Genomic DNA, 488,425 nt, shown 5'->3' on the forward strand with positions numbered 1-488,425 from the left:
AGATGGAGAGCAGATTTCTCTGGGGCAGAATGAAATTAATGAAATTTGCTCCTTGGGCAACTGTGGGAAGCCTCCAAAGGGTTTCAGTCTCCTCTCGCCCACCCGAGGGCTGCATGGCTGGTGAGCAGCGTTGCCCAAAGTGGTGGAAGGCTTTGGTGTCCCGCTGGTGACCCGTCCCCAGAGCCCCCGAGGGATGTGCTTCCACAGGGGCACCCAAAGAGATGGCACCCATCGCTTCGGAAGTGCTGGTTCCCTGTTAAGTCTCACCCACGGGGGTCTGTACGTTCTTTCTGCTTTTCGTCACGCTGTTGAGTGGGTGGCTGTGGGCTGGAGGAAGGAAAGCACCCTGAACTGGTGACTCAGAGTTATGCCACTGAAGGCAATTTGCTGCAATGACCTTGTAATTAGATTTCTTTGCAGCATTCCCAGCAGTCGAGGCAAATGTAAAAGTGACTTTCTAATGAGCAGATAGATGGCAAAAGAATACAATATTGCTCTTTTATTAGTCTGTGATTTAGACATAAAATTAGATTTTAGAGGCAAGAGTCGGTTCGTGCGTCCTGCCGCCCTGCTTACAGTCATGTGTGGAATTGGGAATCTCTGAGCGCTGGCAGGATTCTGACACCAGGCTCTAACAGCAAATGTTCAGGGCAAAACTGACTGCCTTGTTTGCTGAACATAACGTTTGGCTCAAACACAGCCTGTTTTTCTCGTTGCCAACCATTTATAAGCCTGACTCAGGCTCGCAGACACATTATCCAGAAGTAGGTAGGGAAGGGACTCAGAACCAGGCATTCCTCATGCTGAAGTAGCCACCTGCTGCATTTGCATGCCCGTCTGCTTCCTGGCTGTGTGCGAGGCGCTCCTGCGGTGGGGGCTGCGTTTGCTGAAGCTTGCAGGAGGCGCCTGGGCGAGGGCAGAGCTCTGTGCCTGAACAGGGCACCTGGAGCACGAGCAGGAGGAAGCTGGGGGCACCCTGCTCCCGAGGTACCCGTCCTCTGCCCTGGGCAAGCTGGCAAGTAGCTCGGTTGCAGGCCTCTGCTCCTCCAGGAGATGAAGTTCTGGCCTTGTGAGATGAAGTTTGTGTCTTCAGTTCTGAGATTTTTTTTGAGAAAGGAGCTAGAAGTAGTAAGGAACCTGCTTTCTGTGCACCCCAAAGGATAAACTTGTGAAGATGTGCCTCAGCTCTGGGACACTGTGGCTATCCCCGAGGCATCCACTGCCTGTCCCAGTACACACAGGTGCGTCCACAAAGAACAGAACAACAAAGAGAAGGTATTGGGGGAAAAAATGGTAGGAAAGCATTTCTGGGTGGTTCGGGCTTTGCTTTCCTGGCATTCAGCCTGCCCCCAGCCTGTGGGGGACGTGGCTGGGTGCTCTGCCTGCCCTTCTGCTGGTGTGGGGGAACTGCTGGGAGCGATCAGCATGCAGAGCTGTGTACCTGAACTCCTGGGGTGCTGCGGGACGTGGCCGGGCTCCCAGCCTCAGCAGAGCAGGGGGACCCAAACGGGACAGAGATGTCCAAACAGCCGCACCCTTGGGAAGGGACAGGAATGCCTTGCTTTGCTGATCACATGCTGGATTTATCCCTGTAAATGCCCTCCTGTTTCCTTCCAATAAACTCTTTTACATACACCTTGTTTGCATTGTCTCCTTTCTCCTTCAGCCCTTACGTGTCTCTTACATGTCTCTTCACAGCTTTGGCAGCCTGGGAGCCAGCACAGGCAGTGGCTGCTGGCAGCGTAAGCGGTGACTCAGAAGGGCTAAAAGCATCTTCAGATGCTGAACTTGTAACACAAATGCTTGTTTTCTTGTCTTTTCCACAGAGGAACACGTGGCTGCAATCCAGAGTCTTGTTTTGGATGGTTGTAGGCTTTGCTTTGTTCTTTTCCCTTTTTTTTTTTTTTTTTTCCTTCTCACACAAATATCCAGGTTGCTCTGCAGCTGTGTCAGGGAAGCTCCTGCCCGAGGGGCGCTCCTGCAGCGGGAGCTGATGGTGGCAGAGAGCTGAGGGGCGGTGGGCTCCACAGAGACCGGGGCCAGCCCAGAGGCAGCCCTGAGGCCACGCTCAGTGCTTTAAAAGAAAAAGAATAAAATAAGAAATGAACAAAGTGCTTACTGTAAGCCACACCGCAGCCCTCACTCGAGGCTTCTCATGGGACGCTGCACAGTGCTGCAGATGGAAGTCCCTGCGTGCAGCTCGGACTGCAGTCGATGCTGTCCGGTGCTATGATTAGGCTCCGTGGGCTGTGCTCCAAACCACCGCTTTCTTAGAAACTTCCCTTTTGCCTTGAAATGGCTCAGAGAAGTCCTGCCCCTCCATGCCAAGCCAGAGAAATCCCCGGGTGGCTGGGTGCTGGGTGCAGGGAGGGTTCCAAGCACTGCGGTGCCACCAGCCCTGGAGTGACCCCCGGGGACTGCTCCGCTCTGGCCCCAAAGAGCTCTCTGGGGTGGAGCAGCAGGAGGTCACCCTCCAGGTGACGGGCTAAACCAGGGGAATTTTGAACATAAAGAAGGAGCAAAATCCCTGCTGTGCTGAGAGGCAGGGCTGGATGCTGCTCTGCGTTCCCCCTCTCCAGGTCCTGCTCTGATCCTTAGCGCTGTTTTTGAGGTAAGTCTGTGGTTAATGGCTTGTGTGATTCACCTTCAAGGTAAGTGAAAATCCTTTTTTTTTTCTGCCTTGCCTTGGTAAGTCAATTCTGATTTTATTTTTTTTGAGTAATTCTTAGTTGTTTTCTTCTTACTGCTTTTAATTTCTCATCCTACTCAGAGTAAGAGAGAGAGGCTCTCTTTCTTTCATGAAGAAATTACTGCATATATTTAAACTCACTTTCTACAGGGCAGGGTGAACCCAGGCATCAACCCCAGCCCTCACTAGCACAGGAAAAGTAAAGCTGAGGAGCTTGAGGACTGTTTGCCACCCCCAGAGCCAGGCTGGTCACTGTGTCCGCAGTGGTTCTGCTCCGGGCAGGAAGGAAAGGCTCTGCTTGCTGCCAGCTCTCTGCAATGGGGCAGCCCTGGTTCGGGTTTTCTGGATCAGTTGCAAATCCTTGTGGATGACAGCAGCAACAAAACCTTATTTTACAAAAGTGCTTAATTTTGGAAAGCTTCACTTCTAGGGCAAAAAAGACAGAGGTGAGCAAACTGTTAATGCAAAGGTGTCTGCAGGGGCCATACACCTTTTTGTATGAGGAGGTATTGTCTTTAGGTGTTGGCTAAACCAGGGGGGTGCTGGTTATTAATCCATAGTGCCCGTGGCTTTGAACTCCTGTTTTCACCAGAAGGAGAGTTAAAGGCTGCAGTAAGGAAGTGGCACCCTGTGGGTGGTGGTTCTCAGCCCTTTCTGAGCTGCTCAGGCCATGTCCATCGCCCACCACATCCAGCCAGCCCTGAGCAGACAGAAAGGTGTGGTTTAATCACAAGTTCCTCTGGCCGACAGAAGCCATGAGAAACCAAAGGTGCCTTTGCCTGAAAATGCATCAGCTGTGAAAACACCTTCACGCCCCATTTCTCCCTGTGGTCCATCCCTGGGCACAGGGGCTGCATCCCAGAGCGGTGCTGAGCACTGGGGGGTGCTCAGGAGTGGTGGGCTCATACCCGAAAGGCAGCGTGAGTGACAGCTCACACGAGAGCCAGGCTTTAAAGCCAAGTGCTTAAACACAGGCAAAGAAAAGTGCCTGATTTCAGGTTCATCCAGGTAAGGATTGAGGCTCCCAAGTGGCTGGGGAAAGCTTTCCTGCTGGTGAGACACCAACGGGCTCAGAGGCTGCGTGCCAAAAAGGAGGAGGCTCGGCACTGCCGTGGTGATCCCGCTCCTCGCCCTGCCACCACTGCTGCCAAGGAGGTCAGTGGAGGTCACCCCGTGGTGACAAGTGCCAGCGGCTGAAAGTGCAGCCCCGGGATGGCACCGGGCAGCCCCCGGCTCCTTGTGCAGTGAATAACAAGACCTAAAAGGCACAAACCCAGTGGGGTGGAGACCAGCAGAAGCAGCAGCCCCATGGTCCTCCCTGCTGGAGAAAGAGACCGGAGCTGCTCCCTGCGCCAGGTTGCGCAGTGCCCTGCACCCCCTGGGGGTGTCCTGCTGTGCTTGACGGGCGGTGCGAGGATTTCGGATGCGGCAGCTGAGCGGGGTGTGTGTGTGGGGGCTGCTCTGTCTGCCGGGCGGTGAAGTCTGGCAGCAGAAGGGGGGGTAATTCAGTCGGCCGCTTGCCAGTTGCGCTGTAACAAAACCTGCTAAATGATTGTAGTGTGGGTGATGCTGGGCTCTTGCAAGGGATTTTAAATGCAGAGGCTTTTGGAGCCAGGCAGTGACAGCATCATTCATTTCATCTTCTCTTGTGAGCAGTTAGTAGCGGTTAACGTGTGAGCTGCTCCTGTGGTTCCTTTGTTGCCTTTTCTCTTTCTTTTGCAGCACAGGCAGAGGAAGCCAAGCTGAGTGTGGCGGGGTCGGGTCCGATTACCACAAGGTCGTGCTTGCTTGTGAAGAGTAGGACGTGGCCCCTTGCACCTGCCAGGTCTCCTCCGTGGTGCCTGTGGTAATTAATAGTCATTGTTTGGCCACAGATCTTCAGCCTCAGCGACAGTGTTTGAAAACCCGCCTCTGATGCAGCTCAGCCTTCATGTGCAAGAAGATGAGCTCGGGTAGATTCACTGCTTTCTCTCTTCCACCCCAACCCTTGCAGGACAGCACAGAGGTGTCCGAGGAGCTGCTGGCCTCGCTCGCCTTCATGAACACCAGCTTGGACTGCTTGCCCCAGGAGCTGCACCCTGCCATCCCTGCCCTGGGGACCCTGCTCCTGCTGGGCTGCATCCTGCTCAACGGTGTGAGCTTCTGGGTCTTCTGCTTCCACATCAAGCAGTGGGATTCGGGCATGATCCTCCAGTTCAACCTGGTCCTGGCAGACATCACCATCATCCCTGTTGCTCCCCTCCGGATTTCCTACCTCAGCCTCGGCAGCCGGTGGCCATTTGGCCAATTTCTCTGCCAGCTCGAAGTCTTCCTGCACAGCACCCACATGTACGGCAGCATCTATTTCCTGACGCTCATCTGCATCCACCGGTACTTTGTGGTTGTTCGGTACAAGAGCAAGTCCCTCTGGAAGAAGAGGACCTTCTTGAGAAAGCTGTGCTTGTTTGTCTGGATCGTCCTCTTTGTCCAAGGGCTGCCTTTCTTCTTCGTCCTCAAAACTTCGTTTATTGATGGCTCAGAAAGATGCCTGAATATTCACCAGTCAGAGTTGTCCTCTGTTTACATAGTCTACAACATGGTTGTGGTTGTGTTCTCTTTCCTCCTGCCCTTTGCTGTTTCCTTGACCTGCGGTGCTCTGCTGGGAGCTGCCATTGCTAAAGCAGCCAAGAGAAGCTCCAGAGGTAAGAAGATGAAGAACAGGTCTCTGCAGATGATAACAGTGTCTCTGGTGATTTTTGCCATCTGCTTCGGTCCTCTGCACATCTGCAGGACCATAGGCGTCGTCGTGAAGTACTACAACATATCTTGCCAGCTCCTGCACCAAGTGGAAGTTGCCTACTACATCAGCTGGGTCTTCACCATGGCAAACACCTGCCTGGATCCCCTGATCTACGTGTTTGCCAATGATAAGTTTAAGAAGAGCTTTGCTGACTCCTTCCGCAAACGGTGGGGCACCAACAGAGTGTGGCAGGGAACTGGGAGCCCCCTGAGGGAAGGTGCTGAAGAACTGGACCCTGAGCTTCTCCCTCCTTTTTTCTGTCCCAGGTCCCCAGAGCTACCAGCAGCAGTTCAGCCTGGCAGCACTGCAGGACCTGGGGGTTTCTCTGTGTTCCCCCAGTGACACCACGGGGTTGTTCCTGCAGGCAGGGGCTCCCTGGGCTCTGAGGAAGCTCTGACTATGCACAGCTCCTGGCCGTATCCCAGGTGGTTGGACCTCTTGTGCATGGGTTTCCTGAGAGTGCTGAAAGAGCCAAGCCCTACTGGGTACAAGGGGGGAATGGGGAAAGAATTTATACCTAAAGTCATAAATCAGGAGAAAGTCCAGTGAAAACTGTTGTGAATTCCTGACTGTGAATGTTTTTGTGCTTTTTTGGGAGGAGGGTCTGCATGTGCATGGAGCTGAGGAGGGTGCAGGTCCCAGCACCCACAGAATGCCCCCTGTCCAGGCACCCTTGGGCACCAGCACCTCCCCATGCACTACGGGGCTGGGGCCAGGCTCCCCCTTACCCACGCGTCTGATGGAAGGACAAGGGGGCAGATGTTGAGCCACGGATGAGGGGTACAGGCGGGAGGTGTGTGGATGGGGAAAGGAACTTCATCAGCCTGGTAGGAAATCTGGACTCAGTCTGTTGGAAGGTCCTCGGGAACAGGATTGTGTGCGCCCCTCTCATCAGCCTGCCCTTGTCCCACGACGACTGGGCTGAAAGCCTGCGAGGAGCTTCCTTCACCCCACTCCGAGTGGCAGCCAGGGAGAGCAAAAGTGTGGGGTGAAGGGTGCAGAAACCTGGAGCCTGAATGCAAAGGCTGTGCTTGTCCTGTTTGGGCATGTTGCCTGGCCAGCCCTCAGCCCTCTGGCTGCTCTCATCCTTGGCACCTTTGCCTTGAGGCAGGGGACTGTGTTTCATGGTCTTCTCCTTCTTCAATCACGCCATGCAGATGGGTGCCTGGCCTCTGGGAGCGTGGCAGCCCCAGGGCAGTGGCTTCTCCCTCGGGGTGGTGGGAAGTGGCTGCAGGAGCAGGGGGAGTGGAAGAGCCTGAGCTCGTGGGGGCAGAACTGCTGAGCTGGGTGCTGGGTCAGCCGAGGTGGAGGAGCCGGCAGTTCTTGGGCTGCTCAGGGTTTCTGCAGATTAGAAATACAGTATAGCTTTAAAAATGTATATAATTTTGTGGGGGTGCAGGCTTCTTTTAAACTCGGGTTTGACACTGGAGGATGTGAGAGTGTTGGAGGCTCTGACTGCTGCAGCTCCAAACTCATAATGGAAAGTGAGGTGCAAAAATAGCGTTTAAAAGAGTGGGCAGAGCTGTAACGTCACTTCCCCTAGGGTCATATGCTCCAGCCCTTCCCTGTGCCCTGCCTCAGTTCACCTCTCTGTAAAACAGACCCAGCCAAGCAGAGTTGTGCTGACTAAACAGAGCTGCACACTTGAGTGCATTTTTGTGTTACAGGGTGGCAAACCATGGCAAAGAAGGCAGCAGGGAGAGGAGAGGCTGGCTGGGTATAAGGCAATGGCTTGGATGTTCAGGGTTTATTTTTAGGCTTTGCTATACACTTTGTAAGCATGATACTGGATCCAAATTTCACTTCTCCATCTCTGAAATGCATCTAATTGCCCTTCCTTTTTCTGTCTTGCCTCTTTCAACTGAAAACCTACAGCCGCAGATCATGCTCACAGTTTTCTTTCTGTATGAGCAAAGCCAGGCACAGAAATCTCGGTTTTGTCTGGATTTCCTGGTAGATGCTGTAATGACTGCTGCTGCTAGGACAACAGGGAACAAGACCTCATCACCTAAGAGGAATTGGGCTGTGGTTGGGATTTTCATCAAGGTTTTGGTTCCCAGTATCCCACTTCAGTTTGGGTTTGGATGTCTCAGCTGTTGGATCTGCCTCCATGCCTGCTCCTTCCCTTCTGGTCCACCAGCGGAGCTGTGGCCAGCTAACTGCCCACAGAACCCAACAGATAATGCGTTCATCCTGGAAACTGCTACCAAGGGCACCCAGAAGTGGCCAGGAGACTCATTTTCTAACTTTTCTTCCCTCTCCCAGTTAATTCTTTGGCTAATCCCTGCCTGCCTTGCAGGGGGAAGTTGTGCAGCTTAATTTGATTTTTGACTATAATGATAGTTAATCCCTTGCATGATCAGACAGAAGGTGTTGTTCCCTACTGTTGGTAATGCTGCTTTTGGATGGGTCCTATTGCAACATTCAGGCAAGCTTCATAGTCCTGCCTTGCATGGGCATGTGGGTGGCAGCGAGCTTGGTTTCGGGCTCCTGCTTGAAGGAGGAAATATTTTTGTGTTGAGCTGATACAAAAATGAGGAGGCATTTGTATGTGTCTGTGGAAAGGGTGGCTGTCCCTGTCCCCGATCACAGCATTTGCCAAAGTGTCCAACAGAAAGCTGAAGACTCATACTCAAAACCCAGGCGAGCAAGTGATGGGGAGGAACCACATCAGGATAATCCCTTTTTGTTCCACCAGGGAGCATAGCTTGAGTAATTTTGATGCAAAATGTTTTCCAGATCAACATTCACCTTCCTACTCTTAATGAACTGGCAGTCAGTAACTCAGCCATGACAGCTGGCTTGAAAACCAACAGCTGTTCAGGCAAATACAGCTACGACCAATGCTCGGGCACCAAAACGTGTCTGCAGTCTTGCATGTGACTGTATCTCATCCTACATTAAAAAACCCAACTCTACCCTAAGCATGACCACAAATCCTCTTTTCTGGGTTTGAGCTGCTAGTATTTGGTAACTACAGTGAAAACATCCCATCTCACATAGTCACAGCATGACTGGGTCCCTCTGGTCCAACTCTTGCTCCAGCAGGGCCATCCCGAGCAGGGTGCCCAGCACCACATCCAGGTGCCTTTAGAGGATCTCCAAGGAGGGAACTCCACAACCTCTCTGAGCAACCTGTGACAGTGCTCTGCCACCTGCACTGTGAATAAATGCCCGCTGATGGCCAGGGGAACCTCTTTTGTTCCAATTTTTGCCCAGTGCCTCTTGGAGTTGGACTCAACAATCCTTGTGGGTCCCTTCCAACTTGGGATAGTCTATGATGCTTGTCCTGGCACTTGGCACCATGGAAAAGAGCCTGGCTCCCTCTTTGTTGCACCTTCCTTCAGGTATTTATAGATGTTGATGAGATCCCCCCTGAGCCTCTGTTTCTCCAGGCTGAGCAGTCCCAGCTCAGCCTCCCCTTGCAGTAGAGGGGCTCCAGGCCCTTCTACATCCTGGTGGCCCTCTGCTGGGCTCCTTCCAGTACATCCAGGTCTTTCTTGTACTGTGGGGCCCAGAGCTGGAGCCAGCACTCCAGGTGTGGCCTACAGTACTGTGTCCTGTTCTCAAGTACTGTGTCCATTTCAGGAGTGTTTGATCTTGAGGAACTTGTAGGATCATGGTCCCTCTTCACTTGCTATAAGGAGACTGCCTTTAAGCTTTTGCTGTTTTAAGGTGATTCTTACACCTTTCTGAGATGAGCTCATGCACTTATAAGGCACACAACCACACCATTACTTAGTTAAATTTAGGTTATTGCTGCTTGATAGCTGCACCTTTACTGGATCTAAAGGCTCACCCAGATGCCATACCAGGCACCTGGTTCACAAGGCAGTCACCGTTTGTTTCTAGCTTTGAGCAAAGGTGAAGGTGCTGATGGTTTCGAACCATTGACATGTACCACTTTCGGGCTTCAGGATCTTGATGCCATCTCCTTCACCCCAGTCTAAGCTCACGTTGGTTCCCCCCAGCTCTGAGCCCTGGTTCACCCCTGAAAGGTGGCCAACGGCTGGGGGCAGCAAATGGGGGTTTTCTTCCACCAACTCTCTGTTGCTGGGCTGAAGGGGTGAGGGGAGCCCAGCAGGAGTGTGACAGGCTGTGGCCAGCAGTGAACGCCCATGTCCAGGTTGAGACACAGCCCTGGGTGAAGGCCACGGCCCTGGGTGAAGGCCACGGCCCTGTCTGGCCCAGCCTCTGCAGGCCTGGCTGAGCGGCCTGCTGTAGTCTTTGCAGACTGGCACCAGCATGAACCTCTCATAAGGCCGTTTATTAAACGTGCACAGAAGCAGCTTGTGATTAACAATCGTGGCTTTTTGTTTGTTTGTTTGTTTGTTTGTTTGTTTTTTAAGGCAGAGAAGAACTATCAGGTCCTGCTCACTGTACACATGGCAGAGCGTCACTGGGCCAGGATGAACAGTGTAAAGGGTTCAGTTACTGACCGAGCTCATGTGAACAGTGGTGACCAAAAGAGTAGGCTCTGTAATCCTGTAACTGGTCTCCCAAATCCTTCTGACCATTTAGCGAACAGCCACAGGCAGTTCTGTGGTGGCTTTCAACTGAGCTCAGGCCTGGAGCCCGCTGCAGGCGGTCTTGTTTCAGCATCCTGCATCCTCCAAACAACCTTCCCGTGCTCAGCACAGCTTTGGAGTCCTTGCACTCATGGGTAAGAGGTGGGCACAAGAACAAAAGGCTGACTGGAGCAACACTGCTGATTTTCTGTAGAGCATGACGATCTTCTGGACAAGCCCTGGTGAACCCAAGCCCAGAAGACCACCTTGGCACCAAGTCCCTCTGTACAATCTGGAGGCATGGAGATCCTGGTCCCATGTAGATCCACCAGCTTTTAATTTATATTTTTGTATTTAAGCTCTTTGAGCAGCACTGCAAAGTGGGTGAGGAGCTTGCTAAAGCACTAAAAACCACAGAAATGTCTTGGAGCATGGGTGGATGGTGCTTTTCCATGGTGCAGCTGGGTTTAACCTCTGGATTAAACCAGTGGTTTCTTCCCAGCTGACACCAAACCCAAACCATGTGTCAGTCTTTGCAAAGCATGGTGCTCAGCATGGTGCTGAGGTTTGCATTGCAGTTTGATTGCGTGGTTTCACCTTGTATGCTGTGTTGTATGGCACACTGCACTGAGGTTTGCAACGCGTGGCGCTGCAGCAGCAAGTTGTGTGCATGGGAGCGGGATTGCTACAAACGGGCTCTGCCCTGGGGAGCCAAACAGCGATGTTTTCAGCAGAAGGCAGTCATTTCAGGTGCAAACACTTCATTCCGCAGACTCCCCAGTTTTCCATCAACCCCTCCCTCCCCCAGGGTGATACCAGCCCATCAGCACATTAAACGGCCCACGACGAGCCACGGTGAGGTGTTCCCGTGACGTGGGAGCCCTCCTGCGCCATCCCAGCAGGCACAGTGGGAGGAAGGACACTGCTGACGTGGGCTGGGGAAAGCCCTTGGCCTCGCCTGCCATGCAGGGCTGGGACACGCTGCCTGCGTTGCGTTAGGAGCCCAGCAGCTCCGAGCTGGTGTGTGGGCAACCAGCGCTGCCAGAACCTGCTCACCCAGCAGCGCCGATGGCCGCTTCCCCACATTTTTAGTTGGTGACTTGCAAGCAGGCTTCCTGTTTGTGAGATGATAACGCACAACCACAGCCTGGATGAACACACCATGCCAAAGCCCAGCTCATCCCTGCCACGACATTTACAGGATGCTGCCTTGGCTTGGTGCTGTTGTGAAAGCTTGCTTCCTCTTCCAGCAGCTCAGAAACCAAGAGCTGGGGCTGCAGATCACTAAATCAGCTTTAGAACAGTTGCAGGGGCTGCGGTCTGTGCTCTCATCGCTGATTTGGGGCGTTCCAGGAAGGAATGAGGTGCTTTTTCAAGTTTATTTCCGAACAAAAAACAGAAAATGGAAAATCTGCAGACTGGGCATTGGGGGTGATTGCATGGAGCCAGAAGCAAGAGACTTAAATGCTGTGTGTCCCTTGAGCCCTGCAAACAGGGAGCTTTGCAGTGCCTTCTGCAGCTTCCAACACAAACAAAGCTGGGCCCAAAGCTGTGGTCCTGGTGAGAGGGCTCTGAGCACTTTGGGGCTGATCGCCAAAGGGTGCTTATGTGGAAGAAATGTTTACAAGAGGGATTTGTGTGGAGAGTGGCCTTTAGATGTCCCTGGCACCATTTCTGGTTAACAAAAGCCATTCACTGAATCCTGTCCCGCTGCCCGGCCACACGCCGAGCTGGCTCGTGGTGTCCACCGGGCTGGGGAGACCCAACCAGAACTAAGCCAAAACCCACCCAGATCCACACCTGCTGGGAAAGGATTGCCCGCTGGTGGCACCTAGAAGAAGACAAGGTTTATTATCTCCTCATTGTGAAGCCTTTCCAAACCCAGTCCAGCTAAAAAGGATTAGTCAAAACTATCAGTGCCACCGTCGGTGCCCACAGGGCCCTGGAACACAGGGATGTCCCCTCTGAGCATCAGCATGGGGAAGGCTGGGTTGTGGGGCAGGTGCATGGTTGCTTGCCTGCACTGAGGATCAGGCAAGGGCATCCCTCATCAGTGCAATCTCATCCCTGCTCCTGCACCCACACAGCTGAGAAAATACAGCTCAGGGCAGCAGGAAAGGAAAGCAGAGGAAGGAGAATATTGGTGTGCAAGCCTGGAGGCATGCTCCTATTTTCAAGGAGAAAATAACAAAGAACCATGCTCCTCCTCTAGCCGGCTGTGAGGCCCTGGTGTGCTGTGCCTCGGCTTCCCTGCCTCACTGCTGAGGGTCATCACCTGTCCTGGGGGTGGACAGCTGGGAGGGGGTGGGTTGAAGCAAAGAGCTGAATCCCCAGGGTTTACACAGGAGGACGAAAAAAGGATGTGGGAACACCCCAGCAACAAGGCATAAATTTTGAGTTTGGGGCCACAAACCCCCACACGCAGCCCCATCTATCCTTCATTCCTTCCTTCCATCCATCCATCCAGAGCTCCATCCATCCACCCATCCTTTGTTCCTTCCAGAGATGACCATGCCGGTTGCAGAATCAACAGTGGAGCTTCCAAAAGTCCCAACTGTTTTAGCCCCCCAGATCATCACGTCCCAGTCACCCAGCATCCTTCCTCGACATTCCCCATTCCTGAGGGCTGCAGCAAACCTCAGGCAGCTGGGACAGGTGTGGGATGAGGGTGATCATGTCCCACAGCTGGGGGTGGGAGGTGCTGCCCCAGGGCACAAAGCTGGGGAGAGGGAGCAGGGATCCTGATGGTGCCTGGGGCTATGAAGGGCTGCAGGACTCAGCTGTCATGGTGCCAGCCCTGGGCTCAGCTTGGTAAGGGCTGCATGTGGCATTAGTTTGGCTTAGTGTAGAGGTGGTGATGTGGGGAGGGTTGTGGGGGTGCTGGTAGGGGCTCAGCTGGCAGTACCTCTGGTGTCCTGCCCTGTTCTGCTCCTTCACAGGTGATGCAGAGATGGCAGGGGAGCTGGAAAGGGGATGGATGTGTTTGAGGCAGGATGAGGCCAAAGCCCTTGAAGATAACTCACGATGCCCCCAGGTCTGGGGCAGGGAGGATGTGGAAGGAGCTCCTGGTGCAGCAGCATGGCTGAGCTCCCCAGGGGCTGCTCCATGGGGTCATTAGCAGAGGGGGCAGGGAGCAGTGGTGGGGTCAGGCTGCAAGGGGCAGAGAAGGACCTGGAGGGTTTGAAGTTTCTTGGTGACTTATCCTGATCCTTGTGGCCTTGTAGCTTTAGACCCAGCACGAGAAGGCAGCAGCTTGAATGCGTGCACAGCACAAAATGACACTGGTAATTAGGCTCGGAGGCACGCAGCCCGTTACGGAGCCTGGCCGGTCCCGGACCGTTTGTCTTTGGTGCTCGTGAGCCAGGAGCAATTACTGAGCCAGCAGCTGGAGGTGGAATCGAGGAGTGATTCACTGCAGAGCCCCGCTACGGCCGGGCAGGAGGCAATGCAGGGGCCTTGCAGGCACCACATGAGGAGAGGGAGCAGCGATGCTGCCTGCTCTGCCCCCGTGCAGCTGGAAATGCAAGGTGCTGCTAATCACCCACGTTAGGGTACGTGCACGGGCACCGTAACTTGTGTCGTGTGCTCCAGCAGCAGAAGTCCCAAGGGGCAGGCAGCAACTGATGGCTGCACCACCAGCGTGCCCTGGGGTGATGCTGGGTGATGCTCCCAAGGCTTGGGTGATGGAATAAGCTCTGCTTTGGGCTCAAGAGTGATCAGGTTTGGGCTGAAGGTGTAGGACAGGCACCCAAAGGGGCAGGAAGCTCCGGGCCAGGTGCTGCTAATGCAGCAAAGCAAACTTGCACTGTTGGCATCTCCTGGTGGGAATAAAGCCAGTGCGGATGGAGACGCTTTGCTAGGGAACAACAGAAACTCCTTTCTTTCTTTTTTGCAACTGCTTGCAAAATGGGTTGAACCAGGCCAAAATGAAGTTCTTAGTGAGCCTTTTCCCCCAGAACAAGGGAGTCTGTAGGGTTGGCATGTTTGTTTTAAATTGGGCAGGGCGGGCACCCCACAAGAAGCGAGCTGCAGCCTGGGCAGGTTCAACGCCCACAAGCCCAAAGCACTCATGCACACCAGGCTGCTTTGCTCCGGGCTAATTCAAAGCCAACTTTTGCCAAAATCAACGTGTTTATGCAAAGGACTGCAGTGAGGTGGCCTTTAGTGGTAAGGAGAAACAAAACAAAGCTTTTGCCAAAGAAATTTCTCCCCTGCTGCACTAATGGCCTCAGAGCACTACAGGGCACCTACTCAAGGTTCAGTGTATCTAAGGCCAAATCCTACAAGCTGCAAGAATCACCTTTAAATCGCTTAATTAACTTTAAGGAAAAAAAAAAAATCCAGCTCCTGAAATCATGAGATAAAAGAGAGAACGTTACTTCTGCAGAGAAAAGCACCATTTGGGGGTCAATGCCGCCGCCACCAAAAACAGCACCGAAATGTCTGCTCCTGTTTAATCTTGAAGTCCCCCCCCTCCAAGCCCTGGCAAGCCAAGTCACGCTGCTGTGACTGCAGGGGCTGACATCAGCAAAGGCTCGGCACAAGCGGCAAGGGAAGTGAAAAAGGTTTGCATCTGTGTGAGGCTGTAAATTTGGGTTGCCAAACAGGATACGGGCTGGGAAGGCAGCTGGGCGAGGAGGCTGCGGTGGCTGCTCACCCTTCTGCTCGGGTGCGTCGCTTGCTGTTGAGCATAACTTGTGTGTGGTATGGAGGGGGTTAATGTGCTTGTTTGGCAGCTCTGCTCACAGCACTTTGCTCTTATGGGGGTTTTGGTGAGCCTTGAGGTTTGGTTCTGCTAAAAATGAATGCCGATGGTTTAAAAATAATAATAAAAATAAAAGCTCTGCGTCCTGTTGGGAGCAACCTTACTGAAACAAGTGTCCGTGTGTCCCTAAAGCTGGGAATAAGCCCCAAAACCATCCACAGAAGCTTTCTGCAAACCACCCCCAGTGTGAGGAGTGGGAGCCGGGGCCCTCACTGAGGCTGACTCACTCACGTGAGGCTGGTGATGAATCGCTGCCTCTGCAGCTGGGTTTTGCTGCGATCTTGAGCAAATCTCTGGCTCATCGCAATCGGGCAGTGTTGCAAGGCGTTATCTCCTGACCACCTGTGGTTGGAGGGCATCCTCCAAAACCTGCTGGGCACGGAGCTGCCCCAGCCAGCCCGGATAATGCACGGGGAAGGGACACGGCTCGGCTGTGCTGGCATCCAGCTGGTGCCAGAGAAAGCACGTACCTGGAGGTGGAGAGGCTCACCCCGTGCCAAAATCACCCCTTGTCTGCACTTGGAGCTTGGAGGACAGCATGGACCTGGTTGAAATCTATCCTTGCTAGGTTCAGACAAGGCTTGATGAGAGGAAAAGTGGGAAAATCCCAATTTGGGGTGTCTCAATTTCCATCAGGGTGGGAGTGAGTTGGGGTGAGCCTGAGCAGGAGGCTCATGGACCCAGGGAGAGCCCAGGCTGGGAGCTGGGCTACCAGAATAGGGCTGGTGGCCACCGAAGTGCCGTTTGAGTTGGGACTGCGGGTTGTCCAGGTGTGCTCTGGTGAGACAATTTTCTGTGAGTTATCTGTGCGTGTGTGTGTGCGTTTGTGTATAGGAAAAGGTGTAACTGCTGCTTGAATGAAGAGAAAGTGGTTTGGGTGCAAACATCCAGGCAGAACGAGATTTGTGTTGCTTAAATGTGTTCTAACTGTGAATGCAAACTGTCACTTCAGATGTTTTGTAGGAAAAGTGTAAAAGTGAGCGTGTGTCGGAGGCAGAAATGCTGCTTCACCCCCTCGAGGAGACATTGCCCAGCGATGCTCGTGCCTGGTGCCATGGCACAGGCACACAAACAGGGTGAGCTCCACGGCACGGCCAGATCTGCCGTGTCCCTAGCACCACCTCCAGCACCAGAGTGGGCTCACCCCTGCTAAACCCTTCAGGGCTGACCTGGCCCATCCTGCCACGTCCCAGCAGCAGCCCCAGGAAGTTATTGCAAACCTGCTGGGGAGCAAACACCCACCTCCAGCATCCCGCAGCATCCCCCTCCTGTCCCCTTACCTGCAGATATCCGCCCCTTCCTGAGTGCTGCGCAGGAAAATCCCCGCACGCCCCCAGCCCCCTGCCCTCTAATCCCTTTATGGTGTTTGTGCCGGGCTCCCCCACACCGACCCTGCTCTTTGCCTTCCCTCTAATCTCCCCGTCAAACAGTTTGGGCAGGGACAGAGCAGCACGTGCTGTTTGGAGTGGCCAAACCTGGAGCGGGCAGAGGGAGAGCTCCCGCCTGGGGCTGCAGGCGATGCTTCGGAGGTGTCATCCATGAGCAGCACCGAGGGCAACCCCCCTCATTTCAGAGCAGCACCCTGATTCCTGGAGGATAATTTTGAATGAAAACACAATTCTCCATCCTGCTAGCTCTGCTTTGTGGCATGTCTGGGCGCCGGGGGGGCTGACCACTGCCCAAGGCTGCAGCACCCCCAGCCCCAGGTGCCCGTCCTGCTGCTTGTGGCTGGGGAAGATGTGGGCAGCGACGGGCCCTTTGCCCAAAGTCACCCCAGCTTGTATCTGTTTAAACCATTCTTGGTAGAGCGTGTTGTGTTCCTGAAGGTTTTCAACCTGGAAAATTTGCTAAGGCTTCTACTGTTAATAAAGCAAAGGCTTTAATAATATCTTTGGTGTATCTTGGCAAGGCTGGGAAATGTTCGGGCTGATAAAGCCTCAAAGTCAGGGAGATAAAACCTGGAGGAGTTTCAGCCTTGGCCAGAGGTCCCCAGGGGTCGCTGGCTGCAGCTTGATCCAGGTGCTGGGCAGGGGGCTCAGCATGGAGCCACGGGAGACCCCTGCCAAGCCTGTGCTCACCTCTGAGCTTCCCAGCCACTGCAAGGGAGGTGATGGCTCCTCCGTACCGGGGATCTGCTCCTCCTGCAGTCCTCCGGCTGGAGAAAACCCTCCCGAAATAGCCTTCTGCAAAGCCCGCTGGAGATTTAATGTGTGACCGTTCACAGACACAAGGACATCCCTGCTCCTGCCTGAATCCCTCCGGCACGCTGACCTTGGGTGGCTCATGCATCCCTCGCCCCGGTGCCTGGCGGTGGCTGCTGTTTGCTGTGCCTGGCACGGCGCGGGCGGGCAGGAGCCCGCTGTTTGCAAGGAGCCCAGAGCTCATCGGCTGGAGGGTAAAAGGTGGTTCAAGAGGCTCAGGGATCCAGGTCAGAATTGTGCTCGTTGCTCTTAGCGTACAGTCCAGTTTCTGCTATGGAAAGGGCTGGAATTAGACCATGGTGAGATAAGACTTGATCCCAAGGTGGACAGCAAAATGCCAATAAGCAGGTGTTAGCGCTGTATGGCAGGAATGCCTTGCTAAAATCCCTAGCAGGCTTTTGTGGCTAAACAACGCTGTGGTATCCATCAAATATTTGGTGAGCTGCCCCGCTGGCGGTGTTTGGGGCAGGCATGGGACCCTGCGCTCGCAGGCTGGAGCCGTCCCTGCTGCCCCAAGCCGTAGGAGCGCCCTGTTTGCCCTGCCGGGCTGGGCTTTGACCAGGGAAGGGATTACCGGTGTTTGTTCTGTCTTCCCCCTGCAACTATTTTGGTGCTCGGCACTTCCAGCTGTCCAAAAATGAGTTTTCCTCCCTGAACCATGCAGTTACTACTGGACATCAGTGCAGTCGGCGTTTTGTTTCGTTTCTCTGTATTTTTGAGCCTGCCGTGTACACAATTTTGGAGTGTTTCTGGGCACTTTCAGGAGGAAAACCAGAGCTTTTGTTGGGCATAAAGTGAGGACTCATGGATCTTGGCTGCACCCTGGCACTGCACAGCTCACGTGAAAGCATCAGCACCGTGTTAGACCAATGCAACTCGCGAGGGGCTCAGTGCTGGCTGCTCTCGGGGCCAGGTTTGTGGTGTTTTCCCGGGATGGGGGCTGTGGGTTCTCCCTCCTTGCCCTCAGCCATGGAAGTGCAGCACCAGCCCCTTGCATCCCCCATGGGAGCCTCAGTGCAGCCCAGCGTGGGCAGGGGGACAGTGACACGGCCAGCACACCCATGGCCACGCAGCCGCCTCGGGAACACCTCCAGGACCCCGCCTGGGCTGCACACCCAGGCACACGCTTCCTCCTGGGCTGCCGCCCTGTTCGTGACAATTTCCAGCCAGGAACGAGGAAACGTTTGGGCTTCGCAGCCAGATTTATGGATGTGTCCCCAAAGCACCCCGCTGAGGGAGGTGGCTGGTTCGGAGCTGCATGCTTTGAGGGGCTCCTGCACAAAGTCCCTGCGTGACACCCGGCACGGAGGGTGACACCAGGGAGCCCTGTGCCCTCCACCACTGCCACTTCAGGTAACCTCGGGCTCATCCCTGGGTGCTGACCTCCTTCCCTCGGGGCAGCACCCGCGGATGGCAGGGCGGGTGACGTCCAGGTGCCACTGATGTCACAACCTGGGGACCAAAATTGCTAATTAGGTTTTGCCTCTCTGCCTGTCGATCTCATTTCCTGGTGCTTGTGCAATCGCAGATGCTTTCGTGTGTCTTCCCGGTTGTTTATCTGCCTGCGGGAGCAAAACACCTCCAGAAGAAAACCAGAGCTGCGGGTGGGTGCCCGGCCAGGAGGCGCAGGGGAGGGTTTGCTGCAAGAGGGCTTTTTAGCTGCCCTGGTGGCATGGAGATGTTTCACTGTTTTGCACAAAAACATTCCTGGGGGTGAGTCAGACAGCCGAAAGCATGAGTCTGCCTGAGGTAGCAAAGCCCCGCGCTGCTTCGGAGCCCGGGCATGTTTTAAAGTATTTTCTCCTCTTTTAAAATAGAAAAACAAGGGAGAGTGGGGAGTTGTGGTGCTCTCCTGCAGCTCTGGCAGCTGGGACCTTTGGGTTTTATTGGAAATCCTCTCCCTCCTCCCCCCAAAAAACACTATCGGGATTTGAGATAACGCCCGTGAGCTGCCAGCGCTGGCTGTTTGCGCTGCGCTCATGCCGTCGGTGCACTGGGGCCGGTTTGTTCTGCCTGCTGGGACAACTGGGAGCCCTGCAACACCGTATCTTCGGCAAAGAAAAAAGGCAGCGGCCTGTTTAATTAATCTAATTGAGATTTGGTTTCAGCTCGATAGCTGGAAATCGCCGCTGTATTGAAGCAGTCGGCTCCAGTTCCCACCTGTTTGCTGGGTTCTTGCAGCTGACTGCGAGTCGGAGCAGAACCACTGCTGCGTGCGGGTGGGTTTTGCTTCTGAAGGTCCTTAATGACCCTCTGGTGCTTGATATTGTAAAATATTGTGTTTTAGCACAACAGTTTGTCCGTGCAAGGGGCAGGACAGGATTCCTGGGGGGCATGGTCCTGGGGGTGCTGGGGAGGAGCAGCCCTGGAGCGGGGCTGGGGGGCAAAATGCCATCAGGGTGACCCTACAGAAACAAACCGCCAGGAGGGAGGTGGCAGATAAGAGTCTGAATAAACAGGACTCGTTGTTTTTAAAGACTTAGAGCCGTCAGAGAGCATCCAAGGGAATGCTAGGGAGGTGGTGAGGAGTCTGGAGGGGAAGATGGGTGAGGAGCGGAGGGGCAGGCGCTGAGCTCTGCTCCCTGGGGACAGCGACAGGACCCGAGGGGACAGCATGGAGCTGGGACAGGGCAGGTTAAAGGGTCGGGATTAGGGAGAGGCTCTGCACCCAGAGGTGGTCGGGGGCTGGGACAGGCACCCCAGGGACGTGGGCACTGAGCTGTTGGAGCTCAAGCAGCGTTTGGACAAAGCTCCAAGACACAGGGGCTGCTTTGGGGTGATGCTGAGCAGAACCGGGGGCTCCCTGGACCCTTCTGTGCCCCACAGCTTCTCACCCAGCGCTCCCGCACCGAGCTGCCCTCGGTGCCCACCGCCCCCCGAGCATCCCCCGCACCCCCGAGCACTCCCTACCCAATCTGCCCGGCCCCCCCCCAGCACCCCAGGGCCCTGCCCGCCCCCCCCGGCCGGGGCCGTGTCCCCGTTCGGTGCCGCCCCCCCGGGCGGAGCCGCCCCCGCGCCGCCCCCCCGCCTATAAAGCGCAGCGGGCGCGGCCGGGGGCAGCGGCGGGGCCGGTGAGCGGCGGGGCCACGGGGGCGAGTCCCTTGGGGGGGGGGGACGGGGACAGGGACAGGGACAGGGACACAGGGAGCGAGGGGACCGGCTGGGGGTGGCAGACAGCGGGGGGGGCGCTTTGGCAGAGGGGCTGGCTGGAAAGTAAGAGCAGGGAAGGGGGCAAAGGGGGTAGAGGGGGGAAAAGGGGGGCAGGGGGCACAGTGGGGAAGGGGGCAGAGGGGTGACGGCGCGCTCCTGTCCCGCAGGGCTGTCGCCATGTCGGTGTCGCACAGCTCCAGGCTGAACAAGCTGGTCCGGGAGCAGTACATGCGGCTGCCCCAGGGCGGGCAGGTGCAGGTCACCTACGTCTGGATCGACGGCAGCGGCGAGGGGGTGCGCTGCAAGAGCAGGACCCTCGACAAGGAGCCCAAGAGCATCGAAGGTAACGCCGCCAGCGCGGTCCCTCCTGATGGCGCCGAGCATCGCCGGGATCAAGTTTTGGGGCGCTTCGGGCGGTGGGAGTCGGTGCTCGCCCTCCTCGGTTGCGTGGCACCGCTGATGCCCGCTGCAGCTGTCTCACGGGGTTGTACAAAGTGGCAGTGTAAATATCCGGCTGCGAGGCTGCCGTTTGCCTAATCTCGCATCTGTCGTCAGTCCTGGGTGGGAAGGGGAACGCGAGATCCTCGCCCCTGGCCACCGGGCAAACAGGCGTGGAGCCGGGCTGGCATCCAGCATGCTGCGTGCCAGGCGTTGGCAGAGGGTGGCCGGCGGGGAGGAAAAGCTCCGGGGCTGATCCTGCCCTGCTGGATGGCACCGGGGTGGGTGAACGCACTGGTGCTCAGGGTTGTGCAGGAAAACCTCAGTGGCCGTCATGCCACGGCGCCTGGTGCCCTCTTGTGTGCTCCATGCAGGGTCTAAGCCAGCAGCACCATGCACGATCCATACATGAGATGCCTCCTCCCAACCCCGCTCTTCCCTTTGTCCCTCTCCCACCCCACAGATGTCCCCGAGTGGAATTTTGATGGCTCCAGCACGGCCCAGGCAGAGGGCTCCAACAGCGACATGTTCCTGGTGCCCGTCTGCATGTTCAGGGACCCTTTTTGCCTGGACCCCAACAAGCTGGTGCTGTGCGAAGTGCTCAAGTACAACAGGAAACCTGCAGGTGAGCTCCGGTGTCGTTAATAACAACTAATCCCAGCCACCCCGCTATAACTCGGGGTGCCTGTGTTTGAGGAGACCGCTGGCACTGATGCTGCTCCTCACCAAGCTGCGCTGAGCTCTTGGCCTGAGGCTCCGAAATGCAAGGACTGGCAGAGGCGGGTGCGTGCAGGGACCTGTTGCAGCGCAGCGAGAGGCGGCTGCCGCCCCGCTCCCGTGCGGAAAGGTGGCACGGGGTGGCCCAGGGTTTGATCCTGAGCGCGCCCAGCCCTGCGGGGCCGTGCGAAGCATCAGTGCTCTGGCTTGTAAATAAGGGGAAACTGTAGGTGAGAAGCGGTGTTCAAAGCGCTCGGGGAGGGGAATAGCAGCTCCCAGTAATGCTTCGGCTTGGTGGCTGCCTTGTGGATGGCTGCAGGAAAGGAATGTGAAAGTGCTGGCGTGGCTCCGGGCCTCTGCAAGGGCTTATCGCCAAGGGCAGAAGTCTGCAGTCCCAGTGTCTGTCTGTCCATCTGATAAAGCCCAGGATGGAGGAGGGGATGCCTGGGGGGAAGGGTTTGGGTTGAGATCCCTTCCCGGCAGCACTGCCTCTGCCAGAGCAAGGCTTAAAGCCAGTCCTGGCTGCTGGAGCCGGGCAGCTCCCAGCCCTCCAGCTCCTGGAGCGGGGCTGCGTTGTCATTAAGGACCTCGGATGGCACGGTGTCCTGCTCCTGAGCCAGCCCAGCTGCTCCCAAAACCACGGAGCTGGAAGGAGATGAGGGTTAAGCTGGGGATGGCAGCAGAGAAGCGGTGGGAGGTGGTCGGTCCCTGCTCCCAGGTGTGCCCGGTGCCCGGGGGACAGGGCTGGGGAGGAGGATGTGTGCAGGAGAAGGATGCTCATGGAGTGGAGGCAGTGGTTTTGGGGGCAGTTTAATGAAACCTCCTGGGCCTGTGGCTTGATGCTGTGGGCATGCAGTGGCTCTGCAAGGAGGAACCTGGTGAGCAGAAGGCCCTGCAGGAAAGGGGATTCATTCACTGCTTTCCCTGGGACTTCTGTGGGAAATGCTCTGGGAGGTGGCTGAGGCTCGAGTGGGATGGAGCTGAACGTGGTGGGTGCATGCCCATGGCGTGGGTCTGACCGGGACCTCCCTGCCCACAGAGACCAACCTGAGGCACACCTGCAAGAAAGTCATGGACCTGGTGAAGGACAGCCACCCCTGGTTCGGGATGGAGCAGGAGTACACGCTGCTGGGCATCAACGGCCACCCCTACGGCTGGCCCGACAACGGCTTCCCCGGCCCGCAGGGTAAGCGCCTTCCTGCAGACCCCAGCCCAAATGCTCACCGGGGGATGCTGTCCTACACCGAGCATCCCATCCCATCCCATCCCATCCCATCCCATCCCATCCCATCCCATCCCAACACTCGGGCACATTTCCCCTTGTGGGAGCCAGGAGAAGGAGGGCCGGAGCTGTTTTGCCGACTGCCCCGTGGCTCACGTGAGCCGGCCGACAGCGCTGCTCCTGCCAGACCCCACTGCACAAACAGCTCTGGGCTGCACGACTTGTTTGTCAAGGGCTGGAGAGCTCGGCTGGAAAAATCTCCCCGCGGCTGTTGGTGAAGGGACCGGCCGGGTGCTGCAGCACGAGGCTGAGCACCTCCTGGGAGAGGGCCAGGGGTTTCCCAACCTGACTTCTTCGCGTCGCAGGGACGAGCTGTTTGCAACATCTCCCTTCCCCTAGGTGGGGAGAAGATCTTCCTCTGACCTGTGTGAATGAGGAAGAGCGCTGCGAAACCACAGCCAGCTGACGGCTCTGGGCACGAACAATGCCAGCTGCCGGCAGAACAATCTCCGGAGCTTGAAGTGCTCAGAGGGTCAGTGGGGTGCCCTGGGGCAGACCCAGCCAAGCTCTCCTTATCTCCTGGCTGCCTCCCAGTTGGCGTTACAAGTCCTGTTGAGCTGCAGAGATAAGGCCGAGGTTGCACAGATGGTCACTCACTGCTCCCCGGCGTTGGGGTTGGTGTCCCGATGCGCCAAGGATCCCCATTTGATCCCCATAAATCCTCTGCAGCCGATTCTGGCCCCAGTGCCTGGGGGTGGCGGGGGCACACTGCCATTCCTCCCCAAAGCCTTAATTGTGTGATGCATTCTGTTTCCTTCCCAGGCCCCTATTACTGTGGGGTCGGAGCGGATAAGGTGTACGGGCGGGACATTGTGGAGTCCCACTACAAGGCTTGTCTGTACGCGGGGGTGAAGATTTGTGGCACCAACGCGGAGGTGATGCCCTCCCAGGTAGGTGCCCGCAGCCTCGTGGATGCTGACCATGATCCAGGTCAGCTTCTCCCAGGCTTGTGCTCCTCATTTCTCCTCGGGGCTTCTCTGCTGTTGGGTTCCCAGGGATGGGAAGTGGGGCTGGGCCACCCTGCGGTGCCCAGCACGGTGTCAGCGTGAGCCAGGACAGGCTGTGAGAGCAGCAAGTGGAGCTGAGGGTGTCTGTGTCCTGCTGCCCTGCCCTGAGCGCTGGGAACCTCCTGTGGGACACAGCCTCGGGCAGCGGCTGGAGGGGATTTGAGTTTTTTAGGAGCTGACACAAGGGAGCCTCTGATTGCTTTATGCAGGTGGCCAGACTGGCTGACGGTGATTTAATTCTCCGGCTGATAAGCGGGGATTTATCAGCAGCGGGGCCGAGGCAGGGCCTTTAACGACCCCGCTGTTTGCCCTGATCTTTTCAGGGTCCTCCTCAGCTGCCCCCAGCACCCCGCGCTCCGGCCGGGCCATGCCAGCAGCTGCGGATGCGTCATCCCAGCTTAGTCACCAAGGGTGGCGCAACCCTGTCCCCAGGAAGGACTCATGGGGACATCTTTAGTCCCGTGCCCAGCTTGCAGGAGGATCTTACATGCCAGCAGCTCGAGCGCCAGCCTTGGAGCAGGGCGTGATACTTATTTACTTCCATTTTGAGAAAAGCTCTTCAATTTTCTCTCCTTAGTTGTGAACAGTTTATTCCCTTTTTTTTTTTTTTTGGTGTGCCAAAACTGTCCTCAATGCTCCCCATCCCATTGCTGATTCCTGATGGGTGAATTATAAAGCTCAGCCACTCCCCATGCTGGCAGCTCTCATGGGGGGTGACAGGGACACAGGCTGCCCCACAGCTGAGGCACAAATCTCTCCTGTCCCCCACAACACATCCGCTCTCCCCTTCCAGTGGGAATTTCAAGTGGGGCCGTGCGAAGGCATCGAGATGGGCGATCACCTCTGGATGGCTCGCTTCATCCTGCACCGCGTCTGCGAGGACTTCGGGGTGGTGGCCACTCTGGACCCCAAACCGATGACGGGCAACTGGAACGGGGCCGGCTGCCACACCAACTACAGCACCGAGGAGATGCGGAGGGACGGGGGCCTCAAGTGAGTCCCCGGGGGAGCCTTGGGCTGCAGGCGGGAGGGTTGGGGCCACGCGCCGAGCCGGGGGAACATCTGATTTTAAGAGCACGTTGTCTTAAGTGGTGGCCTGAGAGTTCCCCATGGCTCTGCTGGTCCCCACACCAAACCTGACCCCATTCTGGTCCCCCACAGACACATCGAAGCGGCCATCGAGAAGCTGAGCAAGCGGCACGACTACCACATCTGCGTCTACGACCCGCGGGGCGGCAGGGACAACTCCCGGCGGCTCACCGGCCACCACGAGACCTCCAACATCTTCGAGTTCTCCGCTGGCGTGGCCAACCGAGGCGCCAGCATCCGCATCCCGCGCCAGGTGGGCCAGGACGGCTTCGGCTACTTCGAGGACCGGCGGCCGGCGGCCAACTGCGACCCCTACGCAGTCACCGAGGCCATCATGAGGACCACGGTGCTCAACGAGACCGGTGTGGAGACCAAGGACTATGCCGACCACTGAGGCCGTGGGGTGGGAGGAGGTTCTGGTGCCGACGTGAGCCGTGCCCGCGCGGTGCCGTCGGCTGTCAGCTCAGACTCTTTAGGAAGCTCGCTTCTGGTTTTGTGAAATGTCGCCTTAGAAATTATATATATTTTATAGCGAGAGGGAGGGGCCCAACCTATTTTCTCAACCACTTTTTCTGGTTCCTGGTTTTAGGTAGTCCTTGGGGAGTTTTTTAAGACTTGGATGGATTTTTTTTTTTCCTGATGGACTTTACACTGTGATGTACATAGATTCCTACGTGGAAGCTGCAGCTGCTGCTGTTTGCACCTGGGGAGGGTGGGTGCTTTTTTTCCCTATATCTCTGTTGCAAGGAAAAGATAATAAATAATTTTCCTGGCTGTATGGCAGCTGGGTTACGCTGCGGCGGGTGCCTTTTTCTGTGGCTCCTAGAGCTCCGTGCAGGATTTAATTGGGGTCTTGCTGATGAGTTGCTGCTTCTGGGGCTGCAGAGTGCAGGAGCTGAGATGCTGGAGGCACCTTGGGCAGGTTTTAGCCCTGAAATGGGGAGGATCTCCCCCAGCTGGGGCCGCCCTGCCCCATTTGCCGGCCGAAAGGCCATCTCCCTGCATCGTGATCCCCGCAAGGCAAACAGAGCAGCACAGCCTGAGCAAACAGCGGCCGGGGCAGCAGCTGGCGGGCGTTTACACAGGGTGTGCGCTGCTGAGTCAGCACCCGGCACGGGTGGGGGGATTTTGAACCTGGTTGTGCCTTTAGCTACGTGGGGATGAGCCCAAATCGAGGACCACGGGTCCCTCCTGCTGGTCATGGTGCTGCCAGGGTGAGCTGGGGGTGCTGCTGTCACCCGGACATGCGGGCAGCCAGGAGCCCTTGGTGTCTTTGAGCTGTTCACGATAAATGCAGCCTGGTCCCCACACTAAGAGGATCAAATTTTCCTCCCAGAAATTGCCAGGCACAGCTTTTAGTCGTCTTCATCAAAATCACAATGCTGCCTCGTTTTCCTCTCGTTTCTGTGATGCCTTTAACGGGTGATGTGAGCGCTGGGACTGCTGCCTGCAGCTGGAAAATCAATGAAGAGCTAAATCTGGAGCAGGAAGGCTCTCGTGTTCCTTTCCCTGGCTGTACCAGTGCCTCTAAGTACAGTGCTGCACGGCTGAATGTGGGGAAGCGCAGCAATCTGCATTTCCAGGCGCCTCTGGCACAGCTCTGCGTGGGTCCCAGCCGGGTGCTTTGTGCCTGTTCCAGGGCTCAGCTGCGGGTCTCAGGGGGGCTCCAGGGGCTCCCCAAGCCGCAGCCGGGGCTGTTCCCAGAGCTGGGGCCAGCTCTGGCCACTTGTGTGCTCCGATGCCTTCTTGCTCTCCTTTGCCAAAACGCAGATCTCACCGGTCCTTTTCAAGGTCAAAATGGGTCAGAAACCATGTTTTATTTTTATTTATTTTTTTTCCTAACGCAGGAGGATTTCCACCCACAGGGCCAGCACCAAAGGGGAAACGAGGACACAAGCATGTTCCTACATGTACAAGAGGTTTTGTTACAACTCGCTGCTGCTGTTGGAGGCGAGCTGTGGGGCTCGGCTGTGGGGCTCAGCTGGCAGAGCAGGCGCTGGGGACGGATCCAGCCCTGGGGACCGGGACGGGAGGCACCCAGCACCACCCAGTGCTCCCCACCAGGGATGGGTGGCGGCGATGGGAGACCCCAAGGCGAAACCCAACCCAGGATGGGGATTCCGGGAGCTTCCTGGGGCTCGGCTTTGCATTTGGGGATCTTCACCCTCCGGGGCTTTCCCCAAAAAGCTGGGCTGGGCCGGGCCGCATCCTGCACAGGCGGCAGCGCTGCCTGGGGGTTTGCTGCCCTCAGCAGGCTCCGGGGCGAACGGCAGCGAGCGCAGCCCCGGGAGCAAGCCCAAGCCCACCCAAGCTGCATTTCCACCCCAGTGGCCAAAAAAAAAAAAAAAAAAAAAAAAGCAAAAACAACCCCCAAACAAACCAAAACCTAACAAACAATCCCTCAAAACAAACAAACCAACAAACAACAAAACCCCAAAAACAAAACCAACCCCCTTTGGGGCTCATCCCATATGCATCCCAGAAGCAGGGCACTGCCCGGGGCTCTGTGGGGTCACCCCAGCAGCCAGCACCCAGCAGGCACTGCCCAGGGGACCCTGCAGCTCCCGGAGCTCTTTCCATGGCTGCTGATGCAGTAACGCTGATTTCAGGCGAGGCCTCCAGGATTGTTTTTTATTCCAGTAATAAAAAGGACACCACAATCGCCATTCCGACGCTAACAATAGCGTTACTCAAAGCCTCTGGGCAGAAGTGGGGAGTTCTGGGTTGAATAAAGACCTAAACCAAAATGTCAATAATAACTTTTTTCCCTCTCCTTGTCTTCCAGCCTGCGCAATCCGCTTGAGTCTCTCTATCTTAATGGGCATTAAAATGGTTTCAAATTAGATCTACGGAAAATTGAACTTTATTCCCTCGGAACTTCAGTCTGGCCTTTAAAAGCCAGCGGTAATAGTTGGGTTTCGTGTAAGAGCATCTCTGATCTCAGAAGCTCTCAGCCTGGGCAGGAGGCAGCAGCACCAGCAACTCTCCACTGCCAAAACACAACCACAAGCCGAGGGGGATGCACAGCTCCCAGCAGCACCCAGCACACCACGAGATGAATTGGTCAGGGGCTTGGCTGGGGATGTTTGGACCCAGCCCTACACTTGTTCTGGTGCAAGCCCTGCTCCTCCTGACTGGCTTTGCACCCAGCTTTCGGCTCCGTTTGGTCCCTAAAAGAAGGGATGAGGACAAAGAGCCCCCAGGCTGTGCCTCATTTAGGGAAGTGTCCCCTGGGGACACCCTGGGTTGTGTCTGGCCGTGATGGCGATGCAGCCCCACAGTTTGTCCAGCCTGTGACCAACCTGTGTGGCTCCATCACTGTTAAAAACCGAGCAGGGAAGGGGTGACGGCGGCTGCTGGAGACCTGATGTGCCCCCACTGCTGGGAGGATTCGGCACTTGGGCTTTCCAGGAAAGCTGTTTGGCAGGGCACTGGGAGCAGATGGGTGTTCCCCAAAGGGATGGGATCCCCACAAGGGGGGGTTAGCCTGGTGGGGACGATAGACACATCAGCCACAACTGCACCTCCCGTCTGCTCTGTGCTCATGGGGTGTCCACAGAGCAGCCTCCACAAACTGCTGCTGCTCACAGAATCACAGAATTGTAGGGGTTGGAAGGGACCTCAGGAGATCGTCAGGTCTCACCCCCCTGCCAAAGCAGGTTCCCTAGAGCAGGTTGCTCAGGTAGGCATCCAGACAGGCCTTGAATATCTCCAGAGGAGACTCCACAACCTCCCTGGGCAGCCTGTTCCAGTGCTCTGTTGCCCTCACCATGAAGAAGTTCTTTCGCATGTTGGTGCAGAACTTCCTGGGCTCCGTTTTGTGGTAATTACCCCTTGTCCTGTTCCCACAGACCACTGAAAAGGGGTTGGCCACATCCCTCCATCTGCCACACTTAAGATATTTGTGAACATTAGTAAGATCCCCTCTCAGTCTCTTTTTCTCCAGGCTGAACAACCCCAGGTCTCTCAGCCTTTCCTCATAGGGAAGATGCTCCAGGCCCTGTATCATCTTTGTGGCCTTCTGCTGGACTCCTTCCGGGATATCCCTGTCTTTTTTCTTTGTCTTTTTTTGTACCGGGGAGCCCAGAACTGGACACAGTACTCCAGGTGAGGCCTGACCAGGGCAGAGTAGAGGGGGAGGATCACCTCCCTTGACCTGCTGGCCACGCTCCTTTTAATGCACGCCAGGATGCCCTTGGCCTTCTTGGCCACTAGGGCACACTGCTGGCTCCCCAGGTCCTTCTCTGCAGAGCTTCTGTCCAGCAGCTCATCCCCCAGCACTCCTGGACACCCGGTGCTTGTGGTGGGTCTGTGGGGCCAGGTGAGCTGCCAAAAGCCCCCTGCGAGCTGCAGGCTGGGGACTGCAGGGGTTCTGGGTGGAGGCAGGAGATGCACAAGGGCACTAATGGGCTTTGGCAGCCCCAACCAACCTCAGCTGGGACCCCCACCCACAGGGGCTCCATTTAAGCTCAGCCAGGAGGCATTGATCCTTGTCTGAGCTGCCTGGGGGTGTGCTGATCTTCAGATCAAACCTTGGTGATCCAGCTCCTGACCAGCAGGTTGGGTTCCCAGGTTGACCTTGGGCCTGCCTCATCCCTAGGCTTGTTGGAAGGTCTCTGGGCTGTGCCTTTGAGCTTGGGCTGCAGATTGGCTTCAGTTTGGATTTGTGGTGTTGTGGGGAATTTACTGATGGGCTGGGCTCTCAGTTGGATGTTTCCAGCATCTCTGGGTCTGCCACACCTGGGGGCAGAGGCATTGGACCATGGCTGGGAGCCCCTGCCCTGTGGTTCTGGTGTCCCTGATGGATCTTGGGAGGGTGGAGGAATGAGGGGCTCTGCAAGGGGCTGTAGGAGGAAATACAGTGCTGGAAAAGGTGGGGAATGGGTGCCCCTGGGTGGTGCCCCCTGGGGTGGGGTAGGAGGATCCCCTCCATGATGCTCCTTGCAGTGCTCCCTGATGCCTCTCCACGGGGAGGTCCCTGGAGGGTGGTGGCACCCCCAGCTGGGCACCTGGTGGGTGTGGGGAGCACTGTGCTGTGCAAGAGAGCTCGAGCTGGGACACTGCTGCTGCTTTCTCAGGCTCTGCTTGCTGTGGGAACCCTGCACCCAAGGGTCTGGCTGAAGGCCACTATGGATGTGGCTGTGGTGTCTGCTGAACTTAGGAGAGAGGAACGGGAACCCTGAACTTCCCCTTGCTGCACTTGGGTGGGAGGACGTGGGCTTGGGGCCAGTGCAGTGGCCATCCCTGTGGGGCTGGGGTGTGATGCTGACAGCCCCAGCTGCAGCACGGGGTCAGCTCCCCATGGTGACACCTCACACCAGTGCCCATGTGAGGAGCTGGGGACACCACGGTGTGACCCCACCACACAAGTCCTCTCCCCATGCATGGAGACAGGCAGTGGCAGGCTGGGGCCAGAGTGCAATTTCATTTTCAGTCCTCATTTCCTGCAGAGATGCAAGGCTGGTAATGGGATGCTGTGAGCAGGAACACATCTGTAGGGGACAATGAGATGCAAATGACATAATTTTGTTTCTTTTTTTTTAAGACCATTTCATTTATGCAGTTTGTGCAGGTGCGGGGGTTGCAGCAAGGAAGGCAAGTGGTAGGATTTTAATGTTTGCCAAGGAGAAGGGGGACAGGTGGAGCTGTAGTGACCTGCAGACAGGCAGGTGGCTGCTGGAGGCAGGGTTCAAACCTGAATAAAGTGACTGGGGGTGCTGTTCTAGGCCTGGGCACTGTGATGCACTGAATTCAATGTTCTTGTTGGCCTTGATTTCCCCCCTGCAGCAGGGTGTGTGTGTGCTGGTTTGGCTGCACCGGTGGCTGAAATGTCAACGCACACTGGGTTGGAGGAGGACTTAATCAAGGACATGGACCCACGTCGTGCTTGGAGTGCTTTACCTTGTCCACAACCCCCCAGGCCACGCTGTTTCCTGGCTGCTCTTACCCAGTCATACCATGTCCTTCCCTCCCTGCCCTCAGCCAAGGGTGCCATGACTTGTCACACAAGCCCTGTGGTGCCCAGCGTGTCCCCTTCCCAACCTTCTGGGGAAGGGACAGGCCACCAGGCCCTGCGCAGGGATCACTGCTGGCCTGTTCCAAGCTGCCTTTCTATGGGACCTGTGTAGGCGAGCTGGCTGCTCAAGGAGCTGGTTCCTTGAGGCTTCTGGCAGGAGCAGTGTCCCTAGAGCTGTCACAAGCTGTTCTGTGCTCTGCTTATGCCCCAAGGGCGGGGGCTCTGATGTCCTCCCACAGCCCAACAAAAGGGCCGTGAACCTGCTGGCTGCAGAAACATCTGTGCAGCCTGCTCACTCGGTGAAGGTGGGCTGAGGACTTCCTTGGCTTGTTGAGGTGGGACCTCACCTCCTCACCGGTGGGACCGAGCCACCAGCTGGTCTGGCAGTGCTGTGGGTTGGCAGGGGATGTCCTTTGTCATGGCTGTGGCAAGGTGGAGTGGTGCTGGGAGGGGCGGCTGGGACAGGCCCCGGGGGCACGTGCTTGGTGATGCTCAGGCTGGGGCAGGTTTGTCAGAGGTGACTCACCTGCTCCTGACGGTGCCACTGGCATCAGAGCAGTGCCCTTTGAGCTCATGGAAACACAGATCAATGATGACTGACGGAAGGGAAATATCCTGCGAGGAACAGCCCTGCTGTGGTCAGGGGGAGAGGAGCAGGGGCAGGAGCAGCAAGGTGAGGGGGGGGGGATGCCCATGCCCTCCTGCTCCCCACCTGGCATCCACCCCAATGCAGTCAGAGAGCAAAACTTGTTCAGAGAGCATTGCTTCATGCTAAAAAACATTCAGCAGCTGATGGTGCCCTCTGGCAGCAGTGTGTCTGAGGCCACTCCTGTCTGCCTGGGTCTGGGGGGCTCCCTGGTCCGTGGGGCTGCTCTGAGGGACATCAGCAGCCATCCCTGCGAGGGGGCTGTGGGGTGTCCCCACCCCAAAAGCTCTCGGTGTGGGAAGCTGACATGACCCCGGTGCCCACCCCCCTCTCCAAGCACTTCCTCCTGGCCTGCGGAGAGGGTTAGGGGATTTCTGGGTGTTTTTTTATTGTTGGCTCTGTCCCTGGTATCAGGGGCAGGGTGCATCCCACAGCTTTTAGCAGCCAGAAGGGGGACATCTGGGCTGGTTAAATTACTCCTCATGGGGGACTGCTGAGAGGTGCAGGGATCACTCCTCCAGCTGGGGTGGTCTCAGACACACCACTGCTGCCTTCTGCCCCTGGATAAGGCCCCTGCTGGAGGTCATCTCTGCCTCTGTCAGCACTGTGGGAGCAAAGGAGAAATGCGAAATACCTATAAGAGTCCAGCCCTTAATTTTAACATGGCCCTTGTCTCAGGCAAGGCCTTGCCGGGGTCTCAGAGCAGGGGACAGTCCTCCTGTCCCCAGAGCCTGTGGGTGACAGAAAACAGGCTGCAGTCCCCGCTCTGCCCGGGCTGTGATGCGGAGTCTGTAGGGACAGGACTTCCCTCTTGATCCTCCTGTCCAGCCCTGCTCTGAGCAACAGAGGCTCCTCCAGTGAGGGAGGAGATCACAAATCCCATCAGTGAGATTAGAATAATAGCAATAGTAATTAACGCCTTGCTGCTCTCTAAGGATTTTCTAGCAAGGCTCACCAGGTGCTGGATGGGTGTTAGGCAATTACAGCAGTAGCACCCACGTAATGGAGACAGGTGACAGCTGTGCCACCAGCTTGCAGTGGCTCTGCTGGAGACTTGTTCTGTCCCCTGATTTTTCTCAGTGGATTGGGGAATGAAATTAAATGGGAGGAGCTGGCTTAGGAGGGGTGACCCTGAATCAGCCTCTTCCCACAAAGGTGATGGTTATGCGGGGGGGGGGAAAGCAGATCAGGAGCTCCTGGTGTTGCTCGTGGATGCTCACCTGGTCCCTAGCAAAGAGACACAAATGCCCCCATAGGAGCTCAAGGGCTTGAAAATACCTCTCTGTGCATTTGGGGACAAAATCCAATGCATCAGCTCCTGCATGCGTGTCGATGGAAATCTGCAGGAGCAGCCTCCCCCATAGAGACACAAATGCCAGTACGTGGGCTTGCATAGACACAAACCAGCACAATAACATGGAGGCTGGAGAAAATGCTTTGTGGGGAGAGACCTGAAGAGCTCAAATTGCTCGGTTTATCAGGGAAATTGAGATGTGTCTTGATTTCTGCGTGTAAGTACCATCACAGGGAGAAACTACTTGGCACCAGAGTACTCCTTAATGTCAGGGAAAGGCAGAACAAGAACCAGTGGCTGAAACAGAAGCCTGCCAAAGAGGGACTAAAAAGCAGATGTGTATGTTAGCAGTGAGAGAGGCGAGGAGTGGAAGCAGACTATCAAGGGTTGTGGCAGGACTTTTTCCTCTCTTGGTAAAGGATAGTTTTTTCTCTCTGGTGGAGATTCTTCACCCTATTATACCTCTTATCATCACCCTATTATACCTCTTAGGTGTCTGCCCACCCCCCTCCTTGCACGGGAAGCTGCTAGAAAGCCCTGGGACATCAAGATCCTAGAGATCTACCTCTGGGGTGGGACATTTAGCTGGAATGCCACCGTGTGCCCTTGGGTGAGCTGTGTGGCAGAGCCTGTGCACCCACCGAGCAGAGAGGGGAACCACAGCATCAGTGTCTTGCCAGCAGAGAAGGAAGGTGTGCGGGAGGTGTGGCAGAACAATGCTAAATACGGTGTGAACTGATGAAAGGTGTCAGCCCATCACAAATGAATAATCGGTGCTGCTGCTGTCAGTATCAGGTGGCACAGTTGGCTGGCCAGGGAGCTGGCTGAGAAGCAGTGAGGTACTGAGCAAAGCAGGGCAAGGGATTTGGAAAGGTTATAAACCTTTATGTTATATTTATGTTATAAGTATGTCAGTATTATGGATTCTATATACACATGCGTGTAAAAAAGAAGTTATGAGTGATATACACAGTACAAATACATCAGTAGTGAGCCCTCCAGGGGCTCCCTGCTCAGATGTGTAGCTTTAGCCCAAGGGAAGTTTGAGATGCAATGAACAATTTCCTCGGCTGTGCCTCTGCTGTTTTCTCTCCTTCTCAGTCACAGCAGCTCCAGTGCCTGATGTCTCGTGGTGTGCTGGGGTGTCCCCAGCCAGCAGCTGAACTACCACCCCCTTGTCCAGTAGGACAGGGGAGCGCATTGGAAAAGCAAGGGTGATTGAGATGAAGACTCCTCAGCTGGAGAGGAGGAGAGGCCACGAGGCCAGGCTTGCCCATCTCCCCAGCCCTTACGCACCCTGAAGCGACAGAGCAGGTGACGATGACCTTGCAAGCTACAAAGTGTCCCAGAGATAACACTAATGCCTCACCCAGGAGTGCTCACCTCATTAAAGCCTGTGCCAGTCACTGCTCAGGTATCTCAGCTGCTTCCACGCTGCCTCTCCTGGAGGCTTCCTGGTCCTGCTGGGGCGATGATGGCCGTGGGGCAGGGGAAGCTGAGGCATGGGCAGGTGCTGGGTCATCGCGTGTGGCTGGGGGACAACCTCTGCAAGGCCAGAAGGGGACACATTTAAGTTACAAGAAAATGCACATGATTTAGAAAATGCACATGATTTAACCACAAAACCTTCTGCATACATCATATATATATATATATAGGTAGTACAAGACTTGCAGCTTCAGCTGTTCCTTTGTGGGCATATTTTGTTCCCAGCCACTTTCCCAGGCCCGTGGCAGAAGTTCAGCCGTGCTGTGGGCAGAGCATGGCCCAGGTGCCATGGGTGTTGTTGGTGCTTGTTTTGTTTTGTTTACTACTACATTATTTGTCAAGAAGTTTCGTGTTCCTTAAAGTTAGCGGCATGTGATGACATCTGAAAGGAAAATTCTATTCTAAAGCTGGGGTTAGCATTTTTTATCTGTCTCTCTTTAGAGTTTTCCCTTTTAATAAGGGAAAAAAGAGGAAGGGAGAAATGAGGGCGAAGAGGAAGTGAGAGTTCCCACTATCAGAATAAAGTCTTCAAAACAACTTTAACCAAAACAACAGGCCAAAATAGCAGGAAAGGGAATCTTAACATCCTTATCTCTTTTTTTTTTTTTTTTTTTTTCCCATCTACTCAGAATTTCAGTGCCTGTGACTCTGCAGGCAATTAGACAACATTGGTGACTCCAGGGCACATGCAGATGAGCAGGGAGGCAGGAATGCAAACAGGCATTTGACTCTAATGAGCAAAACCCTCCTGAACTGAGCACCATCGTGCCACGTACAGGGAATGGCAGGTGCCCTGGCACTGCGGGGCTCATAATTGTGCCCATCTCATTACGTTTTATGGACAGCTAAGCACTGGGGAAGGATCAGTGCCATGGCACCGCTGCCGGCCGTGTCACAAGAGGAGCTCCTGTGTTTGTCAGAGCACTCAGCGAATGTCTCGCAGGGCTATAGCTGTGCACAGCGAGCACATCGCTGGAGCCGGGATGCCTTTGTTCAGCTCCTAGCACAGGAATCCTTTTTATTTTTGTTATGACCTTGGGCAAGTAACTTTACTATGCTTAAAATTACTTTTCTGCAAACAAGGAGTATAAATATCTTTGCATCAAGAGAGTTGCAGAGTGCAGCGTAAGGGGCTCTGTTTTGGCTCGTCGAAGGATTTTTTTTTAACCGTGTGTCATTGCTCAGCATCCCTGTGGGGCAATGGTGATTGTGCCACCCTGGTGATGGGGACAGAGAGGGTATGACTGCTGGTAGCTCAACAGTGCTCAAAGCCCTGGGTCTTCAGAGACTTTCTGTGGGAAAAAGAGGTTCAGTAAAATCTGCTGTGGCACAGGGTGCTTCTGCCACCCCTCATTTGTTTGTTTTCTGCTGGCAGTGCCACCTGGGGTGGCTGCAAAGGAACCGAGCTGCAGAGGCTGATGAAAGAGGCTGCAGGCTCATCTTACAGAAGAGACTGGTACGTGTAGCCTGGCAAAACAACAGCTAAGGGCAGAGCAAGGAGAGTGGTGTATGGAAGCCTCTGAGGGTATGCACTGCAGGAGATGAGCTACTTAGCGTTGGCACAAGCCCATCGGGGTGTGTGTTGCCTGTGACGACGTGCAGGCTGGAAAGAAGAGGTAGCTTGTAAGCAGCGGAGGAGTGAGGGCCTGAAGAGCTCCCCAGCAGGAGTCCCTTGTGCTGGGGATATACAAACTACTTCTGAAGTAGCTCTCAACCCCCTTTACGTGGGGTGTGACACCGTGATGGCCACCCTGAGGTGATCCTGGAGGCTCCTGCAGCTCGGGCTGGTGTCGCTGCGGGTCCTGCTGGGTCTGTGCTGGGTGTGCTCTGCAGATGAATGGATAAACAGGGATCAGCGGCCCTCCTCGCACTTAGTCATTCTGCCTGTGTGCGCAGCCTGCTTGTCATCAGCCAGGAGGCCTCGCCGGGAGGTGCCTTTCCCCAGCACTGTGTTGGGTGTTTGCTGTGAAATAAAGAAATAGCAAAATGCCTTTTTTACTGGTTTTATTTATTTATTTATTGAGCCTTGGAGTGAAAGCAGCATTGAGAGGGGCACACGGCAAGTGTGAGGCAGGGCAGCCCCCAGCTCCTGGAGATGCCCCAGCTGGGGTGCAGCCCTTCACCCCACTGCTCTGTGGGGATCCGTGGGGCGGCTGTTTGGACCCGTGGGGTGGCTGTTTGGATCCGTGGGGTGGATGTTTGGATCCACGGGGTGGATGTTTGGATCCGTGGGGTGGCTGTTTACCAGCCCTGACCCCATGCTGCGTCTGTACAACTCCCACCGGCCTCTTCAAGCTACTGGGGACGTAGGAACAAGCAGGGGGCAAGGTGACAGCTGGGCAGGGGGAATTACAGGCAGAGCTGCTTAGGGGGAGCACTGGGAGAGGCAAGATGGCCCCGGGACAGCCGCCTCCTTCCCCCCAGAGCCCGGCCTTTCCCCCAGAGCCCGGCCCCTCACGGCTCCTCCGCCCGCCCCTTCCCACAGCGCGGGCCGGGCCGGGCGGAGGCGGGTGCAGGGCGGAGCCGCCCGGCCGGGGCAGGGACGGCGGGGCCGGCACGGCTCGGTACGGCTCGGCTGGGCTCTGTAGGGCTCGGCACGGCTCGGCAGGGCAGGCAGCGCTGCCGGCAGAGCGGAGCAGAGCGGCGCGGCCATGGGGAAGGTGCAGCTCTTCGAGATCCGCCTGGGCGAGAGCCGCGTCATCTACAGCCCCGGCGAGCCGCTGGTCGGCACCGTCACCGTGCGGCTCTCGGGCTCGCTGCAGTACCGAGGTGAGCCCGCGGCCTGCCCGGCACCGGCTCCCCGCTGCCCCCCCCCGAGCCCCGGCCGGCTCCGGGCACGGCGGGGCGGAGGGAAGGCGGCCGGGGGCCGGGCGGTACCGGCGGAGCCCCCGAGCTGCCGGCGGGGGGGTCCCGGGGGTCCCGGTCCCCGCTTCTCGGAGCCGGGGCTGGGGGTGCTGGAGGCGGGGGGGTGCGGGCTGGGTGCCCGCTGTGTGCCCGCTGTGTGCCCGCTGTGTGCCGGGGCTGCCCCGCTCGCTCCTCGTCCTTCTGCCAAGTTGTGTTTGGGGGCGGCTGGAGGGGCTCCAACGCGAAGTCCCTCGGATAGGCGCTAGGTGAGGGTGCTCACGCTGCCCCTGCCATCGGCCGTGCTTTCAGCAGCACCTCGCCCAGCTGTCTGTGATAGCTTTTGGAGGCTTCCTCGGGGAAAAAAAAATGCCTGGGACAAGTGCAGGCTTGCAGGCTGCTGAACTCCTCCTGGAGCGGAGCAGGGCACGTATCTCCTTGGAGCCTTCTCCCAGCAACGCTCCCTCCAGCTCCAGCGAAGACAATTCCTGCCCCAGTGTGTGCCGGCCTCCCCCCGCCTGGCCCCACAGCTCCCACCCTGTGCTGGACGCACCCCGTGGGTTTTGGAAAGGCGTTCGGTCTTGGTGGGCTCCGATGGGATTTGGCTAACGAGCCTGAGGCGGCTGAGGAGGGCTTTTGGAGAGCTGGTGGGTGCTTCCAGCCAAAACCTGAGCTGTTCCTTCGCCTTCTGTGGGAAGTGTCACAAGTGGCTGGTTGGGGCTGAGGTCCCAAATCGGCTTTACCAGCTGGGGTGGCAGCTTGCTGTGACGGGTGTCTGCACCTGCCCAGGTAACCGGGGTGCCAAGGTCTGCAGAGCGTGGGGTGAGACCCTCTGCTGTGCGCCCTCCCTGCTGGACGTGTCTCACCCCCAGGAAGAGGGGAGGAAGCTCAGGTGGCAGCCAAACATCCTGCTTGGTGCCACAGGACGTCTTTAGGGAGAGCCCTGCTGGGCCTTGTGGGCTTGAGGGATCAAACAACCTCCATCACACTGTGGCTTCTGCTGGGCTGTGGGGAGAGCTGGGCGAAGGCCTCGCAGCCGTGTGGGTCAGTGGCACATCCACACACACCTCCTGTGACCAGCTGGGACTCCTCAGAGGAATAAACAGCTTCCTGGAGAAGGCATGAGTGAGGTGCTCGCCCTTTGCAGGCCAGGCCCATGGCAGCCAGGTGTGATACTTTCTATTTCCCGAGCTGGGCCAGTCTGACGTGTGTGGTTGTGTGTTGTTTTTTTTTTTAACCACAAATGAACTCACGCGCGATTACTCCACACCGTGCCTCATTTTATGGCTGTTGGAAACCGTGCCTATCAGGAGGTGGACAACACAAGCGAACAAAGCTCGTTCTGCCTTGCTAGACGTGCTGCGAGTCCTGGGTCACAGAAAAGCCGAACTAGAGACACACCTTTCAGGATCATAAATACTCCCACCTACTCTGGCTTCCTTGCCAGCCCTGCTGACTAGCACTAATGGCTGTTCAGTAACACGCTGTCCTTGGCTGGCCGTGTGGCCACGTTACGGGCGGTGACTCACCTTTGTGGTGACCCTCACGGACCTTCACAGCCTCCCCTGTGTCCCTGCCAGGATGGAGGTGGTCCTCTGAAAGCCGGGCCTCTGGGGAGAGCACTAATGGCACTGCAGGTCCCTAATTGTTGTGCCTAACTTGCTGGGTAAATCATCAAGCGCCTGTGTACGGGGAATAATTAATCTAACAGGAAGCTGGTGCTGGGACGGCTGGGGGTAGGGTTAGTTTGGGGAGAGGGAAAGAAGTTATTGCAGAGCAGGGGACAGCCCTGGAATGAAGCTGCTGCTGCTCGGGGGTGCTGGAGCACTTCCCTCTCTGCTCGGCAGCTCCCAGGGCCATGCTGATTATTTCGGTCTTGCTGCCTCCTGCTCAGCCGGGCTTCTCGCAGGCGGAAGCATAATGATAAAATAACAGCCCTCTCCCAGGTCACCCAGAGTAAAGAACCTTGAAAGCACTTTCTGGAGCAGATTTCAGCACTGTGCTCTTCTGCACTCTGTTATTTAGCTGTCCAGGTTTATGCAGTGATGCCTTGACTTTCAAATCAGTCCCTTGAACTACAAGGCTCCAGACACAAGTCCCGATGTCTGTTCGTGTTCTAGAAGTATCTAGGTCCATAATTTCCATTTCTGCAGAGCCTGCGAATCATAATTTTCCAGTCTAATCTTAAATGTAGTAAAAGGTTTCACTTCTCATATGGAAAACCGAGAAAGTTGGTGGTGAAGAAGGGGTTGAAAGCAGGTCACTTGGATCCTGAGCCGTGCTACGCTCAGATTCTTGTAGTGACTAAAGGGTCACTTCTGTTTTTGTGGAGGGGCAGCGTGAGGAAGTGTGGTTTTGGCCAATGCATAAGGTGGTTCTGATATTCGTGTAGCCTGCCCCCGTGCCGGGGGGAAGAGGTGACATCTGAGCACTCTGTTAGCCAGGACCCTCTGTACAACGGGACCTCTGCAACCGGGAGGTGTTGTTCCTGCAGGAGGGCCGTAGCTTGGGCTGCTCTGCACAGTGCTGGTGAGAGGATGGACTGAATCCCCAGGTAGCAGCCTGAAGCACGCTCTGCCCTGCGACAGCAGTTTGTCTGGTGAGGGAGCGCAGTGCACGCGGTGCAGAACCGAGTGGGATCCCGGTGGAAGGCAGGGGTGGCCCCAAAGCTGCTGCTGCCCCCAGAGGTACTGGCAGTGCCCAGGGAAGGCCCACAGGTCACCAGACATCTGCTCGTGGGCACAAGGATGAGGCAAGGCTGGCACTGCTGCCCGGGAACACTCACATATCGTCCTGCAGCATCGCTCCGGCAGGCTGGATGGCTCCGGCTCTGGTGGCAGTGGATTAACTTTCTTTTCTCATTGTCTGGAGCGAGACAGCAGTGAGCTGTGTGGCCAAGCCTGTCTGAGACTGGGGAACAAAAGAGGGATTTTTGCTATCCTGGCTGGCTTGCTGCTGGAACTGAAACTCCTCTGGAGTCAATAACTAATCGCAGGATTGTTTTGTGTCTCTTGTCTCCGCAGTGCGCGCCGCTCTCCGCTTCTCCCCCGCCCGCGCACCACTTGCGCTCATCTTGAGAAACTGTTTGCTGCTTTCTTTGGCGAGGAGATGTGCTGCGGCCTTCCCTCTTGTTTAACAAAATGAGGGAACAAGTGGAGTGGAGCTCTGTCTGTCTGATTCGCTTCCAAGCGTGACAAACGGGGTGTGATTGTGTATTCTTTCCCTGGAGCAGCGCAGAGCGGGCAGAGGCGCAGCTTGTCTCTCTGGGCTGGAGTCAGGTAGGCAGGAGGGAGGCTCCCCTGCTGGGAGGAAGAAGCCCGTGGTTTTCTGTCTGTCCCTTCTGGGGGCAGCTCCCTGACCCTCACAGGGGCCCCGCAAACAGGCACAAAAGGGAGTGAGTAAGGTGGGTGCTGGCTCCAGCATCTGCCGAGGCGTTGCCGGCGGCAGTGCAGGTGGATGTGCTCTGCTCCACTTGCAGCCTGCTGTGGAGTGCTTTCTGCTAAGGTCACCCCTCGGAGGAGAGGGGAAGAGGAGGAAGTACGCGTGGAGGAGCCACATAGCCGTCGGTTGACGTGGCAAAGTCTTGCCAGAGGCTGTGGCAGCCAGGAAGAGCAGGACAGACCTGCCGACTGGCCTCTGCTGCCTGGAGAAGGGAAGGGGATGCTCGGGGTCTTCCGAGAGCACAAGGGCCATGAGGTGGCTGGGTTGTGATGCACGGCTCCTGCAGGTGTGACCTGTGGAAAAGCATGGAAAAAGGCGTTCTGCAGGGAATTGGGGCAAGCCTTTTCCTCCTCCTGCTCAGGGCAGCTGCTCCTGAAGCAGCCTGACAAGCACACCGGGGCTGGGGTTTCTGCTCAGTGCCTGAAGTTAGCGATCTCTTTGCGCTCCTAACATTGTAGCTCTTAAAATGTGGAAGTGCAAAGTGCTTCAGAGAGGAGGAAAAGTGCAAAGGGCCCGGCTGGCTGTAGGTCTGCGGGGTTTTGTCTGGTGTGCAGGTGTGCCCGCCTGGGCTCTGTTTCGTGTCTAGGAGCTGAAACTGGAGGTGAAACAGCTTCAGACCACGAAGATGTGCAGGTTTCTGTCTGCTCGGGGTAGCTTGTAAAAACCAACGTCACATCCACCAGCACTGTTTGATGGCCAGTTAAAAATAGTTGACGGGGTGCAGGTGTCAAGTGTGAGCTAGATTTTTATTTAATTTGCTGTGAATATGCCTGTTAGGGGAGGCTTTTCCCCAGAAAGGGCTTCGCCCTGGCCGGGTACGGCTTTGTCTAGGATCACGTACTGCTTTGAGAAGGATGCTTGGTGCCACGTGGTTGAACTGAATGGATGAGCGAGCTCTGACAGGTGTGTTGGGACAGAGAGGTGCTGGGTGACTGCAGAGGACATCGGGGTGTCCCGAGGTGAGGACAGACCCCTCAGCAAGGTGGTGGTGGCACGTTAGTGCCAGGCAGGAATCATTCAGAGACCTAGTTTAGTTTAAAAACATCCTGACCTTTGAGCACCTTACCCTTGATTGAAAACTGGAGCTTATCAGATATCCGCAGCAAAAAGGCTGCTTCCGAGAAACATGAATCATTTCTGGAGCGTTAATGCTTATAACTTCCAATCCTTTGTTCTTGCTGAGGGAGCTGCTGCTGCTTGGTCGTTCTGGCTCCAGCTGGAGGTAACGATGCTGCAGCTTGCGCTTCATCCCTGGTACGTACACACCCGCCTTAACCCCACATGTTCCCTGCAATAAGGCATGGATAAAAATGGCTTGGGAGGCAGCAGCTCCGGGAGGAAAGCTCAGTGTGGGGGTTCGACTCGGTGCCTTTTTGACAGGATTGTCGGCGCGGGACTGGATGCCAGGTCCGGGGGTTTAGCTCCAAGTCCCGAATGCTGTTCTCTGTCTGCTCAGATATCTGCCGGTATCTGGCCTCACCGTGAGGATTGTCGTACGATCCCGCACCCCTCTGAGCGTAGCAGGGATTTGTTATGGATCTGGTGCTCGGGTAATAACAAGAACACAAGTCGTCTTCCCAAACTGATATCGCGCTATAAATAGAGAATCCAGCTGCTTGCGCTGAATGGCATCAAAGGAAATCATAGGAGCAGCTCTTATGCAGAATGAAGTGGATTCTGGCTGCTTTCTCCCAAGTCGCTGGGGCTGCTTCTTGACAGCCGAGACGTGTGAAAGCAGTGCTTGAGAGCTCAGCGTGGCATGAGAAATCCTCAGCGGGGAGCACGTGGCCCTGGGGGCTGCGCTCCCGTCGCCGTCCCACCTCCTGGGCACAGAACCAGGCCATGAAGGTACCCGGCTGTGTCGGGGGGGTCGCCGGATGCAGGGTGGCTTCATGGCTTGTAAATAATGCTCTTCAGGAAAGGGCACTTGAAACCTGCCCTGCTAGGAGGGGTGAGCTGGCTCTGGGCTCGTGCCTGGGAGCCGTGCAAAGGCCTTGCCGGTGTCTTGGTGCGCCCTGGGGCAGCTGTGTGAGGTGCCTGTCCCCATGCTGCTGTCTGCTTTCCTCCTTGATGGGCTCCCACCCCTCACACCGAAACTGCTGTGTCTGGGATGCCAGAGCAGGTGTGAGCTTGCTGCTTTGGTCCTCAGCAGTGCCGTGGTGTGTGCAGGAGGTTGGTTATGACAGCAGTGTCCGCGCTGCGTCCTTTTGGCCCGACGCGTGCGTGGCAGGGGCTGTTCAGCCTCTAACGGGCCTTTTTCCAGCTGGCCGAGTATCAAGATGACTTTGCAACTGCTCCTCTCCCTGATGCTGAGGGACAAGTCCTGGAGAGTGCATGCCCAGGAGCATCCCTTGTGCCCCAGGAGGGCGCAGAGGAGCGTCCCCTCTGCTCCTCAGCGTTGGTGCTGTGCCTGCAGCACTGCCTGGTGCCGAGCAGACCTGGAGCCCTGCATCAGGCGGCGATCTGGGTGGCAGTGAGGGTCTGCCAGAGAGCAGCAGGCAGCAGGAGCTCACCCGGACCAGTGACTCAGTCCCGCAGCAGTCTGGCCCAAAGGAGCCCTTGTGCCGTGGCGTTACGGTAAGCCTGTTAAACATGAATTTCCAGAACCCTTTGAAGCCTTTATTTAGAGAGAGCCTGAAAAGGGAGTAGTCTCGGGTGAATCAACCTCTCCGTGGTAAGCAGAGAAACCTGATCAGTCGGCCCTTTATCTGCCCAACGTGGCTTTTGCACCCAGCGCGGAGGGGTGAGGGCAGGGAGGCCGTCACGGGAGCAGCCGCTCAACCTGCCCGGCTGTGGGAAGAGCAGAGCTGGACGTGTTCCCAGGAGGACAGACGTGTTCCCAGGAGGACAGACGTGTTCCCAGGACATCAGAGAGCTCGGCCTCCCCGGCTGCTCCTCATGTCGGCTGCACAGCCGCTGGCTCTGCCAGCAAGATGGGGTACAGCGAGCTGGCAGGGAAGGAGCAATCGCTTTTGTTATGAGTTTACAGGGCCAGTTTGTTACAGCATGAGCCCGACTTGTCTTCAAGCACTTACCGGATGCCTCCCGGGACCTGCGGTGTGGTCAGCTGGTGGAGTTTCTTGCCTGGCTCCTCTTCCAGTTTGAGACAAGGAAGTCAACTGTCCTGGAATATCCTAACTGCCCCGGCCTAAAGTAGTGCTAAGTGTTGGGTGGAAACCTATTTTGCTTTGGGCAAGCTATAAAAAAAAAAAAAAGTGTTTCCCCTCTTCAGTTTCAGCACTGCTGAGCCCGAGGAAACGCGGCTGTGGCCAGGCTGGCTGAGGTGTTGGGTGCTGGCAGCTCCTGGCATCTGGCAGCTTTCCTGGGCGAGCTGCCGGCTCCGCTCTGCTGCCTGGCTGCACCTCGGTCGTGTGGGACTTGCATTCCCCTCCCACAGCTCTGTGTTCGGGGCCTAGCCCTGAAGATTGAGATGCTCTGACTGCTCATGTACATGCAGCCTTGTTTTGCTTTGGAGAGCATGGTTTGTGTAGATCCAGCTCGCAAAAAGCAACTGGAAGCTCCCGGTGTGCCCTGAGCGGGATGGCTGTGGGTTAGGATCTGTCTTGTTGAGGGATCGTGACTAAACCTTGCTTGGGCCTTGTTGGGATCCTAAATACTAAATTCCTGTGCTCCTGGCCACACTGGCAGTGTGTGTGGCCGGGAGGTGTCCGTGTGCCAGCAGGCAGCATGCGGCTCGGCAGGGCTGGCTGTGAGGCTGCACCGAGCTCTGCGCAGGAAGGAAGGCGAGCACAGGGTGCAGGCACTGGCAGCAGTTGTGTTTGCTGAGATCTGCTGGGCGAGGAGCTGCGCTGCTCCCAGCTGCTGCGTGGCTCTTGCCCTAAGCCCTGCTTGGAGCCCGGTGCCATCCGAGGGGAACCGCAGCCCCGCTCTCTCGTGGAGCAGCCGGCAGGAGAGAGTCTGGAGCGCAGCTGCGGAAGGAGGGCAGGCACAGCCACCGCCAGACAGGCCAGCATTTCCCTCGCTGAACTTCTGTCTAGGGAAGCAGAAAGGGAAGAGGTTTTCTGAAACCGAAAGCTGGCTGTGCACGCCAGAGCCAAGAAGGCCCACGTGAAATGACTCCGCGGTCCCGGCAGCCTTCTGTTCCTCTGCAGCCCCCTGCGCTTCTGGGAGATGCTGGGAGAGGGGGCTGAGTGCTGGCAGTGCAGCCGAGGTGGGTGGCTGGCATCAAGATTTCCATGGTGAGCGTGAGATCTGCCTCTCTGTGCCAGATACCGAGCTCCCTGCAGTGCCTCCTGTGCTGCTGCTCGCAGCGCCCGGGGGTGCCGGCACCTGCTGGCCCCGCGCGGGGAGAGGCCGTCCCTCGGCGTGCAGCTGATGCTGCTCCACGTTGCGCAGAGCAGTGCTGATGGAGTGAGAGTTTGGGCTCCTAAAACTGGTCTGAGGCACAACTTTCCTCCTTCCCCAGTCTCCTGGAGCTGCACCTGCCCCAGGCTGGTCCCGCAGGAAGCCCTTGCAGGCTCCAGGCAGAGCCCCCCCGTCCCTCCCCGCCTCTCTTCCCAGCCTGGGTGCAGCAGCACCCGGACCTGCACCAGCCTGAAGCTCGGGGAAAACTCCTTTTTTCGCAAGAAGTGGTTTAGAGGAAAAGGGGTGCTGGGGGGGCTCTTTTTGGGGGGCAGCTTGGTGGCGAGGCAGCAGCGCTCCAGGACCCAGGGCAAAGGCTCAAGCGCAGCCGGCATCGGGTCCAGCGTGGGGGTGCTGCAGCATTTGTGCCTGTCACCGAGGAGCCCCGTGGCGTTGAGGTTTTCTCCCGCAGGCTGGTGTGGGTGCAGCCAGGCTCGTTAAACGTGCTCAGCCGGGGATGTTGCTCCAGATGCTCAAGATGACCCCTCTCCTCCGAGGGCAGCCGGAGCGCTGATAGAAGCCTGGGACGCTATAAATAAACCTGGCAGCTCTGCAAGGGAGAACAGCCTGGGCTCTGAACAGGAGGTTGTCCTGTGGAGCTTTCTGCCTTTGGGATGTCTTAGGCTCTTGATTTTGGGGAGGGGCTGGAAAAGACGAGCTTCCCTGCTCTCAGCCTGTGATGGAGAAAAGTGCTCGCAAAGCGGAGAGGATTGACCTTGGCTGGGAGGGGAGGTGGCTGTCACAGCTCTGTGCTCACAGGCGTGTGCCTGCATGGTTTGTCTTCAGAGGTTTCTGCGTTTGTAGATGACAGCACCCTCGGTGGATTGGTAGTACCCGGGGTGGTTTCTGGATAAAACAAATCAGCATCACCCAAAACACAGGGGTGAAGTGAGCCATTAGCAGCTGTCACCGCCCTGCTGTTGCTGCAGCTGGGGTTTGTACAGGCTGGGTGCAGGAGCTGCTCCAGGCTTCCTGCGGGTGGGATGTAGCAGGGGGTCGAGGATGTGTGAGGCCCTGCTGGGACCCCCTGCCCCGCTTGGCAAATGCAGCACTGCCACAGGGAGCGGGCAGCCTGGCCCTCGGTGGGTTTTGGTGAGCTGCTGCTGCCCCATGAGTGGGCTCACCGTGGGTCAGGAAAGCCTGAGCAGCTCTTTGGGATGACTCCTGAGAACACAGGGCTTCCCCTTCCCCAGCTGGAGGCCGAATCTTGTGCTGAGCCCTGGGGAAGGAGACAGAAACCTCTCCAGACAGTCCTTCGCTTGGTGCCAGACACGCCGCTGCCTCCAGCGTTCAGTGCGCGCTCTGCCCTCGCCTCGCTGGCTCGCGAAATGCCCGGGACTGTTTGTGTCAGGAACTGACAGGAAGGACCCAGAAGGATGGGGACAGCCGAGAGTTAATTAGGAGCTGCTGGTTTAATTAGCAGTGTCTCGGTATTTTTGTGCACGAGGGCTGGGAGCCGGGGGAGCAGTGTGCCCCGTGAGCTTCCAGCTTTCCTGCTCCCTGTGGTCTCGGCTTCCTCGCTGCGTGTTTTTCAGGGAGCTTTTCTAGGAATCGCCCGGTCTCTACCAGCTGCATGAGAGACTGGTCCTGCCTGCAGGTCTCACTGCCTCCCGGGCTTCCTGCCTGCCCATCACCATCCGGCCCTGCTGTGCTGGGAGCGGGATGACCCCAAAACTTCACCTGGCCTGGGGCAGGGGCCAGGAGATCTTGGGGCACTCCCAGACTCATGCTCCTTGTCACTTCAAGCTGTGGCACTGTGTGCTGAGGTGGCTCGGTCCCTTCCTGTCTGGGCAGGTGGCCCTAGGGGTTGCATTGCCGGCTTGCTGATGTTGCCTGTGATGAGACCGGCTCTCCTTGTGGCCTGGCCTTGCTCTCCCAAAGCCTCTCGAGTCCCCAAAACCGGCACCAGTGGGGATGGCAGCGGGGCCATCCGTCCCCTGCCTCTCCCCGGGCCTGGACCACGGCTGTGCCTGGCTGCTGGGGCTGGGGGAGGTGGCTCTGTCCTCATATACAGCTGGAGAGAATCTAAAGATTAGTGGTGATCTGGCCTGCCGTGGCTCTGGTGAGAGGGGTGAGGAGAGGGCTCCTCTTGGCTGGTTTCCATGAAATGAAGATTTGTCTGGTGCAGGCTCGCTGGTCTCTCGCAGCCCTCTCTTCCCTCTGCTCCCCCGTTCTCAGGCCCCAGGCACCCCCCGGCCCTCCTGCCAGCACCTTCTGGAAGTGCTGAGGTGCTGGCACCTCCGTCCCCCATCTCTTTTAGGGGTGTTGAGTGCTGTCCCCTTGGGTTTGGTGCTTTTTTGCCCTCTCTAGGAGCAGGGCTGTCCCCAGCAAGGTGTAGGAGCAGCTCTTGAAGCCCTTTATGGACGTGTGCCCATTCCCTTGTGCTGTGTGTGGCTGGTGTGGGTGCTTTGGGGTGGCTTTGCAGCCTGTTGAGCCCTGTGCTTGTGGGTACGGGCTCCCTGTCCCAGCTGAAGCCTCTGGGTCAGCCAGAGGCCAGGAACTGGCTGGTGTGGGCTTCAGCTGGCAGAAATCCGGGGCTGTCCATAGCTGCCCCGTCAGAGCTCAGCACTCACCTCCTCGTCCACCCTTGCAGCAGCAGAGGAAAGCCCCAGGCCACCAGCAGGGCCGTGCCAGCAGGAGGGCACGTTTGTCCTGCGTAAGCTGCTGCCAAACCGTCCTCATCTTCCCTCTGTACCTGTTGCGGGGGTGTGTGACACAGAAGGGACCTGAAGCCATTTGGGACCGGCTGCAGTTCGGGGAGGGCTGTGCCGGTGGGACTCTGCTTGCTCAGCACAACTGGAGTTTGGAAGTCGAGGACAGAGGTATGGATGCACGGCCTCTGCTCTCCCCTCGCCTGCCATACGGCACCAGCTCCCTGGGTTGACCGAAGGAGACGTTTGAGGTGTACAGCTGCTCTCCTTAAATCACCTTGGGAGAAGGCAGGCGTGCCCAGCTCCTGGCATCTCTATTTTTACTTAGGGCAGAGATGGATACGGCTGAGCTGTCTCCTTATATTGCCAGCAGTTGGCGAGTGCTGCAGCCCCTTGCTAAAGACGTGTCTGGCTGGGTGCAGAGCTGCTGCTGCTCCTCTGGGTGCCGGGGGACCGCAGGGGCAAAGGTCCCTCGCCTCCTGCATGGCTTCGTAATTTCCTTCTCTTCTCCTTGCTGCTTTTTGTCTCGCCCCCCCCCCCCACTTCCTTTATAGATATTTGACTTTTTTCCCCCCTGTGTTTATTTAAAGCAACCCAGGGGCCTGGTAACTGGGGCCGCTGGTAGCACTGGATTCCGGAGGCATTTTTATGGGTTTCTAACAACTGCAATTGGCCTGTTCCGGAGCAGAAACTCTTCTTATTTGCTATACCCGCAACTTGGCACGGAGACTGCCTGCAGGGGAGGCCTTGGAAAGTCTGACTGTGCATTTAGCTTCCTGGCAGTCGGGCTGGCGGGCTTTGCACCTCGGGTGGCTCCGGTGGCAGCAGCTCTGACGGTGCCGGGTTGCTGGACCGGCCCCCCCGACTCTGTTTTTAGCTCGCAGCTGCCCCCAGCACCACGGCTCTGCCTGGCAGCTGTGAACAGGAGCCCTGACACCACAGCCAGGCGTGTCCCCGGCTTCTTCCTCTCCCCGGGTCACGAGATGCTCGCAGAGGGGCTGGCTTCATAGCCGGCTGCTCCAAAACCCGGTGAGGTTGCTGTGAAACTGCCTTGGAGCTTGTCTGCTGTCCCAAAGGAGCCTGGGGACTGGTTTGGGGTCGGATCGCTCCCCTCCAGCTGACGTGTGAAGGAGCAGGGGCGAAACCTCCTCCATGGTGTAGAGGAGGATGCTGTGGGCCCACAGCAGTTTCTGCTGATAATCTCCTCAACAAGGGCCCGGGACAAGGAATGCTTCACGTGCAAACCCATGGTCACAGCTGTGGTCACGGCCTGCCCCAGGAGGAGCGACCACTGGGACTGGGGCTGGAGTGGGCTGCCCTTGGGGGTGACCCAGGACCCCAGGATCTCCCTCCATGGACCTGAGGCCTTCCCTCCTTTTCAGGCTGGTGGTGCCGAGCCAGTTTGGGTTCTCAGTGGTTAACTGAGAAGCCCTAGAGCTGACAGCCCCATGTCTGAGATGGAAAACCGTAAGTAGGGCTTTTAGATGCGGTCCAGCACAGCCCTGAGGTTCGTTGCTGTGAGCCCAGCATCGCAGCAGGGAGCAGCAGCCGAGGGCCAGCTCCGTGTGCCGGGCTGCACGGCTGCTGCCTGTGGGTCCCCGAGTCCCTGCCTGCTGTGGGGAGGGAGCTGGGGCCGTGCTGTCTGTGCTGCCTCACAGGGACAGGGAGCCTGAGCACCGCGGTGCGGTGGGCTGGGATGAGGGCTGCCTGCCCTCCCTTATCTGGGAGTTGCACCAGATGGTGGTTAGCCGGGAGCTTTTCAGGGTCGTTATCTACAAACTGGCTGAGGGACGCTGTGGGGAGCCTGTTTGGGGGCAGTCCCTCCTGGAGGTTGTAAAGCTTCCCCAATTCTCCTTTCTCGTGTGAAAACCTGGGAGTGGCGTGGCTGAGCCCAGGCTTGGTCTCACTGGAGACTGGGTTGTCTGGGCTGACTGGGACAGGGGCAGGCCCCTTGCGGCCCTGGGGCTCAGCGGTGTGCCCGAGGCGGGACAAGAGCCGGCACCAAGGCTGCTGGAGCTGCTGCCATCCGACGGGAGAGGAGTGGGCTCCGTGCAGGGCAGTGGGGGTGCTCTGTGCTCCGGGAGAGGACCTCGAGTGGAGCAGGAGGGGAGCCCTGGAGCCAGCACAAACTGGCTGCCCAGAGGCTTCCTGCGAGGCACTGCCTGGGTGTGCACGCTGAAAAGTTCACCGAACGCGGTGAGGGAGCTCTGTGGGATCTCCTAAAGCTGTCGCAGAACCTGCTGGGAACAGGACAGGAGATATTTGGGCTGGGGCACCCTGGTGACCCACCCCGTGCGGGGATGGGTCTGTCTGCGTCCTCCCTGCGCGGGGGAAGCGCTGTGGTTGTCTCTTGGTGTGTGCCAACAAGCAGGGAGAGCTCAGGGATGACCTTCCCAAGGCAAGGCACAAGCATAGCTCAAATTCTCTTTGGGCTGGGAGGGTCGGATGGCATCTCAAACGCTTCCAGCCCCGGCTGTTTGGCTTTGCTGTGAGCAGGAGGAGGGCTGCGTTGCCACAAAGGTTTCTGAGCGCAGGGGCCGAGGTGGGTACTGAGAGGGGATGCTGGTTTATTTGGGAGAGAACCAGGGGGAAGGTTGCCTTTTGGGGAGCTGAAGTCACTGCTGTTAAGGCCTTCTGCAGTGCACAGAGGCCAGCACAAGGACTGTAGTGGTGCTGACAGCTGGGAATGGCGCAGGGGGAGCAGAGCAAGTGGAGTAATGCTGGGAGCAAGGGGAAAATGTGCTTCCAAGCTGAAGGTGTGACCCCTGCTCCCTTTGCCACCCTGTGTGTGTTCATGAGGTTCTGCTCCTGTGGCCCCATAAAGTCTCTGAAACAAGTCTGAAGCTGTGGTTTTGCTTTTTCCTCGTGCTTACGTGTGTGGTTTCTGTTAACAGCCATCAAGGTGAGCTGCGTTGGATTCTGCGGGGTGTCCAACAAGATCAACGACACCGCCTGGACCGTGGAGGAGCAGTACTTCAACACCACGCTGTCTCTGGCAGACAAAGGTAAGGTCCACAAGCACATGGTGGAGATGTGTGGCTGTGCTGTTTCTTGTGGGGAGAGGGGTGGTTCTGGGCTGCAGCACTGCATCACCAAGACCTCAGCATCTCGTTGATGTGAAGTGCCCCCTCACAGGCTGCTTTGGCCTGTGCACACAGGCTGTGAGCCAATATTAGACTGCAAGAGCTGTGCAGGGAGGCATCCTGAATAGCTGCAGAACTTGGCAGCCCCCTGTAAACATTGCTTGTGTCCTCTGGTGCTGGTCTGTCTGGAACGGGGCTGTCAACAGCCACTTCGCTGCTGCTGGATGTCTATGAGCACAGCAGCTGTGAAGTCCCTGTGGGTTCACCCCGCTCTGCTTTCTGTGTGTGTTGTCTCTGGAAGTCACAAAACGCTCATCAACGCTGGTCAACAGGAGCTGGTTGCAGGGCGGGAGTGGTTTGATTACAGCGACAGGGAGGTGGAGATGTCGCCTGTCCTCCCCGAGGAAGGCTGAGGGCACGCCGTGAGCAGCCCCCGCGCCTCGCAGCGCACCGCAGGCAGAGATGCCTGGAGATAACAGCGGGGCTGCACTGTCCCGCGGGGTAAAGTGACACCCGGAGCCTCTGGGGAATCTGGGCTCGAGTGAATGCTGGCTTTCTGCTGTTAAATAGGTCAACCTTACCACAATTAATTTATGCCGGGCTCTGGCTCCTATGGAAATCAAGAGGCACCCGCATTCACCTGCTGAAGGCAGTGGCTGTGGCGGTAATTGCAGCGTGGCAACAGGCCAAGGCAGCAGGAGTTCAGCCCTCTGATGCTGTTTTATCTAATAACAGGAAATGGGTAAAACTAACACGGCAGCTCCTGCTATCTCAGCAGTTCTTCAAGCAGAGCTTTTAGCATCGAGGGGAGACTGACCTCATCCTCACAGCGCTTGGAGACGGCGCTGCCTGCTCAGGTCCCAGGGAAGGGAGGCAGCTGGCTGGCTTTGCCCGTTGGCTTGGCTCCTAGCCCAGGGGCTGCAGGGGGAGGTAAACTGCCGGGGAGGGCGATGAGAAATGTTCCTGCCTGCTTTTGGAAGCGGTGCTGCTCGCAGCCAGAGAGCCCAGCTGTGAATGTCAGGGTAGCAAAATCCTGGAGGCTTGACGAGGGGCACGAGGGAATTGAGCGTAGGTGAGCTGGAGACTGAACAACTGCGGGCTCCTGGAGAGGTTTAAACCTGCAACTGTACTGAAAGCGAACTTCCAAATTTGTGTCTAGTATTTAATGATTCATGAGGGAGCTGTGATGCTGTGGATGGTTCTCTTCTGGTAGAGCTGAGCTGTGGCAAAAGCCAGTGGTGAGGTGGGGGGGAGGTGGGGCTGCTGTTCCCCAGCTTTGCAGCCCCTGAGGAATTTTGACAGCCAATTCAGCAGTTGGTTATTGCAGGGTTGCCCTTGGAAGCTATGACATCTGGGACAAGCGTGGACTGGGACGGATGGAAGGAAAATGTGTTGATAGCCACACATTCTCACTCTAATTTGACACCTTTGAATACCTGCATTCCAGAAAGCCTCCGAAGTTTGGTATTGCCAACTCAAAGTCATCATGGAAAGCCCCAGTGTTTTGCTCTTGACTTTCTGGGACCCAAACCATTGTGTGCTGCTCAGTTTGGTGTGGCTGTTTGTCCGTCCCTGGTATCACAAGCACCCAGAGCCCAAGCCCTGTGCAGGTGTTGGGGCTGGGTGCTGCTCGTGGAGCTGGTGGCATGAGGCCAGCCGGCATCATCCAGCGCCAATGCAACTCCAGGCAGGTGGGAGCGAGCATCAGCGGAGTGCAACTTACCTGAGAAGTTGTGAATGCAGTGAGGGGGAAATCTGCCCTGCAGGACCACCGAGCTTGGAGCAGAGGTGCGTTGCAGTGCTGTTTGGCCCCAGCCCAGCGCGGCATGGCACAGGCTCGTGGTGGAGGCCTGGTGCCCCCCGATCTGTCCAAATTCCCTGCTTTGTACGAGTGCTGGGTGGTGGAGCGCAGCCAGCAGCCCCCCAGGAGGGCTCACCAGTGCTGAGGAAACAGGGACGCAGAGGGCAGGGTGCTCCTGAGCACAGGGCCACCGCCGAGGGCAGGGCTTGCAGGGTGTTTGCTCTTCGTGTGTCTGGGATGAACTCGTGCCTTGTAGTCCTGGGCTTGCTGTGTCTGTCCTGTGCCCTTGCCCAGGCAGAACGGCCGGGCCCCCACGAGGATGCTTTGAAACCATCCCTTGCAATTGCGGCACTGGCCGGTGTGGATACTGAAACAAAAACCCCCTGGGCTGGCGCTGACCCAGCCCACGGAGCAGGGAAGCAGGAGAACAGCCCCTGCACTGCGAGCAGGATGTGTGCACAGCGTGGCTGAGCCACCGAGCTGCATCCCTGCCTGTCCCTGTGGGCAGCACTGTGTCCCTGCCTTCCCCCCCTGCAGCCATGCCGTTACCTCTCCTTTCTGATCCTGGGCATAAAAAAACAGGGGCTGTTTTTTTCATGGTCGTGGCAGGGCTGGGTGCAGGGGGACGCCTGGCTCCCCGCTGGCACCATCCCCAGCTCTCTGGCTGCCAGACCGTGCAGCCAGACCGTGCTGGTGAGGGAGGACCAAGGTGTCCCCAGGGCGCTGCCAGTGTGTCTCCAGCTCCACTGGCCTTGGGCGAGCAGAGCAGTGCTGGTGCCGGGGGGGACAGAGCAGGGAGGGAGGCTCAGCCTGACAAATGAGACACTTGCGTGCTCTCTTCCCACATCCCGAGCAGCAAAATAAATAATAATGATGAAAAATAAAGAGCAACCTGTGCTCTTTGAGGACACACACGTAGGGGAAAGGGGAGACGAGGTTTGCAGAACTGTTGGGACGTGGATTGCTCTTTAAATATCTGAGAGTGACTCTGCAGCTCTCCACCCACACACCTCTGCGCTCAACTAGGGGAGGGGGCGGCTAGTCCTACGTGGCATCACTTATCACTTGTGCTACACACTTTTTGATATCTATTTTTTAAGGTTGTGTATTGTGTGAGAAAGGAGGCCGGCCCTGACATACCCCACGAGCCTACTTGGCAGCGTAAGGCACTTCTTGAAGGCGCTGGCACCATCCTTAACTTCTCTTCTTGCTTCCTCCCCTCGGAGCAGTGTCGGGGTGCTCAGGCTCCCTCCAGGGATCGCAGCAGCTCGTGGCTGAGCTGCACAGGACCCTGCTCGTCCCCACTCGAGTGTCTCAGCCCCGCGTTTGCGGGCAGCCCCCAGCCGGGCTGGCAGCAGCAGCAGTCAGGGCTGGGGATTGCACAGGGTCCGTGCTGTAGCCCTGGCAATACCACGCAGGCAGTTCAGTGACCTCGGGCTTCTTACGCAGAAGCCGTAGGCAGGGGCCTCCTGCTCGGTGTGCTGCAGGGCACGGGGCAGCGCTGGGAGGTCGCTCGCCCCCAGGGGCACTTGGTATTTGCCTCCCACTGGGGAGGATTTGCCTTTCCCACTTGGTCTGGGTGTTTGATGCAGACCCTCGCTCACTGGTGTGTCCCAGGTCATCATCTCAAGAGGAGGAAAACCAAAGATGTGGTGATGGGGGAGCCCTGCAGCTCGATGCTGGGTTGTTCTGGGTGTCAGCAGCGCAGATCGGGCGCACCAGTGGCAGCGAGTACAAAATAGCAGCACTTGTCCCTGCTGCTCACAGACAGAGGGGTGTTTCTCCTGACCCGATATAATGGAGTAATTCAGCTCTGCGGAGCACTCGCACTGCTCTCCCCTCCCCTGCGGCAGCTCTGGCCTCGTTCAGCCCAGAGGGAGCAGGTCCTGTGCCTGGACCCGCACGGGGCTGTGCTCCTCGGCCACCCTGTGTGTGCAAAGGTCGTGTTTTCCTTTTTCTTGTAATCCTCCTTGTACCTGAGCTGAATGCATGCAGAGAGCCGGCTGTAATTTCCAGCTGACCTTACTTTTGGCAGCTTGTTAGCTAGCTAGCAGGCACTGCGGGGAATTCCTGGCTGCTCCACCTGCTTCCTCTGCTGGCATATTTCTTGCACAAAGTGCTAAAAGGGGGCAGCTGCGCATCGCTTCTTCCCTGGGTGGTTCTCTGCTGGCCTGGCACGCCACCTCCGCAGGCACAGGGTGACGATCCTGTGCCAGCTGAATTAAAAATCGTCATGACTGCGGTGAGCAGGCACTGAAGGGTGCAATGTAGGGTGCTTGGTCTGTTCTCAGGAGTCACAGTGCAAGCAGGACGGGCTGTGAGGAGCCGTAAGGACTCGCTGGTGCCAGATCTCAGCTCATGCCCATGCTGTGCTGGGGGCTGTGGGGCAGTAACAGCACCTTCAGCCCAGGAAAACCACGTGGAAGGAGCTGCAGTCGCCGTGGGTCGCAGCAGCTTTCTCAGCACTTCCCAGTTTCTTGCCTCAATAGATCACTGTTAATCCTCAGAAATTTCTGCAGCGTCGCCGTGCTGCCAGATCCTACCGATTCTTTGCAAATGTCACCGAAAACTGCTGATCCAGAGCTCTGTAAGCAGCAGAGCCTTCGCTGCAGCCTCACTGCTGGGCGCTCCGGTGTGTTTTCTTCCTGTGTGCGCCCCTCCTGCCTTACAGAAAGGTCGCTCTCGGCCGCACCAGCCACGTGGGAGCACCGGAGGTTGTTCCTGCTGAGTGTTTGCTTGCACACAGACCTGGCGTGAGCACGGTGCAGCTTGGAAGGGGAGCCTGGAGCTGCGCGCACACTCGCTCTGCCCACCGAGGGGCTGAGCCCAACGCCGAGCCCTTCCCCAGCAGCTCTGGCTGTGCTGGCAGTCTGGGCTGTTCCCTCCCAGGGACTGCTTCAGGGCCGCTGCCAGCAGATGTGTGCGTTTCCCCTCCTTTGTTGAGGTTTGTAATCCCGTGTATTAGCTTAATCCGCCAGAGACCGAGTTGGAGTCCTCGTGCTAATGCTGCGCTGGCCCCGCATCGCCCGGAGCGCCCTGGCACAGGCGGGATTCATGCTTCCTGGCTGACGCCTCTGAGAGCAAGAGGAGCCCTGGTCTCGTGCATGCCTCATTTGCAGTGTGAGGCTGCGAGGAGAGGCGAGGAGGGGCAGGGGTGTGTGGGGTGCTGGCAGGCTGCAGGGCCCCGCCTGCTGTTGCGTGGCACGGAGCTGCCTTCTGCTGTGCTCCAAAATATCAGACACCGACCTGCGCCTCTCCTGGCCCCCACCTGGACACCAACCCCGACAGATTCAGGAGGGATCCCGAGCTGTGCGTCTGCAGCGCTGCCACCAGCTGAGCTCTCCTTGTTTTGGGGTGTCGGGGGGCTGGCAGCAGGGGTTCACATCGCCACGGGCAGGGGAATGGGGGCACCAGGCACCAGCCCGTGCTGCGTGCCTTGGCCAGCAGCGTTAATGCATCACTCAGTGAGTAGCCAGAGAGGAATTGCCATATGGCCGGGCCTGCTGTTCCTCTGTCACCAGAACCAAGAGATACGGGCAGGCCAAAAGCTCGGCTCGTTGGGGCTCTGGAGCAGCAGCGGCTGCTGGCCCCTGGTGCCAGCCGGGAGCTGGGGGTTGGGGCCAGCTCCTGGCTCCTGCACCCGGGGTGGAGGACCCCTACCTCCTGGTCACAGCTACGGAGCAGGTCGCACCCTCCTCCATGGGGAACGGAGGGAGTGATGCAGCAGGTATTCATGCTTTAAACCCTTGTTGAGCTGCAGACAAAGCCTGGCGAAGCAGGTTGAGGTGTGCTGTACCCTGTGCTGCTGCCCCAGCTGTCTGGCCCCGCAGGCTCCTGCGTGCTCAGACATCTGGGCTGTCTCTCCCAGTGCATCGGAGCGTGGGATTTCATGGGGGTGAGTAACAAGGCTCGACTGAGGCTGTGTGGGTGTGTGTCAGTGGCCGAGGCATCTCCCTGCCCTCTGCTGGCTTCTCTCCAGCTCCGTGCCCCGCTGGCTTTGTCCCGGTGGCGGTCACCCTACTGGGAAGCAGGCAGGCTGCTGCGGAGGTGCAGGAGGTGCTGCGAGGCACAGAGCTCCTGGCTGCTGCGGGGAATTGGGGTGGAATTGCTGGGGCTGTGGGACAAAGCTGGCAGGAGGCGTTTGGCCGATGTCTCTGCACTGGTTTGAACTCGTGGCCCAGGCAGGTCTGGCTCCACCTGTAGGGTAAGAGCAGCTTGCCCGTGTGAGCTGCCAGCGGGAAAGTTGCAGAAAAACCCGTGGAGCGCCGGTTTCCTTGTTCCTGCACCCCAGCCCTGGCTGCTGCCACTTCTCCCTGCATGGCACGGGGCACGGCACTGCCCTTGCCCTCATTGCTGTCAGCACCGGGTGCACCTGAGCTGTAGTAGGGGGGGCCCAGCCCGGATCACTTGTTCAGCAGTGCAAATACCGGCAGGCTGCGGTTTCTCCCCTCCCACAGTCACAATTGTCACTGTTTTCTCAGTGCCTGTGCCTTGAGCAGGATGCAGGCAGCGTGCTGGCTTGCAGGGAGCACGGGCAGACCTTGGTGGGTCAGTCCAGCCCTGTCTGTGGGTGCACCCAGCTCCGGGGCTGACTCGGGACCACGCTCAGCTCGAGCTTTGCACGGGAGTGCTGCATGGCCCTGGGGAGAGCCTGTGAACCTCCGTCCCTCCACGGCACAGGGAGAGCCCAGCTGCACCCCAGGCACCTCCTGGGCACCCAGGGGAGGGCTCGCTGCGGATTGATGAGTTTCCTTTCTGCACACCATGGACCAAGCCCTCCCTGCCCTCTTCCCGACAAGCGAACGGCCCCTGTCCAAACGTGGCAGGGGACCAGCGGGGCGGTGAAAGGGAGAGTCCCTCTGCGGCCTGACAAATCCCCGCTGGCAGCAGAAGCAAGAAGGGAAATCTCCAAGGTCATCCTGTGCTCTCCGTGCCGTTAGCGTGTCCCCGCTGCTCCGGGTTTGTTGTTTTCCCAGCTGTGGCAGGCTGTCGGGGCAGCAGCTCCTTTCTCTCCAGGAATTTTTAGGGAGGATGTTTCCAGCACGGGAGCAGCCGAGCCCCCTGGCTCAGCTCCTATTGGGAGGAAAGGTACGGCCCCGTGGCAGAGCCCTGCTAATCCCGCTGCCTCCACTGCCTAATGACTTTCTCAAGGTATTTTTAGCTGTACGTAAACTTCAGGAAAAGCTTGTGTGCCTGAATACACAGCGGCCTTTGTTTGAGCTTCAGGGAAGGGTGAGGTAATGGCTGAGCCAGGCTGGGGTGGCCTGCACGGCCCTTTCCCCTGGCTTTGTGCATTTAAAAGCTGCTCAGGAGCTCTGGGGCGTGCTGTGCGCTGCCAGGGCCACCCCAGTCCCTCACTGGAGCGTGTCTTTAGGGAAGCCCCTGCTCCCAAGGCAGCTCTCTGCCTTCCCAAAGGGCTGAGGCTGTGTCTGCGTGCCAGGCAGCCACCAGAGGAAACCTTTGGACTTCTCTCAGCTGCCAGCGGCGGTCTCTGTTGTGAAGCCAGCCTGGTTGTCCCACTGCCACTGTGGGGCCGTGGTGCATGAGGACAGCCTGGCCGTGCTGCCTCCAACCTGTGCCAGAGCGAGGGCAAGCGCTGCGTGTCCCTTGCAGGGTGCCGGGGTGGCTTCTGGTGCCAATTTCCAGGTGAGAGACCTGTGGTGGCTGGGGCAAGGTCAGCCCGTGCCCAGCCTGTGCTCACAGGGTGAGCGGGACAGGGGCAGCTGCAGATTGTCCCCTTTGTAACCAGCAGTGCCAGCGTTTGGGATGGGAGCGCAGCCTGTGGGGCAGAGCTGCCAGCTGGGGAGCCCAGCGGTACCTGTCCCCTCCCTGCCCCAGTACAGGGGGTCTGAGCACTGGGGTCGCCGGCTTCCCTTCTGCCAAAGCTTCCCAACATGTGGCCAAATCCCGAAATGGCTCTGTGATCCTGGGTGAGGCAGGCACAGAGCTACCTCTGTGCCTGTGCCGGGGGGATCCCTTCCAGCAGAGGCGAGCAGGAGCCCCAGGAGCAGCTCAGCGTGGGGCTGCTGCCAAATTCCTGCCCCTGTCCTGCAGGAGCCGGGCTTCCCGGCAGCCCTGCCACTCTGCCAGGTGCCCGAACACACCTGTGCTTTCGTGGGAGCCTCCCGTTTGGTCAGGATCTTCTGTTTTTCTTCTATTTTTGTTCTCCCTTGTCCCAGGAATGGCTCTAGCCCTGAGGTGTTGTGCTCGTCCCGCTGTGCAGGCTCCTGGATGCGGCTGCAGGTGCCCAGGCTGGGTGCTCACAGCCCGCCTGCTCCAGTGACCCCCACGCTCTCACTACGGGCAAGAAACGCGGGTGTTTGGGGGAGCTGGGGCACTGCGAGCACCCAGCCCTTCGTGAGCTGGGCATGGCGGCTCTCAGGGCTGGCACGGGGCTGCTCCAGGCTGTTTGGGCAGCAGGGGAAGGAGGGTGTGTGAGGAAAGGCTCAGGCCCGAAAACCAGGGCTGCTGCTAGTTGTCTGCAGCATCTCCCTGCTTAACGGAGCTGAGAGCAGGGCTTGTGGCGTTTCCCTGGCTCTCTGCAGCTCTCAGTTAATGCTGGTGCTCGGGTTTGGTCTGGGTGCTCTGTGATGAGCTCTGCTTGGGGCTCAGGTGATGCGTTTGGGGTCTGGGCAATGGTATTGGTGCCACCAAGTGCTGGTGGCTCCCAGAGCCCAGCCACATCCCCTGCGAGTGGTTTGAGCCTGGCAGCGTGCCCCTGCCTGGTGCTGCAGGGACGGGCTTCATCTCTTGCCCCACGCAATTTTAAGGACATTTAAAGCCGGAAACTGAGGGCACGAAGCGCTGGCAGGTTTGGTGGCTGGGGGCTGGGCAGGAGCCAGGCTGAAATCATGTCCTGGGGCGTGCAGAGAGCGAGGACCTTGCTGTGAGGCCACAGCTTTGCATGGAGCCCCACAAAATCTTGGGCCAGAGATCGAGCACCGGGTTAGTTAGCAAGGCTTTACCCTGTAACCAGCGAAGGCACCGGCCTCCCACACTGCTGCCTTTCACCCAGGCAGACTCTCCCCAGCAGGGAGCAGGAGCCCGGGGTGTTTGGAGGCTGGCAGCGCAGGCGTTGAGTTGCTTTCTGCCTCCACCTTGTGACAAGCCGGCACGCTGCATTCAGCCTCCACTCAGCTTCTGTCTGGGGAACGGGGAGAGGAATCACCGGGAGGGTGTTGTGGGGTGAGGGGAATGAGCAAACCCCCCCCTCCCTCCATCCTGCACGGCCACCGGCCACCTCTCGCCTCTCCTCGGCTCCCTCGGCAGCAGCCCCAGCCCGGCCGTGTTGGTGCTGGGCCAAGCTGGAAGCAAACCCTCTGGTGTGTACACACAGCCAACAAACGTGGAAAACCCGCTGTGTCTCAGTGCCTGTCTGATGGCAGGCGGCCTGGGGAGCTGCCCGACACTGCCAGGTTGTGCCGTGGGCTCGGTTTGGGGTCACCGCTGTCCTGGGAGGGGTGCGGGATCCGGCTGGGGAGGGTGGGTTGGGGGATCCTGGCGTTGTAGCTGTGGTTTTAGCTGTGTCTTGGCTCCGCTCTGTGCCCTCGAGGCTGCTGTTGGGGAGTGAGATCGCTGAAGAAAACCAGCGCTGAGGTTTGAGCTTCCAGCACTGGGCTGCAGCCAGGGGCCGGGAGCCCACAGCCCTCCCCAAAGCGCTCGGTGCTGCGGGGGGGAATTCACGGCCTCGGGAAGCGTTCTCTGGCACCAGCGTCCCTTCGGCTGTGCCCCAGCTGACTTTATTTCCAGAGTGTCTTACCCTAGAACTCATTGGGAATGGGGACGTCTCCTGACCCCAGGGGAGGTGGGTGGCAGCGGGGGAGCTGCTCGCTGGGCCTGGAGGGTGAGCGTGGTGGTGTTGGTGGGGTGAAGGCAGCTGAAGGAGTTGTGTGACGTTCCCCTGGCAGTGGCCTCTGTCACCAGAAGCTCGTGCTCCAGAAATGCTGTTCCAAGTCACCTGTCCCTTACCTCTTCCTCTTGTTTCCCACAGGAGTCCTTTCAGCTGGGGAGCACAACTTTCCCTTCCAGTTCCTGCTGCCAGGTACGATGCAGACGAGCAGCTGAAGGCTCTGCCCGCCTCAGGAGCTGTGCTGAGCCCTGGGCTGCCTGGCAGAGGGGGGCTGGCGGCGAGGCCCAGAGATGCCGGGGGAGTGTAAGGCTGGCCGCACACAGCGGAGGAGCTTGGGCAAGCAAACGCCTCCTGCCTGGTGCCAAACCAGGCCTGCGCTGTCGCTGATGGCTCCGAGCATCTCTGCGGGCTTTCAGGGGGGGCTCCTGGCCCTCTGTCCTGCCCGCAGCACGTTGTGCTGTGGTGTGGGGGTGCCTCCTGCGAGGAGGTCACAGCACAGTCACTGGGTGACCCACGTGTTCAGCCCTTTTTTGGGGAATTCTGCTCTGAGATACTTGCAGGACTCTTGAGGTGAAGAGGAAAGGTTTTTTCATGTTTGTCAATGCGTGGCTTGACTCAGTCTTTTCTTCAACGCCTTTTCTTTCTCTCTCTCTCGACTCCAGCCTCTGCTCCTACATCGTTTGAAGGCCCTTTTGGCAAGGTCCTCCATCAGGTGAAAGCTGTGATAGACACACCGCGCTTCTCCAAGGACTACAAGTGCAACAAGATCTTCTATGTCCTCTGCCCTCTCAACTTGAATGACATCCCTGATATTGAGGTAAGAGCAAGGCTTCAGTGCTCGTCCCTGCCACGTGTGAAGTGTGGGAATAACTGCGTGGTTGGGCACCTCTCTGACTGCACGTCCTGCTGTGCAAGAGCAGGATGAGGGCTTCTGCTCCTGATCTGTCCTGTCTTGCTTTCTGTCCCTGCTCTCTGTGATTTCTGTCTCCTCTGCACATTACTTTGGATGGTGTAGGTGAATTTTCAGCATGTTGAGTGAGATGTCTGCCAAGAGCATTTTAGGACCAGTACCTGCTTGTAGGGACCTGGGTTTGGGGAACTTTTTCCGAAGGGAAGAGACGCTGATAGGACAGCACAACTGGGGGGATGGAGGAGTGAGACCTGTTCTCTGTGGCAGTGCTGTGTCAGTGGTTCTTCGTGGCCTCTTAGGCTGGTATTTCTGCTTGCTTGTTTTGAATCCGAGCGTTTTCCTGGAGGTGCTCTGACTCCCTTGGGTCATCATCTCTGTCTCTGTCGTTCTGCAGCAGCCCAACACGATGTCGGTCACCAAGAAGTTCAGCTATAAGCTTGTGAAAAGTGGCAACGTTATCCTGACTGCCACCTCCGATCTGAAAGGGTACATCGTGGGGCAGGTGATCCAGCTCCGCACAGACATCGAGAACAAATCGGGCCGGGACACCGGGGCTGTGGTGGCCAGCCTGCTCCAGGTAAGCTGAAAGGACGATCCCTCAGCTGGGCTGCACTCCACCTCCCTGAGGCTGCTGTGAGGCTGGCGCAGGTCTCACCACAGTGCACATCTCTTTGCATGTAGCTGAGAGGTGGCAGTGAGGAGTGCAGCCCTCTGGTTAACTTTGTTTCTCCCCCTCTTCCTGGGGAAGGAGGTGGTAGAACACGTCGTGCTTATACCAGCTCAGCCCACGGTGTGACAGTGGGTTATCCTGCCCTGTGACATGCACGTTAGGTTTGTACTCCTGCTGATTTGACAAAGCAGCTGGGTGGTTTTGTGTCCTGCCTTGCACTTGTGGGAGACAGAAGAACATCTGCAGTCCTCCTGCTAGCTGTGTTTAATTCTGTCTGCGCAGAAAGTGGCTTACAAATCCAAACGCTGGATTTATGACCTGAGGACCATCGCGGAGGTGGAAGGCTCAGGAGTGAAAGCCTGGAAACACGCAGAATGGAAGGAGCAGATCCTCGTCCCAGCACTGCCCCAGTCCATTTTGCAGGGCTGTAGCCTCATACACATCGACTACTACATCCAGGTGAGCACTTTGATGCTCTGGCGGGATCACAGAATTGTCTAGATTGGAAGAGACCTCCAAGATCACTGAGTCCAATCTCTGACCTAACACTAACCAGTCCTCCACTAAACCATATCACTGAGCTCTACATCTAAACATCTTTTAAAGACCTCCAGGGATGGTGACTCAGTCACTTCCCAGGGCAGCCCATCCCAATGCCTCACAACCCTTTCAGTAAAGAAGTTCTTGGGCTGGGGGGGGACCCTGTGCGTGTCGGGGGAGATGCAGCTTTGCTGAGGAACTTGGTGTGACTCGTTTTGCTGGTCAGTGCCTATGGGTGAGGCTGTCCTTGTGTTACTGTGCTCCCTTCTGCATCAAGCTCGGTTGCTTGAGCTCAGCAGATGTGTGGGGTGGGGGGGGCTTTGTCAGGTGAGGCTGGCTGTGCTCTGTGCAATGTACAACAGAGGATGCCACTGTTTTTCCTTCTTTTCCAGGTTTCCCTCAAGTCACCAGAGGTTTCAGTCACCCTTCCCATCTATATTGGTAACATCGCAGTGAACAGGGTCCCTCTGAGCCCCTCCCGATCTGTGCAGCACCTACCATCCGCAGTGGTCCCCAGCGCCCCCCCGGAGGAGGAGGAGGCTGCCAGCGGCTATCACCCCATGGACAATGTCTTGATCCCCACCAAAAGCCATTCCCAGCAGCAGCCGTTCAGCTACGCCCCAGGACTGAGCTTCCAGGAAGCGGACTCTGAGCAGACGGGCTCCCCGAACCACCCCACGCTCTGCCTCTCGACGGGAGCCACCGTCCCTTACTACGCCGAGGGAAACGTGGTGCCCGTGCCCACTGCCAGCTCTCTCATTTTGCCTCCAGAGTACAGCACGTGGGGCTACCCGTACGGTGAGCATCCTGCTCCTGGGGCCTGAACAGGCTGGTGGTGCGATAGCAAATGTCTGCTGTGACGAGAGTCTCTTTGCTAGCTGAAGAGGTTGGAGCATGGGAATGTCAGCCCAGTGGGGCTGAACTCAGAGGGGATCGTGAGATCTCTCTGCCTGCCTTCTCCAGAGGCGTCCCCTCCCATGGCTGTGACAGCCAGCTGTCTGTTCCCACGTCTACGCTCGTGCTGCCCTAGGCTCAGCGTGAGAGGATCTCCCTGTTCTGAAATGAGCTTTCAGCCTCCCACAGATATAAAAACTTCTTGGCTTGTGGCGAGGCTGGCAGGAGCAGAGCCAGGAAAGTGATGTAACTGAAATCTTATGTCTGCCTTGGAGTGGGCCTGCATCTGGTCTGGAGACAGAAGCTGTGGGGGCGGGCGCTGAGAGACTGTCCAGGACAGAAAAGCTTGGGGAAATCCCAGCGCGCTGCATTCCTCGAGTGGTGCTTGCCTGAGGTGGCAGAGAACAGCGGTGTGGCATGGTCCTGGCCAAAGAAACCTGTCTTAGCGCTGGGCTAACAAGAGACGCTCGGATGTGTCACTCGTGGGGCAGGCTGTGGGGTCCTGGAGAGATTGCTTGCGTGCATGTGTCAGCAGCTTGCTTTGCTCAGCACTGAGTTACACAGAGCGGGGTGCAGGGAGCCTCCCAAACTCCCACTGTAACCACTCTTACTCTGTCTTTCCCCTGCAGAGGCGCCTCCATCCTACGAGCAGAGCTGCAGCAGTGCCAACTCCAGCATCAGCAACGGCAACTAGCCTCCCCTGCTTCGCGTCCCGCTGGCGCGATGGTTCACCGGCCTACTGCAAAGTCTGGTACAGCACAAGGCGTCTTTTTATCTCTGTGGCTGCTTGGCAGGGTAAATGGCACATCCCAGCCTGGGCTTTTTGAGTCACTTTCTTGGGAGGGGAAAAAACAAACAAAAGGGCAGCCAGAGCAGCCCGTGTGTGTGTGTGTGCTTGTGTAGGAGAGGTCTGAACCGTCTCCTGCTGCATCAGGTGCTGGAGAAGTGCTTTTGCCCCAGGGATGCCCTTTGCAGCAGCCTGTGTTCAAGTACTGTAGTCAACACTAACTGCTTTACTATCAAAGCACCTGCGATGCCTTATCTGAAATGCTCCTGACTTGGCATGTCTCCACTGTAGGTTGCAGGCAGGGCTGTGTGAACTTTCTTCTGTGGGCCACGTGCTCTCTGGAAATGCTTTAGGCAGCGCTCCCTCCCTGTCCTCGTGGGTCTCAAGTGTAGCTGAAACAGGTTTCTTGGAGTAAGCAGGTTTGGAAGGCCGGGGACTGTTACAGAGCCAGAAGCACAAGCCCTCGCTGTACCGGTGTGGTGGGTGAGTGACCGGCAGCCTTTGGTCCCCTGGCGGTGGGGCTGGACCGCTGCCTGCTAGCGGTGAGTGGAGAACAGCCCCTGGCAGCGGGGAGCCTTTTCAGCAAGGGTAATTTCTCAGAAGCCCTGCAGGAGACAGACCGTCCTTGCTTGCTGCGAGGATGACCAGTACCAGTCAGGTCCCACGTCCCATCTCCTGCTCCTGCAGGATACCCTCTCCATCCCTGCTGCTGCTGCCTTAGGCAGGCCAGAATTACACGACAATCAAGTTACAGAAGTCTGTCTGATGCTACCTCTGCGTCTGCCCGAGGACCCCATCCGTGGAAGCCCTGCCTTCTGGGATCAGCCTCCCTCAAGGCTCAGCCTGCAGCCTCTCTGTCCGTGGTGCCACACCGCTGCACGTGGCCTGGGGACGGCGCTCTTTGCGGGCTGGTACTGGTTTGCTGCTCGCCTCCTGAGCCACCTTGAGCCACAGCAGGATGCAAAAACGAGTGAGTGGGAACACCGACTGCTACGCTTCATTTGCAGCCTCTGCTGGACCTGGCAGGTCAGGGGAAGAAGCTGGTGTACTGAAAACAACATTTTTTCTTTTGTGCTTTTTTTTTTTTTTCCCCGTTGTTGTCTAGCTTTTTAGTATTGACTGCCCAAGCTGAGGAAACCACAAACCAGATACTCAGCTCAGAGCTGTAGGCATCCAGCCAAGGCTGAAATTGCAGACTGCACCTTTGGCACCTCTGAGAATTGGTCCCCACGCTTCCTCGTGCTGGGCAGGCAATATCTAACAAACCCGCTGTGAGCGCCACAGCCTCTGCCTCCTCACAGCCCTGGCAGGCAGCTGGGGACAAGCCCTGCTTTGCACTCTTCCTTTGCAAATGCTTTTTATTTCGTTTTATTTTATTTTAAAAGTGTTGAACTGCTTTAAGGATAGCGTAGAGAAGGTGCCGTTCTGAGCAGTGCTGGCACAACATGCACCAATGTTGAAAGAATGATTGTCATTGTCCCTAAATATATATATATATGAGATAAAGTTTTGTTTTTAATGATTGAATTCATAAATACAAATTTTAATGCTGTATTTAATAAATTATTCGAAGAGAACTGCTGTGCTCTTTCATCCATTTCTGATGCTTACCCATCTGCCTGTTCATGCCAAATCCAGGACTGCACCTTGCTGATTCCTTACAAAACGAAGCAAGCTTTTTGCTCTCACCGGGCAGGTGGTGACTTCTGCCAAGGCAGCTCTGGGAAAACAGCCTGGGTGCCGTGCTGCGTGCCCGGCTCCAGCAGGAGGAGGGGGTTTGGTTCCATGTGGGCTCAGCTCTGGAGCAAGCCCCCACTGCCCCGCAGCAGCGTGCAGTTCCCCAGCACCGTGCCCTGAAGCTGCAGCTTGCCGAGCTGGTCCATGGCTCTTACTCTGCAGAGTTCAGGTCAGGAGGAGGTGGAGTGCTGGGGAGGAAGGGGAGAGGGGACTCATCCTTCAGGAGGATGGAGGTGGAACAGCCGAGGTCCGGCTGCTAGGGCTGGACACTGCCAGCCTGTGCCCTCTCCTGAACAGTCATTGGGAAGAATCTTACTGAAAATGGAAAGGAAGGCTCCTCCCCACCCCCACGGAGCTTGGTGATACCATGGCTGAAGCATGTAGGTGTTGTCTAGATGTTGTCCCTGCCAGCAGCCTGAGGCACGACCTGTCTCATACACAAGGCTCCTTGTTCGGCCCCTGCTCAACCCAGGCTTCTGCCCAGCTTTTATTACTTAGGACTCTCCCCTTTGCCTGGTGGTCTGTGCCTGGCATGAGAAACGTTCCTGATGGGCAGGGCCTTGAGCCTGGCTACCAAGCTGGCTCACCTAACTTATATTTGCCAGCAGCTGGCTGCTCCTTCAGTGCCTCTAGCTCTCTGTGGTGGCCCCTTTGCAAAGCAAGGAGCAGGCGGCACGCTGCCCCGGGGAGGGGTTCCTGTGGACTTGGAGGGTACAGGATGGAGTCAGGCAAGGCCCTGGGGGCTGCTGCTGCTTCTGGGTGCTAGGGCTGAGCACGTGCAGCTCCTGTAGGGAGAAACTACCAAGTCCTGTGAGCCAACTCTGGCCGGGCTGCAGGAGGGTGGCACCCTAGGGTGGCACCCTGATGCTGTGAGAGCCGTGCTCTTGTGCAAATGCACAGAAATTATTGGCAAAGCGCTGTGGTTTCCAACATTCCCATCCCAGCCCTGTGGCGGGGGTTGAAGATTGATGCAAAGAGCCTTGTTTGTGTTTCATGGACCTCTTAGAAATGGTTCAGGACTGCAGGAGGAAGAGTCCTCCTCCTCCTAAAGCTACCCGCAGTTGTGACCCCAGGGTGCTGTGGCAGCAGAGTCCTTAGGGTCTGAGTACTTTGAGCACCATGAGGCAGAAAAGCAATGGCCGGGTGTACGCACCCCTCTGGAAGGGGCGAGAGCTCCATCCCTCCTGTCCTCGGCCTCGCTGCTGCCTCTCCTCTGCAGCCTCGCTGGTTTCAGCCTCTTCAAGTCGTGGGGAGCTCCTGTAGGCCCCTCATTCCTGACTCCTCTTTCTTTCTGAAGAGGAGTTGGGAATTTCTTTTTTTCTACAATAAAGACCAAAAAAAACCTGGCTTCTGAACCCAGCTCTGGGTAGGAAACGTTAGTATGTAGGAATTCATTTAAATTCCTGGCTCAATTTTTAAAGCAATTGTTTGTTCGCCTTGTTCAAAATGGGGAGGGGAAATGGTGGGGTGTGAGCAAAGCTGCTGAGACAATTGTTTCCAAACTCAGCATTCAATGGAAAATACCAAAAATATCATCACCCCCTTTCTACTGCTGCTGCTTTTTTGTCCGGCATGTCTTTGTCCTTGTCCTGCTCCACACGTGCAGCCTCCATAGCTGCGGCTTCCTCCTCGCTGCTTGTGTCCCACCAAGCTCCGCTTTGGCACCTGCTGCTGCTTCCCCACCTGCGTGCTGTGGGGCCGGGGGGAGGCCGCAGCCTCTGCCCTGCTCCCATCCATCTTCATCAAGCTGTGGGCTGGCTGCGGGCGCTTCCCCCAGCACGCTGCAGCTCCGCTGCCTCCCTTTGTCTGCAGCCTCTCGGCCGGCTCCCGTCCTGCCGGGGCTGCGATTCACGGGATGCACCAGGGAGCCGGGTGGGCCTGCAGCGCTGGGAGGGCCACAAGGGCTTCGCCTCGACATCTCCTCCAGTTCTTTTCGGTGGACGCTGGCTTCTTTTTTAGCTTTCCGCTGAACTTTCGGGAGTTTTGTAAAAATCTTTTCTGCTTGTGCCTGGGGAAGGAAGTTTTCTCGGACACAAGATGAGGGGTGCTCTGGGGCTGTTTGGTTTTTAATCCTGTGTTTTAATATACAGAAATACAAATAGACAGAAATTCTGTATTTTAATACATTTCCAGCTGTTTGCAACAGGACCACGTCCCATCCCTCCTCCCTGGAGGGACCGGTGGGGTCGAATGCTCAACACGGGTGCCCGTCCTTGTCCGGCACCCGTGGCTGTGGTTCTTGGGGCTCTCCTCACAGCTCTCGGTTTTTGTCAAAACCCTTTTTGTTCCGGGGTTTTTAACCACCGAATGTAAAGGGCAGAAAACATAAATAAAGTTCTCCTTTTGTAAGGCCGCGTCTGCCGTTCCTGAGGGGGGGGAGTGGGATTGTGCCGGGCCTTTTGGGGACCCCGCTCGCACCTCAGGGGCTCGGGGCCCCCTCCCCAGCCCCGGGCAAGGCCCCCGGGCCGGGCTCCCCCCGCCGCCCCCCTCGCTGCAGGCGCCTCGCGGCCGGGCGGGGGCAGCAGCGGCCGGCACCGGGCGGAGCTCGGGGGCTGGGCCCCGGTGTGAGGCATGGGGGGGGCCGTGGCCGTGAGGGGACAGGGCCACGGGGACACGGCCACCCCCGCCACCCTGGGAAGGGACACGGTGCCCAGGGAGCCGCTCCCCGGGGGTGATGCCGGTGTCTGGCTCTGGGAATCGCTAATTAGCGGCTAATTAGGGCAGTGCTCAGACCCCCCCTGTGCTGCCCAGGGTTTGTCGCTGTGTCCCCAAGTCCCCCCCGTGCTGAGCGCTCTGTTCCCACCCGGGTCGGTATCTTCACGAGGGTGAGGGTGAGAGGTGTCCCCGCGTGCCCCGGTGGGGTCAGGGTGTGCTGGGGACCCGCTGGCAGCGCTGGAGCCCCCGCCTTGGACACGGCACCTGGGGGGCGGCCGCATTGCTCCCCTCCTGTCTGTGCCCACCTGACGGTGCCAGCACCTGGTGGTTGAGATCAGCATCCCCGTCCCCGTCCCTGTCCCTGTCCCTGGCCTGTTCTGTCCCCACCCCATCCCCACCTCACCCCCCCCGTTCCTGTCCCTGTCCCCATCCTACCCTGTCCCCATCCCACCCCCGCTGCTGCCTGTCTCCATCCCACCCATTCCCATCCCTGTCCCCATCCTGTCCCCACCCCACCCCCGTTCCTGTCACCACACTGTCCCCATCCCACCCCGCCTCCATCCTACCCCCATTCCTGCCCGTGTCCCCATCCTGTCCCCGTCCCATCCTGCCCCCATTTCACCCCAATTGCCGTCCCCCCATCCTGTCCCCCTCTCCCACATCCCCACCCCACTCCCGTTCCTGTCCCTGTCCCACCCTGTCCCCATCCTACCCCATTCCCGTGTCCCCATCCTGTCCCCATTTCACCCCAATTGCTCTCCCTCCGTCCTGTCCCCCTGCCCCCATCCCCACCCTGTTGCTGCCCCTGTCCCCATCCTGTCCCCATCACTCCCCCCCGTCCCGTCCCCATCCCACCCCCATTACTCTCCGTACAGCCCCCTCCCCATGGGCGCCGCCATGTTGCCGTACGGCAGAAGCACCACGCTGGGGGCCGCCATGATGCGCCGCGCATGCGCCCTGCGCACGGAGCGCCTCCATTGAGAAGAACGAGGGGAGAGGGGCGGAGCCGGGGCGCGGGGGCGGGGCTACGCTCCGGGGCTCCGGCCATGGCCACAGCGGATGCCGAGGTGAGTGCGGGCGGCGGCGTCCATCTGCCGGGCGGGGGGGGGGGGGGGGGTGTGAAGGGAAGGCGGCCGGGGCTGGGTGGTGGTGAGGGGGGTGGGGGGGGGGGGGCGCAGTGGTACGGCCCGGTGCCGGCCGCTTGGTGCCGCGGGCCGGGAGGGGGCCGTGCCCCCGCCGCGCCGTGGTTGGGTCCGGCCCCTGCGGGGGGAAGAATGTGGGCGCCGCTGCCATTGTGTGCGGGGGGGGCCCGGGACTCTGTATAAGTCACACCCCTCCGCGGCCCGGCCGGTGGTATGCGCCATGCAGGGTCCGGGGTTCCCCCCCTACCCCCTATACAGGCGGCTGCGGGGAGCGGTGCTGGCGTTATCCATGTTCCGGGGCCCTCCCCCCCCCTTCTATACAAGCGGCGGGGCTCGGGGCGGCGCCATTCAGGGTCCGGGGCCCGGCGGGGCGCTCGCTGCTGCTGCCCAGCGCCATGCAGGGCCCGGGGCCGAGCGGGGCGGGGGCAGCCGCTGCCATGCAGGGTCCGGGGCCCCGCAGGCGGCCTCGGGGCGGGCGGCAGCGGCGGGGCCGGGGGGGGCCGGGGGCAGCCCCGCAATGGGGGGGGGCTGGGGGCCGTGTGGGGCTGTAGGGGCTGAGCGGGGCTGAGCGGGGCCGCTCGCACAAAGCCCCGGGGCTGCCTCAGCGGGCACGGCCACGTGTCGGTGACACGGGCACGGCCACCCCCCGGCTGCCCCCGCCCGGCCCCGTCCCAACAGAAATCGGCCTCAGGGTGGGGACACGGAGATGTCTCTGCTCCCACAGAGCGGGCGGGCACCGGGAGGGGTCCGCCAGGGGGGCCCTGGTGCTCCTGGGGGTGTCCTGGGACGTGGTGCCCGGGGACAGGGTCAGGGGGTGATGGGGGTGGGGGGGTCACCACACACCGTGCCCAAAGGGCTGTGCTGGGGCTGCTATGGGGCCGCTGTGTGACCCATAGAGCAGCAAGGTGCCCCGTGTCTGAGTGCTGTCCGAGCCTTGTCTCCTTCTCCTCTCAGCTCCGTCACATCCACACCGCAGGGGCTGCTCCCGCTGCCTGGCTTTGGGCTCTGCCAACAGCCAGGTGCTGTGGTGAAATAACAAACCCACAGGTGGTCCCCTGGCTCCGTGGCCTGGTGGTGCCTTCAGCTCCCTTCAGCTGTTGCAGGGCGATGCACGGCCCGCAGCTCCGCAGCTCCTCGTGCCCAGGTTTGGCCGTGAAACGCAGGCACACAGCTCCTGTTAGGGGGCTTCTCCCGGCAGTCCCGTGTGGGGAGCGTTAGGAAGCGTTGCTCTTAGGGCCAGGCTTAATACCCACAGATGTTGCCGTGGATTACGGGGAGGGAACGGTGACTCCTTTGGAGTTTAATTCCTCCCCTCCCCCTTACGCTGAGTTAGATCTGGGGCCAGCTCTGGCTTTGCTTGTACCCCTCTGAGGCCAGAGGGTGGAAGCTGGGGGCTGTAAATGCAGCTGGGATGTGGAGCCTGCACTGGGTGCTCTGCACAAGGGCTGGCATCCCACTGGCAGTGTGAGACAGAGCAGAAGCGAGGGGCTGTTTGACTCAGTGGCGAGGGGCACAGAGGTGCGGTCCTGGGGGAAGGTGTGAGCCTGGAGCTGGGGGGCTCTGGGGGGCTGGAAGGGCCCCACCGTGTGCCTGCAGCGAGCTCCCACGCCAGCCTGTGCAGGCAGAGCTCTGGCAGCCTGTGGGCTGAAGATAAAACCTCGCGGGACAGAGCAGCTCCTGGCCAAACTGTGGGGCTGGTGCGTGAGGGAGAAGCACCAAGGCTTCACCTGCTCTCAGAGGGGAGCCGTGGTGGTGCCTTCTGGCCACCTCGTGGCTGAGCTGCAGTCACTGAGCGCCCCGCTGCAGAGATGGGTTGTGCTGCTGGCTTCCTTCGGCAGGTCCCTCGTATCCCGTCTGCTCTGGTGCTTTTACGTGTTTTAGACCTCCTGTGAATGCAGGGCTAAAATTCAAGTTTGAGGGACTGAGTTTACCTCGCTCAGCAAGTTTTAGGATAGCAGAAGTTCACCGAGTTTGACGCTGCTACTTCAGTTCCCATCAGTTCTGGTGTAAAGAGAATCATCTGACTGTGTGTTTCCCGAAACGATCATTCGGTGTGAGCTTGAAAACACAGATTTCAAGCCACGATGTTTTTCCTCAGGCTCATGCTCACCTCAGGAAGGCTGGTGCCTGCATGCTGAGCAGGAAGCAAGGTGTGCGTGTGGCTTTGAATGAAGTGGTTCTCCTCAGAAGTTACACTGCATTTTTCATCATTTTTTTTTCCTGTTCAAATCTGTAACATCTTTTTTTTTCTGGAGATGCAGCTTTGATCTTTAAAGCGAAGAGACGGCGTGCAAGCCACATAGAGGACAGATTTCCCCACTGTTCAGCACCCTGAGCTGAGAGCGGATCCTCGGTGAGTTCAGCACCTGGCCGCTCCCCACGTTTTGAAGGCGAGGGCTCGCCAGCCCGAGTGGTTTTGAAAATCAGGCTCGCGATGCTGCGGCTTCGCCCCGGCTTTGATCCTTGCTCTCATCCCCTTAGCCAGCTGGTGCTGGGAGCACGCTGTAGGCAGTCCTCCGCCTGTGCAATGAACTCCCTACTGGATTAAGGGGCAACATTCACTCATGTCAAAGAGCTTCCTATTCATGGGTCCCTGGCTGGAAGGAGGTTGCTGTAATAGGCCACCGAGTGCAGGAGTGATAATAGGAGAAGCCAGGACCTAATGAGCAGTGCCTTTGAGCAGTCAGCACGCAGACGATTTTCTTCGGTTTCCCGCTTTCTGTTTTGCAGGTGACGCAAAGTCCAGGGCTCCTTTCAGGCCTGCCCTGCCCTTCCTCCTCTCTCATTTACTCCTGCCAGCTGGTGTCACAGGCGAGGAGAGGGCTCTGCTCTGCTTTCCCAGGGCTGCTGCCTTCAGCACGGAGCCTGTGTCAGCGAGCTGCCTCAGGAAACCTCGGTGCATTTTAAACCCTGTTCCCTTTTTCTCCTTTGTGAGTTGCCTGGGAGCCGGCCTGCCTCGTGGCTGCGGGGCAGAAGTTCCCTGCCTTGGGGCAGCGGGGTGTGATGAGACGGTGTTGATGTGAGACCCCCCCACAGGATAAATGTGTGTGTTTGGGCTGGGTCAGCTTTAACACGCTGTGCAACATTTTAGCAGCAATTTGTGTGAGGAGAGGGGTTCCTGCCCTGCTTGTGCCATCTGGTGAGGGCAGGAAAGTTTGTAACCGCTTTAGAGGCTTTGACGTGAGGGTTACTTTGCTAATATGTTAAAATTGCACCCTGCCTTGGGCCCTGACAAAATGTTACTGCCCCAAATAGGTGCTAACATCTCCTTCCCCAGCAGGAGCTCTCCCGGCGGTGCCTGGGCTGTGCTGGGCCAGCTGACAGCTGACAGGGGCTGCTTGGGGACCGTCCTTTCCTTCCATGTGCACAAACTTTAAATGACAACAGATCGGGCGAATGCGACTTGTGAAGTTTTAAGAAAACAACTGAAGGGCTCGTTTCAGGCTAAGCTGATGTGGCTGAGCCAATGTGACTGAAGGAAGCGTCTGAAGAACAGTTTGTCAGGTCAGGGCAGAATCAAAGGCCTGGTTTGTACTGTGGCAGAGCCCTTCCAGAGTGATTCTGCTGGCTGGATTGAGGATGTTTCTTTTTCTTTGCTGAAGTAGTAACAGTAATAAAAGTCCTTGCTGCGGACATAGCTCTGTTAGCTTAGGGGTGATTTCAGGGTAGCGCTTTTTGCTTTCTGAAGCAGAGGTTGGGGATACCTTTGAGAAATTTTGCAGACTTAGTTGGCTGTCTACAAATGCAAAGAAATTGCTCTCCCCTCCGCCCTAGCTGTGCCAGCAGAAGGCCTCGCAGAGGTGCGGGTAGCAGCAGGACAAGGGGCAGCAGCTCTTTCACGGCGGGACCATGCAGGCAGGGAGCTGGGTGAGCCCTCACCCCACAACCAGCCCCAGCACCCCGTAGCAGTGAGTGCAGCACCCGTGCCCCAGGGTTTTGCGCTTCCACACGTGCCTCTCTGCTCCAGAAGCGGGGCTGGGAGGGGGTGGGAGCAGCCTGCAGTCCTGCTGCCTTTCCCTCGCAAAGTGCTGAAGCAGCACGCTGCTGCTGTGTGTTTTGGGCCTCTGGGGCCCAGAAAAGGAGGAGGTGGCAGGAGGTTGTTCCCACAGAGGCAGAGGTTTCACAGGAGGGTGAGCAAGAGGTGCTGCCACCTCTGCTCCGCCACCTGCGATGGGAGAAGGGCTTGCAGGGACAGTTCTTGCTCCTTTCGGTGAGGCCGGATCCCCTGGGGAGGGGGGGTTAGGTTTCCCCAGGCTCTGCTGGCCTGGCCCCTGTTCTGGGGGCACTCTTTGTGCAGGTCTGCGAGGGGTTCTGGGACCCTCTGAGTGCTCCAAGCCGTGCTTTGCTGGAGATTCCCCCTCTGTGTCTGTCTGAAAGGCTCAGAGCTGTCTGTGCCTCGGGTCGGGCTGGAAGATGTGCGAGCTGTCCCCGCTCCGCCTGTGGGCAGGCACCGCGCCGTGACGGATGGGGGCTGGCTCAAGTGGCAAAGTAAATCCGACAGGGAGGGGAAGAGTTTGCTGGCTTAGCCTGGCTGCCAAGCTCTGTGAAATGCATATAAACCCAGAATAAACTGTGCTTATAAAAGCTCTTGACGCTAGTATCGCTGTGTCTAAAATAGAAAGGCTTTCCTGCTTTTAATTAAAAACTTCTAGCATAGGCAAAGTACCAAGGACGTGTGATGTGTCCTCTTTTCAAGCCGGAAACGCTCTTCCAAGAGGATTCCTGTTTCCCACCTGATCCTCGCCATGCCTGGCCGGCTCCCACCAGGCAGCATTGCCCGAGGTTGCGTTTCAGCTGGTTTGGCTCCACGCAGCAGTCGCTGTTCAAAAACTCAGCCCAGCACGTCGAGCAGCGGGGCTGAGCTGCCCGGGTGCAGAAAGGACTGGCCTGGGGCTGGAGGTGCGTTATTAAAGATTAAATCCATCCTTTTCAGTGTCATATCCCCTTCTCGAGGCTGAGCTCTCGGAGGCAGTGGTGAGCAGTGTCAGCTCAGGACAGGGAGGCAGTGAGGGGGACGGACTGGTAGAGCAGAAAATTCAGGTCCGCTTCTGTTTGCATACGGCTCATCATCCTGCAGAGCATAGGGAAAGGGAGGGAGTCTGCAGGTGGCACAGCTGGGGAGGAAGTAAATAGAGAGCGAGATAACCAGGCTGACATGGCCGGGCTCAGAATAAAGCCAGGTAAGCGACTTACCCCATTCATTACAGGGAAATGTAAAATTATGCAAACGGGGATGAAAATATTCAGAGATTAGAGCTTCTTGGGTCAGAAGGGCCAGAGCATGAGCCAGGAGATGGTTATGAGCTGCTGGCACTAAGAATTCAAAACCGGCAGCAGGGAGCTGGAGAGCTGAGCAAATTGAGGTAAGTGGAAGTAGCAGTGAAGCCCAAAGACTACAGCGATCCCTTACCTGTCATGTGGGATGGAGTATTTGAGCCAAGTCCAGCAGGCTCGTGGTTCTGCAGGAAAACGGGCCTGCTCGTGCTCGTCTCCTTATAACGAGGAGGAACATGGAGCTTATTTCTTCTGAGAACAGCCAGGGTGAATGCGACGGCTTGTGCCACCCACAGAGCCTGAGGAAAGAGCCCGGGGGGCTGGCGTGGAATATTCTGTACTTTGGCCTTGCTTCAGTTAAGAGAAAAAGTCCGAGTGTTGTTCAGAGTGCTTCTTCGGCTCTCTAATTCATCTCAGAACTTGAGCGTAGATGTGAACAGATGTGTTTCAGCGTGTTGGCTGGCCAAAGAGAGCCTTGGTCTCTCTAGGGCTGTTGACCAGGATCTGCTGATGCCTTGAACACAGCCCTGAGTGCTGTGAAACATTGTTTTTTCTCTTTTTTTTTCTTTCCTTTTTATTTTATTTTTTTAAGCATGAGCTCCTGGGGTCTCAAGAATCTCAGCTGCCTTCTCCCTCTCCAGTTGTTTCTAGTCTTTGCAGTTTCAGAGGAAGCTTTAATAGGTAATTTCTCCCAAGGGCTCCAAGCCAGAAGGCAAATTACCCAGATGTTTTAACCAATTTCAGCAGTAACTGGGGATGTTTCATACTGCTGACCGAAGGCATTCAGAAGCTATAGTCAGGTCCTCTCAAAAATCATAATATTGTTTCAAGAAGTGGGAAATTCAACGTGCACGTGGTAGAGGACTTGGAAAGGGTAAAAAGGATTCTGAAATCATGCAGCTCATCCAGCTGCTGAGTTGGGAAGGTGCACGGGGAGGGGGTTATTGGAAGGTGACGTTTGGTGGTGCCTCGCGCACGCAGCTGCCCACACACCTCTGGCTTCAGAGCTGTGCTGTAGAATTGAGGGAAGGCTTCTTATGGCCAAGGTGCATTTCTTATGTCCAAAGGGGTAGACAGCAAGTTTACACCCCATCAAATAGGATTTTATTGGTGTAAAGCAGCATGTGCCGGTGTACAGGAGAGCACGGGCTGCTAGCTGGTTTGTAGGATTCCGTCTCATATCCTACTGGCATGTAAGTTTGAACATAAAAGTCCAGGTTACAAGCACATAAAGCACGAGTCTAAATATTTTATTAATTGAGGAGCATGATTAATATTTGATAGATTAAATCAACATCCAGGAGGCTTTGCAGAAGTCACCAGGCAGCTGCTGAACTGGTAACCAAACATTAGGTGGTTTTTATTGCAAACTTGCACGTAACAGCTTTTGTCAGCTTGTCTGTGCTTCACGTGCTGAGGATCTGTGTGCCCCATATGCCTGAAAGCCTCGTGGTGTACAGGGTGTGTATTTTTTACTACTCTTAGGATGCATCATTTTAAACTGCCGCTTTCCTACCTCCTTAACACGCGGAGGTGATTGTTTATAAGCAGGTGTCCTGTAGGATCTGCAGACGTTGGTCTCTGCCAAACTCTGAGGATAACTGAGGAATGCTCCTTTAAGGATGGCCTTCGGACGAGACGCAATATTTACTCTTGCTGTGGTGCCAGATCCTGCAGCTTCCAGCGCGTGCGGAGAGGCGAGGTGAGGAGCCCTGCTGTCTTTTAATCAACTTCCCCCTTTGCCAGGGAGACGCCACCAGTGAGCAAACAAACTGCTACCGAGCACGTTGGCCGGAGATGTGTCTGCTTTGACTTGTAAGGATTTACAGTGCCCAGAGGTTAGCACAGCCTCCGGCCTGCGTCGTTTCAAAAAGAGCAGTGAGGGTGGATCGTATTCTGCCTTGGTTATTTCCACTGTGACTCCCAGTTACTGCAAGCTGTATTTCCCCTGCTTTTTGGGATTTAGGTTGTCTGCCGCACACTGCGCCTGACTCCCAGGTTTTTAAGTTGTGCTTTTCTAGCCCTCATCCCTGCTGGAAGCGCCCCCGGTTCGGGCGATGCGGTTACGCAGTTGGGTTCCTACCAGTTCAGCGCCTCTTCTCACGGAGCTGTGTGCTGATAGCACGTTGGTTGTAATTGCTTATGGCTTTCCTTAAAAGCTGCTTGCTTTGATGTCATCTCCAATCCATGCCTGCGGATTCACCTCACAGAGATGTTCAGAGATGTGTTTTATCTCCTCCTGCTCCCGTGTGCCAGCAGACTCGGGCATGGGGTGGCTGGGAGTGGGTGGCCACATCAGGTCTGAGGCTTGGCCAGTTTGAGCAGCCCACCTGCCTTGTTTCCAACCTCCTTCCTGATGAAAGGCAGAGACAGCGGCTTTCTGTCAGCTGAAGGAAACCACCTCCCCGTGCTGCACAGCCCTTGATGAAGATGCGCCGTGGCCATGTGCCGGCGTGGATGCGCTCCGGTGGCATGGCTGCGCTGGCAGCTGCGTGCCCAGGGCTCCTGCTCACAGCCTCTGCCAGCTCAGCCGCCTGCCCGGGGAGGCAGGAACAGCTGGGAGAGGGGATTTCCAGCATCTTGCCTCAAAACATGCCCAGCCTGGCCGCCTGCTGGGCTGGACTGAGCATGGCGAGGGCAGGCAGGCCCTGGGGAGAGGGCTCGGGTGTTCTCAGCGAGGATATTCCTGGAGCAGGGAGGCTCTGTGATGCTCCCCCCGGCGTGCTCGTGGTCCGGTTGTGTCGTCAGCTTGAAGCCCGTGCAGGCTCTGGCAGCAGGAGCTCGTGTTTTTTGCAGACGTGGCCAAAGAGCCAACTGCAGGAGGCCCCTCCACCTATGGGTATTTACACATCGGGTGCCCGGAGATGGTCAAAATTCTTTTTTTAAATGACAAAAACTCCCCGAGTGGAAGTCCGTGTGGGGCTGCCAGGAGCCGCTCCTGATGCAACAGTGTCTGCTTTTAAAGAGAAATGTAAATTGTGACAGGCAGCCCCTGGCTGCTGCGCGGTCCCGGATGAGTCAGATTCCTCCTTGCGCTGGGACGGGAAGGCTGATGCAGCTGCTGATTGCTGCCAAAGCAAGGAGTCCGCACAAGGAGATTAGGCAGCAGTCCTTGTCCCTGCTGGGTGCTCATTAACGTTTTCTTGCTGATGTATTATTAATTAAGCTAATTTTTATTGCTCTGTAAGTATAGATGGTGCTTTGCAAGCACAGGACAGCAGCAGCTTGTTTCCCAGAGTTTCTGGAGCAATGTGCAAAACGGGAGCATTGGAAAAACTGACGGTGCTGTTGAATACTGAAGTAAGGTAAATCCCGGGGTTCTGTTCTCTTTTTTTCCTCTTGCTTAGCAGATGCCCGGCTTCATGGCTGCCTGGGGCTGGGGAGCTGTACAAATAGAGAGCTGAGGACCTGTAAATGCCCCGTATGCAGCATTAGTGCAGGCAGATAATAGGAACTGTGTGCCAGAAGAGTTTGCAACATCGACCCTCCTAAGACTACGCAGACCAAAATAGACCATTGCATTAAAAGGGTCTTGGGAGCCGATCCAGAACCACAGAAACGGGAGCCGTGTGCTTGGAAGCCACTGGGGCCTGCGGAGCTCTGGTGTGCGTCTGTGTGTGCTGCTTCCCCACTGTGTCTGTGGGGTGGCCTCTTAGCCCAATGCCTCCCTCCATCCTCTCGTGCTGGGGGTGACCCCCGGGGGGAGCAGAGGCTCCAGCCGAACACAGTGCTCAGCTCCCCAGCCCCTGCTGCTCGCCAGCCCGTGGCCCTGGGGCAGCAGGGGCACCCTGTGGGACACACAGCCCCTGGTGATGCTGTTCCCAGCTGTGAGATGGAGGCAATGGAGCACAGCTGTGGGGGTGACTTGGTGTTAGCAGCCTTTGATTGGGAGTGGTGTAGAAATGCCAAATGTAAATTTTGAGCCGTACTTGTTATCTTCACCAGGTAAGAGACAGCAAGTCACATAGGTCAAAAATTTCCCAATTTTGCAAGCTCTGCTTCTGGGCTCTGGTTCCTGGCTTCCTTCCTTGAGGCCGTGGCTGACCCTGATTAAGAGAAATGGAAAACTTAAAAAATACTCTGAAACGCATGAAGTATTTGTGAATAAAGCAAGTACAACTCCAGCACCTCTCCTTTGAATTTCAGGTAACAACACTGGACTGGAAAAATGTGATCCATAAACATCTGGAAAATGCAATCCATAATTTTCTCATGTCCTCTTAATATGTTCCTAAATTAGGAATAGGCCCTACCTGTTCCAGCCTAATATTTCTTGCAGAGATACTGAGGAGTAGTTGGCTCGTGTCGCATATAGCTTTGAAGGTGACAAGAACTTATTTGTGATAAGGACTCGTAATGGTGTCCTAAGCCCAAACAAACCTGTGCAGTTATGGCATCTGCTACAGAGTCACTCTGTGGCCGTGCTAGGAAATGAAAAAAAAAGTGTCACTTTGGTGAATTTTCCTGTCTGTTTTTTCACATCTGTTGTGTTTTTTTTTTTAACGTGGTTTTCAAGGAGCACAGCAGTGGCAGCTGGAGATCTGGGCCTAGGTGTGCAGTGCAGGTGAGTGGGGCGAGGACAGAGGGGACAAATGGGTGTGCTGTCCCTGTTGGCGTCCCCACCGCGGCTGGCACGGCCCCGGAGTGCCTGGCCCTGCAGGTTCCTCCCCGCCACCGGCTGGCACGGCTGCCTCTGACCTTGCAAAAGCACGAGGAAAAGCTCTGCTCTCTTGTTTTTTTTTTTTTTCAGCTGCTTTATTTTTATTTATTCATTTATTTAGAATGAGGAAAAGCCCTTGATATTTTGGCATGAATTCACAATACTTCCTTTTATTCTGTGCGTGACAAAACCATGTGGTTACCGTCTCTTGCTCAGCCTGGGCAGGATCCACTCCTTAGTGGACTGCCCTCAGAAGTTCAAGGCATATCCTAAATACCACTTAAACCTCCTTCTCCAGTGGGTTCGCTTTTGTTTGGCACTGGGCACAGGAATGGGAACGAGTGTGTTCTGCCGAGTACCGCAAGTTAAATTGCGTGGAAGGAAAACCAACCAGGACTGTTTTTGCACTGCGTTACCAGAGCTTTGCAAAGGTTTGGCCAACGTGGGCTACGTTTTCTGTTGACTGTGAGCATCCCTGAGCGTTGCATCGCCCGAGCAGTGAGGGCAGGAGCAGAGGGCTTCCCGGCCCTGCCTGCAGCACAACCAGGCTGTGGGTTTTCAGCCAAACGTCTCAGCACATCGCTCTTCCAGGGACTGCTGGATGCAGGCCACCTCTGCAAACGAATCTCCAGGAACACGGTCGCTTCCCCGTTTCTTTCTCTGGGAATACTTGAATCGAAGGTTTTGTTATTCATCACGTGAACTCGGGTGCTGTTCTCCACAGCTTGGTTGCAGAGCTAACCGTCCGCAGCCGCTGCCATTTTCTGGTCCCCTCCTCTACCCCACCAGCTGCACTGCGATAGGAGGCACAGAAAGCACGGCTGTGATGGAAAGCACAGAAATAACATCTCTCCTTCCTCACCTGGGGGTGCTGCATGGTGCTGCTGCCTCCTGGGCTGGGCAGCGACTGGGAGGAGTCATTAAAGTCTTGGTAGTTAATGGGAGGAGTCGTTAAGATCTTTGTCTTTTCTAGTAGGTCCTCATGTGGCAGTATCAGCTCCTCCAGGGATGTGGTGGCCAAAATCACAGAAGAGCCCCTTCCTGTCCTAGCAGCCCAGCGTGATGCCCCATGGGTTGGACGAGGTGGTCTCGGAGGTCTCTTCCAACCTAAACGATTCTGTGGTTTTGGGTGCTGTGTGCCCTTGGTTGTAGAAAGGCAGCTCGAGGTTGGGGCGAGCCCTGGGTGCCTCTCGTCGCGGTGCGCTGCGGGTCCGAGCGGGGTGGAGGAGGAACAGAAGCGCGTGCGGCAGTGCTGTGCTCTGTAATTACCTGCTGTGCACAGACAGGTGGGTTTTGATCTTGCAAACATTTACACATCTGAGTAATAATTAGTAACGTGCCGTAGTACTCAGAGTTACGGGAAGAGCTGTTCTCAGGGACGGAAAGGCAGGGTGCTGGCTGCTCCTTGGATGGAGGCTGCACCTCTGGGCCCCAGGCGTAGGGCAGGCAGGAGCCGTGCCTCCATCCAGGAACACTTCCTTGCTCAGGCTGTGCAGCTGCGTTGTGCTGCTCGAGTGTGGGTCCAGTTTTGGTGGCAAAAAGCCCCTTGGGTGAAGCACGCTCCTGCCGTGGGATCTTGGTGAGGGCTCCGGCAGATGAGGGTGTCACAGCCCTCAGCAGAGCAGGAGGCAGGAGCTGACGGTGGGCTCCCTTAGACAGCAGCTGCTGGTTTTGGGAGCTGTTGGGTTTGTAGAAGGAACCGTTGACTGGAGATCTTGGTGGTTCCTTTGCACGGTGAAAGCTCCGGCTGTTAATTAAGACAGTACTGTGAGAGCTCATTTACATAGAGACTGAACCTCTACAAACAGAGGTAGATAGAGGCTGATAGAAGCACGGCTCTTGGCATAACTCTGGACGTACCTTGAGCTGTCCCAGCAGCAGCCTCGTGCTGTAAAGGCTGCCTCTAGCAGGGGCAGCTAAAAAGGTGCAGAAATTGTGGCTGGACCAGTAATCAGATCCCTGAATTAGTTGGCTTTTTCACATGATGTTGTTTCAGTCCTTGTCACTCCATGGGCTTGTATTTCTCTTAGTGCATTTTTTTTTTAATGGGTCAAAGGGGGAAGAAGGTATTTTGGAAACGTGCAGGTGAAGAACTGGAACGTGGATCCCAGCTGAGGTGGGGCTGGACCCTGTCCCACTGCCTGCTGGCTGCGATGCTCAGCAGTGCAGGTGACTGCTCCACCTTTCAACGTTAATCCAGAGAGGGGAGGAATTATGTTCATCTTATTCCTGGCATGGCTTGTAACCTGTACAGGGCCACAGCACGATCCTGAGGCATGGCCAGCTCAGCCAGGCTTTGAGCCTTGAGGCTGGCACTGCCTTTGTTAGCCATCACGCTCGTTTTCATAAACCAGCATGGGAATTTCTGTCTTTGTCAGCTTCATGAAACCATTTGCTTAATTTCTGAAATAAAAAATTATTAATTTTTGCTTTTTATATTTAAAGCCAGACGCTTCCAGGACTTCCTTTCTGCTACTTCTGCTTAGTTTATCTGAGTGGTTTTTAATCCTGTGCCAAGCAGGGCGTAAATGTCTGTGCAACAAACATGGCTCCGAAAAGTGGCTTGCTTTTCTTGGCTACTTCTCAGAGCCTTCTGGTGGTGGCTGTCAGACCAGAGGCTGTAAATTCTGGTCTAGGTGATAGAAAGACCAGGTGTGGAGGGACAGTTTCTGCTGACACTTCTGAACGAGGAAGAATCACCGAAACCATGTTTGTTTATTTTGGGAGACAAATCAGGATTAGCTTGATCCTTGTGAACGGTGTGGGGCAAAACGAATCCGTGTGAACTGAAGTACGGGGCTCTTCCCAGCTCTTCCGAGGTTCTCCAGCATCGAAGCTGATGCCGCAGCGAACAGGAGGCTCCATCACACAGAAGCAGCCCGCTGTTGGGTAGCAGCTGCAGGTCGAGCACCCTGCACACATCTTTGGTGCAGTGTCTTCATGTTGAAGGTGCTGGAAGAGCCAGAGGGAAGTCCTGAATCGGTCTGCTCAGAGGATCACGTTACGAAGCACCCATGTTCACTGCAACCTTGCGGGCCATGCAAATGAGATGGCTGGACTATGGTGAGGTCCCATGAAGGATCTAATTTTGTCCTTCCTGCCCAATGAACCTCTGGAATTTAACCCAAATTGGGTTTATCCAGTGAGATGGAACTGGCCAGGTGCCGAGCATGCAGGCAGGGATCGACCTTGGCCTTACAGGAACATCCGTGCTCTGGTTCCCGTCTCTGCCCAAAGCCAGCAGTAAGGTCTCGGGGCGTTAATGGCACCTCCGTGCTGGGCATGAAATGAAGCTCGTCAGGAGGAGCAGAGCCTTGTTCAGGCATGGGGTTCCTGATGACGAGGAGCCACAGGGTGCTGCTGGCATTTCTTGCAGTGGTGACGGACTGGCTGGGTGATCGCTCTGCCCACCAGAAGGGGTGGGGGTTGCAGCTCCCTGCCCTGCAGGAGGTGTCTCGGTCCCATTTTGTTCTCTTTTCTCTCCAAGATGACATTCTTGGTAAGGTTGTGGCACCCCTCTGTGCTCAGTTTCTAGACTTTGCCGCTGTCCCAGCACTTTCAGCCCCGAGCAGCAGGGTCCTGGGGTGAAGACAACGTGGTGCTGCAAGAAGGAAGCCAAACACAACAGGTCGGCATCAACTTCTGCATGAAATGGTCACGCCTGTGTTATCTTGGATGCTGACAGCATGGGTTAGACTGCGGCCATGCATCCGTCAAAGCCAGGCAGAATGGCCTCTACTTTTGGGGAAAAAAGTACCTATTTCAGTAGCCAACATCTCCAGGAACTTTTTAGGCTTCTCTCCAGAGCTGTGCTGCCACTGCTTGGTCCTCTCAGCGCGGATGCACCAACCTGCCGTCCGCCTGTCCGTCCGTGGGGGAGAGGAGGAGTGTTTTGTACCAGGGAAATGCAGGTGGGGTGTGAGAATTGTTCCGGTAGGCTGCAAGGCTTAGGAGCCCGCTGCCGCTGTGCAGTGCGGTTTGTGGGATCCTGTCAGCTGGTTTGGCATTTTGTGGCTGTGCTATAAATGGTGGCAGTGGTGCAGCGTTGTGAGTTAACACTTCTTTTTTTTTCTGAGTGCTCTTCCATGCTTTGCCACGATGTCGTATGCGAGGCTGACGGTGTAAAAGCCACCTGCAGGTGCTCTGTGGGTAAGAAGAAGAGGAAAAATCCTTTTCAGATTTTGGGCGTGCATTCCCACAGCTTCCTGCTGTCCCAGCCACCGCTGAACCAAAGAAGCAAATGTGCTGCCAGTAGCTAAAGATGAAAACCTCGGTAGGCTCCCGTGGGAGCCTGGCCCACCTGGTGAGCACCAGCCACGGGCTGATCCTGCTTCCAGGTGGGTTACTATTCTCCTCTGGGGCTCAGGCTCAGCATCGTCTCTTGTTTTCTTGTGAGCTGGCTTGATCGGTGATTCTCAGCCTGCAGCTTGGTCGTGATGTTGTTCAAATGTGTTCCTTCCTGGGACCAAATGAAGTGAGAAGCCTCTGCCCTCTGCGTGCTTTGGGGCTGCCAGTCCCGTGTACTCAGAGATACCATGTTCCCAAGTCGTGCCTTATTCTTCTCTTGATTGCATTACGCACTTGGTATTGTTCAGACCTCTGGCAGCCTTTCTGCAAGTGTTTTCTTCACAGGCTCTGAGGGTCTTGGACTTACCGTGCTTGTACCTCGTGTACCTCCTGTATCAGCAGCTAATAGCCAATGTGGAGAATACAGCATCCTGTAGGTCACCTTCCTCTTCTAGCAACAGAAGCAGAGTTACTTAATGAGCATTGCTCTGTTTTGTTGGTACTTCCAGGCCTTTCCCATGACTTAAATGAGAACTTGGGGCTAAGCAGTGCAGTTCTCAGAGCTTCTAAGTTCTGCAGTACCAGACAGTTCCCCTTGCATCAGCCTCGTGGTCCGGATGCATGGTGTCCTGCAAGTTATACAGGTGATTCTTAGTTCTTTTCAAACAGTTGGCTCTTTAAAGGCAATCTGGACCGGGAGCACAAAATGTCCACGTGAGATTTCGGCCAGGCACTGCGCTGGCACCACTGGGTGTGACAGCATCGCTTCTGGCTCACACTCAAGTGCACAAGAGGAGACTTGGGCTCGTGCACTTGGATCATGCTTAGTCTGTGGAAGAGCAGGCTAGAAAGAGGTGCCTTTCTTGGGATGAAACCTGCTGTCCCAGTTAAATGTGTTTACTGCGGTGCTTGGGATGCTCCTGGCAAATGGCAAGGAGAGTCCAGGTGAGCCGAGTCTGGGGATGAGGAGCACCCGAGGAAGGCTGCCCGGTGCTGCTGCTTCCCTGCAGGCACCTGCCTGAAGGAGAAGGGTTTGCTTCCCCCTCTCCTCTTCATCCAGCTGGAACTTTCATGCTCCTCTTGACAAACGAGGAGTGTCAGAGGTGGATTTCACCACACGGCGTCCTGTCTGCCACTCAGTAAATTAGTCACACGCCACCGTCCTGTGCTGCGGGGAGCTCTCTGTCCCGGCTGCTTTTTGAGCCAGGTTGAAGGCTGGGTGGGTTTTGAAATGATGATATTTAAAAATTGAGAGCAGCTTTGATTTATTGACCTGCTGCCTCTATGAATCGAGCTGTCTGGGCTGGCATCTGGAGATAAGAGGCTGTCGAGTAATTGCTTATTATTGACTGATTGCCAGCTTGGGCTGTTTGCTTGAAGAAGAATCAATAGCAGTCAATCTTCAAAGTCTGAGCTCGGGGAGTATGACTGGTTTCCAAATGGGGAATGACAGGTCAGGATAACTCCATATCTCACAACCCAACTTCGTGTTCGGGTGTAATCCCGCGGTGCAGGAGGAAATGCAGAAGATAATCTTCCTGCACCAAGGCTCTCACGTCTGCCTGCCTTAGAGCCTGGGATTTTTCTTTGCGGGGATTTCAGGGACAGGTCCCAGCGGGGCTCCAAACCTTTCTCTGGGATGCTGGAGCAGCCTGAGCACCACCTGAGCTGAGTGGGAGGCGAGGAGGGTGCGCAGGATGAGCGCAGGCATCTTTCATTGAAGTCCCCAAAGGATGGGGCAGGGAGGGGTGGACGAGCAGCCTTGTGCTGTGACACATCCAAACCAACCAGTTTGGATGCTTTATAAATAAAACAGAGCGTCTATTTTAATGCATGGTAACAGAGATTTCCTTTCTGTGGGTGATCCTAGTTAGGTGACAACAGAACAAAATATCCAGTGTCACCAATACGTTTTACCATCCCTTATAGAGACGGTCGCTATGGTGAGCATTCGTTTTAAAAGGCAGACGTAGCCCTTATTTAACACTATCGAGACATCTTCCCTTCATGGTTCGTGTGTAGGGCTGAGAACATAGCAGGGGACTCATGGCATCGAAAGCATTCAAGACTTTAAAAAAAATAATAAAACCCAAACATGTTTAGGTCTTTGTAAGGACATGGGTGAATTCTGACGTGGGTTGTGATGCAACCTCGAGCTTTTGGCTTCATCCTGCTCTGGTTTTCCCTGGTGCTCAGTGGCTGCAGTCTGGTCCCTGTGGAGCTGGGCACTGGGGCTGTGCTGGGGCAGGGGGAGCGGGGAGGGAGAAGGTGTGAAGCCGATAAATGGGAAAGGGAAGGCTAGGTAACGGGGGAAGCAGCTAAAAATGGAAGCAGCTCTTCCTAAAATAGAAATATCTGTCTTTAGGTCTGGAGCTTCGTTTCCACCAGGAAAGCTCTGCTTCACCGTGCACTGCTTGGGGTGAGGGGGAAATACCCCCAGTGGGGCAGTTCAGTTATAACCCCCAGAGGTCTGGGAATGAATGGACAAGATTACCTGGGCAGCCTTGTTTAGGTCCTGGATTTGTCGTCTACTCACAAATCCTCATTTGCATGGGTCCTTAATCTGTGGAGTTAACATGTCTCGGGCTCTGCTGTCTCCTGTGCTGCAGCTGAGAACGGGATTTTTCAAGCTGTTCCTTTTCATCTGAACGCCTCCCCCTCCCCCGTGCCCCAAATTATCTCCCTCACTTCTTAAAAAAGCAGGGATGGCCAACAAGTGCTACAGAAGGCAGAGCTGCAGGGAGGAGAGGCTGCCTGTGCCCTGGGACGCCGTGGACGAATTGTCCACCAGCTTGTAGAGAGAAGTCAAGAGCAGGGGTTTAAAAGGGGTCTGGCAGAGAAGCCACCGCCCCCCCTTCCCCAGAGGGCACCGGGATGTGAGAGCTGGAAACAGCGCCCGGAGGTGCAGGGTTGGGCACGGAGCCCTCCTGGGACCCCAGCAGGGGATGGGCGCTGGCTTTTGGGGCTGGTTCACGTCGCCTGTCGTCCTGAAATGGCATTTCCTCATGGCTGCAGCAGCCCTCATTTCATGAAATGGATGCAACTGCTGCAAAAAGATCTCGCGTGAGCATGCTCACTGGAAGATTAATCCTTTAGAGGGAGTTGGAGAGTTAAGCTACTGTAATTTCTCTGCAGTTGGCTGCAGTAAACAACTGCTCTAAAGACACGAGGAAAAAAATTGACGGAGGTACATGGGATTAACGTGCAGAGCTTTTTGTGTTTCTCCTGTAAGGTTGAGGGTTTGGTAAGGATTTTCTCTAGGAGAGCTGGGGAAGAGGGAGCTGTGTAATGATTTTATGGGTGACCTTCATGTCGTGGTTTCTTTTTTCCCTCCAGGCCAAAGCAATCCTCTTGCAGTGCAAGGCCAAGCCAAGGCCCCGGCTGCCTTCCTAGAGAGGGGGCAGGCTCCCGGCCGACCCGGTGCCGAGTTAAACGATGATTTGAGGTGAGGCCTGATGGTTTGAGGTGAGGCCTGCTGCACGATGGGCAGTGTTGGTGGCTGGGAACAGCCAGTCCTTCAGAGGGGAGATCAGGACCCAGCAGGGCTTGGTGCATCCTGAGTCTGTTGGAGAGATGTGTAAAGGGATCAGCTCTGATTGGAAAAAGTCTTTTTTTTTTTTTTTTTTTAACGTGCTCCCCACTCCTCTCCATGCCTGAGGGGGCTGTAAAGCTGTGTCAGATGGGGGGGAAAAAACAACTGTTGAGCAATTTTGGCTTTGCTTTAAAGGATACGTGGTCCTGAGGGTGAGGTAAGTGCTGCACCTCGCGGAACCGAGCGCTCAGGGCCCAGGGGAAGGAGGGTTCCTGGTGAGCAAAAACCAGGATGGAGGAGGACGGGACCTGCCTGGTGCCCTACATCTGTTTCAGCCAAAGTCTTGAAGTGCCAGTGATGTAGGGCCAGCCTGTGGACTGCTGGCAGTGGTGCCTGCCTGGCTTGGTGTGCGGTGCTGGAGCTGGTAGAGCTCCTTAACCTTGGTTCGGGTCTTCTCCACTTAGAAACCTTGAACTAATCCTGCTGGGTGAGGAGGAGATCGAGGTGAACTGTTGGCAAAACACGCCTGGCTTTATGGGGTGCACAGGCGTAGTTCTGGGTGTTGAGCACCTCACTGGAGGAAATCCCTTCCCTTGAAAACCAAAAATCTGTGCATTGCATGGCTGTGATGGTCATTCCAGCATCACCTGGTGTCACCTTGGTGTCCGGCAGCAGCAGGATCTGCATGCGGTGCTGCGCCTTGGAGGATGGCACAGTGCTTCCTTGGCATGGTGCGAAGAGCGGAATAATAACTCAATCATTGTGCAAATGTCAGCAGCTCCCCCCGGGTTGGTCCCGTGGTGGCTGTCAGCTCGCAGGTGGATGCTGAAGCTGTTGGAGGAGTTGAGGAGGGCAGTCCTGCCCTGGGCGTTGCGGCGCTAGGGCTGCTGCGTGTTCCAAGGGAACGTTGCCCGCCCAGTGGTGAGGTTTTTCGCTCAGTTCCTCCTTTTCCCCTCCTTTCCAGAAGCTGTGGCTAGCACAGATTGTCTGCGCTCTGAGGATGGTTTGAGGGAACATTGATGGGTGTGCGCGTAGGGGGAATAATGAGCTACCACATGCAAATAGATTGTTTCTTGCTGTTTCAAAATCATTGTAATTTCTATTGAGGATGAGTTAATTATATCTTCATTTTGATGGGTGTGAGGAAAATGATAGAGATATAGCAATATAAATATCTGTGGGGAGGGTCGCTGCTTTCAGAACAGCGTTTCGGAAGTTGTGAGGACAGAGCCTCGTCCTCTTGGAGCACCGAGGTTCTGCAGGGATTGGTGGTGCTTCGTGGTCCTCTGGGCTTCGGTGTTCTCTGCTGTGGCCTTTTACCTTACGCCAGTGGCATAATTATCACCAGGAGATGGGATTTTGAGTTGTGAGGAAAGCATTGATGTCCTGGTGGAAGCGTGCTTGGTTGAAGGGCTGGGAAATAACGTTTTCGAAAAAGAGGAAAGCACAAACATGGAAATAAACCCTAAAACTTACTTCTGAGCACGATGTAACAAAACTACTTCATTAACCTGAGGCGTGCGGATGGGGGCCTCCTGTACAAGCATGGGACCAAGTGCCTGGGTGGCACCAGGGTTTTAAACTGCTTCCTCTGGTCCCTGTGGGTGCAAGGTCACCCACAGCAGGCACCAGGAAAAGATGGGAGAAGTTTAGTGAAAGGAGAAACGTGGCACTGTTGCCTTATGCCATGTCTTGTGGCTCAAAGCCGAAGAGTAGAGCTTTCCTCCTCTTCTTGTTTTAGAGGAAAATAGGGAAAAGGAGCTATTTTCAGAGGGAGCCCCTAGAAGGAGTGCAGCTCTTAGGAAGCTTTCAGTGTCCCGGGGATGCCAAGACCTTCAGCTCCGGCAGGCCCTGCAGCAGTGAAGTCTGAAGGGGAAAAAAAAAAAGAAACAAAAAGCTACATCCACATTTAATTTCTGTCCTGTTTAAACCTTTGTAGATGCGATCTGGGGCTCCACAGGGTGCAGCCACCAGCCTAGCACCATGCGGGTGGCACGGGCACTGCCACGAGCTGTGGGGCCGGCGGCAGCAGCACCCTTGGGGACAGGGGGTGTCTGGGGGAGGTGCTGGCCAGTGCTCGGGCTGAGCTGAAGTGCTCCAGGCAGAACGGGGATGTCAGCCCAGCCCCAAATAGTACCTGGGGTGTTTTGATCATGTGGACCTCAGGTGGGGCTGCCTGGATTGTGGTGTGTGCAGGGGGTGCATCCGTGTGGCTTTTATTGAGATTGGAAATGTGGTGTTTGGGTGTTTGTTGCCTGAACATCCTGGATTTCTGTGAAAAAACCTGCCCGTTTGGCCAGTTGTCTCTTTTCCATCAGCATAACCTTGCTCAGTGGAGGAACCGAAGCATGAATTTGGGGCTTCGGTAGCAGCCAAGGCCAGTGTTTGGCTCAAGAAAATGGGACTGAATCTCACAATCTCACAGGCGTGTCTGAAGAAGCCTGGCACAACTGCAGCAATCACAGGAAGGAGAAAGTTCCTGCTGGGTGGCACATCACACCAAGTCCCAGTCTCTAATAATCAAATAATGACCACTTCAAAGCCTTCTCTTCATTCTAACTGCTTCAGCCAACCTGCAGTCAATTGGTAACAACTTTAAAACCAGTCGTTGTGGTATCAGCCTTGTAATTAGTTGCTGTGATGAATCCTCTCTCTGCCAAGCTCAGCACCTCTGTGTTTGTGCCTTACCGAGGCTCACTTTGGATGAGCAGTTTTACCTCCTGCCCTCCCGGCCACTTCCAAATCCAGCGTACGGCCGCGTTTCAGCTTCCTTTGCACCTTGTGCTGGCTCCTTGCTGCTTCGTGCCCTGCACACGTCCCAGGTGAAGCGGTGAAGGGCTGTGCAGCATCTCCTCGCCCTGCATAGAGATCTGTGCCTGGGAAGCTGCTGGGGCCCTCCCAGCCTGGAGAGGGGACCTGCACGGCTGGGAACAGAGGATTCCCACCCCTTTATCCCCGGGGGGTGTTGTAAGTGAAGTGGCGGGCTCAGGGGAAGGAGCAGCGTTTCTTAACCTGGCTGTGAAATTAGTAGAATAACCCCATTCCCATGGTGGGTGAAGCTTAATGAATTGATCAGCGCAGAAGGCATGTGTTCAGGCTTCAAAGTGCTGGAGGAGCAACACAACACACTTAGGACTTCTGTGTTATGCTTGGAAAAACATGGTCTGCAGTGCAAACCCTGCTGTAGCGCCGTGTGCCCGGCGGCCAGGAGATACGGGGTGCAGCGGGGCAGGGAGGCAGCCCCGCACTGTGCTGCCGCAGCTGGAGGAGGAGAGGACGGGAGGGACAGCGGGGCCGTGCCGGGTCCCAAGGGTGGCAGTGCAGGGACAGAAGCGCCTCAGCTCCTAAAAGAAGAGGAAGTGAACAGCAGGTGATGCTCCGAGCGCTGTCTCGCCCGTGACCTACTTGCTGCCGCGGCGGCTTGCAGCTAAAAATCAAACAGAGGAGAGGGCTGCGCCCTGCGGTGCCGGTGCCTGCAGGAGCTCATCCAGCTGCTGCCTTCTCCAGCTGCTGCCACGTGCCTGTGGGCACCTGGGGCTGTGCAGAGGCTGCTTTAGAAAACCAGGGAGTGGGGGCACAGTGCTGGGAGCCCGGATCCAGGCTTGGATTTGTGCAAGGCGTGAGGCAGCCCATTCACCAGCAGTGCACGGCGCTGCTTGCTGGTCCCGGCTGGGGACCCGGCTCACCGCGATGTGCAACCGACATCAGAAGTTATTCATCCCTAACCTCCTCCACAATCCTCTGCGAGCCACGAGTCTGCTTTTTCCTGCGTCTGCTCCTTCAGGAGCCCCCACTAACCTGATCGTTCTTAATCTTGTCTTGTTTTCCAGATCATCAATTTGATTTCTCAGTACTTTTACAGTCCTTAGTGTTCCCAGGAATCTGTGCCTCCATCAATTACCTCTCTATCTTCTTCGAGGCTGTAGCAACCTTGAACCAAAGGTTCCACACTATTTTTATACCTCACACTGCCTACTGGAGAAGCCTTTCAGAAACAACGGTATGCTTCTTACCAGGTATCCCAACATTTCTCAGTGAATAACAACCGCATCTCATGCTAACATGCACCTGAAGGCTGCCTTGTCCTCTTATTCATTTCTACCTCTGGGTTTGGGAGTTAAATGCATTATCTCTGACTTAATTCATGTCTGCAGGCACGCATGCAGGTCACGGGGTATCCGATCCTCCTTCAGCCATGTTAGTGGTGATGCTGAGCTGCCATCAGATAGCGGCACTGATGAGACCTGTCTCCTTGGAACTCATCTGCAAGCATTACATTAGCATACAGCCCTCCCCTGCTTGATTTTGAACCCCCTTCTAATACCCCCTTCAGTGTCTGAAATCCCGATCAATCCATTAATTTCAATGGACTTGATGTGGATTTACTGGGTGCCGAGGCATGGATGGGAGGGGACCCTAAAATGCTGTTGCCACTGTCTGTGGCTGCAGGTGTTGGTGTGATGCTGCCGTGAAGCCTTTCCCACTCAGCTCAGGGCTGTTCTAGCTGGGGGCTCCTACACCTGTGTAAAAGGAGGAGTGGCCTTGGCATCTTTTTTTTCTGGTGTTTGAAGTTGCTAAATAACAGCAGAAATAAAAAAGTGGCTCTGAGAGTGTCTGAGATGTCAGTCTTCCTCCTGTGGATGGCATGCAGGGGGTTGGGAGTTAGCAGCACTCCAAGGTTACTGAGTTCCAAAACTTCTGCTCTTGCCTTGCAAACTCCATCCAAGAACATCTTTCCTTTGGAAATAAGAATGGAAAAAAAAAGTCCTCTGTTTTTCATAAGTTGCGAACTGTGTTTTTGTCTAAGCTGATTATTTTATTTATTCCAATAATCCTCTTCCAGAATAAAAGAAAATTAATTGTCTTCCTATTTCCATAATGATTTGCCCTTCAGACAGTTGCCAGGCAAAGTGCTTAAAACCTGAAATGAAAAGATGGTGAATATTTAAAATCAGTGAGCGACTGTAGGAACATGTTTGTATTTTAATAGGGTGGTATTCAAGTAGTCCCAGAGAGTGCTATTTGCTCTGTGTTCTGTAGGATTATGATTTTTTTTTCTCTTTTTTTTTTTTTTTTTTTTTCTCCTGCATATTAAAATGGGGTCAGGCCTGCTGTGGTAGATAGTGCAAGTGTTATGTAGGATTTTGCTTGCAATATGGACTGCCTGCAATTGAAGCCCTATAATTATCCGGCATTAATGGGGAGCGTTGTCCTTGGGTTTTGCTGTGCGTTTGCTGAGGAGGTGGCTTCGCTGCCTTTCAGTGCCCGCGGATGGACAAGGGCCTGTTTCCTTGCGGCCGTGATGGGACGAGGTTTTCCCTGCAGGAGCTTCTCGCTGAGCCCCCAGTCTTACTTATTTTTAACTTTGTCCGACTGCAGAGCGTTACCTGGTTAATTCGGGAAGATGCTGGAGCACTTCCTTAAAAGGCTCAGAAGTGACGGAATATGCAGTGATGCACCCGAGAGCTAAATTAGAGCTTTTGTGGGTGCGTTGGTTGAGGAAGGGAATTTCATATTTTATCTCCTGGCACATTTATTTTTTTCTCCCAGCCGTGCATCCATGCCCTCGCCCACCGTGGGCAGAGGTGGTGGCACGGCCCTGGCACAGCCCGGGCTTGGACCAGAGTGAGGGGGGCACTGAGGCTGCCCTCCAGCTGGCTCCTTGGCTTCGGGAAACAGCTAAAAATGTTGGTGTGGGGATCGATGGGCAACTGTGCTGGGGGCAGGTGAAGAGAAGGCGCAAAGTGCTTTAACATCTGATGTGACAGGGAGGGGTTATTGACCTGCTGTTGTCCTCCCAAGGCACAGCAAAGGTGGGGACCAGGGGCTGGCACCAGACCTGAGCGTGGCCCTGCCTTTCCTTGGCTCAACACAGGACCTGGGGACAGTTTCAGGGCTGTTCCAACACAAGAAACCGTACAGCAATAAATTCCTCCCGTCTGTCATGTTTGCCCCTTCCCTTATGTGAAATTGCTCCAAAGGAGCAGAGTGTGATCTGTCACGGAGGAGGGCAGGGTAGGAGTTTGTTATGTTGGTGATCTTTGTGTGGCACCCAGCTGGAGGGCAGTGGGATGTGGTGATGCTCAGCTCCCAGCCTTAGCAGTGGGGAGGGAGGGAACCAGCCCCTTCTCTTTAGTCTTAAGCTGATGGGGATGACTATTGCTTGCTGACAGTGTGCTTGGGTCATTGTGCATGGCATGGAAGAAGTCATCCCAGATACAGAACGTAGGTGGCCATCTCCTCTCCATAGAAAGCTGCTGTTCATTTTGGCATTTTGGGATCTGTTGCTGAAGTCACCGATGGAGCGGCACGTCCAGCTCGTGCAGCCACAGGTTTCCATCTAGCTTGCTGCAGTGGATGTAAATCACTGACCAGCTACGGTCCTGTTCTGCAGGCAACGTTCACTGTGTATGCATGGTATGAAGGAAGAGTCTGAACTTCAGTCATGTGAGTTTTGGGTAAAAGAGCCCCGTGCTTGCTGGTGTTTCTGCCAGGAGGGCTGTGAAATGGCAGAGGCTGCACGCTTGGTGGCAAGGGCGGTGAGAGGATGGGAACTGGCTGGGCAGCACGCTGAAGGGCAGCACAAGCAGGTGTTCAGGGCTTTCTTCTGCGTGGCACCTCACTCGTTCTCAAGACCAGTCAACGTGTGCCAGTCAGTGTGTGAGAGCTGATAACCCATCAGCCTGTTCTGAGAAGCATTTCTTGGACGTAACCTCTCCTGTCATCCTGCTGGTTATTGCTGCCAGTGGCTGTGTGTTGCTCTGCAGCACTCGTGGAGGGGATGAGCTGGTGCCCTGCCAGAGGATCAGTGTGTGAATGATTTCACAGAGTCACAGAACCACAGAACGGCCCAAGTTGGAAGGGACCCACAAGGACCATCAAGTCCAACCCCTGGCTCCACTCAGGACCACCCAAAACCCAGACCCTATGTCTTGGAGCCTTGTCCAAACACTCCTTGAACTCCAGCAGGATAGGTGCCACGACCTCATCCCTGGGCAGCCTGTCCCAGTGCCTGACCACCTCTTGGTGCAGAACCTTTTCCTAACACCCAGCTGGGGCCTCCCCTCTGCATGGGCCTAGGCTAGCTGAAGGACGAGAAGTTTGCCATATGCAGGTCCTTGAGATTGTCTTCTCTTGGTCCTGTGGTTGGGATTGAGTGTTGCATGGCATCAGTGGCAAGAGTCCCTTCATGTTCCTCCAAGACATGATCCACCTGAAAGGAGGTCACGGTGGGGAGGGAGGGTGCTGGTCTCTTCTCATGTGATAAGTCAGAGGGTGTGAGAAAATGGACTTAAGTTGCACCAGGGAGGTTTAGATTGGTCATTGGGAAGAATTCCTTCATGGAGAGGGTGGTCGAGCACCCGAACAGGCTTCATGGGGTAGTGATGGAGTCCCCACCCCGTGAGGTATTTAAGGGACATGAAGGGTGTCAACAAGGGACATGGCCCAGCGATGGGCCTGGTGGGTCAGGCTGGTGGTTGGGCTTGGCGATCCTGGAAGGCCTTTATATCGTGAACGATTCCGTGGCTCTGTCAGCAGCCTTGCCATCCTCACAGCCCAGAGCATCAGGCCCTGTGTCAGACGTGCACATGGCGGAGTGAGGGAGCTCGGAGACACGGTCGCTAACACTGGGCCGGGGAACAAACGGTCGGCACAGGGAGCAGCCATGAGCCACCCGGCCTGCTGTCCTATGGGGCTGCTGGGCCTGAGCTGCGGGTGGGAGAGGAGCTTGTGGCCACATGCCTGGGAGGCAGTGTCTGTGTGCAAGGACAAACACGAAAGGTACAAGCGAGGCCATATTGTCTGCTTCAGATGTTTTACTTTGCTGTCTCACGGCCGTGGTTTTGTCTCTGTGCACCTCAAGCACCCCGGCACCCAGCTCAAGCGTTAGCTCTGAAATTGGATCCAGCTGTGAGGGCAGGGGTGGGAGGAGGGGAGGTGGTGCACAAAACCTGGTGAAAGCTCAGCCTGTGGGCTTTGGAGCGATGGCTTGGGCCTGCTGCTGGTCTCTGCTGCTTTTCCTTGGGAGTGGGAGACTGGTGTGAGCCCTGCTGGCTGCGGCAGGGATGGGGCCACGGGTTCGTCTGGCTGTGCTCGGTTATCGTGGTGGGGCTGGGGCCATGGAGCTGCTGGTGGGAGAGGTGCTGGTGGATGGCTGGCATTGCTTCTTCGTGGAGAGAGATCTCTATAAATATATATCTGTGTATATATATACACACATATAAATATATGTGTCTGTTTATACGGATATATTTATGTGTTGGGTTAACTGAACAAACTTTCTGCTTCTTTTACTGAGTCACTGCTTTATTTTGAAGACTGGAGAGGTGGTGGTTATTGGGCCTTGTTGAGGTTTCCTCAAAAAAAAAAAAAAAGATTAATTGGGGCAAAGGGAACAAAACAAACCAAAAAAAAAAAACCCCGCCCCAAACAAAAAATCTTTATCATGTTTTAAATCTTCCTTCTCCCCCCACTTCCAAATGTGCTTTTTAAAGAGTTACAAATGCTCGTTGGCATAGAAACTACAGGATCTGACTGAGGCATGCGAGTGGAGAAGGAGCCATTCTGCATGAGCGCCATGCGCCGAGCCTCCGCGGGGCTGGCTGGAATCTTTTACGAGGCGAAGAAAATTGTCCAGATGTTGCTTGAATTAGAATGGCACTAAATATTTAGGTTTTCCAATTTGCACTTAAATCCCCAAAAACTTAAAATGTAGGGAATGCAGATACATTACCAGTGGGCTTTCTTTTCTTATGAAAGAATTTGTAGTCCAAAAATATTGCTAAAATCTGTTTGGCTCTGAGGAGTGCCAAATCCTCATTAAAACATGTGGATATTTCTGTGGTTTAATCTGTTAGAAATGCATTCAGGATCCAGTTATGTTAAATTAAGCAACAATATTGGCCTGGATGTTGCTCGAAATATTAAATGTGGCAGTCGGAACACAAGGCAAAATGTTTGCACATTCTAATAGCTCAATGAGTAATTTTTATTTTTTTTAAATAATTTTATTTCTGAGGGATGATCGAGAGCACTTAAAACCCATCCCTACTCTTGCTCCACCAAGGAGCCACGCATGTCCCAGACACGCCATGAGGATGTTGATCCCTTAGAGCCTCCTTGGGGTGCAGGGGAGGCTGGGGTTTGCATTGGAATGGCACCTTGCTTGTGCTTATTTATTTCTCCTAATTCTTCATTGCCTCGTGGCGAGGCCAGGCCCCTTGTGCTTTACTTTGGCAGGGCTTCGCTGCCGTGTGATGGGCAAAGGCACTGTGGCACTGGGGAATACATTCGTGTTGTGTAGCAGGTGGAAGGCATCATTGCTGGGCAGCTGGGGACTACTCGGTTTTAAATTTGACACATTTTGTTAAGTTGTTTGATATTTTAACCTTTTTTATCATTTAAGGTTAAAAGTGTTTTGCAGCCTTTTTAATTGTGCTGTTATAAAGGCATACCTTGCCACAAAGCAGTAGGCAGTGGGATCGTGCTGCTGTGGCTCCGGAGTGCATCGCCTCTTAGCATGAGATGTAAAAAGGGCAGAACGGCAGCTTGGCGGGCTCAAAAGTCAGCCGTGCTTTACTTCATCTGCTGAAAAGGAAGAAAAAGTGCGTACTTCTCTGTTGGATAGTTTGTCTCTCTTAAAACCTGAAGCTCAGTGCAATTTTCTTAATTATTTTAATGTAGAGAATAATAATTGTGCGATGATAAATGGGGATTGTTAACGATTCGTGGTGGAAGAAAGCAAGTGGCACTATAAGGTGTAACGTAGTGGAGGCTGTCACCATAAACTTTCCCTGAAAAGCCAACGGGCCTGCTGGCGAGGGGAGGCAGAGATCAAGGGTCAGAAGAGAAACAAGCATCAACCTGTTCCTTGGCCACCTCCTGGCTGTGCCCTCGGAGCCTGACGGAGGTCCTGGCCTCAACGAGGTCCTTGGGAGGACATCTGGCTGCTTGACCACTGCTTGCTCATGCATCCCTTTGTCCCTCTCTTGGCTTTGCTGTAGGGACCCCGTAGCACAGATTAACCTCAGCAGAGGTGAGCACAAGGCTGGTGTTGTGCAGCCTACCTTGGGAGGATAGCAGGAGGACTAGGACAGGAGCAGTGGGGTGGAGAATAAATCAGAAATGGAGGAGAAATTGAAAATGGGAATTACAAATAGGGGAAGAGAGTTCAAAACATAAGGAAAAAAAATGACCCAGACAATGAAACTTTGAAACATGCAGACATGGGCAAGTGTGTTTGTGAACAGCTGCAAACAGAAACATCCCTGATCCCAAACTAACTGGAGGAAAGACACCTCAATATGTAGGCAGGAAGATGGAAAGCGGTTGAAGATGGCGAACAAAATGAGGGATTCAGAGGCAAGTACTGATCAGTACTGATCTGTAGCAGGTTGCAGAATATTTGCTTTAATTGTCCTTTATGCTGGTGTTTAAAAAATGATTAAAAAAATCCCCCAAGCCTCCGGATCATGATGGGTAACTGGGAAGAGAAGGTAGCTCAGCCGAACCCAGATAATGAACAAAAAGCTCGCGTTGGTCGCATTTCCCAAGGTATGGCCCTGACACATCTGTGGCTGTGCTGCAGTCGCGCGCTGTCCATGATGCCAAAAGTGCTGTGCTGGCAGCCAGGTGAGCGGCTGCTCCTGCAGCCTGGCGGAGGCAAAGCATGTTTTTATTTGGTTAATTGAAGTCAACTTGGTATTTTGTACGCTTACAAGGTGATAGAATTTCAACCTACTTTCAGGTAGCCCTTTTATACAGAAGCGCATTGGCTTTTGCAGCTCAGGCAGATGCTGCAGTTAATTAACTACGCACGGAGAGAAGAATGAATTGTGGCACCAGCAGACATCGCCATTCTGAAGGCGTGAGCTCAGCGGAGCTTGCTTCTTCCCAAAAAACTCAGTTTTCACCTCTAGCAGTGCATTATATTTATGGGACAAAACACTTGGTGAGTTTTTATGGTGGGATGCAGGCTGAGATGGCCGCAGTTCTGCGAGCAGCTGTAGTGCAGCTGCACAAATCATCGGGGCAGGAGCCACTGGGACATGGCCCTTGTGAAACAAAACGATGGCAGCAAACATGCTCCTTCCCGAGGAGTCGGATGGTTAAATGAAGTCTGATGGCTGAAGTTAACTGACAGCGCAGGGCAGCGTTACAGGGATCAGAAATGAGGAGTGAGCACCTGACAGAAATAAAGGGATCCCTCAGGCTACTGGGATCAGTCACTTTATACACACATCGGTGTCCAACATCGGGGTCAGTGTCCTCCCTCTGTTGCTTACACCCGTGCAGGAGCTCCCACGTGCTCACATCCCTCCCCGCGGGTTTCCTTGCTGTGTGAGCGCTCCAGCCTGGTGTGTATCCATGGGCTGGTCCATGAGCTACACTGCTGCAGGAGAATTTGCATTAATTGTGGTTTTTATGCACCACGTTTCTCTTCCTTTTGTCCGTGTATCGCAATGGGGGCAGCCTGTTTCGCATTTTTATAGTTTAAAGTTAAACTTTGCTTTATGGCATCCGTTCATCCTCCTTGGGAGCGTGTGCATTTCGGTGGGGAGGGGGATGCGTGGGGCACTGCAGGAATTCTGCAAGGCTCTGCTCACTGCAGAGAGGGAGAAGGGTGTTAAACACGGTTTGAAATGGCAAGTGTCTCACGGTGCTTTACAACTGGTCCTTTGCTCTGCTCCTACAGAAGGATTTAGAAAAAGGAAAAAACAGCGGTGCTGCAGGCATGCCAGTGGCTTGGCCTGTGAATATCCCCATGCAGCTTCTCACACCGATATCTGAGGCACATCACGAAACAGGAATCCCCAAAATATTGCCGTGATGATGGCAACACCCAGGGGCTGGTCCTGTTGTGGCCATCTCAGCTGGCACAGCCCTCACCCAGGGCCTTCCAGAGGCAGAGGGGAAGGAGCTGTGTGGGTGCAGTGCCTGGGGCCAGCAGCTGTGCCGATGCTGCAGAGAAAATGTTGGGCAGAGCTGGAGGAGCCGGCTGAGCTCGGCCGTCCTCGAGTTTGTTTCACTGAGGCCTGAGAGTGAGCGGGCGGCTGCCGACGGCTGATGTTTTGGCTTCATGTCTCAAGGGAAAAACCTCAGGATTTGTCTTCTCCTGTTGCCTGTGCACTATTTTTAGGCGTGCTGCCAGACCAGAGCAGCAGCACTTCTGCTTGCCTCTTCTCCGGGACACGAGAGCGGAGGAGAAGCTTCCAGGGGTCCGCAGGGCTTTGGATGCAGAGCGCACAGCAGGAGGCAGAGTCTGAGCTCTGTGCAGAGCCGGGGCAGCACTGAAGCCCTTCCCCCTATAATAAAATTGTGCGAAAGTTCCCCCCAGCAGCCTCCTGCCTTCTGCTTTGCCCCCAGAACATTTTGGCTACGGTGGCCAAGAGCAGGTAGCCAGGGGCTGGGCTGCAGCCGTTTTGCAGCCTTCAGCTTTCCCCTTCCCCTGGCTCGGGGCTCTGCGAGCTGGTTGCATCACTGCAGCGTCTGGTGTGGTTGCTTTTCTTCCAGTGCTCTGCTGTGCTCTGAACACTTTAATTTAAAATGTTAACACAATTGTGCCTCCTTGAGAGGCAAGTGTGATACACATGGAGGGAAAAGGTGGGAGAACTGGAAGGAAAGCTTTTTTTTTTTTTTTTTTTTTTTTTTTGTAATAGTGATTTAATTTTTGATGTGAAGCTGGTGCTTTATTGTCAAGTGCACCGACTGCTGCACCTTGCTGTAGGAGATGCAGGCTTGAAAGGCGCTGTCCAAGCTGGCCACCCGAGATCAGTGAGCGGTTCTTGATTTGAAATTTGCTCTTTCTACAAAGCTTTCATGTGGGAAAGTATCAGAGCGAGCTCATCAGTCTTCGAGCTGAGCTTTGAGTCTCAGCCTCGCATGTTTCTGCTGTAATACAGCAAGTCTTTATCAGTGCAGCTCTGGGAACCCAATCAAAGAGGATGGTTTAATGATTTGAGCATTAAAATAAATCCTGTGACTATCTTCCCAAATTTAAATCCGTGTTCGGAAATCTCCAGGAATACGTGGGGCCCCAGGCGCTGGCTGCGTGCCCTCGGATGTGCGCGAGCAGCGCGGCAGCGCCTGCCAGGCTGGAGGGGAAGAGGAGGGAAGGGAAGCAAGTCCTAAGTTTGCTAGTAGGTGGTGTGGTGTACCCTTGCCCTGTATCCATGTCGGCGTTGGTTTCCATACAATATTGTCACCTAAACGTTTGCCAGGTGTTGAACACATCTGCATAAAAAAATATTTAAGTGAGCTCTTTGTCCTTGCCTCGGATGCTTTGACGTGCACCCACTTACCTTGCAGGAAATTTCTGCAAAGTGACTAATCCGAATTTACTGCTCCCCTTGCTCAGTTCGGGTCCGACCTCCCTCCTGCATGAGTCTGGGCTGTGTCCTGCTGTCACAGAGTCACCCCCGTGGCACCCTCCTGCTTCAGAGCTCAGCAGTGGGCATGGAGAGCTTCTCGGGGTTGAAAGCTTGCTGTCTGGGATGAATATTTCCCCTCCCCTCCAAAAGCATGCTAGTTACAGGGAATCCGATACAGAGGGAGAAAATACTAAGACATTTGTTATTATATTGATACATTTTGTTTAAATTAATTTTAATTTATTAATTTAAATAATAGCGGATGAGATTTTCAAAGGAGCTTAAAATGCCCGAATTTCACTGAGCTGCAAGGTGAAGCTGTCCCAAACTGCCTGTCCCAACGCCTCCTTTGGATCTTGCCCCAGCTCAGGCACCTGATGCGACTCGGCAGGAGAGCAGCAGAGCAGGACTTCAGCTCCAGGTCACCTTTCCCACGTTGCTCTGTCCTACACATCTCTGTAGGGCCACTCCAGAAACTTTCAGCAGTTAATCTCCAAGCCTCAGTTTTTCCATCTGTAGAATGGAGACATGAATGTTACCTGCTACTCACATCCCTTGTTAGGAATTCCTTTAGAAAGAAGCCATAACTATTTCTTTTGTTGCAATATATTTAAGCAAATCACGGTGCATCTGCCTGGTTCTTTATTGCATGATGGTGTTTAGGTGCTTTTTTCACTATATGCTTTTGTTTGGGAAGAGCCAGATTATTTTCTTGCTCTTCCCCCAGAATTCATGGTGGCTCCAGCAGTGTCCAAACTCCAAGACTGGGCATGGGTTGGGATAAAACTAAGTCATTTTAATACCTACCTACACTCGGTGTAGGGTGCTCCCATTCGCAGAGTGAGGGATTTGCTTCCAGGATGGCTGGATCACAGCAGGGATGGCAGCGTGTTGCTGCTGCTGGGCGCTGCTCATCCGCACTGAAGGGCAGGGTAGTGGGGGTTCGGCTCTCAAGCTCTAGGGTGAGGCACTTGGAGCAGCTCCGCCTGACATTGTGGAGGTAGTTTTTGGTGCTTTTTGTCTATGGCTGAGTGCTGTGCTTGGTCCTACCCAGGTTGCTCTATCAGTGAAGAGCCGTTTGCAAGCTTGGAGCCTCCTTGGAGGATGGGGTGCATTGGAGTCCGAGCCCTGACCTTCGGAAGGGCTGGGGCATCTGGGGTTGGTGGTGGGTGCTGATGGCTCTGCTGGTGAAACTGGGCCTCCAGGGGCAGGGAATCGCGAGGCTTTGTCCTTTATGTGGGGGAAGGAGTCTGCTCCTGCTCCACCAGCAGCTCCATTGGCTTTCTCTGATGTGGTGTTGCTGATGCCAGTGAGAGAAGAGCCAGGCTCTGCTCCCTCAGATGTTTGGGTAACCCCCAGCTGGAGCCCAGGCGTGCTGGGAAACGAGCTCTGTGCTGGGTCAGCCTCTGGGACAGTGTGTTCAAGGAGCCATAAGTTTATTTGTTGTCCTATTTATCTGACAGGTTTTCGAAAGGTGCCGAGCACTTGTGATGCCCGATGAAGGCTCTGCAAGGTGCAGGTGCCTTTGCAAAGCAGGCTGTGGATAGCGCAGCTCTGACACTTTCTGTCCTCCCTCCCTTCTTGCCCACACAGAGGTTGTGTCATCGCCGCAGGATTTACTGCCTTCAGCGTGAGGACCTGCTCTGATGTGGGCAGGTTCTGTCTGGGAGAAGAGTTACGGCTGCAAGGAAAGGCTGACTCCCCAGTTAAGCCCTAATGCATGCCCTTGCCGAGAAAAAGTTGGGCTTAAAACTGGCCAAACACATCTTGGAGATGTTACTGCTTTCCTTTTTATTGAGCTTGTGCTGGCTCCTCAGCCTGTGTTAGGCAGGTGTGCTCTGAGCGCTGCTGGTGCAGCTTTCGGAGCGGTGTTAGGAGCAATACAGGATTTCCCTCTTAGATTGTTCCTCCGCTGGAACCCGTGTACCTAGCCTAGGGTAAGCAAATGAATCTGGCTTTCCTTTATTTTCCTCCCTCTCCCCAAGGAGACAATATAAATGCCGTGCCTTGAGTGTGCATCCATTGAAGGGAAAAGGGGATTTTTAAATAGCGATGAACTGTGGTTTTCCCTTGGTGCAGCAAGCCAATTGTTCATTAGTGAAATGTATTAATAATTCTCTTATGAACTTTGTTGGTATGTGAATCAGCTTTAATTCCTTTGTATCAACAACAGCTGCAGGTATGTCTTCATTATATTTAAGGGAAAAAAATGAAGGAGGAAAGCAATGCTTGCAAATTGGCCTTTGTTTCCAAGGAAACAAACTTGACATGCTTGAGCTGTGCTAGATGCAAACACTGCTAGATTCAGCAGACATGCCTCAGGATCCTATGGTCGGAATATTATTTTTAAACCACCTCCAATTTAAAGGCAGGCGAGAGGACGAGAATAGAATTTGTCGGCAGGGTTTGCCAGTCTGGGCTTAGTGCGCGGTGTGGTACCTCGGCGTTCCTGCTCTGGAAGCGGTGTCCCTAACGAGTGGCCCTGGAGAAAGGGCACCGAGGGACCCAGTGCTCCTGCAGGGCTGAGCCCTGGTGCTTTGCTGAAATGCTGCAGCAGAGGTGGGGGCCCGGGGGCCGCTAAGCGCTCACGCTTCATTCCAAATTACCGCGGTTCAGCCCGGGTCACTTTACCAAATGCTTTGTGCTCTAAAAATGTTTTTGTAAAATGCAACTTGCCAGCGCTTGGCGTGGAAGGCTGCCTTGCATCCAGAAGTCAAATGTGAATGCCAGGACTTCGCTATCGTGAATAATTGCTGAAAAGCTCCAGCTTGGTGTTCAGCTGGAGTTCAACGGGGAAGAGAGAGATCTCTCAACTGGGAGAACAAAATGCAGAGCTGTTTGCATAGTGCATCTGACATGAGTGTGCTGGGCACTGCTGAAAATCAGATATTTGACTTGGCTTACTGCATTTTCCAGAATCTCTTAGTATTTTTGTGATTACCTTGGAAGCATAGCTCAGGCAAAGAGCCCAATTTTGGGTCGTTCATCTATCACCGTGATTTTTTCTGAAGTGCGGTGTTGATTAAGTTTTTGATGATGATTATTATTTGTTAATCTTCCTTTGGAGCAGCAAACCGGCGGCACCGAAGCAGACCCTATACGTCCCCGACAGGAATATTAGCCATGAGCGTGCAGGAAGCGAGGATCGCTCGGCATTGTGCACAGACAATTCACGGATTTGAACACCCCGAGTTGGCTTTGGCGTGGGCCCAACAGGAGGGTTGGGGCACGCATTAAAACCTCTGTGGGATTAGTGGCCACTTTTTGCCCTGGCCTGCAAAGCTTTACTTCTGCAGGAGCTGTCTTTTGTCTTTGTGTGTTTTGTTGTTTGAAGACTGGAGAGGAGGAAAAAAAATCTCTACATACTCTGCTGTGAAACTCCTGTTGTACTAGAGAGACAAAACGTAGCGATGGAGGAGTTTCAGGGCTGGCTAGCTAAAACCAAACCTCTTAAAACTCATGTTCTTAGGAAAGCACAGCATGATGTGTATGTGCTCTTGGCTTTTCTCCCTTCTTCTGGCGTGCTTTTTAAGTATCTTGTAAATGGAGTTGACATTGTCCAGGTGACGTGGGATGGGGAGCTGCGGGTTTAGCTGTGAGCCGGATGGGAAGCGCTATTTGCACTGCGAGCTGGAAGTGTCAGATGAAGCCTGTTGGGGGAGGGAGGGAATATTAATGGTATTTTGTGAAAAACACTAATTTGTGGAAGGCCCAGAGTGAAAAATATGCTGGCTCGAGAGTCTGTAGGCATGACTACTTTTTGCACAAGGCTTGCCTGAGCCAGGACTTGCCTTGCCTTTGTTCTGAAGCAAGATGCTCGCAGCCTCATCCCTCCTGCGAGCCCTGCAGCCAGAGCCTGGCCTGGCTGGTGGGAGCAGAAGGGCTCCTGGATCCCCACAAATCCCTCACCTTCCCTTTCTTTTTCCATTTTTTTTCCCCCCTTCTGCTAATGACACTTCCTTACGCCTCACATTTCATCAAAGCTCTGAAAGAAGATCAGCCCGCACTGAGCATGCTCCGGGGTGGAAGCTGCACCCATAGAGGGAGATAGCTAGATGGATTTGTGGCTGGAGGAGGAATTGGCCTGCAGTCGGGACGCGGGAGGACGCGGCCGCGGCGCCCAGGTAGGGCGGCTGCGTGCCCCTGCCCTGCCCGGGGCCGCGGTGGCTCCGGGAGCGCGGCTCTGGGCAGCGATTCAGGCGCAGCACAGTCCAACCACTGCCACCCCCCGGCTTCGTGCTGCTTCCCGCGGATCAGCGGGGAGGATCTGAAAGCCCTGAGCTTGGCTGCCCTCAAGCCTCTATCAAGCAGGGGCCTGGCGAGCAGGGTGGTGCCCCGAGGGGCCGGGCTGGCAGCCAGGGCTGCGGGGACCCGCTGGGCTGCGCCTTCCCCTTGGAAGGCGTGCGAGCGCGGCCCCGCCACTCAGGCGCTAATTGATATTAATGGGAGGCCTCGCAGGGCACCGACCTGCTCTGTGCTCCGAGGCCAGGTCCATCCCTGATTGTGGGAGGGCGGAGGAATGTCAAACTCCAGCTCCCGTCCTCGCTCTTGTTTTACATTCCAAGGGTTGCAAACAAACCTTGCCAAATCGGCCCTTCCAGATTTGCAAGGGAAGGAAGGAATATGAGTGTCTGTTCCTTTGGCTGGGATGATGATGATGGTGATGATTATTTTTTCTATGCGTTGCTTTCTGGGTTCAATGTGTTGGCGAGGCTGGGGAAGGAATGGGAACGTGTGTGAGGCTGGGCTCGTGCAGGGTGCATGCACTTGCTGGCTCTCGCAGACGGAAGGCACTGGCAGCTCCGTGCTGCTGAGCGGGTTGACCCCTCTTGCCCCACAAGCAGGCCTCGTGGTGACACTGGGACACTCGGGTGGGCTCCCAGGCTTGTGTCAGCAAGGAGCAGGGGAAATGGGGCTTTGTGTGGGGCAGGAGGCGCTGGCTGCCTCTGCCCCCCCGGGAGGTCCTGTTGGGTGTCTACAGTGGCGTCGGTCAGGTCTGAGCAAAGGTGGACTCAATGATCCTTGTGGGTCCCTTTGGACTCAATGATCCTTGTGGGTCCCTTTGGACTCGATGATCCTTGTGGGTCCCTTCCAACTCAGGATATTCTGGGATTCTAAAGGTAAGGCTTGCTGCGTCAGGGCCTCGGGAACACTTTGGTGTTGCAAACTTTCCATGGTTAACTTTCATTAACAGGAATCTCTGAGGTTACAGTCTTCATCCTGCATGCTGCGAGCAGGCTGGCTTGCTCTTCAGGGCTGCTCCTGCTGCTTTACATCACGCAGTTCAGCATGTGCTGAAGAGCAGCACGTACATCTCTGTGCCACTGCTCTGTCCCAGGTGACGGTCTCACACACTTGGGGCAGTCTGCGTGATGAGTCCCTTTGCTACCTAAAGTTCCTTGCATACTTGCTGCCCAGTTCTGCATTTCTGGCATTCCCAACGCTTCCACTGCCTTCTCTGAGCTGCAGGAGATGGGGCAGGGCAGGGTGCAGCCTCTGCGTGACCCAGGCCATGGGGCAGCTCTGTGCCGAGCTCCAAGGCGTTGGTTGTGCAGTCCCTGCAGAAAGCCACCTCGAGTCCCAGCTTCCCGGCGATGCAAGCTTCGCTATTTTTTAATGGATGCTGGCTTGTTTGTGGTTGGATGAATGCAGAAAGAGAAGTGTTTATGTAAAATAAACTGCATTGTAATTGTACACTGAAAGTAAAAGGTTTTGGTTTCCTTTGGCTCGGATCGGGGCTGCATTTACAGCTTTTCCGAATTGATCCCGGTGGCTTTTTCTCCTCGTGTGACTCTGGCACTGAAACGATCTTGGGCCCAAGTGTTCATGTATGGTCTGGCTCCCTTGATGAGGAAATTTGATTAAACAGTTTCAGATGCTGAAAACCACTGGTGTGATAATTTCCTATTGTGCTTGTGCGGAAGGTGTAAGGTAGCCTTAAAGACCCACTGCCACCTTATGGCAGCTGCTGAAAAGCAGCCTCTTCAGAGCCAATTCTGTACACGCATCATGCTGGCTTTATTTCCCCGCTCTTAACTAGTGATATTTGCATGAAGGCAGCTTTGTGTTTAAAGAGTTCATCTGCTCCTTCTGCTCCTTGCAGAAAGGCGTAATGTCAGCGGGATTGCTCGTGGAGCCATCGACTGCAGTATTTGTGATTTTGGGGAGAGAGAAAAGCACCATGAAGCACCGGTTCTCTCCCAATGAAGAGCTCTCTTGTTTTCACGTGAATGCCCTAATGCTGAAAAAAAAATAGGTGTGAGGTCAAAGAACAGGGAACCGCTGAACACGTGAGGCTGGTGGGCAGGATCCGCACCGAGCCCTGGTGTTTGAGCTGAGCGTTGCAGCACAGGCGAGGCTGAATGCGAGCGGCCATTTTCACTGCCAGGAAAGCAGGCAGAAGACTGCTAATAAGCAGGATGGCTTTGTGCTGCTCCCACCCCACCTCCTGGCCCCAAAATAACCCCACAAACCGTTTGTCCGTTGAGCAAATGGTGAGATGGGGTGTGCGAGGGATGCCGGTCAGTACCCTTCTCGAGCAAGGCTGTTTTTTTTTTTGTGGTGGGAGCTGTTGGTGTGCAAGAGCTGAATGAAGCAGAGGGATGGTGTTTGCACATTTCCAGAATAGAAGGAGCCGTGGTTACTATAAGTTAAAGCTGAAGGAGTTTATAATTGGGAACTGTTAGGACTACAGTATGCTCTGAATTACAGCTGTCTGGCCAATATGCTTCTAAATAAAGTTCTAGGATTGCCCTATAAATGAAATACTCGATGCATACTCTTATCAAAACATAGCAACGTCTTCCAGAGAGCTTGCATCTCAACATCTGTCGCAACAGCATCTTTTTTTTTCTTTTTTTTTTCCTCCTTTTGGTGTGTGTGATGTACTCAACACAGCGTCCCAGGGAACATTTAATGTTTCTTATTACCTAAAGCCAGATTTCTAAAACTAAAAGCAGGAGGGAAGGAGATAGCTTGAAAATATTTTTTTTTGAAAAAAAAAAAAAAAGAAGGTTTCAAAAGGTGGAGAAAAGTGTGATTCCAGAAGTGTGTATTAATGAGAGACTGCTCCTTCAGAGCTGTTATCTGAGCCTGGATGTGGGCATTTCAGCTCTCCTGCAGGATGCTGAGGACGCTTGCTGTGTCTTGGGATTGGGCATTCTCACAAGGAAATGTTGTAAATAATCACTGAGGAGGCAAGGAGGCATTTTAAGAGCTTGTGGCTGAGCTGAGGAGCGGTCCTTAGCAAGGCAGAAGCAAATCGGGATTCCAGCAGAAATGCTCCTTATACTGAAAGCCCCTCGAGTGCTGGTGGTTTGTTTCGTTGTGTTTATGGGATCGCTTCTGAGGAGGCTGAAAGTGAGCTTTGGATCTGAGCAAGTGGAGGGTCTGAAGCGAGAGAGGAGCCTGATGGAAATGAGGAGAAACCCCTGCATTTTGTGGAGCTAAATATTGTTCTTCCTATAGAAAAGCAATGTCTCCCCTTGCCTCCCACTTGTGTTTCCGCTGCAAGGGAGCTGTGAAAATGCCGTGTGTAATGGTGTAATTAAGCAAAAGCCCCGAGGAACCCAGTGTCCTTTGTGTTGTGCTGCTGCCTTCCTCTTGGAAACGTGAGATTTCTGAAAGGGATTTTCAAGCTTTGAATGGGAGAACCAAGGCCAGGGAGGCTCAGCGTCAGAATCCTGGGCATTTTTCTGGTCCCTGGTAGGATGTGCTTTGAAATGGGGAGGGCTGCGCTGTGCCCCCCATGGGCATGCTTAGGTGGGGAAACTGCTGGGGTAAATAAAGGGGGAACTGCTTGGGGTAAATACAGGGGAAAGCTTTGTGGGGTGCGGGCTGTTTTGTGAGCAACCCCCCTTCCCCAGCCATTTTGGAGACAGATTTCATTTTCCTGGAGAGGGGAGCACAGTCCAGCGGGCTTCTGCATACGGTCCCTGAACATTAAACTGCTCATCCCTCCCGACATGCCCCCCATGGTCGCAGGGCGGAAGGAAGGGTGTGTGTCCTGCAGGGACTTGCTAGGAGGGAGCCCAGACCTCTGTGAGATGGGGAGATAGAGCTGGGACAGGAGGTGCTGGGGTGCTGCGGATCCCTTGTTTGGCTTGGGTTGGTTGTTGAAGCATCTGCACTACCCTGAGCCTCTTCCTTTTTCCTTTTTATTTATGTATTTTTTCAAATGTCTTTAATACTTTCAAGGATGAACATGAGATGTGAAAAGTGTCTCCGGTCGCTTCTGCTCTCAGTGTATTTTTAACCTCGGCACTAAAAACATCTCTAGCGCTGAGATGCAGCGGGGAGCTGGGCATGCAGGAGGACCGAGCGCTGCAGCGTGGGTCTCCGGCCTCCTTTCCTCTCTGCAAAGGGATGTGGATGGTGGTAGCTCGCTGACTTTGCACTTAGTAATATCTTCATTTCTGTTTCTGTGTTTTTGATGAAAGCTTGGTGATTTCATGCTGCAAGGAAGGGCGACACATCGACAAAGCCATCTTTGGTTTGAACTACAGTGATCTCTCGATGCAGTGGATAATACAGCTCCAGTCTGCTTCTGTTTGGGGCTTTTTGGGGTTGTCTTAAATTTGTTACTTCTCTGCCTTTCAGTGATTGATAGAAAGGCCAGCAAAATCTCATTTTATGTATATTAAAACTTAAAATTTACATCAAACAAAAACCCAGTGGGTGAGAGATCCTTGCTTTGTACTGTCATCCCGAATATTCATTCTCTCTGAATTTCAGTCATCTCAATTCAGCCTTGTGTGTTTTAACTGTTTAGGAGTGAAACTTCTCCAGAGCGTGGAGAGAAAAATAGTGTCACTGCAGCCGAGGCAGACCCAGGGCAGCTCTTCTGCTGCTTTAACTGTTGCCGCTTTGCAAATGTGCATGGACACGGTGGTGAAGTAGCTGCTGGGTCTGGGGAAAACGTGGCTTGTTGATGCTTCCAGGCTGCGATAATGCAACAGCAGGACGCGCTGGCGATGCTCAGCAGAGCAGAGCAGGGGATGGGTAGAGCAGAGCAGCCGATGGCTTCATGCTTATGCTGAAGGCATCGGTTTGAATGCCTGCTTTTCATGCAAGGTGCAAGGCAAATAAAATCACTGGTCTTCTCGAAACCTCTCCATGGTTTCTGTGGCTTTTCCTCCCACTGTGCAGCCTCTTCCCCCTCCCCCCCAAGCCCACTGCAAGGCACTACACCAAGCTCCTCTTCACTTTAGCACTTAGCCTTAAAGACAATTGTCCTCTGTGCTCCGATTTCATGGAGGAATTGCTTTGCTTTGGCCAAGAGCAGCCGGGAGGTGCCACAGCCCATTTCCGAGCTTCCTCTTCCTCCTCTCCTCTCCTTGCCGTGGCCGCCCTCCCCCTGCCGGGCGGTCCCGGGGGGCCGCGGGCACCCCCTGCGCTGCCTCCCCGCCAGGGCCGGCCGGGCGCTCGCCTCCCTCCCAGCCCAGCTCTGCTCGCAGATGTTCCTGCACGTTTTACCGGGAGCTGGAGCAGATACGAAGGTTGCCAAGAGTTTGTGCTTAATTGTTCAGGGGAACAGAGACAAACAACTTTTATTTTGAAGCTAAAATTTCCTTCTTTTATCTAGCTGGCTGGGCCAGCTGTATCATATGGTTTGACATAGGCTGAGCTCAGAGCTACTGCACCTCACAGTGCACTCACTATCACTTCATTATGTTTTCCCCTCTCTTTTTAATGATTGTGCCTGTGATACGCTTTTAAGGTTGGTTGTACCAGGTCATGTTGTATTATAAATCCCCGCAGTGGAAACCAGCACCCCTTCAGCTCAGCAGATCACATCTCAAATACACTTGCAGTTGGACACTGCACACTTAACCAGTTTAACCCGTGTGCCTTCATCCCCCTCCTCGCAGGACAGACACCCAATTAAGCAAAACAAAATCAGCACAGGGATGTCCCCAAGCCACACCGCATCCCTCCCCATCCCTGCTCCCCTTCCCTTTTTTTTTTGTGGGCAAGGGCTACTCTTGAAGGCCACTGAAACTGAACACATTCTGGGCTTAAAAGGCATTTTTTTTTCAGGCGAGCGATCAGTTTGAGGCCTGGCACCCTGTCAGAAAGTTGACAGATGATCTGCATTACCGGGGCGTCCCCGGGATGCCCGGGCTGATCGCCGCTCCAATGGACGCTGGAGCCTGCAGGTTCTCTGTGAAATGGCTGCAGCTTGGAGGGAGCAGTGAAATGGTCTCCTCTGGGCATGCTCACTCTGTAGAGGGAGCTTTTATCACATGAGCAGAAACTGAATCACTGCTCATGAGGATCTGGAATATGCAACTCTTTGAGTCTTCCCCAGGAGAAGACCACAGATGTCTGCAGGTACAGTAGCTCGCAGTGTCCATCTCCCATGCCTCATAAATAGCAGCTTCCCTCCGGTTGTGGCCGCAGGCAGCCTGGCGCCAGGTGGGAAAGGAGAAGCCTCGGAGAGGAGGAAGACAGTTCAGATAATCATGGCTGGATTATTTTTTGTCAATTCTTTCTTTTTTTTCCTGCCCCGTGCGAGGGAGGGAGCGCGGCAGGAAGGCAGCCACGTGGGGCAGGGCGCAGGGGCGGTTTGGGGAGCAGCCTGGAGCCTGCCTTGTCAGCCTTTGAGTGCTCTTTTGTGTTGTTATGATTGTGACTTTGTTCTGTTCCATGGCCTTGCACGTACATCTGGAATTACCTGGCTCTGGGAAAGCTTGGGCTTTGTATCCAAGCAGTCTTTTATTTGTCTTCTGGAGTGGGGAGGCTTGTTTGGGGGTATCTTTTTTTTTTTTTTTTAATTTTGTTGGTGCTTTTTATTTATTTATTTATTTATTTATTTATTTATTTTAAAAGCATGAAGTCTCTGGAAATTTTGGTTCTACCAGGAGCCCTCCCTGCTTGCAGCAGCTGTGGGCAAGAGGAGCGGAGGGAGGCTGGGGTCTCCGGGCTGCTCCAAGGGGAAGGAGAGAAGGAGAGGACCCCGGCTGCTGGATGGGGGCTGGCAGCCCTCCGTTGGGTCCAGCCAGGCCTACAGCTCTCTGCTGAGGCTGGTGGGAAGAACAAATATTATTTTACTAGGAAAAAACAAATTTTTGGGTGTTCCCTCCTCCCCCTCCCCCCCTTCTTTTGGTAGTAGCTTGCAATCCAAGCAGCTGATTAAAATGAAACGTCCGTGGTTGGTCTCATGGCAGGAGGCCCAGGCCTGCAGCTTATTTAGCTAAAATTCAGCCCCCTGGCCCTGCCATGTTGGCATTTTTTTGCTGTTTGTGTTAAATGCAGATGCTCTCTGGTGTGCTGGGCGGGCCTGGGGCAGCTGCCTGGCTCCGAGGCTGCGTGAGGAGAGCCCCGGGCATGGCGGTGGCGGCCTGCTGAGGGGCTCGGCATCCATGGCTGTGGGGGGCCTGCGGGCAGGCGGCGGTGCCTCCTCTCGACCAGCAGCGTGCTCCCCGTTTGTTGTCTAGCATGTGGAAGGAAAGGGCATCGGAAGAAGCCATGAGGAGAGGTTTCTCGCTAGAAGTGATGAACGAAGGCCTGGAAGTGGCCGCTGTGCTGGCGGGGTGAAGGCTGAGGAGCCACCAGAGGCTGCCTGACCGACTGCCCAAAGCGCCTTGTGCTGCGATACCGCTGGCTGCTGCCTTCTGAAAGCGTTGGGAAAACCGTGCTGGAAAGCCTGACCTACTTTTTGGAGGGAGGAGAGCAAGCCCAGGTCTGGACTTCCATGCTGCCCTTCAGCAAGGGTTAATAGCCCTAAAAATGGACTAAAAATTTTTATTTTATTTTATATTTTTTTATTTCCCCTTTGCCTATTGAACCAGCTTTGAAGTTCCTCTAACTCCAACATCAGCAGCCTCCGCCAGCCTTTCCAAATAACCATGAGTCCTCCCGAGCCCAGGCGCTTGCTTTGCCCACCCGTGGTGGTCACCGCTGGGAAAAAAACAACGCTCATCTCCCACCCTTCACCTTCATTTTTTGATCACCCCACTTTGCAAGAAGGTTTTGGATTTTCCTGTGGGATGTATTTTCAGCTGGTCAGCCCCCCTATTATCCAAACGTCTCCCTGTAGGCCTGGCAGGGGGGGCGCAGGATCCAGCTGGGCTGCCCGTACCCCCGGGGCTGCAGCCACCGCTCCCCTCCAGCACAGGGGCCGGGTCCTGCTGTGGGGTGTGCACGGGGGTGCTGGAGCCACCTCCTCCACCCAGTGCCATCTCTGGATCGCGTGCTGCTTGTACAATGGCAGGGAGCTATTCCATTCAGGTAAACAAGGACATTTAAGGAGCTTCGCTGTCATGGCCAGCTGGTTTGTGGATGGCTGGGGGAGGGATGGATGACTGGATTCCTGGTGCGGCTTTTTGTTGTGCTTTTCTCTTTTTCCCCTTAAATTTTTCCTGCTGCCCATCCCGCTCCTGGAGTTGCTAAAGGTCAAGGAAGCACCGCAGCGACTGCCCTGCAATGGGAGAAATCTCTTGTTTTTGGTTCAGCCCAAAGAGTTGGGGCTCTGGCAGCGTGCGCTCCCTGCTCTCGAGGCTCGGAGGACCATATGTTCCTGCAGCGAGCTGCAATGTCAGTGATTTGGAAGCAAATCTTGAATTTATAACCCTTAACTACCACTTTCAGCCGGTTCTTTTCAACTACTGTAAATTAAATGAGTTTTGAAATCAAACCCTCTTCGCAGAGGAGACCCCAGCAGCCGTAACGTGATCTCCCCTGACGTCCCGTCCGTCCGTCCCTCCTCCCCTCCCGGTGCCTGTTTGAAGTCCTTGGGCTGTTCTGCGGCGTAGGAAATGTCTGGCTCTGCTCTGTGGTGGCGTTGGACCTGGAGGGGGGCAGCGGAGGAGGACGGGCAGCACAGCTCTGCCTGGCGGGGTTTACAGTAGTCAGTAAAGCAGCAGGAGAGAAGCTCATGCACTGTATAAGCTAAATTGGAATGTGTGTTTAAAAAAAAAAAAAAGGGCAAAAAAATAATATTGGTAGGGAAAAAAATACAGAGCAAGCTCTTAAAAATATTCTGGGATCCAAAATACGAGCTAGCTTCCCCCAAAGCTGGCAATTATACTTTTTCCCTTCAATCCCCTCAGGAGGGGGAAGCCTGGTGGAAGTGGTGGAGAAGGGAGAGGCGGTGGGGGTTAAGAAGATCTGACGTGCGAGCGTCTTCCCTGCAACGCTGCCATACTGTGTCGGAGCAGCACAGTGCCTCTTGTAAAGGAAGCTTTGCACAAATTGTCCTTGTTCCAAGGATGAGGAAACCTCCAGCTCTTCTGGCATTTTCTCTCCAGCATAACAACTCGGAGCTGCTTTCACCTGGGAAGTGTGATAAGCACAGACGGGGAGAGGACTGGAACAGAGAGGGACTGGGAGCAACCTTACAAGGCTTTTCATGGAGCTCTTGGTGTTAAACGAGGAACTTTTCCCCTCCTCCTCTCCTCATTTTCCTGTGTGCCTGCAAAAATACTCTGGTTTGCATTTAAAGGAGAAAACTGTATGTGCTGGGACTAAGCCAACTTGTTTATTCAAGGGAAATACCATATTTCCAACCCTTTCTTTCTCAGAGGAAGGCTTGACGGAGGATGGCAGACCGGGCTGAGCATTATATTTTTAGGTGACATCGAAGCACAGTTGTGATTCGAAGAAGCTGAAATCATGGCTGGCATTCTGCACTGAGCTGGACGAGACCTGTGCCCCCCTCGCCCCAGAGAGGGGTTAACTTCTTCCTCCTAGACTGCGCGTTCAGAGCAGGTGGATTTTGACCTAAATCAAGGCGAAAAACAACAACAAGAACAATAGCCTGCTACTTTCCACACTTTGCAATTTCCCTTCTCCAAATTGGATTTTTATTGCGAGGCAGGAGCCCGCCTGCGCCCCGGCGGTGGTGAGGAGCAGGGGCTGCGAGCGACCGTGGTTGCAAACACCAGCTCCTCTCTTACTGTCAAAAAATGGCAGGTCAGTGTGCGTCTGTAAACAATGCAGTTATGAAATGGCAGCGCCAGGCCGAGCTGAGCATGCTCGGGAGCTGCCTGTAGGGGGAGGTGAGCCGAGAAAGATGATCTAATTCAGTGCAATTCTTGGGATTGAAGGAAAAGACCAGGCTCCACTCTTAATGACAGAGCAGAAAAAAAGCCCCACGAAGGACGAAGCCCGTAGGCCATGGAGGCGAGGTGGTGAGGAGCTGCCACCTCTAGGACTTCGGGTGCTGGGCAGCGCTGCGTGCCTTTCTCACCCTCCAGGAGAGTAAAGTCTTGGTGAGGTTTTGCTGTAGCTATTAGAGGGACAGGCCCTAGGGTGCAACTTTTGTGTTGTTTTTTGCCTTTTTTTCCTCTCCCTGTCTGCTTTCCCGGCTCGCAGGCGTCGCTGTGGCTGCAGGTGGCACGGAAGAGGTGGTGTGTGCGGGGTGAGGGCCTTCCCAAGGAAGTGCCTGGGCTGGGGCCACCTCCTTCAGCTCCAGCCTGGAGCAGGAGCTCCTTTGCCCGGTGTCCCTGGGCCGGGCAGGGGCGAGGGAGCTGCTCCTGTGGCTGTGGTGGTTTGGGGGAGGGAGGAAGAGGAGTGTGGAGGCCGAAGAGGTGCCTGGGTGCTGGTGATGGGGGTGATTGCTGTGCCCCAGGGTGCTGCAGGCTGCTCGCTCCAGGCTCTTCTTGGTGCTATGGTTTCATCCTTGCTGAGCCTTCCTGGCGACTTGGTGTTTCTGAAGTGGCTGGTTTGCTTTTGCTAGGGAGGACGAGGAATCTTTGGCTTCGTTTTAGGGTGCCCTACTCCCCCTCCCTGGTGCTAAGAGAAGGCAGGCAGCAGCTGTACTTCTTGCTAACCTCAGCCAGTGGCAGGAGGAGATGCCTTTGTCTGCTCTGGATTTACACTTGTCTGCACATACAAGTCGTACTGGTTTTAACTCTACTGGGACACAGTGAGATGGGTGCAACGCTTCCCAGCATGGAAGCAGCGAGGCAGCGTCGCTGCGGCCATGCCAGAGCTGCTGTCCTGCTCATGGCCTCGCTGCTGCAGGAGCTCTGTGGAGCTCAGGCTCTGCAAACCCCCCTGCCAGAAGCCTGAGCACCACCGTGGGCTGCCTTGTGCTGTACGAGGTCCCGTTGCCTTTCATGCAAGTGTCTCCTCGTTCCCAGCTTTTGCATGCAGGGACTTGCGCCTGGTTTCTACCCTTCCCCCTGTCTGGGGAGTTGATTTGTGCGGCTGGAGTAGGAGGGAGCCATGGGGGCAGAGAAGGAAATGTTTCTGTCCTTTTAGGAAGAGCACGGACGGGAGGGATTCGGGAGACAAAGAACTGCAGGTCGTGTTTGATTTGGGGACAAACTTGAGGCTGAGAGGAGTGCTTGTTGTGAGCTGCAGATAAAATTCCATGTTCACATGATTGCACGAGGCTTATAAGGAAGTGGCCTTAACCTAGAAAAGGAGCTTTGAGACTGGTGACTGCTTTGTAGGCCAGGTACATTGTTCCGTCTCCTTCCTTCTCCAAATCAAATGCTTCTCCTGCTGCTCCTAATGCCAGGCCTGCGGTCAGCGTCCCCCACGAGCGGTGCTCCCAGACCTTGCCCATGCACGGCAGGACCTGAGTAGTGCTGGAGCCTGAAATCAGCCATCTCCTCCTGCCTACAGCAGAAGCGCCGTCTTTCCATGAGCGTTTTCTTAATCATTGCTTCCTCTGTAATTAGCTACAAAGCGCTTGCCTTCTCTTTGAGGCAAAGGTTACTATGAGCAAGTTGGGTTTGTTGCTTTGCTTTTGGGAGGGAAGAACGAGAGTGCATGGGGCTGTGCTGCTGCTGGAGTTGCATCATTTCTCGGGAGCTTTGCCTCCCTTTGGTGCTGCAGCGCGCTCTGCAGACCTCACCGCCGTGCTGGGGCTGAAATCCTGCCCCGTGCCTGGCGGGTGGGAGCTGGCGGGGTCTGTGCCTCGTGGGGACCCGTGTTGTGGCATTGTCACCCCTGGAGGGTCGGTGTCCCCCGGGTGCCAGCCCCTTGGTCTGGGGCTTGCAGGCCCCAGGGCTTCCAGGGTCGGCGCCGTCCCTCTTGCTGTTGGTGCTCCCGCACGCGGCGGAGCTGGAGAGGGGTCGCTCATCCTGCTGGCAGCCCCCTCTCAGGCCGACCTGCGTTAAGTGCCTGTCTCAGAGCAGAACAACGTTGCTGCAAAGTTTCAGGTTCCTAGAAGGTTGGTTTTTAAGGGAAAAAAAAAAAAAAAAAAGGACTGTGGTGAAGGTAGACATCTTAGCACATCCACCTCCGCTCCTTCCTGGTCTGCTTGCTGTCGGGGAGCTCTGGGTCATGATGCAACTCGCTGCTCTCTTGGGCTTGGTAAGCTGCAATGTGCTGGATGTGCTGTGCATGTTTTGTCTTTGCCTGTGCAACCTGCCCGGACCCTTGCGAAGGGCACGCGGATGGCTGCTGAAAAAGCCAAGGAGGAGGCTGAGATGAGAAGGCTCTTTCTGCGCTTCCCAGCTCTGCTCTTTTTGTTGTTGGTTTTTGTTTTAAAGGCACCAGTGTCGTTTGTAGTTGGCTGCCTGGGAATGCTGCAGACCCTTCCCTCGGTCTGACCTCTCTGCCATCCCCTCCAAAGACCTGCTGGAGGACGGGGAGCCTTATTTTTGGCAAGCAGAGTTAAAACTAGAAGCAGCGCTTGCTTCTCTGCTTGGGTCCTCATGGCTTCTAAAGCCCTTTCAAACACCTTTCTTAAGACGCAGCCATTTTTCTTTCCTTCAAAAACCTCCAAAGAAAAGGTCGTGGTGGGGGGAATAACGCTTCGTTGGTCGTGGCACGTAACCTTTGGGGAGGCTCCGCGGTGGCTGGAGGTTAACAATCAGCCCGGGGTCAGCCGGGGAATGGAGGCAGCCGGCTGCAGGAAAAGGGGGAAGAAAAAAAATAAATAATAAAAAAAAAAAAAAAGAAGGAGAGTGCGAGACTTTTATTGTGAAGCAGCCCGAGCTTGGCAGTTGGCTTTTGTTGGGACTGCTGCAAGAGCCGACACTTCTGGCGGGGAGGGTGGGTATAGGATTTCCCTGCCAATCAGCGGCCGACGGATTGGGCCATGGGGTGTGAGCAGAAGGGGAAGTTTGCTCTGAATTTAAGGGGGGAAAAGCAAGCCACACAAACATGGAGGTATTGACACTTGCAGCGAAGTTGCTGCTGACTCGGCCGGGTGGAGCCGTGGGCCGGTGGGAATGGATGGGCAGCTGAGCCGTGGGCTGGTGGGCGGCGGGCACCCATGGGTGCTGCCTCCTGCCCGCCCTTGGGTGATGGAGCACGGGGTGGGAGAGCGCCTGGCCTCGGGGAAGAGGCTTCGAGGGCTTTGCAGTGGTTTTCTGTAGCCTCCTTTTGATGAGAACGCTTCCAAATCCACAGCCATCTTTTTTTTTATTGGCCTAATTTCTTTTTTTTTTTTTTTTTTTGCCTCGGCGCAGGGCTGTGAAGGCGCAGTAGCGTCGTTGGGCTTTGATTTGAGGCAGAGCGGTGCCTGCAGGTGGTAGAGCTGCTGCCACCCAGGGCTGCTTGGCTGGGGCTCTGCCCTACAGAGCAGCAGAGCCCCTTGGAAGCCACCTCGGGTGGCCTTGCCTTGGCACCCAGCTCTTTTCCTCCAACGTGAAGCAGCGATGGCTTCTCCCTGGCGCTGCTTTGGGAGCTCCCGCTGCTGGCCGGGATCCGGGGCAGCTCCGTGCTCCTCTTAATTGCAGAGAGGAGGGAGCGCCTTCGTTAGCTGCCGAGGTCTGCTCTGCTCCGGGGTCCCTGCAGCAGCTTTTCTTCAGGCTTCGTGCTTTGAGCAGCAGCAGCGTCCCCGTGGAAGGGAGAGCGTGAGTCGGGTGTGGAGCGGGGCTGCTGGAAAAACCAAGATTCAGATGGATGCAAACGGCCTGCTGGGAATCCTGAGGCTTTCGGTAGGAGTCAGGCCAAGAGCAGGGATGCCCAGAGCTCTCTTTGTTGTAACAAAGGTCGGGGCGACCGGCTGCTCCCCGTGGGGTGAGCCGAGGCTCCATCTCTTTGGTCGGGGCCAGGTGCTCGTGCCCACGGGTGAGCTGCAGGTCTGAGCTGACAGCGCTGTGGCCTCACACAGCTCCTCACGTTGCTCTTGCAGCAGGGTAAGTCCAGCAGGGAAGTGGAGCTGTTCCCAGTTTCCAACCAGTCTGGGTGGAGGAGAGGAAGGATTTACTTGTCGGTGTTCGCAGCAATAACGCGGGTCAGGGGCTTAGCAAAGAACGGCTGACCTGTGCCCAGGTGTGAGGCTGTGCTTCCGTGGCCAGGTCTCGATGGAAGTTGTTGGAAGCAGGCTTTGTGCCAGGCTGTGCGAGCCTTGGGTTTTGTCTCTCTGCTAAAGCCTGAAGGCCGCGTGCTCCTTGCCCAAGCTCCTCCTGCTGTGTCTGTGTGCGGTGTTGGCCCCGGTGCCGGCCGCCCACAGCTTCCTGCTCATGAGAGGAGCAATCCCTTGGGGTGCCAGCTCCGTGCACCCCTTGGGTGTCCTGAGGTCCCATCCAGGGCTCTTGCAGCCCGTCCTGGGATCCCCTTGGTGAAGAGCCCGCGCTGCAGCACGGCCAGCCCCTGAGCTCACCTGCTGGCTCCTGCTGCCACCCCAGGGCCCGTCCCCCTGGTAGCTCCAAGCCCAAATGGTGCTGGGGAAGGGCTCACCCGGCGATGGTTTGGAGGCTGCTAGGCCTTCGTGCGTATTTCTTATCTCCTGCTTGCTTTGCGGGAGATGGGCAGGCTCCTTGTTTTGCTTTTTTTTTCCCCTTTATCACTCAGCGTGCTTTAAACCTTTTGATTTGCATGGCTGCAGGCACCATCTGCTCTCTGCGTCGCCCTACGACAGTTGGCCTGACCGGGGCTTATTCTCCTCCTGCGCTGCTCGCAGCGAGCCCTTCGCGGCCTCGCCCGGCCCCGGGGCTGGCATTGCGCCTTCCCTGGCTTGTCCACGGAAGCAGAGGGCTGTGGCAAAGGACCCCTTCTTGTCTGTTTTTTGTTTTGTTTTATTTATTATCTTTTCCTTTGTTTTGGTAGCTTTTTTTGTCTGGTGCACCCCCCCAAAAAAAAAGCCAAGAGGAGAGGTATTGGGGCTGCAAACCTGACCCAGCAACGTGATGCCAGGCACGTGAAAGGCGGAGGAGAGAGCAGGTGTTCCCTTTCTGCTCACAAATAAAAGGGGGAAAAAAAAGAAAAATCGCTTTCTATAGAATTAAAAGCTGAGCTCCTGACTTTAATAAACATGGATGTAGGAATGATGAGCTAGGTGTAGCTCGCTGGCGGCTGGCACTTTGCAAGTTAGGTGTGAACGAACCACAGAAAGCAGAGGCACAGAGGCGCACTTTGGCCTGTTGGTGGATAAATGGTGTGCAGGGAGAAATGCGGTCCTTCTGCCTCCTCCCACCCACGGCTGAAGCAGTCTGGGGGAGTGAGGGTCACTTCCTCGGGATGCCGTTTGTGACCTTTTCAATGTACAGCCACGCTGGGCTGGCTTCCCAGACCCTTTGCGTTCAGAACTGCCCGGCTGCCTCTTAACCAGGGACCCGAAGTCTCAGCCCCCGTGGGGCAGGCTGGGCTGTGCTGGGCCAGGCCTTGCAGCCCTTTATCTTTGACCTGCGCCTTGGCAGTTTCCTGGCAGCGTTATTTTGCAGAATGAGGTTTGCCCATGCTATAAACAGGATATGTCCATGACCGCCTGTTGGTTTGAATGCAGCGCGTGTATGAACACTGAGCTAAATCTCCAAATCTCTTTTTCTCCCCTGTCCCTTCTCTCCCCACCCTTAGCGAACTGTGCTGAATAAGGGAGAGACGAGGAAAGACGCCTGCATGAAGACTGAGCTGCTGAAAGACATCACCAACAACAAGGAGGAAGGTGAGCACCTGCCTCGGCTGGGGGCCAGACCTCAGCCTGGCTCCTGGGGTCGGCACATGGCGAGCTGGGAGCGAGAGCTGGGGCTTGGAGATGTGCTCTGTGCCCCAGGAGTCTCGGACGTGCTCTCATGAAAAGAGTGGCTCTGTTCTCCTCCTGTGTTACCCTGAGCAGGGCTTTTCCCCAGCGGATGCAGATTCGCTTTGCAGTCCATCCATCCCCACCCACCTACAGACTTATATCTGATTTTCACTTCTGCTTTGGTGTGGCTGTGAAACGCAAAGGAGGCTTGAGTTACTTTGAACCTCCTCTGTGTGGCTGGTTTTAACTGAACTCTGAGCCACACCATGACCTAGCCCTTCTCCTCTCTGGTAACGTTAACGTTCTGTTTTCCTTTGAGTTTCTCTGTTGCTCCAGAGGCACCAGTCGCTGCAGGATGGCTGGTGGGGGCAGACTCTCTGCACCTCGTGCCCTTAAGGGTTGCTTCGTGTTTTCTGCATTGTCTCTGCTTGCTTTTACTTTGCAGGCTGCAGTGCCTGTGTTAGTTTGATGAAGTCTTTCCTATGTGGCTGTGTGTGAGAGGCACACACACAAATCTGAGGGCTTAATAAATGTCAATGGGATTAGGGAGAAAAGAAACACACAACCCTTTATCTTTTTTCCCCCGTTTTCATGGCTCTGTTATTCCTTGAGTATCTACTTCTCATTGATCTGCAGGGATTTGGTGTTATTTTTGTTCTCCTCTCTGTAAGAGAACACTGGAATAGCACTGGACCGATCCCATCCAAATACCCAGTTTTAGCTAGAAACAAATTTTTATACTTAATTTGGACCTGTATGAGTACAGCATTGCCTTTTCTGTTCTCTTCTGTCCAGCATAATTTTTTGTCAAGTTGCTCTGGTTAGAAAGTAAAGCCCAGAACAAGCAAAATATTGAATGCTCTGTCAGATGTGGCCACGGTGCTTGCATATTAACTGGGAGCACGTGAGAGCTGCTGCTGGTGCCAGCCACGTGTGGGGCTCTGACCTGGGAAGACCAGAAATGAAGTCTGAGGTGTCGGTGTGGGGTTGCATTGCTCTGGCCAGAGACTCGAGCTTTGATCCCCTGCCTTGCTTGGCTCAGGAGCATCATGCGAGTTTATTTAGGTCTAGGGTGATCTCAAGGTAAGTGTCAAGAGTCTAGGGAGGTGAAAAAGCAGGATGAGGGTTGGAATAGAGAAACTTTATGCCTTGTATGTCTTGACTGATTTTGACTAAAAGCAAATGACTGTGTGTGAAAAAGAAGCTGAGAACCCTCCCTGTGCAGGAGCAGTCTTGAGAGCTGACAAGGTGCTCGACTTTCAGGCACTTCAGGGTGCTGCACAGTTCTGTTACCAGGGCAGAAAGGGTCCTAAATTCTAAACTGCATAGTTTCCATTCTTGTGGTAACATTCAGATTTGTCCTTTTTCTTCCCAAACATACCACATGTGTAAAAGACAATGGTTTGCTTGGTCACTGCTGTATGCATTGTTCTTAGCTGACCTTCGTTAACCAGCTGTGATCATCAGAGGGGTTCAGTTAGTTAACGGTCCTAAAGCCTGCTAATAACAGCGTTCAGTATTTGCATAGGAATTTACATTTCTGAGTGTGATGTGAACATGAAGTCATTACAGCAGACTTGCGCGTTGGAATGAAACGTTTTCTTTGAGCCCAGTTTCCTACCTGCTGGATGGAAGCAGCTGGTGGAGATGGGCAGTATGGGCTGGTCGAGCACCCTGCTGCCTGAGATTTGTCTTCTAAACTTCTCTCTCTAGAGAGGAGGATGCCTGGAACTGGGCAGCCACACAAGGCCACTGGTGCTTCTGGGTCCTGGCTGAGCAGGTCAATTTTTGTTTGGTAGGAACTCCTGCCTGTAACACAAAGCTAGATCTGTCCTGGGTTTTGTTCCCTTTGGGAAAATTCCCTTGGCAGGTTATCTGTGGGTATGGAATCTGAGATCTGAAACTTCCGGAGGCTGGAACTTGGCAGATCCAAAGGCTGACTAAAGGTGATGGTTGGGTTAAATATTTAGCGTGAATTGCTTTGTTTAACCCTCTTTTTACTCTCCCTTGACTCAGAACGGTGCTGATACTGAGGTTGGTATCAGATCCCCATTCGAGCTGTGGCAGCATGTGCCTCAGCTCTGCTGCTGCCCCACCAAATGTATTTTTGTGTGTTACACATCTCCATGCAAACTTCTGTTCTCTCTGTGCCAGGGAACTCAGCTTGCAACGTTAAATGAGGTTCAGCAGCCTGCCCCACAAGCAAGGCACGTTGGCCCTGCTGCCTGCAGCTGCCAGCCCGAACCCTTCGGTGACTTTGTGGCTCTGAGCTGCTGTCTGGCACCGCCACTGTCCCTGAGGCTCTTCTCTTGCAGGAAAGGCTCCAAGGCTTGTGCAGCAATAGCTGAACTGCCCAGTTTGCAGTCAGGCGTTGTGAGGCCCTGTGCCCTCTATCTGGGCCACCCTTGGCGTGCCAGCCTGCCTTTTGGGATGTGGCTGCATGGGAACGAGCCCTCGGGGGGTGCTCAGGGAACAGCCTGGAGGTCGGGGCTCCAGGGGGGAACTGGAGCTGGGAGCAGTCATCGTGTTTCCTTCTTTGTTCCTCGAGGGAAAGGTATTGCAGCAATGCGCCGCTGCTGTCAGCTGGCACGTCCTCTGCTAGCCTCATCCTGGCACCGATGAAGAGAAGTAATTGAACTATAAATTTAACATACATCTGTAGGAATGAGATCTTCAGGTGTTCTTGGTGCTTTAATTTCTGATTCTGGGATTGATTCCCAGCCTGTGTAAAGCTCGGGTTAAGCTGCTCATTAGGCTTAATGTCTCCTTCTGTGTAAAATTGCTCAATGCGGATAGGAAAAAAAGCTGTGGATGAGACTGCGTTTTGTCATCCGTGGGGAAACGCAGTTCGGTTTTATGTGTGGGTAAAAGTTTAGGTATCTCTTCCCCTCTGACAGGGAAAAGGGGCAGGGAGTTGGCAGAGATGAGCAGGAACGGTTTTATTAGACTGTGTTGGATGTAGTCTGACTCAGAAACTAGTTAAAGAGAGGTTTCCTGAAAGAACTGCGAGGGATTTCAGTTCTCCTAAAGTCTGTAGCTCCCAACTCTATGGTGTGTCTTGCTTGAGTTCTCAAGGCCAACTGCTCCTTCTATTCCTCAGCCCCAGAGGTGGGAAGCCCCACGCCAGCCGCAGCCAGGCGAGCAGGGAGGGAGGGCAGCCGGTAACGAAGTTCTCCATTACGCTCAGCCTTTCCCAGACTTCACCCGAGGCAGCTGCTTACAAGAGCAGCGGTGCTGGATGAGACGTGCACAGTCACTTTGCTCTCAAATAAACTTAAAACTGCTTTTAGAGAGCATCAGGGTTTTAAATTCCTGGAGGGGCCTTTTTTCTTTCTTCTTTTTTTTTTTTTTTTTTTCTCCTCTCCCTTTTACTGCAGATAGGAAGCTGCCGAGGGTGAGGAACGTGCTGCTCTCCACTGAGCCTCTGCAACCTCTGCATTCCCAGGTGGAGAGATGGCTGCTGTAAAAGGAGGAAAAGAATAATCTCCTTGCCTTGACCTGCTCAGCACTGGGATTCCCTGCTGAGACCGGCAGCCAGGAGAGCAGATAAAACAAAACGATGCTCATTAGACACTCGAGGTGCTCACCCAAGCCCTGACAGCCCGTCAGGTGCTCGCCGTGCTCGGGTTTGCAGCCGCAGGGAGTGGGAGCACTGCGATCACCGGGCATGGCCGGGTTGGGGCCTCATGGCCCCATATGACACTTTGAACCACATCCCAGAGCAAAGGAACAAATTAATTTCATGCAGGACATGAAACAGCTTTCAGTCCACCAGTGTTCATGGGTGGCTCATCGGCAAGAAGCTGAATCGCATTTATTTAACCCGTGTAAGCTCAGTATGGAGCATATAACAGCAGAAGACATTTTTTTTGCTGTTGTTTTTCCCTGTTTTGGCTATTGGTAGGTCGTGCAGGAGATGGGAGGCGGGCTCCCACAGGTGCCTGTGTACTCCAGGACAGTAGGAGGGGGGGCACTTGCATCATGGAAATACAGAGCCAAGCTCTCAGATGGGTGTCATCTGCCTGCACAGATGTAAACAGGGGAAAAAAACCACTAGACCATCAATAGCTCACTCCAGGGAGGAACTTTGGCCTGAAACTTATAATTCTCTTCATTTCTTGGCTTCAAAACACTCAGCTTTTTGGCTTGACTGATAGAGGTGGGGTTTTCCTTTCAAATGGAGCAGAGGATCTCAATCTCCCATTTCTTACTGGTCTGTACTGTTTCAGCTCGCATCTCTTCGGCAACCTTTTTATTTCAGCTGGGCTTTTCTCTGCTTCACAATTTCATTTCACTTTGAGAAGGAAGGGGTGGGAGGAACTGCAGCCCAAGGAGCAAGCAGGTGTGTGTCTCGCTTTTGAAAGTTTTTTCCAGCAGGACAGTTGGATATCGGATAATGCCCGTGCTATCTGTGGTGTTTTAAAGATGACCTGCAAGTGCTTAGGATACAAATCTGTGAAATGTGTGTATTATAAATATAAATGTTTGCAGTACTCACCTGTCACCTACTCACTGTCACCTACTGCAGTTCAAAATCATGAGTTTTCGTTTAAGTCCTGCCCGTGCTTCGCTCAGCATGGCACTGCCCCTGCGGCACCTGAAGGCCGCCCTGCCCTTGTTCCACTGTGAGCACACAAGAAGCACTTTGGAAACACCTCACAGGATGTGAGCAGCCATGTGTCTCGCCTCCACCAGTGCTCAGTACCAAGATGCTCAGGAAAATGTGTTAAAGTTCCAGATCAGATAATTTTGCATTCACTTGTAGGATCTTTTTTCTTTTCCCCTCAAACCTAGCAATGACTGCAGTTTGGCTTGGAGTACTGCTCATAACACTTGCATATTTTTCCTGTTTTGTCTCACTGAGCAGAGATACGAGTTTAAAAAAACATATTTAAGACTTTTTTTTTTTTTTTTTGGAGGGTTCTGAGGTTACTACAGAGCTCTGAGCTGGTCACCTGGCTGCTTGCACAGGGGAAGTTCCTGGTGGGTACCGGTTCCCTGCTGTACCTGCAGTGGTGATTTGGATCCCTCCAGCTGCCGGTGGCCGAGCATCTGTCCTGCTGGGCTCGAGGGCAGGCTCTGGCACCGGCCGGGGCTGGGGCAGGGCAGGAGCCAAGCCTGGCTCTGCCAGATGGACGGATGGCAGGCAAAGGCAGCAGAGAGGAGCCTGGGCTGGGATTTCAGAGATGGGTTTCGTTTTGCCTAATTCAGGTATTTTTATTTTACCGTTCTAATTCTGAACCAGTCCACCTCATTTCTGCTTACACGTGGTAGACGCATCCAGGCGGTGATTTACCCAAAGACAGATGTCTGCAGTTCAGTCAGCCCGTGCTAGCTGAGCTTTCTGCTCTCTGTTGGTGGCAATGGTGGCTTAGTGGCACCCCAGCCTTTCAGACATTTTAGACATCTCAGTTTAGATGAAATGTCCTCAGCCTATCTGTCTTAGCCTCTCCTCTCCTTTCTCAAGATTCTGCTCTCTCCATCGCAGTTTTAATTTAATTTTGAGCAGCTGTGTTTGATATTGAGAAGAAAGCTTCAGACTGGAGCTGCTGCAAAGGGTCTGTGTGAGCCCGTGGAGGTGGGAGGCTGTGAACTCCTCGTTGCTCTCAATGAGCTGGTAATTCAGAGCGCCCATTTAAATATATTACTGATTATTCTTTGCTTGTGGAATTGCAGGGGTCATATATCTGCATACTTCTCTAAGCCTTGAATTCCTTCTGTTACTAAAACGTAGCCAACTCCTAGAAGGTGCACAGTGACTGAACCTGGCTTCAGCTTGGTGTCAACTGCTGACACCTCGCAGGTGGACACGTCAACAAACAGTTTGGCCTCTGGAGATGTTACCAGTCCCACACCTTGCTGATTTAAAATGAATTGGGGATGCTTGTACTGGGGTGCAGGAGGCATTGGAGACAATGTGACTGGCTTTTACTGCTGAATATGGCGTGGGGCCTGCATAAGGCATCTCTGGAGGTACCAGGATGCTTCTGGAAAGGGAGGTTACACATCTGGGGAAATGGGCTGTGTCTTTCTATCTTTCATTTTTGGTTAAAGAACAAAGAGGGAGTTGGAGAGAGAGGAGAATACAGATGAAATGTAGTCTTGGTCTGCTTAGAACAAAATGAGTGTTGTCAAGCTGTAAAGTTTTAGAGAATTAATCGATTTTAGGTTTTTATTCACTTGCATTCCCAGCATGAGCAGAAAAGGCTTCAGCTGAAGCCTTCATTTCAAGAAAAACTTGTGATTGACCCATGGAACTCATTGCCATGAGGTATATTTGACAACAAGATTTTAGCAGGTTTGCAATTAAACCTTTTTTTTGGAAAATGAGAAAAGGGGAGATGAAAAGGTCTCGTAAGGAGCGAGCATTTCTTTGGCTGCGTGGTGCTGTTGAAGAGCTCCTGCAGGCTTTTATCCAGCGTTTATCCCATCTGAGATTCCTGCTCTCTGTAGTTCATGTTCCCATCCCCTTCTGTAGGCCCCAGTTCAGCAGAAATGTAAATACAAGCTGCGTTGTGTCTGCTCGGCAGCCTGCAGACATGCGCTGCTGGAGGCGCGTGCCCAAGACTTGCTGGCCGTGGTCAGACGTGTGAACATGCCTGAGGAGCTGCTCTGGCTGTGTGATCTGACTGGGTTACCACGTATTAATTAGCAATGTGGCTCCTGACGAGCCGGTTGTTAGTGGGGGCGGCTGTAGGCCGAGGTGAGGCCCTGGGTTGATTTGAACTGGTGGGCTCACCGAGCTGGGCACCAGGCGCGCTCAGTTTGTAGGAAACAGCCTTGTCCTGAAGTAACCAGCTCATAAAATTATTGCAGTGCTGCCAGAACGGGGAGCAGGAGGAAGGGTTCGACCTTCCCCAGCCCAGCAGCAGCAGCACAGCCCTCCCCGCGGCCTGAGGCCTGGGGTAGCTTTAGGGGTGGTGGAATTTCACAGCTTTGTTTTGTCGAGTTTCTAGTAACGCAGATTTGGAGGTGTGGTGTCTGTAGAGATTTATGGCACTGCCACAGTCAGTCAGATTGTGTTTTGGACACTTAATAAGAGTGTGAGGGGTAAGCTGTATGTGGGATTTTAATTTTAGCCTCATGGATTTTTCATAAAGTCCGTGACGCTTTCAGGGGTAATGCAGTTATTCTTTTCCCTAGGGCAGTGCTCTAATTCACCTTGTTTTGGTTGCCTTCCTGGCAGGTAGAGCAATTTTAGCACTCTGCTTATTCAGTTTATCTAATGCTCAGCCACTGAAGTTATTTGACTGTTCTGGTGGGAGTGCACAGCCTTTGAATCAACAAATACCGAAGGCCTCACTCAGCCAGGTGCCTGCTGCTGAGTGCTAGAAACCTTCAGCTGTGATTAGGGAGCCCATTTTTTGCTTTGTTTTGGTGCTGACTTTGCTGAAAGGATTGTTTAAATGGCACTAGCGTGGTCTTCTAAAGACGCTTGATGAAGGATGAGAAATAAAAGTTGAAAGAGTAAGTGCACAGCTGCCCAAGATTTCTCAAACAGACAAATAACAGTGAAAGAACACCTAGTAGCACTTCACCTTCTCCTAATCAGAGTCGTCCCTACCCAAAGCAAACCCTTGTGCGTCTTATCAGAGCTTTCAGTACACAGAAAGTGGTCTGGGAGCCGGGAGATGGCAGCAGACAGGGCTGCTGACTTGGAGTCGTGCTTGGAGAGCCACTAAAATCCTGCCTCCGAGGGGTTGTGCCCCTGCTCTCTGCAGAGCTCACCCAGCTCTGCCTCGCAGCCTGGCTGGGTTTGGTGGGGAATGGTCTGCGTAGCACAAGTGTCCCCTCAGCACACATTGCCCATGTTAAACCTCAGGAGGAGCTACCAGACATTGTCAGGTTTTGAAGAGACCTTACAGTAAGATGTTTACTGACCAAAACAAGGGGCAGAGTTTTACAAGGCAGGGTTGAGAATGTCTCCACATAAGCTGTGGTGAGGGTGAGGGTGGGCAGGTCAAGGACTGAAGGTCTTGGAGCCCCACCTGGGCCAGCTCTGAGCGCCTGGCTGCAGTTCGGTGTTGGCTGTGCTTTGAGCTGGAGGTTGGATCGGGTGGTCCGAGTGTATTGACCGAGTCAAGACGTTGAATCTGATGTTGGAAATGTTTGTCTTCAAGTCCCAGATGAGCACCTAAAAGCAGGTTTGGGGACTAATATAGTAGTTTCAGGTACTAGAATGCATTGGTTTTAGAGGTGACATCTGTGAGTGCTGTTTGTACAGGAATTGGTATCAAAACAGATCTTTGAGGTCAACCCAAGAGTAAGAAAATGGACTGAATGGATGCATTTAAAAGGGAAAAGTGGAAGCAGCGGTGCAGTGCTGCTACTCTCGACTCCCCCAGCCCTGCTGGTGTTTGCCTTGAGCTGCCCGTGCACTCAGCAAAGTCTGGCACAGTGTGGCTTCGAACCAGGAGCCTGAAAATGTTGGGTTTGACATCCCAAGATCCAGAATCTGGGCTCCTCTTCACAGAATCACAGAATCGTCTTGGTTGGAAGAAACCTCCAAGATCACTGAGTCCAACCTCTGACCTAACACTAACCAATCCTCCACTAAACCATATCCCTAAGCTCTACATCTAAACGTCTTTTAAAGACCTCCAGGGATGGTGACCCCACCACCTCCCTGGGCAGCCTGTTCCAGTGCCTAACAACCCTTTCGGTAAAGAAGTTCTTCCCTAATATCCAACCTAAACATCCCCTGGTGCAACTTTAGCCCATTCCCCCTCATCCTGTCACCAGGCATATGGGAGAACAGACCAACCCCCACCTCACTACAGCCTCCTTTAAGGTATCTGTAGAGAGCGATAAGGTCGCCCCTGAGCCTCCTCTTCTCCAGGCTGAACAAGCCCAGCTCCCTCAGCCACTCCTCGTAGGACTTGTTCTCCAGACCCCTCACCAGCTTCGTCGCCCTTCTCTGGACCCGCTCAAGCACCTCGATGTCCTTCTTGTAGCGAGGGGCCCAAAACTGAACACAGTACTCGAGGTGCGGCCTCACCAGAGCCAAGTACAGGGGGACGATCACCTCCCTAGCCCTGCTGGTCACACTGTTTCTGATACAAGCCAGGATGCTGTTGGCTTCTTGGCCACCTGAGCACACTGCTGGCTCATATTCAGCCGACTGTCCACCATCACTCCCAGGTCCTTCTCTGCCAGGCAGCTCTCCAACCATTCCTCTCCCAGCCTGTAGCTCTGCTTGGGTTTGTTGTGCCCCAGGTGCAGGACCCGGCACTTGGCCTTGTTGAACCTCACACAGTTGGCCTCAGCCAATCGGTCCAGCAATGGTCTTCATGCTGTAGCCTTACATAAGGTATCTGCCAGATCAGCAGAGACGTACAGGATATTGGCCTCCATGTTTGGGCTTCAAGAGCAGCGTGGAGCGAGGTGCTGATACCAGCTTGCTGGTCTGGCTTGCAGAGCTGGCCTTCGGTTTGGCTTCTGGGCTCTGCTATGGGCTAAAATAACTTCGATTCGAGCTGGCTGTAAATCAGTCCTGCCTGCTCTGACAGCCCGCCTGGACAAAGCTCTAGCCGGTGGTACTTCTGGTGCTTTTCATAACTGTCTGGCCTCTGGAAGGAAAACAATACGAGGAATCCCTAACAGCAGGTTGATTTAATCATTTTACTGAACGTGCCAGTGAATTGTTATCATCCCTGGTTGCCTGGGGAGCTGCTAGTTTGTCATGCTGGAAACCTTTCTGCAAGTACATGGTGTTCGTACTTGGATTCTGTCAGCTCGGGCCTGAAATCTGGTGGGACAAAAGTATTGGAGGGGGAGCATGGGAATATTTGGAAGGGAGAAAAAAGCCTCTTTGCGTGGACACTCCTGTTTTATCTGTGAGCGAGCTTTTAATCTGCAAAGATCTTGCTACATTTTAATCATGTAATTGTTTTAGGCTAGAATTACATTTAACGTGCTTCACCCCTGTGTTTAATCTGGCTGTTGCCTCTGAAATGACACTGGGAATCCTGCTCCTGGGCTGCTGCTTCCTGTGAAAGAGTGGTTTTGTGTGGGCAATGCCCGCAGAGCTGTGTCTGCGAGGGAGTTATTCCTTGTGGCCCCTGAGCTGTGCCGGTGCCCAGAAGCATCCCCGACCAGCTCCACCAGAAACCCTCCTTGTGTCAGTCTGGTGCTGTGAAGAGCTTTGCCAGGGATGTGAGCGCAAGATCGGGCGCTGTTTTGTTTGACGTGTGAGGTGTTGACATACGGTCCAATAAATGGAGTTATTAGGAAAGCTAAAGATAATATTTACCTTGAAAAATCCATAGTTGGGAATAGATGGCCACATCGGCAGCTGAGGCAAGTCAGATTGAGTGCACTGCTTTCAGCTGAGCTGCCCCACTTTTCCCCAGCTGAGGATCCAGCCCAGCCAGTCAGGTAGGTAAGTAGGCAGCCTGGATGGCTGTATGTAGCAGGTGGTGTTTTGGGGAGATGTTTCCTCTCTGTTAGCCACTCTGAGTGTGTTTCGATGACCCTTGTGACCCTTTTCTTTCTCCTCCCTTCTCCTTACCCTCCCTCTTTCTCCAGGGTTCAATGCCATGGCTGCAGATGAAAGTGCTACAGAAAAGCAAGTGGGGGAACCAAAAATGGCTGTAGACGGTGAAACCAACGGTTCCTGTGAGCACAGCGAAGCTGGTAGCCACCCAAACCCAGCAAAAAACACTCAGGACAATACGAAAGTGAGCCAGCAGGACTCTAGTACTAAATTAAATAGGATAGCAGAAAATGGCATTTCTGAACGAGACGGTGAGACTGGGAAGCAAAACCATATGAAAGCTAATGACTTCACACAGACTTCTGTAACGGGGAGCAATGGATATATTCTAACCAAGCAGATGGCACAGGAGCAGCCTCTAAGGACTACCAGCACCTTTGCTTCTCTCACCGGCCATGCTGCAAAAACCCTTCCAGGAGGAGCAAGCAAAGGGAGAACTGTGGGCACCTTTTCTCAGATGCAAGCCACGATGCCAGCCAAGCTTGGGGAGGGCAGTAAGGACATGGATGCTAAAAAAGCCACCGCTGCTAACACTGAAGTCAAGGTCCACAGAGCACGGAAGACAATGCCTAAACCCACCCCGAGCCTGGTAATGTATACGCCCAGAAGTCAGCGCCGCTGCTGCGATCGGTCTTGGCTTTCTCTTGAGTGCGTGCGAGGGACACCTTGCTGCATGGGAGCGCGTGTAATGCCGAGGTGTCCCACTGAGCGGATTGATTTTTATTCTTTTTATTTTTCTATTTTTATTTTTCCTCTTCCTGCAGAGAGACAGAGGTGTTAAAGTAGTCACATGGCCACAATCAGCTCTCTTCCCCATTGTGTTGCTAAATATATAATTGATCAATTACCTTCTCCAACAGATCTATGAGAGACACTAAATGGCCTTTCTCTCTTGGCTGTGTTGCTCATCAGCCGTTTGCTGAAATCCAGAGCTGCTTGTGAAGCAAATTAGATTTTTTATAAGTTTGACCCAAAGGAAATTAAGCATAGTGTGTTAACTAGAGGCTTCTCCTAAGCTTGGAAGCTGTCAAGAAGCTGATATGCGAGGCAACTTGATTGCATTGCTTATCATTAAAGTAGTAAACCAGATGATGTTTCCTCCCTCTGTGTGTGTTGCCTACAGTAACGCACCTTGTTCAGAAACCTTCCCTCCAGAATCCTTGGGGGTGGATTTACCATCACTTAACAAAAGAGACATCTGTCTGTTGTTTAGGAGGCAAAAGGAGATTTGAAGTCACCTGGTGCCTGCAAGTAACAACAGGGCTGAGCATAAATGGGCCTTTCTTTGTCGTAAACATTGGCCAAGTTGTTCTTTTCTTTTTGCCAAAGCTAGGGAGGTAGGGAATAGGTGCTGGGAACAAGCAGATCTCTACTGAGAGCACTTGGTCTCCAGCCCTGTGACACTTTATATTTAGCTACGATGAGCTAGATCCTTCCATCATGCTGTGTCTAACGATGGAGAGAGACCATCCTGTACCTAGGTCAAGGAGAGGATTGCTGCGAGCCCTTCTTGGCAACCTGAGTGACACCCAGAAATAAATGGGAAGCTGCTGCAGCTCTGTAAAAGCGGCTGTAACAGATTGCTGTTAGCTACCAGCATCTTGTGGACAAGCAAAAGGCAAATTAGCCTCAGATGTCACCCACATGTTGCAGCATGGCAGTAGTAGGATGTAAAGGTCTCAGGAGCTGTGAATCACTGTGGTCTGGAGCAGGGGAAGGGGGAACAATAACAACAAAAAAAAGGTTGGTGGCACCTAGCCAGGCACAGATGGAGAAAGGTGCCCTCGGCTGCCGCACCACCTGGGACTCCGGAAGCAGGTGGGAGTCCAAAGAGCACATCGAGCCTGCAGACCTCGTGGGCACGCAGCCTCGAGAGCAGGGCAGAAACCACGCCTGCCATGATTTCCCAACCATTCTCCCAAACCACTGATTTCCCCTCTGACTTCCCCTGATTGCATTTCAATTCTCTCGCTCTCGCACCCCTGCTGTGTTTTTTGGCTAGCAGCTGGGGAGGCCTCGAAGCAGCACAGGCAGCCCGTTGAAAGTCCTGCGTGAGGCTTCCTCATCCGAACAAGGCTTTGCAACTGAAATGGCCTCGCAGCTTTCCTCCAGCAGCCTGTTGTGCACTTAAATGAGGCAGGGCAAACCCCCAGACCCTGGTGGAATTTGACAGGGAGAGATCTCTTGGGGCTGAGCAATTGAAAAAGGCAATTCCCTTCTAAAAGACGACAGCTAGGTTAGGAAGGAGTGTTTTCATCATTCATATTTTATGATACATCAAAAGAATATTTTTATGCAACCCCTTGGGCTTTAAGGCCTCTCTCTAGGTTGCGTGCAGCTCTGGTGAGTGTTTGCATCACTCCGTTACATGAGGTGCTGTGGTTGTGGTGTTGATCGCTATTTGCTCACACAGTACCAGCGGCTTCAAAAGCCAAAGCCTGCAGTTGTTCGGCCGCTATAACAAGCACAGAGCCCGTCCTCTGCGGCTCCAGCCATTTGCCTTGGGGTTAAAATAGGGAAAGAAACAAAACTCAGGAGGAGGTGGTGAGAAGAGGCTGTTCACAGGTTTCCTACTCAAGCCTCTGCATCTGAACCCACCGGTCTCCAAGATTTGATCTCATTTCTGCAAGACAATAAGGCAGCTGCTTTGTTCAGCCTTCCCGATAATTAGTACCTAATTTTCCCCTCGTTGTCTTTTGAATTTACATATTATTTTCTTTTGAGTAGCAGAGTCCTTCCTCATTGTCATTTTTCTGTCCCGATTACTTCTTTGTGGAGCAGCTTACAAGAGGCTCATCAGCACGGCACTGCAATAACTTTCCATGCACCAGCCCCCACATTCACACCTTTTCCCCTTCAAAAACTCTATGAGAGCAGGTGGGTGCATTGTAAGTTGTGGAACTCACCCAGAATTTCATGTTGCAGGACACATGAGTTTTCTTTGTTAATTTTTGAGAGCGTTGCTCTTTTCTTGGTAGACTACTGCAGACGTGCTGCCTGAGAGAAGGAGAGGAGGGAAAAGGTATTTTATTGCCTGCAAGGCATAAACATTTGTTCCCCCTGGTTCATGTAGAAACCCACTGGGGCCAAAAAATTGCTTTCTTCCAACCTGATAGCTGCCAGGGGACCTCAGTAGCCTTTTCTGCACATGCAGATTGGTCTTTGAAAGGAAGCAAGTAATTTTCTCACGAATTTAACCAGCTTTTTCTCTGTTTAGGATTTGCTTCCTGAATTGGGATCGAAGCTGAATTTGAAACAGGTGACAATTTTAATTGATGTTGTCGCATGTTAAGGGGGTTTTAGAACAGAGATCAGAAGAGAATTGGCTTTGCCCTGTGCTGAGCAGTTGGTGCACTAGCACAAACTGCACCTTTGGACGAATTTCTTCCATTCCTTCTTAATCCATTTACAACTCTGTTAAGAAAGCAAAAGTTTCCAGGATGAGGCAGCAGACTGAAAGGGAAGTGTGCGTGTGTGTCCTGAGCTTTGCGGAGGCCCCTCCTGCTCAGAAACCCCAGTTGCTGCATTTAACTTCACTGGGATGTGTCTGGGAGGAGCGAATAAAGGATCAAGGCGGTGAACGCATCCTGTAGTTCTCTCTTGAGACAGGAGGAGCAGCTGAGTTGGGAATCCCAGGTTCTGTTCCCAGTCGTTACGCGGTGACCACGAGGCCGTAGCCAGAGGTGCTTCTCTGGTGGTATTTCTCCTGTGCTGTGTGGAGAACCAGGTCAGGGGGACTGAGCTCTCAGACAAAATAGTGAAATTAATTCCTCCATTGGTTTCACATGAGCCCAGGACGTGGGTACCAGTTCAACTGGGGGCCTAAGGAGGAGCACGGAGCAGAAGCTGCTGGGCTTATGTGGGCATTTCTGCTGTCTGCCACGACGTGGCTGATCCCGGGGCCAGTCGGCTGCTTGCTCCCTGCATGCACACGGGTGTTGCTGTCACTGTAAGGCCTGGTTTTCTGTGTCTGTGCCCAGCAGTGCGGTGCTGACGTGGGCTGTGGGCTGCCAGCAGGGCTCCTGGCCTCAGAACTTCTTCTCTTCATCTCTCGGGGCCGTGCAGGTGGCAGCTGGAGGTTTGCAGGCATCTGGGGCTGCTCAGCAGGCTCCAAGCCTCTAAACAAAGGGCAGGTCCTAAGTGAGATGGTGTTGGGGTATTGTCTCCTTGAGAGATGATAAAAAAAAAATAAGAAAAAGAAGAGAAAAGAGGCATAGTGAAATAACCTGTCTGTCTTTGAAGAGCTGCTGTTGGCCCTTCTGGACCTGGAGGGAGCTCCCATGGAAGGTCCTCTCCTGGTGCCCAGGGCTGTGTGGATGGGCTGGAGGAGGGAGGTCCAGGAGTGTGAGCCCGGCTGTGGTCAGATGTCCCGGGCAGGGAATCTTTCAGCAGTGAAGAGGCCGGAGGCTGCCGCTGGCGTAGGGCTTCTTCCCGAGATGGGTTCCTGCGGGAAGCCAGGCAGTGACTTAGTGCTGGGCAGTGCTTGCACCTCGTATTCAGCTGGATGTGCTGGTGCTGTGCCTGCTCTGCTGGCTGGCGGTGGCTGCCTGCTGCTGCCCACAGCCCACGGCAATAACCGTCCCCTTCCCAGGTCCCCAGCAGCCCTATTTTTGTCAGCAGACTGGCTATCGAAACCGCTCCGAGCTGCCCCGTGGTGTTCTGACCGTCGAGTCTGTGTCCCCTGGCCCAGCGGCATCCACACCTCTGCACAGCACCTGCCCATTGAAGTATTCATTAAATTAGGGAAAAAAGCAGGTTGTGTAGCTTGGTTTGCAAACATCTATGCAGAAGCAGGGCTTGCCTGGCAGCCCGAACCGGAGTGATGTTCGGCACATGGTGACCGTGCACAGATCGGTGCCATCGCAGTCAAGTCACAGCAGGGTCGTGCTTCCAGAGGGTGCGTGCTCAACCTGAAGGTGAAAGGGCGTTGAGGGGTGGATCTGTTGTGCATTTTGGCTGATCAAAACTTTCGGTGCTCCACGGCGATGCTTAGGCAGTCGTCAGGACTCCCAGCAGCGGCTGTAAGACCCTGCAACTCTGCAGCACCAGCGCAGGGAACGGGAGGCAGCGCTGCCACAGCTCTTCCAGGCGCTGCCATCTGCTCGTGATGCATTTTTTATTATCAGACCGGTGTTTCTTGCTTAAATATCGTTCCCCGGTTGTTACAGCCCCTGGGACGCTGGTGCTGTGCAGAGTTCAAAGCAGCGCGTGGGTGCGCGGCGCGTTCCCCTCCGCTGATGGATGAGGAGACGCTCGCACCGTGACAGCTGCCTCGCTGCCCGGTGGCGCTGGGTGCACTCCTGCAGCTCTTCGGTTTGTCAGCAAGCTCGTGCCGAGCTGGAGATGAAAGCCCTGACGAGAGGGGAAATTCGACAGCTCACACGGGCACGCAGGGGCCGGGGCTGGGTGCTGAGCGTGAGCGGCAGCCCGGGGAGCGCCGGTGGCTCTGCAGCAGCACGTGGATGTGTGCCCAGAACAGCTCCTCCTCGCTCGCTGCTCACTCGCTTCGAAAGAGCTGCTAATTGCGGGGCTGTGGGAAGAATGCCGCGTGCGGTCTGTCGAAGCAACGCGGGCTTTAATTAGGAAGGTTTTGTTTGTTCTCGATTTTTTTTTTGCTTCTGGGGAAGACAAAGCAGGATATTCCGTCTTTGCCATTTTTAGTAACTTCTCCCTGCTGCTGGAGGGGATTTCTGCGCCAGTAATAGAAACGTGGTTGATCACATTACAATGTAGAAATCACTCGGATATGATTTTCATCAACACACAAAATGATGTGTTCTTGTCCCAGTTGAAGCAGTTTTCTTGACTGTTTTTCTCACAGTGGTGTCAAATGTATTTGTGGTCCCCGTTTTTTTTTTTTCCTGTTTCCAGACACAAACATCTCTGGAAACATTGCCCTGGGCCCTGGGATTGCTGCTGTTGTTTCTCGCCTATTCCTTGCACTGCTCAGCATGAAATAGCGACTTCACAGCCTGTTGCACGGGATCGGCTGATGCCATGTGAGGAGCTGCAAGAAACACAGGCAGTAGCAACGCACCCGGTTTCTTCCCTTCTCGTTTTTGGTCCTTTCTTGGCTGCCTGTGGCACGCACGTGTGGTGCCTCGGGCAGCGTGGGGACCGCAGGGCTCCAGCTGTGTCCTGGGGCTGCCCTCGCACGGGGCAGCTCACCGTGCTCTGAGCTGTAGCTGAAAGCAGAACTCTGCTTGCCTGTTAAAAAATTCAGTGAAATTGGGAAAAAAAAAAAAGAAAAACACCGCAGCTGTGTTGGGCAGGGATAACAGAATGGAATAAGTTTAGTGCCAGCAATCGTGTTTCTTGCCTGGAGTTCGGCTGTCTGCAGTGGAACCCACGCGGGGGTTAGGTGAAGGCACCTCTGCTCTCGAGTGCTCGTTGGTTTGAGTGAAAGCAGCTGATCTTCATCCAGTTTCTGAGCATAGTGGTTCATTTTGCTGAAAATGCTTCCGAAAGGGTGCACACCTGTGTTGGTGCTCTCAGCAGGTCAGGCGGTGCCCAGCAGCCCCTGGAAGCCAGGCGTTGCTTTGCTGCTGCTGCAGGCTGTGGGGCGGCCAGCCGGGCGTTATCCACCCTTAACAGGGAGGCACGAAGAGGAGGAGCCAGGACCTTCAGCAGTCGAAGCAGGAACACGTTAGGATTTGTCGTGGCAAACTGGATGAGGAGATGCTGACTGTGATCAGCTCCGTGGGGCTTACTGAAGTGCTCTTTGCAGCCCCTGTGTTTGTACTTTGCTGGCCTAAGCCTCACTCTCACCTCCTCTGCCAGGCTGGGGAAAGGTAAGAGAAGCTCTAAGCCAAGAGGCAAGAGTTGGCTTGGGTGTCTTCTGCCTTCGCCTCTTTTCTTTGCACCTTCCAGCTCTCCTGTGCTGCGAGGGGCCAGGGTGTAAACTGCTGGAGAAGGATACAGAACAAGGAAGGGCCCCGCTGAACCTGCTCTCCGCCAGCCTGATGTGGTTTAAGGAAGAAGAGATTTCCCAGCAGAGCAGCGCTAGATTAGCAAAGCTGCTTTTCTGGGAGTGTTTAAATCTGGAGCAGAGCAGTGTTAAGGGCTTGGTGGAAGAGACCGGGATGGACTGTACCTACAGGCTGGAGCTAGGGAAAAGAATAAAGTTGAGTCCACTGAACACTCATAATACTCGTACTGGAAGGTGAAAATGTAATGAGAACAGCAAAGATACAACTGTTCCACCTAGGGAAGAATGAAGAAAGATGGTGAGACAGCTGAGAATGAGCTGAGCATGAATGCATTCAAATCATTGCTGATCTTTTTTATTACAATCCTTAGATCTAGGATCTGTTTTATATCTGTATAAAATGTATATATAATGCATGTTTTACTGCTGGCCTGCCCAGCTTCCTGTGCTATCAGGCTTCCTGAGAGATCTGGTCACCTCTCTGCAGAAATTCTCCTTCTGTCGTGTTGCTGCATGTGGCTCCAAGTAATGATGCAGATCTCCCAAGGCTTAATTTGGTTTTTAGAACTGTTTTACCAGAATTGCCACGAAAAAGTCACATTGAACAGTTGTCACGCAGCCCTATTGAAGATGCGTAATTTATTTCCATATTCTAATTACAGGGAGAGAGAAAAACCCCAAGCTAATAACATGCTACTTTTTCATTTAAAATTTGCTTATGTTCTGCCAAGCAGTCTGGTGTGGTTTGGATGGGAATTCGTAATGTTTGGGAGTAACAGCAGGCTGCTGAGACCAGCTGCAAGAACCTGCACTGAAAGGACAAAGAGTGCGGCTCTTGTGTACGCTGCTTTAGCTGCAGGCAGCTCCGCATCAGATCTGCCTCTCCCAAGCTCATTTTTCTAATTTTAAGTTAAATTTGGAAAGCAGTGGACGTTCCGGGGGACTTGGGAATTCTCAGAATAATCCTGTATCCAGGAGTTAACGTTAACCTTTTGATCTATAAAGTAGGGACTTTGGAGAGGTATAAATAGTATTGTTGGGACTATTATTGGCACGCTGTGCCCAGCACTCCTGACGTACTTGTTGTAAGGGGTAGAACAACTGGGAGCAGTCTCGGGAGTGATCCAGTGGCCAGAAAATGATCCTGCAGGCACTTAACTTGCTCATTCTTTTAAACTTACTGAAGAGAAAGTTTAAAAAAAAAAATGTACATGATCATGGTGTGTAAGTGTCTTCTTGGAGTGAGAGTTTCTGATGAGGGTTTTTTAATTTAGTAGGAAAAGAATAATGCATTTAATTATTTGACAGGGAGAGCAATTAAGCACTGGGACAACATAGCAGAGGATAGGGTGGATCTCTCATCTCTGAAATCATTAATCCAAGCCTAGATGCCTTTCAAGAAAAGCCGTGGTAATTCAGCCAGAAGTTACGGGCTCGGTGCAGGAATCATTGGCAATTTGATGGCCTCTTTATTCAGGCCCTTTTGGATGATTGTTACGGCTCTGCTGCCTGTGAGCAATCCCTTGCTTGCTGCCAGCAGCGTGCATGTGGCAGAGCTGTGATTAGGATCATCAGTCGCTTCCCCGTTTGTTCACAAGGCCACACGTTATTGAAAGCGGTGTCTAGGAGTACCTGGACGAACCTGGACTATAAAAAGTGTTTGTACTGCTTGCTGCTTCTTCTCTTCCTTTTCTTTTGCCTGGCTTCCTCTTTCTGTTTTGGTATTTCGGCTGTTTCTTCAGGAGTCCCGTAGGAGAAGCGTTTTCCTGCAAGAGGAGCAGCGCTGCAGCATTGCCATCGCGGTGCCTGGCAGCTGCTAACGGGGCCCTGGGCTTTCTGGAGCACCTCTTCCAAACCTGCCTCCTGCTTGGGTGTGTGGGCAGACGGATGGAGGGGCATGGCTGTGGCTGGGACATCTCCTAAGTACAGAGGGCAAATACAGCGTGGCAAAGGGGTGGCAGCGCTTACCCCTGCCTGCTGTTGGTGCTTTGTTTGGGTGCAAGCTCAGATCAGGGTGTGCACGCTGCCTTGGGGCCTGGGAGCCTGCGGTGGTTTGGGGAATGGAAACAACGACAGAATCCTCTCGAGCCTTGCCAGCTCTCCGCAGGAGCTTGTAACCTGCTCTGCGTTTTGTGTTGCAACAGCCAGAGCGGCCCTGCCCCAGCCAGCTTCCCGAATTCAGGGTAAGCTTGGGCAGGTCCTGGCTAGGGCAGTGGCAGTGGTGTTGATGGACGTGCCGTGTCAGGCCAGTCCTTCCCTGCCCCTATTTCCCCGTGTGCTCGGCTGGCGGCTGTGAGCCTGCTGGTGTCACCGAGGCTTTGTTGTGCTGGGTGGTGGCCAGAAGGACGGGTCCCATCCCGTGCTGCCCGCTCCCCTAAGTCATCTCTGCAAGGCTGGGATCTGGGCACCGGCTGCAATGTGCAGCCACACTCCGGATGTGTTTTGGGGAACGGGCATCGTCGATGTATTTGTTCATTTGCTCCAGAGCCAACCAAACGCCCGTGTAAACTGCCTGGTGCTTGGCATCCCCTGCGCTGTGCAGGGAGCTGCCGAAGGATGCAGTCCTTCACCTGCCCAGGGAACAGCTTCACCACGCGAAGGAGTAGCGGGCTGGGGGTGTTTTGCAGTCTTTAGGCAAAGTAACGTTTGCTAGAGGAGGGGCCGAGTGCTTCTGCTTTGAGTGTGTGCTACTGTGGTCAAATGCAGGTGATGATGCTAGAAAGAAGGGAATTAACTTTGTCCTCTTCATTTCTTTTAGCGCAGAGGCTCAATGTAATTTAATTTTGTTTTTCAGCATGCAAGTAAAGACCCCAAAGATGGGAGAGACAGCAGAGATCAAAAAGAATCTAAGGAGGAAGGCAACAAAAATGTCCTGGAGTTTGGGAAGCCGTTGCCCTTGCCCTCTCTCCCGGGCCTTCACCAGTCACTACCTCAGAACCAGAGCTATGTGGCCACCACGAAGTCGCAGACGGGTAAAAAGGACAGAGTTAAAATCCCCGGCAGCACCCACCTCCCAGACGTGTGTGTGTGTGTATGAGTGCGTGGGCTGAGGCAGGTTAGCAAGGACTGACAGCCCTGTGAGTCCTTCTCAGTGCTGAATAGCCTTGAGGATTTCCTTGCCCGCTGGCACCAGTAGGGCTGTAGCTGGGGGCCGTATTTTAACAGATGCCTTTCATCTGTCCACCTCTGTGCAACTGGCCCGGGCACTGCATGATGCTGCTGTCCTCTGGACTCCATGGAGTTGCCCGTGGTGTTGCACACGCGGGGTTTATTCTTGCAGACCCCTGTTGAAGTAGTCTCAGAAGTGAAGCTGACTCCCTGGGGAGCGCTGTGCTGTCCTTCTTGGGACCCGGCCACCAGGTGCAGGTTTGTGGAGGGCTGGGACAGAAGGCAGCAGCAGCTCTGATCAAGTCGCTGAGCGTCAGGTTGGTGGGTGAGCTCACCAGGGTCCGGCACCTTGTGCTTCTGCCCCCCGTAGGGAGGTTGTTGGGCTGTGACAGGTACCACCAGGGATCACCGCTGCTGAAACCTCCGTGCGATGCTCTGCAGCTGCTTCTGAGGGACTTTGTCAATGCGAGAGCTGCTCCCCGTGAGGTACACGAGTGTAAATAACATGCTTTGGGTTAGCGGAAAGTTTTTGAAAGGATTCTTCATAGCTTTTGGTAAAACTTCATCACAGTGAGAGATGAAGAAATGTTTGCGAGGAACAGCCTGTACGGCTGCTGGTGCCGAAGCTGGCTGGTTCCTGCTGTCTGCTGTTAAAAGAGCCTGTGCTGGGCGTGCTTCTGATGTGCATCCACCAAAGACAGCAGCAGGCGGACAGGAGCCGTGGCTGGCTTCATTAGAAGGCCAGGAGGGAGACTCAGCAAATTAAGACCCGATCAAAGCAGCGAAAGGAATCAAACAAACTTCCATGGCAGGTGTGAAACGAGGTTAAACGGCAAACAGCTCTTTATTTAAGATTCCTTTTCCCTCTGTGTTCTTTAGTTATTATTTGATCACTTTTGTTGTAAGGCAGTATTATTAGCCTTGCAGTGTCTATTTGAGCAAGTTGGATTCTATTCAGCCTCCTACGGCATCAGCAACACTGCCAAACGCAGGCTAATTTAAGGATTTGATGTTATGTGTGGTGATGTAGGGGCCAGAAGGAACACGGAGAGGATACTCAGAATTTGGGTGAGTTTGCAGCACTGGCAAAAAGCTCTTTGTGTGTTTGCACGTATGCGTGTGTCATCATTTAGTTGAATTGTAAACAAATTAGTTGGAGTGGGAAGCCTTTTCTCTCAGATCATGCCCTCAAATATGGTTTCCCACATTACAGCCTCCACTCTCTACCCCTTCTTTTCATTTCTGAACGAACTTTGGGTTTATTTTGCTTTTTTTGCAGCTGCTGCAGTATCTCGGAAGAAAAAACGGAGAATGGGAACCTATAGCCTGGTTCCCAAGAAAAAGACCAAAGTGTTAAAACAGAGAACAATGATTGAGATGTTTAAGAGCATAACTCATTCCTCTGCGGGTGCCAAGGTGAGGGGTGCGCTGAGCCTTCTGGGCACTTGTCCTGGCCCCTTGTCCTGGCACACCAACCCCATGGGGAGGTGTGGGAACATGCTGGCTCGTTGCCGCCAGCATCTTCTGTTCTGAGTCTGCATCTCTCTGGTGACAGCATCCTGCTCGCAGCAGCCTCGCTGCTTTGAAAATGGCTTTTTGAGGGTGGCTGTTGAGATACCAGCTCTTAAACATTTCCAGTGAACGTTTCCTTTCTGTCCTGTGAGTGCTGTGGAACTGGAGTTTTCAAGCCTACGCTGTGCGGTAACCTTTTTGTTTTGGAGTCCTCAAGGTTGCTGTCTAGCGTTGCTTGAGGCTGGAAGGCAAAACAAGCAGTTACTTAAAAACAGACCTTAGCCTAGGATTCCCTCCTGATCAGCTTCTGCTCTTGCTGCAGTTTGGGCCCTGAAGTTTTGGTCTTTGAGCACTACGCTTTCATGGAGCGGAGTAAAAATTCCTCACTCTGGTTTAACGTCCCTTCGCATTCCCTAGAAACCTTCTTTGCGCCCTTGGTATTCCACGGTGGAGCTGCCCTTCCACGTTTAAATCAGGCTGCGTGGGCTGGCCGAAAGCTCCTGACCAGCAGCCCTCCCTGTAACGCCTCGTGCAGCCACATGAGGCTGGGATGACTCCTCGTGGTGTCTCGTTCCCCAGATTGACAGGGTTAGGTGGCACACGGCAGGCGCTGGGGCTGGCTTTGCTGGCAGCGTTTAAGAGCTCTGGAGGGACATAAAGCCAGCTTTCCCCTGGCAGCTGTAAGCCTTCTAACACAGAGGCGGTCTGGGATGGGTTCAGCTGCTCTGTGCTATGAATTGATGTTGTCTTTGTGGCTCATGTGCTTGGACAACTTCCAGAGTGAAAAGGACCTAGGTGATGTCAGCCCTCATGTGAATGGGGAAAGCATAGATGTAGACTCTGAAGAGGAAGACTCTGATGAGTTAGAAGAGGAGGATGATCACGGAGCAGAACAGGCAGCTGCATTTCCTGCAGATGATAACAGGACCTCTAAAGACAGCGCGTCTGACGCAGACAATGCCAGAAAGGTATTCACATGCCCCGTGCAGGACTTAGAGCGGGACGGGACACTGCTTACACCCCTGGGATAGGAGTGGCGTCAGTTGAGGCAATTTCTAGGATTTTCTAGTCTGCAAGGTGGCAGAAAGCACAGCGGTGGAAGTGAGGCTTTTGATGACCACTTCCTGCTCCCTCTTTCCCCCGTGAGTCTCCTCACCCGCCCTCCTGTTTCAGCCTTGCTTTGTAATGCTCTGTGGTCTAGTGCATGTGCAGGACCCCACGACGTTTAGTTATGTTCCTCACCAAACCAGTAAGAGATGTCTTCCTACCCTTGCTTGTTACAGGCTGGTAAAGCACTAAAATTAGTTCAGTTAACTTCTCCCAAATCACGCTGCGTAGTGTAGGTACGAGGCTGTTTCTGGATAATCAGAGAAATTGAGATTTGGTTCGAAAGCTTTCTTCTGGAGTTGAATGTTTTTTGTTTTGTTTTTTTTTTTTTTTCTCTTGTACCATCCTGATGGGTGAACCATGATGTGCATTAACGGCCTTGGAGGTCTTGTCCTGGAGAGGAAACGGCGTTAGTGCACACATGGGCAGCTGGGTGCTGGGGGGAGCTGTGTTCTGGGAGGCCTGACGTGACTGACTCTTTCTCTTCTTGGGCTGGTGGCTGCAGATGGATGATGGCGAGTCCGAGGAGGAGCAAGAGTCTGGAGAGTCTGTGGAGGAGGAGGAAGATGGAGATGAATCTGACTTGGTAAGCCCGGCTGCTAAATGCTCCTGAAAGCCTTTGTCCTGCTGATAATAATTTCCCCTTTGCACTGCTGCCAGAAAGAGAGAGAAGCAGTGCAGTTTCAGGTCTCTTTGACAAAACTCACTCGCAGGAGCCACCCACACACAGAGTATTGTTTTCCACAAGGTGCTTAACCATGATCTGTGATACAATTAATTGCTTTCTGATGCTAATTAATGGGCTTTTGTTTGTTGTTTTCAACAAGGTGTTGACTGCTTTTTATGTTGGAATATTAGTAGAAATATTTAAGTGTCCTTGAATTCTTTGGAGGCAGACTTGGCAAGTGGTGGGAGCCAGCAGTGTTTTCTTAACAAGCTGAAGCTCAGCCTGCATTTTCAGAGTCCAGGTGGAGTTGTTCACAAATCTGTTGGGCCAGCCACTGTCCAAATTCACATCTATTTGACATGTCACCTCACTACCACGTGAGCTGGCAGCCCTTACCGGGGAGATGTACAAACAGCACACAGACAGACAGTGCTAAAGCAAGATTTTCACCAGCTGTTGGTGATTTTTACTTTTAGTTTTTCAGATGGCTGGTGAAGGTAACCCGATACTTTCTTGTTTCTGAAATTGCTGTTCACTGGTTGTCTGTCTCCCCGCCCTCCCTTTTACTTTAAAAATTGTGCTCCCTTTTCACAGCATCTCAAGTTGAGGAGCCAGCATTTCAGGCACCCCACTTCTTCAGTCACCTTGAGAAAATTATTGACTTCATTGTCTTGATGGTTTGAGCTGAAGGTAGAAGTAACTAAACCAAATCAATTGTTGAAACTCTGAAGAATCTCGTTCCTTCTCTGACACTACAAGAGCCAGAGAGGACTAGGCAGGAGGGACTGTGTGGCCTGTGCCTTTCATGGGGCAGCCAAGGCACGTTTGCAGTGCTGGCTCAAGCCAAGGGTTGAGTTTACATTCAAGTCTGAACACCCAACTCATATCTACACATCCTAGACCGTGGTTTTTGCTGTGCTCATATCTGGTGAGTCAGTCAGCAAGCCAGACAGGGACTGGCTCAAACACAAACCTCTCACCCACGAGCGCTGTGACGCAACTGCTGGAAGCCACGTGGCGAGGCAGAGGCGAGCCCGTGCTCGGGCACGGTTATCCTCAGGGCAGTGCAGACAGCGCCGCGGAGCTGCCCGGGAGCCAGCGCTCAGCACCACCTTTGCCCGGCTGTGCTCAGGGTGCAGCACCCGCTTCCTGTTGAAGTAGGCCATGAAGGTAGGGCCTGATCCAGCCTCTGTTGAAGGCAGCAGCAGCTTTTTTATAGGCTTCAGTGGGTGACGGTTAGCCCTCAGGAGCCGGCAGTTTCAGTCTGAACACGGATGTTATGGCTGGAGCTTTGAACACCAGGTTACGGGGTTGGGGTGCCCGGTTCCCTGTTCTGATGTTGACTTTGAAAACCCACCCCAGGCACCTGTATTTTCTGCATTTAAAACAAGCATACAAAACCCCCAAACCCTGTCTAGATTCATACATGCCTGAAGGTTGCTGCGTGGTCAGGCTGTGCTGATGTGATACCCAGTACCTTGCTCAGGGAGGGGGCCTGCCTGCTGTTGTAGGGTTAAACTCCCCAGGGTCTTTCCCAACCCTGTTAAGCTGGCTCTTTTAGGTACAAGACAACTTTGTGTTTTTTTCTAGCACAACTTTGGATCTCTGTGAATATTTTAGTTTGAAAAAAACTTTTCTGGGGAGAAGCTAAAAGTGTGTGTGTAACTGCACACTTACCCTGCTGCACAGAGGTGCTCGGCTACTCCTGTGATGAGTGTGGCGTAAGAGCCTACATGGAAGAGAAAGTGAAGCATGCACTATTGAAATGACAGGAAATACACCCACACGTGTGCTTGTGTTTCCTTTTTGGCGCTATAAAGGCATCTTTGCACCACTTGATTTCAAACCCCCCAGTCCTCAAGGCCTTTTCACATAACTCAGGCTGTGTGGGGCTCTTCCACATGGGTGCAAAGGACTGCGGGGGTGCTGGTACCAACATGCCTGACATGCCCGTGGCCTCTCTGGTTATTCAGAGCTCGGAGTCCAGCATCAAGAAGAAGCTGCTGAAGAGGAAAGGAAAGACGGACAGCCCATGGCTGAAACCCACCCGCAAGAGGAGACGGAGGAATAAAAAGAAACAAGCCAGTGTGCTAGGTAACTGATTGTGTTTTCTTCTTTAATTGCTCAGAAGGTAGCCTTCCAGGGGGTAAGGACCCAAGGCCCAAAAGGCAGGGGCTGTAGGCAGAGCTCTTTGATCCTTTTAAGGGTAGGCTGCATGGTGAACCGGGGTCTGAGCTTGGATCTCACTACGCTCACGTGAGGCTCACGTCCACACTTTTTACAGCAGTTTAGCTATGAGGCAACTTCATCATTGGCATGCTGGATAAATGTCTTTTTGTTCAGGTGCTCCCCTTATTTCAGAACATCAAACAAAGACCGCGTGGTTCATGTAAACTGTGGCCTTGGGGGGCTTGGTTAGATGCAGAAGGAAAGGGAAGAGCCGTCCCAGAGTGATGCTCTGTTGCTTTTTGTGGATGTTTGTCCAGCTGAATGCAGTGTGCAGGCTGTTGCTTATTCTGAAAGCACCACACCGTGTAATTTAGCAACCTTTAGCACATCTCATGGTGCGGACGTAGTGCAGGCGGCCGTTCTGGTTTGACCTGGCACTCACAAGTTACCCAGCACTCCAGAGAAGTTTTCAGTGCCCTTTGTCTTCTGAAAGCTGTGGGATGGGGAGAGTGGGGAAGCAGGCTGGATCTGATTCTTCATCTTCAGGAAAAGTAACAAGACAGGTTTTAAAATGTTCATTCTCTGAAGTGAAGTTGTGCCTTCAGCATCTTTATTAAGGCTTCACACATCCATGGCCATCAAAGAGTTTATTCCGTGTTTGTTAATTCTTTGCAAACAGGCCACTTTTTATAGTTAAATTTGTTGGTGCCTCTTTTCTAAATGACCACGTTTCAGCCTCTGGGCTGTGCCTAGCGTTTGTCACTCATCTGACGTGCTCCTGTTCCTCCCGAGGCAAACCCCTTCTAAAAAGGAAGCGGGGCCATTGATCCCTTTCACAGCAAATAGCGAATTCTTCATTTCAGATGCAGACTGGTTTTCCGCCCCTTAAATAAAGGTGGCAGCCAGGCTTTCAGGCTAACACAAGTCTCTTGGCCAAGCCTGAGTGGGAGAAGCAAACCAGGAGAGAGAGCTGAAGCCAAGGGAATGCGACGAGATGACAATTCCCACGAAGGCTGCGAGGGATCCCCCACGCGATCCCCTTCCAGCAGCCACTTTGTTCGCTTAGAGCCAGGACTTGGCTTTGATGTTTTCCCCTCCCATGAAGCTGAATGTCACCTGCCTCGTCCTCCTCACCCCGCGCGTTGTTAGCCGGCTCGCTCTGCCTGGCCAGAGTGTACCTGGAGCCTTCGCAGCAGGTTGGAGACAGGAGAATGCGCCGAGCCCTGGTTCCGTCCCTTCCTCGTGCCATTTAAGCTTCTGCTGCTGTTGCAGTACGGCAGGAGGCAGATGTGCCTTTCAGAGGCAGAACTTCCTGGTCTCCTTTCTTCTTTCCTTTGTTACCTACCTAAGTGGAAAGTGGAAAATCTGCCTGATCAGACAGGGAAGGAGATAAGAGATGAGAGATCAATTGTGCCATATATGCCCAGATGTTACATTTTCATAATTCTCCGTGCATCTGTGCTCCCAGCCTCTCCGAGGAGCCTGCAGCCAGCCTGCGTGGTTAAATATGGCCTTCCCACACGCACGCATTTTTTTTTTATTTATTTTTTTTAGCTATGTAAATATACGTGTTTTAATCTAGGTGCTGAAGCCTATAAATCATCGTTGGGAGGCAGAGAGGGGTCAGGCCAGGACAACAGCATGGAGTACATGGAGGTGTCTCTGGATTCCTTGGATCTCCGGGTGAAGGGAATTCTCTCCTCGCAGGCGGAAGGTGAGTGCGGGCTCTGACGCCGGCCATGGCCCATGTTGGTCTTTGTTCGCTGGCTCAGCCCGAGCAGCCGGCGGAGCCCCGGATGCCCCCTGGTGGCTGCCAGCACCCCCAGCTGAACGGTGGCCTCGCCGGAGAGGCACCCGGCCGCTGGGCAAGGGCGTGAGGGTGTCCTCGCCCCGGGAGCCGGGCTGGGGTGGGAGCGGTGGAGATGAGTGGCTTGAGAGCCCTGCCAAGGAGGGAGGTGTCAGTCTGTCTGTCCCCCTCTCCTGTCCTTGGGCAACGCGTATTTAGCCTCTTCCCAAGTCCCCTCGTTTGGTGCCCGCAGTATCCCCTCGTTCAGCCCCAGGACTATGGGGAGGGGACCAGCCTTGGTGGCTGGGGGTGTCTGGATGCTCACCCCCGCGCCGAGCAGCCGCTGTTCCCAGTGCTGAACCTGGGCTCCAGCACGTCCTCGCTGGCCTCGAGCTGTCTGCCTGTCCCCTGCTGCTCGTTTGCTTTCAAAGGTTGTCTGGCTCTTTTGATAGAGGCGTGCCAAAGAATGGGTGGGAGTGTTTGCCACCAAGGGAGGGTCAGGATGGACAAGGGATGCTTTCACCGGAGCCTCGGGATGTCAAAAAGATTATGAAAGTGACAGCTTGGAAGGCGAGGAATGAGCTTTGTGATTTGTGGTCATAGAAAAAGCTCTTGAACATTTAATATCTGTGCAGGATATTACATGAAAGCTACAAGGCCTTTCCTTCTGCTTACGTGTCTTGAAATATCCCCTCTCAGGGCTCGGTCGTGCAACTTGTCAGCCAAAGGGAACTCCTTACAAGATGAAAGGAGTTTCTGCTCAGCTGATAGGGCCATGGCCACGGGCAGGAATGGGGGGAGTGCTGCCTTTGCCAGGACAGCTACGGAGGAATCTCCCTCAGGAGTGGTGTTAGTTTCTGCAATTGTGCAGCAAAATAACTGTCCTTTGAGGAATGAACAGCAGCGCGCTTCCTTCTGACTGGGACTCAAACCCATAGCAGGCTTGGGTAGAGGAACCTTGGGACACTTCAGGGTGAGCCACAGGTAAATATTTGAGGGTTTAAAACCTTGCAAGAGATGTTACAGCTATGTAGGGTTCAAATAAGTGTGCAGGACAAGAAGTAACCCCTGTGTCATCAGATCAGTGTTCTGCAGTCGCAGGGAACCAAGTAATGGAGCTGAATTCACAGATTCAGAGGTGCCACAAGAACATTCACACTGTGCCCCATGCCCGGCCCTGTGTCCCCTTCACAGCCTTTATCCACCTCTATAAAGGCTTGGAAATGTTAAAAATCTGGAAGAAAGAGATGAGGAGAAAGCAAGAACATCTGAACATTTTGCTGTTGTCTTTTCTTGGGCTTGTTCTCTTTCCAAAAACAATAATTTTTGGTTGGCTGAGACCAAATAGTCCCAGGAATTGTGTTTTCCCGTCTGTGTAATAAGCTCCTGCAAATAGAAGTTCGTGCTTTCCTGATCTTCTCTATTTATCACTCCACTAACTATACAAATTTCCAACTTCAGGTGGTTTCCTACAAATTTTCTGGTGCCAGAGCACAGCGTTGTGGAGTAGGTGTGGAGGAGAGACAGACTGATAACAATCTGTACCTCGTCGTTGCTTTGCGTGTTGGGGTTTTCTCAGAATAAGCTGTTCTTAACTTCCTATTCTTAATTCAGCACCGTCATCTGTAGCGTGGCTGGACTTGGAAAAGTACGGTGTGCTTCTGCAAACTCCATCTGGTGTAAGAAGGGGTCTGTTCTGCAGGGTTTAGATGATTTCTGACTCAGGATGTGGAGTGGGAAGGTGCCACAGGACATGGGCGGTGTTGATAGACGGCTGCATCCTTTCTCCTGGAAGGTGACTTCAGAGTTCATTCGCTGCTCTTCTGTGCCCTAGGTCTTTCCAATGGCCCTGAAGCAATGGAAGTAGATGGTCTCCAGGAAGTCCCCCTCTGTAGCTGTCGAATGGAAACCCCCAAAAGCAGAGAGATCACCACACTAGCCAACAACCAGTGCATGGCCACGGAGAGCGTGGATAACGAGGTAGGAGCCTGTCTTTCAGCTTCTCGCAGACTTTTCTCCTGAGGACAGAGACAGAAAGAAAACAGAGCCGTGCCAGGAGCATGCGTCAGGGTCACGCAGAGGCTCCGCAGCCTGCTAGGCTGGGAGCCTGCTGGGGTGCTGGGCAAACATCTCGCTCAAACACTCTGCATAGGTCGCACGTTTGGGTTAAAGCCACTCTAAAGGGAGCAGGTGCAGTCTGCAGGGCTAACTGGAGAGGCACTGGGTGGATCTGCTGCTTGTCCTGGCCTGTGTAGCTGGATCGAGTTGATGTAACAGCCACACTTCAGGCCAAGTGGGCTAAAATACATCAGCATGCATCAAAGTGAGAGAATCCAATCAGGGGAAGCTTGGAGCTGGTTTCCCTTGACTACGAAGGAGCTGATGCAAACCTTTCTGTAGCCAGCTCTTGAGTTTCTGGAACTTGGCATGCTGTCCACCAGCTCAGTCTCCCTTGGCCCTCCTCTTTCCTCCTCCCCCCAAGAGGCTTCTGTTACAAAGCTTCCTATGTCCTGGCAGCCCTGCGCAGCCTCCAGGTCTGGCTGGCTGGAAACGGTTGCACTTGATGCCTCTCTGTCATCACAGCTGGGCTAGTTGGGCTCTGGTGATTCCACGAGGCTTGGAAGTAAGTGGCAGAAGTGACTCCCTCCCACAGTCTGAAAAGTAAGACTGCGGGACGGAAACAAACCCAGTTAAGTGCTCATTTTTCTGGGAGGCACTTGGGTTTCTTGGAAGTTTCAGCTGACCTGCAGCCATGCTGCAGTGCTCTGATACTTACTGGTAGTAGGACAAGGAGTCAGAGCACTCCTGGTTCTTCTGGAGGATCCCAGGATGGAGGGAGGAAGAGATAATCAAATTTACAGCCCAGCTCTACTTCTGTTTGTATGTGCTGGTACCTATAGAGAGAGGAATTTCAATAGCATGACAAAATTGATTAATTAAGGAGAGAACGCCCTGGAGATTTATGGGAGAGAGGGGAGCTCCAGCGTTTCTAAATAAACACAGAGTATACAGAAGAGTTTCTATGGTTGTTTGACAGCTCTTTCCCCAGATATTCCTTTCTCTGATTTATCTTTCCTCAGATAAATCAGAGAAAGGAATAGCAAAGGCCATGCTTTATGTCAGATTCTTTTTCATGATGGGATAAGTGACTCATAGATGTTGTAAGGATATTATGTGTATGAATAGTGGGTTCTTAAGACTGTCGTGTCCTTGGATAATGTTATAAATAGTTATGAGCACCGTGCTGCACTCTCTAATGGCTGGAAAATAGCAATTAATCATTTTGTACTTTTTAGACTTTTCTAACAAATAATATAGCGTGACACAATAACGCAGGGACTTCCTTGCAGAGACAGTGCAGCTTTTCCCATCTTAATCAAATTTCCTCCCCTCAGAAGTAAAATCAATGGCACAGTCCTGTCCTGCAGCCCCTGGGGTCTGTGTGTTAGCAGTGGTCACTAGCCAAGGTGGCACAGCCACAGGCAGACATTGCAGCTGCAGTCTGGGTAAGCTGGATCAGATGCTAAGGGGGAAACATGAGCTCAGGTTAAAAATCTGTTCTTTTTTTCTCTAGGGATGTTGATTTTAGGAGGAGTGTAGTTAAAAAAAAAAAAAAAAAAAAAAAAAAAAAAGAGGGAGAGAGAGAAGAAGTTCAGTTTTGCTGAGAAAAAGCAGCAAATCAATCCTCAGGTAGACAGCCTGTTAGTGATGAGCACGCAGTGTTCCTTACCGACCCGCCTGGTCACGGTGGCAGCACACAGTAAACTGTGCCCAGATTTCGGTAGGGATGTTTCCTTGTAGAAGCCTTGCATGTTTATAGTTCTAGTTCAGAAATGTGCTCTGCCAAACATCTGGGGTAAGCAAGGTTATTATCAGAGGAAGTTAGAGAACCCAAACCCAGTCACATCGTGCTGGCAGGTGGCAACGAGGATGTGAAAATGTCATAGACGTGTGCACGGGTAGCAGAAGGGAGGAAGCTCTGGTCCTTCTGACACAGCAGAGTGAGTAACTTTGGTGGGAAAAGCCCCAGCTATGGAGCCCGCTGTCATTAACAGAACGAGGTGTGCTATAAGAGAAGGCAGCTTGTAAGCCCAGAGTTGTACGTTGGTAAAATATTTCAGAAAACACGCTCAAAATCTGACTTTAGCTGAGCTCTCGTGAAAGCCTGGCTCTTCATCCCTGTGGTCTGGGCAGGGGCCAGTGCTGGAACCAGTACAGACGATAACTTAGCTGGCAACGCAGAGCAATTATTTTTCCCTTTATCTTCCTGTGACTTATACTTTTGAACAGTAACAAGATTTAGTGCGTATGGTCTTATTCTCTTGGTCACCGACACCCGCTCTTCCTCGCAAAACAAGAGCGTGTGCTGTGTGAGTCAGGCCCCTGGGACTGCCCCTTCTGTGGCTGCTTGGCTGGTGCGTATTTCCAGTTACGATTTTTCTTGCAAGGAACAAACGACTCTGGTCCACATGCATGTTAGTTAGCAAATGATGCATTTCTTCCTGTGAGAGCAGCTTTCACAGCTTCCTGCTGCACTGCTAATGCTATCTGGCACACATCTGAATTACTGTGAAAAAGCCAGGGCTCATCAAGGCAGTGTGCAAAATCTTCCTCCGCACAAGCACAGAGAGTGTTTTGGTCTCCAGTAATTTCATTTCCTTTAATTTCTCCCGTTCCAGCTGGGCCGATGCACAAACAGTGTGGTTAAGTATGAACTGATGCGCCCGTCTAACAAAGTCCAGCTTTTGGTGCTGTGTGAGGACCATAGAGGGAGGATGGTGAAACACCAGTGTTGCCCTGGCTGTGGATACTTTTGCACTGCAGTAAGTCCGTGCTCTCAATCTAGGGAATGGGGTACGTGTCGCAGTAGCTGGAAGAGCTGAAGGTGGAGATGTACCTAAAGGGGTTTACTGACTTCCTGGCATAAGCTCCACCTCGTTCCACAGCACGTCAGATGGTGTTTTCAACAGCAACCTGTGTGAGGGTAGCTGCAATTGTCACCTTTAACTTCCTGGAGACCCCAAGGGGTGTTACCAAAGGGGTGGAAGTCTCGCCTTAGGATTTTTTTTTGGAAGAAGGGTTCTTTCTTCCTCTGTACACTCAATCACATCAAAAATGGTATTGGCCTGGTTTGTAAATGAGTTGGTGTACAAAAGAATTGGTTCTGTCCCCCAGCCCGCTCATGAAGGCTTAGGTGGAGAACCTGAGTGATGGCACCTGAACAAGGCAGTGTTTGAGATCTCCAGCTGCTTCTTCCACCTCTGCCACTGAGGCTTTTAATAGCATTGGTCCAGTCCTTTAAGATGTCAGTGTCCTATTTCCCTGTTGGTAAAACACCAGTTGAGGGACTCCCGAGGTGATGGGGCAGCTTAATTGTCTGATGTGAGAGTTCTTTAAGATAACTCAATGAAAGATGCTACAGTAGTCTCAACATTATAGTAATGGTAATAAATGGAGCCATCCTGAGTTTTCATGCTGAGTCAAAGATCATTTAAAAGATAAAATTCTCAAAACCCTTAAAGACATTTTGCAAAGCTGACATAGAGTTAATTAGATTTCTTGGGAGGACCATGAATTCAGGAGAAGAGTGGGCTTTGGCTAACCTTTCCTTAAATGCTCTTGCATCTCTGAGTGACATGTCATAGTTCATAAAGGAGAACCTGGGAGTGTTTGTCTGGGTTATCAGTCACTAATAACACAGCACGGTAGGGCTTTAGGTAGCACTAATAGGATAGAGTGATGAATTCTGGGGTACCGTCAGTTCAGCTCGGAGGACTTTGCAGGAAAGAGAAAATAATTTTAGGAAAGGTTGCTCACATCTGTTGAATGAGCAGTCAGCCACGTTATTGGGGTTAAACAGCATAAAACCAGGGCTGGTCCAAGCAGAGAAGTCGCATGCTTTGGGTTTCATTGGGATTAACAGCTGATTTAATTATGTTAATGTAGTTCCTTGAAAGGTTTGTGTGCAGGTTTGTTAGGTAGTTTTAACGCTGGCTCAGCACACAGGTTTGAAGTTTTCTTTTCCAGTTTTGGGAGCATCCTTACAGTACACTGGCACTTCTAGAAACGTAAGCAAGAACTTCAAGTGTTAGAGGAAAGAGCTGGAAAATGGGACTTTCTGGTTCTGTTTGCCAAATGCAATTAAAAACTTGCTTTGCAGTTCCTAACCAAGTGAGTTTTTTCCTATTACCTTGGTTTTGTTCTCTTCTAAAGTGGCAGTGCTTGCTTACTGTACTGGAAGCGCAAGGGACAAGAGTGGTGATGAAGTATTTAAGAGCTCTGCGGATGAAGCATGTAGAAGGGGTAAGGCATGTAGTGACCAAGGTGTGAATGTCTCCTCTGTGGTTCTTTTAGGGCACTTTCATGGAGTGTCAGCCTGAGAGCAGCATCTCCCACCGTTTCCACAAGAACTGTGCCTCCCAGGTCAACGACACGAGCTACTGCCCACACTGCGGGGAAGAGGCCTCCAAGGCAAAGGAGGTGACAATAGCAAAAGCAGACACGACCTCAACAGTGTCGCTGACCTACGAGCAGCAAAAACCAGCAGCTGTGGAGGGAAGGGCTGATACCACGACAGGGAGGTGAGCTTGGGAGCACGTGGCAACCTCAACCCTTGTGCCAGACCATGCTTTGCATTTGAATGCTTGTGCTCCTCCTGGCAGAGCAAAGCATTTTCTGGTCCTGCTCTGATAAGCCAAGCTCCAATACAGCAATTTGCAAGCGTATTCTGTGCTCTTCACTGTGCCAGAGAGGAGCCCAGCAACCACAGGGTGAGCTGGGGCAGAGGCTGTGAAGATAGGTTTAGGAGTTAATACGATTCCTTCCTCTTATTGTTAGCAAAGAAATAATAGTGAAATGAGTTGATGTTGCCAGGTTTGGTTTTTGAACGAGAGGGAAATTCATATGGTGTGTCTAGCCTCAGCTGCCGACTTACAGCAGTGGGCACAGGTAAAAAAACCAAAATCAGACCAGAACCAAATATAGATGGAGCCATCCTTGTGATGAGCAGTGCTCTGAGTTCCCACGTGTTCTGATCTTGTTCTGATGGCTTTCGTGGCTTGCAGGAGCAGGGCAGTGCACTCAGCCCCGTGTTCTTCTGTTTGTTATTGCACAGAGTACATCAAAATGTAATCATAGGGCAATGAAACTACTTTTCAGGGCAAGTTCTTACCAAAAAGGCTGTAAAATATATTGGTTTGTGTTTCAATTTTGCTTACACTATATGTCGATTTAAAATCCATTCCCTTTCCTTCTTTGGCATAAGATACACATAATGCTGTATATTTTTAATGGTTGTGCTTTGGCTGTCTCTTGTTTTTCTCTTCAGTGGCACTGGAACACGATTGTCAGAGGAAGACAAGCCAGAAAGTTCGGCTGCTGAGGGGTTTGACTTAGCTGGGTCTTCAGTTTTTCCAAAGCCTACTACTAGCCTGACCCAGGGACCAGTTAAAGAAACTCTGGAAAGTGCCCTGATTGCCCTGGACTCAGAAAAGTAAGAAAAAGGCCTCTGCATCTTCCAGTTCCCAGCAGAGTTGCTTAATGTAGAGAATACTGAGATTTAGCTTCTCTGGATTTTGATGCCACTGATACCTTGCACATTTTTATTCACTCCAGTCACTTGTTAGTCGCAACAGATCACTGATTCAAGAGAGCAGCTGTAGCTCTGAATGTTGTAGTAATTCGTCTGGAGGATTTAGTTTTTCATTGGCCCTCTAACTTTAGCTGTCACTACTAGGAGTTCCCATTTACAGTATTAAGATCCTGGATTTTTGTTTAGCATCATGAAAATAGGTACGGCCATCGTTACAACAAGGCTGGCTGTGGTTGGAGCTGGAAGTTTGAATATCTCCTGGAGTGTTGATATTCTTGGTTACTCCTGGCTCTTGAGCTGTACTCTAAGGACAGACTTTGTCATGCCCATGGTGTGGGTTGGGGTAAAATGCTGGGGATGTTCTTCAGTGAGTATTAATTCTGCCTCTTTCCCCACTCCTGCAGACCCAAGAAGTTACGGTTCCATCCAAAGCAGTTATACTTCTCTGCAAGGCAAGGAGAGCTGCAAAAAGTCCTGCTTATGTTGGGTAGGTGGCTCTTTCCCAGGATATTGCGTGTCTGGCAGTACTCCCAGCTCCTGCCAGGCAGTTGCCAGAGTCCAGTTCCCAGCATGGCAGCACGTCATATTCCCCACTGCCCCTTGTGAGTGGTGTTGGAGGAGAAAGCCACTTTTGCAAGTAATGTGTCATCAGAAATGGCTGTGAAAATGTGGACTTGCTCCCAGCGTGCTTCTGCAGTTGGACATGGTTTTATCCCGAGAAGTTGTTTCTGCCCCCATATGACCTGTGTATGATTTTTCCAGTCCAACAAACCTTTGCCTCCCCATGCAGTGGGCTAACTAGTTATTTGCATCCAGGGGAGAGGTAAAAAGATGGGAGTGTGTTTAAATTAAGACCAATCTGCAAGAGAGCAGAAAGGAAGAGACCTTCAACACACGGGGCTTTGCTCTGGGGGTACATAACTGTCTCACCAGCTGACTTAGATCTGGTTTGGGTTGTTTTTACCAACAAATATTCCAGAGGAATCACCCCCTGTGAAGGACACAGCGTTTCACTTAGGATCATTTCCTTTCCACTCCAGTACTTTGCAGTACATTTTTGGATGCTCTCTGTTCTTTTGCGTTATCAGACTCTTCTTTTTTCTCCTAGCAAGTGTTAGCTTCATTGTTCGTGTCTTCAATAGCACCAAAATGTTATTCATTGATATTTAACTATGGCCTCATCATATGCAACATGTTATCATGCCCAGACATCTTTGTCTGGCTGTCATCATCATCTGTCAGTCTTTGCACAGCTGTGAGAATCTCTGGCCAGATCCTGAGCTCGTGTTAGTTGGAGGAGCTCCATCCACTTTGCAGCCTGTGCTTACAGGGACGCAAAGAGGATCACTAATAGCAAGTGCAGTTAGTAGCGGTCCTGAGACAAAAAAGCTGGGTAGTACTGACTGTTGTTTACAACAGCAGCATTTTTTTTCCTTTTTATCCTTGTGTGGTTCCGATGGTATTTGTTGCAGTGAGAGATGGGGAACTGTGAATCTGAGGGAGATGGCCTGGGAAATTGGAGTGCCTTAAGCGTATTATATTCCACGGTGTTTCTGAAGTGCCTGGTTTGAGGGCTGCTGCATATCGAATGTCCATGGGACTGCCCTGAGAGCTTTTTGGCTTGCGTGTGTAGTGAGACATGAGAAGGGCTGAGGATGGGCTGGGGACGCTCTTGTTACGCTTTTCTCTAATCTCTGAATTGTGGTTGAAAGCATCTCTGCTCTGTTTTTCAGTGGATGGAATTGACCCTAATTTTAAAATGGAGCATCAGAGTAAGAGAACCCCTCTCCATGCTGCCGCTGAGTCTGGCCACGTGGACATCTGCCATATGCTGATTCAGGTCTGTCTCCACTTAGGTTTTTCTGTACAAGCAATTTTCTGTGGTTTTTGGTCTCCTGCCCCACACAGCTAAAGCACGCTTGAAAATCAGCACTGAAAAACCTAATTTTCAGGGTTTGCTGCAGGAAGAGTGGCAGAGAGCAGTGTGAACACTCAGATGACACAACTGAAGCTGACTTTCTAGGCCATTCTCCAGACAAGCTTTGCTGTCTGGGCAGTGAGCACGTGAAGCTTTGTTGTAGTGGAGCAGGTGGGAGCCCCTGTGCCTGAGCACACCCAGCGGCGTAGTGCACGGCCAGATGTGCCAGCACAGGCTGACCACTGGCAGCCTGCAGGAGAGCTGCGAGCTGCTGCCAAGTTCCTCTCTGTAACGATGGTGGGTAGGCTCCAGAGCCTGCGAGCTAGCAGACCCTGCCTTGCCTTCTGTCAAAAACTGAGAAACTGCAGCAGGGTTTTCCTTTACAGTGCAAATGCCAAGTATGTGAAAAGAAGAGGAGGAAAGATGCAAGTTTCACCTGTTGTCTGAGATTTAGGCTGTGATGAATTTGAGTGAGGGAAGATGGTGAAAGACATAACAGTTCAGTGAGAGTAACCCTGTAAAATGATGTGAAGAAAACAGAAACCTTTCAAGAGTTATAGCTTTCATTTTTAGTATTGGCATACATTGTCCTGAGTGACTGGTTGGGTTTTGGTTACCCTTTGTGACTAGTAAACCTTAAAAGGCTTTTGAGAAACTGTCAATGCCACGTCTTTGAAAACGAGCCCACTGAGATGTTGCGTCTCAGCATGCACAGTGCTGTTTGAAGGTGCAGCTTCACTCGAGTTACTGCAAGCGAAGACAACGGAATGACTCATAGGAGTAAACAGAGCAAATTTTTCAAGATACTACAAAAAATTCAAATCAAGTATCAGAAGGGCTGGTTTGTTTCCAGGGTCGTTTACTTTTTTGTCTGTTCCCTGATGCCTGGCTATTGCAGTAGTGCAGTGTTTAGCTGGGACTGTCCCCAGCGTGTTAAACTTGAAATACCTCTTCTCTGGTCTGAGTTGCTCTCACTATTTAAGAGTAGGCAAAACAAATACATTCAGTGGGAAGCACCCAAAAGCAATGGGGCCATCTTGTGCCAGGTGAAGCTGAGTCAGCGTGCTCCTGCTGTAAACAGCTCTTTGCTTCGTGCATATATGCATGCGTGGTCTGCCATGAGTTGTGCTGTTTCCTAAATTTTCTTTTGGTTTTAAGTATTGGGTGGATTACTGAGCTAAACCAAAGAGTTAAAATAGGCAAGATGCATGAGATGGTAGAGTTCTGGAAAAGATGATTTTGGTCCAAGGCACTGTGAGTTGGACTTAATGAATTCTTAGAGACATCTATAGAAACATTAGCATCGACTTCAACAGAAACAGCCAGTCTCCAGAATTTTTGACATCTCCCACCTCTGTTGCAATCAGGAAGTTGTTCCTACTGCTTAGGGTGTTGGCAAGTGCTGTCTGCCTGATCGTCGTGTCTGGAGAAATGATAGAGCAGGGAAAACAAAGCTTCTGAAAAAGAAGAGTGCTGATTTCTTCAGAATTGCTACCCAGGCTATCCAAGAAGCATAGGACAAAAAGCATTAGTGACAAGAGTTGTTTAACAGCAGCTGTTCACTTCCCTGTGCCCTGGTTGGTGGCTGTAGAAGGCAGGAAAGAGGGCAAGTAGAGTGTGCTGCTTTCCGAAACAGGTGAAGTTTGACTGCTTTCTTTTTTTTTTTTTTCCTTTTTTTTTTTCTCTCAAGCTTAATATGGCCAAATTTCAGGAACAACTTGCTACTAAATGTCTACTCCCACATCCTTCCTCTGCTAACCAGTAATGATTACAGTTGTCCTTGTATTTGCCTTGGCCTCTTAACAGGCTGGTGCGAATATAGACACCTGCTCTGAAGACCAGAGAACCCCACTGATGGAAGCAGCGGAAAACAACCACCTGGAAACTGTGAAATACCTTATCAAGGCTGGAGCACTAGTAGATCCTAAGGTAGCAATTTATTCCTTACCCTTTTCTCCTGAAGAAGCCTCTGTCCGTTCTTTCTTTCATGATGGGTTTTAAGACTTGGTTGGAAGTGCCCAGGAAGAGGGGAGATGGACTTGTTTGTCTGGGGCTCAAAGGCTTGGGAAGGCTGTGGCTGCTGGTGGTGTTATTTTAATGATGCAGTGTCATGGCTCTGTGCACGTGGGGAAATGCTGTTGTAACTGCATCAGTTCACGTCACCAAAGGTGGGGGTATTTGGTTAGGTACGAGACCACTGAGTATTACTGTCAGAAGCCCATTGCAGTGCATTTGGAGTTTGATTTCAGAGTTTCCTCCTCTACAGGCAATTAATAATGAGATTTTGGGGGTGACATTTTAAAATCGGTTGGTAATTAGGTGCTTGCAAAGCCAGCAAAAATGACAGAGGAAGCTTTGATTTCCAAAGGCCTAATGTGTGCTTTCTTGCAGTCACGCTGCAGTGGCAAAATTGGACCCCGTCTTTAAACTCTCTACCCCTTAATTTCAACAAATACAATAAAATGCAGCTGTCTGTTCATCTTTAGCATGCTCTGGTTGCTTTGCAATCTTGGAAAGTACACAGATCGTTTATCAAACCCTTAAATTAGATTCTGCTTGGAGCACAGGAACCCTCCCCATGTGAACTTCTTTTTGTTACAACCTGCAGCCGTTGGCTCGCTCCTGTCCTGCTGCTGGGGAGTATGGCAGGGCTGGGGTGAAGGAGCTAGCTAGGCTGGGAGGATTGCAGAAGATAAGAACTGGTGTCCATCCCGAACCTTAGCTGGCTTCTTGGGAGGCTGGTTCTGAGCTGGGAATGGGGAAAGGGCAGGGGAGGCTCATGCGGGTTCATGGTGGCTGCTGTCCCGAGCACCTTGCAGCAGCCTAAATGTTTCTCACCTGATTTATTCATGTCAGAGAGGAAAGAGGTTTCCTGCTCCTAAAGGTAAAGGGAAGGAAAAAATCCTGAGCTTGCAAAAGCAAATTAGAAGCCTGAGATCATGTCTGAAGTCTAGACTAGTTTATTATGTTAATTAGTTTCTTGCACTAAATTAGTCATCTTCTGAAAGTGGCAACATTGCAGTTGGAAATTGGCTCCAGCCATTTCCCTGCAAAATCAAGAAGTATCTGGTGAGGGGGGGCCCAGCCTGCCCAGCCTGCAGGGCGAGGGGTGGGGGCTTTTCAGACCCCGGGCTGACGCTGCTGATCCTGGTAACAGAAGGTACCAGCCCCACTCAAAAACTGCAGAAAATCTGTATTAGAACATGCCAGCTCTCTGTAGAGAGCTTCTGCAAGGAGAAGCTGCACTTGGCTCATAGTGATTTAAGGGGAAGGCTGTGGCATTACTCAGATGTGTCAGGCTTTTTGGGGAGAGTGGAAACCCCTCCTTTGCCCCAGGGAGCCCCCTCGGTGCAGTCCCTGACCCGAGGCTTTCCATCCTTGCTCCCCGTCCCTGTGCTGCGTTCTCAGTTCAGGGCAAATCCTCCATCAGAAAACTGTAGTAGGAAGGAATCATTCTGTTTGTCAGGTTTTCATTTCCTCCTCTTTATTTCCTGCTCTCCAGTCCTTGCAGTGTGCTAAGCTCTTGGGATGTAAGCGTCTGATAAAAATCAGACTCCAGACGAGATTTTCGGTGTTGGTGTGGGAGTGTCTCCATCATGACTCACAGCCCCAGCCTGCCCATCTACACCAGACCCTGTGTTCTCAGCTCCCAGAAGCATTTCTCCTCTTAACCATTACTGTTGTTTTTTATCCCCTGTTTCTCGGTACATGGCTGCAGGCACTGTGGGTCTTGGTCACTGTGGAGGCTCTCAGCCCCTTTTGCCCTGCTACCAGGTGTTGGGTTAAGCCCCGTGCTAATAAAAACAGCAAAAAAAATGTATAAACAGAATATTTTGGGTTGAAACAGGACTACTTTTCAGGGGGTGTTCCCTGAGTGCTTGTTCTGTGCTTGTGTCCAGGATGCGGAGGGCTCCACGTGTCTGCACTTGGCTGCCAAGAAGGGGCACTACGATGTTGTCCAGTACCTCCTGTCCAACGGGAAGATGGATGTCAACTGCCAGGTGAGGTCTTTCTGCAAGGTGCAGAAGCTGCTCCTCTCCGGGCAGGGCCTTGAGCCTTGCCAGCGTGCTGCCTGGTTGCTGGAGAGGATGTGAGGAAGGTGACAGGGTGGCAGTGCCGTGGGCGTCTCTTTCTGCCCTGGTGCAGAAACCTTCGCCCCGCTGACCTCATGGAAACTTTTCCTCTGTGAATCTCCATTTGTAATTTCTCCTTGACCCTGAAATTGCCAGAGGAGCCTGTTCCCCAAGGGTGCAACTGTGCTCCTCTAGGAGAGGGGTGGGATGGTGGTCTTGCTGTGGGACAGGTCTCGCCTAGCACTCACCGTTGCAGAGCGTCTGTGAGAAGCTTCTGTGAGCTTTTGCAAGAGCTTTCACAGGAGCTTGGCATTCATTGTGCCTTTTGGACAGTCATCTGGGTTTGAACCCCCTGAGATCCATCGGCATCGTGCTGAGCTGCAAATAAACTTGAGTTTGCTGAGGCAGAGTGGTTCAAGTCCTGCCGGGCTCTGCAGGACCCTGAGGGACCTTCCCCTGCAGCAGCACGGACTGAAGGAGTGCAGTGAGGCTGACGTGGGGAGGGAAGGGGTCTGTGGCTCCCGGGCAGTGCACCCTGCTGTGGCTGCCAGGGCGCATGTGACCGTCAGCAGGAAATAATCCTGTCCTTTCTGCATGTCTCACCCTTTCCATTCCCTCCCCAGGACGACGGAGGCTGGACGCCGATGATCTGGGCCACTGAGTACAAGCACATCGAGCTGGTGAAGCTGCTGCTGGCGAAGGGGTCGGACATCAACATTCGAGACAATGTGAGGTTCTTCCTGGAAAATCTGTTTTAGAAATAACGCACAATCTCTGCTTAAAAACTAAATGAGCCCAAGAACACAGATTTTAGGCTCAGTGCAGGAAGGCACAGTGATCCCTTGACACAAGTGGAGGCAAGTGCGTGGTGGGAGAACAATCCCTCCATACTGTGGAAGTAGCTTTACAAGCGGGCAAGCAGTCCTTTTCATCTGGCTCCTCTGATGTAAGCCCTAAGGATGCTGTGCGTGGTGCTGCAGGGCATAGTTAGCTCTGTGCATCACCACCTCTGGTCTCCCTGGGTCTGTCCTGCTCTCACCTGGATGCTGTGCCAGGACGATCGCCCTCAGGACCAGACTTGACTGCTCCTTGTTTATGGGCCAGTGTGTGTTGGGGACATCTTGCTTGCTTTTTGTGGGGCATGAGCTCATGCTTGTGCTCTGCAGATGGATTGGGCAGATGCTGCAGCCACTCTGCCAGCAAATATTGCACGGCTGGCTTTTCCTAGGCACAACAAACCCCCAGCCACCAACGTGGACGGAGTGTGCCAGTGTGCCAGAGCTTGCTCTTGGCCTGCTTCAACTCTGTAAAACCTGCCTGAGTGGGAAGGGTTCTGTTGCTCAGGGGGTTTGCCTCAGCTGGGCACTCTGGGGGCCCCCTGTGTCTCTCAGTTGTTTCCACGGGGATTTTCAACAAAAAAGAGAAAAGGAGAGGGAGATGACTGAAGGGGGAAAAGGAGACTACATCCACGCTTCTGCTCGGAGCTTATTTATCAGCACAACTCCTTTTTTTCTTACTAGTGTATTTCTTACTTCTTCCTTCCTCTCTTTAAGGGTATTGAAACCCCAGAAGTGTCTGCAAGGCAAGCTTGGGTGTGAACCAGGGTGTGATGAGCTCCTCCAGGCTTGGTCTGTAGGAGACGTGAGATAATTTAATAACTATGGGGCAACTGGCTGCACTGCTTCCTGCACAGTGCTTACAACAAATACTTACCTGCCGTCAGCTCACTCCCTAGCATACCTCATGGCGATACGTTTTCTTACCCAAGGCTGCTGGTGCTTTTCTGATTCCAATGGATATAAGCACTGTTCTGTATTTGTCTTCCCAAATATGTCTTCTAGTGCCTGGTGGGTGCTGGCAGGGGTAGGTGCAGGCACGGTTGTCTCATAGAGCTCAGAGTAGCCCCAGCTGTTGTCAGGGTGTCACCTTCCCCAGTCTGAAAGTCCCTTCTCAGCAGGAGCCTCCATTTCCTTGGTGATGGAAATCGTTCCCAGGCAGGTCCAGACCTCATACTTTTCCTAAGAGCAAGAATTGAGGAGGGAGCAGGGGCTTTTTGGGTTGTTGCATGGCTTCAGAGCCCTAGCACGGACTCTGAATAAAACTGTCTCTCGTCTGAGCTGTCACAGAAACCTTTGGCTGCCAGTTACAAGATCGCACATTAAACGATGAAAATCAAATCGCCCCAGTCAACAATTTACTTAAAAGAAAAATATCCCCTTAGCAGATGGATGTATGGCATATCCCTTACATACCCCCAGTGCAGAGTCTCCTGATTGCAGCCATTAAGAAGCGCTGTCGCTTGTGCTGGGAAACATCATCCTTGGCGAGAAACGCTTCTGATTGTAATTACGCTGCTGTTAGGCAGTAGCCGGTGCAAAGCAGCAGATCTAGGTGTCTGTGATGTGTCTGAGCGGCAGCGTGCGGTGTGGAAGCGACGGGATTAATTTTTTCATAGATTGGTGTGTTGTGCTGAGGAGTTCTTCTGTGTTACCCATGGTGGGAGGCAGAAGCCATGCAGCAAGGTCTCCCCACTCCCTGGTTTATGTTAGTAGCCTCCTTGTTTTAGAGAACATCTAAGTTAAGTTGCAGTGACTAAAAGATGTGCTTTACTTTGACTTGAAAAGAAAGTGAGGTGATCATTACTATCATTGCACTGTTGTATTCGGCATCTTTAGAGCCTGTCAGGGGGAAGGACTCTAAAGTGTGCTGCAAATTGCACTGTAACAGAAAACAGTACCAGCGCTTAAAATACCTCCATCAAAAAGATGAGTGTTCAGCTATTTCTAGTGCAGCTAGTGAGAGATGAGTACATACAGTATTTAAGAGATGCCTGAAGTCGGATTGATTGCTTTCCGTGTGCCTCCTGGTTCTCTTTCTAGCACCTTCATATACCCTGCAGCTTGTGCTCTACTCCGGCTTGGCAGACACTTCTCTCTCATTTTATAACCCTGGGAGACATGCAGGTTTTGCTGCGTGTCTGGGCTGGGGAAGCTCAGCTTCTAGCCTTTTCCAGTGTGCTTGTTCATGTCTGTCACCTCTCTCGTGGATTGATCCAGATTGTTTTGTGGCTTGGAGACAGACGATTTGTCTGCGTGCACAGGGAAGGCGATGGGCCGCTTTGCGTGCAGCCTCCCCGTCTTCGGCGTGTGGAGGCGGCTGGAGTGAGAACTCCCTGCTCGTCTCCGCAGAGATTCCCCTGCCTGCCTCGGGACTCCCAGCCAGAATGAGCAGTGCAGGGGAGGAGAAGGGAGCTACGTGTCGAATGCTCCAGGTGCAGAGCTGGGGATGCTGAAGTCCCAAAGCAATAGGATTGCAATGCACTGAACAGCCTCTCTGCTCTGTTTGCTTCCCCTCCAGGAGGAAAATATTTGTTTGCACTGGGCTGCTTTCTCGGGCTGCGTTGACATTGCGGAGATACTGCTGGCTGCTAAGTGTGATCTACACGCGGTGAATATTCACGGGGACTCCCCCCTGCACATTGCAGCCAGAGAGAACCGCTACGAGTGTGTGGTGTAAGTACAGCTCCAGCCCCACCACTTCTCCCCCTTCCCTGGATGCTCCTTTTTGTCTGGAAGTTTGGGATAGCCTCTGGCTTTTACACACAGACCAAATTTGGGATGGAGGGCTTGTTTCTCTGCTGCCCTGCTCCTAGGCATGGTGGGTCTGAAATACTAGCTGTTGTAACAAAGGTCACAAAACATGGGGTGGTCCTGGAGTCTTGGGCAGAAGGCTTGAGGGGCTTTGCTCAGCCTGGGCTTCTCAGCACAAAGGGGTTGGGCATCCTCAATCTTTTGAGCTTTTTTTGTGGCATAACAGAGTAACGGGGCTTTTGTTTCGTTTAGGCACTGCTAGGAATAAATTCAGTGTGTGTCCTCACCAAAAGCTGGTGAATGTAAACAGGGGCCAAGTCCAATACCAGTTTCCCATGGGACTCTTCCATTTCCATTTCCATCCTACTCTTCCCTCCCCTTGTCTTTCCCTGCCAGAGAGAGTTTCCAGCCTGCCTGAAGTCAGGCTGGCTACCAGCAAGGCACTTGTCATGCCTGGAGCAAGGCAAGATTTGCCCAGAGCTCCAGTCTGTGGCTTCTGCCAGCGCCTTCGTGTAGAAGGATTCACTGAACCATGCTTAATAAAGAAAACTCAGGTGATTATTCACTGCTACAGATTCTACCTTGTCCCTCAAGGGCTGGCTGGAGACGTGATTCAGTTCCTTTTCCCTTTGCGCAGTTTCTCTGGGGGATGCTTATCCTTTCTTGCTGTTTTGCAGTCTGTTTCTTTCCCGTGGCTCGGATGTCACTTTAAAGAACAAGGAGGGTGAGACTCCACTCCAGTGCTCCAGCCTTAACTCTCAGGTCTGGGTGGCTCTACAGATGAACAAGACTCTTAGAGAATCGTCGACTGACAAGCCTGTCCAGATAGAGAAGGTAGTGAGCAGGTGAGAATCTGGCTGGCTTTGCTTGGTGGTTGTGAAATACGGCCCTGGCGAGGGGGAGGCTGGAGGCCTGGTTGGAGAAAGGGCTCTAAGTGCATGCTTAGCTTTCTAAACTGGTGGTGTGAAGGTCAGTTTGAGCTTAGCAGGAATTAAACACATGCTGATTCAGGCTTGTAAATTCATCCTTCCAAATGGAAATATTTGCATGCACAAAGAACAATCTATAAGGGAGGGTGGAAAGAAATGAACTCTGTTCTAGTCTGAATCGCGTTCAGGCTTTGAATGCTCAGTGATCAAAGGCATTAATTCTGCCCCAGGATGTCATTTGAATGTCCCCTTGTTCGGGGGAGCTTTTCTTCTGTGACAATTCTTTCTGCCTCTGACAGAGACATTGCCCGGGGTTACGAGAGGATCCCGATTCCCTGCGTCAATTCAGTGGACAGTGAGCCTTGTCCTAGCAACTACAAATACGTCTCGCAGAACTGTGTCACATCCCCAATGGACATCGATAGAAACATCACTCATTTACAGGTGGGGGGCTGTGTGGATCCCTGTGTTTTTTCCTGTCCTGGTGTGTGCATTTAGAGACATTGCAGTGCGCTGTGCCACAGCACAGGTTTTGCATTCAGGATGGGAATATCTCGTCCTACCACTGCCATCAAATCCAAGCTAAGGCTGTAGTCCTGAATTCCAGCTCTTGCTCTAGGGGACAGGATTCTGCTTTTTGTCCTTTCCTAGACTTACTCTGAGCTCTGCGTTCGGCTGTGCTCTGCAGCATCAGCCATCTGGTGCTGCCTGATGCAGCTCCCCTTCATCCATTGCCTCTGTTCTGGCTCTGGAGAGGCAGTGAGCTGCTGGGAGCCCTTCCTCATGCTGTCTTCTAGTGGCCAAGGCCTTTAATTGTGATACTGGATGTCCTCAAAAGGCTGGCTTGTGAAGCAGAGGAGGGGACCCCTCTCCAGGTGCAGCTCATGGATGGTTGAAGGGAACTTCCCCAGGCCAAGCCCCGCTGTGCAGCAGCTGGTGGTGGGACCACGCTGGCTGGGGGAGTGCTGGGGAAGCAGCCAGCTGCAGTGCCCGTGTGGGAAGAGGCAAGCAGCAGAGGAGGACCGAGAAATATCGTGTCATCTCCCAGCTCTGGGCCCTTCTCAGAGCTTTCCTTGTCCTCAGGCATGGAGTACAGCTCATAGGGTGCAGAGGAAGGTTAGTAACATGGCTCATTATGGGATCTTCTGCAAGCTGGAGTCCTTTGACGTTCATTGTACTTAGAAGTAAGGAACTGAGTAAACATTCCACTGAAGTGATGAGTCTGGTTATCTTTCTGGCTAAAGATCTGCAGCAAGGGCCTCTTTTGGAAGTGCTTGAGAGGCACTGCAGCAACAGGCAGGAGGTGAAGCCTTGTGGTTTCCTCTCTGGCCCAGCTACAGAAGTTGCTCTTTCATTTCCATGAGAGTGGCTTGGAGTTGACCCCTGTTGCTTCTCTTTCAGTATTGTGTATGTATAGACGACTGCTCCTCCAGTAACTGCATGTGTGGCCAACTCAGTATGCGCTGCTGGTATGATAAGGTGAGGACACAGAACTTCACATCTGGTTAGATGAGTGTTGGCTGGCTGAATTGGGCAAAATTCAGAATTTCTAATAGTACCTAAAAACAGTTTCTTGCACAGCTCCTCTAATTTTTATTTTAAAATGCCTAAAGTTGCAGTCTCAGCTTTGAGGCATATGTGATAATAACAAAATGTGTACTCAGGGAAGCTTTTCCGTTGTTATTTGTTTGTGTTGCTGTCATGCCAGCTGAGCCATTAATTATACCCGTGTGAAATCCATGCGTGAAATCCATGCGTGAAATCAGCTTCCATCTTAGAGCAACACAGAAAATGCTGTAATATGTAAAGAGGGGGAGGGTGGTAGAGGGATTTTGCCTGCCTTTATTTATCGTGATCCTTCTGGATGAGAGCAAAGTAAATATGTTTTAACTTCAGCATTGCCAGAAGCTTGGTTTGTTTTGGGTAAGTATGCTTCAATCCTCCAGGGAGGTGTTGAGGTTAATATTTGGACAGGTTCTGCTAAGATCAGAAGTTCTGCGAATCTCTGCAAGTTTCTCCCAGGGGGAATATTGGCATCTTTCTTTGCTTTGTAGCCATTTTATTTACACATTAATAGGTGATTACATCTTTAAAGCCATAAAAGCTAAATTTGTTAAATATGATGAACTGCCTCTATCGCTTTCTTAATCCTATGTGGTTGGTAGATAATTGAATTGTAGCTTTTTTGGGAGAGTTATTTGGGAAGATAATGTGGTTTAGAACTTGGGTGTACTGGCCTTATAATCTGGAAGTTTAGGCTTTATTCCAGAGATAGACAAAGCATCTGCTTCTCCCCTCCAGCACTGCAAAGTGATGATAATGATGATGCACACCATTTTTTGCACAGCACTGTAAAATAGTTTTTTGTTGGTGGTGCATTGGGTGATGCCAGGCAGCAAAAATGTAGGTGGTTTCTTGCTGTTCGTCAGCTGTTTGTGATAGTGGCTTGCGTGCCACTCTCAGAGAGGAGAAAAGCCTCTGCAGAAGTTGAGGTATTTTGGGGGAGGTTGGGGCATACCTCCGTGTTGGGGTTGTCTGGCCCTTTTTGTACTTGGGGAAATTCTTCTCTGGGCCTGCCTCTGGTTTGGAGGGGTGACAGAAACAAAACTAACCCAGTCTTCAATGCGTCTCTTCTTCAGGACGGCCGACTCCTGCCTGAGTTCAACATGGCCGAGCCGCCGCTGATCTTTGAGTGTAACCACGCGTGCTCGTGCTGGCGGACCTGTAGGAACCGGGTGGTGCAGAACGGGCTCAGGTGAGGAGGATCCACAAGCAGCTGTCACGACAAAAACACCCACAAACCACAGAGCCCCCCCAGCCTCAGCTCTGCCTGCGAACCCACAAAAGCCAGGGCTTCCAGGGATGAAACAGAGGTGGGGCAGGTGCCGCCACGCGGTGGTGGGAGGCAGAGTGGGTTCCTCCACACTGCCGGTGGGAATGAAGCAGCAATGGGCTGATTTGTGCCCTGCCTCTGCCCTGTCATGTGGGAACGGAGCTGTTCTTTTATCAGCCTGACCATAAAACATACAAATTGCTTGTGCAGGAGCAGCCTGGATGTATCTTCTCAGGTAGAGAGCTCTGAAAAAAATTACAGCAACAGAAAATGCAAAGCCTGCATTTAGAAGAACTTGTAAGCTAGCCATTTACATTACAGATGCAGGCCAGTATGCACAAACTTGGCTGCTTAATGTTTCCCAGTTATTGGCCTGACTCCCCCTGAACTGGATATTTGAATACCTGTTGGCTTCAGTGCTGCAGATTAGGCTGTCATGGCTTTGGTGCCAGACTAAATATTAAAATGTTTTGCATTGCACCTCTACTTTGGAGACGCTCGTCACTGCACTAAATGTATCGGTACAAACTTCTAAGGAATCTCATTGGAAAAAGACTTCTGTATTTTTTTATGGTACTGATAACACTTTATGCGGGCTTCGTATTTCCAAGGACATTTTGCAACATTAAAAATAAGCAAGGAAGAGGCTGGATGCGTTTCCACAGAACTTTACCCCCCTGTGGTTTTCCCTGCCAAACTCCAGAGCTCCAGTGTCTGCGTGGGGGTTTACTTAGGAGCTATACAGCCAGGTCTGATGCTGCTGCTTCCTTGCATGCTCAAGCGTTTATCTGAAAGACGGGAAGGGTTGGAAACACAACCAGGAGCCTGGGAGCGTGGCTCTGTTGGGATGCTGTGGTGAGGTCAGGTGCTTGGCAGAGCTGTGCTTGAGCTGTGCTCCCCGCGGAGCAAATGGGGAAAGCTCCTGTTTGGTCTGCAGCGTGACACGTGCATGCTCCCCTTCCATTTTCAGTGTTTCCGTGTCTGTTTTGCTCCAAGTGAACTCTGCAGGGCAGTTTGTATGCTCCCGTCTGGCAGGCTGACCCAGCTCAGTGAAGCCATGGTCCCACTGCTGCTGGCATTGGCCCCAGCAGCAGATCCCAAACGTGAGCTCAGCTCGGTCGTACCGTGATGAACGAGGCAACACAGAGGGGATCTTCCTCAAGCCTGCAATGCAGCGCTATAGCTAGTTTCATGAGGGCAGTTGTTCTCTTGACGTCCTGTTTCGCTCCTGGTTAAGGCTCCAGGAGCTGTGAACAAATACAAGAAAATGATCGGCCCTGGAGAGGAAGCGTGGTTTGAGCTGACGGTGCAAAGAGGGGATGGGTGGGGGGAAGAGGAGAGAAATACTGGAAAAAGCAACAGGGTGAAGTTAAGGTGAGCATCGAATTTCTCTTTATTCCGATAACAGCATTGCTGAGAGTGGGGTTTGGTTCCCTCGGGGGGAGAGAGAGCGTTCCCTAGCCCTGGAGATTGTTCATCCTGCACTTAACTCAAGTTCTGGCTGAGCAGGAGGCAGAATGACTTACAGCATTGTTTCTCTGCCTATAAGCTCCATCAGTAAAATTCCACAGAGCAGCTATTACACCAAGAAGTTTCAGGTTGCAGCGTTTCTTCCTTGTCTTTCATCCAGGGAGTTGGATATGATGGAGCAGCTAAATGCACTGGCCTCGGCAGAGGGCAAAGGGATCAGAGCACTTAGCTCAGGGTGTTCTTAATTCACTGTCAGCTCCCTGCCTCCCCCTGCAGCACCCCTCCCTTCAGAACCTTAAGTCCCTTTCCAGCTTCCCTGCCTCCCCCCAGGTGCCAAGTGTGTGCGTGAAAGGGAAAGAAATTCAGGTGGTGGTGTTCTGGGATCCTGTGTGTGAATCCTCAACGGTGTAACCACACAGAGCATCCAGTCCCGTGCCCTCCTCCCCAATCCTGAACGCGTCCAGGCACCAGGCGTGCACCCCACCAGCTACAGTTGGGCAGGGAGAGGGGGTGGTGGGCACCCATTCCTGGTCCCCAGGCAGTGCCCCCCCCAGTGTCTGTCCTCTGGCTTGGAGCAGCTCCGGGAGCGGAGCACACACGTAATGGCACCAGTGTGAGAACTGGGGGATTGAACAGCAAAACCATCGTTGAGTTGCTGCTGATAAAAGGTTGCAATTTTTTTTTGTTCTTCCCTCTGCAAAAAAAAATAAATCTGTTGCCTTTCTGCTCAGTGCTGCCATTGATACGGTTTTGTTTCTTCTCCAGGACTCGGTTGCAGCTCTACCGGACACAAAAAATGGGCTGGGGTGTGCGAACGATGCAAGACATTCCACTGGGAACCTTTGTGTGCGAGTAAGTTATTTGCTCAGCTTTCATTAGCTCACGCAAAACCATCACTTCCCAAGGGCTGGCATGGCTTGCACTCGCTCCTCTTCTGAGGAGAGGTTTTCATGCAAATCAAATTGGCACAGAGCAGAATTGCTCGCCCTCACTACGAGGCTTCCTGATCCCATTTCCTGCTCTGTTTGTCCTTTTCCTTGCAGCATGAAGCTTTCTCCACCCCTCTACATCTTGCTGGGATCTGTGGTGAGCTTGTAGCCATGGGCTGTTATCCCTGTGACACATGAGTCATGGGGGAGAAACAGATCTGGGTTGTGCTGCAAGTGCATCGCATGTTCGCTGTGTAAACAGGACGTTTAAGGTTGTGGGAATTTGGAACAACTTGTAAATCGGATCACTTTCTGATTCAGTACTGACTTCCCAAGAGGTTTCCCAGGGTCACAGCTCTGGCTTTAGTCTGATTCAGCAGAACAGTAAAGTACTTGGCGTTAAGTATAAGTTTAGGCCCTGATTCAATAAAAGTACTTGGGAACAAAAAAGTTGAGATTTATGTCAAGTGAAAAAACTGCTGCTGAACCCCACAGTTTTTAGACTCTAAAGTGATACATGTACTTTATTAAATATTTGGAAAGTGTTTTTTTCATTATGGTACTAGTGAGCTAAGATCTTCTAAATAAGACTGGACTCTTGACCTTCATGAAAATGCGTGCTAGGGTTTTTTAGAGCTAGTTATTGATGCTGTATAGGATTGGGCAGGGGATTGGTGAAGATTATTGCAGAATTTAAACAAATAAAGGAAAAGAAAAATCTGCAGTAAATCAGCAAAGTGTTTCATCCAGGCACACTCCAGGCATCCAGCAGCTGCCAAGTGCTGAAATTTTATTTTTTGAGAGTTTTTTTTTTCCTTTTTTTTTTTTTTCTCCAGAGTTTCTTAAAACTCTGCTGTTTGTGGGGGAGTCTTTCAAGTCTGTCCTCAGGTGGGGCTTCCTGTTGAGCACCAAAGGTCTCTGTTTTGGTTAAGCACTCAGAGATGATCCAGAGCCTGTGAGCAAATTTCTGAAGAATAAAGGCACCGACTTTACCAAATCCTGCTGGAATGTTAATGCACGAGAGAAATAAGCAGTGGTAAACAGGCAGCCCGGGGAGACGGGGCAGCTCTGTGCAGCGGTGTAATTATAATTAACACAGACGGGTGCAATGGAGAGCGCGTCAGAGCTGGTGGGGTTCAGGTACCACAGTGGCACTTAACTTCCTCCACACTTGCCAGGAGCTGCTGGGGCTGTTTCAGTGGCAGGCACTATCTTCTTCGTTATCTAAACGAGCTGCATACTAAACAGCTGAACTAATTCACGTCGTGCCCATGCAAGTTCCTCCTTGTCCCCGTCGCTCTGTCTCTCACACGTTATTTGCACAACTCACCAACTCCGGTCTGTTCCATTGCCCTTCCTCAAGCCAGCTGCCCCGATCTCCTCTCTAATTCTGCACGTGCAGCCCTTCAGACTTTGTTCCTTCTTTTCCTCAGCTCTGGCCAAGAAGCCCCAGTGCCTGTGGTGCTCGGGGGCTGTTTGCACACAGCAGCTCCCTGGATGAGCTCCGTGGAAGCGCATTTTGCATTTTGCATCGGCTGCCTGGAGCAGTGCCCTGACTGGGTGGTCAATTTGTGCTGGGCTTATTCCTCTGCTTTGGAAGGTTGCTAATTGTATTGGCATGAGAATGACTTCTATTCCGTATTTTTTCACGTATGCCCACACGGGGAGCATGGAATGGTTCTCCCAATGGTTTTATTTTGCAAAACTCTTCCAGGCTCTGCAGACTCTTTCTGTGTGTAAATGCCTTTCTTACACACACATGCTAGTTTGCAGCCTTCTCTGTGCTTTCAGCTTTTCTGTGTGACCGCTCAAAACATGATTTCCCTTCCCGTTTCTGCTTGCAGACTCTGGCAGCACGCAGCACTCGCTTCTGCAGGAAGCACTCAGCAGCGTTTGGAAGCAGCTGGGAGCAAGGCTCCACCATGGGCAGCCAGCCCCTGCGCAGTCACCTTGGGGTGGCTGCTGGGGAGCAGCCCCTGCTGCTGGTGCCCTCGGGACCTTCAGTGAGGTCCTGAGCAGCAGCCTGGCGAGGGAGATGCGGCAGAGCCACCCCGTGCCTGCCCTGCTGGGTTCCAGGGCAGAGGGGTTGTGCCCTGGGCTCTTCCGTGCCTCTGAGCTGGGGAAGTCCACCACATGCTCCATGCAGATTCCTCCCAAACCTCAGAATTTGCTGCTCCTCAGAACCTGCTGCTGCTTGTACAGCTGCTGTGGGTTGTTTTGAAACTGCTCTGTTCAGGCTTCTTTGTTCAGTGTAACTGCTCACACTGGTGGGTTAAGGACTTCCCTTGGAGAGGCTTGGAATTAGTGGGATGCAGAACCCAGAGGTTTTTCCAAGGTTCGTGTTTTCCTTCTGCTGTGTGTCCATCATGTGGTTTCCAAGTACTTAATTCCTGCACGAAACGTGATGCTCTAATAAGATGTTACCTGAATCGAGCCAGGTATGGCAGCCACACCTTCAGCCAGAGGCGCCCCAGGCGCCCCGTCCCATCTCCCACACCCCTGGAAACGCCGCAGCTTGTGCTAGGGACTTGGTGTTGCTCTTGGGTTTTGCACGGTGTGCTCTGATCTTGTGGCAAGGAGTGGCAGCATGCAGCACTGGGATGTAGTTACTTGCCATCAGCATGTTAAACATCTTTGTTTAGACCAGGGAAATTAGGGAACGGTCTGTATTGGTGAGCAGTCCTGCAAAGGAGAGGAGTTACAGGAATGGTCTGTAAAGGAACACAGAAACAGCAATTTTTAATCCGATTGTTTTTTATTTTGTTTCACTGAATCGTAAACCTGAAGTGGCTGTCGCTGAGCACAGTTCCTCTCCGTGCAGCATTATTCAGCTGTTTCTTAGCTGCTGCTGGCTACTGTGCCACGCTACAGCAATTTCTCTCCTTCCCTGGCCATAATCTGCCTATTGCTTCAGGTCACCGGTGAGTGTGTGGTTTCCAGTAATGCTGCAGCCTTGCGGGAGCGCTTAATAAATAACAAGATGCAGCGGGGGCGAGCAACAGGAGCACACACGGCCGCAGCAGCCTCCTGGCCTGGCAGAGCAGCTTTGCCAGGCTGCTCAGATTTGGGAACAGCAGCCAAAGGCTCCCTTGTCACCGAGCGCGTGGGTCTGCCCTGGGTTAATGTTTTGTGGCTCTCCCCTTCCCGAGCCCAGGAGTTAAATGCTGCCTCGAGCCACAGGGGGAAGTGGATACGGTTGGTTAACGTTTCTAAAATGCCTTGAAAGCTGTGGAGGAAAGCTGTTAAGAGCATCATGGAAGTGTCTGTTGATGCTACGAAGAATATTTGTTTTGGGAATCTTTAGCTTATAACTCCTTGGTGTTGTGTTAGAGGCTGGGAAGGCTTTGGTACCAGAATCTACTGTGCTGTTGAGTTCTTGTATTCCTTCCTCTGGCTCAATTTCTCTCCCCTGGGGTCTCTTGTTTTGATTGCAAGCTGCTCAGGACAGAAAGTGTCACAGGTTGGGAGACAGATGAGCGAACACAGGGGCAGCAGGGGCTGCTGTAACTCGGGATTTTGCATCAAAACCAGCATCTGGCCAGAGCGTGGAAGGTGGCATGGATGTTTAGTCCTTCTCAGCAAGCCAGGCCAAGGAGCATATGTTTTGTGATGCTTGGACTGAAATTGTGACAGCACTTGCTTGCCTGACTGAAATCTACCTTGTGCCTGTTTTTACAACATGTGGTTGTTACTGAGATCGTAGCTCTGGTTTATTCTAGTCTGAGAAGGATGAGAAAGAAGCCTACATCCTGCCAGGGGTTCTACCAGGTTAGATTAGACCTAAGGCTCCTACAACAAGACTTTCACAGGTATGGAGCATATGTAATCAGACAAAATACTCCGGAAAATGAAGAACAGAAAAAAACCTTTTACACTGGGATGTAAACAACACAAACATTACAGTACTGTACAGAGAGCCAGGACGTGTGTCCGACAGTGAACAGAAGGAGAGTTGGATTAATGTATTGATCTTGGCCAATGAAGAAGATTGCAAAACACAACATAGTCCTTGGGAAAGTAAATTTAGTTGGAAACAAAACTCCATTTTTATTATTAAAAGCGTTGCCCTGAAAAGACTGAGCTTGGAGCCAGATTTTAGCTGCTTTAAGTTGTTAAAGCTCCTTTTGCCTGAGTGGATCTGAAATGACCCTAGGGTTGTGATCAGCGCTGGGCTCATCCCTTCCTCCTTCCCCTCTTACCCGCAAGGGCTGGTGAAACCAAGCTTATGGTTGCACGAGCGTCTTATTCCTGCCTTGCTGTTTGCCTGCAGGTATGTTGGTGAGCTGATATCCGATTCCGAGGCAGACGTCCGTGAAGAGGACTCCTACCTCTTCGACCTTGATAACAAGGTACTGTATCTGAAGGGGCCGAGGGAGGCAAGCCCAAGGTCTCGCTCCTCCAAAAGAGCAGAGGGATTACTTGTCTCTGTCTTGATGTACAGCACGATCTGAAAGCCTGCAAAGAAGAGGGCTGCTTCCTCCCTGGGTTTTGTTCAGAATAGGCTTTAGGGTTCATTAAAATGGTAACAGAGCCCAGCAGTTCCAGGCCACTGTGTTACGTGCTGCCCACAGGGGTTGTTAATGCAAGGTGCTCCCCTGTGAAAACTGCAGACGTCCCGAGTTCAGCCGTACAGCTGTCAGTATGCAGGTGTGTGCACAGGAGTGTGCAGGCTTGCAGCAGGGCTGATTGGCAGCTCTGTAAGCTCCTCATAAAAAGATGTTGATGCATGAGCTTGGAGGGCTGAGAAAGGTGCCATTCACTTACAAAGGGATCCGTCAGTACCCTTGGCAGGGACTTGAGGCTTGTTGTGCTGCTTGTTGTCCTGCGCTGCTCTGCAGAGGGCTCATAGCAGAAATCTTGTTCTGAAAAGTGAAATCTAAAGCTTTTAAGCAAGGCTGTCACTCCAGACTTCCCTTGGGAAAGGAGAGGAGGAGAAAGGTAAGCTGGCGACTCAGGAGAGTGGGGTGGCTCCCGAGGAAAGTTGTAAAAGAGCCTTTGTCTCATGTCGTCACCTAGTGACAAAGAAGTTTGGCATTATTATTATTTTTAAAAAGTGATGGACATTCAACAGCTGCAAAAAAGGTAAGTGTGAATTTCGTAGTCTGTCTGAAAACATAGGGGTCAAATTGTGATTAAAAAATCAAAGAGCAGTGGGGATTTAATGCTGCTTTGTGCATTTATGAGCATGAGACTGCCTGGGCCTTGCCTGGCCTTGTGGTTAGCCCCTGGCTGGCAGCCTTGAGGGAGAACTTCTGGATTTTACCTTTGTAAAGCAAGGAGGGAGACTTAGGTACAGGAGCAAGCACGTGGTCTTTTTTCAGAGACCACATCTTCAGAGTGGAGCGTCTGTGTTACAGGCACTGCTCGTGAGGGATCGCTCAAAGAACCCCGAGGCAGAGCAGGGAGGGCAGGGCAGAGCCAGGGTCCCATTGCCTCTGGAGCACTGGGAAGCACTGGGAGGGCAGCCTCGGGTCCTGTTGAGCCCTGGAGGAGTGGCCTGGGTGGAGCGTGAGCTGAAATGGAAGAGCAGGATGGGGACCTCATTTCTGATGTCCTTGTTCTTGAGTTGTGGCTTGTGCGAGGTGAATCACTCAGCGTGCCAGGCCCGGCAGTCACATCCCTGCCTGTGTCTGACAGAGGGCAGGCATCGAACAGCCAAACCTCGCTGCCATTTCGGGGCTTCCAGGGAGCAAGACACAGCACAGGAGCTGCTCCCTTTTTCTCTGTACTAGAGACCTGGAGGAGGCACGCTATTTCTGGGAAAGATGAGGCCGAGTTTTAGCTGCTGTGGTTGGTTTCTGTTGGGGTTAAGCCACCCCTTCCCACGGGCAGGCCCACCTTCTGCTGTCCCATGCATGCGCTGGGCCCTGCTGCACGCCGCCTGGGAGAGGCTGCGGTCAGAGCTGAGCACTCTGCAGGTGAGAAGGGCTTTCCTGGAGCTTTGCCCTTCTGAGAAACCCCAGAGCCTTCCCATTCACCATGTCCTGAATTGCCTTTCGGCACAACTGCTGACCCCACTCCTGGTGACACCGACACACCGGTGGGATCGCTGCCCTGAGGTGCCCCAGGTGCCTCACCTGGCTGCTGGGCGAGCCAGCAAAAAGCCACGTGTGGACCTGTGCCCGACTGGGAACCGTTTGTATCACTGCTGACAATCACCAAAAGCCATTTGAAATCAAAATGCCCTTCCACTTTAAGCACTGAGGATGAACACAGGCTTCTGCACGGCCCTACAGTCTGCCTGCTCTGTTGGCAAGGAGCCTTATACCCCTGAGCAGGTCGTGATTCTGCTTTTCCTCTCTGCCTGCTGCCATGCGACTCCGACACTCGTGTAGCTTGTAGCAAGGCGGGACACGGTTTGCTCTGGGACTTTCCCCCCTCAGCAGTGCTGCAGTGAGGATGCTGCCCGTGCTGCTCAAGGCAGCTGGCTCCGTTCTCGAGCAACACATCTCGACTCGTGTGGTGGCGAGCTCGGATCTTTCCAGACAGTCACTCAGGGTAGCAGTGGGTGGTGATGTCCTGGCCAAAGGAAGGTGGCGTTTCGGTGGGTGAAAGCAGTGCTGAGAATCACTTGCACTGATTTCAGCCACTTGGAGCACTCCGTGTGGGGTGGGACCATGTGGGCGATGCCTCTCCGGGCACTGGGACATCTTCCCTGGGCTCCTGCACCAGGCGGGCGGTATGATCTGACCCAGCTCATCCATTAAAGATTGCAAGGTGCTTGCCCAAAAGGGAGTTTGAGCACTGCTAATGGATCCTTTTGCTTTTGGCCTCTTTGCAACTGAAATTAGCTCCTGTAATTAAAGTATCTGCTTTGCACAGTCATTCTCTGCTGGAATAAAAAAGCCCTGAGGGGGGTTCTTTTATTTTCATGGAAAACAAAATATTACTGCTGTCTGGGCTGTATGGAAAGGGGATTTGTGTTCTCACTTTCACTTTTATCTGCAAAAAACTATTTTCTCTAGGCTCTGGCTTTGTGTTTCCCTGCTGTCACGTTCGATTAGGGGTCAGAACAGATGCCTGTTCCCCTGTCCAGTGGCTTTTACCTATAAGCTGTTTGTCTGCACAGAGCATAAACCCCACTGCACCAAACTGGGGCTTCAGCAGAGCAGCTCTGTGCAGAGCCAACGTGCCAGCCAGTGTCAGGAGCATTTTTAAAGGGTCTTTGGGCTTGTTCGGGCACAGTGCTGTGCCCAAAACTATTTTCAGGGTACTGTTGAATGTAAAAGTATGCATTTAGTCCTTCTGAGCCTTCCTTGGTCATTCTTCTTGAAGGTCTCCAGAGTATTTAGTGGACAGACCAGTACTTTGGCTGTTGGTTAAGCAAGTAGCAGGCATAATAAAACCCACCCTCATCTAACAGAACGTGCAACCTTTCTCCCTCCAGGATGGAGAGGTGTACTGCATAGATGCCCGTTTCTACGGCAATATCAGCCGCTTCATAAACCACCTCTGCGAGCCAAACCTCATCCCGGTGCGGGTCTTCATGTCGCATCAGGACCTCCGCTTTCCCAGGATCGCCTTCTTCAGCACGAGGCACATAGAAGCCGGAGAAGAAATCGGGTAGGTACCGCCCGAAGAGCCACAGCTCAGCCCAGGGGCTGGAGCACGTTGCGCGTGGCTTATAGTCCTGGTACTAGTAGGGCTCATAGTACTGGTACTGGTCGTGTGTTGGTCTGAAGGAGGCAGGGAGGGGATCCTCTCGTGGACATCTCTGTTGCCTGCTGCAGTGTGTCCCTGGTGTCCCACCTACGTGAATTTTGGAGCAGTGCACAGACGAGCAGTGAGTGTAACTCCTACCAGTGGGAGGTCACTGGGGTTGGTGCCTTTAGGAGGCAGGAACGCAGCCGGCCCTGGGCTGGTCCTTCACTGCCTCTGTCCTGGCAGGATGGGAAGGGTGCTGCCCTGGTGCCAAGCACTGGGACTGTGCCAAGGAATATGTAGCGGCCCAAAGTGCCGGTTTTGTGAAGCTGCTGCTCCATGTGTGTGCCCTGGAGTCCTAGGAGCTGTGCTGAGGTAGCAGCGTTCCCTTTTTGCAGTGTTTCCCCCAGGGACAGACCCCACAGCCTGCCTGTCCCCCTCTTGTTCACCGTTCTGGTCTTCGCAGTGGGAGTTTCTCCGTGTTTTTGGCTAGGAAGCATAGTGCTCAGCTCTGCTCAGGAAACAGGCTCTGGGTGGCTTTGTCCAGCAGTGGGACTGAAACAGAAAACAAAACTTGTGGATTTGGCCCAGGGTAGTCTCTAGGTGTGATGGGGAGGTTCTGCACAGAGCTGGGCACTTGATTTTTTCTCTCTCAAACCCCTTCCTCTGCCAGGGCCAAAAGCTCTGCTGCTTCCATGTTTGCTTGCCCAGCCATGTCCCCAGGGTCCCTGGGGTCCTGCAGCACAGCGTCCCCTGACACTGAATTGCCCCAGGTGCTGCCAACCCCAGCTTCTGGTGCAGATGCACAACCCCTTTTGCTGCCGATCGTTCCTTCATTGCACATTGCAGTGACCCCGTTTTCTGTCTCTCTCTTGCAGCTTCGACTACGGCGACAGGTTCTGGGACATCAAAGGCAAGTTCTTCAGCTGTCAGTGCGGTTCACCCAAGTGCAAACACTCGAGCTCAGCGCTGGCCCAGCGGCAGGCGAGCACCTCGTCCCAGGACACGCAGGAAAACGGGCTCCCCGACACCAGCTCTGCCACAGCAGCCGGCCCCTTTTGAGGCTCCGCTCCCCAGAGACTGACTTGTTTTAACCCTATAGATTCACATACTGTCTGAATTTCCATTTAAAGAGAGAAAACCCGCTCAAGGAAAACCAAGGGTTCGTGACACTTAGGGCTGTGCCACCGACTGTTACTTGAGGAATAAGTGAAAGCAAATTCCACCTCCGTGGCGTTGTTCTCCCCTCCCCGGTCCTGGAAAGCTGCTGGTTTTTACAGTGCGTGCCGAGGGGTGGCTGTTGCGTTTTTTTTCCATGCAAGCTGTCCCGGCCTCCGTCTCTTAATGTGCAAAGTGTTGTCAGAGCCAAGGGAGAGCTGCCCGTCCTCCGAATATTGTTAATTGAATGGATCGCTCATGCCAAGTCATCTCCAGTTCACTTGTAATAAACTTTGAGTACTTGATGGGACTTTCTTTCTAAAAGCCGGGGGGAGTGGGGAGAGGGAGGGAGGTGCTGGCGGCCGCTTGTCTTGGCACAGCCCCGCGGCAGGGTCTGCTGCTTGTTTTCGTTGGTTAGTTTGGGGTTTATTTTTGTTTTTTAAACAAACCACCTCGAATTTCTCCCGCATCTCGCAGGACGTTGCGGTGGGGCCTTTCCCTTGGAGCTAGAGGGCATTTCTAACCAATGCCTCCTTGTTACCAAATTCACTGGCATTTTTTTTTTTTTTCCTCTTCTGATGAGATGAAATCCACAGTACTTAACCCCCTTCAGTCCCCGTCTCTCCCGAGCCGACCAGGGACGTCCCTCAGGCCCTGCTCCCGTTCGGCTGTCTCCGTTAGAACCAGCTCCCGGCTGCGCCCTTGGCCGCGTTACAGTTTCAGTGTTCGCTTCGTCGGTGGAAGGATCTCCCTCTCCTGCCGCATTAACAGTTGTGGAGAGGAAAGGTTGAAGGGGATTGTACAAGACACTAACTTCTTAAGGAAACCAGTTTTCTTTTTTAAAGATAAAGCGGATGATATATATATTATAGAGAACCTCGACTCGCGTCTGCCGGCTGGGGCGAGCAGCAGACAGGACATGTCGCAGCGAGAAGATCCCGGATGCCACCAGCTCGTCCGTTCCCATCACTTTTCTCAACGCTGGGCACCTTCAATTAATTTTTAAGCCACATGCTATGAGGTTTCAATAAACTGATTTATTTTTTACCATTACTGAAACATTGGGGACTAGCATTAAAAAAGGAAAAAAAAAAAAACACAAAAAAATACACAAAAAAAACCACAAAAAAACACAAAACAACAAAAAAAGAAACCACAAAACAAAACGGTGCTGATTCTGGTGTGATTTTTGCTCACCACGTGAATATAAACTATCAATTGTATAAAAAGAACAAAGTGATTTTAGTATAAAATGCAGGAAAAAAACACAAAACTTTTTTTAAATTGTTAGTATTGTAGTGTGAATAAATTTGCCATCACCTTTTGTGTGGTGGCTGGGCAGGTCATTATCTTAATTTTTTTTTTTTTGCATATATCTTTAAATACTGTAATTAGTGCAGTAACAGTTTTTTTTTTTTTGTTCATCTCTTCTAGAACATTCATAATGCCGTCATGTTTATTATTATTATTTTTTTCTGTTAATGTTTTTGACAGTTTTAAAGGAGCAGCCTTTTGGCTCTGATCATTTTCTTGTTCTGTTTTCAATGAAATCAATAAAAAAAAAAAAAAAAGTGCTTTAAAATGAGTTTGGCCTTTTTTTGCCCGCAGCGTGGCCGCCACGTGGGGGCTTGTCCCGGAGCGTGGGGCTGGGGGTCCTGAGCCCTTGGCTTTGGGCTGCTTTTCCCATCCTTGGGCCTGAAAGGAAAAGAAGAAAATGAGCGGAAAAGAAAAAAGATAGTAAAAAAGTAAGCCAGTAAAAAGTAAGCCTGGCTGCCTGGGTGGGTTTGTTGGCTGGTTTGTTTTTAAATTTTGTGTTATCTTGAAACCCTAAAGTCGTGAAATCCCAAGCTGGGGGTGTGCAGTGCCGCCCCCACCTCCTGCCCTGCCCAAGGTAGAGGAGCCCCCATGGCACCGGCAGCTCAGGTGGGAGCCAGCATGCGCCCGCCTTCGCTTTGGGGTAAGTTTGGGGACTTTCCTCTTTATTCACAACCCCTTTGGCCGTTTCCTGGAGCTGGGAGGAATCCCAAGGCTTTGTGCAGCCTCTCGGGGCTGTTTTTGGAGGATTTGGCCTCCTGCGGTGCCACCGGGTGCCCCATGGTCCATGGGATACTGCCCCTGAGCACAGCCACCGCGCTCTGCCTCCCCAAATCTGTGGCTTCAAAAAGTACTGAGCCCTCCAAGCGATGGGCACTCAATGGCTCATAGAAACATCCATCAAATATTGTTCCACAGGGGGACAGGGAGGAGCAGGGGGGGTCTCAGAAGGAGCTGTTGTCACCCCAAAGCCTCGATGTCCCCTCGTCCTCCCAGCTGGAGCCGGGCAGAGCGGCTGCTGCCAAACCTGCTCCAGGTGGTGAAATTCAAAGCCCCGTGGGTGGAGAGGCCGCAGGGCCCCTGTCCCCGTCCCCGTCCCCATCTGCTGACTGCGTTGGGAAAGTCGCAGCTTGCAAAGTTGCTGCTTCTGGGGCTGCTTTAGATGGGAGATGGAGCAATGCTGCACCCCGGGGCGAGGTGGGGTGGTGCCGTGCCCATTTCTCACCTTCCAAATGTTGCCCCCCGCCCCGGGACGTGGCTTTGCCAAGCACCGTGTCCAAGCAGGGATGTTTGGGGCCGTTGGGTTAGGATGCACCATGAGGGTTTCTTGCAGCGTTTCCCTTGCACCCAGGTCCCATGGAAAAGCCCTTCCAGCGGTGTGGACCAGGAGAGGGAGCTCCCACAGCGCTTTTCCCCGCATTGCACCAAGACTTTGGGGATGCCTCCAGTGGCTCTGACCTCCCCCAGCTCCGTCCCGACGCTCCTGCTTTGCCGTTATCCCCATTTCTCCGTGTGGATTTGCTTGGTTGTGGAAAAGGTAAAATCCCTAAATCATCAAAGTCTGGAGGCTGGAGGGTGGTTGGTCAATAAAATGCATCGTCCGTGGGCTTTGCTGGCCGAGAAATCCCGGGTTTGCAGGTTTGGACTTCCAGGGCTGCTGCAGGAACTGGCTGCAGCTCCCCGGGGAGCCGCGCACGACCCCGCAGACACCGACATGCCCAATGTGGAGCCCGTTTAATTGTGGGCCAACACTAATTACAGTAACATGTTCTGATATTGTGTAATTAAACATAATGAAAATAATTGGCTTTAACTGAAGGTGAGAGGTGGAAAAACCCAGGAGAAATCCAGCCTCTGAGCGTTACGTCCCCAAATCTGTGATCTTCCTGGGGAAGGGCGTGGGGAATGCCGGTGTTTGGGGGCTCTGCCTGTCCTGAAGCCTGGGCAAGGCTCCACATTTGATGCCCGTCAGGGCAGCGCTGGCTGGGATTTTAGTAGGAATTTTTCCTGTTTTTGTCACACCGATGGGGCCTGAGTCGGTGATGCCTGTGGGCAGGGGGATGTGGAAGGGCAGCTGGATCGTCGCCTGATTTATTGGGAGGGTTCCTGCAGCAATTCCAAATTTTGATTTTGCAACTCTGCCAAAAACAGGCATTTGTTTACAAAACCAAAAAATGGCTCTTTTGGTTTAACCACACTGTTTGGGATTCAAAGGCTGAAATACATCAGCTTTGCGAAACGCAAAACGTGCTCCCAGGCAGAACGGGGCTGTGTGGGGCTGGGCCTGTTGGTGGCTGCTTCGTTTGGAGGGATGCAACAATTTTAATGTTAACACCGTGCCTCGCAGCCTGCAGCTAAGCTTTGGAGTTAATCAATGGCTCCTTACGAACCACTGGTACAAAGCCTTCGCTGTGCACGCCCTGGGCTGCCTGAGGAAGTGTCTGCAGCTCTGGTTTTGCTTCTGTTTAAGAGCAAGATCTCTGATCCAGGCTTTGCTCTCAAGCTGCCGTGTGCAGCGTTGCTTGTGGCATTTGCTGGCACCGGAGGATTTCTTCTTCTTTTTCTTTTTCCTTTTCTTTTTCTTTTCCACCACCAATGCTCCCCTTGGCTCCACTTACCACGCAAAGAGAACTCCAATGATTCATTTGCTATTTCCTGGGGATTTGGGCACCCGGTGTGCGGTGCTTTGGGGCATCTCCAGGGTCGTGCAGCTGCCCTGGGGCCTGGTGCTGGATGTGGGCCCTGAGCTGAGGTGGGAAGGGGGATGTGGGACCTGCTGATGGTGACGTGAAGAGGTTGTGTGTCCCACAGCATCCTGCATTGTAGGAGGGGAATGGGGCAGGAAGCTCCATCTCACTGAGCTGCTGGGTTTGCCACTCTCCATCCCTGTGTGGGACATCTCTGGGGGCCCCCATGCAGGATCAGGACCCTCCGGCCACCCAGCTGGGACCTCGGCCCAGTGCTGGCTCTGGGGACGGGCTGCAAACCCAAGCAGCCAGCTGCACGGGGAGCTCAGGGCACTGTGGCTCCTGCAAACCCTTCAGCCACCTAATTATTACACCTGGCTCAACTTAACGAGCCCACGGGGCTGATGGAGGGGAGCCACCCAGGCTGCGAGCTGCTGCTTTTGGTCCAGCCCCAGCGAGACACCTGCCATGTGCAGCTGGGCTGCCCCGATGGCCCCAGGGGCTGTAACATCACCGCAGGGCCCTGGGGCTGGGATTTCTCCTCGTGCCAGGCTCCCCGTGCCAGCAGCGCTGACCGCCCACCCCCCAGCAACCTGAGCGAGGGCAATGGTTGCCCTGGAGCAGGTGGGAGTTATCAACATCAGTGTGAGTTGTCACCCCCACGCCTCACTCCTGAGCCTCTGCCAGGGCTGGAAGGGATATTAGTTTATCTGCTGATAGCACAGAATATTCCCTTGGCTGCCGAGCGAGCTCCCTTATCGCCCCGCTCATTTCCTATCCAGCGCAAGGGCTGCGATGAGAGGCTGTGGTCCCTGGCCTGGCCCCGGAGGCTGGGGGAGGTCTCGGGAGCCTTGTGTGAGGCTCGGGCTGAAGGATTGCAAACGTGCGGGGCAGTGGGGGCAGTGGGACAGCCCCTCCCTCCCCCAGGTGACAGCACTGAAGGACTGGCTGCCCAGAAGGACACTTTGCTGAACGCTGCCTCGCGCCCACCCGTGTCCTGCATGAGCCGTGCGCCGTCTGTTCCTACCCCTCAAGGGCAGCCCAACAGCCCCCAGCAGCAGGGAAATGCCCCCCACGTTCAGAAAGTTGGCATTTCTAATGCTAAACTGCCCCCCTCTTGTATGGGTGGGGAGGTGGAAGGGAGGAAACGCAGGCAGCAAATGGGTCCCAGCTGTGTCGCACCCTCACCAGTATGAGCTCAGCACCAGCAAAGCTGCCCGACCATGGGGGGCTGTTATGAAACTCTGACCACCCTGGGGCCTGCAGGTCCCTGAGGGGAAGGCCCTGGCCTTGGCCTTTGCCCCCTCCCAGGGATTCCTGGGTCTGGGGTATTCACGCCCTGAGGCTGCTACCCCCGTTATCGAGCCCCGTGTTTGACTGGGACAAAATTCACCCTTAGAGCAAACCTCCCCAGCTGATCCGCTAGGAGCAGGGCATCACTGAAGGAAGCCAAGGTTTGTTTAAATCCTTGGAGCTCTGCTATCTAACAAGAATGACAAGAGATTACATTACGACAAGGGCCGGCTATTTTAGGAGGGAGCCATTTGCCAACTTTCCTGCACAAGTCTTTAATGCTGCTGCAGGAATAGAAAGCGTTGGACACATATGGATCCTACACGCCCAGTTAACCACCAACGATGGGTTTGCAAGAGAAATGAAATGCCTCTGAGCCCAGGCAGAGGGGGGTGCATTTGGGCTGATTTTAAGGAGGAGGGTGGAGAGAGGGACTGGATCTGGGGCAAGGAGCTGTGGGGACTCCAAGAAGGGGGAGAAGCCCCAGCTGCATTTAGCTTTTGGGATGTTTCTCCCATAGCATTACCAGCTGGCCCTCTTTAGATGCAAATTAATTCTCATCCCACCCTGCTGCCACCCTCCTGGGGATGCTTTTAAATAGAGGTGCTGGGGGAGCTGCTTCTTGTTGTGTGGTGGTGGCTGGTCCAGGCTGGGCTCTGCTCTGGGAGTGTGGGGTCTGTGGGAAGCCCTACGGCTGAACTAGAGGTAAGATGAGGATGTGCAGTGCTGATACGGTGAAAAAGATGCAGATTTGAGGCTAGGAGTCATTTTTGCTCATGGGTTGCCTGCTGCATCATGTGCATCCCTTGGGAGCACCGGTAGGTGGGTGGCTGGAGCCCACAGTGCTGGGGATGGAAAGCACCCGATTATGGGCTGCCTCCGTCCTGTGGAGGAGCCTCCTTCTGTATCCTCTGAGCGAGGCTGATTTAAAGGGTGATGTATCTGTCTGTTGTCTGCAATGAGTTGTTGTTTGTTTTTTTTAAACAATAAATAAATAAGAAATCAGCAGTCTTTGCCTGAAAAAGGCAAAGCAATAAGCGAGAAATCACCGAGGTTTTTTTATTCCTTTTATTTTTATAAGATATAGCAGAAATGAAATAATTGTGATGGCTAAACAATAAACGCCTTCTGTGTGGCTGACTTTTATTAGATAAGTCCTACATCAGTGGGACTTCATATTTTAGGGTGGACAGAAGATATTCCACCTGAGCAGCAGCAATTAGTGCACTTGGCTTTGTTGCTGTGCTTTGTAAATATAATTCGGAGCAGCAGCTAAGCAGATAAGCTTTACCCAGACATAATAAGATGAACATCCTTCTCCTCTGCCTCTGCCGGGATGAGAATTTCTCTCTAGTTGTGCATCTGCTGGGGGAAAATAGCTGGAATAAATTGCTGAGAAACTTGTGAGCAGCAAGCATGGACTGCAACATTAGCAAAATTGCTGTGTAAATGAGTTTAAAAAAAAAAAGACTTGGGAGGGTGTTCTCATTTATACCTCGAGCATCCCTTTGAGACAGACTTGGGCAGGGAGAGGCCTGGGGAATTGTGTGGCTGCAGGGGTAGAGGGTGATGTCCTTGCCTCAGCCCCCCCCCAGTAAAAGGGGGTTGGGGGGTCCTTTGCCATCACAAGGCCCTGCTGCTGGGTTTGGGTTCATAAAAGCCAAGGCTTTGGGGCCAAACTCCTGGAGAGGTTGGGATTGAAAGAGGAAATTTGGTGACATTGGGGTCCAAGAGGACCAAGTGTGATTTTTTTGGTTTTGTTTTTTAAAACTAGCCTTGAAAGCATACCCAATTGTTTGGGTTGGAATACACATGTATATATTTTTCTTCACCTCTCAAAGTATTGCAAACTTCATCAGCTTCCCACAGAGTAGGGAACACCAAATTCTCTGAACTTCCCATCCTTGTCTCTCAATGTAGCATGCCCACAGGTAGTCGTGGTGCTGATCCCCTGGGCAGGGCGTGCTCTGGGTCCCATGGGGGGGCTGCTGCATCCCCACCTCCATGGTTCCCTGCGGGCTGCTGCCCTGGGCACCCCGGGAGGGGCTCTGGAGGGTTGCCCTGGCGGGACCCCCAGTATCAGCACATGCCCTTACAGGTGAGCAGCTTTCCCACCTGCTATGACATCTGCTTCAGGGCTGCTCTAGGTGCTTCCTCTATGCAGAACTCCAGTTTATACGGACCGATGCACCTCTTGCTCTGCAGAAGCACAGCCCTTGTGCCTGGATGATGACAGCCCCTGCCCCGCCAGCAGGTGCTTGCCAGACCCACTGCTCCTGCAGGGCCGTGCTCGCTGCCCCTCGTCTGCCCTGGCTCTGCGTAGAAAGCTTCCCTTTGGTAAGAAGGCATGTTGTTCCAGATGCGGGCTCAAGGTTTGAATAAAGCTCTGCAATTAAATTACAATAGCTATTAAAAAGAAAGAGCAGGACTCTAATTCTCCCTGTGCTCTGAGCATCCGGTTTCTTTAAACAAAAAATTGAAACCCCTGGGGAGGGCAGTCAGGAACTGGTTACCTAAGGCACGCGAAGCCACTGAGCTGACTTCTCTGTGCGCGTCCTTGGAAGTCACGGCAGGCAGCGGGGCTTTGTGCTGAGGAGAGCGAATGCATCCTGCAAAATGCTGCAGTGGGAGACCTGGCTGGTGCTTGAGGTGCTGGGAGAAGCCCTGGTGTTCAGGGGGGGCAAGGGGAGCCGTCTCTGCTGGGACAGTGCTTTGTGCTGGCTTGGATGGGCTGCCCAGAGAGGTTGTGGTGTCACCTCCTTGGGGACCTTCAGGGACCGCCTGGATGTGGTGCTGGGCACCCTGCTTGTGGTGGCACAGCGGGAGAAGGAGTTGGGCCAGTGGGACCTGAAGGGCCTCCAGCCTCAGCTGTGCTGTGAAAAGAGAGGAGGATGAAGAACGGGATGGGAATTTGGGGCCAGCACTGCCAGGTAATGCTGTATTGCACAGTGATGTACAACAGACCCCACAGTGCTCTTCTCAAATTACGTGCAGGAAAACCACCAGGCCAGGACCGGGGGTTGGTTAAGCTCTGATTTCCCCGAACTTCCCGCGTGGCAAGGAAGCAGCAGCTGCCGGATGGAGGCTCCAGGAAGCTCCTGGTGCTGAGCCCCCGTGTGCCCATGGTGTCATTGCTGCCCCATGGACCAGCCTGAAGGGGATGCAGTGCCCAGTCCTACCAGTGCTGGGCAGGGGATGGGGACAGCAAAGGGGTCACCAGGAGCTGCTGCCTCCCTGCGCCACGGGGGAGGCGATGAGCCAGACCCGAAATGTTATGTTTCTCTGGAACAACAGTTTTGCTGCATATTGGATTCTGTTAAAGGAATTCAATTTAGAAAACATTATGCCGGGGAGAGGAGGAGAAGGGCAAAACATTATGGCTAAATAATTTCAATTAACCATTCCAGACCTTTCTTGCTAATTCAGTTGAAATAAGTGCTGCCTGCTCTACGGGGCTGCAGAAGGGAGATGGGGCAGCTCCAGCGACGTCCCTCGGCTGGTGGAAGTCAGCGTGGCTGGACTCAAGGCTGTGTTGTTCTGACCTTACCGAGCCTTCCTTCTTGAGGAAAAACAGAAAAATCTGGACTGTGAAGTAGCGCTCGGGTGCACTTCATGCAGTCAGTCCCTGCTGCCACTTAACTTGGCGCATATTAAAATTTTCGAGCTAATTCTTAGATCAGTGTAAACATCCAAGTACTGTCTGAAACCAGACAAATTATTTTGCTCAGTTCTGCTTTGGAAGAACAACCCAAAGCCAAATATGAAGCTTTACCAGAAGGTTTTGGCAATCAACCATGATTTTTGGAAGCTAGTAGGTACTCACAGCAAAAGTTAAGCTAGCTGCTCAGATTGATTATTCTTCATTGACCTTTTAGGCAGCTGCCCTTGGTATTCAGAGAGACGCAGCTGGCAGGCAGGTCTCCTGACCCAGCGGTGTTTCAGTCCAGTGCTCAGGTTTGGGTGACAAATATTTGCGTATGCTGAGAATTCCTGGGATTTCAGCTTAAAAACCAAAGGAAGCTGAATACACATGACAGCATAGAAAGTGCTGTCAGGCCTTGATCTCCTGCTCTGGGCTTGTCCCAGGCTTCAGCGCCACCATTTCTCTGCCAGCTCGAATTTCTGTAGGGAACTTCTTGCCAGCCAGCTCTCATTCCTTCAGTCCCTCTCTGAGATGTCCTGAAGAAATGAGACTGACCGGTCGAAAATAGCTCTTCTCAGGGTGTTTACATCTCCCCTACTCACTTGTGTAATAAGTCTTCCTTCTGGTTGTTTTCCTTTCTTGTGCTTAATTCTTTCTTGTCCTTAATTCTGACCATGAATTCTCTGGCTCAAAGGCCACGTGGTTTTGTAAGTTCATGAACTTAGAGCACGAGTGAGCCTCAGCCCTGGTTACTGATGCGAATAACCATGGGGGATGCGGTGCAAGCTCTCAGATCTTTGTGTCCTCCTTCTACAGCCCTGTGGAAAATGCTGATTTTCTGCTTGTTCTCTTCAATCTATCAGATTTCAACTCTTCCATTTTTCCATCTTCCCATTCTTCAACCTTGGATTTGCTTCGCTCCTCTCACTTATGTGGCTTCCTCCCGTAGCTGCTTGTGAAGAAAGTTCTGGATTTACCCTTACTGGGAGTCTGGGGCTTTCTGACCCTGTGCTGCTTGGGATCTGCTGGAGCTCAGTATTTAAGGACAAAATGCCACTACCTCTTTTGCAAAGAGGTTAACAAATGGCATTGGCTCTAGGGATTTTGCTCTTCTGACCCCTTAATCTCCCATCACCTGCCCCACCATCTACCCAAACCCAGATGGGTTTCCTTACAGGCTGTGCAGTTTTCTCTCCTCTGGTTTGAATGATCCAGGGCTCTTGATGCTGGTTCATGCATCTTTGCTCTGCCAGGGAGATGCAGCCTGGAAGCTGTCAAGGAGGCTCTTTCAAGAGCACTTTAAAGCAGAAATGAAGCTGGTGCCTAAAGAGTAGATAGGACTAATGAAGCTGTTTTATCTTTGCTGGCTGCATCTATATGGGGTGGGGGTAAGGGGAATCCTACTGTGTGTAGCAAACACATGTAGGGCAAAGCAGTTAATAGGATGAAAATGAAATCAATACCCAGGACTTAATTAAGAAGCTGTTTTTATTCATGTCCCAGGAGAAAGAACCCCCAGATCAGAGATGCCGAACAATTACCAGGTCGCTGTCATACACAGGCTGTGTTCTGCAGGCCACTGACAGCCCAGCAGCCTTACTGAATGTAATTTTCCACGGTCTTCAGTAGATAACGAAAGGAGAAAACAGTGAGGGAGGAAACAAGGATGCAGTCTGGTGGGGCACACAGCTCTGGGAGCTGCTGTTCTGAGTTACAGAGAGATTTGGGTTTAGTCTGTGCCCCCCAAGCCCTATCCGTGGTGTCTGCAGGACTCCTGCAGGGAGAACATTGCCCTGGCTGAGGGGAGCATTCAGAGGGCTTCAAGGTGGGATAAGGAGGGAACAGCAAGAGTGCATAATGCTTCTCTTGGAAGCTATGAGCTCTCTTGCAAAGGAAAATGAGCCTGATGTTTATTTCTCAGTGAAGTGAAAAATGAAGCCGTGCCTGAGAACTAATCCTCTATTAAACTGTCTGAAATAGGAACTGTAAAGACTTCAGTGAAGAGAAATATTCTAAACAGTGAATTGAGCTGCTCGGTTTTTGCGTGTTATTGGCTGTTGTAGAATCAAGAAAACAACAAATTTTTGATCAAAAGAAATATATTTTTTTGAGGGAGTTCTACTTGCTTATAAACAAGTGAGGCAGTTGGAATGGTTGGGAACAGGGATAGATGGAAAGTGTGCCCAGCAGTGGGAGCATGGTGCTGGACCTGGTGTTTGCAGGCTGGCAGTGAAACCAAGAGGAGCTGAGCTGGGCACTTCCCTGCTGGTTTTTTCTACCCTTCTGGCAGGGGGCAGGGAGGTGAGAACTTAAGAGTGGGCAAAATGATTGTGCTTCTTCCAGATATTCTCCCTTGCTCAAGTGTGAATCAGTCAGAGCAAGGCTTGCGATCTTGCACGTGGATTGTTTTGCGTGCAACTCATCCCCCACTTGTGCCCTCTGCTGCTGTTGGTATCTGAGCACAAGGTCAGGCCCTCATTAACACTTTCAGGACCACACTTTTACCTCTGAGTGTTTTGGGGTAGAACTACCAACCTGTGTGGCTATGGCTCCCTGCCCAAGTCCTCTTCCTCCCCAGGTGCTGGGGAGCCTGTCCCTGTGGTGTCTGGGGGTGGTTGGATGGGGCTCACCGGGGCTGCTGCCCCCTCCAGCCCTGCTGCCCGTGGTGGCTGGGGAGGTGTTTAGAGAGGGTCATGGTCCTGGCAGCACCGTGAGCACATGGATGTGCCATTGCCCTCTGCTTCTGCTCAGCTGGGGCTGCTAACCCAAGTGGTGATCCTACCAAGGATGCTTTGAAGCCACTGCCAGACCTCATCTCACTGCAAAGGGGGTGCCACCAACCTCACTGAGCTCAAATACTCAGTGAGTCAAGTCCTGCTCCCACAGAAGCTCCCTTTTGACCCCTTCCCAGTCAAAAAGAGCGAACTGGCTGCTGCGCACTGAGCCCTTCTGGCCACCAGACAGCTCCTGGTCCTGCTGGTCTCAGCTCAGCTCTTGGGGGCTTTGGAAAATGGCCTCGTTGGGAGGCAAGGTGACAGCAGTGCTGGTGGCTGAGCTGACTGCCCTGCACGTTTCTGTTCCACCCCAGTGATGAGCCTTCTAGTTTTTGCTTCCTGGGAGATGTCAAGTGGGCACTGAGTCCCCATTCCCTGGCAGAGCAGCGTACCCTCCCCTGAATGCTAGCGCGCCGTAATTACTGTGTTTAACTTGTAGAGATGCCAGTACTGAGGAAGCTGGCTGTACATTTGTATTTCACAGTGGATGAATTTGAACAGTGGACACCCTCATGTGACAGGAACGTGGGGCCTCACCTCCTCCCCATGGAGGGAGCAGAGCCCATGGCGGTGCCGTGCTCGTGGAGGAGCGCTGAGCAGCCCCTGCTGCATCTGGTCCAAAGGTCCTGGGTCAGGTAACTGCTGAGAAGCTCTTGGGATGTTAAAGGAAACGTCAAGCAGCTGGACATGAAAGGCTTATGCTGGATGCCCTGCCTCCGCTCAGCCTGCCTTGCTCAGCTGGGCATTGAGCCCCACTTGCTCCTCAGTTTCCTTTCTCCAGGAAAAGTCCAAGTTCCACAGCACATTGAGATACGGGGTACCTTCCAATGAGAGTAGGACAGTGGGGTTTGCATTTTTTTTTTTTTTTTCCAAATCATGAAAGATTTTCTGTAAATTTTAAAACCCTGGCCAATTTCTCTGCTTCCAGAAAGCCAAGTGATGGCCCAGGAGTGTTTTCCTGCAAGGAGCAAAAAAGCCATGAACTCAGACCTAACTTTATGAAATACATCTGACCTCCTTTTGAATTCCCATGGGTTTTCTTAATGACATTTTTTTTCCCAGTCTTGCAAAGAATTTAACTTTAGTCAGGGAAAAAGATGCAGAGCTCTGCATTAGTCCAAGCAGTGACCTCCCAGGGAAGGAAGCAAACCAAAGCATTTGAGGTGTCATTGTCATCCTTGGTCTTGTGTGGGGCATCACCTTCCTGCCTGCCCCTAGCCTGGAAACAGCAAATATGGGCCCTGGGTGGGTTGGATGATGCTCATCACCGTGTCCTTGGTGTCACTGTCACCTCTGGGAGCTACAGCAGTGTCAGCAGGGTGGCCCCACAGCTCTCCCAGAGATGCAGAGTGCTGCAGTAAGCAGGGGCTGACATCTCAGCAACAGGCACACAGCTCCTGAAGGTGTTCATGAGAATTCAAGGACCCCTTCTGACCACCGGCCTCCATTTGCTGCCGAAACTCAGGCAAGAAAATGGGCCTCCTCGTCCTAACTCTGATTTACTTTTTTTTTTTTTTTTAACTTTATTTTTATTATTTCTTATCTGCTATTCTTGCCAGTTCTTGTGATGAGAAATTGTTAGCAGCAGTTTTTCCTCTAATTACTTTTTTTTTTTTTTTTTTGGCAATGCTGGGCCTTTTCTGCAGCACTACCCACTGAAAAGCTTGATCAGCTTTGCTACAATTAGGCACTTTCCCTCATTTATGGGTCAGTCTGCGCAGTTCAGGCACATGCAGCTGTATACAGCAGGGTTTGGAAATACCAACTCTTCAGACATCTGACTTTCCTTGTGATAAATGTTTGGTTGTGGCATGTGCTCTGTTTGCTGATTGAAATTATTTTCTCTGTAATAGAAGCTCTCAGTGTCTCTTCTAATGTGAGGAGGAATAATTAAGTCCTCTTGGTAATGCAAATAAATAATGCCATTGGAGAGTCTTGAGTGCATCATAAATCATCAGCGCTGTGTTCCTGAGATGCCACATCCTCGTGTCCTGGTGCTGAATGATTGCAGCGGGGTTTTATCATGCATCGTGTACCGATCACCTGCCGGCCTAATGCCACCTCTAATGTCACTGCCTGAGGAGGTCGGTGGTGCTGTGGTGTCCCCGAGGCAGCGGCAGTTTAAGTAAACCCTGTGTAACAGTGATGGAGTGTCTCAAAGGGTGCGACCACATTTCTTTTCCAAACAGCCCTGCGATGGAGAGATGCTGCCATTGCTCCATCTGCACTGAGGTGCAGGCACTGTAGGCCTAGTCCAGGAAAATCCAGTCCTATGTTATAATTATGTTTATATACAAACCTATAAGCACGGGGATATTTCTAAAATATATAGCATTTTTTTTTATTATTATTTGAGCCTTTGAAATCCATACTGAGCATCCGGGCATGGGATCTTTTCCATTGTGCTTTTTCCTCAATTCATAGCCTACGTGCTCTGCCCTCAGGGCAGGCCTTCTCTGGAGGCTGGAGGGGGTGCTGCTGGGCCTCTGGGATGCAGCAACCCGGTGCTGAGAGCATCAGGAGCACCTTGTGGAGTGAGGTAAGTGGGAGGGGAAGTGCCTCATCTGCAAAGCTTCTTGCTTAGAAGTGATTGTGTGGTTCCTTCCTGCAGCATTGTGCAGGCTTGGGTAAGTCCAAGCATGCCCAGAGATGTTCCAAACAGAGCTAGACACTTTCCTTACACCTCAAAACGTCTCTTTTTGCTTGTGTCTGTCTCCAATGACCTACAGCAGTTCTGTGGCTGGAAGCCAGCGCATGGATGAAAACCTCAGTTTGTCCCTGTGGTTGATCATAAGGCAAAAACCTCTGCTCCCCCCTGCTGAGGGGAAACCTCTCCGTGCAAAGCACCAGTGACTTGTTGCTGCTCAGAAAAGCTGCAGGTTTTTCTGAATGAATGCTAGCAGCTTCCTTCTGCTGAGACAGCCTAGCTTGTTTAGTCTGGCCCTTCTACGGAGTCTGGCACGTGAGCGTGGAAAGCAGCTGCAGGAGCTGCTCAGTGCTGCAGGAGCACACGGGCACCCGTCTGGCATGCGGGCTGGCTTCTGCATCGCCCAGCCCTGGGAAGGATTTCCTGGGTTGTGGGGGGGAAGCTGGACCCATCTGTGGGGATGAGAGCCCTGGTTTCCCTGAGGTCAGTGTCGCAGGAAGGAGAGTGCACAGGGGGCAGTGGGTGCTCTGCTCCTGCCTGCTCCTGGCGCTTGTGGGAATCAGCAAGGAGTGGCCAAATGTCTGGGTGTAACTCCTAAAGAGACGTCTGTTCGGTCTGAGGATGCAGAACTCAGCACCAGCCCTGAGGCCCTGCCTTGTGCTCCTGATGGAGCCATAACCAGAGCTCCCCGGAGATGTTCCCAATGCCCAGGAGAGCTGAGGTCCCCGCACTGGGCGGGTGGTTGCAAATAGCCCCCAGCAATTTCCCTTGCAAATCATCCATGCCTTGAAGCGTTGCATAAGCCAGAAACTGATTCTGTTCTGCAGGCTGCCATGCTGTGTGCTGGGGTTGTGCTGGCTGCTGAGCACAGGGAGAGAGAGGAGGCAAACCCGACACTTCCCCATGAGGGATGTCCTCGCCCCTGGCTATGGGGTGGTGGCCCCAGTGGCCCTGTTGTGGCCACAGAGCAGGGCGAGAGGAGTTTCAGTTCTGTCCGTGCTGGAGCAGAGGGCGCTGGAGCCCGAGGAAAATCCCAGGACTGCAGCCAGCAGCCCCAAGGACAGATCCTGGGCTCAGTGGCTGGGGCAGCTTCCGCAGGATGTCTGCTTGTTGTGCTCATCGTGACAGGCAGTTTTCCCCTCAGTGAGGCTGGTGGCTGTGGTATCAGGCTGGGCAGTGTTTTTCCTCCAAGACAGATCCCCACCTGCTTCCCTGCAACTCTGGGTTTCCAGCCTCTTCCCCTGGCATCCTGCATCAGCTCAGAGCAGCTGGTGCTTCCTTGCCAAAGGGAACAGCACCTTAAATAAAACCCAAGTGGCTGCCTGTTTGTTGTACTCAGGGCCGTCACTGGGTAGTCCTCTCAGCCCATGTGTCGGTTCTGTTACCTGAAGAAAATCTTTAGAAAATCTCATTCCTTCTTGAATGCAGTGGTCTTGGCCTGCTGACTGTTTTTCTCCTGTGACCTTTTGGGTTGGTTTTTAGGCTTTAACACACTTCTGTTTGGCTGCAGGATGTCCCTGTTGCTCTAGCTGCAGGGGGGCTCCATCACCACAGTCCTGCACCCACAATGTGCAGAAATGTGACCCCTGCGTGGGCCCTGGCCCTCTGCTGCTCCTGGCAAGGACACGGCCCTGCTGGGGATGGGGACAGGTCCTGCTGGTCCCCTGCTGCTGCCATGGGCACCGAGCCCTGGGGCTCAGCCTGGGTGGCTGCTTTATAGGCTCACAGTGAGCGCAGCCCCATTAGCTCAGTGATTCTCTGGCCAAAGGCACAGCAGCCCTCCCTTCCCAAAGGAGCAGTACCGGTGGGATTAGCTCTGTTCCCTGCCTGTAGCCTGGATGGGTCCCCTGGGAAAGGAGCCAATGTCCCAAGTGATTCTGTGGCCTCGTAACCCAAATGTGTCCCACCAGGGAAGAGAGGGAGCAGCCCACTGCCTCATGTAATGCTTGTGCGGTGGGGATAAGTGATGCGTTTAAAGGATTAACTATTCCTTTCCCTTCCCTGGTCTTCTCTTTACCTTGACAGCCAACAGAGTGAGATAGAGATTGCTCTATCTTGTGTGTGACCACAAGAGATTAATTAAACGGTAAGCCCTAATTACCGAAGCTAAGGCTGGCCGATTTACCGTGCCTTGTAAAATAGCTGAATACTTAATTTACACTTGAATGTGGACATAACTTTGGCCATTAGCTGAATAAACAACGAGCACCCAAGCTAGACGGATGGGTCGGGGAAGAGGTGCCCGTTATAAATAGAGCCATCTCCTGGCACGGCGCTGCCTGCCAGCTGCCAGCAGGGTTTTCGTGGTGAGGGGGAGCTGCCCTGCAAAGCACCACCCTGCCTTGAGCCTGGGGGATTCCCTGCCTGTCAACCTTCTCCGGCTTTCAAAGCTGCTTATCAAAGTCGTTGCCATTTGCATTTCACTGCAGGTTGGGGGAAAAAAAAAAAAAAGGAAGATACTGAAAGACATGAAACAAAAAATCCCAACTCCCAGTGCAAGGCAGTGGAAGTAGGGCATCTAGCTCCTCTTCTTTTTTTTTTTTTTTTTTTCTCCTGCCTTTCAATATCTGCCTTAATAACAATAATAGATTCTGAGAAGTGCAAGTTAATCTGTAGCTCTGGAGCTTTTTATTGTGTTTCTCCCTTTTTGTGTGCATTAACCTTTCAAGTCTTAGAAGGCTGCAGAGTGTACGGCTGCTTTTTTAATTCCTATTATTCTTGCTTGCTGCATGGTTCTCAATTTGGTCCTAGACAGAGTAACAGCACATCCACCCATTAACTGTGTCTCATTGAGCACTTCACCAAACCTTCGGTCTGTCTGTGAAATTTGTGTTTTATGTGTGTTGGAGGTCCCAAGTGAATTTAAGGCTTTGCTGAGCCTGAGCACTCTGCAAAGGAGGAGGGAGCATCACAGGAATCTGGAGATAACTGAAACAGGGAAAAGGTAAGCAAAGGACATCTTGATGCCTGTTTCCAGAAGGGAGAAATTCAGGGATTTGAAGGCTTTACGTGAGTTCATGGGCCCACAATCACAGTGAGAGCCCAAAGCAAAGCCTCCCATGTCTCCTGGGTCTAGCCCAGCCACGCTGCCCATTAACCAAAGTAACTCCTGCAGCTGCTGGCTTTTCGGAAAGGGGGAGAACTGATTTCTGCCTGCATATCAGGCAACTATCTACAATCTCCTCTCAATGCTCAATTTTTAAGACAATTTCTGTCTTAAATTTCACATCTTCATATGCTTGCACTCTTTTATCTTGTGCCACATGAACTGAAGACCACATATAGGAAACTAACCCTTGTTTTTTGTCATCTGACCAGCTGTTACTAAAACCTGTTTAATTTCCTAGGTTAAAAGGTCCCAAATCACCCTGAAACTGGGAAGACCTACGATGTGAAAGGATTCAAAGATCCTCTGGGGAACGTTGAAGTAGCATTCTGCAAGGCGAAGTGATGCATGAGGTTAGTGACACTGTCATGGTTCAGGTCTCACCTGGCTTTCCTAAATCTGTACCAAGGGATGAGGCTTAAATCCCACTTACTGCAGTTGCAGCTCTTTAGATACTGTCTCTACTCCATACTGCTTCATTCATGCATAGTGATGTCTTCTGGGAGATTAGCTTGCTCAGACAGCTGTTTCCAGCTGTTCCAGAGCAAAGGCTCTATATTAGCGTGTGAAAATACTGTAGAGGTTATCGGTTCCCCCTGCCTCTGTTCCTCCCTCAGACACACTGCACACACAAGTGCTCTGTTAAGGATAAGTGCAACTGTGGTAAGTGCAACTGGCAAATTTTTGCTGACATTAGGTGTAGAAACAGCCACTGAAGCTGCAAGTATCCGAAATCAAACTGTCATCCTCCTTGCTGTTACAATATGGACTGTCACCACAACTGCCATCCTGCATCTGGGGAAGAAGAGGGTGTTCCCCTCCTTGTGCAATGTTGCATTTCAGTCCCCAAGCTCTTCAAAACCTCAGAAGACCTTGGGAGCCTGGGTTCTCCTCTGTCTTGTCCCTGGGCATCTCATGGCAAACCTGGAGCCATTTCCCTGTGTGGTCCTTATTTATTTTTCCATCTTTTCTCTTTATGCATGAATAGTTCTGCTTCTCCATCATGGAGACGATGACAAACCCTTGGTCCTTGATCAATCTGTATGCAGTAAGAACACAGAAGATAATCCAGGCAAAGCGTGATTCATTTTGCAGTGTGATTTGACATGCACATGATGTGCTGGGAGCTTTACAAAATACACAGCAGGCATCTGTGGGGGCCAAACACACCATGCTGCTTCCATGCAGAAAGGAACCTGGGAGCAGGTCTTCAACTTGTTCTGACCTTTGGGTAAGTGACTGATAAAATTCCTCCTTAGTAAATTTCTCTGACTTTTCTTTGCCAACCCACGTAGCTCCTGATTGGGACCAGAAGAGTTTTGGTTGCTCTTACAGTTCTTACGATGCTCCTGACTCTTGGATTTCAAGAGTGACTCTCACCCAGAGCTGGGCCTACACATTACTCTATGTCATCTGCAAAGTTGTTTTGACATCGAGATATATTGAGAAGCAACTGGGCAGATTTTCAGAAGAGCCTAAGCAGAGGCTAGACCTGAATCTTAATGAGGATTAGATGTCTAATCAGTTTTGTGCCACAGACATATATCTGCTGAAAGGCCAAGGCTCACCAAATCCTCCTCTCTGGTGACCAAGTCCTCATCTGAATTGGAGTCCATAGCCATGGAAGAGAAGGGGAGTGCTTGCTGCCTTTCCTTGCTGGCTGGTTGGTCTTGGAGACCAGTGGTGTAGAAACAGTCTTGGAAATGCCAAGGAGAATTCAAATAAGAAGCCTGATGTAAAAACAGATTAGCGCTTCCTATCCTTCATCTTGCTCAAGTCCCCCTGCTGTGAGCACCTGGGTGCCAGCAAGTGGGTTGCTTTGTTTTTTGACAAGGGAAGGAAAGTCTCGGTGGGACTTGGGCTTGGTGCAGGGACATTGTGGGCCACCGACACCAGAAGAATTCATGGACAGCCTTGTGTTACTGTGTCCTGTGATTTCAGAGTTGACAGTTGCCACGAATTTTCTAATGTGAAGCTGACTTCCTGAGCTGACTGCCTGGTTGTCTGGCTGCTTGGGGCATGCAGCAAAGATGCCAGCAGACTTTGTTTCGCTAACAGCTTCCACAGCCAAGGAATGGCTGCTGGGTTTTGTGCCATGGGTGCTAGCTTGGAGGTTTGTGCACCTTCGTGCAGGGATGAGGTTGCTGCCACCCAGCCACAGCCCAGGGGCTTTGCCTCATCTCCCAGCTCATGCCCTGAGCTCTGGGGGCTGGGTCTCTCTTACTCTGCATTTGTACAGCAACTAATGAACGGTAATTGGCCCCATGGCTCAGGGCACTGTTTGTGTTGCAGACAATACCATGATGTGACACGTGCAGAAGAGGGGCTGTATCTTTGTGAGGCTTCTCTTTCCCTTTGTTCACTGTTTTATCCTGGTATTACTGATTAAAAAATAACAGAATCTTTTCCACCACCCTCCCCTTGCTGTTTTTTTTTTTTTGCATAGTGACATTTGGCTTCTTCTGGTAGAGTCAACTGCAACCTTTAATAATTTTCTCTACCTGCCTCACAGCAGGATCTTCCTCTAGCACAGCTGGTGCAAAATGCACATATGCAGGCAAGGAGAGAAGTCACTGACCAGGAACACCTTGGTGAGCTGCTTTTCTTGGCCTGGAGCTGCAGACCTTCCTGTGGTATGGAAGGCGATACGCAGTCTGTCATTTAACTATTTTGAGGAAATGTGCTCTTGGGAGCTGCACTATTTGGCAATGACTTGGGTCCAGGGCTCCAACATGCATGGGGTTGAAATGGCTGATCTGTTCCTCAGCCTTGCAAATTTGGAGAGGTAAATAAGAGCCCACTTACAGCTCTCTGACCCCAAAGCTCACCTGCAGTTCCTACAAAATATCTCCCTTGTAGCTTGTTTGTTGGTGTGTGGCACCAGAGGGGATACTGGGGTTGTGTCCCTACTCCCCAGGACATCTATGCTCAGATCTCTGGGGCACCTCGAACTGGAAGTACCCTGGAAACACCCCCGGTGATGGATCTGGACTGTCTGGGAGTCCCTGTCAGCCACTTTGCCAGGGCAGAGGGTTGTCTGAGTGTCCCAGGCCTCTGATGTGCAGGCACCTGGGCTATCCTTCCAGTGTCTTTGCCTGGTCCCAGCAAGGCAGGCTTTGCCTGGCCAGATGGAAGTGCTGCGCCGAAGCCCAGCCACCTGCCTCAGGCTCACGGATCTGGGTGGAGGGGAAAGTCCAGGGAAATGCTTGGTTGCCTGGCAAAGCTGCTCAGGAGAGGAGGGGAGGAAGGCTCCTCGCTGAAGCCGAGGCAACCATGAGTGGTGTCATCTGCTCACCTTTGTCTTTAGGGCTTACTAGGAGGAGTTACTCATGACCGAATCCATTTTTAGAACTTGCTGTGAAATGCTCTTTGCCCTCCTGTAGTGGTAGATTATAGATGTCTGACCTGTTTTAGTGCTCCATTTTTTTTTTTCACTTTCTCTTAACTCCCCTGCTCTTTTCATAATCTTAAAAAGCCAAACTAAATCCAGATGCTTTCCCTTTTAAAGCTCAAATAATCCTTGCAATTGCAATCGCTTTCTTGTGTTTAAAGCTTTCAATGTTTAAGATCTGTGTGATCTCCACTGTGGTGTGAATGGGGGGGCAGGGGGAAAGAAACAAACCCTGAGCATGCAGATTGAGGGAAAGGGCAAGTGGTGGTTTAACAGAACATCCCCACGCCATGCTGGCATCACTTTCTAGCTGTCACCAACACCCCCACCACTGTTGGATGACGCTGCTGCAGCACAGTGCTGGGGAGTTGGTTTGGGGGAGATGTAGAGGTTCGGTGGCTCGTGGGCTCTGGGTGGAGAGAAGGGGACAGGGAAGTCAGAGTTTTTATCTGTTTTACCTGTTTTTTGCCTGTTTTTATCTGTTGTTTACCAGAGTCTTTACCAGTGCCATTTGATGCTGTGTGTTTTTATGTTTTGGACTTTTCAGTGCTGTCCCCCCCACTGCCTATCTTGTTGGACTCAGGCATAAAGAATTGTGTAAGCTGATGTGTTCAATTCTTCAGGTGCTGGTTTCTCTCAGAAGAGATGGGGGATTATTGAAAGTGGCATTTCCCCTTCCAGTGGTTACTGACAAAAAGAACCACATTTTTCTGCTGTGTAATGTGAGACCACAGCATATACATGTACATGTGTTAGGTTTAGTGACCAGAAGCAGAGAAGCAAGAATTTAGACAACTAAATAGATCAGCTGGGAGGAACTTGCTTTTCAGATGAAAATATAAATCCACTACAGAAAAACTGCAGTGAGGATGATGTTTTCAGGGAAAGCTGTAAGGGGGAAATAGAAGGGCTGTGTGCTCCCTGCGTTCTTCTCCCCTGTAAAATAAAGCAAGGGGTCCCCTGGTGGCCCAGCTGTTGGGGTGATGCTCAGGGTGTGAAGGAGGAAATGAGAGGGAACACACCTTGGTCTGTGCCCAGGGACACTTAGGGTGCCCCAGAGATGCTGAACTGGCGGGCACTGGAACAACCTGTTGGCAGCTGAAGTGCGAGGCCTTGCTTCCCACAGACATCAGCTTTTCCCAGTGACTCCAGCATTTGGTTCAATCCACAAATCAGCATTATTGGGCTTGGGGTAACTCCTGCTTTAAGTTCTCCAGCCCCAGTGCTGCCTCCGAGGGCATCTCCTGGCTGTGCTGCAGCACGAGGAAGCCCTTCGGATGCCAGAGGCCTGTGTAAGAAGTGGGTTTCTTCCGCAGAGTCACCCTTTTGGATGCTGCCGGCCCTTATTTGTGAAAACCCTCTTGCTGTCTCCTGAAGCCAGCAGATGTTATTGCTACAGACTTGCCTCGTTGGTGGGTTGGTTTTGAACTGAGACAGCTTGGATGACTAAGGCAAAAACACATTAGCAGAGTCCAGGGTTTCCTTACTGTGGGGGAAGCGAAAATGTCCCCCTGTTGACAGCCCTGACTTCTCTTGAGGATCCTTTCTAAAAATTAATAGTTTTTATTGCTGATTTAGTCTAAAAGTAGAGGAAGAGTATCCTCACCTGCTACTGCAGGGACTGTTGGCGTGAGGCGCTCTGGAAGCAAGGCACAGCGAGCTCTGACTTGTGGTGGATGGGAGCAACAGAGGCTGTTGGAGTAAACAGGATTAAAGGATTTCACCCATAAATACAGGATTAAAGGTATCCAGAGCTCTGTAGGAGTCATTCAAACCAAGGGGGATGCAAAGTAAGTTGTCCAGAAGGTTCAAACCAGGCTGCGTGTGCCCAGCTCTGCACCACCTCATCTGTATGTCTGTGGACATCAGGGGGCTTGCACCTGCCTCCATCCACATCTGTCCCTGCTCCTGGGTTGGGTCTGGCTGATGAGACCCCCAGAATGAGACCCCCATTGCCCCAGACTTCTGTGGGGTACACTATAGGGGTCGGGGGCCACCCCTATTCCCCAGGGCAGGTGGGTGGGGGCATGGGTGCAGCATCCGGGCAGGGGCGCACAGGCGCGGGGGTCACCTCCCCTGTTCCCCCCGCCTCTCTCTGTGGGTCGGGGGGCGGTGGGCTCGATTTCTCCCTCCCCCGCCGTCCCGGGGGGCGGCCGCGGTTCCGCCGTATTTAGCGGGGTGGGCGGCGGCGGCCGGGCTCCATCCTTCCCTCCCCGCCTCCCGGTGCCGGTGACTGGAGCGGGCGGAGCCGCGGCGAAGGATTGGCTCCGGGCATCACATGCAGCGGGGCCGGGCCGGGCTGAGCCGAGCTGTGCCGAGCCGTGCTGTGCCGGGCTGGGCTGGGCAGGGCAGGGCACGGCGGAGCGCTCCGGCGGCGGGCACGGCAGCAGCGCGGCCCCTTTCCAGCCCCGAGCCCCGCCGGAGGCACCGCGCCCGGCCGGCAGCAGCCCCGCGGCCCCGGCCATGAGGTCGGGCCGGAGACACGGCACCTGTGCGGGGAGGTGAGCGGAGCCTCGGAGCCTTCCCCTGCTCCGGCAGAGCCCCCGGTGGCGAGAGAAGAGGAGGGGGTGTTGGAAGGGAAGGCTTTTTTTTTTTTTTTTTTTTTTTTTTTAAATCCAGCTCTATATTTTGGTGCGATCCATCCCGACCCCGCAACTGAAGCCCCCGGAGGGAGAAGTGCTGCGCGCTGTGATGCGTCTTCCTCTCGCCTCGGCTGCCAGTTTGGATTGTAGCGCCCGGCTCCGTGCACTGCGAGGATGGCTCGGTTCGGGGATGATCTGCCAACACGCTATGGAGGTGGAGGGCCAGCCGGGGCTGGAAGAGGGAGCAGCCGGCAAGGTGGCCCCCAGGCCGGCCAAAGGATGTATAAGCAGTCGATGGCTCAGAGAGCCAGGACTATGGCTCTCTACAACCCCATCCCTGTCAAACAGAACTGCTTCACAGTCAACAGATCCCTCTTCATCTTCAGTGAAGATAATGTTATACGGAAATACGCCAAGCGAATAACAGAATGGCCATATCCTTTCAGGGAGGGCGTGTGGGCATGGGGGGGAAGGTGGGGAGGGGGTGACTGGGGGAAGAGACCCCTCTAGTCAGCTGAGGATGAGTGTCTGGTGCTAATATAGACGTGCATGTGTGATTCGGTGTGTGATGGGTGTGTGTGACATGGAGCCTGGTGTCCGACATAATGTACGGCCGTGTAGCTTGGTATCACAGAAAATTGCTTCTGTGGGAGCGGCAGAGCGTGCTTTTGACTATGCCAGGGGTGTAAGGCATACGTGAATTCTGGTGTGTATTTAGGTGTGAGATATACAGTTGCATAGATTTGCATTTCCTATGATTTAAACCAAATGCAAAGGGATCTGTGAGATTCCTGCTAATGAAACCTGATTGTTATTTCCATCTTAGAGCCTTACAACTCTTATTTCTCACTCTGAATAGAGGAAGAAACGTAAGATAAAAATGGTGACACCTTGGCATTGAAGCTGCACTGATAGTAGAGATATCGATAGCCAAGATACCTTGCAAAATCCGATTACAACCATTACAGCTGGGTTTTTAGTACATCACCTCCTGAATGCATTGGCACCGACATGAATCTTGTCAGTTTGAACTAGGTACCTCGCCTAAGCTTAGGGTGTTCTAAAACAAAAAATAAAAATAAAAAAAAAAAGCAAAGCTTCGTGACAGGAGGAGGCAGTAAGTGGAGAGAAGGCTCATCTGCTGTATTGTGAAAGGGGCAGATGCTTTCTGTCTCAGAACCAGCTTCTAGGCCAAGTGAGCTGCAGAGATCTTCCTTAGAAGGGGGCTCTGCTTGTAATGATGCACACGGTGGGGTTGTAAGCTGTGAGAAAGGGAAGCAGGCTCTTCTTCCAAGATTATTTGAGGTTACCAGGGAGTAGATATAGTACATGAGTGTGTGCGTGTGTGTGTGCATGTACGGGAGTGCATTACACTGGTGATCTCAAGGGAGCTGGTTGTTTGCTTTTCATTTAATATCACACACCTAATAATCCCAGCTAACATCAGCAAGGCCTCCTCCCAGCCTCCTAGCAACACTTTCAATTGCCACAGAGGCCGTTCCCTTCAGGCTTCCCCAGCTTTCACTTCCAGAGGGGCTAACAGGAAAAAAATATACCCCAGTAGAGTGAATGCACTTCCTTTCCTCCTGAACACACGCTCACACACGTATCGATCTCTCCGTCCCTGTTATAAAATCACAGGCAGGGCTGTATTTCCTTATCCACGTCTCCTTCCCTGCATTCAGCCTGAATAAACAAGCTCCAAAGCCCCAGTGGCAGTCGGAGCAGTGCATTTCCTGCAAGGCTGGATACGGTCTGCTCCCTGCCCAGCCCTTGGGTGCCCTCTTCATCGCTCGGCGTGGGGACGGCACCCACGGTGCTGCGGAGGCAGCCTCCTGGCAGAGCCCCCGGCCGCTCCCCGCACCGCCGTGTGCCCGGGGGGCCTGGGCAGGGGTGGCGCTGAGCGATGCTGAGCAGGAGCTGACCATGGTGCTGAAAGGAGCTGCCCGTGGTGCTGAGCGGAGCTGTCCGTGGTGCTGAGCAGTGCCTAACGGAGCTGCCCATGGTGCCGAATTGAGCTGCCCGTGGTGCTGAGCAGTACTGCCCACGGTGCGGCTCCGCCCTGGGAGCGCAGGGACTTGCCACAAGCCAGGGCTGGAGGCGAGGGCAAAAGGCGCGGGGGTACCTGGTGCCGGGTTAGCTTCTGTCCTGTGGGTTCCCTTCCCTCGCACAGCTCGATGGGGTGCTGATTTGGTTCTCGTCAGGAGCAGGCGTTGCGATCTCACAGTAATTTGTGTTTTGGCCCAGCGTAGATGCTCTAAATTGAACTTTTCTAGCCCGTTACTTGTTTACGCTATGCGGTCAAGTTAAACGACAATGTTTAATGTTAATGCCTTTCTGAAAAATAATTTTTCAGGCGACATCCAGCTGTATTATTTATTCTGTGGCAGTTTAGCTTGTCATTCTCATTTAAAAATAATAATTAATAGCTTTTTGTTTCTTTTGGACCTTTTCTTTTCTTCAACCCTGTTCCCGTACTCCTTGAGCGGCTCAGCTTTTGTGTAAGCCACTAACTCTCACAAAGAAGAGAGCCAGTTTCCTACTCTTCTTCCAGAGACACTCCAGAAAGAACTGAGGAAATCTAGGAGACTGAATGTCTTCAAAACAGACGAGAGATCTTTGAACGTTCAACTAATGTAACTGCTTAGGTAGAAATGGGATTTGGATGAGGTTCTTCCTATGTTGTCTAGTTTCTTCTTTAACTTCTGATTCCCACTCCATTTGAATACATGATTTTAGCTACAATCATAGCCAATTGTATTGTGCTGGCTCTGGAGCAACATTTGCCGGATGGAGACAAGACACCTATGTCAGAGAGATTGGTGAGTTCTATTTATTTATTTAGATTTTTTGTTTCTGGTCTAATACAAAAAGCAATCAGCCATCCAGTGTTGTGGGTGCTTGTATCTATTTTTAAGATCTGCATGCAAGCAAATGGCATTGAACTGACAATCAGAACAAATAAGCTAGTGACAACAACTATAACCTCCCAATCCCATCTCCACAAGAATGCTTCATCACTCTAGCCAGCCCTGCCCAGCTGCGAGAAGAGCGGGACTTTACGGTATATCAGAAGAGCAGCAAACTTGGGTTGTCTGTAGACCAGGACAGGAAGGGACTGCCAAACGCTCAGAATTATCTGTAGAATCAAATGAACCTCTGTGCTATTGTCCCAGAAAGTGGTAGAACAGAGTATCCTTTTAGGCTCGCATGCCTTTCAGCATTCTTCCTGCTACAGCTGTATATCAAGGACCTTACAATACAAACTTTGGGTTTAGATTGTAACACTTCTCTGCCAAAAAAGCAGGAATTTAGGAAAATAATTTACCAGCAGGCTTTATGGTAATGAGCTCAATTACCTTATTTCAAAGGAAATGTAAAAATAGCTTCAGAATCATTCTTCCATTTACCACCACTATAGGAAAAAAAGGATAATATTTAGTTTGATTTTTTTTTTCTCCTGCTGTTAATGATCTGGAACATCTTTTATGCCTAAATGCATTAGTCCTGGTTTATATTCAATGGATGAATAAATATGTATCCATATGTGTTTTACATGTAGATATTAAATAATTGAAACAGAGATAATATTAGCCTTGCTGCCAAAAGTTAGAGCCTCTGTCTTCTGGTTGCTACAGTTTCCAACGCTGGTCCATAGCAGTGGGCAACTTTCACAATCTCATTCTTCAGAAACAAACAAACAAACAAATATAGTGTGTAAGTGATAGATCTAGAAAGAGCTTCAGGCTCAGCTAGTTCATACTGCCTGTTTGGAAATGTATCCACTGATACCGGTGCCCACTTACATTGTATTTGCTAAGTCTCTTTTTATGTGAACAATTTCTACTTAAGAAATTATAAGGAAAAAATGAAGAATATGTGTTGATCTTTTTGCCATTAGATGACAATATGTCTTTGCATGCTTTGGGATCCGATAGCAAGGATCCCAAATCCAGATCACAAATCCAGTAAATCTGTGTTTGTGATCTGGATTTGGGATCCTTGCTATCGGATCCAGATTTACTGGGTTTGTGAGCAAAGCACAGATTTAGACTCAGGACAATGTTTGAGCTGGAGAAATGCCAGGGTTCCATCTATGGTCCTTGAATGTATGGACTAGAGGAAAGGTAGTTTTGTGAATTTTCTGGCTTGGTAAATCTTTGGTGATATGTAATTTTAAGCAAGGGGGAATATAGTTACCATGTTTCTATGCACCTCTATATCCCTAGATTTATAAAGGGATCCTAGATGCTGTTTGCTGGTCCTGTTCCCCATTGTATTAATTCCGTGCCTGGTACTTGCATGTACACTTTCAGTTTCTGTCCCAGTCATTACAAAGGGGGGCAGTGTCATTACCAGCAGACAGCATAAGATCACTGAATGAGTTAAATGCACAGTCTTCACCATCGAGGTGAAGGCTTCATCTTCAAGGCTCTGCCTTAGCAGTGAAGGCAGAATTAACCCTTGATTTGTGTCCCAAGTACTGCTGTGCAGCATTGTCTTTGATCCAGATACTCCAGGGCCATTTTAACTAAAGCACATTTGTAACTGAAGTGTAAAGGGGTTTATCATAGAATGACAGTGAGGATATTTACAAGTCATTAAATTTTCTATTTCAACATATGCTTTAAAAATTAAACATTGTGGATACAAAAAAATGTCTTTTGGTTTTCAAAGTGAAACTTAGAATGCTCCAGTCGCTTCCACAAACTGTAAGTTGTTTCACTGAAAATGTTATGAATCCCTGTTAAGCTATAGTGGGTGAATATTCACATATATTTTCAGGGTTGTTAAGCCAAATTATAAGTCCATATATAACAGCAGGTGCTTTATTACTGTCTTTGGCAGGAATGGAATTGGATTTTTAAATTATTATTATTATTTTTTGGTTAATGATTTACAGATATATCTTCTTTCCTCCTGCGTTCATTGAATTGGAGTGAGGTCTCATCACTGAAGAGTTAATCACATCTTAAGGATGAGATGCACATCATCAATGTTTTACAACTGGGAGATGTAGGCAGACTTGTTGAAGAAAAAAAACAGAGCTGCAGAGATACTTTGTGCCATAGGTAGAAAGACAAAATCTTAAGATTTTTGTCCATTTGTTAAAATTGAGAAAAAGACAAAGGAGGACTCAATAGAAACATTTTCATTATTTTTCTCTGCTGACCAAGATATTCCTCTGTGTTTCTCCCCAGAGACCCAAGATACGAACCTGCAATGCAATCTCACTTGGCTGTTATCTGTGCTCATGTTACCTGACAAGCAGGGTTAATTGAGCACAAGGGAAGAGAAAGCGATGTCTCAGTATATGCAAGATTTCAAGAGTTGCAATGGCTGAGTTACAAGTAATCTTTCTCAGTCCATCTTCTGTATGTAGCGTGTTACACAGAAAAACTGCTCATACCTACCCTGTTCCAGGGCTTGGTTTGTTCCTAGCTCTTTTTGCCTAGAGCTTCTGCAGAACTGGAAGCATATACGTTTATTGTTCTACCACATTGGGATGGGGGAGACTAGCCTGTTAATGAAATCCAGGAAAATTATATCCAAATGGTTGAAGACTCTGTCAAAACACAACGATTCAGGTAGAAATGTACCTTTGAGTGATTCTTTCACTTTGGAGGGATGCCAAGTGAAAAAGTACGGAGGGAATTGCACTGAGTGGCCCAGCACCTGGTGTTCAGAGCTCCAGATGTGGCAAGGTCTGAGGCATGAGTGGCCTCACAGGTGGATGCCTTGCTCACAGTGTTCTTGGCTGTCCAACCTGAGGCATGCTAGTGCTCTCTTTGCCTCCCTCTGAAATTCTCTGTTTTTCGTGAGAAGCTGCAGTAGATCATAAATTTGTCCCAGCCTGACAGAGACAGTGTCAGAACTTACAGGACAAGAAATCTATTTTCTGCCCTGCTTTGGGGCACACCATGTTTGAAGACACCAGCGGGTCTGTAGGATGCTCGTCTGCGTGTCACTGTAGGCTCTGAGTATTTGGCTTCCCTGGATGGTTTTGGAGTGAGGGCAAAGCATAACTGTTTTCTCAGATATTCATCATGACAGCTCCCTCACTTGGCTAATGGATTTAATTCTTTGTGCTATCCACAGGCACTTTGTGCAGTCATATGTGAGCTGTTCATATTAAGCTTTGCATGAACAAAGCCTTACACACCCAAACCTATCAAGGCTGTCACATCCAAGGGCCAAGGAAAGACATTAGGACATGGACTAGGAATAGTAATGACTTTCCAGACTCAGAAGTTGTTTCTGATCTGAAACATATTGATTGAATGTGTGTTTGGCCCAGTCTCAAGCTTTGCTGTGTCCACAGCAAACAACCTGCTGGCACAGCTCTGGCTGCTGCCCAAATTCTCCACCCTCCTTCCAAGCATGCACACTGATATTCATTAACACCTGCTTCCCCACACCCAGCCTCCTATCTGAAGGGGGCTGCAGGATGCCCTGGCAGCAGGATTTCTGAGCCGACAGCTCTGCCCTTTCAGTGCTGCTCAGGGCAAGTCACCCAGCTCCTCGCACTCTGGCTCCTTCCATCACACACAGTAATGCAAAAATCCTTTTCTTCAGCCACAGGCCCCCACTACCTAGTGGGGCATTGTTTTATTTTTCATCCCATCCTTGTTACTGCCCTAATTCTTAGGCTGTTAGTTTAAATTTAGACAGGCTTTAGAAAAGACCCTCTTTCTAGCCCCTCTTATTTCCCCAGCTACTCACTCCCAACTCTATCGATGATAATTTTTCTTTGTAATAAATACCCAAGCCCATCTGTGATCCGTCCTGCTTTCTTAGAAGCTGACAATAACTTTTTTTTTTGACCCACTTCTTAAAAGCTCTGAATAGTCTTAGCTTTGGGAAGAGCATATTCTACAAAATCCTTGAGTACCTGAATCGTGGTCCTTTAAAGCTGTGAGCTGTAATCACAAGGCACCTGACCTAGATTGAGCGAGCGGCTGGTGGCAGAGTAGGTGTAAGGCTTTCAGGAAGTGAGGGAGTAAGGTGGGAGAGTGTGTGTAGGTAAGGTGGTGGTTTCTTTTTTTAAAAATTTATTTTAAAGATGAGTAGTTTTTAGAGGTGTACTAGTAGATATAGGAAGGATGCGAAGGTTGGGCTGGGTGGGGGGCTTTGTTTACAAAGATTGTGTACGTTTGTTGAGCTAGAAGGGGTGGAGGAGCAGGTAGACTAAGGGAGCTGGAGTGCTCCTGTGTGCATAAGGGAAAGCCGAGGAGCAGGAGCAGTAAGGTAGCTTCTTCTGAAATCCCAAATGACAATTTCTGACCTCTCTTCTTGTTTCCTTCTTTTCTGTACTGGCTTGTAGTCCTGGGATACTTCCAGCTCTTGTTGTGGAGAAACTGCTAGAAGAAAGCTCTTATTGCATTGTGTTTGGGGAGGGTCAAAAAGCGTCTGATAGCTGTGCCTGATGCCTGTTTCTTTGTGGGTAAATAGCACTGGGCTGACTGGAGTTTCTCAGGCTGGCAGCTGACAGGCCCTGAATCCTCTGGGATCAGTGAGGTTCTGTGGAGGGGCAGAGAGCTTGGAGGCTGCTGTTTGTAGAAAAACCTTGGCTGAAGGAGAAGCCAATTTTTGTTTTCTCTATTTCAGTCGAAGGGCAACAGTGTGATCTCAACAGTCACCTGCTCTGTTTTGCTGTCTAGCCAGTTAGTGTGTGTGTGCGTGATCTGCAGGTAGCTGGCCCTCCTGCCTGGCCACAGCAGAATGGGAATGGGGAGCCGTGAGGTTAAGAAAGGTGGAGAGGATTAGAGATGTTATAGGGTGAAGGATAGGGGGGGAGCTGGGGTCACTGAAGTGTGTGTAGGGTGCTGATTTGTTGGAAACAAATCTTTTTAACTCAGCCACTGATGGAAAATCCTGTCCAGAGGTAGTCACTTCCAACAGCTTAGAGGTGCCGTCAGTGATTAGTGCTTCATGGTTGACTTGCTGAGTTGGGTACACATCGATGTGCTAAGTGCTTAAGCCTCTTTGGGAGGGGTGTGCTATTATGCTGCTCTTCTATGTGTGAAAACCTGGCTTTCTGTAACAAGTACCGTGCCTAAAGCATGGTCTGTGTGCTGGTGCAGGGTCAAATTTGAGCAAGAGTTACAATGTTGTAAAAATAAATGCTTGTATCAAAGCTGTTCCTTTCTTTGTTCTGTGACCACAAACACTTGACATTCATGTTCTTTCTGCACAGGATAACTAAAATCACCTTTTGTCATTAGCAGAATTGCAAAATGTAAACAACTGTGCACCAAACAGCTGCTCAGCTCTTTGGCTGTAATGGTCAGAAATGCCAAAGCCCCTGGAACAAAGATTTCTAATTTCCTAATTTGTGAGTTTGCTTCCTTCTCGGTAGGGCTGCTGTACTTCCATTGCCGTCAGCAGAAATCATGGATCTAAGACACACTTGGAAATTGGATACAGAGGCCAAAGCTAATTAACATGTTCTTGAAACTGATGCCTGGTACTTTCACCTTTTACTTTGTTCTCATTTCTTGTCCACGTATTTCTTCCAACTTTGAATAATTGTATTTGGCACTGCATTTGTGTTTAAACTCTTATCAATATAATACTGAGGGATCTGGTGCCAAAGATGGAGAAGAAGTTTAGTAAAGCCATGGAGACTAAGCTTGGTCTCCTCTCATGTGAGCTAGGGCATGGAGCTGTGGGCCTGAGACACAAATTTTACTGCTTCTACCATAACAGAAGGGAATGAGGTTTTCTCCCTGAATTGGTTACACAGCAAAAGAAAAATAAATGAATCTGCAGCTATGGAAATAAGGAACAGAGAGGGAAAAGAGTGAAGTAAGAACCGATGGAATAAATGATAAAGAAATAATTTCCTGCCTGTGTTTGCAAGCTTGCTGTGCTGACTGTTACTTCTGAAGATATTCTTTAGTTTCTGTTTCCTGGATGAATTGCAAAATGCGTGTTTTCTTCCATGTCAATAATTACAGAAATGTGATGTCAAGTTTATATTTACCCTTGGAGCAAGATTTCAGTGTTGAAAGTGCTTCCGGAATCTTGAGTAATGGTGCAAAGTGTGGGGTGAAACCATTGGAATAAAGGCAAATAGAGTTTTCCATGCAAAAAGCCAAATCTACCTTCAGAGTGAATAATTCTGAAATCTTTCTCTGTGCTTAGTTCCAGTACACTTGAACCTTTTTGTTTCAACTCTGTCCAGAGGGCTGAAAAGGGGAAGAAGTTGGTGCACATTGTTGCTTATATAATTGCTGATGCGAGTGCAGAAGCACAGGTATCTCCTTGACACCTCTGATTTTATTCTTTTCAGGATGACACTGAGCCGTACTTTATTGGAATATTTTGTTTTGAAGCTGGTATAAAGATCATCGCTCTGGGGTTTGTTTTTCACAAAGGCTCTTATCTCAGAAATGGCTGGAACGTGATGGATTTTGTTGTGGTCCTCACAGGGTAAGTGACCTCCTCTCGCCCCAAGTGTAAAGGGGAGTCTTGCTCTGATTTGTGGTGTTCTTAAACTACAGGTTGGGGTGGGAGTGGTTGTGGTGAAATAGTACTCTAAAACTGCATTTGTGACCTTGCTGTCTTTAAATAATGGTTATTGTGCTGAGTGAGTCGCTTTCAAAGCATTATTTGAACCAAGTAAAAAGCAGTTTTGAGGATATTTATTTGTACATATGCTGGCATGTTTCTCATCCAGATGCTCACTGACGTTTCTCAGGCTTTGCAGGTTCTAATTGCCACTAGGTACTTGAACCTGATTTAAATCAATCTTTCTCCTGACATTACAGGCTGACTTCAAAAGTCAATGTGGAGTGAGCTAGCAAATTAAATGCATCCCATCTTTAAGCTATTATAACTCAGAAATCAGTGAAGTTTATGCAGGAATGCATTTGGTTTACTACAAAATAACTTTGCTGAAAATAATTCAAGGAGGGCGCATGTCTTGTAAGGTTGCAGCTGAAAACATTATTTGTATTTTGTACCCTGGTTGAAATGATACTACTAGTTTGTTTCTTGGAAATGCTCACAGTTTTGTTATGCATTGCAACGGTTTCTATTTTTATATCCATGTACATGTAATGTACAGCTAGTGGATAATGAAAATGTAAACATTAAGTAAGTCTTAAAGTCTGCAAATTGTGTTTTAAAGCTCCAAATGAAATGTTAGGGTTTCCAAAGGTCTGCGTGAGGTCCTGATCTTGGAATGATCTTGGTTAGTTTTTCCCCACGAAGATGAACCCTGGTTCTTGTGATTAATAGGCGCTCATTTCACACACCTGTGTGTGACGGACATATATATTTTTTTGGTCTGCTTAGTGGTGTACAGTAGGATGCTGTTAGGAAAACGCTTGCATACATATACAAATATATTCATTAGATGCATTAGCACTGTAATTCTATTTGCATTCAGTGTATCATGTGATACAGCAATTGAGAGGCCAAAGGGAGTTCTTTATGTATTGAGGAAGAAAATAAATATGCAGGGCTTGATCCTCCTGCTGCTGGGGCTGGGTATTTAATCAATAGAAACTTCAGTGGAGCCACAAGCAGAATCAGATTTACATACTTGGAAACATAGGGGGTACTAGGATGAAAAGAGAATTAATACAGACATTACAATTATTTGCACTGATGGTCTGTTCTGATTCCTAGTTTGTACTATGCCCTTTTGTGTGTTTAAAAAAAAAAACAAACGCACACACACAAAAAACAAACAAACATTAAAAAAAAAAATAAATCACTAAAGCAAGGCCCTAGTTCTGGGAAGGACTTTGGCACATGTTTTAATCTACCCTTCAGCAAAACATTCAAGTACATGTTTGAATTCAGCTGACTCAAATGGCTCCGTACTTTAGGTTCTACGTAAAAGCTGTCCTGAATTAAAGCCATATAGGTATTTGTTTGGACGTGATTTTTTTCTGTTTTTTAATGAACACAGGCCAAGAGTCTAAAAATGTAGATTTAAAAACTGCCTAGATGTGATGCAGGCGTTCAAAGTTTTGCAACAGCATCTGAAACACTGTGAGCCATGCTTGTGGAGTCACAAACAACTGTGCAATGCTATAGGCGTGACACGGGCATCTTACTGGTGCCAGTTTTATTGTGATCACTGTTTGCAGCGCTGTTTGATCTCTGAGCATAATTGCGGAATATCGGCTTGATTAGACAGCTGTAATAAGGAACCCTGTTGCCATCTGCAAACACGCATATTCTTTTGAAGTACAATCCTGTTAACGTCAAAGCTTCTGGTTTCCAATGGTGATGCTAGCTGGGCTGCATTGAAACTGTCTTGTACATGGACTTCCCGCCAGGCAGGCCGTGCAGGGAAAGCAATGTGTAAACCAGTCAACATCAAGCCCAGGAGTTAGTTCTAGTGAGGAAACCCACAGCCTGCTAATCTGCTAAATTGAGGCCTGGATTTAACGAGGTTCTTAAGCTTGTGCCCAACTTTTGGTGTCTGAGGGGCCCTACTGCAAACACCAAGTGTGCTTGGTTAAGTAAATGCTTCGTTAGGTAAATGTCTGGGGCTGTAATTGCAAACCCACTGTTAATGTGGAGGCACCTATGGTAGAGAAATAGCATTGAGAGGGGAGCTGCAGATTCACACGGGGGGTTAAATTAGTATTTCCTCCGTAGCTGGCTGTGTTTTGCTCTGAATTTCCCTAGATCCTTGCGTTTTACCTTATTCCTGTGTTGCCATTGGTCTGTGCTAGAAAGCAGAAGCTCCTCTTCCTCAGGCTTCCTTCAGAGGCTAGAAATGCTTTCAGCCACCCATTGCCTTCCTCGGCTTGGCTAGCTGATGCTCGAGAGGAGCCTGAGCATGGCCTCTTCCTGGAGTGAATATTGCTTGGCATTTCTGCATCGAGACACTGAAGGCAGGTTGCTGAGTAGAGATGCTTACTGCTAACAGCCCCGGGTGTTTCTCCAGGGAGCTGGTGGCACAAATGAAGCTTTCATTTTCCTTTCTGGGGAAGGTGATCACAGATCTGTTTCAAAACAAAAGGCAAAAAGGCAGAGAATAATAACATAAAAGGACAGTGCTGAACTCGTACTTTATGCATTCTTATAAATATGGATATGCAGGACATCCGTTTTTGAAATATACTTTTATTACTCATAATCAAAAGCTTTCCTTTGCCGTATGTGCAAGATTTCCACTTAAAAATGTTGCTTCATGTTTCCCAGGCAGTGATCAGTGTTCAGTTCCCAAGCTCAGTTTCACACTGATCTTCAATATTGTAGAAGGATTTTGATTTTTCTTTTTTTTTTTTTTTTCCACGTAAGCAGGAGAGATCATGAAATGCATTTTCATGATATCACATGCAGAGTTGTATACCTGTTAATGCTGGTGGGTGTACATTTTTAAGGTAAATGGTGAACATCAGAAAATCCGATCTCACTTTCAGCATTTAGCTAAAGCCCATAAAAGCAAAGAGCAGCTCTGCTCTCGTTGGCTGTTTCCATAGGAAGAGGGCCAGCCAGTGTCTGGGTGTGTTTTGGAGGAGGCTGTGGGGGAAGGCACTGCATTGATTGAATTTACCCTTATGTAAATGTTAGCGATCGTGCAGTAACCCTTCCCACTTGCTTCTTTTTTGTCACCACCCCTTCCATCGCCACTCAAGGCCTGCGTACTGTTATTACTGATAAATATGTATTTTTTTATTTGCCTGCAATGACGGACATTTTGATTGTCAAAATCAGAGAGTCACACTTGTTAATCAGAAAATAAATCAGGGTGCTGTTATACACAGCCAGGATCAATATCCTATTGAGCTAAACTGAACACTAATAGACAGTGGCCCCAAACGGCTTGGTTTGCTGTTCCAGAAAACACTCCCCCGGTTCTTTCCACAGCAGTGCCGCGGTGCCTTTTTCTCATTTACTTTCAAGGAAGCCTGCTGATCTGCTGTTAATAAAGGCCTGGGAAAATAATAGATTGCTGCTCCCTGGAAGATCTTTTCCTCTGTAATTTTTTTAGTTATTTCTTGTAAACTCCTATAGCTGTAGATGAGTATCGAGGAAAGCTGCCCTACTGCGATGTGCTTTTTGCTGTTGTGGAGACACACATTTTATAGCGCCTGCTCATTTTATTTTCACGTTTTTATGGGCTTGCATTTGCTCCAGTGATGACATCACCCGTTAGCAGCTCTAAATCACACAAGAATGCAATTGCCCAGTTGGCCTGGGACTATATGATCTTAACGTGCTTTTCCCAAGGGAGGAGAAAGGGGATCTTTTACTCTGCTGCTGCAACCTGTCTTTGGGTGGAAAACTCAGAAATCCACAGCTGTCTTGGGAACCAAGTCCTCCCTACACCCAGTGCCCTCAGTTACATGGCAGCAAATGGAGGGAGCCTGCATTCAGGACCTCTACAGTTGAAACCTGTTTCTGTTGGAGTTATTTATAAGATTTCTCCTGGTGTCCTGAGCTTTGGATAAAATGGCCTGAAGAATTGCTGTGCTGGGTTAAACTACGAGCTCCTCTCTCACTGGAGCTTGTATAATAGTGTGGGTTCTAGGGGAAGAATGAGAACAAAACATGAATCCTTATCTTCCTATTATCTTCCTGATTCCCAAATTTCATAGGTATAGGGATTTTTGAGGAAAAGATGGGTGTGATGACTTTTAAACTAGATAATCCAAGTGGAGTCTTCTCCTAGGCTATATTTTGGAATCTGTTTATAATTTTGACTGCATCATATCCTGGATAAAAGGTTTCATGATCTAACTGTGGACCAGAAGAGAAGCTACCACTTATCCCATTTTTCCCGTCACTAGCTGTCTGGGGTTTCCCTTAGAGTCTTCTGGATTTTGTTTCTGTATGCTTTTGGTTTTATGAGTTTCCAGCTTTTCCCCTGTCAGAGTCCTATGCTGCCTGACCTCCCTTGACCTGAGAGCTGCTCTGTGCACCACTGACCTGTGCTACTGTTCTGCTCCTTCCCTAGTTCTAGAGTATCCTCTCGGACCAGTGACCGTGACCATGTGCAGTGTTTGTCCAACACTGAGAGCTGCTAAGACTGGTATAAATAAATGTAGCACTTAACAAGCTCATGCTCTGTCCTTTATGAGCAGAGTTAGTTTTTTTTTTTCTTTTTTTTTTTTTTTTTTCTTCATTTAATCAGCCTGTGTTGAACACTCTTGAAGAGTCCTGGTTGTGCCTTGAGCCAGTTGGATCAGCTGCCTGGATCTCTGGGTGGGACTGGCAGAGACAGCGTGTGCCAGGCCGGGAGCTGCCAAATGATGTGCACAAAGTATCTGTGCAATTACTGATGTCTCAGGCTGTTGGGAACAAATTACAAAGGCTAGAATTATCTTGATTGTCTGGATGACAGAAATGTGCTCCTAGCCTCACTGGTGATGCTAATAATCTGGAAGGTAACTCTTTTAATAATAAGGACCTGTTCATCCTTGATATTAGCTTTGCTAGTTACCAGGATCATCTTCGTATGTGGGCAGTCTGAGATGCTATTCCTGGCGCAGTGCATGAGGAGCAGCAGCAGTCTTGGTTGCGGTGATGACTATCAAAGGGGGAAGCGTAGGTACACTCGAGGCTGGTCTGTACGGCAGGCTGCAGATCTCTGATCTTTCAGCTTGAGATGGATGTAGGTCCCAGACAGGGTGCGGGGTGTGATGTGACTAGGAAAGCACTAGGAAAGTGAATGTCTGGATGAGGGCTGGGATTTCTAAAGCTGTCAAATACACGTAGCTGCCTGGAGTCTCTAGCATTTTTTCTTCACACACAAATCTCTGTGCATTCAAAAGCCTGTAGAGTAGGATGGCTGAATTACAGGGCCTGTGACTGGCATTTGTGTACTCCCCAGAACAGTTCAATCCCCACCCCCAAATAACCATAGAATGTAATAATCTGAATGCCTAAAAAAAAAAAAAAAAAGTAAAAACCCTTGAAAGTACTTCCAGCAATGCTTTAGACAGTATGCTCAGTGCTTTCTTTATACTTTCTTTATAAAGCCTTAGATCTAGACACCTAGGCAATAAAGGAGGCAAGAGCAGGGACATGCAGATTTCCCTCTGCCTTTCCTACGTGGACCTTCTGGCATGTCTGTGCTAGAAAGCAAAGCCGAGCAGCAACAGGAGTACAGAAAATGGATGCTTTATGAGGGACAAGCTTCATCTTGATAAATTATCACATGGAAAACAAGTAAGTCTCTTTGCATGGTTATACAGTATGGGTGGTGATGGACGAGGGCTGTGATTGCTATTAGCATTGTGCACATGAGTCATGCTAAAAGCAAAACCTCTAGATTTTAATGGAGTTGATCACTATTTCCAATTTATTTTATGCTCCAATGATGAATGAATACTTGCTGGCTCAGCAAAGCTAAGGGTACCTTCTGAAATTAAATCAGATTAAAAAAATGTGACAAGGGAAATGGAATTTACCTGCTTTCCTGAATGCAAGGTGTTAAGCGGAGGTTTGGCAGGTGTATGGGAACTGTGATGGAAGAAGGCAAGAAACCAATTTTTTTTTTTTTTTCAAGGCAGAGAAAACAAGTGGCTGGAAACTGGAAGAGAAGAGGGCATGTGAGGGCTCAGTAAACAGTCTGAAATAGTTTGAAGTTGTCCTGTTGTCTGTCACTTGACCATCTGGGCTTTTGGGAAGCTGAAGCCACACTGGGGAGCTTAGGAAACAGCTTCCATCAAAGGAGAAGACACTGGAGAGGGAGAGATGATTTATGGTCTCTAAACTTACTTTGGCAAATGTTTCTGCTTCCTTTTATCCACTCTTATGACCAGTTCTACCCAGTGGGGCAGCAGTTTACTTGGGGACTGGTGCTTGTTTTCTATATGGGTTTGTCTCGCAACAACCAAAGGGGGTCCCAGGCTGTACTGTGCCCATTGGGTTGTTAATTAGGGCTTGTGTTTCTCCTGTTACTTACAGTGGCTTTTGTGCATTGATTTTGTTGGGGTGGGTAGGGGAGTTTGAGCAGGTAGGTGTGTAATTGTGTGTCTGGCTGCTAAATTGGAAGGAGAATTTCCTGAGCAGAGGAGGACTCAGGGCTGTGCTCAGAGGAAGGCTGCAGATGGTCACGGACCCTCAGAGGACCTGCAGGTGGGTGCAGCCCCTCCCTGGCAGATGTCAGCTCGAAGCAAGGCTCTGCTCTCCCTGTTGTGGCACACTGAACACTTCAGGTCAGTGTATTTCTCAAGGGCAATAAATAACGAGATTGACATGCTTATTTCTTACTGTATTAGAAGTGACTGCAAGGTATTGAATACCTGGTATGTAAACTGATAACTGATGGGTACTGTGCAACAAGCCAGAAAGATGAGACACCGACAAATAGCTTTTCTCCAAATGGAGAGGAAACACACACATTTCTTTAGCTTCCCATTTTTGTGCTGATTTCCATGCTTTGTGCCTGTTTATGCTTCTCTGAAGCTTTTTGCCCATGAAGAGGGGAGTGTTGGATGTGATCTGAAGGTGCCTCTGCCTCCCTGACCTGCAGGCTCTGAAGCTGGACTGCAGTGTGATAAAAATGGCCATAGCAAGTGAAAAGGAGGTCTGCTTTCTCATCACAGCCAGAGCTTAATCAAAGCCAGCCAGGATAATTAGTCCAGAGTCCAGACACTGTTTTTAGCTTTTTTATGGCTCTTGAAGGGAGGAAGGTGGCAGGGAAATGTTGTCTCTTCTGAGTGGACCAGCTGGACTACGCAAAGGCAATCATAGAGACTGCAGGTGTGGAGAGGACTTTGGACCTTGTGATCTGTCCCTAATGTCTGATCCTGCCCTGGCAGTCATGTAGTGTGGGCATCTGCTTAGCTGCCTGCTCTTCTCTATAGGTGGAAAGCATTGCACATCTGGCTGCTGTTACAGCTGGGTATAAATGGTAGGATTACAAAATCAAAACAATGAATAAAACTGCAGATCTGAAGTGCTCTAATGTTTATTTTCTTACTCCTTCCCAGTTAAAAGGGAAAAAAAGCAATACAAATCACCCAAGCCCTCTATGTGGTGTTGAGTGCTGTCTCATGATTAGATGTGGAGGAGTGCAGGATTTTCTCAGGCTCGTGTTTCTCAACTGCTGTTCTTGCTGTTGTGTCCCAGTTCCCAAGTGGCCAGCTTTTGATGGCAAAGTGCCTCCTCATCTGAGATGATAAGAACCTGACTGTGATTGTTGAAAAGAAGGAAGATTTAGAAAATCAGTCTAATTTTAATTGCAATCTAATCCTATGTGCCAGGAGCAACAGCATCACGTTTGCACAACCACCCTTGAGTCCACCACTCACCCCCTAAAGGATTTGGTGTGTTGGGACCACTGTCTTCCCCAGGGCTCTCTGAATGCATTCAGGAAATTTAGTAGGGGTGGAAAACTGGTCTTCTGCTTTTTTCTTGCTGAATCACTAACAAGGTGTTTGGGATGTCCTGACTAGGGCAGGGCTTCAGTGCTGGAAACTGGAAGCAAGAGAATGGGTGGATCCAGATTTCTGTGTAGGTAACCCAACCTCTGTGGTCAGTGCCTGGCATTTGGGTACCTGGAGATGGTCTTTGCCCAATTCCAACTATCCTGGATATTTTCTGTGTTGAAGAATCTGACAGAACTAGGATCAAGGAAAGGGTTCCTCTGTAAATGAGTTCAGTGACAGCAGGGTGTCACTGCATGACACTGCATGAGCTCCTGGCTGTATGGGAAGGCCGCTTTCATGCAGTGGGGAAGCCTGGCAGCTTGGGCTGAGAAATAAGTTCTGCTTCCTACTTGTGGCACGTGTCAAACCTGTAGTGTGAGCTAGAGGGTTTGGAAAGCTGCCTGATGCTTGCAAAGGAGCCTGGCCAGCTAAATATTTCCTTCCTGACTTGGTCAGGCTAAACGGCTGACAATAAATGGCTTTGTCTCCTTCTCCCACCTCCATTCTATGTATGCAGGTGGTTAGGTCTTCAACTTACTTTCCAGTTCTAAAAGAAAAAGGGAAGATTAAACTGTCTTTTGTCTGTTTCCCATCTTGAACATCCTGAACCAACATCCTTGAATAAAGCTTTTCTTAAGTTTGGGTATGGGAGCTTAGGAGGAAAGCTGTGAAAATGATTAAAGGGTTGGGAAAGAATCTCTATTTAGGGAGAAATGAAAAGGCTCAGAGTTAAAATTAAGAGGAAAGTCTCATAAGGGTAAGATAGTTCGAAAAGAAAAAAAGAAAAGAAAAAAAGAAAAGAGGAAATTGTGTTTCTCTATCTATTTTGGCAGGATGCAAAAAGAATCGGCAAAGAAATTGAAGTTTTAGAACTCCTTTACTAATGGAAATATAATTAACTCATGGAACTTGCTGTCACAAGAATTTGCTTCAGCTGGTCTGTTTTGGTTCTTGAGACCTAAAGAGCCTCAAGATCATCAAGATTCACCAGAAAGGAAATGGATTTTTGAAGGAGGATGATTAGGCCCTTTTACTTCCTGCTACTCCCTGAAAGGAGATAGGTGGAATTCTGAACAGGCTGTTTCATAATTGTCCTTTTCTTTATCTTGTAACTTCTTCTGAATCATGCTGGAGAAATGATTCCAGAGCAGCAATCCAGTCTGTTACAGCATGACCTGTGAAATGCAGCAGAGTGTGTCAAGGGCTAAACTTCGTCTCTTTATACATGAAACAATATCAATAAGAGTAGTGGTATTCCATCACTTAATGTCTGATTTAAAGATCAAACATCTTTTTTCAAGCTGTGCTATAGCTTAGAGGAAAAACTTCAATGCTTCAGTACTGTGTTAAGTGTGCCCTCAAAACCTGCGGGGCCAAGATTCAGGGAAAGATCTGGGTTTGAAAACTGTCACTCATTGAAAATGAATCTAAGGTAATTTCTAATAATGTCAATGGCACTTTGATAAAGGTGCTCTGGTTTCTGGAGAGGAGCGTGGATCAGGCTACACGCTGTAGAAGTGTTCCTGCTCTCTTTCCATGATGGAACATCACCTTGACCTTGTGCTGGGAGGAGAGGGCTCCCCTTGGCTGCAGTCCCTAAACTTTGAAGGACTTGGAACATAGAAGCAAGTATTGGAACATCTGGCAGATGAAATTAGCTTGTCAGACGGGGGACCTTATCCTGAATGAAGCACTGAGCAGGAATGACAACACACCCAACTGCCAGAAACCAGGCACCAAAGCTTTCATGCTGGGTAGGATTGTTAATGTACCTCCCTCTCAATACCAAGACAAATCTGACTCTTCTCTGGCCCTCCAAATTGGGTTAAGAGTGGTAGCCAAAGGCTGTGTAAAGTGGCATTGACCTACTTCTGCACTGTGCAGAAATAAGGAGTTTTGTCCCATGTGTTTGGTAGATGGGTAACACCTCTCTTGATGGGCATCAGAAGTAGGTCTGGGGAAAAGATGGATGAAAGCCTGAAGTCTCAGTTTGATAGGTGTGTATCATTGCATCCTGGCTGCTATGGCTAAAGGTTCTGTCTTCTCATGGAGACGATGCTAGGGACAAAGACTGAAGTCCAGCAAACTCCTTAAATGTCTTTTTTTTTTTCCTTTTTAAATCACATTATCTTTGAAAGCTAATAAACACGTGCTCCGAGTAAGTGATGCTGTATCAGCCCAAAAGCATTTAGCTGATAACATCTGTATCTTCATCACTTATCTATGCAGATTATTGCTGCCCTGAGAGATGTGTTGAAATGAAAAAGTTTGCCTTTCTTGTCTCTTGATGCCAAATCCAAGCCTTGTTTACAAGCTTCCTGGGCAGGAGCAGTACATTCCAGAAGTTCTGGCCTGGACTGTCTGGGTGAATCCTGAGCTTGTTGCATAGTTCAAGTTTATTTTGCAATAGAAAGGAATAAAATACTTAAATTGGTTATGTAAAATCCAAGAGGATTTGGAAAGAATAAACTTAGCTATCAGTTGTGGAAAAGATGATAAAAAACCTCTCTATGATCCCCTAAGTCTATTATTAAAAGAACACTATTCTTTTCCTCCTGAGTTACAACATTAAAGCTAATTATAACAGGTATAAAATCATGGTAACCCCTGACTTTCACGAGAGGTGAAAAGGACAAAGGAAGTTGTCTGATCTAATTTTCTTGCTTTAATTGGGAGACATGAAAGAACATGAGACTATAGCTGCAGATAATGCTGTGTCTGAGACAGATCCAGGATAATACAGTTTCAGTTCCCTTGCCTAGCAGATTGAGCAATGGAGTGGGATTTTTGGATGTCTTTTTTTTTTTTTTTTTCCCTTCTTTTTTTCTGCTTATTCCATTGGCTAATGAAGATTTGCAGCCATTGCTTTTCTCTTTTGTGTCCATATTTCCATCCCTTTAAAAATGAAGATAATGATGGTACCTGAATTCATAATATACTAGTGAAAAAGACTGTTTGACAGTATTGAAAAGAAGTGAGTTTAAAATCTCTCAAAAGAAGTAAAAATAAGTCTTCAAAAACGTTGAAATCAAGTGAGGAAAATTTGAATCAGAAGTAAAATAAATGGCAACAGCATAATCTTCTAGAAATGCAGATGCTCACTCACAGTGAGTGGGAGAATCTTGCATGGAGCTCAGTGTTCATGTACCACGGGGAATGTGTTAAAACGATGGTGTGCCACACAGGGGAAATTGCAAATGTGGGTGTCTGTCAGATTTTAACCTGAGAAAAGATTGGACCTTTGGGGGAGGTGACATGCTCTGAGTCAAAATGTCCAGAAGTATTGTCACTGATTTGCCAGAGAATAAAAAAGGAGTGGCTCAACTCTTGCTGGAGCAGAAGTGACTGAGTTGAGAAAGACGAATGCCAGCTATGGCAAAGTCAGTCTTTCAGGGTAATGTCCTGGCCTTGTGAAACCATGGGTAGAGTTTGAAAAGTTATTGTGACTATAGGTAATGAATAAAAAAGAGAAGTTGGAAGTCCTTGCCCAATATCTCTTTCCCCAGGAAAAGGATGGAGGCTGCAATGGTTTATGGCAGGATGAACATCTCTGGGAAAGCAGCACTGTCGAAGCCATTGGCTATAACCACTGGCAGGGTTCAGCTGTTTGGGTCTCGAAGGCCTGATCTGAGAAATCAGCCAATGTCCAGGACTTCTCTGGGAGCCCACAGAACAAAAGCAAACAGGGCATGTATTTTACTTTTTTTTTTTCTTTTTTCTTTTTTTTTTTTTTAATCCTGGAAGTCTTCCAGTTTATCAAATTCTGTTTCAGATCCTCTAGAGTTGCTTTCTGATCTTGTTTGTGTGGGAAGCAGGAGAAAACCTTCCCTTGTACCAGGGAACTCCACTTTTTGTAATTACAAACCTCTGATCTTCAGCAGTGATTGGATCAATATTATGTGGAGTGGAATACGGGGAATTAGTGTCCCTCTTCCAGGTCAGCAACTCCTAGTCCATTAGCAGGAATGGAATAACACCCTACATGTTTGGAAACCTTTGTTTTTAGGGAAGAAATTTTAGGTGAGGCTTAATTTCAACCTAATAGCCCGTTAAAATCTTCACATTTGTTTTTGAGAATGCCATTAAAAATCAATTACATTAATGGGGCTCAGTTGGAGATGTTCTGAAATATGGATAGGATCAAGGAAAGTGACTTTGAAACAGGGCTTGTGGTGCAGCAGCCATTTGCTTGGTCCTCCCAATCACATCTGTATGGAACAAACCTGATCCTTGCTTTTGGCAGCTCTGCAGAAGCCAACCTAGCTCTTCAGGAACAAGTGGCAAGTGTCATGTACTTTGGTGTAAACCTATTACCAGTGGGGTTTTGAGGGAGCAATCCTTCTGCCCTACTATAAATGTTAACCCCCAAGTTACAGATGGTTTGCTTGCATAAAGTTATCACATCGCTATCAGCTCCAGAGGTAGTAGAGACTCCTTCCTTTGGAGGCCTTCAGAAGGTGCCTGGACATGGCCCTGGGCATACTGCTGTAGGAATCCTGGCGTGTGTGCTGGAGTTGGACAAGGTGCACCCAGATGTCCCTTCCAGGCTTATCCGTTCTCTGATTTTGAGCTCCATCAGGCCTTGATCATCCAGCTCTGTGCAGCAGGTATCTGAAACCCTAGAGATATCTGTTACTCCCTGCAGTATGACCATGGGCTTGCCACTTCACCATGTGATAAATGGTCCTTGTTCTCAAACCAGTCCCGAATAGAAGGACAGTCCAGTGGTTGGAAACCAGCCTGGGTGAGTGGAGACCAACATTTACTGCACAAAGGCCAGTGCAAACTGGTCCATTTGGCATCTCTGGTCCTCATCTGTGAAATAACTGCATTGCCCAGGTACCTAAGTGTGTTGAGAGGAGGAATGTTTTGGAGTGTGATTTCTCCAATAATCACACCCTCTAGTAAGGAAGGATGCCTGGCTTTCTGAAATGGCCAGGTAAATAATGGTCTCCCCTGCCTGCCTCCACTGAATAATGTTTTTACCTCCAGTTCCCAGACTACAATTCACCATGCTCTCATCTCATTTCATGCACGACTGTAGCTGAGCTACCATTTTTCACACGGGAAGCATGTAAAACAGAGGCTGCACACCTGTTCTTCCTTTACAAACTGGATTTCTTAGTGGTCAGTGGATCTCTTTGTTCGAAACCAGAAAACAATTTCTGAGAGCTAAGAATGGTTTGTGGGAAGTTACGAATCTTTGGCATTGTGTGATTTCCAGACTAGAAGTTCATCACTGTGCTTTGGGGGGGGGGCGGGGATATGCTGGAGATAGTCACCCCTTCTGGCTCCTTTGGGCAGTAGCTGATGTAGAGATGAAGATGCAGAGATGATGATGATGCAGACCTGCTGTGGGAAGGACAAAGAAGTGGGGGCAATGTAAGGAGGGGAGTAGTACCACTACTGGGGAGGAGTGTGCTTGATTCTTGTATCTGAGTCAAGTTTGCTCCTAGTTCCTAAATGGGGCTTGTGAGACATTTGCATGGATGTGTCCCTTCAGGTTTCAGATTAAAAAAGCTCTTTCAGGCATTGGAAACTGATCTCTCTTATGCCTGCTGCTCTGGATGTGTGAGAGGATTGGGAGAAGTCATCTTCTGCCCATGGCTAGGTTGTTCAAATCACCTTCATATGCTTTGTAAGGGGATCCTTACATATGGGGGGAAGACCACTTATAGCATGAGGCTTGATGTCCTTGCAGGCGTTGTGTAGGCAGTGCATGTGACACAAAGATGAAACGTGGGCACTTCCTTGTAAGGCTGATCATGACCTTGTAAAATGGAGGTGATGGAGGACCCCCTCTACCGCTGCTTCCATGGGGCCCAACTTAATGGGTGCCCATGCTGTGCTCCCCATGTAGCTTGTTTCTGGAAGTGGTTAACATTGCATTCACCCTGCTGCTGGCATGGGAATCATGGCTGAAGCTGGGATTGCAGTGAGTGTGCTCGGAAAGACTCTCCACCTGGAGCCTTGTGGCACCAGGATGGATGGATTGAAGGGGACTGGGCAAGAGACTGCAGTAGCCAGAGCAATTTGGTATGAAGAGAGCATAGAGTCGTAGAATGGCTTGGGTTGGAAGGGACCTTAAAGATCATCTAACTCCAACCCCCCTGCCATACCACTAGATCAGGTTGGTCAAGGCCCCATCCAGCCTGGTCTTGAACACATACAGGGATGGGGCATCCATGGCTTCTCTGGGCAACCTGTTCCTGTGCCTCACTACAGTGCTTCACAGTGAAGAATTTCCTCCTAATATCTAATGTCAGACTATCTTCAGGGCAGAGACAAGGCCTTGGTGTACGTCCCAGTGCTTCTTTTTGCAGGGAAGTTTGTAGGAAGGGAGGAGATCTGTGAAATCCAGCTGCCTTGTGCCAGTGTTCCCCAAATGGCGTGTGGGCAGCTCAGCTGCAGGCAAATGGTTTGAGGGACTCAACAAAGAGACAGAGCCCCATGGTGTTTGCAGCCAAGTGCTGGGCAGTGTGTGAGTGTCTGAGGTACAGAGAATTTGTCTGCTGAGTGCTAATCTTCACCAGACACCTTGGGTCACACTCATGTCTACACTCTGTTAAGGATCAAACACAGAATAACCAATAAAACCTTTAAATCTAATAGAAATGGGATTAGGCTACCTGGATTGCTCTGCATGACCTGAATGAAACTCCACAAGGTGTGTCTAAAAGATCTGCTCAGTGCCTTACCTAAAGCATTGGTGTGGGGCAGCAGGTACAAAACTGACCTGGTGCCCTTCCAAAGAGCTGCCTCCTGTGCAAGGGCATTACCACTGAACCCAGAAGTAATGCAAAAAGGTGTAACCTCATAGGGGAGAGATGGGTTTGACTGGAAAGGGCATTGCTGCAGACCAGCCCCAGCCAGACTAATGGTGCGACGTTCTTGGAAGCAAGCTGTGTTTCAGCAAATATCCGGAACCAGGGATTTTTTTGTATTTATTTTTTATTTTTTTAGCTTGCCACTTGCTGTTCATTTTCTCCCTGGCACTGGGGCTGTGATTCCTGGAACCCTGGATATACTCGAGAGTGCCTCTCAAACACGGATAAAAGTAATTAAACCTCTCAGCTTTCTCCTTTTTAGATTTGCTGTAGTTCTTCAAGCGTAGATTTTAAGATTGGACAAAATGTGCAACCTGAGATCTGACATCCTGTTCCTGCATTGAGCAGGGGAATGAAAGGATGAAGTGGAGACTATTCAGGCAGCCCCAGTGCTGCTCCCGAAGCAAAGAGAGATAGTTGTTTGCTGCCAGGTGCAGCCTTTCTTGCTGTTCCCCTCTTTGCCCCCTGCAATTAAGCAGTTAAATTTAGCTGTCTGATAGGTATTGGAATGGATGTGGCGCAACCACTTTAGTTGTGCAAATAACTGTTATTTTGGCTCACTTGTAGCTCTGAAAAATCAAGGAAATTGTTTCATGCCATACATAAGCACTGAAAGAACTGACTTTCAGATGGAAAGTAGATTCAAAAGGCAAGACAATTGAGTGAAATGAGGAGTAACTCTTGTCTAATCTGGATTAAGAAAATTTTTTGGGCTTTGAGTGTTTTCAATAGTTTTGGCTTTGTGACATGAAAATGTAACAACCTTCCACAGAGGAAAGATAAAATTTCAAATGTTTCAGTTCAATGATGTTGACATAAAAAATAAAAAAATAAAAAATCATCTCCATGTTCCCTTCAAGGGGATGTTTTGGCAAGCTTGGCAAGAGTTACTGAAGTAATGCCATTAATCTAAATCTATGGAGGGAAAAAAAAATCCAACCAAAATAAGCTGGCAAAAGACTTCTATCATGTTGCTGTGATACCCAGCTCCTGTGCAGATGGGGCCAGCAGTCAATCAGAGCATCCTTAAAGATGCCACCTCTTGCAGCAATGTCTTGTCCCTTAATAAGTCTCCGTGATGGCCTGCTACTGAAGTGATGGCCCACTCTGTAAAAGCTGAACTTCGACCTTGTGCTTGCCAATGGAGGAGAACGAGGTGCCCACGATGGAGTGGTTGAGCACCAACCCGGTGGGAAGGTACATGCTGTGCTGATGGGCTGCAGATGTTCTCGCTCAGTCGAATATTAACTTGCACACCTGCTCCTGGAGCCTTTTACAACCCATCAGTGCAGTGTGCATGCGACAGGTGCCATCGCAGCTCAATCTGATCTCAGTGCTTTGCTCCTGTGGGGTGCAGCACAGTGGGAAGAGAGCTCCTGGTCTGCCTCAGCCCAGCTGCACCCCTGTGGTGCACAGAAGTGCTCTGTGAACGGTGTTGTCTGCTCTGTGCCGGGCTTTGATCATCCCCATGCTTCTCCGCTAGGGTCCAGCTTTGAGGCTGCACTAATCTGGGACTGCACTAATCTCATTTGCCGTCTTTATTGTTCAATGCACAGCCCTGAGTCTTATTTACAGCTCTCCATTCAAACTGGGGGCTGAAGAAGGGAATCCTAATTTCCTTCTGGGCTTCTTTTTATGGACCTCATCGCTATAGTATGAGTGCTTCGTGCAAACAATAATTCACTTTCATGACACCCCTGTGAGATAGAATGATGTTTCTTATTTTACGGTGGAAAGGGAGGTATAGGAATCTGAAAGACAAAAGTAACCATTAATTTTCACTTAATACTTTCAAAGCATGTTTTTGGGAACAGCAATAGCGTCGTTTCTCCTGTATAGACTCCTTTTCTATCAAGCTTCAGAGCAACAATACAAAGCAAAAGATTTCTCAGGCTTCACATAAAGCCATGGGAGTTTCCTCACAGTCCTTGATTTAGGAAGGGGCTCTGCCACTTCATCAGTTCCTGAAGATCACTCAGACACCTAGAAAACTTCACCCAGAAGTGTAAAACTATACACAATAAGAAGAGGTGGTAGTCTGGCTTTGTCTTTGTGTACTTACCCCATGATGCATAGATGCACACGGGAAGAAAAAAATTCACGTAGGTGATGGTGATAAGGGACATCTTAGTGGACATTTCAGCTTGAAGATGACAGTTTATGCAACTTGTACTGAATGCTCATCTGAAACCTTTTACCACTCATCCCATCATTTAGCCCCGTTTGCCATCTGTTAGTGAAAAGTGGCTTTTAAACTTGTTGGTGATATAGCTGTACTGAGGAGGGAAAAAAACCCTTGTGGTATTATTTCTTTATTTGGTATATATGTACTTTAGGAAGAAAATATCCAAGAATAATTGAGATGAATCAGTTCTCTATATGTGGATTGCTTGAATATTTAACATCTGAGATCTTGTGAAGCAAAAGGGGCAAGGAACAAACACTGTTTATTTTTAGGATTAGAAAGTGGATGAAGCTGCTGGCCTAGATAGTGTACTCCTTCCAGGAGGAGCAAGGGAGAAAACAACCTCAAATGGAGTGCATCTGTGTCATGGGGAAGATTTTTTGTTTGTTTGAGTTGACAAAAACAGTTTGAGTTCACTTTAAGTTGTTTCTAGTGATGGGGAGGGAAAACAACAACAACAAAAACCCACAACCAACAACAGAAACCCAAATCATGTCTGGTAACTCTGAAATAAAATCTTCTTTGCATCTGGTTTCATTTCAAGTGTCTGAATCAAAGCTTGTCTGGAAGAAAAAAAAAAAAAAAAAAGTAAATGAAGTCCTGCTCCCCATCTTTTGGGCCTGCTTGGGCCAGAACTGTTGTAGATGGGCTCTGCAAGGGGCAACTCAAAGGCTGCTGTGGGCTTTTTGGTTTCAACAGGACAAAACCTGATATGTTGCATGGCATGGCATGGAGCTTGGATGGTTCCCACCTGGGAGAGGGGATGGGGTGCTCTGGCATGGACATGTCCCTGCTGATGTTACCTACTGCTTGCAAGCCTGCACTGAGCAATGCTGATCTTCACCACTGTTAACTGTTGTAGTGTTCTGGGGAGTCCACAGCCCTATTGATGCCAGGGTGGTCCCATTTGTGTTTGAGACAGCTGCTCTGCAAAATATTTGTACCCCACAGATGAGTTTAGCACACTAGTGGTTATAGTGGCTGCCCTTGAAAATGATCCTTTTGACTGACAACAAGGAGAAGACAACAACTGACAACAATTGACCCATGAGTGGATGGCTGAAAATTAACCCTGCCTGCTACCCTCTGCCCCACATTAATTTGGAGAAACAAGGTCTTCCAAACCCAAATGTGACATCTGCTTCCCTGGGCACTAATTGCTGCCTTGTTTTCTCAGCTGCACTGATACAGGAATTGGTAGTTTTGTGGGCACTTTCCTCTGCCCTTCCCTCTGTTTTTATGTTTCTGGTGCTTTGCACTGTTTTCAGTGAATGGTGCACCTTAATGTTACTGACCTGCTCACAAACATTCAAATGATTGTTAAATGGATTACAAACAGTTTCCAAATTAAGCCTTAGATGTTGTTCAGGGAGATGTCTGGACTTCTGGTGCGTTTCTTTCTTGCTGAGAAATATTACCATTGCTTTAAAATTAAAAATAAGAGCAAGATATGCTGAAAAGATGGAAATAAGTGGGGAGAAAAATTACCTTTCAGCTGAGACTGAGAATGGAAAATTTCTACTCAAAAGAAGATTATTTTGGGGAATGACAACTCAATGGAAATATTGTTTGCTAAACTAATGCGTTCACTGTTAAGTGAACATTATTTATATTAGAGGGAAGAAACACAATGTGGCATGGGATATTTGGCTGCATATTTGGAAAAAAAAAATCTGTGAGCAGATATTCAGTTTGCAAGTATGGAGAATTGAGACACAGGCAAGATAAAGGATGAAGACTCCAGACTATTGCTCTGTTAATTTGCATTTTGTTGGTATATATAAAATTATACTGAAATCAAATTTGTTTCAGGCAGAAGTGCTTAGCAGGCATAGGAAAAGCTGTTTGAAACATTAAATGTATATTCAAACTAGTTTTCTTGGAATTACATCATTTGGAGTTAATATCTACTCTTCTTGCTGAGGTGGGTTTATATTCTCCAGGTTGAGAATTCTCCAGTAACAGATTTAATGCAGTTTTTGAGACTCAGTTATTTATTTATTTTGGAAAAGCAACACGTTCTTAGCCATGTGATCCTGCAGACTGTGGGTGTTTTATGTCAGTGCTTGATACTTCTTGCTCCAAAGGGGAGATGCAAACCCCAGCTGACTTGGGCTGATTCGTGTACTTGACAGATGAACTTGATTCTGGTGCAAATTCAGGCAGAGGTTTCAGATTTCTTTCCCTTTATTCAGCCTTTCTAAAGGTGGTATGATGGTTTGTACCCTAACGTTGTGTGGTGCTGTTCCTGTAGCATGGGCTCTGTGTAGGCATTACCAGGACATATAGCTCCAAATGTTTTGGCGTGCTGGGTTCTGTACCAAGAGAGTGATGGGATGGTGAACGATCTCCCAGTGAGCCTCTTCTTTTCCAGTTTAGAAATGTTCCTCTCTGGTGTTACGTGCCAAGAGGGGCTTTTCAACACGTTCATTCCTACTGAAGACATGTTGGCTGAGACCCTCCTCTAACCTGTGGCACAGACGTTGCTTCAGGTGGGCTGTACACCTCTTTGGAAAGGGCCTTTCTTTGTGCCAGCAGAAAGGCAGAGGTTTCACATCCACGACTGAGCAGGTTGCTCTAGTTGGTAGGGCCTCGACACTCACGTTACTGACTTCAGCGGGTTTCAAATCAGCCCCCGCATCTTTTGACCGCATTGTGGTGTTGAATTCCTTCCTTATGAAAGTTGGCACCTGCCTGCAGGGCTGCTGTACCCTGCCGAATTAGTCCCTCAGCAATAGAGGGAGTCAGATTGACAGCTAAAATATTTTTTCTCTTTGTAATGACTTCTTTCGCTCAAAATTTATGGATCTCTTCATGCTCATAAAACATAGAAAGTATATTCTCTGTCCTATTCCAGCATCACTTGCGTAAATTTGAATCCATCACTTTGAAATGATATCATTGCAAATGGGGTGCAGAACGAATAATGAAATATCTTGAACCCTTGTAACTTCAGATTAATGTCCGTTACTGCAGAGTAATTACTGTCCCATAAACTAATCCTTTGTACCTCAGAATAAGTCTTTCCAGCCCCTCATGCCACAAAGTCCTTCAAATTGTCCCTTTCAAGTTGGTCTGAACCAAAAATATGCATAATCTCCAGGTCCCGATAATTTTCCAGCTGTTTTAATTGGTTTTGTAGAACTGCTTGAGGCTGGGAGTGTGGCTGGAGCACATCTCTAGATGACTTTGTCCTGGACACCAGCATGATTTGCAGTCACCCTGTTGCTTGTTAGGTCTTCAGAACAGCATGCCAATTTTGCATCTCATTCTTGATCCTTTTGGAGCAAATAACAAATTGTTGCCAGCGTCCTTTGTTGCAAATGTGTTCTACTCTGTTCTTGTGCTTGTGAATAGATGCTTCTAGGAACATCTCATGATGGGATTTTGCTGATGAAAGGAGAGGGAAAAGTCTAACCAAGGTACAGGCTAACATAACTCGTATCTTCCTGTGTGTCAAGTTAGCTTCTGCTTCTCAGTGCTCGAGGTACCGTGAGTAAGAATCTGGCCCCAGTAATTTTATGTGCAACTGAGAGAAACAACTGGTGTCACCGAGCATCTGGAAATTTCAGTCCACTCTCTTCCAGGAAAGTAATTTCTTCCATTTTGCCAATGCTCTATGATTGATCTTGCTGAATTCTGAAACTGCTGTCTTGGTTATAGATGAGGAACTGACTCTGGCATCTGAAAGAAGCCTTAGCAATGTGAATATAGATCCCAGCTCCACAATTTCCGAGGTGATCACTCAATCTTACAGACTACCACTCAGATTTGTGTTTCTTCTGTGGTTTGTTCTCTGAAGTTTACAATTTGTCAATTTTTATAGTACTATTCCATCTATTATTTATTAATCCAAACCCTAAGATTGTCTTTTCACATCTTCTCATTTAAATAGATCATGAACAGAAAGCCATGCAGGCAAGTTCTCTCTGTCCACCCCAGAGCCTCTGGGGATGTGAAAGGCTGGGCAACGTATGGCTGAGACCCGAACCTGTCTGCAGGCTAATGAATTGGCTCTGTAATTACCTCATTTCATAATGACTAGTTGGTGCCCAAAGCTTCAGGAAAAATCAACCCCAACCTGAATGACCATCAGTCTGTGTCATTAAGCAGGGAATGACCCAATGAACCAGAGCTATTTAAAAATTAAAATATAATCTCTCGGGCGCCTGTGTCTGCATGAATCTCTGGAGACTGCAGATCTGCATTGGGCCTTCTAAAGAGAAGTTTTCAGAAAAGATTTCACTTCTCTCTTATGCTTAGGATCACAAGCGAGATGGCCCTGATGATCTAAGAAAATGAATGTGCGGCTGTTGAGCCATTCCATTTTCATAAGGGCTATTTAGCACTATTCTATTTTTCTCCTGGTTTAAGGGAGACTTTCAAAGTAAGGGTCAAGGAACCTGATGCAGACAATTGATGCCATCCTCCCAGATGTCCTTGCAAGCCACCCAGCTTTAAATATCTCAGATGACACTGTGAAAGGCTCCCCGCAGGGCTGAGAGACTCCAGAATGAATGAGTATCCTTGGATTAAATGATGATTAAGTGGCTGACGAAATAGGATGAATGAGGTGCTGCAAGGCAAGAACTCCTCCATTATAGCAGCTGACCTCAGGCCAAATTTCCTCTATTTCCCCATCTGTAAAAATGGAAATCTGTTACATCACGACTAAATGTTGAAATCAGTGTCTCTTATAGACCCGCCTGCTCTGGAGGACAGGGACCACCTTTCTGTTCATTGCATCTGCCCCTACAGTTCTGCACTACTGATGATCATTAGTAGAAACTTTCATGAAACAGAAGCTAAGACATGAGACAAATTTTTGCTCTGGAATGAAATCTTTATTGAGACATACGGCAAGTCAAAGTGGCTCCACAAAGACATCCGCCAAGCAATCCATCATGAAGGCTGATGGAGATGGCCAGCCTCTGTGCACCTTCCAGCCTCTGTGCACCTTTCACCGAAGAGCTTGAGGCAGCTGGCAAGTAGATGATTCCTGAATATCTCAGGCAAGATGTGAGAGCAACATCACTGTTACCCATCTTCTAGGAGAGGAAATGAAGGAGGGATGCAATAGAATAGTAAGAGAGCAACATAGGACAAAAATGCAGTCGTCTTCATGTTTGATTTAGGCAGCTGCCTGCTTTTTTAAGACTAGGAAAGGGAGCAGGCTGCAGAGCATGCTAAATTCTTCCTCCTCTGGAGCTCAGTGTGAAGTTCATTGCAGATCTTCTTCATGCAGATATAAAAGTGAGGCCCCAACCCAGCGAGGTCACTGAGCCCACACAACACTTCTAGCTGAACTGTTTCTTTTTTTCCCCGTCCCAGAGTCTTGGCAATGACACATCTTAGCATCTGTCTTCCTTGCACCTTTAATTGCGTATGGTTTCTTCTTAGCTTCCTGGCTGGAGCTGCAGAGCACTGTTGTAGGCTGTGCAGTAGCTCCCTGCCGTCCGTCCCAGTGACCACACCAGTGAGTTTTGTGGGGAAAGCATTGCACCTCATAAAACAACCTGGTCAGAGAGGTGCTGTGCACATCTAGGATCATGACTGTTAATTACAGGGTGTCTTACTTGTGGAGCTGAGTTTTGCATAAGTTCAGTCACTATCTGAATGATGAGAAAATAACCCATTGCAGGCTGGGTGAAGAACCCTTGGCTCTTATAAAAACTCAGCACTATCACTGGGACCTCCTTGTTATATAAGTTTGGAAATCTGAGAGAGAATGAAATGAAAATGTGGTTTCTGGTGGAAACCTATTTTTTTTTTCTTTACTGTCATTGTGTATTTGAACAACAGTGTTATCTGGGGACCTCAAATTCAGCAGAAAGCATCGCTGGTAGTTTTTGAATGAGCTTGCTGAACCCCTCCCAGCTAGTAAAAAAAAAAAGAAGAAAAAAGAAAAAGAAAAAAAAATCTTTAAAATGATGGATGACAATGGTAAATACCAATGGTGCTATTTTGTTTCAACATTGGAGATTTTATGGTTGTCTTCCTGGAAATGACTGCTTCTTCCATAATCAGTTGATTCACTTATTCCTCTTGGATAATGTTATTTTTCTTGAGCCTTAAAAATACTCCTAGTCAGGCAGAAATACCAGGTCTGATTCTCATCTTGTTCCGTGGCTGTAAATCATCGTGGTCAGGAGAATCTATTCACCCACCTGGGTAGAGGCGCAGAATGACTAATTTTTCAGTTGTACAGTTTATTTCAGCTAATTTGGACCAAATACTTCATGATCTTTTTCTTCAAAGGAACTAAGAGAAGGAAGTCTGAGATTGTTCTAAATGAGCTCTGCAAGCTTCTTCTCTGGGTTTTAGGCTGCAAACAGTTTTCCTCACAGCCTCGTTGATACTTTCTGCCTCTTTGCACAGAGCAGACTGTCCAACAAACCTTTGGAAATTCCTGGTGAGCTGAAGCAGGAAAATGTAGCCCTGGAGCAATAAATGGACACAAGAACTTGGTGTGTGGGACAAAGAGAGGTGTGGAGAGGTGCTTGGGGCTTGCTGTGAAGGGCTCAGCATGGCTGGGACCAACATTTTCTTTGATGCTGAGACAGTGCCTGGGAGCCTGCTGGGGGGATCTGTAGCCGGATCCATCCAGACAGCCTGGAAAGGAAGGGATAAAAACTGGGCGTGAGACTTGCATTTGATGTCAGAGACATTATTCAGATGGTTCTGGTGGCTGGAGACCGCACAACTGAAAAATAACAAGACCTCTGCTTATGGACAGTTACCACCCTTTCATGTGTTCACAGTTGCTCAGCTGTCTCAAATATCATGTAAAAACAGGAGTTGCATGGAGAAAGAGGTTATTGCCTTACTCACCTTTAAATGAGTATGGTAGGGAAAAAAGATGTTTTTATTTTATTTTTTCCCCAAGAAACGATGTGTTTTATATGTTTTGGTGCTGGGTGAGGTTGCTAATGGGTTGTTATAACACTGTTGGCCACCTGGATTGCTGCCAAGGAAAGGCAGCATGAAGTCTCTCAGCTCTGGTTTAACCTTGTTCTGGGGGCTGGGACAGACCAGTTCTCCTTCACCCCCATTTTCTAAACTCTGATTTGACACGTTTGTTGAGCTGTTTCAAAGTTATTCAAAGTGTCCTTGCTTTACCTGCATTTCTGAACAAAGGGCTCTCCAGAAAAGAGCCGCTTAAGACCATACATAGGGAAAGAAGCAATACTGTAAGGGAGAGGAAGATAAGAGATTTATTTATTTTTTTTTTTCAATCCATTAATACATTTGTTGATTTCATTCCACAAAAATGTGGAAGGAAGGAAGTTTGAGAAGTATTTCATCTTGGACACTCTTTAATACATTGTTTTTATGTATTTGAAATTATACTCCTTGTGCTTTGAAATAACACCAATCCAAGCTGTAAATGAAAATTAGAGTTAAAGAATTTATGATGTCTGAGTCATTTGATTTCTGGTCAAACTAAGTATTTATTTGACCTAACATGGCTTCTCTGAAATGCTTTTTTCCCCTGGGAAAGCACTTGAAACATTCTCACAAAAGTTTTAAGTTCTTCATTTGGATCATCAAACTGAAAAGATCTCTTGTTCAACTCCAGGTGGCAATAATTGTTTTTTTTTCATTGTTTCCACACTCAGAAATATGATTTTCTTCCCCACCCCAGGGAAGTGTCTGCAATCAGGAATTTCCATTGCTAGCCTCCTTTGAAATGCATTCCTCTTGAATTAAAAGGGTCTGTGCCTGCTGGCATGGGAAGTACTCAAACCTGACAGGGAAACAGAACAAAGTAGATGCAGAAGAACGAGGAAACGAGGTTAAGTGCAAGTGTTTGATTGCTTCCTTGCACCAAGCCCTGAAAGGATATTCTATAGAAAGATGTAGTCTGGCATGAGGTGAAAAAGAAGAGCTTTTATTCTGTTTGTCTGGATGGTTTTGAAACCTCTGTTGAAGAAGCATGTTGATAGGAAGAATATTGTTACACAAAGAAGCAGCATGTCTCTTTTGCTGGAGTCTGTAATGCCAGAAGAAATACATGTAAGACACGATTTGTCCATGTGGCATCTGGGTATTGCTGGCTGCAGGTCTTGGCTGTTAAATTCAGTTTAACATCTGAAGAGTCTACTGAAACAGTTCAGACCTTAGAAGCAAACAAAAAAAGAAATGTGGAAAGGTTAAGAATCTCCTACCAGCATTTTCCTGGAAAACACAGAGAACTACAGATGCTTTTGCATAACAAAGGGAAGGTTGGGCAGCCTTCAGACACTGGTGGTCAGAAGGGGTTCTGGCAGAAGACATACCTGAGCCAGGCAAGAGCCAGAAAGATTTCTGTCTGTGCAGCGCTCCTTGGAGATGAAAGCATAGGTGGCTTTTGCCCCATAAGAACCAAAGCCTATTTTTTTTTTTTGTGTGTGTGTGTTTGTGTTTTCACTGGGAAAGTATTAAAAAAAAAAGATGGATTTCTGAAGAGGCACTTGAAGATTTAATTCTCCCCTCCTTTATACCCACATCGTTGCCTCTGCACTGACAGGAGTGGCCACAGAGGGGTCCCTCGTTTTCTGTAGATCTCAGTAAAGCCATGAGAAAGCAGCCTTCACTTCATTTTATTTTTCATGAAATGCTTTAAAGATTTAATGATCTTTGTGAAAAGAGCTGTGTGCTTATAAAATGGGGCTCTGGTTAGGAAGGGGAGGAATGAGCTTCAAGGCGAAAAACACTCAATAACCACCCCCTCTCTCAAATTAAGGACTCCTGTGTCCCCTCTGCTTCTCCCTGAGAGGAAAAAGGAACTGGAGCTGAGTGAAAAATGATCACACAGTTTTCAAAACAAATTCCTGGATCGAGTGTGTCGCCTGCCAATCACCGCCCCGAACGCGCCGTACGCTTGTCTCCTTTTGTCTGGGCTTTTTTCGGAGCTGAGCTGTGCAGTGATGGGGTTGTCTTACAGCCTGTTTGTACACTTGTCTGTAAAGCAATTTGCCTGAGATGGCCCCAGTCCAGTTGTGGTCCTGTCCTGGAAGCCCTCAGGCAGGAGAGGTGCAGCCAGGCCACTCATCTGTTTCCAACTGCTTCCAAATGTGGGATTTCTTCTGTTCCCAAGTGTGTGTGCATACACATATTTATGTACACTTAAGTTTATTTTGAGCTGGACGGTTTGACAAACTTGTATCCTTATCCATTAGGGTCTCATATCTGCTGGTGCTTGTCCCACCATCCAGCCCAGACAGAAACAGGCAGGTTTCACCTCACTTAGGAGGAGAAACCTAAAATCTGGTCAAGGATTTTTTTTTATTTTTTTTTTTTTAATTCTTTTTGCAGTGTTTATGTAGCTGTTTGCCCCATTGGGACCAAGCGCTCCTTTAATATTTCACATTGGATCTTCCAAACAGGAACCATTTTTAGAGCTGTTAAGGTTGAAAAGTACATTTTTCCCCCCATATATATTTTTATCTACAGATCTACATGTGCACATATAATAACTTCCCTCCCCCATGCACACATATAGATAACTTCGGGCTGGTGTCAATGTATTTTTTTCAAGAACTTCTAAATTCATAGCATCTGAAAAGAAGAGCTTTAATTTAAGCAAATTCCTTGATACTGTTTTTGAACAGAAATGTGGCTTGACTGTAGATAATCTTAGCGCCCAATCATCATGTTGAAATTATTTTAATTCCAGAAATTATCACATACCTTTTCATTTTGTTAACCTATTTATCTACATTTGCAAGAAGCCCACAGATGATCCAAGCACTCCATTATACTAGGACCTATAGAAATATGAATCAGATCTGAAGCCAATTAGAGGCTCAATTTAAACATGTAGGTCAGTTATTAATCTCTGGTTTGTTAGACAGGATAGCTCCTTTCTCAAGCACAACAGCTACACATCTATGTTTTGGGAATGGGATTCAGAAGAAATCAAGCTTGAATGTAAGACTGTAATTGTTGCATCGCTGCTAGCAGGAAGCGCTAGCAGCATCTGTTTTAGCACTGATCTATAATGTATTTGTTAATGGTCCAGAAAAGTGGGTTGTGAAGATGCAGGGGTCAAAGGCTCATGTAATTAGTGAGATTAGCCAAGACTGAAGGATTTCAGGAGGCAGGAACCAAGCTAACAGGATGGGCAGCAAGATAGCAGGTGGATGTCAGTGCTGACAGCCACAGCTCCCACCATAGGTGGGGACAACTGGAGCTTCTGGGATAGTCACTGCACCCAGAGGGGGTGGTAACTGCAGGGAGGGGGCTGAGGTAGATCGAGCTGATGTTGTTGAGAGTGAGTGGAAAATATGCTTTATGCATAGCAATGGTGAAAACAGTAATGAACATGCTAGGATTACAGCGGGATAGAAAAACGAGCTTACCATTATATTGGTGAAAGACCCTTTCTTGAGTTACTCTGATCCTTGTGTCTAATGGTGTATATGGAGCAGAAATAGAACTTGTCAAGATGAAAAACAGTAGAAGTAATATTAATGAAAAGCCTGGGGTCATTTAATGTAAAGAGATGACTAAATGGGGACATAAGAAATATGAAAAATAAGAAATGGTAGGCCAGTGAATCAATGGCTCCTCTTCCTTATGAAACACAGGTAGGAATTGCATTTAACTATTAAAAATAGTAATAAAGTACATACAAGGAAAGCATGATGTTTGTACTTTTTACAAACAACATGACCTGGGGAGCTTATTCTCTCTATATTATAGAGGCTGAGGACCTGTGTACGTGACATCTCAAGACAGCCCAGCATTGTTGGTGCTGCATAAAAGACATGGTGATGTGGTTGTTCTGTGGCACCTGAAAACCTGGGAAGAAGGGAAGGGGTGAGCAAGGAACGCTCCCGGGATTCCTGATTTTCTCCAAATCATTTTTTCCAGGCTGTAGTTGAAGAAGGATTCTCTGAGGTCTCTCTCTCCAGGAAAGGCTGAGTTGCGCACAAGATTGTCTCCAGGCTAGGGATGGATTTAAATTTGTGTTGTGGGAACTAGGTTCGGCGGCTCTGCAATGTGTTCCCAGATCACTCCCTTCCTCCACTGCTGAAATATGCAGGTGAAAAAGAAAAGGGAGCTTTGTCCCTGCCACGCACCCGTGACTGCGGCTGGTGCGTGCGCTCGTAGCGGAGGCGCGGGACGAGGCAGCGCGGCACAACGGCAGCACCGTGGGGGATGCAGAGCAGTGGTGGGCGGCGGGAGAGGGAGCCTGCCCGTGGCTGCAAATAAAGCCCAGGGGTGGGCGGGGGGTGTCCCCACCAGCACGTATCCACCCTCGGGCCAGTGCAGTACCGAGCATCCTTCTCGCCCACCCTGCCTCGGTCCAAAGTGGTTGGCCTTCTCTGGTTGCTGTCATGTTGAAATTAGCTGGGGAGAGACACTTCACCCATTTCCTTGCCTAGTTTCTATGGTGATATTCCACTCAACTGTTTTCAGCAGGTCTGAGTTTATTTCCCTGCAGATAAGGCAGCCTATGCTAATATACCGCAGCCTGGGCTCTATATCTTGGCAACAAGCCGAGGGTTCGTACCACTGAAATTAAACGGCTCTGGGATGAGCGTATTTCTTGCTGGCTTTGGCAATAGCTGGCATTATCTCGTAAACTAATATTTTGATTGTTTATTGCTGCTGTTTGCCACCCCGAGCTGGAAGGCTGGGGAGGCATGTGGAAATGTGCAGCCTCATGTTCTTCCTCCGTGCTCCGTGGTGCAGGAAGCTCAGGGACCGCCAGCTCTGGCTTGGTGAAGGCTGAAATACAGCACAAGATGTAGGAGGAAAGAGGTGTGAGAGAAGGGTGTTGGAAGCAGTGGGAAAGGGGTTTTGCTAGAGATGTTCAGGCTGGTTAGATCCGTGTTGACTCCAGGTGAGTAATTCACACCCTTTCCCTCCACGTTGGAGTGGCTGCAGTCCCCATCCCTGGTACACCTAGAAGGTTTTTGGAGTAGGTCCACCTGCTGTTTTCTCCAACATGCCTTGAATGCTTTGGCTGCTGGCAAGAGAAGGTGATGACTGTCTCCCCATATGTGAGGGGGATGATGGAGATTGCTTTCTTGCTGCTCTTGGGGCTGGTGCAGTCCCAATCCTGGCTGTTTGCTGCACACCTACCCTTATGCTGGCCAAAAGGGCTACAGCTCATCCATCCCCTTAGAAAACATCAATTGTTGAGATCCCTGTGGACCCCGTCTTTCAATCACATCCCAGAAAATAAGGCTTGGTCCCACTGCTTGGTGCAGCAGGTGCTGCAGAGGTTTGTTCAGCAGCTGGCTTTGACTTGGTGCTGTTTGGGAAGGGAGATGATGCTGTCTTCTGACTTCTCCAGAGAAAACGTGATTCAAAGCTTGTCTTTGCCCCAGCAGCTTGCTGTGTGGTTGTAGTCCCTCCCTTTTGCTGTGTGCAGTGGTTTACTCCTGCTAGATGATGCATGGGTACTGGGCTCACCTACCTGGGTCAAGCCAGTGCATATGCTCAGCAGAAAGACAAACTTGGGTGGAAAACAGAAACCCCCAACCCTGCAAGCTGGGCTGTGACCCTTTGTAAGGACCTGAGAAGTACAGACAGCTATATTAATGGCTGAATAAAATTTCTTGCAGGTGAGTGCCCTGAGGAGAAGAGGGAGACTGGGAAAATTGCAGCAGAGCTCATGGCAAAGAAGGATGCCAGTAATTATGGTTTTGCTCTGAGCAGGAATACGCCCGCCAGGCAGTCCCAAATTCTGGGGTCACACTGGTGGGGACGAGGGACCCTGTAGCACATCATGGAGCTGTGAAGTGACAACATCTTGATCACGGGGGCAAAGCATGGTGCTTATCCTTGGACTCTTGGCTCACTTCTTTCTCATTCTCACTTCACCTCCCTGTCCCCAGGCTAAAGCCTGCTTTGAGGGCTGCCATCTTCAGAAAAGCCTTAGTCTCAGTAATGCTGACTCCTCCTGCGGGTGCTGTGTGAGCAGGCAAGAAAGCAGGTCTGCTGTGGGCTCAGACGGCATCTGTGCCTTCACAGGAAATGTGGTGGCACCGTCAAGTCTCCTGCAATGTGACGCAGGTAGTTGGCTGCTTCCCTGATACACTTCACACCTCTCAGAAGTATGACTGATCTCACTTACCAGTGGCATTTTAACATACCCACCACCAAAGCTCCGGGCTGACGTTTCCAGCAAATTCTGTTCCATTTTCAAAGGGCCGTAGTTTAGAGCAGACCTGCGAAAACGCACGAAGGTTTCTTTTAGCAAGTGGCAAACTTCAGCTGATGCAGGCTCCCCCTGAGGATGCTGCCCCACTCCCGAGGTTGGGGTGGCTGAGGGAGGAACAAAAACCCAACCACGGGCTCTGCTCCCACCCCTGTGCTCAGCCCCCAGCTCCTTGGCCAACTTTGGCAGCCAGGGCCCTGTCTGTGGGCAGGAGGAGGTAATTCTGCTGTGGAGAAAGGATTTGGGGGAAATCATTACCATTTCTGACGGGATCAGAGCCCACTTTCAATGAATGCTATGGAAAAAACACTGCATATCTCAAGGAAGCGCTTGGCTCCAGGGCAGCTCCCTGAATATCCTGACTCCACAAGGAGTGCAGGCATGACCTGGTTCCTCTGTATTTTTAAGACATGGAAAATATTTTCTTGGTCCCAAATAGAGGTTACCAATGGAGCTGGTAGGGCTGGGCAGTTCAGGAAACCACCTAAATGTACTCCAAGCCTCCAGAACACTCACGGATCCAGAGCACTGTCCAGCTCCCTGTTCCATAAGGGAAGTTTTGTGCAGTTATTGTTCTAGCCACTGAACAACTACAGACAACTGACCTGTGCTGCAGCTAATTGTGCTGCTTTGGTTTATTTTTGTCCATCTCAGACTAACAGCTTGTATGTCTGACAGAAGCTTGCTTTTTCTTTTCCCCTTCCCGTGAAGGATTATTAATAGATGAGGCATCAACAAAGAAAAGACCATTTGAGAAATAAGATGGGACACTTGCTCTACAGTGGAAAAAAACAACAGCACACACCCACATGAAACATTCTTTTCTTTTTAAAGAACATTGACAAGAAAGCCCTCTTTCCTTTGGGAGGCATTCATATTCCCTGGAGTTCATGATTCAGCCAGCATTTCTGCCCTCTGCAAATAGATTAAAATCTGAAGGACTTTTTTCCCTATTGTGCTTGAATGATTTTAACTTAGGTCAGATGCTGACTTGCAGAAGGCTGGACTTGAGCATCATCTCCTTTTATCACTCCTATCTGAGACTTCATGGTCTCTCTTCAGGCTCTAAATAAAATGGGACTAAACATAATCAAATCTTATGCTTCAGGGCAAAATATAATTACCTGGAGGGATCAGGAAGAAATTGCTTTTCTTCTGTGAATAGCACTGATTAACACAATGTGTGTTGACGGTGTTTTTTCTGACAAGCAGTTACGGGCTGCTGCTGCAAACAGACTCCATGGGCCAAAAGGTCTTTGCTTGCAATGAGCCATGGTAAGCTGGTGGATTGTTTTGTGGGGCTTGGAAGGGGGTTCTGAGAAGTGAAGAAACTTCATCTTCTGGCTCTGGGAGACTTCTGGAATCAGATCTGAAGCAGGACTTCCCAGAAGAGTAGTGTGGAGGAGGTGGAAGTGTCTGCAGGGAGGAACCTGCTGCAGTGCCCAGGCACCGAGCCATTGCTGGGGGGCTGCTGTCAGTGGGATGCTGCTGTCCTGGCCGTGCTTTCAGTTTGGCCTCCTATGAAGACCAACTGATAGGTTTGTCCTGAAAACTTGGCTTCTCTGGTGCTGTAACGCAACTTCCCTCAGCTCAACAAGCAGGCTCTGAATGCAGAAATGGTTTCAGAGAAAAATATTTCATCAATGCATTGCTTGCCCTATTTCCTTGGAGATCCCAGTGAAAGATCTCCTTCATAGGTATGTGCTTGAGGGAGCACCGATGGGAAAAATGAAATATCACTGAGTTCAGCAGGCAAAGTTTTGTTTGGAGGCCTTGAGCCCCCCTCAACCCAGCTCCCAGGTGGTTGTAGCCTTGAGCAGATCTCTGCCAGGTGGCTCAAACCCTTATTGTAGTCCTGGGACCAGGTGAGCAAAGGGAAGGTTTAAAGGGCAGAGGATGACCAGCAGCTCACCTGGTGCCAAAGGGGAAGGCTAAGGCTGGGTGCAGGAATGGGCTGAGCTGTGGTCTTGGCTCTGGCTTCTCCTGTGGGGCTGTGAGGTCCTTGCTGCTGAATTTCTCCATGCGGAAAGGAGGATAACGGCATCTATCCAGTCTGGATCTTAGACTGTCGAGTCTCTGGAGAATGCAGCTTTCCTGGTGCTAGGTATGTGTCTTTTGTATAGAAAGTGTTTGAGGTGAGTGGGGTGTCGGCCAGGTCAGGTTTGCTGGGGCTGTTGTGGTGGTTATGATGGGTTGTTGGGAGGTGGCTGCTTTCTGGACCATAGCTTGCTGCTCCCTTGGAGTAGCATCGCTTTAAAGAAGCCTGTAATTTTTATATTAGGCTGATGCTGCATTAAGGTCTACCACAGCACGAGAGATATGACTATTCACTTAGTAGATAAAGCTTATGAAGCCTCTTTGTGTAGAGAACAAAGGCTCTGCTGTTATCCTGAGTAGTGGGCAATGACAGCTGTCTGCTACGCGGTACAGGGAGGGCACAAGTGCCAGACCTGCCTGCTAAAGAAGGTGGCTGCACTCAGACTGCACTGTTAAAGGCTGTGCTGTCTGGGTATTAATTAAACACCAATATTAAACCTATGGATATTGCCTTATAGACCCAGAATTTCACTTGCACAGGGCCTCAATTCCCTTCTAATGTGGAGGTGCATGTTGGAGAGGGGGAGCTCTGAGATCCATGTCTAGTGCTTTTTGATTTACCCTATGGCTGTATGCGTAATGATAGCTTAGTGGCCTACAGACATCTAGCCTAGTCCTCACAATTTCTCTATGTGCTGCACTTCAAAGTAAAATAGCCACAGGAGCTTAAAAGCACACTTATACGTCCCAGGACCCTCCAGCATGATGGGCTGTGTTTCTTCTACTGGCTACAGATAACTGGTGGCTCATGTACCATTTGTGTTTTAAAAATCTTTTAAGAAGGATACATATATAAAACAAAACAAACAAACAAACAAACAAAAAAACCACCACAAAACAACATAACTCTGGAACTCAGATCTGAATTGCACAGAAATCAAGAAATCTTTTAAATATTTTCAAGAGCCCTGTTAATTATGTATCCAAAACGCTGAGATCTGCTGTGACTCCAGCTGCTTTGCCAGAAGTGCAGGCACCAGAACTGATTACCTGCTGGCTACAGCAGGACCCACACGTGTGAGAAGGGCACATAACAGTGGTCGTGGGATTCATAACTTTGCAAACTGTGTTCTTTCTTGAAGTTAAATCCTTAATCTTATTAATAACTTTATTTATAAAGTACCTTCTTGGAGGCATTTAAGATGTTGCACAAGCTATTAAGATGTGCTAGTAAAGAAAATAGCCTCATAAAAATGTAGAGAAGCGAGAGGAGCTACTAAAAAGGCAGTATCATGAAGACTGTCAGTAGATGTTACAAGCCATATATTGATGTGAAAATGGGCCCTTCCTCTGCTGTAAAGAATAATACTCTGCCACTGGGAGCTCAGATACCATGGTGACAGGCCCAGGGTAAGATTTTGGGTAGAACAGGATGGATGGGAAGTGTGAAGTCAAAGCAAAGATGCCTTGTTGATCTTGTATCATGAGAAATATCACCTCCATGTTCACCTGGGCCAGATAGTGTCGTGTGGCCCCAAAGTGGGTCAGTGCCCCCAGGGCTGGGCACAGCTCTTTGCTGGGTACCTGTGGTCCTCCCTGTGCTACCTGGGGCTGAAGGAATGAGATGATAACTGGCTGTTAGCCTGAGGTAATAATGAACTGATGGCAGTTGCTTATGCATGCATCTGTGTGCACACAAGTTCAGCGCAGTGAATGTGAAGGTGTCCTCTTGGTATTTGTCTTCAGCTGGGCATCTTGTGGCATTGCACCTAGTAAAAGGCAGGAAATCTGTGCCGTCCATTCATCCCTCCTTGTTCCCAGCCACTTCTATCTGGTGAAGTTTCTTGTCCTAGGATTTCCAGAGCCATGGCTCCTGAGCATCGATGATAAAGGCTGTGTTGTCCTCGCTGCATGTTCAGGGATGTGTGATGATGGCAGGGATGTACAGGGTCCTGAAACTGTGCCTGGCTTACAGTGGTGCCAAAGCCTGGGGATTGTGGATGTGCATTAGAGTGGCCTGTTCAGTTCCCTCTGCTGTGCACGGAGATGGCCTCAGCTATTGCACAACATCGGTGGCACAGCAAATTGTGCCTGTTGTAAGAAAGCGGGTTTTTAATCAGTGGCAATTGCTACGTGATTTCTCAGAAAGAGGAGCAAAACATACCCCCGCTTCTATCCCCACCTCCGTTTTCAGCCCCCAGTTTATTCTGCCTGCTCTATTTTTGACTTGTCAGAGTTACTGGGAGAACAAGATTAGCAACTGATCATTTATGCTGATTTTCTAAGCACCAAAATGCCTTTCATTAAAACTGTCATTCAAGGAAAAATGTTAAATTGTGCGTTCAGTTTCACTGCGTGCTGCAACTACGGATGCAGCTCATATCCATGTCCCCAGGATGGAGAGATTGAGATGGCTGCAAAATCCCCACCTCGAAGGAAAGAGAGCGGCCAGCAGAAGCAGCTGGAGAGGCTGTTGGTCCAAACCGAGCATAATTGCATCCCTGGTGCTCCCTGAAAAGCTGTTGCATCATAAACTTGGCTGCGTGGAGCAGGGTGTGATGTGCATGGTCCCAGCTTTCATGCAGCCACAGGTGAAGATGCTTGTGGAGAGGGAAAGCAAGGGCTTGTTTGTTGGCAGTGTTGACCAGAGGACTCTTCTTTTGTCTCCCAGGGCTGCGGGAAATGTTTCCCAGTGTCTGATTTAGAGGCATTTACGGTCTGAAGATGGGGGTGTGCCTCTCTTCAGGACGGAGGTGGTGTGGAAACATGCCAGCCCAGTAAAAGCTTTCAGCAGGGCTCCCTGGAGGTGCTGCAGCAGCCTGTGCTTCTGTGCCCTGGGTGGAGGCTGGGGCGCAGCTGGCCTCCAGCTCAACCCGCTGTTAACCCCATCCTGTTCCTTCTCCCCGACCCCTTGCGTTTCCCTCTGCTTGCCCCCATGTGGCTTTGCTGACATCCTGCTGAGCCTTCCCTGCCCTTCCAGGCTCCAGCAAGGGTGGTGGGGCTGTACACAGCGGATAATTGAGGCCAGCCTGTGATCACCTGCTTTATTCTCTTTGTAACCGCAGGCAGCATCTGCAGTGTTGAAAGGCTGATGCAATTACCCACCTTGCCACCTATTGCTTCTCTCCACAAGTTCCATTTTGATCCACGCTCCTCCTGGCAACTTGTAGCATTACCTACCCGTGCTTTGATGTTCAGAGACTGAAGCATGTCAGAGGCAGCATAAAAATTGCATGCAATTATCCTTGGTCTGGGTCTGTGGGAGCAAGCAAACATCAATATTGATGCATGATGGCATTTATGTTTTATGTGTGAGCATATATCTCTTCTCCTCCATATTCAGCAGGAGTTTTTGATCGCTGCCTGTGTGCTGCAACATTAGAGAGTCGCTCTTGTGCTGTTCCCTTTCCTCCTGGGGCTGGAGGCTGCCGTAGCCTCTTGAGCTTGCTGCAGCAGAAGGAGCCCGGGCCTGGGAGACTGACAGAGGCTGGGACGGCTTCCCCAATCTCTCAGAGCCAGGTTTCTTCTCTGTCTGTGTTTCTGTGCCATCGCTGACACCAATCAATAATTCAGGCTGGAAGATGGAAGCGGGAGGATGAGTGGTGGCTGGGAGGAGGTGGGGAGGAGGGAGGGGTGGTAGCCCTGCAGCGGCTGTGGGGTGGGGAGGGGAGGGGGCCAGCAGCAGCCTGTGGTGCTGGGGGGCATGTCTTTGGGTGCGGAGACAAAAGAGAGGGCAGTGTTGTCTGTGGAGGGATCTGGATCACATCTCCTCAGCCTGAGGATCCAGAGGATGTGTTATAGGGGAAGGAGTAGGTGATGTGGAGAGTGCTGGGCACTGTTTGGACACCCACCATGGGAGAAAATTCTCATCGGCATCAGTTCCTCCTGTGTTGGCCTTAAACTGCAGCTAGGTCCAAGCTTTTCTCACCTCATCTTCCCTCCAGCACCCAGCCTGCCACCCCTGCCCTGTCTTTTCTTCCCAATGTTGTTGTGTTAGGACCATGTTGGAGTTGGACACCAACAGGAGCTTGTGTCCTGGATGCCTTCCGAAGCCTGGCCCCTTGCAGAGCAGGATGCATGGGGCAGTGCTGGGTAGTGCTGGTGCAGAAGAGGCAGTTTGTGGGATGAGTGGGTGTAATGGGAGCTTGGGGGGCAGCAGCAGGGCTGTGCTGCTGCAGCACACGTCACTGCCCAGGACCGTGTGTGCTGGGATGGGCTGGGGAAAGTCCCTAGGCCATGCAGGGTGGGTTTCCAGTGGGAACTTCACAGGTCCAGGTGGGGCTTGCTCTGAACCAGGGTGAACAAATGAGGGTTAGGAAAGAGTCCAAGCCTTCTGGGAGTGTTAAATAATGATGAGCCACTCAACAGAGGGAATCTGCAGGTCATCATCCCCTTTGGGACAGAGTATGTATGCACAAGGCAGGAAGCGTCAGAGATGGTGGGCTCCAGAAATGAGCTTGCTAGACATCTCTCCAGCACATGGAAAACAATTTGGTGTTCCTGGATGGGACAAGGCTGATAGAAGAGGCTGGCGAATTGCCTGTGCCACAGGACAAACAGAGGCTTTGATGGCCTCATGAGGCTATGGGTTGGGTTCCTGCTGGCATTTCACGATGCCTTGGGATGATGAAAACATTGAAGCTGTGCCGTGCGTGGGTATGTACCCAGGTGTAGGTCATGCTTATGCCATGCTTCTAACCCCTGGGTATATGGGGATTAAAGATTTGCCCTGATCCCAGGGAGCCGGGAACAGTGCCTGGCCTGCTGAGTGTGCTCCGTGCACAGGCTTTCACCAGCTCCTTCCTACTGCAACTCGTTATTCCTCTGCTCAGCTCTCAGAGGAGTGATTTGATGAGAAATGCCACTGCTCTGGTATTTGTAACTGTGAATGGCTTCTCCCAGGGGAAGCTGCCATTTTGCTAATACCACATCAAAATGGATTTCTTTCCCAGATATGGAGTAAACCAGAGAAGTAAGAAAAAAATAGAAAAAGTCTCCTACCTAGTCACTGTGAAATTTATGCTTCTCCATACATTCAGGAGGGGAATGACATTTCCTGGGCATTTTTCCCTCCTGCGGTCACTTTTAAAATGCTCTTTACTGGAGACATCTATATGACTTTGGACCTTTTAGTAAATACAGAATAGCATCTATTTGACTAGAGCAGATGTGGCCATGGTACTGCATCAGGTTGTCAGTGGCAGCTTCTTTATTTTAAAAATTTTCCTAATTACAACTGAGACACCCAGAAACTGTTTTTTCTTTTTGTTGGTGTTTTTTTTTTTTTTTTTTTTTTTTTTAATTTTTATTTTAACAGCTTTCTACCCCTTGTTGAAATTAGCTGCTTTGATGAGCATCATCTATTATGCTTCAAAGTGACGCTGGGTTCTTGTAAGTAATCCTGTAAATTGAGTACCATGGGGGCCTCTTCGTGTCGAATGAGAACTGAGTGACTCAAAGTAGATAGAAACCATACTCTAAAGTTAAACACTAGTACAACTTCATTGGGCAATGCTGGCAGATTTTCTGGAGCATGTTGGATTACCATGACATTTTCAAGGGAAATCCAATAATTCACAGCTGATTTGAAAATATGAAATTTTTAATGTTGGGCTTCATGGGTTGAATGTCCCCAGTTATCTCATGGGGGTACAGTGGAGCTGTTGGTAGATGATGTCCAGAGTTTCTCCCTGCAGTCGCTGGTTTGATGGACTTACTCCTGCACTCTTTAGTCTAATCTGATTATAAAAAGACTGACAATGTATAAGTATTTTTTTGTTTTTAAAAAAGCATTTATTTCTTAAATCACATGGTTTTAAAGAAGATAACAGTTGATTTGTTTTTAAATCTTTAATAAAGCAATAACTTTTTGACTCCGAAACTGAGAAACAGCTACAAACAGATTTCCAACATATTGTAACCTACGTCTCAGTGCAGTTAGAAGCAGCCTCTTGCAAAGCACTCACTGAAACTATGACCTGGGGCTGAGATTAAACAATCATTTTACAGGTTTGTCCATGTGTTGACATATTTGATGTATTGCCGATCCAATTAAGTTTTTGCACACTAGTTGCATTGTTATTGCAGGACTTCTTTATTTATTAACCTTTCTTAGTGAGAAATTCCTCCCATAACCCTCAACAGATTGGACATATGTTAATCTCACACAATAGAGAGGAAGGAGTGTCAGATGGAGGTGAGCAAGCTGCAGATCTGCTGGAGGAGGTAACCGTGACAGAACGGCTCTGCTGGGGCTCGGGTTGGGGAATTCAGCAGTTTGTAGGCTCGTGGCTGCTGTTACAAAATTAGGCATTCCTGATGGCAATCCACATATCCTTTTCCCATCTATCCTTCCGTTAAAGCTTTCCACACTAGGCAGTTTGCAACCTCAAATCATCTATGTTTTGGGGGGAAATAGATTTTGCTCTCCATCTTATCGCAGTTGGCTTTTCAAGCCAATTATGCTTGTTCCCTATTACTGCACATTAATACTTCATTAAAGACCTGTGATGTTGTTTCTGCTCCCTGACTGTCTTGTGCCTAATATGCTGTAGAAACATGACTGTGGGTGGGCACCTTGTCTCCCCCCTCCAGGGAGAACCCACACGCCAAGCTGTGTATGAAGCAGGAGGGATTTTATTCCCTCCAGAGGGGTTGTAACACCCCAGCTGCAGAGGGATGGGCGTTGTGTTTCCTTTTGTGCCGACTGCACACTAGCTTACAGAGCCAGGAAATTGATTTTGACTTGCAGGTGTCTGCTTTGTGTCATTCATCAGGTGTGTGTGCTTAATGCCATGTCCGAGTTTTGTCTCCCTGGAGCCTGCATCTAGAACCCCGGGCTGTGACAGCACAAAGGGCTGTGGCTCAGGCTGCTGGGCCAGAGGCATTCGTAGAGGGGAAAATCCGCTGAGTTCCTGTGTTTTTTTTTTTTTTTTTTACAGTACTACAAGGAGGGAATTTCCCCATGGGGTCCAGCTATCATCCAAGCATGGATCATCTGTTCTCCCTCCTCCTCCCCCCTACTGTATTACCAGGCCCTTGGCTGTGAGTTTGCAGAATCACTGCGTGTGTGTTCCTGCTTTTAGTATCAGCACACTGTTAAAATGGTCTCTCTAAGTGCACTGGTCAACGGCTCTGTTTTTTGTCTCCTGACACCATTTTTCCCGTGCAGAATCTGGCAGAATAAGTAACCCTGCTGTAAAACCCAAGTGATGCCAACCTTCCTCTTCAGATGCCGCATAGTTCAACAGAAACTGCAAGAGGAGGGACTGCAGGCAGCTGGGGTCCTCCCGGCCACAGCTCCCTATACATCGTGCAGGGTCTCTGTGTCAAGTACAAGGCACATGCTTGAATCCATCCCTGATCAGTAAAACATTAGTACCACGCTTAAGCCAGCAGGATTAACCATGCATTCCTGTGGTTAAATGCGTGCTTACAGGCTCTGCTACACAAGTAGGGCCTACACGACTAGTACCAGTGAAAAGGAAAGTTGTTGATGCAGATTGCTTTCCATAACTTTTAAATAAAACCCAGACTTACTTCCTTTTGGTTTTGTCTTGTAGCCAAAATTTCCTGGCCCTCTTTCTTTGTTCTTTTGTGTCTACCCTCAAGCAACTCGCAACAGCCCAGACTTTGCAGCTGATTTCCCTGCTTGGATATTTACTACCCTGCAACAGCCCCTGTAGGAATTCTTTAAGTAGCAGCCTGACTCTTAGCAATCTGTGAAGAGGGGGTGAAGGATATTTGACTCACCAGGTGCTGTCTCTGAGAAGGAACAAAAGTAAACAGCTTCTTTAGGCTTTGCTCCAGGGTTTGTTCTGCCTAGACTGCTCTGGTTTTGAAACTGCTCCTATAGTGCCTATAGCATTGTTTGTGAGCAAACCAAGCTTCTGAAAGAAGGGAACTGTTGATAGGACCAGAAAAGAATGAGGCTGGCTACCAAACTCAACGCGTGGATCTGCTGCATCATTTTTAGAGAATTTTCTTTCCTCTAGATACCCCTAAATGTATGGGTTATTAGTTCCAGCATACCAACTACATTGTTCCCCAGTTTGGGAAGCTGAGTATGAGGAATAATGCTTCAGAAGCCTCCTAGGCATGCTTGGCAACTCAGTGCTCTGAATGGCAGGTGCGTAGCAGCATCACATTTCCTTCCCTTTGTCTGTTCATCATCAGCATCTTTTCTGTAGCATCCCAGTCCCATGGGCTGTGTGGCAACATGGGCAGCTCTTGGGGCACAATGAACCCCACGAAGGCTTGGAGGGGCTTTGTGCCTCCTAAGGACCTACAGTTCTCCCAGCACTGCCCTATTTTTTTTTAATGCCTCAGATATTTTTAGATCTTGAGCGACAAATATAGTTAATGCATTCAGCACTGACGTCAAACCCAGAGCCAGTGGGTAGCTGGAATAGCTAACATTTTATTTAATCATCTTGGTAAGCAATTTTTTTCCTTCCTTCCCTTTTCAGTTAGAGAAAGAGGATCGAGGAAGGCAGTTTGAGCAGCCCAGGCTGGGAGTATAGAGGAAGGCAATGTTTGTTTTGTCTCCAAGAGGAACCTATTCTCCACCTTGTTGCTCCTCAGACAACCATTTAGTTTGGACAAGTGATGCATCATATAACATGATGCACATGGAGGGCTGCTGTTCAAGGTACATCTGTGCAAAAAGACAACCTCCATGTGCACCAAAAGCAGCTGAATTTGGCCCCAACTGTGGCCCAACCATGTGGTCCTCAGCATCCATAGTTCCAAATGCTTGGATGGTGAGAAAGTGTTTCAAAGTGCTTTTATAGCTTAGTTTTTGCATGAGATAACCATGCTTGAAAGATTGGTGGGAGGAACAAAGAAGTGAGTGGCCAGGCAGGGCCAAGGGCTGTGCTGGAGGAGATGGGTAACCCCTTGAGTGCCTTCTCCCCGCCACCCCAGGGCAATAACCACAGACCCCACCTCTTACAGAGAGGCCTGTGAGGGAGTTGAACATCCAAGAAATGTGGCCTCTTGCTTCTTCTCTGCGAATGGCTTCATTGTGCCCTGCATTCACACACTGTAAGGATCAATTTGTTGAGGCTTGCCCTAAGGGGGACAAATATCTGTGCGCCCAGGGTGGCTAGGATGAGAAGCCAAAATGTCCCCAGAAAAATTCAACTTAGGCATCAGGGAAGGCTTTATAGAGGTGAGGGTAGGGCAGATGTGGTGTGGGCAGTGAGATCTTCCTCTAATGAGGATCTCAGAGAAAATGCTGGCAAGCATCCTTTGTGGGGCACCTGGGTGGACCTGGACCTTGTCTGGAGCATCTCTCCAGGTTTGTGGGTCTGTCTGTCCCCTGGAAGCTCCCATGGCCCCAGGTCTTTTGGCTTCCATCTGCGTGCTGACACCATCCAGCTCATGCACGTCACATCTCTTGGTTATTTGACTCTTCTGGCAAGCTCCTGCCTCCACAACTGCTCTGGCAGCACCAGCAGAGAGGTGTTCGCACACAGAGTGTCAGGTCCCAGCTTCGATGGGAACATCTCACCACAGAGTAATGTGTTTAATGGTGCTCAGCCCCGGGGTCAGAGCCTGGTAATTAGTATAATCCTGTTTTGTACAGACAGGAGTGCGATATTTGAGTCCCATGTCTCTGTGACACAGAGCAGAGAGGGAAAATCAAACAACTTAGAGCTGGGTTTAAGCTGCTAGATGGCTCCAGCTCTGGTTTATTTTTCATCTGTTAAGTGTTTGATCATTGTGAGAGCTGGAGCTGGTCTCCCTGTGCTAGAACTGTGTGAGCTAGACCTCTGCCTCCTCCTGGAAAGCATGTTCTTTGGAAAAGATGTGGAAAAACATTTTTGGGTGTTATTATTTTGTCTGTACGCAAAGGAGTTTGCTGAAGTAACATTTCTGATAAAAGAGGCTGAGTATCAGGAATAAAGCTTTCCAGTATTACAGCAAGATTGTAAGCAGCATCTTGCTTAATGCTGGGAAATTTCATGTACAATGTCTCTTTTCAAGAAGTTCTGCCCTATTCAACTCCTTCTTGGAAGGATGCTTTAGAAGGAGCAGCATATTCTGTTCAACTCTTCTGTGGACTTGCTGGGATCAACCTGTGCTTTGGCACTTGGCACCACTGTTGCCTTGGTAAAGTGCTTGCTTTCCCTTTTCAAACATATCCACTGAGAAAAGGGGAACATGAGCTTTCCTTTGTTGGAGCCTGGAGGATTGAACAGCTGTGATTGCAAGGCGCATTTGTGCTCAGAAAAGACTAAATCACAAGTTACATCCCATTAGTGCTCAACAGTAAGTGAAAGTGTGCGAGCATCTTACTACCACATGGTTAAAACTTGGAGATAATGCAGACGAGATGTCTCTACAGGTAGCTCTGGAGCTATTTAGTTGTTTCCCCTAAAGCTCTGGCTGCAGTGAGCCTATAAGCCCGTAAGTAGGGTTCTTAAAGTCACGTAATACCATGAATACCTGGTTTACAGAGTGCCAGGGTGGTTCTGTGGGGCTCCCAGCACCAGCTCTTACCATTGAACCAGGTACTGGGAAAGGCTCTCTGGTGACTTCAGGTGCTGGTTTGGGGCTCAGCACCTCCCCGTGTTCCCCTGCCCCCTGTCCAGCCTTTACTTTTGGCTGTGCCCCAGAGAACCAGTTCGTTCTGCTTGGAAACTTGAGGTTGATTGATGTTATCAGCCAGATAAGCTGTGCCCTTTTGCACTTTTGGGACCCCCTTGGGTTAAATGTGAGGCTGATGAACACCCCCGTGCCCTGCTGGCAGACGGGCTGCGTTTCCTTGCTCCCTCTGTCTGCTTTGCTGCTGCAGGGCAAAGCCCAAGCTGGCTGCACACAGCCACCACCATGGCTGAGTCCACACGGCCTTGTTTTATTACTTATGGTTTTTGGTAAAAATGACTCCAGGGCCCCTTTCAAGCAGGTTCTGCCTGTGCCCAGCACTTCTTTGCCTGCTGCGAGCCATCCCGTGTGCTCTTCCCCTCCCTCTGCCAGCATCTCCTGTTATTTCAGCTTTTCCTCTAGGATCATTCTCCAGGTAACAATGTTCTTTCTCCACAACCGTAAAACCAAGCACTTTTCTTAACAGACAGGTCTCTTTGTGCCATTATGTGATTTTATTTTTTTGCAGGCTTTGTAAACAAAAGTTGCTGCAATCTGAATTTTAGGAGGCTTTTAGGGGGGCCGTTGAGCAGGAAGGACTGGGGGGCTGATCGCTGTTATATGGGATGTGCCAGTCTAGAAAGGAGCTGCTCTTGTCATTTATGTGCAGCTCAGCCCAGGTTTGGATCCTGACTGACATTGATTTGGCCACAAAGCAATAACTTTGTACACTAAATTGATTCCTAGGAAGGGTTATGCTGGGATTCCTCATTTCTCTATAGCCTAGCGAGTACATCAGGTAGGTGATCTCAGATGGACCTTGCCAAATATTTTAATTTTGTCCTCCTCTGGCTGTTGCAAAGCTCAGCACGTTGCACACTGGGATGAAGGTCAGCATCTAGCTGCACCAACTTTCTTCAGCTCAGCTTAAGCAACAAATGCTTGAGGCTGGCTTTGGGATGTCACGTTTTTGTTCAGGATCTTACAAGCAGAGTTTATACTCTTACAAAAACCCTTTCTGCTGCAAAGTCTCTCCAGGGTTGGGATGCCCGTAGGTGCCCCTGTAGTATAAATGTGGCTATTTGCCTGTTTTCTAGGAAAGGTGACTGAGCACGGTCATTGTTTCCCTGCTCTGCCGTGGGCTGCGTGGCCGTAGCAGAGCAGCCAGACCTTTTCTGTTTGCTCAGACCTCCACAGCACAGCTGAACGTCTTCAGCAAAGTGCTCTACATGGTAATTAAGTCGCATATGCGGCTCTGTAAGTACGCCATGAAGTCAATACCTCCAGTTCCTCTGCAGACACCCCCTGCCACAGTATTTATAGCATACCTGCTAGTGGGTGGTGTGATTCTTTCTTGTATTTTTTTTTTTTAATTTTCATTCATGAAGGATGAGGCTGCGCTACCCACTCAGGAGCGATGCTGTCATCCTGTGCTGCTGCAAAGCTCAAATTCCTGCGCAGAGGTGTCTGCCCCGAGGCTCCCTGTGGCCGGGCTGCTGGGGCTTTCTGCTGGGCATGGGCAAAGCCCCAGCACCCCACATCGCCTCGGCGCCCATTGGGACTGTGGCTCTTGTTCAGGCTGGGAGCAGAACTGCTTTTTGCTTTGTTAGACCCATCTGCCTATCCTGTGAATCTTTCCTTCTCAATGGGGTTCTGAGACGAATCCAAGCTTCCTCAGCAAGCCCTGTCCTAGGCAGACCGGGATTTTTGTGCCAAGCATTGTTTGACTGAAGGTGTTTACCCTCTTTCCTTCTGATGATCAGGCCTGCATTGCCAAGTCCCAGACTCTATACCCAGAATTCCTTGATTTTTTTTGACAGTTTTCCACCTCTTCAGCTTCCCAGGCATCTCCAGCACCCACCCCTGCTCTCCCGTGGTCTCTCTCACTGGCATGCTCATCGCCCCCTTCTCAACAGCTTCTCTTCACTTTCTGATGAACTCTGATGCTTTCCTTGGTGCTTCAGACCCACGCCACCTTCTTTTCTATGCTGAGGCCTCCATGGGCAAAAAGTCCTTGCTAAAAAAAACAACAAACCACAAATTGTGTTAATTCCACTGCTTGCTTTGCTTGTGAGCCCTTCACCACCTTTCTGGATCATGCTTGGGAGGGGAGCTGGGATGGTTGTGGCTTCAGAGGCTCTTTGCTGTGTGGCTCAGAGGTCTTATGGGCCTTGCGGGCATGAGGAATGGCTGTGATGTAGAAACAGGGGTGAGAAATACAGTACCCAACAGGGACAGAAAGCTGTGCCTTCTGCAATGCAAGGTGCTGGACTCAGAGCCAGCCTCTGACCACAGGGCAGGTGCCCACGTGCCTCCCACCAGCAGACCTCAGGAGTCCCCATCCCATGGACACCTGGACCAAACCCCCATGCTTTGCTCCAGCCTCTGCCCAGCCATCAGATGGGTGTTCTGCATCCCTGCTGCTCTGTGCTGGGCCCATGCCAGCAGCCTGAGGGCCAGGCAAATGCTCCCATTGTCACCTAGGGTGCTGGGGACACGTAGGTAGGTGCATGTCAGAGTGCTGCACTAGGGTCTGCATGGCACCAAAGCATCAAGGTGGTGTTTTTGGCCTTGCCCTTCCTTAGGGGTAGGGAATGTCAATACAATAAAATTCACTTAAATGCCTAACATGAGACTAAACATCCTTGGAGGGCAGAGTTATTTCTTAGGCTTTCTAGACAGCTGCTGGAGGCCTCAATGCAGTTTGGAGGAATAGAGGAAATCTGTTATAAGGATACGGCCCTGATGAACAGGTTGCTTTGATTGAGTGAACTCCTAGAGAAATATACCAATAAGCTGTCTAAATAAGCAGGCCCAGGGATAAGTTTCCTTCCTTTTGCTTACTCACATGACTGCACATGTGATTTTCTATTTTTTTTATTATTATTTTTGCCCCTGGAATCTAATAAAGGAAAACATTTTGAAGAAATTATGTCGATTTAAACAGTGTGTTGAAGAGAGAGCTCTTCCTACAGCTCCCCAGTCCATCTCCATCTCTGCTGGGAGAAAGTGGAACAATACTAGATTGAGATGAAGTGAGAGCAATGACAGGCTCGGGGTAGCCTCTCTCAGGCTGGTGGTACCCATGTTTGAGCACTGAGCTTTGGGATGGGGATTGCTCAGATCTGGTGACAAATCCAAGCTGCCCCTCTTATGGGGACTCTCTGTAGTCCTGCTCCTGTTTCAAGAGGACTGTTTTCTCTTGAGTGGTTGAATTTCTTTATATCTCTGAACACAAGTGAAAGATGTGGGAAATGGAAACTAGGGACGGAGGTAGAGCCACACCAGGAGGGTTGAAGGGAAACTGTAAGTGAGCAATTACTAAGCAAAGGCCCTGATGGAAGAGGTTTGTTTTCAAGCAAGCAATTGCAGGAACTGAGGACAAATTCCCCCAAGCACTAAGGAGAGCTTCAGCAAGTGCTTTTCTGTGGACTCATGGCATTCACTAAATTGAAAAAGCTGCATTCCACCTCCTCTGGTTCCTGGATCTCCAAGAAGGAGATGCAGGGTTTCTGATAAAGTAGACTTCCTTTTTACATCTCTTGTAGTCCCCTTTAGAAATAAAGCAGAGGTCTTCTTTCCAGAGGTCTGTGAGCTGCAGCTTGCAGGTGAGGGGAGCAGCATATTACCAATGCCTCCCACTAAACCATGTCCCCACGTCCAACCTTTCCTTAAATATCCCCAGGGATGGTGACTCCACCACCGCCCTGGGCTTGGGGAGTGAAAGGCCTGTGTCAGGAAAGCAAATTGGGTGAGGTTTGGCTGCTCCAGTGCTCTGCTGAACCAGATGAGTGGGTAAGATGTATGGATGCTGTGAGCTTTTTCTTTGCCCTGCATCTCACCAAACCAGCCTCAAAGTGCTGCCAGCAGATTTTTGAGAGAAAGTGAGTTTTCTGTCTGATTAGTGGTGGCTTTCTGGGTCCCACTGACTGCAGCCAAGGAAGATTTGTTCACTTGAAGTATCTTCAGGTTATGCCTGGCAGCCTGTTTTGTCTACTCCCATGACTTGGTCATCTACGGTAGTTCAAAGGATGGGAAAATGTTACAGCATCAGATGGGGCTTACTTTGCAATGGGGCTTAACTCCACAAGGTGTACAGCAGCGATGGATTGAGCCAGCCATGGGTTGTGTGTGATTTAATGCTTGATGTCACAAGATCCTGGCTGGTTTTCAGCCTAGCACTGATTTGGTTTGCTAAATTGTGCTGCAACAAGGGCCAGATCAGAGCAAGATGAGGATGGTTCCCAGCCCTGACCCACCTGAGTTGGGGCCTGGCTGGGTCTGGTTATGGGGACAAGGCACGCAAAAAAAAATCTGTGCCTACCCCATTCCCCCTCTTTCAGAGCTTGAGAAGAGAATCATTGCTATAGGTCTCTGCTGAGAGAGCAAACTATTTTTCTTGGTCCAGCAGCTCAGAACTGCTCCTGGGAAAGGAGACCCCAGGGCTGGCAGCACGGGCAGGGAGGAGACGCTGCTGCGAGCTGTGCTTGAAGCTTCTGAAGGTCTGGACCCAGATCTCGGTTTGGGCACTGGCACACAGGTCAGCCGGGCTCTGTGGCTGCAATGTTGCCAGCTCTTGTGGCGGTGGCTGCTCAAACTTTCTGTGGTTTTCCCTTTCCGTTGTTTAGTTTGGACTTGCGACACTACTTGCATGAGATGTTTGTCTGGCTTTCCTTTCTACTTAAATAAATGCCTTTTCTCTCTTACTGTTTTTGACTGCAGAGTAGAGTTTCAAAGCAGGACTGTACAGGCTCAAAATCTAGATAAATCATTTTTGGAAGTCTTTTGGAAAACTCCACTTTCTCAGACAGTCTCTGCCTTGTGAAGGGGCCTGGTTGTGGAGGTGTAAGCACATGGGAATGTAACAGGGTCATGAGGGCAGACCCCAGCTGTGGAATTTCACTTCTAGTTTGTTGTCTTGAATGTAAGCTGTGGATTTCTGCCTGGAAGTGGCAGGCTTCCTCCTGTATCAATATCAGTTGGATCTGGTATTACATATTCCATGCTATAAAAACATGATTAGAACAGAGACAATAAACAGAACAGCCATCACTGATGCCACATAATGCATTGTGTCCTTACAATATAAATTTTTCCATTTCCTTTTCTAATTTCTAGTAATTGAGCTCAATGAGCCTGCTTGGAGCTGATTTCTTGATACAGTTTTCTTTACATCTTTTTCTGATTTCTGGCCTCACTCCAGCTGCTTGCTTGATGGTGCATTTTATTTTAGCTTCTTAATTTGCTGTTAGAGTTGTCAACACCACGGGGCCCCCTTGCTGCTTTTCTTTGCTTAAGTAAAGTGGATATATTTCTTAGATTAGTTAACCACTTGGCTGCTGCTAATATAATAAAGCTTACAGGTGTTATTGGAAGGCACCTGCTGTGTTAGTGGCAGGTGGGGTTTAGGCAGGCAGAGCTGGCCTGAGGGCTGTGCCAATGAACGTGTCAGGTATGCTCAGGTCAGGAGCACACCGAGGACGTGGAGGTGAATTTACTGGATTCATCCTCACTTGCCTTCAGTTCTAGTGATGTCCTTGCACTGCTTGCAGCTGCCCAGCAACGGTCTCAGAGGACCAGCTGCAGATGCAGCCATTGTCTTTTCCCCCATCCACATACAGGTAATCGCATTTGAAAGAATATTATGGGCTTGCAAGCTAGCTGCTTTTGTGCAGATCACTCTGATCGCAGATCTGAGGAGGTCAAAATCTCAGTCTTTGCAAGTCCATGCAGTTCTGTTGACTGCTGCAGAATGGCGCTGACCTCCAGCTACCTCGGATCTGGCTCGCTGCCTTCGCAGCTATCTTTCATGCTGGCTTTTGTTGATGCAACAGAAAGCATTTCCATCTTCTCGTTATCCAAGTAACAGACGTGAACAAATCAGGGTTGTGATGAGGCAAAATAAAAATACGAGGCATAAAACAGAAGCACAAATGCTTTCCTTCATGACTTCTTTGTTCCCCTCTGTGGCTAAGGGTTATATGGTTTTATAGGAGAGCTTTCCCCAGTGTGTTTTTCTTGCATTACCCATTTACATTTTGCAGAGCTCAGTTATGCGAGTAAGCAGTAGCTTTTTTGCAGGTGTCCTTTTGCATTTTCCCTTTTCCAGAAGCTCTCTTTTTTTTTTTTTTTTTTTTGACACAGTGTGTTCTAGGCACTGCCATGCTATTGCTAGATGAAATGTCCCAGCTGGTCTGTGTTTTCTGTTGCCTGGATTTAAAAAAATAAATAAAATTGGTCCTAGAACATACGATACCCTGTGGAGCTGATTTTTCTTTTTAGTTTTTGTGTGGGTCTTTCAGGTTGATGGTCACACGATTCTCCTGACACTGCGACCACACTGTTGCCTGGTGGCTGTATAAGACATCTTGTTCCATTGCTCACAGGAGAATCATCATTGAGAAAATAAAGCACATGTTTGTAGCCTGTTACTCAAATGCTGATCTGCTTCTTTGGCTGAATCATTACCCCATGCACATAATCACTGTTTATTGTTTACCTTGCCTCTGAATTAATCAGCAAGTTGCTTTATAGAGGAGAAAGGAAGAAGCACTTTTTTTTTTTTAACCTTGCTTATGGCAAAATCTCTTTGGATCCCTCATTGCTGCAGAATCACTTCTGCATCATGGGCAAAATAACTTTCCTTACATCTCATATGTGGGACTCATAGTCTAGCACACAGTTGTGACTACTGCTGCATTGGAGAATGTCTAATTACGCTTATTTTTGTGTTATGTGGTGACTAGGAATTAGATTTCAAAACCAAAACAAAAAAAAACTTGATCTCATTGTGTTGTGTGATACGCTATGGAATGGGAAAGAATAATAATCCCTGCCATGAAGGGAGTGCATTGCCTCCTTGTTGGGTGGACAAAACAGATGACCAAGGGAGATGTGGTTACACTGTGGGTAGAGTTTAGCAGGAGACTGTAAAGCTAATGATACAAGCTGCTGATACAAATTAGGCACGCTCAGCCAATGCCATCAATAGCACAGTTCCTTTTGCAGTAAAGAAACTGCAATTACTTTCTGTTTATTAGCCAAAAGAGGGTTTCGTTGCTGTTGTTTTTTTCCCTTGAACACAGACATCTGCAGAAGATATACATCAGCCCACTTGTAGCTTGAATAGAAGACAATTTTGAGCTTGATGGTGATGGAAAAAAACCAACAATGGTTAATAGTTTCTAGCTTTAATTCTCTGCTGGGTACTTGTATTGGCAAAGGCTGTCCACCCTTGGAGACAAGTGGGTGGTGATTTGCATGGAAAGGAAGAAGGAAGATAAAGTTGGGATGTAAAGTAGAAAAAGAAATTGCCATTAATTGGAGAAAAGCCTGGTTTCATCCTAGTTAACTTTAGGTACTTGAATCAGGTGCCTGCAGCAGGAGATTAGGCACTATGGAGACTGTGGAGAGAAGCAGCTCTATGGGGCTTCTCCAGGTGGTAGAATTGCCCCAGGGGACACCTGAGTGCAGTTGGGAGAGAGAAATGAGAGTGTCCCTGGGCAGCTGCTGTGCTGCTGGGTGCTCTGCCCCCATCTGCCCTTTGTGTCAATCCTCTGAGGCGCTGCTGTGCTTTGCTTTCCCCCAGTCCTCGAAGTGGGGAAATGAAACTGGACGTGTCAGTCAGAGGGTGAGAGTTGGGTCAGATGGAGGTTGTGAAGCTAAATTCATTAATCTTTGAAAATCAGCTGGCTCGTTCAGGTGGATTTTGTGATTTGCAATGGAGCCAGGAGGTCTCCAGCCATGTGCGGGGATCATTTTTATGTTGCAGGCTGGTAATGTTGGGGCTTCATTTACTATCCCTACACTTATCCATCCTGGTTTCCGAAATCTGAGACTGCAGCGTGAAGCTCTGTGGCATGCTGCCACTCAGCACGTGAGACAAGTGTGTATTTACATTGTTTATGCAGAGCACATACACCAGTTTTTACAGCCTGAGGTAAAACTTTAATAGTTGTTTGATGGTAAATTTCCATGTCAGCTGCTCTGGAATTTGGTTTCAGGGCCGAGCCAGGAGAAGCATATTGTAGCTGGGGGATTCCTGGTTATGTGAGAGCCACAAATGTGACCCGGGAAGGCAGAGATCCAAGAGGAGAATGCAGAGTTTGAATGATAACAGTTGCCTCATTCCAAGATGCAAATGAAACACCAAATGTTCAAGTTCAAGCTGGGGTGGCAGCTTTTTTTTTTTTTTTTTTTTTCCCCTCTTGAAGGATCTGGCCACCCCCAGACTGGGTCTGATGCAGTTCTTTCTTGAACATATTGAAGGCAGAATTCATCATCTTGGTAACTTTTTCCATATGGCTGTTATTCCTCCTGGAAATAGTTCTGTGTTTGGCTTCCTGTTCCCTGGTCCTCATTTTCCATGTCTGATTTCTCCCTTTCTTCTCCCTTTCTTCTCCCTTTCTTCTCCCTTTCTTCTCCCTTTCTTCTCCCTTTCTTCTCCCTTTCTTCTCCCTTTCTTCTCCCTTTCTTCTCCCTTTCTTCTCCCTTTCTTCTCCCTTTCTTCTCCCTTTCTTCTCCCTTTCTTCTCCCTTTCTTCTCCCACCAGAGTATAATTGTGGGTCCTTTGCAATTCATAACTTTAAAACAAGCCTGTATTGAATTTTGGATGAAAGATTGTCACAGAACAGTTAGGTATGCGTAGTGCTGCTGCTCTGCGTAGCGTGCACGTCTCTAGCCCACTTGTTCACTCAGACGTACTCGCTCCTCCACGTGGTTACAGGCGCTGGGCTCACTCATCCCAGCTTGCATGCACACACTCATTCACATCCTTTGCCAAGTCCTCAGCTCCACCTCGGTGTCGAAAAGAAGGAGAATTAACTTCTGTGCTGCTCTGGATGGTCTTTATATTAGTGCACCTTTGTATGGATGCATGTTGTCACTGGTCTGCTACTGACATGGAAAGAGTTTAGTGGGACTCTGTGCTTCTCTAGGAGCTAATAAAATCAAATCAGCATGTTTTGTGCTCCTTTATTAAAGCAGTGCTTCTGCCTCTGTTTGCTGGGCTGGGGTAGTTCAGGTTCAGTCCTGCATCTTCACAGTGAATCCTGATGGAGATCTCACAGGTGTGACTTCAGCCACCGAAGGAGGGTTTGTTGACAACAGTGTTCTCACAGCCATCTCCTTGTCCTGATATTCTCAGTGACTAGCACCTGGTGCTGAGGGGGGTTTGTTCTTTGCTGGAACAGCCCTGAGGTGCTCCATTGCTGGTGACAATCCTGAGTGACTGCCAAGGACCAACTCCCAGAGAACTGCTCAGGGCCAAGAGTTCAGGGCTCCGAGCCTGCATCATTAACAGCCTGCATCATTGCAAAATGATGTTTAACAGTGTAAATTGGTTGCCCATTAAAGTTAGGAGCTGGTGATAACTCTAGAGAGACAGGAACAGAATATAGGCTGCCTCCCACGCATTGCTTTGCCCGACACCTGTATCTCAAATTACATTCATTTCAAAGGAAAGAGGATGAGCATTTGCTAAGCAGACCCAGAATATCCACCTGAAAGCTCTAATGCTCATTTGGTTTGTGCTGTCATGCTCAACAGCATCCACTTCTCCAGTGGTACCAGGCTGTGGTACCACCCTGTGCTACCACGTGCACCCTGTGCCAAACACTGACTTCACTGGGATGTCTGGCATATTGCAGGTCAAGCTCTGAATGTCCAGATGGCAGCAAATTACCCATTAGGTGAATAATTAGGTTTTCTGGAAGAGAACAGGACCTGTGGCTGACCAGTGTTCCCAAGAGACACTGCTTAGTAACCTTAGATCTTGGTCCTGCAATTGATGGCCTTGGGGACATGGAGTCCTCTTGGCTCTCCTGGATGCTGGATAAGCACTGTGCTTTCTGTATATGCAACCCATGGCAGAAGGGGCACAAGATGTGTTTCTTTCTCTGCTGGACAACATTAGATGGTATATGGAGACCAAGGAAAGCTATGCCTTTTGGAGCTGAAGCTTTTCTGAGCTCAGAAAACAGCTTCTGAGATACGCCAGAAGGCTGTGCTGCCATTCAGCGAGACCTGGACAGGCTGGAGAGTTGGGCAGGAAGAAAACAGATGGGGTTTAATAAGAGCAACTGTGGAGTCCTGCACATGGGAAGGAACAACCGCATGGATCAGTACAGGCCGGGGGATGACCTGCTGGAGAGGAGCTCTGCGGAGAAGGACCTGGTGGATGACAGGTTGACTATGAGCCAACTGTGTGCCATTGTGGCCAAGAGGGCCAAAGGGATCCTGGCGTGCATTAAAAGGAGCATGGCCAGCAGGTCAAGGGAGGTGATCCTCCCCCTCTACTCTGCCCTGGTCAGGCCTCACCTGGAGTACTGTGCCCAGTTCTAGGCTCCCTGGTACAAAAAAGACAGGGATCTCCTGGAAAGAGTCCAGCGGAGGGCCAAAAAGATGATACGGGGCCTGGATCATCTTCCTTATGAGGAAAGGCTGAGAGACCTGGGCCTGTTCATCCTGGAGAAAATAAGACAGAGGGGATCTTATTAATGTTTACAAATACCTGAAGTGTGGGAGATGGAGGGATGTGGCCAACCTCTTTTCAGTGGTCTGTGGGGACAGGACAAGGGGTAATTACCACAAAACGGAGCACAGGCAGTTCCGCCCCACCATGTGAAAGAACTTCTTCACGGTGAGGGTGAAAGAGCACTGGGACAGGCTGCCCAGGGAGGTTGTGAACTCTCCTTCTCTGGAGATATTCAAGGCCTGTCTGGACGCCTACCTGGGCAAACCTGCTCTAGGGAACCTGCTTTGGCAGGAAGGTTGGACCCGATGATCTCTTGAGGTCCCTTCCAACCCCTATGATTCTGTCATCTCCTGGCTGATGGAGCCCTGAGGTCGGTAGGGGTTGGTAGGGGTAGCAGGAATGCACAAGGATATTGGCCTCACCACGGATGATGCTGAGCTCATTAGCACCACCTAGCAAATGACAGAGAGTAAAGTCCCTAGGAGCAGGCTGGAAGTGATTTATAGCAGCGTAGAACCCCTGAAATGAGGAGGGAATTGCAAACTGGGTTGTCTCGGCCAGAAGCTGGTTTGTATGGTAACACCCAGAGCTTGTGAGGAACAGCCCAGTTATTGGCACAGGGTTGCTGCCAAATGCTCTCCTTCAAGCCCTCCAGGTGTGTGCTGCCAGCAGACACACCAGGACAGAGCTGGTGTGCAGGTACCACCTGGCTGGCCTGCAAGAATTGGACTTGGTGGGTCTCAGAGGGATCCTCTCTTTCAACACCTGATAGGAATCAAATGCATTGATGCTGATGCTCTCACCCAAAACAATCTTTTTTTGTTCTCCTAAAGACATAGCTTCTTTTGCTTTTTGACTTGCTTTCTTGGCAGTCCATTCAGTCTGTACCATGGGCTCACCAGACTCTCCCGAAGTAGCCCTGAGCAACCAGTGCAGCCCCCATTTTTGTGGGGACATTTGTGGCTCTCCCAGCTGAGATGTGAAACATGTGAGCAAGCCTAGGAAGGGGACAAGGGGATGGATGGAGAAGGCTGTCCCTGGGCTGTCAGCTGACCTGTGCTCAGCTTTCCAGGTGGAGGTGGCCATTTCACCACCTTCCACCCAAGGAGTGTTTAATCCATGGCAGGACAGCGCTGGTGCAGTGGTAATCTGGACGTTTCTTGTTTGAGCTGCTGAGAAGGCAGACACATTGCCAGCATCTTACAGACGGTGTACTTGGCGTTATCCTTGATATTCAGCATTGTCCTGTTAATTTCTCACATGAAAAGCCATTGCCCTTGTGTGGGGAGGAGGAGAGGTAAGGACAGATGCTGGCACCTCTGCTTTTCCACCCACCAGCAGAGGGTCACCTCTCTGTAGACGTGGAGGACGGCTCGTTTCCTACAGAATAGCTGTGCTTGGTGAAATATGCTCTCTGACACAGCGTGCTGTAGCAGATATATGCCGAATATATTCAGGTGTTAAGTGAACAATGCTGAATGTTTTTAACCTCCTTTGCTGAAATATTAGATCAGTCTTGCAAGAATCCCTGGAAGCCAGATGGACGCTCCCTTAATCCCTCTTTGTATGCTGGGGAAACTGAGGCAAGCACTGGCTATGTGCCTTTGAGAGCATGTGCTTGGTGGTCCATGCTCCCAGATTTCCCTCCTCCTCTCCAACCTGAAGTCAGCAGTGGATTTTGCACTCCAGGGTATGGTAAATAATGACTGGTTGTCACTTGGTGTCATCTCTGCATGAAGACTGATGCCATATTCATTGTGTGCCGTGAGCCTAACACAAACAGAGGCAGAGAACTGTCAAATATTTAAAATTTGACCCATGACTCTCATCCTGGCATGCAGGCATGTTTACGGTCTTGGGCCCTCATTCCCTTTTCAGTCTTTAAATACCTTAGAACTTTCCCTGACTCTGCTGGCACTCTTATTAGGAGATTTTGTTTTAGGGTACACTCAGCTCTCACCAACATTTTGTCAGACAGACAAAGGTAATATTTCAGGAACCTGCCAAGATCCCACGTTCCTCCCTGAAGTGCCAGTCTCAGCCATCTGCACCCCTTCCCACACCCAAACCCGATGCTCGTGCTTTTGTTTCCTTTCTGTTTCCCACCCCAAGGCCAGAGCAGAAGCAGCAGGGCTCCAGCTGGACTTCTCAGTGCTTTGAGCACGAACAGTTCCCAGGTGTCTTCCACGACATATCGCATGCACCAGCCTACTTTTGGCATGCAACTTGGGTCTGAAGCATCCTGGTAGACCCCAGACTTCTGTTCCCCACTGGGCAGTCCAAAATACCAGCCCTACACATACTTCAACCATTTTTTGGCCTTCAGCGAGGGCTAGAAGGCCGATTGCTTTACTGTCTCTAGTAACCAATTTGTGATTTGCATAATAATGAAGGGTGAGTGTTAATTGCTGCATCCTTGCAGCTTGGGTCTGTCCCTTGGTGGCTTGGGTTTCTTGTGCTTGGTCTGGCTCTTCCCTGTGCTGCAGCCTCTCCTCTCGCCCTGCATCAGACCAGCTAATGGCAGGGAGTCTCCTGCAGAGCTCTGATATTTCTCTCTTGGTGTTCCTGTAGCGAGCAGCAGCGCAGCACACTTCCCCCTTTAATTAGCCTAACGCCATGTAGGAGGCTGCGGGGCTGTTTGTTTAGCTGGAGGGTCCGGAGGCACAGCCCGAGGCACTGGTGAGGGAAAGTTTTGACGTTTTGGGATGCGATGCTGTGCCAGAGGGACCCAAGCTGGCACAGAGTGAGCTGTGCACAGCCATGTTGCTGTGATAGCATCCATAGGCAACAACCCATGTGCCATTGGCAGGGACCCTTCTGCCCTGGATGAGATGCCCCTGCTCCCAGCAAGGTTACATGGCTCAGGGGGAGGGCTGTGCTCATGTACCAGGGCGGTTTCAGCTCTGGAGCTAGGCTGGATGTTGCAGCATGGTGCCGTGTTGCATGGGGTAGCACTGAGCCCCAGCAGGCACAGCTGCTCCCTTGCATCTTGGCAGCCCACACTGTGTTCATGTCAGAGAAATTGAGCTGCTCTCAGCTGTTACACCCGTCTGGGGCCATGTCTAGAAGGTAAATTTAAGTGTTTCTGCAGGTGTTGTGAGCTACTGCATACCATGCAGCTGCCTGGAGGGTCACTGGAGTGAAACTGCTTGCTGTAGCCCTCCAACTCCTTGCAGCTCCTTGCAGCTATGAATCTTGCTCCATTCTCGCTGAAGGTTGAGGTTAACAACAAGCTCCTGAATTCCGTGCTTCAAATTGTCCCCTCAGGGCCAAGGATTATGCTTATTGCAGGATGAACCCTTGTGATGTTTGGATTTGCAGGGTTAACTAGTTTCTCAGAGGTTAATATTAAGCAAGTACGATAAATAAATAATGAGGCATGCTGGTGGGGTGATGTGAGCAGTCCAGGAAATGTCTGGGTCTTGTGAATTATCCTTAGAAAGCATTATACTGTATTATTTAGCAGGCCCAGCTCTAACCACTGCTTGGTGCGTTAAGTGCCCCTGTCTCTGCAGGGATTGACTCGGCTGGTAATGTCCCGTTGAGATTTCTATGTTTTTCTCTGGCGACCTTAATTCAGGACCTTGTGCTGGTCAAGGTTGTCCTAGAGACCAAGATTTCCATTATTGGGAATTTCTCTCTTTGTTACCCTTACTAATAGCCAAAGTAGGTGACATTTAAAATTCATTAGAAGCTTAAAGTTGCTCTGGAAAGATTAGGAGAAGGAAGAGGAAGGAGAGTTAACTTGGCTGCATCATGATGGCTACATGCATTTGAAGTCAGCCTTGTGTGGAAAATGGTGTCTCATGACCAAAGTGACTGTTTTGGTCCCAAAAGCACAGAAACCTTTTTGAAGGCCAAAGTCCTGCTTGCAGCATCCCCTGCACATCTTGCTAGAGGTCAGGTACCAGGGAGCAGGAGGTGGCCCCATCCTGTCCCTGAGCAGCCTTGTGACAAAAGCCAGCTCTTGGTATTTGGGCCTGAGACCAGACTTTGCCATTCCCTGTATTCCCTGCATTCCCTGTATACAATTCCTGTACTGATACAGGAGTTTTCAAATCAATATTCTGCTTTCTTTTGCTTGTAGTGCTCTGGGTCTCCTTATCCTTGGCACTGTATTGCTGATCAAGGATATTTCTGAGCCCAGTTTATGGCAATGGAGAAGACAGGCACCAGGTTATTGTACTTCAGTTTGGTCCTTTCCTTCCTTGCTGTCATCCCCATGAGCTGGATGGGTGCTCCTGCCCGGGACAGGACATGTCCCTGGGCTCCTGGTAGACACCCATGAGGAGACCAGTGGTTCTGGAGCACTTGCATAATGGGCAGAGCATCCAAGCGGGCTCTGCTGAGCTGCAGCAGGGCTAAAATGCTGCCTTTTGTCTATAAATAGAGTGAGTAGGCCAGTTTGCCTTGAGATACGAATCCTTCCTCTCCCAAGAGCATCCTAAACTTTCTTTTCATGCCTGATGGAGCTGGGATTGTGAAAAAACGAATTCCTCCCTGTTCTTTGATCCCTGGGCTTTCCTCTGCCTGTGGTTGGATCTTTAACCTCAGCTGCAGGCTGAGTGCTCCTGTCCCACCCTGCTGCTGGGCGTGGGGGTGCTCCACTGGGGGAAGCTTGGTGGCAGATATTGGAGGACTTTCTGCAGGTGGCTTCCTAGGATAAGGGAAAATGTGAAGAGAGATTTTGCATAGGTAGTGGTGGGCAGTTTCCTCCTGATAAAAGCATACAGACAGGCAGTTGAAGGACTTGGACTGATACAGAGAGCTGCTGGAGGTGTTTCTCAAATGAATTCTAGCTTTGCACATTGCCATGTGCCCAGGACCATCGTGGTGTTGCAAGAGAAAGCCATGTTCTGCTTATGTCTGACATCCCTCACCTTCACGATCTCTGGGGTTATGAGGTTTGGTACATCTGGCCCCACTGAGGAAGGCTGAGTGAGCGAGGTATGGCCCCTCTCGATCCCTGCTCAGCACTGTCCATCTCTCCTTGCCTCCAGCCTTGGCCCAACCACCATCTGTCTCCATTCTGAGCCACCCTGCCTAGCTGCAACCTTGTGGGTTATTTTTCATCTGAGGCCAAAAGCAATAACCCCCTTACAATGCCCATTGCTGGAAGCAAAACCGAGCAGAGCCTCCAAAAAAAAAAAAAAATCCCCATAAATTCCCCTGATTTGGTGTTCTGAGTTCAATCATTTTTTTAATAGCCTCTTATTCCAGCCCTGAAAACTTGTGTTAAATTTGCAGCTCTGTTTCCCTTACCAACTTGAAAACGTCGCTGTGCTGAAGGCTCCAAGTTGCTGGTTAGGTACAGATTCATTTAACTCACTCCTGCTGCAAGGGATAAACGAAATATGCCAAGGAGCTAATTAGCTGGGATGTTTGAGGCCATTTCTCTAGCCAGGTGCTCTGGTTCTTATTTCTGGGTTGGCCCCAGCTCTGCCTGCTGCCAGCTTCTCCCACCAGAGCTCTGCTCTTACGGACCATGGCAAACAGCTCGCAACATCAACGCGGTGCTGGCGTGGGTCCCCCGAGAGCGTGCCCTTGCTGGCTGAGCCTGGCCTGTCCCTGCCTTTCTGATAACTGTGGTTCTCTCCCTGTGACCTCAAATTTCCTTTCCCTGTAGCAAACGGATCTTTTTAGGAATTTCTAAATGGGTTTTCAGGAGGAGGAGGAGGAGGCCTTTGCAAAGGAAGCGCTTTCTGTGTGCAGCTCAGCCCATCCGGCTCTTGCTGAGCTCCGTGCTCTTGCTGAAGGCAGGGATGACTCAACAGAGCAAACCTCCTGCTTCCCCCAGGTGCCAACTGACAACGGGCTGATGCAAAAAAGCGCTGTCTGTGTGCATATGCATGCATCTATATATACATAACATCTGAGGAATAACATCTGAGAAACTGGAAGATTTGCCTCTCAGGCTGAAAAAACAATCCTGGGGGTTTGTTCCTCTCTTTTCCCCCTTGCCCCAGGTTTGTGGCCATGCCACAGTGGGTCAGGAGGCAGAGGCTGGCCTCTCGGAGGCTGTGGGAGGACAGGGATGGTTTTATTCATTGTCACAGCTGCACTGGGATGTTGTCTTCAGTGTCAGAGCTGGCCAAAAGGGAGACAGGTTTTGGCAGGGGGGTGGCAGCCGCTGCCCTTTCCCTCATGCACAGATGTGGGTTGCTTCGGGTGGGGGCTGCCCGGTAACGTGCCCCCATCGTCCTTCGGGAGTCACTGCCTTTAGTTCTCAGCACTGTGCTTGGTGACCTCCAGACAAAGGAGCTGGGGATTAGAAAGAACGTACATTTATTTCATGCTTCTTTCTCTCTGGCTTACTGACTTTAACACCTTTGAATCCTACTGAGGCCTGTTTCTTGTCCTAAGACTTGGAATTGATTCTGCTTCCTTCTCTTTTGGTGGCTCTCCTTGCTGGATCAAAGTTTCACCAATAAATCCATGGGCATCAACCCATGGTGGCTGAACATTGGTCTACAGAAAATTGTTTAAAAAAATTCTCTCTCTCTCTATTTTTTTTATCTTTTTTTTTTTTTGGTAGAAAAAAACAATAGAAGCGATGAGATTGGTTTTCTTCTCATGTTGCTCTGTCATCCCAAGGTGGATCTGCAGCAGTTACCAGAAGAATCCTCCAGAGATTGAGATGAATCAGCTACCAGTTCAGGCAGATGCTGGCAGAAGCCCGCGTGGTGGGGAGCACTGTGCAGCAGGGGTTTGCTGCCTTTGGTCTCCCCCATGAGGGGGGAGACCAAAGAGGAGCTTGTGCCTTCTTTTCATGCCTTCCTTTTTGTGCCTCTTCATGTACGAAGATGCAGTTGCAACCCACTCAGGAGACAACCGACCCGAGTGAACAGTTATTTGTATTTAGGCTATGCTAGTTGCATTCTTTCCTTTGCTCTAAAAACAAACTGAATTTTATGAGACTGGTCCAAGCGTGTGGTGGATTGCAAACCGGTTCGGGATAATGTGTATCATTTGGGTCAAGCTTGGGTGAATTAAACTCTAGTCTGGAAAAACGCAGGAATTTAGGATGTTCTGTTATACTTTATTTTCTGCTGAGTCTTTGCTGAAGGCTGCAGTGGACATTGGAGAGTTATTGCTGCTTCTGCTATTAGTCAGGGTGGTCGCTACGAGTCATGGAGATGGGTTAAGGCCAAGGACCACTGGGAGAAGAACTAGGGCTCATGCTACCCCTGAGCATTTGCTGGAGGGTTTTGCAGATGGGAATATTACTGTAAGAGGACGAGAAAGGATGGGCTGTGCCCTGGGAGAAGCAGAGAGGAACCAGAGGTGGGACAGCCACCTGCAGCTCAGGCACTTAATTAATGCAGCTGCTTTTCCTGGTTTTGAGCTTAAGGTCTGAGCTCTTTGCAGGCAGGGTGGTGACCCCCTCCTCCCATTTGATCCCAGGTGTTGTTGCTTTTTCTCATTTTATCACCTGCATTGTAGATAACATCCCCAAAGCTAGTTGGTGCTCAGGTTTCTTCTGGTGCAGCTGTCTCTGATCTCACTGATAGACCAACCTAGGCGGGAGGATTCTGGTGGCAGTAGGACAACATTTCTGCCGTGGGCTTGCTGTGGATGGAAAAGTGAGTAACAGGAATGAGGGACTGTAACATGCACTTGGGAACAGCAGAGGGAGCTTGGAGATGGGTGCAGGATCCAGGCTGGGGGATTCTGATTTTTGTCTGGTTCGAAGGCTCCAGTTGGAGCTGGTGAGCTCTGCCTTGTCTGGGCAGCTTCACCGTGTGTCCAGGGAGGGAAGGGATGCAGGAGCTGAGCAGATCCATCTTGCTCTCAGGGTGTGCGAGACCTTGCAGTGGTTAAATACTGCATTAACCTTTATCTCTGCATTATTCTGGGAAGCCTTTGCACTTGAACAACTCCTTTGGTGGCTCCCTGTTGAGCGCAAGCCCAGCTCCAGGCACGTGCTTCGGCGGTTTGCAGAGCAGGGCTGCATCCCTGCATCCATCCCAGGGAGGAGACCGAGCTGGGGGGGCTGGAGTGGATGCAGCACGGGCTGGGAGGAACTGAGGTGGCCTGATCCTGTGGGAGAAATGCAGGGAAAGGAGCCAAGTGTCCTCTGGCTCCTTCTGTCAGCTTTCCACTGGCTTCATTACGTGACCCTGGGCAAGGCAATTAATGTCTCTCCAGGTTGTCTGCCTGCTTGGGGGAGAGGAGCTAATGCTGGTCCCCGGGTAGTGCTGCAAAGTGCTGCAGGTGAAGTGGGGGGGCTGGCAGTGAAACCCTACCTGTGCGCCCAGGTCCACCCCTGGGGGAGGCGTGGGCATCACCCACAGCCTCCAGCATCTTCTGCTGCTCTGTTCAGATCACACAGATAGCAGATTATCCTGCTTTATTTTCAATCCTAAAAGTTTGGTTGCTAGTGGAAATAGACCTTACACCAGGGTGTTCTGTGTGTCAGAAAAAGGAGGTGATATATCAGAGGAATGGCATGATGCCATGCTGAAGCTGGTGAAAAGCTTTCTTTACAACAAAGAGCTCCCCTATATTGTTCCTGGCTCGTGTGTTTTGGGAGTTCATTTGTTTCTCTCATTGTTAATCACTACTGATAGCTCTCAGTCTAATGATTTTTTTATTTTAGTGGGTTTTTTTCTTTTTTTTTTTTTTTTTTTCTTTTGGTTGGGTGCATTTTCACTTTAGGATAAAAGCTAAAATCTACTGAAATCCTAATCAACCCACAAAGCTGCTGGGATAAACGAGGCACAAAGGGCCTCGCAGCTCATGTGTGTTAGTGCGTGCACGGGGGAAGTACCAGTGCTGAGCAATCTGAATGGCAAAGCCTGCAAAAGCCGGCGGGGTTTATTGTATATATAACATAGGTGCTGTCTGCTTCCCCATGCTAATTCAGGTCTTACTCATGCTGCTGCTGGCATTAACGAAGAATTTGCGCTCAGCACTGGTGGAACAATGCTGGCAGTGCGCTGTGGGGTTAGCGTGGGGCTGCTTACATTGCCCAGATCAGGAACTGCTGGGGATGCTCAGCCTGTGGGTCTCTGGAGGATCTTTCATCAGCCCCAGCATGGCTCTGTGGGGTTTCCCCTACAGAGCCTGGCTTTCTGGCTGAGATGTTGGTGGGTGCGTTTGTGCTGCAGGGCAGGGTCAGCTGCTGAGGCTGTGTGTGCACAGCGCGATGCCCCGTGCAAAGTGCCGATGGGGATGGGATGGGATGGCAGGAGAACATCCATGCGGGCTCCTTTCCTGCCGAGGAGGTGATGTTAGGGAGAGTTGTAGGAAAATGCACCATGTCATTAGGGGGAAAGGAGGGAGGCGAGATAAGGTCACCCAGGTCCTTAGCAGGCTGTCAGCTCACTGCAGGCAAGGCAGGGTGGGGTGGCTGCATCCTGCCCCAAGGGTGCTTTGAGCTGAGCTGAGCTGCATCCCCAAGGTGGGATGAGTGCCTCCAGCCCCCTACCTGCCACAGCGATGTTCGTGTGAGGGAGGAGAGGTGGTGGCCCTGGGGCTCCGCTGCTCTGGAGGCCCATCTCCATCCCTGCTGGTCATTCCACAGCCACTTCTAAACTACAGTGCTATCAGCACCCAAGAAAAAGGCAGTGCAGACCCCACCACTGCTGGCCATCCCTGAGACCAGACTGCAGGAGGACGCAGTGCAGGCAGCAGGGTATGGACCCGATGGCATGTCCTCCACATCCAGCTTTTGAACCTGGAGCGTGGAGAATGAGCAGGGTGATTTGAGAGCCAGCGAGGTTCCCTCCCTGCCTTAATCCTGCAGGATGAACGGGTGTATAACGAGATCAGGCTGGTGTTTTCTGAGCGCAGCTGAGGCTGATTTACATGCTGAAGGCACCGGAATTCAAAATAAATGCTTTTAATGTCTGAAAAATGGAAATGAAAGGAATGCCTTCAGAGTACCAGAGGGAACGAGGCAAAGGCGATGGTGAATGGAATGAACGGCGTGCTGACAGGAGTGAGGGGAAAATGAAGGAGGGCAGAGCAGGTGTGAGAAATAATATCACCAGCCTGGATCCACGAAGGATTTGCTTTCTGGCTTGCTTTGAAATCAGTAGGAGTGAGATGCAAAAATGCTATTTTGACTCTGGTCCTTGGGTATTTTGCTTAATTTTTGTTGCTATGAACCCTGTGACTTTTTTGCTCTACTTTTGGCAACGCTGACCCAGAGCCTGATGCCCTCGTGGCACGTTCCTGACTTGTCACCAGCCATCCACGGGGCAGGTCATGCTTTGCATTCCCATCTGAGTCTTCTGGGTTTTCCCAGTGTATTTCCAAGCTTTTGGACCGGGATTTAGCCCTGAGTTGTAGCTAATGACTTAAAAAGAAAAAAGGTGTGTGTGTGGGGGGAAATGATCAGATGAGAGTTTCTGTAAAAGCACACGAGCTAGCCTCAGCCTCACTCATTCTCATTGAGACAGGTGTATGATTACAGATTGTATCAGTTTAAGAATTAAGACAAGTATTACAAGTAATCTATAGAAATAAGCTTTTTAATAATCCTTTTGGGTAAAAAGGATTCACAAAAATATTCAAAAATGATATTCAGGATCAGGGCAGAACCTGGAGTTTCCACCATGCAAAAGTATTTTGCAACGCTAAAATCTGTGTTTGGAAAGCTGAAATGTGAAACTATCAAATGAAAACAGTTCATTTTGGGGTAGATCAAAATATTTTTGTTTTTAGAATTTATTTTTGGTGAAAATCTTAATGAAAGTAAATATGGTTTCAAAAATAAGAACAAACATGTTCAACTCAATGAGAAGACAGATTGTGGCTGTTTTCCTAAATGCAACTTTTATGAGTTTGACCCATTCTAGCAGGATATTTTGATATGATCAAGTTGGCATTTTCTGTCAGAAAACTGTTCTCCCAGAAAATCTGCAGCCGGTTCTAATCAATATTTTCCTTTCTTGCCGCTTGGGCACCCTTGGAAATGAATATTTTGGTGCACTTCATTGTGATATTTTTTTCCTTCTCCTGGTGACATAATTGAACTCAATTGTACCTGAAGACAGAAGCAGTTTTTTAACCCCTTCCCTGATGCTGAGCCGCCTCTTCCACAGGCTGCTGAGCTTGGCAGAGTTTGTCTCTGTGGTGTGAAGCTGGGCATGAAGCTGGACCCTGCCTCTCCCTGCCTGTCTCAGTGAATCCCTCCTGGTGCTCCATGCAGAGCCCTGTGGAGCCTGGAGCAGCCACGCTGTGTGGGCAGGGGGTTTTTAGGATTGGGTTTGTCCTGGAGATGACAGCAGCCAGCGGGGTGAGGAAGGTTTGTGTTGGGGCTTCTCTGCATGGGGAAGCAGTGAGGAGCTGCAGCCTTGCTAAGAGGATTCAGGTGGGAGCTGGGCTTGGGTCTTTATACATGGAAGCTGTTGCAGGAGTCAGTGGGAACATTTGTGCTCCCTGAATTCCTTTCCTGCCTTTGATCCTTAATGCAAGAGCATTTTCCATGCTGGTCTCAACACCCTGGCTTAGTTACAGGCATCTGGAGTCCAGCTCTGCTGGAAACCAAGCTGGGAAGTCCCGGGAGAAAATGCACATGGGGAGGGGTTGTGCCGCAAGGCACATAGACAGTCTGTGCATCCCTGCAGCACACGAGGAAGATGTTTGGTCCCCAGCCCCTCCTGCAGGGAGCAGCCACCTGTGCACATCACGGTGTGGAAGCAGTATGTGAAGGGTCGGTGGGAAGTGAGCCCCAAAGCATCACCAGCACCATCAGGTGCAGTGGGGCTGGTGGGGAACCACCCTGTGGGATGGTGATGGGAAGGGGGTGAGGTTCGAGTAATTCTGCCATTTTGTCTGAAATATTGAGGCTGAGCCTGGTGATCTCCCAAGCTAAAAGCAGAGATTTGGAGGGCTGGAGCTCAGCAGTGGGGGCTACTTAAGCAGTGCAGGTGTTTTGAGAGACGTAGTCTCACAGAATCATCGAGATTGGAAGAGACCTCCAAGATCATCGAGTCCAACCTCTGACCTAACGCTACCAAGTCCTCCACTAAACCATATCACTGAGTTCTACATCTAAACGTCTTTTAAAGACCTCCAGGGATGGTGACTCAACCACTTCCCTGGGCAGCCCATTCCAATGCCTCACAACCCTCTCAGCAAGGAAGTTCTTCTTAATATCCAACCTAAATCTTTCCTGGTGCGACTTTAGCCCATTCCGTCTTGTCCTGTCACCAGGCACATGGGAGAACAGACCAACTTGTTAGACCAAATGATACAGCTGCAAGGAACACTATTATTATTGTTATTAAGCAATCATCTAATGGCAAAAGAATTCCTGAAAGTGTCTCTGTTTTCCCAGAGGGCCTAAGAGGAAACATCACCTCTCCTACCAGCCCTGCTGCTCTGACCTGTCGTCTATTGGGAATTTACAAATTCTTACATAACATGAAATATACCCAAATTTGCGCATTTAAACTGGGGCCTTGGCATACTTATGTCCCCTGATTTAGGCACTGAGGGAAGGTATAAAACACGCCCTGGGGAGATATGCATGTACCAGAGAGAACCAAACTGCCTGAGGGCTGCAATGACTTCACCAAGAGCAGTGTGTGCTCTGCGCTGATTGTGTGGCAGCATTGCCTTTACCTTGCACAAATGGAGCTTCCAACAAGCATGAAATGGCCTTTCCTGGGATGTGTCAGTCCAACAGCAGCACATCCTGATCTGCACGTGTTCACCAACCACCGGCTAATGAGAAAATGTCATTGCTATGTTGATACTCAACCCATTTCCCTTTTGTAAGTGATCTCTGTGTAGCTGATGGGCACCAGTTTGCAACTGGGCAGTTACTGGGGAGATCCGCTTGTGTGCTGTAGCGTCTCTCCATGATATACCTCCTATGTATCTCCAGGGTTGTTGCTGATGGGAAGTGATGGAGCAGAATGCCCTTTCCCTGCCCTGGGACCAGCTTGGAGATGAGGGGTAGTTATTGTTTTGGGTGACCAAGAATAGGCATATGAAGATTTTTAGTATTAGGACAAAATGTTCTTATTTTGTTACTCTGTTTTAAGTGCTCTTCTTCACTTGATTGAACTTGGTGTTTAGCTGAGTGGTACATCTGATAAACAGGAGCATGGATGTCCTGCTGTAGGCATGAAACCATAACTGCTTGCTTTGGTAGCCTCCCTGATGCCATCCACGGGTGTTTAAGGGTGTTTAATGAAGTGGAACAGCTCCAAGTGAAGAGGCACAACTTGTCCAAGAGCTCCTTGCTGCATCATGCTCAAGAGCTTTTGGATTTAGCAGAGCAGGCTTCAGAGCTAAGCCTTGGTTGATTTCAGGACGGGAATCAAAAGCAGTGTTGTATTTTTAATGAGCACCCTAATCACTGGGCTGCCAGGCATTTTGAATCCCTTGGGTGGAGCAGCTCTCCTCCTTCCATACAAATTCTGGCAGCAGCTGTTGAGCAGGGAGCAGGCAGGGTCCCTCACCAGCATTATGGGCACCTGCCCTCTGCGTCCTGCTCGGCACACGTTCATCTGCAGCAGGTGACGCTGCTCCAAGAGGAGTAATTGAGAGCCATGTGTCCCTGCTCTGGTGTGCTGGGAGCAAGGATCCTGTTCTGGCAGAAATGAGCCCAGGTCTGCTTGCTTTGGAGGGACTGTGGCCTTCTGTGCCTGCAGGAGCACATCAGTGCTTAGATCTTGGGGGAAGGAGGGTGCTTTGTCCTTCTCTGAATTTAGCCCACCTCTTCCCAGTCCCATCTTTTCCCCTAGCACTGAAATATGACCTTGAGAATCACCAAACACAACCTAATTAAGGGGGTTCAGGGGTGCATTCCTCTGGGCAGAGGGACAGCAAAAAACATTACTCAAATCTGCTGTAGATTTCTATACTTGTGTTTTTCCTATGGAAGCATTAGATCCTGAGGAACTGTGGCCATACAGCAAGTGAGAGGAATGGGCCCATGAAGAAGTGTAAGTGCATGGACAAGGTGTGGCTAGGAACTCCTAAAACATCCTGTTCTCTGAGCCTTTGCAGCTCTGCTCATCCCTGGGAAGAGGAGAAGTACTGGGACAGGCTTACCTCCTACGTGGTGCAAGCCCTGGCTTTTGGGACAGACAGGGAGGTTGATGGCTGCGGAGCAAGGAATGACTTTGCAGCCTGGTCCCACTGCTTTGGCCATGGGGAAATTGCAATGTGAGGCTCCTAATCTTGCTGTCAGTGTGAGCACCTTACTCATGGTGTCCTTTCCTGGGAGCCTGGGTCACCGTGGTGCAGCTCACCGGGCTGCAAAGGTCCTGGGGCAGGGGCTGGCACGGTGATGGGTGGTGTGCTCTGGGGGCCTCAAGGCATCCTCTTCTCTAGTGCTTCAAATTTTCAATTTCTGGTGAACAGTCTGGAAAAAAAACAAGCTCCAGCACAGTTGGTGGACCCCAGGTACATTTCTCATTGTTACTTTTTCCCAAGATATGAAAATAAGATGTGTTGCTCCATTTTACTGTTTATATATATATTTTTAATGCTCATTTACGCTGACATATGGAGAATTGCTGAAGTTAAAACACCATTTCGAACCACCTAATTTAGCAAACACCAAGAGGAAATGTTTGATTACTCTTTCAGCTCTTCACTTTTCCTGGCTGAGGCTATTTACTGTATTCAGCCCAAATTAGCCAACACTTTTGGTTTCACTCCACACACATTTTCCTTTGATAAAGTATCTTCCAGAAAGTTAGCTCTTTTAACACATTCCCGCTGTTAGAAATGAGAATGAAAATAATATTTTTCAACCTCAGAGGATGTTGGATGGGAAACTCATGTTACTTAGGATGCACACCAGTGCTTTTGTAAGGGAGAAACTGGTGTGTGGACTGGAGATGTATTATGTGCAGATTTTATTTTCCTCAAGCGACAGCTGTGTTTGTACAGAAGCTGGGATTTTTTCCTGTGTGCTGGCAATGTATTATTGTGTGTGCCCCAAATGTGTCTTTGTGGGATGGAGACCTGTCCGGGGGTCTGGGTATCAGTCACTGACTACAGATTTTTCCTTGTGCAGCTGTAGAAGACAAGTTTCTCATGTAGTTAATATTGAGGCTAAAACCTACTGAGTTGGCTTATGTGTGTTTAAATTTTTATTAGGGTAATTACTGTAGAATAATTGAGAGGCTTGCTCTGGTTTGACCTGCATCAATTAATTTGTTTTCCCCCTCCATGTAAGCGGATGCTGCTCTCCACCATCTGAGGTATATTGCTTAAAAATACATTTTCTGCTCCTTCTGATGTGCGGCTGTGATTTAGACAGAAAGAGGGGCCCTCTCTCTTTATAGATGGCTTTAATTGAAATCCACTTACTGCACAAACGCTGCAAATCTCTGAAGATGCTAGCAGTTACTAACATCTGTGCAGATTTTATATACTTTTTTTTTTTTTTTTTTTTTTTTTTTTTTGTGCAAGATAGCAAACCATGTGTTAAGCCATTAGCTTTCTCCGGGGGGTGAGAAGGGTTGGGCATGGGTTTTGGCCTTGGCAGCGATATCTCAGGGCTTCAGGCAGCTTAACCTGCTCTGCTGTCTGAATATTCAGCAGAAATCCTCATGTGTCACCTTGATTAGCCCTGGTGAGCAATTGATTTGTCTGAGCCTTGCTGTTTGGCAGTACTAATGCATAGCTGCCTCCCAAAGGCACCTGGGGTTCCCAGTGCAGGATGCGTCCCCCCAGCTGTGCATCGGGGTGTGCAGCAGCCCTGTCCCCTTGTGCCCTGTACCTCCTCAGTCCCTTGAACAGTCCATGGGGTTGTTTTGTATGGCAGGCACTGGTCCTGGATGTTGTCCATAAATCCAGCTGCTTCTGGCACACCCTGGCTTGTTTAGGGGTAAAAAATTACAAAACAACTTCAGCAGTGCTCTGCTGGCTGGCAAGGAGCTGGAGTTCTGCTAGCCCTGTGATGTAGGCGTGGGCCTGGCAAGGTGAAAGGTGGGCTGTGGCTGATATCATGTACAGGTCTGAGGGCATGTCTGGAAAGCCTTCATCCTATTGCGTTATGCTTCCCTTTTGTGAGGGAATTTGGAGAGGGCCTGGCTGGTAATGGGATTTGGGTGAAGCTGGGCTGTGCCTGGGGATGGTGCAGGTCTCTCCTGAGTGCTGGCATCAGATGTGCAATGGGAAGAGCAGTGTATCCTGGAGATTAGGGGGAACAACAGACTGAGGGGACACATTTAGGGATTTCCCCTGACAAAGAAGGGAGAAATGGCAGCTATGGGGCGGTCTTTGAAATGCTTGTGGTCATTTCAAGGACTGCAATGATGAGACGACAATGCCCATCCGCCTTTCCTCAAATCGCTTTTTGCAAGTTCAGGTGAAGTTGAAAGGGCCTGGAGGATCCCATGTCTGTGCTTCAGAGGGGAAAGGACGTCTGGTGGCTGGGGAGGGCAGTGGGCTCGGCTCCTCGTGGTGAGCAGGTCCCTGCCAAGGCCTCCTGCTACGTGTGGTGTGGAAGTGAAATGTGCTCAGGCATCAGCTGCTCCTCGTTAAACTCCATCAATATCTGGAGCTGGAAGCTATGCACAGCCATGTATCACAGGAAATGGCTCAAACTGGACTAATATAACAAATAAGGGGCACTGGCACTTGTGGCCCTGAGCTGGGGAGACCAGCACGTGTGTCCTGATGGAAACGCCTGCCATGGGACATGGAGCTACCTTGTTCAGAGTAAGGCCCTCTGCATTGCAAGTCTTTGAGCAAAACCCCGAGCCCAGCTGTCCTCAGCTCTTCTGCTGCATAAATTACTGCTGTTTGTCACTGCTGGTGCTGTGTTGGTAGTGGGAGGCCACCGTGAGGTGCTGTTTGGGCATGGATGGGGGCAGGGAGCAAGTTTCTCATTTCCCAGTCTGCTGCTGTGGGCTGGGGCAGGCATCCATGATCCAGGGGGCTTCTCTCCACTGTGACACAGGATGGGGAGCCTGAAGGACTGGCTTAAACGGTGAGTTTGAGGGTCTGGAAGGACAGGGGAAATGAGTCCTGGGAATGACGGTCCCTGCCCCGAGGAGCCCTGGTGCTGTGAAGTGTCTGAGCTCGGGGCCTTCCCTGTGCCAGAGACTGGATTTTGCTGCCTGCCAAGCTCCAGCAGCACCCCCACTCTGTGCCAGCACTGTCCTTCAGACCCACAAGGAAGTATGTGAGTGGTCTGAAGGCAGTGGGGAAGGTGGGAATATCCCGAGGGTCAGCACTGGTGCATTAGGGCATGGGAAGAGCACATTTTTCAGTCAAGGGAGTGAGGCAGCAGGTTGTCTCATGAGTTCTGAGCGTCCCAATGTCTTCACTAAGCTGGGAATCGCCTGCTGACAGCTCACAGGCTGAAACATCCAGGCACTGCTCGTGTTCATAAAAGGCTGACATTCAGATCTTCCAGCAGGAAAAGCACCCACCTTAATCCCCATGTCTGCTCTGCTCGTGGAACAGGGACGTGAGATCAACAGGGGCTGAGAAATCTGCCTTTCCCACCCTCTGTCCTCCTGGCACTTGCTAGCAGAAAGCTGCCTCTGCTTCCATAGCCCACACCTCCTCCTCTGCCAGCGGTGTTGGTGGGGAGGTAAAAGGTTTCAGTGATTTCTTTTTGGCAGGGGAAGAAGAGAAGGACAAGGCAAAGCTCTAATTATAAAGCTGCTCTTGCCAGATACTTCATGCTCCTAATTGCTGACACAGGCTAGTCTGGGATGTTTTTCTCCCTCTCCTGCGTGAATAAATAAGTAACGGCAGGTTAAAGGATGCTCATGTTTCAGAGCAAGCTGTGTGACAGATGAGAGGGATGTTTCCACAAGTGCTTTGGCCTGATCTTTTCATTGCTGTGCTGAAAACCACAGGGTGAGGGTGGTAGGGATTTATTGACTGGCAAGGGTGGCAAGAGGCAGCTTGAATTTTGAAGGTGCAATTTGACTTAATCTTCCCAGCCCAGGGAGGAGATGAAAGCCTACAGATGAGTCAATTATCCAGGCTGCAGGCAAACGCTGGAGCCCGGTGACCTGCAGGCTGAGCTGCGGAGGAGGATTTGCTGACCTTGCACCCTACGGAGAGGTTGGATGCTGCAAGGAAAACCGATCCGTCATTGGGGTGGGACCGTGGAAGGCAGCATCCTTCAGGGCCAGTGGTGGGCTTGGAGGGAGGGGAGTAGGTACAGAGAGTGGCTGCCACTTGTTTGCTCTTCCAAAATTGCTCGTTGTGTGGTTGTGGTTGAGGTACTGACACTGGCTGTGCTGCAGAGAGGTGCTGACTCTGCTGTGGCTTTTCCCCTGGTATTGATTGGGGGATAAGGATTCGCACAGGAACAATTTAATGTGTGCATTTGTAACCTGATGCAGTCACATCAGCTCCGTAGCCCTGGGCCTTTCGCACGTCTGGCCCTGGCTCTGGTGTCAGTGCAGAGCTCGATGAGCTTGTGCTGGTGGGGAGGCTGGAGCTGGCAGGGGCTGGGGGTCTGCATTGCCTAGAAGCAAATCAATTCTGCTGTTCTGCTATTCCTGCACCACTGCTGGTGCCCCCTGGAAATGATGAGTGGGACAGACCCCTAGATAAATGAGGGATTAGAGAGGTATTTCTGTAAGCCCATGGGGTCTCTAAACTGCTGCGTTGGAAGAACATGGCATTGGATTGCACAACTGATTTTATCTGCTTTTACTTCTTCCTCTCTGCTGCATCCAGATTCATCCAGCTGCACCCAGCAACTACCTGGGAAGAGCTGTTTACAGGCTGGAAGTTTTAAACCTAATAAAAAAAACACCTATCTCCAGCCAAATCTCCTCTCCCAGTTGCCCCATCTCTATGAATAGCTGGTGGCAGGCTCCTTTTGAGGCAGTTTCTAGAATTGGCTGCTTGAGTTTTGGGAAGCACATCCTGCAAAGCTGTAAAATGTCACTGGAGCTGTGCGCTGTCAGGAGATGCTGCAGGAAGGGCAGGTGTGGAACGCGGCAGGTGCTCGCTCCCTGCCGCATCCTCCTGTAATGTGATCATCCTCCATCCCCTGCCCTGCTCTGGTGATGCTGCTTCAAACCAGCAGTTTTCACACAATGGTGCACCGGGGAGCAGAAACTCCTCCATGTGTCCCTTTGCTGCATGAGGACTCCTGGGGAGGGTTGTTGGTGCGTAGGGAGGATGCTGTGAGCTGTTTGGGATGTCACATCCTTGCAGAGGTCAGGGGATTTTTTGATGTCCGGCACAGAAAATCTCTGACACTGTGGCACCTCTGGGTATCGCTGTGATGCATGGACGCTGTGGCCTGAGTGTTTAACAACACCAGGGAAAAATGAAACCCTGTGCTGCTGGGTATGTCACGACCACTATCGAGGGGGATGAGATGGAGGAAGGTGGTCTGCTGGTGGAGCTGGAGGCCAGTGTCCGTGCTGGTTCTTCTGCTGCATCCGGAGGTGTTGTGCGGTTCCTGAGGGCTGGGAACAAGGTCCTTGGTGTAGTTTAGGTCCACCTTAAAAATGGAAGCATTGGAAGTGGGGAGCAGTGGCCCAAAGACACAAAACTTTCAGTCCTAGCAAAACCAATGCAAATTTTGCCATTGAGAAACTTTAGCTGAAAAGTGGTTTGACTTTTGACTTTTTAGGATACTTTTCCAAGTCATAAGGATATAATTTATCATTTAGGGAATAAAGATCCTCTTCTGCATTGGCATCAGATAAACAACCCAAGCTGCTGTGTTGGATGGGAACCGATCCTGCTGGGAGTTTGCAAAGATCTGTCCTACCTTGTAATTTGGAAAGCCAGAAGAAAAGCTGGTGGCAATACCATAGAGGGCAGCATATGGTCAGTTACGCATTGGTACAAAACAGTAATTTTTCAAAATGTTCCCCAAAAGATTATAATTAGTACAATTAAACATCTTAAATGGCAATTTTATTCTGCTCAGTAATAGTACATAGCACAAAGAAACCTCTGCAAAACAATAGCTCCAACCCATGTCAGCCAACATCTTCGTGTTGTGATCCGCACAGTGTGTGCTTGTGCAGAATTATATTTAGCTCGCTCGGTCCCAAAAAACTTCTTGTCTGCTGGAGAAGAGTCCTCGTGTCGCTTCCATGCTTAGAAACAGGAGTGAGGACAGAGGCAGCTGCAGCCCAAATTGACGCAGAGAGCACATTTGGGTGGAGTTGCACGTGGGTTGGGGGCTTGGGGCACCTGCAGGATGCCCTGAAGTCCCTCTCCATGACTCAGTTTCCCTTTTCGCTGGTAACCTGCCCACTACAGCCAGCACCATAGTGAGCTGGTTTTGGATGGGAGAGCAGCTGTTCTCCTTAGTGAGCACGTAAATCAGTAGAACTGAAAGGTGGAAATGTCTTTTTTAAAATATGCTCCTAGCATATTTTATGGCAGGGCATCAGCAGCAGTCAGGAGCTCCGGTGTGCGCCCAGCGCAGGGCTCCCCTGCTCCTTTCTTTTCTCCGCAGCTGTGATCCGCTGTTTCTCATGCTCTGAACAGTCAATTAGCTTTTACATCTCCCTGTGATTTCGTGGTGGCTGGCCCTGTCGCTGCAAACATTAGCTGGAAAGTTCGTTATAGAAAGAAAGCACAAAGTCGGGTGGAAGAGGAGATAATTACCTTTTTAATATAATTATGGTTGGGCTGGTGAGCCTTTTATCTCAATCCGTGTACTTCTAGTGGTAATACAATAACAGGCAAAGATTAAAATTTACTAGGTTATTGCTTGCCTGTGGCAGCCAGAGCTGTTTTCTCCCCGCAGTGGAGAGGAGTTTGTTAGAGGGGATTTCAGGTTCAATGCTTGGGGAAGAGGGTGATTTTGGAAGAGGAAGGAGGAGGAGCCCTTTGGGCTGTGTTGAGGCAGCTTGAAGGAAGATTTGCTGTCCTGTGTAGGAGTTTGTGCTTGGAGATGGTCCCATCCGTGGCCGGTGTGAATCAGAGCACAGAGGGGCTGCTCTGGCTGCCATCAGCACTTTCCGCACTGAGGCCGTTGTGTGCTGGTGCTGCTCTTTGGGCAGCTCCTTCTGTGATTGCTGGAGCTGCAGGGACAGGGAGAAGGAGCAAATCCCCCTGGGAGGGCAGGAGGCAGGGCTCCATGTCCTCCTCCTGGCCAGGTGACAGCACCGTGCTTGGGAAACAGCCTGGAGTGATGGGTCGGGGGCATTGGTGGTGTTTGTGGTGCTCAGTAAGGTGCAGGGCTCCACTGTGTCTTCATTCCCTGGCCGGTGAGACCAAGAAAATCTGTTTTCTGTGCTCAGGAAGAGCTAGCTGCCCTCTTCCCACAGCACTGAGGTGCTTTTTCCATCACCTTGTTCCATAAAGCTGCTCTGCTGCCCACCCTGATGCTGTGCTGATGTGCCCACCAGCCTGATACCGGGACATGTGTTAGGGGCTGGTGGCAGCTCCTGCTTCCCATCCTCTGCCCCTTGGGCAGCCGGGCTGTTCCTATAGAAGGGGCTGACCCTATGGAAAGGGTGTTTTTTTCAATCCTTCCCGTTGCTGTTTTACTCTGAGTGCGGTGGTGCCCTCAGCAGCTGCCCCACTCCTTGTGATGGGCACGAGAGGGCAGAGCGGTCCTGGAGCTGGAAAGGTCAGAGCGGTACCATTTGCTGTTATCTTTCACAGAACATAAGAGGCATTAAAATTCTGCTGTCTCATTCATTTAACAAGGGAGAGAACTGGAACAAGAGGAGAATGGAAAGGGGAAAGAAGTCTTCTGTCCTGCAGCTGGGCAGGGAAAGGGGAACGGCGCAAGCCGAGCTCTGGCACTGAGCTGTGCCTGCCAGGGGCTTGCTGTGGCTGCATGCACGGGCCTGGCCTTTGTATTCTCTGTAGGGGAGTTAAAAACTTGCTTCTGTGCCAGCCAGTGTAATAAATTTGATGGCCTCAGCTTTCTCCTGGTTTTGGGTTCACCGTTGTAATCTGTGGCAGAGCTTGAGCTCAAATCTGGGATGCGTTAGGGGTGGGGTGGGGATGGATCCTGGTAGATGAGATCAGCGCAATACAGGATGGGATATGGGGATGTGAGGATGAGTGCCTGGCTCAGGAGGAGGTGTGTGAGGTGCTGAGGGCCAGGACAGCAGTGCCCAGGCTACGTGTGCATCAGTGCTGCTTCTAATGGGGGTCACAGGGCTGCATGAGGCGTGGTGGGACAGCACAGCTCCACGTTAACTGTGACCTGCTGCCCTGCAACGGCTGCAGTGGAAGGGGTGACCAAACCACGCTTGTCTCAGGCTGTACAAGAGCTACAGAAGATGTGATCAAAACTTACAGGCTTGGTTAGAGATGTACAAACTTTGTTGTATGCAAGCTTTATTGCTCCAGCTCCAACTGTGCTCTTGGCAAAGCCATGCAATTGACGTTGCTTGGCATCCTCAGCCTCCCTCTTTGCTCCCCTGCTTTTCTCCTCTTCCTGTCCTCCTTTATTGGAAACTTTGGAGACCTGCGTCCTGCACGGTCCCAGGACTTGCTCTCCAGGGGAAGGATGCATCTTGCCTTGTCTGCTCCTTCTGAAGCACCTCTTGCTCACCCCCAGTGTTGTGTTCACATCCCACCTTGATCCCATGGTGCAAAGCCCACTTTGAATCCGTGCTGTCCTCTGCAACCTGGATTTGTGTTTGAACCTTCCTGCCCTTGCCTCCATGCTGTGTCAGGCTGCTGGGGATATGACAACAAAAGGAAAGACAACGTAAATCCAGTGCTTCCCTGTGAGCTGCAGGGAACTGAAAGAGTTCCCTTGCCTGTGCAGAGTGTGGTCTACAGAAGACAGCTGTGGCAAGTATATTATGAAGTATAAAAATGTATTATATTACTGTATAAATATCAAAGCACAATCAGTTCTGAGCCACCAGCAGCTGGAAAGGTGGGTGGCTTTCCCTGAGCCCTCCTTCTTAGCCCTGAGAAATTGAGCCAGGATGGTGGCAGTACGTGAAGGCTTCGGGCACATGGGGCATGCACAGCTCTGAAGGCAAAATCAGCGCTGGGGAGAAACAGCCAAACCTCTGCTTCCATCTCAGATGCTCAACACCCACAATGTCCCAGTTGGAAGGTTTGATTTGACCCAGGTGTGAGGGCAGACTCTCTCCAGGGGCACAGGATGGCTGCTCAGAAATCCGGATTTTTCCCCAATGAGAAAAAGCAGAGAGAAATTCCTGGTTCCCAAAGTTTTATTTCAAAAGGTAGAGCTTCCCCTGGGAGGTTTCAACCTGATTTTAAGTGAAGATGTCTGCTTTCAGCCAGCTTTACAATATCATTGCACTTAAAGACAACCAAATAAAAATAAAATCTGAAGTCGTATTTGAAGTAAAAATGAAACCAAAATGTTTTGTTATTTCCCACTGGAAAACTGAAATTGACGTTTCTCTAAAAACAAACACACCTTTTTTGATGGAAAAAAGGTATTTTTCATCTCAAGAACCTTCTTTGCTGAGTGCCTTTTCTAAGAACTAGCAATACCTCTTGATTTGCTTGAATTATTGCCACTAAGATGCCACCTATTTGCATTTTGCTGGGGCTGGTTTTAGTGTAGGAGTTACACAATGCAGTGTTTTGTGCTTTCTTCTGCTGTTTCTTAACCGAGGTAGCGCTGAGAGCCTGGAAACAAGGTGATGATGCTGTTGTGCTGGGTGCTGGAGCTCTGCAGAGCTGCTGGCAGCACCTGGGCAGGGCCATGGGCTGGGCCACTGAAGCTGGCGAAAATAGAATTGGGGCAGGAGGAACGCAAATCAAGTTGCTGATGTTCCCAAAACATATTGGGACATTGATTCAAGTAGGACTTGAGTTGTTTTTTGGGTGCTCCCCACTGGTGGTGTCTCCCCAGGCATGCCATGGATGTGTTTCATCCTCAGCATCCCACAGCCCTGGTTGTGCAGGGCTCTGAGGCACGGTGGGGTTTGTGATAACACACAGCAATGCTCCCTCCTATTGCACAGCCCAGAAATTGTTGCGTCTTCAGAGAGGCTGGTGTAGGAGGAGGAAAGAAAAAATAGCCAGGGGAAACAAATCTTGAAACCTCACAGGAGGCTGCTTTCTCCTCCGAGGCTCCAAGCCCTGAGCTGTGCCTGTCCTCTGCCCCTTCCCAAGTCACATTTCTGCTTGCACAGTGGTGGGCAGCCCCCCCTGAGGATCACTTGCCAGGGGCTCTGAGGTGGAGCTGGTGAAGGGTGGTTTGGGGTGTGGACCTGACACCCTGCAGGAGGTCCGAGGGGGTTTGTTGCTCTCTGGCAGCAAGCAGAACGACCGACCCTGCCCTCATCCTCGCTGGCTTTCCTGGAGCTGATGCTCCAGCTTCATCCCTGAGATCTGATGCAGGAATTACCAAACAAAATCATTCCTTGCTTGCTGTGGGAAGATGGACTGTCAGCGGTCCCAGGGGCCCTTTTTGCTTTATTGGCATGCCAGTTTTCCTCCTCTCCTATTCATCCTCACTACTAGCTCGCAGAATGGGCTTTCGCAGTTGATGCACCGTGTAGTAAGGAGACCTTGTGTTGGGTTATCTCATCTTGTATGGGCTGACCTGGCTGATGTATGAGGCTTAGGGACATGTTGGACTGTCTCCTTCTGTGGTTTCAATTATTCATAATAATTAAAAAAATATTCTGAAATGCTGCGTAGAGTCTAAAACAGTAAATGACCCCTTGAAGTCCTTCAGCAGTGCTGTGGGGAGGTTTCTGATAGTTATTTCCACCCAGATTTTAGCTGAAACCTCTCAATTATAGTTTCTTTGCTGGCGCTGGGGAGCACTACAGCTCTCAGCCCTGGCTGTGGTGTCACCTTCCTGAGCTAAAAGATGGACTAAAGTTTCCAGAGCTTTTTCAGGTTGTCCCTGGCCCTACCCAAAACTCTTTCCCGGGGTCCCCTCAGTGGCAGCGAGGACCTGGTCAGGGGTGACACATCCCAGGTCCCCCCCCCGACACCTCTCGGTGACAGCCCACGCCTGCAGCTGCCACGTACACATCTGGAGCTGCCTCCTCCCGCGGTTTCCAGGGCTACAGGAGGCAGGAATCACTCGTACCAGGCAGGAGGGAAGGCGATGACTAAGCAAGTGTCAGAAACGCTTGCTCTGGAACCATGCTGTGTCCTCCCTGCACCTTCCTGCTCGGAGCTTAGTGCTGTCTGGACGCCGGTTTGCTCCCTGCAAGCTGGGTGCAGCCTCGGAGCTGCATTTCTGGGGCTTTTCTCCTGCTCAGCAGTGAGCCGGGTGATTTAACAGAGATGGGAGTTGTGAGCTGAAGAGGAGCTGGGGCTGGGTCCCAGAGAGAGAGCTGGGTCCTATGGGTGCCCTGAGATTGAAATCTCAGTCAAACGAAAAGCACCCCTTTCCTAAAAATCCTAGTTAAGCAAGAGAGGTGTATGATAAAGGGAAAAGAGAAGCACAGTATAAAGCAGTGACTTGTCTTGTTGGTGATTAAACTCGGGTCAGATGTTAAAGCCACTCTTGCTGCTCCTTGGTGAACCTGAGCCACGCGTTTCAAGTGCCAGAGATCTCCAGTGCTGCTTTTGATTTCTTTTTCTCGGCTTGTGCTCTTCTCCATTGGCTGTGGAGGTGATTTAGCTCCTAACTGGCCGCTTAACTCTGGTGCTGAAGAGCTAGGAGGGATTTCTGGATCATTTCACAGCAATAGGCTGGATCAACAAAAAGCATCTGATGCCGTTGGCCTACATCCCAAAGCCCTCTGTGCTCTATTCTCATGTGCTGCCTTGTCAGAAAGCTGCTGTGGATTGCAGGATGCTTCTTGCCTCTTCTGCAGCTGAGAAATCCCCCACAGACCTCTCTCTCTCCTACCCCATAATTCAGGTCTGCCTTCGTGTCACAGGGGAACTCGCTGCAGCAAAACAGCAGCACTGACGAACACCCAGTCTTCCCCGCCAGATGCTCCTTCTGCTTTTGTTTCACGGAGCTGCAGCACGCAGACAAAGTTGCCTGTGTGGCCACTGCAATGAAACAAAACCCCCAAACCCGCAAAGACTTGTGCAAGCACAGCCTCGCCTGGAAAACTGCGACTTCCATCTCTGCTCTGCCGGCTTGTAACTCCCCAGCGGGCCCAGGGAGACTGCTCTGGAAATTTGGAAAACACAAACATTTGCTGCTGCGCTGGGACCTTCTATGTCAAGTTTCAGCCCAGAGCATATATTATTTAATGGCTGGATTATACAGCCCAGAGACATTGAGCTTATGATGAAAATGCTGCCAGACTTTTATCTGCAATTCCCGCATTCTTAACAGCCCAGTGGAGAGCGAAAGCCTCTGTTATCTGAACTGCCAATTAATTTAAGCACATTCCCCTCTCCTGATATAAAGATGTCACTTCTTTGCATCAGTGACATTGCTCTGGCCTCTGAGGTCTTGCTGTCTCTGCTCAGTGCAGCCTGGCTGTGCTGCTGCTGGTGTCGCCGGCTGGTAGCCCTCAGGGGGATCGTGCTGGTCCTGCGATGGGGTGGGTGAGAAGGGGTGGGGAAAATGGGCAGAGAGCGGGCGACCGCAGTGTGGAGTGGAGGAGGTGGAAAGCAGGACTGGCAAACGAATGCTCATAGAGAGGCACGGCATGTATTGGCACCGATGGGGATTCCTGCAGTCAGTAAGTGTTGCCTCCTGAGCACACGGGGCATGGCAGCAGCTCCAATCTCTTCTCTTCTGCCAGACCATTGCATACCTGGGTGCCTCTGGCTGATTAGATTTCCCTGGCAGCAGGTTGTCTTTTCTCCAGTTCTTCCTATCCAAGGATCTTGGGGTTTTTGTCTCTTGAGTAAATATATGAGCACGCCTCTCTTACAGAAGCCTTCAGTTGTGGCCTACAGAGGGTAAAATAAATCAGATGTCCTCCTCTCGCTGTCCATGGCAGGGGTCAGACCTGCTGATGAGATCTCTCCCCAGCCATAGTCAGGTGGGAGAGGTGATGGAGTTGGGATGCTTGATATAGAAGAGAATACAGCCAAAATAGTAGTGTGGCTCCGGCTTCCCAGTGCCTTGTTCAACATCCAGAAAAAGCTGATGGGATTTCATGTCCACCGTCCCTCTGTATAAGAACCTGGGGCCCGGCTTTGAGTGTTGCTTGTCCAGCTGTTGGTGTGGGACTGCGTGCACCCTGAGGGAGCTCAGCAATTGAGTGAACGTGGCTGCAGCATCCCCAGGGCAGGGACTCCTGCTCTGCCACATGGCCCTGTACCCTGCGGCCTGATCCAGCGTTGCTCTTGCCAGGAAATCCCTATTTCTGCAGCTTCACCAGCGAGGAGCTGGTGTGGTAGCTCCTGTAGATGCAGCAGCAGAAGGTTAAAAAAAGACTTGTCTGATCTCCTCAATTGCTGCGGGCTCAGTTTGAGTGGGGACGATCACATTGGTAATTCCCCAGCAAATTTGGGTGATGGTGACTTGCACGCAGTGATGCAAGCAGCCGGGTGCAGCCAGATGGGACTTCCTAATTAAGCACAAACGTTTCTGGGGCACTCTCCTTGGGACTGGTCCCTCCCAGCAGGGCTCAGGCGGAGGCAGAGCACTGGTGTTGTGTAGTTGCTGCTGGAACGTATCGCGTTGTGCTTGCACCAAGCTGGGCAGAAATTGCTCTTCAAGGCTGCTGGGCTGCAAACTGCTCACCTGGGACCACTCTGAACCTTGTCAGCTGCAAAACTTGAGCTTATCTATGCAAGATAGGGAAAAGAGGGGATTTATCTGTCACAGCTGTGAAATACCGCTCCCCAAGCACCAAGCATATGAGCTGATATAGCTAAATTATCCAAAAAAAACAGAAGGGGGGAAGTTACGGTTTCTGTTTGCAGTATGGAAGGAATAAATTCTGACTTTCTCATGTCCACAGCCCAGCTTGCAACAGGTTTAAAGCACGGTACAGATGGCTATGCGATTATTGCCAACATCTACTCATTATATTAGATAAGGCCCGGGGTTTATTTAGGAGAAGCAGATGGAGGGAATACACAATATTTTAGATGTCTTGGCAAACTGTGTTTTCCTTAGAACAACACTACATGTTTGCTGTGATAGTTCTGGCCAAAAATAAATAAATAAATAATTTCTAAGAAAGACGGAGATTAGTATCTTTTAGGAGTGGCAAAGAGGTGTGCATTAAGGAAGAGCTATTATGTTACAAGTCTTTTGATCTCTGTTGCCTTATATTAATCCCCATCTTACAGAGACCTGTGACAAAGGAATTTCAGCTTTCATTTGGAAGCGCATATTTTTTCATGGCTCTTAGATTAAAGCTTGAAAACGTGACCCCAGCTGCTCACAAAGAAATCAAGGCAAATAGCCCTATTATTATTACTTTTTTAAATGGTCTTATGACTTTTAATCAAGCCCTGTGAATTTTGGGCCTGACTACTTATTTCCAAAGTCTTACTGCTGGCAGTGCTGCAGCTCTGAGCAAGGGGCGTCTGCTGCAGGGTGGAAAAATGCTCGGGTCCTTTGAGGCAGCAGGTTTGGATGGGAGGTATATGAGGAACACATGCAGCTGTGCTTGTTCAGAGCATTCATAGGCAAAACCTCCCTGAGAGACCAGAGGCTTGGGTGGCGAAGGGCATTGCGACCATCTGTGACACCCTCGTGGGAGAGTAGCTGGGGACAGGCCATCCAGCCAGCCCCCAGGGAGAAGAAACCTTGCAGCCCTGTCCCCTCTTGCAGCAAACCTTACAGCTCTATCCTTCAAGCAATGGGTTTTCAGAGGTCCCTGTGAATTTGACCAGAGATGGATGGGGTGCAGTTTTCTTGTAATCTGGCTGAATTCAGCTCTGCTATCACACAGCTTGATTCAAGCTAAGTCACCTTGTAAGGCGCAGGGCAGCAGGCACAGGCGAGGAAGGAGCCAGTGCTGTCCCTAAGGGTGTAACGTGGTGACAGCTGCTTGTAGCCTGCAGCCCTGAGCAGAGGTCTGGGACATTCAACATGGACCTGGGGAATAATTGTACACCCAGGTCCTGCCCCGACCCCCCTGGAGTTTGGTGTCAGCTCCCATCCGCTGTTCCAGTAGTTAGCTGAGAACTCAAAGCTCAGTGTCTCATTGCTAGCAATCGTCTTAAACTGGATGTCATGAGCACTATGCCAAAGCTGTCATGAAGTCAGCTGCCCCAGGCAGGCAGATGGAGCCAGGCTGTGCCTCCGTGGCACTGGATTTTCCTGGCTGTAGGAGCAGGTTGGGGAGTGAGTGTCTGGACGTGTTCGTAGGGAAGCACCAGTGAGCAGTGGGCACTCGTACACCCCCTGCCTCCAGCTGATGTTTCAGTGGTTTATCAGGTTCATCTTTTACGCCATACAAAGAGCAGCATGGCCTGAGTGCTTCTGCTTGGACGTAGTATGCAAGTACAGGGAGGATGAAGGCAATTAGGGCACGGGCATGCAAGGTGCAATGACACGTCGGTGGCAGCAGGGACCTGCTGTTTGTCAGCATTTTGTTATGTCATGGGGGAAAAAAATAAGAACAGTTGAAATTTTGATCAGGCTTTCTTGCTAGAATGGCTTGGTGAATCATGGGGTGTTTTGGGCCTTGAATTGGCCAAGTGCATGAGTACACCCAGGTGTGAATGATGCTGCTGATGCCTTTCTGCTGGTTCTCATCCATATGGCTGTGCCAGCGAGGCTTCACTGGCTGCGTGCTGGAGGGAAAGCACGAAATGTGTGCAAATCTGGAAGCAACTACTTAACTCTCTGCTTTCTAACCCCTCATTTTATTATATGAATAATCTTGGCTATCACTTTGCACGGCCTGTTTATCTTTGCTCATTATCTGCCCATCTCTAGACTATCCCAGCAGAGTGGTGCAGTGACGTGCTGTGTTATGACTTGTGGTACAGCAGCACCGAGGACTGCAGCCAGGGGCAGGACCTCACCGTGGCAGAGCAGAGAAACATGTCTCTCTCTTCAAAGAGCATCAAAGATCACCCAACTCCTTGTGCTGGGACGTGGTGTTCAAAAGTGGATGGGTTCAGGGAGGTGACGATGCCTGGCGGTAAGAGGTGGAGGGGTTGGACACAGAGGAGGGTCTCCCCTCCGGCCTGAGGTGCAAAAAGGTCCAGAAGACACCCTGATATGAGGATTTCTTTCCCATCCTGACTGGTGGGCACAGTGCTGCTGAATGTTTTTCCTTCCTTCTTACACTTGCTTCTCATCATCTGCTGCTCCCCATCCTTCTGCTGCCTGCTCAGGCAGCACCAGTTCAGCACCCCAGGAGGACAGGCTGAGCTCTATTCTGAACCTTAGATTTCCTTTCTTTTTTTTTAATTTATTTTTTTCTCCTTTTCATTTTAGACACCAGTGTAACTTAACAGTGATGCCATTTTCTGCTCAGCTCACGAACAAACTACCCCCACTGGGGACTGGCCAGATGCAGAGGGTGGTGCAGTTCTGGTCCCTCATAATGCCAATTTTGTCCCTGCTCCCAGGGCAGCCTGGCGAGGAGGCTCAGGTTGGGTGGGCCCTGTAACGAAGCAGGGCTGAGACATGCTTTTAGTGACTCAGACCTCTCACCTCCTGCAGCGTCTGTGCTGCCCTGCTAGCCCACCTGGCAGAAAAAGCACGTCCCTCATCCACCTACCTGCTGTCCTCTGCCCTTTGCCCAGTTTTGATCCGGCAGCTAGTGGAGAGCATGGTCACGCTCCTCCCGACGTTCTGGCAGAGCACAGAGACGTGGTGTCTAGTTTGGGTGATGTTTTTCATGCACACAGGATTTGAGGTTTTTGTATTTTTCAGGAAAATGGCAGCTTTAAATCAAGTCTAAAATATTTTCAGACTTGACATGAATTGCTTTTGCTAAAAAGGAAAACACATTAAAAGTCAGAATAGGTCATTTTAGAGTGTGACAAATGGAACAAATGATCCCAAACAATGTTTCATGTCGTGTGTTTTTTTTTTCCTTCTGCCATGAAGTAAAAATACTTGGAACATTTTGTAGAACCCAATTTTCCTCTCTGCTCTTAAAGAGTCCTGTTTGCTCCTGATGCCGACCCCTCCGTCAGTTGCCCATATGCAAGAGGCTGTAGGGTGGGATGTGTGGCACTGGGCAGCTCCAGGAAAGTGCTCTGGGCTCCCGGCTGCTGCTCCCCACATCTTCTGGTACCAGGAAAGAAATTTTTGATGCCCACTTCCAAGGACAGAAAGCAGCCGTCTCTCCTTTGTGATGGTAATGTGGCAGACTCAAGGTGTGACCTACTTTCCATCCACGATGAAGTGCAGGATGGTTTTAACTCCTCTGTGCTCAGTTTTCCCAGTGTGAGCTCTGTAAAATGGTTTGGACATGTGCATTTTCCTGCCAGCTGTCATGGCTTATTGCGAATGAGCTTCCTTTTATACTACATGCTGTGGTATGTTGATGTCTTTCCTGCTTAGAGGCAGCAAGGACTTATTTGAGCAATTGCCTGGTTGTAACCCGAATATATTCCTTTGTCCTGGGCAGATGCCAACCCTCAGCTCTCCCTGCTCCACAAAACCTCATTTTTGTTTGAGCGGTGCACGCTGCTCAGCTGCTGATGTTTTCCTGTAGCAGAGGAGCGCGTGTCTACAGATGCTCCTCTCCCTGTCTTCTCCCCGGAGCCTGGCTCAGGGATTGCAGACAGGAAAGTAGGTTGCAGGTGGGTTGGGGGGGTGGAATCCTGCTCTCGTTTTGCTGTGCCTACTCCTAGGACTCTGCAGCATTTCTGCCATGCAAAGAGTAGACAGTTGGCAGTAAGCTGAGGGCTGGCGGTAAATTTAATGGTACAAAAAGCTCAGAAATGCACCTGTGAGATGTGAGAGCAAGGGATGAATTGGCTGGCTGTGGCTCTGAAGCAGAGTATTGCCTTACTGTTCAATATCGTTATTTCTTCCACATATTTTTGATTTGGACTCTGCTCTCTTTGTTACAGCTAAAGAGAGGTTCATGTGAGGTTATTTTGATGGATGCGGTTTTGGGACAAACATTTATCTGAGCAAGCCGACCAGGCTGAGTTGCTCTGAATAGGCTGGTGGTAAGGAAAGGGTTGGGATGCTTTACGCAGTGTTGTGCGTGTGTTTTGAAGGGAAGGAGCAGGCTAAGACAGGCAGATACTTGGTTAGGTGCTGAGACTTGGTGTTGGCCATCCAAAGAAGAGGCAGAGGGCTGGCAAGCAGGATCCTCTTATACAGGAGGGCCTGGGGACAGCTGGTGGGGATGTCACCGATGTGGAGTGCTGGAGCCAACAGAAGGACCTGTTCCTGCCATAAATTAAACAGCGCAATTAGCGTGCCAGATCTACTTATCGGCTCCGACCTGGTGTCGACTGTGTGTCTTCGGTAGTCAGATAAAGCTCACACACCATGAAATCAAACTGAGTGAAAGAGGGCATCTTTCCAAGAGCTCCAGCGCCTGTTCGCATGCAGATTTGTGCGGCAGCTGGGGGAGGAGGCGGTGGGGCTGATGGCCACGTCGCTGCACCCCGAGCACGGGGCCGGCTCCCTGCACTGGGCAAAGCAGCTGCCCCTGTTTGAGGACCCCAATCTCATTTTGTCTGCACTGAGGCTGGGGACATGAAATCCAAAGGAGGGCTGCTGTGGGTGCTGGGGAGAAAGGTGCTGCTCAGGTGTTTGGCTTGCTGGTGGAGATGTTCCATCTCCCTCCAAAATTGTGGGCATCTGCCCTTTGTGGGGTCAGGGTAACCACTCTGACGTCTGCCCTTTGTGGGGTCAGGGTAATTGGTCTGGCAGCAAGCCCAGAGGTGCAGAGGCTGTGCAGTCTGGAGACCAACACGGCAGGATCTCGCCTGTCCTGCCACCGAGCAGGAGCGTGTCACAGAGCCGACGAGATTATAACCCCGTAATGTCATGCGAAATATGATAAGGATCAGATTTGCTGGATAATAAGCTTTTACAGTGGCTGTAGATGTTACAGTTAGTTTCAATCAGTCTTCTTAGCTTCCCATTTTCATGGGGATGAAACTCATGTTAATTTTTCTGACACACAGAAAGGCTCGGTTGGCAGCTCTTTCATTTCCATGCTTGGGCTGGTGTGTGTATGCCAGTGGTCTTCCTTTGATGCTTCCCACAGAAATGTGTTCCTTCTGGTCAGAAACCCAACAGTCATTTGGCCTGATTCTGACTCAAAATAAGCCTGATTTCCTTTAAAGTTACTACTACGACATCTGAAAAAAAAGCAGTCCAGGAATCCGCTGGTCGTGGGCTGAGGTCTGAGTCAGTGCCGAGCAATTCGTTGTGCAGGGCAGACACGAGAGCAGTTTGTGATTCCAAATAAAGATCATTAATTCAAAGGCTTAGCACGTGTGTGGTGAGGCTGGTGGTTATCCTACGCTGCTTGGTGCGCTGCTGGCATTCCCGATCCTTGAAAGTCTTGCCAGCTCCAGCCAGCAGTGTGCTTTGTGCTGGTTTGGGGTTAAAATGCTTCAGTCACTGAGGATAGAGGCAATCAGAGCAGCCTCCTGTGGCAAACATGATCAGGGGAAAAAAGAAATGGAGAATATATTTTTTTGTAAATTTTTAATGCTCTGCTTATATTTCTGAAGAAAACACACCAGTTAAAAAGCCTATCTACATAATATGAATTTTGCTAATGTTTTTAGATAGAAATGAAGCTTTTTGATAGAACCTTTCATTTCAATAGAAAATTTCTCCCAATATTTCCTGTGAATTTCCCAAGCATTTAGATGATGGCATGGGATGGAGAGAAGCTTGTGAGTTCTGCAGCTGGGGTCCCCAGCTGCCACGCATGACAAGTGATCCTGGTGGTGGTGCCCACTGCCTTGGGCTGGGGTTAGGGTCTTTTCTACCCCCTGGAGGAGAAATCAGAGAGGATTGTGCAGGAGAGGATCACGGCTAGTAGGGGGCACAGAGAGAAGTGAAAATCAACCCATGGACCTCCCAGACCAGGGAAACATTGCTGAAGTGGTTGCCTGATGTTTATGAAGACCTACCACAGCTGGCAGCCATCAGGAAAGGCTCCTTCGAGTCACAGGCAGGGAGGACAGCCTGCCCTTCCTTCCCCCTTTGGTTTATATTTCAAAGCAGGACCTGCTGGTCACTGGAGCTTGTTAAATGTCAGCAGCCTGGGCCCAAAGCCTGGTTCTGGACGTGGGAGTGGTTTACTGGGGTTTTCTGTGCTCCCCCTTCTGCCACAGATTTTGGGGTCAGTGCTGACACAGTGCCTGGATTAGGTGGGGCTGAGTCTACAGGTGTGAAGTGGTGGTTGCTGTTTCCACCAGACAGCTGCCGTGCTGTTGGCTAGTTTTATCTTATTATTTTTTTCCCAGGGAAACTGTCTCATGGGTATTTAGTCTCTCTCCTAATCCTGCTGAAAAGATTGATTCAGTTCTTAGAAATGGGTATTTGGGATAAGAAGTCTGAAAAAAAAATTGCTCTTTCCCCTACTTTCTAGGACTAGAGTTTATAGTAAATAAAAAGGTTACATAAAAAAAAAAAAAAGCCTACAATTTCTGCCAGTGATTTCTCCTCTAGCAGAACCTGCCCTGGCACCAGCGTTGTCCAGCAGAGATATCAGCTTGGAAGTGTTAATAATTCTCAGTTATTCATCTCGCTGCCTTTTGCTGTAGCTTTGTGTTATCTGCTTGCAAGCAGGGATGCCAAAGCTGCTGGACTTGCAGCCAGTCACAGCTCTGTGGTGCACGGCTCAGATGTGATTTATGGACAGCGATACCAGCAGATACCGATGGTATCAGGCAGCTCGGAAACGTGCAGCATCGTGTGACAACGCGTGTCTTGTTGAACCTGTACATAGAAGTACTGAGCTCCTAGGTACTTCAAGAAATGGATTGCTAATTATTTATGTTAGCATAATGTTCAGGAAGGACACTTTCACTCTGTTCTTTGCATTCTTTTATACCCAAGGGAATAAGCTCTTCTTATGATATATTCCAGGCATTCTTAGAACAAAAGGTATCAGGTATTTATCACAAACCTGCCCTTTGTCTCGGGGAACAGAAGTCAGAGCTTGTTAGTGGAGGTGGTGCTACAGAAAGCAGTGCCTAGCCAAGTTGTCATCCAAGTGAGGGACAGTCTGCAGTGGTCCTGAGCACCACTGAGCTAGCAGGATGTGTGCCCAGATCTCCAGACCCATAGCAGCACGTGAGCAGGAAGGGTCTGGACGGCCAGCCACCCCTGTGCCAGCCACCTCTGTGCCAAAGGCGAGGTATGCACCGAACTGATTTACCAAGATTTTGTTGCACTCGCTGCAGTGTTTGAATTTCTATTTGTGCTTTGGCAGGGATGCGAATCCTAATGCTTGGTGTGGGGCAGACCCTGACTACTGAGGTCAGGCCATGATGAGTCCTGCTCTTTGCTCACACAGGATGGGTCTGGGGGAGTTTGAGCCTTATGGCCAGCAGCAGTTTACATCATGGTGTTGAAGGGGATGTCTCTGATGCTTTGGCCAGGCCCTGTGCTGGTGTTGCTGTGTCAGTCCTGTGCTTGGTTGCTCCTTTTGATGCTAATTTCGGTCATTGCACTTCCATGATTCATCCGATTTTTCATTTTGTACGAGACTCCTTCCTGTAAGCCTACCAAATCTCAAAGTTTCTGTACAACCCGTTAGGAAACAAAAAGGGCTGCACATCAATCCATTTATCTTTGTGCAGTTATCTGCTTAAACCTTGTCTGTGCTATTTTCTGCTTTCCACAGCTGATCCCTGCTCCCGGCCCTGGCTCGTCCGGCACCTCTGCTTTGTTCTCAGCTCTTTGCTGCACAGCCGGGACAGCTTCGGCAGGATTGTCAGGACGTGCTTGCCAGCTGGCTCCCTTCATCTCTCGGTTTCCCATATTTTTAATGACCATTTCCGACTCGTTCTGGCCCAACTCACAGTGGCTTCTGTGAGCTTTCAGCTGGACTGTGGAAGAGTGGGGAAAAATGAAGCAGAAAGCTGGCGCTTGGGCAAATGTCACGGAGCTGATTGCAGCCTTCCCTCACTGGGGCACTGAGGCTGTTTTCCACACACATCTGCGAACAGTTTAGAGGCACGGGCTGCAGTGCAGCTGTAAATTAGCACTGTTTTTGCAGGCTTTGCTGAAGATGCACCTCTGCTCTTCCCTGGTCCTCCAAGCACTTCCTGGACACCAGCTTTCTGCCAGCTGGTCCTTCGGAGCTGTAAGACCCCAGGGCTCCTAGGCTGGACACTAACCCATATCACTTCTAAAATCTGCAGGGCCCTCTTTTCCTCATGCCACTGCTTGGACGGCCTGCCTGGGCTGTTGGCAATGGTCACAGCCTGCAACATCCAGCCCTCCTTGTGAGACACATGGTGCTTAAGGCTGGGCACCCACCACCTGCATCATTTACCCAAAAGTCTCAAATGTGGATTTCTAGATCCAGAGCTACCACGTCATCCCATTGCTCTTCCATTTCTCTCAATGCAAGTGGCTTTGTTTAGGATGCTGCTGTATTTTTTTTCTCACTAGGTAAAATCTGTCTGGGGTTTTATAATTTTCCAAATGTGGCTGATTCATGGGCAGACCTGGCAGCGACAGCTTAGCCATGTGGGCATGGGCAGTTCCCATGATTTTTTTCGTATGATTAGACTGAAATTCCATGGGGCAACTCTCCATGGAAAGTGGTGAGCTGTAGGATTTCCTATATAAATTAGCTAGGTGATTAAAACATTAAAGATGTGAGAATTTATGAATAATTAGGGTTTTTGACTAGGGGGCTTTGCTACAGGTTGAGCAGACTGTTTTTAACATCAAGCCTATTAAGGAAGACAGGACTGGAACAAAGACCTTCAGCTGCTGAGCATTTACTGGTGCCATGGGACTATTTGATCCCCCCCTCACTCCTGTTTCCTCCTTGATGAGTTCTGAAACAAACCAATGAACGTATCGAGCACCCCTCCTCTCAGCTTGTAGCACAAACGTGCCCGATGACAGCACAAATCCATCTTAGCTTGCCAGAGACTGATGGTGCCTTTCGCAGCAACATCCCAGGTGGATGTTCAAGATTATCTCTTGGTTTGAAGTGTGTGCTGCTCCCGGGCTGCTGGGGTTTATAAGGGAGCAATTGCCTTGTGAGTATGGAGGGAAGGGAAAAGAGGAGTGAAGTCATTGGCATGGGTGCAGAAGTTAAAATTAGAACTCTCTGAATGTGATAGGCCTTGGTTTAAATTTGTTTCGTGTTGTTTCTGCTCAAATGGCATCAAGAGAGCTGACGTAACGTGAATTTTCTGGTCGTGGAAAGGTAGGAACAGGTGTCCTATAGAATAGATACTCTGCTCCAAGGGGCCTGGCTTGCTGCTGCCTCTGTTGCCATCCAACATCTCAGCATGGTTTTTCCTGATCTCCAGCACCTCCTGCTGCTTGAGTCTGGCCCCTTCCGCACAGCAATGCTGAGCCTGCTCTTCCCTGGCCCACGCTTGGCAGCAGCATTAAGTCAGTCAGTAAGTCAAGGACAGGGTTTTAAGTCGTGGAGCTGCTCTGTGAGCACAGCCACATCCTCCCAGTTTGCCGGACGTCCTGCTTAGTACTTGCCACGCAGTAACATTGCAGAGTTTGAAAAACTCTGATTTTCCTGTTATCTTTAGGGTAGATGGCCACTTCCCTGAGAGCTCAGCAGCATGTTATAAGGAACTGAAGAAAAACCGGCTTCTGGACAGGTGGAGATTTGGGTGCTGCATGCTGTGGGTGCTCTGTGCCTCTTGGAGCATCACTGCATGGGACCTGGCGCTGCGGTGCCGTGGTGCTGTATCCCCAGGGGATGCCCGTGTCTGACAACCTCCTTCCAGCTCTCCCATGCTCCACAGGAGAGGTCCTCCACTGCTCCTAATGGCAGCTCTGGGATATCACGTTTTGACCAGTTTTTCAAGTCTTTCTGCTGCTGTAGCTCTTGGGGAAGGTTTGGCAAAGTGTCAGGTCGCAGTAAAGGTTGGGTCCGCGTGGGCACGCTTTTGTTGGTTTGGTTGTAACAGTGGTGGCTCCAAGTGTGTTCACTGCAGGTGGCTGGGTGCTTGCACGTCCCACCGTGGGCTGGCTGCTCAGCACCCCCTGCCTTGATACAGCAGCCTGGGAACAAACCTGGCAAAAACTAGTGGAAATCACCCATCAGCACTTTAAATTAGGCAGTGAAGAAGGAGTTGGTGAGAGGGTTTTGACTAACTGCATGGTTAGCTTGTGTCTTAAATCAAGAATTTTTTTGTTGAAACGTTGAAGGAAGAGCTACGCTAATTAGTGAATGAAGCTTTGCCATGCTCTCTGTGGGTAATGTGTGTCTTGCAGCTCTTCAATCAAGGAGTTCATGTCTTTGTGGATTGTGGATACTATGACAATATTTCTTCCTTTACTGTGTCCCAAAACGCCAAAGCTCTTTCATCTTTTGAAGAAATTTCATTTTTAAAGAATCACTTGGGTTTGGGATCTGTACTTCTTACCAGAGTTACAACAGCATACCATAGGAAATGCACCCTGCTCTCTGGATGGTCTCCATGAATAAGGTGCTCAGTGTGAAATTAATTTTTGTTCAGATAAAGTATATAACCAGACCCTACTTCAGATATTAAGAAACACCACGCATTGGTACCTAAGGAATCCCTGAATTTATTGTGGCAAAAAGCTCTGGCAGGTAATTTCTGGCGTAACTGAGGGGGTTATTTTCTTTTCACTGTCTCATTCTTAAAATGGTGTATTCTTTCCTATAAGTACAGGGTGCTGTTCTCTAAGGGCCAGAGCCAGGCCTGCTCGCTGTGTGTAAGCAGCCTCTTAAACAAGCCGATACTGTGGATTTTCCTACAGTCTGATTAAAGCTCAGCAGCTCTGCAAATTATTGGTTTCCAGCAGATACAATTTTCAATGTAATGACAGGTATAAAATCTGAAGCAGCCTGAATATGTCTATTCACGCTTTGGAAACGGGAATTTGCATTTAATCCCATTTTTCCCCTCTCTTTCTCTTCTCTTTTTTGACATTAGGATTCTGGCAACTGCTGGGACTGACTTTGACCTGCGGACCCTGCGAGCTGTCCGAGTGCTGCGGCCCCTGAAGCTGGTGTCAGGAATCCCAAGTGAGTGCCATGATAATGTCACCTTCACAGCCAAAGGGCTCTAGAGCTTTTGGGGTGTAGTATGCTTTTCTGAGCAATATGTTCTTCCTCTGCTTCTTTGTGGTCTGTGGCTCCTTGTTTTTGCTAGCTCCTGTTTTTGTTCCCCCAGGCTGTGGATAGTGCCTGATTTCAGCAATGCGGGTGGGTGGCAGGGAGTTGTCCTGGGACGCCTGTGCCATTGGGGTTGGATTGTTTCAATTCAGATACAAAGCCATGAGGCCAAAATTTTGCAGCTTTCAGGCCCCTAGCCCTGAGCTTGGATCTTCCAACAACTTCAGCTGAGCATCTCACACCCTGCTGGGGGGTTTGATGCTTCTGTAGCACCAGGGAAAAAACTAAGGCATGGAATGGATAGGACTTACTCTTCCCTTCTCATTGGCAACTTGATCTTTTTTACATGCCAAAGTGAAGGGTCTGATGGGGAACTGCATATTGTCTTGCTTATGCCCTGAGACTGCCCAAGCCCTGGCACCATTGCTTATTGCGTTTTTGCCTGTCATTGCTCACCAGCTCTCTGCCTGCTAGAGGGGATGGCTGTCAGGAGCATATTTCATTTCTGAGCATGGAACAGGGAGGTTTTCCCTGCAGCAAACCCCTCAGCTCTGTGGGATGCTCCTCATTAACCCCTGGGCAGCCCCTCTCCTCTCAGGCTGTGGGCTGGGATGTCAGCTCTGCTACTTCGGGGCTGAAATGCCAGTGCCATAGAGATCCAGCAAGGGGTTATGCCAGATACTAACAGCATCCAAAAAAACCTGAAATCAGCATCCTTTTGCAGGCAGGGCTTCAGTCTGAATCCCCACATAGCACAGGTCCTTGGCTAGGCTTTGGAAAAATGTTATTTATTTATAGGGTCTCTAATAAGGAGGTGCTGCTGGCTCTTTCTTATGTTTGTCTTGCCCATGTCTAAGGATGTCAGGGAAGTAAGGTTTGTGGAAGTACCAATATGTTTTTTTTTATAATAGGGTAGCTCAGAATGGGCTTTGTGTGCCTGAAATATTTTCTACTTTCTCTACATAAGGCAGTACTTTCAGTGAAAGATATTGCTTCTGCTGATGAGTGTTATGGGGGGGGAAAAGGCCTCAAGCTGGGGAATTTTGACACAAACTGTTTCCAGCCGACACAAGTATCTGCTCACTGATTTCGGTATTGAGGAAGAGGGACTAAAGTAATTGTATAAGTGTTTCCATAAGCACTGGGCTCCAGTGTCCCTGCATGGGGCTGTGGTCCCACAGGAGTGTCCCCGTCCTGGGGGGATACGTGCTCTCCAGGCTGGTGACATGCCCTGGACCAGCACAGCGTTTTCCCATACAGCATCGTTTGCTCTCATGTTTTAGTGATGCTGCAAATGCTGTGTGCACTGTGCTTTTCCCACCCCCTTTTAAAAATGTACGGCCTTGAGGTTCATTCATTTACGAGCATCCTAGACTCTTTTTTCTCCTACACTCCAGGTATTTTTTCCTCTCCAACAGATATTAATGCTTTTTTTCTGTGTGCCCCACGTTGACCTCGGTAGAGCTGCACAGAACAAGGTGGCAAGGCACCGATGACCCTTCCTTCTCAGCACCTCCGAGCAGGCCGCCAAGGTGGCTCTCAGCTGCCAGTTATCACTGAATTTATTTTGTTATGTGCGTCTGCGTGACGCTATCTGACACCTCCATCTCGCCAGCCTCTCTAGCCTTATCTCTTCTGGTTTTAATTGAAAATGAGTTTCAGAGCCAGTGAAAAAGCTGTAGATGGAGAGCCCTGGAAGATGGCGTTTGGGTCTCTTTTCCGTTTGCTTCTGCATTGCTCTGCTGGAAGCAGGCCTAAGGCCACCCCCATGGTCACAGGATCTGCCTTAAGGGCCTGGTTCAGCTCCCAGCTGAGTCCTTGGACTCTACTGGCTGCAGGAAAAGCCCTTTTTGTGTCTCTGAAGCTTAGGAGGGCTTTGAGTCTGTGATCTGAAGTAAGAGGGTCAGAAAAAGGTAACTCCTGACTGTGTGTCTGACATCCTCAGAGTGTGATGCGTGTAGTGTTGTCTTTACAGCACCCCGGGAAACACAGCACTACATGACATTGCCAGTCCTAATCTTGCCCTTAGACAACCCCTTACCTCCTGCTCCAACCCTTGTTTTCCATCCCTCGCTGACTACCTGTTTCTCCCTGCCCCACAGGTTTGCAGGTTGTCCTCAAGTCCATCATGAAGGCGATGGTGCCCCTGCTTCAGATCGGGCTGCTCCTCTTCTTCGCCATCGTGATGTTTGCCATCATCGGGCTGGAGTTCTACATGGGGAAGTTTCACAAAACCTGCTTCTCCAACGAGACAGGTGAGACTGGGGCTTTGCTGCCATCCCAGTGGATTGTCGTGATGTTTCCAGGCCCCATCACCACATCGGGTTGCTTTCCATCTCCATAAGATGCTTTTCTCCATCCTGCTCTTATGTTGCTTTTCCTTCTCAATGTTTGCTGTATTCCCTCTGTCTTTACCCCCCTACTCTAAGAGTTTACAGACTTTTTTCCCCCCTACAAGCACTGGGACAGATCCTTCTGTCACTTTTACACCCAGCCTTCATGCTGGTGGGTTGCTGTCAGTCTACACAAGAGCGAGATGAAAGTGCTTAGGATCTCCTGGTATGGGAGACTTGTTTTTCATAAGAGACATGCAGAAACAAATTCCGGTGGTTCCAGCTTGTTGAAGGGTTGGTTTTAGTTTCAGTTTGTTGGTCTCTGTTCACAGTTTCAGTGGGTTTCACTCTCTGAACAGTTTTCTGACTGGGGAATTTCCTTGGAAGGTTTCTGGGGTATGAGAACATCAGTGAGATCAGGAAGGGTGAAAAGACTGGGAGCAACGAAAGGAAAAAAAAAAAAGAGAAAAAGAAAAAAAAAGGTAAATAAATGGAAGGCAAGGGGCCCTCTGATGGAGAAAGGGATAAAAATGTCCTTCAAACAGGGCAGGGCAGGGAGTGGTCATGAAGGTGAATAGGAAGAGCGTCTGGTGAGGGGCACCGTGCAGCCTTGCCAGCACAGCAGGTGCTCAGGCTCAGCGAATTTGTTTCAATTTAAAAGCACACAGACAAACAAAAGCCATTTTTTCCCCATGTAATTTTTTAATATTCCTGTTAGAGTAGTGCTAATATGTGCTGATTATCTGGACTATCCACAGATGGAAATATTGTTCCTGTCTCCAAAAGATTGCAATTTAAGGTATAATTGACTGTCTTTAAAGCACAGTCTTGTATTTTCAGTGATTATCACTAATAGGTCTTCATATTGATTTATTTATATGCATTCAAATGGTAATAAAAGAACATCCCAGCCAAATCTCTGGGCATCCTTCGCAAGGCTTTATAACAAACAACAACATGGAAACAGTTTAATATATTCAGTTTACACAGAGCTTTGCAAAAGCAGGGAGAAATTGTTTTCTTGCTTATGTTCATTAGCAAAACAGAACACAACTTGTAAAGGACAGTCAGGTGTTTAGAGATTGCTTGCAAGCAAAACATGGTGCTTCCTGGAAGAAGTGAATTTTCAGGCTGGATTTGTAGGAGAGGAAAGTCTTGTTGCTGTGCGTGTGTTTGGTGCCAAGCAGAAGGTCTCAGCTCACTGCGATGTCTCAGGCTACTGCAGCGGTCACAGAGGAATAACACCGGTAACAGCATCGGTGTGTAGGATGTAGCAACGTTCTCGCTTAGGTGGGGAAGGAGAAAGCACTTCTGAAGAGGGGTTTGCATATTCAAGGGGTGTTGTCGGATCTGTTGAATTGCAGCCCCGGAACGAGATGGGTGAGTTCTCGCATCCCTGGTTTGCAGGTGGTGGCTGCAGGCTGGGAGCGCTGGGCTCTGCGCCTCGTTCTCTGCTATGGTGCCTGTCGCCAGTGGGCAAAAGAACAATTCATTTATTTATTTGCCCCTCCAGAAACTGGTTAACTTGATATGGAAAGATAAACCCCAGTGCTGTTCCTCTTCTCTGCAAACAGCTCTGTGACCTCGGTGAAGGCTGAGAGGTCTCCATGCCAAGCTGGGGGCTGAGGACAGAATTGACACATGTACAAATTGGGTGTAAGTGGCTGCTGCTTGCTGGGGGGGCCCAGATAGGAGTTGGGAGCACAGCCAAAAGATGCTGCTGTGCACCTTGCATCGTGGCATCGCGGTACCTGGAGGCTCGGCGGCAGCGCAGGCTGGCGGTGCGGAAGGCACCTGCGCTTACGGGCACTGCCCCTGCTTTTCTTGAGGGGAAATGCGTCCATGGTTGGGCGAATTACGGGGATCGATTCGAGCTGCTGCGCAGGAAACGGCACGGTGGTGTTTCTGGAAGGGCAGGGCAGCGAGGCTTCCTGGCGCTGCGGTCCCCTGTGAGCGGAGCAGCCGCGCATCCCGCGGTGCCGGCAGCCCAGCCGTTCGCTCCTAAGTGCTCGTCGGCTCCGAAGAGGTGCATTAACGAGCCCAGGCCTGATACCACGGGCTCCAAAGGCTGACTTCAGCGTGGAAATGTGAACCTCATTAAAGAGATGCCTCTGTCAAAGGGTGGCAGATTAGCGAATGAGGACTTGCTCACGCTGGTTTCTGTTCTAAATCCCCAAAGTGAGCAAATTCCGGAGATTTTCCCTGGAATTGGGAGCCAGATGAGTGGTACCAGCCATGACTTCAGCTCACTGTGGAGGTGTCAGCAGTAAATGTTGCTGCAGCCCTGACAGCCCGGCAGCCCTGGGTAGGTCAGTAATAGTCTGCACCAGAGGGATGCTGGGGACCAAAATACGGCAAATGGGTCATTCAGGGCTGCTGCCACTCAGACGGACAGACTGTTCTGAGCCAGTGAAAACACCTCTTAATTTTGATGAAAAATGGGTAAAAAAAAAAAAAAAAAGTATTGGCTGTGCTTTTTCCAGTGCCTGACTTGCTTTCCTCTCTCTGCATCCTCCATGCAGCCTACTCTGCTGACACAGGGGTTTTAAGCGACTGCCCTCTGCAGCTCCTCACCCTGCCCAAGTGCCCTGAAGCTGAAGGAGAAAAGAGGAAAGGAGAGCATCATGTTTATTAACCCCCTTTTTTTCCTTGACACTCCCCTTTCTTCCTGTTTCTTCCCCAGCCGTGGGAGCAGGGACCGGTTCTGGTCCATCAGCATCTCTCTCTCAAAAAGAACAAGGATGTGCGTCGCATTTTCAGAGCACTACCTGGTAACAAAAGGCCAAACAGAGAGAAAACTGGATCCTTTGTTAAGGCATGCTCACGAACGGTCTGCAAGAGCCAGATTTGATATTTTCTTTGTGCAGCCCTGTCTCACCAAGCCCTTACGAAAGCCTGTGGTGACCCATATGGGAGCTGGGGAGAGATGCCCTGCTTTAAGGTGTTGAGTCAACAGGAAAATGTCGCACACGCACACACACACGTCCTGCAGCCAGTGACGGTCTTGTTTTCCTCCTGCAGGCTTTGCTCTATGGAATGATTACTCCTAATTATTGTTAGCGCTGATTTTGTTTCCCCCCTGGTGAATTTGATTTTGTGGAGTTTGTTGCTCCATTACCATAACATGTCACTTTTAAAACCATTTAATATTTCCAGAATTGCATCTCTGTGTAAATAGGAACATTGCTTAGTGTATTTATTTGCTTTAGAAAAATAAAGTGCTGGGTTTTCCAACTGCTCTCTGTTGGTGCTGACGATGTCTCTGGAGGGCTGCAGTGCGTCACAGCTGGCCCTGGACGACATGGGCCACTCTTTTGGCCGTCTCTGGAGGTCCTTAACCACAACAGACTTTTTCTTCCTTGCTTCCCTGGGTCTGTGGAGTGACCCCTGCTTCAGTCAAGCTGGTAGCAGGATGCTTCCTCTGCCAGCATTGCCCTTTGGGCAGAAACACAAAGCTTACAGTGGGGCTGGAGCTGTTGGTGTACTGCCTTGTAATGCAGCCAGAGGCTCCCCGTGCAGCTGTGGTCCAGTGTCTGGACAGCTCTGGGGCCACCTGCAAGCAGCTCTTGTGTAAGGCACTAGTGCCGAACCTGCCCTTGTGCTATAATGTTATAGTGCCAATATTTAGCACTTTAATACACCTTTATGCAGCATAGCTGTGTCTCAGTGACTCTTTGTTTGCACCATTCCCATGCCTTTGTTTTTACTGTACTGTGCTTTTTGTGTGTGTGTGTGTGTTTTTCTCATTTGTGGCACTAACAGTCGTGGTTTAGAGATGGAACTCGATAGGTCAGGTTGGACAAGCTGATCTTGAAAGTCTTTTCCAACCCATGTTATCATGGCTCTGAGATTCTACATATGACATGGCTGAAGAATTAATTGCAAATTGTGAGCACTTTGGGGTTAGCTCTGCTCCACCCTGCCGTAAAACTGCCGCCTTATAGCACAACAGGATATAAATGCTCACGAGTGTAACATCTTTTACATGCCCAGAGTGGCACAAGGAAGCCTGAAATACAACCCGGTCTCATGTGATGGCACAAGGAGGACACGGCAGCACCAGCTGCCTTGCCTGGCTTGGGTCGGTGACTTTTTCTCCCCTCTGCTCTCCTCTGCAGGCGACGAGGTGGGAGATTTTCCTTGCGGAGAGGAGCCCCCTGCCAGGCAGTGTGAGGTTGGGACGACCTGCAGGGAGTACTGGCAAGGGCCCAACTACGGCATCACCAACTTCGACAACATCCTCTTTGCTGTGCTCACCGTCTTCCAGTGCATCACCATGGAGGGATGGACCGACATCCTCTACAATGTGAGTCTGCTGACGGGGCTGTACGACTGTGGGGGTGCTGGTACGGCTTGCACTAGTTTAAGAATGGTTTGCAGGACAAAGAAGTCAGTTTGTGCTTGTGCTTTTTTTTTTTTTCTTATTGATTAGCAGCTGAAGGTTTCCTCTCTCAGTTGGGTCCAGCCTTTGTGATAGGCTTTGTAATCTGCAGCAACGAACGGTGAGGGCTGGATTTTTGCATAGAGATTCAGTACTAATTTTGACAACATCAGTACAATTTTGCAAAGCCCTATCCATCACCGTCATGCCTGGCATGACCCTGGCTAAAGAGAAGATCTGCCAGGCTGAATTGTGTCAGTAGGGCCTCTGCTGCCTCCAGCTCTGCCAGCCAGAACCATGACTGTGGCAACCACTCAAGGTCAAAACCTCTTGGTCAGTTTTATTGCTCTCCTTCTTAAAAAAGTGGAACAACCCCACACAAACAACTGAATGTCTTTGTATTTCTGGTAGTGTAATGCTGTCGCTTGTGTCTCTAATTCATACTTAGGCTTTTGAGGTGTCCTGTACTGAGGCAAGCTCCTAATCCTTGCCTTCTTTGTGGGCCAGGAGGTGATTTACACAGGCTGGGAATAGATCCCTCGGGCTGGTTTCCAGCGACTGTATCCTATTTTCTTGTGAAGTGTGCCCAGCCTCTCTTTGGGAGTCAGCAGGGACTTGTGTGCCTGTCGCAGACCTGTTGTCCCCAGCTTCATGCTTTGCTCGGATCTTCCCATATTTCCAGTATTTCCACAGTGGGTGTAACAGGTTGGGGGATGGTCTGTCCGGTTTGTACTCTCATTTTCGGTGGTAGTAAAGGGCTTTGTCAAGTCCAGGGGCATGCAGGAGAGAGCACTTTCCAACTCACTTTAGGAATGATGATAATTTAGCAGTGATGATGATTTAGCAGTGTATGCCTGCAGCAGCTGCTGCTTTCTGTTGACTGTATGGGGACAGGCGGTGAGACAGCTATGTGTGGAAGATCTGAATTACCCCACCCTGTCTTAGACAAAAGTGCTAATGTGGAAAAATAACTGGAGTAGGCATTAATAGATCATTTCTGTGTCTGGTAGGACGACAAAATATTCAGTCTACTACATTATAGACTCTGGACCCATGCTGGGCTCGTTTGCAGACCTTCCTGTGAGGGTTTCTGTAGCAACAGGAGAGTATTATTAATATCAACCACAGTAAATTGCAAGGTACAATTCTGCTGTGTTTGAAGCCAATATATCTGATTTATTACCTTTACCGTTTGTTGCTCAGTTCCTTCATTTCTTCCAAGTCTTTGCCTTAGAGTGATCTCAAGAAGGGCTCATTTCCCCATTGCATGCCCTCCCCTTGCCCTGAAACTTCATCACACAACCGGTTTCTCCTACTCTCATTCAACAATCCCACTGCCTCCTTCTACTGCCAACTGTTGTAAGAAAAGCCCATTAGCATCCTGGCTGGAATTGATTAATCAATATGTGGTGTATTAGATCATCTTCTCCCAAACTGCCTTTTGTACCATACGCAAAAAAAAAAAAAAAAAAAAAAAGAGAGAGAGCTTAGTATTGGGATATTGATTTTGGGGGTTGCTTTGAAAATTATTATAGTATCATTTTAGATGTCCATTAATCTAATTGGAAACAGATGCCTGGATGAGATGCAGTACATATTTGCTGTACAATGCCAGGCTTTGTACAGCTCTTGCCTCAGACCCCGGGTTAGGTTGTAATGGTTGGTGGGTTCACGTCTATGATAGATATGAGGATCTCTGGGTGGTCTTGCAGGGTGGAGGATGAGCAGTGTGTGTAGTGTTACTGGGCCACTTGGCAGGCTGCACACAGCCGACACCAGCAGCCAGCTCTGCCCCCTTCTTTGGCCCTCCCCTCCACGCTGTCACCCCGTCCTGTGCTGCTCTGCTTGCTGAAGAGCTGGCTGTGCTTTTGCAGGTTAGCAGCCAAGAAAAGGTGTGGGTGGAGAGAAGATCCACTTTGTACAGTCCTTAACTTGTTCACGGCTTCAGTCATCTGCTGTTTTCTGGCTGCTTGGCTTTTATCATGGTTTATTCTGTGCCCACTCTAGGTTTGTCAAATGTAAAAATGAAACAAAAGCCCAAAGCTTGCTGCAGCAATGACTGCAAGCCTGGTGTGGCGAGTGTCTGTGGATGCAGAGGTAGCAGCAGTGCAAAGTCCAGTCCTTCCAGCGCTGCTCAGCCCTGCATGTGCTTGTCAGTAATGCTGTTGGAATTAGCTGGGTTCCTACGGGACCCATACTGGATTATCATAAGATGTTGCCACTTGCATTCAGAAAAATTTTGCAGAGATTAAGTGAATTTTCCTGCTAGCCTCAGCCTCTGGTCTCCTTAAGGAAACCTGCGTTCCCCAGGTGTCAGAGCTGAGCTATGAACCTCCTTTCAATGTGTTGCTTAAGATTTGCAAAAGGCAGTGGGACTGCAAGATGCAGTCTATGTAAACTGTGACTACGCATTAATAAGGAGAAAAGCTGGGGTTTCTTGTCCTGCTAACTAGACACCTGGCTACATCCTCCTCAAGCTCAGCCTTAACCCAGCCATTGTATGACCACTGCCACAGGCTGGGCTTGCTTGGCTGGGGTAGGTTTGTGGCCTTGTCTTTGCAAGCCCTTTCCCTTCCTGCTGTTAAAGCAGATGGCCCTGCACGGGGTCCATTCTTAGAGCTGAAATCCCTTCGATGCCAGGCAGTCTAGGACTGAGACCCATTATGGGGAAGTTGAGGTTACAGACTGCTTCCTTAATGGGCCATTCATTTCCTTCTGCAAAACAGTGATAGATTGATGGCCCTGCATCAATGGGGCTTTGCTGTTGCTCCTCTTTTCCTGCTATGACCTTTTATGTGGGGTGCTAAGAGCAGCTAGGTTTTTTTTTCTTTGCAGTCAGGATGGCTGGGGTCGATCGCAGGGTGAGACATGCTTCACCAGTACTGCAGTAACTTAACCAAGGGACAGAGCTGGCTCTGTCCTGAAAGCAGCTCTGAGACAGAAAAATAAGCCTGCTAGATGCTGGCTCTGTGGAGGCAACAGGCAAGCTGAGGAGTTCTGTGTAAACTGATGCTCACAAAAGAGGGAGCTTGGGCTTGAGTTGGATGGTTTGGCTCAGGTTTTTCCAAAGGTTCCAGTGGGAGGTTCTTTGCGAGGACTATTTAGTCATTTCCAAAGGATTGAGATGACTTCACAGGTGGTACAGATACAGCCTTCATGCAGATTTAGAGAAAAATACCATCAAAGGCAAGGCTTTGCAGTAAGTAATCTACCTTGTGAATATTCGCTCCTTCTCCTGTGATAAATTGAGGAATTAGGAGGTCAGGGAGAATACTAGTTCACAAATCTCAGCCCAATTTTTCCTTGCTGATCCACTGTTTAGACTTTCATGGAGTTTCATTTTAATTGGGGCCAATGAAAGCTTTCTAGCAAGCCTTTATCTGGAAGGTGATTTATGCTCGAAGCAAAAAGACTGAATCATCAATCAGGTGCAATGCTTTGAGAATAAGCTGGGGAAAACTCCCTCCTGAATCAGCAGTGCAATAGCATCAGAGCAATATCTCCAAATAAGCACTTCTGTGAGCTGCAGACTTGTCAGCTGTGGCCTGTTCCTACTCAAAAAGGTCCAAGGAGCAACAGGTGATTTAGGGAAGCTGCTGTGTCCTGAGGACAGGAGACAAGGAAGCACCTTTTCTGTTGCAAATGAAGTGCATTCTAGGCTTTCAGCATGATCTGGAAATACATTAAAACAGACTAAATTATTATTATTTTTCTCCACAGTGAGAGGACTAAATGTCACAGTCTGGTGTTGCATCTGGTGTTGCAAACAGTGTTTTTTTTTTTTGTTTGTTTGTTTTTGTTTTTGTTTTTGTTTTTTTGTTTTTGTGGTGTAGTCCAGTGCAGGCAGATCAGAGATCCCTGAAGTACAGGCAGAGCATCTTCTGGATTGGGAAATTAGGGAAAGTCTGCCTAGAGCACCAGTCCCTGTGGGCAGCAATGCTGTTCAAGTACAAGGTGCTCTGGAGTAGCAACCCCTTTTATTTTTATTTTTTTTTGGTGCATCTGGGACTGGTTTAGTCCCACAGCAGTCTAGAGACAGGTGTGCCTCTCAACAACATGAAGCAGCCCAGCTCCTGCACCGGGCTGATGCATCCCACTTTGGTGGTGCTGATACAGGGCTCTGCATGCCTCTGCTGCTCAGGATAAGCCCTTCCCATGGTAAAGCTCACCTAGAGCATCACACTCGGGCTGGGAGTGATGTAAAACAGCAGGGGTTGTGGTGTCTGCTTCACTTGTGCCTCAGAGCACTGTTATTGTGATAAGTAGTAATTGGTGAGCAGACTGTCTCTTGGGACTGTTATGTAAATGTATTAATTAGTGCTCATAAAGTTCTTTAATATGCTAACTATTACCACGCTGCACTTGTTCTCATGCTCTAAGCATAGCTGTGGATGTTGGCACTGCTGAGGGAGGAGAACACCTCCAGTGATGGCTTCCAAGTTGCTGGCAAACCAAGGTGCAGGGACAAGGTAAAGAAAACCAAAGCTAAGTACTGGGGACATGTATGGAGGTGAGATAAAATAATGCAGATGGTCAGCAAGAGAAAATGTGGTGCCCCTGGCATGCGAGCCCTTTAAAACCAGGGCAGATAAAGCTCTCAAGAAGATTCTGCTTGAGGCAAATCTGTCCCAACCTTCCTCCACACATAGTTTTCTAATTAAATAATGGTATTTTGGATCATCTTGATTGTGCTCAGCATTTGTGAATAGTCCTGATTCTTCTCTTGCATACTGCTGATATAGGCTGTGTGAGGAGGTATAAAATTTTTAAAGAGATGATAGTGTAATTCCTGGTTTTCTCTCTATAGCAATGATCCTCAGCTTTTGCCATGCAAGGACCTTGAATCCATCATTCTCTTCCCTTTGATCCCGATTACTGTGGGAACCTCACCTTGTTTAACAAAATGAGAAAACCAAGGAAGTCTCGTGCCTGCCTACAAACTCCCCCATGTAAAACACCGCTTTGCTACCCTATGTAACAGCATCAATTACTCTGCTGAGCCTGTAACTGGATGTGCGAGAGACATTGGTAACCTTAAATGGGATTGCTACACCAGACATAACACCATAGCTGTGGTTAGCTGGGGCTCAATGCTTTCTGTTATATACTCAGGGGTTTAGGAAAGTTTTTGAGCTCTGCTCTGTGGTCGTTACACAGCCAGCCCTGCTCACGCTACCCATACGTACCCCTCTGTGGGTGCAGTCGTGCCTTCGCAGTGAAGGTGTGGGTTGAGTTTCCAAGGAGCTGAGGAGCGTGGTTTGGAGCTTTGTGGTCCCAGCTCTCCTACAGAAAATCATGGGTCAGACCTCAAGCTGGTAGAAGTCTTGATGTTGACTTTCAAAGAGCTGGGTTTTCACCTTTTATCTTTCCTCTGCAGGAGCTCAAAGATACATGGTGGAATTTGCTTTGCAAAATAGGGACTCCTTGCAGGAAAGGAAAAATGTCAAAGAGTACACTCACTCTCTTTTGATCTTAATGGCAAGAGATTTTCCTGTTTCTTCTATTTCCTACTGTCAAATATTAGTGTCCAGTGGGTATTTCAAGACTGTGGACTGGGCCTAACCTAATATGCTTGTAAGTAGGAATGAGCAGTTCAAATAAAATGTAAGTTTACCCTAAATTGGATCCCAACTAGAACTATACCCTCACTGAATTTAGAATAGCTCATGATTCACTTGGTATTTTTCATTCTCTTTTGTGTCTTTCAATTTCCTGATTCCTATAAAGATACAGAAAGGGAAGGTCAGGATGTAATTATTGTTCTACCTCCAGCCCAACCATAGGTGATGGATGTGTTGGAAATGTAGAGGTTGAAGGGTATCTGTTTTACCCAAATATCATAAAGCAGCATCCCCTCACCTTGGAGGCTTGGTGCTAAGGTTCCTCTTGGCTTGTTGCCTGCTTGTGAAATTCTTCCTGGTCTGGAGAGCCTCTGCACTTTCAGGCACCTCTTAAACCTGTCAGTTAAGGCTTACAAGTGGCTTTTTGCTGGCCATTCGCTCACGATTGTGGTTTCCTGTGAGGTTATGCACTTGCCTTTGCTAATGCGTGACTGTCATGCCTGCTTTGGTGTAGCAGCAAGAGCAACAGCAAACCCTGTGGGACTCGGTGGAGGTGGCTTTGAAACTGCTCCTCTCTGCTAAATCACCTAATGTGCTGCTGGCTGTTAGCAGTGACCTGCAGCCAGTCTGCAAAGCACAAATCTGTAATAGCTAGATACTGAGCTGGATGAGGATAAATGAGGCTTTGTTTACGGTGCTGTTTGTGTGTCCTGGGGCTGGCAGCCTGCTCTGGCTGAGGGGGTTTGTGATGGTTCAGCCTCCTGTGCTCATGCTTTGTGTGTGTGCATCAGCTCTCCTTGTTCTGAATTAACGTTTCAAGGGATAAAACTGTTTAGCCAGCAAAAGCACGGCCAGCCAGGAAAAGGGAAAAAAATATTGGTTAAAATGAAATTCTTTATGTTTTCAGCAGGAAGACTAAGGATGACGGAAGGTTTTGTTTTGCCATGTTGAATCATATAGCACCTTTCTGACAAGGTTTCTTTTTCATTCTGCACTCAGTGTTGTGTCTGAGGGGCAAGATCTGCTCTGCCTAAATCTGGGGTGCCAGGACCCGGGGCTGGGAAAAGCAGTGCCCCCGAAACCAAAGAGCTTGGCTTTAGCACCTGCACCACAGCAACACTACCACAGTGCAGCATTTAAAAAAGGGATGCTCTGCCTTTACTTCAGCTTTCTGAAATGTGTTGCATGAACTGAAATGCTGCCTGTGAATGCAGCATTTGCCTAAAAGCTGGAATGTGAGTGCAGGGAGTACGTATGGATATGGCATAAAACTCCCTATAGCACTGTCTAGGGGACAGATTGCCTCTGGGACTTGGCGTTTTCCAATGCTAAACTTTTACCATCGCTGTGAAGTTGCTCTGGGAAATGTGCTGAGAGCCAAGGGAGATGCCCAGGTCCAAGCAGTGGTGGCAGAGCTGGCAGTGCACATGTAACATGTGCTGGAGTCAGGCACTGAATGGATGTGGGAGCTGAGCTCCTGTGCCAGGCTTAGGTGCTGTGTGGATGTGCTTGTGCTCTTTTCCTCCCTGCAGTCTCATAGAGAAGGGAAAATCCCCTAATGTTGTTAGTGTTAAATTGTATTTACTATTCAGTTAGGATGACTGTAATCTGCTAATAGGAGTCAGCCATTTTCTATGTGCTCACAAGGGTGATGGATAACTCCCAGCCTCTCGCTGCTGCTGTGGGGGAAGTGTTGATTTCTGGTGCTTTGGTATAACCGATCACTGGCAGGAATATTTGGCAGCACTGGCAGGATGAGGAGCAGCGAGCCAAGAGTCTGGCAGCAGCTCTGAGCGCAGGATTGGTGCGATAGTGAAATAGCTGGGAGAGAAGAAGGGAGAAAGCCTTTCTTGTTCCCTACTGCTCACTGGGGGCTTCAGATTGGTGCTGGTGCTGGAAGTCTGCTAGAGGACCTACCTAGGAATGACCAAGCCCATGTAAGAAAGGTACAGAGCAGAGCAGCTAAGCCTTTAATTCAAGCACAAAACCATGCTGGAAGTTCTAGCTGCAGTTTTGCCACGTGTGAAACTCATCCTGATGGAAGGGGCAGGTGGTCAGGGCATTGTCCGTGCCCCATTTATACCTCTTCTGGGGTCTTGGGTGGGTCGGTGTGTAAGACCTTCTTCCCACTGGTTATAGAGGTCTGGATTTCACCCATGCTTCCTGCTCGACTTAAGCCTGTTCCATCCTCATTGTGTAGTTGCAATATATGTTTGGTTTGAGTAGTGGGGAGGATTGTTATTGTGTAGGAAAATGAATCTTTTAGGTCAATGTTCATTCATTTAGATTGTTATCATCATTTGATTGCGACAGTCACATAGTCCTCAGCATCTTTCCCAGATTTCAAAAATTCTTTTATAAACAGAACCACCTACTGTTTGTGTCCTGCTGCCAAGCAGAAACCTAACGGCAATGTGCAAATAACTAAACTTCTTCATGTCTTAAAACCCTCCAGGAAACTCCATGTCCAAACCATCCCAAGCATCTTGCTCATGAGCAGAAGGTGGATTGGGTTTCTTCCTTGCATTTCCCCCAGAGCAAGATCCAACACCAGGTTTTGGGGTAGTATATTTGTTACTAAAGAGACCTAGTTGGATGCGTATAATATATAGCAGTATAATAAATTGGTGTGTTCATCAGCAGGCTTGTAGCTCAGCTGAAAATCCCGTGGAGAGCACAGAATGAGCAGCACAACCTTTACCTGCTCAGTTGAATTTCTCTGCTGGCTCCTGAGATGAACCTTTGTGGTAGATGGAGGAATGTGCACGCCTGGTGGGTCCTTGGGGGATGATGACCTGTCTGTACAACAGACTTCTTCTGCTCTCAGTTCTGCCTTGGCTGATATCCATTTATTCATGCTTTCCTCCCCCTCCCACTAGATTTTGGAGGGCTGTAGGGCCTGTTTGCCAAAGGGCTGAAGTCCCAGATCTTTTAGAGATGTAGTATTACTGTATGGCATGCTTTGCATGCTTCCTCATCCAGAAAGTTTTGTTTAAATCCAAAGTTAGTATAACAGAAAACGGGGAGATTGTCTAAGGCTAGAATGGCTTTGAAATGTCTAGATGCCAAGACAGGTTTGATGTATTTCTCTGACCGTGCCCAGGTCTCCATCTGTCTGGAAAAACAGACTGTCTGACCCCGTGCCACATGGAAGTTCTCTCTAAGGCTAAAAGGATTGGACATTTCAGCCCTGATTCAGCAGATTACCCTGCTCAGAAAACCACTTGAACAAATGTGTAAAGTTGAGACAGGGTTTAAGTGCCTCGCTGAATTTTCAGCATTTTCTTTAACGTCTCAATGAAGATATGTTCCAAATGACTGTGGGGCAGCCACCCCCAGGCTTTAATGGGAGACGTTTAACATACAGAGCAGGAGAGTGACATACATCATACAAACTTAAAGAGCCCTTTCAACGGAGCAATTGCTCTCTGAAAAGAAATGAAAATCTCTCCAAACAACAGCTTAATCATCTGTGCTTGCCAAGAAGTGAAAACTCCAGCTGAAGAAATTCACTTGCAGCTTGACAACATTACAGCAGCGAGGGTACAAGCAGCTCTCTTACATGCCCAACAATTGGTTTCCTACAAAGGGAAATAAAGGCAGCTGGGTGCTTTCAGAAGCATGCCAGCCTGTTTATGCCATGGCTGGTACATCTGTGGTTGAAGTAGAAGAGAATAACAGAACACTTCTTTAAAAGAAGAAAAAGGAGTTTAAAAAAAAAAAAAAGTGGGGACTTTTTTGCTCCTGTAGACCCTACAGCAACTCAAAATTATCTGCAGCTAGGTGCTACTGCAGAAGAGGCTGGATGTGCACGGGCTTCAGGAGAATGTGTCTTTGTTCTTTGACCTGCAGACAACATGCTCGGGGGCACAGGAGATGAACAGAAGCAGCCCCAAGCCAGGCTGCAGTAATGGGTCCAGCGTTGGTGTCCTGGGGTCATGGTGTTGTCTCCAGGCAGCTTGGCAGTGGGGTGAGCAGGATACTCAGTGTGTGGGTGCAAGAGAGGCTGGAGGTGCTAGGCAGAGAAAACCGCACAAATGGTGAGTTTGGGGCTTTTTCCTGCGTTGTGTCAGTGGTAGAGAGGCAGGGAACAGCCTGGTGCTCTATTGGCATGTTTCACAAGGGTGCTGCAACCAGGTGCAAGCCGAAGCTGCTCTTTGGCAGAAGGCGTCATCGTTCTCCTTTGCCTTCCTTCAATTGAGAGATGCCAGCCTCCCGCCTCCTTTCTCCTCCAACAGATAGCATTCCCAGGGCTATAGGGACTTTGAAGTGGGATTTTCATCCAGATGCTTTTTCCAACAACATTGTGCCAAAGTCCAGCAAACACTCTGCAGCTCTCTTTCAGGAGGAAATTGCCCAGTAAGTGTGGAAAGCAGCATGCTCATGAAACAAGAGAAACTCTACATCCACCTTACCTGGTGTCCAGATGTGGTGGTTTTACCATGCTAGGCAGCTAAACACCACATCTGCTCTCTCACTCCCCCTCCTTAGATGAGGAGGGGAAGAAGTAAAGTAAAGAACAACTCACAGGTTGAGATAAGGATAATTTGCTTTCCCTGCTGCTGCAGGGAAAGTTAACATCCCAGCCAGACCCAGTACACTAGACTGAAAAGTCATGGGCAAGTGAGAGTGTCTGCATGGGTATAGCCCATTGAATTGGCTGTTATGCTGCCATTTAGCAGGATTAAACCTGTTATCATTTAGCTGGATTAAAAACATATGCTTATTTGTTTCCCAACAGTGAAGCAGGTAAATTTGGAGCAATTATGCCACGCAGGGCTTGTGGTGCCATAGCCAGGCATTGAGCTCGCTGGCCAGAGGTCAGTCAGCTCCTCACAGGACCAAGGAGTAATTATTGGGACAGCCTAAAGTGTGGCGAGACCTTCTGGCAGAGACCAGGCTTGCACAGCTGGTCTATACGGCATGGGAGGAAGCCAAGACCAAAAAAAATAAAAGGATATTTCCAGCTTTCTTGACAAGATGCTTCCCAGCAGGACAGGTGTAAGCATTTGAACTCATCTGGCTTTTAATAAGTTATCTGCTGATCAACACAGCCAAAAAGCTGGGCATGTGTTCGTTTTAGGGTTGATTTGTTTATGAGCATGGTCTGTGGCAAAATCTTTGGCTGATTGGCCCATGAGTGCCCCTCCCAGTGAACGCTGTTGGAATATGGAGAACGGCTTTTGGCTGGTTTCATAATTTTCTGCATATTTAATGAATTTATACCATAGTAAATAATTTCACACTTAAGATTTGGAATCTCACAGTTTTCATTCAAATATGGAACAATCTGTCAAGTCTCATGGTTAAGAAAATATATATATTCTTCCTTTAGCAGACAATCCTTCCCCTTTTTCAGTCTACATAAAACCTTGTAAAACATCTTTAGGTGGAGAAGAAAGGATCTTGACCAGCTACCACTTTTTTTTTTTTTTTTTTTTGTCTGAAACAGGAAAAAGGTGGTGATAAAACAGCTTTGGACTCCTGCCCTGAGCAGTAGGGTTTGCATTAACAAAGAACTGTTGGACTTGAAGATTTTGCTGTGTTTTGAAGTTTGTGTGGCCAAACTCTCAGCTCTAGCTCTTTCTGTGGGCTGTAGAGAGATCTTCAAGTACATTTTTTGCTTATAATGGACTAGAGGAGAAGCTGTACAGCTAAAGGTATTCTCATTAGAAGACAAAATGAGAAGGTGGCCTGACCCAAATAGATCCATGCTCTGCACAAACCCAATTCTCTGCTGAGGAATGCACATGTACAATAGTCTATTGTTCATATTTTATGCAATAGAATCAAGAATTTAATTCATTTCAACAGTTTTCTGGTATTGAAAATTTCTCGGGAAGGTTTTGCCTGCGATGTTTGGAGGGAAAATCAGTGTTTGAGTATATAGGCTTTATTCTTCCAGGAAGACTCTGGATCTACATTGACGACGACAAGCAAGCCTGTACTCTATTCTGATGACTGTCGTTATATGCAGTGATTTTGGGACATTGATCCACAATTTCCCATGGTTATTGTCAGAAAATGATTGAGTATTGGTTTCTTTGTTAAGTGTTCTGGGAATCAGTCCGTGTGACGAGCTCTGTCCTGCTGACTTAGGGGTACAGGCCACAGGGGCTGCTGAGCGGGAGGGAATTTATTCTGCATCAACTCACCACACCAACAAAATTCGTATTGTGGTCTGAATGGATCTTTATCTTTATGTAAATATCTCACATATCCTTGAGCAACTAGACTCTAAATATGTGTGTCATGTCTGCGCATGCATAATTGTGTGCATTCTGCCCTCCTTGTGACTTTAAGAGTGCTTTTTGGATCAAATTTGGCTGTTTGATGAAAGATAGAAAGTACCTGAAGCCTTGATGGTTGGTTTCTCAGCAGAAGAAAAAGCTTCAGGGGAACCCTGGATTTATTCTGAGAGTAACTTTACTTATGCATGAGTCTTTTCAAGCAATGAGTGACATACAAAGCACTCTTGCTTTCCAAGAATCCCCAACTCAAAAGCAGTGCCTGTTTTCCAAGGAGCAGCCACTCCTCAAACTCTCCCCAGCCGAACTCCAGCAGCCTCGGTGCTCTCCTTCTGTGGGCACCTGGTGACACAAGGCCTCCTCCTTCCCAGAAAGCAGGACTTGGCTGTGTGCTCGGAGAAAAGAGACTTGAAGACAATGATGTGAGGCTTCTGCGGTGCTGGTTTTAATAACAGATTGCTCTGAAGTTTTGCTGGAAGAATTTACTGCCCATTAGCATTTCTATTTGAGTAACATGTAGGTGAAACTATTTGAATTACTTGATTTTTACCAATAATTTGCATTTAAACTTACAGAGAATATTGAATGCAGGTGGGGGAGGCTTGTTATTTGCTAGACGTTGCTTTTGAGGGCTTTGAGATAAATGGGTCTGGCTTGGTGCAGTTTCCCCATGATAGTTTTGGGCTGACCATGGATCATTGGCGATGGGTCTGGTCTGCTGTCGCAGCTAAGGACCCACAGCCAAATGGGAGCTGCAGGATTTGGAGGTGGCAAGTAGCCTGTGAGCTGCATTTGGGTGACTCTGGTTACAGCTTCAGACGTCTGGGCTCTGTTCATCTTTGTGCTGCTAGCTTGCTGTGTGACCATGAAGAAGATGCTCACACACATAAAATGCATGTTCCTGACAAGTTCTGTGCTGTGACAGCCCAGGGTGGTTCACAGGGTAGTTGGTTGCATGACTGCTAGGGTAGAGCTTTGTCCTGGGTACTCCACCATAGGTCTGACCTTCCTTAGCACGAACACACATTGCCTGTTTTTGATGGGAGCTGCTTAGACCTAGTTTACATTCATCATTAAAGTCCAAAGATGATTTTTTTTTTTTTAAAAAAAAAAAAAAAAAAAAAAAGAGACAGAGATTAGTAAAAGTAAGTGGGTAGAGTCCCTTGGCCTGTCTGTAATTTCTGACAGTGAATGAGGCTTTCACAGCACTGGGCAGGCAGGCACACTCATGAATAAAGCAACCAAGTGAGTCCACACTATCAGAGGATAGAATGAATTTTTTATCAAGAAATCCTGTTAGCATATTTATGTATTGATTTATTGGTGCCATAAGCCTTCAGATCAAGGCATAAACCATCAACATTTTTGCTTTTTCAGTCTCTCCATCTGTGCGCCTTTAGAAAGGGTAGGGGGAGAAACAAAGAGAAGGATTTGGCTGCTATTTTAATTTGGTTGAATTAACGTTATTACCACGTGCAACAACCGTACTTAGTACATGCTTGTATGTGGCTAGCAATATCCTAGCAAAATTTAAATGCTGCAAGCTTTGAGGATTTTACCAATGGTCATCTTCTGTTATTTGAGTTGATTTTGTGCATTTGGATGCTTTCCTCTGAAAGCCCAGTTCCTGGAATTATGTGCTTGAGAGAATCATAACTCACTTCCTCTCTATTTGGGACATTTTAGCTCTCGTCATTGGAAAGCAAAGCTAGAAAATTTGAATCCTAAAGCATCGAAACCCAAAGGGCTAATTGTCTGTTGGTATGCTTCCACCACAACCTCCATAGGGATCCTTTAACTTTAACACCCCAACCTTGTTACAGGTTTGGCTGGGCTCTTGGGCCAAGAGGACAAGAGCTAATGCCAGGCCTGGTGTCTCACCATGGCTGGTGCTGCCAATGCTTTTAAATTCTGTAGTTGAGGCTGATTCTGTGTGGTTTCACGCCATGAGCAGTTTGACTTTGTATGCAGGTTTTGAAGTATTCTGGATTTTATTTTGATTCTAGTAGTGAATAACTGTTCTGCTCCTCTAAACATCAGGTGACTGCAGCGCTGGATGCAAAGCCCCCTTTTAGGGGGCAGAAGGATGATTTCCATTTCAAACCATCATTGTTTTTAGTGCTGTGAGACTCAGAGGAGTTGTGGATATATTTTTTTTTCTGATGCCTGCTTGGGCACCAGGAGTTATGGATTGATCCAAGCAGTGGCGATAGGCTTTGAACAAGGTGGGTTGTTGTTTTCTTACAACAGTTTGGTGGGATGACCCCTATCCTGCAGGGAAAAAGAGTAGAATAACTCAAACATCTTCTGTGAAGGAGGATATATTCACAGAAACGCTGATTTGGGTGTAAATCTGCCAGGAGTTTCGAACACCTCTTTCCAGAGAGTTCATTTTGAGCAGACAACGTATTCAGGATTTGATTGTTTTTGGCCAATGTTAAATGTAAAAAGAGCAGGTGGGCAGTGGGCTCTTTACATGGTTTTCTTGCAACTTCTGACCCTCAGGACAACAGCTATCCCATCCCAAAGGGCCCCCTAGAAAACACGTCCTCTGCCTCTAAAATCCAAAACCCACGTGGGAGCTGCTGTAGAGGCACAGAAGGCACAGTTGGAATGTGGTAGAGGAGGAGGCTGGCAGATCCTCCAACCTTTGGTTGTTAGCTGGACCTCAGATGGGCTTTAGGGCTTCCTGAGGTCCTGTCCAGCCCAGGGCACACATGGAGCCCCCCAGCTAGGGAGTTTGCCTCAGAACACATATAAGTGGACAGAACCACCAGTGTTAATTCCTGACTCCAGATTTCTCTGCAGCTTGTTGGCCTGGGGCTCTTCCATTTTTGAATCACTTCCTCTACATGCAGGGGCACCTGGATGGACCTGATCCCACTGATCCCAAACAGAGAGATGCTCAGGAAGATCATCTGAATCCCAGTCCAACTCTGTCTCAGCATATGCAGCATGTGCAGGAGTGTGATTTGGGCTGACCACTAATTTCATTAACCAGCCCATTTTAGTTTTCTCCTTCACACAGATGAGCACACCAGGCAGGTGCTCTGTCATCTGCCTCCTGTGGGTAGTACAACCCCTGAGCATCAATCGGACGTGCACCTCTCTGCCAATTTAATTTTGCTCAGAAGGGTCAATCACCAGCACTCCCTGGCTGTCGTGTCCCTGCAGAGCTAAATACCAGATGCTCTCTGCAAATGGACCGTAACATCTGAAAGTCAGTAACTAAAGTTAGTGGGCTGACGTTGTGCCAAGATTGAATTTAAGCAGAAACTATCAAAAAAAAAAAAAAAAAAGTACATGTCTATTTTGCAGATTCTGATATTTTATATGATAAACTAGAAAACGGGGTCAGAACTTCAGGTAGTTTTCTCTCCTGGCTCTCGTACTAGTCTACTGAGAAATGTGGAAGCAGCTTTCCTCTCACCTTCCTGTGACCCGATTTCACCTTCTGTAAAGCTGGGGATAGAAGTAAAGTTGTCCTCAGTGCAGGGGTTGTTGGTATTTCAGGGTGAAAAGAGATGTAAAAGATTTAAAAGATGAAAGCCTTTTTAAAATTTTATTTTTTTCCTTCTGTTTTCATTTGATGCAGAGAGATAGGGAAGGGAAGGTAGGAAAAAAAGGGAGAAAAATAAATGTTTGAAAATAAATTAATCTTAATAACTTTTCTGATAAATAAGTACATGGAATAGAGGGAAAAAAATATTTCAAAGCTCTGCTGAAAGAGATGAGGCCATGTTTGCTTCTTCCTAGCCCCCTAAATTATTTCTGAGGGTTGCAGTATTTTAAGAACTGTTTTGTGACCATCTTTGTTGAAAATGGAACAGTGTTGAACGTGGAATACAATAAAGCTGTTTCATATCCTGCTAGGTTTTAGGTTTGAGGGTTGTTATTGGTGTGTGTTTTTTTTTGTTGTTCATTTGTTTTGTTTTGTTTTTAGGTTCTAAACCAAATCTCCCATGTTCTGGTGAATGCATGGGTCTGCAGTTGATTAGGCTGGATTTTGGTGCAGACCTGTTATCTCTAAAGATTTCAGTTGAACACGGCCCAGAGTTTCCACCAGGGATTCCAGTTAAAAATATAGTTTAAATAATAATGAATGTTTCTTGCCTCGAGTAGATAAAGCTTATGCTTTCCCACAGGTATGCATTCAAGGACTTCAGATGAGTTAGATTTGGACTAGGACTTGTTAAGTTCACATGAAGCCTACATACCTCACTGTCCATCAGTGAAAGCACTTTTTTCTTTCTGTAACTGAAGACTGATGCTTTGGGATGCTGTAGTAATGTGGGCCATGGAGCAACCTAGAGAAGTAACCACATTAAACCTGATTTGAGTCTGTAATGATGTTGTAAATAGACTGGGTAGTCATTAATTCCACAGATTGAACTAAGAAAAGCCTTTCACAGCAAATTTGGGTTTGCTGCCTTAATGCCGTCTTGTCCAAGGTCTTACTCTGCTGAAGAGCTCAGCAGGTGTAATTTGGTGCCTGGAGAAAATGTGCTGGCTAGAGCAGGGCTCCATGTGCTGATTGTACATGCTTTACGTGGTTTTGATTCCGCTTTGTTCCTGGAAATTTCTGTGTTCACCTAATCCTAAGAATGGAAACAGAAAGAAATAAATCAAACATAAAGTGTTGCTAATTAAGAGAAGCTGTGAAGAGAGAATTGTGAAAAATCAGATGAAAGGTAAATAAGGTTCATCTGTCAAAGACAGCTGAGAGTTTTCCCCTATGCTAAATAACTTATTTAAGGGAAGATTGCACTTTAATTGCCCCATATATGTCAGGCACTGGTTAAATTAAAGAGTGAACTTTAGGCATACTACATGTTTTGATTAAAATCATAGTAAATAGTTAAGGTCTGCATTGTTTCAGCTTTGGCTGTATCTGTCAAATTAGATCCCTTCTTATCGAACCCTGCTCTGGAAACATTTCCAAGGTTTGTATGTTAGTCTGCTAATTGCTTGTTTTTAGTATCGACAGAGAATATGCTGAAAGATGGGATAGAACAAAGACTTCCTTGGAGATGTGGGGCAATTACTTCAGGGTTGTGAATCTTGCCCAAAGAGGCCGAAAAAAGAAAGATGTAAACAGCGGAATGGCTCCATGTTTTCCATGTTTAGAAAAGGGTGGTGGTTTGCTTTTTTTTTTTTTATTTTTATTTTTTTAAGTGGATCATTCTAAAAGTAAACGGGTTTCTAGCAGCTCTCAAGCTGGTTTATGTAGCCAGGGAACCCTAGCTGGAAGTCTGCAGGCAGGACCAACCCGCACTTTGTTCTGGGTCTGCCATCCAGGGTGGTGCTGGTGAATGGATGATGGTCTGTGATGGTCTGTGATTTTCTGCCACTGTAGACACTGCCATTAAGGTCTCATTTAAAGTCACAAAGCCAACAGATGAATACCCGTGACAGCATTTGGGCTGCCTTCAAGCACTGTCAGAGGGACTTGGTGAAGGCTGTGCAGCTCCTCTCTTCAGTGCTGCCTCCAGAGGTGCCTCCACGTGCAGCAGAGGCAGAAGGGCGTTCATCTCCAAGCCGTGAAGCTTTGCAGCATTTCCTTAGCTCTGGCCGCGAGCAGGGAGTGCTCTTGCATCGTGGTGGCTGCACTCAAGGAGGTGCAGGCACTGAAGGGAGGATGCCACGGAGGGCTGGGCTCTGCTGCATGGGTGGTAGGAGGCAGCTGGCCTGCAGTGACATCCCAACCTGCAGTGGCTTCCTCAGTGCAAGTTCAAATCATTAGGTTTGTATAATTCATTAATTATAAGCTTACAATAAGATCAGTGTGTTCCCATGAGGATCTTTGGTGACCGAGTTGGGCTGGTGGAGAACGTGTGGACATCCCTGAGCTCTCTTTCCCTCTCAGCACAGGGCTGCAAGTGGAGACTGATGATTCGGGGAGAGAGGCAATTAGAATGACTGTGTTTTGATTAGAAACTGGAAAATGAGAAGCTGAAAAGTGAGAATTTTTTTGCTTAGGTTCACTGTAGCATGACGGTCTACAAATAGGGTATTCAAAGTCCCTGTCTTGTGCCACCAGGCATTTTCCTATGGCAAAGGTCTTTGTTGTTCTGCTGCTTTTGTGTTGCCCAAGAGGATTTAATCAGGTACAGCAGCATTTAATAGCTTATTTGAGGAGGTTGTTATTTAAACATGCGCTATCGCTGCTTGGCATGTGCTGAATGGGGCTGTGGGCAGTGCAAAGCGGTGGCAGGTCTTCTGCTCACACCAGCTCCAAGGAGCTGTCAGCTCCAGATTGCAGATCCCTTGGGACTCAGGTTCACCCCTGGGCTTCAGTGTTCGATTTGCTGGCTGCTGGGAGGTGGCACAAAAGCCTGGCTGTGTGGGAATCCCCCATCCGCCTCCCACGTGAAATACGGATTTAGGTTCTGTTGTAAAAGCTGGAGGAGTGTGGGAACGTGTGGGCAGCTGTGCTGTCTGCTTAGAGAAAAGAGGGGGATAGGATTTGGGGGATTATTCTTTGTTTGACTTGCTCTAATTTTCAGTCTGTAAATCTCCAGAAACCTCAGGTTTGCCACCCGCCGAACAGAGGCAGTAACTTGCCTGTTCACAAGGCTGCGTGTAAACCAAATTTCACTTGATGCACGTTCATCATTTTGGGATTCCAGAACCAGGAGCTCATCACTGATGCAAACAGTGATTAAGCAACCCTGGTAGGAACTGCACAGACTTCCTTTCCTCGGGGCTGTGGGTCCCTTTCTACAGAGGCTGTTGCGTTTTCCCACTTCTGGTGGGAGCCGTGCTGGCAAGGAAGCGCTGCAGTGTTTCCATGCTGCTTCCCCTGCCCGAGCACATCTGCTCCCTCTGATCAGCCCCCAAGGAGTCTGGATTAAGCTGCAAGGCTGATGGGCTGTGAGGGCCCTGGTGATGCCCCAGCCACAGGGAGCACAGAGCTGGATTTAGGAAGGGTCCCCGGAGAGCTGGTGGTGCGCTACCAGGATGGCTGAGCAGGGAGGGCTTTGCTGACCTGTGCTGGCTGGAGAAGTCCTCGTCCTATGGTGGTGATGGGCTGGGGCTGGCTGGGACAGAGCTGCTGCAGCAGCAAGAAGCTCCAGCAACATTAAAAACCCCTTCAGGACAGCCAAACACAGGGCTTTGCCTCCCTGCCTGCCCCAGAGCCAGGGTCATGGCCAGGGCTGCAGACAGGAAGCCAAAAGGTAACACACAAACATTTCTGCTCTCTGCAGCACATTGCAAGCAGCAGGAGGCTGCTTTCAAGTTGGTTGCTTCAAAACATACCTTTAAATGAATTAATAATTAGATGCAGCTGCCATCTTGTTAGCATAATGAAGCAGTGGCTGAACTGCTCTCTGTGTCTGGGAGACAAAGCCAGCTTTAGCACCGGCCTTCCTCTGCTGTTGGACAGGCTGCACGGGGCTCCTCGTGCTTTGCTGGAGCACACTCTGTTCCCTTTGGCTTTATTGGGAGCTCAGGGCATTAATCTCCTTGTGTGACAGAAACCTTTTAGCTTCTGCATTTGTTACAGGTGACAGTATTCACCTGTTTATCTGCACAGATAGCCAGCCGTAGTGTTGCTGCTCGGGGATGTTGTCGGCGTGCTTGGTGCTGCGTGAAGGAGAGGAGAGAGCCCCCAGGAGGCTAAAGCCAAGGTTGTCCTGGGGCGTCCTGCTGTGCCCTGGGCCATCCTGCTGCGTGGTGCAGCTGGGCTTGGTGGGAAGAGCACTGCAGTGGATGGACAGTTTTTATGGGCTTTGGATGCAGAACAAACAGACCTCTGGGTCTTGGCTTTCACGGTAACCCCAAATTATCTCTGAGACTTCCCGTGCCTCAGTTTCCCTCTATGCAGCCTGTGTCCTGTGGGAGTTGGATGTTGCCAAGTTTAATGGACACAAACTGCTCGGAGCCTGTGCCCGGGGTGCTCCTGGAGCAAGCCTTCAGCTCGCTTTGGGCACTGCTCGGGTGGTGCTTGTGAAAAGCCCCGTGGCTGCTATCAGCAGGTGAGCAGCGAGGGAGCTCTCCTGTGAGCCCTGCTGTTGCCCCATGTAAATCTGGTGCATCATTAGAAGTGTTTTGTTTCTGCTTCTTCCCTGGTGGCTTAGACCTGTGGTTAGGATCAAATGGCACTGACAGTCAGCCAGGCATTACTCCGGTGAAGTATTTCAGCTGGAACATAAAAATTGATTTGATCTCTTGGCTCATCCTGCTTAATGAGCAAGCCTTGAGCTGAGCCCTAGCCTGAGCCCTGGTTGCTCTGCACGGGGAAGTGCCTGCAGGACTTTTCCTGGAGGAGAGGAGTTTGGTTTTCCTGGCAGCTCCCAGCTTCGATTCATGAAATCACCTCACCATGGCAGAGCAGCTGCTGCAAACTCTGCTTGGGTTCAAGTGTGTTTGGGAGTACTGGGAAAGATGCTGCATGTCCATGAAGGCTCTGCTTGCTCGGGATGGGTTTTCTGCTCACCTTTGTGCCCAGTGTTTTTTCTTCTGGCTTGTCCTGGGTCCCTGTGTGAGACAGGACCAGCAGAGCAAGGCCCTGCCCTGCCCTGAGCATAAGGCAGTCTAGCAAGCACTCGGAGGAGGGCGGTTAATTAGTCGTATTTCAGCACATTTCATTTTAAGGGCTTTGATCGTGGCATGGAATTGTGGATCTGTCGCCAAGTTTGGGCTTCAAATGAATAAATAAATGATAAACGATCATTTGGCAGCAGTGAACCTACTGCACTCTCTTTGCATGTTTATGTGGTTTCCCTTCTCCCATCTGTTCCCTTCCTCCAGCTCTTCCTTTTGGGTTTTCCAGCCCCCCTTGCCTGGCTGATGGCAGTCCCTCACTGAATTGGGAGCGTTTGCTCCAGCTGCTAGCATGAGCGCTGCCACCTTGGTCACCAGAATGAGAATTGGGACTGGGGTACGATGACAAGTGTTGGTAAAGGCATATCAAAATCCCTAAAATGAGATAATGGGCGGGACAGAGTTTTCCTGTCCTTCTGCTCTCATTTTCCCAGCCTGTTTTCTCTTCAAATTCATTTGTCTGTCACACGGTGGTGTCACACGCGTCCCTTTCGGAGGGATAGTAGGTGGCTGGGTTAGTTAGTCCCTGCTCCTCCCGGTGAGTCATTGATCAACTGACACGGATATTTCTGAAGATTGTAGCTATTTGGAGAACTGCTTGTCGTTCGTGTGATCTGGAGAAGGTTCCCCAGGAAGGATTTGTGCAGATATGCACCATATTAAAAACAACTCGGAAGGTATTGGCTTGCATCGGTGCCCTAAGTGCTATTACCTGCAGACAATGCTGTGACATTGGTCACCCACGTCATGGGTGGCTTGTGCAGAGACACTTAGATATGGCATTGAGCACACCCAGCTGGAATACCCATGGCTGCATTAAAAGCCCTTCCTCTTTCGGTGGCTCTTTTGGTCAGCAAAAGTTCACTTGCAAATATGATGGGGGATAGTGGCTAAAGAGCACCATGGATAACAAAGAAAAGGCACCGACATCAGATAGAACGATTGCATTTTCTGCAAGGTGATGTTTGTGAGAGCTTCTCTGTGGGCTCCACCATCTCAGGAGGGAGAGGTCAGCCCTGTGCCCATGTTTTCTCTACCTGCTGCAGGCGGAGGGAGGAGAGCAGGAATGTCTTCGGGTCTTTTCTCTTCCCCTTCCCCCTCCCTTACACCTGACGTCAGATTCTCAAGTTGCTGCATTCTTCACTCGCAAGGAAAGAATCTGCATTTTTTTCTCTTGGCTCCGGTAAATGGCCATGTGGCATTTTACTTTTCAGCAGTTCCTTAAAGAGCTCCCTTGTGGTTGATGAATGCAGAAACTTTGTCATAAACTAAAACACCCTTCCCTCCCCTTAATCTAGGCTGCTGCTTACTCAGGGAGCCTCAGATGGGGTTTTGATGACAGAATTCCTGAGTGCTGAGCAAGCAGATGTGGGATTGCAGCCGCTCTGAGGATGCCTCGGTTTCTTGCAGACTTCTCGTCTTCTCCTGTGCCGTGTGCGTGCACAGATTCTGGGCACGGCGCCACGCAGCCCGGATTAGGGGAAGGCTGTGGTTCCCTCCCGTCCTTGTGTGCCTCGGTTCGGATGTAAATACGGCACTGATGCTCAGCACATGGCAGCTCACAGCTTGGGGGAGGGAGGGAGGAGGCTGGTGCAAAAGGCCTACACAGAGGTGGGTCATTTGAAGTCATATTTTGTCCCCCTCTGGAATTAGAGATGAATCTTTGTGCTGGAGCTGATGATGAATTGTGGGGTGGGTGGTGGGACAGTCAGCTTGGTTTGTTAGGTCTTTTGCTGGTGGTTAAATCTTACCAAATTTACATCATAACTGACCAGTACATCGGTGGTAGATGGCCCCAAGGAAATGTGAGGGGAATCAGCAGTGCCCTCTGCCCTGCACGTTATGCTGCGGTGCTCCTGAGCCTGATTAATATTTGTTTTTCTCTCTCCCCTTCTCTTGGTTTCCAGACAAATGATGCTGCAGGAAATACCTGGAACTGGCTTTACTTCATCCCTCTCATCATCATTGGCTCTTTCTTCATGCTCAACTTGGTGCTGGGCGTCCTGTCAGGGTAAGACACCAATGACTTGCTTGTCTCCACCTGGACGTGAGAAGGGAAGGCGTGTTTGTGGGTTTTAGCTCTGTGGAGAGGATGGAGGTGACAAAGAGAAGCCGAAGTGATACATTGCACTGTACATCGCCCCTCTTCACATGTTTCCTATCCTGTCCTTCCCTTGCTGTGGGCTGTTCCTATAAGAATGCAGAGCTATAGGGCACAGGATAGGCTAAATTGCGATGATATGAATCCAGACAGAAGGTAAGCGAATTTCTCTAATTATATTGGCTCCGGCCTGTTGAGCCACCGCTTACTCTTGTGTTGCCTTAAAAATCAAAGTGCTCATAATGGATTTGGTCTAGCTGTGCAGCATGGGGAAATTTGACGCTCCGACAAAAGGCAATTAAAAGATCTCGGCTTCATTTATTTATTTATTGTTAAATCTCTAGCCGTTGAAGCCAATGTCTGGAGTTTGGAGACGTACCGGTCTCTTGATGTTCAAAGCCCGGGGGTCAGCCAAGGATTCAGCGTTTGCTGGATATGAGTTCTGGGTTTGGGCCATTGTAGAGATGGAGCTGCCAAGTTTGAAGCCTAGCTGGAACGCCCCCAGCGTCTGTGGAAATTTGATCTACATTTAACAATCTGACTCATCTTAATGGTTTGTGAGCTCTTAGACTTTGGCACCTCATTTTGCACACAATTTCTTCCTTGCCCATCCAGGTGATCTCAATTATACAGATCTATAAAAATCTAGATTTATTTCTGGCTCTTGGCAGCTGGGGAAGAGAGAAAAGAGTTAATGTTGTTGACTGGTAAATGCCTTCCAGTGTTGCACGCTCGCTCTTTAAGTTACTAGAGAAAGAAAAGTGTTTTCCAAAGATGAGATTCATGCTCAGTGTTGTTATTTTGTTCGGGATCCTCCTCCTCAGAGCATGAGCTGGGGTAAGGAGCGGGAAGCAGAAGTGCAGTTGTGTTTGAGGACGGGGAGATGGGCTATTACAAGAGAGCCCACGGAGAAGGCCCGGTGCTGCACTTTGCTGGTCCAGGAATAATGCCCACGATCAATAACCAATGCAAGCCATTGAATCAAAGCCATTCCTCAGACATCCCACCATAACCAGATGCTTGGAATGGGAAGCTTTGTGACCATGCTTGTTTGACATACAATTTCAAACGAGCACCAGAGGCAGGACCACGTGTGGTTCGTTAGCTAGTTCATCTTCGTCGTTGCACAGCAGGGTCAGCCCACGTTGGCTGAAATGATGCTTGTGATCTAAAATGAAGCTCAACAGCCTGCAGGCTCCTGTTCCTTTCTGATGGATTTACACGTATTTGGTGACTGAAAGATGAGGACCTCAGCCTGGCTCCCCTGAAAGCCTCTCATTGCTTGGGGCAAGCTATGAATATTATATAAATGTGTATCTTCTGTTGAAAACAAAACGAGAAGGCAGCTTTGTATGTCAAGTTTCCCTTTGTAAGTGGTAAGGATTATAATATTTTCTTCACAGAGGGAAGCTTTTAAATTCTACTCTATATAGTGGTTTGATTTCCTTGGCTGGAAGAGTTCCTGGGGAGAGGCTGAAGAAAATAAACATCGTAGCACAGGTGTTGACCACATTGCTCAGCAGGCTCCTGGTGGGCTTGCAGCTATTGAGCAATGTGGGAACCTGGGTACATGTGAACAGTCTGGTGATGGAAAGACACCACAAAGACAAAAAGACCCTCTGAAGGCAGAGATCGTTGTCATTATATTCTCTAACAGAAAGTCCCAGATAGCACTTCAGAAAAATAGTGGTTTTGCTGGAGGACATTCCTTGCATGAGTCTCTGTGCATGGAGATTTTGACCACTGAAAGAACTACAGAGAAGGGGTCACTGATAAGTGCATGTGGACTTTCACAGGGCAGAGTTTCACCCGAGGACGTAATGCAATCCCCATTCCAGTGACTGCCTTCTCGTGGCTCCTGCAGTGGAGGATCCTCAGCAATATCCCACCTTCTATTCTCTATAAAACAAAATTAATTTAGGGTTAGGGGTTCTACAAAGAACCCATGAACAGGGTTATCTCAGCATTCACTCACCTGCTTCTTATCTTCGTGATCTGAGCACCTTGCAGCCTTTAGTCTCCTGAGGGTGGCACAATGCTCTGCCACCTTCCCTCTCCACACATTAGAGAGGGAACAGTAGAAAGAGGGGACATAATGTCCCCAGGCACAATGGCAAGCTGAGATTAGATCACTGGTTTCCCAGGCTTGTGCATGGTCTTTGTTACAGCCCTTTTCCACAAAAATCCTGTTGGGAAGGTTGTGTTTTATTTTCCAATATTCTGCCATATTCATCACGAATATTAGTTAAGCTTCAGTGTGCCAGCCTGTGCTTTGGGAAGCCACAGAAAAGTCTTTTACCTGAGTATTTTTCATTGCTGTTTGTTTTGAACTATTTTCTCTCACTTATTTGTGCTCCTCAGTGGACAATAAGGAAGGCAGAGATTTCTGAAGTAGGTATGCAGACACTATCACTGATTATGGCAATATAAATAATCTGAAATGACAACAAAGTTATTGAGCTTCCTACTGATATTAGATTATACAGAGTTTTTCCATAACTCCTAATGGAATTTTCTGCCTTTCTGTAGTTATTTGTGAACCTGTGTCAACACTGGGCAGCTGCCTCATAAGGTGGGTTTAGCTTTCATGTTTATCTGTTTGAGCAGCGGAGGTAGATTGATCTGGTTAGGATCCTGAGTCTCCTCTGCTAGGAAAATACGGCAGCATTTGCAATACAAATGCTACAGAAGAGATGCTACCTGTTTCAAAATAAAGAGCAAACAACCTGTCTCCCCTGCTGCTGCTGCTTCTGGAATTATAATAAAAGTGAAGACAGGAAAGTGGCAGGGAGATGTGGAAATACGTATATGCTGGTAAAAACTTGGTGTATAAAAATAACCCCAAATCTTGGGCCACAGTTGATATGACATAATCCTCCAAGCGCATGGCTAAGGATGTGATTAAAAGCATGTTGACTCTGTCATCCAGACTAAATGAGACTCTTCCTGCTGTACAGCGTGTCCTCCTCTAGCATGCTGATCAAAGCACTGCCAGTGCTCTTGTCATCAGTTAATATTTAAATACCCTCCCGAAATGGTGCTCTCTGCCTTCTGTTCCTTTCCCTTCCCTGACACAAGCACTGTGGGCCAGATTGCCAGCAGAGCTCTGCTCTCCTTGTGCCACCAAGTACTGAGATGAAGTTACCTGATGGAGATGTAGTAGATGTAGACCACCCAGTGGTCCTAGGACATGAGCCCATAACTGGGCTTCGATTCTAACCAGAAAATGCCCAGTGATGATCCTCATAAAATTTTTATTGAACTCTGTGCATGGTTCTGCAGTTTCCAGAGAGGAGAGAAGAAAATCCCCCATGCAGTGGAGATGTCCTGACCAATGCTCATTTATTTGTATGCCTTTGGAGTGATTTCTTGCTAGCAGGCTGCAGCCCTCTACCATCCTGCTCTGCAGCTCTTGCCACCAGGATGTGCGCCTCCATCTCCATCAGCACCTTTAGCTCCCTGCTGTCCCTCCTTAGCAGTGATTTTCGATGCTGTGTTTCTCATCCTGATGCTGCTCCCCTCTCAGCCCAGCTAGCATCTTTCTTCTGTGGGCTGCTGGGATTATAGAGTTTCATACTGCCTGGGTGTTGAACTGGGCATTAATTTTGCCTGGTAATGAGCTGGATGGTCCTGTACAATACACTTGTGACTGTTTGGATGCTTTGGGTTACACGATGCAAAGAGGATAAACATGATCACGGGCTGCTGCGAGGAAGATGATTTGACTTATTTCAAGGCTAAGTGCTTTCTGGCACCATTTCATGCAATGGTAAGGAGGGGTGAGGGTGGCGAGACAGCCAGAGCATGGCCAGAGAGGGCAGCACACTGTGGATGATGCATCTGAGTCCTGCGTCTGTGCCTCTCGAGTGTGAAAAATGCTGTGTGTCACGTCCTCAAATATTTATGGTGAAGCCTGAGGGATCTCCAGACCAGCCAACGAAGAGTAATTATCTTTCCTGAGGTTTACTCATCTGGCTGCAATAACCAAGTGGGAAGAGGCACTGCGATGGCCAGTTTGCATCTTCCCTGTGCAAGTATTTCTGTAACGCTGCCCAGAGCTGCTCTGCCCGAGCTGTGCAATGCCTGCCTCTTGTTGTCTGAGACCACCTGGTGTAGGAGCCACAGGGAGACGTTTTCTATGGATGTAGCATCTTTGGAACAGCAGGAGCCTGGCAAGGGGCACAGCCATGGACAGTGCTGGCACCTTGCAGGTGAATTGAGGGTTAGGGTAAATGGTGCTTTCACTCCTCACTGCAGCACGCTGTTCTGAGCAGTCTGCATTGTGGGGAGATGTTCTGTGGCCACATTAAACACTCCCTGCCCGGGGAATATCTGTTTCCACTGCTGACTGTGGTGCCTTGGGTCACAGAGACCTTGGGGCTGTTCGAGCAGCTTGCTAGGGGTAAGCATGGCCCCGTTAGGACTTCACCGACCCGGCTGTCTCGGTGACTTGCTCTGCTGAGTTTCATGACATGTTTTCCCAGCCTGAGGATTTTTGCCAGATTGAGATCATAAAACTTCTGCCTGCAAGACATGCAGAGGCTGGAGAAGAATTAGGCTGATTAATTTGTCATAATGGCAAAGCGTTCTTCTGTCCTCCTTCTCCCTCATTACAGAGGCAATCATTCATTTTCCCTGAAAATTAGTTCCAAGTTCGCTGTTACCTGCTGTGATCTGACTTTGGCTGCTGTTAATTATTTGCATTAGAAGAGCTGCATCATGAAAAGATACGAAACTCTGCGTCCTCATTGTTTTTAGTCTTTCCTCAACCTGTGCTTAAAAACAAGGGGAAAGACACAACAAAAGGAATATTCTCTTTCCCGTTGTTCCTAGCTCTTCACCCTTTTAATAAATCCACCATTGCACGCAAATCTGGGAGAAGCACATGTGTTTCTTGCAGGAGCAATGACTTTTCATGTGAGCTTCCTCTCAGCAAGCTAAATGTCTTACCAAGTGTAGATCCCTTGCTCTTTTTGTTTTGATTTTGTACAGGAGAGATGGACTACATTTATTTGACCTTCTGTTAAGCTGCAATGGAAATTAAAGCCTGCAAGATAGGAATGATGCATAGGAGACTGAAATTTAAATTGCCTGGGAATTCTGCTTTGACTCTGGGGTGGAGGCTTGAAGAACAGAGCCAGAGGTTTATCCAGCACATGCACTGAGCTGAACTGGGCAATCAGTGCTATGAGACAAACTATGTTCCTCTGCCCAGTCCCATTCCCTCACTGGGACCAGCTTTGCCCAGCTGGGGAACTTGCAGCAGTTCATATCAGATTAGGTGGAATCAAAGTGAAATTATCACAAGCTGGATGTAAAGACAAAAGGAAGAAAGATGCATTGAAGGCTTCACCTCTTCACTCTCTTTCTAGAAATACACGACGTGTCCCATATCTAGCTTGCATTTGAAGCATCTTCCTGCTATGTTCAGTGATAAAAGTGACTGTGAAGCCCGGCTTGGTGCCGAGTGATCAATCCCACAGTGATACTTTCATCTTTTATCAGCTGGTTGAGGAGAAATTCTTTTTCCCCCTCTCTTAAGAGCAATGAGGAGGAAGCAGCAGCAGCTCTGGCTGTGCAGGATTGATGGAGTCGGTTCTTACTCCTACATGGTGGACATTGGGATGGGTGAAGCTGCTCAGCCAGCTGGGTCTGTATGTCTGAGCTCAGGCTGGGGCAGATGGGAATGACCCCTTGGACCATGCCCAGGGTCATCTTGGTTGGCTGGAGCTGCAGGTAGGACAGATAACAGTGGGTGTATTTGGGATTTCGTGCAGCTGATGGGACAACCTGGGGCAGGTGAGGAGCCACAGAACTTTGTCATCTTCAGCACTAAGGAATCTCAGTCCTCCTCTGGGCTTCTTTGTTTAATACTAAGGTTCAAAACTCAGACTTTGCAGCAAAGCACTTTTTTTGGACAAGAAAATAGAATCTTAGAGGTAGCAAAAGTCACCAGCATGAAGAAATTCCTATTGATGGCTTTCCAGGTGAATTGCCTTCTTAGTTTCATCTCATTCCAGCACTTTTCCTGTGTGATCCCTTTGCACCCCTGGGAGGAGCTTTCTTCCACCTCCCTCAGGTTTTCTTCTTGCCCAAACTAAGTGCATTTCTATGCTTTTCCCTTCTTGTTTCAGACAAGCTTTCTAATCAATATACTTTGTGTGTATTGATTGTGGTGACCTGGGCCCAAGCTTTAGAGGTATTTAAGACCACTGGGTTAATAATCTACATGCATTTCTGTTCATGGTTACAAATCAGTAAGGCAGAGGCATCAAATTATTTTAAGTTTTGCTTGCGGGTTTCTCTGCACTTGAAGTTTTTGCCTATGCACGAGGACAACCACACCCTGGTTAATCCTGGAGTCTTCTCGTGGCTGATTTTGGTGAAGATGTCTGATGCTGTGGTAAAGAACCAGGCTCCTTGCTGGTCTCCTCCCACTTTGTTTGCAGCCCTCCAAGGTGCCAGCTATGCACAGCTCTGAGCCATGTGCTGCTGGCTTTGTGGGTTCCCAGCCCCAGGCCGTGACCCCTCGCATGCAGGCTGCTGGAAATTGCACTTCTTGTCTTGCTCCCCAGAGTGCTGCAAACTCTGTAGTTCTTGCTGCGCTGTCATGCCCAGCTCTCTCTCAACCTTGATGCCTCCTGTATCTCTCTGCCAGGATAGATTGGCTCTGGATTTTATTTTTTTTGCTCCTGGATGTATTGGTTTTCATCTTTTTCTTTCCTAAGCCAAATTGGATTCTACCCGTTCAGCCTTCCACCTCTACAGGCAGCCACACTGATTAATGCCCTGAAGGGAATACTGCGCTCTCTTCTCCCCATCCCTTCCCCTCGCTCCTTGCCTCCTCTTTGCTGCCATGAATAACTCGGTCCCTGCTGTGGCTGCCTTTGGTCCTCTCCTGGTGAAGCTCCTTTGAGAAACACCAAAGGCTGGGGCCTCTGAGGGGGCCAGGTGGAGGCTGCCGGCCCCCTGCTGCTGCCTCCCTGCCAGCCCTTTTCAGGTTCCTGGAGTCGTGCTGGGGCTGTGCTGGGCCTCTGCTCGGTTATTTAATCTCAGAGAGATTTCAAAGGGTCTACGGTGCTGCAGTCAATGTTGGTTCCCTAGTGACAGTGCACCCTGCTGAAGCAAAATGCTTCAGGAATCAGGGGAAGATGGTGTCTGCCGCCCTGCTCGGACCCCCTCACTCCTTCCTGGCCATCCTGCCCACCTCTCTCTGTGCTGGTCTGAGTCACCACAGCACCCTCAGGAGGGGTATGGGGATGCTCAGCAGGTCCCCAGGCTCTTCCTGCATCTTCATCCAGGACCCCCAGCAGCTGTTTTTCTTTCTTTTTGTCTTGCTGCTGCTTATCCATCTTGCTGCTGCTGGTTCTCTGTGGGCTCCCTTTCTTCCAGGACTCGCTCTCTGCCTTTGCCTCTCAAAGTACAGGTTTGCACAAGGTAAGATAAATGTTTAGCACCGCCAAGGCTTTGTGTCCTTTGTTGTATAAACAGTTACAGTCATAAAGGTGTTGGGCTTTTTTTTGTTGCATCCAGCACACGCTTCCCCTTCTGAAGGATTTGCTGTTCTTCAGGAAGACAAAAGACAGAGATATGAACCTGCAGAACAAATTCTTTCCCTGCAGCAAGAATCTGCTTTTCTATGAACACTTGGATGCTGATGCGGTTAGTGAATGAAATGTTAGGCGTATTAACCAGATCAGACCCTGCCGAAGCAAGCTGCAGGGGTCTTTGCAGGACTGTGTGTTTGTGGCAGCAAACTCAGTCACGTAAGCCTTGTAAGAGCTGTAGGATGGCAGGAGTACGAGGAGGGCTCAGCAGGAATCTGCCCCCCACCATGCTATCAAAACTGGCGTCACCCAAGCAGCAAGGATTTGGCTGAATTAGGATGAGGATGCAAAGCTCTTCATCACAGGGACCTGAGAAAGAAAGAAAACAAAACAAAAAAAGAAGGATCTTTTTCTAGTTCTTTCCCACAGATGGTTAACCAAAATAAATGTTAGGAAATGGACTTCCACTCTTAAATCCAATTAAGTGTTTCTGCCTGCATGTGGATGCTCTCAGGATGCCTGGAGATGTGTGTGGTCCCTGTGCACCAACTCACCCTAGGGCACTCGGAAGGTCTGGTAAGGGATGTACAGCCCCTCAGCAAGCAGTTGCAGCTTGCCAGGAGCACAAGAGACCTGGCTTTACTGACAAAATGCAGGTAGTATCATGTCTATTTTACCTGTTTTATCACCCAGCATGGTTCTACCAGTGCATGTTCTTATCTCCAGGTTCCACTTGTAGCATCCTATGGATATTCCTAGTTCACTGTTGTTCTTTCTGAAGGTCTGTAGAAATATAGCCAGGTAATTGGCACTGAATCGTTTTTTGAGGTTCCTTCCTTGCTGCCTTTAAATGGGATGAACTGAAAGAGGAATTTTTAGTGCTTCACCTCATCCAAGCAGCCCCCTAGTAGCACGAAACGCGTGAGTTTGTGCCACTGCTGATCCTCTGGCATGTGCTTCCTGCAGTGATGCTCCTCCAGCTTGCACGTCAGGCAGCCAGAGGAGTTGGTGTATTCCATCAGCTACCCCCAGCCTGTCCCTCACTGCTCCCAAGTGATGTGGGCTGTTTAACAGGCTGCTGTCAAATATCAAGTCTGTACTTGGGCACTGCTCCATGTTCGAGCAACAAAGCTCACAAATTAAGCCTCCTGTCTTGGCCGATTTTGTTGCTCCACCAGGAGAATTCATTTTGGCCTGTGAGTAATTCAGGCAGTCAAACATCTGTAGGCCTGGCTAGTTCCTTAGCTAGCAGCTCACCCACTTAAATTTATCTGTCTCCTTTTGGCTCTTGGGGGCTGCATTTTTCCAGGCAGGACTATGTCCCTCAATGCCATCCAGGTTCAGCCTTACTCATTTCTTTGAAATACTTGGGCTAGAGATGATACCAATCCTTAAACTGATTTTGGTTTTAGACATAAAATTTTGAAGTCCTTTTCAATTCCTTTCTGGGAGTCCTTAGTGAGGCCCTTCTGAGATCTGTGCTGTTTTTGCTTGCTCTGAACAGTGCTTTAGATTCAGTAGAAGGCTGTTCTCCCATTATAAGATCTGAGTTTTCATAAGATCATGTGTAGCTCAGTGGTACTGTTCTGAATGAGGAGCTAATTACCTATGTCATTATCATGAATTGCTAATCACCACCACTATTAGTGGTAGCAATGACAGTAATGCTATATCGTCTCTTTTTGCCTCTTTCCTTTGAGTGGGAAGCACTTGTGTCTGCTTTCTACTGGGAAAACCTGAATCGCGGAGGTTTGAATGGTGTGATTAGTCTTGCAGCAAGCCTGGGTGTGCACCGTGAAACCCAAGACCAGGAGGCATGTTACTTGGTGCTCCATCTCTGCTCTTTTCTCTTATGTAGAAAAATTGATCAGAGACTTGGAGAATGGAGATGAGGGCTTTTGTTTGTTTTCCTTTTTGTTTGGTCTGACTTTTTTTTTTTCTCCCACTTAAGACCAACATAGGTAAAGTATTTGTCAGAATGTCATTGGATTATAATCTTCTCTGGCCCCTGATGGTTACTCATGAATTGACCTTGCCTCTCTCGTGGTTGGGGAGGCTCATGAGTTTCTCTGAAGTGGCCATTCCAGTGCATATTTACACCATGATATATTTTACTCTTCCTCCCCCTAATGTGATAAGAGACAATCATCCATTTTCCTCATGACTTTAAGCACTAACCACTCTTGAGGAGGAAAAAAAAAATGTGACACATTGAGCCTGACTGGTGTGGTGTATGGTTTCTATGATGAATGCCCTTCCGTTGATGTCTGTTCCTCTTGTCTCTGTAGGATCAGTTATTCACAACTGTCATGTTGTAACTAAAATATGCTGTAGTCATCTACCAAGGCAGAGCTTGTCTTCCTCCAAAGCAGTGTCTCCCGATGCTGTGCTGTGTGTAGGAGTACCAACCCTTCCAGCTTTCCTCCTCCTAATGCCTCACCAGGCAGTGCTGGAAGAGGAGCATTTGGGGGGCTTTTTTGGGGAAAAAGTGGTTGATGAAGGGCAACAACAGAGGAGCGTTATTCAATATTCTGCCATACAAAATTGGCCAAAGTATGGAGGACCAGCTGTGAAGAAAGTCCTAAAGGAAAAGCTGGTCAGGAGGCAGCATATTTCCTGCCTAAGTTTCCCAGAAGGTTTAGGAGATTTTTGCAAGTCAGTGGCATAAGTAGCAATTATTCTGGATAAAACAGGAAACTTATTTACTGCTGCCAAACATTCCTATGGGGTTTTCCCTGATTTATTTTAGAACTGTCAGGAAAACTTCAGCTCAAGTATTTCTAGATATAACACAACATTTTGGTTGAATTTTTCTATTTGTCTTTGAAAATGGTCTGAAATTTTGCTGAAAAGCTCTCATGCAGGAATTCTGAGAGTTTTCCAGTTACTGCAAACAGGGAATATTTCAGTTCCTGAATGATGATAAATGTAGCGGAGGAGAGAGCAGCATGCTTATATTAATGCATTTCACATGGAAACCTTTTGTAAAACTCCAGCTTAATTGGGGAGAGCTGAGAGAGTGAGCAATGCTTTCTTCCCCTAGGAAGAGCACCCATCAGGGCACTCCAGTCCCCAGCCTGCTGCGCTCAGACGACAGTCAGTGAGCAGAGACCCACGGTACCTGGGTCATCTCCTGAAAGCTGCCTTCCCAGCCTCTCTGGCAGGACAAACCGGGCAGCTGCAGGGAGCAGGAGGCCTGGACTGGGGCTGTTAGGCCACGAGATGTTGCTTTGGTTGGCTCTGGCACAGGGCTGTGCCTCCCTGCAGCTTCTGGTGGGTGCAGGTAGCTTCAGGCTCAGCGATATTTCCTTGCGAAATGAGTGCATGACTGCACAGAAACTACTGGAGGCTTGCAACTTATTATGGTTTCTACCTCATTTTCTTACACGTTTAAAGTTGAGAATAAAGAGACAAGACCTAGTTAGCTCTCACTGTCCCTAGGCCAGCTAGGAGCTGGCAGAGGATGAAAGGCTTTGCAGCAAAGCTCTCCCTCCCCTGCTCCTGAGGGGCATGGGAGCAGTGCCACGGCTCACCTGCTGCCCTTCCTGCCCGCTGCGGCCCTCGGCCAGGCTCCCCGCTGGGTATCGCCTCCTGCTGCCCCCCGGCACGGCCCCGCTCTGGAAATGCACGGGGACACACGCCAGCAGTGCAGGAAATCATCCCCCACCCCTCCGTGCCCGGCAGGTTAAATGCGTGTTGTCACCTCGCGTTGTCCGATCCCATTCTTCCCCATCCAGAGAGAAATGAAGAAGGAGAGGAGGTCCGTGGCCCCGACCAGCAGGCGCTGAACCAGAAATGAGCACGTTAAAAAGGAAGAGGGAGGAAATGGGCAGCCCAGCTGACACGTGCAGGCTCCCGAGCCACAGGGCAGCCACATGCCAAGGAGGAGCTGTCAGAGCAGAGCGGTGTTTCGGCTTCCTCTGTTTCAAGGTGGGGGACAGGAGAGGGGAATCAGGAGACTGGGAGCACGCTGCCAAAATCAGGAGCGCAGCTCAGCTGATGGCAGCTCACATCCGTGGCTGGTAGCTGTGTGTGTCGCAGTGCTGAGCCAAGTCCTCCTGCACTCCCCTTCTCCGCGGGTCAGGCAGTCCTGCCAAACTGAGCAAATTGTCAGCTTGGAGGGGTGAAATGGAGACTGTGAATACAAAGCTGGCTTTGGCCCTTGCAGCTCCTTTTTCCCCATTCTTCCTCCTCCTTCCCATCTCCTGCTCCTTGTTAGATTCTAACTGAGGAGCATGCATGGGTAATGAGCAGGTGATTAGTGAGGTGGTAGTGAAGAGCGAGGTTAACTAAGGCTTGCAAGAAAGGAGACTGCAATGTTAAGACGTTAAGTGTGGCAAAGGCTGGGGCACTGGTGTATGTGAGGGACAAAACCTCATCACACTTCTGACCACACAGGTTAAACTGTCACAGGATTCAGTCCTGTAACCGCTCATTGGTGTGTGCTCAAAGCGAGGGGCTGCAGAGGCTGTTTTGGAGCCCTGCAAATGGTAGAGGACACGTACATCTGCAGAGGTAGCTTCAGGTGGAGCACCAGGAGCTTCCTAGAGGTGACACAGGTCAGCCTGGGGAAAGCCTTAGTGTGGGTGTCTGCAGGTGGTGGCCACACTGTTGTCTCAGCATCGTTTCAAGGTAGGCTATACTTGGAAAAGGCTTTTGCAGTGGTTGGGTGAGTCTTTTTTTTTTTTTCCAGCCTGTGTTATTTGCTTCCTTTCTCACTCACCCCACCCTCGCACACTCTATAGCCTTGTCATAATCCGATGACAATTTGCTTGCTTTCCATGTGATTTTATCAAATAGCAAGATCGCTGTTACCCTAGATGCTCTGGGTTGAGGGTATTTCACCTTCCTGCAGAGTACCCAGCCTCACCTACAGCTCTCGTTTAACTTCTGTTTGTCAAAGTTGGCATAAGCCCTCAGAGGGAAAACTCTGAGGAGGGTGAACTGGGAAGAGTAAATCTCTTCCAGAACTGAAAGACCGCTGGTGCCTCTCTGACAAAATATTCTGCTTCTAGAGGGAATTATCTGGGGACAGTGATTTAGGTGGTGGAGAGGGATGGAGGAAAGCTTTTAGTGTTGTGGATAGTAATTTGTATTGCCTGACTGGATGGGTGCAGTGCATCAGGATCTCATTGGCAAGGATGTTGTGTGGCCCCAGAACAGAACTGTGCGCATTTGGGACTTTGCAGTCCTCCTGCAGGATGAGGGGCAGAGAAAGAGCTGAGGTAGAATCAAAGTGGTACCTTGTTGGGCAGCTACGTGTAGCGTGCTGTGGTTCCTGCTGCTATCGACTTCACAGGCTTTGTGAAGACAATCTCAATGGCAAAAGAAGGGCTGCATGTTTTCCCTGACTTTATGTGATGTGCTTTCTTATTCTTCTCCCTCTGTAGTGAATTTGCCAAAGAACGAGAGAGGGTAGAAAATCGCCGAGCTTTCCTGAAACTCCGTAGGCAGCAGCAAATAGAACGGGAGCTAAATGGATACCTGGAGTGGATCTTCAAAGCAGGTAAGGAGACACAGCTAATGTTGGACCAAGGTGCGTGGCACGTAGAGTCTGGTGATGGCAAGGACAAGGACCCCAGGATCAGTTCTTGGCATCCCTGGCCAGCAAAGCCTGGACAGGACCCAACTAGGACTTATTATTTTTGTTATGCTTGTTCCTGTGCAGTCACACTGAAGTTATTGCAGAAGATCCCAGTTTGGTTAAGCAAAAATAAAGGAGTTGGGCCAACCTGCTTTATTGCTGAGATCAAAGCAATTGTCTTAATATGATATAATACAAAAAGCGATACAGTGCACAGTCTCTGTGGTGGGGAAACTGTTGCCTGAGATGACTCATTTATATTTTATTTACTTTCCACCACAGCTATTTTATAAGCCTCTCTTGCTATGATGGCAAAATACACTGGAGTGTCATTTTTATGAGCTACAAAGATCACTTTCATGAAACTTATCCTGGCGCATGTGAACAGTGCTTTATAACTATTATAACTGAACATTAGGCTTTATTGCAAGCAGTGATCAACTTTAAGAAAGACCTAAAATCTCTTTTTTTAACAAAAATGGCAGGTTTTTCTTTTTATTGGATGGTAAAGATTACCAATAACCCTTCTGTGTTATAGAGTAGCTAATATATATTGACATAACCGCAGTGCAATTCATTAAGCATTGAGAAAACTTCTGGGGCTGATTTGCTTCCTTGCTTGCATTTCTGCAAAGCTTAAACTGAAAATGCCTTTTGGAATAACGATGGGGAGAAAAGAAGCGGTGGCTTCACAAATAGGTTTTCAGCTGCCTTCCTAGGCAGGTCAGCTTCACCTCTGCCCATTGCAAATGGGGAAAGTGAGGTCTGACGTTGTGTAGTGATGTGTGGGCATCAGCCAGCTGGCTGGTGGCAGGACTGGTGCTGTGTTGCTCTGAAGCTGTGGGACAAACCTTTGTTTCTGCTCTGCCTTGGTGCCCGCTGTGAGCCACCGGCCAGCAGAGAAGAGGACTGCAGAAGCTTCCTCAGACAGGAGTGGCCTGAACATGAGTTTTAACAACCTGACCAGAGAGAAAGAGGTCTGAAATGTAAAACAGAAAGAGCTAGTGGCAGTTTATATGGTGGCTTGATCCCATTATTCCCCAGAGCACTATGCACAGTAACAATTGAGTGCCAGTTGTATTGACTTTTATTCACTGTGACTGTTCAATGGCTAGTGCCCTCAATTAGGCAACCACTCTTTATCTCCCCTTAATTCTGTGGTTCTGTAGGAAAACAGGGGCCATTTGCTTTCCTTTCCATTTAGAACTTGTCTTCTCGTTTGTTTACAGCTTTTTGCTACCTCAAAATCAAATTAATTAATGGCTTTTCGGTTAGCTAGAGCAGAGTGCTGTGATTCTGCCTTGGCTCTGCTGCCATCTTGCTTTTAAGGCTCTTGAGATTTCTTGGGCTCTAAAACCCAGTTTCTCCATTAATAAAATAAAGATGAGAATTTCCTTGTAGGGATGTGGGTTGCTTTGTTTTATTTTGGGGACTGTTGTACCAATAAAAGCTACGAGGAGGTCATTGGCTGAACCTTGAGGTCTGAAAGTTGAGCTGGAGAAGTTATAAAATACACAGCCAGCCTCTGCTCCAAGCACTGAGTCCCTTTGGGAATGACTGTGGCTATTCTATTTCTGTGTTACCAGTGCTGTATAAATGGCGCATGAATATACAGTGAAATTTCTCTAAAATGCTCATATTTTTTTATTTTGTCTAATAACACAGGACCCAGAAGGTCTTACAGAACATGCAAGTGTATGCAAAAGAGCTGAATCAGGGAATAATAAAAATATCTTGTAAAGGCACTGTTGAAGATACAATAGGAATGTTTAAAAACAAACAAAAAAGCTTCTTAGTACAGCTGAATAATAACAATAATTAAAGTCAACTAATCAACTTAATGTTATTAAATCTTTAAATACAAAACAAACATATCATGAAGACTAGACAAAAGAGAGAATCAAGTGTTTGGAATTCAGGCATTGCAACTGTGGGACTGTGCAACCGATGGGGATTTCCCATTTCTGTTTCTGAAGCCAGGGTTTCAGCTATGCCCATGTGAATCATGGATTGTGCCACTCTTCCTTGCCCAGGACCGTGTGTGTGGCCATGGTCAAAGGAAGGTGCTTTGGAGAAAAACAAGCAGAATGGAGGTCAGAGGCTATCCAGCCTGCAACAGCCCCAGGCAGTGAGATGTTGTAAGCTCTTTGCATAAATTTTGCCAAAGCAAAAGCTCTTGGTGTTCTGCTCTAATGTAACTCTGGAGGGGTTTGGTTATTATTCATGTAACTATCTAATTGTTTTTAAATCCTTCTAGCATCCTTGACCTCAATGAATCCTGTAGCAAGGAGTTCCACATGTTAATAGTTGATTTGATTGAAGAAAAATGTTTTTTTTCCTTGATTTTAAGTATGGTGTCTTTCTGCTGCAGTGGGAGGAAGAGCTCAGGAGTGTACTTGGTATTTCTTTTTATTAATTCTCACTCTCTGCTGCGTCTCTACCTTGTTTCACCTTATTTTATTCTGCTCAAAAGCGTGCAGAGCCAATCTGCTCTTTTTCTGCTCTTCTCATGGAAGGCTCTCTAGGCTTCTAGTATTTATAGTATCCACCCCAGAGCATTTTGCTATTTCATTTATTTCTTATTTATTTTTGATGCAAGGTAGGAAGAGTGGAAAACTATGTTCCATTGGTTCATAAAGGGGCATCTTAATACTTAATGTTTAAGTATAATACTTACTCTGGTTGGTTTTGCTCTGTAACACTTTACATATTCTGAGTAGTTGCTAGAGTTGGAAAGGAGATTTTCTTGTTCTCCAGAGTGCTCAAGTTCCTACCTCAAGGGCTGTAATGGGTGTAAAACCAAGGAAAGCATTTGAATGACTAAAATCTTTCCTTCATCTGTACACTACCTCCCATTTGTCAACTCTGATTTTAATTTAGCATTATACTCATTATTTATTGACCACTTTTGAGTGCCTTTAATGTTTCTTAGAGCTTTCTCTATTTGTGAAGTGAGTAACATTATCTCTTGATGTACGTGTTGCATTAAAAAGGTAGTTCTGAAAAAAATTGGAGGTTGTTTACTATTAACCTCTTCTTATACTGAAACTGGAGCTTGTTTAGTCATCCATAAGAAAACAGTGGGTCTTTGTTTTGTACTTCTTAAATGCTGTCTGACTCGATCATGTTCCAGGCCTGGTTTAATGACTTGTCTTAATAGACATTGGTGTTGTAAGAACGGAAATCTTTAGTAGCCTGGCCCTTAAGTATCTGACTACATTTTTCCTTTTTTGGGGGGGGCACTTTTATTTTTTTCCAGTGGTGAAATAAGGCTATAAAGAGGAAGAAAATAGTAACAAAAAATGCTTGTGAAGTTTTCAAGGAGGTACCTTGGCACAGCTAAAATATTTTGGTGCCAACTCACTACTGATAAATCACCAGAAGTGCAGCGACGGTTGTAACTGAAGCAAAGGTAGCTCAGGCTATTTTAAATGTGGATTGTTTAATACAGTCAGCAGCGTATCTGCTTGAGGAATCTATACCAAGGTGTTTTAAGCAATCATATCTTTAATGTGTAGCTACTTGTCTGAGCTATACTTAATACAGGAAGCCTTAATTGATGGAGTGCTTAACAAAGGCTTTCCCTAGTGAAGGGTTGGGAACAAAGGAGAAAATTGGAACACAGCTGATGTACTGAAGTGTTGAATGTAGACACGCATGACTTATAACAAAAAAGTCACCCTCTGTCTAGTCAGTTTCCTTAGAGGTTGACTTCCTTGAAATAGGGTCATACAAAGACCAGGTACGAAGGCTTTAAACCCATTTCTTGTGCGCATGTTAAAGAATGAAGACATGGGATAGTCAGAAGAGTTCACATATTTTTCAAATGAAATAACAGGAGACTTCATGTAAAATTCCCATGTAAGTTTATCATGAAGCCAAGACTAAGCATGGAAAATTGTTACTCAGTGGAGTCTTTTTGATGGTGTTGTGAGCAGATGTCCTACACGTGATTTAGAAACCCGAAAGTGTTTTCAAAGCAGTAAGGTGTTCAGAGGTGTGACTTTCAGGGCTGAAGCAATGATTAAATTACATAGCTTCTTGCTATAATTCTTATGGTAATTGCCATGCCAAACCTGTGAGTGTTGACTGTCTGTAACATTTAGAAGCAAAATCTATGGCACATTTAGAAATGGACCAGTAATCCTAACTTTAATCTCAAAGAATGAAGTCATTTATCTGCTTTCAGCAAATTACTTAAAAACCCACTCTTCCCTCTGATGAAAGCCAGCAGACAGAGGTGCAAAAAGCAATGCTTCACACCATGGTACTCTTCTAGGCATGAGTCAACTGTACTCACCAAACACTGCTTGAGCTCAACTAGTATCAAATAAAGTCTTGCTGGTGATCACCAACCCCGTCCTGTCCCACCTGCTCTGTGTCAGAACAAGGTTGCTCTTTGCTTCATGTTTTTCTTTTCGCTCCATGCAAAAGTAGTAGCAAGTCAATCCAAAATTGTGCCTTTCAGAGGAGGTAGAAAGTGGTGAAGTCAAGCAATGTAATCCCTGTTAAACTCCTCAAAACTATAGCAACTGTTAGGCTGTCATGCTGCATTTTGAATGGAGAGAGGAGAACTAGAAGTTCTCCGCACAGAGTAAAGAGTTTATAAGCCCACAAATATTCTTTCAAAGATATTTCTCTTATCTTACAAGGACATGCATCGATTTGAAAACACTGCTCAGAGACTGGAATTCTTTCTGCTCAGAGCTTATCGAGTTGCCGGTCTTCTGCATTTTCCTTCTTTCCCAATCCATCTCTTTCACACAGCACTGATTCTGAACATTTATTTTCTCCTGTAGTAAGCAGGCTTTGGGAATGGATTTAACCTCTCTCTTTCAGCTCACTGTAACATGAATGTCATTCCTTGACACAACAAAGCTTTATGCACCTCAGGCTTCACCTTTCTGTAGAAGAAGCACAGCGACAAGCCCTTGACACAGCTGGAAAAAGTAACCAGCATCCACAAAAAATGGCAACAACATGCATGAGATGGCCAGAGAGAATAATTGCTAGGAATTAGAGACCCCTATGAGAGTCCGATGGCTAGTTTGAAGCTTCAATGGTTAATTCCTTTTTTTTTTTTTTAAACTTCTGTAGCCTGTTTAAAGTGAGTTATTTGCTGTAATGCACTCTCCTTTAGAGTACATTATGTCCTATCTCCCCTCAAAGAGAAGGGGCACCATGTTTCTCTGCTGCTTTGCCTGTTTTGTTCTGCTGGCCGGTTCTTCAGTAGAAGACGACTGCCATTATTTCCAGTCCTGTATTGTGCTGAGGTTTGTCAGTACTTAATGACCAGCAATTAATCTTTCTGCTGAGACACCCCTCACTCTGCTATCCTAGCGAAGGCCCTGTGCCTTTGTTTGGAGGCTAGAAGTTGCTGATCTGATACTGTGTCTTTGTTGAATATCTCTTCTAATGTGGAGATACTATTGTATGGAGGTTTTTCAGGCTTCCTAATTATCTTCTGCCCTTCTCTGTTAGTGATAACTAAAGGCAATGCAACTTCTGAGCCTCTGCTAAAGATGCTGCATGGTTTAAAAACGAAAAAAAAAGGTAATGATGTGATTTCTTTCTGCTGAACTATCTTACAAGCAGGTTTTAAAAGCCTTATAAAGCCCCACTGGGGCAGATACATCTCTTCGGTTCCCTGGAGGATACAAGACAAATGGGAGTGACTGTCAAGGGAGAGGACTAAAGAGCAAGGGTGGAGGAGAGACAGGCTTGAGGCAATTGCATGGGTGAGATGTGTTTTTTGGTCTCTTTTAAAGAGACAGCAGAAGTGAACCATGGAAGAGGTATATCTGTGGAGGGAGATATATTTGGGGCCCTGAATTTGGGGCAAAGGCTCAGCTGGTCCACAGAGTTGTCTCAAGACTGTACTTTGTAGGTGAAAATACATTAGTATCAAATTGTCACTTACAAATTCAGATGTCCCATTGGCATTTATCATCCTGGTTTCTGAAAGCTCAATATGGCTAAACCTGTCATCAGTCTGGCCATGTGGGTACGGGTGACTCTGGAACATCAGATGGCATCAGTACACCATTGCAAATCATGATGTCCATATAGGTCACAGGACCCCAAGGTGATCTGGAGACTTGGGGTTGTTCTTTAGCTTCTGTGCAAAGGGTGGTAAAGAGGAATGGCAAACTATTACAAGAACGTGCAATCTGAGGCCACTTAGAAACAGGGGAAAATAGTAATTTATTTTCCTACACAGTCAGAGATCTGTGAAGGGAACAAATACAGTGATTTTCCTCCCGCACTGGTACAAATCAAGCACAGAATTGAGTTGCCACCTAAGCAAATGAGCTTTCTTTACTGGAGTGTTTTAATTTTTAATATATTTTTTTTCTTTAAACAAGAAGTGATCGAAGCTGACAGCTCTCTGAGCGCTGACTAGTAAATGTGCTGGGTCTTCCTTAAGCAGACATCTCTCTTGCATTGTACTCAACTGGATGTAGCTCCTAAAGAAAAGCTGCTTGCCTTCTGACCTCTGCTAGCTCATTACTTTCATTGCTCACCACCTGCCTGGCCATGTGTCTGCTCCCTGCAGTCCCACAGGGTAGCTTGTATTAGTCCATGTAATTACCAAATGCATTCTGAAATTCAGCTTCTCTCTGGGAGTGGCAGAAGAGCTCCTCTGGGATGTGTTTGCCTTCCTGGGCTTGTTTGTCACAAGACCTAAACATACATTCCAGCCCAAATGGTTGTGAATTTCCAGTGCAACTTGCTATCCTGTCGCATGGGTAAATAAAACCTACCTGTGTGGTGCAGAGGAGCCCATTTCAGATATAACATACAGCTCCTTAAATCACACTCCATGAGCAATGCAGTTTTTTAAAAAAAATCTATAGGAAATTGTCTACTGTATTAGCACCTTGAGCTCGTACTTCTGCCAGCACAGGGTTGCTTTGGGTATCACGTTTGCAGGCCCTTTGTCCAGCTGCCTTTGGGAAGGGGCCAGCTTCTCTAACCATCCCTTCTGTTTTACAGCAGTCAAATTCATTATTAATTGTCATCAACCTTTTTTTTAACTCCTGTAATTTTAACCCCAGAATACCAGTATAGCTGGTATATACCAGTACGCCCTAGGCAAGACTTCAGAAGTACCTTTTTAGAAGTTTGAGATAGTTTTTGAACTAAAAAAAGCCTGTTTTAGTTGTCTGACCTGTGTTAATGAGCTTCAGAAAACACCTGAATTGTATTGTTTTCATGTTTGTGGGTGGTGGTTGTTTTTTTCCCCCTTCTTTTTGAAGGACTTCATGCCTGTTAACAAGCAGATTGATAGCTCACTTGACATTTTTAACCCTCTCTCAGCACCATTGATTTCCTTCCCACCTTCTGAGTCTTTGGTACATTAGTTTGCATTTTCTTTTGTTTTCCTCTGCTTGGGTTCTGGTCTTCCTCAGTCCTGAATATTATTTTCCAGCCTTCTCAATTTGCTGTCTTATTAAAGTATCATTCACTCTCTCTCTCCCCCAGATGATTAATAAAGAGATTATGTAAGACTTGTGTGGTAGTACTGATCCCTCCAGTATTCCTCCAGACGGCTCTTTGATGTTTGGCTGTGGTTTGCTTTTATTTTTGTAGTTAGCCTTCTATCTAGGCTGGTTTAAATGGACTTTTAAGCAAAGTTTTATAGGAAGGCAGTATCAGACGTAATTTGGGATCTTATTAAAATATCTATGTCAAACATATGAAACAATTTGTCATTTTTAATAATACAAGGAAGTGTACAGTTCACCAGCTGCCAATTCAATATTTTGTAATCTTTGACTGTCTTTTAGAAGATCCTTACACAATTTTTACAGCAGCAAGCTAAAATCTGCAGTTCAGGCCATATGAACTGTAAGGTTTCAAGTTTTGGCACAGCATGGTGCGTGCTGCAAATTGACTTGGGTGATGACATTTGCATTGTGAAACCTCAGGAAATTTGGTCTTCTTTCACACAGAAATGAGTCAGTTTCGATTGGGGGTGTGTGTGTTTTTTTTTTCAGTGTTCTTTGAGTTCTTGTTCTGTAGGAAAGTATAAACTCATATTTTGAAGACAAGATATACAGCAATGGAAAACCAGTGGTGACATCTCACGTACATTGCAGTTTGAACTGTGCTAGCCTGAAGTCCACTATAGCAACTTTGCCATGGATTTTATTTCGACAAAGATTTGACCTGATGGCTATTTGGTGACATTCTGTCCCTTGTGATGTGGCAGAGCTAATGTGTGCCACAGCCTCACTAGTGTTACTCTGTGCAATGAGACGGATCATCTTCCCCTGGCTTAAATCCTGGTATTGTTGATGGAGACATAAGTGTGGCAATGGGCACCAAGCATCTTTCATTCCTCGGTGTCTCCAGTGGGGCTGGGCATGAGGGACCATCCTCTGCCTTGTGGAGACCTGTGGCCTTGCTTGGAGCTGAAGGAAGGTTCTTGCTCTACAGAACTTCCTTGTGGGTGGTATCTTGGTAAAGAAACTCAAGTGGATGGCTCATTGTGAAGAGGAGGAAGTGCTGCAGTCTTCAGGTGGTTCATTTAACCTCCTTCCCTGGTTCTGTGAACCATCCCTTTTTTGACAGGCTTGGTGTAACTGAGTGATACAGCTGGGACAGAGGTTTGCTGCACCCAGCTCAGCGGGTTTTAGAGTGGGGATGCGATAAACCTGAGGTTGAGCCTGGCTGTTTTTCCTCTTACAGAGGAGGTCATGCTGGCTGAGGAAGACAAGAACGCAGAAGAGAAATCTCCTCTGGACGGTAGGTAGTTTTGCTGTGTGGTTTTCCTCCCGCAACACACGAGAGGTTCACCTGCTGTACGCTGACGTGGCTTTCTGCTGCAACCAGGAGGGTGTGAGCAACACGCTCTTGCATGCACTTGGAATAAGTCGGGCTAAAGAGTCCCTTTTCCTGTACCGGGCCTTTTTGAGGTTGCAGGTGGATGATGAGCAGTTATGACACACCACTCTGGGATGGGGATCTGCCCGCGGGGTGGCAGGGGCACCCGCCGCAAGCAGAGGCGGCTGTGCCTGGGGGTAGGCCGCAGGGCGGATGCCAGAAGAGAAATGCGCTGAGCGAGAGAAGGCAGGGCTCTGAACCAAGGTTGCCAAATGGATTTGACAAAGAGACTAAGACCCCTGTTACTTGTAAGCAGTAAGACATAACAGGGTGTGGTGATCCTCTCTTCCGACGTGTGACCCTAGCGTGTCAGGCCGGCTGGAGCGTTGGACACAGTGCAGCGAGGACGCGGGGCCCGCTCTCCCTGTGCCTCGAGACCGATGAGCTCTTAGGATGCGACAGTCAAAGTTCAGTTAAAGATTCTTCCCTCTCCCTTTTCTGACCATCTTTCGTCCTCCCATGTCTCCTCCTTTCCCCTCCCCTCCCTTTCCCCCCTCTTTTTTTTTCTCCTCCCATTCACTGTCAGGGAGGGCCGCCTCGGAAGGGCCGATTCAACAAGGCACGGCACCGGCAGAGACTAGCAGCGGCAGCAGCTACAACAGTGAGTGGATTGCAAATCACCAGGGGCTCAGGCGGCACAGCGGGGCAGCGCTCCCCCCTCGCCCCGAGCGCCCAGGTCACCGGCGATGCTTCCCACCCGCTTTGGCTCCTTTTGCCCTGAGCTTGGTGGCTCCTGGGGCATCGCGCGCCCGGCCGCTGGCTTGGCTGGGTGACCTGCGCTCGGGGAGGGCTCGGGGATGGACGAGCTGGGGCTGCAGGAGGTCAGGGCTGAGGTGCACTTGGAAAATCTCCGTGGGTGTGTATGTGGGGGTGTGTGTGTGCATGGGTGTGTTGTCCAGCCTGTGGGTGTAGCCAGGGCTTGTAGTCTCGAGCTGCGATGAGTGCTAGAAGAGCAGGCTGAAGGGCTGAGTGCTGTAAGCAAACTGGAGGTGGGTGCAGGCCATGGAGCAAAGTCCCAGTTACGCTGAGGCTCCATTCATCCAAGTAAGCTAAAGGAGCCTGGTGATGGTCCCAGCCTTGAAGCCAACTAGTATAGAGCAGCCCACGTCCCTGCTAGCAAACGGCCTCAGCCTCCTACACAGGGGTCATTGCATCCAAAGTGCCTGTAGGGATGGCATGCTCTAATTACTAAATTTAGGGTGTTTTTTTTTTTTTCTTTGGGGGGTATGGAAGGGAAGTGGGAATGAGGGAGAAGATAAAGGAGAAGGTGTTTGATTCATGTCAAGGAATGCAGTGAAACTTTGCTCCCAGGGTTGGTTAAGGTCCAGTGCTGGGTATGGCCCTGGGTGTGCTGGAGTTCACTGGGGCAGCTGCAACCTGGAGGGCCCCAGCACCGGTTGTTGCAGGGACTGAGGATCCAGCCCTGCTGCTGGGTGGGGAAAAAAAGAACAGAAGAGGTTATCTGCAAAAATTGGGTCCAGACCGCAGGTTGAGAGCATCCTGTCCTCTTCGAGCCTCTGAACCTGGGAGATGTTCTGGGAGCTTCCTTGAGGTGGCACAAACACGAACGCTTAGCTGGAGAGGAAGGAGTCCATCTGTTTCTCTGACAAGGCAGGGAAATTGGTGTAGGTGAGGGGGTCGTCTCGTACAAACACATCCAGGTTAGCTGCTGCAGAGTGCGTGGGTTTGCTGTGTGTGCCTTCTGAACAGTTTGTATCACCACACCGTGGGGTGTCTTACTGCTGATAGCAAACGGTGCTTAGTTACTGTCTGTCTTGAAGCTGTTACAAAACTGTATCAACGTATTTTTTTCTGATAGTTCTCAAGGTTTGCAGGTAGGTGGTCGCGGGCCCAGCATCCACTCTGCTCCTGCGCTTCCCCGCGTGCACTGGGTGAGCAGTGCAGACCTCTCCGAGCCTTAGGCTGCAGTTCTCCTTCCCCGTCTTGTAAAACGGTGTAGCAGTGTTTATCCTCCCTGCTCTTGGACAAAGAGTGTTCTCAGAGAGCTAGGACATCCCCAGAGGGAAGGAATTGTGCAGTGGGTGCTATTAAGAGTGCGTTTGCTGAGCTGTAGCATTTGCTTTCAACGTAGCATTTTTTGCTGCTTAAGGCATCACTCTGCGGTAAACGGTATCCAAGCCCCATAAATGCTAACTTCTTAATGGTGCACGCTGTAAACAACATTAATGTTTTTAATGGATAGAAGCACTCGTCTCGTAACCCACGGGGGCTCAGAAAGGTTCAGTGACCCTGCCCAGCCTTTCTGTTGTGCTAAAAGGTCCAGCAGCTGCAGTGACCCCCCCCACCCTACTGCGTCTGCCGTGGGGTGAAGTGTAAGCGTGCAGAACTGTGCCTGGCAAACCTTCAAGATCTAGAAGGTGAAATAAGTAACCACCCTGGCATCGCAGCATGCAGAGACCCTGCAAAGTTGTAGGCTGACCGATTTGCTCCCGCTTACACCCTTGCGTGAGAGCTTTAAGCTGACATTGGGCAGTAAATGCTGGCCCTGGAGAGTGAGGGGTGGGGGAGAGAGAATCCACTCTGAAAGCTCACGGGGCATTTTCTCTTTAATTTGCACACAGTGTTGAAAAGAGCTGCAATAAAGAAGAGCAAAAATGACCTGATTCATGCTGAAGAAGGTGAGGACCATTTCACAGACATTTGCTCCGTTGGTGAGTACTGGCTTCGCATTCCGCCAGGTTTAGATCTTCGGCTAAACGCGTTCATGTCCTGTTTCCTCCGAGTGGCTCCTTTGCTCCAGAAACTGTAGTTTCAAGAAGGGGAACTATCACTGCTCCTACAGCAGCACTCAGCTTTCCAAAGCCAAAGGCATCGTGGCTTAACCCACTCCCCTCGCTGCCCTGCTCAGCTCTCGCATGCTGCACCCTTTCAGAAAGCCCTGCTAAAACGCTTGGAGAAGCCATGCTGTGCTGGGCACACTGCGGTTCTGCTTGGAACATGCTCACGTATGCTAATGAAACCCAAATATGTCAAATGGATGCCGCTAAGCCTCATCCGTTGTGGGGAGGAGAGGAAGTGGACAGACATCTGGTCACACCTGCCACGACAGCACACAGTATGGCTTAGGAGCCTTTGCCAAGTGAATGGGCATTGGCAAATGCTAGGCAGTGGCCCCAGCTCCCTCATCCTTGCCTTAGAAGGGGTTCTTGTTGAGTTCTCCACATGTCTAAAGCCAGATATAGAGATATGCATGCATATGCATGCAATTGCCCCTGTGCAGGATGCAGTGTGGCATCCTGCAAAGTCTGCCACTGCAGGTACAAATTTGGCATCTTCTTTGGTTTGCATGGGAGGCAGGCTCGGAGCACCCAGCACCCCTCTGTGCACCCAGCTCGGTGGACATCAGCAGAAAAACCTTTCAGTTGTGGTTTTTCCCTGCTGGCTGGAGAGACATCTTCCTGCCTGCTTTGGAGACAGTTATTTTGCTTATTCCTATCCCTGTTGTTCAAGTCTGTATTTTGTTTTGCTGCTGAAGCAGCAGATGTTCTCATTATCTCCCAAAGAAATGCCTTGGCACCCCGGTTACCACGAAGCAGCAAATCCTGGATGTGTAAGGGCAGCAGCACAAACAGTACACTTGAGAGTATATGGCCATGTATGCTTGCAAGCATGAGCGCCTCAAATGCTCTTTGGAAATTTGGCATTAACCTTTTAAGAGATTACAGCTGCTGCTGGATTTTTTCCCCTTTAAATGAAGACCTACTTGCAGGAAATGAGCACTGCTCTGTGTGTTCCTGACACCATCACCCTCTGTTGCAGTGCCACAGGCTGCAGGTTTTGTGGCTGAACTGCTGACACTCCTATGTGAGATTTGTTGCTGAAAGAAGGTGAAACTGCAGCAGCCGTGTACATTTTTTTGTTTTGTTTCTGAGTAGCTCAGATCCCTGCATGGATAACACGGAATCATCATTTCTGGAACATTTGTTTATGGCTGCAATAATTATGAGATCTTTGCATTCACATCCAAGTCCCTCTAGGCTCTGGGCACCCATGCCACGCAAACAGATCTTTCAATTCAGCATTTCAGGTGGCAACGGATGACGGAGCATCTGGGCTCGTGGATAATCTGATGCAGAGCTGGGAACTGTCTCAGGAGCATATGGCAGGGAAAATAACAGCAGTGCTTTCCACCTTCTGTGAGTGGTTCATCCACTGGGGAGAAGTGTTTGTGATTTTGATTCATGGAACAAGACTAAAAAGAAGAAATGGATAAAGCAAATACTTCTGCAGGCTCTTGAAAAGACTGAAGCTCTGCATAACATAAACGATCGGATCGTATGGGTGATTATGCATAAAGAGTATGGTTTTGAGAAAAGTTTTTTTGGATGGTTTCCTTGAGCTATCATGTTTTGTTGATGGCAGCACAAGAACTGTGGAAGAACTAGAAATACAATTGCTGAACACAGAGAGAAGATGCAGACCAGAGGGGCAGAGACGTTGACAGGTCTCTTGCTGGCTGTTGCCTGAATACGTTGCACTTTAATTCAAACACAAGTACCTCAATGAGCCTTATAATTACATTATAAAGCTATATAGTGGTAAACACTTCCCACTGTGCTCTCTGGAGTTATTTTTAAAATTTATTCTTTTCTTTCCTCCTGACTCCGTGCCTTTTTTTCTGCGCTAACCAGCCTGCAGCTGTTGATGCTGACTCCTTTTGGCTTCCCACCCTCCATGCTGAACTGGAGACGGCACTGTCTTGATTTCCAGACAATGAAATCTAGAAAAGAGGATGTTTTCCAGGTTTAAATCAATTTAAATACAGAATGTGGCCTGCTGCTGCCGCTCTTTCCTGGAAGATCAGCAGAGCCAGCAGAGAGGGAGCGAAAGGGCTGCAGACTATTCCTGTGCAAGTCTGAAAGTATGGACTGGCTTGGATTTCTGAGAGGTCTTCTGCTTAATGCTATTACAATACATCTGTAGCCTATGTTTTTAACCTGTAGTTCATTTTATTACCTACAAACAGTAGATGAGCGCTATTACTTCTATTACTCTTTTTTAAACTGCCAAAGGAAGGATATCAAGCTAACAACAACAGAACACTGAGTTTTTCAGTGAGGCATTTGTTCAAAGCCTGTCCAGGAGCAGCTCTGCACTTGGCATGTCAGCGGATGGCCAGAAATGTGGAATGAAGCACAGAGCTTGCTTTCTGTTAGGGAGCTGGTGCAGCACGCTCCTGTGGGGCTGCAAGGCGTGGAGAACACACCTCTGTCACAGCTGGATGCTCCATCCCTCCGATGGGTGCGGTGTTTGGTGTTACTGCAAGATGAAACAGGGCGAGATTCGCACCCCTTCCGTGCTTGGAAGTGTTGAAATGTAAGCGAGTACACAGGAAAAAAAAAAAATTGGCTGCTGCAGCCTGAACACTTTGTTCATGAAACTCAGCCATCTCCAAGGAGAGCTCGTGCGAGTCACCTGCTGTCACGGAGCTTGGTCCAAGATGGGATGGTGCACGTCCTGGTCAGCCCTACCCGCTGGCAGGCAACATCTGATGATGGGGAAGGGCATCAGCGTGCTACCTTGCCAGGAGCTGTCTTGCAACAAGGCTCGCTGACAATCAGAGGGGTGCCAGCATAGCGTGAAACAGGTAGTGGACAGCCTGTGGCCATCACGACCTGCCCTGCTTGCAACAGCGTCTGCGGCTGTTGCAGAGGAACTCCAGCGGGTGCTGATTTCGCCTGCCTCAGCACTGGCCTTTTCATCGCTCGTTTCAGCACTGCTCGTTTCAACAGTACCTCAGGGGGAGAGCTTACATTAGGAATCATTTCTTCCGTCAGCTTCCTATTATTAAAACATTTGACTCTCTTCCAAGGTTTCAGACCAGACTTGAAATGTAGCTGATATAAGCAGAATTGATACAAATGAGTAGCTGTGCCCAAAATATGATGCATGGAGACAGACTGAGCCCTCTGCTGCAGAGAGACATGAAGTCAGAAAGTAAAATAAGGAGACTTTGCTCAGTTTGGTAGTTAGGGCTGGGGCTTTGCCTGGTTCTTGGAGCAGGGGATAGAGGGACAAGGTGCCAGCTGCACAGCTCCAGGATGATGTGCTCCACACTGGGGACACAAACACCCCAGGTCTTGCCGTGACTGCAGTCAGCCAGGAGCCCGATGGACATGAGTTAAACTGGGACATTCAAGATAGCTTCGGGGAGCTTGAAGCCCAGTTCCTTCTGAATACGGAGCTGGGCACTAATCCATGAAGCTCTATAATCCCAGCCTTCATCCCTCGCAAAGTCATTGCAAGCGAGATGCCCTTGCTCTGCCCATTCTCAATGTGCCCAGCTTTCTGCTCAGCTGTGTTTCTGGTGCTTGGGAGTGGGTCTGCGCTCCCCAGAGCATCCTCTGGCCTTTTGCCTGCTGGGATGCGGTGTGGTGACTCTTGTTTCTGTGCCCCACTGCCCAGGGTCTCCTTTTGCCCGTGCCAGTTTGAAGAGTGGGAAGAACGAGAGCTCGTCCTACTTCCGGAGGAAAGAGAAAATGTTTCGGTTCTTCATCCGGCGCATGGTGAAAGCTCAGAGCTTCTACTGGATCGTGCTCTGCGTGGTCGCCCTCAACACGCTCTGCGTGGCAATGGTGCACTACGACCAGCCGGAGAAGCTCACCACTGCGCTGTGTGAGTACTGGGGGCTGCACCTCTCCTCTAAGCAGGTCTTGTGTTTTTGGCTGCTCACAGCATTTCTGAGGTCTGTTTTGGGGGCTTCTTGTCACTATGAAACATGGGGCTTCCCATGACCCTCAGAGTAGGGTCACAAATGCATTTATCACAGAATCACAGAATCACAGAATTTTCTAGGTTGGAAGAGACCTCAAGATCATCGAGTCCAACCTCTGACCTAAAACTAACAGTCCCCACTTATGAGTGCCTCTGGTAACTCAAGGGTTGTTGAGTCATATAATTCAGACCAAAAAAAAACCAACACATCAGGACACGATATCCATCTGAGATGACATGGGAACGTGATCTTTAACTTTACCTGAAACTCCAAATTCAACCACGTGTTAGTCTTGTACCACTGCAGGAGGATTTGTTCTGTAGGAAGCTTTGTGAAAGGAGGGGTGAAGAGTGCATGCTGGGGCAAATTGAAGTTGCTCTGTCTAATCATCAGCTGCTTAGAGAACTGCAGAATCCATGCCACTTTGCAGCTGATCTGCATCCATGGGTGGTTTGTATTGCGGATATAGTTAAAGCTCTGTCTGTGTTGGTGTCCCTGGGATAACAAACAGCATGTGCCATGACCAGGGCTACTTGGGAGGAAAAAACAAGTCCATATGTGTTTACAGAATTGTATGCTAATTCATCACAGTTTTAGCAATTGTTTCTATATTCTTTAGAGGGTTGAAATTTTACAGATCTTTTTCTTGCTAATGGCATGTGATCAGATGGGATACGTGTCATGCTGTCTGTCTGTGAAAATATGTGCAGTAGTGATAGAAATTATATCAAATGTGCTGAAGCAAAAAAAAAAATGTCTAGGGAAAAAATCATACAGTCTGACTTAATAACTGTGGCTTAGATCATTAAAGTTACTTATCCACCTAATTTTCATTGATTTATCTGAAATTACTTATTTAAATATTTCTAGACCCAGATCTTCAGGTCTAACATTATTATAAAGAAGATAACTTTTGAAGTTTTTCTTTTATAGACCTAAAAGGTCAAGAATACTAGCTGTTCTAACTTCAAAAAAGCTCCCTATTAATGTTTGCTAAAATATTTAATGCCACCAGGTAACTGAAGATGTAATGAGATGCATAAGGAGGACAGAAGCTCCTTTCAACTGTTTCTCTTACGAGATTTAGATAGAAAAGACAGGCCACACAGAGAAATCTGTCTTGCCTATTCGTTTCCCAAATTTAACAGAGGAAAGCTAGACTGGCAGAGTAATTAGAAGTTTGAGGCTTAGGATTTTCTCTTGAATTAGGACTAAACGTCTAGGAGGAAAAAAATAAAATACTTTAAGTCTTTCAACTCAGAAAAGAATTCAGATTTCCAAAGTAAGTTTTGGGAACACCTTACACAGTAACTTTTCTAAGAGAACATTAAGAAAGCCACGAGCCAGCAATTTCTGCTTAATATTCACATGTGAGTAGGAAGGATTGCTTGTGCTGATTAGAATGAAAGGTGCACCTCCAGGTGGGAAATGTAGTTGGTACAGTCGGCATAAATTAGGCTCCCTACCTAGCTCAGCGGCAGACAGTAGGGAAGGTTGGAACTGTGCTCTGCCCGGTATCAGGGATTGGGGTGGGTTCATCTTTCAGATGCTCTGGACAAGTCCCTACCACCCAATTTGTGAATTACTTTCAGAAAAACATGGGTACCATACTTTAATCTCTCTATGCTAGAATACTACCTAGCCAAGAGCAAGTGATCCCAGTAAGTTATTCCCATCTTCATGGGGCAAGTTATCATTTTCATAGAATAATATTTCGCACTAATCGAGAGTTTATTATAGGAAGCAGAGAATATTTTATGCCATAAAGTACATGTGTGGGCTAGCTGGTTATTTATTGCAGTCATGGTAAGGACTGGACTTGGCTCCTCTCTCCTGCATACACCAACTGCAGCCAGCCTGGTTACCTTGGAACCAAACACATTTGTGAATGATCTATGGTTCAGTCCTCAAGAAATACTTCTTGAAAGTCTTCCTATGCCCAAGATTCATTCAAAAATCCATCAGATAAAGGCACGGCAAGATATTACAAAACAGGGAGATTTTATACAACTCCTGGAAATGCTTGGCGAAATCTTTTAACTGTGCAAGTGACAGAGCTTAAAAGTGGCTTTAAAGTTAATCCATGATGAGTGAACTTCCCTGAGGAGGAGCAGGACTTGACTGGTCTGATGCAGAGCAAGAGAGAAGCAGCCAATGCTAATTAGGTTGTTTCATGGAAGGTGCTCGGAGCTGGGCTGGTGGGGAGTTGTATGAACTGCGACAGAGGGACAGGAGTGTGGTTGAAGTCTGCAAGGATCTGCTAAGCCACAAAATGCTACCCAGGCACGTCTAATTCAATTATACCTGTCCCTCTGGGGAACATTTAATTACTTTACAAATTAATTTTACCTAAAGAATGGCTGGTTAAAGCCTTACAGGTCTGCATTGATTTATTTTCCTCTGGTCTTTTCTTTTAACTTTTCTGCTGTTGAGTTGTTCTGATTAGCTTTCTCTGCTTGATACTCCGTGTTGCTGCAACTGCTTTGAAAAGGAACAGTGGGAGCTTTACAAAGGGACTTGGAGTTTGTTTAGTCTCATTGAAAGAGCTGGCTATTCACCCTGATGGGAAACTCCTGGAATTCTTGGGGTATGGTGCATGACAGGACATACTTCATGCTTCCACAGTTATGCTCAAATTAGATGGGAAAATTTCCTTCTCAGTATGGAAAGGGCTCTGGTGCCATGTTGCAGTGAGTTTTTTCACACCGCACATGTATGCTTGGCATGTGCTGCTCTCTAGAGCATGGACCTTCAGTTAAACAAGTTGCAGTTCCCTATAGAAGGATATCCATGATCATAATTTGCTTGCACTTATCTACACCAAGAGAATTCTGTCAGAAGACAACTCTATAATCTAGCATAGAAAACCATCACTTGAGATCTATTTGCAACAAAGACCTTCATCAGCAAGGACAACAACCATAAAGCCCGTAACATAGGCACATAGTGGAGGTGCAGCATTTTAAGGGTTTTCTATTCAGAACTGGGCCCTCTAAAATATGTATGTTGTAGCTTGAGCAGAAGTTACAGGACTGATATAAAAGCAGCTGAATGCGTTTCTGTGCTATGCAGGAGGTCAGCAGAGGTGGTGGTTGTCTCCTCTGCTCTTGGATAAAGCTATGGAAGAAAGTTGGAAAGGCAGGGCTGTGGAAGTTTCAGCAGGATGAGTTTTAGGGACTGCGATGAGAAGGTTTTAGGATTAAATTACTAAGTTTTCCCTTGGGAGGATGGGAGCCTTCTCATCAGGCTTTCCTTTGCCTGTGGCTGCCCTCCATGAAGGAACTCTCTCTGGGTTTCCCTGGCTAATGCTGCAGTGATCTTTAGCTTGCTTCTCAGTTTCTGTCTAAAAATGAGTTCCAGAACGCCTCCTTTCTGATAAATACAATATTTGAAAACAGTATTTTAGACATTATGGCCTGAGAACATCTTCCCTGTGTGCTGTGCTCTGCTGAACCATGTGTTTGATGCAATTAGGCCTTTTTGATGATATTGTGTTTGCCTTTGAAGTAGATAGCCAACTCCCTCTGGATATAAACATGCAGAATTTGCAATTGCAGGGAAAAGGCTTTCTGAAACGAGCATATTTATTTATGTCTGCTGAACATTTCACGTCTGCCTTGTCAGAGGAAGAAGTTGTACTTCACTGAGGTTCTCCTCCTGGTTGCTTTAATGTACGAGGAGGAAGAGCAAAGGAAACTGAAGTGGCAGGCTTAACACCTGCTCCTAATGTCATCAGACTTGGAGCCAGGGCAGAAATGGAATTAATCCATTGGTGATTGACAAAAAAGAGCCACTAACCATCTAATTCAAAAGTATGGGGCAAAAAGATACTAGCGTGGTCTTTGCCAATAGTACAAATCTTAAATTAAATAAGAGTATTTGTATCAAACTTTTTTTACTTCAATCACATTACAAAATGCTTCTGTTTAAGGCAGATTGAATTACTTGTGGGGTCTGAATACCAGGAGGTCCAAACAACAAAATTGTATTTTCAATTAAATGGGCAGGGCCATGTCGGAAGAAATCACATATCTGATCCATCAGCTGGAGGAGCTGATTCATTCTGAGTCAATTCCTTTTGCCCAAGGAGTTCACTATGCCCACATTTTCCTTGCCTCCATCCCTTGTGATGTGTAGCACCGGGTGTCTGCTGAGGCCCAGCTATCACTGCGAGCTCCGCTCTAGATGGACGGCATCTGGTGTGAAAGGACGAGTTGGGCTCTTCTTTCAAGAGAGGCAAAAGGAAGTTGTTCCTTGGTTATTGAGTTTCTTGCGTGTTTCTTCTGTTTTAATACTGAATATTACTTGATTCTATTTTTCTTAGGGCATTTGCTTGCTGCTTTTCTCCCATGATAATCTGGCCTTGTATATATTTGTTCAGGTTGTGTCTGTCCAATGACAAAACATTGCACTGGATGATAATTGTTTTTTTGTTTTGTTTATTTGGAAATGCTTCTGCTGGATGGGTGACTGAACATTAATCCTTGTTTCTTTCCTCCTTTTTCTTCTTGCAAAATAATTGCAGTTATCCTGGCAAAGTGGACTGGGATATGTTGGTGAAAATTGTAATAAAAATTCTACCTTGTTTTTTATTTTATTTTTTTATTTTTATTTTCTGAGCATACGTGAAATGTAACTCTTAAAGGTGAGTCTGCTGGATAAATAACAATCTCCCCACCAGAGTGAGATACAAAGGGGTGTAGCCTGTGCAATGCTTTCCCTGAACCCTCTCTACAACCCCTCCCTGCAATTCCAAGTTTTGTCTGCCAGCTAAGCAAGGCCATCAGTTTTAAAGCATTGGTTTGACATCGATCCTTGTAATAAGAGGACTTTACGCTGAAGACATTCAAATAAATGTCATCAGGCTTGCTGAGCTCTGCTGAGCATGAAACCTAAGATGGGAGCTCTAACTTCCCAGCGAGAGAGCGACTCCGTAAACGGCATAAATGCTGGTGCAAGTTTTCCCTCGGGGCTAATGAGCGGAAGAGGTGACAGCAGCAGCACAAATTCTTCTGTGTTCTGGGAAGATGTATCTGGTTTGCTAGGGGAGTGTTTCATTCTGCTTCTTATTTCCAAAGACTGCAGGGTGCAGAATGGAAGTTAGCTACTGTCTAAGTGGCTGATTTACAGCAACAGCTATTAATAATTAAGGATTTTAATGTTCTTGCTACTTGCAATCTTTTTAATTGTGTGCAAGGAAATATGATACCATTGAACACATTTTGAGAGGTTCTTTGTTTTTGCTGTGTGTTGGTTTTGTTTTTCTTGATTTCATATTTTTATATTATTACTATCTAACGTCACGTCACGCCTGACATTAGCTCCTCTGGTCTCTTTCTCTGCACTTGGATAGTCAAGTATATCGTCAGGGTAACTCCAAAAATTCCTACTCTGGAATCCCTTGTGTTGAAGAGAACTTTTTGCTCACTGATTTGCTACAGGTCTTTCCAGGAAGGAGAGAACTTTAGCATGGTGTGGTGGGAACATGCTTCTCCTAGCAGGTTCCTGGCACTACGGAAGGTGGAGATGTGCTGCTCCTTCGTGAGTCCATGCCACCGCAGTGCCCCCTGAGCGCCGAGACCCAGCAGATGGAGCCTACCTGTTGGTAGCAAAAACACTGAGAAGTGTGCAGATCTCATATTTTGTCATCCTATTCCTCAAATGTGAACTTTGCCCTTTATAATCTCCTTTAATGCTATTACTTCTATTTACAAGGAGACTAGGTTACATGGAGTTATTAATACTCTCCCAGTATTTCCTCCCCTCTTGTAAATGTTGGCAGAAGCGCCCTCCTAGGCTACCCAGTAAAGTGTTAATAAACCTTCCTCATCTACATAGTGCTTCCTGCATTTCAGTTAGCATCATGCCCGTGATATTTCATGACTGTCTCCATTTGAAATGTAAAATCCCTCTTTTAATCTTTGATAGTGGAAGTGCGCTTTTCAGGCCATTTCAAAAGACAAGCATCAGTGCAAAGTGGACCTGGGCCAAATGCACTCGTTTGGTATGAATGTGCAAGGCAAAGACCTGAGCAAAAGCCATGCAGTTTGAAAGGGCCCTCATTCCCTCCCTGCTCCTTCCCCACGCTTGTTAGCTGAAGCCATGTATTCCAGGAGGCATACAAAACACTGGGATTTCAGATTAACTGAATTTTTCCCCGTAGCAACTTGCATCTGTTGCCCCTTGTCTGTGCACCTTTGAGAAAAGTTTGGCACCATCTTCTCTTTATTGTTCCTGGAATCATAAAACTTGATTTATAGAAGTCTTCCCTGTAGCATCTGCATGCTACAATATCTGAGAAGCTTCTGTGGCGGTAAGCAACATGACTGATCTTTACCTTTTGAAGTTTGAGCCTTTCCTTCCCCTTTTCTCTAGAGGGAGAGGTTTGCCGTGTGCCATTTGGTTTGTGTTGGTATCAAGGGGATTTTTAACCTTATGTTTGTTTTTAATGTTCCATTGTTTCTGTTGCTCATTGGCTTCCAGACCTAACTTGCATAACTCAAAATGCCAAAGGCAATGTTTTCTGTAGCTTCAAGTCCTAAAAAGCCTGATACGGAAGTTGAAAACTCCAGCTATGTTCTTTCTGCCCTTTGTTTCATCATAGGTGATAAATTCTCCCATCAAAAGCTTCACAGCCTATTTGCTTGTGATATGTGAAGCAGAAGGAAACTGAACTTGCTCTTCCATAATTATATAGTTATGCAGGCGTAATAAAAATAAAAGTGGCTGTGTGCTAACAGTAGACCCAACACCTCTGAATCTGAGCTCACAGAGGCAGCAGCTCTGTTGGGTAAGAAGGTATTTTTATCGTGAGAGAATGTTATAAAAGCTTACACCCCACTTCCAAAAATGCCCATCTCACGTAGGTACAGAAGCTCCAAACAAGCATTTGCAAAACATCTGTGCAATTAAATTAGACCTTTGGAAATTTTAGACCCAGAACTCTTTCAAAATTCCTTTACAAAGAGGATGGTTATATTTAATGCTCATGCCAACCTTCCCACAGTACACATGAAACATTGCCTTCCCAATACCTCAATCTGAATGCAGCTCACGCTCATATCGAAATATTTATGTGAAACTCTCCTCAGGGTCTTGTTTGCCATTGCAAAGGGATTTTCTTCTGGCAGGAGGAAGTCTGTATTGTGAAAAATTACTATTGTTTCCTGCATGAAGAACTCTGCCTACCAAGGTCTTGTGGACTAATTTAATCTCTTTTCTGGTTCCTAGATTTCGCAGAGTTTGTTTTTCTGGGTCTGTTCCTTACTGAGATGTCTTTGAAGATGTATGGACTGGGGCCAAGAAATTACTTCCACTCTTCATTCAACTGCTTTGACTTTGGGGTGAGTAGGCTTCAGCTGCATGGATCAAGTGTGTGGTCCCCTATTATTAAATGGGGCTGGGCGTTTAAGACTGTGTATGGGAAATGGTGCTGCAAGGGTGTCTTTCCAGGGAGCAGTTGTCATATAAATTAGATGCAGGGAAACACATTAAGCTTTCCCTAGTTAACATCCTTCTTGAAGAAATGTGACAGCCGGGGATTTCATTTCCGCAGGAGTTATGGGGTGCTCACAGCATCAGCACCAGTAAACGCTCTGATTAATGTGAGATTCTGTCTCCCATTTAAATGAGGTGACTGAAAGACAAAAAGCCCACACATCTTATTCCTCATCTCCCCTGTTGTCCCTTCAATGGCCTTTATGTCAGGATATATAGGCAGAACTTTTCAGACATGAGCACCCAGAAGCAGAGGCTGAAACACACAATGAGGAGACAGAAAGGCTCAAATTCAGATTGTTTCACTGCAGAAGTCCAGGCTCTCCCTTTCCTGCTAAAACTATACCTGTAGCATGTCAATAGAGGGGCCAGTTTTGACACAATTGTATAAGAACATTGCAGGTAGATGTTTATTTTAAAAAAGCTATTAGTCTGTACTAACTACAGACTAATTACCTAGGCTTAACTAGGCTTTTTATATCTTTAGTGTGGGGTGAGCACTGGTCCTAGAGCACGAATCAGGCTGTAGGTTTTCTTCAACAACGCAGATGTGATGCTTCTGAGTCAGCCATGAGCAAGGGGAAAACAGTTAAGTTCATTGTAGCCACCATCCAGTCCTTCTCTCCAAGATGGATTTAGTTTGTTGTTTCTAGTCTTAATCTGCCAAAATGCTTAGAGTGATTCTTTTTTCCCTATGGGCTAAAGTCCTTGTTTCAGCACTGCTCCCACACGGGGGGAGGAGGTGTTTTTGCTTTTGGTATGTGACAGCTCCTAAAGTCAAGACTACACCTAGAGCTACCACATCCTCTGGTTGGCAGCAGTGTCAGGAAAGCTTAGAGCTAAACACACTGAGGTCAAACCTAAAAGTCATCTGTGTCTGCCTGCCCCGAGTCCCTGCTGTGTGGGACTTTCATCCCTGGGTGCCCCTTGCAGTGATGGGGGATCAAAGCGTTGAGATACGCTGTGCAGATCTTTGTGCCTTAGTGGTTATGCAGCCAGAGACTTCCATGAACAGAAACCAGATCCCAAACAACCCAGACAATGTAAGATAACTGGGTGTCTGCACACTTAGAGGTGGCGCCAAATCCAAGAGCCAGAGAAGCTTCCCTCAACTGGAGCACCCAACTCACAGCAAAGCTCAACTGCCATGCTATGGGGAGTGCAGCACTTCCCATAAACTTTGCTTTTTAAGCATAAGCTTTTTATTTTAAGCTTAAGCTGGTGTTTCCCAGGGGGTGAAGCTGTTGATCTGTTTCTAATTCTGCCTCCTTTAGAGAATCCGCTGGGATCCTACTTTCTGTCTGGGTTTCTGCCTCCTCACCCACCTTCCAGCCCCCAGAGCTAATGCTGTTCCTGCACCCCACTGGAACATCACAGACCTGTAGCCAGTTTAGTTTGACAAACCATCATGATGAAACGGTTCAAAAGCAAAAAGAGAAACAACAAAACAGGACAACATCAGTCTTGGGAGAAATGGTCCAGTGGGGTCTCATGTGAAACCACTCCCAAGAGGCCATGCTGGGATGCCAGGGAAGTTAATTATTAATGCAATATGTGGAGTGACTAAGGAAAGGTTATTGCTGGTTCATGAGGGATTCCCAAGAGTAACAGACTGTGGGAGAGAGATATTAATTCCTTCTTTTTGTAATGGGAGTGATTGGGTGAGCAACTCTTGTATATTTCCCTTTTTCCACTACATTTTCTTCATCAGGGCACAGCGTTTCATGCAGAGCGGCTGCATGCCGTGCTGCATTTTTCAAAAGACATCCAGGTGTCTGCTCACGGAAGGGGTTTGCAAGATGCTGAGGGTCATGGCACTGCTCAGGTACCCAGGCACAGCAGCTCATGTCCTGCCGTGCTGTTAACGCTGCCTTTCTCATCAGGAGCCAGCTGCTCCCTGGGGTCTGGTTGTAACGTGCTAATGGTGTGCGTCACACAACTGGGGACCACGGTCCGTGTGAGCTCTGAAATATGCTAAGTTAATGCAAATAATAACACTAACTGGCAACAAAATGCCCATCTTCTCTTATTAACTGTGCAATAGCCTGTGTTGATATAATCACCCTTTCCAATTGTGCTTAACCCATTATTATTTTGTCTTTTTTAATAGAGGATTTCAGAGAAAAATTCTTATTATTTATTGAGGTTAATTCTCTGTCAACCGTAGAACAAACAAAAATTGTTTAAAATTAAAAACAAAACAAAGCTAAAACCCTTGGCTGTGGACAATTCTTTCGATAACTGGAGCCTGAGGGCCTGGCAGACAATTGGATGTGCATGCTAGAGACTTTTTAAGCTCTCTTAATAGCTGTTATCTTAATCAGTCTGCTAACAACTCCGAGTTGCCAGAAGATTCTGGTAATTTTGCACAAGGTTAATGCTGGGCTGCTCTGCAGTGTCACAGCCAAAGCTGTGGTGCTTCTGTTGGGATGGGGAGGATGGGGTGGGGGCCCCCTGCGTCTCTGGGGGCTGCCTGGACTGGACATGTAGGGTGAGCAGGTGAAGTAGTAGTACAAATGGTATTTGCAGTTGTGCCAGTGTAGATTTTAAAAAACAAACAAACAAAAAAAAAGTGTAGTGGTGTCCTTCAAGAAATGTTATTTTGAGGTAGTTTGCTTGTTAGAGAAGAAAGCAACAAGTTCCTATCTCTTCTACCCTACTCTAGTTATTGCCCCTTTTTTAGATTGGACTGCAGAAAGTTAGAACCAGGCTTTTTTTTTTTTTTTTTTTTTTTCCCTCAAAATTGCACTGTAGCTTCCGCAAGAAAGCCATCATAGTACACACTTTGACTCTTCAGCTCTCGGCCTCTATAGCAGCACCACAAAGAATGCAGGAAATGTTTTGCCTTCTATAAAATGGACTTCTCTTGCAGGTCATCGTGGGAAGTATCTTTGAAGTTATTTGGGCTGCAGTGAAGCCTGGTACCTCATTTGGCATCAGCGTACTGAGAGCTCTTCGACTGCTGAGGATTTTCAAAGTCACAAAGTGAGTCCAGCTCCTGTTCTGCTCCCATTCGACTTCTAGTAGTATATGAGATCTGTATCACCAGCCCCACAGAATATAGTAGTGCTTTCCACATGTGTTAATAATAAAAATAATGATAATACAGTAACAACAACAACATAAAAACACCCTGTAATTGGCAGCACAAAGGTCTGTCAGTTCTAACATCCTACATCTGTAATGGCCTTAGTGGGTGTGGGAATGGAAGAAAACAGCAGAAGCAGAATTGCCCTTCCCTTGGCTGGGCACTCCGGGTTTCTGGCAGTCAGAAACTAGTGAGTTCCTAGGAAGTTGCATCTCTGAGGACTTTTAACAGCTGTTTCCCCAGCCTCACTTACACACAGGTTTGTCTGATACAGTTTTCAGCCCTTTTATACCCTTGGGGCAGGGACGCATGAGAGCATCCTGCTTTTCTTTGGCTTTAAGCTTCCTTACAACAAGAATCTCAGTAGGAGATCCCTCATTTCTTATGGTAGGATAAAAAAAGTTTATTTAATTTCTAAGCTCCACCAACTGCTCATTTATCTGCCGCTGACCTGGTGATAGTTCCTTAAAGGTTTAGATCTGATGGGCTGAGTGAGCTGAGCTACTCTGGCTACCGCTGGGTAGGGAATGCTGATGACCAAACCACAACATTCACACAAATATGAAGCGTTGCCACTCTCTGTGCTCTACCTGGTCTGGGAATGTCTAGGGTTTTCTGTGTTGAGCCTGTGAATTTGAACATTTGTTAGAGTTGGGTTGGCCCAGCTTTTCAGGTGTTTCCATACTCATGTGGTGTGTTGCTGTGTGCTGGCATTAGGAAATAGCTAATGTACACCTTGTAAACCCATCAAGAGCAATTTCCACAAGGTTTTAATGTTGTAGTGTGGAACTTGATGAAATATTTGGCTGCCTCTGCTGTTGTTTTCTGCTACACAATGACCTCCTCACATGTCCCATCTTTCCATCACTCTCTTCACTTAAAAAGAGAAAAAGATAAGACAGAGAAAACAAAACAAAACAAACAAACAAACAAAAAAACAGGAAGAGAAATATATCCCCCAAAACAAACACACCAAAAACAGAATGGCAACCCAAATGCATAGGCTGTCACATTTGAACAAAACAGTAATTTGAAGGCACTAGGTACTTTCCTAACTATTCACATGCATGGTATTCATTAGCTCTTTAGAGTTTTCTGATTTAGATCTGCTAATCATCATGAAGATCAACAATTCATGCACGGTAATGTGTCATTTGAGGCATGGTGGGAGTAGGCAAGATGAAGTTCTGTAAATGTCCAGCAAAAGGTGTGGAATGTTGCTCCAAAAATGTCACTTAATCTACTTCTGCTCTAATCTTATGGAAAACTCCATGCTTTTAAAGAAAAATCTAGCAATTAATTGTCTGCAGTTAGTTTTATCCAGAGCTACTGAGGTTGGGTGTATCTGATTGTATGTTGTGCTTTTCAAAAAAAAAATTAGACATTTTTGCAAGTTTAAATGATCTCTTTGCCAATTTTAATTATTCAGGATTTTAACCAATATAATAAGGGGACAAAGCCTGATGTTTAACTTATCAAAGCAAGTCATGGAGTGATTTGGGTGCTTGCCCCCCTTCCCAGTACAGTAAGTAAAAGTTGTGCCCCACTGATGCAGAAATTCCCTTAAGAGGATTTTTCCCCTGGTATGACAGAAACATGTTCATGGTGTCACCAGGTCCTTCCCAGCTCCCCCAGCAGATCTGGGCACAGTTTAGGGAGTGACCAAAGATGTAGCACCAGGCACAGACAGCTGCCCGCCTGTTCTTATTGGGGTCTTCACTGTGAAAACATCATGATCCTGAGTAGTTTTAATTTTTGCCCATTTTCTGTGTCTTTCACATATTTTTGTTTTTCCCTGAGGCTCCCTGCCTCTGGGTTTAGTAGCAGACCATGGCAGTCCACCCGGCTCTGAAGAATTGATATGAGAGGTTTTGATTCCTATGGCCCAAATCTGTGTGACTGCAGCTGGCAGAGTGATGTAATAGCTAAAAAGTTAAATTACAGCAGTCCCAAAGGTGACAGCAGGATGCCTGAAGAGTCGACACAGCCCAAGAGAGAAAAATTCAGAGAGGAAGACAAGGGGAAGTGTTTCACATATTTTCCTCTTAATCATGTCTGAACCAAATGGGGACTGGCAGCTGCAGAGTTGCAGCCCCTTGTTATATCCTGTGCTCCGTAATCAGGCAGGAGTTGGTGCTGAGCTCTTCCTAGACAAGCCGAGGCCTCTCCAGGAATTCAGTGTCCAGCTGGGTTAGCTGCGAGGTGCCAGCCTGGTGCTGGCAGATTTTGCCTGAAGTCACTGTGACGAGCAGGGGAAAGTCTTTGTGACAAACAAACCCATCCACTTTCTCCAAGGAGAGGTGTGGTTGCATCTCTTAAAACCAAAGATATTCCCCCAGGAGACAAAAATTTCCCCCTGAAACCTGTTGTCACTGTGTTATGGACACAAATCTTCTTGGAATGGATGCACCAGGAGTGTGTGATCCTGCTCCTCCTGGCATGGACCTGCCTCTGCCATCCTCAGCCTGGGTTGGTTCAGTCCTCCCAGCTACACGGGAGAGAGGAAGAAGAGGAAAATTAGTGGTGGTTTTCATTTTATTTTTTTAATTCCTGCCTTAAAAATTTCTGGTCTCAAAACCTTTAACACAGGATATTGCATGTGTTGCCCTGTTGTTCCATGTGCCTGACTGTCCAAAAGGAGGTTGTCGAAGAGCTCCTTCGCTTGATGGCTTGTTCTGCATTTTCTGAGTCATTAGTTTTCCTAATAGAAATAAGGCAAATAGGGCAAGAAAAGGGGCAGCTCCTGGGCACCCTCCCCATCACACAGCGTGCCTGCCCATGCGTGTGCCTGGAGCAACCTCTGGGCGCGTTGGGGGATAGAAGCAAAAAGGGGCTGCAGCAGATGGCTGGATGTGGTGTGGTTGTGTTGGCTGTGATGCAGGCTGAGCCATTCCCTCTTGTCATGTCGGAGTTAATGTCCTGGATTTGTTTCCATCCTCAGAGGTGGCTGCTTGGTCCTGGATGCTTCAACTGCGCAGCTGAACTGCCCCGCACTGAGGGCATCTGCTGTGCATGAGTGTGTGTTAAACATCTACAGAAGTGTCTAAGTGTGTGAGGCTTTAAGCCTGCTTGTGAATACTCAGGGCATTTGATAAGTTGGAAGGGGACATTTGCTGGCAGAGATGATGGTTGTTCTTGCTTTATGCCTCGTGAAGCCAAGGATTCACTGTCCCCAGGTTCAGCCTCTCATTGATATCGACACATCCCATTTTTTCACACTCCTGCTGACTGCAATGTGGGATGAGAAACATGGGGGAGCATACGCAGAAAGGTTGAAATCTACAACAGGAAAGGGGCTGCTGAGAAATTAAACTGAGCCCTTTCACTGCGGTGAACTTCTCTGAACTGGTACACATACACCAGGGTGACCATCTTGGCCTTTGGAATGCTACAGGAGATTCTGTCACTGAGCTGTGCTTTTCAGTCATATATGTCAGAGAGGAGAATAAAGATACCAATAATCCCTGTCATTCCTCTTGTTGTTTTTATGTTTGTTTGTTTGTTCTTTTTCCTCTCTTTTTTTTTTTTTTAATAATAAAAGAACAGATCTTATTACTTTCTAAACTAAAGAGCCTCTTCTCCCATTAATGTTCTCTCTTGGCTGCTCTGATCTCCATCGTAGATACTGGAATTCCCTGAGGAATCTCGTGGTCTCCTTGCTGAACTCCATGAAGTCCATCATCAGTTTGCTCTTTCTGCTGTTCCTCTTCATCGTGGTGTTTGCTCTGCTGGGGATGCAGCTCTTTGGAGGACAGTAAGTCTAATTAACCATTGTCCTTTCAGGGGTAATCTGAGAGCAATCTGTCAATCTCTGTCTGGGCTGCTGAGAAGTGGTCCCTGGTTTATAGAAGGTGGGTTTCATTCTGATACTTTTCCTAGAGCCGAATTCCTTCTAGTTATCATAATTCTTGGTTTCATCAAGGCTCCTATGCTGTTCTATGATCACCTGGTTCAGCCAGATCTCTCAAATAGGACTGGGAGAGGCAGCGCTTTTTCTGCTGAGGGGAAAAGCAAATTGTTTCCTTGATAGCCAGAGTGGCAGGATTTTCTTTTTGATACGTATATTGTTCTGCTTGAAAACAGTTTTGTTGAATCTGATTTTTCCGCTAAGAAATGCCCATTGTAATGAATTTTGTAACAAGAAGTATTACAATATTACCATGTAAACTCAAAAATAAAATTTTAAAATGAAATAACATTTTTTTCAATCATCTCCTATATTATCTTTAAAATTTTAAAATAAAACTGTCCCAATAAGTGGGTAATTTCAATTTTGACTTTTACACTTGTGGGCAAAAACTTATTGAAATGGCTTGTTCTGCAAATTGTTTGGGCTTTTGGTTGTTCATTTGAAGTATGGACACAATTAATTTCAAAGCATCAAAATTTTCTCAAGGATCTAAATTTAATTTCTGCTAATGTTCCTGTTAGCCACATCCTCAGTGATGCTGTGTTCCCTGCTGTACTCATTGGGATGTTGTTTCCGGGTGGAGCAAGTGCTGCTCTCTAAGGTTACAGGGTATTACGGGACTGCAGGAGAGTTTCTCGTCCCTTACTGCCCTTTTTTTTTTTTTTTTTTTATTTATTACTTTCTCTAGATTCAATTTTCAAGATGAAACACCAACCACAAATTTTGATACCTTCCCAGCTGCCATCCTCACGGTATTCCAGGTAAGGCCATCCCTTGTCCTGGGTCAGCATTAGAAAAGAAATTCTTGGTCATCTCTTCCAAATTATGGTGAGCAGGGAGGTGTCCACAGAACCTAGGGAAGGAGAAGTCCTTCCTTCTTATGTATCTTGGCTACGCTGAGCAGTCAATGAGCCATTAAAGATCAGTGCTGTGGAATTAAGGGAAACTAGAACAGAAGAGTTTTTGCTAGGTAAGAAATCTCGCTAAAATAGGTATTTCCATGCTCAAGGATGGTGTGTGTCCGTGCCTTCTCCTTCCTGAGGCCCATGCCCCCAGGGCTGCACGCTGCAGTGGCAGCACTGCATGTGGCGGGCTGTGTAAATCATCCTGCCGTAAATCAGCCAGCCAGTGTGGGGCTGACCTGTTCCACTTTCTCCTGCAGTTGCCGTGATTTAATGAGGAGAGATGCCTGAGCTAGCTCCAGGCAGTAAGGAAATAACGTAGCATTTTGCACTGTAATAGCTCAAGATAAGATAATGCTGGATAAGAATTACAATCAATGGGGGAGCACATAAAGAGGCATCAGCCTTGGGCAAGTTCGTGTGATGGCAGGAAGAAGTAGCAGCTCTGGGAGATGCAATGCGCAGATTTAAAGCCTCATTTTGCAGCACTTGCCTCCATGCCATTTTTAAGCATTCACTTCAGGTGTTTCAGCAGAGAGCTGGGGGTGCACAACCCTGCTCAACGTGCAGGTAACCAGTCCATGGAGCGTCCTCTGGCTTTTTGGATGTTGTCCTACATAAATTGTTCTGACCCAGCTCAGTAAGGAGTATGGATCCAGGAGTATGTATTTCACGTTCAAAAAAAGATTGGGTGGATGACAGTTTTTGGATTAAAAAAGAAAAAAATCTAAAAGAAAACGTGTCCCATGACCTCTGCATAAGCAGCTTCATGTGGGTATTGTTGTTCTCCAGATGTGAAACAGGTTCTGCAGTACTTACCTTGCAGGATATTGCAAATCACGGTAGATTAATATTTGCATTGTATTTTAGTGCTCATCAAAAAAAGGGGCTTAAAGAAATGTAAAGGTATTGCCACAGAGCCGGAATGGAGCCCGAGTCAGGTTCCGGATATGAGCATCTGGAGATTTCGTTGCTATTTTGGTTTGGGACTATAGCTGTCTCTTAAGAATCTTAGCAGAGATATTTTCCTTTCTGTTCCCAAGATGAATGCCCCTGTAATATAGTGGCTGTGGGATGAAGGAGAATACTGCTGGCTTTATGTCATTTGTGAAGAACATCAGAGCTATGAATTAAAACCAGCAAAACTTTCAGCACTTGCTTAACACTCATCAGTCTCACAGAGATATTTTAATAACCTCTACTCCTGGTGCATCCCCCCCCTTGAATTGCAAGTATCACATTAACATTTCTTCAGTAGAGGCTTTGGACCCTCCTCTAACCTCAGCCAGGCAGCAGACTCATTTGGTTGCTTCTCTAATGAGCAGAGCAGCAGCAGCCAGTGAACAAAGATAATAAAGCCAGAAACAGCGTGTCCATCTCCCATCCCATTGCTGAGGCTTTAAGATGGATTTGGAAGATCTCCCTAAGGCACAGCCTGCTCCCGTCCTGGTTTCTTTCCCTAGCTCAGGTCTGCATGAGTTTGAACATGGAATCACGGAATTAGGTTGGGAAAGACCTTCAGGATCATCAAGTCCAAGTATCAATGTGCTGGCGTCTGCATTTGTGCTGCGTGGGACATGCAGTCACCCAGCTGGAGGCAGGGGTGATCTCTTTGTTAATTGGGAATAGGGAAGAATAGCTGGGATGGGGGTCCGGGGCACCAACCCCTCTGCTATAACCTGGGGTGAGATAGAGAAGAGATGGTGGGCTGGGGGCACCTGGGGAGCAGCTGGAGGTGGTGTCTGGGGAAATGGCTCCCCAAGCGTGCAGTTTGTCAGGGGCTCAGCCCCAGCTGACTGCCTCCAAATCAGTGCTGGTGCCACCAGCATCCAGTAAAACCAAACCACAGCAGCAGGTCCCGCAGCCTGCCTTAACCCTGTCTGTCTCAGCAGACCCAGCTGGGTCACAGTCCTCTGTTACGGGATTCCCAGGACACGCTGTGTCCGCCTGGCAGCTCGCTGAACTCGGTATTTGGTGCAACCGAGTCCTGCTATCCCTAAACTCCCTTTAAGAGCATCACACATTTTTCTCCAGCTCTTGGCCCCCGAGTAAGATATTATGAGCCGAATGCCCAACTGTGTGTATACAAAATACAAACTGTATATATATTCATATATACAGGCATGAAAAATAAATAGCTACGTCTCCCTGTTGCAGCAGTCATTGAGCTGCAAGTGTTTACAACATCCATAAACACGGAGACTCTATAAAGCGGAAAGACCTCTATTAGCCATACACGCTCTGCTCCTGGAGAGCTGCTGCTTAAATAACTGCACGCTGCCGGCTGCGAGGAAGGGAAGCAGAGCCCTGGTGGCTGCTGGGGGAGGTGAGGAGTCGCGGTGGCAGGATGCGACCGGACCTCAGCCCTTGCCAAGGTCTGGGACGAGCAGGGTTTGGTGCCCCAGCTGTCCCTGCTGACCCCACTATGAGATATGATGCTGAGTTAAGTGATTTGGCATTTATTCAGGTCCTTCAGGAAAGTATCTCCCCTCCAGGACAGCCCTTTCAAATGGTGCTGTGCTGATCCCCAGCAGCTGAGTGTCTTCCACCCTTGTGTGCTCGTTAGTCCATTAAGATTTTTACAGCAGATCTTGAAAGCGGTTTTTATTCCATCATCCAATAGTCCCTCAGCCAAGCCTTACTGCTAAATGCTGTGCTGCAGTGGACAAAGTGTTTGCTAGGGACAGCCAAAAGCAGTTTGGGACTTGGGAAAATCCAAAATCTTTGGACTTTCCTGTACACCAAAGTCCGTATCGCTCGCCCTCTGCACTGCTGTCCCTTCTCCAGAAGGAAGCAGTTCTATTGGCATCCGTAAACACAGACTTTATAGACCAGAAAGACCTTTATTAACTTCATGTGCTCTGCTCCTCGAGGGCTGCTACTTAATTGCCTAAATAATTGCCCCAGCTGGAGGGGAATGGTGTAAATTTGGGGAAGGACACTGGGTCTGTGTCCCCAGCTTCTCACTGGGGCCTCAGAGCAACCTCAGCTCTGCACAGGCAGCCTGGTGAGTTTAGGCCAGTTATCTCTCTGAAACAGGTCCATAAAGCAAACACAGATTTTTTCTTTAAGATGTTGTTCCACTTTCAAAATAATACGGTTGGGGTTTTGAAATCCAAGTCCTGCTGGGTTTGTGTGTAGCCTGTAACTTGTGACACCTGTGACCCCAGGTTCTGTGCAGGGCACAGAAGCGCTCCCACCAGTTCCTTTTCTGTGAATGTCTGTGTGAACAGAAATCACTGTATGATTATTTCTGGAAAGCAGGAACAGTTGTGAATTCACAGAAATGAGGTGAGCAGAAATTTGTGGACACAGCTTTGTGTAGTCGAGTGCCAGAGCTGAAAGCCCAGTGGCCTGGTTCATAGTCTCTGGTGTAAACCCAGCATAACTCGAGTGGTGAGGGATGCTCTGGGCTGGCACTGAATTATTTGAGACCAGACTCTGCATTTAGGAAACAAGGTTGTATATGCACTGTGTAGCCTTGTGTCTCTCCTTGCTCTTGCTTTAATGCTGTCATCAGCACCAACTCTGCAGCAAGAAATTTTCTCTCTATCAGCAGCTGATGGTTAGTCTGGAATTTGCAGTTATTTCTAGAGTACTGTGTGCACTTGGGATTGATTAGTACATTGGTGGTGCTGGTGGTTTTCTTTTTTCCATACTACTTCTGCTAAAGAGACAGCTTCCTATTTGGGCATTTGAGCTCTGAATTCCAGTGGGCATTTTTAATGTACTGAAAGTAGCTATTGTTAGACTTGTCCCGGTGGGCAGATGAAGGGTTGATATGCTCAAATGTTGCAGTGTTACAGTGAAGAACAGCAATGGCAGGCAGTTCAGACTGGTGCAAAATTAGCATCTAGAGTGACAAGGCTTATTTTAGACTTAGGTATTTCCGCTTATTAAGGTTAGTTTTTCTATTATTCATGTGTTTGCTAATAAGCCCCAGGTCAGCATCCCAGCCTGCAGCCAGGACAGCTCTGCAGCCTGGGCTGCGCTTGTGCTTGTGCACAAGGACGCGGGAGGAGCAGAGTCCCTTTGAAGCTACCCTCTCCTGTCCTCACTCTCACACATTTGCGTATTGCATCTCATTATTATTATTTTATTATTATTATTTTTTAGATTTGTGGTTGTTTGGGTAGCTGAGCTTCCTTGTGGCCTTGGGAAGCAGGAAGCCCGGAGAAGAACTGTGGTGGTGCAAAGCCTGGGCAAGCCTCGTGGTGGCTGTGCCACCTGGGGTCTGGCATTTGGAGCCAGGCTCAGCTGCAGCAAGGCTGTCTGCAGCCCTGGGGGGCTGGCGAGTACTGGAAGGGGTCTGCAGGTCCTTGTCCTGTTATGTGGGTCACTAAAAAGTGTGTTGGGGTGATGACTGAGCAAACCCTTCCTGTATGAAAGGAATTGAAGCTGGTGGAGATCCCACTCAGGACACTGGGCTTTGGAGGCAGGGTTTTCTTCGGTGTCCGGGCAATGCTAAAACCTGGCATCTCTGCAGGACTTAAAAATGGAGAGAAGTCAGAAGTTTTGCTGGGGGGGGCGGGAAATGTGTAGGAATGAGACTTCTACCGTCTCTGCAGGGAGGCTGGTGGCAGAGGTGGGAAGCATTCCCCTCGGGAGACCCGTCCTGGGTTGCATCGAGTTGCCCAGCGTCTCTGACCATCCCTGCTCTGTCTTCCCTCTGTGTCACCCCTTCTTCCCTCTCAAATTTCTCTGTGCAGATCCTGACGGGGGAAGACTGGAACGCGGTGATGTACCACGGCATAGAGTCGCAGGGTGGTGTTCACTCGGGGATGTTCTCCTCCATTTACTTCATCGTCCTGACGTTGTTTGGTAACTGTATCCTTGCCTGCTGCCTTGCGTTAGTGCACAGTGCCACGCATCCTTCCAGGGGTGCTAGAAAAATCTGTTTTAGTTTACATTCTTCCTTTCACTCACACACCTCTGTGTGTGCACAAGCACTTTTAAAAACCTGATTATTGCTATGGCTTTGCTCCTTACAGCACCTGGGCTAAGAGTTGTAGGCAAGTTGTTGGTGTTGGCATCACTTTTCTGATGGCAATGTGAGCACAGTCCTTGTCCATTTTATTTTTAATGGTTTAGTTTGAGAAAGTTCTATTGTGAGTTAATTTATGTTGTGGGAAAAACAATAAAGTTGAGTCAGAGCAGGATTTCTGTACCTTGAAGATCTTTATGGATACTAGATCAGTGGGAGAAAGAATTGAGATTGTTTTATCATGTAAATCAGGCTCCAGTGCCTTGGCGTCTTTGTCTACACAACAGCTTAACTATGTAACTATGCTATTCTAAGTGCTTGAACATGTCTTGTCTCCACATAATGCTTAAACCAGGAGTCCAGGTCCTGAATTTGGGGCTCTGGGAGTATTTGGTCATGTTCCAAGACCAGACAGATGAGATCTATTAAGATGTCTTGTTCTGCTTTGTCCTGAAAATCTGCTGAGGGCACTGGGAAGCCTGTGTCCTCCAGAAGAGTCCCGAGGAGTCTGCCAAAAGTAGCAGTCACACAGAGCAAGGATTTAGAAAGGGAGGCTGTGTTTTGCACAGAACCGAGCAGAGATTCTCAGATCTAATGGCTGTGTGGGATTGGAGAGCCAGCAGAGCTCAGAATTTGTGGTGGCTCTTTGCTTCGTGATGGAGACTGCTGATGGGCTGATGTTGTGTAGCGTTGCAAGATATAAATTTGTTGGCACAAGAAGTTTGCTGGCTGCAGTGAATAAGCTGTGTGGTGGCAAACGGCACCCTTAGAACTTGAAAACTGCTGTGTATATGAGGCAGTGTGGCTGCCTTGTTTGTTCTGGGGTAATAATGCTGAGCACTGCAGCTCTGCTGGAGAGCTCTCTGTAGGGTGTCCCAGCACCGTGAACCTTCCTGCCAGTTACTGTTCCAGCTTTTGTCTCTTCCTAGGAGTCCTGCTACGGCTGGCAAAGTTGGCTGGGTACCTAGGAAAAAGGGAAAGGTATGCAGGGGGCCTTACCCGTGCTAAAGAAGCAGTTGTTATGGATGTAGATCTCTACAACAGGGGGTCAAGATAAGATGACATGGGACATCAGAGCCTCTGGATTGGGAGACGGGGCTCCAGCCCTTTGCTTTGCATGAAATCTCCCCGGTGGCATGAGGAGCCATGACAGAGCAGAAAGTGTGAGAGCCGTGCCTGTCCCACAGGGGTGTCTGAGGGATTTTCCCCGTTAACGTGTGCTGTCGGAGCAACAGCAGCCAGGACACGTGGGCTGGGCCGGCAGCTCCGCTCAGACACCAGCATCAGCGTGCTCCTTCCAGAAACACGAGGCGTCTGAAAACTGGGTCAGTGGAGAGCTGGGAGGGAGGGAGAGCTCTCAGTCCTCAGGGCTTGGCATTTGGAAATGAGATTAAGCCGTAATCAGGCTTGACAGCAAGGCTCAGAGAGAGAGAGAAAGACTTTTAACCTTAGAGCAGCGAAGATGCAGTGTTTTTGAAGAACGGGGTATAAATTCCCTTCTTGCCCCATTAGTTAAAAGAGGGGCTTCTCCCTTGTGTTTCCCCTAAAGGAAAAGGGGAAAGTCACATGGCTGGAATAAGGATCCGCCTTGCATCTCATGACTGCCATGAATTTGGTCTTCGCCTCTGCTTGCTGTGGCACAGTGCCGGGCTGAAACCTTGTCCACGTTTGTCCCAAATCCACATTTGCCCTGCAGAGCTCCAGCATGTTGCTTTCCCTTATGCTGCTTGCCACGGGCATCGCCGTCCCTGGGACATCTCTGGTGCCTTTCCCTCTTTGCCCATGGCTGCACCTCGAGCACGGCCAGAGCACTCCTTGGGGCACTGTTTGTGCATTAATCGAGGAACTGATGCTCATAGGTAAAGCGTGAGACTTTATTCCCCTCTGAACCCTGCAGGGGGGGGGGATGAATTTACTGCAGCCAACTGGGCTGTTGTGAATACAAAGAACAGAGATAGGCAAACTGATCCTAGCAGGCTTCTTTCACCACCTTCCGGTGATCAGGGTCTTAAACATGAAGCCTATCTATTAATTTCTGTGGATATTTGCAACCTTGTAGGAGACCTGGAGATCTGGCCAAGATTTTGTCTGTTGAAGGTTTCCATGGTTTGGACAAGCCCTCTGCTTCCCACGGGCACTGACTGCCTTTAAGCACCATGAGCAGGGACAACAGAGGACAAGGGGTTAAACCTTTTCCTTGTGTTTACTGCAGGAGCTGCCGCAAGAAGCCCACTAATGCTCGTGCTGATGTTTCAAGCAGGGTTTCGGTAAGGTCAGTGCTACCCCTGCTTTTCAGTAGTTATGGTTTTGATGCTGAGAGCAAGCAGCAGGCAGTCATTTATCTCGGAGGGAAAGCTGAACCGTGTGACTTACCAGGGACTTAAGTTATTCTTAACTGTCAAAACATAACCAGGAAGGTCTGAAAATAAAGTTCAGTTTGCCAGAAAATAACAGTCCTGCATTTCTGCGGGAAGTAAAATAGTCATTAATGTCAGCGATGCTGCAGCGCAGGGCGAGGCACGGGGGGAGCCGCAGGTTCCACTTCCCACTTGGAGCCCCCAAGCCTGGCAGGCACCAGGACACCCTGTGCAGGGCAGCCTGCACTGGCTGGGCTGCTGATTAGCTTAATTATTGATCAGCTTGATGTAAAATTCTTTTTTGCTCTAACTTGGGACTTGAATGTTATTGTCAGTCTCTCTTTCAGAAAGCTCCCCCTCTTTGCCTTGCAGAACTCTCCTCTAAAAGCAATATGAATTTGCTTTTTTTTTTTTATGCACTGGATCTTTCTCATTTGCCCAGTGTGGATTTGCCTCCAGTCCTTCCCATGCAGAATTCAGACTGTGACTGAATTTCTTACATGGGCCTTTCAGATTTTATTTTTCTGGCTAATGTTGAAATCAGTCAAAGACCCATCTACGACACTTTGCTTCCGCTGCCGGGAGTGGTTTTATTTTCAGTTTTTAAACATTGGCACGTCCTGAGTTCATTTCTAAGAGTTTAGGAGGCCTGGATTGAATCTTCCTGTTAGAGAATCAGCTTTAGTGATCTGGGGTCAGCTTTTAAAACCTTCTCTTTTTAAACACGAATGACTCCTTTCCCCTCCCAGAGCTGCTTGGGGCACTATAGTTGTTCCAGGTCATGAAGAAGCTTGGGAAGCTGTGGCTACGCCTGCTTTCGCTGCAGCTCAGTTGCTTCTTTGAATCAGTTCATATTTTCAAGGCACATTGCAAGGAAATGATCCAGAAACTGTTTTTAAAAGTCAGAATTCTCTCACATTGCATTTCCAGTTGCAGAGAGCCCATGTGGAGCCAGACCTCCCTGTCTTAAATGGTTTAATGAAAGTAGTATGATTGGAGTGACAGCAGGATTTGGCTCATTTTCTAGGAAATTACACCATGCCTGTATTCATTGTCATCCGGTAAATTAATAAATTGGTGCATCTGTTGAGGGGGAAAAGGAGGAGAAAAAAAAATAATCCAAAAATGAACAGAAAAGCCTGAAATGAAAAGCAGCAAATGCCTGGAGCCAGCCACCCTTCCCAGCCCTGGTCTCTGGCTGCCTTTTGCGCTTTGCTCCAGCATGGAGGAGCCGTGCCCAGTGCCAGCATCGGCTCAGCTGGCCGGCCTGGTCCGTGGGTCTGGCTGGGGTGTACAGCCTGGCCCAGAAGATGGATTTCAGCTGGTGTCTGGGAGTCCCCAAGCTCTACAAAAAGGGCTGAGGGATCTTCTTTGGGGGCAGAAACACTCAATTCCACCAGAATGCATCTGCTTGGAGATGAGTCAAAATAGCCTGAACAGTTGTGTGTGATTGATTGTTTATAAAATGTAATTATATTTCCAGTAGTTGACTACGTTACACAAGACAATTTCAGCACATGTGTGTAGGAAGCAGAGGTAGCAAGACAGTTTTATTACTGAAATATTTGTTCCCCCCGAGCAAGAGTTAGAGGCTTCACTTCCAAGGTGAAGGGATGCAGGGACATTTCAGTATCATCTTTCCCTTCTTCTGCTTCTTTATTCACTGGGCTCAGCAGGATCAAGGTGCTCCTGCCCCATACTCCTTGCTGTCCTGCTTGAACAGAGGAAGCGGCAATAGATGGGAACCACATTTCAAACCTCTTGACGTCCCCAGGGAAACACCTTCACACAATATAAACCTCTATCCTCTTTTATATGTCATGGAGAGAACCTGGCCTTTGCCTGGAGAAAACTCTGGATTCTGTGTCCCATCCCCTGCAGGATGCAGATGCATCCTAGAAGATTAAATACAGCTCCTGCTTCCACTGTTGCAGGCAGAGGATCTGTTTTCTGATGGGTATTTAGGCTCTGGAAACACTCATCCCAAAGGGAATAAGAGGCCTGAACGTCTGGTTCTGAAGTCTTGGCTGAATTAAGTTTGGCGAATGCTCTTGAGATGGAAAGCAAAGCCTTGAGCTGGGTGTCTGGGCCAGCTTTGGTTCCTGGCTGCCCTGGGAAAAGTTTCCTGAAGCCCTGCCAGTGTCGGGTGATGGCTCCCCAGCCAGCAGGGTCTGCAGGCAGCAGGGCTGCCAGGGCACGGAGGCTGCTGGGCACAGACACCCAGCACCACCAGCCCGCAGCCAGATCAGCCTCACACCACTCCTGGCTCCTCTGTTTGAAGAGAAACCTCAGGTGCTTCCTCCCAGCAGTCCTGCTGAGAAATGGAAAGCAACCAGCGGGTGCTGAGGTGAAGGTTTCCCGAAATCTAGTTGCAGTTCTGCTGGCACCCTGGGAGCTCGCTGACCTTGCTGCAGCGGCTCGCCTTGCTCCCTCCAGCACTCAGCCCTTGCATTTAGCTCCTGCCCTACCTGCAGCGTGGCTCTGTGCATCGTTTCCAACTCACAGACCAAAGCAGGGCCACATCCAGTTATTTTGTGTTGGGTCAGTCACCTGCCTACAGCTCCTGCAGTTGGAGTCCCAGACTCCTATTTGGCTCAGGTGAGGACAACACAATGCAGCGGCATCACACTGCTGTTCAGCCTCTGTGAATCTCCAGAGAGTAAATACATGAGATCAACCTCATTGCCATGTATGCTCGCGTTTCGAGCAGCAGTTTTAGCTTTGCATAGCTGGGGTGAGTGACTGTCCTGTCACCAGGCAATGTATGGGAGCAAAATGCATTTGTTTCTTGGGCATTGGTTTTGGCTTGGTTTTGCTTTGCTTGCTCTCCTTTCACATGCAGAGGTGTCTGATTTACGATTGCTTTGTGGCTGTTTTGCAGACACCTAACTGGAACAACAACAATAAAATATGTGAAGGGCCAAGTAATAGCTGAAATCATTAAGAGGAAAAGTGAAAACAATGAGTGAGTTAATAACTGTGGGGAAATGTGATGTCTTAGTGATATAACGCAGTGCTCTGCAGAGAGAGCCCGGCTGGCGTGGGCACTGGCAGTGGTTTAGGTGGGCTGTGTGCAGTGGCTGGACTAAGGGTCTGTGTGCTGGCAGAGCTCATGAGCTCAGGCTGGGCATCCTGCTAACGGGCTCAGCTGTAGCTGTACTCTGCAGGACACTGCAGCTTTCAGGACAGAGGATGTTCATGGTGCTCTAATTGTCACATCGATTCCGGTGTGATAAGTCATGAGCGTTTCCTCCCATTGGTGTATAGCACAGCACTGACCTCAGCCTCACTTTTTTGTAATACCCAATGCATTTGTGTTGTCTTTAAAATGAGCCACTTCCAGGAGCTGCCAGCCATCCCGCTAAGCAAGAGGGAAAAATGAAGGGGAAATCCTGCGTGTGGGGGTGTGAGTGTATCCCAGCAGCACACGTGTGCTGGTGAAGACACGGAGGGGTGTCCGACATCTGCTGTGCTCCTCAGCTGGTCCAGCAGAAGTGGGTGAGTTAGGAATGATGAGGACAAAGCAGTGGTGTGAGGGGTTTATCCATAATATACCATGGCTGGAACGGGGAAAGAAGGGTAGTGGTAGCAGAAGAGGAACCATTTGCTGTATTTGCTATGTGAAGGTTTTTCCTTAGCTGCTCCCCAACAGATACGCTCCTGAACGTCTTCTTGGCTATCGCCGTGGACAATCTGGCAAATGCTCAAGAGCTGACCAAGGTAAGTTCGAGGCTTCTGGTTCTTCAAACTTAGACCATAGCTGCTGGATCCACAGCACACATCCCAGACACTTTAAGGCAGGGATTTCCTTCCATGCTGTACCTCTGTGTACTAGTTTATGCTGCTGAGACCCCTGTTAAGGACCTGGAGGTCTACTCTCATTTGGTTTTGTTTAGTTACATGGAGCCTTGTTTCTGTGAACTGCTTTGTGTTCTTTGGCTTCTTTCCACCCCAGGGTGAGCAGCAGGCACTGCTCGTGTTGCTGCTGTGTGGAGGAGCACAGACTTTTGTAGCTTTTGCTGTTTTCAGGAGCAGAGGCGGAACAAGTAATGGGTGTTGGCTGACTCAGGAATACATCTGAAGTTTAGGCCTGGGGAGTTGCAGGTGTTGTACTGCTGCCTTTGCTGTCTCATGTTAGTGTTCCTTACCTCGTTGAATTTGGGGATGAATCAAAGAATTAACATTCTCCGAACAACTCTGTGGAAAACAACTTGAAGAGGCTACAGTGACTTTTAAGTCAAGATGTTAAAACCTTCCTGCTTCTCACCAGGTGCAAGAGCAATCTGAGGCAGCAGCCCAAGCACAGGCAGGAAGCCAGGTCCTGGCAAGAGCTGGAAATGACACTGCTGTAGCTTCTCTGTGTGCTTGGATTTATATTGAAGCATTCCCTGTAGACAAAAAAAAAAAAATGTATAGCCTCTGTATTGTGTAGGAAGGAGTCCAAATACTGCAGTTTGTGTTCATATTATTGCACACTTTTGATTTCTCATTGTAGCACACTCAGTCATGTTTATGAGGCAGCATTAGATTTTCTTTGCACATTTTTTGCTTGCTCTCACCAAGTGGATGCGGATACTCACACCCCATTGCTGTGCTGCTCCCATGACCGTAAGTCAAACACTTGCTGGCTCCAAAAGCAGCGCATCCACCTTAGCAGTTATATTTTACAAACTTCAGCTTGTAGGTTCCTTGTCAGGTAAAAGGATCACTATCTGTGTGTTTATGCAGCAGCTTGCGGGGATACTTTCTCTTTTTAGACCCATAGAAAGGAGCAGTAGTGCATGGCTATGGGATGTAGCACTGCAGTCCAGGGACACCCAGAGATTTCAAGGCATTCCCTTATCCCACTCCTCATCCTCAGTTGCTGATGATGGAAGCAGCCAACTCTTCCCAGCTGAAATCCATGTCTCTTGTGGCTGAGCTTGTCTTTACCAGCTCTCCTTTCTGCCATGTTACTGGCTTCAGCTCCTAGCTTTAGCTAGAGCCTTGTTTCCTGAGAGCTGATGCCCAGTGCAGGCCATGCAAGAAGCATGGATAACAAATGTTCCTATGTCTGTGAGACCTTCTCCTGCCTCCTTGCTCTGTTATAATGCAGCTCAGGGCTTGGCCCAGAGGCATGCATCTTCCTAGCCCCTTCAGGAGACTTATGGGCATCCCTGGCATGTACTGAGAGAGGATCAGGTCCTGCACAGTTCTTGGATAACAAAGCTCATCCTATTCCTTTCTTAATCTTTTTAGTGCTGCCTTCTGAATATTTCAGCAGCTGACTGGAACAGCTAGTAACCTAACTTTGTTGATGTTTACAAAATATAATTAAATATTAATGGATTCAGCAACACTGCAAAATCATAAAGCTTCTTGAGAAACTTTTTTTTTCTTTAATTTTATTTATGATCCCCAAAATTCTGTGGGGATTTCCAAAGAAGAAAAAGATACAAATAATTCAATTGTATAGCATACCTGGAGAATGAGGGATTTATGGCAAAGTAAATATGATCATGCAAAACCAAAAATGGCCTGGAGGTATAATTAAGTTACTCAGGAGTCAGTTGATCTCAGGAGACTTTCCTGACATTTACACTGTAAAACTAATCAAGATCCGTGCTGCATGTAGTGTGGGAAAGCCATAAGTGGTTTGCAACTGCCTCTATTTTGGAAGGATAGAAAGCTTCCCAGCTAACCTTCAGGACTGAAACATTTTGACCAACAGTTCCAGTTCTGGATGCATATTTGGACTTCATTTATCGTGGCATTTGAACATTTACTTGGTAGCCTTAGCTGGGCCCTGTGACCTGTACCAGGGAGCATCGGATCTGTGGCTATATTTAACTTCAGCTTGATCATCTGATGGCTGTTACAAAACTCACCAGTACTTTGGAATGACTCATTTAAGGGGAAAAAATAATAACCACCTTCTTTGCTTTGACTATATAAAGAATCTTCTCCAGCCTCTGCCCCTCCATCCCCAGGTCTTCTCTTCCTCCTTCCGTGCTGGCTCTGACTTTCCCTTGCTTGAACTCTCCCCGTGTTGTTTCTAGACATTTCTCAAACCTATAATGAATCTTTTGGGTCACCTCCTCTCTTTATTTCCATCTACTGGCAGATCTTTCTTCTGCTTATTCAGAGTAGAATCTGAAATTGCCCCCAGATTTGCTTCCAATATCTCCCCTTTGGTAACATAGCATGCTCCTCTTCATTCTGGCTCAGCTGGCACGGAGAGCTGCCGCAGGTGGGTGAGCAGGGCAACCTTTGGCTTTCCTAAACATCTTCCAGCTCCAGGCGTGTTCTCTGATCTCTGCACCCTGCCAGCGATCTCCAAGAAAGCCATATAAAAGCATGTAGTAGGAGGGATGTGTGAATTTTATGTAAAATTAGCCCAGAATTCCTCAGAAATCAGAGGAATAGCAGCCACGGGGACTTCTTCTCCATCCCAGTGGAGAGGTCTTTAATTGGGGGAGTTTAATGAAGAACAGTGAGTGTTAACTATGCACATAATTACGGTTAGCACTGAAGACAGGCTCTGCCATGTGATAAACTGTGGTTTCAGTGAAGATTCAGAGCTCTAGAAAATGGAAAGGAAACGTAAGAGGGAGTTGTCCTTATAGGCAGTGCCTTTATTCATGACGGTGATGATGGAGCTCCCAGAGGTGGCACTGAAGTCACCGTCACAGCTCAGAGACTTGCCTCAGTCGCGCACCATCACCCCTGCCAGCTTCAAGCAGAGCAGGATGAGCCTCTGCCCCCATGAGACATCACAGGGCACGTACCAGGCAGAGAATTAATTAGTATTTGTAGAGGGATCGCAAATCTCTGGGTGGAAGGAGCTGCAGAAATATTATTAAGCAGTCATCTGCTAAAGAGCATGCTTGTTCTGAGTTAGGGATGGCTGCGTTTATGACAATGAATATTCTCATTGCATTTCGGATGCACTGGGGAGAATGGAGTAGAAGCTAGAACTTTAAAAAAGCTGCTCAAATCTGCAACCGGTGCTTGAGGTGCACAGAAAGAAAAATTAAAAGCCCTGGCGAGTCCTCAAGAGAAGGAACAGCTTGAAGATACCTGCTGAGTGAAAAGAAAACCCCCCAAAGATGCCTTATTGGGAATGTATTTCTTGAAAGATTTATGTCCTCAGATACCCTAGATTTCCAGTAGCATCCCAACCGCTGATAAATTTACTGGAAATTGGCTGTTGAGAAATATTGACTGCTGACTTTGTATAATGGTTCAGCAAGGCTTTTTTGTGGCCTCATTCTTTATTTGCTACACTAAGTTTTTGTTGTTGTTGTTGTTTGTTTGTTTGTTGGTGGTGTTTTTTTTTTTTTTTTTGTAATAGATTTGCTTATGTTTGGAAAGGGGAAATTTTTAACAATATGAAATCTTAATGATAACAGATTTTTTTTGACAAATTTCCTATAATTTATCTTTCCTCTTTAAAGAGAAGAAGAAAACAGTTTCAAAATGAGTTCAGTTTAAGCAAATAACACCAAAGTCAGAGCAAGGAATCATGCGTATGGCATTCAGTATGGGTAAATCTCTGTGTTTTCCTTTTCTGAAGTTAGTGAATGCAGACAGTAAGACATCTCTTTTAAATGTAACTGTTTCACAGAGTTACCTCTGAGGAGCAGATGTAGACCCAGGCCATTTGACAGAGGAGCCTGTGCCTGCTCTTGTCTTGGCATGTGGTTCAGCACCCTGAACGATGGTCCTGACATTGCCCTCAGTGTTGGTGTTTCTCCTGCCCCAATTTTACTATCTAATTTGACTGGCTAGAAAAACTCCAGGGAAGTTTAACCCATATGACTATTGGAATTGAGTGGGATCCTGTTTTGTCTTCTGTCCTCATCCAATTGCTAAAGAAACTACAGTTACACTCTGATTTTAAGTGTTATTTCTCTAGTAATTACACCACGTAGGAGAAAATAAATCACAGTTCGACTCTGAGGGAACTTGCAATACCAATAAAAGTCCAAACATGAGATCTGAGGGGTATGCAGAAAGCATGAACGTGACCAGCTTTCTGATCTGCACTTGACTCTACCAGCTATGCTTCAACGTCTTCTCCTTTCTGTTTTCACCCTGTACGTTCACAGTGATTCAACTCGAATCAGTGGAAATATTTGGGATAAAACTAGTGTGAGCAGAGCCAGTCAAATCCTTTGGTGTTTATTGGGATTATTGTTTCAGACAAGACACCTTGGCAAGAAGTCACGAAGGCTTTAGGAGTCTGTCTCATGCACTTCAGTAGGACGTAGGCTTTTGAGTGTTTTCACATGTGCAAGTCTAGGATAAAGGGGGCTGCCTTTACCCCAGAAATGTCACACCTCTGCTCAGGTCTCTCCCTGCTATGCCAGACCACTGCGGGATAAGAAGAGACCCAAAAGAGGTAAGACAGCTTCCTGAGGGAGATGTGTTCCCAGCAAAAAATGCACCAAGCACTTGAGCAGACCTTGTGTTTCTTATCTCTTTGCTGACAGCAAAACCATACCCAGAGGTCCTTGCAAGGAATTACGAAATTCTGCCTTATTTTAATGAATATCTGCTGTCCTCACAGCACAGCGGTGATGGTCACACAACACCCATGTCTCGGGGAGCTGTGGTTATTGTCATTAAGTGATGCATGCTCTGATTTGTCTTGATTTTCTGCACCAGGATGAGGAGGAGATGGAGGAAGCCACCAACCAAAAGCTCGCCCTGCAAAAGGCCAAGGAAGTAGCAGAAGTCAGCCCCATGTCGGCAGCTAACATTTCCATAGCCGCGTAAGCGTTATTTTATTATTTGGGACCTTAATCGTGTGGTTTCTGTTCTTCAGTGTCACTATATGTCTATTCAACTGGAGCCATCCCATAGTACTCTGTGAGCCTTTTTATGCCATCTCTGTTGTTGACAGGGCTGTAGGTTGACTGAATACTTCAGCACTGATCACTTAACCATGGATCGAAGTACTTCTTTTAGTTTGTTTGTTTTTTTTTTTTTCCTTTGTAATGTTTCATCTTGCTGTAAATAATCATATTTTAGGAAGTTGGTTCTTTTTTTTTTAAGCTGTCCTAGGATAGATTTCACCAGGTGAAGTGTTAACATTTCACTTTGGATTTGTAATTCTGAGAGGTATGTGTGCATATTTTATGTTAAATACTGTTTGATGATTTCTGTTTAGAGGATTCAAGAGCAAACGCATCCTCAAAAATATCAGAAAGGAAAGGGAAAAAAAGAACAAAAAAAAGAGCTTGAATATTCTCTCTTTGTTGCCTGAAAGACTGCAGGAATGAATAAAGTCACATACATGAACAGTCACTGGTTCATAGCAGAAATATACATTTGCATTTTCAAATGCAGGTTTTTCTTAGTACGTGGATGTAGATGCATGCACAGATTCTGTGATACTGTTTTGGAAGAATCCTTAGAAAATATTCCTTTGGGGCCAACTTTTTCACATATACTGATCTAAACTGAAGCGAAACTTTTATTTGTAGGTCAGAGCAGAATTCTGCCTGCATGGCCCTGTGTTTGAGATGTGCCTGCCTTGGGTGGATTTACTGGTTTCTTGTTAGGGGTTCATTTAACTCTTCTGGAATTGGCATCAGGACAAGCAACATTAAAAATTTGGTCCTGTGTTTTGCTGAATGTTGCTGGTATTTTCTAATGCCTTTTTGGAGGGGAGACTGCCTAGGTCTAGGGAAGCTGATGCACAGAAAAATGAATTTCCTGTGCATTTTTTTTCCGAAGGATCTGGAATGAAGAAAGATCCCCATGAGACCTTTTTAGGGGAAGTTTAATCCACTTCAGCCCAGACAATAGGCCAAATGGAGCCAGCTCATTATATACGAAGGGAAAGAATATTGTTAATTTGACTATTTTATTCTTCTTACCATTTTATTTTGCAATTACTGCTATAATCATCTCCTATTTATGCCATGTCTATTTGTTGGCTTTAAATATAATCCTTTTCTTACAATGATGTCCAGTCTTGACGGGAAGTCATATGAGGATACTTGCTCTTGTTTTTTTTGTTGAATTTCCTGGAACTGTTATTTTATAACACAAGATGATAACACTTATTTTCTTCTATTTGTCTTCTATTTCTTCTCTTTTTAATCAAAAGCATGGTGCACGTGAGAATTTCTTAGAAACCAAAGTGCTTTAACAGAGCTAAGATTTCATACCACATTGTCAGTTACATAAAATAACCTTTATTCCGTGATTCTTCACCAGGCTTTCACCTGGTTTTCAATGTCACAGGGCCAATTTTGTGACCAAAATTGAAAGTAAGTACAAAATTGTAGATTTCTGCTTCTTTTGCCTCAAATTGTATCTACCCAGAACCCACCTGCCATGTCTGCAGGCAGGTAATCAGGCTTACAAGGGAACACTTTTAGAAGTGCAACCAGTTGCTTCCACATCTACTAACCAAACATCAGGAATGCTGCATGGGAGGCCATCGATGTACCACTGTCACCTGGCTTCCAGTCCCCTCTGCTGTAGTGCCAGCGAGGTGCTTACATAGCCACTTGCAACACGTGCAGGACTTTATTTTATTTTATTTTGGAAAAAAAATATGAAAAAAGTATAAGGTTAATAGGGTGATGACCAAATGAGTAATGACCTACAGGAGAAGGCAAGGGAGAAGTGAGGTATTTTGCAAGAGATTAATAGATGAATGGATGGATTGTTAGCTGATGATCCAAAAGATGTTTAATGAGTGCGTGCCAAAGTCATGTTTAGTATAGAAATTCACCCATAGTGAGAACTCCAAAAGGGGCTTAGCAGCTATAGATTTTGGGTTTACAGCACTGATCCCTGAGATACCGTTACGTAGCACAGTAGGGCTGATGATAGGGACCCATGATTGACATCCAGATGTACCCCTTTACTTCATTTCTTATGGTCTTAAGCTACAGAGCGGTGCAGGCAGTGGAGCAGATGCCATGTTGATGGCAAGACGTGTTGGATCAAGCTCTGATGTGATGTGGCATGAACATGCTGATGGGATCCCATCAGGGCATATGCGTGAGGTACAGCAAGTGGCTCAGCACTGCTGAGAATGAAAAGGTCCTGGAAACAGGATTCTTGGCTTATGGAAATAACACTGCCAAAAGCAAATGCCTGCAGAGCTGGTGAGCAGGAGCAGGGAAAAAATGGGACTGAGCTACCAAGGTCCTGCTGCAGTCCTGTCTGTGGGTCTACCCCATCAGTTTGTCCTAAGGAATATTGGGTTGGATTTCTGACTCAATTTTATTTTCAAAACATAGGAAAGGGATTTTCTACAGCAACAGGCATCTATAGCATGGGTTAGTGTTCTGAGAACATCAACATTTTCTCTGCCTCATCAATAAAACCAGGTCTCTCAGGTGTTGAAGCAGAGGGCACCGTGACTTGCATTTCCTCAGGCGTGATATTCACGTTCCTGGCGTGCTTGTCCACCTCCCACAGAGGTGACAAGCTCAGGCTGGTAAGAAGCCCTAGTGGTCATTCTGCTGTTTCACTGGTGAGGTGCTGTGCTTGCTGTTTTGCTTCTTTACTTTGTCAGTCCCATATCAAGGACTGTGAGAGTACACCTTCCTCTACGCCTCCTTGCAGGCCATTGCATACTCTGTAGCCTTGTATCTGCTTCTCTACCCCTGGCATTTTTCCTTGTGCAAAAACAGCGTGCACCCCCCATTTGCATTCTCATGACCCTGCAGTTTATCTGCACTGATTTATCTGCTCTCCTCTGCCATTCGAGCCTCTCAACAGTTCAGCTCTGGGAAATGTTCAATTTATTGCATCGGTTACAAAATATAATTTCATAGGCTCATGAACCTGGTTGCTGATTCAGTCTGTCAGCCTGCTTGGAGGGTCTGAGATGGTCCCTTTACCTCTATGTGTGTTTGATGGTTGATAGATAGTGAAGTGCTGCTGTGTCATGGGGATCTGCTTAATAATCTATTCATTATTACAGTAGCATCCAGGTATCTATCTTGCAGCTGACTCAGGGTGCTTTATTACAATATTCTACGTGCACTTGTTTTATTGCTCCTACTTCTTTGCTCTCCCAGGATTTCAATGACTTGCTCCTGGCTCCACCAAAGGGAATTGCAGGAATGGATTTTTCTGACCTTTTTTTTCTTCACCTGGTGAACTCTATCCTGAATGGGCTTTTTTGTTTTGTGGATTTTCAGGATGAAAAAACTAGGATGGTACATTGTTTTTGTCATTGTTGCAATGTTTGGTTTAAAACAGAGTATTTGTTTAACATAAGTTACTGCATTTTAATTTTAGCCCATTGTTTCATTCTTATTTTTGTGATTTTTGTTTTCTGTTTAGCATTTTCCTTGCTTTGTTGTTTCTGGAGGTGAGTTTCTGGGTTTGTCCAGTTTGCCCAGCATTGTCTTTAAGACCCTCTGTTTTGTACAACATCGAAACCACTCAGCCTCTCGAACTGAGCCGCTGTACTGACCGACGGGTCTTTAGAGCAAGCCATTGGTGCAGCTTCCTTGGTGGTGAGAACGGAGCAGGGGGGGAAATGGGGCAACAACTGAGGTGCTGAATGTGCAAAGCACCTCAAGGTCCCCACTGGATAGGTGCCAGTGGAAGGGAGAGCTGCCAGGCTTATTTCTATGGCCAGCACGAAGACCCCAGTGCAAACAGTTTTACATCATATAGATGAACGTGCCTCTTTGCCAACCCAAAGCCTGAACTCCCTGCATTTGGATACCTCCTCTGCCTTTTCTATTCCGGCCAGAGCTGCACCAATGTCCCGTACAAAAGGGGCTGCGCTGCACACACACGGCATGGGTGCTCCGCGCGGGCCAGCAGACCAGTCGGAGAGTCAATGAGCACCAAAGCACACGTCCTCCCCACGGCTGCTCCAGGGATTCTGAGCTGGTGGCTAAAACAGCCTCTGAATTTGTTTATTCCTGTGTATTTTCCAGTGGCCTGCCTTCACCTTTTCTTGGGAAGAGTCTTAAAAAAGCAATCATAACAGCATGCAAATGCTAAATTTGTAGGAACCTGTTAAGTAGTCACATCCCAGTCATGCTGAGTGGAACTTCTAGCATTTATTTACTTAGGTTTGTTTTTAATTCTACATGGCAATGTGTTATAGTGGTAGCCAGACCCAAGGAAACAATTCAAGCATTAGGTATAGGGGCTGAGTTCTGTATGGGAGAAAAATTTCCCAGATGCGATGGATGAAACTTAGTAGGAAGTAGCAGAGGCACTTCATGAAACTTGGGCACCAGAGCTAAACACTGTCTATGGGACTGACCACTACCATTTTTCAAAGCTTGACATGCTTCTCAGCACAGCGTTCCAACCCCGAAAGACCTCTTCCTCTCTCCAGGCTGTGACTGGTTTCTGCTGGTCCCTCACGTGGTTGTTCCAAGCAGTTGGCATCTTAATTGTGTGCCTACAGGTAGATGCTGCCTGGTAACGAGCGAGTTGACTACTCCTTAGAAAACTGCTGAGAGCAAAGAGAGGTGGCACATCATTTCAGTGACTTCTCCGAGGTGTCTGTCCCTTTTGTACAGGTCTGGGGATGAAGGGAGGGGGGGTTGCTTTGTTTCTTTAGGACATTTTCCATCTCAGAGACTCCATGTTTTCCTTTTGTCTTGGGAATACTGTGCTCTGTTTCAAAATCCCTGTTGGGCTGCCGGTACCCAACAGAACCCAGCAAGAAGTATGCCTGAACACCCAGCCCATGAAACGTCCCGTGCTCGATGGTGCGTAGACTAGCAGAGGTGTTCTTTTTCTCTTGCTGGCTTGTGACTTCTTCCCTTTTTCCTCCCCCCTGATGTGTGTTGATGTGTGAGGTACTGTGGTTCTTCCCGTTAGCTTACCTTTTTGCCCTTGCTGTTGGTGTAACGGTGACTCAAACAGCTACACAGAAAGACGCTCTCTTGTTCTGTGTCCCTCTTGGATGGTAAGTAGCACGGAGCAAAGCTCAAGTACTTCTGTCGTTTTGATTCAGAAAAGGAGGCTGTCTTGGCTTCCCAGCTTTCCTCTCCGCAGTTCCAGTGAAAATGTAGTTGGTCACAGTTTCAGAAAAAAAAAACCAGCTCCAGGAACAAGAGCGAAGAAGTGAACCTGGAGTGCTGCAGGACTTGCATAACGTTGCCTGGCCAAGTTACAAGGATGTTTGGCAGGACCACAGCATGGCCTCCATCCTGCACTGCACCAAATGAGGCAGGGATAAATGCAAAAATTCATTCAAGTCTTCTGCCAAGGGATATTGAGAGCATCTTTTTAGCAATTAAAAGCAACATTTCCACAGGTACTACACAATGTCAGTGCTGACCCCCAGGTAAATTAAGGCAGCCCGGTACATTCTCCTCCATCATGAGTTTTCCACCTGTTTTGCCCAAGAAATCCTTTACCTGTGCTTCAGGCATTTGTGCAGGCAGGGGCTTGCTCTCTGCAGGGTTCAGTTGCCATCCTGGGACTTTGTCGTCCAGCCAAGAAGTAAAGGGGTCCCCAGCCTGAACAACCTGGGAACAAATTTCCTGGCAAACTGGCAGAGCATGCAACCCCCCTTTGATTCCTGCTCCCCTTTTCTTTGGCAAGGTGCAAATGTAGAAATAGGGAATTTGGGGCAGAGTGCCTTACCTGGCTGCACAGCCAATTCTTTGCTCCAAGTGAAACTTTTATAAACGCTTTTCATAATGCTACTTATATTTGTTGCAGTTTTCTTGGCCTTTGGGTGGTTGTGTTATATACTTCACATGGGCCAACATTTCTGTTCAGGAGATTCTGGTAATTTTAAGGAAATGTGTATTTAAAATTCTACTCATATGATATCCAAAGAACATTAGATTTTAATTGGACCTTCTGGCTTGATAGCACTGATTGTTAACAGATTGAAGCTCTCAGGGAAGCAGGAAAAACTGCTGCAACTGAAAAGGCAAATTCAGGAGGTGAAGGGATTTTGTTTTCTGTCATCAGAGAGGGTTCTTCAGATGATGTAGATTTATAAAAATTATTGTTTATAACTGTGAAACGTTAGTGCCTCAAGCCAAGATCTATCAAGATATTTTGTGTAGATTCCCTGCCAGAGGAAGAATAAACTTTTTGTTTTCTGTGTAATTTGGCTATTTCCATATTCAGAACCCCCCATATGTAATGACATTTATACAAACGCACACTGAATGGAGGAGAATCTACAAAATTACACGTGAGTTGAAACAAGGTCCTTTAAATAACATGTAATCCTTTGCCTAAGCTGCAGCAGACATAGGTTTTTAGACGCGGTGAGCCATATTCGGATGGTTTGAGCTCAGACACATCCCTGTGCCAGAGGAGAGAGGTAGGTGCCCCTGGAGAGCCCACGTGGCGCAAGGACCAAGCTGAAGCAGCCTGGCACCAGCTGCTGGGGCTCAGCTGGATTTTGGTTCTCCAGGCATGGCCCAGGGTCCTCCCTCCGGCCTCTGCTCTTCGCTGCTCTCAGGCTTCCTCCTCTCATCTCATGGTGCCCGAGGGGGAAATAGCAATCTTGCATCCCGCTCCCACTTGGAAGTAATGATTTGCAGCACAGCTGTAAAAGCAATCACCATCTGTTTCTACAAAGACCTCTACCCCGAGGTCCTAAAGATGACTTCTGCGGAGGACTTTGATTTTGTGAGTATAGCATATGGAGGCATAAAGTCCTAATATCATCGTGTGGCTTTTGGTTTACCTTTTAATTTTTTTCCCTTTTGGTTCCATTTTGATTCTTTGGTTGTTTCCCTGTCGACTAGAAGGTGGTGTGTCTGTGGCTTCCACACTTTCTGAAGCTTGCCTGGTCTCCTACCAAGATGCACGCTGCAGTCTGCATTCGATAGGACACAGCCTGTATGAGTCTCCTCCCGATGTCTCTTATAGTTTCTCTTCTCTTTTTTTTTTTTTCTCACTTTTTGTTTTCTTTGTTTGTTTTGTTTTTGCATGTGCAGTTTTGTAAAGCAAACTCGAGGTACTGTATCTCGCAGCTCGTCAGTCTCCAGCGTAAATTCACCGTGAGTTGCTCTCTGTTACGATATTCAGTAAATGGATTTATCATATATATCTCTATATTTATAAACCTCCCTATTTCCCCCTCTCCCGATGCCTTCACTGCCCCCTTGTTTTTTCCAAAAATCATTCCCATCATTGTGGAAAGCCTCCAGACCAACATACAGTGGAAGGACTGGAAGGTGTGCAACATTGCCATATAATGCTTGTGATTTGATCGTGAGCAACTCTGTAGTGTTTTGTACATTGACTGTGATTTTTCCTTCCTCCTCCCTTTGTTTTCTTCCCATCCCCTTAATTATTCACCTTTGTTCCTTCCTTAATTATCTTCCCTCTTCTCCCCTCTGCCCTCATTTGATGGTTCGTCTTGTTCTCACTTGTATTTTTGTCCTCTGTGTTTATTATGCACTGGGCTGATGGCTTTGATGTTCCACCAGTGTTTGCGCTTAGGGTTCAATAGGAGAATGGGTACCCACCATGAGTGTTCTCCTTAAATGAAAGATTGAGGAGAAACTTCTGGAATTAGGGCCCGAGTGAGACCAAATTGGAAAACTCTGCATAAATATCCTTGGGAAACTTAGAGCATGAGTTACACCTGTGCTCTCTAACCTTCCTGAGCTGGTGCTTAATGCTACAGATATGGCAAAAATGGGGCACTCAGCAAGCTCCTATGTACCCGTGGTTGAGCAAACACAGTGGTAGATCTTCCATTCACTTCACGCACCTCCTAACAACCAAATCTTGCTGGCTTTGCTGTGAATCAAGGGTGCGCTTTGACACCGATGCAGGTTTGTAGAAAATAACCATCGTTCCCCGCCGACTAATACAACAAAACTTGTCACCAGCTTGTCATCCACCCATCTTAGCGTCGTTGCTTTGAGTTATACTGTTACCATCTGACGTTGTCTTTCTTCTTTAATGCTTTTGGAGAGACAAGTAAGTGCAATTCGAACGCTCGTGGGTTTGTCCTTATGTGCACCATGGCAGGATTCAGCGTACCAAAGGCACGGTGAAGCAGAGGAAGTTTTCCACCAGCTTCCTAATATTTTCCTTGTTTCCTGCAGCCCTGGGTGTTTTGGTGGTCCACTGATGGACACTTGGGTTACTGCAGTGTGTGGATTTAGTTTCTCTGACCACTTTTGCGTCCGGCAAAAGCAGGTGCCTGTGCTAAGGGCTCTGATGGGGCAAACGCACCCATCTGAGATCTCACAGGACTGGGACAGCGCAAAACTGGGGAGCAGACGACACTAGGGAAGCTTTTGGCTCATTTCATCCAATGCAGTGCCTGGTTGCTGGGACTCTGGGCAGGCACAAAGGTGCAGGGAGCACTTGGCTGCCCTTTGGGGGTCTCATCCTGCCTTGCACTTGTCAGGGTGAAGGGGAAGGAGGGCAATGGAGTGCATGGTTAAAGGTGGTGATGCTGGAGAGATGCTGCCCAGTGCCTCACCTCTTGGCACTTGAGTGCGCGCCAGCAGAAGTTGCACCAAACCCATCTGAGGCCACATTCGCACAGTTAAGAATAAAATCAGAAAGAACAAAGGGTTTGGCTCCTTTTCCAAACTTCCGGAGCTTCCATTAAAAAAGATAAAATCAAACTGCGGGAACTAAAATCCACTTAGCAGGAGGATTTGCCTGTGTTCAGCTGTGTTTGCCATTGAGGTCTGTTGCTAACTCCCCACCAGCAATAGAGACAGTGCAGAATAGAAAGAAGCATCTCTGGCTCTTATGACTCACATCCATTCTCTGAAGAGAATGAATTTTTACTGAAAAAATGTATATTTGGGCTTGTGTTAGGGTGGTTTTTCAATATATGCTGCTTACAGAGGCTTTCATTTTGCCTGCACTTTTCTGTGCTAGACAAACTGACAAAATCACCGCAGCTTAAACCATATTTCTCTATGTGTGAAACCATTTTTTACCTCTCTTCAGTTGTGTAGAGGCAAATATAATTTGCATTGTATTTAACATTTCTATATGTATGCAGTGTCTGGGCAATAATTTATAATTTCCTATGCAAAACAGGATCGTTTTGACAGATGAGTGTGTGTTTTCTTTTCTGTGGGTATCCCCAGCATTTCCCTTGCATTTTTGCAGCAAACACCCTAACTTTGATTAAATGACTGGGCCCCATAAGAGTGTGCCACATGTAAAAGTACCAGCCATCACAGAGCATCGAGAGCCCCCTGAAGGATAAAGGCATCTGAAGGTCTCGTACACTCAGTATAAATGGCATGGTTAGAAGTGTATTTTTCATTTTAAATTCAAATAAATAAAGTGGAACCACTTCTCTCAGATACCTGCAGGTACTGTGGTCTCCCTGTCCCCGGTGAAAGCCAGCATCAGTCCAAGATGCCTTTATACCACTCTTTTCTGCCCACTGTGAGTGCTATTGCTGTAATTATATTGAACAGTGGTCTAATTTCTGTGAACAGATGAAAGCTGAACAGTAGTCTAGTCATTTTAAAAAAGCCTTTAAAAGGTGCAAAAAATTCCTGTTCCTTTTCTCCTCTACATAGCTCAAATGGCATAGAAGTCGTGGTGTCGTTAACATCAGTGAGAACCAGGATATGCAAATCCAGCCTTTTGAAAGAACCAAGATTATTTAAAACCCTTCTGAGATAGAGGTTTGGGGGTTTGGTTTCTTCTTTGTTTGTTTTTCCATGTTCTTTCTCTGATAATTTAGAAATTTCCTTAGAAAAATAGGTAAGAACCTAAAAGAAAAATGCCCAAGCTAGTTTCTTAACAAAAACCAACCAAACAAACAAAAAACATAAGGTGAGACACTTCCTGATGCTAATTCCAGGTTATATGTATAAATATATGCGTATATATTCTATTTATGCATATATTCATATATAAAACATCATGTTAGGGTGATAGGAAGCACCATGCAGGTGGTGATCTATGGTTGAGTGAAATCCTTCTGTCCTTAGGAAAACATTAAGCTGAAAGCAGCAAAACTTTTGCTACGTTAACACCGGGAAGCTTGGATGAACTCTGCATCACTGCAGAGCTGTATGAAAACAGGCGACACAGCAGCTGTCAAATACTAAGCAGCAGCAGATAATTTCTACTGCTCGGAGGAAATCATGGCCATGGACACCCCATGGGAGTGGTAATGAAACAGCAGAGCTTTCCAAACTTTTGTTCAGATGCATTTTGGAAACTTTCTGCCTCTATTCTGGCTGAAGGCATCAGCTGAAGGGCTTGATGCTGCAGTGGCACCAGGCTTGGTCCTCCTCCAGCGTCCCAGATTTTTCCTCCTGCTGGGACCAATTACCTGTGGTCAGCAGGGGCATCAGCAGCTTATTTGTGGCTTAGCAAATTTTTCTCAGTGGTCTCAGCTGTCTTAATGCTTTTCAGCTGACTCCTTACTTAGTGAGTTTTTAGGAAATCCTCTCTCAGACGTTCACCTGTGGTGGCAGATTCTGCAGGGCTGGAGGAGGGAAGCCTTTCTCTGGCCCAGACTTGAGCTGCTACCAAAGGAGCTCCTCCCAGGGGATGGGGTGAAGCCAGCCTGCAGTCACAGTTCTCGGAATTGTCTAAAAGAGCAGGTAAAGGAAGGAGAAATTCTGTCTGAGGGTGATAATATTAAAAAATAATAAAATAAAAAATATATATGTATCAAAATGTTGAATTTAGTGAAGTTTCTTGATCTAGGAAGTTATGTCTATAAGAGTTTGAAAGGCATTTTAAGTTTCACCAGCAAGTTTCTGAATATGAGGGTGTGATATGTGGCCAGTATTATATTAAATCTAGGTCATATTCAAAATTTAGTTTTTCTAGCCAAAGAACTTAAGAAGAAACTTTATGAAAGAAGATAGTTTCTTTCTGAGAAACTGAAATATCAGAAAATCTAATATATACAAAGAGAAATCAAATTCAAGAGTAATACAGGGAGGGACTGGACAGTGTTTTCCATGTTCATCCTTGGTAATGGTGTTTCTGCGATGCACACTGCCCCAGCAGCTCAGTGGGAGAGCACAGTGCGTTTCTCAAGAGAGCCCAGGCAGGAAATATGGCTCATAAAGAAGAAAAGATGCTAAAGCATCCAAGCAGCAACTCCCAGGGTCATGGGCAAAGCAAATTGAAATGCTAGCAGTGACTTCATCTGAAAGGAAATTGTTTTATCAAACCAGAGAGAAAACCTTCTCCTTCACATGTGCCCACCCCAGATTGAAATGCTTCATTTGTATTTTCCAAGTGGAAAATTGAAACATGGTGAAAATTCTCTAAATTTATGGACAGAAAATACAGTTTTTAGCTGAAAGGGTTTTTATATCACATTTTTTTAAACTATATTTTAACAAAAAAAATCCTTTCATCTGTAATCAGAATGTATTCTTTCATAGCCACAATCTAATATGTAGGTATTTTAAACATAAAATTAGTACATTCATAGCCAGTTTTCGTTCTTTATTTACTAAAGCAAAATTTTAAATATTGCATTCATGTAGCTGATTAAACCAGTAGGTCTGGGAAGCAAAGTGCCATTAACTAAGGCTGTGTTTTTAAAAGGTTATGATAACAAAATCTTTAATCATTAAGGAATACCCTAAGAGTAGAGTATGTTTAAAAATATGCTTTGCTTTCTTTAGTGATCTACACAGTTACTGGCTGCATTTTTTATTTGTGCCAATATTAGTCACTGATTCATTAATATGAATCCTATTTCATTCTACAAGAACTTCGTGGTTTTCTTTCTAGCCCCAGGATTTTACTGCTGGCTGCTTAATCCAAACAGAAACAATGGAGCTTCTCAGAGAAGCATATTAGCAGAAGTATCTACTACAACATTACAAGCCCAGAGGACCTGAAAACTGAGTGCATTGTCAGCACCCCTTTATACAGTTTGAAATATTCTGTACGCAGAAAATAGGGATGAAAAAAGTTGTAAAGAAAGTGGATTAACATTAAGCTTTGCACAGTGCCGGTAAATCAGAGATGATCAATGCCATTTTCTTAATGAATTCAGAAGAATTTTAAGAAGCAAACAGCAGGATTTAGGATAAGGAGATGGAATCATAAATAGTTGTCTTTTGTGGAAAGAAATATTTGTTATCACAGAGTCTTTTTTTTTTTTGGGGGGGATATTTTACAGACAAGTCACGCCGTGCTGTGGCACATCATGCTTTGTACCATAGGTGGCTTGTGTCTGCCCCAGCTCATGCAGCATTTAATCATTTACTGAACCAAACTCTGGAGGAAGCAGCGGAAATCTTTTTGCCCCAGTTCTGTGTTTCCATCTCTTCTGCGGTTCTTTGCGCTGTGTGATAGGCATCATATCCTCACAGGCAGGCGGTTGTAACCAGGTTTTGTTGTAAGGTGACGTTCCTGTTGTGTCATAAATAAGTTAAAAAGCTCTCCTCTGAGGAGATGTACAGCAGAGCAACAGGAGAGGAGAAGCTGTCACACGTGTCCACATTCAGTTGCTGTGGGAACTTGTAGAAAGCAAGAGTCAGATAAATGTAATTGGACAAGCAGGCGACACGTTTCCTCCAGCTGCTGCCGCTTTCTCTCTGAAAAGCCCTGAACACGGTCCCCAGAGGGCCCCGCCTGCTCCACTCCTTTACATCCATTTCCTACAGCAGCCTTTATGCGTGCTGTCACTTGCTCCTGATGTTCTTGACTCATATGAATGCAATAATGAGCTCACAGGCACGCCTCACGTTTTCCCAATTGATTGATATTTTACTGCACTTTATACATTTTCCTTTTTTTTTTTGTTTTAATTTGAGTGGGAGAAGGAGTTTTCATATAGCAAGAAGACGGGATGCAGTCCTTACTTCTGAGCCTCCTGCTCTCTGTCTTGTTAGTGACCAAAGCCAGTGGGTGGCTGCGTGTCGTAGTCTTTTGGCAATCACCTCCATTACTTGTGTCAGTGTTAAGGATGTATCTCACTTCCAGATGTGCTGAGAAATCTGAAATATCTGTATATTTTAAGGCGGTGGTTTTACCAAAATAGGCTTAGTTAACGTGTGCATTGCTCGGTTGCTCCAGGTTCTCAGTGATGTGTGCACCCAGCAGCAACTTCACCTGTCAGCTAGCCGTGAGCCAAGTACAATGGAAGCTTTAGCACCCCAGAGAGAGCTTTGCTTTTAAGGCTGATTTGTGTTCTTAGGGTAAAGGAAACACAATGAAAAAGTTACCCTGAAGTGATAAATCTTGTGTCAGAGCAAACCGTTCCTGCACTTGTAGGTAAATGACCCAACCCTTGAGAGAGAGGCTCTGAAATCTCCTGTGAGCATCTGGTTTTCAGAACTAAAATTTAGTACAAGCCGGAAAATCTCTGAAGCTGCAGATGTGTGCGCATTTTGGAGGGATTTTATAGGCTTTGTCCAGAAGTCCCATCACCACTCGTGGCAGGGAAGGTCACAAGTCCCCGTCCTGAGCACCTCCTCTCTCATGTCCAGCCTGATTTCAGAGACTGGGCTCAGTGCAGGCACTGGTGGAAGGGCAGTGTCCAGGACAGCTGCCTGATGACCCCTGGCTTTGCTTTGAGTCTGTGCAGGGAGGCTGGGAGCTTTGCATCCCACCCCAGCCTGGTGCCTGCATGTGGAGCAGGAGATTGTGCTCTTGATTTGGGAAGAAATTGAGGGTCTCAGCCAGCACAAAGGCGGTTTCCCAACTCTAACTTAATTTGTTGTTCCTAGTTATCACTGCGGTGTTGGCAGCTCGCTCTGGATGTTCAAGGTGCAAAACAGAAGCCTGTCCTCACCCCCAGGTTCTCTCATTTTCAAGTGAGAAATGTCCCCAAAGAACAAATTTGGTTGGTGGCAACACCCAGCCCATGCTTGGGGAGCTTGGACGTGCACATGCTCAGAGCCAAGCTGCCTTTTTTCCTGGGCTTCTGTGTTAAAGAGGAAGCTTTTGTAGGTTTTCATAGTCCAGATTGGTCTGGCCCGGCTAGATCTGGAGCAGAGCAAGGCACCCATCCACTTTGGAGGACATGTGGGATATCCTGGGGCACCCACACCAAGCAGCTCCACCTCTGATCTTGGCTGATGGTGCAGAGCTGTGACTGCAGAGCACCTCTTCCCGTGGGAAATCCTTGCATGGGACAGAGGGTTGGGGCAGCTAGAGGAGACTTTGCATGTTACCCATTAATTCCCTTTAAAATCAGGTAAATCTGTTGACGGCTGATAGTGGTTGGACCTTTCACAGGACTGAATCCCAGCAAAAATACCAGGTTACTGCCAGCTGTTCATCTCCTGTTGCTGGGGACAGCCCGGGGGTGCTCTCCCCTGTGAGCAGCCTCCCTCTGTATGATGTGGGAAGTTGGGTGAGTGGGGTGCTGTGTCCCCAGCACCTTATGATATTGTTTGCATTTACGGTTGTGACTTTTGTCACCCATTCTTCTGTTGTGGTGTAAACAGGGCACTCAGCTGGTGGAGAATTGATCCAGGATGTACCCCCTGGGAACAGGGGGGGGCTTAGATTTGTAGTTTCAGTGCTAAGCTGTGCTTTCACAATTCCTGGATGCCCTCATCCCATTTTCAGTGAACATTTAAGTAGGTTTTTACCTCTTTTAGCAGAACCGGGGAACAGCACCCTCAGTGAAGAAGAAAAAAAAAAAAAGAAAAAAAAAAAAACAGCAAAGCATCTGAGATGCAAAGCCTTTCCGACAGCTCCCGCTGTGCTCCGTGAGCCCATCTGAATGCTGCCTCCCCGGGGTCCGAGCACGGCGACAGACCCTGACACTCTGAATCAGCACGCACGCACGCAAAGGCTGCCTTCTGCTATTGTCAGGGGAGCCCACAAAGTACGTAAGGAAGCTGCGTCTGCCTCCCTATCTCCACAGCCTTGTGGGGTGTGTGTGGAGCAGAGGAGATTCGTGAGCCCTGTGCAGCCCCTCTGGATGCACAGGTCAGGGTAATGCGTAGCAAATGGAGATGTCTGAGCAGCTCGGTGGAAGGAAAATGATTTTCCTCTCTTTTGTTAGAAGTAATTTCATTAAGGAAGAAAAAAGGTGCCAACTTCAACCAGGCTAAATCCAGAACTCCCCCCCCATGGAAGCCAGGGGGTTTACTTTGATTTTATGGGAAAGCAGAATTTGCAGATATTTGATTTACAATGTTTAGGAGGAAAGGAGAAAAGGCTTCTCTTCCTGCAGTGGCTGGGTACGTGACACATTCACGTGTGGTGGTCAGAAACCGGGTGCTGTGCCAAAAAAATCAAAGCATGAAGGCCTTGACAATGGGGGTGTTCTCACTGTAGTGGGTAACAGAAGGAAAGTGATAAGTCTCTCCAGGAGATAAAGGTGCTTGCATTGTCTGCATCTACGTGTGATCCCCAGTCCCTGGTACGCAGAACAGTTTTCCTTCCTTACTTGAACTTTTCCAGACTGCTGTGATGCTTGGGCTGGATGCCCTGGGTTTGGAGCAATGTCCCCTGCTCTGTCAGGGGCTGTCCTGCCTGCAGAGGGGCACCTCTGGCTGCAGGGGCTGGTGGTAGGGCCCTCAGGGGCAGGTTTCATCTCCCCTTGCTCCTCCTGTCACTTGTTGGACACTAATTTGCTCATCCAGACGTTTCCAGGTGGACAGAAAGGTGCTGTGATTTTTTGGGGAAGCCCTGCAGGCTATTTAAAAGCTCTGGTTGTGCGATACAGTTTCTGTGAGTACTGACTTTAACCCTCCAAACTATGCCTGAGGTGTTCAAGGGGGATCATTGCCTTTTAGAAAGCAAGACGATCCTTTCCTGAGGGCCCGTTTCATAGTGCCTAAAGCGTGTGGGGGCAAACTAACACGGATGATCCTGCTGGCTTTCCCTGCTCATATTCTCCGCCAGCCATTCTCTCTCCATTCCTATAACTTCTTTGGCTCTACCCTCTAACACCCTGTCTCAGCTGAAAATTTCCTTTATTTTTTTATTTTTTTTATTGTTTTGGGGGGTGGTTGATTTCTAGGGAACTGGTGCAAAGTTTGATACTAACTTTCCCTCTTCCTCCCCTCCGTAGCAAGCAGCAGAACTCCTCCAAATCCAAGTCGGTCTGGGAGCAGAGGACCAGCCAGATCCGGATGCACAATTTCCGAGCCAGCTGCGAGGCGTTGTACAACGAGCTGGATCCCGAGGAGCGGGTGCGTTACGCCACCACCCTCCACATCCGTCCCGACATGAAGACGCATTTGGACCGGCCGCTGGTGGTGGAGCCGAGGGGCGAAGGGAGGAACAACATCAGCAAGCTGAGCCCCGGGGACGTGCAGGAGGTGGAGCAGAGCAAGGTCAGCTCTGCCGATGGAGCAGAAGCTCCACGAAAGCATCACCGGCATCGGGATAAGGACAAACTGGGAGAGCAAGAGAAGTGCGATGTGACCAAGGAGGAGAACGGGGAGTCCGGCACCAACAGTAAGGAGGAGAGGCACCGGCAGCACAGGAGCCGCAGCAAGGAGGTGGAAGGGTGCAGCAAGGAAGGGAAAAGTGACCGCACCAGGGGCCAGGAAGGGGGAAAGAGGCACCACCGCCGAGGGTCGGTGGAGGAAGGTGCCGAGAAGGAGCACCGCAGGCATCGGACTCACCGGCACTCTGCTGAAAGGCAGGGCAAGGAAGGCAACGGGACGATCAACGGGGCCCGGGGCGAGCGGCGTTCCCGACACCGGGGAGGGTCGAGGTCTGGGAACCGGGAAGGAGAGCCCTGTTCCAAGGGCGAGAACGGAGAAGAGCCTCACAGACGTCACAGGTTCAGGAACAGGGCGCTGTCGACGTACGATTCGGTGGAGAAGGAGAATGGGGAGAAGGAGGGGGAGGCTGGAGAGAAGGAGCACCGGAATCACCAGCCCAAGTAAGTGAGCAGTCAGACACGTCCCTGTGGCAGCTCGGGGGCTGTGAGAACCCAAATGCCTTTCAGAAATCAGGTTATTCCCCTCCCCGCGGCATTCCCTGCTGTTCTTGAACTTATGCTGGTTACTGCTGTAACCTGCAGTTTCATTTTGCTTAAATCAGTAACAAAAGAGGCTCCCAAGGATGATTCTGATCCATGTTGGCCCACAGAGTGGCTCAGGGTTAAGGCAGGAAATTATCCTTGATCTCAAAACCAACAGACACACTGGGACAAGTAGTCTGCACAAGGCAGAGAATTTCACAGCCTCTGAAGGAACCTGGTGTTTCTGAGTGGCATACTTTTATATGGAATCCAGTCTGTCCTAGAGTCTTTTAGGCTTTCTCTTTTCTAATGCTGAGCCTTTGGGCTGCATCACCAGTTGTTACAGCACTTGGCCGTGAGGGAAGCAGCTTCTTCCATTAAGAACAATGATGTATCCCAGTCTGCTTAATTCTTACGTAAGTCAAGTGAGAAAACTCGTACTGGTGAAGCATTTAGCGTAGTTAATAAAGGAGGATAGATTGCCTTTTCAGCTTTATTAATCTGATGGAGAAGAAATTTCACTGGGATTCCTTAGAATAGAGTTCATGTCACCATGTAGAGCTGTGAGTGGCGTTGAGATAATCATTTTCCTGTCTATATTATCTTCCTTTCAGATGGATATCAAAACACTTTGCATACTGTTTAGTTTGATCATGTGCCCAAGCTCACTTTCCTCCTCACTGAAATATCGCTGCTGCTGCAGAGGAATAGCTGCAGAAGCCATTTGCAACAACATTACAAAGTGGTTCAGGATTGGAAAAGAGAGTCACCAAATTTAAATAAGGCCTCGGGAGAACATTTAAGCGGCAGAATGTCAGACTTCATTCAGAAAGCAGCTGACGCTGGAGAGCTAATGACACTGCTATATGCAAGTGCCATGTGGTCCGTACCCAGGAACCTCGGTCCCAAGTCTCATTAAATAGAATAAAGTTACTTTCAGTGACACAGTTCCTCTTAATGTTGTGTTTGGGTGTTGGTTCAGAAGCTCTCGGAGGTAAAAGTCGCATACTGTGCTTTCAGTAAGTTTTCCTACAGTGTGTGAGTTTTCTGCAAAGCACTTCCATGTAGAAAACAGTCGAGCAAAATCTACCAAGAGCTGCAGCATATGTTCTATGGGCTTTTGTCAGGCCATATTTATTCAAATCTGCTTTTCTGCCTTAGGGAGAACCAGTGTGAGATCGAGGCTAGTGGAAGCGTGAGCGTCCCCGTGCACACCCTTCCCAGCACCTACCTGCAGAAAGTGCCGGAGCAGCCAGAAGATGCCGACAACCAGAAGAACGTGACGCGCATGATTCAGCCACCTCTGGACAAAACCACCACTGTGAACATCCCCGTGACCATCACTGCCCCGCCGGGAGAAACCACTGTCATACCAAGTGAGTGCCTTTGTCCGCTTGCTCTGAAATTGCCAGAGAAGAGTTATTTGTCCAAGGCGCTACCTGCGCACAGTGGGCGATGGTCTGTACTGGCCACCAGCATCCTTGTAGTAGGATGGGAGATGTTGGTGTTAAAACAGGCTCTATGGGTCTAAAACAGGTCTAAGGGTCACCTGGTGGCTCTGGAGAACATCTCAAGGTTTCCTGCGGATGGTTCACCCAGAGCACACCCATGTTATGCGTGACCCTCACGGGTCAGCTGGAGATCAGAGAGAATAAAGAGCAAGCAGGACCACAAAGTGCAGTAACTGAGAGCTGTGCAGCAAAATAAGCAACTTCTTCCAGCAGACCTTGCTGTGAGCACAGGGTTGGGTCCTCTGTGTTCCTCTGCTGCCATGCTGCAAGCTTCTAGTGCACCAGTGCTCTGCTGGGGTTCTTCTGGTGCCCCAGGGGCCTGGCTGGTCTCAGGCAAGGGACAAGGGAGGCAATGGTGTTGTGTTAGAGCCCACAGACTGAATTTGGTCTTCTTGGTTTATTGTGTGGCCTGACCATGGAACAGCAGGTCCTTCATGGCTGTGCAAGCTTCACAATGCCTGTTGTGCGACCCTGCTGCTTTGGGTGCTCGCAGGCTGCATAATTTTAAAATCTCTCCTCTTAAGGAGAGGCACAGTGTGAAATTCAGGAGGTCCACCTTAGGTTGTGGGCTGTCAGGACTCTTCTTTCAAGGGGCACAGCCGAGAGCTAATGGTTTCTCTGCGTGATTTTCCACAGCATTGTCAGTTACACAAGACTTGCCTGTCTTTTTTCTTTTTTCTTTTCTTCTTAGATGGTAATTTTACTCAGTTGCAGCGCTGAGTTCCCATCAATCACAATTTATCAGACTCTCTCTTTCCTGGCCATTTCCTGTGTATCTGGCTTGAGATACAGTAAGGAATTATTGAACATGTCACTCACACGCAATGAAATGTCATTTTGTTGCAAAACAAAATAAAAAGTAATAAAAAACCTTCATCCAACAGATTATAAGTGGGTGGGGGTTTGGGATGCTAGGTCCTGTGAATTAATAGACAAGTGTATCTATCTGTCTAAGAAAAGAATTTGCAGCATAAAATGTCTTCTAGTTCATATATTGAGCATTATCTTAAGTAAATTAACTTATAAACCCACTGCAAGTAAACTTATAATGGAAATTATAGGATGTGTTTCTAACCTTCTGGGACTGAGATTCAGAACAATCTTCTGAAATGGGATCCTGTAAGTTAAAAATCTGTTGTGAGATGAAGCTTGACACCTTTTGTACATGGGGAGCTCTGCCAAAACTGGGGTACACTATGCAGGCATGGAGCTGGGTGGTCCAAGAAGTCCTTTCCAAGCCTCTGCTCCTAATGCTGGAAGGTTCAACAGTCTTAGTCTGAGAATTATTAAAGCTCATCTATGAATTTGCATTTTTACATGTTCCCAAACCAATTCTGCTGCTGGTCCATAGGAAAAGATTCAGAATTATGGGGTTGGTTAGATTTACTGTCTTTTTTTCTTTCCAAGGATCCCTAGCCGATCTTCTCTCCCTAGTGGTTTATGATATTTGGAAAGGAATTCCATCCCCAGTTGGCAGATCTTGTACAAATAAATGCAAGGTTTCTTTGTCTCCACTGGGCATCTTCATTTCCTGGCCATTTCTGATATATTGCTCATCAGTGCAGCGGTTAAGGAGTATAATTGCAGCGTATATCATACTGTAGTAAATAGCTGTGATAATAATCAAATGATTGTTCATCACATTTAATCAACATATTCAAAGGCTGTTTTCTATCCCAGCTGCATTGTTTGCATATCCAGCTGTTGCAGGCAGCCTGCTCTGTGAAGAGTGGAGATGCATTTTTAACTCTCTTGTTTCTGTTTCCTTGAATTCGCATTTCAGTGAACAACGTTGAGTTTGAAAGTAAAACAGAGGAGAAGAAGGACGTTGATGACTTGACAAAAAACGGGCCTAAACCAATCTTGCCTTACAGTTCCATGTTCATCCTAAGTCCTACAAACCCGTAAGTCCTTTGACTCTATAATGCTGCTCATCGGTTACGTGTACTTCAGGCATGGGTATTCAGACAAATATCATTAGCTTGATCTTCATCTCTGCCTATCAAACACTTCGGAAAGACAAAAAAGCTTATAAAAAATAAAAGCTTATGTAGGCTGCAGACCAGATGCTGCTGTTCAGCTCAGCTTTTCTAGGGGAATAAATTGGCAGTATGGGGAAGAGATGGTTTAGGCAGTCCCTTCCTAACTGCCCTGCTGATGGTCAGGGGGACAATTCTGTGTTCAGTTACAGATCACTGAAGGAAATGTGCCTGCCAAAGGGGGGGACATGGGGCACCACTGGGAGAAGAGGTTACCTGGAGGAGCAGGCTATGGGGTGGTTTTGATGGCAGCAAATCCTTGCAGGATCCTCAGCTGAAATTCATGCGCTTTCTGTCTTAGCACCCTGGCATCACTGCTAACTTTGAACTTCTGGGAATGCGTGAATATTTTTCATTTGCTAAGGCTGAGAGTACGGCTTGTGGGGTATGTTGAGATTACAGCATTTCTTCTGCTTCAGGCATCTCTGCCTCATGGGGAGCTTTGTACTCAAAGCCTGTAAATAGAGAATGTGTTGCTTTGAAGGGCTACAGGACTAGACGAGTGCAGCAGGGGCTATAATAATTGTAGCATAAAGGCCTGTGAGTCACTTAAAGCAGTAACTTAGGGCAGCAGAGGGTGTCTGAAACTTCTGCCAGCCCAGATATCTGCTAGGAGCAGACATGATCATTTCTCTCTGGCCGAGATAGATGTGTTGCTGGTCCTAGATGTTCTCTGAGGCTGTCCTGTGCTCACTCAGGTTCCTGAGGTGGATTCAGGTCCTTCCTTTGGCACCTGGACTCAAGGGAATTGAGGCTGGCTCCCTGCCATCTCCTGCTGGGGGCTGTGATGTCCTGGCTGCCTGTGCAGTCAGCAGAGTAAAACTGGGGCTGCTCAGTGCACTCATCTTTGACATCAGAAATGCGTCTGTGGTGGGGTGGGGGCTGTGGTCTGGCACCCCTGCACAGCAGGCTGAATGAATCCCTTCTTTAAATGCAAGTGCCTACAACGTAATTCAGGCTACAGCCCTATGTGCTTCAGGATGCTACAGCTATGAGTGTGTGGGCAGGCAGAGTTTGTCAGCAAGGGAAGCTGGAGGCTCTCTGTTAATGCCAGATGTTATATGAGGGAGAGTGACCCCAAACTGCTGAAAATCTAATCTCCAAAGGAAATGAACCGACCCACGGTGTAATAGAAAATTAAACTTTCTGCAGCAGTCTTGAGTTATGGAGCTTGGGCCACATCTGGTTGCATAAGGAAACAGTATTTCCCCATTGTTTGGTAACTCAAGTCTTTTTGTTGTGACGTGACAGCTAAAAATGAGTGTTATTGCAAAAAGGTTGCTGTAGGGAGCACTGACAACAGGAAGCTAGGTGGCCCCAAGCCCAGTGAGGCTTTGTCATTTTGTACACGTGCTTGTCTTTTTGCATCTTGTCCTGAGCCTCATCATCAGGATTTGGTGGTAGTTGAATTTTCTTGCCTGTTTCTCCAGCACCTCCACACAATGTAAATGTGTAATGTAAATAGTAAATGGCCATTGAAAAAAACAGTTGACTGGAGGAGGGGTGTTATAACACAGAGCCAAAGGGAAATGATAACAGAAAGTCCAAACTCTAAGGATGTCAAAATTTTGTTTCTCTTTTTCTGGGCAAGGTGCAGACCCAACTGTATCCCCTCAGGTGTTGTGGCTGGTGCTAACTTCTCGAGAGAGGTCTTTCTGCTTTCTCATGAAACCTTGTTGCTAAGTTTTTCACCACATCTATTTCTAAATATCTCCTCTCCAAACTCCACTGAGGATGCACGACCCGGGTGCTGCTAATGGGCAAAAACAGCTGTGGGAAACATTAACAAAATGTATTCCTTTCAAAGTGCCACCCACCCTCTTAAAACACACAAGCATTAATATGATTTCTCAAGCACCACTGGCAGTTTACTAATGCTTCCGCTTCTCATTGCTTGTTACAAATGATGAAGATCTCAAAATAGGCACTTGTTATTTCTTCGCTGAATTGAGTTTGATGCATGATTTACAGTTACAAACGCTGTTGAAAATGTTGCTTTTCATTTCTAGGGATTCACAGAGCACATAGATGATAAACCTCTACAGTCAGGTGGATAACCAAAACTAAGGCAACAACAAAAGTGCTTTTCTTCATGTTGTTTCATACCAAATCTGTTTCCTTGGTATTTGTAGCTCTTTTTCATTCTGCGTCCATTAGTAATCCAGAGAAAAAGAATATATAAGTAGATGTGAAAATTGAAATTTAATCCAACTGTTCAGGTATTTGGCTAGAGAAAATGCAATATAGTAACTGAATTACATTCTCAGATAACAAGGTTGTTGGTTAGTTACACATATAATTTGATTCTGGGGCAGAACCTAAGTCCTTTTTTCATCTGACAATGCAAATATCTCCGTGTTTGCAGTGAAATATTTGTGAACTGTGTTCAGATAGAGAGCTATTAGCTGAAATTTATGAATAGTTTTGCATTGCTTAGAAAATGAAGCATTTGTCACTTTTGTTGAATACAATTTGTGAAGCAAAATATTAGGTTAAAGTAATCAAATATACTACTGTAAAGTATTTGTCCAGCTTATAAAGAATGGCTTAGAATAAAGTGCAGTCAGAGGTACTTGGGAAGAGAGCTTACTAGAAATAATAGTCATAGATACAAAGCCAGTTTCTGCTAAGAGTCTCAAAGTACATAGCATATATCAATTTCAAAGGGACTATTTGATACTGTAAGGATTTCAAAACTAGTTCTGAACTCACAGGACTTCTGCCTGTGAGCTCAGAGTGAATAGGTTTAAGGGGCATGTAAGTATAATTTGTAGAACAGAGTCCGAATACTCAAAGCTCTCAATGTCGTGTGACAGACACATGTCGTTGCTTTGTGGAAGGGGCAGAGACCAGTGCAGATATGTCAAATGTCTTGCCTTAAACCTCACCGCAGATCTGATGCAAACCTGAGATTAAAGCCATTAATCCTGATTTTTATTTTCTTACCATTATTGTACTGGCAATCCTAAAGGTGATATTCCTGTTGAACATTGTCCTTCTGCCAATCTTCTGTACTGCTGCAGTGCTTGCCTTTTCAGCACCTGCAGAAGTCCTCCCACGTGCTTTTGTTTGCAGGATTCGGCGTCTGTTCCACTACATTGTCAACCTGCGCTACTTCGAGATGGTCATCCTCATAGTGATAGCCCTCAGCAGCATTGCCCTGGCTGCAGAAGACCCTGTCCAAGCTGAGTCACCGAGGAATGATGTGAGTGCTGCACGGCATGGCCAGAACAAAGTTGTTCTGCTTCTGCCAGCGGTTACACACGTGGCACATCCATCCTCATCTCACGAGGAGAGCACGGTGCACTGGCGAGTGGGTGATCTGGGGGCGAACCTACAATCTATAATAATGATCTAGGATAAGTAGAAAATCTATTCATCTGTGTGTATCGAGCCAAACTCACTTCATGTTATAAGAAGGAGTGTGCCACCTTTCAGGTGGGTGCCCGCCACCCGGTAGCACTGGTCCGTGCAGCAGATAGCTGGGTGTCTGGTCTCAAGCACAACCACAGGAGGACATCGGGCCATTAGGTGGACACCTGAGGGTGTGCAGAGCTGGAAGTTAAGTACAGAAATTGCATTGTGCAGTTGCCTAATTTTGGATCATTTCAATGTGGGTAGCTGTGGTATGTAGCCAGCTCTGAATCTGGTCAGTATGAGCTGTTTCCAGAGGAGGACTGAGGAATCCTGATAGCAGTAATGAGCCGAAGTATCTACAAGCTATCTTTCTTCCTCATCCTTAATAACTGTGCAATGAGCTTTAACAAAAGGATTTTATCACTCTTACATTCGCGATGTTTTTAATAATGCTATCATCAGTTACAGCAGAAAACCCCATACTGCTACACAGATGCCGGCAAATAAGCTCTCTAGGAAAAAGATACTGGAATATTCTGATTTCCAATACCCACTTTGCCTTATTAGTCCTGCCATGTATGCAGGTGTACTGAAGCGGCCCATGGGCAGACTTTGTGCAGTCTAGAAAGGACTGGGAAAAATGTTGGTGTTTAAATTAGATGATTCAAGTGTGTGCCTAAACTATTTGACAGCCTCCCATGGGATGACATTTATCCACTGACACTGGGGCAAGAAGACTATTGCTAGAAGAAACATTTTACACTTTTCTCATGTGCAGATCATTTCAGTGTGTGGTCTAATACTCATTTCTCTTTCCAATTTAGGCTCTGAAATACTTGGATTATATATTTACGGGTGTCTTTACCTTCGAGATGGTGATCAAGGTAGGAATTTTTCCAAAAAAGAAGTGTTTGTGTCCCCTGTCAGATCCACGCTCATCTATTTCTGGGAACCTGCAGAAAGAGGGTGGAGCACGGCAGAGCTTCCTGGGGTGCCTGGGAGGTGTTGGTGATGAAAAAGCTTTAAATCAGGAACAGCACTCAAAAGTAGCCAATGCACAACAGATGCTTCTCTGTAGCTGCCTTCCTAATTTTTTCCAGTCTCACATTTCATGCAGGAAAATAAGGATATCTTTAGTAGCTGTGGTTGTGTAAGAGGCTATGAAATGTGGGTGCGTGATGCAGAAACGTCTGTGCGTGGCTCAGGACACAGGAGCTGATAGACCTTACTGAGACATGTCTGCTTCTTCCCTTTTCCTTTGATGCCGATCAGGAACACTAATTACGGCTGATGCTTGGTTTACCATTTTTTAAAAAGTTGAGCATTCATCTTTGTACTTTGCTTAGCAGAGTTGATGGGCTTAGCTGAAAATGTGGGGCAGTAACTTGACAGAAAGTGTAATTCTAACAAATTTAACAAAATTTATTCTATGTGTAAAGATGGAGTTATTTTTTTACTGTCAGAGCAAGATGCAAAAGAGATGCAGAATAAAAAATATTTAAAGTAAATGATTTTAAAAAGCAAAAACAGATTCTCTCGTTTGCTCAATGGAAGGATTTGAAGCTATCTGAGAAAAGCAACTTTACGTGGGCAGTTGCAGAACTCTCAGAAAGCTGATCAAATCTCTGGCAAGCACTTTCAGGCTCGATTTTTAGAAGATCCTTAGCAGCATTACAAGGAAGACTCAGCCGTGTACAGAAGCGAGCGAGGCCGTGCGCTGAGCAGCAGCCTCAGCGACTGCTCCAGAGTGGGCGTTTTTCTTTGCCGCATTTGGCTGTGGGTCTTCCGTTCTCTCTTTGAGTTTTATTATGTAATATCCTATTCCAAGTGTTAATTACTACAAATCTGGTGGGATTGAGGTAGAATAAACTTAAACTATTTCGATGCTTGACGCGCAGATGGCTGTTCCCATAAACTAATGCAAGTCTGCGCAAAGAACCCTCTATAGCAGATAGTGCTTTTTTCTGTCATGCTTTTGGTTACATTTTATTGGCTTCAGCTTTGGCTTTGCTAAAGCTCTTTGTGCCTAAAGAGACACATAGTACCTCAGTGTTGCCCTGCTGGTTGAACACTGAAGAAGGGTTTGTGAAGGGTCATTTGATCGAGGATGCTTCCTGTACCTCAGTAACACTGGTTTAACACTTTTTTTTTTTTTTTCCACCCCCCCAAAAAAAACCTTCTTCTGATGTGTTTCCCCTGCAGATGATTGACTTGGGGCTGTTACTGCACCCAGGCTCCTATTTCCGTGACCTGTGGAATATCCTGGACTTCATTGTGGTCAGTGGGGCCTTGGTGGCATTTGCCTTCTCGTAAGTACATCTTTCTTAACACCCCAATTTCTAGGAAATAAGCTGCAAGGGAGGCAGGATCACAGCGCAGAGCTAGTTGAAGTGTAGTATTTGTGGCTCCATTTCTCAGCAAAATGTTCAATTTTTACCTTTCATCATCTTAGAGCTGGGGGAAAAAAGCTCTAAATTCATGTTGTAGAATCTCTTGAAAATTCTCCCAGCTTTAGGGTGAGTCTGTCTGCTGTTCATTCAAACGTTGAGCCAAGATTTTTGTGACCTTCTGGCCAACTTCTTTTCAAGGAAGCATTATAACCGTTTGTGGCAGTCTTCTGTCTTCAGGCAATTCTATTTAAAATTGTTCTTACTATGGAAAAACAATTGATGAACTGAGCTGATAGCTCTGTGAACTGTTTACAGAACATTTTTTCTAGCATCATGAATGTTTCTGATTCATATACCTTTGGTATTTCTCCTCCTCCTCTCTCATTCAGTGTATTTGCATTTCCACAGAGTTTCACTTTAAGGCTAATTGCTCCCTCAATCACTGCTCTCTATTTAGGACATTAAATAATGCTCCATGGGGTTCCTTAATGTTGTAAAGGGTTTTGAGCAACATACATAGATGATTCATTTTTACAAAATGAAGATTAGCTTTCAGTTTGAACATTTTTTTTCTCAGAGCAGGCCAGAAGAAGAGCAATGCAGGTTCCTCCAAATTTGTGAGCTCAAAGTAGGACCGAGGAAAGACATTTCCTCCCTGTAGTTCTGGGCCATGGAGTAATCATAGCGCATAAATGTTCCTGAGGAATTCTAGGACTTGACCTGGAAACAGGCTTCGGGACTTGGCCAGTTTAATCTTCTGCTAAATTAGTGTTGAGTAATTACAGTGAATGTTTAGCAGCCCGTGCCCAAAATCTACTCACCTGTTTGTTGACATGATGATTAATGAAGATGAAGAAATTAGCAGTGTTTTACTTGCTAATGAGAAAAAGCATTCACCTTTGTCAGGAAACTGTGAAAGCGTGTCTTGAGTACTTTAGACTGATGGCAATATTTAGGCAGATGGCCGTATCTGCTGCTCTTCCTACGTGCTTTCATGTCACTACCAACGAAAAAAAATGTTACCAGGGTCTCTCTGGTAATGTTGGCCTGGATTTTTTCTCAGGATTTTTTTTTTTTAATTTATTTTCTGAGATGCCAAAGTCCCTTTCACATGATGGCTGTGAGATTTTTGTTTTAGATCTTTTATTCTTCTTAACAAATGCTGGGTAAAAAATATTTCAGCTGCTTTGACTCCTGCCAAGGAACAGATGAGCAGGAGATGGAATTGCTGGTATGGTTTTTGAGCCAGTTGAGGAACATCACCTCTTCCGTGCCACTTTTTCCAAGGAGGATGGATTAAAGATGGATTAGAGAAAGTACACCTGAAGAATGCACAAATTCTTCAATTCTGTGCTTGTATTTTTTATCAGCTGTGACCAGAGCCTTCCTGTATCTGATTAGATGATCAAGGTGTGCAGCGTTTGCTGTCCTTTAGTGGAGGTGACAGTGGCAAATTTTTGAATAGAGACAGGCTTTCTGTGCCTAGTCCTGTGCTGAAGAATTGTTTTGATCTGGGAGCCAGTCATGCCCAACGCAAGCTTTTCAAAGGGAGGCTGCCCTCCCTCTTTGGAGACTTTGTCACTATTCATTAGAAATCAGCTTTCAGAGAGGCTGAGTGCTCTGTTGTAAAGGAAATCTGTTTTGAGATGTAAAGGCTGAAGAGAGAGATAAAAGTCAAATTACATTAGTCACAAGTATTAGTGTGCAAAGCATTATTGCTCCAGTCTGTGATTCACTGAAAATTTCCCTTTTGCCATTAGGAATTCAAACCTTGAAGACAGACTGGGGAAGGGGCAGTAGGTAAACCCTTCAGAGCAGCTTTGTTCTGCAAGAGCAAACATTGGGGCTTGCATCTAAAACATCTTCTCTTTAAACAAAATTTTCTTTTGGACAAGTTATTGATTAAAATTAATAATTTTTAATCCTTCTGAGTTGTTTTGTGCTCAGGTTTCCCATTGCTCACGTTGGGCCATGAATATCTAACAGCCCCTCATCAGCCTCTAAATAAATTACTTGTACATCCCCTGACTGTGCTTCATAATAGCATGCCCCAAGCTGTTTCTATTTTACATGCTCTTTGAGCAATTATTGAGCAGGGATTTACAGAAGGGAATGAATAAAACCTGTCTGCCTATTTACTATCTCACAGATTAAAGTGAGTCAAACCTATTTCTGAGGCTCGGAAAATTTTGAATTTCTTATTATGATTCTAACTGCTGCTGCGTGCCCATACTTCAGCTGGCAGCAAGTGTTGACATCCAATTCAGAGAATCCTCGTGGTATCTCTTGTCTAATCTGAAAGCAGGAAATCCAGTCATTCGTAGGAGATGACTTGCTCTCTGTTCCCACCACTCCAGTTATGAATACTAACAAGTCTCAGGCTGTACAGATAAGAGTGGGGTAGATAGTCATGTCCTTAGCTCAACTGCATTGTTTGGTTAAGCCAGATAGATGCACTGACCCTGCTGAATTTTGATAATCCTGAAAATGAGCTTTTGGAGAAAAAAAAAAGGGTAATCTCCATTGGTTAGTGTTTTTTTTTTGATAGCAAATACTAGAGTCCTGTCACTCATCACCTGTTACTGTAAAAATGTATTTAATGTGGCTGTGAGTAGTTTCTGTTTGCAAGAATATGTGATTGCCACTCAGTCCGTGTGACTTAACTCGTGCACGTTCTTGACCTGGTGGCTGTCCAGTAAAGGTGGTGTGGTTTACCTTCCTGATGAACAGATGTGTCCCTGAAAACCTAGGGAAAACAGACCTCCCTGAAACCCTTCCATCTGGAATACCCCAACAGCCTGTTTGTTTAGCCGTATGGGTTGGTATCTGACTGCTGCAAGGTACATAACATTAATCTCAGCCTTTCAAAGCAGCCTGCCTTCTGCCTGCAGCTCTAGAAGCTCTTCTGTGCTTGACTGTAGTTCAAACAACTTTGAAAGCAAGATCCCCAGTGAGATGCTAGAAAGATTACTAATACTGATGATGATGATAAAATAATGTCCTCCATTTAGCAATGCATTTCAAAGGGAAATACCTTTCCTTTTCTGCAGATGAACATTCCACAAAAATACAGGCGTATTGTAGTCTTTAGGGAAATAGAAGAGCTTAAAGCAAGCAAGTAAATTTGTCATCAAAATTTACCAGCCCCAGGTGTAAATTCCATTTGTTCCATAGGAATAGCTGATGAATAGGAGCAAAGAGATTGCAGTTCTACATTTTCAACACCAGAAAGGTGTTGAGATGCTTTTCTATGTTGAGATGCATAGAATTTCACACTATTTCTTAGAAAAATGAAACGGCATTTGCCAAGCAACCAAAGTTATTACCTCCCGAAGTGTCAGTAGGGTGAAGGCACATTTGCCCTGCCTGCTTGTCAGTAGAAGGGCTGATGCTCTGCGGGGGGATGTGTGGGTACATGCTGTATAGCCAGTCTGTTGCTTCCTCACTTGTTGATTTTTATGAACACTGAGCTGGTGGGTGCGGGATGGGATGGGATTCTCTGCCAGCACGTGTCTGCAGGTGCATGGGGTGCACTGTATAGCCTTATGTTTGTCATTGACTCTGCTCTTTCTTTGTCTTCTTCTTGCTGGAATCTCTCTCTAGGAGTTTCATGGGGTAATATGTTATTCCTGTATCTTGCTGCACTGTTATGCCTGTCAAATATGTGTACACACACTTGCCACTGTGGAAATGAACCATGTTACACCCATTACATCGACTCCTTTGTCACATTATTCAGTGAAATGTAGTTTTCCTCAACAGTTCTCATTCATTCCAATTTCCTTTACCCAGAGGAGAAAAGCAGACTAGAAAGCCAGGTGACAAGTGTTGCATTTGACCAGAAATTCAGCAGCTATGATAAACAGATGTATTTGCACCAAAAAAGATTTGAGGGAATGATTTAGTAGCTATATGCGTGAGTTGCAGCTCACAAAAATCTTAATAACTAGTTTTAAAGAAGTGAAATTATTCTCATTTAGAGGCTCGGTGGTCTAAACTGTGCTAGTGCTGTAGGTTTCAGGCTTGGCTTTGTGCAGGGTGGGCAACGTGACCCAGCCCTAGCTGTCAGCCCCTGGTGTGGAAACAAAGCAGGAGAGCTGCTGGGAAGGTGGCAGGGATGATTCTTAGGAGGAGGTAGGAGAAGCAGGGCTTTGCCACCTACAGGAGGTGGCTGCTGGGTTGGTGGCCCAGATGGGACGTGGTGGTGCCACGCAGCAGCCCCTGCAGGGCAGGAGCTGGGGTGGGCTCCTCTGCAGCAGCCCACCGAGAGATGAGATGGAAAAGATGCAAAGAAAAAGGCTTTTGAGATCCAAGATATTGGGTACTCCTTTCTGTCTTCTGCCTAGGGCTCCGGCTCCTTGGGCCCCTTGGGAGAAGGCAGCTTTGTGCCGGGGCAGGGCTGGGTGCCCTTGTTTGCCATCGCTGGAGGAATTTGCTCTGCCTGGGGAGTTCAGGCAGCTGCAGGAGGCGGTGGCTCCACCCTGCTCTGAATATTTGATGGTGTGGCTCTGAGAGGCCCCTGTGCGTGAAATCAGAGCTGCTCGCAAGAGCAACAGAAACAAGAAGCTTCCGCTTTATAGAGCAATTAATTTTTTAAAGGATCGTTTATTTATTAAAGGGGAAAAGGCCACACAAAGCTTTTTAAATATTTTTAATGTTTTAAATAACTGAGCTGTAAACTGCCCCAGGAAAGACTGAAGCAGCCTAATGCAACCTGAATTGACCCAATGTAATGTTTTTCTTTTTTTTTTTTTTTCTTCCAGTCACTGGGGTTCTGTTTGCTGTCTGTCCTTCTCCTGCTTGCTCTTCTGTAGATCTTCTGAATTCGCTAGTTGTTATTCTGCTGTTCACCTAAGGGCAGAATCTTTTCCTTCCACATCAATTTATTTTTGTGGTATGAAATATGCAGCTGGGACTGCTCTGGTCAACGTGTGCTCGTATGCAGCTTTTGACTGAGTCTTAGTTCCATCTGGACCTTTTATTTTAGGATACTGGCTTTGTACTAGAGGGGTGTAAAAAAAACAATAGTGACAGAGGGGTCTCTTACAAACACCAAAACCAATTCTTAAGCTTTTATTTGACAGGCTGAAATAGTTGCAAAAATTGCATTTCATCAAAGTGCAGTTTGCATTGCTCTGGTTCAAAGTCCCAGTTCTTCAGAAGAGCTTTCTCTTATAGCAAGACTCTTAGAGGATTTTTCAGGATCCTCTATATGACTTAGATCATAAATCCCATTAACATTTAATCAGCTCATGCTCTTTATTTGCTTATGTGCCTGAAAGAAGAAGAAGGAAAAAAAAAAAAAAAAAGAAAAGAAAATTCTTAGTGTTCTTCATTGAGGCAGAAGGAATTTCCTGGGACTGGAGCTGTCTTCCTCCCACCTCCCAGCTCTCGGTGCAGTCTGCACGCCTCCCTGGGCAAGGGAAAAGCAGCTTCCTCTGTCATATAGCAGGATTTACTCTGCTCCATCTATTCACTAGTCCCCAGAAGGTTGGATTAACCTTCCTGCACTGTTAAATCTACAGAGGTTACTGCTCCAGGCTTGGGGCAAGCCCTCTAAGACCTCAGCTGTCCCTTCAGAGCCAAGAAGCATCACTGTTCCCATCCCAAACTCCACCTCCAGCAGGCCTGACTGGTACAATTGCTATTTAACACAAATGCACGGTAGCATAGCAAAGAGGTTTTTAGACCTCCTGGAATCAAGAGTACTAGAAGACACAGTGCAGAAACTGTGTGTGTCTGCCTGGAACCAGATGCAGGCTGTCAAAGCTTATTAGTTCAAGTGATACCTGCAAGTGGCTGTGCTGCTAATCCGAGCTGTGAGGGTATCTGCAAACCAGAAACATGGCCATAAATGATCAAGAATTTACTATATGTCTGAGCCAAGGTGCCCTTTCCTTCTACTTAATGCCTTTGTTTTCTCCTGCTACCCCAACCACATGTCCCTCAACCCTCTCACCTTTGCTTTTCTCTCACTCCTGCATCCCCCAGACCCTACTTCTTCACCCCCTTCTGCTCTGCCTTCTTCACCCAGTAAAACCCCAAGTCTTGGACCACACAGAGTGCCCGGATCAATTTTCTTGGCCTTCCAGGGGGACAGGGAGCAGCCAAGGTGATGGCCATGGGCTGGGTGACCAGGTGCTGTCTCCTCCCTGCTGACCTGTTTCCACTTCTGCTCTATATAATGGTTCTGCATAGTTAAACCAGTCCTGTAAGTCTGTATTAGTACAACCAACTGGACTTGCAGGCATGCGAGCAGGCACCTTCCATCTGCAGCTGCTGAAAATGGCCCTAAAGCACCCCTGAAAGACCAGGCAGGGGGACGAGAGGTAAAGGTCCCTCCTGCTCCTCCTCTACTCCATTTCTGTTCTGCCAAGGAAGCTTGTGTTCAACATATAGGTCATTGGGATGTATCCTATGGTCCTCAAAAACTCCCTGTGTCTCACTTCCAATTGCATTTCAGGGCAGCAGCAGTTACTGATAATTGGAAAAAGAGTCTGGACATGAGACAGGAATGCATGTTTGTAGGTTGCAGATTCCAGTCCAGTATTTGTACTGATTAAAACAGTCTTAGCATTGAGTTGTTAGTCTTCTGTAAGCAGATAAATCACAAAAAGCCACGTTCCAGGGCTCAAAGAGGTCGGTCAGGAATTAAATCAGGTTGTTTCTTCCCCTCTCGGGGCTTCTCTTTTAGCACAGCACAGAGAGCTGGCTGCTAACAGGGGCTGGGGGAGCTTTCAGCCCGCTCCCAGCACATACCTCTTATGGGTCTCTAGGGTTGTTTGTGTTTTTATTGCTTTCTTGTTGGAGAAAAGAAACTTTATTTAGCAAACCAAAGAGTGTAGGATAGGTATATCAACATCTGCTCAACATGTTATCCATTCCCACCCGTGTTACTCCAGTAGAGTCTCAGACCCAGTCTATGGTCATGAATAAATTGCTGTTAAAGATTTCCATCCCATTTTTCACTTCATACTAAATGAAGGGGAATGCCATTGTTTTGCTGTTGGATTGGAAGACGATGTGACTGTGTCTTGGTGTGTGTTGGGGAATAATTATTTTTCATTTATTTTGGAAGTGCACGAGGAAAGGAACTCTGTCCTTCCCTAAACCTTTTTAATGGAAACGAGAGGAATGGTCTCATGTCTTGCACACACACAAACTAAAAACAAAATGTGACTTACAGCATCTGCATGCGTAAGTGGGAAGTTGTCCTAGCACTGCTCCAGGCATGTAATATGCCATCATATTACATGGTCCAGCATGGGTTTGGTAGCATGTCTTCCAAAAGAGACCTGAGGACGAGGGTATGGGCACACAGAGCGCTGCCCCTCTCCCAAGGGCTCCGGTTCCCTCCGGTCACTGCCTGCCTGTCCAGACACCACTTCCCTGCCGGAGAAGTGCAAGAAGCACAGAGAAACATCCTCCTGTCTCATCGAGGTGCCTGGGGCAGGATGGGTGCCACGTGTGACCTTCTTCCTTCTCCTGCCCGTGGCTGGGGTGGACGCACTGAGCCTCCTCCCCCAGTGCCTTCAGCCCATGTGCGTGGCTGCCCCGGCCGTGGCTCTTGCCTGGGTGGGTAAAGAGGCCTCTGGTTCCCTGGGGACACTCAGGGAAATGAGCTGTGGCTGGAGAGCCCGAGGGGCTCAAAGGGCAAGGTCCATGTCCTGCCCAAGCGTCCCTTCTGCGTGGTGGCGAACGCGTCCCAGGTGGGCGCTCATCTGTGGTCCTGGCTAGTACTCGGCATCCGTGGTGAGGCTGGCACCCACACCTGTGAGAAAACTGGTTCTCTCCAGGTGTTTTTCTTCATGGCCTAAGGTCCAAACTATTCTTTCTGTTTTCTTGTACCCTCTATACCTTGCAGAGGAACCAAAGGCAAGGACATCAACACAATCAAGTCGCTGCGAGTTCTGCGGGTCCTAAGACCACTGAAGACCATTAAACGGCTGCCAAAACTAAAGGTTAGAGAATAACCTCAAATATTTCTTTCTCTGGAGGTTGGCAACTGATCCAAATGGAAGCTGATGGGGTAAACTTCATCCAAGTTATTTCTGTTCCTTTTATTTTGTTGCAATTAATCTCTTTGCCAGATTTGTAAAAATAGCCGTGCAGATGTTTAGCAAATGTCAAACACTTGTTTCTTTTGCAAACATTGTATGCAATTTTATGAATTATTGCAAATCCACATTAAGAAATCAAAGTCCCCAAAAAAGAAAGAAAAAAAAAAAGCAAATAAATTAAATTACAGTTTGTACATGTGATGCTCCTACAAATGATACATGAGAAAATAGGCTTTGGAATCTTTGACTTTCACTACAGAGCTTAATATGAATATTGCAAGATTTTCCACAGCCTTTCTAAGGAGAAATGTCATTGCTGTATGAGGAGTTTTAATCTGTTCATCTTTTCTATTAAAGAATATATAGCGCGGGGGCTTATAGCAGGACCCTTTCATCTCTAGAATGCTAAGTGACAAAGTAAAATAAATGTAATGGCCTGTGGTTACTTATTCAGCACCATTTCAGGAACGCTTTGAGATAGAGCCAGCCCTGGAAGCAGAGGGTGGAAGGAGTTACAAAATGTAATCATTTCTGAGTTTTGGAGCTCTGTTATAGAACGTCTTCGTGTGTCAGCAGCGCTTTCAGGCTCCTTTCTGTGGGAGATAGGGGAGAAGCAAAGGGTGCTGGTGCAGTGGTGAAGCGAAGTCTGACAATTCCTCTTTTCACATAATGCTACGTAAAAATCAGGGTTACTTATTATACAGATTTGCCTTTGTCCTTACCCGCAATTCATGCCTAACTAATTTTCATTTCATGCATTTTTATGCGTACTAAATTTACCTCACAAGATAAGGAAGAGTAATGTTGAACAATGTAGAAAATGGTCTTTATTTGTTTAGAAATCTGAAATGCACAGTTCTTGGGTTGTGCAACAGTCGACAGCAGCTCTGCCTTATTGCAGAACACGACGTTTGCTTTTTATTGAATGCCTTCCTTATTTTCAAGTCATTTTACGGAGTAATTTTACCATTTCTAAAGAAGAATTCAGAAATCTCTATGAAGCAGAAGTCATATTCACATGGTTTGTGTTCAAAATACTTTTTCTTTTTTTTTTCCTGGATATGATCTTGTATGCAACAATCAGCAAGATTAATAGGGTGATTAGAGATGCTTCCAGTGTTTTAATTTTGGGTTTCTGGGTTGCATCAGGAGTGTAATTCTGGGAATTATTCACTGCCATTCAGAGAAACAGAAACACTATTGTACAAACCCTGTGCTTAGGCAGTACCACAGCTCCATTTCTATTATGACAGACTTCGCGGACTAAAATTAAACTGCAAATTACTTGTAACAGTGAATCAGTGACTAATAACTAAATAATAAATGTATTTGAGAAGTTATTCGTGAGGAGTTCAGAAGTGACATATGCTGACTAGATTATTCACACTTGATTTTGGTAGACACTTCATTAGAAAGAAATATTGTTCAAAGCATTTGATTGTTTTGCATCTGGTGTATTTTTCTTATTATTCAAACAGTTCAAATAACAGTCAATGAGGAACATATTTGATGAGGTTTTTCCCTATTCACTGTGAATAAATTAAACACAAGTAAATTTTTCATTTCATAATTGGTCATGGGAATATTTGCTTAGGACTAATATTTCTCTGTCTTGATGAATTTTACGGGCAGCACCAGAGAATTCGGTGGCACACCAAACCCACCAAGAAAGCAGGAGCTGTAGGAAGCCAGAATTATTTCCCACAGCGAGCATGCACCAAACATGTGCTGTGCAAGTCAATGAAACCACACGTGGGTTATGTGTTGGGTAACTACTCCCACGTGCAGGTAGATGCTAGGTGCCGGGTAATGCCCTCTGCCTTCCTCGCAGCCCCCTAACCTTGTTCCCATCCCCAGGCCGTCTTTGACTGCGTGGTGAATTCCCTGAAGAATGTCCTCAACATCCTCATAGTCTACATGCTCTTCATGTTCATTTTTGCCGTCATTGCTGTGCAGCTCTTCAAAGGCAGATTCTTCTACTGCACTGATGAGTCGAAGGAGCTGGAGAAGGACTGCAGGTATGGCTGGGCAGGGGCTGTGGAGGGAGCCTGAGGTTCCTCTGGCACCAGTAGCTGTTGTTTTAATACCTTCACCATTCCTGGTGGTGGTGATCTAGTGAATGGTTACTTGAATGCATGAACGATACAGGGGAGAAAGCTCCTTCTCCCAGCAAGAGCTGGGTGTGAATTGAAGGTAAAGCACACCTTGGGAGGGGTGGCATGACTCCTCTTTCTACCTGCTGCCTGTTTTCTCACAGCTTGTGCAAATTAAGAAAACAGAATGAATAAATAATCAAAAGTGAGTCAGTAGGAAGTTAAGGAACTCCTAATTAGCTAGAAAAAAGGACTGCATTTGAATATCTTAAGAGCCCTATCATGCTTTGTCCTTGGCAGCAGACTGTGGAGGTGTGCTGCTCCCCGCAGCAGGTGGCTTCCTCACTTGCCTTTTTCCTTGTCACCCAAACTGCATCCTCAGCACTGCCTGGGGCTGCCTGTCTGTCCGTCCATCCATCTCCCCTTGGTGTCCCTGCAGCGTGGGGCAGCAGCATGACTGCTCTCACTGCAGCTCTGCCTTGCAATAGAGCTAATGCACTGCAGAAAAGTGTGAAATTATAGAAGAATGTAGGGTGGTGAAGAACTCTCCAGATACCAGGTCCAAGCTCCTGTCTCTCAAAGCAGGACCAATTCTGAAGTTATACACAGCCTTCAGGTAGGAACCAGAGGCCACTCCCCATCAAACAGTAGAGTTTTCTGTAAAGTCAGACAGCTTGGGGCCAGCATGCCGTTAGCTGTCAGCTTTGTCCAGCAAATGAATGTCTTGATGACATTTATTTAATTTCTAAACGTCAGACCCAGTTCCTGAGGCTCCCCTAAACTTTGCTTGTGTTCCCTATCTTTGGGCAGCCTGGCCTGGTGGGAAGTGCTTGGAACCAGATGATATTTAAGGTCCCTTCCAACCCAAACCATTTGATGAATCTACAAACCTAGGGGCTGCGCGTGGTCAGACCCTGCTGTGCTGTACCCCAGTACAGCAGGGTCTCGTTGAGCCATAGCATGTGGCTGTTTTGGTTTAACTCTCCCTTTTGGTCTGAACCTCTGTTGTTCCTAGGGGTCAGTACCTTGACTATGAAAAAAATGAGGTGGAGGCACAGCCCAGGGAATGGAAAAAGTACGAGTTCCACTACGACAACGTGCTGTGGGCTCTGCTGACGCTTTTCACCGTCTCCACGGGAGAAGGGTGGCCAACGTGAGTACGTGGGGCTGGCGGGGTCAGGTGCTGCAGGGGTAGCAGCAGCTTTCCATGCTGAGGGACACGTCAAGGGCAGGTGACCTGTGGAATAGGAACAGTTTTATCAGCCAAGGTTTGACTTCCCCTTTTGTCATTCGTGGGTGAGTCAGCGGGCAGCATCTTGCCTTTTTCTTGGTGCTCCTCTGAGCTTGCACACTGATGCCGAGGAGGCTTTCAGTGCTGACTAGCCTGCTTGCTCCTGTCTCCTAGCTTTGTGCACCTTTCTTGAGTGTAAAATTTGTAATGGAAATATAAGAAAATTAAGGGAAAAAGTATTGTGACCTATGCTGAAAGTATACTGGGTATTTGAGCCTCCAGACTGTTCAGCATATGACTTTATTTTGGCAGGCGTTTCTGCTGGGACTGCAGTTCATGGCTGGGGTGTCTCCATGGCAGGACTTCCTCGTCCTCCACATTCAGTTATTTAATAAAATAGAGAATAAAACTTAGAGTATCAGCATGTCCTTTCCAAACCCCCGCTGTTCCCCTGGATATTCAGAGATCATCAGTACCTTTCTTTTCCCACCCATATTTTATTCATATTGACCAGAGCAGAAGAGAAGCCAGATCTAACGGTATCCTCTCCCCCTCACTTGGATATGTGGATCTGTACGTAACAGATGGCAATCATTCATCAGAATGGTGAAAACAGAGAAGGTTTCCCTAAAATATCCTCAAGGAGAACTTCTTCCCAGCCACTAAGATGGGAATGAATTTGACCTGAGCATATGTGGGAAAACCCTCTGTGCGAGTGAAGGCCAGCGAGCGACTGTAGGGGTGTCATTGGTGCTTCTCACTGATTCCACTGACATTTCTTCTCTCTCTGCGCTTGCTTGCAGTGTATTGAAGCATTCAGTGGATGCTACCTACGAGGAACAGGGTCCCAGCCCTGGCTACCGAATGGAAATGTCTATCTTTTACGTGGTGTATTTTGTTGTCTTCCCTTTTTTCTTTGTGAACATCTTTGTGGCGTTAATCATCATCACCTTCCAAGAGCAAGGAGATAAAGTGATGTCAGAATGCAGCCTAGAGAAAAACGAGGTACCCACGTCTTATGAATTGAGCCACTGTGGGTGTAAGCACCTGGGGGTCCAGAGCTCCTCAACACTGAGGGGAGTTCACTCCTCATCTCTCCTGCAGCAGGAAGGGCTTCAGAAAGTCTGGTATGATGTGCTGAATGTAGGGCCTAGAGAATAGGCACCAAGCCTCTTGGAAATTTTCATATTTTGCATTGAAACAAAACCAGGGAGAGTCCCCAGCTGCTGCCCTTGAGCTAAGCAGTACCCATATCCCTCTGGATCACACCTCCACTTCCAAGTGGAGATAGCGTTGCGTGTTAGCTCAGGCACGCATGTGCAAAAGGAGGCAGAAGTGCTTGGTGTGAGAGGGGCTGCTCGTCAGAAATCAAAGTGAAATGCAGTTGCTGCTGCTCCCCAGTGGAAAGCTGCTCTCACCAGGCTTTTTTTTTGCCTGGCTGAGACAGCATCCTCCTGCCAGCAGCCAAAAGGAGATTCCTTAAGAAGAGCATAAGAATGGGGCAAGTAAGCACAATGCTTTTGTTTAACACTGTAGCAAATGCAACCATTTTCAGCTTAGGGACCTCCTGAATTGGACGTGGTATCTCTGTAGTTAACAGCATCCATCTATCGTTCTTCCACAGACATATCCAGTTTCCTCAAGAACCCAGGCAAAATTTTAGCATTTGCAAAATCCTTTGTCTGGGGTCATTTGGCTTCAACTACCTGTTGTGCAGAAAAAAAATCTCTCTTTGTTCATTTTGAAACTAAAGCTTGATTTTTGATTAAAAGAGTTGACTTTTAATCAGTTACTCAGTGTTTCAATTATTTGTCTGTTTAAACAAAAAGTCCAAAATAAAGTAGAATATTTTGAGATAATTTACCCGCATTTTTTTCAGCTGGGAAGAAAGTTTTCGTCTTGAGATTTGCAGTATGACAAAATTTGAGATTTTGAATTTTTATCTCAATCCAAGATGAGAAAATGTTCCAGAATCAAAGCTTCCTGTGGGTAGAAATAAATTTTAAAGCACTTTTCTACTTAAAAAAATGTGAACAGAATTTGCCAAGGGTATCTTTGAGAGTAGAGCCTGTAATTCTTTTTGGGTAATTTACTGATTGAGTTCAGTTCACATTTCATAGAAATTATTAGGTGGAGAGGTTTTTCTGTGTGTGAGGACACACCTGAGCTTCACTATACTTTTGTTTTAAACACAGCATCTTCACCAGTCCTCCAGTTTCTGGAATTCTGTGTCAGGCAGATTGTTTTCTGAAGCAAGCCCATGAATTTAAAACTTATTTCCTTAAGCAGGAAGGGATTGGGATCCACCGGGTGGTGAACAGGGTTGCGGGAGGCTACAGGAATGCTGTGAGGTTTGGGATTTCCATGAGTGTCCGGGAGTGATCACAGTTTGGGGCTGGTGTGCTGCATTTCACAGTAGTATTCAGTACTTGCATCGTGTGTCGGAAAGGCTTAGAAATGTCATCCTCTACTACGTGCTCCACTCCCAGCAATAACCTGACTGATGGAGACTGTCAGCCCTTTTTTTGTATTCTTCTCATCCCATTTCTGTTTTGTAGAGGGCCTGCATAGACTTCGCCATAAGTGCCAAGCCGCTGACCCGCTACATGCCTCAGAACAAGCAATCTTTTCAGTACAAGATGTGGAAATTTGTGGTGTCCCCTCCCTTTGAGTACTTTATCATGGTCATGATTGCTCTCAATACTATTGTTCTCATGATGAAGGTTAGTGGGCTGTTACTGAATCTTTGCAATTTCGGGCTAGAAAATACGGTGTTTGCTGTGGAGGTTTTGTGCTCTCATCTGGGGGTTTTGGCAGGAATATTGCCACTTCTGATCTCCACTTCTGATCTTCCTCATGTTGGTTTTAGAGGCCATGGGGGATTTCTTCCCTCCCCAGAGGGAGGTGGTTTGGTTGTGATCAGACCCTGTGAGTGGGAACTGGACTCAGCCCGTGCTTCCTGCACAGAGCAGGTTCGCTCCCTGGGTGTGCTCTAAATCCAGCTGTGCCAGGGAGATTGCTCAAGTTTGTGTCAGGCTTTGGGGACAAGATCCACAGTCCGTAGAAGTACAAGATGTGGGTGTCTGGTTATTGCAGATTATCTCCCCTCCTAACCGTTGTCTAGCTTAGAGTATTTCACAATCAAGTGGTCACCACCTTCTTAGGGTCTGCTGGAATTAAACACAGTTCTGCACTTGTTCTCTGGTTTTGGAAAACACCCTTCCTCCCCTCTGGTCCATGACGTGCTTGCAGGGAGATGTACAGAGCAGCAGGATCCCAGTCCCGGGGGTAACCCCAGCTGTAGTCAATGCTGTGATTCTGGCCTGGCATGCATACCCAAAGTCTTCTTGTTCCTACCCAAAGTCTTGCTTTTAAAGCAAGTACTGAACCTGGCACTAGAATAGGCAGGAACCTTGCGATACAGCCAGGAAGGTTTTACTCTGCCATCATAAAGGATCTTTCAGTAACATCCTTTCTTCCATCCTGGTTTAGTTCTATGATGCTCCAGAAGCGTATGAAGAAATGTTGAAATGCCTGAATATTGTGTTTACGTCCATGTTTTCAATGGAATGTGTGCTGAAGATCATTGCCTTTGGTGTGCTGGTATGTGCCTTCCTCATTTATTTTCAACTGTTTCTACGTGAAATGCTTCTATTTCATGATGTACATTTAAAAACAAGCAAACAAACAAACAAAAAAAAACGTCTTGCAAAGAGATAATAACCCCTGGATCCCTCTATCCCCTTTGTGTTCTCATTTGGCAGAATTATTTCCGAGATGCCTGGAATGTCTTTGATTTTGTAACAGTGTTGGGAAGTATTACTGATATTTTAGTAACAGAGATTGCGGTAAGTACAGTTTGCATAATTTGCTTCATTTACCAACAAAGCTGTACCCTGTCGAGACATTGCACCTTTTCCCCACCAGCCCTCTTGCTGCCTCGGGGACCCACAGTGTGACAGGGTCCCTGGGTGCCCTGGCAGCCTGTTTCCATCAGCTCTGCTCTTTCCACAGAGACGAGCACTGCTGGCTGCCCCAAAGCCTCTCGTGCCAAAAGCTCTGATGAGAACAACAGTGCTGGTGACTCTGCCAGGAAGCAGGCTCTATTTCTCCTTCAGGAAAAGGCTCCGACCCTGAGCCATTTTTTGCTTATTAATGGAAAAATCCTGTTGAATGTAATAGAGAGACAATATCAAAAGGAATCTAATGAAGACTGCTGGCTTGTAGCATGTGGTGCTTCGCAGGGCACACACGCACACCAGCATCTCGTCTGTCTCTCCCAGCCCATCTTGACTATGGGACAGGGCAAAGGTGATAAGAGAAGAGAGAATGGGAACATAAAAGCAACCAGAAATTCACCAGCTTGTGCAGTCTGCACTGGGGGAACACAGTTTCTGTGCTGTGCACAAAAGTTTTGCAGGGCAATTATTAATTAAATAAAAACAAAACTATACCACAGGATTCATTGGCCACCCTTCCCATGTCTGCTCTCTCCCTGCTAATGACTCCTGGAGATTACATTAAGTGCACAAATGTACCATTAAATTCTAGAGGATTTTTCCATAAGGGCAGCAAATGACTCAAGCCTTGACAGCCTGAAATTATCCAATTTAAAAATGTGCTCCTTTCCTTTCCCAATGCATGTTTTAGCTGATGATGCTGTATCTGTATGTAATGGATTTGAACTTTACCATAATTTTTTCTTCTCAGTCCCCAGGATTTGCTTATAGACCTCTTTTATGTGTGCTAAGCACTATGTTCCCCAGACTTCTTTACAGGACATTCAGCTGGTGCTAAAGAACATTATTACAACTGCTAACAAAATACATTATCTAACCTCCTTGATACAAAAAAAAATGCAGAAAAAGCCAACTTTTACTCCCTGTGCAAATGGTGTTTAACAGTTGATGAATCTTGTAGAGTTTGCATTGCCTTTTGCTCTTAGTGGACAGCCTACAGCCAGGGTAGAGTCACTCAGCTCAAGCACAACGTCTGGCTACCACCTCCATGTGCGTCAGGAGATTTGTTCTGCTGTGGCAGGCACTGAATGCTTGCCTCCATTCCCTCTGCCTTGGGACGGGCTTTCTTGCCAGGTTTAGGCACTCAAACCTTTGCCTTTGTGTGAAAATCTATGGAAATGTTTGCAAGTCAGCCACAAACATGGACTGAGGCTTCTTTTCACACCATCCTTCTGCCAGTGTTACCAGCATAGGGAACTCGCCATTGTTACGGGAGCCTGTGGTCTCCAGGTCTGGTAAATGCTCCTTCAGGAAGAGAAAGAGTAAGAGTTAGTGCATAGTTAGAGGTTCCTCACCTTCCCCTGGTCTTTTAGCTGACGCTAAATGTGCTCTCAGAGACCCACCTGATTCCCACCTTGCTGCATCAACCTCTGCTCTGCAGTGCTTCCTCTGGCTTCCAGCATCAGATAGTGCAGCAGTGCAGGGATGCCTTTGGAGAGCAGCACGAATTCTCTCTAAAACAGGCAGCAAAATCCATTACAGCAAGCTCCCAAGTATCTATACACTTTCCTCTTATCTTTCCAGGTAATAATTGAGAGTCTTTTGGTTTGACTAACTAGACCCATCAAGCCAAACGTTGGGGAAGACTGCCTGCTGGAGTTCAGCCTGCTCTGGCAGTGCATCCAGCACGAAGTTGCTCACAGACATCTCTTTCATATCAAACCCATGTGTTGCCCATTGCCACTCCAGCTCCTTACCTCTTGGTTCTCTCTCTCAATCCACAGACCAATTTGAGCTGCACATTCACTAAATCTTCCCTTTCTGCAGCATTTCTGCGTAGCCACCGTGTCTCCTGCCCATGCACTTTCCCCTGCAGAGTACCTAGAGGTCCTCCCTGCCTACTTGCTAGAGCTGTTTTTCAAAACTTCTTTCATATGGCGTTCCTCTGATCTCCCTCCAGCCTGTGCCTGCTTGCAGCAGCACACTCACACATACCGGATGGCTTTTGCAGCCACTGGTGTATTATTTTTAAGCTGCCTGCATCCATCTCTGATCCTCCAGACGGGGTGATGGGCTGAGAGTTCAAGCACATCGTGCGCATCGTGCCAAAGAGGCGTTAGGAAGTAGCTTACTTGGCTTAAAGGTGATGCATTGACTCGCTGCTTCACTACTCAAGGGAGAATTTGCAGCAGTGCCCCAGAGACTGCGTTCATACCACAACTGTTAACGGCAGAAAATAATTGCAGCTTGCAGACTGTCACAGGGCATTTGCTTCATCCAGAGCCTCATGGTGTGGGTTGTCTTGCAGCAGGCTCTGCACTGCCAGTGCAACCCCCCGTCCCCTCTGAGGTCTGAGGACACTTTATGGCACCTTGTGTGGAAGATAATCAGAAGGGTGCCATGCTGCTCTGGTCCTGTTTTGTTGGGTCCACAGGAGGTGGCAGGTTGCGCTACCCTGACCCATGGCACACTGGGGTCCCAGAGCTGCCTGGGAACCACCAGCACTGTTTCACTGTTTGGGAAGTGGAACAATAGGTTTATATTTTCAACCACCTTTGTGGTATAGGCTGCTATTTTAAATCAGGGCTGTGCCTAAGTCACTTTAACACTTCTGCAATTTAGAACCAATTACAAATAAAAATGCTGAAGCTGTCTGCAGGCAGCCCAGGCCGTGCAGAGCACCAGGCAAGGACCAGTGGGCAGGCATTTTTTTGTTTGCAGGCATCATGCCCCATCTTTACCCATGTATTTACTGACTCTGCCCAACTGCTTTTTGCCCTTCACATTCCAGGTAGGGGAGAAAGGTAACCGAGGGTGGACATCTGCTCTGCACAAAATGCCGTAGCCGTGCTTAGCCTCGCTTTGGGCTCGGTGCACGAGCTGGGGAGCAGCAGCTCTCTGCACTGTGTGACTGTGCTGAGAGTAACCAAAGAGATCAAGTCTTTGTCCCCTGTGACCCAGAGCCGTGTCCCCACTGCCCTCTTCCTTCTTTGCCTTCCTCTGCTCCAAGCTGCTCGCAGCTGCTGGGCAGCCATGCAGGAACCTGGGGGGCAGTTGGCCCTGCCCCGTGTGTTCACCCCCTCGTTGCCCATTTATACAGGAAGGTTTTTCAGGCAGAGAGAAGCCCAGGTGACGGTGCAATGTTGATGCTACCATTTGTGGGCACCCATCCCCAAAACAAACTGGGAAGCCCTCCTGCTGCTGGTGGTGGCAGGACGCTTTCTGGGGATGCATCAGAGATTGGGTTGGGTTGGAAGAGGCCTTTAAAGATCACGTAGTCCAACCCCCTGCTATGGGCAGGGACATATTTTGCTTGATTTTGAGGTCAGGCTAGCAAATAGTTGCAGGAGCACTGGTTTTCTGCATGACTAACTTACGGTTTTCCAACTGTGAGTGTCCTCCAAGGTAACTGAGTCTGCTCACCTGGGCGGTCTCATCTTGAGAGTCTCGGCTTCCACCAGCCTTGCTGCATCGGTACTTTGAACCACTGAAAAGTAAAGATAAAAGGAAAAGAAATGTATTGATTAATTGCTTTATTTTAATTTGGTAGTCATGTCATATGTAATTTATTTTGTGAATGCGGTGGAATATACATATTTTTTTATTTCCTTAGGCAAAAACATGCATGTCAGTTTTTTTACCCTCTTGGTAATTGGAGTAAAATAGTAAAACAGGTGGCACGAAGGAGAAGCTGTCCTTGCTCCTCCGGCCAGCCTCAGGAGGCCGAATGGGTGTATGGCAAACTGACATCTATTTCTGTGCCTGGAAATACAAAAAAAAAAAAAACATCCTGAAAAGTGTTTGTGAATTGTCTCCCAATTTGCATTACAAAAAGAAATGCAAATAACAACTGCACTGTCTGTGTTACCTTTAGGATCTCAGAACCTGTTTTGGTTTGAAGCATTCTTTAATTTATATAATTATCATAAAAATAACACCCCCAAAAGCCCAACAGTTCTTTTCCAGTGAAATTTTCAGAGTTTCCTTTTTTGCTTGTCCTGATTACTCATTTTCTCTTTTGTTTCCTGTTTTGTTCTTTATTTTCCTTATCTACCTGCTGAATCACGCCATCCAATCAACATACAATGCGAAAACCATGTCTCCGTCTGTATGTTGTGCACCTGCTGCTCAAAAAATAAATTTGTAAATAATCTTGCAAATATCCATCCATGAAAACATCACATATAGGACACGGTTGGTTTCATTGAATTTAAACAATTATTTAAATTCTCTGCTTTTATTTTCTCTCGTTTTTCTTTAATTTAATTTGTTTTGATGAGATTTCCGATTGCACTGGTGAAAAAGCCTCACTGCAGCGTGCCTCAAAACTGGCTTCTGTTCTGCATCTTCTTCCCCTTGGCTAATTGGTGACGTGAGGCAAATGCAGTTACCAATAGCCTGTTCTCCGCTGTTTGTTACACCCGACACTGATAAAGGGGAGACTGACACTTGCTTTATTTTCGTGGAAAATTGAATGAGAATAAGAAGGAAGGATGCTTCTGGATGACCTGGATGGGAAAGCCTTCCTTTTGTAAGTGGTGGCACCAAATTCAATTCTCAGAAACTGTTTTGTTTTCCTTTTACGATGAGATGTGTTGATGTTTCTGGAGAGGGAAGCAGAACATTTAGTAGGACTGTCTTCGTATTTCAAGCCAATGGTACTTGTAAGGCAAAAGAAAAAATAAAATAAAGCCATTATGGACTTGCTTCCCTCAAATCAAAAGAGAAGTCATAGGAAAGATTCTTTTTATTAAACTTTGAAAACTCTGGCATACCAAGATATGGAAGTATTTTGCCACCACAAGTGGACCCAGAGTCCCTGGATGCAAAAGCAAATACCTCAAGTAAAATGGAGAAGTCACAGTATGAATAGGGCTCAGAACTGGGAACCAGATTCCAATATGAATTTGAATGCCTAATTCCAAAGGTGTCTTTGGAAATATCAATCTTTGGAAATCAAAAATTAAGCAAAAAAGGACGAATAAGGAAAAATGTAATCAAAAAAGATTCCATTCTTAATTATCCTGGCTATGACTAATGATAACACGAATGAGACCATGAGCTTATCAAAAAACACTCGGTCACCTGACAAAAGCTCTGGGATCTATCCTAACTTAATGTCTGGACTTTCTGTTGCACAGTTGCTGTTCAGGAACAAATCAATGTGAGGTTTCATGACAGCCTGCACATACCCTCCATGCTCACCTAATGGTGGCTCCAGGAGGAAACTTTTTGTCAGGAAACAGCGAAGAAGGAAAGGAGGATGTGTAAGTTAGAGGTTTGCTCCGTGTGGTCTGAGCAGCGAGTCCTCTGCGAGTGCTGCAGTGGCTGGAACCACAGCGGTGTGTGGGAGCTGAGGGACGTCTTTGGGTGATTCGTCTTGGGGCAGCCTGGGCTCAGGCAGCATGAAGAAGTGCTCTGGCATCGACTGCTCATGTGAGTAGTGGAAAAATGAGCTTATCTTCATTTGCCCAAATTTTGGCCTTGTTGCTGTTAAAGTGCTGCAGGTTAAAGGTTTCAATGTTCGTCTGGTCATTGTTAGGGTTGTGGTCTCTGTGGCCATCTGCCCAGGTCCAGGCTCCTTCCATCGCTTGGTGCCCAAGGCCCATGAGTTAGATCTTGAGGGCACCAAGCTGCCTTGCTGCTTCTGCTGATGGGAGCCACCAGTGACTGCAACAGAAGGACCAAAGTTAAAAGGTGATGGGGCATAGGGTGAGATCTCAGCATCACACACCTATAAAACCATCTTTACAGTCTTCCTGGCTTTGGATGAAAGGACGTGTTAGAGCTGTAATGGTAGAGTCGCAGGCAGGCGTGGCAAAAATACTCAGCCTCTGAAAATCAGGAAGGGATTTCCCCAGGCTTCAAAGGAAGCCAGGACCCTATGCAAGATTCAGTGGCTCTTCTGCAATACTGGCAGTGTCACAGATGTTTAAACTGGAGCACAACTACCCATCAAAGGTAGTTCATGTGCTTAAATACCTTTTCCTCAGTGGTAGTTCCTTAGCAGCATAGACTGATTCTTGCCAGAAGAACTGCCAAAGTGCCCTTAGTGCTCCTGTTCTTGGCTCGGTCGGACCCCTCTGCCCATGCCTCTATGTTGGCTTTGCAACTTCAGGCATGCCTAAGACAGAAAGCTGAAGTTCCAGGATGGTGGATTGTTTTGAATTTTGCAAATGGGCACCCATAAGAGGTAAGGTGAGCAGCCCAGCTCCTGCTGGGGTTCTTGTTTTGTGGCAGTGTTGGGTAACCTCCTTTGCTAATCCTCCAGAGCAAGTCCAGCTGTGCCATGGAAAGCTCATGGGCCCATTTCAGGTTTTAACGTCAAAACACTGAGTCCACTGAGTCTTGATGCTTTGCTGCTGGCGTGCAGAGCAGAGCTTATTCGGCATCCCTGCAGTCAGTGGGCACAGCTCCTGTGCTGGGGAGGAAACCTCTGCTGTTGTAGATACAGGAGGAGGAGATCTAGGGCTGTATGCCCTATCCATCATGGATTTTCTGCTTTTTTCTATGAAAAACATCCTGAGAAAGTGTAAAGAGCAGGCTGTCCATGGCTGGACAGCAGGCAAGGACAGTTCTTTCTTTATGATGTCTCTTCTCCCCCTTCCCTCCTCCCCTGTGCTTTTATTGAGCTCTGGGGACGTGTTGCATGGAGCCCCATGGGGTCTGTGGGCAGCAGGGTGCCCTCAGCACCAGACCCTAGCCACCTCCCCTTTCAGGGAAATAGTGACAAGGCAGAGAGAAATGCCTTTCAGTTTGCCAGTCCTCAGGTGGACTGCAAAACCATAAAGCAACGGTGCCTCTTGTGAGCACCTGGCAGCCTTTTCAGCATCTGTGCAACAGAAAAACAAACAAAACCCTGGAAACAGAGACCCCGATGATCCAGAAGACGACCATGTGCATGTCACATACTTCAGGGGTAGCTAGAAGGAAGGAGAATCAATGCAAAACGCTGCCATACACGAGAAATATCGCAACGTGGAGTTTCCCCTTTAACTGCATGCAATGCTGATACCTGCCTGGAGAGCTGCGTGGCCAAAGGAGGGGTTTTCTATGCGGTGTGCCAAGGGTTACACACGCCCAGCCCTCTCACCCGTCACAAGCGTGTGTGGTTTTGCCTCCCGACGAACGGCGCAGAGAACGGTCCTTTGTGGGCTCTGTGCACGCGGGTGATGCTGGATTTTCCTGGGTTGCGAGGGATTCCCCACGGAGCTGGGGCTTCTGCTGCCCTTTAGGAAATGGCAGTGGATAAGCCAAAAAAAGGAGGGGTTGGGACCGGGAGGGAAAACAAACAAACAAAAAGAAAACTATTTGCCCATCCAAATCCCAAGGAGTGGAAATTTGCAGCCAAGCACAGTTTTGAAGCCCCCACTCATCCTGCATGCACATCACGATCCTATAGAAAGCCCCAAGCTGCACAGGGCCAGCCTGTGCGAAGTGCGACTTTGCAGCCAGCACAGACCAAACCAGACGTGAAGCATTGTGCTAACTCTGGTTATGAGATTACAGCAAAGGCTGAACAAAAGGAAGGTTTCGCTGCTAAACTATTAACGTGGAAGAGGGAGGTAAGGCAGGCTCCCACACAGAGACCTGGATCCTGCAGATGCTCCTGTGTGCATGCCCTTTGGAGGAGCCTTAGGCTTGTGCATGGGGAGATCTGGCTCGAGCGATGCTCTGAAGGCAATAATTTGCCTGATTTGTAGTGGTGCAATGAGCAGGGTCACGTAAGGGCTGATCCAGCTCCTACAGGGGCATTCCCGTGATTACAACGGGCTCTGGGTTAAACCCTTGCCCTGGGCTGGATCCAGCCCTGCTGCTCACCGGGTGCAGCTGCCCAGGCAGGAGGATCTGGAGCAGGCGGCTGGTGGCTCTCCGGCTCTCCAGCCGTGCTCAGGCTCTGTCCCCTGGCTCTTGTACAGCCCTTACCTGCTAAGGTGAGTTCAGCCAGTGAAGAGAAAATAACCAATGTGAAAAATAAAACAGAATTGTTACTCAGAGACAGGTGTTGGATATTTAGTACCTATTGCACTGACCTTGACCAACCCAGGGGAATCCTTGCTTGTGGTTTGCCTGCCAGAGCTGCTTTTTGTTGCTGACTTGAATGAGCTCGGTGTTGTCTGCTCTTTCATGGAACATACCTATGCTTTTCTCTTTTCTCTTTATTTGAGGATTGAGTCTGATATACGGTCTGTGCCTAACTCTGAGCTGCTTGCGTTTTTAACATGAGAGAAACCAAGTGCATGCCTGAGACTGATTTCTTGAACTCTTTGATGGGATTGGTGGAATGCGATGCTAATGGCCCAAAACCTGAGCTGGCATTTAAAGGAATGAATAGATCCAACAAGCCCCCCAAATTCAGCATGAGCTCTGTAGCCAAATGAGCAAGAAATGTGGGTGACGTTAATATGACTGGGTGTCTTCTGGTAAAACGATAATACAAGAGAAAGACTGTTTCTGCTCATCTTTACCAACACGAGCTCCTTACGATTGTATTTTCCCCTCCACTGCTTGACAGTTTGAAGCGGGCCGTTTCCTCTCTTTAGCTAACTCAGTCAAACAAGTGGCTGTGACCAGAGAGTCACAAATAAGTGAATTGGAATAGGTACAGAACGGGGGGATATTTTTCATCTCCTTAAAACAGGAGGGCAAGAGGGATCTGGCTTTTGCATGTTTTGTTTTGGAAAGAACCCTCTCTAGATTAGCTCATTGGGGCAAGCAACCTCTTTTCCATAAAGGAAAGAAAAAAAAAAACAGGCTGTGGGGTGGGGAGAATCACACAAAACAAATGGAAATCAGAACCTATCTCCAGAAGTTATTTGATCCACCTGTGAAAGCATACTTAGTAATAATTAAAAACAAAAACAAACAAACAAAAAAAAACACAGCAGGTTCCTAAGGCATCCACCTGCTGAACACTTGACCTCCCCCACCGATTTGCTGCCAGTGATCCATCTCCCAAAGTCTTGCTGGTGCCATTTCTCCTTGACAAGCCTGTCCAGTCACAAGCTGTATACAAATATTTAAAATCTGCAGGTTAGAAAACATCCTTATTTTATCAAGGATGTTTTAATCTTCCCTGGACAATGCCTTCCTTTGTTATAGCAGAGGCTACATATGCAGACTGTTACAACCGTCTTGGCTTAAGATCAATTCATTGCAGAAAGCAAGCAGACCAAGACTTCAAAACAACCTCGTTCTTTATAAAAATGATAACACGGCACCATTACCTCTCCCTGAGTCTTTAGGGGAGAAAATCTGCCTTACTCAAAGCAAACAAGACCTCCATGGACAGCGTGGAAGGGCCATTTCCTTTTCTATCATTGACCCAGGAGTAGAGGGGAGGGCTCTTGTGGAGAGGGATTTTCTCATACTTGCTGCATGTGGAGTGATCTGCACTGACGAATGTTTCTTTTGGAAGGTTTTCTGGTGGCCGATTTGCTGCTTAGATCGTGAAGCTGGTAATTTTAATTTCTTTTTTGCGGGCTGTGGTTTCTCATCGCGTTAATTTCTGAAGGACACAAAACCTTTACTTTCCGCAGGACAACTTCATCAACCTCAGCTTCCTGCGGCTCTTCAGGGCGGCCAGACTTATCAAGCTCCTCCGCCAGGGTTACACTATCCGCATCTTGCTCTGGACGTTTGTGCAGTCCTTTAAGGTGAGAGTTGGGCCACGGGGAGACAGGGAAGGGACGTGGGGAAACGCTTTACACTTCTGCAGCATCAGCCACTGACCATCAAAGAGCTTGCCAAAGGAACGGCCACGCTGCAGCTCCACCATGCAATGGCAGTAACGCTTGTTCTGCACCAACATCAGCTGATTTGCACTGAGCAGCCTCTGAATGCTGCAGGTGCTGAGCTTTTTGGAGTATGAGTCTGAAAGCACCCAGAATAAGTTCATAACACTCAGGTTGCCCTTGAAACAATCACAAAACCCTTAGGGCGAAGTATCAAGGTTCAGGTATTAACAAAAAGAGAAGACAGTCTCATTACTGAGGGCTTTCATGCCTGCTATTTGCCTGCAGCAAGTGCAAGGATTAGGTTTAAAACTTACCTCGCTTTTCTGCAGGTTAAGAGACATAGTCAATTAGTAAAAGTGTGGTAACGTGTTAACCCAGAGTAATTTGTTTGTGTATATAAGTCCTGGTAGAATTTAACAGAGGAGAAACCCAACCATCGGGCAACTAATGGGAAAGGACTGGGGGGCATGCCTTAAAGGACACAAGCAATGAGATTCGTTAGGCCATGTTTTTCTTGAGGACAGAGAGAGAAAACAGTGCTGCTGCTCTCGCCTTGTAACTAACGAGGTTTGCTGCAGCCACGAGAGCCTCTCCCAGAGGCTGAGAGGTGGGGTCTGGGATGTGTCCACCCAGGGGGACATCCTTGGACTGCGTAGTCTTGGTCAGACCTGAGAGAGGGGGCTCAGCCAGGGCTTGCTTTCTGAGTGGTGTGGGCAGCTGCCAGGTTGTTAACACATTGGCAATGATGCCAATCCGAAACGTGCTGTTCCAGGTGTGCCTTGCACAAACAAACCACACGTGGCATGGACTGCTGCCTTGCTCTGTCCCCCCACAAAAGTAGGGGGACATGAACCTGATGTGTCCCAAAGGCAGGGCTGCAGCACAGGCACCCAGTCTGGTGGGTGCTGGGCTGACAGGGACACAACTGTGTCTGTGGCAGGATCTGTCTGTCTGTCCTCCGTCCACCCGCCGAGCAGAGCTCTCATCCCTGTGCAGAGGTGTCCAGCAGAGGTCCTTGGCTGCAGGCTGCATAACCCCTCTCCTGTCCCCATGGTCAGGGCTTCTCAGCTTTTCAGCTATTGCTAATTAAGAGGCATTAATTACTCCTTCATTTAGCCTGAGTGCAAAGTAGCTATTACTCCCAGCTTGTGCAATATAATTATGTTGTATTGCTCACTGATTTCTCATGAAAACTCAGAATCTTTTTTGCCCTCTTGGGGTGCAGACTGTGCCTAATTCAGAGCAGAAGCTTGCTCCTTGAATATATATTTTTTTCTCATACTAAATTTATAGCAAGGTCATAAAAAATTAAGGTTTGTCTCTCCAATTATGCATAGGAAGCACTAGTGCCTGCCAGTAGCCACAGTGCCTGCTGCAGAGCTTCTTATTGTGTGTTCCCTTGTTACTGCTTGTCTGCCTGCAAGGATACCTACAGAGCTCTTGGAAAACCCAGGCTGGTTTGTAATTGATAAATGCTTGGTTCTGGGACTGTGGCTGCTGAAAGCTGCCAGGATTGCCCCTGTTCTCTTCCCAGCTTCTTCACCTAAAGGACAAACACCACAGAACATAATGCTGCCAGGAATTAAATACTACCAGCTAAAGCATGTGTTTGCTGTCATTAATACCTTCTTCTCCTTTCCCACAGGCCTTGCCTTATGTGTGTCTCCTCATTGCAATGCTCTTCTTCATCTATGCCATTATTGGCATGCAGGTAAAATTTTGGCTCTGATACTGACTGTAAGTAGCCTGGTTTTGTCCCGCAGGGTCGGGGTGGGTTACTGCCTCTGCAGCAGCATCGATACCTGCCTTAGGAGGAGGCACAAAAGCTCTTCATGCCTGGTGTCAGGTTAACTACAAGTGCAAAAAAGGGCCACCTTTTCCTACCCTTACTGCCAGGTGTCATGTTGAACCTGCTGCTAATATTTGTGGGCGTACAAGGGGAGAGCTCACAGACCAGGTCTGGGCTGCAGGCACCTGGTGCTGGGCCCTGCCCGTGGGTGAGAGCAGGGGACACGGCTGCAGCCACTGAGCTGCTCAGGCTGAAAAGAGGTGAGAAAACTTTCTTGGCCTAGGCTGGAGCTGAACAGCAACATTGGAAAGGTCTTCTTGAAGATGAAGCATTTATCCTGATTTTTTCCACCATTTGATTTCCACAACACAATTCTACCTCCCTGCTCAGCACTGAAACCATTCCAGCTATTCAGATCTCTCAAAGCAGGGCAAATTCTTTTCCTGTTGCTGCTTCTAACTCTACCTCGCCACCTTTGCTGACCACTCCTATGTGAATCTACACGAAGCTGTGTTTGCCCTGTAACACTTCTGCTCTCCGTGGCAGGTATTTGGAAACATTGCGCTGGACGACGAGACCTCCATCAATCGGCACAATAATTTCCGTACCTTCCTGCAAGCCTTGATGCTTCTGTTCAGGTAAGTATACAAAATATTTGCATACAAAATATTTATATGCAAGCAGTAAATAAATCTTTGTTTTCCCATATGCTGGGAGTTGGGCACGCAGCATTTGAAGTAAAGCACTCCGTCCTGCTTCCTCATCCTTAATGCTAAGGGTTTGCCCTTAGATAGATCAGATACAACACACCAGCATCTCCAGAAATGAAATTAGTCCCCTCCAGCTCAGAATAGTCACTTGAAACAAAACTCTGAATTTCCGTAAGGCCAGATAATTCTTCAACCTCTGGTTCCTCTCCAGAGCCACAAAGTGGGAGAGAGCAGGGGGAGGCAGCAGGACCGTGACGGGGAGCAGGTTTCTGCACGAGGGAACAGGGCTTAAGGACTAAATGCCACTGGTACAATCTGCTGCATAATCCAGTGGCCTGGGAGCTGTTTCAGTCTGCACTGAGCACTAAGTCATCCCAGGCACCAGGACCCCAGGGTCTTTGCCCAGCGCTGCTGCTTCTTGGAATTTGTCATCTTTGAAAGTGGGGCCGAATTCTGGGTGTTTGCGAGATTTTTTGGGGAACTGAAGTCTCAATATGAGAATGAACAGCTTTGCACCCACTCCGTGTGATTGTAAGTAATGCTGCAATGGGTTGGGCTTTTCATAGAGCTGTAGGACAGCCCTAAAAGCACCTCTGAGTGGGGTGCAGAAACTGGGAGAAAATCTGAGGTTCTGTGAAAAGCCAGAGTAAGCAAACATAGGGATCCCTCAGCCTCTGATCCATGCATGCATATTGCAGGGGTTGGTTTATTTTGAGGGCAGACCCTCTGCGCCTGCCAAGGTTTTCCTTTTGGCTATATTTTGCCACACTATTTTGCCACACTATTTTGCCACACAATAGAGGATAAATATTAGGATTTGCTTAGGGTTCACCTACCTGTCACTTCAGCTCTCACACCCAAAATGAGAAGGGAAAGGAGGGAGAAAACCCATGAGATTGTCACGAAACCTGGACCCAAAGCCCTGTGACCAAGCAGGCCAATGCAGTATTTCTGCATCTCCTGACAAGAGCAATGGAGAATTCAAGTGGAGGGTCCTGGCTTCATTTCCCAGCATCTCCACTGGGTTTGCCACCAGAGCTAGGACAGAGATGTTAGGTGCTCCAAAAGGGCACAATATAATCTGTGTTTATTCCCTTTTCTGCTTTGTTCTTGACTTATTGAACTCCATCTGGCTTTATTCTCCATAAACTGAGCATAGCCTATCTGAGCCTGTTTGGTTCCTTTTGCCTCCCCATAACAGAGGGAAATATTCTCCTTTCTTTTGTTGGCTGCTGAGACTCCTAAGGCAAATATATTTCTCACCACCTGGACACAACCTTCCTCCTAATTACCCCAGTTAATTGGGCAGAGATGAGCTCACCCCGCTGCTTCCCTCCCACAGGAGCGCCACGGGGGAGGCCTGGCACGAGATCATGCTGTCGTGCCTGAGCAACCGGGCCTGCGACCCGCTCTCCGGCCTCACCAAGAACGAGTGCGGCAGCGACTTTGCCTACTTCTACTTCGTGTCCTTCATCTTCCTCTGCTCCTTCCTGGTAAGTCAGTCCCCATCGCTCCCAAAACGCGGGTGCTGGGGTGGTTCCTGCCAGGCCCTCCCCGCCCCCTTGTTTCCCCTTCGCCCTGGCTGGGATTTGTACAACGTTATGAGCCCGCTTTGCTAAAACCCATTTATCATCCTGGTGATAAAATCCCTTTAATCCCCAAAGAGACCATTTAGTCATTAGTTTAAAGGGAAGGGTTTTATCTTTCTTCCCACGGGGGGTCTAATATTTGGAATTAAGCATTAATCTGTTTTGTCTTGATTTGTAACGTGGCCCTTTGAAGAAGGGGATGGGAGGGCAGGGAGAGAATGGCCGAGATAACGTTGGTGTAGAAGTGCTTGTAGCAGGCAGCCGGGAGCATCACACTTGTTAGATGGTGTTTTTTGTTTTCTTTGACAAATAAATGCATTTTCTTCTGAGATGGTGTCAGGAAAGCTTTAGACATGAAAGTACGTGGAGCTGATGTGCTTGATGCATGCCCGTGGCCATCGTACGGGGCTGAGTCTAAGCTTTTAATACGTGCCAGTGTCTTTATAATCACTTGTGTGCATAAAAACCTCTCTGCTCTCAGGGCTTGGTTCTTCCCTACACTGCTGGGACAGAGGAATGGAAAACCAGGGACAGGGACCCAATTAAACTTCAAGCAGCAAGAGATAAAAATCACAGCTCTGAAATGTCCCAAAAAGCTACGTATCAAGCCTGCTTTCAATTCCATGGCTTGATTTTTTAAAATATAAGATTTGATGTTCTGTGCAGCTAATCCCTGCTATCATCTGAAACCTTTAACCAGGAAAAAGAGGTACATGTGGCAGTTTGATGCCATACATAGATAGAGCAGCTTCAATGGCCCCTACTGAGTTCCTTTGTCCAGCTGCTGCTGCCCCTTTGACATCCTGGGGATTATTTCTTCTGCATATATTAAAAATTGTGGAGCCCTGAAAGCTCATGCAAAGTTAATGCTCCATTTACAGATCCCTTCAGCACTCTGTACTTTAAATCCTAAATCCTTTCTTGTACAAATCCTTCCCTAACATCAGACATTCTCGTTGGTATTTTCAAGCACATCATTGTTCCTAAAGCCTTTTCTTTAAAAAAAATAAAAAAATAAAAATAATAAAAAATAAATTAAAAAAAAAATGTCCCCCAGCTCACCCTTCCTGGCTGACATCCTGGAAATGCAGTAGCAGGCGTGGAGGCTGGGGCACACGTGTGTAAACCACGGCTTTGCATGAGCTTTGCCTCTGAGCCGGCGCTCCCAGCACACCCAGTGAAACCACAGCCTGGGTCTGCTGGCAGGGGTGGCCAGGGCTGGAACTCATTTCTTAACATGCGCTCAGCACTTCATTGCAAGGAAGCGTGTGGGTCCCCACAGGCGATTAAAGCATTACAGAGCCACAGCCCGGCCGGGAGGGAACGTTTTAATGGTTTGCTGGGTGGTGTTACACCGTGGGTTTGGGGGAAATTGGGTAATGTGTTTGTTTTGCAATGTTGTTTCTGGCTCTTTGTAGATGGCCAGCCTGACATCATTTTCCTCCTGTAAATTTACACAGTAGGAAAATATAAAATGAAATTAAAAAATACAGGAACTTTAGAAACAGTTTTATGTAAGTAAGGGAAAACTGCCCTGAGCCACGGCCAGAGCTGGGATCAGTGCAAGGGGCTTGGGATGAAGGGGCAAACTCACCAAAGTTACTTTACCTCTCGATGTTCTGGGGGTACCGTGATAAGTGTGGGGTTCCTGCAGCTTTGCCCATGTTGTAGCAGTCCTGAGAGCTTTGACATCTTCAGAAACACCCTGAATACCTTCAGCATGCCCAACTGGCCGGGTGTGTTTGTGGGAGGGAGCCAAGCATGCGCTGCCAGACTGGGTCCTGGTACAGCAACACCTCATGTGAGCAAACACTGCTGATGTGTTCGTGGTGCTTCCAGTCTTTGAGAAGCTTATTCAGAGCTGGTTTGGACTGCCCTGGGTTGTTGTACAGGTGATTCATTAAGGACTCTGCTTGTAGGCACCAGTGGATGACGTCCCAGCAGGACCCCGTGCACCGCGTGTTCACCAAAGTTAGGGCCTCTCCCTCCAGACTGCTCAGGAACATGACTTCTAAACAGCACAAGCCCCAGATCTCCACTGTCTGATTTGCTTTTAATGGCTGGCAGATGCTGATCAGCTGGGGACATCCACGTTCTGCTTGGCTTTGCTGCTTCGTGGCCGTGGTGCAGAGCAGCAGTTCGGCCTCCCTACAAGAAACAGAAGGACAGAAGCCTTCCTCGTGCCCCTCAGGTCTTTTTCTGGCACAAGAGCATCTGTTCCCACCTGCCCTCCTGGTCTTCCTTTCTGCCAGCTGCAGCTTGATCTTCTCCCATTGAAATCCTTGGGTTTCTTCCATTAACTTTAATGAGAGGAGACTTAATAAACCAAAAAGCCTTTTCAGAGAACAGCCATCAGGGAGAGGAGCTTTTTATGTGTCCTGCCCCTTGTCTTTCAGGGAGTCTTTGAAGGTGTGAATTGTTACAAGCTTAAAATAGGATGTTCAGGCTGAAGAATGGCTTTTCTTCTAGCTGTTTTATCTTGATTTGCCTTGCTATGAAAGTGCTGGAAGAGCTGGCACGATCCAGTCAGTGAAGCAGCAGCAGCAGCTCATGGGCCAGCCTGTGCTGGTGTGAAGGGGCAGCCCCAGGCAGTCCGTGGTTGTGCTGGAGAACCTCACCAGTGACAGAGATGTGACAAACTCTCCAAGCCGTGCAAACCTGCCTCATACCACAGAGCTGGAACTGCCTTGGAGAGGGCAGGGGAGGAGGAGATGGCAGCAGGTCCCTGGGCACCCAGGGCTGGGTTTGCCAAGTTCATTCCCTGGGGTGCAGCTGCTGCTTGGTCTTTTCGAGGTAGTCAGAAGCGCCCCATGGTGCTGCCCTGAGCAGAGTTGTGTTGTGTGGTTTGGGCCGTTATTTGGAAAGAAGAAGCCCTGCTCTGAGAATCAAGTGCCTCATTTTGCAGTTGTAAGAAGAAAAAAAGTGTGCCCATTAGCATATCCTCACAGTATTTTTTTCTCTATATGTTAAAATCCACATGGTTTCAGAAGTTCTCTGCTCAACGTCCTATAAGACTTCATCTTTCTGGCCTAAGGCCATGGTGGGTTTCAGGTGGGGCCAGGGGCTGATATTCCTGGCAAACACCTCACAGGACTCCAGGGTTGTGCCTTCACCATCTGCCTGCAGTGCTTGGCTCCTGCAGGGATTTTGAAACAGCAGCAAGGAGGACAGGGCTGTGCTACTCTCCTGAGAGCAAAAAGCAGTTTCTGTAGGAGCTATAGACAATTCCAGCTCCTAAAAATTGGTCACGGTGTAGAAACCTCACATCCTGCTAAGGAAATGTTAACCCTTTTACTTTCCTACCTTTTTTATTTTTTCCTCCCTAATTCCATCATTGCTTCCTCTTTGCAGATGTTGAACCTATTTGTGGCTGTGATTATGGACAACTTTGAATACCTGACAAGAGACTCCTCCATCCTTGGGCCCCATCATTTGGATGAGTTTGTTCGTGTCTGGGCTGAATATGACCCAGCTGCCTGGTATGTATGCTGTTATGCTTGCATGTGGAGGAAGGATATCCATTGTGTGTACATATCAGATGTGCACACACACAGACTTCTAAATGTGAGCACAGCTCCAGAAGAAATAAAAACTCCAGAGCTTTAAGTAAAGTTGGAGGAGAATACTCCAAGTTCAATTCACCATGTATTGGAGATGAACGAAACTGATGTCATTACAAGGGAGTTTCCATTCAGTAGATATGAGACAGACAAAAACCAACAAGTCAATAAAGCCAAACACAACCAGCACCACTGCATGTGTGCACACAGCCAAAAAATAATATGGTAACTTCAAGTCATCTTGGCTAGAAAGCCAAACAGAAAAGATGTTTAACGTTTCCAGAAGCAGCTTTGATTGTCTTTGGTTCCTGCATCCCAGTGAGAAGATAAAATTATGCTGAATCTCTTGCCATTGGCAGCACTTTCAATAACTTGTGAAGCTAAGGCTTGCTACTCCTTGCTTAGACAGCATTCGTGTCTTAGCTGAGAACTGCCTGAGCAGCTTCACAAATCCTGTGCAGAGCACTGATGTTGCACTCCAAAAAAGAGAATTCAAGATTTCACAATGATGTCTCCTTAAAAGGAGTTGATCTGCTCCACAGCTTGGTCTCTGTGTTAAATGTTCTGGCCCAGAATTCATCATTTCCTTGCATGCACCTGTGAGGCAGCGGGGAGTGATGCAATGATCCTTACCATAGGATAGCTTGCTGAAAATGTGTTTTTTAAGCAGACATTTCTCATCAAATCTTGTGTTTTGATCTTGGAAGCCTCTTTCTAATGACATCATCATTGTAGAGGGGATTCTTTTTTTTCTTATAAATAATATTTTAGCTTTTGGGTTTGCAGTTGAAATCTAAGACACGTGCAATAATAAGAAGAAAATGCAGTTAGCCTGACTTTGGAAGCGTGTCAGTTCTCAGTCAGCCACCGATAAAGTGTTCCTGATACGTGAGCATGTTAAAGGAGAAAATGCTTTTCTCACAACCCGACAGTGAGGTATTTGGTTTTAATGTTTGTCTTTGCTTTTCCTGTTCAAAGATAATCACAGGGAAAGCTGCACCTCTACTCTGGTAGCACAGCCCCAGAGGAGGGGCTTTGGGCAGCGATAGACCCAAGAGCTACCACTACAGCGTTTTAAGAGATTCAAAATACAAGGAAACAGCTTTGACTGGCAATTATTTCTAGAGCAAAACTGATGTCAACATGCTCCTTTTCTTCCTTGCCCAGAGTAAGCCACTGCAAACAGTCCTGGTGACTTATTTTCATCTTTAGATGCTCTGAGATACAGATCACAGGAATTTCCGTAATATTCTGCAGCTTGGGCATTTGCCTGCTGGGAGGCTTTTTTTTCCAAGCCCTGCTAATTTTGTTTCTGCCATCCTCCCCATGAGTTACTCGGCAGTGAGTTCCTCTGTATTTGCAATGAAGCTGCCTCCAGCTCCTCCAACATTTCCACCTTTTTTTGTTGTTTCCCTTCAGCAGAGACAGATGCAGGAAGGGGTTGTATAATCAGGATCTAAAAACTCCCTGCTAGGATGCAATTAAGCTGCTTTAAAATCTCACTTAAATTGATTTAGGCTATCTTTAAATGTAAACCTATTCCAGAAAGACTGCATTTCTCTGAACTGTGTGCGATTTTAACTATCTCAGAGCTATCTATACCACGAGCCTGCATATATATGGCACATATACGAGCAGCTCCTAATCTCTAAGCAGATTTCCGTTACCACGTGCTTTATACTACAGACACGTCCTTTGTGGGTACTTGGCAGGCAGTAAATAGCTATTTTTCTTTTTCAAATCCAATCCTATCTCTTACCACTAGAAAATCTCAATGAGACTGAGAACTTGGGAGCACCCTTTGTCTCCTTAAAACATAATCTGGGCTCTGATTAGCATCTGTGGGAGAAGTCACACACCTGCGAGGGAACAAATGAATACCTCTGTGTTTTTTTTTTAATGTTTATATGTTTAGGAGCTTTCTACCCAAGAAAGTTTAAAGATTTTTTTACTCTATTAACTCTGAGTGCAGAGGTTGGATTTTGTGAAGCACTTGGGGCAAACCATTCACTTCTAGAGCTGTTAATACAAAATACAGCAAATACTAAGATCCTGATTCTATTTGTCTCTAACCTTGTTTCTGTTTTGCTCTGGTGTGAAGCTATTGATGTTGGCAGAGTGACAAGGGGCCAAACTGCAAACCAAGGGACAGCCAAGACATGATACTCAAGGCTGGGTCCCAAAACATGTGCACGTTCCGGATTTTCCATGTGTGAATAGTTCCACTGAAATCATTTATGTTTTCACAAGTGGGACTAACACTTCTGCAATTTAAAAGTAATCTGAAATTCATTCATACTTTAAGGCCAGAACGGATTTCTTGATCATTTGGGCTGAACTTCTGTGAAGCTCTGGACATTACATCTCCCAGTAGTTACCCGAGGATTGAGTTTAATCCCAGTGCCTAAGGCAGAGCTCCCAGCAGGACAAAGCACCCAGTTGTGATCTGAAGACACAGGGCTCTAGAGAACCTGTTCCTTAGTTGATCAAACTCACTGAAAGAAAACATCCATCTCTTTGGTCTTTTTCCACGTCAGTCATTTCTTTACAACATTTTGGCTCCCAGTACACGTATATGTAGCATACTGGGAAATAACCACCAGGGTACAATTTGCACAACATGAGACTCCCAGGCAGCACCAGGTTGTGTTGCAATCCTTCAGTTTCATGCCCTCTTGCAAAGTCTCCTCCTTGGTTGTCCCACACAAAAAGAAATGACAGTGCTTGTCCACTTTGAGTCCTTCGATGAAAGATGCACCTGAGGAAAAATGCAAGTGTTGTTCTGCTTTTGTTATGGTGGTAATGTTTTCAACATAAGCTTATTGTGTGCATTTACAAACCTCTTTCTGATGCTTTTCTTATAACCACCCTTGTTTTTCTTTCAACCTCCGATTTTATCTAAAATTTTCTGGGGAATAATATTCAAAAAGAATTAAAAAAAAAAAAGCAGCTAGCAGCTGTTGTAAATGCATGTGATGTTCAGGACAGGTAAGTGTGGTAAAACTGTTGGATTTAGAGGTGGCAGAAGCCTCAGGCATCACAGAAGAGGAGAGAGAGCGAGAGAACAAACACACAGGGAGTTGGTCCAGGGCTGCAAGTTAACCAGGATAATGCTGAATTGAAGGATGAACTAGGAAATAAAATTGGATTTAAGTCCACCTTTATTTTGAAGGACATAGAAAGTGAGAATTTTGTCTCTTGTGCCCCCTTCCCTATGCACACGCTTTAGTGATACTAGAAATGTCGGTTGGTCCATCGTCATCGCTGAGCGTTGGGCGAGGTGCTGCTGCCACGAGGGACAGCCAAGGAGGGCTCCCATCGACTCTCAGAGAAGGCAGGGAAATGCTCGTTTGTATTTTCCACATGCTGATTTTGCAAAACCGTTCTAAAATTTTGGTATACCACTTGACTTGACTCAGTTAAGCCAATATACTTTTTATAACTATGATTAGGCCTGCAGCCAAGACTTGCGCAGTCCCATTTGATCTGTTTCTAAATTAATAGTTTTGACTTGATTGTGAAGGTTTTGAATAGACCTTAATTTTTCACGTCCAAAAAAGCAGTAATATTGAAGGAGCTATTCCAAAATATTCCAGCCTTCTTTATACAACATACCAAAATAAACACAGCCAAGCCAAATCATCTCATTTTTCTTCAGAGGTCGCTTTGAAGTTCAGCACAGCTCTTTCTGTACATGATTTGGTTACTCGCAGTAGATAAAGAAATCTAATCCCACTGTTAAATTGGCTGAAAATATTGTTGTGAGTTAATGAGACTGAACATGAAGCGTCCGATTTCGCCTCCTGGTGAGGAAAGCTCCATTTTCCCACCACCGGTGGCCCTGCGAAGCCCCGTGAGATGCAGTTGCTGGCCCTCCAGCAAACTGCTTGCTGTCCACGCAGCAAAGTATGGCCCTGCTGGGGCTGTGCAGGTAATAATGGTGGGAGGTGGAGGTTCCTGAGCTCTTTTGAACCAGCTCATTTGAATCCCAGTAATAATCCAGTAATTAGGCCATTTGTGTGCTGTGGGCTCTGGTTTCTCTGCGCTGCTGCCGCGCCGGGGCGGTGGGTAGGTGTCTGTAGGCAGATGCTCAGGCACAGGGAAATAAAACACAGTGACAAAGGTAACTAAATGCAAGGGATGGGAAGTCTGCTGAGTGACTCTGATGGTTTTCCCAGAAGAAAATGTGCATACATGGCTTTTGTTGAGCCACTGGAAGTTCTCTCTCTCTCTCTCGGTCTGTGTTAAAGTGCCTCTTTCTCTGCAAACCCAGTTGCTACCAGACTAACCTTGCTTTTTCAGCACGCCTTGTCCTTCCAGCCTCTTCTGTTTGGAAGCAGGAAGGCTGATTCCCCGTGGTTTGTGCTCTCGTAACATCTGATGTTTTCTTTCCAGTTGCCGGATTCATTATAAGGATATGTACAATTTGTTACGTGTAATTGCTCCACCCCTGGGCTTAGGAAAGAAGTGCCCTCATAGGGTGGCATACAAGGTTTGCAACTTCAGAGACTCCCTCCAGCATTCTCAGTTTTGGTTTTGTTTCTTTTTTTTTATTATTTTTTCAACCCCCAAGTGCAAATGCAAGTGGTATAGAACAGAAACCGTAATGTAACCGCCCCACTGCCTGACCAAGGAATGATTGATGGACTGCCTCCTCGCTCCTCCACGCATCTCACCTGTCCCCGTCCCCGTCCCTGTCCCTGTCCCCATCCCCTCCCACACCCAGCTGGCTGGGACCAGGCAGCTTTATGAGACAGCAAACCCTTGACCTGCACCTCGCAGGTCTGGGTGGGAAGTCCTGGGGAAAAGCAGTACAGCTTTTTTTGCTCTGTATACACACTGGAGAAAAAAGTTATCCCAAGATTTCTCGGGAGCAGCAAGTCCATTTTTGGGGAGATGAAGGGAGAGCTTTGAGCCTACCCCACTGCAGCAGCCAGAGGCTGCCCTGGCAGCAACACAAGTGAATTAAGCTACTGCAGGCATACCAGGAAACCTTGGCCCAGGGAAGGAGTCCCCAGCTTGGGAGCAAAGGGAGGAATTGAGGACAGGTCTTGCCAAGACATCAGCACTGGCAGGCACTGGATGCCAGTGAGGTCCCGGGACAGGAGGGATTTCCTTGCTGCCAGTGCACAAGGAGCAGAAGGGATGCAGGAGGAAGCAGCCAGCGAGGAGCCTGCCCTGGCTCTTCTCGAGCACTCCAGCCCAGGTAATTCCCTCACCTTAGAGGGAAATAAGGGTTAACTTGCATTGCAGAGGAGGCATGGGGCCTCTGCCAGGAACAGGGGCAGAAGAAGGAGGCCAGAGGGAAGTCTGTAATTGGCTGTAATTACAATTTGTGTCCCTCATCAGCCTTCAAATTAGCTCTGGGCTCTAAAGCCTGGGAGGTGTGCTGAGGGCATTAGGTACTAAGGGCAGGAATAGACGGTGCTGGCCGGGTAAATTCTCTTGTCCACCCCCTTCTGCACCGATGCTTTCTGCAGGGTTTGGGCAGTGCCTGCTCCTGCAGCTGCCCTGCTCGAGGAAAGGGTTTCAGGAGTGCTTAGGTCTTGGTTCTCCTCCTGGTACAGTGGAAATGGCAAATTTTCCTGCCTTTCCAAGTTTTTAATATTAATTAAACAAAATGAGATTCCCACAGGCATGTTCCCAGTTAGAAAAAGGAGAAGCAGGAGCATTCCTTGCTGTGTCTGCCTCCCGTGCTTTTCAGGGCAGGATTTCAGTTGCCAGCAGCATGCTCTGAAGGGAGATGCCATCCTTAAGGGATGGATCTTAGGACCTGTGCCCAAATCTCTGCAATTCCCAGCTCCCTCTGGCACACGGGGCAGCCACTCAGACCTCACTGGTGGAGACAGGCAGTGGACATTGCCTTGAGGAAAGAGAGGCCCATCAGAAGAAAGGCAGAAACAAATCCCCTTTCTTCCACTGTCCTACAGACTGAGTGCTGCGTTGGGATTTTGCCAGCCCCAAATTCAGGCTGTTTGGGGTTCTGTGGAATTGCTCCCTTGGCTTGGAGTCAGAGCAGCCCCAGTCTGTGTCTCTGAGCAGATTAGGATTGTTTTTTGCTTTGCTGTTAGCCCATAAGCTAACCCCCAAACCAAACTCTCCGTTCTCTGAGGGAAAGCTGAGCATTTTCTCTAAGCCCCCTGTCCCATAACTCTGCCTACCAGCTCTCCCCGGCATGGTGACCATGACCTCTTGGACTGGTTTGGGGGGGCAGGAAGCAGCCCTTCCACCCCCAAAAGAGCCCCCCAAACCCTCCCCATGCCTTTCCTCTGGACAAGACCTCAATCATTCCCGGCCGCTGCTGCAGGGGCCATGGCAGTTCCCCGTGGAGACGCTGGGCGCCGAACCGCAGGAACGGGAGCGGAGAGCCTCTCCACTTACCCACCTCTTTACTTTGGTTCTGTTTTCCTGAGAAGCCTGATTAACCAGATATCTGTTCTCTTGTCTGCTTCCCCTTTTCTCTCTCTCCTCCTCATTTCCCCGCTGTGTTGCCCTTTCCCTTCCCCACCTCCCCTTTTTCCCCCCGCCCTGGTCTGCTTTGATTTCCGTCTCCTTTTGCTTTTGCCTCTCTCCCTCTGACTCCAAGCGGGCGCATCAGTTACACAGACATGTATGAGATGCTGAGACACATGTCCCCACCTCTAGGCCTTGGAAAGAAATGCCCTGCTCGCGTTGCCTATAAGGTAGACCACCCCAGCAGCTCCTGCCAACCCACCAGCTTTTTGTGCCGTGGCTGCAGCGGGTGCCGGGTTTCTGTGACATTGGTGTGGTTGTCCTGGGCTCTTCCTAGCGCTCTATCTGCTTCCTAAGCAGCCTGGATTTTGGATCTGCTGCTTTTTTTTTTTTTGTAACCATTTTTTTGGTCTTTGAGACGATGGCACGTCGGTTTGTCTTTCTTACTGTGTCTCTGCTATCTCTCTCAGTGTTTCTCTCTCTCTCATTCTGCTTCCATTTAGGCTACGCTGGGGAGGGAGGATGCTAACGAGCAAATTACCCTGCCACTACAATTCCCATTTGTCTTCTTACCACTTCTGACTACCCGCTCTCACTAGTCCTTCAGTATTATGGTGCTTTTCCCCCCACTAAATTAGATTGGCGTAATTAGAGTAGGCAGTGCTGTAGGAGTTAGCAAGCTATTAAGCAGAGGCAATGCCAGAAGGGCTCCTTAAATACCCTCGTGAAAGAAATTATTTTAATGCAAAACATTTAAGACGGTAAGATGAAGAAATCACTCAAACTGACTGTTGATTCTGAAAACTTTTTAATTGAACCACAAAAAAAAAAGCATTATATCCGAAAGGCTGCTAGCTGCTGCCTTGATGAACACAGTGGAAGCTCGGGTAGACAGAGCCCAAATCACAGAGCAGGTCCAGAAAAGCCACGCTGCTCTCCTGGCAGCTCCCACTTGGGCATCTGCAGGGGCAAAGCTTTGGGATCTTTGAACACTGAACCTCACTGCTTCGGAGGGAGAAGTCTGTCACAGGCACTTAGAATTTGGGTAATTCAGCATCCATCAAACTGAACAGGATATTTTTTATTGTCTTTTGGGTCTGATTTTTTTTGCTGTTGACCTCATTTTGGCTGCCACCAAGCCCAACTTCTGCACCTTGCGGTGCTTGGTGCAGTGGATCCAGACCACAATGTCCCTCCCCATGGTACTTTTTTTTTTTTTAATGAGCCCATATGAAAGCAAGATTTTTGTAAAGAGACTTAAACTAAACCCAAAGCTCAGCCTGCCTTTGTGTGGGACAAATAGCAGCAAGAAGAGACTCAGAAATGACATCCTGTAAGATCCTTCCTCAGTGTAGTAGGATTTAAAAAAGTAAACACAGCCTTAAAATTAGCCAGTTAGATATCTTTTCTGTATTCATTTTGTTGTGTTTCTGGACACTGTGGTATCTGCTTTGAAGAAGCATCTCTGCTAGGAGCAATTCATGCTCACCTTACCACGAATGCCCTCAAGAAACCGAGTCCCAGCTCTTCAGACAGATGGACAGCTAGACAAACATTTCTGCAGAGCTACTAATTATGCGCACAAACCCAAAGCTTTTGAAGTAATCAATCACTCCTTTTAGCATCTCTGAGTCTCCATTGACTGAGCATGGAGCCAGTCACTGCTGGGAGCAGGCTGTAGGTGCTTGCAGCTGGGCAGCCAGGTCGGTGCTGTGGTCACACACGTGTGCCACAAGCATCCAGCTGTCCCGTGGTCTTTCCCCCAGTCTTGTGCAATTAAAAAGGAAAAGAAGGAAAAAGGGAATACCAAAGAAATATATATTTAAAGAAGTATTTTAAACAGGACTGATTTCCATAGCGAGGTGTCTCCATGCCCCTGTGTGATGTTCTCAGCTGCTGCAGCTGATTTTGCAGGGCGGAGGCACTGCTGCTGTGCCTTCCCAGGTCTGCCTTCTTCTTGTGAGTTACCTGGTACCTAGTTTAATTTCTGTCTGCAGAACACATCCACAGAACTGAGGTACACATGAGTAGTTTGCTTCTAAAATAGACTTTTCATAAGATATCTTTAATTTTTGCCTATCTACTTAGGAACCTCTAAAGCCTGTGCATGGCTGTGCCAGAAGTAGAGCTGGATTCCAGCCAAACTGCCCAAACCTCAACTGAACTTCAGAGTTCTGAGTCCAGGGGTGATCTGATTAATTTTGCACGTTATCAAAGAGCCCCAAACTGCAGAAATATGGACTTGAGACCAGATCTGGATTTTTCCTATGGTGTAAGGCTGCAGGTTGGGCTGAGCCCTGCTCCCAGTCGTGGCTGCTGCTTCAATTACACCCTTGCAGGGAGGCAGCACCCGCTTTAGTTCCCTCCCTTCTCCACTTCTGCAGGCAGTGAGGAGCAGCACGCACCCAGAGGCAGCTTCATGCTGAGCATCTTGCCCCAGATAAGGCTGTGGGTGGCTCATGGAGTCCCCTTGTCCTACACCCACCAGCATCTCCCCTGCTGCCCTCCCAGATGCCGGGAGGCTCAGGAAGGATGCTGCAGCTCATCCACAGCCCTTCCAAGCAAACAAGCACGGAGAGGCAATGACTGCCAGCAGCAGGGCTTTGTCTCTGCACTGTTTCTGCTCTCTCCCTCTAAATATTTTTTTAAATACTCTTCTGTCTGGCAAAAGCTCTTTTGCCCCACATGTCCATCCTTTTCCTTTCCACATATATATATTTTTCCCAGTCTGCTCTGTTTGTTAATGTTTCGTGTGTTTCTCCCCGTCTTCACCCTTCTCAGTGTGTGTGAATTTTTTTTTTTTTTTTTTTTCCTCCTTGCAGCCACACCGGCTGCTGTCCTTCCTTCCTCTTGCTTTCTGGTTCCTCTTTCTCAGCTGTCCCCCTCAGTCGGCGTGCCCAGCCTCGGCCGAGCTCCGTGCGCGCGGCTCGCTGCCCTCTGGCCATGCATGTCGGGGTCCTGGGGCACCAGGAGAGCTCTATCCTGCACCGGGGCGGGGGGCAAGGAAGGCAGAAATGCCTTTTAAAATATTTTCTACTCGGTTGGAAAGAGGGATGAAAACCACTTTGACTTCACTCTGATCTCTGGCCCACTGGCAGTTCAGGGTTGTTTGGGTTTACACCATTTATTGAGACTTGGAGGCCTTTTAGAATCAGCTTGTCTGCTGCACAGGGTCCTGATTTTTAATACATTATCCAGTAGTAGCAGTATTTCCAGCAGGTGCATGTGGACCCTGCACTTTGTGGCTGTTTGCCTACCTCCCCTTGAGGAGGTGTCACAGGACAGGGGCTGCATGGTACAGAGAGGTGGAGAGCTTCGTGGTTGGGGTGTGCACACCCCAGCTGAGGGACTTGTCTTGGGGCTTTAAAATAGCTGAAGGAAATGCTTCTGGTGCTGCTAAACCTCTCTGTTCAGCACTGCATTGCCCTAAAGCCTGGGGCTGGGCCCTGGGGACGGGGTGGTGCTGTCCCCAGCAGGGCAGGGGACCACCCAGCCCAGGCAGCCCAAAATGCCTCCAGGGATGGGGCATCCACAGCTTCCCACCCCCTCATAGTGAGTAACTTCTTCCTAATATCTAACCCACATCCACCCTTGCTGTGGCAGGGAGGAAGGCTCAGGCAGGCTGTCTGAAGCTGAGAGAAGAGTTAAATCAGAGCAGACTAATCACAACTAGGTCAGGGTGAATTATTCATAGCAAATAATTTATTCACCGAATTCAGCCTCGTCTTCCACAGGCAGGGCTCCGCTGTCCTGAATTTATTCACATTTGGAGATTATTCCCCCAGCACTTCTTGTCCCAGAGGCTGTTCGGGAGCTGCTGGTAGGGTATTCTTAATAATTAAAATCCCTCAGGGTGCAGCTAGCTTCCCAGCACCTGTACCTCAGTGTGCTCCTCATCCTGCTACCGTTTGGGCAAACCCGATGGTGAGCAAGACTTACGGTGCAAATACTTGTGCTTGAGCTCAACACTTGTTTTCTGGGTCAGGCTGGGAGCCAGCAGAAGACCTCAGCCTCATCCAGGTCCTGCTTAAACCCTGCCTTGATTTTCTCTTGGCTTTTGACACTGGGATGGATTTCCCCGTTTCTCTTGTACGTTCCCTGCCCATATGGACACTGCCCCAGAAATTTCCGAGCAGAAAATCTTCAGAAATGGAACACTGAGCGTGCACAGACTCTGCCCGTTCGATTTGACACAAATATCTGGTTTTGTTGCCGTATCTTTATTTATTTGAAATTCAGTCTCTGCCGGGAGGTGCCTGCACCCCTCTGGCCACACAAGTAACTGGAGCAAAAAGCTTTGCCTCCCGCAGCCCAGCTGTAATCACTTACCATCTCGTTATCTGCTCGTTCTCCTTTTCATGGTGCATAGAGCTAATTAGGGGACTCTGGAGACAATATTGCAGCTCCTGCCTCGGGGCCCTTTTCCTGCAGAAATATTAACGAGCTCTCCACGTGCCAGCTCCCTCTCCCTCCCTCCCAGCCCTCCTGATGCAAGCCCACGGCTGCCCCTTGGGGAGAGGAGCAGGGCTCCACCTGCTGCTGGGTGCTCTTCCTTGGGTGCTCGTGGAGAAAATAGGAGGGAGAGGAACAGCTCGGGAAGAACTTTCCTGCCAGGCCTGGGTGGATTTTATCTTTTTTTTTTTTCTTTTTTTTTTCTTTTTTTTTTTCTCTTGCCCCCCAGTTATTAATTGACCTGAACACCCTTTATTTGCAACCATCAATTCCCAGGGCACACCAGAGTAGCGCAAACTCCTTGCTAGCACAGGGAAGGATCTGATCCCCTGCCACCTGCATCAGCGTGCCCTTGTCATTTCCTTCTGGAGTCTAGAAAGATGGAAAAAATTACATTTTTTTACTATATATATATTAATCAAATTTTTGCATCCTATTGCAAAAGGTGAGGAACCAGTCAGGGTTTGTCTTGAAGCATGACCTCAGCCAGAAGAGACAGCAGAAATGAGGGGAGCTGTTAATTGTATTTGAAACAGTGTACAGGCTAAACAACTGGCTCAGGTTTTGCTTTTATCCATAGTGTTACCTGTGCAATATGGGTAACATCGAGATTTTCTCTTCCGTCTTGGTTAGGGATGAAAATCCAAAGTTCTTAATTTTTTGAAGAGTAATTTTAGTTCAGTCAAAATATTTGACTTTGAGAAATTTTAACAATTTCAGTTGGATGCTAGTCCCTTTTAAACAATATCTATGGAAATGCAAATGAGTTAAAATACTTGTAGGAACAGAAAGTAGGTTTCAAGTCACTGAAATTCATTTTTTTGCACTTGTTGGAAGGAAACATTTTGATTTTGGTGTTTTACTGCGTTTTCTTTGAGGTTTCTCCTGTGGATATAATTTTTGGCATAAGGGTGTTTTTTATAGCATTTGTGGGGGAAAAAAGAAAGGAAAAAAAATATTTCTAATTTGTTTGCACTCAGTTGCATTTCACGTGCTTGGGAAATGCATCAAAGGCAGGGAAGGCAGGGTCTCTCCTCCAGGTGGCCGTGCCCACACCTGACCCCGTCCCCAACCCCTCTGGGTGCCGGTGTGGGGACACAGCGTGAGCACCTCCCACCAAACTGCCTTTTCCCCTGTATGGGGTGGTGTCAGAGCTATTTTGAGCCAAATGTGAATGAATTCCTTTCTCCCAACTGCTTTAGCAGGAGCTGTCCCCTAAATGCAGTATATCCATTAGATATATACATTTTTTTTTCAAATGGCTTCCTAGAAAGCTGCTCTCGCTGATGTTGGCAGAGATTTAGGGATGCTTGTAGCTACGACCTGCTAGGCCTCGCTGCATGGGTTATAAGGCACTTCTGACCCCTTTCACGTCTTTTTTATTTTTTTAATTTGGCTAAGAAATGGGTATCTGCTCTGCCCTGGGAGGTGCAACTTGCAGCGCCTGTGCACCTCAGCTGGCTGCCAAAAACCTGCCCCAGGAGAGGATGGGGAGGTGCCTCCTAGTTTGCTACCCCAATAGAGGAGAGAGGGAGCAAAGGGGTGACCAGCAGCAGAGATCCTCCCCCAGGTGGGACCAAGACTTCCATCTCCTGAGGGGACGTCTGGAGCTGCCCAGCCCCAGCGAGGTCTGGGCGATGTGGGAGGACCTGTGCTGTGCTCTCTGCAGGTTGAAGGTTTATTAGATTGGAAATTGCCTTGGCCTAAGGGTGTCCAGGTTGAGTCAGGTTTGTATGTTGGAACACTTGGAAGCGTGTTCCCCCTTCTTTCTGTCTTGGGAACATCTCCCTTTGGATCCTTCCCCCTTGATTTCGGTTTAGGAGGAACGACCATCCCGCAGCCCTGCTGTGTGTGGCTGCGACTCCCTGTGCTCTGCCTCCCGGTTGGGAATTCGGGCTGGGAAGTCAGTGGGGAGACCGGGGACATCTCGGTCCCTAGGTGATGCTTGGTGTTGGTTTTCATGAGGATAGAGCTCTCCTGGAGGAATTATTTCTCATCTGCTTGCTCTCACTGCCATGCACCTCCTTTCTCTCTCCATCTGAACTCTGTCCCACTGCGGTGGGATGTGGTGGGGCTGTCAGTGGTGTGTGGGCTCACACGGATACAGTGATTCTGTGCTTACTTTTTGTGCGCTGAGGGCAGGAGTCTGAATTTAAATGGTGCTCCATTTGACACGAGTGAAGAGAAAAAAAAAATGAAGATGTGGCCTTGCCAGCATTTGCTACTGTCATTGAATTATAAAGGGAGGGGAGTCCTGCCTTTGATTTCCCCCTCTCAGAGGCTTGTTGGACATGGAAGATAACCTCTGGGCACACTTTAAAAGCTCTTTGAGATCACAGTGGTTTGTCTCAGCCTTTAGGAGACAGGGTATGTTGTTACAGGAATCCTTTGTGCGGCACATAATGAGATCCAAAGATGCGTACCAAGATAAACAAGGAGGTCTCACCTCCTTTTCATGACATTCGGGTCTTGAAAAGCAGACTTTTTGCACCAAACCTGTGCCCTCCATCCCCATCAGTGCCAGCAGGACAACTCCTGCGTGTCGGGGATGTCTCCCAACAGCCCTCAATGTCGCAGTGCATGGAGCAGGAGCCTCCCCGCTGCAGCCCCACGTGGCTCACTCAGCGGCACGTCGGGCTGTGCTCAACAAAGAGAGGGTTTCTGTGCACTGATAGGGATCAAAATAACAGCCCCAGCAGCTTTCAGACACAGATGAAATCCACTCCCAAGCGAGGGGCCCCAGCCAGGCTAATGCTCGGCTTTGCAAGCCGCTGTGGAGCTCTGTGCGGCTGGATTAATGCTCGGTGACTTCTCTTGGAGAGCAGGAATGCGGGGCGGGTCTGATAAGGCTCGGAGCGAGGAGGTTGCTGAACGGCTTTTGAAAGCCGAGGAGCTGAGAAATGAGCAGATTGCCAAAGGAGAAGAAATCCATCCTTTAAATGCATCGCTCAGGTTATCAGCAAGGCTCGGGGTGCTTCCGCCCGTCTGCATTTAGCTGCTCTGACGCCAGGAGTGTGAAGGGAGCCGCGGCTTCCAAAGTGCTTGCAAGAGATGAATTTGCCCTGCCAGAGGTGGTCCTGACTGGTGGTGAGGAAGGAGATGCTACTAGGGGTAAAGATCTTGGAAGACACGTGCAGATCTGGACTGCAAGAGCACAGAGGGGGGAGTAAGACCCTGCTCTCACCAGCCCGGCTCCTTCCCCTGGGGGTAAGAGCTGGAGCGAGCTGTGTAGCTCACTGACTGAAGAGAGGAGATCTTCAGAGCTCCTGGGATGCCCACAGGGAAAGGAGGCAGGAGACTGAACCCAGGTGTCTCCAAACATGAACTTTTTACCCCTTTACCCATTAGCAGCCAGCCCCAAACAGCCCCTGAGAACCTGAGCCGTGGTCACTGTCTGCATAGAGCCATGTCCTCTGGTGGTGGATGCAAGTCCTCCATCCTCTCGCTCCAGCTGGCAGCGTCAGGTCCTATCGGCTGCTGTCACTCCTGCTGCAGAGCCAGAATAGAGGTGAAGGTATTGATGTAGGAGCTGGTGCTGGCTTATTTTTCCCCCACTGTCACACAAGGACCTGGCAGGGGGACACCAGTGCCAGCCATGTGTCTGGGCTGAAGGTAGGACCAGAGCTGGAGACCATCAGGAGCAGCGTAGCTACCTGAAATGGAGTGAGGATGTTAAAATTCACTTCTTTGGGAAGACATCTCTTTGTAGGATTACGGTACAAATGCTGGCAAATCAGCTGTTTGACAGCCACAGCCAACAGCTCGGACCTGCTCCAGGAGAGGTCTGGAGCTGCTGGGGATGAGATGCCTGAGCTCAGCGCACAAAAGGCTCGGGGCAGCAGTGGGGCAGCTGTGGGGCAGCTGTGGGGCTGCCTCCGGGGGCTCACAGGAGGGCAGGGCCGGGGTGGGGGGGGGAGAAATCCCGACCAAGGCTCACAGTGCCTGCCTTCCTCCCCGCAGCGCCTGGTGCGGATGAACATGCCCATCTCGCCCGAGGACCTGACGGTCCACTTCACGTCCACGCTGATGGCCCTGATCCGCACCGCCCTGGAAATCAAACTCGCCACAGGTGAGAGGAGGGCGATGTGTGACCGCACGTGTGGGTCCTCACACCCTGCTGCACAGCGGCCCTGAAACCACAGAAATGCCAAAACCATTGGGGTGTCCGTACCCCAGCACAGCAGCCGAGATGTGCCGGGCTCCCCCCAAAGCCCTGGGCAGCTCCTTGCTCTCTAACAGCTGTGAGAGTTTCTGCACCTTACTTCTTTGCTATCCCAGCACGGGGGTGAAAAAGGCAGCGTTGCTGTCTGCTGGTGGCCCTGCAGTGACTTGAGGCGCCTGGGGATAAAATTAAGTTATTTAAGTGTTTAATCAGGCGTGTGCTTGACTTCCCAATTAAACACCGCGATGTAATAAAGCACGCCGGCCTTGTCTGTGGGTCGGTTCGCTGTTTAATCAGGCTGGCTGGGGTCACAGGCAAGGCACGACGGGCCAAAGCACTTCTGTTCCTAATCTAAAAGCAAACAGGAGGTAACGATGCTCTTGTGAGCAAAGGGCAGGCGGGGTTGGGGTGCTGTGCTTTTCTCAAGTGGTCTTAGGCCAATCTTCCAGCCCCTCTGTGATAATTACCTGCCTCAAATGTTACTGAAACTTTGTCTTTGATGCTTTGGGTGTGCAGTGCTGAGAGAAAACAAAACTTTGAGGTTGCTGGAGACTCCCCCAGAGTGACCCCAAGTACCAGACGCTTGGTTTCAAGGACACACTTAGGACTGTCTGGGATTTTCGGGTCCTAGTTCCCTGTCAGCAAAGGCAATTCCCACAGACTTTTTCAGCTGACAAAGGCCCCTCTCCTTTTTTTTTTTTTTTTTGCCACACGCTGGAAGGGAACCAAAGAGCCAGCGCAGCTGATAGTGCTGGCACCGCCAAAAGGGTTGTGAGCTCCTGACCCGCTTTGTGGCTACGTGCTCAGTTTTGTGTGCTATGTTTAATCGAGTCTTTAGTGGGACTAACAGGCCCTTAATAAACCCTCTGTAATGAGACTGAGCGTGGGAGTTCAAACCGCCCTGTCGCAGCACCCAGAGTCTCCTCCCATTGCTTTCCTCTCAGAAAACCAATCTCTGTCACTCAGACGAACTACTTAATTGCCGACTGTGTGGTGTATTCAGCTGGGAGTGGGCCTGTTGGCTCACACACACTTTAATCACTTTCCACTTGTGTACTGAGACCTCACTTTGGCCACTCGAATAACGCTGCTGTGTTCGGCTCCTCCAGGTTAAGCTGTCACCCAGCTTCTGTTTGGTGCTCTCGAGAACTGGCAGTGGGGGAAATGCCTTCGCTTGCTGTGCGAGCAGTGGGATGTGCTGAACAGACAGGGGTTTTCATTGACGTGCCTGTTTCCTCTCCCTTTCTTCAGGGGGTGTCAAGCAGCACCAGTGTGATGCTGAGCTGAGGAAGGAGATCTCGCTGGTTTGGCCCAATCTGTCCCAGAAGACGCTGGACTTGCTGGTGCCTCCTCACAAACGTAAGTGGTCCACCAGCAAGCACCCAGCCCTCCCCAGCCACCTGAGAAGCCCCCTGTAGGTTTTCCCCTCCCTGCCTGCTCTGTCCCGAGCCCCGTCGAGGTGCATGGGCATCTAGGGGATGCAGCAAGGGAACCTGGTGTTGATTAGCACCCAGGTGCCACCTCTGCAGGCTTCCAGCCCACATCTCTGCACCATGGTCATCCAAGGAGCAGGGAAGTCAAGGTCTCATCCAGGCATGAGTTCTGTTACCTTACAGTGGGTTTCACGTCCTTAGAGCAATCCAAGAAGGGACCAAAAGCTGTGTGGCCTCTTCCAGACCTTTTTCACAGCTTTTGTTTGCCTCCAGCCTGTGCCTTACAGGACAGGAGAGCAACATCTGCTATCTGCACTCAGTTTGCTACAGAAAACCAGGGGAAGGAGATTAAAGGTTTGCTGAGAACTTACAGAACCAGAAGTGAGGTATCTTGGAGCTAAAGGCCTTTGTGTTACTCGATGATGTCTTTAGGTGAACATGCTGAGAAAACGGAAAGTTTGCCATTATCTTGATTGGCCAAAGCGAGGGCTGTGGATTCCTGATTAATGAGAAACAGTGCAGAGCAATAAAGGCAATGTTAATTAAGAAAAATGAGGGAGTTGAGGAGGTGCAGATCAGTGGGTAGCAACTACTGAATTCTTCTCCTCCCCACCTCTCCGGTTGCCTTTATATCTGGAGCTTTAACTCCTTGCTGTAAGGGACGTGCAGTGCGGGGAAGGGCTGGGAGCAGAGCTGCGAGAGTGAAAAAGACATCTGGAAAAATGCAATACTCTTTAAATGTATGTATGTTAGCCCATTATGCCCCAGTTGACTGTAATTCAGAGAAATTGGAATAAGGCTTTGTTGATAAAAAGTTGGCTGTGGATCTGGCATTAATTTACTGGCTCTTCCGTTGGCAATGCTTGCAATGCCACAGAGTTTTCCTGCCTGTTTCTTCTCCACCCAGCATCTGCGAGTGTTTGCCATAGAGGGTTAGAGTCAGGGGCCTTCCTCCCAGCAACAGACATCAGCAGGCAAAGATCTGAAGAAGTCTGTTATAACCTTTTCTTGCTTTTTTGCCTTTCCCCCATTTTTCCCTGTGTCTGTTTTGCTTCATCATTCCAATGCCACCACTTCTTCCTGCTTGTTCTTCACACCCGTTTGATGTTGCTGTTTCTCGTGCACTGCGACTCACTCATCACCCCTGGTCCTTTGCCTTCCCTCACCTGAACGCCCCTGGACAGCCGATGAGATGACTGTGGGGAAGGTCTACGCAGCGCTCATGATATTCGACTTCTACAAACAGAACAAGAACAGCAGGGAACAAGTCCACCAGCCTCCGGGGGGCCTGTGCCAGGTACTCAGCCAAAGGCTGCTGCTCTCTGCCCTCGCTCTCGGGCAGCTTCCCCCTGAGCCGCGAGAAGAAGGTCTGGGTGCTTCCCCAGGCACCGCTTGAAAAACGGAAAACCCTCCCAAAATTCTTTCTCCCACCGTAAAATAAATAAATAAATAAAAAGATGCAATTTCCTTTTCCACTAGGTCTGGAAGGATATTTTCCAAAAAAAAAAAAGTCCCAAATAACTCGGCAGACTAATTTTCAGTCCTGTTTTAAGAAGCGGTGTAAACACTGAGGCACACCGTGAGATGTCTTTGGGACACAGAAGAATCACTGAAAGCTGATATTCGGCTCCAAAATGTTTTGGTTACTTTTTAAAATGGAAATTATTCATAATAGATACATATACATATTATCAATACACTTGAAGACTTTTACAATTTCTTAAACATATTTCCACACGTCTGGCTTGGGATTGAAACCCCAGATATTTCTGGTGGGCCAAATTGCTGCTTGACTTCAGGGTGAGCATCCAGGTAGCCTCCAGCGTGGCCCTGTCCGCCTGTCCCTGGTGACAGTGCCACAACGGGGTGCTCAGCGCCAGCATTCACATCAGGGTACGAAACCCCTGCCGCACTCGGTGAGTGCGGGGGGAAAACTTCTCTCTGACCCCTTCCCTTTACTTCACAGCCCGGCCCGGTGTCGCTCTTCCACCCTCTGAAGGCCACCCTGGAGCAGACCCAGCCCGCAGCGTTCAGCAACGCGAAGGCGTTCCTCCGCCAGAAAAGCTCGGCATCGCTCAACAACGGGGGCACGCTGTGAGTACCCCCCGACACAGCCATAACACATCCCAGGGGGACAAAGGGGAAATGCCAGCCTTGGCCCTGCTGACTCAGTTGCCCTGGATGTTGTGTGGCACCTCCAGTGACCCCGAGCCCAGCAGTCCCTGCGTGCCTTGGCTGGGACAATGTCCTGCTGGTGGCTGCCAACCTGCTGCACGTGGCTCTGCCTCCTGCCATGGCCTCGGGTGCAATTATCTGCCCACTATGGATGGTGGTGGCACTGGGAGCTCCAGAGCTGCATGTTTCCTTAGTGGCCTCCTCCAAATTTTAGAGCTTTCCATCGTGGCTAGTTTTAATTGCAAATTTGTTTACAGGATGTTGGGATCACTGCAGAACAGCCAGACAAATCCCAAACCAAGCACTGAATTGCTGATGCAGTGGGTTCCTGGAAGACCAAAAGGTCCTCAGGAGCAAAGAATTCCCTAAAGCTCAATGCACTTGAAAACAGCAAGAGCTGCCTGAGACTTTCCAGGACAGAATCTGGCTCTTTCTCTTTGGCCAAAGTAATACCTCCTGAGACACCTTACCAAACAGTTGCAGTAATGGCAATCCCTAAATGTTTCACCTTTTCCTGCTCCTCAGGTGACTTTTTTCTGGGTCACACATGCCATGGATTTTTAATGATGGATGTCTGAGGTCAAAATGTCCTGAATAACCCCAACGGGAATCTGACCTAAGACCCAGCAGTAAAACCTAGGGCTACCTGTACCATTCAGTGAATGCAGGTTAGCACAGCCACGAATGTGCTTGACCCGTATCACTTAGGGCTATTTGTCTAACTGGTTTTGCATACATAATTCGCCTGAATTCCAGAATCAATCATTCTTCTTCATCAGAACTTAAGCAGCAGAAGTTGATTTCCTCAGTTAATGAAAAAGAATGCCAGGAAACCTGTTTGGTTTCCTGGTTGCTCAGGGGGATCTTTGGGTTAGAAAGAAAGTGGCCCTGGGAAAACCTAGGGGACTTCATAGCTTCACCAGCCATCCTGCATCCATTTTCACAAGTGAGACATCAGAGGGTACCCAGGTGCTTTACTGTCAGCACAATCCCTTTGCAAAAGAGTTCATCTTTTTTTTTTTTTCTTATTTCTTTTTTCGCCTTGATCTTCTGGCAGGCCACCCCCAGAGGGTGGAATCAAAGAGTCCAGCTCCTGGGGGACCCAGCGCACCCAGGACGTGTTTTATGAAACCAGGACACCAGCTTTTGAACGAGGCCACTCAGAAGAAATCCCTATTGAGCGGGTAAGCAAACAGGTGGAGACGGGGTGAAATGCAGTAGATTTTAATAGATATCAAGGCTAGATGCTTCCCTGAGAGCTGAAGGGGTCCTCTGCCCTTTGAGATAAGTGTTGTTCTCTCTCACAACCCAAAACTTGCTTGAACATTATAGAGAAAAAGCAAGTCTGAGAGCTTCAGCACCGACAGCTGTACTTGTTGGCGTGCTTATCCTGGGACTACGTGTCTGCTGAGATACGTCACTTAGGGCTACATCTTCCTTGTCATCCTATTGTCCCAATCCCATTGTTATTAGTGTACAAACCCAGAGAAGAGGTGTCATGGGTCAGGGCTCATTGCCATGGCTGGTGGATGAACTTCTCCCACCTCTGTCCCTGCTGAAGGCAGCGCTGTCAATAAAGAGTGACTTGGGTGCTCCATGGCTCCAAATTTATTCCCTTTCCCCTACCAGCACCACTTCCCAAACCAAACTTAGCAGAAGCCTGCTCAGATGATGATTTCAAAGCTGACTTTTGCATTCTTGCTCCTGAAACTGTTTCTTGATTTGGATCAGGTGGTGGAAATGAGGGAAATCAGCCCCACTCTCACCAATGGAGAGCACCAGCCGGGTCTGGAGAGCCAGGGACGGGCGGCTTCCATGCCGCGCCTGGCTGCCGAAACTCAGGTGAGCAGGGAGGGAGGTTTTTTGGGGTGGGAGACAGAGAGCAAACCAGAAAGGCAGTGCAGTGCATTCTTTGTGCTCAAAAGTTGCCTGCAAGTTCTGTGAAGTAAAGGTGTTCTCTGAACCTGGAGCCAGGTAACCAGCCTTGGGGCTCGGATCATTTGTGTGCAGGCACAGCATTTTCCCCAGGCTTACTCATTCCTGATTGCAGAAAAAGAAGGAAAAGAAAAAAAGAAAAAGAACACAGAGAAATCCATCTGTCTGGGTTGCTAAACGATGACTGCCTACCATGGAGTGCCTGTTCTGATTAACTGGGGACGATAATGTTTGCCAGCCTATATTCCTGGAAGGCATACGTTTCCCATTGGCAGTTGTTTGCCATCTATCCAGACAGACAGCCGAGGCATGCTCCAGTGCTCCAGCCATAAAATAAGCTGGAGATTTCCTGTGGTTCTCTTTGATGAATGCAGTAGGTATGGAAAATACCAGGGGGCCTGTGCCTGCAAGGCTGCGCTGAGACATTAAGCAGTCTCCCTGTGTTTTTCCCTTCCCACAGTAATTAGCATATCTTGCATTGTGACTTTGATTAGTAATATGTTGTTAAGGATTTCATTTTCCTTGTTTGGCTTCTTGTAAAGAAATCTCATCATTAGGGTTGACCTTTACAGCAACTTGGCGACTAATTGTGGACGCTCCTTAGTGCATAGGATGTCATGGTTTTCACAGATCATTTTTGGGCACTCCACATGTTCGCTGCCAGCCTGTTAACCCAGATGCTCTCCAGACATCATCGTGCCTCCTGTGTGTCTGAACACCCCATAGTCGTGTCTCTCTTGCTCAAAGGGCCTGATTCATGCAGTAAGAAGTGAGCAGCCCATGGGCTCTTCCCCATTGCTCTCCGTGGGAAGCAGGACGTGGAAGATGTTCTGCATCCTAAAACTTAAAGACTGTGTCTTGTGTGCACAGAAATAGCTCCAACAGATTAAATAGGTTTGCAAATGTGCTTAGGCTGGTGCAAGCTACGCTTTGCTGGCTAACAAATTTCCCAGCTGACATGAGAAACTGCACTCTGTGTGAGAGCTCCAGAAAATCACTGAATAGGACCTTGTCTTCTGGGATGCTCTGGGTTAGCAATACTAGTCGAGATGCTTGATAAAAGAAACAGACCCCAAAACAATCCTATACTCCCTCCCTTCCCAGAACAAAGTTGTCCTTTATTCCAGGCCTCAAGTAGCATATTCCCTGGCAAGGCGATGGAGTTGCCAACAGGAAAGCCAGTGGCACGAGCCTTTCCTTGGGAAACTCCTTTCCATTGCAGTCCCAGACAGCATGCCTGCGATGTAACACTGTCACGGGCAGAGACAGGACAAGCCCTTTGCGTGGAGCCCCTGAGCAGAGAGGAACTCTCCCGGGCTGCTCCTGCTGCACCTGCAGCCACTGCTGCCTTTAGGAGCAAGGGTCCTGTGCATGCCCAACCTCCCCTTGCTGGGGGCACGGTCCCTGTCCCCAGGGCTCAGCTGCCCCAGGAGAGCTCTCTAGGCTGGGATGAATCAGGCCCGTGGTACCCGAGCAGATCTGTCCTCACGTAGTAATGTAATGTTCTGGTGGTCGTAGCTTCAGCCGAATAACCGATGTACTCTCTGTGTGTCTTCCCTCTCCGTGCCCTCCACCCTCCCTCTCACATGCTGCCTCCGCTCCCCCGAACTTTGAATTCTTTATAACTTATTTGTGATGCTTTCTGTTTCCTCCTGATTTCTGGACATCGCCCTTCTTGTTTATCTGTCATTCCTCCATCTTTTTATTTTACTTTGCCATTAAAAAACCAAACTCCCTATGCTTTCAACCCCCCCTCCTCCCCTCTGTCCCTCCCCGCCCTCCCCGTGTCTGCTGCCCATCTGCCGCGATGTCTGACCATGGCTGTACTGTGGGGCTGCTTCAAATAATGTCTCTCATCTTGTCCGAATTGTTTGCAGAGGAGCAAAGCACGGTCACCTGGGAGTTACCTAGCAGTATGTAGTTTGCACTCAGTTGTATCCTATTAAATCCGTGTTAAGAAACGATTAACCTTCCTTAACCCTTTACTTTTCTCCCTCCCCATCTGGAGCACAATGCTGCACCGGCGCAGCTGCTGTCTCTTCCCCCTGTGCTGCAGTTCCCTCCACCCCCAGCTGCACGCCGCACGCTGATAGCAGGGGTTTTTGTTTGGTTTGCTTATTTATTTGGTTTGTATGCCTTGTTGCGCAGGGATTTAGGAGGTGAAAACTATCGGCTTGCTAATGAAGAGGCAATTAGTAAGTCTCTGAAGGGTTACGGTTATAGTCTCACGAGGCTTGTGTGCACCCCGTTAATGTAAGAAGAGGATTTTTGGGGAGAGTGTGCTTTGCCTTGCTAAGAGTCACTTCCCATTAGGGTCAGCAGCAGCCTCTGGCCTTGGAATAAGCACAGAATTGGGTCCAAGGAATAAGCACAGAATTGGGTCCAAAGAGAAACATCCATTTTTTTTATAGATTTGGCTGGCTTGTTGTTGAGAAATCTGTCTTCTTCCTGGCAGTTCCTAAAAGGATTTAGGAAATGCTGATAAGTGTTTTTGGTGGGAAGTATTTTCATATTTTTGCCCCCCATCAGTCAATTTGTGAATCTGTCTGCCACGTTATGGTCCTCCTTTGTCATTAACTTTCACCTCCTGGCCCGATGGTAAGCAGGGAGGACAGATGTGAAGCCCCAAAGTGTGACTGGGAGGAGAGCGGTGTGGCACAGCACAGCGTCACCTCGCTGCCCAAACTGGCACCCCCGGGCACACCGCGATGCCGCAGGCTGTGCTGTGTCCCCTCTGGGTCTGCAGCACACTTTGCAGCCCTAACACCTCACTTTGCACAAGGGAAACACCAAGGTTTGGGTGGAGCAGCTGAAAATGGAGCTCAGGCTCAGTCCCTTTGCATTCAAGGAGAGCTGTGACAGCACGGCAGGGAGAGCGGCTCGTCCTGCCCGAAATGCCAGCCAGGGCTGCAGAGCGACCAGCTCCACGTTGTGCAAATATCAAGGGGCAGCAGAGATTGGAAACCCAGGCTAAGCAAACAAAATAGCAGGGATGGTAAAAATAACGCGAGGCTCTCTGGAAAGGTTACGGAAAGCAAAGTAAATGTTGTGCTGGAAGTGGCCCTTGAGGCACGTGTTGGGCTGAGGACTCAAGGCTGAGGCATGAGGAGATAAAGGACATCCTGAGCTCCCTCCCCTCCAGGCTGCACCTCTGTGCTCCCAGGGCTTTCCTCTGCCAGGAGCTCTGATGCAGTGATGTACCCCAGGAAGCCTCCAGAGGATGGGCAAAGCCCTGCCTCCACCTCGGAGCAGTCTGCAAAGCAGCTGGAGCCCAGCAGAGTGAAACAAGATGGATTTTTCCCGTTTTCTGAGCTCTATAGCTGGTGGCTGGGCAGTAGGGAGGTGAAAATAGCTGCCCTGCAGTCCGCTTGTCTTGGTTTCTGCAGAACATCTCTGTAAGGTTTTGAACCTGGAGGGAAGGGAGCAGAGTCTGGAGCTGCCTTCAGAGGCAGTGGCCAGCAGTGCCCATGGAAGGCTGGAGAGCTGCACAGCGTCCTAAAGTTTGGCTCTCAGGCCATGGATGACTTGAAAACTGCCACAACAAGCCTCAGTAGGCATTTCTGGAGATGTCCTGGTGGAGTTGCAGGGAGCAACGTGATCCAAGCTTGACCCAGCTGCAAAGGCTTTGAGGAGCAGTGGTGGGACAAGGGGGGAGGTTCAGCAGTTTGATGGAAATCACCCCCAAGTGCAGGGAGACAGACACAGTTATTAGGTGGCTTGCCCTGCACCTTGCCCGTTTGTTTATTTCTGATTTTCCTCCCTTTCCATGTGGTGCCCACAAACGCTTTCATGCTTCCCTCTTTGGAGTTGCTTTGGGATGCTCCCAGGCCCCGAAGCAGCTTTGGGTGAAACCGGTCTTGGAGAGCTCCCTTTGTCAGATGCTTGGCTGCCGTGCTGCCGTGCCCCTGCTGCCTCCTGCTGCCTCCCGTGGCGCCGTGCTTGGTGTGCCGTGCTGCGTCCTGCTCCGCCGTGGTACCTGTGGGTTGGCACAACGCTGAAAGCAAAGCCCATTTCAGCAAGCAGAGCTCACGTTTACTCCTCAAACCTAGCACTAAGTCTGCCATTCCACAAGTCCTTCTGCCCGTTCCAGCCGTAGCCGGTTAACCATTTCTCTCCTGCCCCTCCTTGACCCCGTCTTTCACCCTAAAACCCCCTCCCATGGGAGCCGAGCGGTCGAGCAGGGTGCCTGCAGCGCCTGCCCTCTCACCCCGCTCCCTGTGCCCCTGTCCCTCGCAGCCCATCCCGGACACGAGCCCCATGAAGCGCTCCATATCCACGCTGACCCCGCAGCGCCCGCACGCCATGCACCTCTACGAGTACTCCCTGGAGCGCATGCCGACCGACCAGGTGCACCACCACCACCACCACCGCTGCCACCGGCGGAAAGAGAAGAAGCAGAAGTCCTTGGACAGGTCCCCGCACCAGCTGGCCGATGGGGAAGCCGGTACGAGCTTTGCTTTTAGCAGGGATTTGTCCTCCTCCTCCCTTCGGGGTGGGCGCTTGGTGCGATTTGGGGTCCCATCCCCGTGGAAGGAGCGCGTTGGTGACCCCCGACCAACGTTCTCCTTCCAGTGGCCCAGCATGGTGAGTCTTCTTCCAAGGACAAGAAGCATGAGCGCGGCCGGTCCCAGGAGAGGAAGCAGCACTCCTCCTCCTCCTCCGAAAAGCAGCGCTTCTACTCCTGCGACCGCTACGGCAGCCGGGACCGCTCCCAGCCCAAATCTGCCGATCAGAGCAGGCCCACCTCGCCCAACGGGGGGCACGAGCAAGGCCCGCACAGACAGGTGAGGGGGCACGGGCTGCGAGGAGAGCCCTGGGGGCTGCCAGGGACCCGCACACCTCTTCTGGGGTTTGTTTAAGATAAAGGAGATGGGCAGTGGGAGGTAAAGCCTTCGAGGTAGGATGGGTTGGGCTGGAAGGAACCCTTAGAGGTCACCCAGTCCTAGCCCCTGCCATGGCCAGAGACATCTTTCACCAGGCCAGGCTGCTCAAGGGACTTTGGACACTTCTAATGATGCACACACAGCTTCTCTGTGCACCTCGTTCCAGTGTCTTAACACCCTTGCTGTGAAAAACTTCCCTTTATCCCCAACCAAAACCTAGCCTCTTTCAGCTCAAAGCCAGTGTCCCCTGTCCTGTCACGACAGTCCCTGCTGCAGAGATCCTGCTTGCTGCTTCAGGTGCAGGACGGGGATGGAAACACGGCTTGATGGCTTTTTACCAGCCACCCACGGAGTGACCCAGTGCCTCTCCAGAGCCCCCGCTCAGTGATTCCCTTGCTAACAGGTTCAGTGCAGCGACCTGCAAGGCCCGAGCCTTGTCTGGGCTTGCTGGTGGAAAATAATATCCGGGAGCCCAGGCAGGCTGGAAGCATGGTGAGGGATGCTCCGTTGGGCAGCCAAGCTGGCCCGCTCCCCCAGCACCTGCCCAGTGCCACAAGCACTTGGTGACTGTAGGATAAATCCTTACCACGGCCGTGCGAGCGCAGGGGCTGCAGGCAGCCAAACCCCTGATTTCAGCTGGGTTTGCTCATGTCAGTGGTGTCAGCGGTGTCAGGCTCCAGCTGCTGATGTGAGGGCCTCAGAGCTGTCCTGTAGCGTGCTGTATTGTGGAACAGGTACATTTATTTATCTATTTTTATTTCTTGAGAAGAAGTCCTGTTCCCCTGGTGACAGATCAATCTGCAAAGCTCAGGAGGGGCTCTCTTACATGCTTGGTTTACCAGAATTTTAAATAGCATGTATGATTTTAATTTATATATTTTTTTTTTTGGTAAGTATTTTATTTTGAGCCTCAGACCTCTGGAAAGATTTGGGCTTCCTCCCTCGGACAGTTTAGGTCACCAGGTGGTGGTGAGCATCTCCCTCACCTCCACCACCATGGGGAAAGCTTGGCTGGGACCATGGGGCTGTAGCAGAAAGGGCAAAGGGATTTTTAAAATGTGCTTCCAGAGTTTTTCATGCCCTGCCCAGGCAGAAGGTGGACAGAAATGCCAAACAAGGGCTGCTCCTCTCACTCAGGGCACTTTTTTTCCTCGTTGTAGCTTAGCTCATGCCCATGCACCACCGTTAATAATGCAGGCAGCCGCTGGTCTCTTCTACCACTCAGATAGTACAGGTGTAATATTAACAAGAAGAAGGTGAACACATTTTTTCAGGATTTTTCTTTAGGGAGCTCTCTTGTTAAAGCCAAAGCCTATCCAAAAATCTTTTTGTTGCTGTTTCTTCAGGAAGCATTTAATCAAATTGCATTTTATTCCTAAAACTATGAAAAAAAAAAAAGTCAGGCCCCAAATCCTCCTCCTACTTTGTCCAATTTTGAGCACAGAAATGATCCCAGCATCAGCACTCCCATCCATCAGGTGAAGAGTCAAGCAAAAAACTGCCCCAAAGCAGAGAGTGCAATTTTGCAAAATTGTGTTTGCCAAAAAAATAAAAAAATAAAAAACAACAGCAGGTTTTTGAGCTGCCCGTGGCGTTGCTGAGGTAAGGGGCATGTCGGGACTGTGTGTGCTGTGGGTGCCTTCCCCCCGGGCAGTGTCCCCTGCTGTTGGAGCCGTCTGCCCGTTTGCGTCCTACCGATGCTCTGATCGTTTCTGTCCCTACCTGCTCCTCGCAGACCCTTAGTTCTCCAGCTCTTCACATCTCTTGTTTGATTATTTCTCGAGAACCTCCTTCCCCTGACTGTGCGTGTCTAAACTCTCTCTTTTTTTGCTTCTCTTTCCTCTTGTGACTTGTCTCTCCCCCCTGTCGCTTCTCCTTCTGTTTTACACCTGCCTGCCTTTGTGTTCGTCCGGCGTTTCCCTTTTTTTTATTTTTTTCATTTGCTCTGTTCCAATTTTTATCTAGGGCAGTGGTTCGGTTAACGGGAGCCCCTTGCTGTCGACATCTGGTGCTAGTACCCCCTGCCGGGGTCGGAGGCAGCTCCCGCAGACCCCCCTGACCCCACGCCCCAGCATCACTTACAAGACCGCCAACTCCTCGCCCGTCCACTTCACCACCTCCCCGGGCGGCCTGCCCCCTTTCTCCCCGGGACGCCTGAGCCGCGGTCTGTCCGAGCACAACGCGCTGCTGCGGGGGGACCAGCAGCCGCCCCCGGCCGCGGTGGCCCGCATCGGCTCCGACCCCTACCTGGGCCACCGCGACGCCGCCGACAGCCCCTGCGGCGCGGCGCCCGAGGACACGCTCACCTTCGAGGAGGCGGTGGCCACCAACTCGGGGCGTTCCTCCAGGACTTCTTACGTCTCCTCCTTGACCTCCCAGTCTCACCAAGCCCGCCGGGTGCCCAACGGCTACCACTACACGCTGGGGCTCAACACGGGCCCCGGCACCGGCGCCCGGGGACGGAGCTACTACCACGAAGCCGACGAGGACGACTGGTGCTAGCGGCACGGCGAAGCCCTCGGAGGCGTGCAAAGTCGATGAGTTTTATCATCTGGAAGGCTGTGCGCTCAGACACGCGGTGCCTGGGGGCAGCCCCCGCCGCCAGAACTGCTCTGCCCCGCTCCGAGACCTCCGGAGACACTTGTGCAGCCTCTCTCCTGCCCTTTTTTGTTTTCTTATTTTTTTTCTATTTTCCTTTCTTTTTTTTTTTTTTTTTTTCCCCACTAAAATATACCAAGGAAGAAGGCTCCCTCCTGGGGGGCAGTGCATCTCTCCCCCCTTCTCGCCCACCTCCCTGCTGCCTTCAAAGATGTGCACCAGATGCCAAACCCGCGAGGCACGCGAGGAGCCACGACGGCGGACGAGCAGGCCGTCCATCCTTTTCGGGCTTGGCACCGTTTTGGTTGGGCTATTTCTTTATTTTTTTATTTTATTTTTCTCCCCGCCCCAGTCAGGGTGGGAGTCGGGGTTGCAAAAAATGGACACCGGCGAACAAAGCTTGACCCCGCGTTTTATCTCGTTCACCGCCGAGAGGGAAGAGATCTACCTAAGGAACTGGGAGAGGAGGAAAAAAAAAACAACCCGCAGATCGGAACAAAGGACGGTCCGTTGGGACTTGATGTTCAGCCGCAGCGCCCCTTCCCAGCCGAGCCAGGAACTCGCTGCTTTGCCCCCGCCGCTGCGTGGCCCCCTCACGCTCATCGCCACTTCGGGTCCTTCCCACCCAGCCACCAGAAAGCCACCCGAGAGCCCCTTCGTCAGGACTGCTTCCTTGCTGCTGAGACTTTTCTTCCCGTCCCTCTCTCCTGTCGACTGCAACACGCCCTCACTGTTTTGTCTTGTTTACAATATAAGCTTGATTTAGCAAAAAAAAAAAAAAAAAAAAAAAAGAAAAAAGAAAAAAAAAGAAAACCTGAAAAACAGGAAAAAAAAAAAAAAGGAAAAAGTGTAGGGGTGAGAAGAAGAAATGTTATTGGTTTTATATCAAGCTATTAGATAGAACTTTAACTTTTCATTGTGTGCATTTTTGTAAATTGTACAGTAAAAAAAAAACAAAAAAGAAAAAGAAAGAAAAAAATTACTCTTTATGTAGAGAATCAGTCCAATTGTCATTCCAGGTCCCACCGTTTCTACCGAATGCTCCAGTTGTTCACTACTAAGTGCCTAACCTTTGAAATCTTTCACAGCGACGATGCAAACCTCTCGCTTCGGACCTGGGGGAGCGCGGGGGGCAGGGGCAGCGCCCGGAGGAGCCGCTCGGCTCGGCTGCCCCCACACAGGGCTGGAAGCTGACAGTGGGGAAGGCAAACACACTTTGGGGTTGGTTTGGGTTTTGTTGGCCTTTTTTTTTAATTTTTATTTATTATAATTTAATTGTTGGGAGCGGGAGGGGTGTAAGTGCAGCAGAAGCAGCTGGCCTTTGCTCGTTGACTGGTGTCCTGGTGGGAGAGGCGCAGGGGTGGCGGCGCAGCGTTTGCAGCGGTGCTCCTGCAGGAGGAGAAGCATCTTTCGCACTGCATGTCTAGTCGTAGTCGGGCTGCGAGAGCTGCGGCCGTGTCCCGTGGTGCGTCGTTTGTGTTGGGGGCAGATGGAGAGAGTCTTGTTTTTATTGCCTGTTCAAAAGAGAAAACAAAAAACAAAATGAAAAAGCAAAACCTCTAACTCTGATTCTCAGGGATGAGATTTCTGTGTTCTTGCAATGACTTTTGTGTTGGACGATTTCTTTATTTTGTTGCACGTGTGGATTTCTGCACTTTGAGCCTGGGGAAGAGGCAAAGATGACGTGCCGGCAGGGAGGAAGCGCCAAAAGCAAAGCCTGGGCAGGACACGGTGTCCGTGGCTTTGATGAACTTCTGTAGGGCTAATTTGGGGCACAGGGAGGCCAGAAGACGCATGGTACGCTGGCAGAAAGTTAGAGGAGGAGGGGTGGGAGGTGCTGGTACAGCACTTTGCCCAAAACAGTGATAGGAAAGAGGAAAGGATTGGACGGATGCATTCTGTGGGAGGCTCTGCCAAGCCCCAGAACTGTGAAACTTCTCAAGGCAAAGCGATCGCTTAAACCAGGGGGAGACCCCGGTGGGCCCTGGTGATAGGTTTGGCCAAGAGGGGGGTTTCAGGGAATGCTACCAAAATGCTCAGGAGGTCGCTGATGCTCTCGGCAAAGTCCTCCGGCCTCCCGCGGGGAGCAGTCTGCTGTAGGGTGGTTCTTCACATCTCCTGTAGCTTTTCTGTTGCGTTTTCGTTGCGTGTTTTTTGTTCCGTTACTAAATGATAATCTCTGGCCGATCTCATCCCTGGATTCTGCTAAAGGATAACTCCTGTCTCTATCTCTGTCTCTGTATTTATGTGCACTTTGAATAAAGGAAGTGCGGTAGCCAGAGGTCCGCTATGGGTAATGGCTGTAATTTGCAATCGGAGGGCTATGCAACAAGATGACACGTACGGAAACACATCCACACCACTGACAGTCAGAAAGACCTTCATCCATTCTGTAGCTTTATCTGCTGGATCTTCCTGTTTCAGGCTTCAGCATGATTGTGACCAAATGTTTTATACATTTTCCTTATATGAAGGCACAAACACTTTATTTGAAATTTTAAAGGAAACATTACTATTTCACTCCAAGGAGGGAGAGGGAAAACGCAATCTCTCTGACAGTGCATGCAAACATTGTACCCACACCGGAAAGCGAAAGAGATGTCTTTCTGTACCCAACAATTTTGCCTTTTCTCCCCTCTGCCTTGCCCCTTCCCCCGTCGTTTTAGACCTCAGACCCCCCAGCCCCTCACTAATCCCCCCCTGGAAGCGCACAGCCCAGCGATGGCGTGGGATCCCTTCAGTCCTCATGCAGAACACGAAGAAGAAGCTCCAGTTGTCCAATCCTCCACCCGCCTCGTAGGCGTTGCTTCAAACGCTGACGGTGACAGTCAAGCCTGACCACGGTTGTTCATATAACCCTTTTTCCTCTATTTTTACAGCCTCTCTGCTGTCTCTTAAATGCATACATCATATTTCCAAGAATCCTCATAGTGAGTTGCCAAACTTGAATTGCACCGATCAGTTTTTCTGCATCCAGAACCAGTCTCGTAGTGGCTGTACTTTGAATAAGTAATGTTTGCATGTAAAATATATACATATATACATATATATAAAAAGTATGTGCATGGAAAATGTTTATCTTCGTACTTTTTTGATACAATGTATTCATCAGTTGTTAATTTTTAATTATATTTGATATAAATTGGGGGTTTGTTGCAAAACTTTATATTTAAAAAAACAGTGTTAAAAATTACAAAAGTTCCAACCATGCAACACAACTGGAACTTTGCCCAAAAAAAAAAAAGGAAAAAAAGAGAAAAAAAAGGTTCTGTGATTGCCTAGTTTGCTGCCTGAGTAATATTTATCAGCCAAACTTTGAATTCTGCAGTTGTTTCTACAATTACATTTTGTATGAAGCAAAGTCCTTGAATTAAAATAAAAACTTAGCAAAAAACCTTACAAATTCAAAGACGGTGTGTGCAGTGTGCCTGGTGACCGGGAGCCCGCCATCCTGAGCGCAGCTTCCGACCGAAGCTTGCCTTTGCCACCACCTCCAGTGGCAGCCTGTGAAATCCGGAGTGAAAGCGGATTCGGTGCCGAATTGGGATGCCGTGAGCAATTGGCCGTGCCTGTGGGTGTTGCCCTGCAGATGCTCGGTTTGAGTAGGGAGCCGCTGGCAAATTTGCCTTTGCAGAGTGGATCCAGTGTGGAGGTTACGACTCCTGGAGTCCAACAGGCAGCAAAATCGCATCATTTAATTGAGGGTTTCCAAAAAAAAAAAAAAAAAAAAAGCAACTAGCAGTGATTGATTAGCAGGAGGATGTTAACAGAGGGATGTTTCTCTTGTTGAGGTGCACAAATGCTGGCAAGGTGACTCCCTTTGGCATTAACCCTTACTAAACCTTTCCCTTTCCCAGCAAGGATTTTTGGTGCTACCTTGGATAGGCAGGGGCAAGGAATCAGCAGCACGTGGGGCTGCTGGGTGTCTAACGTACTGCAGCACCTGGTAAAAAATAGGTAATAAGAGTAATAACAATTTTCTTGCTGAGAGGACCTTGAAGTTCCTGCTACTGAGGCTTGCACTGAGAGGAAGGCAAACTCCAGGGCTGGTGGCACATGAGGAAGGAACATTTCTTCTGGTCTCTGGATAACCTTCTAATTTCTTACCCGGGATGAGCACTGTGTGAATCTCCCTCACCAGGGTCTGCTGCCGTGACACTTCTGACAACTCCAGGAACACGCCAGTATTGGAAAAAAAAATAATTACTAGCAGTTGGGGAGCACAGGAAGAAGAAAGAGCATTGCATTTTTGCATTTTTCGGTGTTTTTCAGAGCCCTAGGTCTAGTTTAGGATTCACTCTTCTCTCTGGTTACATCTTTGCTGTGATGAGACCACTCGAGGTCCCACCCGACATTCATGGGCCACGTGTACAGCAAGGACACGGTCTTTTCCCTCTCAATCAACAGGTCAGGCTGTAGCATGGGAAAAATGGTTTTGCTTGAGGTCCCACAGCAAGTTACTGACAACGTTTGGAGCAGAGGAACTTCTCTTTGCTGTTACCCTGGGCTGTGCGGGGTCTGGGTTCCTTTGGAGCTGGGAAAAGCAGAGCACAGGGGTGAAGTGTAGGATTCTTTTTTTATTATTTTTTTTTAATTTTTTTTTTTGAGTCACCCCAAACAGGAGAAATGGAGATTTCTGGGGTCAACGCCCCGCAGCCTTCGGGGAGCTGGAAGCTGCCTGGGGTCAGCAGCAACCTCTGCCCTCCAGATGCACATCACACAGGATTTCCAACACCAGTTTACAATCCTGTGTGCATCTCCAAATCTTGAAAACCTGTCGGGGGCTTTTAATTTGTTTTTAATCATCTTTACCATGTACAAGCCTCATTCCCTCAGCCCACGAGAGCCTGGCAGCAGCACACCCCACTGCCGCTCCGGGCACTGCTGGTGCTGGGACGAGGGGCTGGGGAGGCAGGGACCCTGCCCTCCCTGCAGCATCTCCCGTGGCTGAGGCATGGGAGGGAGCTGGAACAAATGGTTTGGAGTCCATCAGGACTCTGCTAAGTGGCCCTGTGTTTGTTCTGGTGGGAAGCAACAGGCCTTGGACTGTATTTTCACTCTGGTGAACTCCTTGCAGGCCGCTGGGGCTCAGAACCAGCGTAACGCCCTTGATAACGCCCTTGATGTGCACTTGTGAGCAGGTTTGTGTGGGGTCTGTCCCCAGAGGCCACCTTGCTGCTGTGTCAGCCCCCGGTAGCCGTTTCTAGCCCTGCAGACAGAATCCGGGCTGCGGAGCAGCATTTCCCAATCCCCACACCTCGCTTTGCCATTAGGGGGTAGCATTTTCAGGCCTTTTCCGCTTTCTAGGGAACAGAAGAGGAAAAAGGCTGATTCACGGCCCCTCACTGCTCGGAGAGGTCGGTCCCTGAGATGTTTGCCTGAGGATGCAGCAAGCTGCGGGTGAGAGCTGCACACAGCTGGGCCCAGGGCTCTCCTGGCCTCTTGTGAGCAGGAGAGCCCCGTGCCACCCATCCGAGTCCCTGGTCCAGCCCCGTGAGCACTGGGTGCCAAAGACCCCAAGGTGACAAATTGCCCGTCCCAGCTGCTCGCTCGGATTCATCCCTCTCAAACAGCCCCAGGTCCTGGTGTTTTTGGAGCTGTGGGAAGTACGATACAGAAGTGCCTGATGGTCATAACAACCCTTTGCTTAATGCTTTCCCTCAGCACGTCCCCAAATATTTTGCAAAAGAGGCTGGTTTAGCATCTTCATTCGGTTAAGAAAGGAAACTGAGGCACCTTCAGGAGACCGAGTTGCCCAGGGTCGCCAGCAAGCGAGTGCAGAATGAGGACAAAGGCTCCTGCACAGGTTCCTGCCTCCTTCACCTCTCAGTGTTTAAAATCCCCGGATCTCGTGTGGGTTTTGTGCATCCACAGGCTCCCAGTGGGGTGCTCCTGAGGTGACACTGGGAATTTGGCATCTCACTAACAGGCATTTTGGTTAACTGGAGGCGATTCAAAGAAGCAATAAGAACAATGAAGAAGGTCCGGGACTGATCTGTGGCGATGGCTGCCAGGAGCTCTGTGCTGCCGTGGAGGAGGGGGCTCCGATAACACCGTGAGGATATTTGGGGGAAGCTCTGAGGCGAGGGAGCAGCACTCCTGAGGCTGTTTGGGACAGGAGGCCAGAACAAAACATCTCCTGAGCCAATGGATGGGAACAGCAGGACAGAGCTCCCGTACCTGTAGAGGACACACTGACAAATGCTGATGGAGCAGAGCTGTGATAAGGCCAAGAAAAACATATCACTGACTGTACCTTGTTCATTTTGTTCTTGTCTCCACTTTCTGTGATTGCTCTGAAACAGAATATCCCAGCACTGGCTTTGTCTACATCTGGTTTTATTATTTCTCTCTTACTGGCAGCCTCCTCCATACCCAGCCCAGCACAAGCGGGGTGGAGGCACCGTCCCTGCCCAGCTGTGCCCGCAGGGGTCTGCGGCACCCACCGGGGGCAAAGCCCCCTTTTCCTTTTCCGAGGAAGG

At 49.4% G+C, this 488,425-nt stretch overlaps 5 protein-coding genes across 19 annotated transcripts; all 5 read left to right on the plus strand.

Moving 5' to 3' along the window:
- Positions 1-2,270: 2,270 nt before the first annotated feature.
- On the plus strand, positions 2,271-9,594 carry LOC137842774 (P2Y purinoceptor 2-like). The gene is made up of 2 exons (XM_068657255.1): positions 2,271-2,611; positions 4,683-9,594. The coding sequence occupies exon 2, from the start codon at positions 4,728-4,730 to the stop codon at positions 5,808-5,810; it is 1,083 nt and encodes a 360-aa protein (XP_068513356.1). The 5' UTR covers positions 2,271-2,611; positions 4,683-4,727; the 3' UTR covers positions 5,811-9,594.
- A 3,115-nt stretch (positions 9,595-12,709) lies between these two features.
- On the plus strand, positions 12,710-25,422 carry LOC137842547 (glutamine synthetase). 2 transcript variants are annotated; one of them, XM_068656718.1, is made up of 7 exons: positions 12,710-12,787; positions 20,260-20,435; positions 20,994-21,155; positions 22,287-22,433; positions 23,292-23,419; positions 24,330-24,529; positions 24,698-25,422. In XM_068656718.1, exons 1-7 carry the CDS (start codon positions 12,762-12,764, stop codon positions 25,017-25,019), a joined length of 1,161 nt encoding a protein of 386 aa, XP_068512819.1. In that variant the 5' UTR covers positions 12,710-12,761; the 3' UTR covers positions 25,020-25,422. The 2 variants fall into 2 exon arrangements, with proteins under 2 accessions (XP_068512819.1, XP_068512820.1); XM_068656719.1 differs by lacking the exon at positions 12,710-12,787 and adding an exon at positions 19,967-20,013.
- Positions 25,423-36,562: 11,140 nt separating this feature from the next.
- Positions 36,563-65,475, plus strand: ARRDC1 (arrestin domain containing 1). Of its 2 annotated transcripts, none has more exons than XM_068656716.1 (8): positions 36,563-36,838; positions 50,259-50,369; positions 60,239-60,289; positions 60,760-60,914; positions 61,402-61,584; positions 61,960-62,136; positions 62,610-63,015; positions 63,741-65,475. In XM_068656716.1, exons 1-8 carry the CDS (start codon positions 36,721-36,723, stop codon positions 63,803-63,805), a joined length of 1,266 nt encoding a protein of 421 aa, XP_068512817.1. In that variant the 5' UTR covers positions 36,563-36,720; the 3' UTR covers positions 63,806-65,475. The 2 variants fall into 2 exon arrangements, with proteins under 2 accessions (XP_068512817.1, XP_068512818.1); XM_068656717.1 differs by lacking the exon at positions 36,563-36,838 and adding an exon at positions 50,036-50,120.
- A 3,813-nt stretch (positions 65,476-69,288) lies between these two features.
- On the plus strand, positions 69,289-181,602 carry EHMT1 (euchromatic histone lysine methyltransferase 1). Of its 12 annotated transcripts, XM_068657449.1 has the most exons (29): positions 86,787-86,897; positions 86,990-87,098; positions 120,260-120,347; positions 130,953-131,509; positions 134,138-134,179; positions 140,643-140,820; positions 142,236-142,372; positions 143,248-143,436; positions 144,081-144,161; positions 146,216-146,336; positions 147,994-148,125; positions 150,032-150,177; positions 152,877-153,020; positions 154,552-154,778; positions 155,525-155,689; positions 156,193-156,275; positions 157,522-157,628; positions 159,513-159,635; positions 161,606-161,707; positions 162,403-162,507; positions 165,137-165,291; positions 166,047-166,214; positions 166,598-166,742; positions 167,700-167,777; positions 168,938-169,053; positions 171,367-171,453; positions 175,801-175,879; positions 178,918-179,093; positions 180,050-181,602. In XM_068657449.1, the coding sequence occupies exons 3-29, from the start codon at positions 120,302-120,304 to the stop codon at positions 180,231-180,233; spliced, it is 3,873 nt and encodes a 1,290-aa protein (XP_068513550.1). In that variant the 5' UTR covers positions 86,787-86,897; positions 86,990-87,098; positions 120,260-120,301; the 3' UTR covers positions 180,234-181,602. The 12 variants fall into 12 exon arrangements, with proteins under 12 accessions (XP_068513547.1, XP_068513550.1, XP_068513552.1 ...); XM_068657446.1 differs by lacking the exons at positions 86,787-86,897; positions 86,990-87,098 and adding an exon at positions 69,289-69,357; XM_068657442.1 differs by lacking the exons at positions 86,787-86,897; positions 86,990-87,098 and adding an exon at positions 104,658-104,679.
- Positions 181,603-186,177: 4,575 nt separating this feature from the next.
- CACNA1B (calcium voltage-gated channel subunit alpha1 B) lies at positions 186,178-485,352 on the plus strand. 2 transcript variants are annotated; one of them, XM_068656842.1, is made up of 52 exons: positions 186,178-186,328; positions 197,537-197,631; positions 198,035-198,146; positions 203,804-204,199; positions 206,482-206,588; positions 213,062-213,201; positions 305,165-305,256; positions 307,449-307,601; positions 311,798-311,985; positions 334,324-334,427; positions 347,455-347,570; positions 356,343-356,399; positions 357,064-357,138; positions 359,120-359,176; positions 362,964-363,173; positions 370,504-370,616; positions 373,643-373,755; positions 377,481-377,612; positions 378,457-378,529; positions 383,380-383,497; positions 389,664-389,731; positions 394,661-394,767; positions 401,911-401,973; positions 410,925-411,746; positions 412,989-413,203; positions 415,122-415,242; positions 418,453-418,582; positions 419,559-419,618; positions 420,937-421,043; positions 428,989-429,085; positions 431,042-431,202; positions 432,293-432,430; positions 433,312-433,513; positions 435,067-435,231; positions 436,001-436,111; positions 436,273-436,356; positions 446,007-446,123; positions 447,850-447,915; positions 448,540-448,631; positions 450,046-450,196; positions 453,644-453,771; positions 460,439-460,535; positions 468,718-468,826; positions 470,171-470,278; positions 471,537-471,649; positions 472,319-472,446; positions 473,585-473,711; positions 474,259-474,369; positions 476,340-476,375; positions 478,699-478,906; positions 479,035-479,246; positions 481,311-485,352. In XM_068656842.1, the coding sequence occupies exons 4-52, from the start codon at positions 203,941-203,943 to the stop codon at positions 481,845-481,847; spliced, it is 7,098 nt and encodes a 2,365-aa protein (XP_068512943.1). In that variant the 5' UTR covers positions 186,178-186,328; positions 197,537-197,631; positions 198,035-198,146; positions 203,804-203,940; the 3' UTR covers positions 481,848-485,352. The 2 variants fall into 2 exon arrangements, with proteins under 2 accessions (XP_068512943.1, XP_068512945.1); XM_068656844.1 differs by lacking the exons at positions 186,178-186,328; positions 197,537-197,631; positions 198,035-198,146; ... (1 more) ...; positions 206,482-206,588; positions 213,062-213,201 and adding an exon at positions 245,191-245,389 and having other exon boundaries at positions 359,120-359,209.
- Positions 485,353-488,425: the final 3,073 nt, after the last annotated feature.

This window comes from Anas acuta, chromosome 20 (assembly GCF_963932015.1).
Source record: "Anas acuta chromosome 20, bAnaAcu1.1, whole genome shotgun sequence".
Lineage (NCBI taxonomy): Eukaryota > Metazoa > Chordata > Aves > Anseriformes > Anatidae > Anas > Anas acuta.

Excerpts from the sequence above, each read along its gene's own strand:
- LOC137842774 (XM_068657255.1), top strand. The coding sequence starts at position 4,728 with ATGAACACCAGCTTGGACTGCTTGCCCCAGGAGCTGCACCCTGCCATC.
- LOC137842547 (XM_068656718.1), top strand. The coding sequence starts at position 12,762 with ATGGTGCCAGCCCTGGGCTCAGCTTG. Across the intron at positions 12,788-20,259 it reads CCAGCCCTGGGCTCAGCTTG|GGCTGTCGCCATGTCGGTGT; the intron begins GTAAGGGCTGCA and ends CCTGTCCCGCAG. Across the intron at positions 23,420-24,329 it reads CGGAGGTGATGCCCTCCCAG|TGGGAATTTCAAGTGGGGCC; the intron begins GTAGGTGCCCGC and ends CTCCCCTTCCAG.
- ARRDC1 (XM_068656716.1), top strand. The coding sequence starts at position 36,721 with ATGGGGAAGGTGCAGCTCTTCGAGATCCGCCTGGGCGAGAGCCGCGTC. Across the intron at positions 36,839-50,258 it reads GGGCTCGCTGCAGTACCGAG|CCATCAAGGTGAGCTGCGTT; the intron begins GTGAGCCCGCGG and ends TTCTGTTAACAG. Across the intron at positions 62,137-62,609 it reads ACATCGACTACTACATCCAG|GTTTCCCTCAAGTCACCAGA; the intron begins GTGAGCACTTTG and ends CTTCTTTTCCAG.
- EHMT1 (XM_068657444.1), top strand. The coding sequence starts at position 110,825 with ATGAGGATCTGGAATATGCAACTCTTTGAGTCTTCCCCAGGAGAAGAC. Across the intron at positions 143,437-144,080 it reads ACGCAGACAATGCCAGAAAG|ATGGATGATGGCGAGTCCGA; the intron begins GTATTCACATGC and ends TGGTGGCTGCAG. Across the intron at positions 155,690-156,192 it reads ATTGCCCTGGACTCAGAAAA|ACCCAAGAAGTTACGGTTCC; the intron begins GTAAGAAAAAGG and ends CCACTCCTGCAG.
- CACNA1B (XM_068656842.1), top strand. The coding sequence starts at position 203,941 with ATGGCTCGGTTCGGGGATGATCTGCCAACACGCTATGGAGGTGGAGGG. Across the intron at positions 377,613-378,456 it reads ATGCAGCTCTTTGGAGGACA|ATTCAATTTTCAAGATGAAA; the intron begins GTAAGTCTAATT and ends TACTTTCTCTAG. Across the intron at positions 415,243-418,452 it reads ATCCTAAGTCCTACAAACCC|GATTCGGCGTCTGTTCCACT; the intron begins GTAAGTCCTTTG and ends TTTTGTTTGCAG.